Source organism: Strix aluco, chromosome 3 (assembly GCF_031877795.1).
Source record: "Strix aluco isolate bStrAlu1 chromosome 3, bStrAlu1.hap1, whole genome shotgun sequence".
Taxonomy (NCBI): domain Eukaryota; kingdom Metazoa; phylum Chordata; class Aves; order Strigiformes; family Strigidae; genus Strix; species Strix aluco.
Window position 1 is genome coordinate 128,470,531 of NC_133933.1, and position 543,580 is coordinate 129,014,110.

At 44.3% G+C, this 543,580-nt stretch overlaps 14 protein-coding genes across 18 annotated transcripts; 6 read left to right on the plus strand and 8 right to left on the minus strand.

The window, feature by feature from the left end:
* Nucleotides 1–29,539: 29,539 nt before the first annotated feature.
* PKHD1 (PKHD1 ciliary IPT domain containing fibrocystin/polyductin) lies at nt 29,540–301,001 on the minus strand. The gene is made up of 66 exons (XM_074820252.1): nt 300,866–301,001; nt 297,836–298,007; nt 296,644–296,721; nt 295,130–295,274; nt 294,065–294,164; nt 290,846–290,903; nt 289,333–289,411; nt 287,032–287,106; nt 285,729–285,793; nt 284,673–284,712; nt 284,029–284,099; nt 282,035–282,136; nt 281,651–281,746; nt 280,399–280,534; nt 279,442–279,556; nt 278,321–278,596; nt 277,462–277,551; nt 276,620–276,713; nt 274,367–274,509; nt 273,094–273,224; nt 271,899–272,083; nt 271,362–271,500; nt 269,023–269,177; nt 267,366–267,550; nt 266,209–266,331; nt 263,598–263,703; nt 262,835–263,113; nt 258,639–258,769; nt 257,279–257,414; nt 253,510–253,705; nt 251,997–252,064; nt 247,750–249,363; nt 247,442–247,585; nt 238,501–238,714; nt 233,924–234,074; nt 209,190–209,340; nt 196,094–196,306; nt 178,473–178,680; nt 177,342–177,499; nt 175,537–175,731; nt 174,351–174,476; nt 171,539–171,672; nt 166,675–166,787; nt 165,247–165,346; nt 163,771–163,905; nt 160,394–160,529; nt 157,719–157,965; nt 146,069–146,246; nt 145,361–145,556; nt 137,318–137,383; nt 135,488–135,607; nt 126,796–126,933; nt 117,075–117,188; nt 115,036–115,123; nt 111,072–111,226; nt 109,001–109,153; nt 107,756–108,634; nt 106,451–106,613; nt 102,351–102,511; nt 58,395–59,400; nt 45,661–45,796; nt 43,941–44,028; nt 40,212–40,319; nt 35,912–36,067; nt 34,595–34,729; nt 29,540–30,586 (listed from the first exon to the last, which is right to left on the minus strand). The coding sequence occupies exons 2-66, from the start codon at nt 297,885–297,887 to the stop codon at nt 30,234–30,236; spliced, it is 12,081 nt and encodes a 4,026-aa protein (XP_074676353.1). The 5' UTR covers nt 297,888–298,007; nt 300,866–301,001; the 3' UTR covers nt 29,540–30,233.
* A 44,581-nt stretch (nt 301,002–345,582) lies between these two features.
* Nucleotides 345,583–347,392, plus strand: LOC141921900 (interleukin-17F-like). The gene is made up of 3 exons (XM_074820830.1): nt 345,583–345,609; nt 346,184–346,428; nt 347,155–347,392. The coding sequence occupies exons 1-3, from the start codon at nt 345,583–345,585 to the stop codon at nt 347,390–347,392; spliced, it is 510 nt and encodes a 169-aa protein (XP_074676931.1).
* A 7,317-nt stretch (nt 347,393–354,709) lies between these two features.
* On the minus strand, nt 354,710–357,490 carry LOC141921901 (interleukin-17F-like). Its single transcript, XM_074820831.1, has 3 exons — nt 357,399–357,490; nt 356,297–356,541; nt 354,710–354,947 (listed from the first exon to the last, which is right to left on the minus strand). Exons 1-3 carry the CDS (start codon nt 357,423–357,425, stop codon nt 354,710–354,712), a joined length of 510 nt encoding a protein of 169 aa, XP_074676932.1. The 5' UTR covers nt 357,426–357,490.
* Nucleotides 357,491–368,240: 10,750 nt separating this feature from the next.
* Nucleotides 368,241–381,812, minus strand: MCM3 (minichromosome maintenance complex component 3). Its single transcript, XM_074820253.1, has 17 exons — nt 381,561–381,812; nt 380,715–380,827; nt 378,743–378,951; nt 377,449–377,579; nt 376,512–376,750; nt 375,186–375,294; nt 374,335–374,488; nt 373,670–373,801; nt 373,024–373,232; nt 372,339–372,513; nt 372,050–372,176; nt 371,572–371,722; nt 371,264–371,404; nt 370,935–371,041; nt 370,389–370,471; nt 369,166–369,241; nt 368,241–368,914 (listed from the first exon to the last, which is right to left on the minus strand). Exons 1-17 carry the CDS (start codon nt 381,636–381,638, stop codon nt 368,716–368,718), a joined length of 2,433 nt encoding a protein of 810 aa, XP_074676354.1. The 5' UTR covers nt 381,639–381,812; the 3' UTR covers nt 368,241–368,715.
* Nucleotides 381,813–390,118: 8,306 nt separating this feature from the next.
* On the plus strand, nt 390,119–405,565 carry PAQR8 (progestin and adipoQ receptor family member 8). 3 transcript variants are annotated; one of them, XM_074820255.1, is made up of 2 exons: nt 390,119–390,201; nt 399,844–405,565. In XM_074820255.1, exon 2 carries the CDS (start codon nt 399,898–399,900, stop codon nt 400,954–400,956), a length of 1,059 nt encoding a protein of 352 aa, XP_074676356.1. In that variant the 5' UTR covers nt 390,119–390,201; nt 399,844–399,897; the 3' UTR covers nt 400,957–405,565. The 3 variants fall into 3 exon arrangements, with proteins under 3 accessions (XP_074676356.1, XP_074676357.1, XP_074676358.1); XM_074820256.1 differs by having other exon boundaries at nt 390,195–390,283; XM_074820257.1 differs by lacking the exon at nt 390,119–390,201 and adding an exon at nt 391,380–391,399.
* A 6,541-nt stretch (nt 405,566–412,106) lies between these two features.
* Nucleotides 412,107–431,210, plus strand: EFHC1 (EF-hand domain containing 1). The gene is made up of 11 exons (XM_074820832.1): nt 412,107–412,169; nt 417,495–417,716; nt 419,841–420,128; nt 421,949–422,098; nt 423,509–423,701; nt 424,008–424,228; nt 425,035–425,175; nt 427,087–427,300; nt 427,931–428,078; nt 428,934–429,150; nt 431,078–431,210. Exons 1-11 carry the CDS (start codon nt 412,107–412,109, stop codon nt 431,147–431,149), a joined length of 1,929 nt encoding a protein of 642 aa, XP_074676933.1. The 3' UTR covers nt 431,150–431,210.
* Nucleotides 431,211–432,893: 1,683 nt separating this feature from the next.
* On the minus strand, nt 432,894–456,657 carry TRAM2 (translocation associated membrane protein 2). 2 transcript variants are annotated; one of them, XM_074820259.1, is made up of 12 exons: nt 454,464–456,038; nt 454,220–454,285; nt 446,984–447,047; nt 444,460–444,569; nt 443,395–443,511; nt 441,634–441,692; nt 440,973–441,057; nt 440,764–440,834; nt 439,446–439,550; nt 439,151–439,309; nt 437,689–437,858; nt 432,894–437,436 (listed from the first exon to the last, which is right to left on the minus strand). In XM_074820259.1, the coding sequence occupies exons 1-12, from the start codon at nt 454,491–454,493 to the stop codon at nt 437,363–437,365; spliced, it is 1,110 nt and encodes a 369-aa protein (XP_074676360.1). In that variant the 5' UTR covers nt 454,494–456,038; the 3' UTR covers nt 432,894–437,362. The 2 variants fall into 2 exon arrangements, with proteins under 2 accessions (XP_074676360.1, XP_074676359.1); XM_074820258.1 differs by lacking the exons at nt 454,220–454,285; nt 454,464–456,038 and adding an exon at nt 456,462–456,657.
* A 5,789-nt stretch (nt 456,658–462,446) lies between these two features.
* On the minus strand, nt 462,447–469,454 carry XKR5 (XK related 5). Its single transcript, XM_074820260.1, has 7 exons — nt 469,374–469,454; nt 468,721–468,904; nt 468,456–468,637; nt 467,031–467,240; nt 466,733–466,902; nt 466,192–466,303; nt 462,447–465,063 (listed from the first exon to the last, which is right to left on the minus strand). Exons 1-7 carry the CDS (start codon nt 469,429–469,431, stop codon nt 463,982–463,984), a joined length of 1,998 nt encoding a protein of 665 aa, XP_074676361.1. The 5' UTR covers nt 469,432–469,454; the 3' UTR covers nt 462,447–463,981.
* A 2,971-nt stretch (nt 469,455–472,425) lies between these two features.
* DEFB1 (defensin beta 1) lies at nt 472,426–472,986 on the plus strand. The gene is made up of 2 exons (XM_074820833.1): nt 472,426–472,498; nt 472,862–472,986. Exons 1-2 carry the CDS (start codon nt 472,426–472,428, stop codon nt 472,984–472,986), a joined length of 198 nt encoding a protein of 65 aa, XP_074676934.1.
* An 8,374-nt stretch (nt 472,987–481,360) lies between these two features.
* On the plus strand, nt 481,361–484,576 carry LOC141921904 (gallinacin-4-like). The gene is made up of 3 exons (XM_074820834.1): nt 481,361–481,449; nt 482,217–482,303; nt 484,446–484,576. The coding sequence occupies exons 2-3, from the start codon at nt 482,246–482,248 to the stop codon at nt 484,574–484,576; spliced, it is 189 nt and encodes a 62-aa protein (XP_074676935.1). The 5' UTR covers nt 481,361–481,449; nt 482,217–482,245.
* A 14,297-nt stretch (nt 484,577–498,873) lies between these two features.
* LOC141921905 (ostricacin-2-like) lies at nt 498,874–501,554 on the minus strand. The gene is made up of 3 exons (XM_074820835.1): nt 501,468–501,554; nt 499,378–499,465; nt 498,874–499,004 (listed from the first exon to the last, which is right to left on the minus strand). Exons 2-3 carry the CDS (start codon nt 499,433–499,435, stop codon nt 498,874–498,876), a joined length of 189 nt encoding a protein of 62 aa, XP_074676936.1. The 5' UTR covers nt 499,436–499,465; nt 501,468–501,554.
* A 4,815-nt stretch (nt 501,555–506,369) lies between these two features.
* On the plus strand, nt 506,370–508,899 carry LOC141921906 (ostricacin-2-like). The gene is made up of 3 exons (XM_074820836.1): nt 506,370–506,456; nt 508,459–508,546; nt 508,769–508,899. The coding sequence occupies exons 2-3, from the start codon at nt 508,489–508,491 to the stop codon at nt 508,897–508,899; spliced, it is 189 nt and encodes a 62-aa protein (XP_074676937.1). The 5' UTR covers nt 506,370–506,456; nt 508,459–508,488.
* Nucleotides 508,900–528,334: 19,435 nt separating this feature from the next.
* On the minus strand, nt 528,335–533,291 carry LOC141921908 (antimicrobial peptide THP2). 2 transcript variants are annotated; one of them, XM_074820839.1, is made up of 4 exons: nt 533,274–533,291; nt 530,069–530,147; nt 529,290–529,410; nt 528,335–528,568 (listed from the first exon to the last, which is right to left on the minus strand). In XM_074820839.1, the coding sequence occupies exons 2-4, from the start codon at nt 530,124–530,126 to the stop codon at nt 528,553–528,555; spliced, it is 195 nt and encodes a 64-aa protein (XP_074676940.1). In that variant the 5' UTR covers nt 530,127–530,147; nt 533,274–533,291; the 3' UTR covers nt 528,335–528,552. The 2 variants fall into 2 exon arrangements, with proteins under 2 accessions (XP_074676940.1, XP_074676939.1); XM_074820838.1 differs by lacking the exon at nt 533,274–533,291 and adding an exon at nt 531,382–531,454.
* A 4,928-nt stretch (nt 533,292–538,219) lies between these two features.
* Nucleotides 538,220–539,901, minus strand: LOC141921909 (ostricacin-3-like). Its single transcript, XM_074820840.1, has 4 exons — nt 539,835–539,901; nt 538,843–538,928; nt 538,612–538,738; nt 538,220–538,353 (listed from the first exon to the last, which is right to left on the minus strand). The coding sequence occupies exons 2-4, from the start codon at nt 538,898–538,900 to the stop codon at nt 538,338–538,340; spliced, it is 201 nt and encodes a 66-aa protein (XP_074676941.1). The 5' UTR covers nt 538,901–538,928; nt 539,835–539,901; the 3' UTR covers nt 538,220–538,337.
* Between the last annotated feature and the right edge of the window lie 3,679 nt (nt 539,902–543,580).

The following is a 543,580-nucleotide window of genomic DNA, read 5'->3' on the forward strand; positions in this document are numbered from 1 at the left end:
CCATCTGATTACAAGCCTCTGTTTTACTAAATGAGTTAGTACCAAGCTGCTTACCAAGAACTGGTTGATGTTTTCAGAAGGAAAAATTATATAAAGGAATATTAGCAGACATTTGAGGGAATTAACTAGAGCATTGGAACTAGGCATTAAATGGAACTGAGACACAGTAATGAAAGTTTGCTTTCCAGAACTTGCTTGTAAGGATGTCAACGTTTTTTGGTTTTGTTAACGGCCATATTTAGCATCCCAGCATTCCTGTGAACTAGGAAAATATTATTTTCTTCATTCATATCCAGGGCAACATTCACAAGACTGATAGGCTAATTTATTCCTTTTTCCCCACAGTATTCATCCAATTATAGGTGTAATTTTTTTTTTTTTTCAGAAATACAGTTTAAGTTAAAAGTTTTTAAACAGTCCTGCAAATCTCTGTTCATTCCAACACCCAGAAATGTGGGTGCTGAAAAAACTGAAAATTGATTTTCTAGCCTTGGAAAAAATTTGCGTATGATCTTAATGCCATGAACAGTATATATCTTGGGTCAAGAGAGACATGAAAAGACATGTAAATAAGTGTCTCTACACTGACACCTTAGTGTATGAATTAATCATCCGAAACTAAGAATGGTTAGTCAGTCTTATCGGAATTGGAATTGTTTTCTTACTCATATTTAATGGATTTCAGATAGTGACATTAACAGTTTCTAAAAATGTTTATGGAAGTCTCATGATATTTCAGTAAATGTATATTCTCAGTGATTTTTTAAAGCAAATTTCATCTTGTTTCTTAACCTTATTTGTAAGGTCCCAAATCAAAATTAGATCATATTTAGAGGATTAGAGACTAGCAAGTGTTGCCTTTACTCAAAACTGCTTGGAAACAGAGAACTGAAGTCTTTATATGATATTTCCATTAAAATATATCTTTCCGTGAAAAATGAAAATCTCCCTTAAGCTGTGTGTTTATTGTCTTTAAGAATAAGTAAAGAGTATATGTAAAAATGACCAACATGGGTGAAAGACAGGGAGAAGAAAGCACAGAGAGGGGAACTTCCCCATTTAGAACACTGATTTTTGAAAATGGGTGATTCCACATTTAAAATCTTTTTAATCATCTCATTTGAGGTCTAATTTTTCAGATTAATCATTCAAATCTGGATTTATACATGTGTATAAATACATTTATATAAACGAAGATGAGGATGATTGTAAAACTTGCAATCCTTTGTTTTTGACCAGGATTCTGTTATGTGAAGCTGTGAGTCATCAAAAAAGAAAAAAAAAAAAAAAAAAAGAGTCTGATTTGCAAACCTTTTGATCCATGTTTGGTATAAGAGAGTATCAAGTGGAGACAGGGAAGTCGCAAGAGACAATGAGACGGGTTTTGTCAATAAGTCTGTATTTCTACTAGTAAACTAAACTTTAGGTGCTTGACTGGTATCCTACATAGTCATCCTAGATTCCAGTTATAGTCACTGAGAAAAGTGTTGTCAGATAGCAATTTAGCCCAGGCTAGATGTGCACCATTCTCCGGAGAAGCCTATCTCTTTCCACGGATTACAGAGGGAGCCTAGGGCAACTATGCATCTAACGCAGGAGCCGCAGTTAAGCTAAATGAATGAGGACCATGATAGCCTGCATGCCAGTAAGCTGCAGTCTTTGAGGGCTTAGTCCTGCCACTGTCATCAGAATCAATTATATTCCTGAATAAATCAATTAAATGCTGGTTAACCCCAACAGAAAGAGAGAAAAAGGTCCTTTGTGAGAAGGAGACATGAATTAAGTTTTTTTCCATAGGAAAATCATGGCTGGACTCCAAGACGTTTTATAAGTCTGATTTGTTTTTCCTCGCATGTTCTTCTGGTACATTCATCTGCTTATTTGTTTAACGAATGTGGTGCTGGTGAGAGATGCTGGATTGATGCCTTGGGGAGAACAGAGTCTTTTATTTGTCCCCAGGCACGTTATACCCATGCTCCACAACCACGTGTCTTCCCTCTGACCTGAAAGGACCACCTTTAAGGGTGAAAAAGTTTAGTTTCCCGGGCCTTTTTAAACTTGCCCTTTCCTCTGGATCTACCAACAAGGGACAGAGGGTCATTAGCGCTTATTTTTATAGACAAGGGCACACTGTCAAGAGTTTCATATCACATCCAAAGCTTGCTCATAAATTTTCTTGGCCTTGAAATCTCACAATAGCAGGCTTTTTTTTTTTAAGGCAACTGCTGGCTAGGCTAGCAGTACTGTTTCTCTCAGTCTTTTCTGACGCTATTTCAATTCAGAAAATTATTAAGGTCATGAAAATAATAATTAAAAAAAGATAAAATATTAATGGCAAGAATGTTAAAACTCACTCCACAGTTCTCTCTAGATCTCACTTCCTCATACAACTGACTGCAGACCTCAGTCAAAAAATGATCATATGCCTTTGCTCTTATCCAGACTCTTTCTTCTCCTTTATTTTTCTGCACACTGAACTGTCTTGAAGGTAGTTAGCTAAAGTTAGCCACTTCTGGGTGTTTCTCTTCATCTTCTCTATCACTTGTGCCAGTCAAAACCTCATGTAACATTCCTGACCTTCAACAGACCATTTTTCAGGCAAAGATTAATATTTGATGACACTCCATCTTTCCCTACCAAGGTCTTGAAAAAGTTTCTGTGTGAGAGAGGCAGTGAGAGATCAAGATCGCAGAAAGAGAGAAAACAAAGGAAAGAAGGAGAAAGAAAGAAAGAAAGATAGATAAACCAGCTTCCCAAACCATCTCTGATGAATTTTAGGAAAAAAATATTTTTTGTTTTCTTCATCTTTGGCTAAAGATGGTTGAAACATGGAATATTGTATTAGTCTGAAGTACCTACGGGTTAAAGCACTTTTCTGAAAGTGGGTCCCAGGCTCTGCTTTGTATGTTGCCTTGATAAAGGGCTTTGATCCTGAGACTTTGAGAGAGTCCCCATTTTATCTGAAGGACAAACTCCCAACAGTGAGAAGCAGGAGCAGAGTCATAAACGTTTTCATTCTTGAATGAAAACAACCTAATGCTCCACCAATGTGGATTATCCTCCTCTGGCATCTCTTCTTCAAAGGAGGGGAGGCTGCTTTGAAAACAATAACCCAAATCTCATGCTGGTTATGAGATAAACACGCTTGCTATGGGTCTTTTTCAGTATTTTGGGTTTCTGAGGAACTTCTGATTTTAAGCATGTGCTAGTTCCAGCTGTCTCTATGAACAGGTCTGAGGGTTTGGGTACCCAGAGCTCCACGGGTAAATCTGCTGCAAGAGGTATCTGCAACATCTCATTATTAAAACTGTAAAATCAGAGCTGCTGTGCATTTCCTTCTTAATGTACTTCTTTATTGAATGTGTCAGTAAGCATCTCCCATTCTAATATTTGTTAAATATAAAGAGATAGGAATACTGCAAAATACTTGCTACCACATATTAGCAAATCTAGGGCATCCTCCTCAAATTATCAGAGTGTGCCCTACCTCTATTTTTTCCCTTTCCACCTCCTAAAAAAAAAAAACCAAACAAAAAAACCCACCAAAAATCCCAGGAAATTTGTTACAGGAAATCGTTATTGCTGTTATTACTATTGTTATTTCTTCCCCCTCCCTCCACCCAATCAAGAGTACAAAGCCAAAGGATGGTGAAGAGTAATTTGCCTGGAAAGACAACATTTAGGGTGTTGTGACACCCATGCTGCATTTTTAATACCCACCCCTCTGAGTCTGTTACCATTAAAACTTCATGGCTATGGTTTTATTTATTTATTTATTAGCAGCAACGCCACCTCTCCACTCGGCATCGCTTCCTGCCTTTCCGATTTCAGCAGTGCCTGACCCCATTTCAGTCAATTTTCCATATCCTGCCTGTCTCGTATCCGCCGAGGGAACACACTGATGCTGTGTTTATGCTAATTTTATGCTCTCTGAGTTGTGTCTGTTATTCAAAGCAGTTGAAGCAGTTATTGCCAGTAATCTTATTTCTGCGAGAGCCCCCGGGGCAGAGCAAGCCTCGGAGCCGGTCCTGCAGACCGCGTCAGAGCCATCACAGCCTGCTGGTAAATGGCAGCTCTTTCCTGCAGAATCTGATATCAGTTACTTCGCAAACACAGTAATAAAATGAAACAAATCAGATTTTCAAGTAAATAAACCAGACTTCAATGGCAACAACAATGGTCAGGACAACAGGATTTTAATAAGTGATGCTATACAGGGGAAAATATTGGAGTGCTGCATCCCTTCTTCTTTCAGCTCTCCCCCTGCTCCAACCCAAAACTAGCTGCCCGAACCCCTTCCAGAGTGAAAGCAAAATCAAAAAAATACTACCAGAACAGGGTCTGCTGTCTTAGTTGGTAAAAAACGGCATTCACTGATGGCATGTATGGAAATTCCCCTGCGAAGGTGCTCTGAGCTATTGCACCAGGCAACAGAAGAAGAACATGAATTGTTATTCCCATTTTTCTACTCCATAATATCAATGGGAAATTATGTTAAGGGCCAGGTGGATGGTACCTAACAAAAGAAAGGTGTTGACCTTCTGTTTGGAAGAGCTGAGCATGATTCATGGTTTTGCCACCATTTCCTCTGATACCTTGGACATATAACTTAAAGACAGGTCTTGAAGTGCCCATCACCTTTTCAATAAGGCTTTAAAGGAAACAAACTCACCTACTTCCTTCGTGCCTTTCCTACAAGTCAAATATTCAGAAGAAGGAAAAGGTGTTTTATTCTAGAATAACATTTAGAGAGAAACTTGAAATTCTGCATTTTCAGATAGCCTTGCCTTGGAAAGTATTTAAAATTTTGTCAGAAAGCCAATAGTTGGAAAAAAAAATTGAATTCTGGCCAATTTTCAGTTGCCAAAAATGCAAACCATTTTTCTCATAAGAAACATTTCCTATAGAAAACTCCAATTTAAGAAACATTTTTCAAGAAGAAGACATTTCAAATGGAACATTTTCATGTTTTTCTACTGCCATCAACAGCACTCAGCTTTTATTGTGATGCTTAAGGCCATGTTTTCAGCATACTATGCTCTTTAGAAACTTGCCCAGTTACACTGAGTCCTCTATAGCAGCAGGAGCTCCCATATACAAATTTATATGTGTATATATGTATACACATATCTGTATACATAAATAAAATATAAAATCCTGGATTTACTATCTCTGTATTGTAGTATCTCATCTGTCAAGTGTGATTAATAATGTTTCCACTTCATTACTTTTAAATAATATTTAAACTTTTCTGAAAGTCTCTGTCTTGTCTTCTAAACTTCCTGAACAGCAGAAGTTTCACCCTGATATCACCTTCCTCATATTTTGTGGATCTTATACAGGGATTTTAAACTTTATCCTTTGAAATCATATAAGACCAATGGAAGCATCCAGATCACCCATTCCCTCCCCTCGGAGCCATCTTGGTGATATTCCTAATGGTAAATTAAATATGCCCTGACCGTTCACTGTCCCTGAAGCCAGTTCATGATGTTTGGTCACTTCCATTACAAGAGTTCTTGATCCCTAAAACACTGTGTGGCCCCATGCAAAATGCACGTTGGAAAAGATTCCTGATCTTTTGTTGGTATCTATTGTTGCTCTCACTCCGGAGCCACAACCACTCTAACAATTTACCATTATCAGCAGTGGAGTTTCAAAGCCTGGGAATGTTTTCGGAAACTGTTTCATTTTATAGCACACACATAGCCTATGCTTTTTGGTCTTCTCTGATCCAAAGATGAGCAGAAAGTGTGAGGGTTTCAACTGTGTTTGGATCAAGTTCTTATGGAGATAATAGGCTTTAATAGCCTTCAATCATGGCAGTGCAAGCCAAAGTGGAAATCAGAAGAGTTACTCAGATCAATGACACTGAGGGCAGATTTTGACTCAACTTCTGTAAATCCTATTTGTATATTGACCTTAACTAGAGTTCAAGACCTGGACATTTTCTTCCATTCCTTGAAGTGTATTTTTACAATTTGTCTATGTTGCAGATTTAACACTGATCTAAATAGACTAGTAAACCACAGAAGACCTGGGCTAAATGCCTAAACCAGGTGAAGTCCAGGAGAGATTTTCCTTAACCTCCCAGGCCAGGATTTCACCACCACTATCCCAGCTTTCCTGTTTAGCTGCCTCTTGATTCTGACACCACTACACTACCATTGCCTGGGCTAGAGACCCTGACAGATCCAATTGTTGCTAAATAGTTTCCTCCATCTAGGAGCAAGTCTAGTTTGCACAATGTACCACAAAGAAGAGACACCAAAACTAGCACTGGAATTAACCACAGTGTAGTGGTTCACATCCTATATGCGTCCTATTAATGGAGCCACAGTATCTGCTAAAAAATCTGAACTTGCTGCTAACTTGGACAGCACTGGTACATTCAGGAGACAAAGTATTTTTATCCCTAACTGTTCCTAAACTACTGTAAATGGCAAATAAATAAGAAATAGCAATGAGAACATTTTTTACAGGGACTGAAGTAAACAGCTTTTTTTTTCCTTATTGGATCATTTTCTCTACAGGCTTTCTATGTTTCTTCCACACACATTTTAGATCTCTTCCAATGGGAACCTGGGCACTCCAAGCAGAACAATTTTCTATAAAAATATACACTTTTTTTTAAAGCATAATTGGTTTTTTGAAGCATGATCATCAATTTAGTTTTATTCCTTAAGAACAAAAATGTTTAGAGAAATTATTTTTTGCAAACATTTCCAAATGAAAATAACATACATATCTCCTTTAAGGTGAAAAGAGAAGGAGAAAGTATTCTGCCTACCTCTGGACAAATATTCCTTGCAATAGTTGCGTTTGACATGGAGGTATTTCTGCATTCATAAAACAAATGTCAGTTGATTGGATTGTTCTATAGAGTTCTTAGCTCAGAAAAATATTCAAATATATATATATATAAAGCTAGATTAAAATTAATTTGATGGACTCCATCAATGCTATTCCTTCTGAAGTAAATAAAAATGTTATCCTGACTTTGATAACAGCAGAATCAGGCCACTTAATGAAAGTGGTTTGTTTTGGGGTTTGGTTTTTTTTGCATCAATGTCCTTTACATCATTCTGGAAGGAGGAGATATTTGAGAACAAGCATACATGTTTAAGGTCCTTCATCCAATATTGCTTTTGTGTTTTGGCAATTCATACCATTCATAATGGAATGTAGGAAAAAAAAAAAAAAAGCCTTCTGAATTTTCTGGGTTTTTTTCTTTAATAACGTCTACATATGTAAATACAAATATAAATACAAATACAGTCTAATCATTTAAAGCTTTGACAGCATTTTCAAGTATCCTTTGGCAGGAAATTACTTTTTAATATTAATGATAAATCACTTGATTTATCATATCCAAAGAAACACAATTTGCTTTTTCTTTACATATTTGTTTTACATGTTTGGAAGCATTTTAGACTAGGAAGATGAGTATGTATTGAGCATTTGATCCATCAGACTGCAGCTGCCAGAAGTGTGTGTCTTTCTTCTAACAACTTGAGATAAGGGGTCCTGTTTTGCCACATTGAGGAAGCCGGTCACTGGCCACCTGACAGGCAACACCAGCACAAGTGTTGGTTTTGGCCGTTTAGGACCTAAGCAAAGAGACATATCCCCAAACATCTGGAGAACTATATATAATATATGCTATATCACGAAGCTGTAGAATGGCACCGATTTTTTTTTTTTTCTGCTAACAAAATGGACATAGTAGAGCTGGGCTTCATTGAATTTTATTTTCTAGAAAGTGCAAATCCAAGACTGTAGAAACTATCTGAAGATGTGCATGAAACGTGGCAAATTTTTACAAACACTTAAAAAGGGGAAAACAGTTTTCCACAGTGATTTTTTTTTTTCCAGAATAGATTTAGAGATTTAGACATCATAAACAAAAGCAAAAGGAGGAAGTGATTTTCTTGTTTTTCTACATGCCACTAGCAGACCATTCATCCACGAATTCAGTAGGACAGAACTGCAGTTGTGACACAAAGCTGGGGAAGGATCCATATAACCTGAAAAAGGGCTCCAACCGGTGGGATAGAAAATCTCAATGTACCTGGATTAATTGAGCTGGAGACAGCAGCTGTCAGGACAGTCTCTAAACCATTAGGCTATTCAGGATTTCTCTTTTCTTGATCCAGACAATACTTAGCTTTTTTAACTAACCGAAGCAGCACCAGGAACAGAGCAGAAAAGATGAAGTTTAACATCCTTAAATTGTCTCTGTATCTAATGGAGAGAAATAGGTGTCACTTGAGCTCCAGAGTAAAATATGTGTCTATGCTTGGTGGGATAAGGGATCTCTTGGAGGCCTCCTGTATAGCATCTTCATGCTTCAACCCCAACTTGAGATGTGGAAGAAGGTAATCTCTCCTCTGTCTGATGCTAACCCAAATCTCCCTTTTCCTTTCAAGACAAAAAATGAGCTTTGTCATTTCAAAGAAAAATAGGCTAATTTTCCTATTACTGCTCAGTTCCTAGTTGCATTAAAGATATAATCTTATTTTAAACAGATGATTTAAATTACATATATTTTCCTTTTTTTCATTTAGCTCCTTTTATTGTATTATTTATTTCCATGGCAGAAAGAAGGTTTTTGAATGTATCAGTTTTTTCTCATTAGAGAGAATGATATTCTACATAACACAGTGACAGGCCAGCCAGCTTCACTATTTTCAAAAATTAGGCTCTTTAGAACATAGGTTCCTTATCCCGAAGATATTTAGGCCAATTTTCTTTAAAGAACTTTCTCTTCCATCCACTGTGCATGTCTCATCATAACCTAAGCTTTTACAATTGGAATAAATAGGTTGAGTTGTACCTCTAATGCAACCGTTATTACAGTAAAACAAAGGAAAAAAATAATGCCCAGGCCTGAAATTTTAGCTCATCCTTTCACATGGAGTCTGGATTAATGTTCCTGGATTACTTCAGAGGACCTCAATTCTTTCCATTGCACATACATCAGCAGGAGTAATGCTTATTTCTTTATGAATGAACATGGAAGTCTTAAAAATCAACTTTTCACCTGATCTTTAGATCCAAATAACAGCAACAAGAAGAAAATGAAAAATGCAAAAGATAGATAACCCACTCCTATAGCAGACTTTTGCTAATGTTAAGAAATGTTAATAACTTAGAGCATCAGATTTTTTCTTTTATTGAGCCTAAGAAAGATACATCATTTCTTTCACTCTCTTCCTCTCCAAAGTGTTCATTATTTGCCCTAGACTGAACACTACTAGTTAGATGATTCTCAAATATTGTTTCCTTCCTGTTTCTCTTAATTTGGAGGTGCAATGATCCAAATGAATTGGAGCAATGAATTCCTAAAAAGAAAGTACATCACTTTTTTCGCTCTGATGAAGCAGAGTACACACATACACACACATGTACACATATGCACATATGCACATAGACAGACTATTTTAAGTCTCAAATATTCTGTAGAAGCATTTCTCCCTCACATATAGGCTTGGGAAGAATTTAGTGCTAAATAAATGCTGCCTCAAACCAGGCAAGATAAAACATAAATCATTGCATTAAAAACCTCTAACAAGTCTATCTGCTTTTTGAAATGACTGGGAGATGAAAGAGAGGAGTCTCATTTAAGAAGGCCCAGCGGAACAGTTCTGCATTTATATAGCTGTTATCAAAAGCAATTCATTTGGAGATCAAATAGACTGACAGATAGGACAAGCAGGGGATCACTACTGCCTTCAGGCAGCCAAAAGCAAGGATGGTTTCCCAGTACCATCACTAATATTGGGTCTAGTCAATGCTCATGTCTATTATGGCTCGCAGTAACAGCCAGCTGAATGTTAATACACACTTCTTAGGCTCCAATTCAATGCAGATATGTATCTGAAGAAGCAAATAGTGTACATCTCTTTCTCTGACTTTTTTCCTTTTCTTTTTCTTGTAGGAGTACCTCCTCTTGTAATCATTGTGTGTCTGATTAGTATTTCTTTCTTAAAAAGGAAATGCCACTGAAGAGAAGCAAGAGAAGAGAACGGACTTTCCAGGGTCCCATTAGCAATGTGCTGTGGCGTGTGTATCCACAGCACCTCTCTTCCTTGTGTGCTGAAGACATGTTGCTGCTTATTTACAGAAAAAAATCTCAATGCTGTTTCCTCCTTTCAAAATCAAAAGAAAAGAAATGCATCAGCCCAAGGCTGGCTGCAATTTCTCCAGTGCAATGATTCAGCACACCCATAAGGAAAACTTATTTTTTCCTCTCCAGAAATGCTGTCCACTACCACTGGTGTAAGCATAAAGACTTATTCCAGACTTAGCCATCTGAAATATGTTTACAGTGCTAAATACGAAAGGGCGAAGTAGTGATTCCTGGTTTTGAGATCAGGTAACCCAGAAATGGCTTGTGTATACACAGTTTAGGACAAATCTCCTTGAAATGAAACTATCTAATCCACACTACATCATAGTTACGGCTTCTCAGGATCCCATGAGATGCCTACATGGCCCTAAAACATGAATATTATTTCCTGTTGGTTTTTTGGTTGGTTTTTGGTTGGGTTTTTTTTTTAATGTGAGGTCTGCCTTATGGCCACAGTGATGTTTTTATTGCATCACACTGAGAATATATGTTGCATGCCTTGGGGTGCAGTGTGAAAGGAATTTAGGATGTGGCAGAGTATAAATTCTGTTAAGGATACTCTTAGATGTTATATGGCCATAATTATACCCCAACCATTTTATGATATATCTGAACAAGGGATTTGGGAACCATATCAACTGGACTTCTTTTTGCTTACAGAAATCAGAGCTCTGCAAGACACAACTGGCTTGAAAAACTGGGATTTCAACTTTCTGACTGAGTAAAATAAAAAGTCAAAATCACCACAAATGCAAAAATTTGGAAGATGGTGTGAGAGTGAATAGAGCACATGGGGTGACACTTACAAACAACTTTTTTTGTAGATTATTTACTAATTGATTATTTATTTTTGATTTTTTAAAAAATTTTCATAGAATTGTTGAATGGTTTGGTTTGGAAGGGACCTCAAAGATCATCCAGTTCCAACCCCCCTGCCATGGGCAGGGACACCTTCCACTAGACCAGGTTGCTCAAAGCCTCATCCAACCTGGCCTTGAACCCTGCCAGGGAAGGGGCATCCACAAGCTCTCTGGGCAACCTGTTCTAGTGTCTCACCACCCTCGCACGGAAGAATTTTTTCCTTAGATCTAATCTAAATCTACCTTCTTTCAGTTTAAAACCGTTACCCCTCATCCTATCACTGCACTCCCTGATAAAGAGTCCCTCCCCATCTTTCCTCTAGGCCCCCTTTAAGTACTGGGAGGCCACTCTAAGGTCTCCCCAGAGCCTTCTCTTCTCCAGCTGAACACCCCCAATTCTCTCAGCCTGTCCTCATAGGTGCTCCAGCCCCCGATCATCTTTGTGGCCCTCTTCTGGACTCACTCCAACAAGTCTATGTCCTTCTTATGTTGGGGCCCCAGAGCTGGACACAGTACTGCAGGTGGGGTCTCATGGGAGTGGAGTAGAAGGGGAAAATCACCTCCCTTGACCTGCTGGTCACACTTCTCTTGATGCAGCCCAGGACATGGTTGGCTTTCTGGGCTGTGAGCACACATTGCTGGCTCATAGTCAGTTTTCCATCCACTAATACCCCCAAGCCCTTCTCTGCAGGGCTGCTCTCAATCCACTCATCACCCAGTCTGTATTTGTGCTTGGAACTGTCCTGGCCCATGTGCAGGACCTTGCACTTGGCCTTTTGAACTTCATGAGATTTGTACAGGCCCACCTCTGCAGCCTGTCCAGGTCCCTCTGGATGGCACATCCTTTCCCTCAAGCATGTCAGTTGCACCACACAGCTTGGGGTCAACAGCAAACTTGTCGAGGGTGCACTCGATCCCACTGTCCATGTCACCAACAAAGACGTTAAACAGCGCCAGTCCCAATACCAATCCTGAGGAATGGCACTCGTCACTGCTCTCCACTTGGACATCGAGCTATTGATTGCAACTCTTTGAGTGAGACCATCCAGCCTATTCCTTATCCACTGAGTAGTCCATCCATCAAACCCATGTCTCTCCAATTTAGAGACAAAGATGTCATGTGAGACAGTGTCAAATGTTTTGCGCAATTCCAGGTAGATGAAGTCAGTTGCTTTTCCCTTATCCACCAATGCTGTAACCCCATTGTAGAAGGCCACCAATTTCATCAGGCATGATTTGCCCTTACTGACGTCATGTTGGCTGTCACCAATCACCTCTTAATTTTCTATGTGCCTTAGCCAGGCACAGAGGGGGTCATTTTACATTGTCAGATGCAGCCATCACTGGATGGAGAGCACTGGAGACTTCTTCAAGTTGTAATTCAGTGGGTGCTGTAGGCGGAAAGCAAGAAACAGGTAAGCTAGATAATTTTTCCAGGACTAAAGAGTACTGGGAGTTGTGGGAGGTGAAGGAGATCAAGGAATCAAAAGTAAGAGAAAAAGGTGGAGTGGAAAATATGTGAAATGGAGGGTAACAGGTAAAAGTAGAAGATAATATACCAATTCAGGATTTAAGGCTTGATATTAAACAACATATACAAATTCCTTGCAGGCACTGAACTGTTTGGCTCTTAAGCCCTACAAAATGTCCTGCTTCTAGTGCATAGTCCCCTTTTCTTCAATACAGAACTACAAATTGAGTAGGTTAGCTTAGCCTGGAAAAGGACATGCAGAGGGAGAAGAGGGAACAAGGCAGACAGGGAATGACCATTCACTCTCTCCTCCAGGAAAAGGACTAGGAAATATAAAATAAACAGCTCAAGAGACAGGTTTGAAACATTCAAAAGGACTATTTCTTCAAAGAATATATCAGTAAACTGATGTATTTTTTGCTGTATGATGACAAGACAACACTTAAAACTTACTCAGGTTAAAAAAACATTAGGACAAAAAAATGACAAGAAATCATCAAGGAATGTTAAATAGAAATGGGCTTCCTCTGGGCTGCAAGTGACAGGAGAGTAGGGGAATACATCAGGGAAATATCATCATTGGTGTCCTGCCTCCTGCCTGTTATTCACTTGGCACTTTGGCTACTATTAGTCAATGGTTAAATGGATCTTTGATGTGGACCAGACAAGTTATTTTTATGTCTCTGTCACAAGATGTCTCTTTCTGGTTCTCTCCTGGGTCTTACTGTTTGTTCCACATCTCAGGTGTCCTGCAGATAGTTTTCCTGCAGAATTCTTGATCTGCTGACCTGAGGACCTATTCATGGGTTAGAAAAAAATCCACTGTCAACAAACCAAAGCCATGGTCCTTCCGGTGCAGCCAGCTCCATCGTAAGGAAATATAGTGCAACACTTGGATGCCAGACAAGATTGGATGAAATACTAATTACAGTAAGACTTTACAAAAAAGGCTATCTGCCCCCATGAGAGCACAAGCCTCCAAGCTAGTCTCTCGTGGAACAAAAGTAAGTTGTCAGATTTGAATAATTTCCCTGCATGTAGATAAATCCTCATATTTCTACATCTCCCCCCGCCCCCCCCCCCCCCCTTCCTCCACTCCTCTCTCTTCAGTTTTGCAAACAAGAAGAGAAACACTAGGAGCTATTTCACTGGATAACCATGCAAATGAAACAGGAGATTTAAATGTCTTAGCAAGGAGATCAGAGACACAGTTGGAAACAGCTGTAAGGGGCATTGGAATGATTATAAGGGAATAGGATGGGTGCATTATTTGGCTTGGTGACTTCATTAGTGATATTTGGCATCAGATGCTTAGCTGGTGTAAATCAGAAGAGCTCCTCTGTGCCTGCTTACTCCCTCTGAGGATTCACTTATTTGTCCTGAATATGGATTTCTACATTATTCTATTTTATTTTTCTCCACTGCACTGGTCTCCAGGCAGCATTTTGAGAATAGGAGTTTAAGCTGTGAGAAGATATTTCATTAGATGGAACAAAACTCAGGGTATATCTGTTGTCTTGAAGTCTTATTAGAGACAAAATCTTGAGTTTATTTCAGTTTGACCACCAGTAAATGAAATGTAGGGATACAGGAGCCTTACACAGCCTAAACCCCAAAATTCCATCTCCTTTCATTCAAAATAATTGTTGCAAATGTATCAACTGTGGATTTTTGTCCATACAGAAATATCAAATAACTGTATAAAATTCAATAGGAATTGTCACTTACAAATTTTGTGGTCTCTCTTAAATATTTCTTGAAATAAAATAAAAATGAGATGGCATTTTTTCTTCATTTTTATTTTTTTAACTGTTTTTACAAAAGATATGGAAGTATTGCTCTGCTGCAGAAGTTCAAGACCTGTCTGTACTTGTACTGTTTTTAAAGTGGAAGAATCTTTAGTAGAAAGTAGAAATATGGTTCCTCCTCAAAGAAAGTCTGCTTTGATACTCTCTGTACAATTCACAATGTGTCCCTTGCTTTTGAATCTATACCATTCAGTCTTTTTTTTGTTTGTTTGTTTTCCATTTAGGGAAGATGGGGAGAAATAAGCAACCATTTAATACATCCTGCCTAACAATATATGTCCAAAAATTCAACCATTTCTGTTCATGGAGGTGTATCAACAGATGGAATGGGTAAGGAAGAACTTCTTCTCATGCACCCAGTGGACACACAAACTTTAAGCAATGAAAGCAATTGCACCTGCATTCAGCAGACAAGATGTCAGTGGGAAGAGTCCTCTCAATAACAGAAAACTTCTAACTCCTTTCATAAAAGGAGATGTCCCCACCCTTCCCAGTCAAGGCAGAAGTGCATGACCCAGACACTGCATAGTCTATGGTTTCCTCTGCTCAACCATTTGGGTGGCAAGCTATCTAACACAGATGAAGAATTTTTCTCTGTAAAGTGCCGGAAAACAGACAACTTAGGCCAGTGTCCTCAAAAAATATTGGTATTCATAGGAGCATTGAAAGCTTGGGGCATTTGATTTTCCAAAAAAATTTATAAGACAAAGATGTTTGAGGAGGACAGATACTCCCTGTGAAACTGTTAAAGTTTAGCTGAATATTTAATTTTCCACTAAAAAAATGAAAGTTAAAAATTTTAGTTGTCCCCATTTAGGTATCTAGCATGGAACATCAGTATCTTCCATAATAATTCTGGTTATCAGAGCAAAGGCAAAAAGGAAGGATCATAGAATCACAGAATCATTTAGGTTGGAAAAGACCTTTAAGATCATTTAGTCCAACCATAAACCTAGCACTGCCAAGTCCACCACTAAACCATGTCCCTAAGTGCCACATTTACACGGCTTTTAAATATCTCCAGGGATGGTGACTCAACCACTTCCTTGGGCAGCCTGTTGCAATGTTTGACAACAGTTTGGTGAAGAAATTCTTCCCAATATCTAATCTAAACCTCCCCTGGCACAACTTGAGACCATTTCCTCTTGTCCTATTGCTTGTCTCTTGGGAGAAGAGACCGACACCCACCTCACTACAGCCTCCTTTCTGGTAGTTGTAGAGGGCGATGAGGTCTCCCCTGAGCCTCTTCTCCAGACTAAACACCCCCAGTTCCCTCAGCTGCTCCTCATAAGATTTGTTCTCTATAACCTTTACCAGCTATATAGATGGACATCTAACTCTATAAACCTTTCTTCTACAGGGAGATTTAAATAACATGGATGCTAAGCAGAAAGACTGAAATTCTGGTTAATGCTCTGAAACCCATAACTGCTGTTTTTTTCTGCCCTTCTTCTGTGTGTCTATGAGCAAACCAATGCTATTCATCTCTACTTGCATTACTCACATCAAACCATGAGGATAATTTCATTTGTACATGTGAGATAATGTGGATATTCTTGTCTGGAAAGCACATTAGAAAAGCAGATTTGCATTGTCAGTGCTGAGAGGCTGCACAGAGCAGCATTAAAGTTGTCCTTGACCAGCAAAACTTGGTACAGGCAGCAGAGATTTTGGCTGTATGGGGTGAATGGGGCTTGTTCCTGATGAACTTTTCAAGCTGTCAGTTCATGAACATGGAATTTCAGGAAACATTTCTGTGGAGGTCAATATGATTATTCACCAAATAGCACAGACCCCTGATCAGAAGGTATAAACAGAGGGTATATACAGCGTGCAGGGCTCAAGATAGCGGTGCTATTAGAAGATCCTTTGTGGATCATGTCAAGGGACTCTTGTTAGTCCAAACTGAACCTGCATACACCGTTGCAAAGTGCAGAGATCTCTTCCATGTGGTGCCAAAAAGGCAAAATTTTATTTCTGTGAATACCTTGATCAGTCACCTTATAAGCAGGCACCAGCAAGTCCTTTTAATGTACCATGGACCACTGTGTGTAAAGAAAATGTCCATGTTTTAAGCCCTCAGTGCTTTCGTTTCACAAAACAGTGTTCACAAGATAACTGCAGGCTGGAGCCATGAATCCATTTTGCCTTATTTACATGAATTTTCTACAAAGTCCTTCAGGAGGTATCATACTTGGCACTTCCCAAAGGAAATTATGTGTATAAAATTCATGAGAAATCCTGCTTTCTCTAGAGTATTAGTAGACATCTCTCTATTATGCAACCCAGGAATATTATAAACCAATAAATAAACCTTGAGATGAAGGGTATTTGCCTCACTGAAACAAACATCCTGAGAAGTGTGGGGAGTACATGTGCAATGGTTTTAAAAGATATTCTTGGTGTTTTTTTATTTCTGAAATATCCATGGTGATTAAGATCAGAGCAGTACTGGCTTAGCCTCTGCAGCAGTCTTAATACAAGAATACGATTCTAATCTGTAATCATTCTTGTAATATGCCTATTTTATTAAGCAATATTAATGAGCCTTATGTATGTCATATATTGGTAGAGCTGAGGAGGAATTCGATGGCTTAATGCAAGTGATTCTTTCCAATTTTTGTCCATTTGAACAGAATAAGGTCAGAGCTCATCTGAAAAGCAAGTTTATGTCTGAGCTCATGCTTTTCAGTCTGCCCATTATGCAGAATGCACAATGCAGAATACATAGTTCTTACAAACTTTACAAAAGTGGAAGGTTATTTGAAGCTACATTTTTGGAGTTACTAAACTGTGTTTGGCATCACAGTTTGTATTTCACAACTGTTGGTACTCCATAGATCTGGGAAGAAATTGTTCTAATGGATGGCTTTGAAAGCGGGCTTGTATAAACATAAGCAGCAAATTAACCACATTTACCTTTTAGACCTTATCTCAACCTGCATGTCCAGAGAATCGACCTCATGGACTTGGATGGGCTTTGGAGTCAGCCCAAAAGAGACACAGGTAGTTGTTTCTGTACCCATTACTTATCCTTTCTTCAGAGACAGTATCTAGCACTTCACTGGAAACATCTCTCACAGTGAGTTGAACCTTGTGAGGAGCAAGTCCTGAGATTCATAGGAAAAACATGCTTTAGCTTCCTAATAACACAGTCAGAGCTTTCAAAGTTTGCTTACCAAAGCTTTGTGAGATTACATACTCAGGCAGGAAAGACTTAATTGAATGGGATTTTTCTTAATATTAGAGGGTTGAAACATCTCTGATGGATGAAGAGGACTGGAAAGAGGTGTCCGAGGTGCTCCTTGCTGCCCTGCCTCCCTATCCAGCCTCTCTCCTGCTGTCTCCCTTGCTGCCATGGGATATGGCATTACCAACCTCAGCACACCACTCCAAGGATGAGGGATGAGATCCCACGCAGCCTCTCTTCCCTCTTTCCTCTTCTTATGTCCCCCATCATCCATATTGCAAGAGGTACCTTCCTTCTGTCCAGCAACACTTTCTGCTCTCCTGGGCTTTCCAGGGTTTTGGGAAAATGAAGAGAGATGGGAAAAGGAGGTGGGATGGGTCATCTTCTGAAAGACAAAAGGAGATTGCTGGGCCAGTCCAGGAGCCAGAGGAAATCCTCAGGGATAACACTGTTCTTTTCTTTCTGTCTGCTGTCAAGGGTCATGGTGAGTGCAAAGATGACTGCAGAGACCTTTGGTGAGTATGCCCAAACTGGGGGGAAGGAAGTATTCAGACAAAAATGTTTAGTCTTCTAGTCAAAACTGTGGCGAAGATCTTCCACAATCACCCCCTCCCTTACTAAACTATTTGCTGATATCCTCACTCTTAACATCCCAGTAGTTCCACTTTGAATTTACCTGGTTTACAGTATTTTGTCTATGCAACAGAACAGCTCTTTATTTTCAAAATTCTGTGACCATGTCATAAGATCAGCACTTTCAGAGGTTTTATTCCACTGTAAGACTAAGCATAAGAGACACAAGGTGAGGCATGTTCTGCAGATACCCATTGCTGACTACAGAGAAAGCTTAAATGACCAGTTTACACTGGGCACAAAATTTTCAGCTGGTTTAAAGTCCCTGCTTTTTTTTTGCTATGCAAAGTGTTTTCCCCATCTGTGTTTCCTTTGTGAACCCTTTATAAACCTATAAACAACTTCTTGAACGGCAGACATCAAAACCAGAAGCAGTATCAGTCCTGGAATAGATGCACCCTCTTCTTATTTAAAAGCTTTGTGTCTATGCAGCAAAATAACATTAGCTCATTTGTAAGACCTTTATCCTGACAAAAATCTTCTTTAGCTATTATCTATCATGACAACAAGCTGTTTTCAGTCACCAGCTGTCAGAAGAGAAACTCTGCCTAGTAAATACAGCTATATCCTTAAGTATAATTTTTCTATCATAATAAAATGTACCTCATTCCTCTGAACATGGTTGATCCACTGATCACACAACATAAGGGATCTGTCCTCTTATTTTATTTATCATCCCCTGAATCTCCATCTCATTAGCCAGTTGGCTGAATACCAACTTTTAGATTATCTTTATGTTTATAGATAAAACATTGTTAAAATAGCATCAGGACAAAATCTGATCTCTCTGTGACCAGACTAGAAACAGACTTGCTCAGCAGTAACTTCAATAAACATATTTTGAGGCTGTCAGCCTATTTTTAATCCACTTAAGGTGCACCACATTAATTTTGTGTATTTTTTTTCTAGTTTTGTAATCAAAATGTCACAGTGTACCAAGTCAAATGCCTCACAGATGCCTATTGCTTGAATACTGCTATCTTTATCGACTGAACTTGTAATCTCATCAAAAAAAGAGCTATCAATTTTGTTTGACAGGACCTATTTTCCATAAGCCTGTGTTGACTGGCATTCACTAGATGTCCCTTCTTTATTTCTGAGGATGAGGGACTCTAGGGTACGAGGAAAGAGGGTTTGCCACAGCATATACATCTGCAGCTTCAAATTCAAGCACCAATTGTCGGCTTGTCTCCTGGAGACTACTGCAGTCTGAAATGGCCCTGAAGTTATTTTATGCTTTGCTCTCTCCAAATCAAGACTGTCCTGTCTAGAAATCCAAGGAGGCCTTTCTCAGTCTCTATATAAATAATTCTTTCATACAGCCAACATTATTAGTCATAGTGTGCAATCGGTTCTGTATTAGAATAGTAAAGAAGCCCACTGGCAGTGTGAAATGACTGATCTCCGGTGTGGATGTATCTAGAGCACTGAGTCCCAACAGCCGTCTACCTTAAGGCATGGGAGAATTTAAGTTGGTGAGGCGGAGGAGGGATTGGTGATATTAGGGAAGCTGACAATTTGTGTGACATGACAGCTCTTCTGCATGGATGGCACTTTTCTTTTCCTTTTTTTCTTTAACCCTCAGCACCTTGCAAGTGAAACCAGTTTAGGTGCATTTATTATTTCTGTTTCTATTTCTATTTCTATTTCTATTTCTATTTCTATTTCTATTTCTATTTCTATTTCTATTTCTATTTCTATTTCTAATTTCTACTTCTATTGCTCTTGCTATTACTATTATCACTCTTACTCTTTTGTTTCAAGGGTGGTTTCAACGGCAACTGGGATGCCAGGATTGAACTTCACTTGGAAAATAATTAATTAGAAATAGCCTCAGTGCTGAGGACCCTGAAGCCTGAGTGGGCAAAGTGGACTGAGGTATGGAGAAAAGCTGTATTAGCATTCTCATTTTGCACCTGAGGAGCTGAGGGGCAGAGACATTAAATGAGTGGCCTAAGGTCGGAGAGGGGAATTGGTGGCAGGTTGCAGACTTGAACTGAGAACAGCTGATATCCAACCTAATGCATAAGCGGCAAGTCTTGCTCTGCATTACTTTTTCAGTGTTGCCTGTCTCCATTTTCCTTTCTGAAACAGGCTTAGATAACAAAAATTATGTAGTGAATTTGTCTGAGGATAGATAACCAAGGGAAACAGGTGCTTTTTCTGATTTCTTTTCCACTTATTCCTAGTGCAAGCTTTAGTGAGTTGCTTAACTCTTCCCTGCTTTATTTCATCTATCCCTGATTCATAGATAATGGTGTAGTTTTTCCTTCACAAGGGGTTGGGAAAATCAGCAGTTAGGGTTGGCAGGAGTCTACTATTTCTCTTAGAAGGGAAAACCTGAATTTAAAAAAGAATACGAGAGATGTTGATTTAAAAAAAAAATTACAAATACATTTTCTTTAGAATTATTACAAATTTTTCCAGTGTTTCCAGGGACTTCACAGACCCTCAGGTTCCTTGAAATGAAGTGTTTCAGACAATTCTTGCAGGATCTGCAAACGGGAACCTTGCCTGAACTTGTGCTTAGCTCCCAGGATCATCAGATGGCTGAAGCTCTGAATCCCTTTAACCTCTTAAAGGTTACCTCAGGTGGGGAAACCAGGCAATCCCAGGATCCCCACCTCCAGAGCAGAGAACTCTTTTCAGAAAGAAAAATTGCCACAAGACAGCTACTTGCGTGGTATTGGTGCAGTCCGCTGTACTTTTCCCATCAGAAAACAACTATGGTGTGTTGGGAACTGATCAGTGAAGAACTCCACTGGAAATAGGAGGTGTATTGCCAGATTACACTGAAATGCTGGCTTGACCAGGCTAGAAGTCAGCCATCTCATCTAACCTATTCAGTTAACACCTGCAGAGACAGAAGCACTTCCATGGGGTGTTTTGGCCCATCCTGCAACAGCTGTGTATGAAAAGTGAAGTGAAGCGCTTCCTGAGTGGATCCCTGTCTATATTAACCACACATTATGGCTGAACAGTGCTTACACAGAACCAAGGCTTTTTCTGCTTCTCACACCTCCTCACTGGCGTGCACAAGAAGTTGGGAGGGTTCACAGCAAGGACAGCTGATCCCAGCTGACCAAAGGGATATCATATATCATTTGACGTCATGTTCAGCATATAAAGCTGGGGAAAGAAGGAAGGGGGGAACATTTGGAGCTATGGTATTTTGTCTTCACAAGTAACTGTTGTGTGTGATGGAGCCCTGCTTTTCTGGGGATGGCTGAGTACCTGCGTGCCAATTAGAAGTGGTGAATGACTTCCTTGTTTTGCTTTGCTTGCGCATGCGGCTTTTGCTTTACTTATTAAACTGTCTTTATCTCAACCCATGAGTTTTCTCACTTTTACCCTTCCGATTCTCCCCTCCATCCCACTGGGGAGGAATAAGCAAGAGGTTGTGTGGAGCTTGGTTGCAATTTGGGGTTGAACCATGACAACCAGACACCTAACTTTTAATAATTGGGGGTAATGAGCGTAGATCATAGAAGCATATAATGATTTGGGTTGGAAGGGACCTTAAAGATCATCTAGTTCCAACCCCCTGCCATGGGCAGGGACACCTTCCACTAGCCCAGGTTGCTCAAAGCCCCATCCAACCTGGCCTTGAACCCTTCCAGGGAGGGGGCATCTACAAGCTCTTTGGGCAACCTGTTCCAGGGCCTCATGACCCTCACAGTGAAGAATTTCTTCCTTATATCTAATGTAAATCTACCCTCTTTCAGTTTAAAACTTCACCCCTCATCCTATCACTGCACTCCCTGATAAAGAGTCCCTCCTCATCTTTCCTCTAGGCCCCCTTTAAGTACTGGGAGGCCACTCTAAGGTCTCCCCGGAGCCTTCTCTTCTCCAGGCTGAACAACCCCAACTGTCTCAGCCTGTCCTGATAGGGAAGGTGCTCCAGCCCCCTGATCATCTTTGTAGCCCTCTTCTGGACTTGCTCAAGCAGGTCCATGATGAAAGATGAAAGGTAGGAGATCTTGGTTTTGCTCCTTCGCTGAGTGTCTCAGAGGTCAATGGTCCAGTGCTTCCAGCATCACACGTGCAGACAGAGTCAGTGACTATGATAAAAATATTCTCCAGTGCCACCTATTGGGAGCAAAGGATCTCATATATCTATTGTCTCTGTCCTAATTTCGGCCTCTACACAGCCTGGATATATATAAATGTCAAGAAAGGCAAACCAACCATGATTTTGCTCAGCAACAAGAAGCCCTTTCTGACAATTCAGCCTCTCACAGTGGACTAAGACTCTCATCCTTAGAGAAAGAGAGGTATTAGGACCCACAGCAAAGAACTTCTAATGCCATTCACTTGGGAATAGTGTTTCAGACTTCAGTTCATCATATAATTTACCATGCAATTTTGGATTAAACAAGTGGATACTGAATCATCTTTGGACTAGTAAACTACTAAGCCCAGTGGTGGACATGAAGATAAAAAGTCCCGATGGGCAAGTCTTAAAAGGGAGTTGCAATTTATGCTTCAGCTAATCATCATTGCTGTGTCTGAAAACAAGAAGAAAGCATGAGGCATAACAGAATGAAATGTAGCAGCCTTCTCCCTGCAATGCACATCTTTTCTCTGGGATTAAAATAGGGTTTGCATTTTAAATTTTCATTTACTAAACAGAAAAATATTTTACTAGGAGGGAATGGTATTAAGGAGAAATGATTCTTTGTGTGCCCTCAGGCCTGGTGAAGACAGGATTTGATTTGCTGTGTTAGGCTGGAATCTGGATTGATACACAGAGATGAGAAGGTGTTTAATAAAATTTACATTTCATTTTCTCACTTGACACCAGTCTCCTGTCACTCACCGAATGAAGGGAATACGACAAATAACTTTTGTCAGCACCTAGACATGGAGAGACGGTTGAAGGGGGGAGGGAGAGCAAGGGTGGGATATTTTTAGCATCATTCCCTTTGACGGCTGTGAGATTTGGCGTGTCTTGGACACAGGCTTCATCCATAATGTACTTTGTAAGGGAGAGGTGTACCAAGTGGGAAAGCATAAATTAATCCAACCACACCTAACCTGTCCCTGGGGATGAACAAATGACCTACTGGGAAATGAATAGATGACCTACACCCAAAGCAACGGAGCATTTCAGCTCATGCTCCATGTTCAGCTTGCCTGTAGTTCCTATCTCTGACAAATGCAGCGTCATCTGGCTTGAGTCCATCTTCCACAGTGCTGCTGCAGAGATCCTTTTTCACACCATTGTCTTGGCCATGTCACCTGTTTCTGTTCTTCTTCTTTCCCTACTGATCCCAAATTAAAGTGGCTGGTTGCAGTACTAAAACATTTCATTCCTGAATTTTTCCACCTAAATTTAGGTTACAAATAGAGGACCCAAGATCAGGGTCCTAGTCAGCCTAGTCTCACTCTTCACTCAGTGCCTCAGAGAAATTATTTTTCTGAGAGGAAACTGAATCCCCTTCTGGAAATACTAGAGTTACCTCCCAGTGCTGAGTACAGAGCAATCCCAGGGTGACTATGTTCTTAACAGGTGCACCTATGTGCATAAGGTTTAACTGCACAAATCCAGAGAGAGGGAGATCTTTTGCAGGAGGACTGAGTATATATTCTCCTCTTCTGTTCTTGTTGGGTCTTACCCCTTATCTTTTCAGCTGAATTTTAAGTCAGATCCCTGCATCCCACAATACTCCCACAGAACTTATAAAAGAGCTAAGTGTGATGAAGAATGTGCAAGACATCTAGAAAAACATTACTCCCTATTTATCAGGCAACATAACCTAGAAAATATCAGGCAGAACATTTAAAATAAAAGCAGAAATAACTTATTTTTTTCACATGGGATATAGATAATTTGGTGTAACATGACATTTACACTACATTTTCAGAAAATGTTCAGGGAGAATAGGTCCATCCAATGGGGACTGGGAGCAACTAGCATTCCCAGAAATCTTTTCTTTTTTAAGATTGAATCCAGGGAAAGCTCATGTCATATTTACCTTTTTCTTACATTCTTCCCCAAGTATCCAACACCAGCAGCCTACAGTACGAAAGTCTGGTCTAATACAATATGGAAGCTATGTTCAATCTTCTGCCATGGCCTCCATTCATAACTGCAAATTGAGCCAGGCTCATCAGTAATAGGGACTATTTTTCATTTAGCTTGTAGCATGAGGAAAAAGCTTTGAATTGAAACATCTGAGGCAAAGTTGACAGCATGCTGGTAGTATTTTAAAAGAAAAAGATTCACTGAGCTGGAGACCAAGAGAGAGGAACAGCTCAGAGTCAGATTTTTCTTTCAGAGTATCTTACAGTTTTGTTTGTTATCTTTTGCCAAAATGTTCACCTTGTAAATAAAGCTAAAGTCAAACTGAACAATATATAATATTTTAATTTTTAAGTAGTTTGAAAGTGTTGTGTCTTTTTTAAAATTTCCTTCTTCCCTACTCCTTTTCACCTCTTTGGTGGTCAGAATGTGAAAGAAAAAAAGATGGGGCAAGAAAAAAAGAAGAAAGAACAGAAAAGGACATGATAAATATCTCTCCAAATTACCCTCCTTCAAAAAGGATTTCAGCTTCCCATTTCAACAATAAAACATTCTCTATGTCTTTATTTTTCTTTTTGGAAAATTCGCTAATGAAATGGTTACTCTAGTTTCCTTTTCTTTGAAAATTGAAAATTTAGAAATGCTTTGATGACACAGTAGCAGATTGGTGGTAGCTTCTTGGCATCTCCAGACCTGCATACACACAGAGGTTTGAGCCAGTGAAAAGAAGCTATAATATCTACTAAAGGTGCTTCCTAGGTTGACCTCATGCTCCTAGGAACTTCACTGACCCCCACTGCAGCCTCAGACCCTGGTTGTCTTCGGTTATGTCACTTAATAAGTGTAATCTTGTATGTCAGGTAGCAGATACCTCCTGTCCCCATCCCCCTAAAGCACATTCCTTTTATATATATCAGAGAAATCCCTTGCAAACACTCTTCACTAGTGTGTTCTGAAATCTTGGAACAATCTTGTGGTGTAACTGGCTTTTGCTGTTGCAATCATGTTTATAATGTTGATCAACGAATTATCGCTCCACATTTCCCACATTTTAGTAGGTACAAAACTGGAATAAGTTCAAGTCCTGGCAAATGCATAATGATTGCAAAAAATTAAATCTAAAAAAACTGTGAACCCGCATAACCAGTAAGTACCCATAATCACCCTTGGAGTGTTGCATCATGCAACTTTCCTGATTCAGTGAAGATTTTCTTTCACAGTTCCTAGGCCACTGAAGTTTGGTGGTGTTTTTTGGTGTAATTTCACTCTTAGTATGGCTACTCAATGCAGAATCAGAAGGTCAGAGAAAAGGCTTCTGACTGGACACTTGCCTCCTTTATTTGCCATTTATACCTCTCATCCTACAGAAATAAATGCCATAATAAATAGGGATTTGGAGTTATACCATATAGAAATGATGAAAGGGTTCATAATCTCATTTCTGTTATTTGGTTTTGGTTTTTCTTTCAATTTTTTTTTTTTTTTAATTTTGTCTTAGGCACACAATTCCTTCAACCCAGACTGTAATTAATTTTACTACATCACCAGTTATCTCTGCTCCCTAACCAGGCTTGTCATTTTAATTTTTCACAGGCTTTCTTTTTTTCTATCCATGTGCCTGTTCCTGTATCTTCGTGAAGTCTCATCAACTCTGGCCCAAAGCCTTAGGCAAATTTCTCTGTAACGCACTCCCCTACTTCAGACATAAGAGGAAAAATACCACTTCCACAAAATGGGGAGAAAAAAAAAAAAAAAGGAAGAAGAATAATTTTGGCCATATATTTTCTAGGAATTCAGACAAGCGTGAAGAGCTTGGCTAAAAATGAAGCATCCTTTCAGGTACATCCTTATATTAATAAAGGAACTCAAATGCTATTGGAGATGGGACTACAGAAAAAGGTTAGCACGTGAAAACCCCAAATCCAACAAACTTAATGAAATTTTTGCCATTGGCTGCAGTGGAGCCAAACTTGTCAAATTTCACTGACATTTAACATGACCGTCAAGAAAGACTTTGGGTCTCACAGGATGGATCTGCACAGGCAGATGCAGAGACTTTTACATTCCTTCTGCCTGAACTTTGAAGGGTTCTGTGGTGTTCAGTGTGGGGAAGTCAGCACTTTGCTAAGCCTAAGTAGATTTGCTGAAAGGGCTTAATGTCCCTCGCAAAGCTGGCCTGAACTTGGCTTTGCCATGGTATGCTTATATGCTTCTTTGAAAATCTGACCTGAAATCCTGCTCCTGTCTTTTTATGTGTTCTTCCAGAAGCTGGACTATGACAGTATAAAACAGTGAACTCTTTTCAGCTGAGCGCCCTGCAGCTGAGCTAGAAGTATTAATAACCTCAAGGTTATTTATCAAGGCACCCCATCCCTCATGAGTAACCCATGTGTCACACTGTGGGTTCTTCCCTCTGGCTCCTTCTACTCCATCCCTACCCTGCTCTGCCCCCACCCTGGCTTTTGGAATGTATAATGTCATCCTATCAAGGAATATTTCAACACATAAATTTACCCACAAAACAACCATGCAAAGGTGAAAACCACTGTTTTCCTAATTATAGTATATGGATTAAGGCGAAATCAAGAAAACAAAGACTAAGGGTCTTGAGTGGTGTGGTGGGTTGACCCTGGCTAGATGCCAGGTGCCCACCAAAGCTGCTTTATCACTCTCCTCCTCAGCTAGACAAGGGAGAGAAAATATAATGAAAGGATCATGGGTCGAGATAAAGACAGGGAGAGATCACTCAACAATTACCATTATGGGCAGAACAGATTCAACTTTGGAAAATGAGTTTAATCTATTGCCAATCAAATCAGAGCAGGGTAATGTGAAATAAAACCTAAATCTTAAAACACCTTTCCTCATCCCTCCCTTCTTCCCGGGCTCAACTTCATTCCTGATTTTCTCTACCTCCTCCCTGCTGAGTGCTGCAAGGGGACAGGGAATGGGGGTTGCAGTCAGTTCATCACATGTTGTCTCTGTTGCTCCTTTCTCCTCAAGAGGAGGACTCCTCACACTCTTCCCATGTTCCAGCGTGGGGTCCCTCCCACAGGAGACAGTCCTCCACAAACTTCTCCAATGTGAGTCCTTCCTACGGGCTACAGTTCTTCCCAAACTTCTCCAGCGTGGGTCCCTTCCATGGGGTGCAGTCCTTCAGGAATGTACCACTCCAGTGTGGGTCCCCCATGGGGCCAGAGGTCCTACCAGAAGCCTGCTCCAGCACAAGCTTCCCACAGGGTCACAACCTCCTTTGGGAATCCCCCTGCTCCGGCATGGGGTTCCCTACAAGCTGTGGGTGGGTATCTGCTCCACTGTGGATGTCCACGGGTGCAGGGCACATCTGCCTTACCATGGTCTTGACCATGGGTTGCAGGGGAATCTCTGCTCTGGCACCTGGAACACCTCCTCCCCTTCCTTCCTCACTGACCTTGGTGGCTGCAGAGTTGCTTCTTTCACATATTCTCACTCCTCTCTTCCAGATGTTGTTGCACAGGTTTCTTTCCCCTTAAATATGTTATCCCAGAGGGTCTCCCACTGTCGCTGATGAGCTTGGCCTTGGCCAGTGGTGGGTCCATCTTGGATCTGTCTGGCATTGGCTCTGTTGGACATAGGGGAAGCTTCCAGCAGCTTCTCACAGAAGGTCCCCCTGCAGCTGTCCCGCTACTAAAACCTTGCCATGTAAACCCAATAGAAGCAGGATCACAAAAAGTATTGATGCAAAGACTAATGACATGCAGGTGTCCCACAGGCCAAGCTGGTATTTAAACTCTTGTAAAATGAAGCTTTTGCCTTGGGACAGGAGATGTGTGTTGTCTTTCTTTGCCTTGCCCAGGACATCCTGGAGCAGCTTGGGTATGTCAGTTCATTTAACCATAGATTCTCTGTAAGAGTGAGAGGCTGGTTTTCCTTTGTTGTCTAGATGTAAAAGTTTTCAAAATAAATCTGGATTTCCATCAGCCACAAAGCAGTAGGATCTCATTTCATTCAAGTGCTGTTGCAGCTGGTCTAAACCTAATTATTTTTAGAAAAGATATCACCTCATGTTTAACCATGTTCTTCAGCCACTAAGTCTTAGTCACATCTTCTTTCTCTCTGATCACTACAGTATTTTTTTTGTGGTACACAGCACAAGATCCCCTAAATCTCTTACTTATTCAAATTCACTTAATGTTTGCACTAATTTTTCATCATGTTTTATTTCACTTTCTCCCCAGTTGTTTCCCATGCTCCACCACTCAGTTAATGCATAGCACTGTGGGAAATCAAGATCGAGAATGATGCAGTTAAAGATTTTTTAGCTCTACTTGTTCCATTAGAGATCTAGACATGCGAGACATTATTTATTCTGTAAACAAAGTATGGATAAATGCAAGAATTATGAATTAAAGGATTAATTAAAGCCCTTAACTGTTTCCAGTATGTCTGATTTTTTTCCCCAAAAGAAGGCTTCATTGTATAAATTTTGCATATAATTCAATATTATTTGCATACATCCTGCCATTTGTAATTATATATTATTTGCTTTCACACTGCTTGGTTGTGATAGAGTCTTACTAGCAGCAGAACTACTTAAGGGGAGTGGAGTTCAGGGGATGGAGAAACTGTATTTCTGCAGAGAGGAAAGGATCACTTACCATGTGAAAGCATCTAAAATTAGGTATCAGCTGTGGAGGAAAAGAAAGGTCTCCAAATCATTTCACCAAACCTGGATGTCTCTGCAAGGTCCCGGAATAGTGAGGCTTAGGGATGTACCATATTGATTCACATAAAAGAATATTTTGGCCTCTGCAGAAAATACTGTAAGAAATTGCTTCTTCATAACTGATCTCTTGCACTTAATAATATAAGCCCCTCATCCTCAAATGTCTTAAGCCAGAAAAGCTCCTGTGCAGTCAGCCAGAAGCCTGGCTCACCATGGAATCAGTTTGCTTTCACCAGAAAATGATGCTTAGAAACACAATATAGTGCAGGAGCCAATGCTGGTGAATCTATTTTTGTGCTTAAAGAACTGTGCATCTCACTGACCACCATCTGCACCTTAGCTCCTCCAGCTTGAAAGGAACCGATTGTAGTTGTTTTGGGGGGATTTTTTGCTTTTTTTTTTTTTTCAAAATCAAGGTTTCTTACCTTCTCTTCCATTGCTGGTCTGGGCAGAAACCTCATCTTTCTGCTTTAATATTTTTTCTGCAGAGGAGTATAAATTTTATCTTATGCCACCAGGCCACCTTGCAACCAAGAATTTTATGGTACAGAGAGGGCATAATAAAGTCCCTCATCTTCCAGCTCAGTAAAGCAAAGCACAGAGGAATACTCTGAGCAACCAAAGGACATCAGCATTATTATTATCATTCATAAAGAGTAGTGTTCATAACAAGCCAGTGATTTAAGGGTATTAGAAAACAATGACATGGTGAAGATTTAACTCAGCAAAATACTTTAATTAAAAAAAAAAACAAAAACAAACACAGATTTAACCAGGAGGAATGGAAGCACTTACTCAAGTCACAATTAAATGGACATTGAATACATGTTTGTTTTTCCTCAGAAAAAGGAAAAGATTTATGCACATACTGAGGTTCTTTGAATGAAACTAAAGGCATGATTGGAAGGAATGGGAAAATTCTGATATAATTCTATATATGAATACATACCAAACAGCATTGCTCTAGACGCTAAGACTACATCAGTGCTAGTATAATAAAATGCCAGAAATCAAATAATCTGCACTTCTGAATTGTTAGGCTAATCCCTGAATGCTTTTGAAAGTAATCTGAAAGCTGACCTAGCTAGCCAGCTAACATTCTTCCAAACAACTCTTAAAGAGAGTTTTAGAGGTGTCAGAAGGACTATTTTCACCAGGCAGTTTGGATACACCCGCCCTGTTTTGGAAGCTAAGAAAGTTTAACAACATAGACATGGCCAGAGTCTCCCAGCTGGCTGCAGATCCAGGTGACAGGTTCATTTGTACATGTGCAGTGTGGCAGTCTGGTTCCCCATGCTAATATGTGTATGTTTTTCTCTGACCACTGAGACAAAAGATTCAGCTTCACATTGACTGTAAGCCAGGCCAAGCTTTCTTTGTCAGTGATCCACCACCTCACATCACATCTCTTATACCTCTGCTGCTACCACAGCAACATGCTCTCTGACATCATTCTGAGGTTTGGCCATCCTTTTGGACTTCTCTCTTTCCTTGTTGTAACCAGTTGAAAGCTGGGGGACATCCTCCTGGCTGGAGCACCCCAGGACAGTTGGCTGCTGAAGCTCCAGAGAGTCACCAGGACATGTTCCTCCATGTATCTGTCGGTGATTGTCGCTCTTCCTAGCTGAAGAAAAGGTGTCTCTGTTATCTGTATTACACTGGACAGTGCTCAACTTTCTCATTGACTTGGCTTCACAGGGCTGCAGATTCAGCTCCTCCAGTTGTCCTGTAGCATGTGCCACTGCTCCAGTTGCTTCCATATCTGTGAAAGCATTAGTTGTTTGTGTTTTACAATAATTGCAAGACCCTACCTTCATGTTCCTTACCCTTCTACGCCTTTACTATGTCTTAAAAACCTTAATGAAAAAGGAGTTATTGTTGGGAAAATAATTTTAACTGGCCACAAATTTTAGTTTGACAGAAATAAGCTGATTCCACAAATACATATACATATACATCAACCAAACCAGCTGGTTTGAGACCCTAACAGCTCCTAAAGCATCCTCCAATGGTCTTCAAATATTTTAATAAATGCTTAATAATGAAGTATATAGAACATAACTGATTAATAAGCTATGTATTGTTAAGACTGATAATAATTTTAATACTACACATCTATAAAATACATCAGCCCTCTATGAATCAGGATGTCATATAAGGTAGAACTTTTTATTTCCAACATTTGAATCCTACTCAGGGTAGAGCCTGTAACCTGCAATGTCGTTTAAAAAATGACACTGAAAAAATGCAGAAAAAGCAAAATATATACCATACATTTTTCATGTGGAAATGAAAAATGTTTACATCTTAATAAACCAAACGGTTATCAACCACAGAGGCAGAATCACTTGTAGTGTTATAGCAGATGGTTTCTGAGTTGACAGGGTGTGCTATCACTTCAGTGCAAGATTGGCAGACTGCTTCATTTGGATGCTAAAAACATTTGTAAAATTTTTGCAATCTTGTCCCTTCCCCCCCGAATATAAAATGAAACCAACCCAGACCCAAACCTTTTATACTCATTCCAAATTCAGAACTAGTCCTAGTCCACATATCTCATGGGTTAGTGGGCAACGCCAGCTTTTGCAGTCTGTTCATCAGCATATATTATAGGTCTTTACCACAAATGATCCCAGAAAACGTGCTGTTACAACTTCTTATTTTTCAGGTTTGTCCTTGAAGTGTAATCCTCAGCAGTGTGAGACACTCAGCCCCATGTTTCCTCTGACCTACTGCTTAGATTCATTCTCCTTTCCCTTTTCTAGAATTCATTAATTGGTATTCTATTTGCTGGAATCATTTTCCCTTAATTTATTTTCAAAAATTTCTCTATTTCTTCATGATTATACTACCTTTTCCTGTTAAGAAGAGCTACTTTTTTTTCAACTCATGCACTAACAACATTCAATTTCAGGTTTGTACCTTTGGAAACCCACTGGAAAGTTATCAGTAAATTTGCAGTAGTCACACATTTTTCTGTGTAACAGTTTTCCTTCCCAAAACCGCTTTAACATTAGGTAGTTGGCTGTTTTAAAGTCCAAACTACATAAATCACTAGGCTCAATTTTCTTCTTTACACGCATAAACAAGATGATCAGGTCATGATCCTCTATGCCAAAGCTCCTCTTATTTCTTGATATGTATTGATGCCCTCTTCATCTTCAAAGGTGCCATTTTCAACTGTGAAAATAGGACTTTTCAAATGAGTTTGTGTTAATGGAGGAGGCTAAAAGTTTTCTGGATATGAGCAGTTTCAAGGATGAAATACTGCCTTGAGATTTATATGACATAGTAATCTAAAATATTCTGATTTTTTAAAATTAAATACAAACTATTCAATATCAATAGAGCACACGATTAACTGGATTAAGTACCAACTAATAGGCAGAGCTCAGGCAGTAATTATATATGGGAAATAATTCTCAGAGTTGGGGATGTGTGGCAGTACCAGACACTACTGCTGAAATAGACAATATTCAGTTCCACCAGTGATGTGGAATTAAAACTAAAATTAATTCTGATGAAATGTTGTAAAAGGTGGAAAAAATGGCAAACTAGTAGAAAGGAAGAAGGAGTTGATCTGAGCAACCTAGGAACAAGAGATGTAGACCCTGTTTGCAGAGTGGGAGCATCTCATCAGGAATCCAACAGTGATTTCTGGGCGATGCTGACCAAGAACTTCAGGATAAGGGTCAATAAGGTACAATACCTGAAAGGACTGGAAATTGAAGCTTGGAAACATAAGCTGTTATAGGATACAACTTTTCAGTGGCGAAGGTGGTGAACCACCAGAATAATTGCAAAATTTGCAAAAAAATAACCCCAATATGTTCCTCCACCTCCAGATGCTGGTTCTGTTAATGATGTGTTAGTCAATCAAAAGTTATTTAATTCAAGAGAGAGATAATTACGCAAAGCTGAAGAGATTTTTTGTTACACCAAGTTCAGACAAGGTAATATCTTGATCCCTTCTCCCCTGCAGTACTGCATATCTATGCATACAGCTTTCTTCCTCATCTCCGTCCTCAGCCACTTGTTCTGGGGCAGCAACCAGGACCCCCACCTCCATTGGACTTTACACTGTATAAGCACCTTCCAAACAGAAACACTCTGCCTTGCAAGACTTACTGTGGTGATTATTAATAAAGGCCCCGAACACTTAATTGTATTAGAAGGGTGGGATTTCTTATGGGGGGAACAGCTATAAAGCAGAAACTAAACAAAAAGACTGCTGCTTTGATTTCCTCTCTCTCTCTCTCCAAAACCAACAGCACTTTAAATAAGGGGAAATCAAACATTAGACATTTCCAAGTCATATGTATTAAATTCACTTAAGATATTGTTATTCTTGTTTAGATTTGAACATATCGGGGAATCTTTGTCTTGAAACTATTCCTAAAAGACTTTAAGTGGCTGGATTGCCATTTTCTGACAAAAAAAATCTTTCCATGAATTATTTACACGATGGCTCCAATCAACGCTATACCTGTCAGCCTCCCCAGCCAAAATGAAAGTTCACTATGTAAAGGTGCCAAGGGAGAATGGCAGCCTCCCACTGCGAGTTTATAGACAGAACTAAGTCAGCACGCATTATGTGTCAGAGCCGACATCAGACAGAATCAGATCCTTTGATCTCAGACCTCCACAGGAAGCTTAGATCTCAGACAAATTAGATAAAAAATGAATTTATAGCAGATATGTATCCTAAGGCACACAGCTGAATGCTGTGTTTTGGAGGAGTACAGCAAATATCAAAACACATAAACTGCAGAATTTCCTCTCTCCTCTCTCTCCCTCTGCTTTTGTGATAGATGCTAATTAAAAGGAGATAAAACTCTGGCTCGCCTCTTCCTGTCTCTTATATAATCGAAAGGCTTTGGGAAGAAGGAGGAAGGAGAAATTCCCAAAACAGAGTAAATGGGTGGTGCAGCAGGGTTATCTGAATGCCCTTAGATCTGTGCTATTGGCAGGTGAGACAAAAAAAAAAAAAAAAAACCACCAACTTCTATAAGAACATTTCGCACTTGCAGAGAGGGAAGCCAGTGCTTTATGCTGCCAGCCACATGCCCCCGAGGCTGTCTGCTTTTCCGTGACCTCAGAAGAAGTCGTGTTTGATCAGCAGATGATGAAAAGACAAGTCTTGAGGAGGTGTGTGGAAGAAGGGTGTGTGTGGCAGGGACCCTGGGGAGTTAAGGGGACACACTGTGGGGGGGTGGGTGCGAGTGGAGCTGCTTTCGGGGTGCTGGCCTGGACTCTGCTCAGAAAGCACGGCATGAAGGACGAGTGAGTGGTGGAGGTAACGGAGACTGTGCAAATGAGCCCTGAGTAGTTTTCCCTACCTCCAGTGTACCTCACTGCAGTCCTCTACAGCCTGCAAACTTGACCAGAGCTTTTCAAGCCCTGCACAGTTATTGCCTCAGCACTTGGAGACCTGGATAGGGAGGAACCCTGTTGCTTCAGGCATGCTGGGGACACTGTGGGAATGTTGGCCCCTGCCCTACTCCAAAAACACTAAGTGAAATCATGGAGCATAAGGGGGGGTTATGCTGCTGCCTTCAGTGGAACTAGGATTTCACACAATTTATACAAAAGGAGAGAAAGTGACAAATAGAGAAAAACCAGGGAGGAAGAGGAGGTAATAAAGTAATAGACCTTCTAAGAACTGTGCCACTGATCCTATACAAACCTATAGTTTGTTAAGAGACCTAAACCCACTCTTTTGATGTTCAACTGTTTATAAATTTGAATTATGGTCAAACTGCATTCTCACCTCCTGCTACAGGCACGCCACTTTTATTATCTCCTTGATCGTAGCAAGGCTGGATGTGAGCTGCTTGAGGTTGTGCTTCTTTACAGGGTCTGTTGGTACTGGCCGGTGGTACATCAGCCCGTTCAGTCCTTGTTTCTGTAATGAAACATACAGTCGCATCACTCTCAATCCATCCTCATTTTAGCAACAATTATTAATTCAAGTGACAATATATTGCTGGTGAATTAACAGGGAATCTAGAAGTGTTCTTTCTGCCCAAAAGCAGAGACATGTTTTTATGGTCATATCATCTTCTTCTTTGCCATTAGGGTTCTCAACTGTTCTCTTCAGTAGAAGCCTTCCTTATGTTGACACCATGTTTAATAATACTAGAAATTCAGACCTTGCTGCAGCTAGTGCTCATGGTGCAGTTTAGGGGAAAGACCCTTTATCCTGAATTTACAAAGTTACTTGAAATCAAAATTTTGGAGAAACTACTGAGAAGGTCTTGAAACTAGTTAACTGGGACGTGCATTTACTCCTCCACTACAAGTTACCTGTACATTTAGCTAGGTCCCAACTTCAGTTAGCCTATCTCAAAGGCCAAGTTATTGGTAACTTTCAACAAATCCCACAGTTTGAGGTGGCTGTTTGGCAGTCAAGCCACCAGCAGTTACGATCACATCATTTTAGCTTCACTTCTTCTCTTACACAAATAACCTTATGCCTTCTGCAGTGGGAAATCCTCCTTGAGGTAGCTATATTTGATTTAAGATCAATGCTAAAAAGAAAGCAACCTTAAGATAAGTTAGCAGAGGTGTGGATTTGCTTGGGGGAGAACTCCAGAGAAGCTGTAGCCCCCCCCATTACCACTTTGCCTCATATGATGCTGATAGTGTGATATGAGCATGGTGGTGTTGCTGTCTCTGTGACATTCACACTGCAGCTGTGTCTGGTCCTTGGTCAGCACCAAGGTTTTGCATAACCACCACAGCGATAGTTTGCTATGTCATCCTTCATCAGGAAAATGCAGTGGCTAAATAGATTGTTGAAATCATAGTAAATATTTCCTTCATTTCTCAATTCCTTGTCTGCACTATAGAAATCTGATTTTCATCAGGTTTCACATACAGTTAGAACTTTTTCCAGCAAGGACTCAGGCGTCTGTTATAGGCACAAAACTGTATAACTGAACTAGGAACTATATTGCTAATTACTGAATGTCCCAGAGCTTTCTCTGAGTGCCATTGTCTGAATCCTGTTGCAGCCACTCTGGAGATTTGTTAAACAAAATAGGGAGTCTGCAAGTATAAATTTTAGTGGGTATTTCCAACTTACTGTTGCTTTTGCTCTTCTTGAACCAGCAGAATGCAAGAGTAAGGATGAATGCAGATGCTGCTGAACTCAGTATGACAACAAGGATCATGCTGGCCTTTGCTCCCATGGGGACAGGGAAGATGGTAAATGGATGAGACATCACAGTAAATTTAGCCCCTGAGAATTTAAAGCAGTCAGAGTTTACTACAAAAGTAAGAATGCTGGTTTCATAGCTAAAACACCAAGTTATAGCCTTTCAAAGTGATGCTGCTGTTAAAAATGCATGCAGGAATAACCCATAAGTTTGTCTATCTCCAGATCAAACATTAGCCAACAATATTTAGGACTGAGTACCAGGACAAGCTAAATCTGTACAGTATTCTTCAATGTAACTTTCAAGCTTTCAGTGCTTCCTGAAGCAGAGACAGCCTCTTTGTATTTAATAATCCTTAATATTTCTTTCATGAATTTGTCTAGCTGACTACCAAATCCAGAAAATACGTTCATACAGCATCTATTTCTGAGGCCAAACAGATCAGGCCCAGACAGAAAACATGCACATGCTGCCTAACAAGACAGAGAAACTACGACAAGAATGGTGCTCAGTCATACAGTTTTTACAGGTTATACCTGATTCATATCAATGTAAGTTATGGGGAACCTACAAACATTGACTAGCATTAAGCTTAAGTCCATGATGCAGAAAATTCCCAGTGAACTTGTTAATATTTTCCATCGTGTTGATAATGAACATTATAAATAAAAAATATTAATGTCATAGAATCATAGAATCACAGAATCATTCAGGTTGGAAAAGACCCCTGGGATCATCGAGTCCAACCCTCAGCCCGACTCTACAAAGTTCTCCCCTACACCACATCCCCCAACAGCTCATCCAAACGACCCTTAAACACATCCAGGGATGGGGACTCCACCCCCTCCCTGGGCAGCCTATTCCACTCTCTGACCACTCTTTCTGGGAAAATTTTTTTCCTTGCTGTTAGCATGGTAAATATTTAGTCTCTTGACGCACAGAGGTTTTGGGTAATGCTCTTCACCCAGAGATCCTAAAGTTTTCTGTAAATGAAGTCAGAATCAAGCCAACCACTATTCATAGTTTCTGTGGTCAAGAGTTCACTGGATCTCAACATCTGAGCTTCAAGGATTGGAAGATGCCTAATACTGCCCTTTTAAAAATCAGAATTATAGAGAGGTTTTGGTTCCCTGAATCACTTCCAAAATGCATTTTGAATGGAAATGTGCCTGGGAAGGACAGGAGTTTAACAAAACTGGCCCTGGCATTCTCTATAGACCAATTTGAAGGATGTGGATTCACACATCAACTCATTACCTGTCTTACTACCTGACTCATTATCGGTCCTAACCCCACAGTTCTAATAATTTTGACGGATGGATATTTCTTTTACTTGTTTGAGTTCCACTTTTAATAAAAATCTAAAAGCCTTTTTTTCATCAATTCATTAAAAAAAATCAGAAACACTGTCAGATAGAGGCTTGGAGACTAGGGTAAGTAGCTGTAAGTACTTTTATCTGAAACTAATTAGATTTGTGTCAATATTGTCCATTTGAACAAAGCAGGGCTTCATCAGAACAATGGGGGAAGCATGTTCCAATTGGGAAAAATTTGCCTGCAGGTACAAACACATATGAACTTCAGTTGAGAGGAGAGAAGTAATCTCACAGATATCAAGGACTCTACACTGACAGGTGCTTAAAGGTGCTTTGCACTACTCTAATAGTTTGTGAGTAGACTGCTGTTGGTTTAAATGGAAAGTGGATGGATCAAGCCTATTGGGATCCATATGAGTTAAGTGAATATTACTGTAAAACAAGGAGTAAGACTATTCAGTAGTGCTATGAATAGTTCCCCAGGAACTACCACTAAAACACTTGGGATTATTGCATTCAACACCAGCTGCATCTTCTGAGCTGTTTCCAGGTAGCAAACTATGCCAGGATACACACAGAAACCTGGTCATGAAAATGTATCCCAAACATCTACTATTTAATGGTTTAATTTTTGTTTATCTCAAACAATAAGCCAATATCTTCAGTAAGGGTCTGGCAGTATAAAAGCCTTTATACTGTTTCCAGCATGGTTCCCAATTACAAGTGAGCAAAGGGGATTGCTTCTTTGGTGCATACTTTTGCAATGCATATTAAAATTGTACTATACTCTGATTTACACAGGTGATGCCTCCACAGATGCATAAGCCATCAGCATTGCTAGCTGTAAACATCTCTTTGCAACACTGGCTGGCTAAATGTTCCATAAAAGGGATCTCCATTTGACCTTTGTTCAGAGGAAAGATCTTGTGACATCCCTGAAATAGCTTTCAAAACACATTTCATTAAGCTGTACTTCCCACTGAAGAGTCAGATCCTCTGAGGTGCTGACTTTCCATCTGCTGTCACTGAAGTGAAGGCGATGGGAGCTGCGGGTGTTTGGCAGCACACAGCCTGAAAATAATCATATTTCCCCCCTTTAAAGGCTCACCTTCAAGTACTCCCTGTACCCCAGTTCTCCCTTTGCAAAGCCATTGACAACACTTGATGTTCATTAGCCACTTGTGACTAGGAGGAGCAAATGTTAAAAAAAAATTTTTAAAAGATCTGGATCTTCATTTAATCCCAGGATAGGAAGGGATTTCTTGGGTTATAAATCCTATCCCATGTTATTGTGTGTACTGTGTTTTACAATATCATCCATAAGAGTATTGACCTCCATCCAAAAGCAGTTTGATCTGCTCTCACTATTCCTATATATTAAGTTAGGCTGTTCAGAAAAATACAGTCTAAATCTTAGTAACCTCCTCCTAAATTTTTAGCTCAGATTATTTCATTAGCCACCTCCACTTGGCCACTACACCTGACTGATATATCTGCCCCCTCCGTTTTTTCTGGCTGAAACAAGCCTACCCTATCTTGGAGTTTCTTTATTAAAAATGCTCAGTCTGTACCTACTCCATTTTGAGATCATCTCTGAACATGCATAAACAAAATTATGTTCAGTATCACAGAATCATCAAGGTTGGAATTGGAAAAGACCTTAAAGATTATCTAGTCCAACCATTCACAGACTTCAAGGGCTACTCATCAGGGCTTCATGCAGTGGCACACACACTGCCTTACCTCTCCTGGAAATATTTCTGTCTGTCCTTCCTGGGCTTCTTTCCACCTGATGGATCTCAGTTTATTTATATGTAGGGAGAGATCTATCTCCCTCTCTCTCTCTCTCTCTCTCTCTCTCTCTCTCTCTCTGTATCTATCTATATCTATCTATAGATATCTATATCTCTATCTCTATATATCTATATCAATATCTATATCTATCTAGATATATATCCATACTTATATGTATGTATGTATTCATGCAATACCAGAACAGAGAATACACATGGTCTTACAACACCTAATATGTCTTTGGACTACATGCCAGACAGCGTGTTCCTGCTTCTCCATTGACTTCCCTTAGCAGTCACTCAGAGACAAGAAACCAGCACTTTGACCCCTGTATGCCTTCAGAGCCAGGTTTGTAGATAAATTCAAGCCCCCAAACAGTGGGACAGGTTCCTTTCTTGTGCAGACTCCCTGAGGCTTTTACAAGCCAGCATTAGCCTTGTGCCTTATCCCCAAGGTGCCACTGTCCCCCTCAGCTGCTATTTCTAAGGAGGCATAAGCACTCCTGCCTCTCCACCATTACTGGGTTGCTCAGAGGCCTTGTGCAAGCTGCACGATCCTGGAGACCCCAGCATCATCCCTGCAAACTGTCAGGATACCCCTAGCAGATCCCAGTCCTGGAGGTGTGCTCTGAATGTGCATAATGCACCTATAAATATGACCAGGTGCAGACAAATAGTTGGTGAAAGGCCCTGTGAAAATAACTGGGAGCACAGATGGAAAATTTCTGAATACAAACATGAAAAAAGAGGGAATGAGGGGAATCAATTTATAGGAAAAAGTTTGCTCTGTCAGCTTAGCTGACCTTAAGGACATGATTGGTACATACATGGGATACATAGTGGGGGAATCCAGGGAGAAAGACCACTTTCTCTGACAATACCTCCCTGTACTAACTCACCTTGATTTTGGCGATCTTGCACGAATAGCACAGGAATCACCCAGCTCTCTTGCTGCCTGGGTAACATCAATTTGAATGTGTAACAGAAGTCAGGTTATTTGGAGGTTTGGCATTGCTCCACTCATTCAAACAAAGCTTAACTCTCTTTTTATAAAATCAGACCTGTAGGGTTTTGAGTTCAGTTACCAAATCATAAAACATGCAGAAAATGGAGCTTACCCGGAGGTGATGTGACAGTGAATACAAGTTTCAAGTTTGTACCCGAGCTGGAGACAGCCAGACTGGAAAAGCTCGCACATCCATCTATGACCTGCACTTGGGTGAGCCCTGCAGAGCAATAAAAAATTATATTGTAATTAACAGCATCCAAATAAGTACCACCTAAGTCCCTCAGAGGGTCCTTGTGACTTTAAGGGGACTTCGGAAAGCCTAAATTCTGTGTCCTTCCTAGTCGTAAATATTTTGTCTAACCCCAGAAATTTCACAGAGGGTCGGGTCTTCAGAGGTACTTGGACATCAAATTCCTGATGGATTGGAGGACTTCAGCTTCTGAATCTTGGTTCTTTGAACTCACTGTGAAATGGCATTTACTGCACATAACCACGTCATGGGGGTGTAACATGAATACAGATGTTACGGGCACCAAGCAAAGGTAATAAGACTTACACAGATGGACCAGAAAGTTCCAGATGCTCTTCTTTTTGATTTAACTCATATCTTGTATGACTAAGTACATCACCAAGGTTAGGAGAGTATTAATGAGAGATGGAGTGTTTTCTGTCCTAAAGGGATGGTCTCAAAGAGCCAGACACTGCAGCTAAGGGAAAAGAGCTGACTGTTTTAACCCTTTTTTGATTTGTAGATGTTTCACCTCATCATTTGGACATATTCCCTCCTCTACTACTGTTAAATCATTTTGAACTTTTCTCCAACCCTGTCAGACGCTTTGAAAGGGATTTGGCCATGAAAAATGTTTTTGGTGACTGCCTTGTGATCATACAGGAGACACTTTCAGTTAGAAACCTGGCATGGGAAAGCACCATGGGGAACATTAAAACGAAACCCAGGAGAGCTAGTTTCTCCATCACTTTACCACTTGTTCTAAGCTATCAGGGAATGCATTCTGACCCAGCATTTACACTTGCTATGGTTGTTATTTTTTAGGGTCTTTTTAAAAGTCATATTTTACTTTGCAACTGGATCTCCATTTTATTGTGTGTATCTTTGAGCACCAGCCAAGTCCTGGCCTTTGAGCAATGCTGACCAGATCTGGGCTTCATTCAGGCTCTTGGGGTGAGAGGGGTAAAATCCTAAAGACTGACAAATTTAAAAATGTTGGTTCAGGTGGGGGTGAGAAGTCAGAACTTCCTTAGGATGCTGGACTTGCTCCAGTGATCACAAACTCAGACTTTTGCCTGCTCAGAGACAACACGTAATAACTATTTGCTTTATGAAGCAGGTGGTTTGACATTTTATTGCAGTTAAGCAGCACAGGTGAAGGTACAAAAAGTCTGATCGCAAGGAGGACGTTTCTACTCTGCTCAGGGTATTGAACAAAGTGGTGAAGTAGCAAGCGTCTTAGTCAGACATTTTGCAATCACAGATACATAGGAGTGTTCAGCAGGTGGGACAAGGCTTTTGATGGTAGGTCAGACTGCAGGACAATTTCTCTGGTTTTAACTCATTTTGCATGCCTACACGTATATGATACAAGCTAAACAGTGCCAGGATCTGCTCTTTGACACTGAAGAACAGGCGTGCCCTGGTCAAACCTCTTAAACCTCTTATAGACTCCAAACAGAGATGCTGCAATGCAAACTGCCTACTGAGATACATCTTTGATGTGTTGACTTCTGAATCATAGCCAGAAATTGCCTGAGACAAGGTCCTGGGCAAAAGCAGGTTGCATTTTAATGACCTAGCAATAGAAATGGTAGTTTCCCCTCTCTATGATCAGGTACTACTTAATTTACTAATATCCCAGTTAGTTTTGACTACATATATATATGTTTTTCTATTTTTGTACAGCATCTAGCACACCAAAACCCCAATTTCATTATGAGTCTCCAGGACCAGCTGTGATGTATAAGTAAGCAGTAATTTATACTGTGAATAGACTTGATGGAGATGTGGGAATCTAGACTTCTGTAATTGCTCCAGCCTGATCCTGGCTCATCTATTTATCTACTACGTATATGATACTCCTCATGACAGTATCTGCCCAGACTACCAAGACTTTTCTTGGCTCTGATACTCACTGTAGCACTGCTTTTATAGAGGGTCTTGTCAGCTGCGTTCAAATACTTTATAATTGCCATTTCTAGTCTATGATGAAGCCTGGAGTACTGTACTGTACGTCTCAACAGAGACTGTCTCAGCTTTCAGGCACATATGCTTCAAAGCTCAGAATATTACAGATATATATGGCAGTCTTCACAAAGATCTTTCAGGCAAGCTGGTATTTAACGTAGAAGCAAGCTAATTTGGAGCTAAACTACTTTCCATGAGGCAGTTTGGCTGCTGTCAGATGAAGCAGCCTCAGTGTGCTAGACGGGACCCATTTCGATTAAATGCTGCTTTCATATGCTTCAAAAGACGAGTGCAATAAGGACGTTTGTCAAAGGAAAAACTGCAGCAAACTATTACGTGCAGAACATCTGTAGTACGCAGTTCTTTCTTTGCTGGAGTTTATTGACTATTAATTTGATGCATGTATCTTTTAAAGAATGGGAAATGCATTTCTCTTCAGTGACTTTTCTTTCTTTTTCTCCCCTTTTCCTCCTTCTCCCTCTCTTTCTTTCTATCTTTCTTTTTTCTCTTTCTTTCTTCTTCTCTTTCTTTTCTGTCTTTTTGTTGTCTTCTCTTTCTTTTCCCTTCCTTGACTCCTTTCTTCCTTCTTCCTCTCCTCCCTTTCTCCTTTCCTCCCTTCCTTTCTCCCACTGTTAGTCAGTAGCTGATCCAATAATCTGTGGTTCATCTAGACCCATGTTCCTAAACCTATGAGGTGTACCACCCTGAAAAGGCATGAAAAACAGGAGAAAAGACCAAAGGATTTTTCTAACCTGTAAACCTGGAACCATGATGTAGGAAGAATTTCTAATTAACAGAAACACAGACTGAAAGGGTGAGAAGCCCTGATCTACAGCATGAGTGCCACTTATCTTCTCCAAATGTGAACTTTTCAAGTCAAAGCTAACACAAAAATGGCTTTACTGCAAACAGAATACTTTACCTATAATAGGAAACCTCACTTTTCAATGTGTGATCTGTTTGCTTACATTTAAAGATTTTAGCAATGAAAATTAGGATGCTTTATAATCAATATAATTTCCACTTTCTAATTTACAAGCATATGAGCATTCACAGGTTTTGGTTCATCACTGTACTTAAACAAGTTTCTATATTTAAGTACCTTCATAGCCTCAATAACCTCAAGGGAAATACTCACATGCTTAGAGTTAATCATGAGTTCAGGTCTTTCAATAAATGAGGACCAGAAGGGAAACATTCAGATCCCTCATGAAAAATATTTCCACGTTGAAGTATGTTAATTACAAACAATAGGCAGTTGTTTTCTGTCTGTACTTGGCCAGATACTTTGCTGGGACAAACAGGTTCTCATTGATTAAGGAAATTGCCCCTATTAACATTAGCTAAAAATCAAATATTAGGATTTCTAAATCTTCATTCTTTTATTTTTCAATCTTTTCAAGATAAACTACTGGATATACTCTCTTTAAGCTACCAGAGCATGAAAATACTTTGTATAAGCTTCTCTTTCTCTAGCATATGACTGGGCAGTTCACCAAACTCCTACTCCAAACCTTTTTTCAGCTCAAAGACTAGTTTTCAAACCCAGTATTTCTCAGGGACAACCTCTAGATTTATCACAGTCATTCTGCATAGGTGCTTTGCCATCACCCTCACTGTAAGAAAACACATACAAACCTTTTAGCACAGCCTCAGAGGAGCCCTTGAGGTGAGCTGATACAACCCAGGGTTCTGAAGGAGGCCCCAGTTTGTCAACTCTTTGACCCTGGGAGGAAGAAAAAAAGGGAAGAATTAGGTCTGGTCTCCTCAACAAGAGGAGTTGTGAGGTTTTTAACAATTGTAATAATTTTTTAATGGCCAGCAGGAGGGCAGTTTGCATCTACATGTCACATGTTATAAATGTCACAAAGCTCACCATATCTCTTTAAGATGAGCTTAAGCTCAAACATACCAGTTCTGGCAACTTCAGGTCTGTTTCAATAAACTCTGGCAAGGTTTTCTGCTTCACTTGAAGTATCTAGCGTCCCATTTACATTACCTATGAGAAGTAGCTGATTTTGACACTGTGGCATGTATGGCATCTAAGTTCACAGAATCACAGCATGGTTGAAGTTGGAAGGGACCTCTGGAGGTCAATTGGTCCAGCCCTCTGCTGAAGTAGGGCCGGGTAGAAGGGATTGCCCAGGACTATGTCCAGACAGCTTTTGAATATCTCCAAGGATGGTGACTCCACAGATTCAAGGAAACTGAGTAGATTCAGTCTGTCTGTTTAGTCAGGGTGAAGATTTAAGTTCCTCATACACTCAGTGAAAGAAATCCAGCCATAATAGTCTATGTGTACATAAAACTATTAGCTTTCAGGGTTTTTTTATTTTTTGAGAGAGCTACTGGTCTCAAGACTAGTAGAAAACCTGAAACATGGCTGAAAAAGGATATGAAACTCAAGGGAAGACTCAACTACCTAGATGTAAGTTTTGTGTGTCATTTCAGGTAGCCAACAATGTTTGACATCCAGCAGAGTTGACTTGTGGAAAGGTCTTACCTTTCTACAGGAGCTGGATGCCAAATAATATATTCCACAGCCTACAATGCAGCAAGATGCCTGTGTGTAGGGAACTGAGTGAAATAGAAAGAAGCTGAAAGTTTTGTGCCTCAAAGTTGTAAATCCAGTCTCATGGGTAATAGATATACAGAGCTGGTTTTATTGGAAAGCAGCTTTGCATCCAGAAATAATGTCCACAAAGCTGTCCAAGCTTGGATTTGACACCATGCTGCAGGGTCACCACTCTAAAAATGTTGTACCTGGGGCTCGCTATTCAGTGGCTCTACTTTCACCTGTCCAGCAAAATGGGAAAGATTCCATAACAGGAAACAGTTGTAAAACAGCAAAGAGGACATGAAAATGTAAAGGAAACAGAAACACAGCAGGAAGCCATGCTATGCAGATTTCACCTGGACTGAATTTAGTCCAACAACCAACCAGCTTCTAAGGACTCATTGGACCTAGTCTGCTGTTTCCAAGACTCGTGTTAATACCTCTGGCAGTGCTAAATCACATCACCTGATATTACCAGCCTTCATGATTCCATTGCTGTTCCCACATTCCTCAATGGTAACCTTTAAGCTTTAGGAGCGGAAATCAGAAAACTGCACACAATCATTTGTACAGCATGAATCTAACACTCACAGGAAAAAGCTGAAAAACGTGAACATAGTCCATCCTGGAGGATGTTTCCAGAATGCCAATGATTGCTTACTTCTAGAGGTATCCTTTGCCATATTTATTAATAGAGATGACCTATGCCATATTTAGGTCTGTCTCATAGCTTTTGGATTGGAAATTTCAAAATTGTACAGAATTAATAGAAGCGTCCATCCACAGAGGGGCAAATCCTACCTTCCTGTCCAGAAAAATTATTTTTGGCTGTACAGGAAGCTGTTTTTCAGTTTCTCCATCTGAGGGCTGCACCTGAACAGAGATGTTATAAGGTCTCACATACAAGCCTGTTTCAGGATGTTGTCTGCTTCCATTTCTTTCACATGCAAAAGAATGTAAAAAAAGAAAAAAAAAAAAAAAAGAAAACCAGAAAATTAATGCTATGAAAACACACAATGCTAGTCCCAGAAGTAATTTGCAACTTACCTAGAAATGACTTTCTGTTCATGGGATTTTCTACCTTAGTAATACAATACTTAGTGTCTGTTATGAATAGGAAGGAGCACTATACCAAATGACGACTAATTTAACTTATCATGGCACCTTGATTCCTTGGTTGAGAGCAGCATGTACAGAAATATGGAACAGACATCACTTCCAAGCAGATAGCAGCACCAAAGTAATAAAAAATCCTTTTGTTTCAATCCCAAATTTACAGATGGAAAACTGAGAAATTAACAAAATAAATTATTTCCCTGGTATCACACTGAACGTATGTGGCAGAGACCGGGATTTTATGGATTCAGAAACCCAATGCCTTAGCCCCAAAGTCTTCATTGCAGTGCACTGATAACAGCAGAGGCTGCAAATGCTTCTTGTCCAGCAGAAAGATTTCCAATGAACACCTCTGAGCTCCTCTAAGAACAAAGTTTTCAGTTCATCTACACAAGCACAGCACTTACAGGGCTTCACTGCATTTCTTTATCCTGACATACCTGTGTTCTTATCCTTCATTATCTGTGAACTCTGAACACCAAAATAAGCAGTATACAGACACCCAATTGAAAGACATTGGTTTTTCCAATTCTGAAATTTAAATTAGAGCATCCCAGGAGAGGGTTTTTGCATTTGAATAAAGAATCAACACCTTATTCTGAGCCTCTATCATTTCATTCTCTCTCCCAGAGCTTTGTGTCATTCAGTATCTTGTATATGTATATAATTTATAGATATATATAAAACCCTCTAATCTGCAAACGCAGTGAAGTGGCTGGGGGCTTGGTATTGTCTTGAAATGAAAGTAGAAAAGCTATTCATCCATCTCTAGTGTTTGCTTAAAGGTGTTTTAGAAACAGAAGATACATGGAGCATAAGTTTCCTTTGGTTTCACTCGGTTTTTTGTTTTGAGTTTTGGTTTGTTTGCGTTTTATTTTTTGGGGTATTCATTACAAACCAGAAACTGTTTATACTGCATCTGATGGGAAATACTGGTCCAAACCACAGACACTGGGAAGATCAGCTAAGGGCTTAAGGATACCTACAGTCTCGAGACCTAGCTCAAGGATTTAAACTTCAGTTCTTGTTCTTTTTCTTTTTTTGTGAGTGGGAAAGTCTGAAAGGCAGATTTATGTTTGAAATTCATGTCAAAGTCACCAATGTGTTCATCAGTGCTCTTATCCACCTTCTTCCATAAATATGCATTCAGCACTGTAACTGAAACTCACTGCAGAAACAATACACCAAGTCATTCCTGTTTTCATGGCAGGGATTTGCACTTTCTGTGAGCTCCCTGGCTCTAGCTTAGTCCAGACAAGTTTAGGTGTGTCTTGGCATGGTTCCTGTAAGCCAAGAAAATTTTTTTTTCTCTCTACAACTTCTTTAAAACTGCCAACAAACAGGAAAAATGTTGGCATGAAATTCCCTGATTCTACACCCCAATACCTACACGGTAAAACTGTGCTCACCTCACGCTTAAAGGAAGGCTGCTGCAAAATGTGACTGTAGGAAGCAGACGTTCCTACTCCCTAGGGTGAGTAAGAGCAAAGAAAACTAAACAAAATAAAAATACACATGCATGCTTAAAAATTAATATCTCTTTTCAGGTGATTTGAATCCAGCTAACACAGTGCAGAACATGGTGTGTCTATCCCACACGGTCCAATCTGACTCGTGCTGCAAGGGAGCCCCTGCTTTAGGGTGCAACCCTGCACACGACGAGTTACATTCCTGCGAGTGAGTGTCAGTGTGGAGGAGCAGGAGGAGAGAAGAGCAGCCTGCTGCTCCCTTGGTGATTTGTGCTGGAAGGAAAATAGGCTTTCCTGGCATAGCTTTGTCACTGGGAGGTGGGGATAGACAAGCATGCCTGTAGGTTAGCAAGAACCGGAGCGAGAAGACCTGCCTTCCTCCTGATGGCATGAAGAGCATGCTGTTTTGTCACTGCCCTGAAGTCCCTTGCTGGGAAGAAGCAGGCTGGTTTGCAGTTCCCTGCCGACAGCACTCAACGGGGAGCAGCTCAGTTGCTCAGTGCCTTGCAGTTCTTTTAAATGTGGGCACAGCGGGCAAGCAGACGCCGCTCCTGATACCTGAGTCGGCAGGGACACCAGGGTCAGGATCCCAGATCCTTTCACTGTCAGTGCCAACACATGTCTACAGAACATGCCGAGGCTCTGCAGGAGAACAAGTGTCTGCTCTTTAGTAACAAAGAAAGTAGAGGGTCTACTGCAAGTATTAAGGCATGATTAAGAAACTAGGTGGAGAGATTTGGGTCAGAGGAAAGGAAGTCTCCCTGAAATCAAGGAGAGCTTGTCATTTTAATTGTAATTACAACAATAACTATAATAGTGACGACAACAACAACAACAATAATAATAATATCAGTTGACTTCACAGGGAAAAAGATCAGACTGAGAGACTGGGTCAAGGGTCCATTAAAGTTGATAGATATGTCTCTACTAGAAAACTAAATAATGCCAAAGGACAAGCCTTGGCACTGACACCTGATCACCTCTACTGTTAAGCTGTCAGTCCATCACAAGCTGTGGTCCAGGCCCAATAGCAAAGTCCAGTACAACTCCCAGATGATCTGGGAGCTAATACAGTCAGAGAATATTCTCACTTGGCAGTTTGGATGAGGCCACCCGTAAATGGTGGGTGAGATAATTTAATTTTATGGACACAGGCTGATCCATATCAGATGCCCTTGGTGCCAGAGAACAGTCCCTAACCTATTTAATTTCCTAATAAACATAGACAACGAAGCTAACTGAGCAGTTGTCTGCATACGTCTGCAATGGTGGTGTTGTGGCATCAGTATATCCTTGGTAGGAGGAGGAGATTGGGAAGAATTTGTGGAATAAATAATATGTCAAAATGCATCATGGTCAAGCCAAAGAGATATTTTTTTATTCTTGAAAAGGTGGTGATTTTGAGTGAAGACAGGCTACAAGAAAGAAGATGCTGTTGTGAAGACTGGAGATAGGTAAACTGAGGACTTGTGTAAGGCAAAGTAGGTACGGATTCACTGGAAGGGCTGTGAGGAATTTAGCATCTTTGGGTAAGAAGTGCATTCTCATGTCATGTGGTGATGAAGTGAGCCAGAAACCAGGTACCTGTGCCCTCTCAGCTGCACTGTTAGAGCTTTGTCTCCCCCTGCAGATCTTAACATTAAGTAATAGAGACAGGGAAAGAGATGTGAGCATCCAAAAGATGGTGAGCAGTCTTAGGTCATTCCTACTTTAAGCAAAAAAGCTATCTGAAGGATGCATTTTATTTCCACCGATGCCCTTTTTCCCCCATATTATAATAAGAAATCAAAGATAGGGGAAATAAACGCCAGTGGAAAGCAGGCTGCAGCATTCCTTGACAACAGAAAAACAATAGATATGTAATACTGATCATATCTCCTTATGAGGACTAATGGACTGAACAGGACCCATGTTATTGGACATGTCTCCCTTCTTTTATGTAGGTTGAGTCAATAAGACCAAAATTCAAAATCATAGGCACCCAAATGCATACTCTAGCTAGCATCAGCAGGGAGCTTTGAACAAAGCCATGTGTCCACTGTCCTGGATATCAGATGCTGTGATGGCAGGAAGCTAACAAGAGAAGATCTAGTAGTGCGGAGAAGTAGCAAGGGGGCCTAGTTTCATGGTGAACTGGGATAAGAAGCAAGTAACTGAATACCTCTGTGGGCAAGGCTGGACAAGAGGAGTATGCTTCTTTATCTAATCATTGTGGGTGTTTCCTTTCATAAAGCAAAGATTCTTTAATTAGAAGATGGATATTTTGCTGTGGTTGGAAGCACCAGGTAAATTGGTTAGACTGAAAAAGTTCAGAAAAAGAGGTCCAATGCATACATTCTTGGAGTATACCTTAATTAAAATACTGAGTCTTTTTGAACAACTTCTTCTGGTATCAGCTTTTTGGGACACTACCACCATCAGATCTCCATTTCTCCATTTGCTAGAGACTTTCCAAGTTACAAATGGCTCCGAATTTAGCTTTCAAGAATTTTTTCCCCCTTTTACAAATCAGTAAATATAGTCACAGAGCATGAACACAGCTTCCCAGGAACACACAGACATGTTTCCCCCATAAGGGCAGTCTTCCTCCCTGCTCAGACAACCTTTGTTTGGCACTTTTCAATCCCAGTGGCACCAAAAGCTGAAGGCAAGCAGCTGCCTGGTGGATGCAGCTGGAGGAGCCCAGATTCCTGTGGTCTAGAGTGGTAAAACACCTTAAAAGAGAAAAAAAGGGAGACTGGAGGAGCTAAGTGGATCCACTCAAGGGTGAGGTGGGACCAGCAGGAACATTTACAATGAGAAGGACAGAGTAGGTCCATCAAATAGGAGAGAATTGTTGTAGACAAGTGAACCACCCTTACTTACAAAGCCGCCTGCTAGTGGTGAGGAGCTAAGCCAGGCCTCCTCCATAACACACTCCCGAAGTTTACTGTTGGAGAAACGTCTTTATTAAATGTAAACAGCATCCCGCCGGAGGTCAGAGCCTTGCTGCTGCTGTGTATCCCAAGGTAATACCACTTTAAGCTCCACATAAACTCTTAAACAGTTTCTATCCTAAAACCAGACCGTAGGTGGTACAGTTTTTTACGATATGTTATAATAGTGCAATAAATCTGTTAGCTTAAAATCGAATCTCCGTGGCCTTTTAGAGAAATCATCATTAAATGCAAGGCCCTGTTAATGATGCCATCCCAGTGAAATTGTTTAATCTGCTAGGGGGGTGAAAGGTCACCAAATGAATTTTTTATAATACATCAACTTGACACGCAATAGGGAAAACTGTAATAGATAAAAGCAAAGGAAAAGGGCACTGTCTTCTTCTGATAGGTCAATAGCAGCCAAGAGAGTCACTCATCCACTTTTCCTTCACTACCGTGCTCCTTTTCCATTTAATATGGACACCCAATTAATACCTCAGCACCATAGACAACCTCATTTTAGGTGAATTATAGCAATTTCTTCCCCCTTCTCTGAAATGAAAGTGATCACAATACATCATAGCATTGTGCGAATTAACGTTAATTGATTCGAGTTACCAAGCATTGATGGGCCACTTCTATAATCTGGTCCTTATTGGGAGCTGGAAGGGATGGAGGGAAGATTAGATTGCATCCTCTGTTGCTTTGACGACGGCGGTCACCTGATGGCTTGTTAGACAGTTGTACGCTTCTATTGCTGGCCCCAGTGGGGTCGTCAGTAAACTGGAGTGATGTCCAAACATCATTACACGCTGCTCCGATATTAAAGCAAAGGGATTAGCACCTTATTGCAAGCAACCTGGATTTGTCATTGTGCTGTCGTTATCCAATTTCCAGATGATAATGTGACTGTGGCCTGCGGGCACGAGGTCCTGCAGCCAAACCAAGGTGTGTGTATATATATATATACACACACACACGTATACATACATATACGTGCACACATCCCCACAAAGACCCAGCACCCCAAGACATTTAACTCTTTGCTTGCCAGAATTCTGCTAACAAAGCATGTGGAAGAATTTTTCTCCGTTTCCCATCCAACACACAGCAGTGGTCAAGAGCGTGATGTGACAGCAAAGCGAGCTGACCCAGGAGCTGACACGGCCATCGCTCACTTGAATGTCACCCTAGACAAGCTCTGCTGATAGAGGCGGCACATCTCACATGTTAAATAAGGAGGAGTGGGGAAAGGATCGGTCCCTCGGAGACGTGGCTGGCAGCTCCTCTCTGCTGTGTGCACACGTCATGTAAAGCATTGCTTTTACTGCAGGTCCCATGAATTGTTAAGGGGGAAAAAAGATCCAAATGTGACATGAGCAATGCAGGTTTTGTTTGACAGCACTGGGGTACCAGTGTTAGGACCAGATCTCTTTCCAGTGACTGAGAAAGACAATGGGGACACTCCTGGCGCTCCTGCATGTGTCCAAACAGCCATAAGTTCTGGGGGAATGACAGGGAATTGGGAAAAGCTCTTCTTGAGCTGATCCTCTTAATTTTTAACTGAGATTTAACACAAACCCTTCATTTTCAAAGAGCCACACTGGGTGTGGAGAATATATGGCAATATACCCCTCCTTCCTCTCATCGAGACCTGCAAACTCCCATGGTCCATTTCCCAAGTCTCTCCTACCCTCTTCATCTTCCCCCTCCTCTGCTCTCTCCTGCTCTCTTTTCACCTTTCCTACCTCCTGCTCCCTTCCTGCAGAACAACCAGTTGGTTTTTGGAAGCCCATTGTCAGAGCGATCTGTGGTTTCCACTACGGTTACAGTGTGGGTAGGACTTCTAATTGTCTGAATCTTGTAATTCACGGGTGTCACCTTTGAGTGGGATTGGCAAGTTTTAAGGTAAGTTTACCATGTACAGTAGATACTAACAGAAATTTAGTTTAAGGCTCTGAGGTGAAATGTAGCCTGGGGAATTCATAGTTGGTGATAGACCCTTTAACCCCTACACTACCAGAAGGTTTCCAGTGCAGGAGAGCAGTGATGAAAAACTATTACTATCTGATTTGCGGGGATGATGTGAAGCTCCATATCTGTTGTCTAGAAGGGTATTTTTGAGATTTGTTTGAAAACTTACAAGGGAAATACTGGCTTCACACAAGGATCATATACAAAAGGGCAGACTAGTTTGACTGGTTTTGGTTGTTTCCCCCTCAAAACCAGACACTCAATCTTATAAACAGACATCATTGTAATTAGCAGGAATCTATGCTGTGGCACTACATTCAACCTGCATGAATGATTCATATACCTACTCTGCAAGGTATACTTTCTGCTTATTTGGAACAGTCCTTGAACAAAAAGTGTTTCTGCTTCAGCTGCAGTTTAATTCCTCTACTGACCATGAACAGGCCCCACAAGATATCTCCTCAGTTTCCCCACTCTGAATTCAATTTGAAGAAAAATGCTAAAATAGCAGACCTGCAGCCTAACATCTACATAGTCAAAGGCCTTGTTAGTATCAACATCCCTGGTACGCCTGTTCCTTTCTGACACCACCAGTTTTAATGTCAAATTTCAGTTCCTGGATTTTCTGCTAAAAATGCCACCAGAAGCAAAAAATTAACAAAAGAATTTGTGATAAAAATACTTCACCTCTGAGACCCAGATGTGTCTGAGTGAGTTCATTAGGACCATCTACCTCTTGTTGACAGATCCCACAACTACTCAGTTTTCCAGTTTGAAAAGAATTTGAACTGAGAACAAAATAGTGAAATTCATCTTGATTCCTAAAGTGCAATATGACCATATGGTTTTATATGACATAACACCATTTATACATGTATGAGCCTGCACTTTATTCTCATGAAACTTCTTATCCCATCACTCCTATAAATAGCCCATTACAGAATCCCATTCCTCTGATTAGAAACCTTCTAGGTTATTCATGTGTACTTTTCCACATTCTTACTAGGCTGCTAAATGAGATGTTGGCCAAAAATGGGCCTCAGCTATTCCCAAATTATTTGAAAAAAAAAAAAAAAAAAAAGGTCAGAATATAACTTTGTCCATGTGGGAAAAAAAATCAGGAAATAGAGTGGTGTTGAATGGGAAATGGTCTCCTTCCAGTTCTATTGCAAGATTCTTCCATTTTATTCTCCAAGGAGGAACCTTCTTGGTTTTTACATGCATATTTACCTCTTGATATTTTATACCCATTTGTTCCTGCACTGTCATTGTCCATTAGTGTCTAGAGCTTCCTCTCTGGTATTTGCTCTTCCAACATATTTTCACAGATAGGGTGATATCTTCCCTCAGCCTTGCTTTGCCAAGTTAAGCAAACCAAACCCTTTACTAAATGATTCTATTCTTTACATCTTAAAATAAACTCCATTTCCATGATCATCTCGAATGTCATTCCCTGTACCTATTTGAACTGACTTTGTCTTTTTTGTACATCAACAAGCAGAGTGGCATACGCTACTCAAGCATATGCCCTCTATAGTGTCCCTATGAACATCTGACTTTAAATTATATAAGCTTAATTTTAACTTTAAAGTTTAAGTTACTGAGTATCACCTTTTCCACATTTTCACTTCAGGGGTGTGTGGCTCTTGATAGAGCCTCAAAGTGCGGCAATAACTTTAGCTCTGAAGTCAGGATTTTTAGTATCCTGCCTTTGCCTACCCACTGGAGGGAAAGCTGGATCCCTACAGAGAAAAAAGCTGTCCCCTCCCTTTTTTAAAACCCTGTGCAATTCCATACAGCAGCCTGCCTGAAATCTGCATGAAGGTCACCAAACCCAAGCCCTTTGGGGTTAGGATGTGTCAGAATTAATGTAGTTTGGACCTCTAACTGTGCCTGCCTGTGTGTATGCCGTGTGACATAGCGAATTAAGAGTAATTTCTCATTTAGTCCTCTGCATGGGTATTGCTGTCTGAATGAGCAGTTCTTTGATGATTTGCTTCACTTTTATTGCTTGCTGTGCATCTCAAACACCATTATTTCCGGTACACACACTTTTTTTTTCACATGCTACGCCAAACCTAGCTCTTAATAAAGAAAGATTAATGCTTGCAAATTTCAGTTTGTAGCAGGTTAAAGGCCCATCATGAAGGAGCAAAGTATCCTGCTCTAGTGTGGAGATATGGACTAAATGGCTTCTGGATGACTACCCAGCTTTATATTTCAGATTTTGTATAAAGGCACCCCACACAAACATACACAATATATTTGTTGTTGTGCTCTCTTGTTCTTTCACTTTTATATTTACATTCATATTAGGCAAACTCTGCAAAACAGAGATTTCTATCTGTAAACACATTGCAATATATATTAATACACAGACACTCACAAGAAGATAAATCTATGTGATAGTCATCTCTGATTCTCCAGCTGTGCAAGACTGTAGCAGTCATAGCAATCACCTCTATCTTTCCTTGACAAACCAATGAGCCGTGCTTGAAGTGACCCTAACAAAGGAGTTAAATTAAAATCATGTAAAACAGCGTTTCAGATCATAACAGACAAGTCATTTTTTTAACATCTTGGCAGTATTATATACAGACTTACTGCCTAGCTACCCAGCTACAGCAAGGTTTCCAGGGCTCCCTTCAGCCTCACTGTCCTGGGTTGCAAAGACAAACACCCAGTCTCTGCTGATCGAAGATTTTGTTGTTGTCTTGATGAAGAGGAGCCACTAGTCTGAAACAGCAGGGAGACTGGCCCGGCAGGAGTGCAGGTTCTGCATATATCTGACAACCTGACTGGATTTTGCACAACTCAGGGGTAAAAATATTTCTCTTTTCCTTCCACAGAAAAATACACTGGAATACTTAGTCTGACTTGTAATCCCAGCCCCATTATCCTTGCCTGTGCTAGCATGTACTGCCTAAAGAGAGACAGATAGACAGTGAGGATACTACATGTCCCAACAGGAAAACCCTGATTTCATTTCACAAGTTATCTGTGGCCTTATTGCATCAGAAATGTCAGCCATGAGTAATTCCAGAAAAGCTATGACTGATGGGGAGCAATAAATAACGCTGCAGAGGAGCCCAAGCAGCTCAGCGTGGATGAGCTCTGAGCTGGTCCTGTGATATGGTGATGTTAGTATTCTCTTCAATAAGCATCCCAGGTCTTCCCCTACTGAGATGGTGAATCTATGGCTTTAAGTTAGCATTGCTCTTGTCTCTATAATAAAGCAGACCTCTCCTGATCCTTGCTGTTAGGACTGCTTTCACAGAGCATGCACACATGGGAAGGCAAACCCCAGCCGGGAGAGCAGAGTCCCCAGTGTGGAGATGTCATTTATGCATGAAAAAAGGCAGCCACAAGGTTTCTTCCCTGGCACACAGAAGAGGATGGTCCTCTCCTTTCGGTGATCTCTGCTTCCCTGCCTCCATGATGTAACATTAATGCATCCAGGAACCTATAGGCATTTAATAGAGTTCTGGTGAACTTACTCTAAAAAACCTATACCTTGTTCCTTTCACACAGTGTAGCTATTGTTGCTTCTCTTGTTCTGATCATCAATAATAAACACACTGAATGAGGGGCCTTGTACCTGTCCCACTCTACAGGTTATGGCATGTCTTGGAATGGCATAAAGACAGGATAACATTTCCTATCACAGGCTGTAAAACTTCCTACAACATTTTTTTGCTGTCCCATTTTGTAGTATCCTGCATCATAACACAAATGTCCCCACTGACAATAGTGATGTTAGTTCTGCTGATAAAAATATTGTATATCTTCAGTTTGGGCGTGATTTAAGATTTGATATTGCAAATAATAATTTCCCACTGTGTTTAATAAAACCCCAGTTCAAAAAACCCCCAAACAAGCCCAACAAACCAAAACCAAACAACAAAACACAAGACTCCTATGGTCACAGACCAGTGTCCTTACTCTCGGTGCTTCACTATTGTAAGCCACAGAGTGCCTAGTAGAAAAGTTAAGCGTGTGAATAATAGTTTGTATCACTAGCAGCCAACAGACATCATGATGGTACAGGGGTCAGTGGTAAATGTTAGAGGATATGGTATTAATTAGAGAAAGTAAGTCTTAGACAAATCCAATTTCTTTCTTGTATAGATGGAATATGCTTATACTTGGGTAAGGCTCAGTAGTGCACAACATAAAAAAATAACATTATGCAATATCAAGAGAGTACACAGTAAGGTTGCCAAACATCAAATCCCATGTCCTATATTAAAAACAGATGGGTTATTACCTTTTTCATATTTCCCATATGCTTTTAATACAGACTCAGGATCTGAGGCTGAAATACACTGCTGTCTGCTCCCTTCCCAGCCTTGTTCCTCACAGCCTTCTCTGCAGATAAGGGCTGCCATCTGGGCCATGCAAATAGTGGCTGCAAGAGGCTGAAAAGAGCAAGATGGGGACAGAGGAAGGAGGAACAGAAAGGGTTGTTTGTTGCTGTGGAGGAGAGGAAAAAAAATGACCTTTGAAAACTGAGACTTGGTACAGAATATCAATAAAAAATTAGTATGTACAAAACTGACCAAGAACTAGATAACTGACAGAGCTCAAAAGGTGGCTCCCATTGGGAAATTATTATAATGTAAAGGAGTGTCCTGTGTTGTTCTGTCAAAATCAGCTGCAGGCCTGATGCTATATCTGCATCGAGAAACAAATATAAAACCGCTGTGATAAAATGCATGGAAGAACTGGTTGGCTGATATATTATGGAAAGAATAGTCAAACATGGGAGCCTAGGTCATGTGGGTTTAGGATCTGGGAAAACAAACTGAGTGAATTGGGTTCTGGAAAGCTAGAACTGAAAAGGAATTAAAGAATACAGTGAGAAAACAGGTGACCATGAGCTCTCCTATTTCTGTGGGCAAATGGATTAATGGGATCATAGAATTCTGCCAGTAGAAAATGGGATTTCATATCACTTTTGCATATGGCACTGATATCATAGAATCACAGGTTGGAAGAGACCTCAAGGACCATCTGGTCCAACTTTTCCTGGCAAAAGCATGGTCTAGACAAGACGGCTAGGCCCTCTGTCCAGCTGAATCTTTAAAGTGTCCAGTGTTGGGGAATCCACCATGAAGGAAAACTGCTGGCTTTTAAGACATGCGCACTTCAAACAGGATTCAGCAAACTGAGACAGAGAAGGAAAGAAACATTCACCAGAACTGAAACCTTTCAACTTATTAAGAAGCAGACAGATAAATGATTTGATTACTCTGGAGGTATCTGGAGGAGGAGGAAGAGTCAATGCCCAGAAACTCTCTGATGTAACAGTGAAGGAAAGAACAAGAAACTCTGATGGGAAGGTGGAGAGAAAGGCTGACAAGAGAAAGTGAGAAAGTACTTGTGACAGCAAAAACAGAGGCAGCATCCAACATCTAGGCACACGTTCAGGTAGTGTTGGTTGTGCCCAGCTCTTGTATCTTCAAGACCAGATGGCTTTCTAGAATTTTAGCCAAAAAGAAAGGTCAGCGCTGAGGTATCAAAGTGAACAGCAGTGGCCTGTGTCATGCAGGAGACAGACTGAAGTATAAGACTAAACGGTCTTTTCTGGCCTTAAATTTTAAAAGTATATGAATCGAGGTTTAGACCTACACGTTAGTTAAGGCAACAACCCATCTTTAAAAATGCATCTCTGGCGTTACATCAATTTATAAACATTCATAGATTTAATTGTTTAAAATTTAAGAGCTATTATAGTCTGAACTTCTTTAGAAACATTGACTTTACCCAATACCTTATAGTTTCAAGGCAAACTTCCAGGAACTCTGTTCCTGGTTTAAAGCATCAGGGACATCTCTGCACTAGAGATTCATGAGCACCAACAGAATAACATGGCGAGTCACACTCAGGAGTCCAGCTAGTACTTGGGCATAACTCTGGCATGGAATACTTTATAACATATTTCAGCAGGGTTAGTCATATTTCAGAACTTACTCCCCATCTTAATAAGCAGATCAAGCAGCTAAATTGCCTCATTACACTTAAATCAATATCTGCTGATACTGAGTTTGATACTTACCTGCTGTTATCTTCTGCTGGAAACAGTAAGGCAGACTGAGTCACCATTAAGGTATCAACTGGCCAGCCAAGGCCCCTCTGAAGGTCTCCAGTCTGATGAGTGTTGATAATTGTTCTGGCCAAAATCTTTAAGTTGTCACTTGTCAGCTCATTTCTTGGATGGCCTGGTGGATCACCAAGTTCAATAATGAGCACTCTTGATGGACCAGCTGCATCAGATGGCTGCAGAGCTCGGGTGCTCACTGGTCCTCTCCTCACTTTCTGTGAGCCATATCCACTATGAAAGGCTGTGCAAAATGCCATGTTAGGGCAGTGATATTTCCTTTTGACAGCATTGGACGAGATTACCTTCAACATGCTTTCACCTCCCAGCACATGATGGACTACTCTGACTTGGTCATGACCAACCTTCAAGAAATCAGCTAATCCATGTATTATACTTGCCTCACCCTCTTCCCCAACAGCCTCAGTTATAGTGAAAGCCACAAGAAGGGAAACGCCAGCAACTATTTCTACAGGTTCCTTCTCATGGAGGAGAACATAGAGAAGATTTTCTTCAAAGCTAAAGTAATTGGCTCCTGCCCCTTCATTCAGAGAAAAAGAAGATGGGCTTGGAGAGACATATTTCCCTTGAATGAAAACACGAAGGCTGAGTGGTTCATTGTAGAATATAGCTAGGGGCAGTCTGGTTGCATTTTGGCCACTGAGGAGGTAGAGTCTGAAAGTCAGAGGTGCTAGGTCTGGGAAGCAAATCGTAGTGAGTTTGCTGGATGGCAACACAGAAAAGAAAGTAGAACGATGCTCTGCAGGATAACACAATGTATGTGAAGTCACATCACTGAAGGTATCCATAAAGCTGCCAGTCATTGCTACCACTGGAAACAGTCTCTGGTGGATCATACCGGGGTCCAAGTTTTCTAGGATGACAAGCACGTGATTTGCTTGCTTGCAGAAGTAGCCTTGTACTGAGGGCTGGAAGATGCACTTGCTGTCATCTCTGTAAATTCCTGGAAGAGAGTAAAGGGAGATGAGGAAAGGGGAAAAAAAAAAAAAAAGGTTGTTTCAAACATCATCTCAACATTTTGTGGTGTAGTTGCTTATTTTCCCATTCAGTGCTCAAAGTCACTTTTGTTGTTGCTGAAATTTTACATAGTTTTAAGAGAAGCCTGGACACTAAGGAATATTAAATAGGTAGAAACCACATCTACCTCAAGATGTCCTTGAGCTGAAAATGCTAATGAATGACAGAGAAGCATCACATACCTACCTTGTCTTTCTAGATAACAAACTATGGCCACTGCTGAAAGAGAAGGTATGCTAGATGAACCTTTGGTCTGACCCAGCACTGTGTCCCTATGTCCTTGTGTCTTCTACATTCTCCCGGTTCTAAGCCTGTAGCAAGGTATCAAATCAGGGCATGACTGCAATTCTTTGGAAAGAAAATTTACACAAAACCGTCTCATCCCACTCACAATTTTATCTTGAACAAAAAAACTAAAGGTCCAGAACTTCATTAATCTATGCCAGCGGTGAACTGCCTCACCGAGTTTTAGAGTGAGAAGAAAGCACAAGGTTCAGACACCTACAAATAGGGGAGACCCTTACATGTGCTCCAAGTGCTTAAGCTCCCATTGCAGTCAGTGGACGTCTGGAGTTTAAATCATTTGCCCACAGGAGGGCATCTAGTATCACACGTGATACTCTGAGGTACCTGAGACATGTGGCACAGGGTCTACAGAAGACCTATGCCCTCCAAGGGTGGCAGCTGGGGGCCTGCTGGGACACCCTACAGCACCTGAAATTACACTAGACACACATTTATGGTAAGTGAAACACCTTCAATTCCCCAGCCATGAATACAGAAAAGCAGTTTAGAAAGCAGTTAAGTTCACCCTAAAATACCTCTGTTTTGTCAGCTGGATCACCCTTTATTATCCTCTAACTTTACCGACAAGAGGTAAGATCCTGTCACTTAAACATAAGTATATAATGTCACCTGGGCTTCTTTGGGTCTCTACAACATATATAACACATGATCCATGAGAATGCAAAAGTCACTTTAGGTATTCTTTCACTAAATATAACAGGAGCTAAGACGCTTCCATGTTTGTCAGAATTTGCCACCAAATCCCATCCCAAGTGTCCCAAGTGGAGAGAAGTCAAGAGGATCCTTTCACGGAAGGCTCTATACAGAAGAGATGTAAACCACAGAGTCTTCTGAGTTAGGGTATGCTCCATCTGACCAAATATAGGTCTCTGCTTTAAGATGAGAGAAATCTTGCCTCAGGCTATAATGATGAGATCATCACTGATTATAAAGAGAAAATAAAAGTAAATGAGTTCAGATACGGGCACCAAAAACATAAACATTTCTGCCTGAAGCATCTTAGGAAAAGATATGTGTTTTTGTTTTTCCTTCCTCTCTTCAAAATAAAATCAAAGGAGGAATTTGCTGCTGTAGCCAGCTATAATCCTCCTTCCCTCCCCAAGCCTGCTTCTTCCCTACTTAGCTGTGCTCATGAACGTGTTCCGCAAAGCATGGCCAATGTCTAACTAACTCTGTGCTCCTCATTCAGTGGCTTTGGGGACATACATGCTGATCAGCAGTACCTGGTGCTAATGATAAAAAGAAAGGGATAGCAACATCCTTGAGAGTCACAGACTTTTGGGTGAATAAAAGGGCATTCCCCTTATCAAGGGAACATTACGTGAAACTCATTGTTAGAAGAAAATAACAGACTCCTGAAAAAGAAACAAACTATGAGAAATCATTCTGGACTCTGCTTATAGTTACATCTTGATGCCTGGATCCTGTGGACATTTACCTACTATTTATTTCAAGGGGATTCCTCATGTGCAGACTGTGGTCTGTGAGCATTTCCCAGAATGAGCTCTTACTCTACACATCAGCAAGGAAAGCAATGAAATTACATAAATGTCAAACTCTGTTCAGGGAGGACATCCAAGTGAGATAGGATCTTTGCAAAAGCCCCTATTTTTAGACACCAGTTTACTGATTTCTTTCCCTTTTTCTTGCCTTTCCCTTTTTTTTGCTTTGTCAGTGTAAGTATTTTGCTATCGGCATGTGTTGGGGGGAAAGGGAGAGAGAGGCAACTCCATTCAGAAGCAGAAGTGGAAATGCTGCTCTCTGAGCCATTTGGTATTGTCCTGGAGCACTGGGAGGATGCACCCTGCAGCAGGCAGCCAGCCCACAAAGGCTGACAGATCTCATTGTCTGCTCTCCCGGAAACCCCCCATCTCCCCCCAGTGACATTTCTCTTGTCTACAAATGGGATTTGCTGATATTTTGTGATTTCCCAGGACTTTCCTTTGCCCTGCCTGCCTTGCAACGTGGGGCTTGCTTGGTTTCCTGCACACACACACATGCACGCCCATGCACGCACACACATCGTTGCTTGTCTCCTTCCAAATGGCCTTATCTGCCAGTCACAATTTCTGCAGTCTGCAATTTCGATCACTTTTAAATGAAACCCATGCTGGCCTTAGTAATCATAATGTCATTCACAATTTACCACAAAACACGTTTATTCAGTTAGTAGCACATTGGAGAAAGAGAACTCCATATGAACTCGCCGCTGAAGCCCTAATCTGATTATTTCCTCATGAAAATCCAAGCAGGGGTGCTTGTAAGAGGGGTCTGAGAGGAGAAGGAAAAAGTGAGTCCTGGCCACAGCTGACTCTCATAATCAATGCGAATAGATAAGTGACGTGGCGTGTCAGGGCCAGCAGCTAATCTGCCCCGGGGCTTTCCTCTAAAAAAGGCCAGAGTGGACAGGACTTAATAAATACTGAGTGACCACTGAATATTGAGCTGACATGTGCTATTTACATTGACGATGAACAATAACAGTGATAAATTCCAGGAGCATCCCCCGACAATGGGTGAAATTAGATTAAATAAGTTACTTGTATGTGCATGTGCATTTGCACACACACGTGTGCGAAAGGGAGAAAAAAAATGGGGAAAAAAAGAGAAAGAGAAACCTAGCATGTGGGAGTCAACTGGAGACCCTTCAGATGGGTGGGAAAGATGGAGAAGATGTTCATATCTGTAGCAATGTGTGCACAGGTGAGGCTGAACAGGAGCTGTGTGCACCCGAGCAGAGGAAGAGTGCACGTGTGCATTGGTTGCATGCACGGGCATGTGTTTGTGTCCTGCTCCGTGCGAGAAAGAGAGAGAAATAATACATGGAGTGTGTGTGTGTGTGTTCATCCTCTGCAGCTACTTCCTCAGCCCCAGAGAGCAGACTTTGCTTTCTGCAGATTGCCCTATCATCAAGTCAAGTTTATTATTTAATTATATACATGCACACACACACATAGACACACAAACATATATATCTATATGAGATTTTAGCACTCAGGTTGCTTCTAGGGTTCCTGACAAATATTAACTTTGTGTCAATATTTGTCCTTCCTGTCGTGAAATGAGGATTTTCCACCTCATTTCACATTTGAAAAGAAAAATGCGCCGAGGGGGTCCTCTTTGCTTAGGAAAAAAACCACCAACAACAGCAACATCTCATATCCTTTATTTAGAAAAATGGAGCAGGAGGGAAGAAGGGAAGAGTATTTTTAAAATAGATGTTTTGACTTAAAGGCACATAGAAGCCTTTGCAGGTCTCCTGCTTTTTTCTTAGTTCCCCAATGCCAAATAAATAAAATAAAATAAAATAAATTCTACATTTAAAATTGAATGAAATACATCAGCATTAATGATTTTCCCCTTCAGGTTAACACCACCATTTCCTTCAATAATTTTTACCCATTTCGTGATAGATTTCACAATTCATGGTACAAGGAAGAATATAGTCTTTTTTTGACAAAAACAAAAGGCAATGTCAGTTTTTCATCAAAATAAAATAAATCTCCCACAATTTTCTTTCCATCTGACTGGATTTGCCCGTCAGTTATTTCTAATTTAACTACAATTATAGTTACAAAAATACAAAAATGAGTAGGGGAGGAAGGGGGAAGGGAGAGATAAATGGGACACTGTTTAGAAATTGCAATTCATTGGCCTTGGGCTGGCCAGCACATATCTTTGCTGAGGGGGAAATATTCATCAGCATTAACTGTTCTTTTTGACCTGCTGACATTCAAATGTGAAATAAAAAAATAAAAAAAAAAAAAAAAAAAGGGCCCAGTAGTAAGACCTTAGAAATCTAGCAAAGGTAAATTATTCTGAGGTCAGTCATTTTTTCTATACAAAAGGTTTTCTACATTTCTTGAGTTCAGATGTTCCCCATAAATAATTTTGACCCCAATTCTCCTGTCTAATCCCTGACACAGAGTCTTCATGCCTATGCACTCATCCTTCGATGAGCCCATCAGCTTCAGCAGATGCTGAAACAAGGCATCCCCCAGCATTTTTAGAAATCCCAGTGACTGTAAATTAGGGATATCACTCAATTGCGTTTAGCTGTGTTCCCATGGCGGGTAAACACACAGATACACAATGTCAAGTAACTTATTTGTGGTGGGTTTCTCGCAAGGTATGTGTTGAGAACACACACATAGGAATGCGTGATGGCATGCGTGCTTGTTTGTGTTTTTGTGTATGTATGTGTGTGAGATACACACAAATATGTACTCATAGCAGGGACCATGTAAACAAAAATGAAGTGATTGCTTTAGGCTCTTAATTCTTTCTTTTAAAGAAAATTATTTTAGAAGGAAATGAGTCTCATAACATCACACTGTGTGGGTTTTTATGCTCCCTGTTTATCGTTCCTCTATAAAAAGCTTTGAACCCCCTGGCCAATTTCAGTCATATTTGTGGACTCAAGGATACTATGTCCCTACAAGTTTTGTAAAAGTAGGTGCCCAAGTAGAGGAAAGACAGTTTTCAGTGCTTCCACTGAAGGGAAGTCTGTAGTATAAGCTCACTCTTATTATGTATCACAGGATCTGCATTGACCCTTCCCTTTCACATACAAATCCATAGAAAAACAGGTATGGTACATGAAATTTTTGTTCTTGCATTCATTGTTTGTATGTATTGATATGGCCACACATGTTGCTACTGTTTATTCACTGTGAAATCAAGCATTATTTGCATCTTTCATATGGTTATATATTTTTATGCTAGCACCAATCCTTCAGATGTTACCCATGCCTAAGAGGTAAGGCACATATGCTACAGATGATAGAATATCTTTCCAAGTTATGAACAAAAAATTGCAGTTTTCCAGTTCCCAGAGACTATCGTAATAACTCATTCTTGACCTTAAATCATAAGTGCACAAGTAAAGTCTTAACCAGAAGCCCAGTGAGGCCAGGATGCTCTCCAACAGTGATCAAAAAGAGTCATCTAGACAGAGTTTCGGAAAAGCATGTATATAGCAACGTTCACCTAGAACGTTCCTCCAGCTTTCAGTGATTTACAGGTCAGGAACCTCTTGAGTCAGAGAGATCATCTTTGGTCTTTGCATTTGAGAGAAAATATCAAACCTGTCTCACAAAACTGCAAAAAGCTGGGAAGGAGAATAACCTAGCCAGGAGAATATATCTTGAGCCCTCTCAAAGGAGGTGGGTTGGTAAATCTGAAGTGCCCTTTAGTGAGGTTGCCCAGCCCAGGCCTTGTGTCATGGTTGAAATACTTATAGTGCCACAGAATTTCTCAAATACCCTGATGCCACTGCAATGTGACTACACCTGGAAATACCTTGTCTGTCTGTGCCCAGAAGACTAGGCTGGAACTGAGCTGCTATGGTATGGTATAACATGCATCAAAACTAATAAAATAACCAGTGCCAAGGCAAGTTCCTTGTCCCCAGGGCCAGCTGGCATGGCACTCCCATGGTATTAAAGTCACTGACCCTCCAAAAGATGGTGGCAACCTCCAAAGTGCTCTTTTGAACTAGCTCCTGACTTATGCTAATTTCTGGAAAGCGCCCAGGAATTGTTCTGGACACTGCTGGGTTGCCTGGGACCAAGCTGGGCTTGGAGCTGTTCTGCTGATGTAGCAAGAGTGACCGGGAAGTTCTAATGTCCATACCCTAGTGCTGCTTGACTCAATAAAGGTAGATTTCAGGACCATTCCTGCTACTGTCAGCACCAGCCCAGAGCAACTTGTCCATCATTTTATTAAACTTAATCAGAAAGACACAATTAAGGAGGATTTTTGTCTGCATTATCATTAATGATTAGGAAACTTAAGTCATTTTAGCCATCCTGACCACACAAAGTTCCCCATAATGTTTATTTAGGGAATAAATCCAGTATAGTGACAAAAGAAGCATTACCTGGCATTATATTGTGTGTGGACAAAAAGAATTAAACAGCACAACTGTTCTATACTTTATGATTCTGTGCATTTTCAGAAAGTCCCCAAAAACACTGTAAATTAAGCACCCTTAAACCCTACTGCAATGCAATAAAAAGTGTGGCATGGGACAGGGGCGAACAGAACAGAGTGAACCCTCATAGGACAGCATGGGAGAGATAATTTGGGTCTTCATAGCCTTCCTGAGGGCTATCAATACACAGCTGAGGGGTGGAAATAATGGCTTTTTGTACAGCAGCTAGCAAATTAGGGCCCTGACTAGAGCTTTTAGATGCTCTCATGAAGCAGATAATAGAAAGAAACTATTCCCACAAACCTGCTGAAGTCATTAACCATCATTCAAAGAGTGTGTGAGAGGGATCCTGCCTCCTATGCAAGATGATTAAAAGAGAAAAATGCAAAGAGAAACATCTTTTAGTCCAAATTATTTCACCTTCGAAAAAAAAAATGCTGTTCTGCAAGTATCAATTTGTTTCTCATGTCACTACTAAAGCTTTTCCCATTATGTTTTCCCTCAAGATAATCTGGGTTTCCTTTAGGTGCATTTAAAGCCCAGAAGGATTTTTCTTTCCCCCTGACCCCTCTCCCCCATTTACTGAAGCTTTAGTCAAACTGATACCAGAGGCTCAACATAAAGGCAAGGGGCAGCAAACGGTAGCACCTTTGTCGATGTGGTTCTAGTAACCGTCTCTCTGGCCAAGGAATGATAAAACTACCACCACCACCCAAAAGCAGAACAGCAATTTCATCGGATGCCAGACCTAAAAATGAATGTGGCCATGCCATGCATTGCTCTGAGCTGTGGATATAATGAGTTTTGAATGGGAAGTCCCGGACACAATAAATCTGTGCCATATGTGACCATTTCCTGTGTCAGTTCCTTTCTCATAACCAGTGGAGGCTTTGCCCTCCCCCTCACTTTCCCTTTCATGACCCCACACCAGGGCTCTGAAATCTTTCAGGGTTGCTTATGGGCCTCAGGCTTTTCCACAGCGGTTGCATAAATAAATGAGTTTGACAGCAAACATCATAACGGTTAGCGGTAATGTGTGCTCCACACAAGTGCTTGTGCTACTCACTGGAGAAATGGGGGAGGAAAGAGCTCGGTTTGTTACGGCAAACAAAAGTATGTTCTCTGACAAGTGGTGAAAGAATTAGTCAAATAAACATGAACTCTATTAAGACCATTGCTGCCAGGTTTTGTTATGGACAGGAAGGTTCTCAGCTTCTCTTTCCCTCCTTGGCCTGCAGTCACTGCAAAGACAAATCATCCTTTTCTTCTGCAAAAATAAAGTTAGGGGATAAAAATGAACTGCCTCAAAATAAAATTTGCAGGGAAATCCACTTCACTATTATTATTATAATTTCTTCCCAATGAGAACAGTTCTTTGGTCCTGGGAACAAACTCACAAAGAGACCAAATGATTTTCCATTAGAAGTGGGACAGAAGGAAAATGCCAAATACCTGCAGATTTTGGAAGTATTCAGGTTAGAATTAAGCTTAAAAATTATAATTATTTTTGTAAGACATAGGTGAAGGAGAGGACAGAACAGAGCTCAGCATTTGCCCTGAAATTGCTTTCTTTTTTTTTGTTCATTAACAAATCAAACATTTTGACTAAATAACAAAATTTTACTAAGTTTTCAGCTTTGCCTGGAAAAATACAATATTTTTAGACTGTGTAAAATTTTTCTGTAAAACTATTTTTTTGAAAAGGTTTTTTTGTCCCCAGGTACATCATTTAAACAAAAATATTTAAAATATCCCAAGTTCAAATATCCCAGAAAGACTGCAGACATTTCAATTAGTACATTAAAGGGTATCATTAGTTTATAGAAGCTTCATGAAAATTATTAGGAAGGAAGGAAGGTTGGTTTCCCATGTTCAATGCAGAGAGAACAAAAAGAGGTATTAATATTTTAACCGGGAAGATTTAGGTTAGAAATTAGAAAAACATCTTTCTAGTAAAAAAAAAAAAATAACAAGGCCTTGCAACTAGTTGACTGGGGAGCTGCTGGAACTAATACAACTGAAGAGGCTTTTTAACAGGTCATATTAATTTGGGGGGGGAGCATTGTAATTAGATATATCTTTGGGGCAAATGGATGGGTGAGGTGACTTCTTGAGCTCTCTGATCATCCTGCCCAATGTCTCCAACATGTTTTTATCAGCAGCCTTTTTTTCATTTTCTTTCTTTCTTTCTTTCTTTCTTTCTTTCTTTCTTTCTTTCTTTCTTTCTTTCCTTCCTTCCTTCCTTCCTTCCTTCCTTCCTTCCTTCCTTCCTTCCTTCCTTCTTTCCTTCCTTCCTTCCTTCTTTCCTTCTTTCCTTCTTTCCTTCTTTCTTTCTCTTTCTTTCTTTCTTTCTCTTTCTTTCTTTCTTTCTTTCTTTCTTTCTTTCTTTCTTTCTTTCTTTCTTTCTTTCTTTCTGTCTTTCTTTCTCTTTCTCTTTCTTTCTTTCTTTCTTTCTTTCTTTCTTTCTTTTTCTTTCTTTCTTTCTTTTCTTTCTTTCTCTTTCTTTCTTTCTTTCTCTCTCTCTTTTTCTCTCTTTCTCTCTCTCTTTCTCTTTCTCTCTCTCTCTCTTTCTCTCTTTCTCTCTTTCTCTCTCTTTCTCTCTTTCTCTCTCTCTTTCTCTCTCTTTCTCTTCTTTCTCTCTCTCTTTCCCTTCCTTCCTTCCTTCCTTCCTTCCTTCCTTCCTTCCTTCCTTCCTTCCTTCCTTCCTTCCTTCCTTCCTTCCTTCCTTCCTTCCTTCCTTCCTTCCTTCCTTCCTTCCTTCCTTCCTTCCTTCCTTCCCCAGGTAAGTTATAAAAAATGTTAAAATCTTATTTGTACCTGCCTTGGCTGAAGGCACAGTCCTAGAGCCTGTGCTCATGACAAAAATGTTCACAAGTAGAAGAATCCTGGTGACATTATTAGGGTGATTTTCAGCAATATTAGTCCTGTATGGGCTATGGAGTTGAATCTTAAAGCAGAAGGATTTCATTACAGGTACAGACAGCTATATTATACCATGACATATTTATGACAATGAACAGTAATGGGAGGCAAGTATTTTAAGCCTTAGAAGTCGAAATTAATCTGAAAGCATAGCACAGAATCTGAACACCTATGAAAACATATTGAAGAGCTAAAATTTGAGATACAAAGGCTAGAGTCATTATCTGAGCACATAGAATGGGACTCATCACATTAATTTCAGCTGCCTAAATGTTAAGCATCTAGTCTAAGCTAATTGTCTAGTCTAAGCTGTTCATCTAGACAATAATCATTAGAGAGAGAAAGGAGAGAGACTTTTAGAGGGTCATTCATTCCAGCTTTACCTTGGATGGATTGTATCACTTCTGGAGGTACCTGTCTCTACGGGCTATATGGGAAACCTAGACAGCTAGTTTGGACTGAAGGCCTGTATTTGGAAAGATGAAGTTAGGTGAAATGAGCCTGACTCCTAATGATGTAGCTAATGAGGCCTGCAGAACAGCTAGGGTAATAGGTGTTCCTATTCTAAAATAAGTGGGAAATTATAGCTCTGTACACACCTTTAAAGTAACCATCTTCTCCAGTTATGAACAAGGGGAAAGACAGAAAGAAGGGAGATGAAGCCACTACCATGTTAATCTAGAAAATAAGAAAGTTCCTCCATTCCTGACAGAGATCTAAACAGTCTGCAAACAAGTTTTTGAGAAAGACCTTGCAAAAAATCAAACTCTGCATTTGGCTTTTGCAGCTACGATGGCTAAACCACTGGATCCAGATACTCCCACCTGTGCCTAGTGCAGTCATCCTGCAGACCACGGCTCACTCTGCTCTTGAGCAGTACGGCTCACATAGGAAAGAGAAGGGACACTGAGAAGCATACCTTGGAAAGCACAGAAATAGAGAATTCATTGCAAAGAGACATCTGAGCAAACACGAGAGCCTAAAAAACTAATTTCTAACCTCTGGAACCAACACGGGTGCATGGATAGAAGGAGACTGGTTTCAAACACCACTTACAAGAAAATCAAATGTGTCTGTAGGCATAGTCCTAAAATATCATGCCCACATTGAATCTTAGGCAAAAATAGGTCAGAAGAGATTTCTGGATGTCATACCCCTTGCTCAGAGCAAGGCTAACTACAGTTATATCAGGCTTCTGAAGGCTTTATCACAAATCATAGTATATCTACGTTTTAGGCTTTTATATGTTTACAGGGGCAAAACTCCCAGTTTAGAGTATGTTCAGAGAAGCTGCCAGGGTTGAAAATTACTTGAAAAATATCTGTGATCCTAATGGCACTTTCATACATAACTTCATACATTTGCAAAACAGTTTGAAGAAGCTTTGAAGCTTACTTTTGCAAATAGTTTTTCTACCATGTGTGCTTGTTTTAGGTAGTCCAAGTCCTGTTCCTTGTCCTATCAAAGTCTTCTGGACAGCTCCAACAGGGAAAGAGTAGGTTTGGAGTTGGAGCATCTCTTGTACTTTACCAGATAATGTTCTTCATTTTCATATAAACGTAAATGAGCTCAGAGTCTCACTGACCCTGGTTGTGAGGTATGGTGCCCATGGAGAAAAGAATAACTACCTTGGTGGAGCACCGCAAACACCTACCCAGTCCTGACTGTCCTGCTCTAACTAGTAGGCATCACTCACTTTGCACTTTTTTCCAGACTTACTAGTGAGCTGTTTGAGATTTCAGACAGCCCTTGGAGTTATTTTGGCCAGGGAGTATATTTAAAACTCATTGTGCCTAATGTTGTCTTTCTACAATTGAGAAGTAATCAGGAAAGACATGAAAATAAATAGACAAGTGAGAGGCAAAATGAAATATGAAGTGGCTAGAAAGGAGTCTGCTCTCTAATGTATTTTTTCAGCTTATTATTGTAAAAGCCCAGAGCAAAAGAATAGCTTTGAAGAGTCTTTTGTTAATAGTGGAAAGGTTGTCTTTTTATTTTTCTTAACTTTTTATTTATTAACCATGCTGCACAGGGTACTTCCATAAATGATGGCCGAGTTTCAGGTTACAGGGACTTGTTTAGTCTGAAAACATCCCAGCCTGCAATGGGAAACAGAAAAGAGAAGTAACAGCCCATCGTATGGTGCTTGAAGGGCCTAAAACCAAAGCCCATTTGTTCTCTGCTTTTCCCTGTAATTTCTAGTGGTTGAGCTTGCAAAGGTTTGGATGTCTGTGTTTGGATGGTTAAAATGCATTCCCAGCAGGCCACTTCCTCAGGTGGTCTATTTGATGACAGCTTGATGCTTAGGCCAATATAAACCATCTGATTTTTTGACCCTATCTGAGTATAAAATTATAAAGCTGCATTCCTACATGGGGCAATGATTTCATCCTCCAGACTGTTGTGAAAAAAACAAAAAAAATATTATTGAGGGTGCTGACCTTGTGCTCAAACCCTAAAACATGACAGTCAATAACATTTTTGAGACTCTTAGTATTGGGGTACTATGTATTTATTTATCATTGCCCTGAATATATGGTTAAGCATACAAATATTCAATTGCTACAAAATTTCATTCAAAGCTATCATGTGGGAATACACTAGCTCTGCACAGGAAACCAGACAGGTGCATTAAGCAGATATGCTTCCTTGAGACTTTTTAGTGCTTTAGCACTGGGGGAAAAAAAAAAAAAAAAAAAATAAAAAAAAAAAAAGCACTGAAACATGGTTAAGATAGGCAGAGCAATATAGTATTCCCAAAGGCAGCTTAGCTCAGGCATCCTGCAGGTATTTAAAGGATGCTCTTCACGCATAATACTCTATATTATCTAACTTTTATGAAAAGAATTGCCAGCATGGACAATTTCTGGTCTGTTTTTCTGGTATAACACCAGCATTGCCAAACAGATACATAAGAAGAGCACAAGCATGATTTTCACTTGTTTATTCCTTGGCATCAACAATAACAGAATAGTATTTTCATTTTCCAGGCATAACAATTGAAAAGCTCAGCTGGCAGGCTCTCAGCAGGAACCTGCACGGGCCTTTCTGCTGCTTTGAGTCATCAGAAAGCATCTCTCAGCTCCCAGAGTGCCATGAACAGCCCAGCCAGTTTGAAGAGCCTACAAAGAGCCCGCCTGGCAGGGTCTGCTCAGTTTTCACATCCTCTCCTAGCAATTGTAGGGGACACTAGGCTGAAGCCTTGGAGGTCATGTTTGTATCCCATTAACACAGAAAGGCTCATTCCAGAGTCAGGCTACACTAAGTACTAAGTCTAATCCAGCAGGTGGAAAATGGTCCAACCCAGTTCTAAATTTGCTTTGCCTTATCAAGACATCTGGGCTATAACCGCTCTCCATGAAAGCCACAGGAATTCTGTTTATGTATAATTTCCACAGGGAATAACTTGCATCAGAGATCCCACTTTCCAACCCAAATCCTGCCCAAAAGGGTGGTACATTTTGTCAAGCACATGTTGTCGAGTGTCAAAAATGAATTAATATTTTCTTGCACGTTATATTCTCAATATATTAATAATTCTGGCAGCACTGCGGTCTATAATCTGAATACCCAACCAGAAAGATGTGCTGTGGAAAGGATCCCTGTGCTGCCAAAGACACTGAGGGGAGGAGGAACATAAGGGAATCTTGCCTTTTTCTTTTTCTTTTGCTCTCGGTGGCTCACATGGAACGGGAGCTCAGACACAGAGGCCTCAGAAGTAGAGATCTGAATTTAATAAAGCTGTCTGGAGGGGGAGGGAGACAGAGAAAAGAAGATCATGGAGATAAGAGAGGCAGAAATAGGAAGAAATGAAAAGAAAGAACATTACAGCTGACTGGTAATTGCTGTGCCCTTTCAGACTCAAGTGGGCAGCAGTGAAATATTTGTTTAAGAGGTGGAACACCAGTTTAAGAGGTGGGACACCAGTTCATTATGGAAAGAATAAGAAAGAAAAAGAGAGTTTTATGGTTAGAACATATACTTTCATGTCACTGTAATGGGGATAGGCAAAAAGCAAAGAAAGGATAATGGCAAGGTGCTGCAGGGCAATTAATATACTGCTCAATTTCGTTGCAATTTTGGGGGGTATTGGAGTGACCCTTTAAATTCAGAGCAACTACACCCACAGTATGCAAGAAAAATTAGACCCCTGCTTGGGAAAATAGCTTCTTTCAAGGTAACAATAAATTCCACAGATAAGCAAAATGTGAGGATCTCTTTGTTTCACCACTTCTGCAAACTTTCTCCCATTTCTCTTGGAGAATAAAAGTTAATCGAGGGGCAGTAGGGAGGAGGCGGCTCATCTAATCCCCACTGACATCGTCAGCCTCCTCCACCAAGGTACCAAGCTGACTTCTTTATAGAGAGCAAATGCACTGCCAAAGTTCCCATCTAGGGATGTTTTTTTCTTTTCCATAATATTCTGTTTGTTAGAAAACCAAAAAGACACCAGAGGGAAAATAAATGCAGATACATTTTTAATGCATACATTTAATTTTCAGAACATGGTGGGCACTTCAGTGCTGGGTGTTGGAACTGCAAGGGGGAATACGTCTAATCAGTCCTCCGTGTCCGTACTTCATTGACATAATGTGGTCCTGCCGATTAAAGCACTGGAATTGTGGCTCTGCATTTTCCTTCTCTTTCATACTAAAATTATTGATGTGCTTTGTACAATGTGTAATTGCCATTATTGTATAAACGCCTAGAGCATGTGCAGAGCTGAAATTGAAATAAATAAGCAAACAAAAATCATGCGATAGGAAGTCTCTGATGGTATGGTGGGGGTTGGTGCCATGGCATCATGAGCTGAAAATAGGATTTGATACTGCTGTGACTGGTTTTGATAGAGTGAGATTCGATAAGACTAGAAGAAAGGCTGCTGTGATCCTCTAGTCTGACCTCCTCTTTTTATATAGTACAGACCCTCAGTAAACACCCAAATCAAAGTACCTCTTTTAGCATCCTGGGCCCAAGTCTCACCATCCTTGGACTTCACCTGAGCAGTCCTGATTTACATCACCTGAGGATCTTTCCCAGTATCATACATTCTCTTCCGCTCCCTCTCTTTCTCTTTCTCTGATACGCACGCAGTAGATTTGTTCTTTACATTTAATTTATGCAAGTGAGGAGAATACATTTCAGTAACACCAATTAGATACGCACTAATTTCTTCTCTGTGAAATAGCAGTAAGTAATTAATCAGAATTTTGATCACAACTCAGTTGGCAATTCTAATTGCACTTGCCATTTCCACAGCAAATACAGAATCATTATCTTTTCTGCCTAGTCCTCTCTTCCTAATCATCCAGGGTGCTAGAAGCAAAACATTTCCAAGAACTAGATATTGTCTCTATCAACCAGCAGCCTTAATACCTTTAGACTGAGGGTTAGTGGGTTCAGTCCATGGCTGTGTTTTATTTCAAGCTTCATCATAATTTTAAAGTGAATAGCTAGTGGCAGGCTGGATATTTGCCTGGGGGAGGGGGGATTCTGCCTCATAAAATTATAAGAAAGGATAAAAGCTAGCAGCTCACTCCATTAAAAACCTTCTGGGAAAGCACTAAGGATGCCTGACCTTTGCACAAGGATCCAGCAGGCATCTAAGGGGTATATATGGATGTTGATCAGACCCGTATCATCAAAGCCTGCACCACATCTCTGAGGCATCACAACCACATTTTAACTCCAGGTGTTACCAGACACCTTGGTACTGAATAGGATGACCAGGGGAGATCAATACCCTGTCTTTAACCAAAACAGTGTTTACATGACCATTTAGTGATCATTCTGCTGATCTGTTCAAGGTGACAGTGCTGGTCTGGAGCAAGAACAGTTTAAGATTATCTGCCTGGAAAGTGTTATGGCCAGGGGTCTATGGAGATAGGCCTCCCCTTCGCTATGCTCCAAAAAGGATGACAGTGAGATACTCCACAGATGGCTTAGAGTTGAGAAAGAGCAGGAAGGGAAAGGGAGATTTACCATTTAGGGACTGAGCCCTACAGGGAGCTGAGGGTGTACCTACACCAGGTCCAGCCTTCAAATCCAACACAGTACTTCACCTTCTGCTGCTGCTGAAAAAAAACTTTCCACAGACCTGGCAGCTACAGTCTGCTTTAATAATCAGATTCTTCATATAATTCAAGCCAGAAGGTTAATATTTTCCCAGGCGATCCCAAACCATACCTAGTAAGTTTGGGAATAAACACCTAAACTGAGATATCAATTCTGTCCACTTAATAACTTGTAAAAAGAAGTTTATAAGAAGTGTAAAGACACTCTATGCAAGAACTCTCTGCATAGAGTATGTTGTGAACCAGAACTGTTCTGGTTCTATGTTTACATACAATTTGAGCCAACAGCATTACTGAAAACTACTATTTTGAAGGCTATCCAAGCATCTCCTGTACTCCCCAGATCTGTGTCCTTCCTGCCCTAACCAACAGAAATAACTGTAGATCAGGATGGCATCACTCAGCCTTTCTCTTTTCTTCCTCAGGCTTTTTTGGTTTCTTTTTTTTATTAATGCTCTTGCTTTTATTCCATATCTGAGAGATCAGTAAGGAAGGATTTGAGGGGAACTGTAACCTTTCAGAGTCCTTCTACTCCCAGACACCAAATGTGTCCCATAGGAATGGGGAATCACTCTCAACATTAGTTGTGCCAATGGATGCTGAAGAGGGACATAATATCTCAGAATCTAGCTATGAACATTGCAGCCAGAAAAAGCAACGTCTGAGATTTTTGGTGGGTTGGATTTCTGTCTTTCACAGAGGACAGAAAAATACAAACAGAATAACTGTCTGAACTGCCACAGAGACATTTTTTCATCTGCTGTTGGGAGAGGGATGGCATGTTAAGCATGTTGCCCATGATGAAAACTCTCAAAAGCTTTAACCATACATTTTCCAGGCTCAACTCTACCTTCTGAGACACAGTGGGACACAGACATCTTCCATCAGCCTTAAAAAGAGGTACACTGAGGCTATGTCTACACTCGTGCAGGCTTATGCCTTAGCCCCAGTACTCAGTCACACATATTTTACATTCCTCAAACAATGCTTGGCATGTTTTTTTGTCTAGGTCAACTAACATTGACCAAAACAGTGTCTAGGAGTTGTCTGAGGGTTAGCGTGATTTGGGATCATCCCCATATGGATGCAACCAATCTAGTCTGGAGGATAAGGGATTTTAATAATTGTGCATGTGGCCACTCTAAAACTTGGCCCCAGGGCCATAAAACTGGGTCTAGTGCTTTGTAGTTTACCAGCACAAAGGTAGTCAGAAGGTTTGAGAACTTTACAGTCACGTCATGTGGAACAGTACCACCACGCTCCCCACTGTCCTTATGAGAGATATCTCACTTCAGGCAGCTCAGGAGCATGGGAGGCACTGGTAGGGTTGAAAATAAGGTAGCCACCAGCAGGTTTTTCCTAACCAATTATCCATACTCCTCTGGAGCCAGCAATGACTGTGCTGACTATCTAAACATGTAACAGAGAACCTAAAAAGGTAGGAAAGAACAAAAAGCTGTTCGAAAAATTTAACACATAGGCTGCAAAAGAGAAAGGATGTCTTTTAATTTACTATAATCAGGGTTGCTTAATCACCTCATAGTGGAAAAAAGAAACAGCCAGTAGCTCTTGGAATCTGAGCATCTTTTAAGACCGAGTAAACCAGCACAGCGCAGATTTATGAAGACAGCAGATCATGTCCCAGATCAGCTACAGCAGCCAAAAGAAAAAATAAGAGCTTTAAAACCAGAGGCAGTGGGATACAATCAGGCTATTGCAAAAAACATCAACTTCAACACAGATATCTAAGTAATGGATGGTCCTGAAGAGACATTCTGGCTACATCTTCACTAGTAAATTAAATGTGCCCAGGAGTATTCCCAGACACCAAGGCCAACTGACATGGTCTGGCTGCATTCATCTATTAAACTATCTCAGCTTTCAAAACAGAATGGATTCATCCAACAGACCAACTGGGAATGTTCCTTGGCACACGTTAACTCCCAAACTGCACCCGAGAATTGTTTGGGAGAGCATTAATTGGCCCAGGACAAAAGCATGCCAGGGGCTGTTGCAACTGTTTTCACAGAGCAGAGGATTGTGTTTCCATATCTGCGGCCTGGCACCACTTTATTTATTTTAGCATGGGCATAGACCCTATTCATGTTAACATCTGTCCCTGGAGAGTGCTGCTGTGACCACAAATTTACCTGCAAAATTTAACAGAGGGCACAGGCCACGTCAGTTAAAGAGATATAGTGAGCCTAAGGAAATGAACAGGCAAACCTGTGGCCAGTATTAATTCTGGGCCCCTTCAAGAGAAGGGTTCACACCCAGAGGCAAAGATCAGTCAGTCATTGTTTGAAATATTTTGCCTTCTCCCAGCACTGTTGGAGGTTGCTGAATTTTTTCACACTTAGATCTTTTTAATTTGTTGCGTACTTGTTGCAAACAAACTATTACTGTTCACTCAGCAGTTTACAAGGCTGGAGCTGACGTTTTCTTGCACTAGGAAAAAAATTTATGTGGAGAAAAACTCAAACTTGAGTGGAAGAGAAGGGAGGGACAATCTAGTCACCTCCTAGTTGTTATTTCCCTGCTGGAAATGAGCAATAGATTGACAGCAGCTGAAGAGAGACATGCCTACCCACTGCACCTTAATTAATACAGGGAGGATGGCTTTAGGAGGATTGGAGTCACCACAGGAGTAAACCTGGGAATATCCTGTCTCTACTCAGCTAGTGTCTTTCTGGGTAGATGCAGCTTGACCCAACTCTGGTCTTAACAGTCAGTTGTAATCTTTGAGTTCAGTGAGGTTATGGCCTTATGTAACTGTGGGAAATAGTCTGATGCATGGGCATCCCTCTAATCAAGATGCTCTGAGAAACAGCAGTTGAAATGTGTTTGCATAAAGCCTCACAAAAACAAACTAGCTGTGGAAATCCTTCTCACAGACATGCTGAGCAAATAGAGGAGCAAGAGTGGGATGAGGTAAGGAGTGGCTACATCACCAGCGGGTTTTGGAGAGAAGAGTCTGTTGTCTGCCTTTGCAGAGAACCATGAACCTCAGTAAAACCTCTTGCTGTTTCTTTTAACCATACAGAAGGTACGGTTATTTTCAACCCTACCAGTGCCTCCCATGCTCCTGAGCTGCCTGAAGTGAGATATCTCTCATAAGGACAGTGGGGACCATGGTGGTACTGCTCCACACAACGTGGCTGCAGAGATCTCAAACCTTCTGACTACCTTTCTGGTGTGCACGGAAACATTTGCTCTGAGCACAAGCTCAGAGACAGACAGGACTGATCCACAGCAGACATCAATGCCAGTAAGAGTCACAAGCCCAGGCTGGGGCTGTGTGTAAATGCACCCACAGAGAGCAAGAACAACAGGAACATGAGGTCAGCCCTCATGCTGTAGGATCCCAAACAGGTCCAGTGTCATGAACACCACCTCAGCCAATGTATGTCTGTCCACAAGCACACAAGGGAGAGGGCAGGAGCACATCTCCCAGCCAAGGTGGAGGCAGAGCTGATGAAAGAGGCAGACACAGCTGTCCAGACTGAGAGCTGCCCTCACAAGAACCGGGGACACGTCTTGGCCCTGTGTTTCAATCTCCCTCCCTCTTTAAATGCTCCACCAGTGGCTTTTTTCCTGCTGTGAACAGGAGTCAGTTGTGCATCCACAACAGAGAAGACTGACATTTTTGTGGCCTCTCATTCGAGACTTTCTTTGCATTTCCTGTATGCTTTGCTTCATGGTACTCATGTTAGAGTTTGGATTTTCAGTGGAAAGTCACCTAGATCAGGCTCGCTATCACCCTTTGCCGGGTGACTTGGGATCAATACACACACCTGAAAAGTGAGTGGAGGGCTGAGATGATGCCTACTTGCCTGAAGACATGAGAACTCAGGGGCATATCCAGCATCAGGCTGGGTGACTCCAGAATACAGTGCCATTACAAACAGCACTTTGCCTGGAGGCCCATCCAGTTGAATTAGAAAAAAAAAAGAACCATTAATTAACTTGACTTAAGAGAGGGCTGATGCAGGGCAATGTGACCTTTTCTCTATGTCACATGCCACACGAATTTTAGCCTCCCTCTGATGCATTGTCACCACCAGTCCTTGTTTTTTAGATCATTGGATTGCAGGGGGGTGATGGTGACCAAAGGGATTGGGGCATCAGGAGGAAAAAATGACATGGCTTCAAAGAATCCAATTATGTATCTACCATCTATTAACTTGTATTGTAAAATATATATATATTTGTATGCATACTTTATTTCAGGTATTACAAACACATGACACATCATGTGTACATTCAGTTAATATACACACTTAGGGTAGTTTTGGCAATATTTTACAGAAAAACTAAGAATAGCATCAGTTTAAAAATGGAGAATAGAATTATTTAATGCTGCTCAACTTTTGCATAAATGTGATGGCAACAGAAGGAGCGTTCTGCAAGTTCCAATCCATGCTGCGATAGCCCAATCTACTTAAAGTTTGTCATTGATTTAGCCTACCTCAGTGATGGGAGGGAAGCTGTAGTTAACAGCCTCAGTGCAGGCTGATGAGAGTAAAGAGAGATTGGGTGAATAAAAGAAAGTCTTACAGCAAGGCTGCAGTACATATACGCGCTCCCTGATATAGATGATTTCTGTTTGGGAGTCCGGAAGATTTAGAAAGACATAAGAGAACCTGCATGCCTCTAACCCACTGTGAGGTTTCCCTCTGATACCCCTGTGGTCAAGACAGACATACTAGGTCTGCTAGTCAATCTGGGGATGGGAACAGCTGAAAAACCTCTCCTGAGGTTTCTTCGGAGGAAAAGTCACCTCATTTTGGGGTGTAGTCACACCTGGATTCTAACACAACATGTAATTTCAGCTTTGTAAAACAGAAAGAAGGATAGCGCTGGGGTCAGGAGCACATGCATCAGGAATGACTTGTCAGTCCTTCAAAAACACAGACACATTCTTATTTTAGTATATGATGAGCTGTTATTTTAAAATAAGTAGCTTGAAGCTGATGGTATTTTTAATAGATTTTTTTTTTCTTTTTAGTTGAAAATCAGGCTTTTAACTGCATTTCTAGTTGAAGCAAGACTTATGCAGTGGCACCATGGCTGTGTTCCTCTACCCCTGCCTTCACATATGCTAGCATTTTTTAGTTCACTCACCATCTTCACTTAAAGGGGTTAGAGGAGATGTCTTAGAAATGTCTTTTAATAGCAAAACCGCTTCCATCCTCAACTCCTTAAGCTGAAGGAAAAGTTTCTTTCAGAGCATTCAGTTTCTTCAACATCAATCAGTCACAAAAGACAAAACCATAGGAAATAACAGTTCCAAATTATTCATGCTCATAAGACCATCTCTTACTTTAGAAAACTGAAAAAATTCACATCAATATTAAATTTTCTGATTTTTTAAACAGAATATTTTAAGAGCATCAGTTGTATCTAATTTGAAATAATATTTATGGGACTGTTATCTTTGTATTCTTTTTGTTAATACTGTCTATGAAAAAAAGAATGACAAAGGAAACAAAGAAAAATTAAATTCCTTTAAACAGAAAAATGAAAACTCAAGTTTGCATGTGAAATGAAAATAGATTATTTTTTTCTAGATAAAACTGGAAAAATTTAAATTTTATCTCAGAGACTTGAAAAAGATTTTAAAAAACAAATCTAAACTAAAATTAAACAACTCTAGGTATTGACATACTACACAAAACATAGAGGTCACATGATGATTGAGGCAAAGAATCAGAACCATTGCTATATTGCCCATATATTTTTTCTTTCACATCATCCGCTAGATCGGAGATCTAACAGTGAGTCTGGCAAAGTTTCAATGATAGCTACCTGCTGTCATGAATTTTCACCCAAAGAGGGGTGAATCTCTCTTCTAGATCTCACTGGTAGACCCAGCCTTGTTCCCTAGTGCCATCTTCAGAAGGCCATGATTTTGCATTACTATATTTTCATCAACCAAACTGCAGTGGAGTCTTACAAAACCAGTTCAGAGAACATGTCCATTGACCACATGGGAAACAGTCTCTATGCAATTTTTTCTTTCTGAAAGTCTCCTGTCTGGCTTCTTATCTAGTTTACATGTTTATATGTTTAGACATGAGCAGCTAAGTCTGAGCTTGTCTCCTTTAGCTGAGACAAATCAACAACTTGCAAAGATTTGTGTATCTTAGACACCAATTTTAGGGTGAGATAAATTATTTCAGTTAGGCAAGATGAAACTTTTGAGTATAACTTGAATCTCTCTATAAAAAAGAAAGCTAATCTAACCCTAACCATGACACTCAGGATACATCTATGCCTTCTTAACATACCACAAGGTTTCTCCCTCAAGATCTGACCCACAGCCCACAGCAACAATAAACTGGCAATTACAGGCCCCAGGAAAAAGGGAAAACCAACTTTCAGAGCACATGTGATGCAGTGTATTGGATCTGGCTGAGATGGAGTTAATTTTCCCCATAGCAGTCCTCAGTGCTGTGCTCTGTATTGGTAGCTAGAAAGGTGTTGATAACACACCAATGTTTTGGCTACTGCTGAGCAGTACTTACCCAGCATCAAGGCTGTCTCTCCAACATTCCCCCACCCTCCAGTAAGCTGGGGGTGGGCAAGGCCTTGGGAGGGGACACAGCCAGGACAGCTGACCCAAATTGACCAAAGGGATATTCGATACAATGTGAATTCTGCTCAGCAATAAAAGCTAAGAGAAAGGAGAAGGAAGCGGTGGCATTCGTTATTTATGACATTTGTCTTCCAGAACAACCACTATGTGTCCTGAAGCTCGGCTTGCCGGAAACATCCTGAACATCACCTGCTGATGGGAAATAGAGAATAAAATCTTTTGTTTTCCTTTGCTTTCATGTGTGACCTTTGTTTTTGCTTTATTAAACTATCTTTATCTCAACCCACGAGCCTTTCATTATATTTTCTCTCCTCTGTCCAGTTGAAAAGGGGGAGTTGGTGGACACCTGGCATCCAACCAGGGTCAACCTACTACATGAGGTGAGCCTCAATCTGCTTGAAAGCTTCACAGATGGTGAGGCACACCTGAACTGGCTGTCCATAGGTGACTACAGGTATTTCTATACTGCCGTCATCTGCCTGTGTGGTCTTTGTAGAGGTGAAAGGTGGATGGACCTGGGAGCTCACCAAGCCCTGAGTTTCTCCATGGATCTTTCTTTGAGAGTTGTGTCAACACAGACATTGAGTTCAGAGGTGCAGGGTTTCATCCTCTGAATTAGAGATTTTTTTGACTGCACTGTTGAAAAAGAAAATACAAGGAAAAAACACTTCTCAGATTCCATTGGATAACATTGGCAAAGAAAGACATGTCAATGTTATACCCACACATAGCTTAGGTAGAGCAAAAAACCTCAGAATGGCTTAAAAAATGTTTGTCCATTTCCCATTAAATCACTGTGGTTTAAAGTATTGAAGATCGTTTTTAAAACTTCTCTCAATTAAATCTATGCTTTTATCTCTGTGAAAACACTCCCATCTTACTAAACAAACACAATATGATCAACAGTGGACCTCAGAAAATCCTCTCACATCTCATTATCCCACAGTTTAGATTAGAGCTTTTATAGCTTGACTTCATAATTCAACCACAGGATCAGCTCTACTCCCCTCTGCCCGAGCCTTTGCGGTGCTAATATATTATTTCTGTAACATGAAGAGCAAAGAAAAGGAATATAACATGTTCTTGCGGCAACAAGTTAATTTTGATTTAACCTTCCAGTGCTTGACATTGCAGGCCCTAACACTTTGGTTGTTTAAAGAGAAACACCAAGTAACCAAGCAATAAACCCTTACTCAAGCAAAAAGCCTCATGAAGGTTCTGGCTGCATTGTTTCCTGCAATACAAAGCGTTCCCTTGTCAGTCCTGTCAGCAAGATAGGGTTATGCCCTTTCCATGCCAAGATGGACCCTACTGGACCTGTTAACCATGAAAAAGTTAACCTGTGGAAAGGGGTCTGAAGCTGAATTCTGAGGACTTTCACCCTGAAAGAACCGGAGAATGGAGAGGAAAACCCTGTGCCCAAGACCAGCCCAGCCACGGTAAGACTTCTGGGTCTACCATGGACTTGCTTGAAATCCACGGACCAGGCTGTGCCTCAGATTCACCTCCTACCCTTTCTTTTACCCATTTAGGACTGTAAATTCCTCACAAAAGTTAATCTTTGACTGTATGCCTAGGGTCCTCAGTCCCATTTGCTACAGTATGGTAGCTTTTAACTCCAAATACACAGAGACTGAGGTACTGCTGGGTATAGCAGGACAAAGAGGAGTTGCATGCTAGTCTTTTGCTCCTGCAGTTCAAGCAATCCAGCATTAAGATTGCTCAGCTGCTGGCACAATACACTTTTATTTCTCACTTCAAAACTTCTTTTTCTCCTAGGCCCTCCATTGCACCTCTACTAATATGTTCAAGCTCCCAGACACATTAACTGGTGGCGGGAATTTGCTTTACAAAGAAAGCACTCAGTCATGAACTGCAGAAACCTCAAGGCCTAAATCAGAAGTATTTATTACCCTTTGATCTTATGCCTCATCTTTCTCCTTTGCAGATCCCAGACACCTTCCCCAGATACTCCAAGTCAGAGACTGAGCTTTCCGGAGTGACACAAGGAATTGGGCACCTGATGTCCAACTCCTAATGAAGTTACTTAAGATTTAGACCCAGGGAACATTCATACAGCCTTTCACCAACAGACCCAAGGTCACCCTTACTTCTAGATGATCACAACTGAAGCAGCTGAGCTTAGCCTGGCACTAAGTCCTAGTGAATAGGTCACATTGAGGTAAAGACATGAAACAGCCGAGGAGACGTGGCCTCATGCTCACTGCACACTGGGAACACAGGCAAAGCCACCACGTGCTCCTTGCAAAGGGTCACACAGACAACTTTAAGGAAGGATCTGGGTTGGCTTTGGGTTAGGTCGGTTGGGTTGTTTTGGATTTGTTCTCTTTTTCTTTTTTTCTTCCCCTCCAAGCTCTAGTCTAACCCTCTTAAAGAAAGGCACCTGAAAAAAGAGACTTTGCTTTTCAAAAGACCTTAAGCACATCTGCCTCCCACTGGAGCTAAGCAAAAGGCAATATTATTTTCCTAAGCAGCCCCCAAACTGTGAATATAAAAGCATACAAATTCAACACCCACAAAAAAGAGGAATAAGATAATAACCCTGGACAATGAGAAAATTACACAAGTTCACTTTCCATGTCAGTATGCATTTCCCTTTAAGAATTTCCATTTCCCTTTAAGCAATTCTATTATTCACACATAGCATTTCTAATCATTCTTTCAAGTGTTTCTATGTAACTTATCAGGGTTTAATGAATGCCAGAATAAGCACTAGAGGGAAAATCCACATAACTGGACAGTAACCCAAAGGTTTTAACAAGACCTCTACATTTTTCTTTTTTAATATAATCTTTATTCAAGCATTTTCTGCTTTGATCAGAAAGATGGCTTTTTTATTGGTATTATTATTGACTTTTTCCCACCCACCCTCTTCCATAATCCACCATCCCATAACTTGTGAGCCCTCCAGGGTTACAGTGGAGAGTTATTAGTTACAAAGGGCTTCTTTGGAAACAACCTACAAGTAAAATTGGTCAAAGTAAACAAGTTAGCTTCTATACTGCCTTCTACTGAATCAGACCCCACACTCACTCTGCAGAGAGAACAGTCAAAAAATCAGTAAACATCCAAAATTGATACATGAATATGTTCGAGAACACGAGTGACTTGTTTAGCCTGCCATACATGGAGGTACTGTTCACTATTAATAACAATTCCCAAGGATGACCCTGTGCACAGAAGTTGTCAGACACACAAATTCTGGGATGACTTGTCACTGGAGGTTAGACTGGCTAAAAGAGTGGATGAGACAAGATACATCAACAAATAGCACAGGAATTGGATCTACTTTCAGGTAGATTCTTGAATGGCTCCTTTGGAAGACATGGGTATGAGAAAAAACATCAGTCTATAGAGGCTTAACATTCTTCCCAAAGCAACCACAGCCTTCAACAAGACACTAGAAACGTTAAACCTTGACCCTGATTTTTAAGCCAGTCTTGGAGTTCTGGAGGACTCCTGTTTGTGTGACAGTGCTGTGGGCAGGACTGCATTTGTACTCGAGCTCTGACTGGATTTGGGGTTCTTTTCTCTGGGGTGCTATACAGGCATACATAGAGCCAGATCTTTTCTCCAGAGAGCCTCAGGCTTTTCAAGATCAAGGGATGTTTTTAGTTACGTGTGGTCAGTGACTTCCATTGGGTTTCCTTCTTACTTCAGACACAAATTTGAGTGACTGAGGAAGTTTGTCTCCTTGGGTCCTAGAGAGACAAAGGAGGAAGCAGGTTTCCCTCACTGCACAGTGATCCAAACCAGGCACCTGAAGCAGACTGCACAGGGAGCTGGACAAAATAGTTTCTATAAAGCAGGCTTAGAAGTCTTATGCTGTAGTTTCAAACAGTAAGGGAGACATCATAAAATTTTCCTGCAATGAAAAAATGAGTTTTATTTGTTCTACTTACACCTCTAATAATTTATAATAACAACATGTAACAGTTAGAGTCAGAGGGATGGAAAAGTCCTCAACAAGCGACACAGCCTATTCCTCTGCCCCACAGCAAGCTGTGCTCTACCAGATTTAATTCCTGAGAGGTCCTGCTATAGCTTTATTTCTTAGCTCTCTCTCCAGAGATGGAAAGAAGGCAATTGTGCCCATCTCCTAAGGCACAGAGACCAGAAACATTACAGCCCAGCCCTGCTCCAATGTGACATATGCTTTTACTGTGGTCACTCCTTAGAGTGAGACATGAACAGAAAGCTTAAGTAATTTGTCACAAGATGCACCAAATCAGTAACAGAGGTCCAAGAAGAGCCAAGGACTATCCTCAGTTATTAGGGAAATTATTTTTCCAAGTATCTTCTTCAACTGAATATTTATCCAGTAGAGCTGTACCTTTTACTTCTTTCATATTTATTTTTGGTACAACCTTGAACCCAGTTGGTGCCTTTGATCAGCTAATGCTATAATCTCCTACCCATCCCACAGGGGAAAAAAATAGTGTTCTTGCAATATGAACCTTATAGGGATGAAACTTCATTTTCAGTCCAGTAACTGTTGCATCCTAGTGAGCATGGGAAGAAAACAATGTGGCAGATTTACTCTAGTTTTGCAATGTGTTTATTAATTTCAGAAAAACGACCGCAGGAACAAAGTTTATTAGTGAGTAGGAGGATGTTTCAGGAACAGAGCCCGACTGAAAATAATCAGCTCCCTTTAATTAATTGCATACAGTTTTATTGCATAACTGATGGTTTTAAACCTTGGCCAATTAGCCTGTCAAACACAGAAGTTAAATTCTCTATTGGTCTCTCAAGTAAGGTCTATGCCAAAGTTTTAATTCAACTTGCCTTATCCAAGCAACCAGAAACTAGGGCCTCTTGAAATTGAGCTTAGTGGGCAGTTACCCAGAACTGTAAAAAAGAATAGGAAAGACAAAGGAAAAAACCAAGGACGCAAAAGTCCTGAGCGGGACCAGTGTCTGTTCGGGTCCATGACTCCCATTCTGGGATAGATCACAGTTGCAAGCTTACCCCATCTTGACAACCTGTTTTCTAAGACAGGTTGCGGTATTGTTGCTAATTTAATGTGCCTGCAACAGAGAAGAAAAAAAGAAAAAAAACAGCTTTTCTTTGAAAAGTTGTTCCAGAACAGCTTATGATGTTTCAGTGTGATAGCTGCCTCACTAGCTGTGTGTCTCTTTTCCCAACAACTGGAGAATGCAGGATGATTTTGTAATGTATTAAAATGAACATAAACTTTTATATAGTAAGTTAATAACTATGTTCTTAGCATGATCTTAGACTGAGTATCCAATGTAACTACCCCGGATGCAAATATTTATTTTCTAGTTTAAATGCAATGCCACCTTTTTTTCCAAAGCACCAGTCTGTTTCTCAAAAAATGCATTAGGAAATTAATATGTTTTTTTCCAACTAATTATTTTAACTAATAATAATGTTAATACTAATGCTACAATCCTGAGAACTCCAAGATGCTCATTGAGTCAGCCACACAGGCTTTGAACCTAGTAGAGTGATGACATACATATCAAAGATATGTTTTACAAATGAAGATCTTGCATGCTTTTGCTCAGTAATTATCTTGTGAAAAGTTGCTTTTGCATGCACCAACTTCTTGGTCCAAGCTTAGTCAACATTTGCAGTTTCATTAACTAAAATGCCTTATTAAGACCCTGTCCTCAGTGCACTATAGCTGAACTGAGATGGATGCTTTCTGCACTTACTGCTTTTTTTTGGTGTGCGTATCACCCAGACCACCTCTAAACCAGCAAACCAAATAGCTTTAGCATGAGATCTCACGCATTGGCTCATGATCACCCATACACTTTAACTATTAGTACACATCCCAGAGAAGTTTTGGTCCCTGCAACTGACATTGTCCAACACCATGCTCAGGCACAGCTGGGTCCAGGCAAGAAGGGAAATATTATGGAGACATGAACAAGGTCATGGGCAAACGGTTTAGTTTAAAAGACTTGTTTAGAGTTTCTCTGTTACTCAGATGGGTTTCAGTAACCACCTATGCTGCAAGACCTTCCTTTCTTCCCCTCCAGTCCTTATTCATCCCACATGTTTCAGTTTCTCCAGAAGATAAGGCAGAGCTCTTTTATACAAACGTGGTACTACACAGCCCTGAGCCATCTCCAGAACAATCACATTTTGGACCAAATGAGTCAAAACTGCTTGCTTGTTACTGTGATCATGTAATGCAAGAGTGTCAAAACCTAAAAGCACAAATAGGAGAACAAGGCAAACTAAGATCATACAAACAGACATCTAAGTGCTTGCCTGCTTTAGTAATGCCACATGGACACTGTTAATTACAGGTATGTAATTTTTCACAGTGTTTCATAGGACCCTCAAACTAGTTTAGGATCACATCATATCAGATCCTACATAGTCACCTCTTGAGTCCCAACACTGAAATGTCAAAAGCTATCACAAAGCAATGAGTGGAGGAGAAAAATGAATTAACCTCATTTCACAGGATAATCAAGTCACTTCTTCTTCAGAGTCACAGGAGAAGGTTTTAGCAGAGTTCTGCAATGAGCTCAGACCTGCTGAATGATACTGCAGCAGCAGCCTGTGTTTCCCTGTCACTCTCACAATAAATCACTCCTCACACGCTGATGGTTGAACCTGTTGGCTCCTGTGATGCAAGTCTGTCAGCAGTGAAGCCTCTAGCATGGCATGTTGTAAACTAGGACACTTAAATTGCCCTATACAGATAGACCCGAGATTGCTCTGCCCACAGATCAAACTAGAAGGACCCCGCCCCTAATATGTAACCATATTAGTATGGAAATGTGCCCTTCCTAGCCAGTCCTACTCTTCCATGTCTCTGTGACACAGCTTCTGGTTCAGAGCTGGCTCATGTCCTGCCAGCCTGGACCACAGACAGACAAGTGTGAGTTTGCTTGGAAGAGGTCATGTCAATACAACCAAGGTGTGATGGCCCCACGAGAACTTGTCTTTCAGTTGCACTTTCACATCACTGTCTTCAAGCCAGAAGGCGATTTTCCTTGCTTTTCTCATGGTTCTTTTACGGCACTGAACCAACGTGGAAAAATTAAAGATGCTTTATCTGAAACATCCACGAAGGAAATCCTGTGTCTCTGATGAACCTGACTTCCTCAATTTCCTGTTTGCTGCACAGCTGTCTGCATTGGATGGGTCTCAGGGACATTTTTTTGGACATATTTGTCTACCTCAGTTGGAAGCCAGGCTCCTTGAGTTAGAACATAAGGGTCTATAATCTTTTTAAAAAAAAAAAAAAAAAATCACAGTGAAAACAGAAAGAATGAAAAGAAAACAAACCAATAAAGAATCTATCCTGTCATAACATTTGAGGTTCTGGTATTTGCTGGCCTTGGAGTAGGTTCAAAATAAATGAAGGAAATGTGTATTTCATTAAATGCTAATATTTGGAAGATAAGAGGGAAAAAATGATGAAATGCTTCCAAGCGCAGTTGTGAGGACAGTGCCTGCATGTGTGTGTATAAACACACATGCTTCCATACTCACAAACATACAGTTGTGATTCTCTCTGATTCAGAAAACTGCTACATAGGAAGAATTACAGGGAAAGTTAAAAAAGGTCTTCATATGCATGGCAAGGATTTTTGCACTTCTCATTCTTCATCTCTTTTCAGAATTGCAATTGAATCCTTCCACAAGGATCCATTTTTTCGCAAATGAGGCTTGATCTTATGAGTCATTGAGACATATATAGGCATGTATTTAAAAAATCTCACTCCTACACAAAGTAAACTGTGCTAGGTGCCTTAATATTAAGGCTGGTTAATCAAAATCTAACCAGCATGTTCCCAGTTGATGGCATACTTGTTGATGGTTAAAATTTGAGGTCTCTTCTCCATTCCACCACAGATGACTCTGCGTAATCCCTTGGCTCCTAACTGACCTAGTCTGTAAAGTTAGGACATAACACATGTTTGCCTCCTAGGGACTGCACCCCCCTTGGGCAGCAACAAGGGTCATGAAGTGCCCAGAATTCTTTTGTTAATTAGCAAATGCAATGCAAGGGAACCAGAACATGGGATTTAAGGCTCCAAATACTCAGGTATTTTGAAGACGGCTGAAAGAAGGAGAGCATTTGATGTCTGTGCTTCAAACAGCACAGCAGAGCAGGAACTGAAATTTTCACAAGCTATAGCCAAAGCTTAGATCTTTCACAGCACATCAGAAGATAATGAATCTCTGCAGTTTATTTTCATAGATAGTCCTGGACATGGTTTTTCACAGGAACTGTGGACAGAAAATATTTTACTGGCCTCCAAGTTGTTTCCCTGATAACCTTCAATTCTTTACTGCAAGCCCATAGGTTCTAGAGTTTAGAGATTTGTTTTCTAACACACTCCAAAAAAAAAGCTTCATTTTGTTCTTTGCAGCTGAACCATTTCTGAGCGAACTTTCAGACAAAATCTTACCCCAGGCATAAATCTAGCATGGGAAAAGAAAGGCAACAAGTGTAGCAAATAACATAAAAGGATACATTATTAAAAAAAATAAAAATAAAATAAAAAATAAAAGTAGAAGTAACTGAAAAACAGAGATGATAGAACATGTTACAGTGATCATGTAATGCTGTCAAACCATTGATCCATGGTAACCTCCTTGGAGATGGACAACACCTTCTGAGGAACTGATTAAATGCCATGGTCTAGGTTTCAAGTAAGGCTATAAGGCAGCGAGGAGACAGTTTGGTTGCTGATTGGGAAGGCTGTAGAGGTAAGGGGTTTGTTGTTAGACCCCTCATTTATGGAGAATGTGGTAAATTGTAGCAGAAGGAAGCAAGAAGTGACACAGAGTCATAGTTTTGGTTTGGAGACAGGACGATCTTCTGGATCCTGGGAGATAGAGGAGGCAAGGAGTCCTGGTTTGTAGAGGTAGAAATGGGGGGGGGGGGGGGAAGGCACGCTGGGGATCTTGGACAGGTCAGAGAGAATGAAAAAGTAGAAAAGGAAGGGAGTTGAAGTTGGGGGTCCTGGGGGCCACTGATGATGCGAAGGCTAACTTAGTGTCAGTAGATTTTGACTTTCTTGTGCTAGACCTTAGGTCTCATCAGAACTGTCCCCACTCCTAGCCCCTCCAGATCTCCTCTCCTTTTGTACAGCATGTACACACCGCCTGACATGCAGATATGCTGGATTCAAGGAAACTTTATCAGTGTGTTGTGTGAAACAAGCATTATCAAAGCCCTCTCAGCAACAGACATCTCCAATACAACATCCCACCCAAGGGTCTTCTCTTTTCCTTATACTGGAGATTACAGATCATTTGATCCCTCACCCTCAGAAATATTGTCTGTCCAGTAACAACACCTCATGCATGAACGGAAAATGTTATAATCCCAGTTTTATAACTTCAGATAGAATGGGGGACTACCAGATTTATGTCAGTATAGCTGAAGGACAATTTGTCCTAAATGTTTCTGAATTATTCTGAAAATTTATTCTGGAAGTTGTGTTTCTATGTTGTTATTGAAAGAAAACTGTGTTTTAATTAAAATCATGTCATGTGAGTTCGCCCCCCCCAAAAAAAAAGGAAGAAAACAAAATTTATTTTGGCTGAAATATTTTAAGCATTTAACACTTCCGTTTTTTTCGTGGGAAAAAAGTATTCTCAGAAAACTCTAGTAGGAACACAGTTTCTATCTGCTTTTATTCTCCAATGTTTTCCAGAAGAAAAGAAATATTTATATCTCAACATTCAGATGGCTTCTTAGTTTTCTCTCTCATGTTAGAGCTGTGATTAAAAGACAAAAAAAACCCCTTGTGGTTTTGTTTTTTGATCTGGGATCGTCAGATAAAATCTGAACATCTTCAATGTTACAGTTTTATATTTTTATGTTTTTCTAGGTACTCAATAATATAGAATCAGGGATCACAGAATCATTTAGGTTGGAAAAGACCTTTAAGATCATTGAGTCCAACCATAAACATAACACTGCCAAGTCCGACTAAACCGTGTCCCTAAGTGCCATATCTACACATCTTTTAATGCTTCAGCGGAGGAGAAACAGGAGTTAAAGAAACCAGTTTCATACAAAGTGAAACCAGTGCTTTATTACAGAGCTGTGGGTGGATTCCCTGGCATGTACAAAAAGTTTTGCCTTTAGTTGGGACACAAAACTGGAGATTCTCTCCAGAGAACATTTCTTGGTAGCCAAGAAATGGATACCAAGGAATATCTCCCTTTGAGGGGACAGAGGGGTTTACTCATAGTGTTTTTCTTCCTAGAACCCTTTTTTTTTTTTTTTTTTTTTAACCTGTAGGAGTCTATTATTTTCAAGAACTTACCCATCTACTACTTTTGATTGAAATTGAAAATGGGTTAAAAATTACTGTGTGGGAAATGGCACACATATATATATGCACATACACTGCATGATTACCTAAATCTTGTACTTAAAGAAAGCCGACCTAAAAAAGAGAGAAACATGATGTATTAACATCAATAAACCAACTGTGTTTACCAGGTTAGCTGATATGTTCTTCTGCTAAACTCAGGAATGTGATCCACTGGGTGCCAATCCAGTAGATCTCTCTGGTGCTCATTCAGAAACGTGGCCCCCACAGGCTGCCCAACACCCTCTAAAGTGGATAAGAAAGCTGCTTTGCTATCTACAGGCCTTGATCAGTCCCACAAAGAGAGGAAAAGAGGAAAAGAGAGAGAGAGATCCCTTGGTGTTTGTGCCTGCTTCTCTTTCAAATGGAATTAATGGTGGTTTAATGGGGTATGAAAGGATGTTTTACTGGAAACAATGAGGAACAATTGTCTAGCTCACGTTTCATTTCACAGGTCATTATTGCATTAAGAAGTAAATCGACCAAGTCCGGTAAATAACAGTCTCTGTTTTGCCCAGAGCTTCAAACCAACAATCTTAGCAGTCACCAACTAATATCTTTGTCATTTTTAACCCTTGCAGGGATCTGCTGGGGGCTAAACAATTATAGTCTTCACCCACCCCTAGCAGGTAAGCATTATTCATTTTATTTCTCATCCTTTCTTCCTGCAAACCCCATGAGGCTGGGTTTTTGCATTGTTGTTTTGTTTATTAGCCAACCTAGCCAACTGTGTGTCTGGTGGCCTTGAAAAACAACACATATTTTAGTGACTGCTGCAGGCGTCTTTAAACAGGCTGCTTCCTCTGCAAAATTAATTGTTGCAAAATGCAAGGCTTCCCCTGTAAAGCTCTGCAAACTAACACTCAGCAGTTTGGTTGGATTATAGATATGCTTCTAAGATCTAAGGAAAATAATATAGTTATACTTGCAGGATGCAATTCACATTTCTTTTTTTAATTGCATAAACACAGCCATCTTGTCTCCTTAAAGGTAACAGCCATCAAATCTAGAGAGGCTGTACCATATAGGCTGCTGTCCTCAGCTCTCCCTGACTCACTCTGGAGCAGCTCACTTCTCCACTTTTCTCTGTTCCTCCTGAAGCCTTCTGGGTCGACTATTAATATCAGCAGCTTCTTCCAGATGGTACCAGAAAAGTTTCTGGATGGTATCTAGTAGTAACAAAACCCATCTACTGACCCAGATCTGTGGGCATCACTGAAGTAGGAATGATAAATAGGAGTGAAACTGCCTCAGGAGAAAAAGCATGATGTCTGAGCTACTGAGCTTTGAGAAGAGGTCCCAGGTAAAGAACCTGCTTCACTTTGGTTCAGACTCTGTACATTTTCCATGGGACTAACCTCTACACTTAGATATTGCACAACCTTTCAAGCCCATTAGCATTCCACAAGAACAGGCAGACTTGCTGAGAGGGACCAAGTGCATGGGTTGGGAGAGAATCTCTCTGCACTAATTACCTCCCTAGTAGTCACTCTTTGTCTTCATCAAAAGTATTTAGAAAGTCCTAATTACCAGACCTTCCTACTATAACACCCTGGCCTTTGGACATATAAATCACTGTCAGACCTCAAAGGTTCCTGCAGACCACTGAACATCCTTACAGAATATTGAAAATCGGTCCAGAAAGGACCTTCTGGAGTTATTTGACTCATCCTCCCCCCTCCTCAGGAAAAGATCAGCTCTATCTGGACAATCTAAGGATGTTTGCACAACTTCCACTGACAGGGACTCTGCAACCCAGTCAGGCAGGCTACTCCAGTGTTTTGCTGTCTTTATTCTAACATTTCCTCCCCTACATCTAAAATTATCTTGATAAAATTTCAGCCCCTTATTTCTGATTCTATAGACTTGGAGAGAAATTTATTTCTCTCTACTCCACAGCAGTCTTCCATATTTTTGGAGGCAGTTCTTAAATCTCTCATCCATCTCTTCTCTTCAAGACTGAACCACCCAACTTTGCCAGCCATTCTTCATAGCTTCTGTTTTCCAGATGCCTAATGATTCTTTTCACTTTTAATTGTCAGGCTTCTAAATTAATCCGTGAGTGATGTGTGCATCAGTTACTCAGGTTTCATGGACCACCAACCCTTTATAAATCCAGTTGAGAACCACTACCCTGAAATAGTAGCCTCATCACGTCAATGATGATAAGAAAGCTTATGCTTGGGTCGCAAACAACATTTATATACAGAAAGATAGAGAGGTGGATATCAAATCCATAACTAGACTCCTAAATGAAGGTGATGTAGTGTTTTGGGGGCACTGAGGTATTTTTTAGCTCACAGGGAAACAAATGGACTCTCTGAGATTTCACAAACTCTAAAAATGGTGTCATTTTTCTAAATAGCTTCTTAAATACAGGAGTTCAGTTGTTCTTTCTATCCTCAGGGATTAAGGTTAAAAGGAGAAGCCAAGAATTTCTGATAGCAACTGTAGGTGTGAACTATGCTGGCACGTCTTCAAAAAGAATTGCTATCCTAAGGGCCAAGGTTATCTCTCATAGTCAGGGACCTGACTTTGCAATCACTTTTTCCAAATTTCATTATTCCTAATAGATACAAACACATATTTTACATTTTATGCAGCTGAACACTGGTGCATGCCTTTTTAAAAGTACCCGAGAAATTTAGGGAAAAAAAAAAAGAGTGGTACAAAAAGATAAACCCCATTGAACGTTCAAATGGATAGGTTTGCCCAAGGTTTTTTTGATTCATCATGAGCAAATCATTTGATGATCTCCATGGGAACAAGATGATAAAGTCTGATAGGCTTATACCTTTGTATAAGTATATATATATGCATTTCTGATCACATGGAAAATTAACAATGTCATTCATCTTATATTCTAGCTTCAGAATTAAGGAAATAACATCCCAAAAAAAGGAAAATAGCTATTTATTAGAGGCTGAGATACAGATGAGTTTGAGGGAAAGTAATTTATAGTATTTCAAAGTGGGAATGTCATATGGCCACATCAGCCCCAATCCTGACCTAGTTTGCAAGATCTCCAACTCTGGACTATTCCTCCATGATTTAACAAAACAAATTACGCAGAGGAGTATTTTGCTTTGGCAGAGCTGTCCACTAAGTCACAGTCTCACGGTGGCACCCAGATGAACTGCGGGCCTTCTTTCCCAACTGGTGGATTCACCACCCACAGATGTCCCTCACTCTGTCATGCTGCCCTCAGGTAGCAGACCTGAGTCTTTAGTTCAGCACGGTCAGCCATCTCACACCTGATGAGCCACCACACAGGTACCAAAGATACAAAAATAACTTATTTTCCGTTTGGCTTACTTTAGACCTTGTTCTCCCATGAGCATCAAAAGAATCCTCTCAACCTTGTTCTGACTTTAGTCTCATATTAGTTAAGGTCTGCTGAAATCTTTACCAGGGATGTGTTTTCAGAAAAAATAAGCAAAAGTCACAAGGATTTTCTGATTATATTAGATTTTGGTTTTTATAAAACTATAACTTGATAACAGTTCTTTTAATGTCCTCCATTGCCACTTTCAACCCATTTTGCATGGGCCATTTATTGCAGAAAAAGGAAATTTCTATCTGTGAACAACAAAAAAAAAAGCTTCAGAGGAAAAAAATAAATGTTTCAGGCCAATATTGCACCTGTTTCATTCCTTGCAAATCTACCAAACCTGCATTCTCTTCTCAAACATCTTTAATTACTACACATGATTATGCATAGCAGGTGTGCCTAATCATAGTCCTTGAATATTAAATATATATGGTTCAACATTTTCACACAGCTTTAGCCCTAAATTATATTGGCAGCCTGTGTATTAAAAATATGCACTTCCTTAACTATTACTTGAGAATTTTATTTAATAATAAAAATTACCAGAATAAAGAGGATTGTACAAAAATCCTGGATCCACATCCCTGGGAATTTTGGATTGTTTATACCTAGATCTGACATTTTATCTTATTTCTAATGAAACAAGTAGACCTCTGAATATTCATTTATGACATCTGACTTCAATGCTATACGATCTTTCAAAGACTTTTTACAATAGCTGTTGACAAAATCAAGTGCTTAAATGTCTGTGCAAGTTGCTTCAGACAAACATTTACATATGAAATACCTACCTTTTTATAATCTAGAAAATGTACTGATTACCTCTAGAGAGCAAGCAAGACTACTATAGGAATTTCACAGGTTCAGATTTGTCTAGATTGAAAACAACATAGGAAAATGTAGTTTCAGTTTTCTGTTAGTCAGATAAAAAGATAATTGTCCACAACACACTAATCCTCTCATCAATAGGTTCCCACTAAAGATGACTCAACTTTTTAAAAATAAAATATTTCTTCAGTTTTTAAAATAATAAGAGTAATAGTAGTAGTAGTAGTAGTAGTAGTAGTGGTGGTGGTGGTAGTAATAATAATAAATAATAAGTTTGGGATTTTTTTTTTGTTTAAAACCATAGTCAGAATTCAAATGTTCGGTAAAGTTCCAAAAAATTGCTCCAGGCGTGTTTTTTAATAAAAAAGTCATATGCAAAATACACTTTTGGCTGATTCTAGATAATAAAACCATACTGTTCAACCTGCCTAAGCAGAGTGGGGTGCTTTTTGATTAAGAGTCTGGCTGTCAGGTTTTGGAAAGATATGCATTAATTCAATGACTGACCTTGGGCAAGTCAAAAATTCTCTCCTCTGCCTGGGAAACTAGTGTCAAAATACGTGCCTATCCCACAGGGATATTACAGACCTAAATTTCACTGATACTTCTACTGTATCTACTGTACTGTACTGGGACAGGGAAGGGATCTTACCCCTGTACTTGGCACTGGTGAGGCCACACCTCGATTACTGTGTTCAGTTTTGGGCCCCTCACTACAAAAAGGCCATTGAATGACTCGAGCGTGTCCAGAGAAGGGCAACGAAGCTGGTGAAGGGTCTGGAGCACAGGTGAGATGGGGAGCGGCTGAGGGAACTGGGGGGGTTTAGTCTGAAGAAGAGGAGGCTGAGGGGAGACCTCATCACCCTCTGCAACTACCTGAAAGGAGGGTGCAGAGAACTGGGGATGAGTCTCTTCAACCAAGTAACAAGCGACAGGACAAGAGATAATGACCTCAAGTTGCACCAGGGAAGGTTTAGACTAGATATTAGGAAGCATTTCTTTACAGAATGGGTTGTTGGGCATTGGAATGGGCTGCCCAGGGAGGTGGTGGAGTCCCCATCCCTGGAGGTGTTCAAGAGTAGGGTCAACATAGCACTTAGGGATATGGTGTAGTTGGGAACTGACAATGTTAGGTTAATGGTTGGACTAGATGATCTTCAAGGTCTTTTCCAACCTAGATGATTCTGTGATTCTGAATCCAAAGAATTTACAAGGAGATGCCAGGTTTTACTAGTGTAAGGTAGAAGATAAACGCAGTTATTCACAGGAAATGCAAGGAGCCCCTTTTAACAACAGGAAGAAAAAGTTGCATAATAGCTAAATCTTATAGCCCAGAATTTCATAATCCTTCAGTACATCAGAATTACTCTGACAAGTAAAAGTAAGTAGAACAGAGACTCCATCAATTACGCATCAAATTTCTCTCATGCAAACCTAAGGATCTTTCTGCACGTCTTTAGAAACTAGCATGGAAGTCCTATTGGGAACTCTGAATTATAATTAACAATTTCATGAAACACAGAAAGGTTATTCTTCTGGCCAAATTTGAAGCCATGCTGAAGGGGAAGAGTAAGAACCAGAAGGACTCACTTTTGGATGTGCACAAGATCACTGGGGGGCTGGATCTCTGCCTGCATGAATACGAACACTCAGAGGTATCTATCCTGAAGAATCCAATATTGTCTGGGATGCCAACCTGCTTTCATGCTGTAAACCTCTGACATCTGGAGTCTTCATAGTCTAATATTTGACTATAAATATCAGCCAAGATTAAAGACCAACATAGCAATTTGCAATCTTTTGGGTTTTCTTGGAAAGTGAGAGTCATATTGTCGCCTCTAACAAGGGGGAAAAACAATTCTACAAGTATAGATACTGGCAGACAGATTTTCTGATGGCCATTTCCTTTCTTTTTTCCCCTCCCCAAATTCCCATTTCTCCGGCTATAACCCCATCGTAATATTTCTCCTACAAATCAGGATAAAAGAAGACAAACAGGTTGTTAAGTTACTGATGCTCAGTATCTGGCTGCACAGAACCAAGCAAATATCTACTAATTTCTGCTTTTCTTAGTCACTTTATCACTAAATTGGGTCACTGACATAGGCAACAATTTAATATTCAGGCTAGCTTCTTTGTGCCCCAAGGATTGATACTGCGTCCCATGCTGTTCAACATCTTCATCAATCATCTGGATGATGAGATTGAAAGCACCCTCACTAAATTTGCTCTTGACACTAAACTGGTTGCTGAAGTGTACACATCTGGAGGGAGAGCCATCTTACAGAGAGACTTGGACAGGCTGGAAATGTGAGCTAGCAAGGACTGTATGAAGTTTAACAAAGACAAGTGCAAAGTCCTGCACCTCTAACCAAATAGCCCAGTACAGGCTAGGATCTATGTGGCTGGGGAGCAGCTATGCTGAAAGGGACCTGGGGGTCCTGGTGATCAACAAGTTAAACATCAGTTAGCAGTGTGCTGCTGAATGGCAAATCAGATCCTGGGCTGTATCCACAGAGGCATTGGAAGTAGACATAGAGACATGATTATCTCACGCTACTCAGAGTTGTCAAGCCAGATCTAGAGTACAGTGTCCAGTTCTGGTCCCCACAGTTCAAAAAAGACGCAGACAGACTGGAGAGGATTGAAAGGAAAGGCAAAAGATGATCAGTGCTGGAGAACCTGTCCTATGGGGAAAGACTGAAGGGGTTAGGTCTTTTCTCCCTGGAGAAGAGAAGGGTCAGGGGGGATCCCATCACAGTATTCCAGTACTTAAAGGGAAGCTACAAAGAGGACAAAGGCTCTCTCTTCACAAGGAGACATATGGAGAAGACAAGGAGCAACAGGTACTATTCGCACCAGGAGAGGACTCATCTCAATATAAGAAATAAATTTTATGCAGTGAGAACAATAATTCACTGGAACAACCTCCTTAAGAAAGTGGTAGAGTCTCCATCACTGGAGGTTTTCAAGATGCAATTAGACAGGGTGCTATATAATTTCACCTAGGATCCTTTCACCACAGAAATTTGGACCAGATGATCTTTTGAGGCCCCTTCCAACCAGGGCTGTTCTATGATTCTATAATTATTCAGCCCAAATTTCTTTTAAAAATGCCTAGAATGTATCTGCCAGCAGGAAGAAAACGTGTGCCTGCAGGCTCTAGGCTAAAACTTGAAAGACTTGGTTTCATCTCTCAGACATCCGTATATCAGCCCACCTAACTTCTGCCCTTAGGGTGTCAATCTCTCTTTCTTCACTAGAGAGGACACTGGAGGCAGTGGAAGTGGGGTCAGATGAATCTTCTACCCACCTCCGGTCCTCAGCTATGTTTCCCCAGGGAAAACAATGAACTTCAATGTCTCTGGGAGCTGGTTGTTGTCAGATTACAGATGTGTGGCAGTATGATAACAGAGTCCTATAAATATTGCAGATAGACAGCAAATGGTTGAAACTTTAACTACAGAATGATGGTTGTATCAGCTCTTCTCCGTGGAGTAGGCGTTTTAACCTGGACACAGAAATCAGTTGAGTACACAGACTCTTCACTTACCCTTCATCTCTCAGTTAGACACACTCATGTCTATAGTTAATTCTGCTCTACAGCTTGTGATTCTTGTATTTCCTGTATCGTGGTACCATTTAGTGCTCGAGGCCTGGCCCCAAGCTCTTTTGTAAGAGGTTTGGTATAGAGATGAGTTTGGGGAGAAAAACATTTTGTCATCCAAAAATGGCAGCTCAAAGAGATTAAAATAATTACAAATTCATGTTAAACTCATTAAATTATTTTGGATAATATGAAAAATGTTACTATGAAAGTTCCTCATAAATTATTTAGGGGGTGGGGGGGTTGGAAAACATTTCATTCTAAACTTTTACAGCATTATATTTAAGAGAAAAAAACAGAGCAAAAAGTACCCTTAGATTAAAAAACAATTATGCTTTGTTTGACTCAAAACCACTTTTGTTGTTGCTCTTTTTTCTTTTAGTAGAAATAATAATAACAAAAATCTTGGACCTGTTCCCTCATGGGTTTTTTTTTCTGAATTCTGTGGTTTATCCAGAAAACTAAAACTTCAGTTTTATGTGAACAATTCTGTTTCTACAGAAAGACACAATAAAAAGACCTGGTCTATGACCCAGAGAGCTAACACAGCAGGTAAAAGATCAGGCACACAGTAAGACAAAAAAAAATGGTACATGATTAATTATACCTTGTATGGCTCGCTGTTGCCCATCTGCAGTGGGCAGAACTCAGGAAGACAAGTGGTTCTTCCTTGCCTTTTGCACACATATATATATATATATACAAATAATATATTATATATATTCTAAATTAATTGAGTCTTCAGTAAAAGACATCATGTGAATTCAGGATTATTAGTATCATACTGAATGATCCCCTGTGCCCCAGTTATGGCTCTCACAATCTTTTCCCTATGGTATTCTTCTGAGAGAACATCTTTCTGGATTTTGTGTGCCTGAAGCATATTGAGTGTTTTGGTTTGTTCCCCCTGGAATAATCAGAATATCTAGAAATGGCTGAGGGCCAATAATTTCAAGCTAATTGTCCAAACTAGAAGCTTAAAGGGAATATATATATATATATATATGCATCTGTATAAAGATGCAATTAAGAGGATGTGGAAAACCAGAGCTTTCGAGTCTCAAAAAAATTTGTCCCCCTGAACTGTGGAAGTGGCAAGGATGTTGTATAGCTCCCTGAAAAGACTATCTGCTGTTTCCGTGGTTAGTCAGGCTAGCAGAGCGTTAACCACCTCATTGCAGTTCTCTGATGAAGCTGCTGGAGGTGATCAGTGTCATGTCCCTTTCATTGCTTTCTCAGGCTGTTTTTCTTAGTCTGTGTTTCTCGCAGGCCTGGTTTTTAATCTCTCACAGTCAGAATACTCAGATTTAACAGCGTACCAGGTGGATACGCAGCAGGCAGTTATCTTGACCACCCAGATAACATGATTACTAAATGCTCATCTGAATTCAGGAAAGGCAGAACTCTGAGGGCCAAATTCTGTTCAACAGTGTCATAACACCACCATCTTCACTGGCCTCGAAGCACTGTCATGCCAAGGGGGAATTTGGCCCCCAGAAGATTTGTGGGAGAAGGAAAGGCAAGAATTTTCTGTTATTTGTCTAGTGTGGGAGCCTGCATTGCACTGTGCAAAATACTCAGCACTACAACTTTCAAGAAGGAGAAGTAGGGGGTAGAGAAGGGAAGAAGATGACTATGAATTCACCTTAGCATCAAGCTGTGTCTTTCCAAATGTCAACCTCAAGAGGAAAGGAACTGCAGGTCAGAATGAAAAATACAGAGGAATTTAACACATAGTTTTGAAGGGAGGTGGAAAAATATCTGGGCAACAAGAAGAAAACACAATTTTGTTATAGCCTCAGAGGCAGGCGGCATTTACCATATGCTATCGCCTTCATTACACAAGGAGATAAACCCTGTGGAGTGCAGGTTGCACTGTCAGTGCACTATAGATGGTGGGGATTGCTGGCATGCCTATGACTGTGTGCCAGGGTGTCCTAAAAATGGTGTGAGTCTAAATAAAATCCACGTTCTGTATGCAAAAGTATGCATGCATAAATATGCTGGTGCCCAGTGGTACTACTGCTGGGGTATTAGCACTTCATGTGATTCATAATCAGGGCAGAAAAGGTAGAATTAAAACCAGTGTGTTTGCACCTAGACAACACATTAATCAGCCCTGTAAGTAGCCAGTTAGAGTGGGATCCTTAGAGGAAAAACCTGTACTGGGTACACATTAGACATTTTGGTTAAAGTTCTTATGTTTAATCAGTTCTAGAGCAGGATGAAAAACAGGATTAATTACAGTTCCTTCAATCAGTCTCCCATACCGCTGGAGTCACAAATGGTGCGCCTTTTCAGCAAAATGGCCGCCCTCAGCAGCAAGCGCAGGAAACGCTAATTGTAATTAAAGAGTTTATTTGGAATCAGAGAGCAGAGTTTTAATCAGGATGAGAACGGAGCCTTGCTGTGTGAACCTTCAGAAAGTGGTGACTGAGCAAAGTGGGCCTTTTTAAACCAGAGAGAGGGGTCTTTAAACTTCTGGAGTGGGTTTTCATCTTGATTATCTCCTCAGTGGGATATGGATGAAAATACTCACTGGGCCAATTGTTATTATTTTTCACTTACATAGTATTTACATGGCATGTCTCACTTAATGCTGTCAGAGGACTTTGCAGAGGGCAGGTAAGTTCTGTTCTGGTATTAAAATGAATGAATTAAAACCTAAAGGGACTAAGGATGCCAGCTGACATGATTATGCAAGAAGGCAGAGAGGCACTGGTGGACACATAACTGTGCAGTGAGGCCTCCCAGATTTATACACTGTAACTCACTACATTCCATCCTGGAAAGGCATCACAATCTAGGACCACCACCATCTTGACCTCAGTTTGTAGGTCTCAGTGAAAGCCTGGGGTAAAACAACATCTCATGGGTCAAATGCATGCATGACTTTGCATGCACTCCAGTCAGCACAGGCACTTACCAGCTTGCAAGTAGAACTGCGTCCATTCAAATTCTGACTTTGGGAAAACAGAAACAGGCGGTTCTAGGTCCAGGACACCTCCATCCAAATCCTTGAAAAGGGCCTTCCTGGAGCCTTGGCATCTCTTTTCAGGAAACATGGTGTCTTCAGAGGTCTGTACACTGACAGGTAGGAGAGGTAATGTTATTATGAAGAAGAGAGCTGTTGTTTGTAATATATTTACACTGGCAACAAACACTTCTGCATATACATGCAACACCTTGATATTTTCTAGGTGAACTCACATGCCCAAGAAAAGAAAAAAATGGAAAATAAGTGAAAATGAATGAAACCCAAGCGTATCAGCTGAGATCTGACATACTGTGCAAAGAAATTCTGTAGCAATATTTATATTTTGGCATGTTTGCATAGAAACTCAAAAAAAAACCCAAAACCAAAAACAAAAACCCAACATCTTCTCTCTCCAAATGTTGGCTGGATTTGGACAGAGAAAATCATCTTCTTTCTAGTATAACATCTATCCCCAAATCTCTTCCCTGGGGTTTGTTTTGGCCAGTGTGGACTATCATGGTCCTTAGAGCCAGTTGTACAATTGCAGTTTGGGTACCTTTGCTTCCCTCTTGGTTCTCCTGATTAGAGGAATTACAGTGATGGAACCATCACTATTCATATGCCATTAATTTTTGACCTATGGCAGATGAAATCTGTAGTTGCTGAGTGAATCGTGTATTGGCTTCTATCACACTAAGTGACCAGAAATAACTCTGCTTCAGTTTGCAGTGCTGATATGGTACAGGCTCTTCACCTCCAGCAGGTGATGGATTGTTTATTTTTGCTCACAGATTGGTGTGTGTTGTACATAGTATTTTGTTAAAAAACACTGGCTGCCCAGAAGTACCTGTTTGTCTTGTTCTTACTTCTGCACTCTGGAATGGGGGAGCCTCCTGATGGGTCAGAAAATTGCACCTTTCCATGTGCAACTCAGCTTATGCAGAAGAAAGCATGAAGCAAGGTGAAATGACAGAAAGTATGAGAGAGGGACCCAGCGGGAAACACACATCTTAAATAAAGGCTTGGAGACTCCTGGAACAAGCAGGAAGAAGATTCACAGTCAGGCCACAGAGGGTCCATCTATCCAAGTTAGCCAGTTTCAGAACACATACTTTTCCCAGATCAACTGATAGAGTCTGTCCATGTCTGTAGAGTTAAATTCCCTTAGCATTCAAAACAGGATAGTCCCATCCAAACGATCAGTTTTGAAAAGTCCTTGACCAGCTCTCAAACTATGGCATTGATTGGGTCAATGTTAGCTGGTTCATGCCAAAGCCAAGCCAATGACCATGCTAAGCGTTGAAAAGTGCTAAAACTCAAGTTCTGATGGCTTGTTCCTTGGCTCTACTTAATTTGTTAGTATGAGCATAACCTGAAGAAACAAAATAAAGAGACTTCTAGGAATTCAGAGAAGTTTGTTGCAGGTCAAGGAGCCACTTAACATTTCTAGAGCAGAAGAACACTTGAAAGAGAAAACTCATTTTAATAGGACACCGTGCATAAAGATTAATGTGTTTATAAACCTATTTTGTTGGTTGTTGTTTTTCTTTCATACCCAGGTATTTGGAACTGTGTCTGAAAATATTACTGTCCTAATTTATGTTCTAATAAAAAATTGGGTTTGGAGGTTCAATGTCATTTTGGTGGTTTTGATGGGCTTAAAGTAAAGTGGACATGGATCTCACCTCAAAGTTACACTTGGTTCAGGGTTTCATCACCCAGTCACACATATCTAGTACTAAATGATTACTCAACCAGCACTGTCTCCCAGACAATGAATAGCTATTTCTCTCTTTCTAATGACAGGTTTAGATCCTAAAAATAGAATTAAACCATACTTTGAAAATAAGATTAATAAGGTTAGAGGGTTTCAGAGCATTAGTCCAAACTAGAACAAAGCTCTTTTTGGACAGCATGATAATGTATCTCAGTAAACCGCATCTAATTTTTGAATAAATTTATCCAATTCTATCATCAGTATACTCTCAGGAGGAAATTGTAAGTTTAATCACTTGAAACAGACAGAAAAGCTTATAAATTTTTATGTAGATCATTAAAGACTGGCTTTTACAGAGGGAGGTACATGAAACAGGACAGGTTTGTTGGAGGGGAACTCATCTCACCCAAGACATATATAGTACCGGTGAGATTAATAATTTCCTAGACAAGAGTCTCTATTGACTACAGAATGAGTTTGGTGTCTTCTTTAGATTACATGCCTGATTTTTGGGTCACTAAAGTGTGGTGAGCTGAATCACATGTTGAGAATCTTAAGTGCTTTCAACTGCATTTTGAATAAAGGTTTAACACAGTTTAGAGGAACTAGCCAACTGGCCATATCACTCTTATTACAAAATACAATGAGATACAATGACTTGTATTCCAGCAAAGTCCGTGGAAACATCTTCAGATTGCTACATGGATACACATTAAGTCTTGAAGAAAACTTAGAATTTCTTGGGTTCAGGTTGGAGAAAAAGCAATTATTGATATCTTGAATGTGGCAAACAGATGCAGGCAGAGATTTACAGTAAAGGCGGAGAAACAAATGGGCCAATGCCCAAATCAACACATCTCAAGAGAGGTGGAGAACAAAGATAGCTCCTCCGATCCTGACAGCTAGTTCAATTCTTGAACATCTCTCAGAAGATCCAGCATTTCAACTGGTTAGGACTGCCAGTGGGACAAGAAAAGTACTTCACGGTCTTGCCATATTCCCTGATGTTTCTATTTCCTCTCTTGCTCTAAGGCAATGCTCACCTTCTCTTTGAGAGGACATATCCATCAAGATATCCCCTCAGGATGGTGAAGCAGAACAATGCAGCCACAGCCTGGACCAAGCTCAGCAGTTAAAGGTGGATTAAATAAATGCATGCAGATAATGCATGAGGAGCACTGAGAGATGTAATCACCCTCCGAGGTGTGCCAGACTACTAAGAAAGCACTAGTAATCCATGTGCATTCATCATGTTTGAAAATCAACAGCTCTTCCAGTGGACTGTATCAGCAGCTCACTAATAGCATAGTACTGTGGGATGGATACAAGAGTGAAACATAATGGGAGCTGACAGGCTGGACAGGTCTCAGAAATCTACACGCAAACGAATGCCCAGAGCAAAAAGCAAAAATATACTATAAAATAAAAATTCTAGCAGAAGGCTGGAGGGTCTCTAAACATAGCAGTGTGGGACACCTCCAATTATTTTTGACTGGCAAGTGGAATCCATGTTGGATTTTTTTGCTACTTCAAGGCTTTCCTGATGTAGCCTCTGTATTGTGTTCACTGGTTGTAATAAATAAATAGGCATGTGGTTTCCATTGGATGTGGTATGTTTAAACCGCTGCAACCAGCAGTGACTTAAGGTTACAAATGAAGCTCTCCCTTCCCTCCTCCATGTTCCTCTACACACAGATGATATTCTCCCTGGGCGGGAGCAGTTCTGGCAATCACGTGACATCTCACAGCCTGCCTGGTACTGATCAACATTTCTGATGTGATCTCGCAGGCAAAAATCAAGCTCCGCTTCCCTGAACAAAAGGACATTCCCCATCTCAGGGTTTTTTGCTGGAGGTCCTGACATTTTCTGATGCCTGAGGCTAAGAAGACAGAGATGCTCAGGATGGAGTCTTAAGAAATGGGATATGTGAGGCTTGTTTTGCTATACAAGTGTCAGTAAAAGGGGAAATCCAAGAGGATTGCTCTGGAGATGCACCTGGATGGAATCTGAACCTCAAATTTAAAAAAATTGCCCTAACTAAGTTTGGGATTTTTTTCTTATTTTCTTTTTTCTGGATTTGAGTTTTTATGTGAGTGTTTGTTTAATGTCTGAGCTTGCTTATTTTTACCAGACAGGAGCAGTACAAGAGCAGAGACAAAGAATGGGACTGCTCTGCAGCTAGACATCCAGGCTAAACTAATTGCTTAAACTCTTTGCAAGACAATACAAAAAGACAGCTGATACAAACAGAGGTGAGGATAGTCCCAAAACTGTAGGTGCTTTTTTTTTCAGAAACCATTGAAAAGGATAGTTCAAAATGAAGCATATTACCTTGCTGGATGAAAGTAAAACTTGTCCTTCTCATCGACATGTAACATCCTTGATGTCTCTGCTGTGATAAGAGGCATGATGTCTAAATGGTCAGCATTTGACATGATACAGACATCCCTGTCTTCACTGTGGCAGCTCTTTGTAAAACCAGTAAAGGTGACTTCTGCCAGGGATTAAGAGAAGATCAAGTAAGGAAAAGTAGTTAGAGGAGTGCCAGAACTAGAGAGAGAAAGGCTCTGTTCTATTTTCCATGTTAAATCCCTCCCATATATATATATACAAATCATTTTTAAATCAGTCTAATTGCACTGCTTATAGATCTTCAGTTGGCTTTAGAATATTCCATGGCCAAGTTATATCCTAAGTTGACAAAAACCAAGTCATGCCCATAGGAAATGAAAGCAAAGGAAATAGTAAATGAAAAAGAAACAAAACCAAGAGTGATTAATAAATTTTCAACTTAATCAGTAAGAACCAGTTTGTTGACAACCTGCCTTGGATCTTTTATCCACTTGCCAGATATTAATATAAGATAAGCTGGGTCTGGTGACATGTGCTTGACTCTGGCACTGAACGCTTGTGCAGCTACAAAATCCATGTTTTGCTACAAATTTTCTGTGAGTCCCTGAGCAAGTCTATTTGTCTTTTTCTGTCGCTCTTATTCTTCAGTAAAAAGACAATAATGTACTTTCTTACAAAAGTAGGTAGCAGTGAGGGATAAAGTCATGAAAAACTGTGAGGCATTTAGATCCCACCACGGCAACCAGCTATCTAGGTTCCGCTATATACAAATATTACTCTGGGGACAGTAAAAGTCATTTGAACCAAAGATGCAGGATATATAACTGACTTTTATCCCTCTTGTGTAATCCCTTATAACAATAAAAGCCATAACTGTTTCTGTGCAGCTGTAGTCATTATGTTCTACGCAAATTCTATACAAAGTGTGCTATTCACTTCTCAAACTTAGTACCTTTATTTAACTAGAGATAACTGTAGATCAGAGAGATGAATCAAGTGGAAAAATAGCAGCAAAGGCAGGCATGTTTGAAGTAAAATATATACATAGCGCATGACATAATTATACTGCAGTAGATTCAGAAAGTGAAAAATGCCAAATAATTTTTTTTTTTAATTTAACTGTATTGAACTGAAGAAGAATTCTGTTATTAATTCCACTGATGTGAGGATTTCCTCACCACATCCATTTGTGGGTGTGGAAGGCTGCAACTTCAACTGGAAAAATGTAATTAGTTAAGAAAAACAGTGACAGAATAGTCTGGCCACTGGACGTGGAAGACCAACCTTTCAACTTCATGAGTCCCAAGACTTTTGGACAATGCCCAGTTTTGTGCCATGGGTTATCTGGCCTTTGACTGGGAACAGTGGTAAATGTAGGCCATAAAATCCCAACACGGCCTCCTAGAGGGTAATGTGGTGGTCGATCCTTGGCTGTTAGATCAGCTGAGTGAGGTTTGATCCTGTCTCTGATGCAGTCAAAAGTTGAGCTTGTTGCGACAATGACGGAGTTTCTAAGTTCTATGAATCTTTTCCCTGTGTGGCATTGTTTAGCATAGAGACAGTACACTACTGGCATGAGACCCACTGTGTTGTCCACCAGCACCACATTGTCCAGGATGACGCTGCTTCCAAGGTGGAACATGACACCATAGTCATAATTCTTATAAGACAGAAAACCTGTGATTCTAGTGCAGGTCTGAAATTCATCTCCCTGGTACAGATGAATACCATGGAGGCTTGAATGGGCAATGTTCTTGCTGCAATACTCTCCATCTAGCAAACACTCTTGGCCCCTGATATGAAAGCCAATTCGCTCAGATCCTGCCACAGCATTGCCACAGAGGGAGACACCAATGACAAGGTTCACCTTGATGCCAGCAACCCAGTTTAATAAGTCTTCTGGCTGCCTGCTCAGAATAACAAGGTTCCTGGTGAGAGAATGGTTTTGCCCTTCCAAATCGATGCCAGGTCCAACTGTGTTGAACACCATGTTATCGTGCAACAAGATCCAGTTGCTCATGACTGCTTTAATGCCAGCTCCGCAGCTACCATTAATGCTGGATGACACCACTGAGGACCCTTGGGATATATTCCTGAATTCAACAGCAGAAAGCTGAGGAGGTCCAAAGTTCAAAAATTCAACATTTAAGAGTTGAAGGACACCTGCAATGAGATAAATATAGTGAAATAAAAGCTTACAAAATTACCTAAAACTGGTATGTATGACACCCATTTAAACAGCACTCAGGCATATAATAGCAGACAATCTTTGTCAGTGTATTGCCAGTAATGGGTATTTGTTCATAAATATGTATAAAGTTATAGTACAAACCAACTAACCACAAAACAGCCCCTCCTAAAATACATTGCATTATTTATGAAATATTATTAATACTCATGTTTCACACATGTCGCACAGTCAGTTTGCATAGAACTGCATAGTACATGTGAATGGATGCACCTGGTGGTAGACTGTGTTTCCCTGGGCAGAACTAGTCTGATGGATGAGGAGAGGTGAATCTCAACTACCTTCAAACACCGTCCCACTGGAGTCTGTAAATCGTCCCACCAGCATCCTCCCAGCGCAAGTCACATCAGACTTGATCTGTATGTTCCGTGTGAGGAGTCCAACCTCTGCAGCCAAAGGGATGCGTCTACCATCTTCTGTGTCATGGAAATGCCCTGGAGAGTTTCAAGAAACAAAATGTGATAAGTGTCTATCATACCTATAAACCAGTGCTTTGAGGGACATAAAGCCTGACAGCTTATGCACAGCTTCTCTGTAGAATCTGCACTGACATTCAGGTGTGTTTTTCCTCCAGCACTATCTACATGCATCAACACAAAACCAGAAAGGCCACCTGACCATCAAATATTCACCATGCACTTGTATTTTACCAACATATTTCATTTTTAGAAAAAGGAGGTGCTAAATCTTTTCCCTGCGGTGTGCAGCTGCCAAATCAATGAACAGATTCACGCTTCATTTTTTCTAAGCTATATGTGCTGGAGTTAGTTATTCTTCAGTACACTGCAGAGTTGATCTCCATGAATTCTTGTTAGGATCAGACCAATGGCAATGCTAAAAACCAATTTGCTAAGGAGTTTTGGTTGTGTGTGTTTTCTAAATAAAGTCTTTCTAAATGAGGCTTTTGAGAGAGTTTATGCAGATGTCTAGCGTGGAATTAATCTCAGGTGACTTTAGATATCTACAGATATGATTTAGTTATCCAAACTGGTTTTATGTACAATGGAGAGCAATTCTCAAGTGCAATTTGTTATCTATTTTATACGTCTGCTTTAGGGGGCGATGAAATACAGGTGAGCAGTATGTATTTTTCTGCTTTGATTATCAAGGGCTCTGAGAGTGACTAGCTCACGTGTGAACATTTACTGCAGATATTTACATTTGCCCAAGTGAATCCCAGTATTTACATAGCTCTTAATTCTCCCATAAGTCTTTTTTTTTCCACCTATATCTAACAACTGCTGCAGTACTCAATGTGTATGCAAACATTTAATCTCAAGATAGATTTTTATATCTACATTAGCTAAGAAAATAAGTTAAGAACCATTCTCTGGCCCCAAGACTGACTGGCAGGTTTCTTCCTTCCCTGCAAAATAGAAAGACCATGCATAAACTATTGGAAATGGGCTCTAGATGTGCTATCTTTTGAACTGCATTTTTTTTTTTAAACGCAGTTTTCACACAAAACTATACCATGGAGGCTACTATTGATTAACGCTACGGATAATCACAGAACAGGGTTCAGTTCCAAGTAAAGCTTTGTTTACTAACACAAGTATAGCCATTTAAAACACAATATTTCTGAGCCTTTTTATTAATCATACCAACTTCTGTGCCTACTAGTTTGAATAAAGACCAAATTAAAAAAATATTGCTATGCACAGGAAAAATCCTGGTTTTGGAGCTTCAGAATTTGACTTGTTATTAAAATTCTTTTTAAAAAAAAAAAAAATTAAATAGATGGTAATAAATTTACCTTATACTCTGAAATAAAAGTAAAGAAATTATCAACAATACATCACTTTTTCCATTTAAATGCAGATCCTGTGTAATCTACAGAGGAAATAGAGCTATATACAGATTTTATGTTTGTTTACATATTGGATCACAAATAAACACATTAGTTTCATGCCATAGAATTAATAAAAGTTTGTACTTTAAACTCTATTAATCTAATTACTTTGAAATTTGAAAAAAAAAAAAAAAATCAGTTTTTGACACACCACAGAAACAGTGCAAATGGCCTAAAAAAATCTGCTCTTTTTTTTTTCCTTTAAAATTTCAGTTACTTTTTCTCTCTGTTAACCAGTTCTACTTAAGACATGAAACATACAGAAGTTTTCCAAAAGTATTCAGCACTGAATTAATTCTATTTCCAGAAATTCATGTTAGAATCAGCTATTCTATGCAATGCTGAGAATGATGTCTTCAGTACCAAAACACCAAGAAAAAAGCATAGGGAGAAAGAAATGAAGATATGCCAATAAAGTAGAACTGATCTTGGTGAGATATGAAATGGAAGGTCAATGCTTCGGAAAAAAACTGTCTCAAATGGAAAGACAGATTCTTTACCAATATGTCTGTGCAGAAGGCGCTCATGAATCCTTATGCTATGACCATTGACTTCTTTCAGTGTAACTACTTCAGCTTGGTGGGCTTCATAGGAGGAAGAGCTGATCACAACATCTCCACTGTGATTCCAATCTACTTCTTCCCTCACAAAAATCCTGTAATGCCAAGATATTAAATCAATGTCATTACGTTTATGAGAGTTGCACTTACAGATTTCCTAAAAAATTAACAACAGTTTTGCCTAGGCAGATCTCAGAAAGAATCCACAGGCTACGCTCTAGGAAAAACCCCTTTAAGGCTTTCTGCAAAAACAGATGTCTAAAATATGTGGGAGGAAATTAATCCTGAAACATCTATTTCACACCACTGACTAATAAGGTAATACAGTTCCAGTAAAGAGTTGCAGAGCTCAAGTTGCCTACCAAAGACATGTCAGACCATTTTCGGTGCCACGAATACCTTATATAGTCAGTTTTGGACTTAGACAACAATATGTAGGTGTCCATGTGTAGGGGTGTGTGTGTGCACTTGGCATTCAAACTTCCACTATAGTTGATCAGTACAGTCGGTAGTGGGCAGAATGCAATTCAGCTCTCTGAACTGGCACATAGAGCAGGATTTGATTCCTTAGACAAGAGCACCTCTTGCTATCTGAGATGTTCCAGGATATCTAAGATCTGATAGGACTTGTTCATGGAGCATTCCTGGAGACACAGGTGGAAGCCATGGATGGGACTCAAAGGCATCTCATATGAGCCCAAAGGCACCTCAGATGAGTCTAAAACCTATGTTTAGATACATGAATCCTGCCCTTGGTACCTGAATAGCCCTCTAGGCTCCAGCACCTAGAACTCTGCTGACTCTAATGGGAGCTTAAGTACTTTTTTAAACATTAAAAAGACACCTACATTTATCTGTTTAATCCTGAACAGAAGGTGCCCCTTTGCATTCAAAGTCATATTTGTAGCTCAGGATTTTTTTTAGCTTCACATAGAGAAAATAAAAGCATTTAGTGAAAGCAAAATGGATAATGATCAGTGTTTATATATATTTGATGAACGCCTTTGCAGGTGTGACTGGTGCTGGCCAGGTGATGATCTATATTCCTCTGGTAATTGTTGAGAAAACAGGCGACTGAACGAATTCAGAGAATGCCTCATCATGCAGTCAAGAGTGACAGAAGTGCAGAGAGGAAGGAAAGTCCTAAAGGGATGTAACTAGTGAGCTATGTTGCCAAGTTTTCCTAGTGTCTCCTCTCTCAGTTTTTTTCAAAGATGAGTTAGGCTCAGGATGGATGCTTTTAGTTTTCAGCACCTGTGAACATTCATTAGAGAAGTCTACCAAAATTTTGATTTTTTTTGCTTAGATGAAGCACTGAATATCTTCTGAAATGGCAGGAGAGTGCTAGAACGACTGAAAACTATGTATTGTTCAAGGTTAAATGCACTGGCAAAGAGGAAGCAAAACCACATTGAGGAAGAGTAATTGTGACATATATTCGGGATTTTTGACAGTTCACATGCAACCCATACTAGAAGTTGAATCTTAAGCCCGTTCCCAGGCATACACTCCAATAACAATTTATGTCTTGCAGACCCAAATTTAACTTTTTTGACTCTTGCATTTCAAAGTCTAATAAGAGGAATCAGTAAACAAATGAAAATATGGTCTGTAATATACACCATCTAAGATACTAATCCATTGAAATACTAATTAAGGTTTTCGCTGTAAGTACTTTTTTTTCTTCTCCTTCTTTTTGAAAGCATAAGTCCTTCCCTAACTCATGTGCTGATTCATGATGGAAAATATATGGAGCAGCTTCTCTCAGTCAATAAAAAAGCCACTTCCTTCAGCTTTCATATTCTAGCACTGACTTGCTTATTTCCTGTATCTAACCACATTAACTCTTAGCTTGCTCTTAGTAAACCTTTCATGATAAATAACTTCGGGGTTTTTTGCTTTTTCTTTCTTTTAACAATGGAAACAATTTTTTCTGAGATATTTAAGGTGGATGAATAAACTCCAAATACTTGTATCTTAACACTTCACGATATTTCACATAAAACATCTGGGCAGCAGACCAATACTAGCCTGGATCCCTTTCATCCAAGTATTTCACTGGCATGCTTCAGTCAAGAATCTGTTTACTCTGAACTCCCATCCTAATCAGGGAAAGAGAAGAATTTCCAGAGGGTGATTCTAATGTTGCATGGTTTGAATCCACATCTGGAAGTATCTGTCTTTCCATTGACTGTACAGCAATCCTAAACAATTAATCTACACTAGACACTCAACTGTGTGAGACCCAAAACCAGACAAATCCTACTGGTAAGGTCTTTGTACTTCCATTGCCATCTTTACAATGAGTTTCCAAATAATTCCCTAAATGCTGATATTTCACCTCTATCCAGATAGAAACTCTTCCAATGAGTTTTTGCTAGGCCTGACTAACAGAATTTTTTTCTTGAATACACATACTTCAGTTTAAAAAGAAGCACTTGAAAGAATTAGACCAAAAGGCAATACCAATTTTGTGTAACAGAATCAAGGATGAGAGCTCCAGAGAGGGCAAGGTAGGTGCCCACCCCACCCCAACTAATGGTCGGTGCACGTACAGAGCAGAAGCAGACATGTTCTCTGGTTCAGATGAAAAGTTTGAACTCCAGGCCATATATACCTGTTCACTTAACATCTATGGCAAGTCTACTTAACGTGCCTTAGGTGATGGTTTTGGCTAAGCCTTCAGACTGAATTCATGGGTAAGTGATGATGAAGATGAATCTGCTGCAGGGACTGTGAAAGCTTATGGATGGACAGCATCAGGGAAGAGAAAAAGTAGCATTTCAAAGCTATTTTTGCCAAGGTTAAGTGAAAATGTGTCTATACCTCGGAAGACTCACATCCCAGACAGAAACCTTACTCTTCAGGCTATGCAGGCAGCCTTATATTCTTTGAGCTAATTGACATTAATTATATACACCAGAAAGATTGACTCTAATAGGAGCAATTAATATGTTCACTCCAGAAAACAATTGGTAAAGGACTGATCTAAGATGCTGAAGAACATGATTTGTATGGGGAAGGGGAGTTGGGAAGGGGAGTTGGGAAGGGGAGTGGGAAGGGGAGGGGAGGGGAGGGGAGGGGAGGGGAGGGGAGGGAAGGGAAGGGAAGGGAAGGGAAGGGAAGGGAAGGGAAGGGAAGGGAAGGGAAGGGAAGGGAAGGGAAGGGAAGGGAAGGGAAGGGAAGGGAAGGGAAGGGAAGGGAAGGGAAGGGAAGGGAAGGGGAGGGGAGGGGAGGGGAGGGGAGGGGAGGGGAGGGGAGGGGAGGGGAGGGGAGGGGAGGGAAGGGAAGGGAAGGGAAGGGAAGGGAAGGGAAGGGAAGGGAAGGGAAGGGAAGGGAAGGGAAGGGAAGGGAAGGGAAGGGAAGGGAAGGGAAGGGAAGGGAAGGGAAGGGAAGGGAAGGGAAGGGAAGGGAAGGGAAGGGAAGGGAAGGGAAGGGAAGGGAAGGGAAGGGAAGGGAAGGGAAGGGAAGGGAAGGGAAGGGAAGGGAAGGAGGGAAGGGGGGAAGGGAGGGAGGAAGGGAGGAAGGGAGGAAGGGAGGAAGGGAGGAAGGGAGGAAGGGAGGGAGGGAGGGAGGGAGGAAGGAAGGAAGGAAGGAAGGAAGGAAGGAAGGAAGGAAGGAAGGAAGGAAGGAAGGAAGGAAGGAAGGAAGGAAGGAAGGAAGGAAGGAAGGAAGGAAGGAAGGAAGGCTGGCTCAGCTTTGTTGTTCAGAATTAAAATTAATCTAAAAATAGTATCATTTTCTTGCAAGATGTAACATAGTTGTTCTTTTTCTACCTAGACATAGTTTAAACAGAGCCTGTCACAAAGGAAAAGAGTAATACAACTCATAGGAACATTAATACAAGTCATAGGAACAGGAGCCAAAACTTAATATTTGGAGGCATATTTGGGCAAAATACCACCTTTCATTGCCAGGATCAACGTTAGTTCCCAGATGTGTCCAAGATGTCTTAGGATATGCACTATAAATTTGGACTTGTCCATAAACCCCTGGAAAAAACAGAAGCAGGTGTTCAAAGGTTAGGGGAAAGAGAGACTTGAGAAGAACTGAACCAATAAATAAATACAGGGAAATCTTTATATTTATTAAAGAATGTGACTATATTTTATGAAAAGTGTAAGAACAACACATAGCCTCCACTTGCAATACAAAGGGAACTAGAAATAAATCATTAATAAAGTAAAATGACCATCACATGTAAACACAAGAAAGGGGATGGTACCATAGAAGTCTCATTATCTCAAACTGGAATTGCAGGCAAAGGTATCTACCTTAAAAAATAAATCTACCCAAGTAAACAAATTAAGTAAAAACTCCAGGAGTGAACAATGCAAAAAAAATTGCTCAGCTATTATTTATTTTTCTGATCTGTGAAAAAAATCACTATTTCTTTCCAGAAAGGCGATCCAAAAGCAGCACAAAAAGCCAAAATATAGGAACTATTCATATAGATGACATGTTCCAAGAAGATTACATTTGAAGCATGAAAAAAATTCTGAATTCCTGTATTGAAATGTTTTGTTTCAATTTGTTGACCTGATCTGAAACCTTTCAGTTTGAGTAAGTTTAACATTTGTTCTGAATCTCTTATAGTGACAGATTGTTTCAGAGGAGTTGTTCTTCAAGTATTTAGTGAACCCATTTTACTGCTTGGGTTAATCTCCTCCATGGACAACTTTTTCCATGACATATTGTGCCATTATAGTCCAAAAGCAGACTGCAGCAAGCATTGGTAATGCAACCCTGATTATCCCACCAAGACAGACATTCAGAAAAACTTCCATGATCTTGCATTTGCTGTGGTTTAAGAGGATAGGGTGAACAGTTGTGAAGTCTCATTTGATCTGTGATAGAGTGCTAAACTGCAGCAATGCATCTGTCTTTCTTTTCTAGCCCCTAAAATCACAGGAAGTCAAATTGCTAGCTCTTGCTATACTTCAACTCCTAAGTAATTTAGACTTAAAAAACCCCTCAGAATCCATTTCCTCTGACAATTAGGTTTCTGTCTTGTCTTCCAAACATTCCACTTAGCTATTTGCTAGAAGTTTGTAATTACTTGGTCAATGTGTGCAATAGTTTCTCAATGTCACTATCAATCAGAAACAAATTGGGTTTTTTTGTTTGTTTGTTTGTTTCTCTGAATTTCTTTAATATTCTACAAATACTGATCCAGGCAATTTCTTTTGATAGTAGTTTGAATTTCTATTGTCTTTACAAAAGTTCAGCAATAAACAAAGTCTTGTAATACTCAAGTATTGTTTAAAATATATTTTAAAACATAAAAAAATAGAAAACATTTAAAAAAGAGAAAACTGAAAAGTCAACATTTCTTTAACCATAATTATATGAGGACATGTATAAGTTAACATAAACCTTCTTTTGTCCATCATTCTATGGGTCCAAATGCTTGGAAATATTTAATATGTGTATTTGGATCCATCTAGAAATTCATCTCACTTAAGTCAGGCATTTAAAAATAGTGATACGAGTTTAAGTTCATCATCTTAGCCTGGAAACTTGAGGGCAATTTGTTTCATCCTAGGAGAGACCAAAGATAACTGAGACCAAATACCCTATGGCAATGTGCATTTCTCTCCACTCAAAAAGGTCATCTTAGTTTTAATACCTTCAACTTTGACAAATACCTTTTACAAATCTCAAGTCTAGAACCAAGACAAACCCTTGTATATGTGTATAAGTCCTTTGAAGTCCTCTCTAGTTTCTCATATAAAGACTTCAGGATTTGATCTGATTAGTTGCTCACTTCTGTCAAATTTTACCTAAACAAAATCTCCACAGAAAATCCATGAATTGGCCTGGTGAAAGTTAAAAATTTTAGCTCAGAAAATATATGTAACTTTGTTAGATGTTTTCCTGTATGATACAATAACAGCCTCAACAACATGGTTTCCTATGAAAAAGTGAACTCATTTTTCATACCAATACTCCCTGGGTGGACATTTATTTCTTCCAGACGATCACAGTAAATCCCTTCAGATGCCCGAAGAAGGACCAGCAGCTTTAAATCCCTTTCTAGGGGATGTTGGAAAGAACCTGCAATAAAAATAAAACAACAACAACCCACCACAGAGGTATCAGTGGCTTTTGTAATGCTGAACTTGAGAAGGAACTGGGGTGTGTGAATCCAGATTTAAAAGTCTAAATGGCTGAACTAGTGTTTCCCTTATTAGCCCATTTTTGCCTTTCTGCTCCTTTACAATTTCACCATTTTCCAGGTAATCATGAGTTCTGCAGCCAGGATGGGTAAAATAGACTTTCAGACCAATGGAAAGATTGAGGGAAAAGAGTAGTGGAAAAGAAAATGCCCAAGAAGTTTTGGTGTGTGTGATGGTGCTCTTATCTTGTGGTAATAAGTCTGTACAGTAAACTGTATTCCAACTGTGACTTCATTTATTTCACCAAGGGTAGTTTATAGTTTCAGAAGAAAATGGCCCAGCACTAAACAGATACTAAGGAGGAAAAAGTAGGACAGTTTTTGCCCTGGAGAAATGTATGAGGAGTCCAGTAAAAGAGTTCGGCGTTCCTTTAAAATTAGAGATTAAATCAATTATGCAACAGAAAAATGCAGCAGATGTAGAACTAAAAAATATATACATATCTGTACAAAATTAGCTGGCCTGTCATGTTCTTTTTATACTTAAAAATTACTAGTTTGGAAAAGAGAGTTGATTTTGTATCCTAAAGAAACATTCCTCTTTGAGAGTATTTTTTAATTAAGTGAAATGAATAAATTCATTGTCCCCCACCAGTGTCTGACTGGTATCTGTGGATATTTAAATTATTTGTACAGCTTTTAACTGGGTAAAAGACAAACAGTACAAGACTTGCATGCTCCCCATCTAATATACATCACACCAGTGAGCTCGTATCTTCTCTGGGGACATGGAGGGAATTTGATTTTACAGTGTCCATCGTCCATCCAAACCATCTTTGACTTGTTTAACTCAATAACTGTTGTTTGAACAGAAGAAAACCAGGACTAGGGCTGTAACCAAATACTACTTTCACAAAGCAAAACTAGTGATAAGCACTTTCGCCACTGATGCACTAGGTTAGACATATATCCACCTACAGCAGCGGAAGAGTTAAGTAGACATCTGTGTGTATTTTTGTACGCAGAGTGATTGTTTTCCTGCTTCACCTTCACAGCAAGTTGTGATTTAAAATAGTCAGCCTGAACATACCTTTCCCAATCCTCAGGTCAACCTTACCCCCTGGGATAAAGTTATTGCACTGAAGACCAAAGAGAGAATCAACAAAAATGTTTGGAGGCCTTTATATTGATCTTACAATGTTATTCACAATTACCATTACCTAATCATGATTATGTCCCCTTAAAGTAGGGGATTATTATTAATTATCATTATGGATTACTGTTGGTGTTATTATTGGTGCTATTATTCTACTCCTGTTCACAAAGCATTTACTAATTCTTCTAGTTTAGTCAGTTACAAATAGCTATGTGATATATCCAATTCTCAGCTCAATTTTAAAATAATTTTTAACTAGGCTTCTAGGCTTAAAAATCATAGACAAATGCTTGGAAATGGGGATTTTAAAGGCTTGAATTGGAAGGTATCACTCCTTTAAGAAAATTACATCTACATTTGGCTAAAATTTGTGAATTTTAATCCTAAAGAGCGTGACAATACGTTAAAGAATGTTACCCTTGTTAAAGGAAAAACACACAAAATAAAAATATAATCAGACTGAGAAACAAAGAAGTTATAATAAAACTATTCATAATAACTTATCACCATATTAAATCCTCAGAAAAGAAATCAAGAAATGGGAAGCATAATGTTCACAGAAATTCTTCAGTGGCTGGAAACTGTAAATAGTATATGACACAAAAGAACACAGGATATATCTTTGAGTAGAAAAATTAGATTTGTTTTAAGTCTATTTAGAACAAAAATAATTTAATGCTAGCTTATTTCCATTAATAGTTCCATGGTTTTAAATCAATGGATTTCAGTAACTAGAATGCAAGTGCTGCAGAAGAGTTGGCCCAGAAACTCATTGAGCTATTCCGGCAGAATTTTCAGTAATTTTGGGATCACTCACGATGTCTCAGAATGCTTGAAGAAAGCTAATATTGTGCCAATATTTCAAACAAAGATAAAAGTAAGAGCCCCCGGTAATTACAGGCCCATCAACTTGACACTGATTCTAGGGGAAAAATAAATAAAAATGGAATGTCCAACTCTGAACACAATTAATAAATCATTAAAGGTGGATGATATAATTAATGCCAATCAACCTGTTTTATAGAAAAAAAGTCCTGTGAAACTTCCTTGATATCATCTTTTAATGAGATTACAGGTTTAGTTGATAAAGATAATAGCTTTGATATAATATAATTGGCTTCTCCAAGGCACTTGACTTAGTAGCACAAAACTTGCTGATTAACAAACTACAGTGGTTCAACATGAACATGGCACATGTTAATTTACAGGCTGACTGACTAGAACAGGGGCTTTGATGAAAACAGGTCTGGTCTTGCAGGTCATGTGGTGTGCTAATTTTCATCAGTGACCCAAAGTGCTGTGAAGATACTGAAAGCAAGAAGAAAAGATGACACAAATGGGGAAAAAAAAAAATAATTAAAGACATGGGCCAGCAAAGTCAGCAATAATTTGGAAGTGAAGAATTAGGAAAGAAAGAATGTTCAAAATATAAGACACAGGTCTTGAAAAGGTAATGCTCTCTGTGTGAATGGATGAAGAATGAAGGAAAACAAAGGGAAAAGATGAGTAAGGTCTGACATATGCACTTTGGCTTATTCTAAATACAGCCCTACAGAATGGCTCATGAAAATGAAGATATGGAAATGGCAGCTACCGCAGCTTACTCATAGGGAAATCCAAAATAGTTAATGCACATAAGTCACTGGGGCTGGATAAGTTTCATCACCTTAAGAAGTAACTGGCACATGAAATCACAGCTCTCGTAATAAGTAGTTTTGTTAAAACTACCAAGCTGTCATGAACACTGGAATCATAACTTCTGAAACACATATGTGAAGGATCTGGGCTTTAAGTGCCTGTCTTTGAACTCTGGAGGTGAAAACTTCACATTACTTGTCTCACTTTATTGTGGTGAACAAGTCCTACATAAGATCACATCAAACTGTCAAATTACCCATTCTGTCCATGGGACGCACAGAAACGGATCCCACTTCACTGGAAGGCTTACCAACTGGATGAACGACCTGGTTGTTCATAAGGTGAGATAATAAGGCACTGCTAGCAGAGAAACAGAAAAAAGGCAATTGCAACCAAAAGCTGGCAGAGCGTCTGGTGAGATGTACAGAAAAGGTGGTGAGGGACTAAAGACAGCGTACGCACAAAATAGGCAGGGTTTCCTCAAATGTGTGTTCTTCCAACTGAAAAGTTTATCAGGAATTTGAAGGGTTTGGTTATCTGTCCAGATACAACACATACCTGCTAGCCTGAGCAGTGCTCCTGAGCAGTGTTTTGTCCACTCTGGATATCTCAGGTATTTCTTCAGTGCAGACACAAGTCAAACTGTTGGTGTGTACACCGCAACCGTGTAATTTCCTATGCTTTCCTGTGCTTTCTGCACAGACACTGCACAGTGGGTTTGTGCCTTCACTGTCTGTCTGATGATAGATGTTACGTCAAATGGCCTCACTGCAAGGTGTGCGACTTTCTAGAAGGGGTATCTAAACCTAAACTTCCAGGGAGTGCTGGCACTGCAATGCATGCCCTACAGAGTGCAAAAAAGCCCCATATATGATAATCCTATGTATAAGAAACAACTTATGCTTCTAATAATATCACCACTAATTACATACTTTCCTGAAAAAGTGTGAGGTCCAGCTGCCTGGATTGCAGCACAGAACTGTTAGCACAATAGTTGCAGCTGGTTCATAATTCTTCATCAGGTCTAACCTCTGGAGACAATAAAACACTACTATGTGAAAATAGGGGGAAAAAAAAAAAAAAAAAGGAGAACAGAAAGAGAGGTGTGTTTTTTGTATCCAGATTTTCACTTATTCTGGACTGTAGCCTGTATCTAGTTTGCTGTTGAGTTTCAAAGGCATTTTCCATTGTTTTCATATTTCAGTTTCATTCCAGATGTTCTTCCTGACAGTTTTCTGTTGTGTTTTTTTCTTTTTCCATAGCAAAACCCATTCAATTCTTTCCTAGAATGGTGAGTGTTTCCTCCCTTCTAGCCTTTCCTTTCTTTACCACATAACACTTTGTAACAGCTGTTGTATATAAGAAAAAGGAAATCTCTGAGATAACAACCCCTCCCTTCCATTGGCAAATAGATTTTGCTAAGTATCTTGCTGTGGCCATCTCTAGTGTTAGTTCTGTGTATCCTGAATCCAAAACTTCTTGGACTCTAGTTACCCAGCTATTTTGAGTATATTGTCACCAGAAAGTCTGAAGAGTTTTTATTCATGGTCAATACACAGCTGGATAGTCACCTAGTGTTGGTTCTCCTTCCTTCAGCTGTTCAGACTGCACTCTGCAAAGAAGCCTGTAAAAACAGCTTGTAACAAGGAAATGTCATATAGGTTGCCTCTTACAGGTGGTGCTGCCAAATAAACAGAAGAGATGAGATGGATAGCTGTGGAGTAAGAATCAGCAGCCAGAATTGAGAGATGAATGTTCATCGAATAAGAAGTGAAACACGTAGGATGGGATTCAGTTGCCTAAATTTAGATGTCTAATGCCATCTGAGTGTCCTAGTGCCCTCCAAATCCACTATGTGAGGTTGGCAGATACAAGACAGGGATCAATGACAGAACAGTGGCTTTTTAAGCAGAAGCTGGAGGCCAGATAGGAAACCTGAGGGTGCCCAATGTGATACAAACACAGTTAGACAACTGAACCATGTTTCCAGGGAGATTCATTCACCTACATCTAGGTTTCTTAATGGAGATGTTTCCACTTTCTCTGGCTGTCTGAGCTAGCAAAGATCAGACAACACAGCACAGACTGTAACTGCACTAGATACCTCTGTCAGCCAGTCCCACTGTGCAGTGGCTCTGCTGACTGTATTGACTAACTCTCTACTGAAACAGCCAGCTCACATGTTGATGTCCACATGTTATGGCTAAATATGCCTATGTGAACCCAATCCTTTCCCTAGACGGTACGATCACTCGGTGGATAAGGAATTGGCTGGATGGTCACACTCAAAGAGTTGTGGTCAACAGCTTGACGTCCAAGTGGAGAGCAGTGATGAGCAGTGTTCGTCAGGAGTTTGTGTTGGGACCGACGCTGTTTAACACGGTGCTGTTGGAGACATGAACAGGAGGATTGAATGCACCCTCAGCAAGTTTTCTGATGACACCAAGCTGTGTGGTGTGGTCAAGATGCTGGAGGGAAGGGATGTCATCCAGAGGGACCTGGACAGGCTGGAGAGGTGGGCCTGTGCAAACCTCATGAAGTTCAACAAGGTCAAGTACAAGGTCCTGCACATGGGTCAGGGCAATCCCAAGCACAAATACAGACTGGGTGATGAGTGGATTGAGAGCAGCCCTGAGGAGAAGGATTTGGGGGCTTTAGTGGATGGAAAACTGACTTTGAGCCAACAATGTGCACTCGCAGCCCAGAAAGCCAACTGTGTCCTGGGCTGCATCAAGAGAAGTGTGGCCAGCAGGTTGAGGAAGGGGATTCTCCCCTTCTACTCTACTCTCGTGAGATCCCACCTGCAGTGCTGTGTCCAGCTCTGGGGGCACCAACATAAGAAGGACATGGATCTTCTCGGGCAGGTTCAAAGGAGGCCATGAAGATGATCAGGGGGCTGGAGCACCTCCCCTGTGAGGACAGGCTGAGAGAGTTGGGGGTGTTCAGCCTGGAGAAGAGAAGGCTCCGGGGAGAACGTATAGTAGCCTCCCAGTACCTGAGGGGGCCTACAAGAAAGCTAGAGAGGGACTTTTTACAAGTGATGTAGTGATAGGACAAGAGGCTTTAAACTGAAAGACAGTAGATTTAGATTAGATGTAAGGAAGAAGTTCTTTACTATGAGGGTAGTGAGACACTGGCACAGGTTGCTCAGAGAAGCTGTGGCTATCTCCTCCCTGGAAGGGTTCAAGGCCAGGCTGGATGGGACTTTGAGCAACCTGGGCTAGTGGAAGGTGTCCCTGCCCGTGACAGGGGTGTGGGACTAAATGATCTTTGAGGTCCCTTCCAACCCAAACCATTCTGTGATTCTATGATCAGTTAAAGGAAACTAAATGGCTTGGAAAGGGTAAAAGCCAAACAGACAAAGGCTGAGAGATTAATTGAAGGGGATGCAGATGGTGCAATGAACTTTTCAAACCACTTTTTATGTGATCAGGGATGAAAAATTGCTCTCCATACATCAACAGCATTCCATTTTCATGCAATTTGAATAGTTGTGCAGGAATGTTATGTTACTGCAAGATGGAACTCAGCTCATAGCTAAAGATGGGAGCTACACAATAGAGGTACTGGAGAAGTTTGAAAAGATAGTCAATTGGTGAAACTCACTTGTGCCCTAATTGTTGTTATAAGACTGAGAAATTATCATCACTAACACATGTCCATTTCATGAACTACAGTGATTACCCCCTGGGATGTCAATATGGGGGTTCTTACTAGTACTGAAAAGAAGGGGAGTGAATGTATTAGAGCTCTTACCACAAGCACGATAAGAGACATCAGAAATGTCTGGGGTTTCATCTCCAGACAATCAAGCCATGAGCTAATGATGACCTTAGGCATCTTGCCTCAAATGAGTGACATGACTGACAAGCAGCCATCATGAGATATGCAAAAATAAGAATGTGACAAGCTGAGACTAAAAAGAGAAATCCTATCGGATAATTACTTGGCGAGTTCTACTCTAAAAAGCAAAAATAGCCTGCCAGCAAAGAGCAGCTCAGTACAGTGGAGTTCAGGATGAGTCCAAAGGATCAATTTGTGCAAAACGAACCAGCATTTTCTGCAGCCTTATCAGGAGCTGAGGGCTTTGTTCAGCAGTGGAACAGGGCGCTTTCTGCACATACCATCTGTGTTTTAATGCTGACTTATGAGTTAAAACGAATGGAAACATCCCAGCCAAGAACCGAAAAAAAACCTCTGAGATGTTGAGCTCAACATTTCTTTTCTTATACTGACACAGGTGTGCTAATGATATATAGCAAATTGCTTAATCTCTCTGAACCACAAATTCTCCTCTATAAACTGGAAAAAATAGCTATTTTTTTTACAGCATGGCAACACAGGGAGGTAGAAATAAATGGTGTTCCTAAAATGATATTGCAAATATTACCATCAAAGAAGAGACTTTGAAATTTTACATGAAAAAGAGAAGCTCCTTATCTGGGAACTAGGACTACTAGAGCAGAAGTAATCAGAAAGTCTCTTGGGGTCCAACAACACTGAAGGGCTAGAAACACCGGAGAAATTACTGTAGGAATAGATCCACACATTTTACTTCTGGGTTGTCCAAGGGCTCTGACAGAATCCTTGCAACTCTTTACAGATCTTCAGTCATCTCACATCTCCCAGTGATTCTGTTGACCATAATTCACACTGGATTGTGATCATACATTGATGAGGAAAGCGATGTCAGACCCTGCAGGATCAAAGGTGTCCCAAGAATTCTGATCTCATAACTATCACTGTATTTTCTCATCCCAGTCTCCCTGTAAATGATTGTTTCAATAAAATTAATTAAATTCTTGTTGATGTTTCAGAAACAACAATTTTACAGTGATTTTTTTTTTCCTTTGTTATATATTTCTCATCATCACTCAGTTCCTATATACTTATAGTCTTGCTTTAATCATCTAACTTTGTTTTTTCTCTACACATAAGATGCCAAGTGCTCTGAAGGACACCAAAATTCCTGTAAGATTTGTTTCTAGAACTTATCATTGTTCCCTAGCAGTTTAAGTGAACAAAATACTCAGGCTCTACCAGAAAGTCTTTGGCCCAGGCCACTGAACTAGAAGCAGCATCATGTGACCAAAGATTGTTATGCTGAAAACAGGGCATGGAGAAGTTATACAACAGGGAGGACCTGGGGATTTAGCTCACATGATGTCAACCCCAGATCCTGCTCAAGCAATGCTGAATGCTGATGTCCACATCTATTAAATCTGTTTACTAAACTGTCTCATTATCCATTTTGTGTCAGGATTTCTTTAGGGTGTGGTAGAATTGGACAGATGGGCTTCAAAACCTTCCTTCAGGCAAGGAACAGTCAGGATCAGACAGATGGGCTCCAAGAAGTTACCTTTAGGCCTTGAACACATGGGAAGAGAAAGAGGAAGGGAAAAAAGCATGCACTCCCAGTTTTATAAGCAAGTATAGAGGCCAGTATAAGATGTAGGAAACTTGCAGAGTCTCTACCTACCTATCATCTCACAGCTGAAACAAGAGCAAGGGTAGCTCTCCAGAAGATGCTGGACTATGATTCAACAGCTGCAAATACCTGTTTGGCTTTTAATACCATTACTGCTCACAGATGTGCTGGAGGGGAATTTGTGCAGCAAAGAAATGCCTCAATGTCTTTTTTAATAAGTGTTTTTAGCAATGAACACATGCTTTTTCTTAAAACCAATATGAAACCATATTTAAACTACAAAAGAGTGTAAGTAAGAAATGACTGAGACTTTTTTAAGTGTATATATATATATATATTAACCTCCCAGATTAGGCTTTCAAACCTCTTATTCCAAAGGAACACACCAGACAGCGAAATGACTCTTTTGGCCAGTACTGTATTAACTAAACTGTCCCTCGAGATTAACAACAAACAAATATCGGAGCAGACTTCCTCAGGAGGTGATTACACAAACAAATTCTCTTTTTAAAGTTCATGAAACCAATCTTGAGAAAGGTCAAACAGTGATCAACAATGTGATCCCAGCGTCCTAAGGATTCCTGCAAGTAAATACAATGCCTGGCTTTAGGAGCCTTGATATTTAAAGGGAGTTATGCGAGTAATTACTTCTGTGTGGAAAAACACCAATCCTGTCCACTGCAAATAGTGTGAAACAGCCCCAGTGACATTGGGGACTCTGAAACCACTAAAATTAGGGGCAAGATGGTACCTCCCTGAAGTCCTGGTGCTCATCTGTACAGAGGGATGAGAGGAACAAATGTGCTGAATTCAGCAGTGCCAGTTTCATGCCACAGCAGGATTTCCAGGCACTCTGGGGATTCTCCGTGACTCTGTTTATGTTGGCTTTAAATAGTTCTGTGTCACCTAGAAAGTGTCTTACTAATGCCCACAGACACCAGGCACTGCCTGAACACTAAGGTAGATCCTGCCCTGAGGAATTACTGTCTCATAAAGCAACCCCACACGAAGTAGGCAGGACTTTTACACATACTAGATAAAATTTCAGCCATGATGAAATGAAGAGTATTGCCATTAGCTTCAGTGGGGTGAAGACAGCAGTATTTATAATATGTTGCTATTAAATGAATAGGTAATTAGCTCTAGTGGATAATCATCATGTTTAGCACAGATTCTGGGCGTCCACACTGCAGATATCCAGATAGCTATGGGGCATTAGGATGGCCAGCGTGTTTATAGTAACACTGCACAGTCTTCCCACTTTCTCTGTCTATCGGGAGCAGAAATAAACCCCAGGCATCCAGAAGACAGGCTGCTCACTTACCCACTTTCAGCATACCCCCCACCACCACGATACAGGCTGCACTCAGGACATTGCTGGAGTTGCTGGGGAACTCAAGGGTCCCCAGGATGTAGACACCTCTCAGAGGGGGAAGAGCCATATCCACCAGGATGGTCCGGTCTGAGAAACAAAGCAAAGGGTTGTTTAGAATGATGGCAGTCTACCAACACTACATGCTCAGAAGTGTGGCATGGAGGTGAACAATGTTAGCTTTGTTTGAGTTTTGCTTGATTTAGATTGGTTTTGCTTAGAACTACTGAGGTAGGACTTGTGTGTTTGTGCAGCATCCACAACCAGACATTCGTCTATAGCTGAGGGTCCATGGCGTGGCTGTAATCTGATAAATGAATAATAATATCATATTTTTACATGCTTAAGTCTCATCATGGCTTGAAACTTTGAGAATGCGTGTGAAGGGCAACAAGTTAGAGATATGTTAGTCTCACTAGATGAATCTGGCTCCATTTATTAAAGTAAATCTTGATCATCCAATGCAATGAACCAGGACTAAGTTAAGTTGTGTTCAGACAGCAATTTCCCCTCATGGCATTGAAGAGAACAAGACTGACATAAGTGGAAAAAATGAAGTGTCAAATAGGTGCTTCATGGCACAAAAAACCTGCAAGTCCCCACCTTGTTACCAGCAGTGATCAGGGTGACAAGCTGAAGCCACACACCATAACCTACCTCCCGTGACACCCTGTCACTGCTTTTCCCCCTCTGCAGTTTGGCTTTGCTCTCTCAGGTTTTGTGTATAAAAGCCCACCTCTTCCTTACCAGCCAAGAGGAAAGCTTTGCTTACTCCAACACCATCTGCAGGAAGCCAGACTTCTTCAAATCTGTATTCAGATGACTACTCATTCCCTACTAATAAATCAGTTAACAGTGACCAGGCGAAGCACCATTCCCTCAGATCCTTAAGGACAAAACAAGGAGCATATTTTCACGTTGTGGAACAGTGCGGGGACTGTGGTTGATTACACACAATGGCAGCGTCACTGTTGCCTCCTAAAGCTGCAAGTCTACAGCCTGTGAATCTTTTAAATGCCACTTAAGCTTCCCAAGTGGGACATGAGGAAGGATGTAAATGGTGTATAGTTGAGAGGTAGCCCACTGCTCAGAGGTGAATTCCACCCTCAGGGCCCATGTAATACTTTGATGTCACTGGGAGCTTTTCAGTTGATTGCACTGGAAAACAGTTCAGGCCCTTAAATTGTGGTTTCCATCTCCTTTCACTATTGACAGGAGTAATAGTTTCCAGGTATGGTGCATCTCTGAGTCACTGGATTTCCCTGGAAGAAGGAAAAGCAAGGTATTTCCTTAACATTAAGGTAACACCTCAACAAGGTTCAATGAGATAATCTAATTGTGATTTTCATAGAAATAGCTTGTAGGAAACAAGAATCTTCAACATAATGACAGCTGTGAAATCCTACCCAGAGATTTGTTGTGACTTTCATTGATCTCATATGCATTTATTGCGAGGCACAGATATACAAAACAGAAGAGATTAAGGAACGCACATATTTTCCAGTGGATTTTGACAGAGCAGTGAGAATAGGCTACTTGAAACAGTTTTGGTGTGGAACACAGGAAGAGCCATGAAATGCCTTGGGAAGTGGATCAGCTACTTCACAGTTTTTCTTCTGCCTATAGCCATTAGCAACTGCTTTGGATGAAAACACAAATGACCGTGCAATAGGTAGCACAAGGAAAATCCTTTCGCAAAAACATGTAATTAGGGGCTGACTTAAACTGTTTAACACAAAGGTTTAAGAATTTTTTTCAAGGCCTGTTTGCAGGAAACATAATGAAAACCTACACAAAGTACACTCAGAAGCGGACTGAAAAAAATATGCGTAGGCTGTCTTTAATAATAATGTTTCCTATTTTTTGACTTTTTGGCTTTGCATCTCTGAAATTTTACAGCTTCAAGGGAGAAGAAACATCTGCATGGTCTGGGGTCCTGCATCTGCTTGCAGATTTGCTTGTCTCTTCTACATACATGTTCCTACTCTATCCCTGTTAACTCAATCATCCCACCTCTTCCTTTCCCATTTTTTTTCTTCTTTCTCTCTGGACATCAGCAAGGGACATCCTGAAAGCCCAGGACCTCTGTTCTCAAAGAATACACCAAGTACTGCAGCAACCCATGGTTACTCTGAACACCTCAGCTCAAAAAATATTCCCTACATCCTTGGGCTGAAGTATCTTTCAAGCATGTAAAATTTTCACAGCATTCAGATGCAATAAGTCTCTACAGAGCAAGTGCAATCTTTTTTTTTTCCCCTAAATTGCATACTGTTAGTACTCAATACATTTTTACAGGCATGAAGAAACTCCTGTCTATAATCCCTTTACAGGACAGGTATAGTCCTATGCCCTGCAGAGGCGAGAAGTGAAGGCACAGTATGTGAGGATATGAAACAGAGAAGAGAATAAGGGGAAAGATGTTGTTAAAATGATATCTCTCAGACAGAAGGGGAATCTAGTTTGTGAAATCACAACTCAAGAATGTGGCAAAAAGCTGCAGTTGACAAAGGCCATAAGTATATTCATCAAACACAGACTGAAACATTTTTACAAGGAAAAGAAGAAGTGCTCCTAGGCATACCATTTATATGTCAAGTTTCAGTCTAGAACAGATATTTTTGCTGAGTTGCACATCTTTCTAAAAAAGGTTTTATAAAGGAAATGCTGACTGCTCTGTAACAGTAGCAACATGCATGTGAGCCTTGAAACACAGGAGTGAGAAATTCCCCTGTTCAGAGATATCTGCAGACCTATAGTTTCCTCAGTTTAAAAGTGCAACACTCTGGGATGTGATGCTTGCGATGCGAAGTCCTCAGAGGGTGAAATGATGCTCTGTAGAAACAACAGAACACTCCTTCGAGAAAAAAAAAGTCATCCCACACTTGAGGAGAAAAGCAAACAGATTCAAAGGAAACTTCCTTACGCTGTCCTTACAGAATACGCTCATTTATATAGCAGAGGGAGATGATGACTAAGCAGTTAAAATCATAAACTTTAGGTCACCGAGCTCAAGGGATTTACCTTCAGAGAAAGACAAAACGGAGTTGTTTTTCTCCCATGAAGATGTTCATATAAAGGCAAGCAACCACTTTCAGCAAACCATAGTTTGAGCCTGAAAACAGGGCTACATTTCATTATACATATACTTACTTCAGACAAAAGCTCACAGGTATGCCACAGTCTTAATGTTCAGACGTACAATACTGAGAACTCACTAATGACTCCAGCAATGACACAAAATGCCTTTGATCAACTGCATTGCTATATAAAACACCATAGCATGCCATTGAATGGAAATCAGGCACAACAGAAAAGCTATTATATGAGATACAGTACTCCAGCATTCATCTCTTCAAACAGAAAAGGTTCAAAGAAAATCAAAATCAGAAAATGAATAACAGAGTGAATTCCACCACTGGAAAAAAAAAAGAAAAAAAAAAAAGAGAAGAGAGAAATTGCCAGAGGCTACATGATATCATATCAATACTCTTCAAAACAGCATTCCATTGCCTGGAATTATAACACATTCTCCTTCCACCCAGAGCATGCTGCTTCAGGAGTGTGTCACACTGAAAACCATAAACCAAAGCCCTGAAAAATCCAAGGGCTTGGGAAGCTAATGCCACTGCTGGCCGCCAGAATGGCATGACTAAACTCATCCAGCTTGTTTTTCAAGGTGATGTGACTGCTGAAGCCTGATGCATGCATGAGAGGTCCTTGTGGGATGTCTGGGTCTGGAGGATGAACCTCCAGAGATAAAAGCGTAAGTTGTTGCAGCTTGAGCTAAAAATTTCCAGCTGGGTCCGGAAGAGACTTATATCTGTTAGGGAACCAGACACTGAGGGGACTTGTAACACAGCAACATTAAAAGTCTGTTTAACATGAAGGACCCACCTCTGTTGTAAGTGACATTCATCCTTGTACAAAGAAGTCTATGAACTCCTGAAGACTCACCAATGCTTTCAAAACAGGGCAAAAAATGGAATAACTTAATACACAATTCCATTTCCAAGCCCTCTAAAAAGCACCCTCTAGATGTCAAGCAGACATCAAGCAGTGACACAAAAAACTGGTTTTGAATATGAATATTTTGCTAATAGAAGTGTTTTCTAGTTTTTCAAACTCACCTGAGTACAGCCCATGAGGCAGCCCTAAAGATGCAATTTTGTTTATTTTGTTAAATAAACAAAACAAAACCTTCATCAGCTCAGTCTAATCAGTGCCCTTGTTCTTCAGGGAACTCTGGGAATCCACATTCGTTCAGAGATTGCAACAGTGTCAGGCCCAGACCAAAGTCTTCCCCTGCACTTCTTCACACTAGAAATGAGCACTAAACATCTATTCTTTGTTTTTATAGGTCTCTAACGCCGTTCTTTGGGGACTGAAAGGACTTGCTCAATAATGCACAGCATACCAGATGTAGGCCCATGGCTTGGCTTGGCTTGGCTTTCAACCTGAAAATCATTATGGCTCCCAGAAGAGAATTATAAGTAAAAATGAGTAAAAGACAGTGAATAGTGAGACACAGCTGCATCTTGCCAGGAGTGAATCTCAAAAACTTATTTTGGTGTGTACAGTAGCACAAAGTTTGGGTGGTTTGCAGAACAAGTGTTCTGCAAAAATCACACTTTTGTACTGTAGCCGAGATTTCAATGTGACAAGGAACAAATGTGGTGTCCTGTACACACTAGAATGGCCACTAGTGCCAAACTCACTTTTCTGTAGCCATCTGGAGTCATTCTGAATTTAGCAGGATATGCATAAGCCAGTGGAAGGGAAAAATCCATAAAATGCTACAATTAAACATAAATTTTAAAACTGTCGATTTATTTTTAGATTTTGGATCCAAGCCTAGCTACATTTTAGGTGCCTTCATTTGAGCAACAAAGCCAGTGCCCGTATCACACCAACAATTACTTCAACTCCTGTTTAAGACCCTGCACTCTGTTGACTCACACAGTCAGTAAGTGTTTCAACACCTTCAAGCTAGCAAGAATGAAGAGGGAGAGTAAAAAGAAAGTAGAGGGAGGTTGATCAGAAAAGGCAGGCATGCAAAAGAGCAGTTCTCTCAAAATAGTTTGGGTGATAGACAGCTTGTGTTCATGCTTCTGTTCAAGTTCTTGGGTAAAATTGAAGGAGAATTCCAAAAAGGCACTGGAGAGGAGAATAGTTCCTGCACACCAACTAAACACACATATCTACTCTAGTGATGGGAGCTAAGAGATTTTTATCACTGATAGAAAGAAGACAGTCACAGAGTATGGCTCTCAGCTGTTTGTAGCAGGCAGTGCATTTTCACCTATCGTTTTCTTCTTTCCTTTTCATGCATTAAGTATTTTCTTGTGGTTTTGCAGTTCAGCAAAGCTCCTCTGAAGAGCAGAGACAGTTTTATTGTACACTGTGGAGCACCCTGCTCCAAGCTGCTGAACACTGTGATTCAGAACTGGGAACTCTCAGGGTCTCATCCTGCTGTTCAGGCACCAACTTGTGTTCTGGGTTTGGACAGCCTTTATTGTCCTGGCCCCTCAATTCCTCATAGGCAGAGAACATTCCTGTTCATAGTAAACACAGATTGTGTCTAATAGTCCAATCCTTATCCTGCTACCCCCCAACCAGTAGGCACCAGTATGCTAGAGAGTATACCTATAGCACACTCCACAGCAGAGTGCAGACATTCCCCAGTTAAACTGACCAAACCAGCACTGCTCTAAATTCACGAGACATTAGTTCTGACCCCAAAGGCTGTGCGGTCATGCTGCACAGTGCCAGGCCTGAGCTAATGAGCTTTGCCTCTCAGGAGAGCTAATTAGTTCTGGTATACCAGCATGCTGAGGCAGCGGTATTGTTTCCAGTCCTGGAACTAGATCTGTTGGGCTGAGCTGTGGGCAGCAATGAGCAATGATTCAGGCACAACTTAGTCATGAAGGGCCCTGTGGTATGTGACAAAGGCCACAGTCAATATCTCATGTGGCAGCTTAAATGAGTTATTTTATTGAGAGGATTACACTCACCTTTGCAGGAAGCAGTTTTATTTATAGGCAAGTTTGCAATGTACCAAAAGACCATCGCAACCTCAGCTTCCAGCTTCCACTCTCTTAATCTCATCTAAACAACAGAACTCCAAATCCTTAGCCAAACCTTTTTATTTATTTATTTTTAAATTTCTGCTTCTCGGTAAATTGTTATTTTCCTCCTATGACCATCTGGTCACACTCCACATAATTAACTCACTGTGACTGCAGAGGCCTTAGCTACCAGTGGCCCTTTTGTGTCTCTTCATATCTACATCTGACACGTGACTTTGAAGACTGAAATGATCTGATCTTTTGACAATCGTGGGCTGATATTGGAGAACTGGTTATAATGCGATACACAAGAAGTTGAAACAGATGATCTGGTGTTATCTCTGGCCTTGTTCTTGGGGAGCTGTGAAGGACAAACATGCAATGATGTGCAAAATTCAACCATGGCAAGAGGATCCAAAGAGAGAAACACACATGGGAAATGCCCCAGTCTTTAATGCCTGCATAAAGGGTCAGATATAATGGAGATGATAATGGAGTAGAGCCAGGGAGCAGAAGGCAGGACAGAAAAGACACTTTCTGTGTTTCTGAATGGCAAGCAGGCACATGTTCAACACGAAGTACTGGTGGTGCAGCTGGAGTAATGATGTTGGAAGAGGAAAGCAAATCCAGCATTTTAGATGCTGCATTTGGACTTTGGAGATTGAGGGACGATCCCCTGTTCTGGTACAGCTTCCCACTGGTAAGACCTTTACATGGATGTTACTGCTGCTTATATTGTCAAGGGACACAGATGTAGACCGGTGTCCCTTGACAGTATATGGTTCAGAGGACATACATTAACTGCAAGCTAGGTTCATATCTCAGGTGCTGCTGAACATGCTCTGGAGAAATGAGGCTCAGGCCTTAATTTATGGTGCCTGAACTGAGCTGTCAGATGGGAGCTAGGTGTCTAACCTCCCAACATGGCACATTAATTTATGCATTGGGTACTATCTGAAATGACCTTGGATATTTGAGACCTCACATGGGACTGGCAAATATGACATAGGGGTCACCTGTAACCACCTAGGGTTTCCCCTAGCTAGGCAGGATGCTCCTGGAGTGCTTCAAACAACACTAGATATCTTCATATAAGCAATTGACTTGAGCCCTGGAGCTCTACCATCAGTGAAGAGCAACTGAATTCACATTAGGTACCCACATTTGGTCAGCTCCGTAACTCTTCCAGCTCTGCTAACTGTAATGATGAGGAACAGATTAAGATGCCTAAACATACGTGCTTACTATTACCTTAGATGCACATAGGACACAGGACCTACAGGAAATAAGCAAACCCCTGGAGGGACATTTCTGTGCCTTTTCTGGCCTTTGAACTTACAAACACTTAAACACATTTATGCATTATAGCTAGTGAGATGGCAGAACTGAAAAAAAACGCCATATTGTGCTTGTTTGACAGGAAAGGGGGATCGAATCAGAAAATGGAAATTATCTACTCCAATTCAATGTAAGTTCCCCAAAAAAACTGAAGAAAAGCATTATTTCAAACAATATAGAGTTTTTTTCACATTTAACAGAGTACTGAAGATTAAACTAAATATTCATTGAAGGTTGAACATAATTCTTAATTTGACCTGAAATTATAAGTGTATATATTATTTTCAATGACACAGGACAGAAGAAGCCTAACCATGACTGGGACTCCATGCCCAAATGCCAACACAAAGCAACAGAAACTTCCTCCCACAAAGACTTCATAAACCAAAACCAGGTGGAAGACCAAGAGACTTGGAACAGTGTTTTTGCCATTTCCAGAAGTGGAGTTGTTGGAAGGTAGAGACACTTACCTGGTTTCAAACAAATGAAGAGGAGACAGCACCAGAGTATGTTGGGTACATACCACACAGTACTCATATGATCATACAATAACTATGTCTGGAAGGGACCTCAGGACCTCATCTAGCTCAACTTCCTGATCAAAGCAGGGTCAGCTATCATGTAAAATGGTTATCACAAGTTTTATCCTCCAGATTTCATTGCAAGCTGCCTAATATATTTGCTAGAATTCAGAAGGTTGTTCATGCAATAAGGTTGTAAGCTGAGCTGGGATTTAAATATAACTGAAGTCTGAGGTTGAAATACAGGCATAGGCTAAAATGTCTAGGAGGCATCCACGGCAACTGGCTTGAGAGATTATCATTGATCATGGGAATTGCACCAGGAAAATAAAATGGAAGCTGGTACAATTGTGGAAATGTAAAATATGCTCCCTGCACAAAACACAGAGAGGTGGGTCAAGAGATCAGCGCTTTGTGAGCTGTGATTCTGGGTCTTCCAAATTCTCTGCCCCTGAAATAAAGTCCTCGCTTTGAATATCAGCATGAGTAAGTGTGTGTGTTTGTGTGTATGTGTAAATGGAAAAGAATTATTCTCTTCCAAAAATCACACTTTTGTACTGTAGCTGAGATTTCAATGTGACGAGGAACAAATGTGGTGTCCTGTACACACTAGAATGGCCACTAGTGCCAAGGAGCCCATGTTGAAACACAAGTACATATCCTAATGTAGACAGACCCCAACACCCCTACAGAAATTTAACACCTTTCCTTCCTTACTAGGTAAGATGATGACGTCTTCCCCAGGGCCTGGGATGCTGCAGTTGGATCCACCCCAGCCTTGTTCCACATCATTCCATGTCTCTGGGTGTGACCATTTCAAGACAGCATCAGAAGGAACTACAAAACAGGACATACAAAGACAGAATTATCATTTTCAGTAGCTGGAAGAATTACCATTTCTTTGATAGTCGAGCATCTGTGGCATTAACATCCTCCTTTTGTCACTGATGAAGCAACACTAACTGCTCTTTGTTATGTTCCATGCTTAAAGGAAGCTGCCTGATGGGAAAAAAGATCTCTCCCAGGACCATGTTTTTAGAGTTAAAGGGCAGGGAGATAACTGGGGAAAAAAAAAAAAAAAAAAAAAAAAAGATTCAAATTCTTTGGGAACCATCAAAAGCAAAGGAAATCTTGAGGTTTGTCATACTTAGCTTATGTTATGCCTTGTGAATATGCTTCACAAGCAACTGCTTCATTATTTTTATTTGTGCCATCCAAAGCTCTGAGCACTCTGAACACAAATTTAAGAAGAACAAATGAAAATAAAAGCCAGTCACCCGTGCATGGTGGCAAAACCAGATGATGAAAATGGTAACTAACTCTATCAAGAAGTGCCAACTCTTCTCATGCATTTTTTTTCTCCCCCAGTGCTCTAGAAAGCAGATTGAATTCCCAGGGCATGGGAATTTCCATACTTCCCCAAAGTGAAACATTTTTAAAAATGAGTGATCAACTCTCACAAGCTTGTTAGCCCTCAGAAAAACAGGAGTCTTCCCATTTCAAGGAGTAATTAAGACCTGCCTTGGAAAAGCAGTTTGACTGTGACATGTGGCAACTCCTGCTCATTCCCCAAAGAATTATTTTCCAGCTTAATCCAAAAGGAAACATTTAAGCCTTAGCATCAGGAAAATATTGGGAGAAATTCAGTTCACAAAATGTAGGTGCTTAACTTGCACTTGTATTTTAGACAGCTAATGAGCCAGTCTTCATAAATTAATTGCCTATGTTTGTTCTGCCACCAAGAGAGGAAGAAAAGCCTTCAAGGGGAAAACCTGTACACTAAGTTTAGTAAGCTCTAAACTAATGCAGGCAGGGCCTCCCTCTGGAGGCCTCTACAAGCACCTACCTCTGTCCTGCCACTGTAAAGGAAATTCTGGCATTTCTTTTTCTTGAGCAGACCTTCATTAGGTATTGAAAACACAGGGGCAAGCTCATGCCTAAGTTGGGGGGGGCTAGACCCTGCTCATTAACAACATGGAGTAGAAAAACCCTCCATTGCCAGCACAGGGGAACACAGAGAAATTAAACCCAGGTGAAACTGGGTCTGTCTTTCTGGTATTTGTTTGTCCAGGGGGAAAACCTCTGCAAAAAGAACTCTAAACCCTATTGCCATGTATATTATTGTTTTTAATATGCAGCAAGGCAGCTATGCAACTAAGACCAAAATCTGGAGGTCTCCCTTGCCTGGTGTATTTTTCTGTCTGATTTGACATGCAACTGTGCAGTAACGTCACACTATTACACTAAGATAACTATGAAGCACTAAAATACACTGTAGTCCTACATTCTCCACGACCTTTCTGATCTGCTATGTTATTTCTTAACAAAAGTTTATAGTCCTTTATGCTGTGGAATCACACATTTATCATGAGCAATGGTAGATATGGCTCAATGAAATGCTTAAATGAATGCCAAGAAACCCTGTTGGGTTGATAGATGTACAAAATATTGAAGTGAAAAATGGCAATCTATTTCTGAAAAAGAAGTAGTAAAAAAGAAATGATGTGACTCCCAGACCAAGCCTTTCAGACACAGACTGTCACGCACCTGGGGTAGGTAAAGCAACTCTTTCCTTCTCTTTCAGTGTGACCTTAATTAAGTCAGCTCCTGTGACTGAACACAGAGAATTACAGGGAGTTACAGCAAGGCCTTACAAATTAACAGCAACAAAAAATCATATTAAATCAATTGCTACATGTGATTTTCTGACATTTTACATTTTTAACAAAAAAAAAAAAAAGAAATTAAGAACTATATGTGTTTCCCAAGCATTTTTCTTTTTTGAACTTTGAGAAACGATTAAACAAACACATTTTAATTCACAGATAGAGAGGGTCTCAAGACAACTCATTAGAAACAGCTAAAAGAAAACATTCAACAATCAGAAATTCTAGGCTGGAACATGAATCTCATTTATCCCACTATAAATCCACAGCAGTTCCACTAACACAAGCGATATTACACCATTGAATGCATAATGTATTAACTGGCTCAAACAGCGAATTACAGCTTTTGTTTTGTAGTTTGGTTTTGATTTTTTTTTTTTTTTCCAAATCTGGTATCTGAAAGAGATGCTTTAATTAGTCAGACTTTATAGACTGAAGACAGGGACCCTGTGTTCTCTACTGTGAAAAGAGGTCAGAAGCAATTATCACAGTTGTAACCTTTGTGCCAGTATATTGTCAGCAGGAGAAGGGCCAGGATAATGCAAATCAAACTAAGAGGAGCAGGAGAAAACTGCTTCAGACCCAGCTAAAAGGTTACCTCCTCTTCATCTCCAGTGGGATATAAAGGCACTTCCTTTCAGTCACCAGACTGGAACAACTGTACGTTAAAATAGAAACACTCTGACAAACATAAATCTCCTGTTCACTGTCCAACCCCTTACAGTGACCCTAAAATGTCATCGGAAGATTTTTTGGGGGTAGAAGAATTGTACAAATGAAGCCATTGTCAGAACTTTCCTCAATTCCAGAACATGCCAGGAACTTTCCTACATGCGTATCAATCCACCGATGGGATTTCATGCCATATTGTAATTTACTTATTTTATCTTTAAACAAGTCTCTGTACTTTTAAATTGTGAGAACCATCCTTCCCTACCTCCCTCCTTTTCTCCCAGTGCAACTGAGCAAATTTAAAATAACTGAGGTTCATTAATTTTAAGTGTTCAATAAATTAGTATGAATAATCAAAAAACTTGATTCTTTCTGATAATTACTATTTGATGTCAGTTGAAAGCACTCGATTGAGTTGGCAGCATATGCTCCTATGCCAAATGAGGCTTCCATAATTAAATAGAAACTGATTCCATGAGGTTTTTCTCATGTCTGATTAATTAGTAATCAGGTGCCTCAGCCCTGTTCTTCAGTGACACCGTCTCTCCCAATGGTAGCTGTGATCTGATCCATATATCAGTCAAGACAATCTGCCCCAAATCATCACACAGAGCTCAAACTGAACAGCACCATGTCTTTGGGTGGCCACAAGGTGAACCTTTGAGGAGAAAGAATGACATGAAGATGCTAATTTAAAGTCTTCCACACAGAGTTCCTGTGGCTTTTAGACAATACTATTCTGTGGGTACTTTTATGGTTATGGTGGTCTTCCTTCTCTTCTCACTTATAGCAGGACAAATCAGGAGTCAAAGGTGTTACATCAGTCTTAGGAAAAGTGAGAGAACCACACCCTGGCACTATCCTTTTTTGGATAAATAGGTTTTGCCAGATTTGTTGGGGGTTTTTTGCTTAATTTTGCAGGCACTACAATGCAATCATCTAATTAAGGGTGTTTGTATTGTTCAGAGAAAAGATGTTCTAATTAAATCCTGAGGGCACATAAAACTTGATCAATATGTTCTATAGACCTCATAAAGGGGTTCAGTCCCCTTACACAGTGAAGAAAGGAACCGTTAAGAATTAACTCAGTACAGTCATGTCCAGAGTCAGGGCAAGGATAAAGGTTTTTCATATTCAAAGTGTCATCCAACCACAGAGCATGACAGTGCAAACCATTATAAGCCATTTATACCCTCCACGTTAGTGCAGGAATCAGGGGCTGAATTCTCCAGAGCCCTGCAACTTGCACAATTATTTATGTCAATGGGGTGTAAAGTGCACCGGTTGTGAATCAGTAGTAGTTTGTTGCCATATCCACAAATATTCTTAAAAACTGATCAAAACAGGAGAAGTACAGGCTTTGGGAATAATCAAGACTACAGTGACATAGTCTTTCTGGTTGTTTTGTTTTGCTACTGAGTATGTTATCGTTGTTTCTGTACAGGACAGGAAGAGATATAGGCAATACAGACAAAGGACATCATTAGTAAACATTGAATTAAGGTGACTCTTCGCAAAATGTAGTTATAAGGCTCCAGGGTTTAGTTGTATAAAACCTTTATAAGGCTCATCAATTTTCTGTCTTATTGCAGTTCTTCCTGGATGTTTGGGCTGTGAATCATAAATATAGGCCTTCTTGACGATACTCCTGGTAACTTTCTTGTGGTTCAAGGCTCCTTGAGTGAATGTGAAGGAGGAGCAACTTAGTCTTTTATCAGCTTTGCAGTGATGGGGAATTTTGCCTGCGGATATTAGGAAGGGCTGAAACTAGGATAAATGGCTCCAATAGCCTGACTTACAAATAACAAGCAACTCCATGCTATTTAACATCAATTGGGCTAACATACATCACAGGGAAATCAAAACTTTTAGACAGCACAATCAACACTACAGTGAGACACACCTCTAGAAACTGGAGAACCTGGGATAGGATATTTTGTCATCCTCTACAAGGATCTGTGACAAGAGGTACCCAGATATATGGTATCATGGGGACACTACAGTGAGGACACAGATTGTTGCTTACAGCAGATTAATATTTGCAGAGGCGAAGGCATGAAATTCCTCCAGCAGAGATCACATAGTCAAAAAACAGCCCAGACAGGATTATAGGGGCATTTCATCATCTTATTTCTGTGACTGCTACATTCTCTGGTCTCTCTGCTGCCACACCAGAAGGACAGGAGCTCATCTGCCAGGAGAAGGTTGATTTTTCTCTTTGTGTCTGTTACAAAGGGCTCCTCTTCGCTAAGAACTGACATTTCATTTCATGAAGGCCCCTGAGCAGCCCACATCTGGTCAACTGACCTTCTGAAACAACTGATATAGGATGAGTTTTATCTAGCTGGAAGAAAAGACACATGCCTGTACAACCAGTCCTCTGTAACAAATTAACTCCATTCTTTAGGTCTTTCACCTAGGATTCTCCTTTACCCCTCAGCAATAAGGCTGTAGAAAATATCTTTGCTTATTTATTTTCTGTATTTTAATATTAGAAACAAACATTCTTAAGGGCCTGTTTTTTGTTCTGTACAAAGCAATTACAGAAACCCACAGAATGTAATGGAAGTGAGATCATTCTTTAGGAATTTAGAAAAGACAGTAAGTGTAATCAAATTATTTTTTTGAAGAACTATGGAAACTGCAAACCTGCTTCTGACACAGCAGTAATATGAGGTTGAGCCTCAGGCCCTCTTAACAACTCACACATGAGTAGCTTGAGCAAAGTCAGCAGGTTGACCCGTCTCCATAAAAGTTGTGTCTACTGAAAAATGTATTTGGTGGTAAATGAAAAGTTTGATAATCCTTTCAGTGATGTTTTCAATAATGTCTGTGTCCAGCACTTCAATTTTAGAAAAAAGCCAAGAGAAATCTGGAGGTGAAGCAAGCCAACGCTTTGTTTCATTACAAAAGAAAATGGTTTAAACATTTCAAAAGTGAACAAAAATGAAACAACAGCTCTCTGGTTTTTAGCCAACTCCAGTATTGCCCAGAGACCTTAACCAAGGAGCAGTGCCACGCTGTGGCACCATATGCTCGTATTTGTAACAGACTTAAAAAGCTCATAAAGTTATTATCGTAATTTACACAGGATATTTCTCCTAAAAATATCCCAGATGTCCCAGTGTGACGTTTCTTTCCACCTCCCTTGTTACAGTAAGGTTTTTTTGATTCAGCATGGTCACGTCATGTTAGGACCAATCTCCTGAAATGTGGTTGAGCCACAATCCATTAGTGTTTCAGAGAGCTACACAGCAATTTCAGTGCCCATCAGTGACCTTTGATGAACGCTTCTCTCAATACATAGGGTGCCCCAGAGAGATTAAGGATGATGCTACAAAGACCAAATAATGTCAAAGCAAAGATGATGATCTAGAAATGACTGGTACAGGATGCCTCAAGCTTCCTCATCTCCTCTTCACCCAGCATTCAGCTGGGATGTGGGGTTATCTGTCCAATGCCTATTCCCTTAAAATTGACTGAAAAGATTCTTTTCAAAGGTACTCGTGGGTTGATTAACAGGGTTTCATGTATGTAGGTAACAGTGAAAACCTTTGTTAAGAGGATCATTGCATAGGTAGCCCACATAGCAGAAACACTCTCCATTACAATTATTTCTCTCCATTCAGCATCCCCTGCATTGTCCCATGCCCAAGCCTAATTTACAAAACTGCAAGCATGCAAAGCATCAGGGGAAGTTAACTCCTTTAATCCCCTCCATACGGTATAATTTATTGCCTTTTGTGTTAGACAGACCTTTTTTCTCCCCCAAAGATAAACAAACACTTGCATGACGCCAGGCAATTTTGGATGGAAGGGGGCATGGAGAAAGCCTGAGCCCTATGTAAAGTGCTGGCAAAGGTGGCTTCATTCAGCTGCCCGCTTCATTTGAATAACAATATCTTCTTAGTCATGGGGTTTTCCCTCCCCTTCTCCCCCCTTTTCTCCCCCATGCAGGCCTGAGCAAAAGGCTGTGTGAATTCAAGAGCCTGCTTGTGAATGAGCTGGCATCTGATATGTATTTACTGATGTTAATTTTGGATATAATGCACCCCTGCCACTTCCCCACAGTTAGCCCTAAAAGGCTTTCTGATGGGCACAAAAGCAGAGGGTCAAAAGTAAGTTGACCCCTGCCAGAATGTACAATTATTGGAAAGAGGCGGTACACCAGCAGCTGTCGAAACCCCACCGGTGCGGCGAAGTGCTTCCAAAAGTCAGAGGATGACTAATACGCTCGAGCTCTCCCCTCCGCCCTGCAAGAGCCGGCTACTTTCTGCAGGAAGAATTATGGCCCTCCCGAGCAGCTGCAATAATTGTCTTCCCATTGTCCCCCAGCCCTCCCTCCGCCACCCCCTACAAGTGCCCATTGTCGGCACGGAGTCAAGTGATTATATGCTTGGGCTGATGCTGTTTGCGCCCAGCTGCCTGACTGCTGACACACGAGCATGGAGAGGGGGGACCCGCGTCTGCGAGACGGGACTCCGACATACCAGACCTTTTACATAAGTCAAACAGGAACAAATGACTCTTTATCAGCCCCTTCTCCCTTTGAAGTGGCGGCTGCTTATAGGCCCTTACAGCTTTTCCTCCTTAGCCCGAGCAAACATCCTCCTTTTGATATGCTACATGCTCATTATCTCTGCCCCATTTAATGATTTTTGATTGAAGGATGGCAGCGCAGTTGCCAAGAGGGTAGTTAAAGAGGCTCCACGCAGTCAGGACAACAAGAAAGGCTTTCCTTGTGCAGCAGCCTAAATTTGGAGTTTCTTAACAGTGTGTTCTTGTTCTTAGCAGCAGATAAGGGCTGAGCGTGAAATTCTTAATTAAGCAGTAAATAGAGAGTGGGGTGTCAGCAGATGCAGCCTGTAGCCATGGAGACCAAGTCAGATGAAGGAGGGAGCTGAGACTCAACGTCGGCCCCAGGCTCAGGCATGACTGACAGCTGAAGAATCCGACAAAGCTTGTAAACGGGATTAATTAGTTGGCTAATTATTTCATATAGTTAAATGTAAATAAAAAATAAAAAAACAGCTTGCAGGCTTAGGCGGGAACATGTTCGGAAGGCCAGACCTTCAAATGTTGTCCTCTCCGGGTCAGTGGGTGGACTGGTGGGTTTTCAAGGCCAGAAGGGACTATTGTGGCAGCCTTCTCTGACCTCCTATGGAGCATGAATCTCGCCTCATGAGGTTTCTAATAGCTTCTCGTAGAGCTGGAGCATATTTCTCTGAAAAGACGGCCAAGCATCATCTAAGGACCCTGAGTGATGGAAAGTCCACCACATGCCATGAGTCTGCTCTGATGGCTAATTATCCTCACCCTCTCAGACTGCACAGAGATTAAGGGAGAAATTAAATGGCACACCAGGGCTAGGAATCTGCTTGCTTTGTTTCAGACTTTTACCTTACCAACAGCATTAGATATTAGGTACCTGACGCTGAATTATTGATCTCATTGCTATACATGTCCTTGCTGAAAATGTTCACAGCATGAATTATACATGTTAGGTGTTTTCATAAATTTCCCCTCGTGTACTTTGGATGATTGTTCCTCTCTGTATTAAAATGAGAAACAACGATAAGCTCTTCATATAGTAAAAATGAAAGGAAGGCAAAAGAAGGACATGAAAGTATCTATGATACAAGAGTGACATATGCCCACCAGATCACTTTGTCCCAGTCTTCCCAAGACTGTCATCTCCTTTATTTTCAACAGTAGTAAGAGGCCAAGATATAGGTGTTATCTTCTGAGCTTTCCTATGCTGCCCTATTTATGAAAGTGTAATTCAGGATATACAAACTGAAAAACGGTTGACATTTGTATTTGAAAGAGCAAATTTACACTGTTAGTAAACTGAAATAATAAAAACACATTTCTCCTTTCTGTAGATACCTGGCATGATCTTGGGCAAGGCTACACTTACACTAGCCAATCTCTATGCTATATCTAACTAGGGCCAGGACATGGAACTAAGAGCTGGACCCCAATAACTATATTGCTGGCCAAGTTCCTGGCACAGCTTTGGCCCAGACCAATGCACTCTCACAGATGGTGATCATCACAGTTTGGGAGTTAGAACAGGACAGGGATCTTTCCTAATTTGAAGCCTGGGTGCATCCAGCCTGTTTTGAGAGATAAAATATTAAGCTGTATGGACACAAGCTGTGCAATACCAGTTAGCCACAGGACCAGAGATGGATGCAGCAAGTGTGACCCTCAGACTGAGGTTAAGATATGGGCTTCACCATTTCTCCTCAAATGTACACTGGATGATTTTTATTGCCGTCAGACTAAGTTCAGTGGATTGCCTGCCCTCATTCCAGATGTGTTTTTCCCTCCACTGTCCCACCAACTGTTCTGGTTGCTCATTCCTAAACAGATCCTACATGAGAAAGCCATTTGAATGTCATCTCATCAGTGTAAATTAAGAGAAATTCATTAAAACTAATGGATTAGATCAGTGACAAAATTTTCTGTTACTGTGAAAGTCAGTATCTTTATATTTTAGCTTCTCTGTATAAGTCATGAAAGAGAAACTGTGCTTCTCAAGGGCACTGAAATGTTTTTGTGATTCCTGGTTCTACTATTATTAATAATGGCAACAATTACCTTGCCTATTACATATAGAACTTAGACCCTTATAAAATCATTTGCATGAGAACAGGAATTGCAGAAAATGTCCCAAATTTAAAAGAATAAATGAAATTTTAATATTGTAAATATCTGAATTTCTAAAAAGAGATACCACCATGCTTCATGATCTAGTGTACAAAGACAACATGCTCAAATGTAAAGGTCTATGCTGTCTTTCGAAGTTTATAGTCACAGGAAAAATTCTTGCACAGTAATCCTATTGCCTTCAGTGGGCTCAGCCTAGAGAGATTGCACATGATTTATTAATGATACATGTGATGTGGGACCAGCTGACAACAGAGATCATTAGTGGAATTTAATGCCTTTTCCTCTCCAAAACACCAATTCAAATTCAACTGATGTCACATCACCCACTATTTATGATACATTCCTTTTGTTGATAGATCAGGCATCAGATAGATCAGATAAAGATGGACCCGATGTGCATGCATTTACCTATTTGATTCATCTTTTTGAAGGACCTCTTACTTATTGAAAAGCCACTGAATGATGGCCTTGTGTCTGAGACCTTATGTAGTTTGGAGGTTTAAATTAAAAAGACATCAGCTCTGTCACCATTCTTGAACAGAAAGGTATATTGCATTCCTCATATTGTACTTACCCAAATAGGTTATCTTCCTCCGTCTGCTGTCAAGGTACCAGTCACAGCTCCTATGATGTTCATACGAAGGCAGTGATTGGAGTGGCTGTCCAGTCCGTGTCCCACAGGACACCACAACCTCAGGATGGGCAGGAAGATCCTTGTGTTCCACCAGCAAGTAATTCCCAGTCGTGAAGTTGCTAAACGTCACTGAATACTAGAGAAGAGGGAACCAAAATAAACATGCTTCTGTCTGTGATTAGAGCTCCATGGTGTGCAGTATAAAGGGGTAAAGAGGATGGTGCTCCTCATGGGCAACATATTCTTTTGCAAAATGTGCACTGGAAACATGGAAGAGAGATGTAAAATTCAGCAAAAGGTGATGGTGAATGCAGAAAAAATCAGCTCCCCTCATCACCTTGAAAAAGGTGCAGAGGAACAGTATCTCCTGAAAACCATCCTTCAGTATGTCTTAAGGTAGTAATAATTTTGTTGATTCCTAAGCACCACACTGAACTTTCATCTAAGATATCCAAAATCATCTCCCTACTCCAAGTTACTGTTGAGAGCTTCAGGGACTAGGTCATCATATCTAAGCCCTGTGTATAAATATACAGAGATTTTTCTCTTAACACTTATTTTCCCCTCTCTCTGTTCGCCCAGAAAGATGAAAGCATAATTATTTCTTCCAAATATAATTTTGAAATTATAAAAAATTTCCCTTATTACCTGGAGCTGTTTGTTGACTGAAGGGTTGTCAAATGTCAATGCATAAGTCTCTTTATCCAAAAGGAGAACCATCCAGCCATACAGGTTTGATAAAGTATCAGGGACATAATTGACTGTGGTTGTCTTATTCCTACTGTCAGTCACAGTTAAATTATAGGGAATGTCTGGAGCCTCTTTTCTGGAGGAAAAAAATATAATCACATTTTTTCACTGAACTCTGTCATTTTGCAACATTTACAGTTCTGTTTTTATTTGAATTACAGTAGTATAAGCTGTCTCTCTCTCTCAGAATGTGACTTCATTTGTGTAGATCTTTACAAATACAGTAAGAAGTGATCTCTGCCTGAAATGCCATAAAAAGCGAAACAGGGAAAGAGAGACAAAGGGTGGAGGAATAAAGGCACAGAGGAGCAAAGCTTGTGCCAAAGCAGAGCAATGGCAACAGCCAGGGTACCAACTCCTTCACTGTCAGAGTATCTCTCCATCCACCAGACTCATGAGCCTCAGGTTCAACTTTTAGGATCTTCATCTTCATGAAATTTGATAGTTTTCTGATTATTCTCCCACATTTGAGTGGTCAAAAGTTTCATCAAGGCTGAAGATGTAAAAATCCTGTGTAATTTAAAAAGTTGCTCTGCACCTGGGTCAGCATGGAGTACGAAGCTGGGGTTGCTGCAAACTGATGAAATCCTTCACAAAATGGGTGAACTTTTAGTACAGCAGTTCCTCTGAGCATCCAAATGAGAACTCAAACCCCTTTTTCACTAGAACTTTGCACTCCTAATTTCTGTCCAACCTAGTCAGAGAAAACTCACTGAACAGTTCAACAGTAATAACGATATCATGAGTGGGCATAAACCTTTTAGATTTCAGACCTCTGGAGACCTTTCTCTAGTGAAAATAGGAAATAACACAATGAAGCTGGGATGGGTATAACAAACCACCTTGACTTCCTTTCCAGGGGCAGGGTCTGTCTTTTTCCTGCACATAAGCTTTTTTCAAATTATGCTAAACTGATCTTGATTATTTGGGTCTGGAGATACAGAATACTCTGCTTTCAGGAACTGCTTTGTTAAAGGCAACAAACTACATGAAGGAAAAGATAAAGCTGAAATGCAGCTAATCCTTCCGATGTTCAAACATTGAACATCCATTGTCTCTTCATCTTTGATTGATCAGGGACACCTGATCATAAGGTGCTTCTTCAAAACAAAGATGTTACCTCCAGTCCTCAGCATCTTGCATTCCTACAACACCTCTTGAAACTGATGGAAACCATGGTTGAAACTATGCTCTGGTTAGGTACACTCTGTTACCACTTCACATCTGGAACGAGACTGGGAAGGTCTCTTCCCTTTCTAGAGACAACAAGGAGCATCATGCTCCTCCAGAGGATGTCAGATGTGAGGTGGGCTAAAATGTTCTCTGGAGCTGATGTTTCTCCATGGCCTGAATGAATTTGGGTCACAAGACTTTGCACATTAGAAATTACATTTTGATATCAAAAACCAGGAAGAATAAATCCTAGCCTAAGAACCTTCTCCCTGTCCCCTTACTGCACACACATGCACAGACTGCCTAAGACTGTCCGAGAACTTAATGCATCTCATTGTGGCACTCTTTTCAGTAGCAACCGGCACAGATTATTCCTCACCCTGAGCATGATCCCAGTTAGCTTGCAAAAGGATTGGTGCAGGGTTTTTTGTGCCACTAAAGGTACAGGAGGAATTCTGCTGGAAGAACCTAAAATTCTCACAAAGGTCTTACCCCATCACCACCAGCACCTCCCATCCCTGGGCCTGCCAACACTAGATATGCTTGTAAGAATATTGGGATTGCAGCTGCACAACTGCAACCCACAAGTCTTTTCCTGCTTCTTCCATTCTTCACATTAGAGATGGGGAATTGCTCAGGATACACGTCACAGAACTGCAAATCTAATTCTCAGCTGTGGAGAAGCCTTTCTGTCTTGCCAAGGTACCCTGGGGCCATGATTCTGCCATAAAGATGGATGCAGCAGATTTATACATGAATCAAGTGTTTCTGCAAGATCTAAGCAAGTTGGCAGTTTCACCTTTAGTCCACTTAGTCAGTTTTGGCATTTGAACTGACACTAAGCTTAAAAAAAAAAAAAAAAAAAAAAAAAGAATCTCTTTTGAGCGTATCTAAAATGGTATTTCTAAATATTGGAGTATTACTCTACAACTAGACATCTCGGCATGTTACCCAACCCTCCAGATTGGATACGGCTTACTTACCCAAAACAGACAGTGCTAAAACTCATGTCATCCAGCATTTTTTCTGTTTGTATTTGTAATTTTTGGTTGTTTTTCCCTTTATTGCTTTGGAGACAATACATAATTACAATAGCAGTCATCTTGGAGGAGGGTTGCCTGCAGATTATTTTTTCTCTTTTAAAATCAGTTCTGGTTTGGGGTTTTTTTTTGTTATTCTGGTGGCTGTCACTTTGGCAAAGGACTTTCTGGATACCCAGAAACATTCAGCTGAGAAACAACAGTGGGAAAGAGAAGTGTGAATCAGCAAAGAATCACTCAACCGGAAGATATTGGCAGACCAATGAAACTGACTGGAAGGAGTTTATAAGGCTTAAACAGCTTTCGTACTACTAATAAACCTCCTTTTATAGGCATTAACTGGACCAGGATATTAGGCTGCTAATTAAGCAAGTAAATGACAACAAGCACATTATCGCCACAGTTATAAGGACCTGCACAGGTATTCAGGAAAACATTTCTAGCAGCAGAAGCACACCACACATAATATGGTGCAACATTAAACTCTCCTGCACATCAGAAATTGCTTTATTGAGTTACAAAGGTGCACAATGGCACAGCAAGTGATGGAGACTCAGACGCATCATCTGTGCAATATAAATCCACGTGGTTTTGCTCTTTACTCATTTTACTCTTCATCACTGCAGAAGTCTGATGAGACAGTTTGAATCTATTTTCTCAGAGATTTCTCCCCAATACTTCCAAGAAGCTTTAAAAACAAAGAAGAGAACCTGGAAGGGGCAATCCTACTGGGATACAGGGAGGGATACATGTCACCTGATTGATCTGTCAGAAAGTTAGGTGGCAATTCCACATTAGCCGTGTAGATTCACCAGCTAGTGAATGTGAATGTGAATTCACTAACTAGTGAATTGTGTGAATCCAACTCTCTTGGACACCAGTCTTGACAAGAGGTTATAAAAGCACCCGAAATAAATAGCTTAAACTAAACAGCTAACTTCCAGATAGCTACAGTTAAATGAAATACATCTTTCCCAGTATACCTACTTATAACAGACAAGTCCTAGACTTCAAAGCTAGGATAGACTTTTGACTGCTTCAGACACCTTACTTTTAAGTTAGTTGTTCTCAGACTTTGGGATTGAGAGACAGGGAGCCTTCACTGGAGAATCTTTGGTTTGAAAATGCCATTTTTTTATGTCAGAGAGCCTTTCTGAGGAAGAAGGCTTTGCGTGGTTTCATACCATGATAGTCTGGATTTCCTGACCTTCACCTGGAAGTTTATTCATGAGCCGGGAAGGAAAGGGAGCAGATTTCTTATGGCTTGAAATCTCTGGGGTTTCCTTCACCTGGAATGTTGTGACCTTGCCTTTTACATACCTTGCTCGAGGTGTTGCCACCCACAAACATGTATCTTACTCCTGGGTGCCAGCACACTAAACCAAAAATTTGGGGAACCTGAGAAACTGCAGCTCTGCAGGGAAGTTAACTGGCACAAGACAACAATGAGCCTGAGACTACATTCCCCTTGAAAGAATGTCAGAGTGCTTGTTTTCTTCACCTATATGCCAAACAGACACCAAAATGGAAGTACCCTACTAATGGAATTACCAGCCACAATTAGCACCATTTCCATTTGCCCTAAATAGCCAGCGATTTCACTGTGCCCTAAATAGCCACCAATCTACCTCTCCTTAATGTTAATGAAGCAGAGTAGCACGCACACACACAAGTATTTCTAATTCAAAGGATCCGAGGGAGCCTGCACGCATCATTAACATGGAGAGCTTCATTATCAGAGGAAAGAGCCTTCCCCTGAACTTCCCCTGGCTTTATTTGAAAGAAACTAGGAGGCAATGGTCTTAATGCAAAATTAACCCTCACTTTAAACTGCTGGAAGCCTTTACAAAGTGTAAGGAGAAAAAAAAGGATGACTCATTGAAAAGGCTGTATTTTTATATTGAAGCAGGTTTCAATTAAGGAGCAATTTGCTTTAGAAATATGGCAGGATTACTGGAGAGGACTTTACAGTCTGAGCCACAATTTACCAATTGTGATTGTATAAGCTGTTATGTAATTTAGCTCAAGTGCATTGTGCAGAACTGCTCAACATAGATGAGCCACAAAGGATTTGTTAAACCAATCAACAACATCAAGTAGAACAAATATTAACTCTCCTGTTTATGCTTACCATTAACTTACTTATCCTAAGGGTCCATATCTTTGTGTATGAAGGCAGACACTGTGTTTAGCTCTAAATGCTTTCTGTTTGATACATTTGTGTAATAATCCATTATGATTATCCCTCTCTAAAACAATATAGCATTGAACTTCAAATGGGACACCAAATGTTTATATCAACAGTCCAATTTACTGTTACCCAAATGGAGGCTAATTCTAAATTATGACCATTCCGAACACTTTACAGGTTTGATGCTGGGCCAAAACCAAGTTCATTTTAATTACCAAGAATTAAGAATTTTCAGTTGTTTTAAGTAAATGTGTGTATCTCTGTCAAGAGACCAAGGACATGGTTCAAATCTGCCTTATATTATGAACCCTTACCATCAGCGAGTTTTTGCATGCATGGGTCTTTTTGAAAACAACTAGATCTTTGTCCCTGATCCTGAGTAGCCACTATGCAATAGGCCTTCTGAATTTGAAGTAAAAGAAGAATTGAGATCATCTCCCAGGAGCAGAGAGGGTTGTGACTGACAAGCTGAGATGGCTTCATTTAAAGTAGCTTTTGAGTTTACTACCCCAGGCTTCCTAACTCCACTGTGTTCTTAAATCAGTTCCCCAGCTCCTATAGTTTACAGGCTGATACTTTAAGGAAAACTAAAATCAGATACAAATTTTGAGCTGGAAAGTGACTAGTAAGCAAGCAGTTCAAACATCTGTGCAGTGTAAGCATAACAAATATCTTCAGAGGGCCACTTTGTCACTCCACTTATTCCACGTCAGGCAGAGCTCTAAAGCATCCAAAATGGGTCTGAAAACCTGGACACAGGTACTCTGGGCACGGTTTTACTTCACTTTGCAGTCCTCTACAAAATAACACAATTTTAGGGCTAATAATACATTATGACAGTGAGTCCCAGGGTAAATGGGTAAATGGAAAGGGATCCTATACTGTTCCAGTGTAAATAGAAAGGGGTCCTACACTGGGAAACAGATTTAGCTTGGCTGCTTTGGAGGGATGTCTCTGATGCCAGAAATATAGAGCAGTAAGAGTTGAACCTCTGAAGTTTAGCTGATGTGCTGGTTAACGGAACAGTCAACAGCCAATTATTTAATATTTGTCTTCCACGTTATGCCATGGGAGCCCTGAGAGGGCTGAGTTATGAGGCCAAGTGAGTGTGCAAGCTGCCCTATGTGTGAATACAATCATGTACACAGGGAGGATACATGACCGGAGAGCAACTGAGCATGTACACATTGAAAGAAGAAGTGTGATTGTAAGGGTGTTTCACAGCAGGTGGATGTTCATCTGAAGGCACCACAGTAAGTCAATATCAAAGGAAAAGCAAAACTAGAGTAACCATTTGAACTCTCTTCAAGACTCAAAGACACGGAGGTAGGGGGTAAGCTATTCTTTTCACACTAACCCATCAGCAGCGGCTGGGTTTGCAGCAACTGAATGCGTGCACTACAGGAGAGGATATTAGACCAGATTTAAGAATTAAGGCTATAAAGAAGAAAGTTAATCTTTTCCTCTGCAGCAGACTAGAGAAGAGGGAAGCAATAAAAGGCTTGAACTACAAGACTGGTGCTGAGCAAGTCCCAGGTTTCCGCAGTGAGAAGGGGAAAGCAGATGAAAGGGAACAAGAGGCAAACTTCCTTCTGGTGTGCGCAGCCGCAAACTGTTTGGAGTCCCCTTTGCCGCAAGGTGCTGCCTGGCTGCCTATTATTCTAATGCTCTCCTCTTGTAAAAATTATGCATAATGTGAAGAAACTTTTAAAGTCACTTAATCATGTTATGACAATTTTTTAATGAAAATTTGTTTTAATATTAATAGAGATTCATATTTTCATGATAATATGGGTAGCGGTGGCATTTGGAGCAGCCGTATCTAGCCTGCAGCCATGCTGTGCTGTGCCATGGCATAAGCTGTTCTTTAGACTACTCAATAACTTTCTCACATATAAATTTATAAAGACTTTTATAAGCTTCAATTACATTTTTAAAAGACATAAAAACCCTCTTAAAGGGTGCTTAAGTGACACATTAGTTTAACTTTCAACTGGACTTCATGAAGAAGGCTTTTGTTACAGCAACGCAAGCTTGGAAATAGATCCCCATTTTCCTGGAAGCTACTGGGTGAAGCAGTTCAGGACAGAGTCAAGAATTACTCAAGATACTTGTTTTCTTTTTTTTTTTTTTAAAAAAAAGGTCTTCTAAGGGTTTTTCTCTACGTTTTAGCAGGGAAAAAAAAGTGCCAATACACTACACGCATTCTGGTAACTTAAACAGCACAAAGATAAAGAGTCAATTGCCCACATTGTAACTTAAATAATTAAAATGGTCCCAGACATGTTTTTAGCTTGCACCAACCAGCTTTATCTCAGACAGATCCCAGGCAAGGGATCTTTCCTAAAAGGTAGCACTGATGCAACTTCCCTGATATCTTGGAGGCTAAGGTTAATAACACGGCCATGGCCAAGCCTTGACAGTGGTCCTCAGGGTCAGGGAATGAACATGAGGTTGCTGGGAAAGGGGTTGCCATATTAGGACTCCCCTCTCAAAATTCATTATTTGCCTCAGCCCTTAAGAGTTTCAGAGCTGGAGTCCATTCCTGAAACTCAGGGGAAGCAAAAAACCCACCACCTCAAGCCCCTCACATTTTTGATTGAGGAGCACAGAGAATGCACCACTGCAGACCAGGAGAGAGCACAGGAGATGAGACTGTCTTACTGCTATGGCCTGAAACCTTCTCCTTGTACGATGTGACTTCATACCAAAATGAGGATGCTCTTGCGCTATCACTTTGGCCTGATGATCAGCAACTGTGGGTTCAGTGCTTAAGGTTTGGGCTCAGAGGTTTGTAATCTCTTTTTCATCCTGGTTTTGACAGCACCCCGGCTTTACTAAGGTAAAGTGGAAAGCACAAATAGCAAGTTGCAGATCTGACAGGTTGCATACTCCAGGGCCTGGTAGAGCACAACAGAAAGATTTCTTCAAGAGCGATTTTTAATTCTTTGCTCATCAGAAACTAAAGAAAGCCAAGCAACAGTACTTTAACCTTTTTACTGAGATTAGATGAATCCAAACACTGTGCTGTTGGGAAATTTTTCCTGTCACCCACCTATCTTTATTCTCTCTGCTCAAATTCTGCCAATTGCTTCTAGTCATATTTTGTTGTATTAATCCTAAACTATTCCCTTTTTATTGTGAATGCTTTTCAAATACATCTGGACAAAATTCATTTTTCTTCCTCTTCCCTCACCCCCTCATCATCTGGTCATGCTGTGCATGTTTTATTAATTGACTTTCATTCTTCACCTCCTCCAGCTCCTTTCATTCCCCACCCTGTACCTCTATCAGGTCCATTTTGGAGTGCTGTCTCTGTGACTGAAGACTCCGACTCACTTAATTTACTTGGCTGCATACTGACAGTCTTTCAACTTAACATGATGGTGATTTGGCTAGTAGAAGCTACTCAGGAGAGAGGATCTGGAAGCAGCACAGAGAGGATGCTCACGGTCTCTCAGGTTACTCTGTTAAGTACGTAGTCCTCAAGAGGACAGGCTAACAGCTGGCTTCTGCTACTCAGACTGCCAAGTATCTTTGATGTGAGTTGACTCCCAGCTCATGCAAATGAATAATAAAGAAGGGAAGGAAAGGGTACTTGCTTGAAATAAAAGGTTGATTGAGAAGTCATTGATATGACTAATCTAAAATTCTTAAGCAATTTACTGGGAAGACAAAATTTAGGTCAGAGCTCAAACATTTCCAGAGTTAACAACAATGGTGAAGATGAACTATTTGTACTTGTTCCTTAACCACCTTTTGATGTGAAGAGGAACAAGGTGTATTGAATACATTAGCTATCACGAGTTATTAATATTTACATTGTGGGAGTATCCAAAAGAACCCAAATCACACTATAGGAAATGTTGTGAGAAGCTCCATCCACGCACACAGCGTTGACCCATAGATATGGTCCATATAAACAAGTAAATACACTAGGAAGTGAACTGATTTGCCTAGGACCTCATAGTTAGCTGGTCCAGAAAGACATCTAGCACAGTTATATATTGTCTTCTATCCACTACCCTTTTTGTTAAATCAGAATGATTCCCAGCTCTTAATTTATTGCAGACTTTTGTTTTCATTATGAGAAACAGTAATCACATGCAAAGCCTGCAGGTAGCTGAAAGTCTTATAGTTTTCCCCTTCAATGGAACATGTGATTATTTTTTTTCTTATTTGGGAAGGGGATTTTTTTCCTCCTTTTCTAAAACATAAATTATAAGACAGACATGAATTATTAACAGCCCTCTGACAGAGCACTTCAGGATTTCTGCCTGTATACTACTAACCTGAAACAGCAAAAATAGATAATGGTTCAAACCTGTACATCAAAAGAAAGTGAAATGTTGAGCAGGGCACTGGGAAGGGAGGATGAGCATGGGAAGAAAAGCAGGAGTGGTGATTAGATCACAAAAAGCCTTTTTTGAACCCTTTTCATTTATGCCAGGAATTTTCAGGTGTCCTCCCTGGGTAACAGAAGTGGTGGTAGTATTTGGCTGAACAGTATTTCTCCACTGGATCCCTTTAGCTACCAGCTGCCCAAAGGCAGGAACAAGTCCAGCTTGGGTAAGCAAGTGTAGCAACAGAAGTGAGCTGGGACAACACTTGGGAGCTCTACAGCCATCAAAGATGATGGGAAAGAACTGCCTATACACCAGGACTGGGTTATTACAAAGGCGCAATATGAGGCAGTGGCAAGAGGAGGCCGAACTCTTCAAATCCATCTTTTATCCCTCTGGAAATGAAAAAATTGTCAAAAGGGGCATTCTGTTGCAAATTTATAGTAGGCATGATTTGCTGGGAGTGTGAAGAGGTACTAGGAAGGACATGTACTCTACATGGTTATATCCACACAGACAGGCAGATCTTCTCCAACAAGACTGTGTCTCACCCACTCATAGAGTGTGTAGGCACTCACAGACCTGTGGCTACACCTCTTCTGATAACCCATGCCATGGCCTGTCCTCTGGCCTTGAGGTTGCTAGCATGGCCTGGCCATATCCATACAATCAAATTCCTTCAGCTTCCAAAACAGCATGGGACATCTAAATTGCCCTATTGGAAGTGGTTCCTTGGGTTATATTGACCTCTAGATTGTACCCCACAAATTCCTTGGGTGTGGGAAAGCTGTCCTGGGCCAAAACTATGCCAGGGACCATTATGAGCCTTTACAGTGCAAACAGCTGGAACTGGAATGGGTTCAAAACTAAGTCAAACAGAGAGACAGACTGCACTTACATATATATATGTCTGTTTGTATATACATGCACAAACAGTCCTTGTGTTTGCATAAGCTGTATTTCCCAAAAAACTTGTGTAGAAGACAGGTAGAGGAAAATCTAGTCATTCAATTTAGTATTGGGACACGTAAATGCCTACTGTTGTTTAAATATGCATTAGGTGACTAAGTGCCTGTTACAGTCACTAGAATTGTAGTAAGCACAGTCCATAGAAGCCCGAAGGGCAATTCAGTTGACCAACCCCTAAGAGAAAAATCAGAGAAACAGAAGCATCCAGTCCTGCTAGTCCCAAGCAATCAAAAAGTTTGGTGCGAGATGTCAGATCTGACACTTCTCCAGGAGATCCTTGCCCTTCTGCCATGGAGTCACAAACCACAAAGATATCATAGGGCATTTTAAATGGCACTAAACATCTCTTTGTGGGCAACAAAATCAAGGACCCAGGTTTCCATCAACAGTCATGGAACACATAGTCAGTATCTACGTGGTGACCACACAGGTTCTTCAGGATAATATCAAAGTTTACATGTCTTCAACCCAAGTTGAATTCACTCATATTCAGTTTCTGGCTCTCTCACAAAATCTTTCCAGGAATTTTTGATTGCTGAATAAGCTCTGAGAGCTACATCACAGTAGTAGTGCCTTTTACCTATAACCTGTTCATTTATGCATTGAGTTCCTCTATCAAGATTAAAACAAATAAATGGCTTTTCATTGCCATTTATAAACAGAGGTATTATCACAACTGCCCACTGAAATCAAGCGGAAACTGGCATCTTAACTACTTTGGAAAAGCAATTACCTATTTGCCAAAAAACTTCTGTCTCTCAAAATAACAAAACTTTATTCTTTGGTCATTGTCTGATCCCATCATGTTGACGGGAATCCTTAACTGTATAGACTGAAACAGATTGCTTAGGTTGTGAGGGTGGTTTGATGATCTGAATTCACCTCAGAGCTAGCAAAGAACAGCAAAATGAAAGACCAGAAAGTCCTGATGAAATAGGTAAGAAAAGAATGGCTCCAGCAGAATGGCAGAAACGTATCTACTGAAAAGTTTTATTTTAATTAAATACATCATGAACTTATTATATCTTCTATACAATATAGCTGTTCATTGCATGAGATATGGGCCCATGAAAACATAAAATGATGAATCCTGTTTTAGTAGAAATCATAATACATGAATCTGATAGTTTATGAAACTAACGTAGTAATGGAATCAGTTTACAAAGATTTTCTACTTAAGACATGAAAAGCTACCATATTCATAATCACTTATTCTTTGGGAGTATAATTAAATTCAAACTTTTTTTTTTTTTTTTTAAACTGCATTTTTTTATCAATGGAGGTGTTTCTCTCATGATTTGGAAGTATTTTGTAGGTTAGCACTCAGAAAACCTTGGCAAAGTTCATAATTTGCCCACTAAATCTCTGACTGTGTCTGGGGCTTGACCACCAATCTCACTTGGAACAGCTGAGTGTCAGTGTCCAACTTGAGCTGGATTCTCATTTCTACAAAGAAATGGTATTTGAAGAGTGACAAAATAGCAGTACTCCACAACCTCCACCTAAAGGCTCACTTAACACTGCCAGAATTGTCTCAGGACTGGAATCAAGGCAGGAAACCAAGGAAACCAAGGTAAGAAAGATAAGCATCTTGCTGAGAACCTCAGAAAAAATTGAGCTTGTGCAGGCCCGAGTAAATAAAATATAAACTAAAGACTGTCCTGTGTTGTCCATACATCTAAGTTCTCCTGTCCAAAACCAGGATGACCTAATTTAGGAACCAGCAGAGAGGCAGGAGTCTTGGAGCTATGTTCAGACCCAGCAGCTCTCTCAATACACAACACAGTAAGCAACATCCATTCCGATTTTTTGGAAGTTAAATTGTTACTTACAAATGAAGAGACATACGGTGGAAAACAAGGTCGCTGCCACAAACACTGCCACCAGAAGCTTGACTGAAGTTGGCAGTGGCTGTGCAAGATATCACAAGGATATCTGTGGAAGGAAGGAGATGACTTCCTTTCTGCCCCGTGATAGAGCCGTCGAGATCCTCAAGGATGGCAGAGTGAGGAAAAGGGAAGGACACTTGGAAAGGTGAGTTGATGAAGGTCAAACGTTCAGCTCTCACTGTAAACCCACCTGGAGGGAACAAGCAGCAGTTCAGAAACAGAGACTGTCTTCTTCAAGTAATAGGCTTAAAGGCATCTCTGGAGAAAAGGAGATTAACTAACACACCTTTGCTTTCGAAAAATGTCTACTAAGTCAACAAGAAAAGGGGATTCAGGAAAATAAATAAAGATGGTTGTAGTAATTGCCATTGATGTGATCTGGTCAGGTCCCATCTGTCCAGAATTCTGTTGTGACAGGACTTGTGGTTACAGACTCCTCTGATCCAGGTGCTGCTCCTGATCATCATCTCCTCAGTGACTCCAAATGCTTATTCACAACTTCCATTGCCAAAAAGTTACAGTCTCCAAAACAGTGATTCTTATAGATCCTTTCTGCCTTGTGTATAAGATAAAATCTTCAGTGATAAGGACTGTTTATGTGTGTGTGTAAATATACCTGTGTGCATATGTACAACACTTGGCACAATAAAGCCTTGGCTGAGAAGTGTGGCTGGAGGATCTTTTCGTTACTGTAATGCAGATAGCTACAAAAAGGAGGAATACAAAAAAGAGGAATACTCATGCTAGCTAAAGCACAGGAAGATTTTGAACACATTAATATTTCCACAAGTGTCAGAAAAGGTTCTGCATCTGGGTCGGGGTAACCTCCAGTATAGGCTGGGCAGTGATGGGATTGAGAGAAGCTGGACATGAGCCAGCAATGTGCTCTCACAGCCCAGAAAGCCATTCAGGTCCTGGGCTGCATCAAAAGCAGTGTGGCCAACAGGTCAAGGGAGGTGATTGTCCCCCTCTACTCCACTCTGGTGAGACCTCACCTGCAGTGCTGTGTCCAGCTCTGGAGCCCTCAGCACAGGAAAGACATGGACCTGTTGGAGCGGGTCCAGCGGAGGCCACAAAAATGATCTGATGGATGAACACCTCTCCTATGAAGACAGGCTAAGAGAGTTGGGGTTGTTCAGCCTGGATAAGAGAAAGCTCTGGGGACACCATATGGTGGCCTTCCAGTACTTAAAGAGGGCTTATAAGAAAGGTGGGGACAGACTTTTTAGTAGGTTCTGTAGTGACAGGACAAGGGGCAATGGTTTTAAACTAAAAGAGGGTAGATTCAGACTAGATATAAGGAAGAAATTCTTTATGAGGGTGGTGAAACACTGGCACAGGTTGCCCAGAGAGGTCGTAGATGCCCCATCCTTGGAAACATTCAAGGCCAGGTTGGACGGGGCTCTGAGCAAACTGATCTAGGTGAAGATGTGTCTGGTCATTGCAAGGGGGTTGGACTAGATGGTCTTTAATGGTCCCTTCCAACCCAAACCATTCTGTGATTCTATGAAAATCATTGTCCCATGAAGCATAACAAGTCAGCTTTGGCATGAGCGTTCATGCACCATGTTTGGTTACTATTTGACTATGATATTGTCAGTTGTAGACTCTCTGAGTCAGATTTTACTATTCCCCCTGTCCTTTGATCTCACCTCCTGAAGTCTTTTTCTCTGTTATGTTATTGTAGGGCAGTATACGTTTATATATAAATATATTTAGGAGATAATTGCAGTTGGGATATTCTTCAAAGAGCCTTTGGGTACCTCTTCAAAGCTCAAAAGGATGCTTAGTTTACATGTTATCTCAGGCAAATTCACCTCTGGTTTAGGTTGGCCTGAGGTAGGAAATTCTGCAAGGTTGTGTCATAGCTATTAAAGAAATCATCGCTCTTGAAATTTTACCTCCCAAAATGAAAAGCAGTAACAAGTCAGTGTATAAAGACCCCTTCCACTGAGAAAGTGAAATCAGTGCAAAAATAAGGCTATCTTTGTCTTAAAAATATGCGTCGTATGTGGATTCAACTAGGTGATGAAGCTATTTGCAAGGGAGATTGGAGAGAACCTGCAACCTCAGCCTATGCAGAGCAGAGCAGCTCAAGGGTCTGGTTCAGCCCTCCAGCAATGTCAGCAAAATGCACACTAAAGAGGTTGAGTATTGCTGAGGACTGATTGTTATGCATATCTCTACAATCCTAGCTCAGGGATTTTCTCAGCTCATCTGAGCTGCACATCACACAGAGTATTTATCTTGCATCTACATATTGTCATCTTACGTCCCACCTCCCTGAAAATGGGGAAGAGCTATTATCCTTGTGTCCCAGTTGGGGAAGTGAAGCATAGAGAGTGACATTTTTGAAACTATTTAGTGCCATGAAACCTAAGAAAAGCAGGTATGCAAATACCTCCAATCCTAGCTGATTTTCACCTACAGCAAATGTTGTGACAAGATTACAGAAGCAAAACTGGGGCCAGTACTCTTCATCAGAATATGGTGCTTTTTACAGGATTCAGCTGAAATACCTCTCAATGATTGTCTGTGGAAACTGTATATTTCTAAACATCTGAATCTGAAATGGGAGGAAGTCAGGCTCTGTGGAAACCCTGCTAAATAATACCCACCTTGCCCTCGATAACAGCCAGAACAAGCCCGGATCGCTGTGCAAGTTTTCACATCAAAGTTCCTGAAAGCTGTGTTGGAGATGAATAGCTGGTATCTTTGGGGAGATTTTAGTCCTGCTGACATACAGGTCCTATCCTGCAATGAAGAAATAAGGAGCGCTGGGAAACACATCACCATGTGAATTTCCAAATCTAATGAGTCCAGAATGCAGCAGCTAGGACACAAGGATGTGATTGCACTCAAGCCCATGGTTGTGGGGCAATGTATGCTGTTTGAAAGACAGATCTAAGCTATTGCTTGGCAAATTCTGACAAGTAACATCTGTCTAATTCACCATTTGCAGTATGTGATACTATTACATTCAGGGTAGTGATTTTCTTGTTTGCTTTGTCCGCGTTGTTGCATATTAGTTAAAGTTGGGCATTTGAAGGGAAAGGAAATTGCACATTCCCTGGGCAGAAAGAATCCACCTGGAAGGCACAATGAGCAGATTTGTTTATGGTGCCTTTTACTTTGCCCTGTCTTGTCCAACAGGCAGGAAATTTCCCTCCTCTACAAAGCTGATCAGCCTAATTTGTGTTCTAAGAAAAACCTGACTGCTGAGATTCAAAGCTCTTCTGTGTGATTGGGGATGGGGGGAATCTTTTAAACTAGGGTCTCTTCAAAGCTCTGGCTGACTTCAGGGTCCATCAGAACAAGAAGTTAAGTATATCAGTGAGAGACAGGAGAAAACATAAGACATGAAAAGGAAGAGCAAAAACCCACAAGTGATGGAAAACACAATGGACAAACTAGATTTTGTGGTGATTGTAGGCCATGACACATGGGAGGTGTACATCTCTCTGACAATTTATCTTGGAGACAGGCTGGGAAGAAGGATGTACTCAGAGCTAGTGGGTAGCCTGGAGGGGAAAGGGCTGTCAGAAATGCGTGATGTTATTTCTGAGGCCAATAAACACTTTTGTAGAACAACTCTCAAAAGCCATAATAGAGAATCAATTGAGAAATCCACCCTCTGTGAAAATATTGTCTTTAATTGAACATGTAGAATTAAATGGACTTTTATAAATAGTTTATCACTTCAAAGAAATGGTGTTATCTTCAGTCTCAAGAGAGAGCAGCTCCATCACCTTTTTTACTCCAAGGCCAAAACACCTGCAGTGATGGTCCTGGTTCTTGGGCCAACTCCTTCCAAGTCACTGCTAAGCGGAAATCCCTGGCTTCTGGTAACATATCAGTCAGAAAGACTTTATTGGTTTTTTGCTTACACTTGCCTGTTCCTCCATACCACTCCCATTTCTATATTTTTTTTAATTTATTTTATTTAAATAAATATTAAATAGAAGAAGGGTGTGAGACGATAATTCCTCCCCAGTGTGTGTCATGTCTCTCAGACCTCCTCTTTTTCAAGAAGAAATGCTTTTCCTCAACTGGCTCCACAAAGGCAATGAATTGCTTTATGAATGTATGGAAGAGGCTTGCTGAATGTCTAGGAAACTAGTGAAAGTCTTTTGGCTTTTACAGGCCCTGGATCTAGCCTTGCCGCTAATATTTTAATTGATCAAAGCCCAAATTTTTAAATGCCTTAATATTTCCAGAAAACAGTCGTGTTTTAAAACACGTCTTTCAAAAACTGGAAGGTCTAGCAGAGAGGAACATCCAAGGTTCCCATTAAATTAATGTCATAAAGTTTTAATTGATATTAAAGAGACATCATTATTAAAGGGAGAATTACATAAATTAAGATGTAAATTATGACAAGGAGGCTCTTATCATGAGATAATCAAAGATAATCACCCCCCTGGGGTACTGCAAGAAACAAGGCACAGCTGAGTGCCTCTAAATCTCTTAACAAGTACAACATCGGAGTCCTTCCATGGATCCTGCAAAGCAAAAACAAAGATATCCACCCTTTGCTGTCCAAGAGAAATTAATTGTGTCATTGGGACGCTGCAAGGTTGGACTGGTGAGGCGAGGATTAAATCTGAGATACATACTTTCAATAGATCTGCTACACAGGTTTCCTTCTGCGAGCTTCTAAAGAAAACTCATTTAAAACTCTTTTTCTGCCACTCAGAGAGAAAATTAATTTCATAAACAACAGAAAACTGAGCAGGGCTAAAAAGCCCTCAAAAGCATGAACAAGTAACTGTGGCCAGTTGTTACTAAATTCCATTGTTATCCATGTTATTAATCTGTTAACAACCTGGTAGCACCCAAAGGACTTTGTCCAGCTGCCTAAAGAAGTAATGGAAGATCATATTTACTGCATAAATAAGAATGTTACATTTTGACAACATTTTTCCTTCTCAAGTAAATAAGTAGCATGCTGTGTTCCAGGTGGACCAATGATGCTATGAGAGAGCAGAGGAAACCAAAATGTTACCTAGGATAGAAATCAAATCTGTTGTACCCCCTCATTATTCTCAAATCACTAAACTAAACCCAACTATGTATGGTTAAATGGTGTCTCTTTATTACAGTAAAAGGTATGTAGGAGTTTATGTTAGAAAAGCTTATTTAAACAAAAATTATGATTTCTCTCAAAAATTCAGGTTCTGTGAAATTCCAAGGGTTTTCTGAGACCATGTGACTCTTGGGAAAAAAAAAAAAAAAACCAAAAACACGAGTAGGGAAAAAATTAACACTTATCGTGCTAAAATCCTTCAGCTCATAAATTGAGCAGAATCGTGATTTTGTTTTTACTTTTGAACATTGTTTTATAAAGAATATTCATGAATATGCATTATAATATAAAATCTTTTAAAAAATCCATATTTAAATAGAAAATCTTTATTTAAATATAAAATCTTTTAAAAAATCCATGTTTAAATAGAAAAATCAGGGTCCTTCTCTCAATTTTGTTTAAAAAGTCTTCAAAACTTCCATACTGAAATAAAAAGATATTTCAAGAAAATTCCGAATTTTCCTGCGGAGTGCTATCTCTGGTTTCTCATCAGCTGGTGTGAACGGAGGACATGAAAAATTATACATGATCTAGCTGATCAAATGTTATTCCTCTTCTGCTGCTGCCAGCAGAAACAACAAAATCCTTGGTTCCAGCAGGCTGGGAGATTGGTACTGATGCTCCAAGTTTCTCTGCTCTATCATCAAATCAATGTCCCTTTAGCAGGTGCTGCTGCTAAAGGCATCATCTTTCCAAGGAGTGGAAGACAGTTAGAGGACTAAGCAAACAGATCAGTGCCCAAACCTCATCCTGAAGCTGCATTTGTCTTTACATACAATCTATTTAAAATCCAAGTTTTACCTTGGAGCAGGGGCTGTTCTTCAGGTTGCTTTCTTATTTCTCTAAATTCCTATCTGAAGGCTTGCTGTGGAATTCAAGAGATGTTGAAATAGTTCCTGAAGTACTTACCTTTTGCCCAATGTGTCCAATTAAAACACTATTAGCTACGGAAGTGTTTCCCAGGCTTTCTATGATGTCAATGCCAAAGTCTTTGCAAGCATAAATGCAGAAATGTTGGAGTTCAAGGTTGCTGCTTTTAAAAATCTACATAAAAGCATAATAAGTGAATAACAATAAATAAAAATATTTTGATTTATAACTGCTTTCCTTACAACAGAATACAAAGCGGAAGTGCAAAACCACATAGAAATGTTGAACATGTATTTAGTAATTGAGAATCTCCCCTTAATGTCTAGTTTCCGCTTTCAATTAATAATACAAAAAATTTTATATTGTTAACTTATTTTCAAGTTAAAAGTAAAAAGAACACTATGAAAGAAAATCAGAATTGAGAGTCAGTAATAGGGTAAAAGTGCTCTAAATTTTCTGGGTTTTATTACTGGAAAAAATATTAGGGTAAAGCAGTTAATGTTTGTGGCAGAAAGATGCCTTGAAAATAACCAGAGATACTGCTTACAGTCACCTAACAGCAAGAAGACTGTTCCTAGAGAGACCTCATGGAAAGCAGCACAATAAACTTAGTTATTAATGTACATTAAGTCAGTAACACACAAAGAAATTACAATTGCAGCAGAGAAACCCACAAAAACAAAACTGCAAAACATCCTTCTGTTGTACTTCTTTTCATATAGATAAGCTTTTCCAGAAAGACAATACACCAGTCTGAAAAGAACACACTGGAAAATTGGACACCTTCAAAGGAAGAGCCGTAGGATGCGTTAGACCAGAAAACATGCCTTACAGAGGAAGACATACCATCTGCTCAGGTCATCAGACGGGGGGGTTAAGAGGATCACAACCACTAAGCACCAGTATGGGAAGAAAGTATCAGCTATTAAAGGGTGGCGTGGGTTTTTTTAGTCAGATCAAGTAACAGTGAGCCACAATAGCTGGAAAGTGAAGCTAGATAAATTGAAAGAGAAAACAGTGCACATTTTTAACAAGGATGAAAAAAATCCCATGGGAACCAGTAACCCTATGAAGGAAACAGATCCTCTACCAACAGCAATCTTTACAAAAAGCTCAGATCCAGCGGGAGGATATTTTTGGCTGCATGATCTAGTGGAAGGTGTCCCTGCCCATGGCAGGGGGGGTGGAACTGGATGATCTTCAAGGGCCCTTCCAACCCAAACCATTCTATGACTCTATGATTATAGTGGCAGACATATGCTAGATGATTACAGAGGACACCGGCTGTGATGAAAGTAGCACTGATTCTGCACTGGAGCAGTAAGAAGAGCTCGCACAGATTGTGTTTCTGGCTTCATCACCAAAATAGGAGCCTCCATCTGAGGGACATGGACATAAAGGTACAAGAGCTTTGACCGTAACTGTGGCCTATTTGAAGACTTACAAGGTGAAGTCAGTGTAGAGGTGATATACTTGTAAAGATCCTCAGCATCACAGAGGACAGTCAAGGCATACCTGTGCTCCACCTTGGCTGCTCCAAGCTGTGAAGTTGTTGAACTGAACGGGTCTGTTTGGGCTGTCTGGCAAATATTCTGGGTACACCAGCAACCCGTACCTGTTTAGGAAAGAAAGTAAAGGACACTGTTTTTTTACAGTGTATGAATTCATGAGCAGATTTTCCTATTCATCATTTTGATATCTAAAATTTTAAATCTGTAACAGTTCTCTGCATGAGACTTTATCATTTAATCCAAAATCAAAAACTGGTGGATAGCAATGTTTGTTTTAGGCATCTAATCATGAGGGAGAACATACTTACAATTTCTTTTCAAGTATTTTCAGATTTAGCCATGACAAGGCTAACAACCAGTGTACGGTACCACTGACAGGTGCTCTCTGCGAAACACCCCCACCATACTCATGAGCTTTCAACCAGTGTTGGCTTCAGATGAGCCCGACATGAATCTGGACAGATAAGGCTTTGCTAGCTCTTGGACTCAGCTAACTTGTAGTACGCTCCAAGTGTAAGTGTTCCTGAATGCAGTCCTTAGTTTGACCTTCTCAGAGATTTCAAATCCAGATTAATATCCAGATTTCCTCAAAATTCAAGTGACACCATCCACTGATTTTTAGCACGATGTCATTTTTTACTATCATTTCTGGTTTAGGAAAGTACAGGAAAGAGCTACGGGAATAATTGTGATATGTAAAGTCTGACATTCACACAGCACCCTTTATCCCATTGCACTGCAAAGTGCTTGGTCTCCATTTCAATCCACTTAATCAAAGGCCAGACTCTAAGGGTTAAGTAGACATGCTGCTATGATATAAAGTATTTGTGGGTAAGAAATGCCACTTCAGGTTGTCTAAGCCAGTATACTGTCTCTAATGGTGACCTAACAATGATGTTAAAGGAGTGTAAGAAAGAAATTGTGTATCTGTTCTCCTGCATGCCACCCTCTTCTGCTCAAAACGTCTGGTATACTTAAAAATGAGCTTTCAGTTCAACACATGAGCACATGCTTTGCTGTTAATTGGTTAATGAGGAAACATGTTAAATGTGGCACCTTAAACTACATCAGGATCATTTAAACAAGGGGCTAAAGTGGAGGAGCTTGTTACCAGCACAGGAAAATGCTGCAAGTTAACAAATTGGGCTCATGAATGAAGAAGAAACAACTGTATTGAAACTACTATGGAAACCATTCACAGTCAGGCCCTGAAAAACAGCCCCAACCACAGTGCTGCTAAACTCTGATTCTGCTCTGCTGTGGAGAACTCTGCTTACAAGAAAGACCTTAAAAAGGTACAAAATGTGGAAAAAACAAACAAACAAAATAATACCTGAAAGGAGAGGCAAAGCCTTTCTGCTTATCACTGCAATTACAGTTAGTACTACCATGTATAGAAGGAAAATCTCTTTAACCAAAAATCCCAAAGTACCTTGTGCAGGAATGAGCTATGTTCTCACTGAAGGACAGGAGAGGCATTTTGGATGGTCCCTCAGGGGAGAGATGAAAGAAATAGCCATACCCAGCAGCACACACTGTGTTACCCTGCAAAGAAACATATGTGACTGTGAAAAAAAGATTACCACAGATTTCTAGAAATTAAAATAAACTTAAGAAAAACCCAAATTAAAATCCCAGCTGAACTCCATTCAAATTCTGGTAAATCTGGCTGGCAGAAGCTGGTACCTTGTTTCTGTGTCCTCAATCTTGTCCTGGTTTTGCTCTGTCCTTGGGCCAATCTTAAAAAAACTTATTCTCAAGTCACACAACAAGGGTTGGCCAAGCAATAAGAAACAAATGACAGAAAAGTGATATTGCCATAATTCTTAAAAATATAGATAAGAAAATAGTGTGTGGAAAACTTCTTACCCCTATAAAATCCTCTCTAAGTAGGAAGACAATGTCATGAAAGAAACAACTAAAAGAAACAACTAATCTTACTCAGACTTTTAGTAAATTACTTGCTTTGGATTATTTTTAACAGAGTAAGCGAATAACCATGGGAAGATGTGCTGTAAGTTATTGTCATTTAATATCTCTTAACGAAGAAATTACGGAGTTTAATTCTTTGTATTATTGCAAGAGGTGAAAAATAAGTGATCATAAAGTCTGCCTGGCCTTAAATTAGGAGTTTGGTACTTACAGACTCCGTAGCAAGTGGGTTATGTGGGTTATATACAGTGGGTTAGGAGCTTTTCTACTCTGGGAGAAAAACCTGCTCTTACCTTCTTCATTTGGACAGCGGCCAAACCTAATGTTGGATGGTGTCCATATAGCAACGTTTTCATGTGTGCATCTGGGCATGATCCCTCTCATCTACCTTAGATGTGTAAAAATTTGATGCTGAAGTCCAGGCCAGTAAACCTTTCCCTTTCCAGTCTATTCTTAGATAAGATGAATTGCCCTCTGGAGGTATCTAGTTCTCCAAGGGGAGTCTAAGATGAAATTTCTTGCAGAAAGAAGAGCTTGTTCTCTAAGATCGGGTTTGACACCCACCACTACCATTCATAGGTCATTGGACAGTGTTAAAACACTAATGACTTTTTGGTCCCTGATGGTCCAAACCAAAGCTAAGCCTGGTGGCCTAGAGGTGAAAGCTTCCATATACCAATTACTTTCTTCTGACCCATCCAAGTGTGTTCCCTGCAGTTATGATCTCTGACATCTGTCAAGCGACAAAGAGGTATCAATACCCAAAGCACTGCTTTCTCTATCCCCTGTGTAAAACTGCTGCTTTTTCTGAAAGTGCAGCCGCAGACCCTTTTCCTTTAACAAAACACTTCTGTAGTCCAGTCACATTATTTCCAGGATCTTTTACTTGCGACTCCAATCGTGCGTTCTACAGATGATTCATAAGGAAAAAAACTGCATATTTATTCAGCCAGCTAGTGGCTGGAGGGCAGGGGTTTTAGGCAAGCAGGGAATTTTGTGTGGAAATCAATTCTTTGTGGAAGTCAGTATATTACGAATGTCCGTGCAACCAAAATTCCAGAGAGAAATTACCTCCCTGAGCACGCCAAATACCTGGAGGTATGCACTGCAAGTCAGTAAAATAACGTGGCTGACGTTTTAAGTGTCTCTTAACTGTACAACACTGCTAATGTAAATATTTCATGAATTTCTTTTAGATAACCAGGTCTCAAACTGTTGACCATAAAGATGACGTTAAAGCTCTGAAGAGTGTGCCCAGCACCACTCCCCCAGTTTCAGAACCTGGCAGGATGCAAGGAGCACCCCCAAAGGTCTCACTTCACTGTGCCCTCACCTTGTAGAAGGTTTCAGAAAAGATCTCAGTAGGGATGAAACAGTGAGAAACAATTGATGCTAAACAGATACAGCCTCACCTCTTTGGTACTGTGGAGAATGGCTGGGTTGGGTGATATTGAGGAATAAACCCATTTATCAACAGCGTAACCATCAGTCACTCCTCTGACATGGAAACATGTGCTGATATCCACCCCATTCATTCATTCAAGCTGTTTCCCAGTCTTCAACACCAGGTCAAGAAAGGAAAGGGAGGATGCATGTTGAATTTCTTAAATCCCACCTGTATGCTGTTATGCATGAGCACTGCATGTTGGGTCTGGGATTAAAGGGCATTGAATGTTTATGAATAGTAAGTTACTAGAAAAGGTCCAAAACCCGCTGGGCCCAAGAGAACCAAGAGAAGAAGGTTAAAAATTACTTTTTTTTTTTTTTTTCCTGCACACAAAAATAAAACCAGGGACATAAGTCATGCACTTCAGTGACAAAAGGGCCAATATCAAAGAGATGCATCTTCAGTTCCTCATGCTGATAGCATTTAAAAGGCAAGAATCCAGCCTGCTAATGAAGATGTCTTATGACACTAAAAAGTGATAACCACTGCTTCCATGCTTTATTTAAAAAAAAAAAAAAAAAAAAAAAAAAAAAGAAAACAAAACAAACCTTGTAATAATAATCTTGCCCTTATGCTGCATGAGTATAAAATTTTATCTAACACCCTGATTCACAAATGCACTTAAGAACTTAAGTCAAATGGAAACCAGTGGGAACTGAGTCTCTGAATGTCTTTGTAGTCTCAGGTTTGAGTGACTGCTGTGCCCCAATTTCAACACCGTTTAGGAGACCACTGATTTTCAAGGAAATTTAAGCTCTTCAGTCACCGATGCTAATTTAGGCTCCCAAGTAAATTGAGCAGTTATGAAAATACTATTGCAGGACTCACTGTGGAAAGCTTAACCCATCATGCACAGAAGATGTAACACAGTCTAGATCTAGAGCCCTCTGTCTATCTTAGTTGTAATCTTTGCCTTAAGATTACAGCCTGTAAGTTTAAAACCAGTAATTGAAAGATGACAATCTGAAAGCAAAAATCAAGCAAACAGAAAACCCAACACTGACCTAACATTAAAATCTAGAGGGGGAAATTTCTATTCTATGTCATTGCCTGGAAACCAGGCAGTGGGAAGATGAGTCTTTCCCATTACACTCTTCAAACTTCCCTATTAAATTAAGATTGTAAATACCTAAAAAGCAATATCTAGTCTTGAGCCATTTGATCAGATAAAATGTGCTGAAACTCTGTAACATCATGACACCAGTGCTGGTCCAACATCCCTTGCATTTAGTGATTATTATTGTACTAAGGAAAAGGCCACGGCACAGGTGTTTTGCTTGGAAGAAGTGTGACTTTTTCTCTTAATATCCATGTCCTTTCATGGCTTCTGCTGAACACTGCCTGGTGCTGTAGAACAGTAAGTGCAGCTAATAACAATTTTAAGGTAGGCAACTTCATATTTTCCTTTTTCTGCTGCAATGCCTCAAATACCCCACTCTGAGAGACTGCTGACAATGAGGTTTACCAGCAACCCTTCAAGGGCCATCTGCTATTCTGCCTTGAGTAACACACCTCTGGAGAGCAGACTTAACCCTGGTGTTCAGGTACACAGCCACAGATGCAGTTTTGGGCATATCTATGAAGACATGTGAACCAAGAGAGCTAAGCAAATGTGCTGAAAACCGACCACAGTCAGTTCACATGTACCCATAGAGATAATTGCAGCAAACCTTTTCAAAAGCTGAGCCACTGGCGACTGAGTAGACAGCTCCAGGGTAAGTCAGTGCATGATAGTACAAAACTCTGTGTTTAGTGGAGCTGAAATTCATGTGATTCTGCCTAGTTGTTGTATTTTTTAACCATATTTGATGGTCTTAAAAATGATAAATATGCCCTTGAGGGAATTGCAGAAAAGTCCTCCTTCCTAAGTACTATTGCCTTTATACTAACATAGGAAATGTGTTGGTCCTTTTTTCACCTTCAAATTTTTGTGCAATTCTTTCCTCTTGGAACAGAAGCCCAGGAGGCGATTAGGTCTTCACATACAGTTAATAATTGCTTTGGTTTCTGTGGGTTAGCAATAGAACAGGTTAGGATTTTTTTTTTAAATGAAAGCGTGCATTTGTCACAACTGAAACTGTGGTAAGAAAGGTCAGTTTCAATGAAATTCCAGACTTAAAATAGTTGGGAAGGAAAAATGTTTGAAATTGGTGAAAATCATATTTTTTTTCCATGAAATACTTAAAAGTGACTCTTTATTCTGAAATGTGACTTGAATAAGACAAAAAAAGTATGGACTAAAAGTATGAACTAAAAGAAAGCATCAGAGAATTAGTGAATAAAAAGATTTTTACTGAGCTCAACTTTTTGATGTGAAGGTTGTTAGCCTGTTAGCTTTTTAGGAGTTTGATGGTTTATCACTATTTAGAATAGAGAAGCTTCATTTCTTTTAAAATCAATGTCATTTTTATAGGACAGGGAACACATTCTCCTTCTCACCCTGGAATGCAAATCCTGGACTGTATGTAAGTTGTCATTTTAAATCCAGACAGAGGTGCATTTGATATTGCTGAATTTTAGTGTGTTTGTCATCTGACCATTAAAATAGAGATTATTTTTGTTATAAAGACAGAAGTAGGAAAAAATTCTAGAGAAGCTGAGCTTGAACTTTTTTCCAGTTTTTTGAATCCATGAGTATTAGAAAATAAAACAACTTTTGAAAGTATCCCAGGATGAAGGATCTCACTGCAATATATCATTCCATTCAAGTGCAGTAAAATTTTCAGTAATAAATTTGCCCATTAATAGAATTTATTTTGTAATAGACATTTGTAATATCCTATCACAAGCACAGTTTCTGACAGTTCAGCCAAGAAGCAGATGTTGTGTATATGATCTCCCAGATAAATGAACTCCATAACTTTCTGATATCTTTGATTAGAGAGGAAATGTTACATTTTATACCTGAACTTCCTACCTTGATGTGGTTGACAGGAGCCCTGACATAGATCCCTGCCGGTGACAGTGTCTCAATGTTTGATAAACCGTCTGTTCCAGAAAGGCCAATCACTAGGTTGTTACTGACTCTGTTCCCCTCTTCCAGTCCTTCTCCTTTAAAATAAAATAAATTAAAAAAAAAAAAAAATTAAAAAAAAAGAGGAAAAAAAGAAAAATATAAAAAGAAAGAAAAAAGTAACAGAAATGTAAATATAACTGGAAAAACTCTATTATGCAATTCACAGAACTTGCTGGGGTTTGCCCTGCCTGCTTTGCTGGCATGGCCCACCTGGGAATTAGCTTTTGCTGCTAATTGTCCTTGGGTAAATCACTGTTTGAAAAACACTTAGAAACCTGTGTTTAACACACAGCAGAAGATGGCTGTGAGAAGGTCAAAGACTGCCATGACTGCTCAACACAGTGCGCAGCATGGAAAGGGAAAGACTGTGCTTCAGAAATGTCAGGAGGCCACTAGCAAGATCTGATCAACATTGTAAATGTGGTAAAAAACAGTTTCTGCCACTGAGAGCTTACACTTTAATGAGATAAAAACAATCAGGGAAAGGAATACTATGGTTCATATTCTACAAAGAGGCAGTGGAAACTGATTCTCAATGCAATATGCAGAAGACCCTGTACCAGGTGTTATCTATAACACCAGCCATACTGTACTGCAAGTTTATGGAGCAAATGAATAAAAGGTATATTATAAAGCACATTTACAGTTGGAAAAAGAAAGATTCAGAGTGGGGAAGTGGCTTACCTATGCACACACAGGCACGCTTCTGGCAGTACTAGAATTCAAAGTCCTATTTATCTCCTGTGTCTCCACCCAGTGTCCTACTTACAGGTAAGACAATTTCTAAATAAGAGCACCTAGTGCAACTCTGCAAAAAGTGGGGATTTTGCCCCCCTAAGCAATGAAACATGAGAAGAAAAAGGAAAAATCAATCAACCAATTGATCACACAACTCGGAGTCATGGGATGCCCCAGATCTAGTAACAGTATTGAAGTAGGGGGGAAAAAAAAAAAAAAGAAATATCTTTTTAAACTACACCATGAAGAAATGTGCCACCCAAAGGCAAAAAGTGGACAGTGCCATACAAGTCAAGTCCAAATAAGGACACATCAGCATATGTCCCACTGCTCTGGTGTTTTGGAAGCAGATTACATAGTGGAACATCTCTGGCCCACGCCAGAAGCCAATTAAATCTGTTTAGTTTTGTTTATCAAACGATTATTTTCAACTATACCTACTCAAGTTCTGTTCCAAATACAAATCCCTTCTCCAATCATTACTACCTCAAACGTAAGCCACTTCACAGGAAAACTGATGTGCTTTGGTTTTGGGAATGGCAGTAATTACTTTTAGCCTTCCTCTCAGTCTCTTGAGCCTTTCTCCATTTGTGGAACAAGATCCATTTAGGAAATATTTCCTTTCCAGGCTGTATTTACTACAAACAATGCCACTACCAGAGCATGAACAGGATCCTAAAGCAGTCCTTTTGACAGCCATATAGGTTTTCGAGGTGGCATAAAAGATCTTGGCTTCCAAGCTGAGACCTGGTGTGTCAATTAATTTTAAGCCCAGAGCGACTTTTTATGACTGTCTTGCAAACCCTCAGAAAATAAGGGTTTTAGATGAAATCACTGAAGGAGTCCAATTCTGGAGCTGCAAATAGCCAGCTATAATAAATATTCCTTCACAGGCAACAAAATGATATATAAATTCATCCATCAGACCCTCTGGAGCTGCTGACAGTGAAGCCATTAGAGACATCTTGGGGATAAGGTGTATTCAGGCTGAAACTTCAGTGGAAAGATTCAGCGCAGCCCAGAGCCCTTTAACTCAGACACATGTCCTAGCACGAGTGAGCCAAGGCATGTTGACAGGTTGGAGATCTTGTTCTGTTTCCCCATGGCCACAGGGGCTCTGTGCAAAACCTTGGGCAAGTCGTTGCATCTCTCTGAGCCAGCTCTCTTCATGTACAAGTTGTGTACAATCACTCCCACTTTACAGTCTCCTCTGTTTAAATCGTAATCTATCACTTCTCATTATGTTTATATACAGGACCTAGCATAGGGACTCGCTGTGTGTGTGGAACTGCAGGATCAGGACTGAAGGCTTTTTTTTTCCCCTCTGTTTATCTTAAAATTGGTCATTTTTATCCCATCTCTGACAGAAAACAAAAATTGAGCTATATCTTTAGGTATTCAGGCAACATGAGATCCCAGCAGAAGATGCTGCAAGTCAGTCTCCTGATGGTTAGTTAGGAGAAATATTTTGTTGTTTAACATTTTTGTTGCTCCAAGCTCCAATTTATTTAAGCGCTAAATCCTCTGCTTAACTTTTAACATATGCTTTCACTCCATTATCGTCGATGTCAAATGACTGAAGTTAAAGGTAAGTATGCTCTTAAATGCCTCACTGAACTGGGGTCTTAAATATTGCATAATGGTGCTCTTCCAAAAGACAGATAAATCAATCCCCTAAAAAAAATCTCCTTCTGCTTGTAGACTGAAAAAAAAAAAAAGAAAAGATCCAGATCAAATGAAGACTGACCTGAAGAAAGAGAGAGTGTATGGTCAAATGGAAACAGCTGCTGGGAGTTGTATGTGGAATCATGGGAGCTTTATTCCAGATTCATTGATACCAGAAAATGTGGAAGATGTGATTCTCAGGGTGTAGTTAAGGATCTGCCATTCTTTCCTCCAACGGGATTTTCATGCAAATGGTAATCAGCACATGTTGCTATTATATATAAGATAGTTATTTTCTTGTTTCACTTACCCAGCAGAAGCCCGTGGCCTGAAATGTTATAGAAAACATTGCTGTCCACACTAAGGTTTGAGATCCCGGTCAGATGGAGTCCTCGGCCAAAGGAGTCCATAACACAACAGCCGCGTATGTGAGAGTCTGGAAAGAAATGAGTGCTGTGAGCAAAAAGCACACTGCAGCTTGAAGGTTGGGACAGTCTTATTTTCGCTCCTCATCCTTTGATCTTGTGCAATTAATCCTTTTGGCTTCCATGAGACTGCTCGGTTGCAGCTGCCCACACATACTCACCTGGCAGATCTTTGCCAACAGGCTGGCATGGCTGAGATGGGCACAGTAGGGAAGAGTGGCCCTGAGCACAGAAATGGGTTACTGGAGGTGGTCCACTATTGTGAGGAAGGAGGAAGAGATCCAGTGAAAGGATGGGGTAAGATCCCAAGAGTGAAGTATGTTATGAGCCCAGGCAGTTAAATGATTGAAGTGGGATTGAAGGAGAGGAGGAACGTTTCAGAAGGGCAGTGAGGACAGAGCAGGTATCTTTTACAACTTGTCTTAGCCAGGCACGATGACCTGCCCACTGTACTCCAGAATCATAGCCAGTGCTGCCTTTTGCCATCAGGAAGCCTAGATTATCTCTCAGTGATGAAGATGGCATAGGAAAGGCATAAATGTGGGTTAGCTGAAGGGGGAAGTCCCATCCAGTACCCTTAAAACATTATTTGAAAACACCCAACTTGCTCCTATCACCACAAGTCTTCAGAGCCCTCACTGCCACTTTCACAGAGAGGAATTTTGCACTTACCAGTGAAAAAGTCAAAAGAACTTAATATGTTCCTTAACCTTCAGGTGAGAGAATTAAATTTTGGCCTATGCTACCGCACAGCCCTGAGCCACTTCACAGTATATTAGCGTATTTATTTCCAGAGCTAGAAGTAGCATGCCAACTCAGACGTGTGGCATAAAAATGAAATATTATTTTAGGAGAAGCTGTCCAGAGATGCAAAGGTAATAAAGCAGCTTAAAGCACTCCATCAAGTTTCATTTGGGCTTAGACTACAAGTGAGGTTTTCTCACATTTACCAATCCAATTTATCAACTGACCAAGACCTGAGCAGGTTTTGAGGACATATGCCCCAGCTTTGGGCAGGAAAAGGTGGACATTTGACATCATTTGGACCCACCTCCAGTGCAGTTGTCTCACCTGCCATCCATGCATTGCCAACAACAGTCAGGGCACTGCAGTGCTGCCGAAACGCTTGGCCCATGTGGTGGAATTGAACCCCCTCCACCCGGAGCCGACTCGCCTCTCCCTGGAAGGCCTCCACAACCACGATGGCCCCCAGGTCTCGAGACCCCAGCTGCCTCTCGCTTTGCTTGTACAGACACCTGGAGCCACCTAGAATACAACCCAGTGGGAGCTGTCAATGTTGCTTCTCCATGGTGACCATGGGACATGCAGAGTGCCCCAAGCGACATCATGAGACCCACCACATTGATTCAGTGAGACTCCAACTCCAGCAGCAATCTTAAACACGGGCCCAAAGACAAATAGCCACAGGCAAGCATATTTGATATTCCCTCTAAATGCTCTCATGGTTCCTTCCCTAAGAGTCTGGACATTTTTAGAGGAACATATATTAAAACCAGCAGGAAGCTGTGGTAGTTTTATGCCTTGGAAAGTTCCCTGTGTTCAATTTTAAATAGTCTTATGCACGGGAAAGATGGATTTGACATTGATTTAGCTTGGATGAGGTTCTTGAAAAGAGGATTGGGCATGGATGTACTGAACTAAACTGAAATGAGAACATTCTGAAATTTCTTTAAAATTCTTGCTCTCCTGACTCTCCCTGCAGATGGATGGGGAGCTGTTACTACCTACAGTCTGAAGACAAGGAAAGTAAACCATAGGGTTGGGGAAGGCATTGATATTCATGAAAGACATCCTTCCATGGGTCTGTGCCTAGGATATTTTGGTATGAAGGGATTCAGGCTATTAATGGGCAACTTGAGCTCTTTCAGTGGATGAGCAGAGGGGATCTCAAATTCCAGCACTGCCTGCTTATGCTCAGTAATGCTCATTTTTCATTTAAAGAAGGTAAATTAACTGCAAAAAAAACACTGCTCACTCACCTTCTGGTGCCTCCTCTGTGAAATCCTCCTATCTTTTAACTCAAATAAAAACCTCAAACGGTTAGCACATTTCAGAGCCTATATTTATGAGTTCCACAGAAAATGGACCATAAATCCATGAGTAATAGAAGCAGTTGGCTGCTGGATATCAAATGAAGTCTTGTGTCACAGTCTGAAAGCCCAAGGCATTTTATTTTTAAAGGAAACCTTACACCTGGGTTGCCAGATAACCTAACTCTCCTCAAATTATAATCACTGTGTCTGATTCTGCTTCCTCATCAGCTGGTGTAAATCAGGAAGCCACCTGTCAACCTTCATGGCATTTCACACAGGTAAAACTAAAGGAGAACTGAGATACTTAACATTGTTTCACCAGTGTTATTATATGCTACAAGAAACCATCACCCATTATTTTTTCTTGGTATCCCTTAAACACTAAACAACATCTCAATATTTTACACTAAAGAGTACAAACAGCATTGGGCTGTTTTGTTTTTCCTTCTTCTCAAAGTGACTAAACAGTAAACACAATTAAAAATTTAATATATTATGTACACTGAAACATGTTTTCAGAAGATACTTTCTTTTCTACACCCTTAGGCTCAGGCAGAACTAAAGGGTCTTTCCCAAGATGGCTTGAAACAACAATTTGAAAATAATACATTGGAGATATTACCATGAAATGCAGTTCAACTCCCAAGACTTCACACTTCAATGTCAAACAATGTTTGGAAAGATAAACTCTCTTTCCTGGCACTGGTATGTCTCAAAGTTATCCTATTAAAAAAGATTACTAATACACAGTGATACCACGATGTGATTTTAATGGAGTAATTTTCCTCCTCGGAATGTTTCTGTAAGAAAAAACCTCCTCACCTCTTGTAACAGCTGCTTCTGCACACTGTCGAAGGTGTGACATCCTCTCCATTGTGACATTTCCTTGAACAACCACCCTTCTGCTAATCACTGCCACCACAGCACTCAAAGGCAGGCTTTGGCCATTCACCCATCCATCTTCAACACTGTGGGAGTACCTAGGGAAAGACATAAAAAAGCCACAAAAGCATCTACACCTGTCAGATGGCAAGAATGATGTTTACCCTAAGCTTATGACTCCAACTTTCGAATTCAGAGCTGGGTTCAGTTTTCTTCTCACCATGGACAGTGGCATATCCAATGTGTCCGCAAATGTGGGCTGGATATATTTTTCTTTGGTTGATTTTTTTTTTTATCTTTTTGTCTCTCAAGCTCATAAATTTTCCCTAGATTATGTATATTTACACGTAAATATTTCAGTCATTGAATTTCCATCATCTTTCCAAAACATATTTTGGTGAAAAATATCAGTACTTTCTTCCTCAAGCCCCAAATATTTCCAAAAATGATACCGTTAATCTTCCTAGGCACTGGAGTTGTGTTGCCTCCCAAATAGATAACACATTTCAACACTGGCGCTCCATGTGATGATGATAAGAAGTACAGTTTGACCAAGATCTCCACTCACAGAAGACAAAGAGAACATAAAGCAGTGAAACTATTACTCACTGGAAACATGGAAGCATTATTTCCAAACTGAAATAATTCACTTTGAGTGTGTTGTTAATCACCTTAAGCAAATCATCCAAAAAGGGAAGTTTTGGGGTTTTTTTTTAATGAAGTCAGACACTTTTTGTGAAAAAAATATTCACTTTCTCAAGAAATTAACTATGGAGTAAATTTCTTTGCCAACCCTATGCTGAGGCCACTGGACTGTGCTGACCATGGGTGTTTTCTGCTTCAAAGGTTTTCTCAGTTCATGGTTATGATACAGAATTTAAGCATAGTCAGAAACATTAGGGATTGAACGTCCACTAGCTTTAAGAGGAACTGAAATACCTCTGACTAACTTTGTTAAAGGGATTTATATAGTTATTATGTCCCAAGGAAACATCAAATCCTCACTTTGACCAAATTTTCCTCTGGTTTAGTTCTCTGCTATAGAAATCCCCTTGGCCCTTGAAAGGATACCTGAGTGGTGACCTAAGGTACAGCTCCGTGTTGTTCACAGACTCAATAACAGCCATTTCTTCTTGCTGCTGTGCATCTCCAAGGCCTGTCTGCCCCACCACAATTTTGTCACCAGGTTGCCAATCAACAGGTTCCTGGAGCACTAATCGTGTGTCATTAATGTGAGCTGATGATTTCAAGCGTGTTAAAGATACTTTGGGCATCCAGCCTGAAAAAAAAATTTAAAAAACAGGTCAATCAACATAAAAAACCAGGAGCAGCGTGCTTAGAAAACACTGCCTCACTTGGATCATCCCACAGTCATTCATTTCTTCTTGATGTTGTGTAGGAGATATGGGACTAATGTTACAAAAGAGTATTTGTGAACATCTGCTTGGATCACAGAATCACAGAATTGTCTAGGTTGGAAAAGACCTTGAAGGTCATCCAGCCCAACCATTAACTTAACATTGACAGTTCCCAACCACACCATATACCTAAGTGCTATGTCAACCTGCCTCTTGAACACCTCCAGAGATGGGGACTCCACCACCTCCCTGGGCAGCCCATTCCAACACCTAACTACCCGTTCTGTAAAGAAATACTTCCTAATATCTAGTCTAAACCTTCCCTGGCTCAACTTGAGTCTTTTCCCTCTTGTTCTATCACTTATTACTTGGTTAAAGAGGCTCATACTCAGTTCTCTGCAACCACCTTTCAGGTAGCTGTAGAGGGCGATGAGGTCTCCCCTCAGCCTCCTCTTCTCCAGACTAAACTCCCCCATTCCCTCAGCCGCTCCTCATACGACCTGTGCTCCAGACCCTGCACCAGCTCTGTTGCCCTTCTCTGGACATGCTCGAGTCATTCAATGGCCTTTTTGTAGTGAGGGGCCCAAAACTGAACACAGTAATCGAGGTGCAGCCTCACCAGTGTCGAGTACAGGGGTAAGATCCCTTCCCTGTCCCTGCTGGCCATGCTATTGTTAACACAAGCCAGGATACCATTGGCCTTCTTGGCCACCTGGGCACACTGCTGGCTCATGTTCAGCCAGCTGTCAATCAACACCCCCAGGTCCTTCTCTGATGGTGAATCAGACTGATCTGGATCAGAAATGCAACTCTTTCTAAACAACGTCTTCATTTCAAATCTTTTGTCTTTATTGGTCCCAAAAAGCCGAAAAAACATGCTGGAAAGAAGTTTGCTCAACAGGCAGTGGGAGCTGAGATTCAGGTTCTTTCCCCCAGAACTGACATCCTTATGTGAGAAACAGCCTGTTCTTAAACACCCTTTATAACCAACGGAGAAGAGCAGTCTTTGCAGGGACCATCATCCTTCTCTGAGTTCAAAAAGCACTTAGAATTATCAGATTCCCCAGTCAAGTGTCCAAAACAACATCCAGTGAATCTAGGCCCACAAGTAACTTGCATTCACAAAAACACATGCTTCTATTAATAACATTTCAGTGAGATATGAAAAGACAAATATCACCAGTTTCAAAAACTTTTAAGAGTGTGTACAGATTGCTCAGCTAGCAACATGAGGTCATTTTGAAACTGTCTCCAGTGAAGGATCTGAAATGAGGGGTCATTTTTTTGAAATCTTGGGTTAAGTGGCTTAAACATTTTATATGAATATAATTTGTTCATCTTTTTTTTTATTCAAAAGCAGAAATAACATTCCATACTATTTTAATGCTGCAATTTTGGGGATTTTTTTCCATAAAACTTGAATCTCCGAATAGACTGCTGAAACATCCTTGGTGAGACCTTAATCTGGATAGACCTGAAAATATATTTTTAACTTTAAGGTACAGCTGATGTGAAGATCACGTAACATCCCTGGGGATGGGAATGGGATGTAGGTGTGGTGAGCAGTGTGAATATATGGGTCAGACCAACTGCAAGATGAAGAAAAGCCCACTGCATCAGCAACCTGAGTTCACCACTGGAAGGCAATAGCAAGGTGGCAACTGCAGTTTCCCAAATTCCCTCCTCTTCAGTGGACATATTACCAAGTCTGTGTACAACAGCCCTGGCAATGAAACATCTTGCCATTTCACCCTTCCTTCTTCACTTCATGAAGTTTGCTTTAACTCTTGACATTTCTTTTTCCCTAGCAGGCTTTGGAACAAATTGGTCCAGTGAGATCCAACACACCGAACACCATCAGGGGACAGTATGTGCCTCACACACCCACATTTAGTATGTTTTTCCTTCCCTCCTTTGGAATAGATCATAATTTACCTTTAGCCCACAGCAAGTTACTGTCCTCCCTGGTTGTGCTATAGAAAAGTAATAACACCAGAAATCACTGAGAGTAGAGGTTGCATTCAATAAATCATTTTCAAATTATTTTAAGCAAGTTTTTCTCTTTCCATATCTTGTTTCACTTTCTCGTTGTTTATACTCCAGTGTCCCAATCTTTTCCTTAATGAAGATGGAAATAAAAAGTAGCACCTCCAATTCAGTGAATTCACAGCAGAATAAGAAAGAATCAGGTCTTTATAGTCTGTCAACTTGAGCACCTGCTCTGTTTGTCAATGATGGGCATCTAAACCTATCTGAGATATTTCTGGATTATTATATTTTCTTTTTTTCTTAAATCAGACTTGAAATTTCTCAATTTACAGATAAGCAAAATTCCCAAGATACCCTTCACTTAATGTGCCTTAGTTCATATCATGGAACTGGGAATGCATCAAATGGATTTCCTTCAGATGAAACTAATGCAGAAGCTGTAATCCAATAGAACATATAATACACTTTAGACACTAAAGGAACCAGACTAGAATGACTCTATAGTAGCCCCTAAAACACATACAGTGTGGACACTGCATCCCCAGCCCCTATATCATTCGCTCTACAGATCTGCTTCTACTGGACCATACTGTTTTCTAATGTAGACATAGCCAAAGCCCACCTTGCACCATTCATGAGCACAGTCATCAAAGATTTTCCTGGTGAGACCTCATGCTCAACACAGCTTTAGCAAGCTCAAAAAAAACCATCTTGATCTCATTCTATGTGCATCTTTTTACTAGCAGCAGTCTCATCATCTTTATTGATTTACCTTCTTTCATTGAGTGAATCTCATGAATTTTTAGGACTCACATAAAAGCGAACGACTGACAGCAGCCATCTGCATGTTGAGCAGCATACAATTTTTCTCCAGCTCTGGACTTTTTGTTTATAGTACTGATTTGTGTCCATGTGTTAGAGTGTGTGTCTGAGTGCATCTGTGGCCAGACACACCACTGACTTCCATTGTGTACATCTGTCACACACACACTACAGCAACCATTATAAAATCACTGCTGGGCAATGACTCTTGTCATTAAGAGGTGCAAACCACTGTTCTGCATTCAAAATATGCTCTAATGGAAAAGGCTTGTTTCAGGCTTTTTTTCCACTTCCAAGCTCTGAAACAAAATTTTTTAAGGAAAATCTTCTCAAGTTGTTTTTTCTTCTAAAAGAAGAGTATTCAAGGTACCCAGACATTCCTTGGTTTTTGTTTTGTTTTTATTTTTTGACTTCTTACTGCATCCTCCCAGACTCTCTCTCTGTCTCCCATTCCACAGTTTGTTTTGCCTTTTTCCTGATGATTTAGGCAGGATGGGATATTTCTTTGTATGTGTAAGATCTACTTCCAATTTCCAATACTTTTAGTATATTTTTGTTAGGAAAAAAAAAATTCCAGCAAATTGGTTCTTTCCTTGCTTCCCATTTATATTCCCACATACAACAACACCTGTAAGTCAATTCTCCTCTACTCTAAGCAGCACGAGTGACCCACAGGATTTTGTCAGCAATACTTTCATGGTCAGTTCACAAAGGAGGGACCATAACTGAGACTTCTTTGTCTTAACTATAACATATTCCTAACCCCATGATTTTGGTGGAAGCCCCTCGTACACTCACACACAAAAGTACTACACTGTTCCTTGAGCAGTCATCACCCATTGGTGTTTAAAATCACCCATTCTCCTTTCTAGAAAAAAATTACAGCTGGTTAGTTTTTTGAAAGTAGGTATAACATTGCGACCTATATCTCACATAGTTCCAACTATAGGAAAACGTGCAACTCTCATGTTCTCCAACTTCAGTATCCAATGAAGATAGCTTGAAAAAAAGTACAGCACTCACCAAGCCCCATAGTCACTGTCACTGGTGGTGCCTGCAATTGCCTTGACTTAGTTTGGAGACTGTGGGTTGGTTTCAGGTACCTAAACATGTCATTTTTGATGTACAATTGGCCTCTAGCTGCTGTTCCAGAAAGGCATTGGTCTGGCATAAGATGTGTGTCCTATCTGCCAGACCTACATAGATACCTTGGATAGTATAGAGTGCCTGAAATGGTCCTTTAACACTCAGGTAAATGAGCAGCCAAACAGATGGCAGACAGCCAAATCAAATTGCTACTGCTCCTTGAAGAAGTTTCAAGGGCTCTACTCACCTACCAGGGGTTGGCTGATTGGATAGGGCACACCACTTTTCAGAGGCACTTCTACTCCCAACTTTTGAATGGGGAGGTGAAATATGCTGATGAACATCTCAGGAGAGAATAATCTCCAGCTAGGAGACAACCTTCCTTTCCCAGAGGTCTTTTCCAGCTTCTCTCCTTCAAAGAACCAACACGCTCTCTACAAAGATCATGAATACCTAAGGGGGGTTCCCTGGAATGAAGACCTCTGCCTCTGCAGTGTGTCTGCAGGACCACCCTTTGAAAGCCCAGAGCCCTCTTTCTTGTTTCCCCTTGAAAACAAACTCTATTTCAGATGAAACATACAGGGTTCATAAAATAACCTTCAGTGGTTGGGACTGGACTGTGCAACAGGTAAATAAATGACTTGTTAGAGAGTAGAAGATTTAAAAGACCAACAGCTGCAATATATTTAAATTATTACTTCACCAAAAAAGTACTGCAAGCAGAAACACTCAAAAGTACTGAAAAATAGATGAATCTGTATAACTCCTTAATTATTAACTCATTTTTAATAATTAACTAAGCTCAGATTGGGAAAAAAACACATCTTGAGATCTAAGGCAGAAGTGCCTTCATGTTAAAGAGACAGGACAGAGCCTTTAGACTCTAGATGCCATTGTAGGCAAAGTAAGAACTGAACATTTTACTAAATGACTCGACAGAAACACCTTTAAATACTGAGCAGAGCAGAACCATGTTATCAAATAGCAACCCAGAAATTCAAAGGAGGTGAAAACAACTTCCAAAGTGAATCAATCACAAATCATAGCATAAGGAACATCTTGGCAGCAGGACCCTGATTTACACTTCCTTTTGGAAGCATGATGTGAAGATGCAGTCTTGTATAGAGCTGGCAAAATTAAGAACAAGGCAATTCTGATGTGTACAATGCCACGCTCTTTTCTATGTCAAGCAGAGAAGAAGAAAAATAGTATAAATTTAATTCCTTGCAGCCCCTACCACAAAACATTTCATAAATCTACGTAGGATGCTATATGACTTCACCAACTGATTTTGCCTAGTCCTAAGTGGTTCAACCAGAGATGACAATTTGACCTTTACAGAAATGTCTCAGAATCACGTCAAAAGTCAGCAAACTCAGCAAGGTATGTCAGGGTATTCTTATCTCCAGGATTACAGTAAAGTCTGTCTACATCAGACGAAGTGCTTAAGTACACACTTAACATCTGAGCTGTCCAGGTGAGTGAGGTGTTTAACTGACTTGCTTTAATTTGGCATAGCCATACACGTTAAATTACTATGTAACAGTCTCCAAAATAATCTGATGAATCTGATGCTCTTACACCTGTAGATGGTACTGCGTGTTGTATGTTTAGATAAATTAGGTCATTATTTACATTCCTCCAATTACAAAAGACATGAATATTATTTCCTCTTCCAGGTGTATTTTGGGTACCTCAAGGGGTGTTGAAAATTTAAACTGGGTGTTGAAGAGCTATCTCTGATCACCCAGCTTTGAAAGCAGAAACTGCTACAATCGGAAATATTGAGAGGGTTTTGGAAAAAAATTAAAAATGACTACAGGATAGAGAGAGGCAATTGTAAACTAATTAATTAGGAGACACGTCCTATAGTCAATGGGGAGGCTATACACTCTGAATCACCTTCTGAAGAAGTGTCTCTGTCCCACTACAGGCACAGGAGAGTTGTCTCCTAATTCAGGCAAGGGGATTGCTCCAAAGTGACTCAGGAGCACTTCAGTGGCCAAGGAGCCTTGAAAACTCCAGCTGCCCGAACCAGTGGCTGCCTCCACAAAGCTACAAGTTTCCTTGGGTCTGAACTGATGCACAGACCTGTTCTCCCCCGACCGCTGATTCTCCCCTCTCATTTATAACACTGAGCACATGTCCAGTCTTTCTGCCGGCACTGCAGAGCAGAAAGGGAGAGGGGCAGAGAAAAAAAAAGCAGTGGTATTGATCTCAGCTGAGAAAGGCCACTCCAGATCCCACTCCTCATCCCAGTGGGAAATTTTGCTTCAGACAAAACAACTTCTTCAAAGTCTCTGTTTGTCAGACTGGACAGTTATGAAGTGTTGAAGTGTTCAGTTTACTCACTCCTTGTACATTTATGAAAAAAATCACCTCTTGCCCACTACCTTAAAATGTCTCCCAGCTTTCACCAGAACAGAAACTTGGATTGACACTGGTCACCAAAGGAGGTGCATAGTTTGTAATCTATTATTTGTATTAAAGTAAGGCCTACCATGCTAGATACTCCACACATGCAGATAGCTAGGGCCAGACCTAATGGGAGTATCTCCACTGGATATAGACAAGTCCTTCCACAGCATTCATTGACCTGAGGAGCCTAGGACTATCACTCCACGCAAACATGGGTGAGGCCTCCACAAATAAAGTTATTAATTTCATTGTACACAAAGGAAGGTGCTGAGGAGATGAAGAGTTAAGTGGCTTGTTTGGGGTTACACAAGTATCTGGGATAAAGCTGGGAAGTAAGTTTCTTCTGAGCCAGCCCACTTTCTCAAAAATTAAGTCTCCTATTCCAGCTGGGAATAATCTAGCACATCTGAAAAACAAAAGTTAGACTCTCATTAGCATTTTCGGTTACTGCTCACTGTTCAGATATTAGCTGCAGAGGCAGGTGGCTGAATTGCATCTACATGAATGTCTTGTACCATTTTACAAAAAAGGGAAACTGAGTCAATTCAAAGAGATAAACCAAAAAGTGGTTAGTTTGCCCTGGTCCAAGAAGGAGATCAAAATCAAAAGAGGAGGTCAGAGCCCCCTGAGACACCTCCAACTCTCTGTCAGAAGACCATGAGATGCTGATATTGCAGGTATTTTGTGTTACCAGTCTCTCATCCTCCAGGAAATAACTTTCCAGACAACTCTGGTTTGAACTGAGAGTGATCCATTAAACTTCATACTTTTTTCACCCTCCAACAGCCAGTGCCTGCACACTTCTATTCCTGCTGATCCACTGCTTCTTTCTCTTCAGCTTCTTACATCTCCTGTCCTTCACCTCTTCCAATCTCTCCCAGAGGGTGATTCCAGTCAACACATAAATCTCACAGCCTTGCCTTTTCTTCTGTAATTCCTTCAAACCTGTTCTCTTCCTCCTTTCTGTGTCTCAGTCTGATGTCACATCTCCCAGACCACTACATCTCTTCCTCACATAGCTTCAGGAATGTATGGGGCATGGGCAGAGGAAACTGACTGCTCAACTGCTTCTCCAGTTGATTTGTGAAGGTATGTGTCTTCAGCAGGCAACCTTAGGCAGAGTGATTTTTTCAGCCTGGTTTGCCCAAGCTCTCATTTATTCCATCCACAGATTCAGCCTCCATGTCTCCTTTTATGCTCCCAGGTCTTCCTGTCAGGTTCTGCTGCACAGATCCCACTTCATGGTCTACCTTTTTCTAAGCCTTCCCTCAATCTGTACTTTTTCTCTCTACTGTTTTCCTTCTGAAGAATGCTCCTTTGGACTCCTGACTTCTCTTTCACTTCAGATAAGGCCACTGGTACCTCTTCTTTCTTCCAGCCAAGTTGTACTTTGGGTGTTGTGTCATCTGAACATCATCAGTTATACATGCCTTCATATTTCTCCCCATGAGTTTCTCAACTTCCACCTCTGCTTCTCCTCTTTGTCTCCAACTCTCTTCCCAACTCACACGCTACCTTGGGGTCAGTCTGTATTTAAACAAAATGTGTGCTTACCTCTCCTAATCATTTGTGGTCAGCAGTTTCTCACACATCTATAACACATCAATCCAATGGTGACACACTTAGAGAGAGTCTTTAGGTCTTCTCATTCTCCAACTCAGCTTCTTCCATAAGGCTGTCCTGTGGTGCTGTTGTTTTTTCCAGCATTTTCAGTTACTGGCCATAATCTTTCAGCTTTATTTGTTTGTTTCCAGAACATGCCGCTTCAAGGTACAACAGTCCTTCCCTGAAGTGTACCAAGCACAGTCACTCTTGTGTGTCTGATTTATCCTCTTGCACTCTGCATCCGCAGAAATATTTGTGTTCTTACTCCAGGGGCAACCAGAAGGCATTTGAAATCCCAGATCTCACTGCCTAATGATTTCCCTAGCCACCAGCTTGCTCTGAAAGGAGCTTTTGCCTTTCACACATTTCTATTTATTTAGATGGACTCCACCTTAAATCTATGGGATAGTCCAGATTTAAGAATTTATGTGACTAGACGACATGTTGCTTAGATGGAAAACAGATGCTCCTGACCTGAAAACAAGACTTTTTGAAGTATATGTTTTCACCTAACTTTAGATAACCAGAGAACCTCCTAACTAAGCCTGACAGCAACCAGCGTGAGGCACATGCAGAGACAGGGAGAACTGGAGAGTCTGCCTTATGCATGGGAGTGTTGATAGAAACTAGACCCCTTAAATGGGTTTTAGGAGGATGAGTTCCAGCCCTAAGCATGCTATGGGACTGTTGGTCTTTTCTCCCAGAAATTATTTAAATGTTTTAAACAATCTGCTTTTTCTGGCATGGGACAGCAGGATTTGAACCCTTCTCCTCCACACAGGGTCAGGTTCCTGCTGCATCTTCTCTTCGCTGGTATTTACCTCAAATTAATTAACCTGGGTTATGAACACACACTTTGTTTGTAGTGTTGACAAACTATAAAGCTCTTTTACACCTTTTGACAGTTCATTGGCACTTTAAAGTTGCGGTAATGAGATCCCTTTATACCACAAAAGGAATTTACAAGAACTGCAGGGCTCAGACACACAATCTATTTACGGTGACTATACAAGTTATACTGCAGATAATCTGTCAATCTGTTGCAGCTACACTGTAAATCTTCAGTGTAAATTAGAATAAGATCTTTCAATTGCCAAAACAAAGCAAAAAGAAACAAGTATTCCCCCAAAAGAAAATAATTTTGCAAGAGACAGAGTTAAAAATGTAACTCAATGGATTATATCTATGATAAAAGAAAAAAAAAAAAAACAAACCACCATATAGTCTCCGGTAATATAACACAACACAATTTACTGCAGCATTTCAGGTGTCAGACTGCCTGAGGAATCCAGCTTCCTCTCCACTGTCATAATCCCTTATTATTCCCTTTTCCCTATCCAAATTGCACTGCCTACTCAATCTTAGCTTGGCCATTCCTAAAATTTCCAAATGTCAAAGTGATAAATGGCAATACAGGCATTGGAAATGGCTGCTTCAGAAAAGAGATATTTTTAAAATATATTTTCAGATCCAGGACAGATACTTTTTGCTGCTGCTGTTTCAATTAATAAGACAAACCATAAAAATTATAATGTATAAAATTCCTTAAATTAAAAGGAATAGAAAATATTTTCCAGAAAGCCTCCTTAGTCAAGGTAACACACAGCTGTGCTGCTGCAGCTCTCTATGGTCAGATGGACCTTAAAGTCCCAAATCCTTAATTAACAACCTGGAAAAATTCTCTCATGAACCTTGGATTTGATGAAGACTTCTTAAAAAAACTGTCACAGCTACCTCACTCTTGCAGTGTCTATAGTCCTGTCACTGGCTATCAAGCGTAGGGAATCAGAAAAGGAAGAATAAGAGCTGCTTTCCTCCATTTTCACATGTTTAAAAACATCCACCTAAACCATGAGCCCTCAGCCCTCTGGACTTGAATGTTTCCAGCTTACTTTTGCTCTCTGTTAATTCCAGTCCTAGGTATATTCCCTAAGCAGTTGCACAATGTTTCTAGCTCATTTTGCAATGAGAGGAGTCAGGGTTTTTTCCTGCTCTGCATCTCTGAAAGACAGGAATGTCTTTGGGACTTCTCCGAAAGACTGGGAGATCTTTCCACCCCCATACAATCCTGCAGGACAAACTGCTGTGTGTGGGCAGCTCCTGTGGAGATGCAGACAGCTTTCCTGCTACTTCCCACCACAGCCAGTGCAGAAAGCTTTTCATTCATGCCTTAAGGTAAAATAGGAGGTCCTCTCCAATTTATAACTGCTTATTATCCCTTAGGACACCCAAGAGCTTTTCAGCTTTTTGACTGCTGCACAGGCAAGCTGCAGCAGCCTCGGTGCTGGGTGCTCAGGATCACACTGGATATTTTAGATTGAATTTGAGCATGGGCTCAAACCATGGCTTGTCTGACATCCCCATTGTGTGGGATCAAACCCAGCATCAGGCACAAGCTTTACACAAGCAATGGGCAGACTGGGACAGGAAATTTGGACCTAATCAGTCCCCTCACATGGGTCCTTATGCACAAAGCCATCCTGTGCCGTCTCACTTGTGGCACTATCATGTGCTTGGCTCTGGGCTGAGGTCCTTCATGGAGAGATTCTGATGCTGCATACCACCAGGGCAGGGGATTGCGGTACTGCTCAAGGCTGAGCTTGCCACTGAAACATGAGGACATGCAAAATTTTCTAGCAGTTACTTTCTGTTCAAGCACTGTGAAAGTGCCAAGATGAATCACAGCTCAGCTTTTCAACATCAGCTTTTAACCTTCTTGGTGGCCTGCTCATCCAAGGCCCAATGTAGACACAACTTCAGTATCTCTCTGACTTCTTCCACCTCTCATGTAAAATAGGGGTGAGGCTTCCCCATTATAAGAGCGTTCTGGAGGATGAAATCCGAGTCTACAATTAGCTAGTTGTGATTTCACTCCAAATTCAAATGAGGCTAAACTTTCAACATCTTCCACAGAATAAAAATTCCACAAAAATATTACTTTTGGAACCATTACACTTTTTTGACTATTGTCACTTTAGGGGTTTAGGGGTTTTGAATTTTATTTTGTAAAAATATTGCATTTCACTAGTGTAGAAATGTTGATATGAAGCAGATATAATATTAAAAATAATACTATGAAAGTTCAGATGAAAGTAAAATGATAGAATTAAACACCCTTTCCTTCTCTGCGTGGCGAAAAAAAAATCTGACATCATTCAAACAAGAGGACAAAGTGAATAATTTTTATTTTCTCTAGTAGGAAATATCCTTGAAAGTGACCTAGTCCTGCTGAATGTTTCGTGAAACTACAGTTTTCACCTTAAAGCATTTCCACCAAAGTATTTTTGAACAGTACCCTCAAGAAAGCAAGGGGTGTGTTATTGAGGATGGGAGGGGCTATGTGATTAAACAGGTCTAGGAAAACTCTCATTGTTGCTCTTTTCTGACACATTACAACACAGAAAAAGTACCTTCCCTGTGTTCTGCCCCATAAATGCAAACATTTCCTTTAATCAGAGGTTACCCAGTCACTTTGTTAAGTCACATCAGTCCAGAAAAGAAGGGGAAAGATTTTCCCAGCTCCTGCAATGCCTTTGCATAAACCAGTGAGCCTGATACAAAACCCACGTTCCGTACCTGAAAATAGCTCACAACCAAAGGTGCCATGCAGGAAAACCTCTTTAAACTGACACCAGGAACAAACAGCTTCAAATGCAGCAGCCAACTACTGCGCGATCCCATCGCGAGCTGCACACAGCTGTTAACATTTTGCATTATTGCCAGTTAATCTCCCGCGCTGCTGCCGAACGAGACGGGGAATGTCTGCCCGCAGGAGCGGGTACACGGGGCGGCACGACCATTTAAATGCTAAGATCAGTTCACTACATCCCCGGCACGCGATGAAAGAGAATTAGACATGCTGGAAAAGTGAAGATGAGCCCAAACGGAGGGTCCCTGCCTGGCTCAGCCTGAAGCCCTAAGAAAACCCAGATCTGGGTCCAGGCTTCTCAGCTTGCCAAACTTTGCAGGCTTTCTCCCATCTGGGGTGGAAATTCACTCTGATATTGTTGTTGGTTGCTTCTCTTCCTCCAGCCAATCTCCTGGTTGTAGTTGGGGCCAGAATTGGAAGGGGTATTTCATTATATTCAAAGGTTTCAAAGAGGTGACTCTTTCATCCCACAGAAAGCCTCCACATTTGTAGCAACCCACAGACCTCCCCTCTGTCAAGAAACACAAACTAATATATTAGCTATAGTCTATATATATTATATTATATATATATTATTGCCCATCTTTCAGTCAACTTTACATCTCATGCTTTCCTCATTAAGATTAACACCGAAAAACAAAGCAACTGATTTAAGTTTAAATCAAATATGATGATAGATTCATTTCTGTTAGGAAGAAAGTAAAGCTGTGAAAGACACAGCAGCTTTCCCTGAACACAGCTCTCTGTTTTTTTCCCCCCCCATCTGCTAGGTCTTTAAAATCTAATGGTCATCTTATATTTGTGAATAAGAAAGTGAAGGAACAAGTCATTGTACATTAGTTACTCCATGGGAAGTGCCTAAGTGCAGTTTCTTACCCCCAGTGAACACAAGGGGATTCAAGGCAGCTTAGCCTTCTGTTCAAGAGCCATCTGCTTTAATGCATCATGTTAGAGTCAAGGTCTTGAAAGGAAAAATGCTATCACAGAAGGCAAAAAGCCTCCTGCAACCACCACACAGAATAACTAGCATCTAAGGAAAAGCAACCTATGGAAGCGACCCCAGAGAGGGAAAAAGGATCACTGTGTAACAGGGGTGTGTAAATCAATGGTTTCAGTTAGTGGAAAATAACATGTATTGAAAAATGAAGATTTCAGTAAGGTAAAAAAGCACATCTTATCTCTAACAGATCTCTGCACCCTATCTTGAATCCCCTTGCTCCATATTTTTTTTCATTTTTTTTTTCTCCTGGGAAGATTTTCTTTTTAATATGTGAGAAAAGCAGAACAAATTCTCTCATGTTGTCTATGATCTCTTAATCTCAAACTCAGCACAGATACATAACACTGCTTAATAGAGGAAAAGCAAGAAGCATTTGATTAAATGTTTGATCTCTTGAGGAATGCACAGACTCTGTAGAGCACAGTGCACAGCTCACAAATATTTTGTGTTTTATTATTGATTAAAAGTGATTAAAATTAATAATTGGTTCAACTGATAAAAAGTACTTTTTTCCTGAACTAACCCTGAAAATATATAAGATTGTTCTGGTTGCAGAGAAGTCTGGGATAGAAGAAGTGCAGAATTGCCTCAGTAGTGTCATCTTCCACAGTCAGCACCCATTGCAAGTGCAGGGACATTCTTTGCAGCAGGACTACCCAGGAGACTGAAATGACCACTGACATCTCTATTTTAATTATGCTGATTATAAATAGGTATGGTATTAAACCAAAACTCTCTGGACATTGTTTTTTCTTTATCACACCGCTTTCACAGTCTGGACGAAGTGAATGTAGCATGTTATTTAATCTGAAGCATAGCCTCTTCCTTCTAGTTGGAGAGGTGTACATTATTAGTTAAAATGCCGAGAACAGGATCATATGTTCATGTCCCACATCATCACAGTGTTGGCACTGACAAAGTTTCAGCTAGTTACACAGCAGAAGCCCTGGTTTTCTTCTGGGAAGAGGCACAGTCTGTTTCGAGGGGGTACAATGGAATAATGAGCTCTTCTATCCAGGCCAGCTAAAAATGGAACAGAACAGGAAAGGCCTTTAAAATTTTTCCATCCACGATAATAAGTGTTGGGACCACAAAATCAGGCTGTCACAAAGAAAGGGTAGGTGTCCCTGGCTACTGATGCAACATCTCCACTTATGCTGCCCCTGCACCCCATTCCTGCCCGCCACTCAGCATCTGCTGGTGTCTCTGGTCCAGTTTCCCTGGGAAGGACAAAGGCGCAAGAACAGCCAAGGCCACCATGCTAAACTTCTCTCCTGAAGCTTGTCAGGAGAGTTTCTCAGGGAATAAAGTACGAATGGAGCTGGAGACAGTGATAAATTTCCCTTCTGAACAATCAATAAAATTCTCTCAGCCCCGCTCAGGCCCCTACTGCGGATGCAAGGGCCATAATTACATTGTCAAAAAGTCGAGTTGCCCTGGCTGACTGAAACCCCCTTTAAAACTGACGTGTGATTGACAGGCAGTTTATGGGTGGCACGCTCTGACTGGCAGGGGAGTTGGCTAAAGCCAAAGGCAACAGTGAAATTTCCCAGTCTGCTACAACTACCGGAGCAAAGGACTGCCACTCACAAGGGAATTGTGGGAAACCCTTAGTCATATTAACATATCAAAGTGAGGAGCTGACAGCGCTTACTAAACAATCTGAACTCAACCATGGCTGCAGAGCATCCCCCAAACTTCCCAGTCTGAAAGAGAAAAGAAATTAAAATGTGCTCCATCCTGTCTTCACCAAGACAACTGAGAATTTGGAAGTCTGCTTATTTAATGATTTTGATCTGAGATAACGTATATATGCGTGTATATATATATGCATCTCACAAATTTATATTGCTGAGCATGTCAGCCTCTTTCATACATACATGAAAGAGGCTGTCATGCTCAACAATTTGTTCTATACCACAGGCCAGACTGGTACTAAATTGGAGACAGAACAGCATATTTCTGCTCCATGTAAGCAATATGAACCCAGCAAAAGAACACGCTCCTTTTGGTTTTGTTTTCTAGTGGGCTTCTACTGCTTCAATGTTAAATTGCAGATTACATGGTTTGAATGAACCTTAATTGCAGCCATGCACTGGGACTGTATGTAGTGCAGAGCTTAAAAGTGACTTCATAGCTAGTCTAGATTTCTTGAATAAGAAATTGATAAGAATTCTTGACTAAGAATTAATAAGAAATTGAAACCAAGAGACGTTTCCACTAATGGGCCAAACCACCTTTGGCTCCACATATCTCCATCCAAGTAATGCTTGAGTTGCAGACATCACCTTTTTTCATTTCCTCAGGAATGAAAAATCTGCTGGGAATTACAGCACTGAGTAAATCATATGAAACATCAGTGAGAAATGCCTTGAGGGTGCTGACATGGACACCCAGGTTTACTTCCTTCCATCATATTGCCAAGGTAACACTAAAACATACTTCTGCCCTATTTGTCTCTACAATTTCATGGGTTGTCCATGAGGATGGAGTCAACAAGCCAGTGATGATACAGGCTCAGAATGGAAAGGAGAAGCAGCACAGGAGGCACAGCCGCAAGGAGATGCTACTGACTCTTCCTACACTGCTAGAAAACAAAATAGCATGAAGAAGACAAAGCTCTTGTTATAAAGTGCTGACAATTTAAGGATAAAGTCCAGACTTACGGGGGTCAAACCAAGAATGGAAGAATACTTTAAAGTAGCAGGAGAAGACATAGAAAGCAAAGCAGCAAACGCTGTTATCTGGCAAATTCAAATCAGCTGTTTTAATACTTTTCCTATAAAAGAAAAAAAAATGGATGATTAACCACATTAATCCCCTGGAACAAGCTTCTACAGAAAATGCTGGCTTCCATTTCCCTTGATGTCCTCAAAGACCAAGCCTTTCTGGAAGGCATGCTTTAATCTAATGCAAGCTACTGAACTCAAGGCTGGGATAACTGTGTGAAACTCAATGGTGAGTAACGGACACTCAATTCAGCCTGGATGATCTAATAGCGATTCTTCACAGAGCTCCTCTAGGAAATGGGGTAGAATTGCTCTGCCCTTCTGCAAATCCAGTTTACTGAAATTATTAAAACCATTTGCAAGCACTAAATTAGCCTGGCTGTGCCTCGATGAAGTGATCAAGAGCACCTGACGTGGCGTACGGGAGTAGTGCAGCCCACCTCCCTTGTCACTGTCAGAAGCACCTTCCCCAGCCTCCGCTGATCTCTCCTGATTCAGAAAAGCATCTGTTCACTGACTCCACTCCAGCAACTGACCCTTCCTGACCTTGCTCGGCTCCTGTGGACTGCCAGGATTACCACACAGCGGTACAGCTCACTCCCTGTCTGTGCTCAGATTGTACCCCTCAGTGTCTGACATCATTTTTGACTGAGAGCCCTACTTGTCAGTGATGCTCAGATAGCAACATTTCTGCCTGTAGGCCAGCAGGGTGTAAGTTCAAGCCCTGATAGAGGATATGAATGTATGAACGCCTACCAATATGAAGCTTGACACACAAGAACATAAGGGAGGGATATGAGGCATTCAGATACATTGGCTTTTTTTTTTTTCCTCTATGACACATACTGCCTTTAAAAACAACCCATTAATTAAGAGCTTGACATGCATGCATTGCACTAATATTCTGATTCATGTTGTTTGGACCTGAATTCCATATCCAATCTACTGCACCAAGAAATGGACATTTCATACCTGTACTTCATAGCCTTCCAAAAAAGCTCTGTATTTAAATTCTTCTATGCCACAACATCTACAAATCCACAGCCACTTTCTGCCCTTTAAGTCCCTTGTCTCTTCCACTTTGTATGAACATAGAGCTCTGGCCCTGCAGAGCTTCCTTTGAGAGAAAGGTGCAGTGCTTAGAGCAGAGGACTGGGCATCTAGGACGGAGATTCTTGGCATTACCACAGTTTTTCTGCATAGCCCTGGACTTATCATTAATGACAACAACTTGGGCTGAGCAGGTGATGCTGTGTGGACCACCAGGAAAACAAAGAGATGCCAGCTGTACTCCTAATGCTAGAGACAGACCACTGGCATTGGGATACCAGCACAGCACAGAAAGATGGAGGAAGAGGGGAAAATACACTGCCAGGAGCACTTTTCTGGTGCTTTGAGAAGTATCATCCCTACCCCATCTGGCACAGGTTACTGACTGCAGCATGCTTTGCATTGGCCTCACCATGGGACCCACCTGGCAGACTGCCCTCTCTTGAAAACCCCAAGACCCATAACCTCTTTGGGTAGGGAACTTCCCAGTTGTTATGGAGAGAGATGAGGGGACAAGGACACCCTGTTCTAGGAGCAGAGCAAATCCATATGGTTCACCACAGAGATCTGAGGTCATTTCCAAGAAACAGAGATTTTCATTTGTGGACAGACATGCACAAATTCAAACATCTTCTAGGCACCCAAATGACTGACAGTGTTTCATAACTATTTGATACCATCTATCTTCTTCTTGGTGTCCAGATTTTCAAAATGCCTCAGCTCTCACTATGGGAGCTTTTATGGAGATACAACACTGAACTTTCATGCATAAGATACTGCAGAAATAGGAGTCTGATGGAGAATGCAAAGATATGAAGTTCTGGCCCAAAAACCCGATTTCAACAAATACTTAACTGTAATTAGAAATCCATGACCATGTACTTAGTTGTTTTGTTGTTCATTTTTTTCCAAAATATTTTTGCTTTGTTTTGTTTTCTTTTATTCATTTGCACTTTGCTTTTGAAGAGAAGAAAAAATGTACTCACCATGAATGGAAAGGGTCCCGTTCCTCACTGCCAGGAACTTGACCCCATATGGAAATAATGGTGGAGAATGGAGGCTTCCATAGAGATAGATGTGTGCTTTGTGACGGAAAGGGGCCTCAGGGGATCCCACCTGGAGCTCTCCTCCATCAGATATCAGAATGTAATGAGCATGCAGTTCTACAGGTCCTGGACCGGTGAACAAAAGTTTGCCACCTGAAGACAACAGAAAAGCAAAATGCAACCATAGATCTAATAGCCAGCCATTATCTCATAGTCAAAGGAATTGTAAGAGACAGGCAAACAAATGGTCTTGCAATAAAGTTATGATATTAAGGGTAAAATATTATTGCGTCCTGCAAAATTACTACCTTGCCGTGTACTTCTCCCTGTGGATTTACCAGCTCTTTACAGACTTTATTAATTCAGTCCATTTTTTGATTCTACCACGGGCTGCCTTTCTAGACTTGAGCAAGGCCATTCAGCCTGGGCACACATCTAAATCTCTCTAATTCCAGTGCAAGGCAGCTGTGTTGGGAAAATTCCGGTTTTAACCTACTCACTCTCTAAATGTTAAAAAGGGTTATTACTACTTAATTTGTATGTTACTTTTCAGATTACAAACTACTTGTGACAAGGAGAGGGGAGGGGAAAACAGCTTTGGAACATAAGAACCAGCAACTTATTTAGATCAGCCGTTGATTTAATCCTGTATACTCTTCCAGCTGCTGTTCAAAACCAGATGCTTCCAAACACAGTATAAGAAATTTCTCCCTGTTAGCTGGATGTGAGATGATCTCCCCATCCCATGAAAGCCTCATTTTAATCCCTAATTAGAGGTTAGCTTCTCCTCAAAGCATAAGGTTTCATCTCCTTGCCAATATTTTCCTTTTACCATCTATTAGTATAACTGGATAAGATTTGTCAGTAATATAGATCTGATCCTTCAAGTCTTTCTAATATTTAGTCTCAATGACTCCTTGAAGCAACGTATTCTGTGGTCTAAGTATGAAAAGGCATTTCCACCCCTTGGTTTCCACTCAGTCTCTTCAGTTCTGTCAAATGACTCCTTTGTTCTTGCCTTGTGAGCTGGCGATACCGGTCTGACATTTCAGGATGGTTCCCTATTTTACCTCCTTTCATATTTTCTTCCCTATGAAGGACACTGTTACTACCTTTACAATGTATTTGGACAGAGTGGACTCTCAGATATCTAATCATTCTGCACACGGGACAGGTCTTCCTATGTCAAGTCATACTTCCGAGGAGCTAGTAGGGGATACCTCAAAGCCTGGCAACCCCAGGCCTCTTTATAAAGGGTCTGTCACTCTCTTAAACTTTTGCTTTATGCAAAGTATTTAATAACTGTGCCATCTCATACCATGGCCAGCTTTCTACTGGTGTTAGCAGTTTTTAGTGGTGACCTTTATACCTACCAGTTGACTTTTGTTCCCCACAAGATACTACCAATCCTTAACAAGAAGGATTGTAGGAGTCTGGGCCGTGCTGGAGGGAAGTTAGTGCAGGCAGAAGAATGCAAGGATGAAGACAAGGCCAGCAAAATAAGGCTGGCAAAAACACACAAGATAGCAGATAAGTGAGAAACACCTGTGGTCAGCAAAGTCTGAGCAAAACATGGTATGAGATAAGGGAGTTTTTGGCAAGTTTTGGGCTTTACGTACTAATTGCAATTAACCAGTGCAAATGCTTGTAGAGGCGCATGAACAGCATGTGCAGATAACCTGTAGCCTATTAGAAGATAGATGAGTGTGTGTACGGAACTTAGTAGAGTATAAATGTAGCCAGGATTGGGAAATAAAGGTGGACGATCTGATCATCATATTGGTGTTGTGTCGCTCCTGTTCCCTCACGGAGAAATAAGGACCCCGGCTGATGGTGACTCCGACAAAGGATAAGGGAGATCAGACCTCTGCTTTAGTTTCAGTATTGAGACAAAAAAGCAGGGAAGAAGTTTTTAATATAAAAACCAGATTAAAAACTACCTTCATCATTGCTCACCTTTGATCAGGTCCTGCTGCTCTCCGTGATAAGGGAGATGCATAGCACTCGTGTGCCTTTCCCAACCAGTTGTATCCACTCCTGCTGAACACATTCTATTTATCCTGATCTCCTTATTTATTCTTGCATTGAGGGGCTTTCACTGTTTCACTGATTTCTTAGTCTTATAACAAAGTCTTATAACTTAGTCTTAGTTGCAGTTTCTCACTCTTATAACAAAACTAGTATTTGAATAAGGACTGCCCACTAAATATTTTCTTTCCAGATTTGAGTGGATTCCACATAAGTTTTTACAGAATATGCTTAATAGATGAAAAAGATAAATCTCACATTTTCTTGCTTATAACCACTGGGAACCATGGGAGTGCTCCCACAAACACCAACTCCCCTATGTGTAAATTGTCTCTTTCCCTAGACATACTTTTCTATATACAAATGTATTTCTGTTAAGCTTGCTATATAGTGTTACAAATTATACTGAATATACTGTGATAAAACAGCACAAATTTCAGCTTGTTTCATGCAAAACAACAGAATATATCTGACTTCTATTCTGAGATGCACGTGAGACTTCTAGAAAAGTGAAATGTTCTTAATACAAAACGTGCCAGGCTGAAATTGGGATAATACTTGAAATGGTATTCATTTGCAGACTGAAGAGATCGTTAGATGATATCGCCTGATGGTCTGTACACATCATGCTATTGAAAAACTGGAGGAAGTCAAGTCATCCGTGTTTGACTGCTGGATTCCCTCCGGAAAGGCAGACAATCATTAAGTGACTTGGGGACACCACTCTACCATTTTCTATGATCATCTTTTCTGACCGCTAATTCCTCTTACTGTTCATAATTTCTGGTTTATTTCCAATCATAACTTGTCAAGAATGCGCTTTCAGACAGTGGTTCTCTTTGGATCCTCCTGCATTGCACTGCAGAGAGGTGTAGAAAACAGCATTTTCTGTGAAAATACAGGTAAAATCAAATCTCAGCTCTCATTCAGACTGGTTGATAAGGTTTTTAAGACTCTCCCTCTAATTCATGAAACGGTGTTTCTACAGCCTTCTGTAATTTCCCATGTACTCTGAAATTAATATTTGTGGGCCACAAAATGCCTCTACCAGCAGTTTGAATGAAACTGGACCTGTTGATTTAAGAATGTGTATTCCTTATTTAACATCTTCAGTATATATTAACATTCTTCAGTAATAAATGGACTCCTGGTCCATCTTCTTCTTGTGATATAATTTACCATCCTGTTCTTTCCCATACTGAGAACAGAAATATTTATTAAATACATTTGCCTTATAGCATCAGTGTTAATAATTTTATCACCGCAATCTAGAAATGGAACTATAAATCATTGCAATTTATTTTATTCCTAACATAAAAAAAGACATCTCCCCCAAGGTCTTTATTGACTTCCTATGCTCTGTTCCCAGTGAAATATAGTAATTTCTGTTTCCATTTCTCTCCATACAATTTTTAATGAGTGTTCTAATTGCTGCCATGTTGTACCACTGAACCAGGAAGGCTGATAGCGAAAGTTGTCCTATCTTTTGATTGCAAAATCATAGTTCTGCCTCAAACAACATCCCCAAAAGTTTTCCCAAGTTTCAGCCACATTTTGTCCATCCAAAATTTTCAAGCTGTCTGCAAGACAGGTCAGAAATATTAAATTCCTTGCACAAACCCTCTATCCCCTCCCCATGGAATGACAGGGATAGGGGAAAGATGGGATGGGATGGGATGGGATGGGATGGGATGCCTGAGTCCTTTTCTTTTTGAAGACATCCCAATGCACTTCGAGGCAGCCATGGGAAGACACCTATTTCTCATAAGGGTCTGGGATTTGTCTCCTCCTGCCCTGCCTCCAGAGGGTCTGTTGTAAAACAGTAACACATATTCATTCCTCTCCCCTTCATGGGCAGTGCTGAGACACAATGGAGCACATAATGGAGTCGTGCATTGCTACCAGTACTACAGACACCTGCTTTTCTGGAAAACTAGCAAGGAGTGAGAAGAAGACAGCTTGCACTTCAAATAGGGTCCCTCTTCCTGCAAAAAGAGGCAGCTTGACCAGCTTAATGCTTAATGCTTTTGGGATGGGTGATAACACGTTCTGCACTGTCTCTTGTGCACTTTTTTGCACAAGGTGGCTTTAACATGTCAGGAGTAGCTCACCCTCATACAGCTCCTAAAAATCACTGTCTGTCTCCTTACATATGACTGGTCCTCTGTGACCAGTACTCTATCTCCCTTTTATTTCCTCTATTCTTCCTAAAATCCCTGTTACTCAGTAATAGGCTAACTCCACGTCAGTTGTCCTGAGTGATTTTCTCCTCTGTTGATTCAAAGATTTTCCATATCTTTTGTGGATTTCTGGGTGTCTGATAAGCTTGGATGCTGGTGACTGGTCTACACTGGGCACAAGTATGAGCAACAGTCCCAGCCCTTTTCAGTAGCAGCAGGCATGCAAGCATTAGCTGTGCAACACCTGGCCTGCAAGTTTGACCCTTCCTGGGGAAAATCCTACATAGAAACAAGGTTTCTCCAGCCTGGTTGAAGATTTGGATGTGAAGGGATAATAATAATTGGACTTCAAGATGGGGGTTGTTGCCTGGCTATTGGATTTCTCTGTCCCTAGATGTAATGGCAACCCAAGCACACTTGGCAATGGTGCAAAGATTTGCAAGGTCAAGACCACCAGAAGGCATTTGCTCTACGTGATGCTTTGGCTTTCCCTTAGAAGCAGCAGTCAGACCAAACATGTAATTGTAGGAAACATATATCAGCTACACTCACGGTCACACCACAATGTCGTTGTCCCCTGGCTATTTGCAAAGCTTCTGAACTCCTCCCAGAACAAAGCCAAAAGGCACTCAGTCTTTGCGATAAAAGAAAGTGTAAAAAGAAAAGTTTAACTGCTGAAAATAAAAGGGGAGCAGCATCACAGAAAAGTAAAGGAAACATTAGCAGGGATTCATTTTACTATTTACCAAGTCTAAGTGTAAAACAAACTCTAGCCAAACTTACAAATACTTATGTCCAAAAATTTCATACTGTCCCTCCTAATCCTCAGCTCTCTGTATCTCTGTGTTTTTCACTGGGTCAGAATAAATATACAGCTGCTGTTTTACAACATTGTCCTCCCTCTTTTTTTAAAAGAAAATAAAAGTTATGCTTCCTTCTTTTATTGCACTTGACCTCTTCTCTGAAAGCAGAAAGCAAGAATATTGCTCAACTGAACCTTTGGCTGTGACCCTCAAATTGTTTGTTATGGCTGCACAGGAAAGCAAAGTCCTACATATGACCTTGAGGGTGATTTTATAAAAATCAATCAACTACTGTTATGATGGCCTCCCCACCAAGCAAAATAAATACAATTAAACTGATAATCACTTCTGTACAGTAATGTGCAAATTCAATGGGTCTCTTTAGGTGGAGTGAGGGAGAGGGGGGAGAAATATGTTGAGGCTATTTGATACTTTGTGAGGACATCAGAAGCACCATTCTTCTCAATTAACCCAGCAATTAGCCTCCACCTCTCTGCCTGGAAAAGAAATCTTTCTTTATCTGTCTTTAAAAAAAAAAAAAAAAAAAAAAAAGAGAGAGAGAAAAACTAGGCAGCTCCATCTGTCCCACAGGAAGGGAGAAAGAGCCAGACCAAATAATGAAAAAAAAAAGGAATATTAAGTAAAACAAACCTGATAATAAGATGGGGGTTGTAAACTGCTGTGTGAATAACTACAGCACCATCATGCTATCAACAGAACTACAGAACTGGTTTTGTGAAAAAAAGATTTATCTTCTGAAGTCCTTGGGAAATGGTGGAGGGAACACTCAAAAGGAAAGGAATTGGAAGGATAATGTATTAACACTTCACCTTGTCAGGAGTCCCAGACTGGCTCATGCAATGCCACAGCCCAGGTATCCAGAACATTTACTAAGGGAAGAGGCTACATCATGCACTTCTGAAAAAAAGGAACAAATAACGATGGAGTAGAGGACTGTGAGGATTGCTGGGGGAAGTTTCTCCTTGTCTCTGTCATGAAGATTCATGCTTTCAGTCACAGCAGCTTATATCCCTTCTCAAAAACCTATTTTTTTAAAAAAAATCCTTCTAACACAGATGTTCTCATAACGCATAAAAGAGATTTTGATATTTCTCATTTAGGTTGTGATTTAGAGCAGTCTAGAGAGCTTCCCTTGAACTCAGAGGGAAGCAAAGTCCCCATTCCAAAGTGCACCTTTTACATGGAGGGCTTTTTTATTATCATCTTTTGAGGCCACACTTTACACTCACTGTCAATGTAAGATATTCTTTTTTCTAATGAACAGCTCATTAGGAAGCTAGGATAAAAGTGACTATCACCAGATTTAATTCTACTTCCTTATGTAAAGCTGAATGAAGCGTTAATGCAAGCAAACTACAAGAAAAGTGCTGGATGGTCTTAAGAGATTTTTTTATATATATATAATCAATAATAGAAGATGTTAGGAAAGTATCAGCAGAATTGTCTTATATATCATTACTCTGTCACGCCCCTCAACTAACAGAAAACCTTTTCTGCATGGAAGAGGATTTGCAGATTGAAAGGTCATCTCCTCAACTGGACAACAACTTCTCATCACTGTGCAGGGAAGATCTGCTCTGGCTGTGTTGTGGACATGCCATGGCCATGTATAACTGATATTCCCACAGTCTTCAACTTGCTCCTACTAGTTCCTCTCACTTGGTGTTTCACATGACAAAGCCACAGAATCCCCCATGAGACCGGCTTAAGCTCAGAAGTTATATTCCTGGCAAGCATCCCTGAGTGGCAAACAGCAGGAGGCAACTGCCAGAGCTGGAATATCTTTGCTGAAACAACTGATCCTGTACAACAAGGCTGCAGTGTGTTGGCAGCCCACTTATTGGTCATTCTCTGGCTCCAAGGGTGTGCCTGATGGGGCCTCCATGGAGGGAAAAAAAAAAAAAAAAAAAAAAAACCAAACAAAGATCCTCCTGTGTACGGGAAGAGGAATACAGAGTTTTTGAGCCTTAATTAAGAACAATCGATTATTTCATGGACCTGTCACTTGCACCCAGTTGACATGTTCACATGACATTCGGATGAGCCATAAAAATTGATTGTAGGCTGGACCACTGCTGAGCAAGACACAACGGAGTGAAGTGGTTTGTTATATTGGCTCCATCCTAAAGACTGCCTGAACCAAGAGTCCAAAATGCATTCCCCACTTCTCTGAGTATGTTCCTCCATGTTCATAATACACAGGTACAGATCTCAAACTGGCTGTGAATTCAAATGCCTGTGTATTTCCACCAGGACATCACTTACACACTAAAAAGTTAAGCTTGTATTCCAGCATTTTGTTGGACGGAGGCCTTAATCTGTCCCTGGGCGAGGAACCGGCAGCTGCTTGAGTACTCTCAGACAGAAATCATCTCCCAAGCCTGACAAGCCTGTGTTTTCTGGCTTGCTGCACTCACAGCCATCTGTTCAGATGGCACGTGTTCCCTTGTAAGCCAGTCTGGCACTTGCCTTAGACAAGCAAAGGCAATTCAGATCGGCAGCCCAGAAGATGCTGCCATAGGTATATCTCCTTTGAAGAAGCCCTTCTACTTTTTCAGCTCCTAGGTAGTCTCCAAGATACTTAGAAATACCTCTGATGCATTTGCAAGACGAGAACTAACCTGGTGGGGAAGAGGTGTGGACACCCCTAGATGGCTTCACATCATCTAGGATCTAATGAAGGAAGCTTCTAGGTGAACCTTGTGGAGGCATCACGGTAAACACCACACATAGAGGTCCGATGAAGAAACAGGTCCTTGGGCTATTATTTCAAGTCCCCATGTGACAGACATGCATTAAGTGCTTCATCCTTGGCAAGGGAGGAGTGCACTGGGGAAGGCACAGGAGCACTGTTTTGGGTAACAGGATTATGTTTCTGCTCACCTAGAGCCTGCCTGGGTGACCATTAGACCAGCGTGTTTCTTTTTGCTATGCTCGTCCACCTGCAGTTATCTCATTTCAAGCTGATTTCTGCCATTTGAATGTAAAGATATTACAGATAGGGTTTATCTCCTTGTGTCTAGCACAGTGGGTTGGACCTTGGTGTTAGCGACAGCCTGTTTCTACAGCAAAGCTATCTAATGCATGCTCTGTCAAGCCATCGGAGGAGTAGGGAATACTTCAAAACTTAAGAAACCTGTGTGCAATCCTGTTACATGGTACGCTTCTTCTGTTGTTCTGGGCTCATGATACAGACTGCTGCCTTTGAAGGTATTTATTTATTTACATTTAAAAACCTTAAGAAGATCTGGACCTCTGTTCCCAGCCTGCACAGGTCACAACGACTGTATTTCTGTACAACATCAAAGTGTGTGAGGACAGGTCTACTAACAGTACAAAGCTGCTAAGGTAATAAGGGCCTTATTAGTGTCCAGGACAGGTAGAGACAGATTCAGAAGATCTTTCCATCCCTTGTTTAGAGGCCGAATCTGCTTCCCTGAAAGGGGCATACCTCATCCTTGCATGCCAGCGAGCGGACGAAGGGGATGGTGCTGCCTCGGGTTTCAGCCTGGTCTCTGCAGAAGCTGTGTGCAGTTCCTCAGCCAGGATTAGCTTCCACTGATCTGCTTATCCTGCGACACCCCAGAGAAGTCTCAAGAGCTACTGAAGTTGCAGAAAATCAATTTCATTGGCAAGCGAGAGCCTTGGAAGTCTAATGTACATGCTGTAAGCCCATCTGAAACATGATGGGAAAGAGAAACCTGCAGCCCATACCCAAACATGGACCAGGGTTTACAGATGGGGAAATAACTGAAAAAAACCAACAAACTGCTACAGATTCAAGGCCTTAAAACCTTCCTCCAGGAATGTCCAGCTCTGCAGGTTGCACTCTACTGAATAACACTGAATTCCTACAAAAAAGTATGCGAACAAATTAAAATACTGATGCCTTACATTTTTTTGCACAAAAACAGCTGGGACTTTAAGGCTGTGAGTCTGTAATTATTGCAGACTTGGTACACCTCACTGCAACAATGTAGGAAAATATCACACAGCGACAGGGAGAAATAGGGCTGACTTTTCTTCCTTTTAAATCTCAATTAAAAAATACATTGGATGAAATTTCCCATTAGCTGGTACTATTTGTACATCCCATGTTCTTTCTTTAATTAAAAAACATGCTTATTGCAATACTGCCAGAATCGCTTTTACGGTATTTTAATTGTAATGTCTCTGCCTGATTAAAAAAAGAAAATATGAACTAGAAACTGCCTGCAAAAAGTATCACAATGCACATCCCAAATGGGTTGAGCAAAATGGCACAGAAAACACCGCAACACAAGCAGTTTCCAACCGTGCCTACTGACAAGGGATTTTAAAATGTGTTTAAGGACTAGTTGATGTCATAGACAGGAAAACAGAGGGAAAAGCTTTCTCCTTCTTTCAGCAAATTCAGACCCAGTCTTTATCAGCAGTGACTGAAGCACTAGTTATTTGATAACTACTAATGCAGGTGTATCAGCTAATATTTGATGCTCTTTGCTAATAGCATCAAAGCCTAGGAAAAAGTCAAGCAAAATCAGTATCTGGATTTCTCTCCTCCACAGATCTACTCACAGGACCCATTCTAGCCACAGTCTGATCTGAGCATGGATTATAAGAAATTCAAAATATTGACAGATAATCATTGCTCTTGTGATGTGGGTTCAAAATCAGACAACAACTGACAATGCCATGAGTATCTCGGGGCTTGTTAGTTCTTTAATTTTTTTCTGAGATCTCATGGTTTGGAAAAAAAGAAAAGCCCAGATTAGCCATGGTATTTCGGAAACTAAATGCACAGTTTTTAGAGGCAGAAACCACAGATGAGGTAGGTCAGACCTTTCTGAAACCCTCAACCTGGAGTCTGACTGTGGAAAAGGGAGCTGGCATGCTGGTTTCAGCAGGACTGCCAAGCTGCAGCCATCATACAAATGCTAGGGGACAAAAAGCTGTAGCAAGTGACACTGAGGCTTTTCTAGGATAGGGACCAAAGCAATCTTCTCCCTTATGCTTGCAAGGATGGCCATCTCAAAATTGCCATTGCAAAGGCAACTGGTCAGTTGGGGATCTTCAACCCCACCAGGGTATAGTGGCAGCATCATCCCAAAGCTCATCCGTGAGGTACTCCTGAAAGACCAGACAGCTTTTTGGTCTCCAGACCTCCCTAGAGCACTATAAATTCAGACAAAGGCAATAACAAATGTCTGCGGTATCAACCCATCCAACACAAAGGAGTTACTCCAGTGTAAGCTCTGTGCAAAGGAAATTTCCATCTGTCCTGGGTTATCATAAATATTTCCATACTTGTGATGTTGGGATTACAAAAATAACTGCAATCTGCTGAACATACAGAGTTATCTACAATCTGTCTATCTTGTATCTCTTCCCCAATCAGTATTGTCTGAGCAGTTTCACAGTCTGGCTATTAAACTTTCCACTGCCGATAACCACGTGTTTGTGCTCCGCTGCTTGTTGAGGAGGAGGCAGAAAGTGCTGAGCCCTCATGGCAGTGAGCAGGACCCAGCTGCCTAATCTTATTTCTCTATTGCTTTAGCCTCCAGATCTTCTGCCCAGACTGTCTGGTCACTACCAGAAGCACTATACCTGTTTAGCTATATGTTAATACAGCCAAAGCAGGGTCACTTTAAGGCTGCACATGAAGCTGACATCCTTGATATAATAGTTTTTAAACAATTTCTACAATGTTGAAATCATCATAAGGAGACAACACAGGGGCAGTATTCAAAATCCTCAGGGTGTCCTAAAAAGGGGAATTTCAAGAAATGGGCCTATAAAGATGTGCCAGCTTTGCTGGATACAACACCAGAAAATGCGCAGTACAGCGTCCACACGGGAGTAGACTCAGCAGCATTACAGATTTTTGTCATCCATACAGTCTCTTATATTTTCAGCTTGTGAGTGCACAGACAGCCTGATGCTGAGTCATGAAAGCCAAAGGAAGCAGAACTACAGTTTGATCCCATTTTCCAGCTTCGACTAAGAAAAAAATCTCCAGCTGGAATAGGAATAGAATGCTGCAATTGAAGCACATAACCTACAGGTTAGGAGGGGCTTATTGTCATGCCCATCTTGCAGCTGGGGAAAGTTGTCAATTATTTGACATGCTCACAGACTCAGTAGTTGCTCCTCTAAGGGGATCACCCAACTGTGATTCATCTTCAGATGGGTAGCTGTAATACCTAAGACACACAAGTCTTTGGTGATATTTCTCTCTATCAATACAGGAGCCTAAACAACTCCCCTGAGCTGGACAACTTAAAGAAAAGTAAGATTAGGAAAGATAAATCCCAGTCTCATATCAGAGTAGATCTCAGCATGTCTTGAGTCCAAATCTAGCCAAGGCTAAACAGCTAGCAGCACCTATGTAAGTGGGGGTGGATGCAATAAGGAAACTTCAGCAAAGATGAAGCTCAGATAAACAATTACTGTGTAGGTTTCTGCTACTAAAAGGTTTAGTCCCTATGTTTGGCATGTAGCAATGCAGAAAATAATAGCATCTAGGATACTTTAATGCTGCTTTCCTAACTGAATCTACGTTATAAACCAAGCTTCTTGGAAAACATGATAAAGGGGAGAAATTATTTGAATGTCAGATGAGCCAAAGCCATAAAGATACTGCTCCAGACTTCATTAAATTCAATCAGACCTCCGTTTGCTTCATGAGTGCTGAATCATAGATCAAATGTGCCTTTGAGGAGGCCCAAAGTTCAAAGGGTTTCTGCTGTAATATTGTGCCCCAATTCTTCACAAAGTGAGAGACTGAGCCCCAAAATCCTCATCCAGATTTGAAGCCAAAAGTTTCAGAAATCTGGGGCTCTGACCTATCTCCTCTACTGTATGTCATAATCACAATGAGGTTAAGAAGAATCTTGCATCACATAGATTTAGATTCACTGGGGAAGAGAGGGAAGAAAATTGAACTAAAACATTTTACATTTTTTAAATCTCAAATTCTTATTTGATTTTCTTATTTTTTTTTTAACAGGAATGATGCCTGGTGTAGCAATACTTGAAAATCTCTGAACCTAGACTGACCAGGTTCCATCTTTTTTGGAAATGTTCTCGCAATAAGGATAAACTTGCAAAGTTTTTCTTTCTAGAATGATCATTCAAAGTTACATTAAAACATCATTGTCAAGTGCATGTTTTTCATCATTATCTCAATGAAAAACTAGTACTTTTAACATCCTTTTAATATAAATTCATTTTTTTCAGCAAAGATGATCCAGGTCCTTAAACATATAAAAATTCCTCTTTCCATTTTTTTAGCTCCATTTCAGCAGAGGCTTACACATGAGCTTAACATTGAGCAAGCAACTTCACCAGCACAACTCATTCACTTAATACCAAGCATGTGCACAACAGTTTTCACAACAAGGGCAGGATATTTTTGGCACTGAATTACACGTAATTTTAATTCTTACTTTGACACCCACAGAGATATACCTCCTGACACTTATGCTGAGTCTACCCCAGGGTATGTCAACCCTGCAAACCCAGTGTTTCCCCCCATAATTTTGGTTGGTTATTTACTCTCCACCAGCCGTGCTCTAGGATCCTGGATTATTTATTACATTTGGTAGCTGTGGCCTGTAATTCTGTAACATCATTAATTTTGTAAAGGCTTTTGCAACATGCTTGCCTCAAAGATGCCAAACAAAACAGAGCTGATTATTGTTATCAGCACTGCCATTATCACTGAACGCCACTCAGGATAGCAGCGCTTTCAGTAGCTGGAGGAAAGAAAAAGGAAAAAAAAAGCCTTCCTACTCATATTGTCATTATGCCTCAAACAGCATAAACGATGCCTTCTGCATACATAATAATTAAACGCTTCCCCCGTCCCCCACCACCGTCCTGTTGTATCTACCGAGAGCAGACTCGGTCTGCCTGACCGGGTGTCTCTTTTGATGTAGGAGCGGGGCAAGGCAAGGGGAGAACACGGCCATGAAAAACTCCAGCCCTAGAGGAAGCAGAGCACTGAACCCCCCTCCTGCAGACCTTTGAGATGCAGCAGGTTGAGGTTGGTGGTGGTGGTCCCCAGCAGCAGGGTCCGGCCTTCTTCTATCGTGACGTTATCGCCATCTCGCGGCTGGTGGCCAGCAGGCCAGCTGGAGTCCTCATCCCACCGGCCACAGAACTGGAGGGCAAGCTGGAAAAACAGACCCAGAGAAGTTCAAAGCTCACCCCTTCCCATCCTTCAGGAAGCCAGCTTGCCGAGAGCACGGTGATGCCAATGCCACGCTGGGTACTTTCCCGGCAGGACCCTGCATAGGGCGAGGGGATGGAGGGATGCTGGGGTTGGAAAGGTTCTCAGCCTTCAGAAATATCTGTCATAATTTGGTGGTTGCCCCTTGTCTCATTCTGGTCTGGGTAACGAGGGGCTTGCTGCAGGTCTGGCTGCAGAAAATCCGCAGGTTTCCTGGTGTGTGTCTCTCTCTGCCTCCCAAAAAGAAGAACTGCACATTAATTCCTGGAAATGTCATAAAAATAGCCTGAAGAGTTTAGAATTAAAACATCCTGCTAGCTGGGCAATATTTCACTTTACAGGCTCTATACGTTTCTTTTCAAAAGCTCTACTGCCAGTCATTCGCATTTAGAGAGATATCCCTCCTTTCAAATACCTTTTTAGCTTTCTCAGCTTATCCAGTATTTTTATTGCCTCTCCTTTGATGGCTTGCACATCAGTTCCAAATAAAGCACTAACTTAAAAACAGCAATCAGGCTGACTCATGATGAGCAATGGTGAAATGACGCCTGCCTGTTTCGAGTCATGGTTCCTCCTCACCTCTAAACTTTAAGCATTCACTTTGTAGTGAAGGTCTGACTGATTTTTTGAGGAATATGTGCATATTTTTTCATGGACATGTGTGCACAAGTGTTGACGCAGGCATTCATAACATATTCTTTCAGACTTGCAGGTGAACTAGCAAGAACTGATTTGAGGTGAGGGGGGGAAACCAGACATGGAAATATTTGTGGTCCTCACTGGGTTGTGCTAATCTAAAACAGCAGTGGAAAGAATAACCTCAATATAAAAGCAAAATATAGTTACTCCATTTTTAATCACAGCACATCATATGCATTAAAGCTTTTGCTCTGGAGCTGCAGTTTAGGTGAGTCAATACTGCTGGTGTTATGATAGTTATTCTTTTGACTGTGCTATTGTCAATTGTAGGTTTATGTGCCTGATGTTTTATACAACATTTCCCATAGCACTTAGAGCAGTCAGATAACTACTGTATGGAGACTACCGTCCTAATTATTTACAACAGGGAATGGGTGTTGTTTCCCAGGCTAAGCGTTACAACTGGTTTATGTCCACCCTGTCTGTAGGGTATGGATGTTGGTATTTTCTACCCTCTGACCAATTCTATGATTTCCCCACAAAGGGAATTACTTGGTTCAATTTAGACAGAAGCCTGGGATTGCATTAACACACACACAGTGAAAACATCTGGGGAGCTAAATCTCTGGTGTCAGAGGGAGAGAACCACTTCATCATTACAGAATTACAGAAAAGCCTTCACATCTGTACACAACAGTTACAGACAGTACAATTTCTCCATGGTTGATAAGTGTAATAGGATAAGTTTCATCTTCATTATTTGCAAACATATATATTTCAGAGATTTAGGACAAAACTCCAGCTGAAAGGATAGATATCTTCATCCACTGTCTTTCCAGAGAGGCTGTGAATTACTCTTCACTGATAGTACTTTGAAGCAGATTTTATATAATACACAAGGTCATACAATAGATCCACTGAATAAGGAGCTAATTAAACTTGTTTTTATCTCAGAGCAGGGGACAGAGGAGGGTACAGTTCATGGAAGGGCACACATTTCCCAGATACACTGTTTATCAAGCCAACAGTAGCACAAAATTACAAATTCCATAAATTCCTGTCTGGCACAAACTCAACCAATGCTGCTAGCAAAACACTGCATGATGCAGTTGTGAAATGGTGGGTTCCATCGGAACATTTTGTTGAGAAGGTTTGTTAAATGGCTTAAAGTCACTCTGACATCACTCTAAACCTCTGAAGTCACTTAAAAGCTTCCAATTAACTTTAATGGGAAAGCAAGGGCATAAGGAATATATCAGGTTGCTCTTGCTAGCAGCAAAAGCTTAGTAAGATGTTGATAGAAGTCTTGCAAGGGTTAAGAAGAATAAACTCCTCTTCTGAATTTGACTTCTGTGTTATTTTAAGATGGTTCCCCTTTCTAACTAGGAAACATCCTAGTTCTTCATTTAAGGTTCTCTTTATATAACACCAGTGTTTACACTATTTTTGCTAGGTTTCTGCTGTCACTTCTTAGAAGACTCCATATCTATTCAGTTCTACCAATATCTTCTGGCATAAAAGCTAGTAGCTCATACGTGCCAGTGTAATAAGGCACAAGAAATGGTTGAAACCATCTGGGAAACTAAGAACTATTAACCATCCTAAGAATGTAACTCAGAAAAGATACAAATATGCTGAAACCAAGTGCTCTGTTATTCAGATGATGTGTCCGCAGTAAGAGGCAGTTCCTACACCATCAACATAAACAAAGACTTCATTGCTCAAAAGTTTACTGCCCAAGAATGATTGCATAAAGGCAGAAAATGAGTTGGCCAAGGTTATAAAAATCTCTATTGTTCCACACAGTCTGTACCTAAAGGTTTCCAGTGAGAAGATACCTGGCTTATACTGCTGCCATGTGCATCACCGCATGTCCATCTTTCAGGTGATTTCTGATTTGTATTTTTTTCTTTTTTTAAAAAAATAAAAGTAAACAGATGAACATCAGCTAACATCACAGGACCAAGACCTGTTTATAATTACTTGTAGCATCCTTGTGTTATCAGGGAAAGGATAAATCTAAAGAGTCTGTCTGAAGAAAGAAAAGGGAGTTTGCTTGAGGAAATTACCACAACTCAGAATAATGTACAGGGGTGTTAGAGGGAAACAAACTCTGTAGAAATTGAGGAGAGATATTCAACTGATGGAGGGAAATGAGATAGCAGAAGATTTTCTTTGGTGAACCTTCTCTTGCAGTCCCTTCCCTAAGATGAAAGAGCCCTTCCTTAAGATCTCTGAAAGAAGGTGCCCACTGCCTTGAGTCACAAGTACTTTTTCTGGATCTTGTGAATGTCATATGATTAGCCTCTCCCTGTTTTCTGGAAGAAAAGCACAGTAACATCTCCACTGTAATGGACTTCTTAAGTTCTTTTGCTGAATGATGGTGGCTATGTCCCGTTCCTATTAAGCAGCCCATAGTAAAATAACATGGACTAATACACACATAACTGAATTCCACACCCCTCATCAAACAGCTGACCTGTTATCAATACGGGACAGGTTGTAGCCCACACTGACCCTACAGACACCAAATACCACCTTCTCTGCATGCTAATGGTAGCAAGGGGAATTTGCTGCCCTGCAGGCTGAGCATGCTCTTATGACCACTGGGATGGACTGACTCACTTGAGAACCCGAAGGAAAAACAGTGAGACAACCATCTTATCTTTCAAACATCTATATGGCCATACCCTAAACTTCTTCATCATGCAGACACTCCAGCTCCTTTCCCTCTGCCTGAGGCTGAGCAGGATAAGAACATCTCCCTCGCTGTTTTTTCATCCAAGAAAACTCTTTCCTTTTCCATTTTTTCCCTGCTTGGCATCCAGCATTTGACCTATGGTGTTTAATTTAAACACTTCTCAGTATGACCGAAGAGCGACAGCAGCTGCAAGCACCAGGGTCATGGCTAAGCGCCCAGCCCATGCGTGCTTGTTGAATGAACCAGGAGGAACCCACAGAGCCAGGGAAAGCTGCATGTCAGCGGCTGGCGATGGGCATTTTCCTCCTGTGCTTTTTCCAGCTTCAGCACAGGGGACAACAAATGTCAGGGAGCTTGAAAGTCAGGATGGGGGAAAGAGGAGTTGGCATAAAACAAGCCCTGTATGATGAAGCTGGAGCTGGTTGGCTGCAGCTGCTGCAGTGAGGTGGTAACTTCCCACTCTGGCTTCAGCATATACCACATAGTCAGAAAGATGATTTGGAGGAAACAGAGCTTATGAGACCATAACATCTCTGCATCCATCTGTGTCGCTGTCAGTGCTCACACTTGAATGTTGCCAACGTCAACTAGGTTTGACAGGAGAAGAGAGACCACAAAGATGCTGTAATCCTGCAAGGTTCATGCAAATCAGTAGCTAGATTGAGGCGAGAGACTCTTTTGGATTTTTCCCCAGGGACACAAGTATAGCGTGAACTGAACATTTAAAATGGTCACTCAAACTTTTGCAGGATGTCCCCTCACATCACATATCCATAGGAAACTGGCAACATTTTACATTTTGAATCCAGTACAAGAGATGACACTTACTCAGTAGGGAACGAAACCTGCAAAATATGTGCAGAAACCCCAAGTGGGTGGGAAATCACAAGCACTGGGAATCCCTAAGGAGCCAGTTCTTCCTGGGGTACCAAAGAGCACGGGGACCAGGGAGGGGATCTGACATGAAAATTCAACAAGCAGAGTCCTGTGATATCTTCCCACCTGTGACAGCCACTTGGCGTGTGTCATGCACAACTCATTTCAAGCCCACACCTTATGTACCAAGACCATAGCTGGTGTATAACACAGGTTCATTCTGGGGGGATATCAACTCCTTCCTCATTAGAGCTCCAAAACAATGAATGAATGATGTAAAGATAAAATGTTTTAAGAGCATACAATAAAAGATGCACAAGCTCCTTGTAATTCAGCACATTATTCCCTTCCTCTCTGCTGTTCCTTCTTTTTCCATTTTCAGACAGATTTCTTTCCATTTTATGTTTTTAGCTGCTGCTGTTGTCAGCCAGCCTCGGGTTGCCTTTATGTCAGCCTTTGGGGACACGGTCTCTCTGTACCAGTTTCTCAGCTTGTGCCTGTGACTACCAGGGCTCAGAAACAGCAGCAGCAACTGCAACAAATGAATAAGTAACAGGGATACACTTGCATTCCCACACAGGCTGTCAAACAAGTCACAAAGGGAAGGGATTGTAAGTGACCACTCCTTCAATGTTTCATCTAAATTTTTGTAAATAACAATCATTCTGCCAACACAACACATGTTTAACTGGTGATCTGTAACTCCCCCTTCCCCAAAATGCAATGTAGTCTTTGGCTTTTAAGAGGGTGAAGAAACACCTGTTTAGACACCATCTAGATCATTTGATCTCACTTTCTGGTAACTTTACAATTTGTTTGGTTAGGTGGGGTTTTTTTAGAGTATAGTCCTGAAAAAGAGGACTGCAACAATCTTTACAGACATAAAGACAAGAGCCCTCCTCCTCTGATCAGAAAAAGAAATTTTAAAACCAAACCAAGAACCAGCAGTGTAGTTAAACACAGCCTCTGCTTGTTGCTGTGCCCAACGCTCTCTCCTGAGCTGTGGGTTTCAGCTGAGGGTTATCTGTGACGTGGCCACAGAGAGAAACCTGAAGTCAGGAGGGTTTTTCCCACCAGCTCCACCCCCAGCAGCCAGTTTTATCCTTTCCCCCAGACACATCCAACAAGACACACAGCCCATTACTGCTCCTGCACAACAACCTGCTTGCACGTGTAAGAAACTCTCCTAGTTGCTTCCTATGATCTCTAGCAGGAAGCATTCCTGGCGAGCATGGCCATGAACAAGCAAAGGTTTCAAACGCTGCAGACACAGCCGAGATTGACACCCACAAGGTAGCCTTTCCCTCGGTGCTGACAGATTGCCATTTAACCAGCAAGTACAGAGAGCAAGTGTTCCTGTCCTCAGTCACCACGGAGAGACAAGGTTAACATTTTAAGTGATGGAGTACAGTATATATTTCCCCGTGCTGTAGACCCAGGACTCCACGCCACATTTGAAAACACTTTAATTTCAGTGATGGATACAGGGAGCTCACTTTCCAGGCTGCGAACTCTTGACAGCTCCTCAGTTTAATACATCAGGAAAAGATTTACACCCCTCGCCCAACCCCCACCCACCTGAAGGAAAGAAAAATGTATATTTGGAGGAGACAAAAGAGGAGGGGAGGTATTTTATTACACTAGATGTCTTTTACAAGGGAAGTATTTTCAGCCATCTGCTCTAATTATTCCTCCTGTATTGGCCACCATCTTCATGCAACAATAGAAATAATTATCTCCTCAAGGGCAAAAAAAAAAATATTTACAGAAACAAACAAAAGTTGATTATTTTTAGCTCCTAGGGAAAAAAGAAACAACAAGCTACTTCTTAATGAAGGAGCAATTAGGAAGGTGGGTAGAACATCTATAATTAAAACAGACAAATTGGTGCAGGCTCCTCCCTCCTACACATACTTGAAAGGGATGCAAATGCATGTTATGTGCTAAAGTTGGTGGAGTTAGCATGGAAAACGCTGCCCAGTGCCCAAAGAAGCTGAACCTGTCTCTTGGCATTATTCCCTGACTCTCCTGCTTGTAGGATCTCTAACCCTTTGCCAAATTAACTGAAAAATGCTCACCACAACTGTAAAGTCATAGAATTTTAGTTGACATGGATAGATCTTCCTCTGTATAACCAGCATCCCTGAGACAAGCATGATAGGACACTCTTTCATCCTGCTGTTATAAGAACAGTCTTCTGCATGCACTTCACTGCTCAGTGTAAAAATTGTCCTTTTTTCTATATGAACCAAAACTAAAAGAGGACTTTTGCAATCGTCTTTGCATTCCCAGCAGTGAATAAGGATCTTGCTAACAGAGAGAATGAAGGCGTATATACAGCTTCATAGGGAAGATGGAATAGGATTGTCCCAAAGAGGACAGAAAATACATCGTGCCAAACAAGTATACACAGCAAGAAAAAAATATTCTCTCTCCCAACAGCACAGTGCAACACTTTATTCTGTAGACAAATATATGGATTTGGACTTCCACACAGAAATGAGTAGAATTTAGCTGGCTGTCTTACGAAATCAAAGAATGGCCAGACTGAAGCTGGTCAAGGCTAATAATGAATGCTGAAGTTCCCCAGGCTTCTCCAAGCAGTCTCAGGACAGAGGGTACCATCTAATGTTCATTACAGAGGCACAGCAAACAAACACCAACTGGCAGGGAAGAGCTGCAAACCAGCATGCTGTGAACCATTCTCTAGTCTAGGCAATTTCCCTCCTGTTCCAAAAAAGCCAATTTTCACTACGGAAAAGCAAACAAGACAGAGATTGAGAGTCACCAGTTTTTGCAGGGTTTCTCTTGCCCATGCTGCATTTTCAAAGAAGTTGCCTTCAACTATTAAAGTAGCCTGTATTGGAAATCAGAATGTTAAAGCAGTCTAGTAGATCTTACAATGTGATCAGCAACCCCTTAAAGGACTTTGATTCACATGTACTTCATTACTGTAGTCTAACTTTGCCATTGAGTGAGGCATTTCCAAGGCGCTTTCTAAGTTGGATGTGAGGGAGTAGAAAGTGTCAAAAGGAGAACCTCTGGAGAAGTTTGCGATGGACAGTCTGCTTCCCTCCTCTTACTAAAAGCACCACATTCACCACCATGATTTCTATTTAATCTGGTTTTATTTGGAAAGTCCTTTGAAACAAGAGCATAGCAAAATGGGGAACATATTTCAACTACTTCTCCCAGCCTTCCCTCAAAGAAAAGACAGCCTTTTGGCTCCTAGGAGTTCACCAGCTTCAAACCTTGAGAAATTTCCCACCCAGTTCAATTCCATGTGATCCTGAAAATAACATGACCTGACCACTGAAGCCCTCCTCTGCATGCCAGTGTTAAGACAGTCCCTGATGCCAATTTAGCAATGAGCAATAGGGTGGTAATTTTTAGATGTTGATACAAACTGCCTTGGCAAAACAGTGAAGAATTTTATTAACGATCCAGAGGCAAGAAAGGAAGTTCCCCTCAAATTCATGTCATGGCAGACACCACCCATGGTTAACCCAACTGAGCAGACACTGGTAACCAAACTGGGCAACAAAGGTAGATAGATAAGGGGACCATCTTCTTCCAGTTTCTGAAAGAAATGATATAAAATAGCAGGAATGGTTGTGCTTGAGTCACAAATCACTAAGGAAGTAGCCTTACACACATTAAAAATAGAAGGAAGGAAAGATGTCTAGAGAACTATACAATGGGAAAAAATGAATCATTTATGCCAAAAGACAGCATTATCCCCAGGAAGACTGGAAGTAACTGTAGCTATGAAAAAAACAAGGATGGAAACGAGCAGAATGCTTCTGACTATCCAGGCATTGAGTCTGTGACAGATTTCCAGAGGGAGTAAAAGACCAAACTGGGTTTTCCCTTATGAACTGGGCACACTTGACATGATTGCCTGTGATAGAGCAGGCCTAGAACGTAATCCAAGAAACACTATCCAAGATGATAGGTTTATGACTATCTGCTACTAGGTAACTTCTCTTTACCATTTACTCCAGCTTTAAAATGGAGGTGGTATTATCCTAACAGAGCTACATAACAGTTCCTTCATTAATGACTCCCAGAAGCATTGATATAACAAGGGTCAGGGCTGGGCATGTGGCTGGACACGAGGTGTACTATTGAACACCTTTAGTTCTAACTGATACTGCCTGTACCCTGTGTTAAAAAGAAAGGATTGCTTTTCCTTTTTTTTTTTTTAAATTTATTTTATTTTAGCTGTCCTGCAGGAATCCTTCCAACTTCTGCTGAGCTGTACAGGCACAAGAAGGAAAGAATCTGGCTGGACATGTTCTCTATGGGACTGATGAATGACCCTAGTCTCTCTCCAACTATTACAGGATAAATCTGTTTACACACAAAAAATTGACCTGGGCTGGTGAGGTGGGACTAGAACCAGGAAACTGGCACGTCCCAGAGGTAAAAATGCATTTGCAGCCAACAGCATTAGTAACTCAAGACCATAAACAAGCCACACTGTCATTAATTACCCAGACAGGGGCAGCCGCAAAAGCAGTGAGAAGACCCAAAAGCCAACTGTAAATAGTTCATCTAGCTGATTAGTCCAGAAAAAAAATGAGTGGGCAGTTTAGGAGGTCAGAGCCCATAGCACAAGTCAGTCTCAGGCCAATTTGCAACTGGACAATGGCATGAGAAACAGCTTAATTCCTGTTCAAAACAACAACAAAAAAAAAAAATCCCAAGCAACTACACCAGCAAAACTACTCAAAAAACAACTGCCAAAAAAAAGGCTTTTCCAGCAGGGGAGTAATCACTGCAATTTCCAAGCACAGAAGGTAAGGCTCTTTGCACCAGAGGTATTTAATTAAGGACATGGAGTATTAGTTAGATCTAATGGTGCTTTCATAGGGAGGGCACTGAAAAGACATCGCTGTGTCGGGGGGTGCATGTCCCAGATATAGCACAAGTCAGCTTCCTATACATAGACAACAAAGCTCACCCGAAGGTAAAATACCAAGTAACGGGGGGATATGAGCAGTATTAAGCCACTCCATAATTAAACAAACCATGAAACCCATGGGAAGGTCCAAGTCTATTTACCACATTCATGTGAGTCCCAAAGTGCTGTTCTTGGGTCTCTCAGGGTCTTTTGAGGGTTATGGTAGGAGGTTGATCCTAGAATCAGAAATCTCAACTTCAAATATTAAGGAAAACACCCTGGAAGCAGAGGACATGTCTTGGAGCACATGAAGAGCCGTGTTTCACAAAATGAAATTTTTCTCTATAGTAACTTGTTGCTAATTCACAAAAATCTTCCTAATGTTCATTTATGGCCTGATATTCAGCAACAGTTTATGTCAGTGGAAACTATACCAGTGCAGTTTTAATCGCAAGCCCAAATTGCATGAAAATACTGTGCATGTAAACACATTGGGGAATTCAGTGCAATCTTCCAGTTTAGATACAACACAACTGGTTTTCCCTTTCCAGAGCACAGTTAAAGGGCACACATATTTTACACATCTCTCTAAACCAGTGATTTCTCAAAGGATGAAGGCTTCGAGACAAATTAAAAATGGCAATTTAATGGTAATGAGAAAATTGTGACATCAAGTTGTTTACCAAAGCAGAATAACCAAGCCTGATGACTGTGCTGGCCTTTGCAGTATACATTGTGCAAATATTGTGTCACAATTGAATAATCTTGATTTACTTTAATCTGAGAGCAAACATTGCAAATACAAAGATTACCTTAACTGTTTTCCAACCATCTGCAGGAAAATAAATCAAATTACGTGCCTATGTGTCAGCAAGAAGGATTTCTGAATGACCACTACAGTAAATGGAGTGGGAGGAATGAGGCTGCTCCACCCCAACAGTGATGGTGGAGATCTGATGATGGTGGGGTTTTTGGATCAGGCAGGAAAAAAAAAAAACACAACCCTGTGAGAGTCTCAAATCAGCTGTAAGGGTGGGCTGGAGGTCAGAGCACTGATGTGGGATCCAGCCCCTGACTTTCACACAGCTCCAATGGGGATGTAGGGAATACAAGTGAACTGATGCACAAACCATCTCCACTGCACACCTGGTTTTCAAGGGCTTTGCAATGAAGTACCAGGCAAAGACTGAAAATTCCTTTGAAGAGGGAAAGTGCTGCATGTAGGCTACAACTTGGTATGTCCTATGCATAAAATCATAGAACCATAGAATCATTCAGGTTGGAAAAGACCCTTGGGATCATCGAGTCCAACCATCAGCCCGACTCTACAAAGTTCTCCCCTATACCATATCCCCCAACATCTCATCTAAATGACCCTAAATAAATGACCCTAAATAAAGCATACAGACAGCAAAATCACACAATCCAAGGCTAAACACTGATACTGCCATATATGCATCCACATCTCCTCAGCGAAAGCTGCAGGGCCATTTAAATGACTGTTACTGGACACATTTCTTCTATTCTTCTATTACAATTTTTTTTCACTATTTCATGAAGAGATCAGGCATATCTTGAACAATACTTGATTGACATCACTGTACTGCTCCACTGAAACATCTATTACCACTGAGAACATTTTAAGCAGCTCCCAACTGGAAGCTAAGAGGCTTTGTAAGTGCTACTGTTGTCTTATCACCTGCATATCCTCTCAAACAAATAGGATGACACTCATCCAGTCATAACTCCTTCTACCTGCAGATCCCCAGAACACAAAGGAAGGAAGGACCTTCTAGGAAAACTACAGGTTGCAATCCTTGTTTAACTGAAGGGAAAACGGATGTGCTTGCTGATACCTTGTGTAGCAGGAGGAACATTGCTTCATTTTCCTGCATGGCTTCCTGCACCATGTTTGGTTTCTGCTGAATCACAGCAGCAGCTTCATCAAAACATTTTGCCTGATCATTTTCACCTGTTTAAAATGTATTTTTAAAGTAAATTCCGCCTTTGACAGAGAGGAACTGGATGGACACAAAGAAATTTCTTCAGGCTCTACAGTTTTTCAGCCTCCCTGGGTAGGATCTGATGCAGACCAGCACTGTTGAGTTATTACTCTCTGAAATCTGCACCCTTGCTCCAGTGCAATGTCCTGCGTAAAGGCAGGGAAGTTACTAAAATCTTCACTTTATCTGTCAGAAGTGAAGTCCTAAAAGAGGTTAGAGAGGGTGAGCACCACTTAAAACAACCCAACTAACTTTACTTAAACAGTAGCGTGTGTTCAGAGCATCACAGTAATGCAAACCAGCTGGTCAGAATCAGTCCCCAAGGCTGCCTCTGCATTGCAGGTATGAGAGCAGGTGTAACTCAAAGCTAAGAGCAGGTGTAACGCAGGAGTAAGGGGCTTAACCAGCAGCGGAGGCACAGTCGGTTCTCTAAGCTACATCATTTCACCTCACTTTCATTGCTCTGTGGAGGTGCAGGATTTGGGGCTCCCAGCAGCTGCTGAGACCCTCCTGCTCCTGCAGAAGTGGGTGGCAGCAACCGGCAATGCCGGTGGTGATGGAGACTGAAGGGCAGTACTGGGGAAGCCTGCACTGTCCTTTCCATCCTATACCTGCCCAGCAGGGAGAGGGTTTCACCCTGCACAGCTGTTATTTCAGTAATGCAAGCTTTTTAAACGGCTCAGCCTAATCTGCGAGCTTTCAGAGTCCGCTTTCAAACGCAATGTCCTGTTTAGTTTTAGCACATCAACAACATGCTTTCTTAGCCTATCTGTATGCATTATCTACTGCCGTAATGTATCATGTACTGAACTACAGCATCATTACAGGTAAGTGCTCAGGTTTAAATGCAAACATAATTGCATAATGTGGTACAGCCAGGAAGAATAATGCAGGAAATAGAGCCAGCTCCATCTGATAGTGCAATCTGACTGGAACGCCGGCCGTTCAGATCAAACGCACAGCCCAGATGGGGCAACCAAGAATAAAAGTGCTTTGCGGTATCTTTATTGTCATCATCAAAAACACTTATCTGCCAGAAAGGTAAAAAGGTGAAGATGGGACTCTTACAGAAAAGGTCACATAAGCAATAGGGTAACACTGGGTTATGATAGCTAGGAAGATGTCACGCCTTAGCAAAGGCTACCTTTGCACTGTCACTTTGAGCTGAATTTGCCAATTCCTAATTGGAATCTGAGCATTAAGTAGCATTTAAAAGACTGGGAACATCCATGCTATTTCCCTGCAGTCAAGGGTGTCTATTTAACTGCAATATATCCAGGTAAAGCCTCAGACCCTCCTGTGCAAGGAGCTGCACAAACATAGAACATTCCTGATGCAAGATGCCTTCCAAATGAGGACACGTCTACAGCAGATATGTACACTTTAATACATTTATTTTATATAGCTAAAATTAGAACTGATTCTCAATGGAACAGTGCTTCCATCTATTTAATTTTCTTTTTTTTTTTTTCAGTAGTTTGAGCTCACAGTGGCACACGATAGGCAATTTCAGCAGGGGTGCAGACAGCACCGCAACATAAGCCAGAAGGCAGCTGAAGTTAATTTAGTGCACTTTGTACTGAATGGCTATGCCATGAATGACTACGCCTCCGCTAAAGAGCCGCATCACACATGTTATGGGACAGTAACCACTCTTGTCATTTCAAAAGATTGTAGCCCAAACTTCATTTAAATCAGACGACAAGATGAGAGACTAGCGTGAGAGAGAACCTCTCAACCAACACGCTGCCCTCTGAACTGAGAGGCTTTTGAGTTGAAAGCACAAACTGCTGCTGTTTGAACTATAAAGCCATCCCTCTGTCTTGCAGGACTGTAACAGCTCATCTTTGTCGGGAATGCAGATCCCCTGAAATAATGTACTCTCCATGGCTTTTGCTATCTGCCCTCCCACACACACATTTGTCTTCCTGTTAATCTTTTGGCAGGACATAAAATCCAGGGTCCCTTTCCCAAGGACCCTTGCTGGTACATCCTTACCCCAGTATTTGAATTCTTAAGAATGCAGATGTGTGCCTAGTAGTATTTTCCAAAGGCAGGTTTGATTTTGGGGAGAGATGGGCACTGTACTAGGCTCCATACCCAAATGAGGATGTACACACAGGAGATGAAAGTGCCTCCAGTCCAAACCCAAAAAGCCCTATTCACTGCTAGCTATCACCATTTGGTGAAACTTATCCAAAATTGTTACCTGCCTTCAAGTCCCTCAGGTACCTGACAATCCATCAACTGCCTCCCCCGGAGCTGAAAATGAACACTGGCCTGGGGCCATGCCAGTGACCAGCAACTGCAGTCCTTCCTGCATGGGAAATCTCAATTTCTGCAACGTTGCCTGGGCCATCTCAGCTTTAAAACCACATTTTTATCTCCAGTGGCTCCATCCCTTGACTCAACCCTGTGCTGACCCAAGTAGGGCTCCCAAAAAGATGTTGCAGACCAACACCGACTGCCCAGTGACTTCTTCTGCACCAATTCATTTGGCATGGGGGGGGGGGGGTGTCCAAGACAAGGAGCTGAGTCCCAGGAACAGGAAAACATAGACTGACAGACCTTGGCTGAGTCATTCCTACAACTAATCCAGAATTGTTTCATACCTCTCTACCCAGCTTTGCATAGGTCAGTCTGAACATCTAAAGCCATAATGCCTTGTTGTGCACGTCCACATGGGCTTGCTGGTGAGCTCAGGGAAAAGCTCTCCTCAACACTGAAAACAAAAATTTTCCACTCACCAAACACAAGTTAAGGCAGGAGGAAAACAGGCAAATAAATGAGAATTACAGAGGGAAAGAGCGAGTGTGTGAAAGGGGGAGAATTGTAATCTCTAAGTGGGTGAAGCTGAGCCTGACCCTTGGTCAGAATCACAGACCCACAGAAGATGTGTGAAAGCAGGAAAATAAATCAATAAGCAAAACAGCAATCTCTTTCCTCAATTTTATTTGAGGAACTAAAATTTACTGAGTTCCTCACAAACTGTCTTTGGCTAAAATCACTGCTAATGAGCTCTGACATTTGAAATTTAACTGAATATGAGTTAACAGCTCCCAGCCCTGCACCACCCATGAAGTTAACTGGGAATATTTTGTTAAAGCTGTAGACAGGCTAAACTGACGCTTTATTGAGAAGACACAGTGTTCACAGGAAAGTGTTTATAACGTCCACATCACCTGATGCTTCCCTGCCCTGGGACGTCTGCTTTTCTTCATGGGGACCACAGAGCACTCGGTCCCCTCTGCTCCTTCCCATTGCTGTCGTGATTATTTGCTAGTTTTTATGAGGTAGCCTTACAATCCCTTAATGAAGTCCTTTGCTCTGCAGCTATTCACAAGGACAGATTGGACGCGAGGGGCTTCCACTTACCGAGCTGCCAATCAGGGGAACATACCCAGCATTTAGCAAACAGTTGTTAAGTCAGTCTATCACCCGGCTGTTACAGACTCATCATGAAAACAGCTTGTTTTTACTGGCAATCACATAAAATTAACCCTTTCCTTAGAGACAGAAGGAAAGCTCTAGTAGATTAATTGTGGCACAGTGCTTGAACACTCTGGTTTTTCCTCCTGCTACAGCAATTATTTTCTAAATTTTTTAATAAACATTCTCTGAACTGAAATAGTACAATTCATTTGTGCTTTAACTGTACACCTAATAGACACTGTCTAGTCTATGAAAAACCTTGCAATAGCACCAAGAGTAATAAAACCAGGAAAAAAAAACTTTAAAAATCCCAACACAACAAATACTACTCATGCTTACTCTAAAGTCTGCACAAAGAAGAAATCAAGATTATTATCTTTCTATCACTACCAGTAGCTTACTACAAGACCAAACCTTTCAGGTTTCTGTTATCCTCGGGATTTACCCACGTTGTTCCTAAATGAAGCAAAACCCAACTGTGTGTCCCACACACACACTCTGTCCAAGGCTTCTTCTCAGTCCCTGTGGATTGAATGGGAAGCCTGATCCCGCACACATGGCTGGAGGATAGGCCACATACCAAACTCGGCTCTTTAGAGCTACATCCCTGTAGAAGTGCTGTAATCCAGCACCCACCAGCACCAAATGCCATAAATGACAGAGGCATTACACTGAGTTCAGGTATAGTCTACAACTAGCAGAAACATTGTAGAGATAGAAAGAGGAGAAGATCCTACTCCTCTGTAACCCATGGTTAATAACCAGCTCACCTGCGTTACTGTCCCATATCCTGCCAGTGCTTATCCAAATGAGTAAATGTCCCTGAGAACTCTGTGGCTTTGTAGAAATGCAGCAAGTTTTTCTCCTGCATAAATGTCCATGAACAAACCACCAGTCATTAGGAGCAACTTGCAGGAATATAGAGCCACCACGGCACCTTACACATATCAACACATGTGTAGGCTCAGCATTTTGGATGATTAAATCCAATTAATTTTGATGTGGATGAGGGAACAAGGTCATCAAAAGGAAGGTTTAAAAATTTGTTCAGAACTGAGTATTCACATGTCAATCAGGGCCTTAGCGTGGTGTTAGGTGCCTAAAATAAAGCACCAAGAAAACATAAAAATAAAATATAATAAATAAAAAAATAAAATATAAAATATAAAATAAAATATAAAATAAAATATAAAATAAAATATAAAATAAAAAATAAAATAAAAAATAAAGAATAAAATAAAAAATAAAATAAAAAATAAAATAAAATAAAATAAAATGCTCTGATTATTTCTCAAGTCTAAAGGGAAACACCCTCTACCTCCAGATCTTGCATTTCAGTGCTTCAAACCAGGAGCAGTCTCCAACACCATGGTCAAACCCAGTTCTCAGTCTTGGCCACATGTTTTTGGTGGTGCTTGAATAGCACGAAGATAGCATCTCTATGCATGGTCCAACCACATTAAAGACCCCTCCAATGATCCCACTCTGGCCAAGTCCATGCTACTAAAATCTCCTAGCTTTCAAAACAGGGTGAACACATGCCCAGTCCTTGCTGGTGCCAAACCAGGCCCCAGAAACATTTGGGAAGTGGTTATAAGTCAGCCAATGTCTCTGTTGCACATAAGACTCTTGTGTGAAGCATCAAGTCCACAATATTGCTCTGTTTGGGATTGGGGAGACAACATGAAGTCATACGGTGACATAGAGTCCTATGTTAGTGATGCAAGTCTGAAAGCATCCTCAGCCCACATCACAACTAAGGAGGGGCAAGACCTTCAGAAACATTAAGCCACCCTCCAGTGCAGAAGAACAAGTCTGGGTTATGTGTGTCTTCAAGGAGCTCAGCCTTTTTCCAGTTGAATTACAGATGGGGAGATGGAGAAAGCTTCCCTCAGACTTCACCCAGAGCCCAAGGCTGTGCACCCCAGCACGGACCCAAGCATCAAACACTCCCAGCCCCTTCCCCCAAATTGAGAGTGAGTCCCACAGAGAGAACCAGAACCATGCCTTCAATCACAGATGATCCTTCCCCCTCCAAAACTGCTTAAACGCTGAAGGAGTCAATTAAATTCACTGTCATAATTAAACAGGAAAGTGGCAGCAAGACTGTGCAAGAGCCTGGGAGCAAGCGAAGAGAAAACGTGCCCACAGTCCCTCAGGAAGGCTTCCCGCACCCTCCTGACCTTAATTTGAGCCTTCCCTTTGTGCGGGAAGGGAAAGATTTGCTTTCTGTTCCCTGGAGGAGCACCTCCAAAATGACACTTTTCACTCTGAATCTGTGTTTCTCTTTAAGGGTGGGGAGCAGGAATAAATGGAGGGGGGAGAAGGAGAACAGTTCTATTAAAATGAGCCATGCTCAGTTCTTATTTCACATGGGTGTGTTTAAATGTGAGTAGAAAGTCTTTGATATGCTGTGAGTTATAGGGGGCTGGCATCCCATCCTGGGGATAATGGCATCCCATCCTGGGGGTAACTTCCAACACACCTCTAGTGCAGCAATATGAGTGATGGGGAGAAGAGGGCTTCCTGAAAAGACATGTGCAATTTAGGAAGCAGTCTTATCAGGGACACTAGAAAGATGGTGGGATTGGGAAGAAGAAAAAAAAAAACAAAAAAACCAACACCAACAAACCAAAAACAAGAGGATGTCCAAATTGGGGAAAACAAAAACTACAGTTCAGTCCTTCATTTTTGATCTGACAGCAGGAGAGGAAAGAGTTAAACCTCAAATCAGGAAGCTAAAAGTTAAAGGAAAAAAAGCACACTACAAGCACATCTCCTAAATTTCCCATTGCAGCCCAAGGCCGATCCCATTAAAAAAAAAAAAAAAAAAAAAGAGAGAGAAGGAGAAAGAAAAAAAAAAGGAAGCAATTTTGCTTATCCTTTTCTCACACACCTAGCAGCCACTTTTTTAATTATTTATTTATTTACCTCCCCCTTACAGAGCAAGGCCCTTATTTTCTCATTTAGTCCAACAGAGATTGTCCTCCTGGAATGACCTTTTTTTCTTTCTCTCTCTCCTCCTCTCCTTCTTCCTCCCCCCTCCTCCTTGCTGCCTCCAGGCCATTGCCCTCGTGCCAGTAACTAGATAACACACTCTATCAGAGATTTTTTAAAAAATCATTGCAAAGGCACTAGGGCTGATAGTGGCATCAATCCTAGCCTGACACGGGCTCGGGTCAACCATTTATCTCTTCACATTGCCTGTGGTTACTGTGGAGGCCATCTTGGTTCTCTACATCTTAACAACCTTGCAGATGGTACCTCTCTCTGCTCTGATAGCATCCGCACCCCAAGACTGGCCTTGTGGTTTTATTTTTATTAGATTATTATGGACTCCTCCATTTCCTTTCTGTGAGGCTTGCAAATCTTGGTTCATTTCGCTGCATTCCCCACCCCCTTCTGAAAATAACACTGTGACCAAGCTAGCAGGTTAAGAAATAGGGAACATGGAGATGCAAGGGTGGGCTTACTGGTCTGTTAAAAATGCGTATTTATGAAAAATATACACACAATATTTTAGAAGAGTTTCATCTAGTCCTACTCCTGACATGCCGTCCTGTGTGACATGGTTATTTTTGGCTATTTGCAGTGCCAAAGCACCCAGCATCCCTGCTCAGAGCCAAAGACACCAAAATGCCACGTTCTGTCAGGATGCTCCCTAATCAGCTGTAGTCAGACAAAACTATTCCCCAGCCTCTGTGAGATGTGATCACTGAGGCCAAATAAAGGGATCCTTGGTTTTACAGGATCTAAAGGGATACACAGGAATGAAATATCATATTTTACTATAATTCTCCCTCAGGTTGAAAAGTGGGGAGCTGTTTCATTAACCCTTACAAACCAACTACATATCAAGCTGGAACTTGCTGTTTGCTTCCCCTGTAAACTTTTCTGCCCCAAAGGTAAGAAAGGTGAGGAGGAAATGCCACCTTTTAGCATCTGTCTCCACAGAACAGCAATGCAGGGCGGGGAGCACTGCTTCCCTCGCACCAAGGGGGAGCAAGCACAAACCTGATGTCCCCAGCTCTATGGTGCCAGAGCTCATTCGTGGGCTCCCACTCAGACCAGGATGCCTCCATTCTTGCAGGCAATGTGTTTCATCCATACCCTGCTTAACCAGTCTCAAATTGGTGTAGTGGTTTTCCTCGTGGGTATTACAGGAAAGAGGAGCACTGGAGAAGGCAGAGAGAGTATTATTGACACTTTCTGGCACCTTTTGCTGCTCCAGGAAAAAAAGGACAGTGTAGGAGGAGGGGGGCAGGTGGAGGTGGATGTGGACAGCCAAAGGACACCAAAGGGACAGAGCACAGGAATAAAGGTATGCCAGGGCTGTACCAATCTCAGAAGGCAAAGAAAAAAAGTTTGAAAGACAACACCTCACCTCCACCCTTAGGCACTGGTGCTTTACTGAAGTTACTGGATTTTTAAAAATATTTTTTTTAAACAGAAGATACTTATAAATATATCTGACCACAAACTGGAAGCCTGCACATGTTTACAAGCAAAGGCAACCGACTATGAGCCCTTCACCCTCAAAAATGCACCCATCTAATGTCCATGCAATGTGAGGATGGCACTAAAATGAGAGTGAAAGAGCATCACATACCTACCATGTAGACTGCAAAGAGCCTGCTGGCCCTGCAAGGAAGAGTCACCCCCCATCACTTGTAACCCTCACAGATGGACAACAACACACTTGAGATATTCAGCACCCGTGCTGCTGTGAAAAATAAAGTAACAGCCCTTTGTGTCAAGAGTGCTCTGTGCTTCCAGAGAGCCTTTTATGCTCCCCAGAAAACTGCTTAGGATTTGCCACCTTTAAAAAGTACCAAATATCTCTAACAGGCAAAATTATCTCATCTCCTTCCTCACGTCCAAATACTGTGGCATCCAGAGAGGTGGTAAATGGGGAAAATAAGGGCAAAAAAAAGAAAGAAGTAATACTAAAATATGCAGAGGAATCCAAGGGATTTGGAGAGCTAGTCCTGATTACATTAAGTGGAAGTTGAACAGCAAGGATCTCTTAGGTGACTCTACATATCTCAGACATAGCCTTTGTGGGTTCTTTTCTTTGTGTTGAGAGGCGAACAAAGCAGTTATCCCAGTATCAATCAGCAAGCTAAGAATTCACAGATCCTCAATACTCTAAGCTACTTCTTAAATCTCAAGACCTTCCCTTAATGCCCTATTTAAAAACAAACTAAAAGCAGCACAGCATACTCAGGCAGAGTCATAATCCAGGATGGCATTTTTATCTAGCAAGTTATTTTTTATTAGCCTTCTATTTCTTAATAGGGACCCCTCGAGGGTTGGGTTGTAGAGAATTCACTAGTATACCAGTTCAGCTTCCCTACGACTGACTTAATATACATGGCATCTGCCCTCTGACGAACATTATATCACCCATCTGGGCCAGAGGAGGAGGGGGAGTCAGGGCAGGGAAACACTGCTCAAACAGCATGCTTGCATGATGATTAGGTCTGGTCCAGTGATCCGGAATAATAATCTGAAGGCTCACTAAGCATAATGGGTTCGGAGACACCCGAGCCTGGTCAAACCTTCCCAGGAGCATCCTTCACGTGTGTTATCAGTGTGTTTTGCATGTCTCATCAGTGTCACGGTAGCTGACATCTCATTATGCAGCCAAGGTGGAAGTGGACAGGTACTGAGTGAGCATTAGAACTTTTCTTTTCCCTTTTATTATTTAATTCATATCTTCCCATTATCCAGTGTATCGTGAAACTGTGAACTAATTAAGTCCTGTGGGATATACAATCAGTGCTGGATTTTTTTTTTTCCTTTTTATTTTTTTCCCCCCTCCTTTCAGTAGGCTAAATTGCATTATATACCGATATAAAAATAATTCTGCAACTCTTCCTTGGATAATAATGGAGCAAGTTACAAACACTAATGATGCCAAATGCAACAGTGGAGCAGAGGCTGCTGCTTACTTCGTGTGACCTAATTAAGTCATACAGGGGCAAGTACTTCGAACACAAAATTAGGCAAGGGTCTATATCAGTTTCTAAAGAAATCCATAAAAGCTATTCTCTGGGGGATGATCGGGCACAGACCAGACCCCAGGAAAAGTCCAAGCTGGTGAACTCAAATTTCATGAAGTCTGCCATTCAACCTCACAGATCTTCAGCCAGCAGCTCGAAACTCCTAGAAATTTTGGGGGTCCTCTAGATTCAGAGTTGAGCCCAGCTCAGACTGTAACCATGCAAGCAACAACTCGCAGACCAGACACGAAGGGACAAAACTTAAGTGATGGATGTTGAGTCACCTTCCAGAAAATACAGCTGTTTTCCCTGACTGAGGAACCTGCCCAAAAGGGGTTCAACCTGAACAGCAGATTCAAGTGACTGACTCAAGGGAGAAGCATGCACAACATGAAGAGGACAGACCATTTTCAAAAAATAACCTTCTAATTTCTGATGATAGCTACAGCCCAATTTTCAAGAAAACTTATGTTGAAATCAGAGGTGGAAGAGCTCTCTTCCCTGCAGAATTAAGCTTAGCCATCACATGAAGATCATCCAAAAATTAAGGTATCTAGAATTAAGCTCTTAATTTTCATTAAAATAGATCTTCATAAGTATTTATCAGAGGAAAAAGGAGTTAAAGAGGGGAGAGAGGGGGCAGAGAATGCACCTGTGAGGAATTAGTATCTAGGTAGAATGATCTTCTGGTACTTGAAGTTTCTGTATATCTAAGACAATAAAAGAAGTTCAAAGGACAACTACTTCATTAACTCATTGAAAAAGAACATTTGTGGTGTTTGCTAATCTCTTCAGATAATTTTGGTGTCCTTGGTTTACACATGCACTTGCAATTCAAAGAAACAACAAGGGAAAACCATGGTAAAGTATATAATACATTCCGGATGTGACCAGAAAAATGGAGGATTTGGTCTGGTAACATATTGTTATTTAAAACTCAACTAGCATGGCTAAGGTCTGATTCCTGGATAAGTTACAATAGCCATTTAATGCAATTTTTATTAAAGCTGAGACACAGATCCAGGATGAATTCATTGTCTGCATACCATTCTGCAGAGTCAGGCAAGAGAAAAATGGACTATTTCCAGTGGAAGGCTCCTGCTTGTCAAAGAAGGTAGATCAAGCTGATGGACATGCCTCTGCCACTCGCTGTACACCCGGATCCTTATGCATGGATTTCTCTTCAATGTTGCCAGTTCATGTCTGTGAGCTATCAGTAACAGGGCTGCTAAAAATGTCATAGAAACACAGACCTGGAAGAGATCACCATCTCATCGGAGTTCCGTTCCCCGCTATTGGGGATATCATGTAACCTGGCATCTCCCATACACCCACCACGCTCCTTCCCAGGCATCTCTGGAGCCTTCTGCCTGGCATTCTGCCACCAGGAGATTGCTGCAAAACCTTGTCATATTCACAGTCTATGTTTGCCTCATTTACAACCAACTAAATCACAACTATTTCATTAATCTCTTCCTTATTATTTTAAGAATTATGGACAGGTCCTATTAGGTGACTTCTAAAGACTGAAGAGAAAGTGACTTCAGCCTAAAGCTTGTATCCCTTAGACTCAAGTTCCTAAACCCAACCTTTTAAGGGCTTATTTTCTGCTCTGAACCAAGGTTGTTCCCTCTTCTTGCCAATGCCCCCTCCATGCTCTTGATGATATAAGCCTCTTTCAGCCTTTCTGAAATGCCTCTTCTTACTTCCAATGCCATCCTGGAGCTAATGGTCCCCCATCATCATCTAATCATCTCTGCCCCAACCCTCCCACAAAGCCCAGCTATGTTAAGACACTGCTGAGTTATCAGCCTGCCTGGCCATCATTCAGCTGGCAGAAGAGTAGGCAAAACACAAAAGACTGAGCAGTGTAGCTGTGTGGAGAACAGCTACAGATCAGGCCCATTTTTTTAGGAAGTGCTTTGAGATCTTTGCATGAGAGTGCAATAGAAGTGCCAGATGTTATTATAAAGAGATGCAGTCCCATTACTTGTACACAGAGTTGTGCTGCCTGTTAATAACACCATTATCCTAAGGCACGTGGTGCTATTAATGCATTTCACTGCTTGGTACTGAACCTGGGGACCATTATTTCCACTGGAAAGGTAAGGCCAGTTCACATGACATGATTTAAACCTCTACAGTGAAGCATGCATATGCTGCACAAGGTCGTAAATCTTAACGGGATGCTGTCAGCTAGAAAGGGACCAAAATTGAAACCATTTATCTGAACTCCCCACCCATCCACCTCTGCTCACCCAGGCCAGTTTTGGGAAGAGGGATAAAATGATTCCAAATGCCCGCTGGGTTCATTAAACGGCAGCAAATCCCAGGTCTAAAAGTGCTGCTGGTTTTGTCCTGCTCTCCCTAGAATGAATGAATTCATTCAGAACACTTAGGACTTCCTCGATTTTCCTCACGCTGAGCAGAAATACCACAGCAGGGACAAACCTCACTACTTCTTCTTATTCTTGCTCCCACCTGAGTCAGAAGGCAACCTCTCATCATCTCATTACTGAGACTACAGTAACACAGCTGAGCTTTCAGATCACAGCCAACAGTAGGTAATAGCTCTACTGCACTGCAACCTGAGGTTTAAGGTGATAGAGATGCCCTTATCACATTTGGGAAGGAAAATATGGTCTGGTGTTTGCCTGAGCACTTCCCTTTGCTGGCATCCTGCAGTTGACACCTAACAATTTTTTTTTTTTTGGTTTGGTTTTCTCCTTAGCTGAGCATGTTTCTGGTAGCATAACTAGCAAGGCTAACTAGGAAACAAATGTAAAAGGTAAAAGGCTACATATGACATTCCTTCACAGACCAAGAACAGCCTTAACAGAATGAAGGAAAGCAACTGTATTTTAGGATACTCAGCTGTAATAGTAACACACATGTAAGGTAGATTTGCAGGGGAAATATTCAGAGACTTTTAGTAAAAGATCTAGAATCTGATGCTAGAAACACACCAAAATTACTCTGCCAGGACACTGCAGCTACTTCTTGGGTGGGGTGGCAGAGTGGGGAAACGTCATTGCAGAGATAAAAATTACTATGGTAGCTTTAACATCAATACTGTACAAAAGAACTTCAGTTTCCTAGGTTTCAACCATACTAAGAAGACTGCATGATAATTTGATTTAATAGATTAAAAACAAGATTTGGTTTTTATCATGTGTCAGATGTGTAACTCTTCCCACTTGTACTGCCCTGTACGTGGTACGTCTCCACCGTTCCTCATGAGCTGCTCACTTAGGAAAGAATGGTGACAAAGGGATATTTGATGTTCACCCAATATCCAGCCTCTCTGAATTTCTTCTCACAGGTGGCACAACCCAGTATTCAGTTCAACACCCCCAAAAACTCTGCAACACCAGGACTCTTAAAGGACGTTTTAGGTTTGCAAGGAACATGTTTAGATATAAAGCCTTACAATGATGTTAGTTAGAGTCATAGTTTTTTGTAATGAAATCTTTGCATATGTCTGTCTTCTTGCTATACTCACTCATAGCACTGGGAAGACTGTCCCATTTTACTTCAGATACTGAAGAGGAGCAAAAACCAAGTATAACCAGAGCTGCACAAATGCTGAATGCTAAGTCTCTGCTAGAGAGCTGAAACCCTGTAGCTCATGGCTAAGATTTCTGTTCAAGCAACAGAAAATAACACTTTTAGAACAGACTGAATTTATATAAAAAAGAAAGTATTAAAAAAGATATACATTGCCCAGAAAATAAGGTAAAGCTCATTTATGTCTCATAAAATACATGATTAACCATAGTTAACCATTAATTCAGCTGCACTGCATTAGAACTGCTATTCAAAGTTGGAAAGCATTTAATATTATATATTGCTGCTGCTCAGCCTAAATTGTTTTTTTTTTTTTTTGCCCCCTTTAAATGTACACAATATTACAAATTTAATTTTAAGCTGTTTGAATCAGTCTGTAAAAAAGATTTGATTATACCTGAGTGTTCTGGCCCCAGTTTTTCCATATCTCAGTAATCTTGGCGGTAATTGGCTGATTAGCTCCCTCACACTCCATCTCTGCCTCAGTTTCCATGGTAATGTTACAGGAGCTATTATAGATGAGAACTTCATCTCTTTCCACTTTAGGGCTGAAACGAGAAGGGAGGTTAAATGGGGTGTCATCAATCTTAATGAAATGCAATTATTTTTACTCTTATTAATCATTGCAAGCCATTAGCTTGTGGCAACTCCTGGCCACCATTTGTCAAACTTTGCAAATTTCTGTAATTTTGTTTCCATTCTTTTATTGTTTATTTGTTTTTCCCCCCTTTATCTGCACACACTCAGGATGAAAATACATGCAGTAAATATCTCTCAGTGATGCCTTTCTGCTTCTCCAAACTATTACAAATGCCATTCTAGGACCAAGGCAGGAAGATAACTGCAGACAACAGCGAGGGAATCAGCAGTGTTAGGATCAAAGATGGACTCCTACACGGAGTAGGGTTTGTTCCTGTCTCCCCCCTCCCCATCTTACTCACACTTAGCAATAGGGAATGAATAACTTGCAACTCCCCTAGGGCAAGTGGAGAAATTGGAAAAACCACACAACTGGCTAACTGGTCCCTAATTCCAACTGTGAAAAAATGAGCTCATTTAGGGGTTCCAATTCCTGCTACCCAGCTGATTGCAATGATGCTTTGTTGCTAGCATTGGAACATTAACTTAGTAAATTAATTAAACTTACTTAACAGCCCAGACTAAGCAGATTCGATATATGTGCCAGTTATACTAACAGACATTTGCTCTAAAGCCTCCCCTTGCATAGGGGGAAAAAGTAATAGAAAAGGTGGTAGGGAAGAAACATTTTTTTTTCCTTCATCTTGCTGCTGACAGCTGCTGACTTTGGTAGCATTTCGTTACAGGGAGCTATAGGACCCAACATCCCTCAAAATGAGGGGGAAAACTTCCCAATTTACTTCTGCAGGCCAGGATAAACCAATGTCACTTTTCATTCCTTCCTCAGCCATTGCTCCTTCTTCCTCCTCTCCCCACCCCACCATCAGATACACACCTGCAACTTTAGGAAGAAGAGCAGAAAGGTGATAAGTTATAGCAACATCAACAGAGCTCAGAAATTATACCACTTTTCTGAATAGCTAATAAAGGACAGACTTCACAAAAAAGAGGATCAGATAGGTAGGTCCAGGATTTTCAGTGGCCTTCATGTTCCTAAAAGTCCCATCTAATAGGATATGCTGAATTGCAAAAGTTAGGAGCCTAAGTTCTACCAAAATAGACCCAATTGGAAAGTCAACACTCAGAGCTTTGTTGAGAGGGTGACAGGATGATTTGATGAACCTGAAGTTTTCAAACCATGCTGCATGTGGCAGCTTACTGTACAAACAAAGAGCTGCTCTGACAGTGCATTCAGGGGGTATTTGTTTTGTTGCCCTTTTTCAGGGTTAGAGTGTTAGAAGAAGCAGCCACATTAGAAACTAAAAAAAAACCCCAACCAAACAAACAAAAAAACCCCTTCTGCAAGTAGCTGAACCTTTTTAACAGTGAATTTTTATTTCTATATTTAAATGAACCTTTCCCTCTGCTGTATCAGTAATCAAAAGCCAGCCATAGGGAACGACACTTGCTTTTGATAGCAACACTTTGATAACTGCTCTTGTCCTGTAAAATAATTCAATGGACTGGGCTACCTTTCAAGACTGTATAGTACTTCTTTTTAATGCTACAAGAAAAAGCTGCATCTTTTAAATAACCAACTCTTTAAAAGGCAAGAGGGGGTTGTTGTTGGTTAGATGCAGGGCATGGGCCCAATTTGCCAGGCGCTGAAGTCAATACAAGGACCTCTGAGTGGTTGTTCCTGTCTTTTTACAAAAAGTTAACAAGCTTGGCTTGTAGGTAGAGCCAATTCCTCCCTGTCCTTTAGTAACTGCATCCAAAAACCTTGATGCTAGAAAACTGTAACAATTTGCAGTGTTTAAAGGAAATGCAAGAAAAGAAGGGGTGACTTATTAAAGGGAATTCAGGGACCTATCTTGGTACCAGTGTTGTTAATGGCAAGACTTGCACCTCTTCTAAGGAATATGCATTTGCCATAATGTGTTCATAAAGTATAGGTTATAGTACAACCTAGATTAGGAGATGCTTTATTCAGCCCACTGTGAAACTTGTAAGAAAAAACAGGAGAGATTTAATGTGCAGTTAAGCCAGGAATTATTTCAGTAGTTTTGTCCCCATCCTGGGACAAATGTCTTAACTCTTGAACATTTGCGCAGAACTCAAATCTGTATATTTTTTATTATTGTTATTATTAGTTACTATTATTAATTGCAGCAATCAATGTGCATTATTTCAGGAATTCCCAAAATAGTTCTTTTCTAGTTTGAAGATTTAAATTTCCTAACACTTTGCTAAAAATTCTATTAATATTTTGAAATTAGACATTTCTCTGAACGGAAATTTGAAAAAACGTTTTCAAAAGTTGTGAAGTAGGTAATTTGGATGACTTTAAACTCCCTTCCCTTACTTCTCCCCAGATTCTTCCGATCAGGAAACTCACTGGAAATCAATCAATCTTCTTTGCCTCTGCTCCCCTTCAGCAAGAACCAGTTTGGAAATAAGTTCACCAAAAAAAACATCAGTACTCTGGAAAATTCCTCAGCAGCCCAAGTTTTAATTTCTACTAGACAAGCACGTGCACAGTAGGTGGAAAAGATAATGATAATAACGAAAATGTTGAAGAAGTTGGAAGAGTGGGAAAATTGTAGGTAAGAAAAAGTTGATTGATTTGAGTCAGAAATATCTCACTGATAGGATTCCCTGCAGGATAATAAACACTATCTCTGGGACATTCACAATTAAATTGGACAAGATCACAGTGAAAAACAATAAGGAAGCTATCAGCAAATGGACTGCATGACTTTACCCTCCACCATAGCAGCCCAAACCCAGAAAAGGAGCAAGAAGGAAAATAATCATAGGAATAGACTCATTGCAGCTGCATTTTTTATCAGTAAAAAGCTGAGCACAGTTTTGATACCTAGGGAACAAAAAACCAAAGAGCCAGATGTTGGGTTGCCCTGTTGCTCTCAGGTTTGTAGGTTACCTGGTTCAGGGTTACACTGGTGTGAGCAAAAGAAAAGCAAAGTTCAGCTAGACAAGGGTTTCTTGTTTTGAAACAAATCATTCTGGGAGTAATAGAACTGATTAAATTAGTTTAACTTCAGGATTATTTTTTTTCACCCTCTAAGTCTCCCCACTCTTGTCTCCCCCAACTGTCCCCCCCCATCTCCTAGGATGTTATAGGACATTACCGATGCACAATGTGACTTTGGACACATCAGCTGTCCAAATCTGCTGCCTGGCCTGCAGTTTGCTGGCAAACAACAGATCAGGGCAGAATTCTGCCTTCCTCTCCCTCAAAAAGAAAATAATTTCTTTCTGCCTAACACAGATTTTCTCAAAACTGACAAGAATTTCATAATTCTTAAGACATCCATCCCTTATGAAACCCATATCAAATTGAAAAATGACAGACTGACAGGCAGATACTGTAACTGTATAAAACTTTTTTTTTGTTTTGAAACGTTAAAAAAAAATGTGCAACTCATATCTTGCTGTCTTTGTTCACTAAATTCCAGTTGGTTTTCTTCCCTCAACACAGGGCATTCAGAACTCCCTTTGGTAACTCCCAACACCAGCTGTGACATAAGGACCAGATAAAGTTGAGGACCAAATCTCTGCAACTCTATTGAAATAGCTGGACTGTAGCATCATGCATCACCCGGGAATGGGTTCACCATGTACAGTAAATCATGGGCAACACATTGCAGTGATATTCTAATTCTCAATTTGTTTAGTGTCTTTTGGAAAGTTTTGTTCATCTGTTTATTCCTTAATTCAGACCTCCCTCTTACTCCTAGAAGTAAATGCTCCACAGGTATAAATCCCCACCACTCCATTAAAGGCAATGGTACCAATTTATACTCCTGGGCAACTTGGCCTTGGATTTGCAAAGCCTGAGCCTTGAGTAAGTGCCTGAGCACCCTTGCTGAGTAAATATTGCACAGCCTGCTGAATTTTCTCTGTGACTTTCTACTCATGAAACTGCTTAGAGAGAGGAAGGGGAAAAAAAAAAAAAAAAGGAAAAAAAAAAAAAAAGAGTTCTGCTTTTCATAATGCCTAATCTTTTTCCCCATTGGCATCCACCAGATGTTGCTTTGGATCAGAAGATAAATATTAAAACCTAAGAAGGAACAAAGCAGGCTGTTTACGAGATGGATTTTCTGATGTCTCTCAAACACTTTAAAAAGATGGGAGGGAAGGAGGGGGGACTAGAGATGCTTTGATAGACACAAGGAATTAATTTCACAACCCAGCAGAGCTCTCTAGTGGTCTCAAGGCTAAATTGCTCCATTGGTATCAACCTAAGAATTAGAAATTTGCTCCTTCAGTCCATCATTTGGCAGGGACCAATTCTGCAAAAGGTGGAATACCTTCTGGGGAACCTTACTCATGGATGGGCCCACTCAGCTGTTGCAGAAACACAGCACTAACCTGGCAAAGAGTCCAGCAAAACGCCTCTGGGGTGGGTTGATGTCCCTCCAGTGCCACTGAGGTGGCCTGTCTTCACAGACATACAGGTAAGACACAGTTCCTGTCTGGTGGTAGGAACCCACCGTGACTTGGATATCACATTCAATGAAGGTGGCTCTGTCTTCTCGGCAGTCAACAGAAGAATGTGTCAGGCCACAGAGAACGGACAAAGAAGCTGCAAAGACAGGAAAGGAAAATGATAACCCAAACCAGCTTACACACCACTGATATAAGCATATTTTAGCTACCAACAGTTGTCATTCTGGATTCCTGATGTGCGCGTCTCAACCTCTCTTTCGGTGCGCCCTTTTTGAGGATGAGTAGGTCCTCATGCAACTCCTTCAGCCCCTTTTGGTTTCTGTAAGCAAGCATATAACCTCCTTTGTGCGCTGAGCATCAGGATGGTCTTTGGAATCAAATTGCTCTGTCCAGGTGACATAAGTGATAAGACACGAGCGTGACCATTTCTTCTGGGGAAGATAGACCGTGGTTTACAGATCAGGCATAAGGCACAAATCTTTTACTAGGGAGATGTGACAATTTGACATCTATCACAACTTCAAAATCCAGAAACAGGTTTTGGAAAGCATTGTCACAGCTTGGAGGGTTTCTGAGGAACTTGTGTGAACTGGGTTCTCCCACCTTGCTTTGTACCTGAGTGTGTCTAAAGACTTGGTCCAAGTTTGACTCCATGGATGTGGTAGGAAGTGTAATGGGAGCAGCTGCTTTGCTTGGAGGCATATTTAAGGAATAAGTGGTGTGAACAGAAATTAGATTTTCTTATTCTAAACCCAGACAAAAATGCTAAAAAAAAAAAATATTATGAACTGTCACTGAAGTTCAGATCAGTTGAAATGTTTGGATTTAATAATTTAAAAAGAGGATTCCTTTAAGCATTAAACCATGCTGGAGATCAAAACTGTTTCTTTCGAAACCCTGAACATGTCAAGACTTTTGGAGAATTGTCATTAATCCTGAATTAATCAAACAGTTGTTTGATTAAGTTGATGATGAACTCCTGAAAAGGTCTGTGGACAGTATTACAGTCCACACTGCGGTATCCAAGAGTGTTCCTCAAGTATCAGAAAAGCAATCGATGGGAATTTATCAAGAAAGGATTTTTTTTGTTTGCTTTTTTAAGTTCCAGTTTGTTCAAAAGGTATCTTGTTTGCTGGGAAAGTGTCATTGTCAATGAATGTCTTAGCTACTAAGCAATTCTGTAAATGGGTTTTGAGATGGTAAAAATATGAAAATGCTGTATTTCTTGTGTTAAAAGATTTAACGCTTTTTGCTAAAAATTATTATTTCATATGGAGTATTTTTGAAAAGTTTATAACTGTTTAATGTTTAAGGTGTTTTTGAAATATTAAAACCTAGCATTTCATATGCTTTGAACTTCAGAGAGAGAGTTCACAATTTTTCTGTATTTTTCTTCTCTGGATTTAGGATAAGAAAAAGGTTACCCACATCATTACTTCACACATTTTGCAATATGCTTAATCTCTTTCCTTCTCCAAATCCAGTGACAATTCTCTTGCTCGGTATCCATTCAAACACAGCCAAACACAATCCCTGCCTCGAAGACCTGCATATAAGCATAAGAGACACAAGTAACAGACAGAGAAGCCTAAAGGAATGATGGCACCATGCCTGTATTTTGCTTTTATTGTCCAGAAATTATGTCTAGAGCCACCTCCGCTGTTCTATAGTTCCCACAGAAGCCTTGTGTCTTACTTGAGGCCAGGCTGCCATTCCAAGGGCATTTTAAGTGGCACTAGATATCTGTTTTGGCAAATGAATACCATCCAAGAGGACTAAATACTACAAAGAACTTGCCTTTGCAACAACCTGCAGCAGAACCAATTCATTACAGGAATTTATCCAAAAGAGATGCATGTATGCTTTTTTTTCAGCCAGTGAGAGTCTGAGAACTGCTCAAAACTAGCAAAGATGAAGGACATCCAAGCAGTGATGGCACTGCCCTTTCCACAAACCCACAACTTTCTGTGGACTGAAGAATTTGTTTCCCTTTTATAATAGGATATAACATCTCCTGGCTTACTATTTTATTCTATTAGTGACACGAAAGGCTGTGATAAGCTCAGATGTGGTAATGGAGAACATACAGCTACCTTAGATGAATAACCGACTAGAGCAATACTAGTGCACAATTAGACTAGACTAGACTACAACAGAATATTTTCAGTTGAAAGGGACCTACCCAGATCTTCTAGTCCAACTGCCTGATCACTTCAGGGCTAACCAAAACTTAAAGTATATTATTAAAGGCATTGTCCAAATGCCTCTTGAACACTGACAGTCTTGGGGCATCGATCACCTCTCTAGGAAGCCTGTTCCAGTGTTTGACTACCTTCTGAAGGTGGGTGGTCAAAGGAAGATTAAATTTACATTCCACAGTTTAAGAACAAAAACAACAGGTTGCTGAGCTAATCAAAAGAGGCTTTGGTTTCCTTTTGTGGTCTTGAAGAGAATATGGCAGAGTTTTTCTAGGTGGAAAACAACTGAATCCTATTTTAGGATGAATGTTAGAAATGACCCACAGAATCTCAGGATGTGAATATTTTCCTCAATACCTTGCTGCTGTCATATAACTTGCCTGCTAACGTAGGTCACTGGAAGGTATTTCCTGCACAGCCCTTAGAGCTCAGCAGAACAACCTGTCACCTTTTGGATACCCCCAAAATGTTATGTGGAAATTGGGCATTTCTGATGTGCTCCACTGCCCTCATCTCAATGTTATCATGACTGCAGGAACATGAGGCCTTTTATTCTTCCAAATGCTGAAATAATTTTTAAATCAAACCAGGCAAACGAAGGTGTTAATTTATAAAATCTAAGCTAAAGAACATGGTTACAAAGGGTTATAGAGTGATGGAAGCAAATTCCAAGAAAACTCTGCTTAATGTACACACTCCAGAATCAAACCTAGGACTGCTTTCTCCCTCTCAGGTGAAAGGAGGTAGGGATCTCCTCTTCACACCCTACAACTCCTGTCTGTCTGCTGGAAATACCGCTCTTCTGGGAGATGTCCATTTCTCATTCCTTCTTTGGGGGTGTCTGAGGTCCTCCTATTCCCCTCTTTCCAAAGGATTTAATACTTTTTAGTTAGGAGGAAGTCTTGGCCTTTCATTCCCCTTCCTCTGACCATTAAATGCAAATATCTCTTGGTATTACTAGCGTCATTATCTCCTGCCACAACAGTAACAGAAAATGTCAACTAAAGATTGCAACACACTTAGTATGTCCTAAAAGTATAGTCTGCTTGTTCTGGGACACAATTCTTCTCCTTGTTTAATTGGTTAGCGTTCAAACCCCAAAATGAAGCTTCTTTATGCTTTATGTTCCCTATAAAGACAAAACCCGCTAATCACATGTAATACAATCCCATCACTGAGATGAATGCATTCATCCCATCACAGCTTCTCTTTTGAGATCAGACACAATGGCAGCCAAATCTCTGCATGTTGGTAATGGGTTAGGGACTGACTGCCCCCAACCCTGTCTTTGAGGGATACTCTGGCTTAAGCCAGGATCCTGGGATGCTCAGCACAAGGGCTTTGTTCTGGGTCACTGTTTAATAACAACTGCTGGACATGTGATGAGGCTAAAACCTACAGGAGTTCCAAGGGCAGCTGCAGATTGATTGAACAACTGCCCAAGGAGTCCCGGTGCCAAACCGCACATCCTCCGTTATCCTCTGCTCACAAAACGGACTGCAGAGCACAACAGTAACATGTGCTTATCAGAGAAGACAAAAGCTAAAAAAAGAAGAAAAAAAAAAAGAAAAGGGAGCGGAAAAAAGAGACCTGTTAACCAAGTCCAACCTCTACCAATGAAGAATTGTTCCCTAGGAAACAATCATTTTGCACAGCTGAGTTTCAGAAGTCCCAAGAGGTGACTTTTGCAAGCATCTATTCCATCGCCTGATAGATCTCACTGTCAGAAAGTTCCTGAGGTGCAATCAATATGAATTTCTTTTTCCTCTTTCTTAATTTCATTTCCAGATTTGAAAGACAGAAGGGACCATTCGGATCCTTTGGTTTGATCTCCACAATAAACATCAGAGACCCTGGCTTCTGCTGAGGTCTCAATTGCCACAACACATCCTCTTCATTATCTTCTGCATTTACCCATACAAATCACCCCATTTCCCTGGCTATAGTCCCCCTTGGTCCCAGCTCGGTGCATCTCCTTGGTTCATCTGCACTGCTGCAACCAAAACTCATTCCTCTCTGGCCCCATATGAAGAGCTCCATCAAGCCATGTTTCTCCTCCTTTTAAACCAGTCTCATTTAATTTCTAGCCTTTAATCTAAATCCTCTCCCCTAAACATCCGCTTTTATCAATGTAATTTACCTAACGGTAGGTCCAGGACTCAGTAACAAAGATCCCAAAAGCTGTCACATCAAAGCCATACAGCCAGACCTGTTATTCCAAGCACACTGATGCAACCAGGCAAATCAGACTCAGCTTTTTCCCAGATGGATCTTCTTATCAGTTCACTTCTTTTTGAAAGTGCCTTCTTCACCCTCACCCCAATGTCAAACATACAATCTCAGGTACTGGCTAGCTGCAAAACTTACATATGATACCTACCCTAATATCACCTAATAGGAATGTTCAGTTATTTTTTCACCTGCCCCAAGCTTCCTACCAGTCTTCCCATCTTTCACAGGAGCACAATTCAATCCCACAGACATTAACCATGTGTTCTGTAAATTTAACCTGAGCTGTACAGAGTCCACAGCTGTATTTGCACTCATCAACAGTGCTGTGACATGAGTAACAAAGCAAGAACAAGAGAAGGGGAAAGCTCTCGTGATCAAGCCAGTTATCTCTTCACCAGACCTTTAAAGACTTTGGGGTCTGGGGTTTTTTGCTTCAGTTTTGGTTTTTCTTGAAGGGATTGTTAATTTTATTTAATTTTGTTAATTTTCTTAAGCTTTAAGGGTGAAACTCAAATTTTAGCTCTGTTCTGATTTGGTTTTTCTGCAGCTTGCAAAAGACAACAGTTTTCATAAAAGAGTCTTGCATTCCTATTCCTTGTGCTCTGGATTGAGCATGTTTCAGTACTTAACATGCCCAGCTCTTGTCAAAGATCAAGCCAAAACCTTGCTGCAACCCCGCTCAGCTGCTGTTCCTAAGGAAGATCCCATGGGGCAGGCTTATGGATGGATCCTGCTGAGACGGGTGGTTCCTCGTGTCTTTGAAAACTGCCTGTTAAATGGGAAAGAAGTCACATTTCCTACCTGCAGAGCCTTGCCCTGTGGAGTTGATCACATGAGTAAGCTAGATGGGCCAGTTGGGGATTCCCACGTGAACACCTCTAATCTTAAGCAGGCCAGACACAACATGACCTAGCACTGAAACCTCAGGCCAGCGAGCTGCCACCTGACATCCCGCAGTGCCAGAGGGGAGGCGTTTCTGCTTCACAGCATGCTGTAACAGAAGAAACGCAGCTTGAACTCTTCACTTCTCATCACCCGGTCCACAAGCAGCGCTGGGAAATGCCAGACAAGCATCCAACCTGGCTGCACCAGCCTCTGCACCGAAGGGGCCCTGGGGCACCACAGATCTATCCCTCCCGTCTCCTTCACCGCTTGTGGTCCCACATCCCTGAAGTTGCTTCGCCACCTCTCCCACGTGGACGAGACTGTGAAAGAAAGGTCTGAGCACTGGATGTGCGAGTGCCAAGTGGCAAACTTCCCCGGGCAAACAGCATCATGTAAAGCACGAGGTGAGACTGGACTAACTGCACTTCATAAATCCACTTATGCCCTAAATGGTGGGGGTGTGTAATCCCTTTAATATTAGGAGGAATGCTATCTGGAAAGCATCTTGCTCTATATACAGATTCACCGATGCCACATGTAGATGTGCACAGGCTGAACACATTGTCTCAGGCAGTATAAATAACCTGGCAAACACTCACAGATTTAATCAGCCTGCAAAGGATGTGCTTTTTTTTAATGCAAAAAAAAAAAAAAAAAGAAAAAAAAGAAAAAAAATCCCATAAATACTCCATTGACAGATGAACATTTTTGTAACTTGACTGGTGAGACTTGCAAGGCTGCACACTGCAAAATCCATGGCAGGGGAGAGAGGGATTGTCTTGTAACTGGCCTCAAAGCAATAGTGCCTGTGTCCCTTTGGTTAGTGAGGCAGCACATCCTTTGCATCTTCTCTCCAGAAACCCAACCAGCAAATGAGCAGCAATCAGCATTCGCTTGCTGACATCTAGTGTCAGTAATAAGCATTTTTGTCCTGCCTGTGAAATGGTTTTCCCCAGGCTCCCTCTGCTGCCTACCACTCAGTGAATTTTGAACACAGTTATTAATGTTTTCACAGTTTGGATCAATTTGATTACATTTTATTCTGCTACTATTCCTGCAATAACCAGACTTTCCTGTTTTGTGCTCTGATATTCTTTTTTTCAGCACTCCAGCACCATGTCTTTTTTCTTGTTTAAAAAATAATAAGTAGTTTTGTGGATTGTGCCTGGATCTTGCTTAAAACAAAGAAAATTGAGCCCTTACAACCTCTTCGTGTGTCCTTTTGAGTGCTTGTGGTTGGGTTTTAAAGCCCTTTTTTTTCTTCCCCCCTCCATTTCTCTTAGCATTATTCATGGATGAGGAAAGAAACTGTTCAAAATGACAAGAGCAAATTTAGAATTTTGGAATAAGTGAGGCTGGAGAGGACCCCTGGATGCCTCTTGTCCCAACCCTTTCTCAAAAAAAAAAAAACAAAAATTTAACTTTCATGACTAATCTAATCAAATTCTGACTCTTTTGAAGGATGACGATTCCACACACCTTTGAGCAAAACCCTGGCAATTTACCCTGATGGACTCTCTCACTACCACCTTTACTCCAGGTTCACAAAGGATTAGAGGCCATGGGTATTTGGTCAGCTGGATAATGGATCTTTGGATGGCCATGGGACAGCAAATATTTCTGTAGATCTCAGGATGTTCTCCTAGCATCAGAGCTATGAAGGGGCTGAAGTGTTATGCTACCAAGTGTCGCAATGCTGCAGCACCAAGGAAGGTGCTCTGTGCTTAGCATTTGGGGACTGGCATATATCTCAGGGTGAGATTGAAAAATCTTAAATCCTGCCTTTTGTAAATCTTAGGAGTCTAATTCTGTGCTGCCAGTAGGAGAGAGGAAATACGCCTTGTCTCAGGAAATGCCTATTTTGAAAAATTTCCTCCAAAATTGAGGCAGGGTTATTTCTCTCTTTGATCGAGCTGGAGGTCGTGGCATCATTCCCTGCTGCCTCTCATCAATTATAGAGGGTGCTCTGGCTGTGGGTTGATCCCCTCTTCCTCTCAGTGAATTCAAATCCTCATCTCCATGTTCCCAAAGGTATGAACTGAACACAGTACATCATTTGTTCACCCTCCCAGTCATTCAACCTTTTCCTCCCACTCCCTTACCCCACTGAAGCTGTCCCACCATGCAGCCAAAACACAAAACATATGGGACCACAGAAGAAAAGGCATTTAAGGGGGTTCAACTCACTAAGTTAGAATCATAGAATCATTCAGGTTGGAAAAGACCCCTGGGATCATCGAGTCCAACCCTCAGCCCGACTCTACAAAGTTCTCCCCTACACCACATCCCCCAACAGCTCATCCAAATGACCCTTAAACACATCCAGGGATGGGGACTCCACCCCCTCCCTGGGCAGCCTATTCCACTCTCTGACCACTCTTTCTCTGAAAAATTTTCTCCTCATGTCCAGTCTGAACCTCCTCTGTTGCAGTTTAAAGCCGTTCCCTCTTGTTCTGTCACTAATTCCCTGGGAGAAGAGACCAGCACCAACCTCTCTACAATGTCCTCTCAGGGAGCTGTAGAGAGTGATGAGGTCTCCCCTCAGCCTTCTCCTCCTCACACTGAACAGTCCCAGCTCCTTCCATCGCTCCTCACAGGATTTATTCTCCAGGCCCTTCCCCAGCTTCGTTGCCCTCCTCTGCACTCGCTCCAGCCCCTCGAGATCTCTCTCATATTGAGGTGCCCAAAACTGGACACAACACTCCAGGTGTGGCCTCACCAGTGCAGAGCACAGGGGGACTATCACCTCCCTGCTTCTGCTGGTCACACTATTTCTAACACAAGCCAGGATGCCGTTGGCTTTCTTGGCCACCTGGGCACACTGCCGGCTCATGTTCAGCTGCTTGTCAATGAGAACCCCCAGACCCTTCTCTTCCAGACAGCTCCAGCCACACCTCCCCAAGCCTGTAGCCATGCAGGGGGTTGTTGTGGCCCAAGTGCAGGACCTGGCACTTGGCCTTGTTGAAGCTCATCCTGTTAACGCTGGCCACCGATCCAATCTATCCAAGTCTCTCTGTAGTGCCTCCCTATCTTCATGCAGATCAACATTCCCGCTTAACTTGGTGTCATCTGTGAATTTACTGAGAATACACTCTATGTCCTTATCAAGATCATCAATAAAGATGTTGAACAGAAATGGTCCCAACATGGAGTGTTGGCCATGATGTCCAAGAGGCGCTTGGGTACCCAACCCTACAGCCCTCATGCACATTTATGTGAGACATTTTTCACAAGGAACAACTGCCACAAGGAACTGCTGACATTGTACACATCTCATGTGGACCCACAAAGCATGTGTGACCAAAGGGGCATGGTGGATCTAGTCCAAAGCCCATGGCCATTGACACAAAAACTCTCCCTGACAGCAATTGTCTTTGGACTGAGCATAAAAAGCAGAAGTCAATGCTATGTTGGCTCCTCTCCTTTCTCCAGAGCTGCTGCTGTGCTGTTCCCCTAGGATACATACACTGGGATACCCCACTTTTAGGTCAAGGTAGGTTTTTAGGGGATATTTTTAACACAGTGCCAGATTTTGTGTCTTAGCTGACCGTGTAAGCGTGGGGCAAGGCAGCTCAGGTCAGTCAACGTTGTGTTGCCCAACAGTCCACAGTTGATTCCACAGACTGTGACCAAAGTCTTCCCTGGGGAAAAGCCAGTTCCATGCAGGTAAACTGCTCCTCCATTCAAGCCACCTTGGAAAAGGACAGAAAATGGGATTTAAAACAAAGCCCAACAGCCAGCTGTTAACAAGGGTATTTTTTTGAATTCATAATTTTTGATTTCATGCCAAAAAACCCCACTCACCACAGTCCCTCACCGTGCACCCCACGGAGGAGCTGCAACCTTCATGACTTACCCCAGTTGTGATTCACAGCTGTCACCATCAGCTGAGAGGTGAAGGTCAGGTTGGAGGAAGCCCAGCCCCTGGGGACATCCAGGGCCAGCACACGGTACTCGCCAGCAGGGAGCTGAGGAGCTGAGCACTGCAAAGTAGAATGAGTGATGGTGACACCGCTACAAGCAAAGTCTCCAACAAATACGTAGATGGTGTCCGACTCTGCGACCTGTGATACTGTCATCGTTAAAAGGAGACCAGTTGCAACAAGCGAAAGGAAAGCTGGGGTAAACTCCTCGTTATAACTTATATTTCCAAGGTAATAGGAGACGCCATCTACTTTTAAACTCAAAGCCCTAGTCCCATCACCTGGAGGCACCGTGCACTGGATAGCTACGCAGGTGACACTGAGAATGAGGCAAGGGCGGTGATCAATGAGAACAGAAGTCATTCTCTTTCCTTTCAGTGCCGAGCCTGCTAAGGTGAGCAGACCTCCACCATTGGTGCTGAAGTTTTGTGGGTAAAACTGGTACACCTGAGGCAGGATGGTGAGAACACTGGACGCCTCTCTGAAGCAAGCTTGCCCACTTTTCCTGTTGGATATGGAAATGTTGTGCTCCCCTGGGGCAATGCACTCTGTCTGACACCAGATGCTGGTCTCGTTCCAGAAAGTTACCTTGCAGACAGTCTGGTTATTCATGTGTACCATGGGGCTATGACTCGGCCATGCCAACCTCTGTCCTTTGATCATCACATAGGTGAATGTCCCATTGATCTCCCAGGTCACCAAATCTACAAGGGGGGTCCACTGCTCATGAAGGTGGAGTGTACAGTCTCCAAGGCAGACACTGTTGATCCCATTGACAGTTGCTGTGACATTAAGAGCCCAAGATGCCCCATCCAACCACTGCTGATGCAAAAGATGGGCCCCTGGAAGGAGAATGCAACTAATGGCATCATTATCAGAGTTCTGGATCTCACAGGAATAATTACTCTCCAGGCTGACCTGTACCAAATTCCTCCTGGATTTTAAAGCAATACCAGATATAGTGAGTAACATCCCACCACAGATTGATCCTCGTGATGGGAATATGGAGGTTATCCGTGGAGTTATAGTAAGGGCCTGAAGCCTTGCTGTCACACGAGCATATCCTAGCTGTCTCTGGATAACCTGGATGGGGAAAGTCCCAGGTTCCAGGCTGTTCAGTGGCAAAGAGCACTGATAAAACATTGCAGACCTGTTGCCATGTTGAAATTCAAGTTCACATTCACTCTGTCCAAGCTTAGCCACAGATCCAGTGATTTTTATCCCCTGGAGGCTCAGGAGCAGGCTGCTACCTTTGATTTCCATTTCAACAACAGTAACCAGAGGAGTCAAAGCTCTTTGATACTTAAAGATGGTGGTCTTTTTTGCAAAGACAGAATGTTGAAGTGACCTGCTGATGATGACTACATTTACTCTGACAGAGACGTCTTGTGAATCGTTATTAGACAAATTAGCGGCTGGCGGGGTCAGGCACCAAACTGTCTCTTCTGCTGAGTGAGTAACCATACAAGTTTGCATGTTCATTGAAACAGAAACCAGGGCAGGATTTTGGCTAAAGCCCACCCCAGAGATTGTGAGCAGTGTTCCACCTAGGAGTAAAACAAAATAAGGAAGAATCACATTATATGCAGGAAAGGAATTAATGACTGTGAACAATCACAAACCATGATAAAGCTGATAAGCATGGCAGACAGTCTTAGCCAGGCTGAATGGAAGAAGAAATTAAGTCCTTTTTCTGGAAAAAGACAGCTAGAGATAATAGCAGTCATGCATCCTGATAATCCTATGTGGACAAGAGGCTAAGGTATCAGATAACCAGGGATCTTTGTGGCAGTAAATGACAGTGGAAAGCCACCACAGAACTGGAGGAAGGTGCTATGAGAGGCCTCCTGAGAGTAAACAGAGACTGAACTCCTCAAGGAATGGGACTGCCTGTACAGACAGGTGGGGAGATGCTAGAGACGGTTTGGTCCTGCTGCATACAGGGAAGCAGAATGAGGTATGACTACTTTTAAACAAAAAGTCAGAACCACAGACTGTCCTTCAGTCTTCATTTCTGCCTGGCCACTCAGGCAGAGTGCCAGATTTGCCATGCACTGATGGTTACTTGCCCTTGAGGAGTTTACTGTCCAGAAAAGCTAATACATTGATTGATGAGTGCTTCCAGCTTCAAGCTCTCCCCTACTCATATGCTCCCAGTTTGCACCATTTAAGACGGGTAGAACAAAAAGAGAAGAGTTGTTTCCCCTCCACTGCCAAACACAACTCTGACCAGGGCTTCCCGTGCACGGGCTGGAGGAAGACAGGCTGTCTGCTTTCTCCTGTGGTTGCCTGGAAGTTTTTATTCCCTGGATATCTACTTAAGACCACAGAAGTAGACAGCAAATGGGTAAACAGACTCTTGGTGTGAACTGACAGAGTCGTTTATATAGAAAAGCAATTCAGGAAGAGTTAGACACAAAGTTATGAGCTCCAGATGATGCTGTCCTTGTGTCTACTGTTGGAAGCTGGAAGACTGTTGTAGAGAAGTATCATCATACACTGCTTCGCTCATATAATCTTCCTAAATCGTCCTATATTTGGGTCACACTGGGAGACAGGCTATCTTTGATCTGATCCAGGGCATTTGTTCTGCAACATGGCATCTGAGTCTTCCTCTCCACATCGACACAAGAAGGAGCCTTCAGAGTTTCTGCTACCACCCTTATCAATGAGAGTAATTGCTAATTACCTGGAATAAGCATGAATCCTGATGTCTAGATTTACATAATATTGCAAAGCTGTGGTATCTGCACTGCCTCACAGGGCACTGAGAATCAGGGCAGCACTGAAAAAGGAGCAGTCTGGATTTTAGGAAGTGATAATTATAAAAATGCAAACCCTCCAGCATTCCCAGCCTAATCCCATGCTTCCAAGCCCAGAGCTCAGCTGAAGCCTCTCTCCATCTTCCTTTAATTTACAGTACTGGTACTTCCAGTGTCCTACCTTGCTTCAACCTCTTATCCATTAAGCCTTTCTTTTCCCATGATCTGGCTGAAAACCAAGTTGTTTTATAATGGGGTTCCTTCTGAGTGAGCTCAAATCCTTAATCCAGATGGCCACACAAATGTTAGAAATAACAAAAGACTAGAGATAAGGTAGGGAAAGACCAGTGCTTTTTGCAGTGATGAGATTCTTAGTCAACTTAGGCCATTCATAAAACTGCAGCCAAAGAGTTAATCAGTTCTTATTTAAATTTCAATTTACCCTTAAATATAAAGTGAGCAGGGTTTTTTTGGGTTTTTTGGGTTTTTTTTAGTGTAGCTTAATGTTCAAAACTGATAGGCTTTGCTCTCCAAACTCTATCCACACTCATCTTTCAAGGTTTGGGCACTTCACAAACTATTGAACTAATCACATACCACAAAGCCTCTGAGTTTTGTATCTTTAAATGTGTTGTGAGCCTGGGAGAGCAATCTGTGGAGGAGCTGAGGTTGCATCACAAGCATTTCTCTGTCTTCTATAAAAGCATTTCTAAGGGCTCATATAAAATTCACTACAGGGATTCAACTCTCCCCCACCCCCAGACAAATGACAAAATAAATCAACCACCCCAAATATGCTTTTTAAGATTTAAAGTAAAACTTTTCTTTTTAATTCAGTGATGTTTTGCTCTGAAACACACTTAAATTATTTCCAATGTTTAAAAGCTTGGAATGGGATTTATAAATATTTCACTTTTGATTAAAATTAACATTGAAAAAGGGTTTTTTTTGTCTTTTCAACTTAACAAAAATGAACATCCCCTTTGGGATCACTTAAAATTATTGTTTGCTTCAAACCACAGTTGTACACTGCTTTCCACCTAACTTTCACATAGAAAGCCTTGAAAGATGGAGGCATAATGACTGAAAGAAACAGCACAGATGAGTCAGGTGTGGGCGTGCTTTGTTTTCCCAATGGGAACATGCAAGGATACATGAGCAAACACTCGGGGAAATCAAATTCCAATCATAGGGAGCCCTGAGCCAGCCAACCAGATTGAGGGATGCTCACTACAATCCCACATTTCCAGACTGCTGCTGTCTGCCAGTTGATGTCTGCATAATAAAGGGTCATAGATTTAAAACACCCTCATTTAAACTGATGTGAAATGGGATGCCCTTTCCATTCCTGCAGGAAAACTGTGCCCTTGATCCCTTTAACCTCCATAAGTGGCTGCAGATGTACCGAAGCTGTTTACCCAGAAAGGAGCCACAACACGGCTCTACGCTGAAGATCTCTGAGAGGTACTGGATTAACGGCTCAACCCTGCAAAACACAAGCAACACAGAAAGGGGTTTGGGGGGTTTGTGGGTTTTTTATATTGTTTTTTTCTCTCCTGCTGTGGTGCTGTTCTTTCTTGCAACTCCTTCTAGGTTGGAAAGCCAAACACCCACCTGGCACATCCCCTTTGTTCAATGACACAGTGACAAGACCATCCCCACCCCACTATTTTTCCATATGATCTGAGCTACATCTGTTATGAACGCTGTCTTATCAGGTGGCAACAGGTGGGCCAAATTTAGTCCATGAGATGCAACTGAATTGCCCGTCAAAAGAAGCAAGAATGAGCATTTTTTTGCCAAACAGATGTCACCATAGCTATGCTCACAGACAGGAGATGGAAGTGCATGGAAAAGACATCCCAGCTGCCTTCCCCCCTTACATCCTCCCACCAGAGAGCAGAGGCAAATGCAGCAAGAGAAAACCCAGACATAACCTCCTGAAGCCCACTCAGATAAGGGTGCAGCCCTGTTTCTGTCCCACCTACATTTCTTTTTCCTCATCATCACCCTCCTATCAAAAACACCTTCTGCCATAAAAAGACATGTTAGCGAAGCAGACCTCCTCAAGCCTGCAACACAGCCCACCAGAGATCAGAGTTGTCTCCTGGGATGATCCATCTCCCTCTACTCTCTATCCCTGGAGACAAAGCGATAGTGCTGCTAACAGACTCCAGTATCAGATGGGATGAATCCCTGCATGTCATCCCACCGACCGCAGGCTTTCTCCTTCTGAAGCTCATTAATGTAACAAGCAGTTTATGGTGGTTCGTGAGCAATAAAAGCAGCCCCCTTCTCACCAACACCATTGTTTCAGGATCATTTCTAGCAGCTGCCATGGAATAGAGCTGCGTGGCTGAGGACCAAAACTGTGTTGTTTGTCAATGCATTGTTGCATCCCACTTTCAGGTTGGTTTTCCCTCACATTTTAATTCATGTATACTACATTTATCTAGGCATGAACTTGAAGTGTCACCTTAAAAGATGGAAATAGCATCATTTAAAAATTCTCCAAACAAAGCATTTTTTTTTATTTTTCAAACTAGCTTTTGTTTTTCTCATGAAAAGTGTTTTTCTTCTGCTGTTTTCCTACAGCAGGATTTATCTGCATTTGACCTGAATCTCTGAATGCCTTTGATTGCCTGAATATGCATTTTTCATCAAATCAACTGTTTTTTTCTAAAATGTTTCTCTCCTGCCTCCTACTGATCCAAGGGGAGTTAATTGACTAGCATTAGCAGTTTGCTGACTTGGGTTCCACAGATCAATAAATGCCTTGATAATTATTCATAGTTTTATACCACACTGCAGATTTCACCGTTAGGTACAGAATTTGTGAAAACTCTTACCTTTCTTTTCAGATTAACCCTAAAATACCAAATAGGATGGAGAATTAAACTTATATCTTAAGGAAAGTACACATTCACACACCTGTTTGAAGCGACAGGAATGCCATTGATGGTGACAGAAACATTGTACCATCCCGCAGCCAAGCCTGGAAGTGTCACATTAACACCACGGTCCGTCTGCGCCTGGATCTGTGCCCATGAGCCCCCAATTTGGACCTTGATATCTGACCCTCGGTAGCTGGCAAACTGGGATATTCCAATCTGAAGCTCCTGACCCCCTGCAGAGAGGAGAACAGGTGGCACTATTTCAGTGTTTCTGGCAACAGTTATTTTAGCACAGGTAACCATTACCCGAGGAAGAGCACAGAGCACCATCATGCCAGAACAGGTCCAAACAGCCTAAAACAAAAACTAGAAGATCACAGTGGTTCTGTATCCTTCCCACTCATCCCTTGGCATGCCTGATAAGGTCACCAGCCCCCAGGGTTGTCTTGAGATGTTAGCACAGCGAACTTGGCTATGACCATCTACAGCCACTCCCAGCCTGCTGGTACACACTCAGGATAGGATCCATGCTCCCTTACCATAAACATCTATCCTATAAATACCTGCAGCCAAATGCAGTCTTTCTAAAGCTCACAGAAACTGAAGCTGAGGAGTTCTGGGATTTTTCCAAAATCCCTGGTGAATGATCCAGACCACACTTTTCAGCACTACGGAGCTATCTAACTTTAACAGGAGCCTCCCACTGATAAATGAGAATTTTCCTTGGGTACCTAAAGTCAGATGCCTACATATGCCCCTATTGTGGTTTAACCCCAGCTGGCAATCAAGCCCCACACAGCTTCTCACTCTCTCCTTCCCAATGGGATGGGGAAAAGAATGGTTGGGGTAAAAGTGAGAAAACTTGTGGGTTGAGATAAAGACAGTTTAATAATTAAAATCTGCACACACAAATAAAGCAAAACAAGGAATTCATTCACCACTTCCCATCAGCAGGCAGGTGCTCAGCCATCTCCAGGAAAGCAGGGCTCCATCATGCGTAACGGTTACTCGGGAAGACAAACTCCATAACCCTAAATGTTCCCCCCTTCCCCCAGCTTTACATGCTGATCATGACAGCACATGGTATGGGATATCCCTTTGGTCACCTGGGGTCAGCTGTCCCAGCTGTGTCCCCTCCCAACTTGTTGTGCACCCCCAGCCTACTTGCTGGTGGGGTGGGGTGAGGAACAGAAAGGCCTTGACTCTGTGTAAGCACTACTGAAAAATAAGTAAAACATTCCTGAATTATCAACACTGTTTCCACCACAAATCCAAAACAGAGCCCTGTACTAGCTACTATGGAGAAAATCAAGTCTAACCCAGCACAAACCAGCACAGCTCCAAAGCACCTTGTTTTCAGGAAACATAGAGCTCTCTGCAGTTTAAACTCTGCTGTGAGACAAATTATATTCTGATGATAGAGCCTACTTCCCTTTATTTGTGCACACTGCAGTAATAGAAAAGGACAATGCAGTAGAGAAGGGAATTTCATAACCTAAATTCTTCCTAAAATAGGTTAAAAAACTAGGGTGGTATGCATCAGTCCAAATAAAGGCATTTTCACTGAGATAGCTGTATCGGTAGTCAGTGAAGAGAAACAGAACCTTTATGGATGATTCATCTTATTGTAAGGAAGACATACAAAAGAGCTATGGTGAATCCCAACACAGAACCATGTATTTCTCTTCACTGACTATGCAAGACATCTAAACAGCAAGCACAGAGATGTGTTTAGGAGATGAATCTCATTCTCCTGTCTCCCCTGAAGGGTGGGGCTTCAATTGCACAGAAGCAGGAATAAACAGGACGAGAAGGGGTCTTCAAGTCTAACTCCCTGCTGCCATAGACCACTATCCTTTTCCTAAATTAATTAGGCAAAAGGTGTTAATATCTCTTTACCATCCCCCTGAGCCAGACAGCCCAAAACATTTTTCTACCCACAGAGTTGCTTCAGAACAGCTGGTAAAGATCAGCTGCCAAAGAACAGCTTCATTTTTGCTCATTCCTCTTCTTCATTGAGCACGTGGCACTGTTAGTCTCAGCCACACAGGGGGTTAGTCAGGAGCATCTCATCTGCTTTACTCTCTCGCCTTGTCTTAATGAAAATTAACTTTTATAGGTTGATGCATCTTTATTAGAGATTCAGATCTGAGTAGCAATTTTGTGTCCCAAGCAGAGGCCAGGGTCACTTGGCTTTAGCATTGCCTCCACAGCCGGCATGGTCACCATAACCATCCAGCTCCACAGCCTCAGCTTTGGAGAAGTCTCTGCTTTCCATGAAGCAGGAGAATCTGCACGAAGCTCCCCTCACCTACCAGTTCCTCTAAGTAGATTTTGAAGCCAGTACTTTTCAATTCTGCATGCGCAAAGAGTCAAATAAAGTTTGAAAGCCTGCAAAGTTGAATATATTAATAGCTTGAACTCTTTGGACTCTTGGTCAATTGTCAGCTTAATCCTAGATGCCTGGAAGGCATTAGTGTAATTTATTTATTCTTTTTATTATATAGGAGGAAAATTATATTAAAATACGAAGCCATGGAGGTTCTGAACAGGAGATTGAACTCAGCCACACCACCGTTCACAAGATGCTATAACATTAAGGAATTCCTTGCACCTGGACTGCCTGCGGCTAGAAAAACCTCCCCTTGGTGCTATGGTATCTGAATAATATTCAGATGATAAAGGACGTTTTCTCTTATTTATGCATTCTGGAGTAATAGAAAATGACAAGGGCATTTGGGGAAAGGAACCAAAACGCCGGGCGTGCAGCAAGAAGTGTATTTCGTCACTGGCAGTCGCCTAACTCCTTGCACCCCCACCAAGTCCAGCCAAACTGCTGAGCTGGGGGGAGCTTTATAAAGGTGTGCACTGGAGAGGTTGCAAAAGAGAGAAAAAACCAAATCGGATGATTGCATCCTTGGAGGAATGGGAGTGGGGTGGGTGGGTAGGAAAGCAAGAATATTTCTGTCTTCCTCCTATCTTCCTTCCTCTCTCTCTCAGATACTAGGAATCTGGAATTACCATACAAAAAATGTAGTAAGCCTTCTTCCTAAAAGACTTGTCTGTCAGTGGACACCATTCACCATTAATGTCTTCTATTCTCAATGCCCAGCCAAAGCCTTGTGGAAAAAAAAAAAAAAAAGGGGGGGGAGGTGGGGAATGAGGAAGAATAAACAACGCCAAATAGAAAATTTCAAAAGGCAGGAATGCTCAATACTCCATAAGATTTACTTGGAATTTTGTCCCCACAAATTCCATGAAGTCTACACTCATATTCTAATGTAATGGATCACAAGGTCAAACTGGAGAAAACAGTTTGGCTTGGAAATGGGAACTAACAAGACAAGTGTTGCCTCTCTTCCACTTTCAGGAACCCATAATGTACATGATACATTTTATGACCAACCCTTTGGTATCACAGAAAAGGATGCTCTCTAGAGCTCATTCCTCTTGTCATGGCTGAACCTGTTACCAAGAATGAATGGTTGGGGTAATTTCAGAGCAAAGTTAGAGAAATGTGACACAAAAGGAGCACTATACCACACATGACATCCTGTGGACATCATCCATACTGGCCTAGGGCAAGCAACTCATTATCTCATGTATGATAAAGTAAAACCAACATAGAACAACCAGGTCTGATCAGGACTAAAAGGAAACATGGGGAATACAGGTTAAAAGAAAACAACAAAAAAACAGCATCCAATCACCAAACTCCATAGACGTAAATTCCCTCTGCCCCACCACCATCAGCCATAATAACACTTCTACAGATGATGCCCAACACATGTCTGCAGCCTTTTCACCTGCTATGCCACTTCTGTTTCTGCTCAGTGATACAACAGCAGGGTTTAAGGAAGGATCATACTGGAACAAGTTGTTTACTGTTGTTGACTGATACCCAGAAATTAGTGTCACATGGACAGCAGCATCTTCTGTCCCCTAAAAACAGAAATGAAGAAAATGTCAGAAATAGGAATGCACCAATAAAAAAAGTTATTCCCTATATTCCTGCATCTTCCACACTTAAGTGAGGCACATGGCACTGACAAAATTTGTATATACACCAAACTCTACTTAAATGTGTACAGTTATGTTGACTTTCAAGGGATATCTATGGAGAGTTAGAAACCTCAAAGTGATCCTAGACTATGCAGATTTTCATTTGCTATATCCATACTAGCAAATTAAACAGTGGTAAGTCATAGGCATAGACAGTTATACCTACACTTAAACTATTAACATAGTTTTAGGTATAATTTTGGCATGCAGCAAAGAGCACTGCTGCTAACAATCCCTAGGCATGTTTTTGCACAACACACAGATAATGTCCAGAGGAGGCCTAGGTGTAAGATTTGGAGCTGAAGAGGATTTAACAATGTGAGCTAGAGCAATTGTCCCAGGCATGTTTAATAGACTAGTAGACAACTCAAAGTAGAGACATGCAATTTTGATGGAGTTCAAAGCCCCAGTTTTGTTTCACAGAGTCATCTAGGTTGGAAAAGACCTTGAAGATCACCCAGTCCAACCATCGACTCAACACTGACAGTTCCCAACTACAGCATATCCCTAAGCGCTAAGTCAACTTTACTCTTAAACACCTCCAGGGATGGGGACTCCACCACTGCCCTGGGCAGCCCATTCCAATGCCCAACAACCCCTTCTGGAAAGAAATGCTTCCTAATATCCAGTCTAAACCTTCCCCGGCACAACTTGAGGCCATTACCTCTTGTCCTGTCACTTGTCACTTGGTTGAAGAGACTCATCCCCCCTCTCTGCACCCTCCTTTCAGGTAGCAGTAGAGGGTGATGAGGTCTCCCCTCAGCCTCCTCTTCTCCACACTAAACCCCCCCAGTTCCCTCAGCTGCTCCCCATCAGACCTGTGCTCCAGGCCCTTCACCAGTTTCGTTTCTGTGAGGCTTAGCTAATAATAATGCAATCTGAATATTTTGCTGACTGTTTCACTGGTTTTCATAAACTGTCTATCAGTTTATTGTTAATTAAGTTGGTCTAAACTGTAGTTGGAGTCCATGGAAAATTGTCCCACAGCCATGACTTGGCTGATGAGCTACTGTTTCCCTTCGCCAGTGTAGCTCAGGCCAGGAAAACATAAAGGGCTAAGGGCTGCTGACTGTCCCCCCCCCCCCAAAAAATGCGGTTTCTTACCCGAGGGGGAAGTTTACATTCAATTCTTGTTGAATTTCTGTCATCCTCCAAAATTGGGCAGGGCTGAGATCCGAACAACACCAAGTTTACCCCTTCCAGATTGGTCCCCCTGAGAGCCACTCTCAGTCCTCCTACAAAACCAATTATTGTTACATTCAACATGTGGAATGATATTTTTATATGCAAAGGATTCTTTATTAATAGGTGACTATAAAAGGGAGTACTGTCTCCCAGTTGATCTGATGATGATCTGCCTCTACCCTGCTGTGCCTAGCTTCCTCTCTTTCACCAGAGATCCTTCTTGCCTATTAGTTGAATTCTTGTCCATGATACAGGAGAAGTGGGTTTGTTTCTCAGTTTATTTTTTAATGACATACTTATTTAAGCTGGCAAGGTCTGGCCTGTGATCTCAACCTTAGAAAGATCCCCAGCCCAAGAATGAAATAAGGAAGGAAGGAAGAAGCCCTAAGAATGGAAAATGAGCTTAACACAGCAGGTGCTTTCACAGTTCAAATAGCTGCCAAGAACCCTGCTGTCAAAAAAGCCTGTAGCATGTGTTTAGGAAACTTAGGTTAGAAAGGGGTCTTGGCAGGGCTTGAGTTGTGAAGAAAGTCACAGAGGGCTTGATTTTGCAAAGCACTGAGCACCCTCAGCTCTCCTTTGAGCTGAGCCTCTTCAATCACATGCAGGATCATACCCAACACAATCAGACTTGCATGTGATCTTTCTGTAACACCCAGTTACAATGCAAATAGTCGAGGTGCCCCTCTGCTTTTTCAAGTGACTAGAAGATTCAGGGACATTTCAAAGAGAAACTGAAAAAGAGAACAGGAACGGACATTAATGGCAATTCTAACCTGAAATTTGCTCTTTGATGAGGTTCAGAGACAAATTTTTTTTAAAATGAAATTTTACTTGAAACTTACAGGTGTTTACTGTAGTTATCAGTACTGCAGAGTTTTAGGACGATGGGCAGACAGACTACTCAGACAGGAACTTTACTAATGCAGTGTTTGTGTGTATATGGTAGTATAACTATGTTACAAACCAACTAAGCTTTTATGATGCTTTTCGTGTGTGATGTAAGTAAACTTCTATGGCAAAGAATGGTTTGGGTTGGAAGGGACCTTGAAGATCACGTAGTTCAAACTCCCCTGCCATGGGCAGGGACACCTTCCACTACATCAAGTTTCTCAAAGCCCCGTCTAACCTGGCCTTGAACACTTCCAGGGAGGGGGCAGCCACAGCTTCTCTGAGCAACCTGTGCCAGTGTCTTACCAGCCTCACAGTGAAGAATTTCTTCTTAATACTTAATCTAAATCTACCCCCTTTCAGTTTAAAACCATCACCCCTTGTCCTATCACTACACTCCCTGATCAAGAGTCTCTCCCCATCTTTCCTGTAGCCCCTTTAAGTCCTGGGACTTAAGGTGGGGTCTCATGAGAGAAGAACAGAGGAGGAGAATCCCCTCCCTCGACCTGCTGGCCACACTTCTCTTGATGCAGTCCAGGACATGGTTGGCTTTCTGGGCTGCGAGCACACATTGCTGGCTCACAGTCAGTTTTCCATCCACTAATACCCCCAAGTCCTTCTCCGCAGGGCTGCTCTCAATCCACTCATCGCCCAGCCTGGATTTGTGCTTGGGATTGCCCCGACCCATGTGCAGGACCTTGCACTTGGCCTTTTTTAACTTCATGAGGTTCACATGGTCCCACCTCTCCAGCCTGTCCAGGTCCCTCCGGGTGGCACATCCCTTCCCTCCATTGTGTCAGCCGCACCACACAGCTTGGGGTCATCAGCAAACTGGCTGAGGGTGCACTTGATTCCATTGTCCATGTCACTGACAAAGATGTTAAACAGCGCCAGTCACAATGCTGATCCCTGAGGAACACCACTTGTCACTGCTCTCCACTTGGACATCGAGTTATTGACCACGACACTTTGAGTGCGGCCATCTAGCCAATTCCTTATCTACCGAGTGGTCCATCCAAAAAATCCATGTCTCACCAATTTAGAGACAAGGATGTCAGGCAGAACACTGTCAAATGCTTTATGCAAGTCCAAGTAGATGATGTCAGTTACTCTTCCCTTATCCACCAACGGCTTAACCCCATCAGTATATATCAATGACAGTGTCTCTTGTACCTTTTCCTCAAGGCATCATTTCCTGCTAATTCTTTAAAGCAACAGAGAAGTCTAGAATTTTAATCTTCTAGATTTTCTCTGGCTGGCCGCAAAACCAGACAAAGAACAGAAATCAGATACATTAACAGCAAACTCCTTCCATCCGCTAGAGCATGGTAGTATCTTTATAAAGGCACTACTCATAGAGTTAGGTGACAGGGAACTGCCAGCACAGCACCACTGAGACCAGTGATATTTTGACAAGAGGGACCTGATGCAACAAAATACACAATGCTTCCTGGCTTCCTCTCCTCTCATATTAAGGTTATAGAGCCAGAAACAGCAAGAACTCAAAACTGAAGCCACTTGTCTAATGTGATAGTTGTCAGATAAGGAGCCTCAGATTTAGAGTACAAAATCCATGCGTGTTGTGTAAGGACTGATACTCTTAAGTTTTGATATCTACGCTTATATCCATATGCAATGAAATACTGCATATGTGCACTTTACGGTAAGATTGAAGAGAGGTATTTTAAATGGAAGAAATTAAAAACACAGATGGAAGCTGTAATTCTTTCCAATTATAAATGTTCAAGGCATATGTAATGTAAGATACCATTATACTTGCTTTCTTTTTAATGAGTGACAGATTACTGTAATTGGGAGAAGAACTGGATTGTCAGCAAAGGAAATGAGAAACAAGGCCCAAGCACTAAACCTTGCCACTGTTGGCTTTTTTCTTTTAGCTTGTTTTTTTTTTTAATCAATTAAAGCAGTGAGTATCAATCAACCTTATGTACTATGTGACCCTCCCACTGGAGAGGAGGGGAAAAAAAGATAAAAGAAAAGGCTTTGAATACCTTTCTTGCCATACACTCCAACATAACGTGAAGAAAAGAGGTGGCCATAACTTCCTGAGTTTCAGCTTAGGAACCCTACTTTCTCCCAAGACCATCCCAAGGCTTATCCACATAGAAGTTCACAGATCATCCTTCCCTTCTTCTACCTACTGCAAGGTGACCAAGCATGGCACAAGCAGTTTTCCAAGCCACATGGCTGCATCTAGGCCAGTACTCCTGCTCTCAATGATGCCTGTCAGCATGAACTCAGAGCACCTCAGTAATGAAACTAGGAGGTTTCCAGACAACATCTGTATGACTTTTACTGTCAGAGTTGACCTGGGTCATGTTGTTTGTAGATACATTCCTAGCTGTTTGAAAACAAGTCGTATGCTGAGACCATTGGTCCTTACTGCACAACCCAGGTGTGTCAAGAGTGCTCTCCACATTTCTCATTGGGTTGGGGAGACTCTTCCCTCTCCCAAACAAGAAAGGGTGGCTTTTTACACCCTTTGGTTTGGCTTAGCTACAGTTGGCTAGGCACCTTGCTGGAACTTCTAGGTGGAGTCCTCTCATCTGTGTCACACAGGACAGATGAGAGTCATAATGGTCCTTTGGCCCCAGAATACTGTGGAAAATCTTCCAAGCTCTTTGTCTTCAGGGACGGAATATATCATCCTTTATTTCTTCTTCTGTTTCAAGGACAGGATGGGTAATAGAAATGGAAGAAGCCTCAATTTAGTTTGAGCTTCTCTATGTTTCTCAGTTTTGTATCTAAACACAGGCGAGTTTTGCATTTTATCTCCAAGAATATGAATTCACTTCAACTGGACTGAGATGAATCAAAGTTTAGCCATTTCATATACTATATATATATATATACACTAATACTATAAAGCTATGTGTCAAATGGATACGGGAAGATGAGCCATGAAACACTAATAGCCTTCTGGGTTGTTGGAATAAATATACACACACTTGAATTTACAATTCTCAAACAAAACTTGTTGGAAAACTGATTGTCTCCACAAAGAACCAAGGAAAGTCTGTCACTGTTTGTAAGAAACTTGCCCCAGTGCTTTGGGATGCACACAGTGTGTCCAGCCATATTATGTCTTTTTTTGTCAGATGAAGACCTTGATAGTCAAAGTACAGAAGAAATGAAACATACCATGAAAAACAAGAAGCAGAAAGTAGATATCCCCTTAGCGCTGGTCTTCTGTTCAGACCTACCGATCTCTGAAGCTGTGGGAGGTTCGATAGCTACCAGCTTTGGCTCAACTCTTAGGAAGATGCCTTCTCTTGTGCTGCCATTGAGTGCGAAGCCATAAGGTCTCACCAGTAGTGTCACCTGGTAGACTCCAACTGGCAACCTCTCCATCTCACAAACCACTTCAGTTTGATTCAATGTTATGACGTAGCAGGTCATGTTGTTCACCTCTACCTGCAGGGCTGGCTTCTCCTCAGTGAAGCCTGATCCCCTGATAACTACTGTGGCCGGGGACCCATCATCTGAAGGAATAACAACAAGATGACTCATTAATTTTAGTGTAGCAGTGCTGCGGATTTAGTTTCAAAAAACAGTTAAAAGTTTTTACCATCTTCATCGGGACATCCTAAAGAGTACACCACTGATGATCTCTCATTGTCCCTCATAATGCCTATTCCTGCCTGTTCCTGCTCAGCTATTACTTTCTTTATTAAATTTTTATTAAAAATAACTTGAGCCAAGAGCCACCTTCTACTTTAATGAAACTTATCACCATTTATCTCCCCTTTATGCCTCTACCATCTTCTTATCAATCTAAAAATGTGTCTGTGCTACCTATTTTAAGACTGGAGCTGATCGGAAGTATCCCACTAAAAAATGCAGTTTCCATAAAATCAGAAATTTCCAAAAGAATGCACACACACACACACAACTGTCAGCATCTGGCAGATCTTTCTTCACCGAAGAGTGTTTTTGCCTCTTTGTTCAGATAAAAAGCCCTGTTACCTGATGAATACTCCACATCACTGACTACGGGTGTCAATTCCTGGGTGAACTGGAAAGAGCACGAACCAGAACAGTTTGCAAGGATGTCATTCACCATCACCACCACCTGGAGACAGAGAATAAGGTTACCCTGAAGCTGGGAAGGGAACAGAGATGTTTTCTAAAGCCACATCTACGCGGTAGACGTACAGAGCAATGCCAGTAGCCACACTGAGCTACTGAGAGCACTCTGACTGTGCCAGCACAGAGCATAGTCAGACAGCTGCTTATCCTGCTGCAGTCTCATTACAAATTTAATCACAAGGCTTGCTAGGGCTCAGTCTTAGGCAAAGCAGAGCATATCTTTGGAAGCTGTGTTCTCAGTGTCTGCAGAATCTTATCTCCCATCTTGCTGGGACCCACAGCTCCTCCCACCTCCTGTTCTTATACTCATCCATTGAAGACCCTGCTTGCCATATAGCCCCAGTTATTCCCACCCTGCCTTGGGAACAAGTTTATTATGTTTAAAGCACCCTGTAAGACTAAATAGAATGAATATCAGAATCTGTCTTTTTGGCATGCAGCACTCAATTTTATTTTTTTTCCTTGTTGTTCATGCTGAAACAAGAAAGCTGGGCTGTGACCTTGATATCTAGCAAGAGATATCAACAGATAATGATATCTGTTTGATATCTATTGTTTGATATCTATTGATATCAGATATTGAGATCTTGATATCTTGGAAAAATCAACTGACAGAGCATAAGGCATAGGAGAGTCCTCTTCCTCAGGTAGTAAGGGTGTGTCAGCAGGCTATACCAATGCCTGCAAAAAGCAAAAGCAGACTGTCTCCAAGAAATGCAAGGAGCACAGAGTTGAGAAGTACTCTGCTTGAATAGAGACACAATAATTAGAGGGACATTTTTATACTTGTTGCTAGCAGCAAGTCAGAATAGAGCTTCAAAAACAAAGAGGAAATCTGATTGCTGCTGATGTTCTTGTTTCATTTAGTCTATTTGAACTTATGTCTGCCCCACAGATGACAGAGATATCATAAGTGGCTGAGCCACTGGAAGCAGTGACGTCCTCATATCTGGAGAACAGGCTGACCGAAAAAGCAGGATGACCTAGCCCCAAGTGCTGCACAGCTGTGCTTCGAGCACATCCAGCATCACCCTGTTATCTCTACAGCACCCAGCAGTCTTCACTGGAAGAAAAGTCAGCGACACACACTGCTCTGCAACATCTGAGAGCAGAGTTTGCAATGTCCACCCAGTAGACTCATTCGCCCAGGAAGCCCTCCTTGCTCCCTTTCACACATGAAGAATTAGATCCACAGAGGCTGAGGGACTTGTCTAATTCAGACTAGTGCCACAGGTATCATTTCATTTATTTTGCTCATCAGTGTAACAGCTGGAATGCTGCAAATGAAGAGTGTCCCAAGTTTGGTGGACAGCACCATAGGACCCAACAAGGGTGGGAATCCAGACATGATGTCAGCCCTTAGCCACAGCCTCAAAAGAAATAAATGGTCTTCTATCACCCATGATGACCGTTCTCCCTGTAAGGAACTGAAGGAAGTAATGCCTCAAATATTCATTGACACAGAAAACCTCAAGGACAAGCTGTGGCCTTTGGATTAGTCTAAGGAATGTCACCCAAGGAAGCAGGAGTGTATCAAAGGGTGCAGCTCCCACTCCCTTGCAGTTGCATTGACACACTCCTTAGATAAGCCTCAAAGGGGGGAAACTGGACTGAGTGAAATCAAATGTTTCCTCCCAGGCACAAGTACCGCTAATCACTGGCTCTATTGTGTAAGCCATATACTTTCTAGCTCTATTGTGCAAACCAGACACCATGCTTGCCTTGTTAATGACCTTGCTCCTTCGCCATTGAAGTGGTAACAAGAACTGGTAAGAGGTGATCATTTCTGGGATGACTTATAACAAGCATGAAGTCAGCAAAAATCACTGGCAACAGAGGAAAAAACAAAGGTGGGCAGGGTGAGTTCGACCACTGACTCAACTGGAACCCATGTTCCATCTTTTTCCTTGTCTCTTATGGAAATGAGTTTGTGGAATACCTTCCCCTCCTCTTCTAGCATCCTAATCAGCTGATAAGATGAACTTAAAAGGTGACAGAAAATTTTGCTCTGTGGTGCACCCACCACCCACGATTACTGGACCTGAGACAACGCTGGATCCAGGGGTGGTGATCCGGATTTCTTTGACTCTTTCTCTCTTTTTTCCTTTCCTTTCTTTTCTTTCTGATAGATTTATAAGAGACCACATTGCTTATTATCCTTTTCCAAGTTTAAATTGTTTTCTATTGCAAGTAAAACATTTTAACTGGTTGGTTGGTGTCGTTTCACCTTAATTTAACCCGAGGGGATCACAGAACCATTGTGACTCTCTGGGCTTCCAGCCTGGGTCATGACACTCCCCACCTGCAATAGCTCTTGGAGAAGAGTCCTACTCCACAAGCCAGGGAACAGAATCTGACTGATTTATGACAAATCATAGAACAATAGATTTCTGAAAGGATTTAGTGGCAGAAGTACCTGAATACCTGTGAGACTCCTGGATCTACACAAACCAGGTGAATCAATAGAAAGCATGACAGCATCTCTCACCTGTGTTTCGTTATTGAAGGTAGCAAGCATGTCCCCAAATATCGGCCCAATAAACACTCCTCCATCATAAACCACACGACTAGAAACTGTTGGCTTCAGACCAGTGAGGTTTTCGGCAGAGACCTGGCAAAGAACAAAGAGTTTAAGTTTCTTGTCCTTTTCCATCCTGTGATTTTAAATTAAAACCATTCCTCCAGAGTTCATACAAAGTCTTTACAAGGCATCAAATAACTCCTGGAAAGCTCTTCTCAAGTTTCTTCCATGACTCCTATCCCCAGGTCTAAATCTTCATTACCCAAGACTTTACAACACCTCCCTGTTTCCATCTTCACCCTTGCAGGCAAGAAACTGAGACAAAGAGATTCAGGAGCAGATTTGCAAATAAACTTCTAATACTCAGTAATATCATCTGGAATTAAGTATGGAAACAGCTTTGAACATCTGCTTCTCAAAAACACAACTTTTCATGGAACAAGGACCTGTGCTACAGCTGAAGATGCAGCTCAAGCTTTTTTTACCATCCAGGACAACGTCTTCAGCATGAGAACTCATTGCTTTGTTGAAGATAATTTTACACTTTCAGAAGCTGAATATACAAAGAAATATGTTGGGGGAAGGAAGCAGCTCTGTCTTAATCCTTATTCAAAAAAGACCCTTTTACTTGAGGCAAAACTTAAATGATAAATCTTGGGATGGGAGAGTGTGAACTGAACCTTCATCTGAGACTTGTGAGAACCAGATATAGATCCATACAGAATAGTTGTCAGAAAAAGACCTTCTTGGCCCATAAATGATGCCACAAACCTGTACTGAGCTTCAGTTATAGTACTAAAATATTAATGTGATTATAATAGCTTTCACTTCAGTATAACAGTCCCTTTATTCTGCAGAACTGCAACAAAAGCCAGAAATTACATTCTAGCCTCCTCATTTTGGGGCACAGACTCTGAAGATGTAATTTCTCCTCCTGTAACTGTAATTGCTTTTGTAATGATCTAATCTGGAATTTGCTTAAACTGCTATTCCTAATAGGAAGACACTTATCTTAAGGTCCCATGGATGTCTGTGTAAAAACAGGTGCTGGGAGAATGAATCAGCCAAGGCCAAAGACATTGAATGGGGTTCAAAGTGGATGTTAGTAAAAGAAATTACTGTACATTGATAACATTGGGCAAGTCCCCAGTTTTTGTTTTCCAAGTCAGTGTCCAGATGCTTTCATAGCACGAGTTTGAGTCTTTGGTCACAATGAAGTCACTAGTGTTGAAGTATGGGGCTGTAGAGTTATCTATGTTGTCTTGCAAAAGCTTGCGGAGATGGTGGGAGGAGATGTGCACTGAAACATCTGCAAAAGACATTAGAAAGCAGTGGATATCATCATCCCTAGGAGAGCACACCTACCTGCCCCTAGAAAAGAAAGGTGTTTCGTTATTAGTGCAAGTCTGTGGTGGTTCAAACCTCTGCAACTGCCAAAAAGCAGCAGAGGGAAATTTACTGGACCCCAAATGCCAAATCATCATAGAATCATAGAATAGACTGGGTTGGAAGGGACCCTTTAAAGGTTGTCTAGTCCAATCCTGCAGCCATGGGCAGGGACATCTTCATCTAGATCAGGTTGCTCAGAGCCTTGTTCAACCTGACCTCAAATGTTTCCATTGATGGGGCAGCTACCACCTCTCTGGGCAACCTGTTCAGTGTTTCACCACCCTCATCATAAAATATTTCTTCCTTATATCTATTTTGAAGATCTTCTGCTAAAAAAACCTAGAAACTTCTCTGCGGTTGGGACCATCAGAAATTTTGTTTAAGTAATACTTTTACATAATATGCACACATGAAATTTCAGTGTGCAAGTCATTTTCCTTCAAAATAGAAAGGTTGGAAATGTCCTAGGTGAGACAGGTGTGGAGAGAGTCAGCCTATCAAGATTTTGTAGAGTCCAATCCAAATAAAATGCAAATAATGTTTTATTTCTTTTGACGTAAATACCCATGGCCATTCAAAGCTACAGATACAATAAATCTCTCTAAATGAATTAATAAAAAAGAGGGCAAAGCACAAGACCTGGGAACACAGCAAGAGGAATGGAGTACATTTTTAAAAGATGATGTTCAAAACAGAGTACTACTGAGACAGCCTTCAGCTGTTGTAGAAAAATCTTAAGTGACAACACAGAAGAAAGAGTTATTTCAGAAATATTCTAAGGCTGCGCTTTCCTATTTTGTTATTTGACTTTATAACTGAGTCACTGGTTCCTCAGTTAACAACTTTATCATTGGCCTTGCTCAGATTAACCTGCTCACTTTCATTCTAAGCCTCTCTGATTATACAAACCAAACACAAGAGAACCTAACACACCTAAAGGGTAATTAAATTCAAGTCAAGCAATTCTATGCACAAAACCTTTGTGATATCTGCAAGCCAATTACCAATCCTGGTAATCCTAGAAGAGAATAAATTTCCTGGTAACCTGCACAGGTCTTGTCATACAAGACCAGAAGTACACATGCTGGAGAAATAGCAGCATAATGAAACCTTGGGATGAAAAATCCCGGTTCAGGATCTTTAACATCAAGGCAAATATTTCACAGTGGCTGTATGCATTTTGGAACAACTCCATTCCTAACATCAAGAAACACTGCCCTGTCTATAATCCTTAAATCATGCCTTGAAGTAATCAGATGCAAAGATCTAACAGCTATCTCAATAGATTTTTTAACCTGCCAGTCTGTACCCTCAGCAGGGTTTAATATTGTCTCTTATTCACTTGATTTCCTGCAAAGGAAATCCAGGACCTGCACCTGTACCTTCTCTTACCTGATATCACTGTATTGGCCAAGTGGATGCGGAAGGTCCCTCCAATAGGTGGGGATGACTTTTGCAGTCTCTGAATGGTGAGGCTGACTCTCACATCCTCCGTGGAGACATAGAGGTAGCCATACTCCTTAGAGCCCTCCCCAAGCAAAGCACCTCTGTGTGACAGAGAGGGTTCACATGAAGGCATTAGCAGTCAGGACCCCCACTCGTGACACCCCCACGTCACCAGCAGCAGAGGGAAGCCTATGGGAACAACACTCTCGAAGGACCTGAGGAGAACACGTTCAGAGCTCAAAGAGAATTCAATACTCCCAACTTATACCTACATGATGTAGGGCAATGCACACAACAGAAGATGATAGAAAGAGTCCTTTTTTTAATTACGTTAGAAGAAATTGTTAATACAGCACCAAGCACAAGCAAGTCCCACCCCAGTACTGGTGTTTTTAAAGGACCAACTAAATACAGCCAGGGCAGCAGCTACAACACCAAGGCAAAAAGCTTCCCTTTAGTCAACTCCAGTCTATCAAAATCTTAACTCCTCTGAATTACAGCGATATTTCATATTAGAGTTCATCCAAACCCAATTTCTAAAACTTAAAGTATCTTCTCACTTGCTGCTAAATTCTCCTTTTTCAAAGGGAAAAGAGACTCTCCGCGGTACGATGATGCCACCACGTGGTTAAGTGTGTGGATAACAGCTAAAGTCTCAGACCTCAGCCCGTGGCTTCTGCAGAGCAAATTTCGAGAACACAAAACCAAAAGGATCCCTGAGCCTTCTTGTCTGACGTACAGCCCGTACATCAGATTTTAGCTCATACCCTTGCCCTGATGGCAGCAAATTGTACCAGAACACAGCACAGCATGTGCTCAGTTAAGAGAAAGAGCCGGGTTTGTTTTGAAGATATCCAAAGACAGTGATCAGCCCACTCATTTTTTAAAGTGTGTGCTGATTTCTGTTTTCAGTCTTCCTGGATTCAGCATCACACACTGGTTTCTCTTACATCTCCCTCTGTGAGATGCAGAAGCCCACCAGTGCCAAGCACTTTTTTTTAATTATTTTTTTCCTGGTGAGAGGTACTGGGATCAATCTGCCTCAATCCTCTTTTTAATAAATTAAACAGATTGAGCTTCTTAAATCTTTCTCTCCAAGGCATTTTTGCATCAGTCTTTTCCTTTGTGCTGACTTAGACTATGTCTCTGAACCCCAACATGTGATTAATTCACCCAAACCTTGGTTTTCTCAAGGAAATGCAAGGACTTGGCTGCTCTGGAAACCAGACCAAACAGCCTAATTTTCTTCAGCTGTTAGCCACCTCTGAAAGGAGAATCTAGCTGTCTTTAGAGCACTCAAAACTAATGACACATTGCTTTACTTTAAGAAAAAGAAAAAAAGAAAGAGGAGAGACCACAAGGCAAGAAACCAAATTAAGATATAGCAGACTGAGGTTCACCTTCTTCTGAAACGAGGTTTCCTGTGGACACCTGAGCAAGTCACTTTGGGTGAAATAACTGAGCCAAAGTAACAGCTGGCTGTTGCAGAGGAGAAGATGATGCATCATTTCAGCTTCTCCCTTGCCTGGCTCTATTCCCACCAGATCCTTGCTGACTTGACTGGATATAATCCAACTTTCAAAGGACTTACTCTCTGCCAGTATAGCCCTTTAAAGTTGAGCTCTCTGATCTGGTTAGCCTATGGCTCTTTCTGTGTTGGGACTTCCAGAATAGAAACCATCTCAGTAAATATGGACACATAAGGTGGATTTCTATTGCCTAAAATGGCAATTGGTGTCATTAAAGGTGTTTGGGAGCATCTCTGGCAGATCTCCATCCACTGTTCCAGAAGGGCTTAGATCTCTTTCTTGTCCTACACCATATCTTGGTGACCCATGTCTATCTTGCATACCCCAGGTTAGCTGAAACATCTTAAGCACCTCTGGTTTGGCAACTGAATCCCACTCATACAATAGAACTTCAATACTAGAATCAGATACCTTCACTAAGATGTCTACAGTATATGCTCTAGATCCTGTATGGTGAGCAAAGCTCAAAACACTTATGTGCCAAGAGTGAAATTAAATATCTTAAATTTAGAACTGCAGCTCATCTACAGAGTACAAACATCTTTGCAGGATTCAGTAGTCTAAAGAGTCTGAACACAGGCTGTTTGAAATGCCTAGAGGACAAGACTCCAATGAAAGCACAGGGATTGCCAAGCTGCAGTCTTATCCTGCACTGCTTCTCATGTCCTGTCTTAGATGACAACGAGCTCCAGACATGTCAGGGGGAACTGCAAGAGGTATTACAGGGTATTGAGATAATCTACTCACTGTCCCTACCTTAGAGAGAGAAGGGGCAGACCTGCACCACAGCCAGACACCATCCAGGACACATTGTAAGTGGGAGAAGACCCCACCACAGATACTGCTTCAACTATCCTCCCACCTAGCCAAGGTGGTTTGGGATCCCTCTGAAAAACTGAAAGAACAAGAGCACAAGCATTCATTAGAGCAAGGAGAACAGCTATCACTATGCCTAGGTTATTTTAATTTCATAGCTGGAAACACATCTGCTTGGGGGTGTTCTGTTTGGTTTTTCTCTGGGCAAGACCATTCAAGAGTTACTTTTATAGAAACACATTTTCAAATAAACCAAGAATATTGATATTCGGCAATTCCTTCCTGATTGCTTTCACAAAAAAAATACAAGTTCAAGAAAACAAGATTATTTTTGTGCCTGTTGTGAAATACCCTTCCCCTTTGAAAAAGTTTCAACCAGCCCCATCATTAAAGATTTTAATAGAGTATCCTAGAAAGATGGTAATATTAAAAAAAAAAAAAAAAAAACAGAAAAAAGAAAAAAACAGATTCCTTTACCAGTCACAGCTCTGTCTGCGATGATGACTTCATCAAGGTAAAATGACCCAGAGGTTTCCTTTTGCAGCACAGGGTGCAGCAAGTCTATCCGATGCACAAACACAGGGGAATGGGCAGGGAGGTCCTGGAGAAGCATGGAGCGATTCACACACCCCTTCCAGAGGTCAGTGCAGGTAAATGTCCAGCTGGAAGACACCAGGGTTGTGAAAGCTCTCTTTTGCTGTGAGGTAGTTGCAGTAATTGACTTTTGAGGTGCTTGGTGAAGCTTCCAGGTAACATCAGGTACTGCTGCTATTACTACTGTTATCATTCATACACAAGACACTTGCTCAGTGGTTTGTGATCACTCTCTTCCTGTCTCTGTTGCATTCCCCATAGCGAGAAATAAAGCTTTAGACCTCTGTTTAGGTATCCTCCTCTGTGTCACAATAGTGGGATGTGGGAATGACTACTGCTGTTCTATTTTTGGCAAAAACACTATGATAACATCAGTGACCTCAACAGGGATCAGTCCAGAGGTCAGGCCCCTTGGGAATACCAGATGATTGCTCAAGGCTCCAAGCTTTCTCCACCATGTAGTAATTTAATCCCAACCCCTTCTTCCAGGCAGGCATCCACCCCTCACACAACCTTACAGACACCCAAGCTGCTTCACTTCATGAAGCTCTCAGAGAGTCCTGATTTTTTAAGTCTGCTTGCCCCAAGCTTTACACCTAACACCAAATGTTTTCTACCTATGTAATTCTAAGTGAATAAAGAAAATCAAAGACTACACCAATTTGAAAACTTTTTGTGTCAATGATTTCATGAGGTTCCTGGGGATAAAAAAAAAAAAAAATAAATAATCAATTCATCTCTGTCTCACTGCAGAAAATCTGCTGACTCTGGTCAAATAAACTGGGAGATTAATGTCCTCAGAAATCTTCTGGCGTGCTTACCAGAGACAGAATAAACTCTCCATCTGTATATTACTAAGGTGAGATAGTGCATATAACAAGAAACATGTAAATTTAGTCAGTAAATCCTCAAAAAGATGGAAACACCTTCCGGGGATGCCTCTGCAGGGACAGAGCAGGTGTCAGCTTACCCCAACTGACAATTTGTTCCTATACAAATTACAACTTCTCTCAGTTTTCCTAGTATACCTTCTTACTATGGAAAGTGTAATCTCTGGAAGCTATAAGTGTCTGGATACCTTTTAGAGTCAGTTTTATTGAAATCCCATAGGCAGGTGAGGTTCCTCTTCACTGAACATAAAGAGACATTGGTATAAGACACCAAGATATGAAGGATATTGCTCATAGGGCCTTTATGTGCAAAACATACCTGTGAAAATGGGGAAAAAAAAAATCACAAATCAAAACAGGGAATTTATGAGTAATGTCTGTAGAAGATATTATATTTGTTTAACATTAATAGGGAAACATTTTGCTCAAGGTCAGCAATAAAGCCCAGCCCTTAAGGCCAAATTGCCTTGAATAATACCTAGAGGAGATGGTGCACTAGCCACCACATAGCCTGAAACTGAGTCCGTATGTTTCAGTGAGATTTGGGGGCAAAACATAGCTGGGAAGTACCAGTGGGGATTTCAAGTATATGGGAGGGAGGAAAAGAGACTGGAGGAGCTGGTTTGATTTGTGAGGTACAAGGTTTGGGATAGGACAAGAGGTAATGGCCTCAAGTTGCGCCAGGGAAGGTTTAGACTAGATATTAGGAAGCATTTCTTTACAGAACGGGTTGTTAGGTGTTGGAATGGGCTGCCCAGGGAGGTGGTGGAGTCCCCATCCCTGGAGGTGTTCAAGAGTCGGGTTGACATAGCGCTGAGGGATCTGGTGTAGTTGGGAACTGTCAGTGCTAGGTTAACGGTTGGACTAGACGATCTTCAAGGTCCCTTCCAACCTAGATGATTCTGTGATTCTGTGACTGGAAGAGGTCTGTAAAGGGCAACTGAAGGAGTCCGGGAGGACTTCAGGAAGCTTTGGGTATGAGTCTTTCCCTTCTGCCTCCTTCCTTTCAATTTCCAACTATTTTCCTTCCTCTATGTGGCAAGGAAAGGGTCACAGAGTGGAAATCAAGACCTTATTCCTATTAAAAGTAGGTGTAGAGCAGAAAAGTGAGTGAGAGTGGGCCCCTGGTTAACAAAGGGTTTTTTCTTTTATCAAGAAGCAGTCATCCTTGCACCTCCCATCTTTTCCCAACATTATCCCACCTTTTCCTTTCCCTCAGCAAGGGTTGCATCCCCAGAAGCAGATAGCAGCCAGATGTGTTAAGCAATATCTGCATCTCAGGGATCTCAAACTATCCACCCAGTCAATAAAAGACTCTCTGCTCTGTTCGCAAAATAGTCCAAAGATATGATCCTTTGTGGATCTGGAGGAAGTCTAAGCAAACCAGATGATTTTATGTTGCTGATTGGGTCTGAGTATTGAGTCCCCAGTGCAACCTACTCATCAAGAGCAGCCACTTACGTGTGTGTATTCAGCAAGATCATATCTTGGTAAAGTTGATGGGGAAGTTTTCACCAGCTGGCTTGGTCTGTGAACACTGAATCTCCCACAGAAAGGCTCCGTTCTACTGATGATGTCTCCTGTGGTAATGATGTCCTTCATATCTGACAGAGATTAAAAAAAAAAAATAGAGGGGCTGAAAGGCTTAAAAATAATTCAGAAGAAACCAGTATGGTCAAGAGATTAATGAAAATATAGGAAGTGGGTATCCAGAATTTGTCAAGCAGTCCTACTCTTAAGTATTCTCCTGCCCAGATAAATGATGAACATCTGCAGGGCAACTGTTCCCCAGCTTAAGGGTGCTGAAAGACAGAAGGAGGGACCATCATTGTTCTGACCATAAAACCTTATGGCAAATAACACTGCTTTTAGCCACATGGAGTATGTTTGACCAAATCCCTTTCCAGAAAACACTCAGGCAAAGCTGGAACTTGATGTATAAAGCAACAGTGAATCCACCTTCTACTTTGGGATGTTTGTTCCATTGGTCTACCAACCATGCTCTGAAAAACTGCTAAGATTTCTTTTCTTCCTAGTAATTAAAAGACTTTCTTCTGTCACTACAAGCTGACAATTCACTTTTTCTTCCAGTAAGAGAAATAAAGCCTGCAAAATGAAATTAATAGCAGAGTTTAAAATTTAAAATGTCAAAAGGAAGTAGCTGTGGTTCTTCGCATGAGTGTTGGACCTGTTAAATTCTTCAGTAGAAGAAATTGTGAACGTAGTAGTTTAGCTGTGTTCAAGGGGAGATTATGTAAATACAGGGAAGGGAGAAACACTGAAAATTAAATTAAACATATTACACTCAGGAAATTAAATTGAACTGAAAATACTTCATATTTAGAGAGAATTAATGCATTTACATAATCATCCAGTTTTTACTCTTCCTTAGGCATCTATTTTGGTTTCTGCTGAAGACAGGACACTAGGCTAGATGGACCCTGGGTCTGAATGTGTGTGGCTGTTTTATTTTCCTGGCATCCCTTCACCACAATTTCACCACTGTTCTGCTGTCTTTTAACATTACCTACATTTTACAATCATCAGTGAAAATTCAAATTCTCTTCTATTTGTTATACATTAATTTTTATTCTCACTGTACTGTTGAATTATCATTGGCTTTTAGCTCAGGTTTTTCTCTTTTTTGTTGGCAGAACTGTAGATTTGGGATCACATTAAGAATATTCTGTTGCTATTTTCGTTTTTCTGCATAAAGCTTCACTTCCTCCCCAATTAAGGTTAATGAATTTCTTTCCTGCACTTGGAGGAATCATTTATCAGATATACATATCACTGGCTGGGACCTGTTCTCTCTCTCCATACTGAATAGAAGAATGTGATACGAGGCCTCTAGACAATCACCTACTTTTTGGCATAGAATAAGTCTACTATAATTGCTGTCAGATAAAGAATCATAGAACAGTTTGGGTTGGAAGGGACCTTTAAAGGCCATCTAGTCCAACCCCCTGCAATGAGCAGGGACATCTTCAACTAGACCAGGTTGCTCAGAGCCACGTCCAACCTGGCCTTGAATGTGTCCAGCAATGAGACTTCTGCAATCTCTCTAGGCAACCTCTTCCAGTGTTACTGGAGTTACTTTCTACTAGACTAACTTTCTTATGTGCACAATACTTTCAATGTTAGCAAACTATTATCAATAATTTTATTTTTTTTACAAAAGTGATTGATGTTTTACACCTTCCCTGACCAGTCAAGTGTACCACAGAAATTTGCACTGTTTCACTTTCAGTCATCAAGAAACACTGAAAGTGAAGATCTCTGGAGTCAGAATCAGCTGTTTCTGCAGCCTGAGCTGTAGCTATGGGTTATGCCAGATTTGCTTCCCTAGCAGACATAGTGAAACATGAATAACTTCACATGCCCACCACTTGCATTTTTTGTCTCTACTCTTAACGTTTCTAACAACCAAGACATATCACCTGCTTTGATAAGTGTTGCAATACAACTGAGTTATACAATGTATTACAGAAAGAATCTCTCATTATATTAATCATGTTGGTTTTAATATTAGTTCTATAAACTCCCCCATCAGAATACACAAAAATAATGAATAGCTGAGAAACGGAAATGTATGTACTTAAACCCATTAAAAGTGTAAATTTACTGTAATTGAAGGTTTAAAGTACATTTATTTCATAAAAGGAAATCAACTCTCACAGTGAATACTGCTTATTTGTCACAGAAGATCACTACCTTCTTTCTCAAAGCCATCATGTAAAAGGATTTTAGCAGAAGTTGGCTCAGTTTCACATTCTATTGAAAGAAGTTCTTCTATTGCTGTTTGCACCTTTAAAAAAATTAAGAAAGTGAAAAGCAGTCACAGTACAATTGTGTCTGGAACATTTCAGCAGAGAGCTTCAACACACACATCAACTACATTTTTCATCAGCTAGGGAGTGGTGGCAAGGCAGCTCTGAACAAGCAGGTAGCCAAATGATAGAGAATAAAATTCAGCTCCACACAGAATGTAAACTTCCATGTCTGATACCCTTCAGGGGTGTGAAACATCCTTTAGGTGTCCAGCAACCTCCTCAGAAAGGTGCAGATTTCTTACATGAGCTATATCACAGCCTGGGCATCTTCATGTCCCTCCAGGCTCCACCAGCTGTGTTGACTAGATGTCTAATGATATCATGGAGTTATCACCCAGAGTAGTTTTAACAGTGACCAACTACCACACCAAGAGACTATGGGATTTTGAAGAAGCCAGAATAGAGCTCCTATCTGAAGCAAGAGCCAGACACAACACATTGGTCTTAGAGGAGAAGTCCAAGAGTCTGGTATCTGACGATACCACATACTTCACTGCAGACATGACAGGCCAAGATCAGATGCTGTGATATGCTTAGAATATACCTGGTAGTCAGCCCCCCAAAGAATCCCACTGTGTGACACTCCCAGTAACAAAAATCACTCCTACATCATGTAAAATTTACCTCAGCTTCTGGGCCAAATGCTTAACTGCTGTCAAGTATCAGAGCTCCATCAATTACACCTCAGCAGAGATCTGGGTGTCTGCGTTTAATGATGCCTACCTGGCGTGCTGTAGCATTTGTGGGGATCATCCTGCGCAGTATGTTACTCCAGGAGATACTGAAACACCCTGTACCAAACACAGTCAACATCTGGCAAGCAAAGAAGCAAATAAATAAATGAAAACAGATACAAACTGCGTGAGACGCACAGACTTCAAACCTGATATCTTCTACTGAGGAGGATTTTACGGCCAACATTTTGCCTTTTTAAGACTCTGTAAATCAAGAGTCCCTTCAGCTACTCTTAAACTGCTCTTGTCCTCCGTGGTCTCTCCTGACACAAGCCTTGGGCTCCTGTTCTTAGATTAAAGGGAGCACAAGGGATGCATGACCTGCGCAGACACTCTGACAGCTGCAAATAGTTCCTAAAACTTCTGACCTGCAGCTGTGGGGTTTAACCACCAGGAAAACGTTCCCTTATTCCCGAGCAACCTTCATCAAGCTGCAAGTTTCTACTATCTGTTTGCAGTATAGGGTTGACCAGATAACACAGAGTGTGCTGTCACTAAGGGGAGGAAATAAAAACTATCTCAAACTTATATCAATCAGCATTAGTCAACAAGGTGAGGCCTTAGTGAGATAACAACTGAGGGGAGTCAGCATTGCTTACACTTTAACACACAGCAGATTATAATGCAACCACAGGATTTACATACATCTACCAATCTGTGGAAAAAACACAAACACCTTCAGCTCCTGATGCTATTCTCATCAACTATCTCAAGCAGGTTAAAAAACAAGGTGGGAACAGACTTTCATGTCTAGCACCGACAAGGCCTTTACGATTAAGATTTTCTGCCATCTGTGTCAAGTGAATCAGGGCTAATCCAGCTCCCAGGGTTAAGCACACAGCACTGACCTGCACCTCTGGAAGATGCAAGGCGTGAGCCCGAATTTCGTGTCTCTCAATGTAGTAGTTGTTCACCACGTGGGGATTTAGCCACGTGTTATGAATCTGGACTCCAACTCTCATCCCATTGCTGGGTGCCTTTCCATGATGCAGTGCTTCCAGGTAGTACCTCGAACCAGCAGTTAGCTCAAATTTCTGGGATTTTGGCTGCCAATGCTCACTCCAGCTCTTCACCCAGTTCTCAGACCACTCCGAATTGCCAGCAGGGAGAGAAGCTATTCTCACCTGTGTCCAGAAAAACCAAACCAAGCAGCTACAGAGACATTTCTCCAGCCCCAAAAGACACTTTGTCCAATACCACAGCTCCAAAAAAACAGACTTGTAACTGATAACTGATAGCAGTGAGTTGATGGTTGACACATTCCTTCCTATCATACAGGAAAAAGCCATCATCTCAAAGAGCTTTAGTTTCGGGTTCAATACCATAAAGAAGATAATTCTTATGGCTGACCCTCGCCCTAATACCAGTTCCCCATGCAGTTTTTCATGGATAATTTCAGTTCTACATCTCATGTCCTCCAAATACAAAAGAACTATATCTACAGCCTTCTGAGATGTATTATGTTACCATTAGTAAGACCAGAAATGCTACTTTTGTTTTATAGATAAGAAATCCTTTGTATTCTAGCCCAGTTCAGTTACAGCTAATAGCCCAGAGAAATAGATCACCTTCATTTATAACATGCTTTCAGCTTTACAAAGGGAAGTACTAATGTTTTCAGAGGGCAAAATTTCAACAGGCAAAAAAGGAGGTAAACTGAGGAAGTCAGACAGCAAGTCTCCAGGTCTACTTGCACAGATTGTTAGTGATGGTGATGTGCTGAACTAACAAAAAGGTCATCTGGAAAGGGCATTTGAAGACTCTGGTTGCAAGAGTGAGACTTTCATGAGCTGAGCAGCTGATAGGGCCAATGTAAAATGTCAAATATAATCATACAGATTTCACTCTCCAACATATTCATAGTAAGGGCCAATAAATCAATTCACAGTGGGGAAATTCCCACTTGTTATGACCTTAATTAAAACCCTTTCCTATCCTGATCTCATTTTTCCTCTGCCAAGAGTAATACCTTATGTTCTGGATCTTGAGAAAAACTTAAGTAGAGAGTTGCCTGACCATCTGCCTGAATCCAGAAGGTGTAATTGTTGGTCTGAGGAGCCACAAAAAATCCACGAAGCCTGGAGCTAAATAAAAGCAGAACACCTATAATATACAAAAGAGATATTGCAAAAAAATCCCAGACCCACACCCCACCTTCACATGTACAATGAGTAACAAGGAAAGACTGTGAGACCACGTTATAACAAAACAGAGATTTTAAAACTGAAGGAACCTCAGAATGACCCATTTTCACATTAAATGTCATTTAAGCTTTACAGATATTTTTAAAAAGGAAAAAAAACATCAGCTCTGAAAATAAGTGTGGTTTTGCTGGTCACATTTTTGTTCATTTCTTTTCAAGCAAAGTCGTAACCCTGAACAGGGAGGAAAAGGTTCAAAATCACACACAAAGTCAACTGAAAAAAACAGAGAAGTGATAGAAAAATGAAAATATTCATGAGTGTTAAACAGCTTTTCAAGGGTGTATCTGACAAGGCAATGGGCACCAACACAGTTCAGATATTTTTGCAGCTTGGGGCAAATCAGTTTATTTCTATTAACTCCACCTGTGCTGCAGCTGCCAACATCAGCTGAGGATCTGGCCCTCCACATCTGGCTGGAGCTCCAGCTCAAGACAGCCTCTAATTGGAGCTCCTTCTACCTCAGCAACAATTTATTTTGTGGTATGTCAGGCACATCTAGGCCAGGTAGAGCAGAAATACTGAGTGAAAGCAAAAGGATGAAAAATAAAACACTTCACTGCATATTTTGAGCTTCAAAAGGACCTCGGAGCAGGGGGTTGCTTTGATTTATAGGAGCTATGCAGTAAGGCTCTGCTATAGAGAGCTGTCAGGGGTTATTGCTACACCTTACACTGCTAAAGGTGATTGCCATGGCTTCATCTCTTTTTAAGATCACTAAGTACCTGAAGGACTTCTTTGCCCTGGACAGAAATCTCACTGGGGAACTGGCATTAGGTACAAACTGCCATCTATATCCAGGACCTGCTTCTGTCAGATCAGAGGCATCATCCCAGACTTCAAAGAGAAGCCCTCTGTTTCCTAGAAAGTTAAAACAAAAGCATTCTCAGTAGCAGCCAAGAAAAATCCAAGAGCACATGCTAGAATCAGTGGTGTAAAGAGGCAGGCCAGAACAGAAAATTTTAATAATAAATTGGCTCTGTCTGTAGGACTTTTTTTGCAGTCCAAGGCAGAACACAGATCTCGCTTCCGGGAATTTGTTCTACCTTGAAACCCACCACCAGAAAGAACAAAAATCTGCAGAGAGCAGAGCATCCAACCAAGCTCACATGTCTGCTCTTGCAGGAAATGGTACCTAGATGACCCACAGTCAATATAAACTAGGCCTCATTTTATGCACAATAATTTCCTACTGCAATGCTCCACTTAAGCAGTATCCCCAGAAGCCTCTGCAGTAGCTCTAGTTCAGCTATCCTTCCTCTAAATATTATCCATACCTTTTCCCCCCTCATTTTCTACAGCCCTATACACCAGGTTGACCTTCCTCCTATAATCGCCCAGCTGCAAGTGGTGGCCTGAGCTCTCCACCTTGCCTTTCCTTGCTATAGAATCACAGGATGGTTTGGGTTGGAAGGGACCTTTAAAGGTCATCTAGTCCAACCCCCCTGTCATGGATAGGGGCACCTTCCACTAGACCAGGTTGCTCAAAGCCCTGTCCAACCTGGCCTTGAACACTGCCGGGGAGGGGGCAGCCACAACTACTCTGGGTAACCTGTTCCAGTGCCTCACCCCCTCATTGTTAAAAATTCTTCCTTATATCTAGTCTGAATCTACCATCTTTTAGTTTAAAACCATTTTGGCCGGTCCTATTGCAACAAGCCCTACTAAAAGGTCTGTCCCTGTCTTTCTTATAAGCCCCCTGTAAGTACTGGGAGGCCACTCTAAGGTCTCCCTGGAGCCTTCTCCAGCTGAACACCCCCAACTCTCTCAGCCTGTCCTCTTAGGGCAGGTGACTCCATCCCTCTGATGATTTCTGTGGCCCTCCTCCCTGTCAAACCTAGGAGAAACTGGCTTGATGCTGAAGCAGACAGTTTTGGAAAGCCCTGTTTTTTGACTACATTAATCACCAAACAATTTCTGCCCTCCATTTCCACGCGCGTTTTCTTGTTTGGACCTTCAGTCATTTAAATACTGTACCTGGCTGGGGGCCACTGAGCCTCCTGTCCTTGCCAACAGGCTCTGTGGTGCATCTGATTTGTTGGGGAGAGATATGCTTGACTTTACAGGGGACACCTGGCAGCAGGAAAAGGAGACAAATGCTCTGTGTGAGACTTGTAAACACAGCTCAGCTGCAGCATGAACCCATCTTTTTTCCAAAAGGGGTCAACACTTTGCTAAAAGCCTGGGCTTGTGCTATCAAGCAAGCAGAACAGTTCATACCCACAGTCAGAATAACTGGACCTTCCTGATGGTGAGTCTTACAACTCCTGCAGTGGTATCCATGAACATCTCTTGGGTTTTGTGGTCAGGGCCATAACCACTGTTTTGAAAAACGCATATTTCAGACATTTCTCCACTTACCTGCAGCAGTGACCTGTACCGGCTCCTCAAAGAAATCCCCCATGACTGTGAGGTCAGTGCCTCCTCCAAGACTCCCACCAGTTGGGAACACAGAGACTATCTCTACAGAGGAAGGAAAAGGGGGATCTGAAAACAAGCATTGCAAAGGTTATCTCCAGCCCTATTTCTGTCAGAGCCAACAATGCACTTGTACAGTTTCCAGCCAGAGCAGGCTCCTGTGAATGAAACAGGCATCTCACTGATCCTTCACAGGGTTTTTGGCAGCCGCTGGGATTACACCAGGAATGAACAACATGGATAACTTGGCCGCATGACTGTAATGCTTGGACTGTTACTTAGCAGTGGCTGCATCTGTCATGCTCAGGTTGCAAACCAGTATATTCTGTGCTATTGAGGAGCTCTGCAAAAAAAGGTGGTATTAAAACTGGTTTAATCCTTCTGACCTTCTCTGACTTGCTTCTCAATTTAGCCTATAAGTTTAGATGTTACCACACTTTCCAGTCACCTCTTAGGCTTCAGGGACAAATGGAGGGAACTGAACATCTGACATCTGAGTGTCCACATCATGAGAATCTTTCAGGATTTTATCTGTTCTAGTCATGCCTTTCCACACTGGAAACCTATTTCTCTCTTTGATGACATTCACTCAGTTTGCACTCAGATATCCTAGTTTAACCACCCAATTGTATTTGTACAGTTCTGAAAAAAAGACTGATAAAAAAGATAAGGGATGTTGGTCTTTATCTGCATTTTTTTTGTTGTTGTTGTTAATTCATCTAGTATTTAAACTTTACTTTTCCAATATTGACTACTGGCTAGCACAGTACAGTCTACTGGATAGACCTGACAGATCTTGTTTCTGCTGGTGCTCTGCCAATAGACAACTTCATGCAGGGTTATTTCATTTTACTGTGCTTGTAAATAAGGACATAAAATTACCCTCCTTTACGGTGTTTTGAATTTATAGGTGAAACAAGCTGTGTACTATAAACAATATACAAAACATGTATTGGCTATGGGTTTTTATTTTTAAAAAAAGCTTTTGTTACCTCTTGAACCAAGCTTCTCAGATACAGCCCATAAGGAACTGGTGCATTCATTACACTCAATTCAGCCAACTTAATGGCAAAAACTTGATGGGAACTTGCTGGGGATCTGTGCAGGTGAACCAAGTGGTCCTTCAGCTTTATGCAACCTCTGACTAAGGTCAAGGGCTGCCCAGTGCTCTGCAGTCCCCGGTCCTCTACTTCTGCTTTGGCTGTTGGACATCCAGCCTTGCTGAATCTTGGACACCATTTGCCCATGACCATAATCTTGAGCAGATGCTCAGGATCCCATTGTCTGCTGTCTACAATATAGCTTGAAATGTCACATGGAAGTGATTAATGTTAATGTACCTTAATTTTTTTTTTTTTTTTTTTTTTTTTAAGTAATAGTGCAGTAACCTGCCATTCACCATTTATCCAGAACTCAATTTTTGGAGCAACTGAACATCATCTTCTCCTGTAGCTGATGTGGGATCTATCTCATCCTAAGGTCTGCATTTCTAAAATCTCAACCTTACGAAACACAGTGTGATTTAAGGGGGAAATGTTTATCTAGATGCAACATCTCAAGTCTACATCTGATCTGACAGGAAAAGGGACAATGAAAAAAGCAGTGTCATCCCAAACCCTGCCATACTGCTGTCCTCTGGCTGATTGTCTCAGGTTAGGCTGTCCAAAAGAGAGTTCAAACAAATCTCTGAGAAAAACACTAACCCACTGGAGATGTAGGATATAGCCCATGGCAGGACTCCCAGCCTTAACACATAAACCAAGTCTTCTTGAAATTTTTGATCTGCAGCTTTTTGTGTAGCCAAGCCCATACCAAGGGAATGGCACACCCAAAATGACAACACAACAAAATTAAGTCCTTGGAAAAGACAACAGTGAGACACCTTTTCTAAGCCCACACTAGGACTGTGCGGCCAGTGAGGTGGATCAGTGCAATACCTGAATGTGTCTGATACAAGAAAAGCTCTTGTTTGGCACTGATGAGCCAAGCACCTTTGTGTACTGCTGACCTGCAAGAGAGAGAAAATGCCTGAGAGATCCTTGGCCATTTAAGTTAAAGTAGATCTTCTTTTGACAGAGCAGGGCACTCGGTCTCCAGAGGAAGAGTGGAACATTTCTACAAGGACCAACAACACCTTCCACCAGCACACCGAGGCACTGATTCAAGAGACTCCATTATGTGGCTGAAGCTCTTTATTAGAAGTACTGTCCTATTATAAAGTATGGTTTTGACACTGTCAAAACCCATTTTAACCTCCTTTTATGGATAAATTCTTTCCCATTTGGATGAGGAGTCAAAAGCAAGGCGAAAGAATTTTATTCAGTTAAGCTTTACAGATGAGTTATGATTTGGGCACTGAAGCTAGAGTATTGAAACCCCAAAGCAAAGATGCTTTGGGGGAGGAACATTTTCCGTTTTCATGTGAAATCTGATGATCATCATCTCAAGATAGAAAAACCTCATTTCTAAACAATGAAACACAAGATTCAGTAAAAACATCATGCACATATCCTGAACTCAAACACATCTCTGTCCCCATGCAAAACCACAGAAAAAGAGAGAAAAATATTTTTTTACTCACTTTCCTTTGTTAAACACTGAGAAGCTGACATTGTGGGACCCTGAAGGAGAGAAAAGTAATATGCTTTATAGCAGAAGCGTGGAGGGCTCCATGAAGAGTGAATCCTACCAAACCTTGTCCAGGTGTCCTAGGCCTGATTCTCCTCTTCCTTACACTTTCTTTACAACAGTATAACTGTGTTGATTTCAGCAGAGTGTGTGTGCAGGAACTGAACCAAATATCAGCTCAGGGAACTCAGAGCCTTAGATCGTAAGTAGACACTATACTGTAGGTATGTACAGTAACATATCTGAACCTGTAAGCTGAATCTCAGAAGCAGGATTTGGTTGCCTAAACATAAATGTTTCATGTCATCTTAGACCCTGTGGGTCTTATCTGGCCTCACTTGCCATGCTAGGAAGTTGCAGACCTTCTTCAAGACCTCCATTATCTCTGACACCCCACTGGAGAACTTCTAGATACCCCAAGATATCTCAAAAGCTCAGGATACTCTATTGCACCATCAGTGTCTATATGAGAGCTAGATATCAATTTCTATTTTATATATTTAGCTCAGACGATCTTCCCCAAGCAGGAAGCTTGCTGCTCAAAGTCTCCAAAAGAAATTAGAAGCTTCTTCAGAGTGCTTGGAAACAAGAAAATACTAAAGGGGTCCAACCTGTTACCAGAGAGACCATGGATAGAGGGGAGAACCCAATTTATTCCTCTAATAAAGCAGTAAAAGGAAGGTCCATCACATACAAGAAGGATTAAAGTAGAACTGACCAAAGACACCAAATCACATTGTTGCTGTCAGCAATGTCCACATCATGTCATGGTTTCACTGGAGCACTACACTTTGTTTTCTCCAAGGCTGTGCAGAGGATGTAAATCACAGCAGTGGCTATGTTGAAGATTGGTAAGCCTTGATCTGAAGCAGGTTTTGTGGATTCAGCCCTAAGACACATTCCTCCTAACTTTGAAGACAGAGCAGGAACTCATGATTGACACCCTCCCTCTATCCCCTGGAGGTGCAGGAATAACAGAAACCCATGATTTTTCCCCCTTTTCACCAACCTATGTGGTTCCCTTCCACCCGGCACTGCAGGGTTCCCAGTCCATCTTCTGCCTGAATAGGGTAGCTGTGGAGAGACAAAGGATTTTGCTGAGCCTTGGGAGCAAAAAGGGCAAAAACACAAAATACAGTGAGAATCATCTAACCAAGGAAAGGTGTGGGCTAATTCATGTGGGCTAGTAATGCTTGGCTCCCTTTAGAAATAAGGGAGAGAAACAACCTGTCTTCCCACTGATGATCAGGAGTTCAGCAGTTTAGGAGCATGCCTCCCAGTAACACAAGTGCTCCAGCTTGACCCCTTGACCCTTGTTTCCAGAAGCTGATCCTGTTGGTGACCTTCAGAACCCCCATTTGACATAAAAGCTGAGTGGAGGCAAGTCTGGGCACAGGGTGAAGGTGAATAGGAGGACAAAAGTGTTTCCCCTCTACTTGCTCCTCTGCATGTCCCTAATCTGTAAGAAGGAACATGTAACAATTAAACCAGATATGCTGGTTTACATCAATCTTCTGGAGCTATGGAATGACAAGTCCCACCAGCAACTCACATTTGCATTTAAGTCCCTCTCCTGGGAGCCAGCAGGAATTTTACAGTGTAATAAGAGGGTCCACAGAGGATCCCAGGAGCCTTAGCACTGACTTCTGCAGAAGCAGGTTTTTTCCCTGGTTCCCTGTAAAAGCAGCATCCCTCTTTTCCAAGGCTCACAGGCACTGTGAAAAGTGCACAATTCATAAAAAGAAACACTGCTGCAGAGCCCATGACTTTTTTCTGAAATTCAACAGGGTGCAAGAGCCAGCAACCTGAAGGGTCACTTGCAACTTACAGGAGGCAAGGATACATTAATATCAATAAACAAACAGTGCCAGGGCCCAGGCACCAGAGCCTGTCTGCCTGTGCTATTAAATTTTTAGAGCTCTACTTGCCCAGTCTGGGGTCAGTTCAGCTAATCCACGTTTCAAATTAGTGTCTATATATGACTGAAAACAATGCATTGACCAGGGTCAATAGGCAGCTTGAAAATGTCTACCCAGTTTTGGAGTCTGAAGAGTTGAACAGAACAGATGTGGCCAGGGCATAGCGTATCATCTCTGGGGCAGAGAACAGCCCCTGACCCTGACTGGTTATGGCTAGAGGTACAGAGAGCCAGCAACCCTCACCCACCCCTGTCACAGACCATATGTCAACTCTCCATCATCTCTCTCCATCTTAAGTCAAAGCAGAAGAGCTCCAAAAGCCAATAAAATTTTTTGTGCACAAGCTGTGCTGAGCCCTTGCACCAACACAAGCAAAGTAAGTCAAGAACTGACATGCTTCCAGCTCGCCTGTCAGCAAAAGAGCAGAGACTGGTCCATCCATCTCCTTCCGCCATAAGGATAGCTGGCCTAGGCAAAAAATAAACAAGAAAGATGAGAGATGATGTGACAGATCTTCTCAGATGAAAACCTGACCCTGTTAAAATCAGCAGCCAATATTTTCAAATGTGACAGGAATTTCCCCTTACTTGTATCTAGTATTCATTAACCTTCTAGAAAACTGGACAAGCCCTATCTCTTATCTCTTCACCTGCAAAGTGTACTCCCAAATACTGTGAGAACCTCGCGTCTGTAAAGATTGTGGCAGGACCATCTTTGAGACACCCATGCCATATCTGAATGACCCAATATGTCCAGCCTGTAGAGAGGGGTTGGTAGTCTGAGCTCCAGGAGGACTATACCCACCTTTACCTTCCAGAAGCAGCAGGCAGCACGAGCATCATGCTTGTAGAGCCATATTGCTTCAAGGTGCAGCTCAGTTATTTCCTTATTTCACTGAGGAAAAACACTACAAACAACCTCTGCTAGAAATCAGCCAAGCTCCTAATAGCATATTCAAGTATGTCCACCTTTAAGAACCAATATGGCAAGAGACAACTTCCACTGGAGGGGAAAAATCAGGTGGGAGCAACAAATTCACAGTGATTAGCGTAATAAGCAAAAGTTGGCAATGAGTCTTTGAGAATTAACAGGCAATTAAGGGAAATATGTAATTAAAACCTGTAATGCAAACACTTTGCTATGACCCATGCTTCAGAGTGTAGTTTTATGTGGTTTTAACAAAAGAGTTTTCTTTTATTAACACAGCTTGCTGATATTGAGGTGCCTTTCCTTTTAAGGATGAATAGAAAAAAATTCAGTGCTGCAAAATGTTTGGTTCAGCATCACCAGACCATTGCACCCCACACAAAACATGGAAAAAAGGGTGCAGAACACAGTTGAAAACATAAAAAAACATTCTCTTTTTTGCTCCAAATCCTGAATCAGTGTGACAGAGTGGCAGACTGCTCTGGTCAAGTCTAAGTCCCCACCTGGTACGTAGTTAATAACACACCAAAAATGGGCAAACTATTCATGTGAAGCTACAGTGTGAACCTGTCTGGTAGGTTAAGATTTTGAGGCCATTTCCTTTTTGGCAATAACGAGGTTAAGCTGTAAATGAGTAATTTAGCAATGGAGCATGCAGGCACGTCCAACCTGCAGTCAGACAGACCAGCCTTTCTTCCCACTGACCAAAGGTTTCACTGTTCCACTAGAGGCAGGTAAAACAATAATTAATATCCAACAAAGATTGTTAATGTGCATCCAGTGAGCAAAAGTATAGGGCTGATAAATGAGTGCAGCTGGTATGGCAGGAATCTGCACTGGACTTTCATTCACACTAGCAGAGAATTTAATTACTTAGCAAGGGACATTTCCATTCAGCCTGAGAAGTAAAGCATCTAGTGGTCAAATATCTGTTGCTGCAATTAAAATTTCTAACTACTGAGAATACCCACCTTCCCTGGCTCCTGAAATGATCTTTAAAATGCCAGCACAGTAACTATAGATTAATAGTTTGTCTTTAAAATACTCACCTGGGCTTAGTTCTTCACTGCCATTGACACAAGTGCCAGGAAATCACAACTCAGTAGTATCTGAGAACACTTCCACACATATGGATATACACCACAGAGGGCAGGTCAGCGTTCATGCTCATTTTGGATTCACTGTGCTTAAAGTGCTGCTGGCCTGAAGTAAATTTTTAGAATCTACCTGCTTTGCTCTGTTGCATGTAACCATAGAAGCAACAGAAAATAAAAATCAAACCTTTCCTGAGAACAAGGAAGTGACCAGAGGGTTTAAAGCAGTGAACAACAAAGCCTTTTGTCTCAAAATACTTCTGTTTTTTCCTTCTGACTCACCAGAGCATCTGCTTCAAACTAATCGTTTTTCTAAAAATGCAAATGGAAGGGAAAATTTATTTAACTTTTAGATTCTGACATTATTTTAATTAGTTAAATTTTAATTTGCTAGCCAAAATAAAATCTACAGCAACCAGACGCAATTACAGTACAATTCACACTGAGCTGTGATTGACTGTGCTGCCAGTAAACAAACCAACTAGCTTAATGGACCAGTTGCAATTAGATTAACAAAGTTTGCTGGAGCCCAACTCATGAGCTGCAATAAACCACAAAGGAAGTAAATGGCAATTCTGGGCCAACTGGTTGCAATTTATTGCTGTCACAAAGGCTGATGGAAGAAATGCCAATTTACAGGGACTGGGTCAGATAGCAGCCTATATATAATTACCCATCAATATAATCCACATTGAAGTCCAGGGTCTCGTATCTTCCAGCAATTGTCTTCCCATAAATGTCTATTAAATTTCCTGTTTAAAAGGAAATGGAAATTGAAGGAAGTCTTTTAAAAGCAGAGAATTTGCAGATTTTGTGAGCCAAACAAAAGGAATTCTTGGTCTTTGCAAATTTTGCAAAGATTTGCCTAAGTGGTTGCACTGATGGCTGCTCTCAGCTTCTACCGTAGTTCAAGGTGACTTTGCACTTAATTCACTTTTCCCAAAACACATCTTTATTTGCCACAAAACAGTCCATTCCTGATTTTTTGGCAGATCTCTAATATTTGTACTAAGATGACAATTTGCTCAACTCTTATGTTAACACCACATTCTAACCAAATTCCACTGTAGAACCTCATGAGGTAACCAAAATGACATTATTGGTCATTATTGACCCACTAGAGAGGGTCAAGGTCTAATGAAGGACCTCAGCATAAATGTGGCCAGCTGAATCACTCCCAACACTCCGTTGACCACACTGGGTGACAGCTTGGTTCAGTTGCCTGCACAAAGGCATCTTAAATAATTTAAGGCACCCTATCCTCCCATTGTGGCTCCAGAAGGGAATGAGTTTTCCTGGTTCTGTGTCTCATCTACCAGCTCCATGCAGGTTCTTCATGCTCCAGGACATCTCAAATAGCCCTAGACACTTCGTGTTACTCTCATGTTCTTCACTGACTTCACTGGGAGGTCAGATATCCAGCTAACACATAGAAAACTCCATACAGACACCCTAAAGCAAGACATGAGAATCTGGAGGTGAACTGGAAATGATGGATGGACTTAGGTTTAGGAACATCTATGTGTTCTAATCATCCAGGTACCTCTCTGCACCCTTGAGAGACCAAAATATTTTGATTAATCTTAACTTTGGAAACCAGCATTTCAATTTTCTCTAAAGAAGCCTGCAAATACAAACCAAATAGAAACAGGGGGGAAAAGTCTTCCATACACCAGTTAACTGTTCAGACCAAAACCAGTGACAGTCTTCTCGCATAACGTTAAAGTCTGCTCTAAAGCCCCATTAACAAAAAGATATGTATGGCATTACAATATCACAGAATAGTAAGGTTGGAAAAGACCTTGAAGATCATCTAGTCCAACCTATCATCACCTAATAGCTAATTCTTCTTAAAGCTATTACTAAATAGGGTCAGATGACTCAAGAGTTGGGACTGATTAGACCTATCCATCCACTGAACAGCATTTGTCTACTCAGGCAGAGTTGGGCTGCAGAAGCTAAGTACCAAATAACCTTGTCACTGTGCGTTACCCACTTCTCTTGCAGCCAGTGCTGCAGACTCTCTTCCCTTGTGCAAACCCATTTTCCTGTTCAACATGTGCTTGTACATTAAGTTCTGGAGGTGCCCATCTTAATCCCCAGCAAGACAAATCCCTCATAAGGAGAAAGACAGTATGGAACATCAAATATTAAAGTGGGCTCCAGCTTAAAGAAAGGTCCCGTACCTGGGATGCCAGATGGTGGACTAATTTGGTAAACCACAGGTGTCTGCGCAGCAGAGAACTGCAAAGAGAAATTTGTAGTTAAATGGCAGTCGTTTGCGCAGCAGTCCAACAAGATCTGATTACACATTGCTCAGAACACAGTTGGCAACTGCATTTCAGAGATTCACACTTCAGATTTGATGTTTGAACTACGGTCCTGCTCTGAGAAGGGAATAAGTACAAATAACCCCTTCCTGCACTCTCTGCATTCAGAGTATGGCTCACTGCTATTTTTACATCCTTTTGTGCCCAAATTGACCACCCTGGTTTGAGTCAATTCCAGAAGATACCGTTTAACGTATCACAAAATTTCTAAGCCATGCTTTATCTGAAGGTAGGACCTCCATTTTATCTTGCATTATGGCATCATTTTTCTTCCTAATAGTATACTCTTAAAAACTATTTCTGTATCACAGAAGTGAAATACTTCAGCTAGCCTTTAGCAAGCTTTCTGGGTATCCTAAAGCAGCATAACAAAGAAAATGCTTATATTGGTCCATCTTAATGCAGTGTAATACATCAGAGGCATCTTTGGGAAAGCACCCACCTTGGCCTCTGGGGGAAAAGCAAGGAAATACTGGAAATCTGCTATGGGGTAGTATTTTTGACTTAAACAGAGTCAAAGAAGGATCAGAGAGACTGTGCTTTGAAGCAAGCCTCTCAGAAGATGGGGAAAACACAGGGACCCTTTCCAAGTAGAGGAAGGTCATCATCAGCCTCCCAAGTGAGACACACAGATACCTGACCCAGCACATGTTTTGGCTGTATTTTTAACAGGTAGAGCAGCCCTTTTGCCCCTTTTCTCCAGCTGAGTCAAATCTGTGAGACTTTTTTTTAACCAAAATTACTCTAGAAATTTTTTGTGGTTAGGTTGACACCAATCCTATTCAAATGCCATTGTGTGTGGGAGAACTACTCATCCGTCAAATGGCCAGAGGCACACATGGTCCTGCACATGCCATTAAATCACATGGAACTAATATTTTCTGTAAATATCCCTGTCCCTCCCTGGAAGATGGCAAACCAAATAGGACAAATAAATGGATAGCTTCAGCAACTAAAGAGTGCCCAAATCAAGCATCTGGATCCCAGGACCAAAGGAAATAAAAAGGCAGTGAAAACCTTTTGGAAGTGTTTAAAAGATTTCTGCTGTGGCTAAGGAGTTGTCTCCCTAGGTATTATCCAGTGCTGGGTTAGCTGCATATCATCTTAGAACAAGCTGATGTAGCTGACACTGTGGTCTGGTGTGAGTGGGAACATACAGGCAATGAGAAAGAGCAGGATATCTTGGGAAAACCACAAGAAGAGTTATGAAAAGGGAAGGTAGGCTCCTGGACTACAGGTATATGAGTAAATAAAATAACTTGGAATCTGCTATTTAGACTCATAGAATTGTTTAGGTTGGAAAAGACCTTATAAAGATTGAGTCCAACCGTTAACCTCACACTGCCAAGCCCACCACTAAGCCATGTCCCTAAGAGCCACATCTACATGGCTTTTAAATGCCTCCAGGGATGGTGACTCAACCACTTCCCTGGGCAGCCTGTTCCAATATTTGACAACCCATTCAGTGAAGAAATTTTTCCTAATATTCAGTCTAAATCTCCCCTGGTGCAACTTGAGGCCATTTCCTCTCATCCTATCACTTGTTACTTGGGAGACCTACCCCCACCTCTCTACAACCTCCTTTCAGGGAGTTGTAGAGGGCAATGAGGTCTCCCCTCAGCCTCCTTTTCGCCAGGCTAAACCCCAGTTCCCTCAGCTGCTCATGGTAAGACTTGAGCTGTAGATCTTTCACCAGCTTTGTTGCCCTTTTTTGGACACACTCATCTTCCCCACCTTCTTTTTGAGCCCTCTCCTGTCGTCACTTGCATTTACAGATGCTGCTGTCAGCCCAACAAATAGCATAAAATACTCATTTGCTGAATCAAATCAGACACCATTGCATATGTTGGAGCTTTTTCTGAGCTTTCCTTGAACCCCATTCACTTCAAAGCTCAGTCTTTTCCTTCCCTCCTCCTTATGGTCATGTTGAATATGAATGAGTAGCCACAAACTCCCTTCAGTGATGGCCACATCTAAGAAGAAAAGACAATGTGACACCATAACCTGGGCTGGAGATGATGCACAGAAAGAAGCCAAAACCAGCATGAAATCTAGGGCCACTAGCTGACACAAGTCTTCTGAGCTGTTCAGACTTGTTGCTGCCTGCAGCAGGCTTTTTCAATCTAATGTGGAGGCAAAATTAATTTTTAATACACATAGCTCCCAGGTCCCAGTCCCATAACAAAGAGACACATTGTGTTTTATTTAGCTTGGAATGTGCCTCATTAACAGCATCCCCTGGTGATTTTTCATCAGCTCTCTAAGCTAGCTGAACCACCCAGTGACTCTTCGGCTTTAATGTGCAATTCACTGAAAAGCCTGGGCTTTCTCGCTTGATACTCAAAGTTAGCACAGAGGTGGGACATGACTTCCAAACACACCAGGCCTCATCCCGAAGCACACAGCCATGGTTAAGGATTCTGCTCTGCAAGAGATATTGACACTGTCGTCATTAACTGGTCTCGTACCACCCCACAACCTCCTGAGACAATGTGCTCTGATACTGAGAGCCAAAGGGAAAATACTGGTCAGGGTAGCAAGCTCTCAAAATAACTGAGCAACAGATATAAAGTCACAACTGAAGTTTGAGCTTTCCAAATCCTGCACATCACAGGTGTGGAGAGCTGTCCTAGAGCTGAAGAGATGTCCCTTCCTGGAACCAGCTCTGCCCATGGGAGTATTCTTGCCCATGGTTACGTCTCAGTGCAGACTGTTAGCTGCCACCCTGCAACTTGGAGGGTAACACCAGAAGACATCATAGGGTCTCTGACACAATAGGGTCTTCTGACTGTGTGGCTTAAGTGCAGGGACAGGTAAATTTGGATCCAGATTTTTGATTCAGAAGGACCTCTTGGGTCACCTAGTCTATCCAGTGCCAAACTGATGAGTACCTCGATGCACCTACTTTTAAGGAACAGAAAGAGCATCCTAACTTCTTGTCCTGACATGCAATCAGATGTACAGTACATTAAAGATTATATTTCAACATATTTCCTGTGATACTATGTCTGAAGTTTGACTCCTTCCAATACCTTGAGTTCTTTAACATCACTTCTATACTTGCTTGGTGGTTACCTTGAAAGTATAGTTTTCTTTCTCCACCTTAGTCAGGTTGTTAATCACATGTCCTTTAAAGATCACCTCCACATAGTACAAACCCTCCTGGGGTGAAGGCCTAGTGGAAGAAATATGTTATATTATATTATTTTTATACAGATTGAGTTTATTTTTTAGGAAATGCCAGGTCCTTCACATGGTCTCCATTCTTAGCAGGTCTACTGAGACTTCAACCAGGCAAAGCAAATTTACACTGTGAACCTAAACGTCACACATATGAACCCAAACCGTAGAACAGTTTAAAAGAGATGCGGAGACACAGCAAGAAATTACAGTTAAGTGTAGAAGGTGATAGGACTACATCAGAACTCTATCCAAATTGTACGTTAATGCAAAACACAGACATGCTCATTAGACATGCTCAGACAGTAATTGTTATTCATTAGTACTAAAATAACCCAGGGCTGCCTGGATCTACAGGGCATCTTGATCCAGATTTGTAAATCAATGCTGCATCCTTAATGCACACAGTTTCTCAACACAGCATTCAGCAGAATTAACTCCCAGCCAAATCGTAACAGCAAGAGATGGAAGAGCCCCATTAGGGTCACTCTTAGAGCCTCCTGAGACACCCTTAGTCTTCCAGCCAAACAACCTTCTTTAAAGTTATGACAGGATAGAAAACAGGGAGCTTAGATTGCTCATCTGGTGCTTGAAACCATATTGGTTTTCTGCGCTGCTCATGATCTTGGACAGGTAAAGGACACCAAAAGCTGGTAAAATCCCTGTCAGGATTTTCTTGTGAGTTTTGCATCTAAGAATTAGATGTCTACAAATCTTTGAAGATCTAAGTCTAGCCTCTCCAAGAAGCCTCACTCTGACTCTCATGCTGAGTAGCCTAGTGCTTCATTAAGTTGAAACAAGAATAAATGCAACACAGCTTAGGAGGTGCTCAGGTGCAACCACAGTAGCAGCCACAGGAGATCCTCCAACTCCCAAACTGCCTGTACAGACACTGAAAGAAATTGAGGATCCTAACAGACAAAAGGCGAGGTCTCCCCACACTATAGTCATGGATCATACCTTGTTCTGCATCTTATAGTGGCTAAGTCAAAATACAGAGGAGAGACATCACATGGCAGCCTGGGCAGGCCTGGATTCACCAGGGACACCTCCAACTGGGATGCACTGGCTGAGGAGACACTTTCCAGCTGGTGGGATGTTGAGCCTAAGTAATCAAAGTCAATTAAAAGAGCTCTGTGAGGACAGGATCGCTCACATTCAGTCACGCATGACAAACATTTTTGAGCGTACAACCCAGCTTCTCTTTAGGAGCAATGCTTAGAGACCTTAGTCAGACTTTTTAAAATCATGTTTGTGTGATTTCATATTGTCATGGTTTAACTCCAGCCGGCAACAAAGCACCACACAGCTGCTCACTCACTCCCCACTTCATGGGATGGGGGAGAGAATCGGAAGTGTAAAAGTGAGAAAATCATAGGTTGAAATAAAAACAGTTTAATAATTAAAAAAAAATACAACAACAACTTGTAAGGAAAAGAGAAAAAAAATAACAGAGAGGAAAATAAAACCCAAGAAAGACAAGTGATTCAAATGAAAACAGTTGGTCACCATCAAACAACCAATGCCCAGCTAGTCCCTGAGCAGCAGCCCCACCCCGTCAACTTCCCCCTTAGTTTTATTGCTGAGCATGACACCATATGGTATGGAACACCCCTTTGGCCAGTTAGGGTCAGCTGTCCCAGCTGTGTCACCTCCCAACCTTTTGTGCACCTCCAATTCACTCGCTGGTGGGGTGGTGTGAGGAGCAGAAGAGACCTTGACTCTGTGTAAGCACGGCTCAGAACTAAAACATCTGTGTGTTATCAACACTTATTTCAGCACAAATGCAAAACATAGCACCATACAAGCTACTATGGAGAAATTTAACTCCAGCCCAGCCCAGTATGCATATTAAGATCAAGTTCATCCCACCATGCAACTGTATGGGGTTTTTTGCCTCCAATACAGTATTTTATCTCTGCCACATATATTCTATTGCAGAGATTGACAGTTATTGGGAGTTTGAATTGCCTTAGCCATCTACACTGGAAAAAAAACATGCCCATAGATACTTAAAGCCCCTGCAAAATTAGTTCAGTTTGACATGGTCTTAGCAGTTTCTGATGTCTTGCATAGTTTTGCCAACAGGACCTCAAGTTGGCCTGTGCTGTAAGGTGGATCTGCTTAGCCCATTTCTTTAGAAGGAGCCATCCAAAGGATCAAAGACTTTTAATCTTCAGAAAGTCAAGCTTTATCTGAACATAAACTAGCATGCTTAACTTTCATAGCATAATCAAACACAGCTACAAATGAAGAAGGTTTACAACCAACCTTCTCTTTGCTCACAATCTTCACAGGTGGTTCCCAGCCCACAAGCTCACTTTAAATGACATCAGCGGTTTCTCAATTTGCATTAAATTGCACATTTCCTCCTGGTCCCTGGAAGGTATTTGTTGCTTAGAGGTTGTCACAAATCTCAGTGGAGCTGATTCTCTGTCACTTTGACATGTGCTTTATAAGAGTTCAAAACTCACCGTCCAGGGTAATAGTAATCCACGTTCCTCCAGCAACACTGCCCTCTCGGGGCTTAAGGAGCAATCCTGTGGCTGTCACTGCAAAAACAAGCCAGCTACATCAGGTTGAAGTATAATGCAAGCATCTAAAAGATCTCATTCAGGACAGGACATAAGTAGTCTGAGAGCTGTCCTCCTGTGATCCCACCCTTCATCTCATTTCTCCTTCTTAGGCATCCAAATTAGTCATATTGCTTATCCTTTTTTCCCCAGCTGTCTCCCCTATGTAATAGTCCCGCTTCCCCTCAGGTGGGGTTTGATGCCTCCAGGACTTGGTGAACCAAGATACAGTCCGAGCCTTCTGTCCTCCTCAAGAATTAAAATAAAGACAATAAACCTCATGTTTATTCCTCCAGCTCTCAAAGAAATGTGTTTGATGACTTCTGTGCACTTTCCCAAACTTAGGGTTGCCCACAAAATATATCCTCTTCTGGCTCCAAGACAGCCTGTCCAGCTCTTTCTTAACAAAGTCCTTAGGAAAGAAACAGGCCTGGAAAGGAAATCTTGCTTCACGAAATTAAGTCACCTGTAGCTTGCTATACAATGCCTTTCATGAAGGCATCAAATTATTAAGGTAATTTAGGATTTATTTTGGGGACCCTCATCCTCAGAAGCTAATAGAGATGAACCACTGGCTGACTTCTTTTTTTTGTAGCTGATGTGTATTTTTTTTTTTTTTGTAGCCAATGATCTGCATTTTCCAGAGGTCCTTTTACAGTGATATCCAGTTTCCTGTTTAGCATTTCAGGAGATTTCCAATTTATTAGCTGCACATGAATGCAATCTCACTGAACACCAGTATTGACCACCCAAATATTGGACATGCTTGCATTATGAACCCTTAATATCAACATGCAGTGATAGGACTATCATCAAGTGAATGAAAAACAACAAGCGTGAGATGAACCCAGGTAGAACAGGGAAAATTAACAATGAATCCAGAAATCTCCACTGGCTATGGAAATAATGCCATGAAAACCACTGATAAGGGTGGACAATGTCCAGTATGCTGCAGTCAATATCCCATAATATTCAACACCTTTGAGAGATGCTTCTCCACGTCTCAGTCAATCTGAATCCAACCCACTGGCACTGGACTTTGCTGGTGTTGTGTGACAAGTGTGGTTGGAGTCAACACCTCTCTGTCACCCACCTGCAAAGAATAGAAGCTCAGCACTCAGAGAGGATGATCTCCAAGGGTTCATCTTGAGCTTTAGATGGGGATTTCACAAGAGTCTGGCTCCAGGATCATGGCTTGGAGCCTTCAGACCTTCCGTGTAACATTAAAACAGCCCCCATCTGTATTCTTTCTTCACACTGCAAATCTGTGGGAGAAATGGTCTGTGTTATAGCAGACAAGGCAGACTGCAACATGGAATCACAGAGAAAACACTGCTTCACCTCTCACACAGTATAAAGGAGCAATATATTGCAAGCCATACTCTTTCTCCTCCCACTCAACAGACCTATATAGAACATATGTCCCTCTGAGCAGACCACTTTCCAGCCAAGCTCAGGACGAGCTTTCTCCCACCGGGGCCGTGCTTCAGGAGACTGACTCTGATTAATCTTTAGGCACAGGTGAATTGGTGAAAGCAGTTACAGGATTTAGAGCCTATGGTGTTAAACTCTCCTAGCTCTGTGCTGCTTTGTGTGAAATTGTTGCATTTATTACATTAAACTAAATCACGCCATGGTCATTCGCCAGCTCCAAAGCCAAATGGCAGGTCCTGACTATGCTATTAATCTCTCTAGCCTTACACAGCTAGACCCAAACTGGGAATGGCCCATGCTGGCTCCTCAGGTGTGCCTAGAAATTGTTTGGAAGAGCACTGGTAGAGTTAATCACAACAGCTGTGATCTAAGAACAACTGTTCCAATAATTTAAGAAAATAAACATTTGAGTCCTTGTAGACTAGAAAGTTCCTTGGTCTTACTTGCTATCATAGCCAGACAGATCACACATTCCTTTCATAAAGTTCATGCCAGGAACTGTTACAACATTTAAAAATATAGACCATCAACTTCTACTGCCTTCACCCTGAGCTTTGTACTAGTATGGACATAACCATGGGTCAATTAATTTAGCCACATTTTTAAATGAGCAAGAACCTCAAATTCTCACCAGTGAGCACAGATACTGGAACACCTGTTTTTCATGGGGGACTCTTCCCCTTCCCCAGAACATATATTGGTTGTTAAAACTCAACTCGGACCACAAAAGCCCCAAATATAAAAATCATATGGCAAGAAGCTAATTTAGGATTTCGGATTGTTGTTATGGTAGGACCTAAAGGGCAAAATTCACAATCACTGTAAGAGACACTGTATAATCAGTAATTCTTAAAGGGAGAATTCATGTTCTGCATGCAGAAGAGATAAAAGATGCAAAGGCAGACAGCTTTTCACATTCCTGCTCCACCAGTCTGTTATTGAAAAAAAGACAAGAACAGACCTCAACTCTGTTAAGGCCTAGTTCTGCCCCAGGACGATGGTACCAAGAGCTTATATATTCTTCCTTCATTCATTATATACACTGCACCGAACTCAAGCCCTCTTGCATGTTGGTGTGTGCCTGTCAGGTCACCTGAAAAAAACCTTAACAACTGTCCATAGCACTGTCTGCTTTGCTGGCTCCTGTAAATGTCCATAAGACCCATCAAAATGAAGCCAATTAAGTTGATTAACAGCTACATTAAAGAAAACAACACTACTCAAAGAAAAGAAAAAAAAAAAAAAAGGCTGGTTCTTTGTTGGCTAGTGCTACAGTGGTTCGGAATACCTGATGCTTTAAGTCATTTTTAAAAGGACTGACACATGCAGAGAAATGATCTGTGGTCTATAGACACAAAGTGCTCTTGAACACTGATTAGAAGATGTAGTCAACTTGTGTCCAAGGGTGCTGGATATTGTTGGGGCACCACACATTTGTTACTTAAGAGGACAGGGAAGGAAAGGGAACTTACTTCTCTGGTCCTGTTTCTTTCTGTCAGACCTTTACCAGATAATGCAGTAAGGAGTTTCAAGGCAGCTGGTGAAAGGTTGGAGAAGAAGCATTCTCCAAGCACTTAGGGACACCCAATACTGATCTAGTAATTGGGTTATTTTTGATAGGAATATACTGACCTCATGGGAAAGGGAGGGAATGAATGGAGAACAGAAATAACTGCTCAGAACTGGTCAGCAAAGCATTTGGTGATAATGGCAGAAGAGGTCAAAATCCAGAATAAAGCCACATCCACCTTTGTTGCACAACCCAATAGCAGCAGATCCATAGAGCAAAGCCACCAGCTCTGAAGACCGAACATCCCACTGCAAGCATTCAGGGGTGTTACACACAGCACTAGCTCTACCCTAATCCCATGGACGGAACATCCATTAATGGCTGGGGTGTTATCTGGTGCATATCTTTGAATTTATCCAGAAGGATTGACATCTGTTCACTGAGACAGTTCTGTGATGTGAAACAAGTCACTTTGGAAGCAAGTCTTCTCATCTCCAGATGATGCGTCTTCTGGTCTAACACAGACACTAACGGAGATACTGTGCAGCCTCTAAAGCACCTCTGCCTCCCTTAGGAGTGGGGACTATTTTTGCAAAATTAAAGTGGAATGCAATGCATCCATAGCGAGTGTTCAAGAACGAAGTCTGCTGATTGGTTCTCTAGGAATGGCAAACCTTATAACAAAACTGATTTTCACATGCTTCCTTCCCTGTTGCTATTACCATAAACATGATTTTAGGATCATCCAAATAGTATATAGACATCATGGTCATGAATTCTCAAACAAAAAACTTCCTCAGAGCTGCTGGGATACAGAAGACAGAGATACACAGGGCTGTACGGTGGAAGAAGTGTGGGTTAGCACCCTAGAAAAGATGTAACAGAAGAGTGACATTCTTAGAGGTGAGAGTTGGGCAGAAGCTTTAGTTACCCCATAACTATGTCAAACACACTGTCCCCATAAAGCCAAGTTCTAAGTTTCTATTGTTTATTGTACCACAAGACCTACTGTGACTACTCTCCCTATATTTCTTACACATTTTAATATAACTGCAGTTTATAGGGGTCAGAGTCTAGAACCCTGATGCATGTGAACCTTGCATTTCAAAGCAGGTGTATAAAGGATCACTTAGATTTACTTTTCTTATTCTTATTAGGACTTTTTCTGGTATTACTTACCTTATTCAATTTTTTGTTCTTCCATTCCTCTGATGAGCAAAGTGCAGAAGCTCTGGCACCAGCATAACTGCCCCACCCCTTTGATGCCAGGTCTACTTCAGTCTGAGGTTGTGTTCGGCACTCAGTTCAGTCCCTGTGTGGGTAACAGAGTCACAGTGTGCTAAAACCCACTAGACTAGTTTTTTAAAAGTCTCAATGCCTGTCACAGACAGCTCAGAGTTGTCCATTGGGCACGCTTAATTATTAACCTAAGCAACTTGTTGTTATTAACTGTTTTGTTCCAAGTCTTTAATGACTGTAAGAGAATAACCTGGGATTGTTCTTCCACTGGTATATGACTAGATCCTCCAACAGGAAGACAATGAATCCATTTTATGTTCTTTTTCTCCCACAACATGGCAGAAAAACCAATGGAATGGTTTCTTAATATGTTAATATCCAATCTAGGAGTGACTTTCACAGCAAGTGGAAGTCAAGTTTTCCTTACATACTCTTAATTCAATTTTTCCATGGCATTCCCAAGAGTGTCTGCATTTGGCAGGAACTCTGCCCAAAGGGTGTTCAGCCCCCTACCACATCTCAAGTACCTATACCCCTGCAGGTCTTTATACAGTCAGTGGTGGAAAAGAGTGCAGTGGCCTTACACAGTGCTATCATTTACCCCATGGAGAGCCATGTGCCTTCACCAGCTGTAGGGAAGACCCACCTCAGCGTATATAGGATGCTGAACAGCTATGTGAACATCACCCCTATTCTCACCTCTGCACCCATCTATCTGAAGCCCAGATGGTTTTTGATGAAGCCACCAGAAACAGGATTTGTTACTGAGGCCCTGCACTGGTATGGATGCCTTCATGGAAGTTTCCACTGAAATTCAGAGGAAGCTCTCAGACACCACAGCATAACTACAGTTTAATGAGTTACCATGCCCCAGTCAAACAGCAGCAGCATGTATACGTGCTTTTACCTCAGCCCCAAAGGGAGGTGAAACAGGCTTGCTTGTTCTTCCTCAATCTCAATTCAGAGACACAGTGGCACAAAGTCATGGGCTATCAACCTTCATGGAAGTTCTGGAGCTCTGCCCAGCAGTGGAACCAATTTTGTTTGGTTCATTCTTAGGTTAAGCCTCAGTGTCTCAGCTACATATAGCAAATGATTACAGGAACCCAATGAAGGTTAACCCTATCCTGCTCACTAGTCTACACTCAGTTTACTTATGAGCTGGAATTACACTTGAAACATGGTCAGAAGGAAGAGCAGACTTAAAGGAATTCTCAAAAAAACAAAAAAGTATTGCCCAAGGAAAGACAGTTCAAAGATAACTTGAACACAGCAGACAGAGCCAGGTGCTGGTAACAGGGTCCACTGACAACTCTAAATGAGGAGATGGACCAGGTCCAGGGGGAGCCCACTCAGGAGTAAGAGGAGACAGGGCTGGATGCTCAACTACAACATAGGCCCATGATCTAGCTAGAAGGCAGGACTAAAGATGGGACTGAAGACCAGTACTCCTACAACATAACTCAGGGAGGGACTACTGGCCCAAACAGGTTAAATAGGGCTCCTGACCCATGAGCAGGGTGTGGTTGGGGGTCCCAGGTGAGGCTGATCAGGGCTATTAAGTTTTATTGCTGCCTTCAGAGTCCTGACATTTCTGCTCACTCAAACACTCTAGATCACAGTGAGCATCTGTCATTCTGTATAACATTTTATGATCTAATCCTAAGGAAGTGCTTTATGTAGAAAATTCTCAACAAAATGTTCTAGGCATGCAGATCCAAAAGGATTTGACTGGGACAAGGAGTTTATTCTTTGCAAAAAGTTGCAGATTAGGTAAGACATTGCATAGGGAACCAACCCTTTGGACAAGTTGAAATGCGAAAAGAAGGAGAGAAGCTGGTGAAGACCATTGTCCTTAATAACCAGAAACACAAGCCTATAACTCAGATCAGGAGAGGAATGGTTGAGTCACACAAGAGTCTTGTTATATGAAGTGTAAATACTCTCCCTCTACTAGCTGATGACCATGTTTAGGTATGATTACCCACCAAAGAGAAAAGCAGATGAATAAGTGCATGTTTGTACATGTGTACAAGCAATTTTTTTCCTGCTGAAGGAAAGTTCTGTTCAAAAATATCATCCCAGGCCATCTGATTTCCTTCGTCTGCAGTTATTCATTTGGAGGTTTCAGATTTTAGCTGTATGAGTAGAAACAGCCTTACAGACAGGCTCAGCATCAAGAATCTGAGAAACTTTCCTGCGTTGCAACCATAAAGGACACAGAGAAAAGCAGGAGGTGTGAGCAGTAGCTCTTCATCACTAGGTGGAAGTATGGAGCCGTTGAAGGCTTCTCTACCACTTGAAACAACTGAAGACTGGCCAAGCTCTCACTGCTCTGTCTGATACAGATCCAGGACCACTTTCTGTTAACCCTCTGTGCTGGAGGGAAAGGCCACGATCAAGCAGGCAAAGCAGAGGAAAAGGAGATGTTGGACCTATTCCCAGTCCTTTCACTCACTAATGCATGATTTTGTCCAAACAGCTTCATCTTCAAGACGTGTGCGTGTAAAATGAGGGTGGCAGTGCACTGCCCGTGAGGCCTTTTTCAGGGCAGGTCCTTTCAAAGGGTAGCAGCATGGGAAACACTAAGCTTCCCCAGGACTTGTAGCATTTCTGGGATGGAGGAGTTTTGCAGGAGCCAAGCAAGGGCTCCCCTCACGCTCGCCCAAGCTGTCGCACGGCAGCCACCTCGCGAGAGGAACGTGGCAGTTGTTGAACACCACATGGCATCTCCCAGCTGAACAGCTGAGGGGAGGATAATCTGGGATAAGGTGAGGTTTAGCAATTTTGTCTGCAACTGCTCGGAAGCTCCCCTCCTCCCTCCCAGCTCTACTGGTGCATGCACCACCCCAAGTCGAGGGCACCAGCCTTTCCTGCCTGCTCCTGACCAAAGTCAAACATCATTGTGAGGGAACACTGTGGGAATGCTGCCTGCACTCACAATTACCACACCCACACCTGTAAATAGAGCATAAAACACCCCCAAGGAAACAAGTCTAATGGGGCTCATGTTTGGAACAGCAACATCATGTTTCTCTTGGACATGGCCGTTGATAAGCAGGTTCTCCTCCAGCGCAAGGTGTGCCATGCTGGACACACAGTGGGGAAAAACAACATGAAACTGCTTGAACTTAGGGACTCAGTCCAGATGTGTGTCTTGGAGAAAACTCTGTGCTTTCCAGCGTGGCGTTGTCAGTAGTTAAGTGTCCTCTTCCAGCCCTTACCTATCATATTTGTCATCTCCCCAAGCAATCTTCAAACCATGTGTGCCCAAGAGATGGGTTATCCACTCATACCATCAGCCTCCTGCCAAAATCAAATCAGGACTTCTGCAAATACTTGGAAAGTCTCTGAAGAGGATTTCAGCACTGCCCACAGGCCAACCTGTGTGTCAAACTTTGTGGATACATCTGTGAATGAAATAAAAGAACCAAGGGCTTGGGCATTGTATCTCCATTGATAACAAATTGCAAACATGATCCCCTGCATGGTTTTGACCCAGACCAGCTTACGTTAGCTCAAACAATTCCTAGCCATGGTTCAGGAGTCAGCATGGCCAGTGCTTGCTCCTGATCAGTGACCAAGTTTTTGAGGATGTTTTTGAGTTTAATAGCATGGACATGGCTGCAGAAGCAGGAAAGAGGCCCTACAAAGTTGGCTTGCTAGTAGACATGTAGCGTGGAAGACTTTACAGGCTAGCGTGTCCTGCAAGGGCAGCCCCTGCATTGGCCATGCTGTTCTGTGCAGAGCTCTTACAGCTGCTCTTTCTTTCTATTAATACTTCATCTTGTGTATTGACACAAACTTCCTAGCAACCAAGGTCACAAGATAAGGTGTTAAGAAGCTGGACTGATTAATAATAAATCCTGGAGTTTGATGTCTTTTTTTTTTTTTTTTTTGAGAGGCTTGTTAGACACCAGCAGGCAGGGTGCTGAGCTGGGATTTCCAAGAGAACCTCAGGGGATTTGGAAACCCTGCTCTGATATAATTTCTCAGCCTTCCTCCTTCTGGCCCTCAGCATCCAGCTGGGTGAAGCTACCCATGGGAAGGTGAATTGACACAGCGCTGTAATGCTAAGCAGGGATCTGGCATCTATCAGCCATCCTGAAAGGAGGGGCTCACACGGGTTGGGTTTCTTTAGCTGTCATCAGGATCCAATGGTCCCCATAGACCAGGTAAATACCTCTCACTGCTATCAAGTCCCGCCATGCACGATGGACTGTACCTACTGCCTCCCCACTTTCTACAGCCCTGAGCATCCTTCAAACGAGACCAGCACCACAGCCTTAAATCTCTGTCCTCGCCAAGCCACTGTGTTCAGTCCTGGGTTTGTTGGAACGGGCTGAGTTACCCACCATAGTGAGAACCATGTCCTTTCCATCACGGTCCTAGCCACAGGAGTAGGGCTGAGATAAGATGGCTTGAGATTTTAGGTGTACCTTGTATTGTAAAATAACACGCAGAAAAAAACCCATCTTTCCTTCTGACTTTCAGTGTACTTAAGTCATGAATCACTTATGTCTTGATGCTCACAGGTAAGGCAAGAAGAATAGTCAGCCAGGGATGAGCAGAGGGATTTCAGAAGCGGTGTCTGGTTTTGCCACATTCAATTCCTCATTAAACACCTTAGCGCAGAAATCTGAGTATGAGAAAACCAATACAGCTAGTTCATGAATATTTCTCAAATCAGGAGGAGAAAGAGCCCATGGTAGGTCAGGAAAGGCACTCAGACCTCCTTATCTCTAACTGCGGTGTTTTAGGCACCAGGCCATAATCTCCCCAGCTGAGCTGCTCCCTTGCCTGTCATGATTTACATGGTAAAGGCAAAGAATATTAGCATGAATACTGCGTGAGCTGATCTAGGGAACATAATAAAAATTTTACAAAAGGGGATTGAAAGTCAACTAAGAAGTGAAAAAGTAAAAAGAATCCTTTGTACTTATTGGGCAGTACCAATACCTTCAAATTTCCCTTTATTCCTGCTCCTTTGCACTAAAAAAAGCGTTTTGTTTCCTGAAAATCTTAACATTCATATTATTAACTTTTTCAGTTGTTAAAACCTTTTATTACCACTACTTCTACTTACATTTTCAGCCTGTAAGTGAGCTGCCTGACTTGCTGATTTACAGCAGGTTCAACTCTTTCCTTTGAAAGGAAAAATGTTAGTGCTTCCAGGAGACTTTCTGCATGTCTTTACAGGGTCACTTTTCAGCATGATAAAACTCTGTTGAAGTTGTTCCCATAGCTACTCTCACTGCATTTTAAACAGGCGATGGACTTCTTTAAATATTAAATTTATTGCCAGTGCAGCTGCTTTAATGACAGGTTTGAGGCTTCTTTGTTTTCAAGGTTGAGTGTGTTTCGGCTCACGTCCCCTGTGGTCGGAGGGGATGCGAGTCACCCAGCCGCCTGCCTGTGGCAATGCTGGAGCCTGGGGATGCAAGGGGCAACTGGGTAAGGAAAAACCAGCACCTTGCAGGGGATTTGCCTGCTGCAACTTTGGTCTTCTTGCCGGCATGTAGCGGATGCTCCCCTGCTCTTGTGGGACCTGCGAAGCGCTTGGGATGGTCAGAGAAAACAAAGGTCAAGGCTGGCTCCCAGACCCATCATGGTATAGAAATCCTCAAATAAATAAAAAACAGCCGGAAGGGAAAAAAATGCAACTTCGAATAAAGCACTAGCTGCATCTGTACTGTGAAAAAACGACCTGGTGTTGAGGTCTTCGCAGAGATTTCCTCTGCCGGGCTGCTCATAGACACCATCTCATTCACGCTTCCCATCAAGCAGAGCTCTGTTTCAGTGTGAGGGACCATCACTCCTTCAGTCTCTGTGTTACCAGGCTTTTTATCATGCTAACAATAGTATCCAAGAAAGCCTACAGCTCCATTGTGTTGCGTGTTCTATAACCACACAATACCAGATAGTGTCTAGCCTAAAAAAGCTTTCGATCTAAATAGGGGCAAAGAAATACAATCCCACATGGCTGTGGGAAAACATTCATACTACAGACTCTGCAAACTCTGTAATAACATCCCCACAAGAGAACTGCACAGGTTGGACTGCAGACCCCAGAGGCAGCATTGCCCATTAAAATCAAGAAGGGTCACTTTGATGGAAGAAATCTCCCAGGGAAGTCTAGGCAGGCACTGCTGCAGACTGAAGCCATGGCATTTGCTTAAATAAACAGCTGGTAGAGGATTGGGTTTCTGAATCAAACTGCAACCCTGCACCTACTGAGCTTCATCCATCATTAGTCTTTCATTAGGAAACTTGCTCTTGGCCTGGTCCCCAGTTCTCAGAGGAGTGATTCAGGCAAATACCAACCCCTTCGCTGTGTCCAGCAGTGTTTTTTCTTCTGCCCATCCCTACCCTTGTGGCAGGGCTAACGCCCATTTTTTCATATTTTAATATGAAATTCCTTCTGTTCAATGAGTTTTCATTTTAAAGGCTGCCACTGCCCCATCCCCTCCATCCCTGCTACCCATGTCTAAGCAGGGGGAACAGGTGGGACAGCTGACCCTGGTGAATGAAAGGAGAGCACAGTTTCGCTCCCTTCACCCCTTTCTCCCAGACTGCCACTGCTGTCAGTGATCCCTGAGTCCCCCGGGACTGGGGATTTGTGTGTATTAGTCACATGAAAGAAAAGAGCCTGCAGCAGGCAGCTCCCGGGCTTTGCTTCACCTCCAGGCGAGGGGATGGCTTGCCACTGTATTCCTCAGGGCTGGAATCAAGTGACACTTTTTTTTTAATTATTTGCACAAATTGGCTTCTATGTAAGATGTGCCACAGCCCAGATTTTAGAAAAAAAAAAAAAAGGGGAAGAAAAAAAAAACCCAATGATCCCAATTGTGCAGGAAAATGTGTAAAGCCAGTCACTTAAAAGAAAATGAGATCTTTTTCTGTCATCAGATCTTTGGGCTGGGATTTGGTCTCATTCTTTCACCTTGTGTGAAGTTCCACAGCCTGTCATCACACAGTGAGTTTGAGCGGAGCATTAAGGCTTTCTCTCAGTCCTAAATCTATTAATCCAATGTCAAACACAACATACTCCAGGATGGACCCCTACTAAGGTGGACTCATGTTTGCGTGACGGTCAGTGAGACACTTCTCGGGGATATTGTCCTTCTCTCAGGAATAAACATCACAAACTCATGGAAGTCACATGGATGAACAACAAACTTGTTAGACTATGAGAAAGCAGTACAGGTACCTAAATAACCTTAATTCTGCTCTGTATTGCCTAGGTCAAAGAATAGGCTTCACCATAGGTTTGATCAACCTTGATTTTTAGGGACACACTAATTGGCTGCTCTAATACGAGCAGGTAGGGGCAGTATCTCCACTGCTCTCAGCTATCTTTAGTTACTGGAAACCACAGTGCCCCCCACATTAGCTCAACAACAGCAGCTACACTGTGAGCGAACAGTTTTACACTCCACTCAGCAAGAGCAAAGCCTTTTTCTCAAGTATTTCAGGTGCTTGCCCACACAACAAGCTCTGCTTATGTATCAGCTTGGCCATTCCCATAACCATCATCACGCAGAAATGCAAGTCCCTGAAAGCAGAAATTCAGGTCCCTGAAAGCAGAGGGAAAAATTCAGTCCCACCAGACTGGGACATGCCTATGTGGATGGGACACTAAAGAAAAAAATGCCTTGACTGTTGGCACAAGTACAGCTATGGGACAGATGTGGTAACAGCATATTGCTTTTCTCTTAAATAAAGGTGTCCGTAATGTTTCAGGGTTCAGTTCTGACCCCCTGATGGGTTGGTCATTGCCCAGCACACCTGCTATTATCAGTGCTATGATTCCTAATTTGTTTTCCCACTCAAAACAACTTCTTTCACGTTTCCTTCTGGTTTTCTCCTTATGTTCACAGGGTCTTCATAAACTTCCTGAAACCAGCAAGAAACCATTTCTTACCCAGTCTTTAAAAAAAAAAAACACTTCTGTTAAACCACAGCAAGATTATTTCCCTCAGCTTTTCAGTGCTGTCATAGATCTGAATAACTGATTATTCACACAACTCTAATCAAGATATCCTTGTGCCTGTTACTGCACAGACCCATTGACCCAACAACAGAGCAAAAAAAAAATAGAAAAAGAGAGGACAAAAACACACAGGTGGACTGAAGAAGGAAGCCTTGATCACAGCCTGCTCGCTTAAGTGAACGAGTTAATGCTTTAATTTAGAAGTTTTGTGTGGATTAAAATGCAAATTGAATGAATATTCAACCCCCAAAAGCAAGTCGATCCCCTTATTTTTAGGGGGGGTGGCTCATTCAGTCCAGTCAGATGCATTTCAGACAGTCATGTCATGCGTTTTCCAGCACTATACATGCGTGTATAGGGGGAGGGCCATTAAAAATAAAAGTGCCAGTGTTCCCGCTGTCAGCCCTTTACCCACCTGTTCCTCTTTTAGCCCAAACGTGTCCACCTCTGACCCCGCTGTGGGACTAAGGCGCTTGCAAGGCTGTGCCCCCCACCCCTCGCTCCCCCACTCCCCGCGGCAGCTGTGTAAACCTCAAGGGCAACAGCTGGGGGCCAGGGACGATGCATCCAGTTCCCGGGTGGAGGTACAACAAAGGGCATCTGCGAGGGCTCCAAATCACTGGCCTGATGGTGGGGACTCTATTTATTTAAGCTGCACAAAGTTTGGTGTTACCCCCATTTAAACCCCGAGCCCATAAATTAGATCTTAATTAGATCTCAAGATGAGTTCTCACCACACAGTGTTAATCTGCTAACTGCCTACCCCAAGGGACACTGGGTTGGGGTTTTGGGTTCGGGATCTGTGGCCCCAAGGGTCTCCAGAGGAACCCTGGCCACTTGCTCTTCGTAGATGCAAAGATGGGGAAGGGAGAAAAGGATGAGGTGAACTCTTCTCTTGACTACTGGATGAAGCCCTGAAATTACCTGGAACTTGCAGGGTAGATTTTTCCATCCTCTGGCAGTCAAGGGCAGTAAATTTCACACCCTAACTTCAGAAAGACAAAGATGCACAGGCTGATGCAACCCACGTGTGTGCCTGGCGGTCTGCAGGCTGTTTTCCAAAAGCCTGACACAGAATTGGGCCTTGATGAGATCCTCCTTAATGTGCTTAGTTGTAAAAACACCAGTGGGATGAGATCAAAACACTACACTGAGGCATTACTGCTTTTATTCCATCTAAAAACATGCCAGAACTCAACAATGCTCCTCCAGGATCCTTTTTCTTGCCTTGAAGGCAGATGGAGTTGTCTGGCATAGAAAGACATCCCTGTACAGAGGAGAAGTCATCAAGAAATCACTGTTTCTATTCTAATATTAATAAATTAAGATAGTCACAAGCTGTCCAACTCAGCAGGTCAGTGGAACGGTGTCTTTCTAGCTTGAGCAATGGCTAGAAAGAGCAGTCCTGATGCAGCAATGAGCCCTTGGCCATGCATCAGGGCAGCCTCCCTGGTGCTCCTGACCTTCATCAGGTAAGACGAGCAAAGAAATGAAGACTGTTGCGTTCCCAGCAGTCTTACCTGACCCACTTTTACTACTGGGTGGTCTCAGCAATCTCTCTTCTCTTTCCTAGTGTTCAAAAAGTATCTGGAGACCTAAAGTGGTAATTCCACTAATTCAGACTGGGTGTCCTAAAAGGTGGATCTACCTGGAGGCCAGGTAGATCGGTCCCAGATTTACAGGGGACTCTGGGTAATTCACTTAAGGTCTTCAGGGCTTATCTAGCAATAAGGATAGCAGCAGAAATAGCATGAGATTAGTGACATCTTGAATTCTCAGACAATGAGTCTGTGAAGTCAATAAATGTCTCATTAGCAATTTTCCTCTCATTAGTCCAACACCAAAAGCAGGTAACATCCTCGTTATGTTCTACATTATTATGAATTTTGTCATGTTCCTTTACCACATCTGTGCCCACAGCTGGACAACGCTACGCTGTTTGCATAGCTCATTGTAGTCTTCATATGTTTGAACCTTGATTTCACAAGAACTAAGTGGGCCAAAAGGCATCATGATGGAGTATCAACCTGACGAAACAAGGAATAACTCCAGATCCCTTAGACTGGGGAACCCCTAATACAGGAATCAGGGCAGCACTTGCTACATGAGTTACTGGCATTGCTGTGAGGAGTTGGGGGCTCTGCATTCAGTGGAGCCTTACTCAGATGCCTCCAACCCAAACACGTCCAGGAGACTTTGTTAAGACATTCTTTGAATATTGGGTACAAACCAGGCTACTTCTTGGCCTTTTTCTGCAGATTACTGTCTCCTCCCATGCTTGTTGTCTCTTAGTAATTGTGCAAGGAACTGTTGGAGTTGCAGCTCTGATTGCTGGAATTGGACTGATGATACCTGTTGGCAGTCGCTGTATCAGGCCATCTAAAGAGGTCAGCAATTCCCATCAATTAACCCAGAAAGTACACTCAAAATCAAGCAGAGACTCTAAGACTGGGTGTCTCCCAAGGGCAGAGGACTTACTTTCTGCATCCAGGACATAAGCATTCCAGTTTTAAACAGCCTTTTTCATTCTGGAGTCTGTGCCAACTTTCCACCTCCCTTCCCCATCACCTACTCTCCCAGGCAGCATGCAGGCATGCTCCCCCACCCAAACCCTCTCCAGCTCAATCAGCTGTCACAGGCCCTGCATTCCTGCAGGACTCCCAGAATTGGCAGCTCTGGACATCTGCTCTTTTCCACCCCCGCAAATATGCAAGCAGGTGTGAGGCACCACAACTTTCCTTGTTCCTAGCCACTTCTACCCAGGCAGTGTGAATGAAGGCACAGCCAGAAGGGCAGATGATCTGTTCCCCTCCATCCTCTTAGCATCCCTCCAGGGAACGTACAGAGACAATAATCAATCTCCACCATTGAAGCAAACCCAGAAAAATTAATCTTATGTGGCTGAATAGAATTTCCCTCTACCTCACTCTAGCAAGGACTTTACACCAATGATGAAAATGAGAAAAGTCAATGGTTTTTGGTGCACTGCAGCACCCAGTTACAAAGGGGTATCTGGAGCATGTGCTACTTAGGTCAGTAAAGCTACAGAATACTGTGCAAAATAAATGGGATCTATATTAACCTCACACTTTAAGGACCTTCAATGAAGGGATTCTGAAGAATAACAGTTTCTAGTGAAAACCAGGATGGAAAAAAAACAAATTTTTCACTGCTCATGAAAAAACAACCACTGTTGGTTGCTTTCCTCCAACCAGCCAAGCTATAAAGCGATGGTAGGTATTACAGGGTGACAATGGTAAAGAAAACAAAGTGGCAAAGCAGAATTACCCTATTGGTATCGGCCAGGAATACCAGAACTACCATACTAAATTGCCAGGAGATCCAGGTTTTAGATGTCTATCATCAACTCAGACGGGATGAGGCTGAGACCCCTCCCCAATCTCCTTATCCAGCCACTGGCAGCGGGGATGCTGCTGTCCCCTCCTGTGCAAGAGAAAGCTCAGTGGGACTCTGCTCAGTTTATCAGGTCAAACACAGCCACATGGCAAAACATTTTCACTCTGGATCTAAGAGTCTGTTCATTTACCTGCCACAACTACCTACTGACAACTCTAAAGAAGAGATGTTTGGCCATTAAAGAAACAATTAGGTGCAATTCCCATAGAGGTTTTGGCAGCTCTTTTGCATTAATTACACAAAACACTTTTCTATAGTGATGGTTAAGCTTTTCACATTCCTGTTGAGGTCCGTCACCTTACACAGAAATTAGTCTATTGGTTGATGTTACAGTGGCTCAAATGCTACAAGAAGTACAGTTGCCTGGCAAGTTTAGAGTTATCCATCATATCAACTATTTTATGAATGGTAATCAACATGGAGCACTGTGGAGGACTGATTTTACCCAGACTCCAATGAATCTTTAAGTGTTGAATAAAAATAAAATAAAAATTAAGTTAATGTAGTTTGGGCAGTTTATGCCCTATAGGTTATTATCTAGCACTCAAAAAAAAAAAAAAATAAATTCAGTGCATTCAACTTGTTTCTTTCAAATAAGTGGGATTTTAGGGGGAAAAAAAGAAAAAAAGGAAGAGCATCTATTTTGCTCTAAAAGTTTCCACTTTCTGCAACTGCAACCGTGTGCAATGCACCAAGGTTTAGAGGAACAACCACCTTTACATAAGGAAGGGGCTGATACCTTATAGGAAATCCAGGCCAGCCAGGGTTAATCCCATGACCACATGGGACCATGTGGGGTCCCTGAGCTAAACTGCTGCTCCCGATACTGCTACAAGGTGTATCAGTAGCTCTAAATAGGAAACATCCACTTTTTACAGCTTCCACACGGCCACAGAAGTCACATGCCGAGCTTACACTCAGCTGCCATCCCTGCATCCTTGTGAAACCCGGCACTGCCTGCAAGCACCGGCACGCTCCAGTGACACCAAACCCCTCTCTCAGTCTCAGCTGGCTGCATCCAAAATCTGCCAGACATCTACCCAGGCTGTTACAGGAGAGCATCAGCCCCAGCCTGTCGCGGATGAAAGTTTTGACACGGTAATGATTTAGTAAGAAATCTAGGTTTATTAATAACTAACAGCAATTTGTTATTACAAAATAATTCAGAAATACTGAAAGAAAGAAAAGCGACTTATTCACAGATTCTAAAATGACAAGATTCACACTAACTTACTTAACGGTACCTTAATTTTTATATATATATGCACGCATACACAAAATGGACAAACACACGGAAACAAAGGTGTTTGGATTCAGTAGAATAAACAAAACGGACAAACACACACAGAAACAAGGGCACGTACCCCCCCCCCACACACACACACCCCAATAAACAGAGAAAGGACGGGTGAAAGAGAAGCTAGCTCAAAGAAAATTCTCCTCTCGAGTTTCGAGCAAATACTCACAATGCCTTGGCATTCCTCAACGGGCCATAATTGAGACTCGAGCGGGGGACTTCACCCTGGCCTTCCGTCTGGAGCAGACGACACCTGAAGGGTTTGGTACCTGAGAGGCGTCCCAGCTCAGGGGAGATGCTGGTCACAGGCCCGCTGCGATCCAGGAGAGCTCAAAGGGTCTCCCTGGTGGTCACAATTTATAGGGTCCAAGATAATTGACTTTTGTCAGATACCTGCTGGTGCCTTCCAGCAGTTGCACAAGAACTTCATGAATGTGCAACTCTGTTATTGTTCCCATTTGACCACATCCCAGGCACAGGTGTGCCAGGCCATTAGGAGAGGATGGGCCGTTATAGCCGTTTCCGAGCAATCAGCAGGGGGCAGGAGCCAGCCTCGTTAACGTTGTTATCAGTCCGGTGTATAGCTCAGGGGGTGTGGTTGGAATCGAATGTAGCACCAAGCAGCCCAACAAAGGGGGGGGGGGGGGGGGGGGGGTAAGAATTGCACCACCACACAGCTACACAAACGTAATCGTTCCATGGCAAGATTAATGCTGAACCTGGATAAGCTACAAGAAGATAATGGAAAGTCAATTGTATCATTCTCCCTCTTTTGCAGGTGGGTAAACTGAGGCACGAGGGCTTCCTCTCCCTGTCATGCCCTCTGCCTTGCAACCTTGTATTGCTGCCATGCACAAGATATGTTGTTGTTGTCGTTCCTTTTCCTTCCTTTCCATGGTGACCTTGCACCCATGCTCCCATCAACCTGACTCAGCTACAGCTTTAGGAGAGAGGGAGGACAGGGTGGTGTTGTCTCCAGCACCCCGCTAAGATCATCGTGCTTTTCCAGCTGTGCTTCCCGGGAGCAAGTTGTGTATGTCCTAGCACTAACACCACTACAGCTATGTTTCAGCTACAGTTGAACAGAAAGATCATAGAATCATAGAATCACAGAATCATAGCATGGTTTGGTTGGAAGGGACCTTTAAAGGCCATCTAGTCCAACCCCCCTGCAAGGAGCAGGAACATCTTCACCTAGATCAGGCTGCTCAGAGCCACGTCCATCCGAACCTTGAATGTTTCCAGGGATGGGGCATCTACCACCTCTCTGGGCAACCTGCACCAGGGTTTCACCACCCTCATTGCAGAGAATTTCTTCCTTATATCTAGTTTGAATCTACCCTCTTTCAGCTTAAAACCCTTACCCCTTGTCCTGTCACTGCACTCCCTGATAAAAAAATACCTCCCCCATCTTTCCTGTAGCCCCCTTTAAGTACTGGAAGTCTCCCCAGAGCCTTCTGTTCTCCAGCTGAACCCCCCCAGCTCTCTCAGCCTGTCCTCACAGGGGAGGTGCTCCAGAGTCCTGATCATCTTCATGGCCTCCTCTGGACCAGCTCCAACAGGTCCATGTCCTTCTGGTGTTGGGGGCCCCGGAGCTGGACACAGCACTGCAGGCAGGGCTTGTGAGAGCAGAGGGTGAGAATCACCAACCTGGACCTGCTGGGTCATGCTGCTTTTTATGCAGCCCAGGGTACCGAGTCCATGCGAAAGCCAACACCAGGACCTGAGCTATGCTGCAAATACGAGGTGCTCAGATTTGTTCACCCATTTCTTTTCATGCTACTCCTTCCCCCTTTGACCACAGATGGCTTTTGCAGAGGCTCCGAGGGTGACACCCGTGTGTGCAGCACCCTTGCTGGTCTGGCTCGTAGCGTGGGGGGCACCCACCTGTTCTGCAAAGCCTGCCAGCTGTGAAGGCTGTTCAGGGAGGTTATATAACCCCCAGTTTGTGTGCTGCACGCTCCCAGGTTTGAACTCTACTTCAGAGGAACAAAAGCCCATAGGAAAGCACTCTGAGAGCCACCCATGTGGTATCATGGACAAGCAGCACCACGAACACATTGCACTGAATGGCAGGATCTTTTGTGTTTTAGGTAATTTATTCATATTGCTTAGGGGGGGAAATGCTCCTTCACAAACTATTATCTTTCACAAGCTCATCAAATAAGCATTTCTTCCCTACTACCTAAAAAATTCTGAGTGCTACAAAAATGTTTAGTGAAAAAAAAAATTTTTTTCAAGTTGCATAGTTATATGATTTGTGAATTCAGTCAAAAAAACAGCTTACATCCTTTTTTAAAATTCATATTATTGTTGTTTGCCATGGAGCAAGTGGCCAGGATTGTACCAGATATGACAGGACCAGTACAGTACATCTCCCTAAGTGACTTATCTTAGCTTCACACTTTTTTCCCCTTTTTCTTTTTTTTAAATTTTTGCACCTTATGTTGGAATTTGGAAACATCCTCAACTTTCTCAGAGTTAAAGAAACAAATTGAAAAGTTAACCTGTCACTCTGCTCCTTACTAGACTCCTATGAGACCTAAGTAAAAATATATTTTAAAAGTACATATCATTTTCCCCCATTTTCTACCAAAACATCAATGTTTAGTGTCATTTTTCTTCTGTGGGGAAAAATACTTCTGAAGCATACTCAGGATTATTAGCAGAGAAACTTTTTCATGTTTAAAGCAGAGTGACCATATAACCCTGAAGTCACTTCCAGAGGTTTGGACACTCACCTAAGATAAAAAAAGTAGTCAGATGGGGACAAAAACCAGGGAGCAGTCTCTGTGGTGAAAGACAGCCTGTAATAAGACTGACTGAGAGAGCAATGCCCTAAAGTAAATGAAACAGGACCAGACGGTGCTGCTGGGTACAGGAACTCCATCATCCTCACTGCAGGAACATCCTCAGCATGGTTTTGGATGAGACAGCTAATCTGTCCTGTCATTTTCCAGGCATAGTTCAGGAGTTTGAATGGGGTAAGACACATCCTGACGGGCAGCTGGTTCCACCACCCTGTTTTGGAGGTTAAAAGACCTTAATAATACCAGCATGGACCATTTAGCATCAGGGCCAGGGAACTGTGCCAATCATATTTACTTTACTAGTTCAGACGTAAAGGGTGTGATTTTTTTAAGTACTTGCTGTGTCATAATCTCCTTCCAAGAACATGAGCATGTCATCCCGTGCCTCAGTTTCCCAACCATAAACAACATTTTGATAGCACTGCCCTCTCCCAGGGTGGGATGAGGACCTAAGAGGCACTCTGAGTCACTCAGACACTCCATTAATATTATCTGCCAGAAAAGAGATTGGTCAAAAATCTCTCTGCAAACATCCACCCATACAAGTGGATTCATTCCCAGTCTCCCAGGGATGCTATTTTCTAAACAGCTCTGATGAAGAAGAAAAGAAAAGGCATTTATAGTTAATGGCACACTTCTAAAGACATCAGGGTGGGGAGGACCCAGGGCATGGTTCGCATTCCTGGCTGTACCAGTGTGACCTGTGAAGCTGGTTGAGCTCAGTCCCTGTTGTCTGACCCTAATGCTTGCAAAATCCCAGCTCCTCCTGTCCTGCTGACCACCTCTGCTAACCAAAGAGACCCGTCAGGATTTCAGACCAGCTCCAGATCCAGCTCCCTGCTCCTCCTCCTCCTCCTGCAGCAGCTCTCTGGCTGTTAAAATATTAAACTGGTGTACCTGCAACAAATGCCTCTATTCTCAGAAATCTTCAGTGGGTTGTTTGGGGTTTTTCTTGACAGGACCAAGCTGCGGCATCGGAAAAAGGGATAAAATGAAGACATGCCCTCCCAGCAGAGGACAGCTGAAGTGGTGTCACTCAACGGGCCGCTGTCAGCGGGGTGATTGAGGTGGACAGGAGGGACTGGAACAGTCACAGGCTGTAAAGGACACGGGCAGCTGGGAGGACGGGGCGATGGGGTGGGCTGGTCCGGGGGGCAGGCGATACAAAAGGGACCGTGACAGCCTGCCAGGGCAGGGACCACGCGGGGATGGCAAGGGAGCATCTTAGGGGTAGAGCAAGGCATGGAGGGGAGGATGTGTGTGAAGAGCCAACAGGCAACCTGATGCCAGGGTTGCAGGAGGCTGTTCTGTCCTGAGTGGGATGAGACAGAAAGAACAGTGGAAAGCCTTTAGCCATAGACCTAGCGAGGGAGTTAAGAGGATGCTAATGCAAGGTGGGGGAAATGAGCCCAGATGGTAAAAAACTGAATGAGGGGTGGGGAATTTAACATGGTTGTCACTAGGGAGAAGGAAAAAACAGAGGTAGTGGTATAGAGGAAAGTGGAAGAGGGGGAAATGCCCATTTCCCCATACACACTTAAATGCACACAGAGGAGTCGGTAGTATAAGCTGCTTCAAGTGCTTTTTCAGCCTCAGCCTTTGCTAAGAGAGTCTTTGGCACCCCCAGAGTTAGGCTGCTCGCTGGACAGCATTTCTGACCACACCAGCTCCTGCTTCCTTGGGGAAACCTTGAAGAGGAGGAAAATACCCCTCACTGAAGATCCCCAGCCCAGACAACACCCCTGGGGTGCTATGAAGAGACAAAGGATCCAGGAGAGGAGGATGAAGAGACCAGCTGCTTCTTTGCTGAAGGTAATGTCTGAGATTTACTTTTTTTTAATGCAATAGCTCTTGCAGATATTTATGGGCAAGCCTAGAGAGCACAGGCAAGAGCCAGTGTCACGCATCCAGGGTTGTGTGAAACATTGTAAGGAAATGTAAGGAACTCTGGGCAGGGCAAGAGATGCCGAGGACGGAACAGGAAAGGGTGGTGAGGTGGTGCCCTCATGGTCCAAACAGGACCCCAGACTCACTACCAAGTTCCCAGGGACCAGACCACACTGCCTGGATGTGGCCCATGGCCATGGCTTTGAAACATCCCTTCACAGTGCATGTGTTCAGACTCATAGCTATGGACAGACAAAAGCAAGGGACATGTTTGATTTTCAGGAACATCTTCAAAAAAAGGGTTTGGTTTGCAAAGGTGGAAGAGTTGGTATTTGGTGCTCTGTTGGCCAGATCTCTCAGTTCACAAGGCAAACCTTCAGTGACCCAAAGGGTACAGGGACTGCTGAGGAGTGTCTGTAGGATCTCAGCCAGTCAGCATAGGCTGGAGGGACAGTGTCATCTCCTGGGAAGCTCTGCAATCACAGATTGTTCCCAAGGAGCCTCCTTTGACCGCAAAGGGTGCCCAGGTGAGACTAACACCTTCCAGGGGAAGTGACCTTCAGATTTTAATTCTCACCTTGAAATAAGTGGTCACCAGCAAGTTTCCACTAGTGCCTCCCTGTCCACCAAAGCCAGCTGTTGGACTATGTCATCTACACACTGGTGTTGATATATTTATCACTCCAGAATCCTTATTAGACAATGAAGTATTTTGTCCATTACACAGATGGAAACCAGAGGTACAGACATGCATAGGTCCAAATTCATCCCCATTACCGTTAGACCCTTAAGTGAGGAGTTGAAGTGAAGAGCACAATCAACTTTGGCTCCTTCTGAAGTCAACAATGGGCCCCTCTTGACAAAGTCCTGAGCCCTCTCTGTGGGTCCTTGCCCTCCATGGGTGTCTGTTCCTTGTATTTCCAGCCTTTTAGCAGTATTGATTTTTTTAATTGGGAATGCATGACTGAAGCTGTCAAGAGCCCAGCGTGGGTTTATCCTTCTCCTGGCTCAGCACATCCCCCCAGCTCCCTACGCTTGGAACACATGGGAAAGAACAAACTAGAAAAGAAAATAGAGGAAAAGGGCACTGTCCTCTTCCCCAAGGCGTTACCCTTCGCACCCACTCCCAGAGCATACCATTAGGCCTCCTGGCCTCCAGCAGAAAGCTCCAAGCTGGGGAAGGGTTCATGATATAAAGTGACCCAAAAATCTCTAGTTAAAACGTCTTGGACACAGAAAGAAGACAAGGGAGACTCCCTACCTTTTCAAGCCAGTGGCAAAAATCCTACCAGCTTCTCAAGGGACAGTTATCTTAAATTACACAATTCTCTAACTTCAACTGAATTTATGTTATGGGAAAAAAAGGGAAAGCTAAGGGGCAAGGGAGGCCATGCTGAACCTGTATGGGCATTGCTACAGGCTCTCCAGTTTGTCCCAGGCAAACAATTTAACCTCTGTGCCTCAGTTTCCCCACCCATAATCTGGGAATACTGGTGAGCAAGCTTTGCTCTAGGGCAGTTATTCTGTTCTGGTGCAAAGGATTAGACTGGCTAAATAAAATATGATGGGACTAAACCAGAGACAACATGTCAGTTTAAAAGCATCATATATTAGACCAGATAAGCAGAAAATATAACTCAAAGAGCTGTAATGTGAATACTTTTTAATATTGAGTTAAAAGTGGTAGAAAATCAAGTAGGATGGGCAGGTATATTGCAGGACTGCTGGTTATTCTGACACAGCCTTTCCAAATAATCTTGGGCAACTCTCTTATTTTCTCCAGCTTTGTATTCTACTTAGTGCCTTCCTTTTTCAGGGCAGTAAATATCAGCACACTAGGACCAGGTGTTTCAGAGGTGCTCATTGAGGCCTTATTCCCACTGACTTCAGGCAGAGAGCTCATTACCATAGTTTATGGAACAAACTCAATAAGCTCTAAAGACACTTTCATGAACCCCACCAGAGTTTGAAACACCTCCAAAACCCAAGTGCCTAAATATAGTCGCTGGCTAGACACAGACAGTATTTTGCAGACAGATGCAAACTTGCTTTGCTGAGTTTTTAGCTTTCTGGAGGCTGTGGTTAGGACAGTGTTTTGATGAAACTAATTAGCCCAGTTGCACAAATACACCCTCAGACAACTAATTTGCCTCTCAAGGCTAAAATGTTAACCTAACTGATTTGCCCACAGTCACACAGAAAATTTGCAAGAGAGACAAGAAAAGGCTCTATATGAGTTTTTGCCTCATGCAAAGTACATTTTGATGTAGGCAAGGGAACAATAAGGTGGTAAATTCCAACCATGCAAAGATTTGGGCTCAAATCCTTCCTGCGGAGAGGGACAGAGCATTTGGAAGGATTAGGGAGAGAAATCACAACTTTGGGGTGTGTGTGGGGGTGTGCCTTTTAAATCAATGGGCTGACTCTTATTTACCCATTCCCTTCTTTGCACTACTGTCACATCAATGCACCTCACTATGCAAGTGTGTGTATACAGAGAAATGAAAGGCTAAGCAGCCTCCCTCCTTCCAGTAACAACTGCTCCCAGGAAAGCATTCATCTTGCAATCCAGGGTGGAAAAAGAAACTTGACAGAGAGCCCAGATGAGTGAGTGCCTGAATGCCAGGCGTATTAGAGAGACCATTTTGGGACTATCACCTCCCATCTCGTCCTCAGTGGCAAACCATCCCAATCTCAGTGACCCTTGGAAGACAGCTGCCCCATTCTTTCCTTCTTCTTTTCCTCACGCCAGGCAGGGACAGATGTGGCTCTGGATATGCCTCAGATGATTGGGTTACTCTTAGTGGCTCAAAAGGCATGATCTGTTGGCTCTTAGTTTGCATATCTGCTGTTCACAATGAATATAATATTCTTGGGTAGTCAAATAGAAAGATACTGGCTCTAAATGGATGCATTTATACCCTATTGGCTTCCTCCATTGCAGGCTTTTATTGTCATTTTTGTTGATCTTTTATACTCAAGTATGTGTCCCATTCAGCTCCTTAACTTCTAGTAATTTAGCCATAATTTCCCAATCTATGTTTATTCATTCTACCTGTTTTGGGTTTTCTAAATCTTGGAACAGTGTGGTCTGGAAAGCCATCCTAGTGAGCCTTTACTGCAACAGTCCCAGTTCATTAAAGTCATTGAATTTAATACAAATCTTGCTCAAGTTAGGTTTTAACATCATCAATAAATTCCAATTTATACGTGTATAAGATTTTAAAACCACAGTCCACAAATTGTACCAGAACAATGTACATAAATAAGGAATATTTGCCTACCTACATGCTTGGGACCAAGGATCTTCCAAGTGACTAAATCTATTTCATCACTAACCACTCTGAACCTGCTATCTGGTCCCAGAATTTGTATGATACTTTGATATAGGCCTATGAGAAATTTAAGAACATGCTGCCAGTAAACAGCTATAAACATCCCGTACAATTTGTTGAAGGACAATATGTTTTCCATATATATTAAACAAGTCTAGAAAATGCATCTATGCAAAATTTCTTTGCTCTAGAACTCTTCAGTTTATTTCAGAAAACCAAGGAAAACCTTCAGAAAGTAGTAGTCTTGCATAAGGCCTATTAGTCTTTCCTATAAGGACACAGCAGTTTAGATGGCTTAGCAAAAGTCAGGAACCAAAATAAAAGGTTTGTTAAAGGACTACTATTCCTGTCTGAATGAGAATTTTCCTCTCTTATCTTCAATCCTTTTTTTTTTATCCTTTTTTTTTTAGTCTCCCTACCTTTAGGCTGAACTTTTTATTAACCCATGAATTATGTTGATGCTGTTATTTCTTTCCCTATTTTCTAGACAGCAAATTTCCACTTTTCCTACTGGAGAAATGGGATTCCTTTCTCCTGCCCTCAGTCCTCTAGGTTAAGCTTCTGGCCTCCCACTGCCAGTCTGTGATGGCACATGTCCCTGCCAAAGCTGCCAACCCAGCCCCTAGTGAGCTTGGACGTACAATTTCTCTGTGTCCAACACCAAATGAGGTGAATCTCACCTCTTTGTGCTCCTCTGTCACTCTTAATAGCCATGTGTATGAAGGTACAGTAATGTACCTGATAGCAAATGGATGGGAATTCTGGAGACCTGGTGCTGGTCTCACCTGTCCACTTCCCTCTACTGTGCCTCAGTTTCTCTGCCTGACACCTACAGGTTTGTAATCAAAAACTTTTATGCAACTGGAATGAAAATCAAGAAATCTGGGGTCAAAGACCTGGGGAGTCATTTTGCAACCCTAAATTGAATATCATTGGGAAAGCTACCCTTTTTCCTTAATGGAGAAAATCTCTTACAGTATACAGCTGTTGCTGTAGCCCCTATTCCAGTCTTGTTCGTGGCCCCAAATGTAGCACAGAGATGAAGCAGGGTTGGTCCTATCTACCTGACTAAGTGCTTATAATCATGAATAATAAAAATCATGTAGATCCACATGAGGGCTCACTGGGTTAAGAAGAAACATATATTCATTCATTATTGTTGATAACTCATGTAAACAGATTTCTGCTCTCAAAAGAGTGGGACCCACAGACTGAGTCATGGCTCTTCTGGGAGTTTTACCCTGACATCAGCAAGACTCAGCTTCCGCACCTTTTCTGAGTTGAAAGTCTTCACGTAACTGGGAAGTAAATATGACATTGAGTTCTTAATCTCGAATCAAAATGTAGTAAATGCTCCTATAATATTAGTCCGTCTTACGTTTTAAAAAAATAACGAACAAGAATGTTTTGCTGGGGGTCTTTTTAACACCTGTGTTGCACTTGGTGTAAAAATCTCTATATAATGAAAATGCAGACACCACTCCTGATCCTGTGGACTTTTAAGCAATATCATTTACTGAGTCATTGCATGACTCATCTTTCTCTAAAATTCACAATCATTTGATTTATCTTACTGACGTTAATGAAGTAATGACTGAGTATGTGAAAATCCCTGACATGAATTGTTCTAGAAATCACAAAGGAAGGTCTTTTTCTTGCTTTAAAACAAACAAGCAACTCCCCCCAAAAGCGACTCATCTCTTCACTGTAGGCAATATGTCTTTTTGTATGAGCAAAACTACTGAGAGCAGCATGTATAATATCAGAATCACAAAGTTTTAAGTGGAAATAAATCTGAGCCATTCCTAGACTCAGCAGACTCTAAATCCATGGAAAAGAAAAGCTACTAATGTTGTATGAACTATGAGTTCGTATTTGTAATTACCACAAGTTTTCCCAGTTCTGCTTGCAGAAATCTGCTGGATTGCTGCTACTTAAAGGGATAAAGCTATTACCTGTCCCAGGACGTTCCCTGTCAAATGTAGTGATAACCAAGGATTGAAATACTGCTTGATCAAAGTGCCAGCAAAATAATTTCTATTACAAATATCTATAGTTATTCTCCACTGGTGACAGGTAGAGAAGGAGGGTCCGAGCTGAGGCAAAGGATAGTAGTATGACTCTCTCTTCTGCTGTGAGCTTCCCATGCATCATGGGCCACATACTGACACATACAGAGCATATAAATCCCCTCCTGTGCCTTGTCGTAGACACAAACTAGTCCTTTGAGTTTGGCTGTAAGTAAAAATGTAGGTTATTGACCCATTCAGCCCCAAGTGAGTGTTACGATGAGCAATGCCATTGCATGGACTTCTATCCTAAACCCTTTTGTAGATATACATCATGTGATGACAGAGATTTACTGACTAGATGACAGCGAGAAAAAGTAGGGCCAGAAAAGCCAAGGTGCTTGCATGTGAGATGTGAAAAATCAGTAATGTCAGATGTTGGGGGAAGTTGCAAGAGGTATTTTCTGAATAGCATCATGCAGGGGAACACCTCTGCCACAGGAAGATGGAGAACCCTGTAGGCATGGAGAGAAACTCTGACCCAACTTCTTGGACACACAATAAAATGCCTGGAGAGTAACAGCAAAGCTGGGGAGAGACCTTTGTGCTCCAGGGAGACCTGCAGCCTCTGAGGAGCATCTGTAGTGTTGCCCTGCAGTCTGGAGCCTGTGCCTGGCCAGCAACCACTCACTAGGGACTGCCTTCAAAGAGTCTTTTTGTTTCCTTCAAAGCTTGGAGTTATTCCCACCTTGATTTTAGTTCTTTTCATCAGCTAAGATAGTCCCTTAGCCTTTTGACTCTTTTAAAAGAGATGTGAGATAAGCTTATTTTCTTTTCCTATCCTATATACTTGTGTGGCCTACTTGTATATCACTAGCCTGGCTACTACTCTCCCCTTTCCCATCCTCAGAGATGCTTCCACTTAGAAATAAATCAGCTTTGTGGATCTGGTACGTGAACAAATTGATTTCAACCAGCTGTTTCCTAAACATGGTCATAACTCCCTTTGAACATGTCCAGCATCCCTGAGCGTGCCTGCCTCACCAAGGACGAGAGTGAGCAATAGCCCCAGATCGAGTGCTTAGCATAGGAGTGGACACCAGGGTACCCTGCGTTTCACTTCTGCTGGTCATTTCTATCATCAAAGACAGAAATCCGTTCATATGTCCTGAGCTCTGTGTCATGACAGACTTCTGTCAAAGGTGCACCAGGACATGACACAAGCTGGATCACAGGAAATTCCAATGGCAAACAGGTTTTTGCCATAAGAGTGGTCAAACTCTGAGGCAGAGACCTAAAGAGCCTGAGGCACCTCCATCCTTGGAGAGATTCAAACTCGGCTAGACATAAGGCTGAGCACCCTGACCTATGCTGGCCCTGCTTTGACCCAGGAGATGCACAAGAGGCCTCCAGATGTCCCTTCTGACCTAAATGACTCTGTCAACCTACAACTTAAAAGCTTGTTTCTGAACAACCAGACCAAGCTCCAGTGAGCTGCTATCTGGTTTTGAATGCATTGTCTGCTTGGCCAGGCAGCTCTCCAGGGCAGGGACTATCTCCCTGTGCATGTATGAGCAGCTCCTCTTCTCAGCCAGGTCCTCAAGGCCCTGCCTTGATACCAATAATAATAATAAAGCAGAAGGAAAGAACACTATCTATAATCTCTCATTCATGCAACTTGTTTTTTACAGAAAACTAGTTTTTCAGGATTTCAGGGCTATAAAACAAGCCCAAGGCATACCCCAGCATGCACTTTCATGCACGCACATGGCATTCCAGCCTTCAGCACTGTCCAATGACACACACAGGAATGCTTGTAAATGGCAAGCACTGGAAAACCTGAACCACATGAAAATATCTCTAAACCATCCCAAACTGACCAAGGGCACCAGCAAAACTACAGGGTTTTGTGCTGCCACTACTTTTCCAAGGAGGAAGCAGACCACCAGCTCTGAAACAAGTCTGAGGAGCAACACTACCTCTTCAGGAATGGAGGATGGACAGCTGTCCTGCTGCCCAGAGGTCACGATCCAGACTTCTCTTATGAGATGACATGCTTCTTTATATCCCCATATGGATTAGGCTGCTATGGAATGTAAGGAAGTGTGTGGTTTCAGGGAGACATCGCCACTGTCCTCTGCTTTCAGCTACTGCAGGGAGTCAAATGCTTTTCTGTAAATGCATTTTATTTGAATTTGACTTTGTCAAATATGGTCAGGCAACTTATATTCACTCTACAGTGCCCTTGGTGCCCATGAAAATCTAAAAAGTTTGCAAACTCCTGAATTCATACAAATTTGATAACAAAGATGTATTCTGCATATCTTTCTCTGGAAAAATCACCCATCAGACTACAGGGTCCACCTACACAGTAATATTTACACTGTCCTGAAAGTGCTTTACAGGGGCATTCTGAAAATCACTACATCCCAGATATCCTCAATAATCATCATCCATTCTCAGCTGGTAGAAAATGCTTTGGATTTAGTGGCGTGGAGAAAGAATTAAACAGCACTGGGTAGGACCGACTTGTAGGGAGCAAGACTGAATATGATCTAGATCTCACATCAGTTACAAAACTCTCCTCTTTAGTCACAAAAATTCATAACAAGATCTTCTTTAGTGGGATTAAAATGAATGCTGCAGATATAGGAATTGCTGTAGAAGATTGATCAAGATGAATTCAACACACTGTCTCAATACAGTAATAGATGGAACAGGCTGCAGAATGTTGCCTCCTATTTAATGTGGCACTATGGAGCAAAGCAGGCACATAGCCTTTCAAAAAATGACGGGCTTTTTTCCCTAAATCTGTATTATCGTGATTTGGGATAGCCCTGCCATATACACAAATGTCCCTTCCTCTTCTGAGCACTGCTTAATTCTTTGCTCTACTAACACCATACAGCAATGAGTTCAGCATATTTTTCTGCAAGCTGCAAGGCAGTGGATCAGTTGTCTTTCACCCATCTAGGACAGACTAGATATCTCCAGGATATCCTGAATACCCTGTTCCACAGAGATGAAGAGCTCAAACCTTTTCTCATGCATTACCTTCTTCCACTGTAGGTCAAATATTCAAAACTTTAGGCAGTTTTTAATCAGTCTTAATGTGTTTTAAGAAAGCATTTAGGAAATCTTTTGAAGTTCTGTGGTGATGGGGACTGTTGTTAGCATTATGGTCTAAGTTTTGAATGGTTTTCAGACCCTTATTTCCCACAGGAAATTGTAGGAATTCCACCACAAAATACCCTCAACAAACCTGATCTAATTAGAAGCTTAAGGATATATCTGTGCTGTAGTGATTAATGTTCATAACTTAATTTTAACCTGGCTATGAAAGGTACTAATAGCAGGTAGACCTCATAATTCAGCAAATTTCATACCCATGCATTTGTCCAACCTCCAAGCCAGTTGTGTAGTTCAGGCTGGCCACACTCTGCTGTAGACAATGCTGGAGCCAGTTAGCTTTAATCACTGTAGCTTATATTCCATGGCCTCATAATCCAAAGAGGCTTTGGCATCCAGGAGTCCAAGTTTCACTGTCTACACTACTAGTTCACTAAATAGTTCCAGGTCTTGTGTTCTTGCCCACAAATCAATGGGCAAACAATTACTATTCAGCTCTGTCACCCTCTTAAATTCATCTTTAAACTCCCTGCTGGGAATGGTCTTTACCTGCCTTAATTCCCAAGATGAGCTTGGGAACTGTTAGGGTCAGTGCTAGCTGACACAGGTCAAAACTGTGCCAGCAACTGTGCTAAACACAGCAGAAACCACTGAGTTCCTGTGCTTGTACCTCAGCACTATTTCATATACCAACATAGACCTTGAAACCAATGACATTTATGTTCCTCAGTCACCAAGATGCTTTGCAAGATTTCAGTCTGAATCAAAACCAAGACTTCTGCATCTGACCCAAGCCCTGTGGTCTCCTAGATGTAATTCAGGAAGGTGCTTGTCTAACATTGTTTCATCCTGTCCTTCTTCTACAGATCTAACTCTTAGGTTTTAAAAACTAATTCAGAAGAGAAACAGAATAGAGGAAAATGATCCTTTTTTCTTTAATTGTAATAACTGTGCAAGCTAAAAGGGCACGCAATGGAAAGATCAGGCAGGAATGTGAATCCTGACCTCTGTTCTCTCACTGGCTTGCTGATCAACCTGTTGCCTGTGTCTCAAACACAACACTTCCTTTCTGCACCTGGTGGTCTCTTCATCTCTAAGGTGTTGAAGACATGTTGTAGTCTGTGGATATCTGGACTTTATTTATAGTTGCCTAAAAAGATGCTCCTAGTAACTTTGGAGACACCCTAAGAATAGTCCACTGGCTTCTAGCTCTTCTTCAAGTATGTCCTATGCTATACCTGCATGTCAGGTGTGGGTGTCTCGGACACCCTATGACTCCTCAGATGGTGCCAGATGCTTATGTGTTGGCAAATGAAGCCAACCCTTCTGACTGGTCAGCTGCACCTATCCCTAGTATTGACTGTATAAATTTGGGGTTTAAATCTGGAGTGGAATCCCATCCCTCATTTACTTTCCGCAGCTGTCTCCAGCCCGCATATGCCTGTTCCACGGGAGCCTGCAATCAGCATTAACTCTTGCTGCACAGCATGGGCCAGGATTAAGTTACAGGCACACACTTGCAAAGACACATGAGAAGAAATAATGCAGACTAGTCATGCAGACATAACGGTAAGGTTTAGGAAAACTTATAGCCTGGCTGGGGGTCAAGGCCACTGTTTTAACTCTGTTCCTCCCTCCATCCTCTGGTTGGGTACCTGCACCTAGGCTCTGACTGAAGGTAAAATTATCAAACAGCTTAAGGACAGGACTAATTCTTCCTCACTTCCACCAAGTTTACAACAGTCTAGTGCTGATGGGAGAGTGCATGAAGTGAATGTAGTTGAAGGCTTGCTTGGGCAATTCTTTTGGCAGCAAGGTAGACATCTCCATAGGGAATATGGAGTTTATGTTGTTGATGCTTTTATTGCTAATGAATAGCCCTGATGAAGCAAAGAGAAAGTGTGAAGCAAGCAGAGGAGTCCTGAGGTTACTTGAGTTAATATTCCTCCCAACACTGAGCACTGAGAGGGCAAAGGGAGAATAAAATGAAGAGGAAAAATTCCCCTCCTAATTAAAACGTTTTTCAGAGAAAAATGTATCATGTCCCTGAAAAAGCACATGCACATGGAAAGGGGCCTATGCATGGGGTTGGAAAAATGCTGCTTTTGTCCTGTTTGGAAGCTGCCCCATGCCCCGCTGCTCGTGGTCCCTGGCAGCTGTCTCCTCACTGAGGCTCCCAGGTACAGCTGAGGGGCTCGGGGCAGCTCTGAAAAGTGATGCCTGACTGACAACTGGCAGGTGACTTCCCTTCAATTGACAAAGGAGGCATCTCTCCTTCTTTTCTCCCTCACGCTTTTTTTTTTATTATTTAAAAATTAAAAAAAAAAAAAAAAAAAAAAAAAGGAAAAATAGGGAGAGAGAAAGCAGCAGGAAGAAAGGAGCTGTATGAAGAGAACCCTTCAGACACATGCTGCTGTGGCTCAGGATGGGTAAATGCCAATCCTCCAAGCTTCAGAACACTTTCATCATTGCCCATGTCCAGACTCATGAGCTGAGACCAGAATCCAAAACAAGCCCAGACCCTATGAAACATCTAGACGGGAACCCAGAATTTGGCTCCTGAGGTTTATTCCCATCCTTAAATACTGTTGACTTAAGCATTAGTAAGAAATTCACCCTAGTCCAGACAGCCACCCAGGATCTGAGGCATCACATGGACCCTGTGCACAGACCAGTTCTCAGACAAAATGGATGTACCAGATGTCATCTAAGATGGAAAGTGGTGAGGTCTCCTAAGCAGGTGTCCTAAGTGCTGCACTATCCTTCTCTCCCTCTGTCTAATCTATCTAATTCCCCTTGCAGGTAAGGCGCAGTGAAACCAAGCGAGTTACGTGGTCAGGAGCTATGCTCTGCTCTGGCTGGTCAAACGGAACCAAGCCCATCTTCCTCGGAGGTTTGGTCCCCTTCAACCAGCTATAGCAGTGTTGAAAACATCAAGCCGGGAAGATGTGCCTCCCTGCACCTCAGCTCAACCCCAACAGCCCCTCCTCCAGGATGGATCTGCTACCCTTCTGAACATCTCCAGAGGTGCATCAGGGGATGAGCCACCTGAAAAGGTTTGGGATAGGTTTCCATTTTTAACAAGCAACACTGCAAGGGTGCTTGCCCCTGCAAGGGCACATACGCATGCCTGCTCCAGCACTGCCACAGGCCCAAAACATCACACACAAGGCTTGATGGCTCTGCTACATTCAGCAGGTTTCTAAGTCAATGTGGATCTGCAGGGTCCTAACATACAACCTTCTTTATTTCCCTTCCCTACCAAACATGCATCCACACACCCCCTTTTGCTGAGCACTGCCAGTCCAAGTAACTTGTATTTAAAATTAAAAAAAAAAAAATCAAAAAGAACCAAGGTAACATAGCCTTGAAAGCACACTGTGTCCACGTGTCTTTTATTATTTATTTAATACAAAAAGGAGCTATAAATAACCATAATGTAGAGGGTAAAGGTTTGTGACCTACAGGAAACAACACATCAGTTATCCCATAGCCGCTTAGCCCACAACACACACATTATCTCACACATCTTCATGCAAGGTATCTTCTGAATCTTCCCATCCACACCATAGTGCAGCAACTGATGAAAAACAGCCAAATAACTTGGAAATGGCTTTGCTGACAGGGCCTGACCTGTTCTCTGAAACAGTCTGTGGCAGAGTAGGTACCTCTGTGGGACTGCAAACATGGTGACCCACGCTGGGGTACGGTCCCCTGAAGGACTCACCAAAGGGACTGGGAGAACTGAACACAATGTGTGGTGACAATAAGGAGACTGGAGACGAGGAAGGGGGAGGAGAGGTGTTGGGCTGAAGCTGAGCCTGCAGGAAGGGGAGGTTTTCCCCTAAGGGTCTACTAAGTTTTCCTTTGTTTCTCAATGCCCAAGTCAGTAATTAAAAATTTGTTAGGGAGGGGTTATTTTTTGATAATAACTTAAATTAACTGAATTTCCCTTAGCTGAGACTCTTTTGTGTGCCATGGCATGGGTTTGAACACATCCTCCCACAAAGCCATTTCCAGCCCAGTACTACCTCAGGGTATGGCATGACATGTCCCAGCACATCCCTGCATTGCACGTGCCCATGCTTGGACCAACACAAGTTGTTCCTCCTGCATTTCACCAGTTAATAAACCCAGAGCTTCCACCACTGCCATAAATAAAAACTAATAAAAAATAACAACCACTATTAAAAGGAAATGTCTTTTTGAATACTCAGAGTTCATAATTTTCGTTTATGATGATCTGGAACAAAATATCTTGCTTCACTAAGGATCAAACATCCAGTTTCTTTCTATGTTAAATTATCTTATAAAAAGAAAGAAAAATAGATTGGCTTGCTTTGCTTTGCTTTCCAGTGAATTTGTGAGTCATTTTGGACCCCCAAGAAAAGTTTTGGGAAGTAAGAAATAATATTGAAAATTGAAGTGAGTGGGGTTTGACTTTCTCTGACACAGAGTAAGCATGGCAGGACAATATCTCACTCCTTTCTCTGCTGAGCTCTGTAAGACAAGAGCATCCATCATACTTAGTCCTGACACAGCTGAAATGAAGGGGACTGTAGACAGCAGCACTTTCACATATATGCCACACACATGATTTGACTGTCACCACGTCTCATTTCACTTCATCACTGCTAATGGGATTTTTTTCTACTGATATAAGTGAAAAGACATACTCTTCCATCGTATTTTATTAGCCAAACAATAATGAGATAACAAGGAGCAACAATGAGTAAATTCAAGAAAGAAATAGTTCTTAGAAATTACCAAGTTCCTTTGTCTTCAGAAAGTACAGAAGTGACCCAATTTTTGTTTACTGCAGACACTTTAAAGTCCAAACCACTTTAGGAACAGCCTTCAGCAATTCTGCATTAGGCAAACTCCCTGTTCAGAATAAATGAAAACATGGCGCAAATCCACCTTAAGAATATTTTGCAAAATATTTATGGATATAAAATAAAATGCAATTTTATTGGGCATTAATTGTCACAACTGTCAGTTTTCAGGAATTATTGCAGTCATCCCCAAAGGCCAATTTTCAGAGGAAATAAATATGTATGCCTATATATTTACATTGAAAAATTCAAAATGGAAGACATAGAATCATAAAATACCAGGTTGCAAGGGATCTCAAGGATCATTTGGTCCAACCTTCTGTAAGCTTGATGTAATCTCAGTCTTTCAAAACCAGATACTTATCACCTAAAAGCTTTTGAGCATCATTGTCAAGGAGTCAAGCACTGCTGGTGCTTGCTTTCCAGGAGGAAGAATATCACCATTCTCCCCTTCTCCTCATAATTCTCTCAGTTAGGACCAAGGAAGGACCAAGACCCACCTCTTGACCAATTACCATTTATCTGCTCTTCCACCAGCCATGTCCAACTTCTGCCAGGGCATGAGACCATTTAATCCAGCGTAAAACATCCTTTCTCTCCCCTGAGGGAACAAAGGTCGTCTGTGCACATGCAGAAAGCCTCTGCCAATCCCTCCTTTAGTAAAATAATGAAAGAAAATAAGAGAGACAAGCAATCACCCCACCATCTGACTAATATTTCACTTTGCCTGATGCAACTTTATATGGTAAAACCCCGCTTGAATCCTTCGCAAACAAACTTCAGACTGGGATGATGAGACATTTGGGTACTTTGCCTGCTTGTCTCCTTCCGCTTGTCTCATATAAGTTTCTTATCAGTCATCAGCACTTGTGCACCAGAGAAGTCTTCTGATATCTGGCATCTCCTGCTCTGCTGCTGTAAGAGCTAAATCCCATCTCCTGAGCCAGCCCAGAGGGGCTGCTTGAGCATCAGGGCAGGCAGCAGAGGTGAAAGCAGTGGGGATGTGTCTCTGTAGGGATGCGCCAAAGGTTTTTTACAGGCTTTGCAAGCTGGTGGGAATTGCCAAAGACTCTTTACAGGCTTGCAAGCAAGAGGACTTCTCTCCTTGGATGGAAGTGTAGGCACATTTCATTTTAATATTTCCATCTTCACAGTCACAAAAACAAAAAAAGAGATTAAAAAAAAAAGGAGAGTAAATTCAGCTACTATTTTGGAAGAGATTTAGCAAATCCTTAACTGATTACTTCAGGAAAATCAAAGTTTTCTTATAGCTGTGCATGCAAATCCTGTATATTTATACAACCTTCCTACTGCCCAGCACAGTGTGGCTTATACAGGTAATGTGAAGAGCAATCAGAAAATCAACTTCTAAACATCCATAACTTTTATTTTCTCTTCTCCAAAAGCTCATTGCTCCTACCCCATTTGGCTTGTTTCCTCTAATCATAGAATCACAGAAACATAGAATCACAGAATGGTTTGGGTTGGAAGGAACCTTTAAAGATCATCTAGTTCCAACCCCCTGCCACAGGCAGGGACACCTTCCACTAGCCCAGGTTGCCCAAAGCCCCGTCCAACCTGGCCTTGAACCCTTCCAGGGAGGGGGCAGCCACAGCTTCTCTGGGCAACCTGTGCCAGGGCCTCACCACCCTCACAGGGAAGAATTTCTTCCTTATATTTAATCTAAATTTACCCTCTTTCAGTTTAAAACCATTACCCCTCGTCCTGTCACTGCACTCCCTGATCAAGAGTCCCTCCCCCCTTTCCTGTAGCCCCTTTAAGTCCTGGGAGGCCGCTCTAAGGTCTCCCTGGAGCCTTCTCTTCTCCAGCTGAACCCCCCCAACTCTCTCAGCCTGTCCTCACAGGGAAGGTGCTCCAGCCCCCTGATCGTTTTTGTGGCTTCCTCTGGTCCCGCTCGAGCAGGTCCCTCTTTTTCTTATACTGGGGGCCCCAGAGCTGAACACAGTACTCCAGATGGGTTATCACGAGAGCAGAGTAGAGAGGGACAATCCCCTCCCTCGACCTGCTGGTCACACTTCTCTTGATACAGCCCAGGACACAGGTGGCTTTCTGGGCTGTGAGCACACATTGTCAGGTCATGTTGAGCTTCTCATCAACAAACCCCAAAGTCCTTCTCCTCAGGGCTGCTCTCAATCCACTCATTGCCCAGCCTGTATTTGTGCTCAGGATTTCCCTGACCCATGTGCAGGACCTTGTAATTGGCCTTTTAGAACTTCATGAGGTTCACACAGGCCCACCTCTCCAGCCTGTCCAGGTCCCTCTGGATGGCACATCCCTTCCCTCCAGAGTGTCAAACACACCACACAGCTTGGTGTCATCAGCAAACTTTTTGAGGGTACACTCGATCCCACTGTCCATGTCACCAACAAAGATCTTAAACAGCGCCGGTCCCAACACCCACCCCTGAGGAATGGCACTCATCACTGCTCTCCACTTGGACATCAAGCTGTTGACCGCAACTCTTTGAGTGTGACCATCCAGCCAATTCCTTATCCACCAAGTAGTCCATCTGTCAAATCCATGTATCTCCAATTTAAAAACAAGGATGTTGTGCAGGACAGTGTCAAATGCTTTGCACAAGTCGAGGCAGATGACGTCAGTTGCTCTTCCCTTATCTACCAATGCTGTAACCCCATTGTAGAAGGTCACAAAATTCATCAGGTGTGATTTGCCCTCAGTGAAGCCATGTTGGCTGTTACCAGTCACCTTATATCCCACGTGCCTTAACATGGTTTCCAGGAGGATCTACTCCATGATCTTTCCAGGCACAGAGGTGAGACTGGCTAGCCTCTAGTTCCCCAGGTCTTCCTTTTTTTCCTTTTTTAAAAACAGGGGTGATGTTTCCCCTTTTCCAGTCAGTGGGAACTTCACTGGACTGCCACAACTTCTTAAATGTGATGGATAATGGCTTAGCCACTTCATCTGCCAGTTCCCTCAGGACCTGCAGATGCATCTCATCAGGTCCCATGGACTTGTGCTTCTTCAGGTTCCTTAAATGGTCTCAGACTTGATCTTCTCCTACAGTGGGTGGCTCTTCATTCTCCCAGTCCCTGCCTTTGTCTTCTGCAACTTGGGTGGTGTGGCTGGAGCACTTGCCAGTGGAGACTGAGACAAAAAAGTAATTGAGTACTTCAGTGTTCTCCATGTCAAGGGTAATCAGGTCTCCTGTTTCCTTCCAGAGAGGACCCACATTTTCCCTAGTCTGCCTTTTATCATCAACGTACCTATAGAAGCTTTTCTTGCTGCCCTTGATGTCCCTGGACAGATTTAGCTCTATCAGGGCTTTGGCCTTCCTAACCTGATCCCTGTCTGCTTGGACAACTTCTCTGCATTTCTTCAAGGCTATCTGTTCTTACTTCTAGCCTCTGTAGGCTTCCCTTTCATGTTTGAGTTTATCCAGGAGTTCCTTGTTCATCCGTGCAGGCTTCCTGGCATTTTTACCTGATTTCCTCTTTCTTAGGATGCATCACTCCTGAGCTTGGAGGAGGTGATCCTTGAATATTAACCAGTTTTCTTGGGCTCCTCTTCCCTCCAGGGCTTTTTCCCATGGTACTCTACCAAGCAGATCCCTGAAGAGGCCAAATAATGCAACAGCTTCCTGTATTCCTGTATGTAATTTATGTCAAGGTTTGGTGTACCTAGAGAAACTTAATTTCAAATATTGCTACTTTTAAAAGGGTGCAGATCTTCTGAAGTAAAGGTTGGACACAAAGATGATAGTTTCTGGACTGTTATCATGATAATCATGTGGTCACAGGTATGTGAATAACCTCTTTAGTCCATAGATGATAATTTCACAGTTTTTCTGACTTGTGGAGTAGTTACAGATGAATAAAACTGATGTTGTAATTTTGTGTCATGTAACTGTGTCCAAATAAACACACAACCAGCCTGCACAACCAAACCTGCTATTGCAGCTTACAAATGGAAAGTAAAAGTACATGAGACACCACCTACAGTGCTATGCTTCAGCTCTGGGGCCTCCAATATAAGAAGGACACGGACCTGCTCAAGCAGGTCTAGGGGAGGCCACAAAAACGATCAGGGAGCTGGAGCACCTCCCTTATGAGGACAGGCTGAGAAAGTTGGGGTCATTCAGCCTGGAGAAGAGAAGGCTCCAGGGAGACCTTAGAGCGGACTCCCAGGACTTAAAGGGGCTACAGGAAAGATGGGAGAGAACTCTTTATCAGGAGTGTAGTGATAGGACAAGGGGTAACAGTTTTAAACTGAAAGAGGGTAAATTTAGATTAAATATAAGGAAGAAATTCTTCCCTGTGAGGGTGGGGAGGCCCTGGCACAGGTTGCCCAGAGAAGCTGTGGCTGCCCCCTCCCTGGAAGGGTTCAAGGCCAGGTTGGACGGGTCTTTGAGCAACCTGGGCTAGTGGAAGGTGTCCCTGCCCATGGCAGGGGGGTTGGAACTGGATGATCTTTCAGGTCCCTTCCAACCCAAACCATTCTGTGATTCTATGAAAAATAATACACAGATTCATCTTATGATGTTCATGAAACTGAAAAGTGTGTTTAGATTCTAGTTTGGTATTAGTCATTCAGACTTCATATATATTGGTTTCTTTAGTACAATTTGTGGTTCTTATTATTTATTTCTCTCCATTGACTAAATCCAAAATTCTCACTAGGTTGATGGCAGATGTATTTTATTAAATATTGAATCCAATTTCTCTTAAAGTCTTAAGTATTTTTAACCAGAAGAATTCAATCCATTTTAAAAAGGACAGCAGTTTAAAACTGAAAATGATGCAAGTAATTGTCTTGAAAATTGGTTTCAAACCAGACTGCTTTTATTGATTTTGGATGGAGAACAGAATCCTGTATGAATGTCTAGAATCAGGGCACACGAGGGAAAAAATTATTAGAAACACTGGAGCGAAAATGCGAAGAAATGCCTTTATATTTTGGGTACTACTATCCTTAGTCTGGAATCAAAAAGGAGCAGGTACTACACCGTCAGTTCATGGTGCCCTGTGAGAGGTCCTCATGCACCGTCCTGCCCAAACATTTCCACCATTGCCTATAATCTATCACCACTTCCCAAAGCTTCTGTGGTGAAGAAAACAGACATTTCTTAATTCCCAGAGAAGCAACAGGGAAGCGAAGACCAAAATATGGTTATTGCAATCCCTCCGTGATCCGTGTGAGACTTCTGTCTGTACACTGCTTCATAACTTCTTCTACCAAATTAGACTGGGCCATTAGCAACAAGGAGGGTTTATAAACAATATTCTTGAGAACTGTGGCCACACAGCTCCTTGGCTGGGAGACTTATGAGCTGCAGCTACAAATAAAACCCCACTCTGGCAGAGCTACTTGAATTATGTTTTGCGAAGAAATTATCTGATGAAAGAAGTTATCTGATCAAGTTTTTTGCAAGCAAATAATTTACAGCCTAATCTGCTCTTTGTGACTATCTGCTGTGGATATGGCTTGGATGAACTGCTGTCAGTTAAGGTTTTGTCCATATCTTCTCATGTTGGCATGGTATAGATACTGTTTGCTTAAAGTCCACTGCTCCCTTACTGGATGTGTGAGTGTTTGGCCACAGAAATATTACAAGAATCACAAGTTTCAAAGACCTGACTCTTTCACATGCTGTGTGCTACTGTCACTATGGGACTCTGTGATGTGTACATGTCCTGCAGTGGGTGGGAGCATGAGACACAGATGCTCAGGGAATGGTGTCCTTTAAGGGACTGAAAGGTTGATCATATAATCTCATGCTCCCTGAGTCAGAGAGTAAAATGCAGTACTTTTATTTTCACAAAACCATCCTCTCTCTCACCCAGGATGCAGTGACCTGACCATTGGTTGTATCCTGGGAACCGCAGACTCTTCATTCCCGCAAACCTTTGCTTCTTTCTCCTGGTCTGGGACAATGAATGTTCTTGTGGTCCCATCTACTTTGAGCTCAAGAGAGACTGAGGAAAGAAAAGCCCCTGACCTGTATGATTTGCTGAGCTTTGATACTGGCCCTTCTCATCCCTGTATCCATTTGGGGGCTCACTAATTGGCTGTCATCTGTTGCTTACTCTTTGCAGTGGAAAATTCAGAGAGCGGGGCCTGCAAACAAGCACTGGAGAATGGATGATGGCCTCCAGCACTGATGGAGAGGCCATTATAGAAGGAATAAATGATCATGCAGGTTTTCACATTGGTTGAAATACAGGCAGGACCACAATTCCTTTTTCTAGCCCTAGTTGGGTTCAGCACAGTCAGTTCACCCAGAATAAAGAGCTGTTAAAAGCAGCAGCGATGGTCCATTCCAACAGAGAAATTACTCAAGAGCTCTGCCTGGCATACACCTATTCGCTTTGCCCTTGTAGCCGTGGCATCAGCACAGAAAGGACCAGAATCACAGAATCACAGAATCACAGAATCATCTAGGTTGGAAAAGACCTTGAAGATCCTCCAGTCCAACCATGAACCTCACACTGACCGTTCCCAACTCCACCAGATCCCTCAGTGCTGTGTCAACCCGACTCTTCAACCCCTCCAGGGATGGGGACTCCACCACTGCCCTGGGCAGCCCATTCCAACGCCCAACAACCCCTTCTGCAAAGAAATACTTCCTAAGAGCCAGTCTGACCCTGCCCTGGCGCAGCTTGAGGCCGTTCCCTCTTGGCCTGACACTTGTTACTTGGTTCAAGAGACTCATTCCCCCTCTCTGCACCCTCCTTTCAGGGAGTTGTAGAGGGCGATGAGGTCTCCCCTCAGCCTCCTCTTCTCCAGACTAAACCCCCCCAGTTCCCTCAGCCGCTCCCCATCAGACCTGTGCTCCAGACCCTGCACCAGCTCCGTTGCCCTTCTCTGGACATGGTCGAGTCATTCAATGTCCTTTTTGTAATGAGGGGCCCAAAACTGAACCCAGTCATCGAGGTGCGGCCTCACCAGTGCTGAGTACAGGGGTAAGATCCCTTCCCTGTCCCTGCTGGCCCGCTATTTCTGATGCAAGCCAGGATACCATTGGCCTGGTCTAGTTAAGAGGCATAATTCAGGTTAAAATAGGACAGCAGGTTCCTGTCGCCCACCCATTGCCCCCACCCCACCGCTACAAGGCCATGCTCTCAGAGGAGGAGACCTTCCGTAGTGGTTATTCTCTGAAACCTCTGCCTGGGATAGTTCTGGAAACTGCATTGCACTGTGGTCAGAATTTGCATATGTTTGGAAAAATGATGAATTTCCTTTTCTTATTTAAAAAAAGTCAACTCAAACCCCAGCTAGGTGAAAGGGCTCGAAAAGTAGGATCCCCATTGCATGTTTGCAACCATCAAAACCACTCTGAGTCACTTATTCTCTAATACTTTTGAATTTTGACACTTTCTTGCACACAAGATGTTGTGGCCAGGAGCCATTTCTCTGAAAAAAAAAAAAAAAAAAAAAAGGAACTTCTTAAAACAAGCTGACGAATGACCAAGTTTTTCAGATTTTACCCTTCAGCGGGCAAATGGAAACGACTTTATTTCTGCAGCCTGCCTTATCAAACCTGCCTGGCAGCCCTGAGTATAAGACTTGGGATATAGGTACAGTGAGTGCATTGGTAATAAAACTAGTTTTCTGAACCTAATTTAGTTTGAAAGCAGTGGCCGAGCAGCCACCAGCTAAGCACTGGTGTTTCAGCACGTAGTGCCCACCTCTCAATGCTCCACGTGAGCCCCTTTCCTACAACGTCACTTTGCACCACTACTGAAACCACGAGCCAGTTTCATGAGTGCTGCGTGATGCTCTGCACGGCGAGGAGTCCTTCCCCTCCGCTGAGCGGCTCAAGGGCAGATCCCAAACCTCGTGGGCATCATCACAGCCCAGGGCTGCAAAGAGTGCCTCTTGCAGATGAGAACTGAGGCTTCAGGGAGACTTCTCCTATTTAACCATGCTGCCTCCGTCTTCCTTCTGCTTCAGTCCCCATCCAGATACAGTTGGAGATTTCAGGATCAAATTCTCATTGGCACCATGCTTTCTGTAAGCCTTCCCAAAGAAGTAAGCTTTATCCCACTGGGGACCAAGCTACAGGGCTAAATTTCATCCTCATGAGGCATTTGAGAGCATGAAGTGACCAATTTCAGCATCCCATATTCTGGTATCTCTGCTCTCTTGCATCACCCAGGACAGTATACACAACTGTACAGATAAGCTCGTGCACTGCTGCATTCCTCGTTTTGTTGTCCTGTTGAAGTCAGGGGCGACAGACAAATTTAAAATCACAAGATGTGTCTGTGTATGAGAAACTTGTATTTGCAAATTTAAACAGCTGAAACTGATAAAACTACACAAGGAGAATTTATCTTTTTTTTCCCCCAATGGATAGTGCAAAGAACTGACTCCCAGACATTCTCCAGACAAGTCTGCAACATGTTTTTCTCCCTGTTTCTCACAGATTTTCAGTTTTGGAAAGTCCAAGCACTCCAGTGCAACTACTCCTAATTTACTGCAGAAGAAGTGTGTGTCACTGGAGGTGAAAGAGGCTGACAAATTTGCAGCTAGCAACTAGTTTTGAGATAAGGACAAATACACCAAGTACTTCCTGGAAACTTTCAGGATTTACTTAATTTCAGATAAATTTTAATTACAATGATCCCAAAAAGGAAGAATAAATATTTTCCAAAGGGTAGGACACAAACTGACTGGAAATCTGACGCCAATTCTGTGCAAATAGGAGAGTTTCTCAGTGCTGCGATTGTGAAGAGGTGCCATGTACCTGTTCCCTGACACTCGGAGGGTCTGTGAGCATGACGACATTGAATCATTATGCAGACAATTTGCCTTGAGCTTGGAGCACCACTCTGCAAGGGATGGATGGGTCAAGTGGAGAGCCTCCCAAGCAGAGCAAGGGAAAAAATAAAATGGGCAAAGATCTTGAAAGCATGACCCAAGAAGGAAGGTGGACTGGAACAACTTGTCCCTATACCCACTGGGGATGGGAAATAAATGTCTCAAACTGCAACAAGTGAAATTTCAGATGGACATTTGGAAAGTTCTACAGGCCAGAGCTGCAGGGTGCGGGACAGCAGATGGGACCCCAAGTCCTTCTCCCCTTGCTTCTTGCTATTCGCTGGGGCCAAGGTGTGGGCGAGACACAGGATGCGAGCAGTTCACACAGCAAACAGAGAATTTCAGAATGAGTTAATTGTTTGTATAAAACATTCTACCAGCTTGAATATGAGCCAGTTTAATGCATAAAGGGTTTCTTCTTGTGCAGTTTATAACTGGCTGTGAAATGTATTGCCACAGGATGTCTCTGAAGACATGAAAATAAAGGATTGACAGAGATCTTTAATTGATAACAAAACTATTTGGTCATTAACATCACTGATAACCAGAAAAATAAATAAATTAGGAGACATATTAAGTCATTGGCGCTCATGGGAGATCTTTACCACCTCTGATGATCTGGTTTCAGGTAGATCTCCTCTCATCAGACACTCTGCATTTCTCAAACTTAACTTTACATGCAGACAAGTACCTTGTGTTGGCCAGCAGATATTGTCCTTTCCATTAGGTGTCAGGTGCTAACTTGGCCCAGTTTTACAACGAACCCTTGGGCACTACAATGACACAAGTAGCAATACTGCTGCTGGTCCTGATCTGGCTGTCATCTGAGCAGCCATATCCTGCACCCACCTCCTGATGTCATAAAGCCCCTCTCCACTTATCCAGACTACACCACAGTTACATATTAATCATCTATTAATTAATACAGAGCAGGCATAAAATTCCTGCTTCTTGCTAAGTCCAAGTCACATATCTAGAAGCCCTCTTTTTTCCCTGTCCCTGCAAACAGCAATCAAAAAGATGAATTGAGTGGTCTACTTCCTTTATGCTGACTCCCCAGTTACTATCTATTAGACATTAATCATGTGACAGACATGTCAACCACTGACAGCAACCACAGCTGATGAAAACTGATATCAATTTAGCTGTGTTTGGAAAATTTAGGCATGCAGTAGGAGATGGTAATTTCTACTGCAGCTGCTGGGGAGGAAAAGTAGAGGTGTTTAATAGAGAAAAAGGTTACTTTACATTTTCTGTCATGTCTTCTGTACAAAGATCAAGGGGTAGGAGATCGATGCGGTGATTTAACCAGTTTGAAGGGGGAGACCTCTGGATGAGAAGGATTAAATTAAACTAAACTAAAATTAAACTTCTGTGTTTTATCAAGGTGCTCAGAGCCTTGCCCCCATCAAGTTCTGAATTTCTCTCAGATAACTACTGGCCTCAGGCTCAGTCTAATCATTAATCTCCTAGAAATTACCTCCACAACACACAGTGGGTCATGCAATGCATGTAAGTAAGAGGAAGAGTGTTGCCTTATTTATAGGGCTTTATAAGAATATATACTCAAGAGGAAGAAAATGCATTCTCTCCAACAAGAAAAAATAAGTAAATAAGTAAATATCTTCCTACATGTAAATATAAAAGCTCCTTATTTTCCAGAAGTAGCATAAACTTAACTGATAATTATTGGGAAAAAAAATATTTAAAAAAAATGGGAAAAAAAAAAAAAGTATTTGGAGCTATCTGCCATTTCTCTTTTAATTTACAGCAAGCTCTGTCAGGACCCCAGAGCTCTGACACTGACTCACACTGTGACTTTGAGGAAAGAAACACACTCAGATTGGGGTGCCTGAAGGATCTCAGCTAGGTAAAGAACTTAAGTAACAACTTAAACTCAGGAAAGCTTTCACCAGAGCCAAGAGAATGGCTAAGTTTGATTTCAAAAGGCTTTAGATAATCTTCATTTTTTTTGTTTCAATAAGCTTTAGTTAGTGTCCCAGTTTTCAGATCTCTAGCTAAGAGAGTGCTGAGTGTCAGAATAAAACAAATCCTATGGGGTAAGTTTTCATCTCATGGGAAAGATCATATTCAATTTTTATTTTCACTTCAGACCAAGAATAATTGGAAAATAATTATTTGGATCTTGGAAAAATCTTGGAACCAGAAATGTGAGAGTTTCATTTCTATAATTCGGACCTGGTGAAAGCATTTCAAGAGGTATATTTTCTCCTGAGACCCTCTCATCTTGCCTATGACAATTGCAAACGTATGCGTTCATGGCTCAAAATAAACCATGGAAAGTTTTTTTTCACCACTGCAATATTGTACTACGTTAGCTGTGTTTGAATGCTTAAATATTCACCTTTCAACCACTGAGGTAACCTAAACCACTGACACATTTAGAGTAGACCAGCCTAGATTTAGGGTCAGGCTGGTTGAACCTGACCTTCCACTACCTTGCAGGCTTTTGAAATCTTTTTTCTTCTAAAATTGGAAATTTAACTGACCCACTTTGAATGGATATTTCAGTAAATGGCATTAGAGAAAACCCCTTCTGAGGGAACCATTTCCTTTAACCTGTACATCTCTAACTTTAAGAGAGAAACTGAATTATACATTTAAATTTTCAAGCATCAGCACCTTTTAAACAAGCTGATATAGGTCATGCCTATCCCAGAAACAGCAAACTAAATGCTGCCTTTATTTATATCCTCCTTTGGATGGCACAAGGTGAGTAAAATTTGGACTTACATGTAAATGCTAAGCAAATGTAAAAAACACACCTTATCTGCATCATTTTCATCTAAAAAAATCACCAAAATTAGACCTGAGAAAAAGTATACATCAGTAGATCAAGGCTGTTACACTGAGTGTTACTCTATGGCGCACATTCAACCTACTGGTAACCCACTGTCAGAGCAAAGTGATGAGAGACATTGCCTAAGAAAGAAATGTTAGTTAAGGATAGACTCAACATTCACCACCTCCTCTCTAAAATGTAAGCTACTTTGTCAAAAATGTCTCTGAAATTCAGCCTACAAGCAACACCAACACCCTTGTGTCTGTCCATTGCCACCTACTCTTCAAGAACTTCATCAAAGACAGCAGGAGCTGGTTTATTATATATTTCATTATATATGAACTATAGACATAGTTCATTAAGATCAGCATCATTACCTGAGAAGCTGCAGCCTGACAGATTTGAGCCTAACCCTCTCTCTATGTGCTGGGTTTTGTAGCACTCTGTGTGGAGAGTCTTTCCTTGGGAGATGTAGTTGGCTTTATGCCATGAAGTATTTGCTGGAGATAACAAGTAAGAAGACTCCATCAGCTAGTGGTTGGGATATTTGCTTGGGAGGAGACCCCAAGCTTCTAGTTCCTAGTCCGATATCTCCTTCATCCAAAACTTTCACATCCCTGCTTTGCTGCTGACTGGCATAACTGTAGAGCTCTGAGCTCTCAGCAAAGGATATTGAATGATGCCACAGAAGCACCCTGTTCCAGAGCATTCCATAAATCCCAGCGACCAAAATATTTACTAGTGAGCTATTGATTTAAATCCCTGAAAGCAGATGAGGGGAGTGAATGCAAACATCCCTCCTTGCAGGCAAGGTTTCTTTCAGGGTCAAGCCCAAGGCTTTTAATGAGCCTTCAGAGCTCATCAGGACATCTGCCTAAGAAAACACAAAAATCAAGGCAGTTGCTATCAGCTAGAGCAGCAAAAATGACCCGAAGTCATGAGGGGGCACAGCCTTGACGCAGCGCAAACTCTCCAGGTCAGCAACCCCCTTACCATATCTTATTGAAAATCTAGAAAAACACCCCTGAATGGGAGAAAGGGATCCTGACTGTCACCATGTCAAATTGAGTCAGTCCACTTGAACACGTGGATTTAAATATTGCATGTTTAAATACTAACATGGCAGGATACATCAGAGCTGCAGTACATTGGTCTTACAAGGATGGAGAGACAGCAGGGTGGGATTAGGAGCTACGTGGGATCGTTGATCACTGTCACCCAGGACACAGGGCTGGGACACAAGGAGTTGTAATGCCTTGGTATTTTACAATGCAAGGTATTTTAGCGCCAAATATTTTCAAGTGTAGCACACTATCACCTATATACCATGGAGGAGGTGTCTGCAGTTCCTTCCAGTTTCCCTGATTACAAGAGGAGTGATTTTCCATCTCACAGCCTTTGCAAGGTTTCTCTTGAACCCCTCTGTCCTCTCCCTAACTTAGGAACTGAAGACTTTACTACAAACATCACACTTCCCAGACCCTTTTCCCTAGGATCAAAGCCCTGTCTCATAGCACAAGAGCCTGAAGAGAAATGAAAGGTGGCAAGCTCAAAACCAATGTTCACAGGGGTTTTTTTCCCAGATGGAGAATGGCTGAATTTGGGAACTCACTATCACAAAACATTGTCATCAAAACTGATGTATCACACCTGAGGTGTAGATGTGAATAAAAATAGTGTGATGCAGACTAGGAGATTCGAGAAAAAAGCAGGAGCTTCAGAAGGAATCTAGCTCTTCTGACATGAAGACAAGTGACAGCACGTGGCAAGTATTGGAGAGCAATTGGATGGGGGCCAGCTGTGCAACATCTGTCCAATTCAGGATGAAAAGATATCAGACTGACCTAGGAGCAAATGGATCCAATCTGGCAGTGCCAGTGACATTAGTGGTTTTGATACCTACAGCATCCCAAGTCAAGACCATGAAGCATATCGACTTATGTTTGACTAGATGACAGCTCTAGTCCCGATTTTAAAATCGTGTACTTTGCACCCGCTTACTGCAGTGCGTGTCAATTTTTTGGTGGTTTTCTAATATCATCATTGAGTTTTGTTGCTACTTGAGTGACATGGCTAAAAGAATGACATCATCTACAGATCTAAGAAAGGATGAGCCCATATCCTGTCTTCCACCAGCGTTAATGGAATATATATACATACACTTTTTAATTTAAGTTATGGTCAGAAACCACAGTTAAGGTTGGGAAAAAACCACCTACTCCAAATTAACTAGGACAGCACAGAAGCCCTTATAAAAAGTCCAGCAGCAAATGTGCCTAGACACGTTCAGTTCAACAGAGCCCAGTATAAGCATCAGCTGCAGTAAGAGAAAGGAGGAAAATGTCTCCAATCCTTTGTGCTTCTCTGGTAAGAACTTGCTTTCTGTTTTTTTTCCCCCAGTTAAACAGAGACGTATTTAATGTTAATAGATGACTGTTAGGAATGGGGATGTGGACCCACCTTTAAAATGCTTGTTTAAACCACTAATAATTGAAAATAACTAAAGCAGGAAACTGATGAATAGCACCAACACGGGACAGCAATGAGACTGTACGGGTATATTAGTGAACAGGGCTACTTCAACATACTGTGAGTCAAGAAATACATTGAAAATTCAACCTTAGAGTGGTTTTTTTTTGTTATTATATCCTTTCTGTTATCTCCTGCATTAAATTATTTTCTATAATTCACATTTTTTAATCACCAAATTACAACTGAGTGTATACCATACCCGTCAGCACTGTAAGGTTTAGTTAATGAAAGCAGGAGTGGATGTGTTATATGGCATTTTCCCGTAAGTACTCCAACCTACAGTATAGGCTTTAACTTCCAGCTAAGCTGGCTGTGGATGAATTTCCCAGACACACAGAGGAGTTGTTAGGCATGTTGTGTTACAGCAGCTGTACCTGCGTCCTGTCCTAAAGGCACCAATTGTCTTCAGTTCAGATCCCTGCTCTTAATGCTGTTGGCCATGCTGTCAGCCAGCAGTTCTGCCTACGGGAAGGTGATACAGCCTGGACTCAAGCCGGAGAGCCTCTTCAAGCAAGCATATGCTGGATGTCTGACCCAAAAAGACTCAAAATTCCCTCAGACTGTGAGAGTCAACATAAGCATCAGCAACGCAAACCAGGACACCATTGTGAGTCCTGATGTCAGCAGCCGCTCTCTGGCTCCGTGGGATTACAGGTATGATCTCTGTCCCTATTGTCTAGAAATAATGGGCTGCCCTGGTCAAGAACACTGCTGAGGCTATGTCCACATCTTTATTTTCAGTGCTTCGCTGTTGAGAGATTTTTGGAAATATGAGGGTAACTGCAGTCCACATAATTCTCTTCGAAAGACAACCAATACAGAATGAAGCACAGAGCAAAACAAATGGTCTAGGCCAATATACAGAAGGCAAAGCAAATTATTTTTGTAATTTAATTAATTTATTTGTATATTAGGGCAAGCTTTCTCTTCAAAAGCATTATTTACCTAACTGATCATCAAAAATAACTCAGAGGGCTGGCACCATATTCAGTGGTGGTGTAATAACATCAGCACCAGGCTCTAAGAACGTTTCATATTTTGGCGGGGAGCTGAAGGTCCTTAGGTCTGTTAGTCAGTCTGATATGTTAAGAAGCTCAAATAATTTCTAACCAGTCTTTCAAAGTTAGTGTCTATTTGAAGCAAGTTCTTTGCAAAGGCAGTTGCATGCAGTCCTAGCATGTTTGTCTTATATTAAAAACCTGCAGTATTTACTTTATTACACTTTATTTCTTAAAAATCAGGGTCTACTGCCCCTTCATAGCCACTCTCACAGGAGGTACATATTCCTGAGTTGGGAGCCCGTAGTGATCCAGACTATCGTGTCTCCAAAGATGCAGCAGCATTTCCATTTCAAATACTTCCTTTCATGTCAACTTACAGGATCGATGAGGACCACAACCGTTTCCCCGAGGTGATTGCTGATGCCAAGTGCCGCCACTCCAGGTGTGTGAATTTGGACGGGAAGCTGGACCACAGCGTCAACTCTGTCCCCATCAAACAGGAGATCCTCGTCCTCCGGAGGGAGCGGAAGGGTTGCCACCAGTCCTACCACCTGGAGAAGAAAGTAATCACTGTGGGCTGCACATGTGTCACCCCCTTGATCCGACACCAGGCTTAAGGGAAGCCAGTAGTGTAAGAGCAGGGAGCCGTGGAGGAGAACTGCATTGCCTAACAGCACTGAAGTGAAGGGGCCTGATTCACTCTCTGCAAAACTGAATCAAGCCATAGTGATTAGCTAAAATCTATCAGAATATATTAGACATTTTTAAATTCTCAGTTAAAAACAAAAATGTTTTCCCAAAACATCTTGAACTCCATAAATTCAGAATCCAGACAACTTCATGTGCCGGGCTGAAAAAAGTAATGGGAACTCTTTACACACCTTTAGATTATACTTTGAAATGTCTATTTATATAATTCTATTTATGCTGGTGGAAAATTTAGTAATAATGTATCTATTTATCCTTGTGTAATTAAAAAATAATAAAAAACTCTGTGGTATTCTCCTTTCTTTCTAAAGAAGCCTTTTTGATAAGGCAAGAAATCATTCAATTCAGTTATGACTATATAAGAGATGATGCTAAACCCTAAAATTCTCTTAATAACATCTTAATAACATCTGCTGCAGCAGAATGTAAAGCCCATAGAAAAGTTAGGGCTTGTATCATTAACACCATTTTACTGATAGAGAAAGTAAGATATTCAAAGGAAAATGATTTACCAAGTGACACCCAATAGATTCACTTTCAAGACAGACAAAAAAAGCAGTGGGTAACTACCCAGTTATCCACCTAATTGAAAGGAATTTGTAAAGGTAGGTTCAATACAACACTTTGAATGCTTCTCTGGGGAGAAAGAAAGTCCCTCCCCTAAAATGGCGAGTGCGTTTCCACTGCTAAGTTTTAACTTTGGACCGACGCTGTCTAGAATTTCACTCCAACCCATTTCAACACATTTTCTGTGGCTCAGGGTCACTACCTGGGTACATGAAGGAAAGAACATGAGTGAATCAGGTGGATAATTGAAGCAATTAACCATGTATCGCTAACTGCAATCGTAATTTTCTCCATGCTTGTGTCCTTCCAATACGTTCACTGCCAGCAGTTAGTGCTTCAAATGTAGAGCACACTGACACAGCACTTCTGCCACGGTTATGATGGGACTTGCGTAGGTGGATGTCGAGCACAGCAGGTGGGTTTATTTCAAGCACACTTGGATTAAAAGTGCTCAGATGAAAATGCTCCGTGTTTCAAAAGGCAGGCTGCCTTGCAAAGACATGGATTTTTTTTTTTGCTGCGGTCTCAGTGAGGTGTGACCCTTCTCAGGCACTGGCAAAATGCCATTGGCAAATGCAACAGCAAATACAGAATTTATAGAGATGCAGAGGTCAGGAATACAAGTCCCTAATGAGAGGCAAGGTCCTCTCAGGTGAAAGCATCTACTCCAGATCCAGCGGTGCTAACTGGAGATGTGATCATCCCAGCTTTGGCTCCTGGGGGTTATTCCCTCCAGCTGTGCCAGTGAGCCTAAACCCTCCCTAATCTACTCCAGGAAAAATCAGGTGGGTCAGCCTGCAGCCTAAACTCACAGCATGACCACAGGTTTCACACCATCCCTTGACCTAGCAGATATGCACTGGTCCAAGGAAACATTAATTAACTCAGAGTGATCACAGTATCTGCAGTCACAACAGTGAACTCCTGTCCACACCTTTAGTTACCTTCAAACACTGATATAATTTTACCCATATATAAGTATCTAGCAGTATTTGTGATCTTAACTTAGCTTGTTCCCTACCTTTCTACAGCTATTTTTCCTTGAGGTCTTCTGCAGGTCCTGAAGTTCACTCAGATGACTGTTCCAAGAATATTAAGCATGGGAAGAGACTGAAAAAAAAAAAAAAAGAATATGAGGAACACTCATTCTTTGAGGTTTTCAAGGAGTTACATAAATATCAGTCCAGGAATATTGAAATAGAGATGATTGCTTTGTCCATTAGATAATCTTTCAACATCCTACCACCTGCTATAGGAGGAGCTTTGGCAAATTGTCTGCAGCAGCTCAAGTAACTTCTAACAGTTAAAATTACGGTAAGTCCCACCCTTTATTACCTGGTAGTGCCGTTAGCTGGAGTTGTCACATGAGTAATGGAGAATAGTTAGCAATGCTGAGAGAGAGCTACCATGTGGAAAAAGTCAGAACCAGGTCAGCAAGAGATGATGCAGCTGGAGTACCACAATGATGACAGTTTTCTGCTGACGGGCTGCAAAGATACTCCAGTCCCGCTTCCAGCAGCACCATTCTCCCTTGGACTGTTTACCAACCCGGTTAAAACCATGCCTTAGGACACAAACATTTTTTATTTACTTGGCCTCATGCCAACTTCATGCTCACCCCTGCAAGCTGCTTGAACACGCTCCTGCAGAAGCGATTAATAGTATGATCACCCAGATTCATTTGGCCTGAGGACTCTTTTCTTTCCTACCACAAGTTCTCTTGTAACTCCTGGCATCATGAGCTAAGAGGTCTTCTGTCACATTGCTGTGTTCACTTGGAAAGGGGCAGAATAATTCCAAATCAATGCACCCTGCCATGAGGTCACCTAATCAGTGCCTTTGTTTCTCTGGGCAAATGTTCATGACTACAGTCAATAATGATCACAACAGGAGACCAAATCCCTCTTTCACTCTTGCACAGCTCTTATCACTTTGAGGTTCAACAGGTAAAGCTTGTCCTTTTTTGTTTTGGAGAGTTTCAGTGCAATTCCCTGCTTATTTGATGTCCTTTAATGATATCATTGCAGGGGGGAGGACTGGGAATTGCTGCAAAATCTTCAACACAAAGGTTTCCAGTCCAGCACTGCTCCCTGTCTCAGTTTCATGTCAGTTTGCAAAATCTGAGCAGCAGCAGCCAGATTGCTTGGCACCCTGTGAGTAAGTCGCACCAGAAAGGGAAGTTTGAGATCGGATTTGTGTAGCAAATGATCAGATAACCATGCTCATCATTGCCAGCTACCAAAGCAAGCTGCACAGATACCAGATGCTTTTAAAAGGTGCTATAGGTTCAACTGTCTGGCAAGCCTTACAACATGAAGGAGGCCAGGACTACAGATTTCAGAAGTCTGAAATAAAAAGTAAACCCGAAAAATTATAGGGGCAAGTTAGAGAGAAGATAAATCATCTCTATTCACTTACTGGAACAGGGAACCTTGATCATGATACAAACACATAGTGCTTACTAAGATTGCAGATAAAACAGAAACACGACACTTTGTACTGGTAAAACCACTAAAACTCACTCATAGAAAGCTATGCCCAGAAAACAGCATTTTGTGCAGAGCCTACTCAGTCCATGGCCCCCAAAGAGCATTAAACATATATTTAATCTCTTGTTGAAGTTACAGAAAAAGGTGGAAAAACTGAGCTAGTTTTCTGATGGAAAAAAAAAAAAAAGAATAAACAGAAAAGTTACACAGAGAGTGGGAATGGATTTATCTGAAGAGCTGAGGACAAGAAGCTGCTACAACTATCCAGCCCTAGAAGTATGGAGAATAATTAGCAAAGACAGAAAATGTTTTTGTGAGTAGCAAAGATGGAAAGCATGGTTTGTTTCTGGTGCTGAGCCTGGCTGGCATCTTCTAAGCTCCTGAAAGCCAGCATCAGCACACAACCCCATGCCCACCAACAGCTCTGAGTCTGCCAAGCAGTATCAGTCAATCACAGACATTTTAAGCATTTGGGGTTTTTTTTGTCACTACCTTGTAACAGTGCTGTAGAAGATGTATATTTGGCCCACTCACCTAGATTCTTTTTTAAGCACAAGGTTAAAAATCATATCAGAGATCAAAGAAATAAGAGGAAGAAGGGGAAGGAGGCAAAAGAAGGAGATTGAGGCAAGTCTCACATTCTACCCTGCGACGGTGACATGGGAGCAGGTTTCTGGTCTGATCTGTCAGGCCATCTCCCAGCACAGCCAGAACTCACAGCTGATATGGAAACTCACCCCATCATCTGTACCCATTATGTTGGCACTGAACCACAGACCCCCACAGGACTGACCAGCAAATCCCTTATTCCCTTAAAATTTTGTCTGTTAGATGTAACTCCCAACAAGCTGTGTAAACTTCTGGATTTTCAAGCCATTGCTCTTCTGGCTTACCAAACACAAACAGTTCTTGGGTTGTGTCAACCTTTTAGTTTGCAACCTTTGCGTCCTTTATTTATTTAATTTCTGTGCGCTTTTAAAAACAATGATTTTGTGGAATGGGCTGACCTGGTCTGTAGTCCCTTTAAACACCCCCAGGAGCATCTGTTGTCAAGGGTCCAAAGAAGCCTGACTCACACCTGCAGGCCAACACATCCACAGGTAAAAGCACAGGTCTGGGAGGAGGCATCTACCCCGGCTTGCACTACTGTTGTGCCTCCCACCACACGCTAATGCAGGGGTCTCTGCAGTGTGCTGCCTCCAACATCCCATGAGGGCTGCTACACGACAGGATCGCTGCTTGAACTGCCAGAACAGGCACAGCCAAGGGGAGGAGCGAGCAAGGGGACAGAGAAAGGAGGTTAGTGAGAGGCAAGCAGAAGAAGAAAGGAATAGGAAAGGCCACAAGTCTCAGATACCAACCTGTGACTGTAGGTTGTTTAGCCCAGCAGGTTATGAGAAGACATTGAAGGACTGCTACTACACCTACAGCTGTGTCTTCTCCTCCTGGTAAAACAACTGAGTCCCTGAAGGCTGCTCTAAGCTACATTTGAGAGCCAGAGATGCCCAGCTGGGCATCCAGGGGCTGGGGCCATTGCTGCAAGGGGAAGAAAAACAAGCAAAGCCTTTAGCAAAGGCTGGTCCTCAGCTGTGGGCTGTACTTACTTTTGGTGGTGATATGACTGTGCTCTTTACAAGAAGCATAAATTCGTTTGCCATATTCTTAGATTGCTGGGAAAGCCAACCACCTACCTCATTGCAAAAGCCAGCACCTAAGAAATAATCAGACTCATGTTTACAACTAACTGCACTCTAAGAATGATGCCATTAGAAGGAAATAACCCTTGTTACTTGTTTTATTTAGAAACAATCCCCATGTACAAACCCATGCCTCACTGGGAGGTGTGTGGTTTGCAGTTGATAGCACTGGCTCCAAAACCTCATGACCTGTGGGTGAGACTTCCTTAATTAGCCACCTTTGCATTTTCTTAATTAGCTACTTCATAATTCATCCAGTTAGAACAACTCTTAAACTAAGCTGATGGGTGCTTAACAGCATCAGCACAGGAGCTTACACCTGTTTAGCTGCCACGAACCCAATACTAAAATAATTATGTCTGGAGAGAGAAATATAGGCTAGTTTTCTCCCCACAAAACAAGTGAGGACAACCCCACAAGGTAGGTTTATCGAGAGGGAGAGAAATAGGTCAGGAGTAAGAACCAGGGTGTGCAATGTGCGATTTCCTGGTCAGTGGTTACTGTAAGAAGAGAGCTGGTGTTATGCAAGAGCATGCAGAAGATGCCTCCATGGGTTTGCACTCCACCACATGAAGAGCTTGGTGGTCATAATGAAACAGCTGCTGCCACAAATGAGTACATACACTTGTAACTGAATGAGACAGTTTCCCTGCCTGGTTACCCATGGCTTGTTGAACTGGGTCCCAGTGACCCGCGGGGCAGGGAATACACCTGACTCGACAAACAAGCACTAAGGGAGTCATTTAGACCCAACGACTTGTCTGACCTACTCAGGGGAGGAAACCCAGGGTTTACCTGCACCAGGTGGATCTAATTTAAAGTGGCTGAAATGAAATACAAAAATGCTTGCACACAGGTTTACCCTGGTTTAAATGCAGGTGAACAAGGAAATATGGGCTTAAAACCTCCACCAGCAGAAGCCAAAGTCAGACATCTGAGAATCTGGCTCAGCTCTGGATGAAAGATAAATAATGTCAAAAAAAAAGCAACACTGCAGCAATCTGATAAAATAATAGTGGGTCTTGTTAGGCTGTGCTCCTTGTATAACTAAGGAAGAAAAAGGGCAATTCCTCCTTCCCTAAGTTAGGCCACCTCAGCTCAGCAGGCAGTCCTGCCCTGGAGGTGTTTATTCCTCATTCCCTTGATGCAGAAGGATCCTCATCCACCACTTCAAGCCCAACACCTAATATTTGGCTGGCTAAAGAGAGGTGAGATGGAGCCATCTTTGCACATGTCCCTGAATTCCTGCTCAGCCAACCATTCAGCTAGTGGAGAAGGTTGCTTATAAGGATGACATCTTGTCTGGAAGAGGATAGGACAGGGCTTTTCTAGCTCACATGAGTGAGGCTAGACCCCCATCCCAAATCCCAGCTGCAGCCCTGCAATGCAATGTCTCCCACCGCTTTTCCCACCATACCTAGAGACCATCCCCAAGATCTAGAGGACCTGGCTCCATTGCCAACTCCCCCAGCGCTGCCTGTATGACCTCACTTCACCACTTTCAGACCTTTCTGGCATCTTTTCATCTGTTTAGGCTGCAAGTTCTCTTGTGCCCCCTCTTACTCATATCCCTGCACCGGAAAAAGCCTGATCTTTGCTGAAATCTCTCAGTGCTACAGCAGCACAAACCCATTCTCTGTGTCTACTTTCATTCTGAGCTACCATAAAACAACATTCCTTTAAATAAAATACAATTTTTATTCAGTAGATAAGTTATTGAATAAATACAGATAAACATTTACCAATTTTTTTATACTCTGAGCACATACAAAGCCATAAACACAGTCATAAATAGAAGATATAAATAGAAATATAAACACTTGTTAGCTCTTTGCTGGTTTAACACTCAATGCAAGTGGACTCAATTCTGTCCCAAAATGCTCTGAAATAAGTCAGCCGCTCCTCCCCAGGGGGGCATCCCACCCTGAGTGCAATGAGAACCAGGCCTAGGGGCGTTTGTGTCACATTTACACTATAATACACTAGTGAGCAGGCATGGCCAAAGGACAAAAAGGGACTAAAGGATAAGGAAGGGAGGGAGAAGGTGAAGGAGGACATACTTTTTGTGTCAGTGCTGGCTGGTATGTATATATTAGGGCAATTTACTGCCAAGGACAACTTTTGAAACTATAATTCATTTGATTCACCAAACTGATATAAGCCACAATGATTAAAAAAAAAAAAAAACACCAACAAAAAACAAGAAAACCCCCACTGCTTTACCCTCTCCCTGCTTGGAGTCACAAATAAAACTTTTTCTCCATCCCTCTCTCTCCCTTCCATCACCAGCTCCCAGTGACTTCCATTCAGAAATAAAAACCAGCAAGAATCAATACTTTCAGGAGGTAATTTGCTCAGATTTGGAAAGGAAATGTCATGTTGAATTCCAGGGATGCAAGCTGGGCATCTCCCCTAAGAGATGTTCATAGGAGACATTTCTTCTTCCTGATGTTGTCTCTCATACTAATCCCTCCTAGGACTGGTGGTGGATGACTGGAGCAGCACACGTGCAGCCCACGGTGATGACTTTCTTCTCCAGGCGGTAGGTGGGCAGGCAGCCCCCCTGCTCCCGCCGGAGGACAAGGATCTCCTGTTGGATGGGGACAGAGTTGAAGCTGTGGTCCTCCTGCCCCAGTGGGTTCACGCAGCCAGAGAGGCGGCACTTGGCATCAGCAATCACCTGGGGGAAGCGGTTGGGGTCCTCATCAAGCCTGGGGATGGAGACACAAAAGGGTTTTATACACTTGCATAACGTGGTTGGGCAGGATCTTCTTGTTTATCTCCATAAAAGGACCATGCTATTTACCTGTGTATCCTCACTATGAGACACACCCGAAGAGTTTCCCTATCTTAAACATTTTTAGAATTATTTCCTAGAAACTGAATCAGTTTGGGGAGGTTAATACCACCATATCACTCTTTAGCAGTTGATGAATGGAGTGGAGCTGGGTGAAATACAGAACTGATTGCAAGTGGACTACTCTTTTTTGTTTGGCTTTGTTTTAATTTCAGCATTCAAAAATTTCTTTCAGTTAGGAAAATGTAAAATTACAATGTACTGACATCTTCCTTTTCCTAGAGGAATAATTCATTTCATCATCATTTCAACCCCATGCAACACTACAGGCTTGGGGCAGACTGGCAGGAAAGCTGCCTGGCAGAAAAGGACCTGGAGGTGTTTGTTGACAGTCAGCTGAATATGAGCCAGCAGTGTGCCCAGGTGGCCAAGAAGGCCAATGGCATCCTGGCTTGTATCAGAAATAGCGTGGCCAGCAGGGACAGGGATGTGGTCATCGCCCTGTATTTGGCACTGGTGAGGCTGCACCTCAATTACTGGGTTCAGTTTTGGGCCCCTCACTACAAGAAAGACATTGAGGTGCTGGTGTGTCCAAAGAAGAACAATGAAGCTGGTGAAGAGTCTAGAGCACAAGTATTTTGGGGAATGGCTGAGGGAACTGGGGGTGTTTAGCCTGGAGAAAAGGAGGTTCAGGGGAGACCTCATCACCCTCTACAACTACCTGAAAGGAGGTTGTAGAAAGGTGGAGGTCGGTCTCTTCTCCCAATTAACAAGTGATAGGATGAGAGGAAATGGCCTCAAGTTGCACCAGGGGAGGTTTAGACTGGATATTAGGAAAAATTTCTTCACCGAAAGGGTTGTCAAGCATTGTAACAGGCTGCTCAGGGAAGTGGTGGAGTCACTATCCCTGGAGGTATTTAACAGACGTGTAGATGTGGTGCTTAGGGACATGGTTTAGTGGCGGACTTGGCAGTGTTAGGTTAATGGTTGGACTTGATGATCTTAAAAGTTTTTTCCAACCTAAATGATTCTACGATCGACAAAGATTGATAAGATGATTAGAAACCATTCCAATGATGTCCCTTTGTGCTGCAGTTTCTCTTGGAGAAACCTCACCCAACATCAAAATGTGTGTTTCAAGAAGCGTTTGCAATATTCACAGAACTCCACGCATATGCTGAGAACCAGCCATCGTTCACCACAAAAAAAAAAAAAATCTGTGTAGCACAGCCATTGCAGTTTAGACAACAACTAAACAGTTACCTGTAATCCCAAGGAGCGAGTGATCTGTTTCTGACATCATGGACTGTCCTAAAGGCATGATCTGAATTGCTGATACGAACGTCAACTTTCAGCGTTGTAGGGAATTTGAGATCCTTTTGGTTCAGACAACCTCTATTAAACCTTACAGAGCCACTGTCCTTGTTGGGTGGAGGATGACCTACCCTCCCACGGGGTGAGCTCTTTACAGTGAGTGCTAGAACCAGCACCAAAAGCAGTGGTCTGAACTGGGAGAGAGAAAGGTGTCATTAGTTCAGTTCACTCAAGAAAGAAAGAACACAAAGAGCCAAGCCTTGACTAAACTGGACCATCAATGGACCATTTTCATATTCATATTTTGGTGAGACAAGTCAGCATGAGCAGATAACACAACAATGCAAATAATACTCATCACAACAGATGCTAAACTCTGATTCGAATTCTGATTCATAGTTGGCTCTGCACCAAGAAAAGCATCTCTCCAACAAGCTATGAGAGGTCCTCCTTCGCAGTCAAACAGCAATGTCTTATGATCTGCAAGGTGGGGTAAGGACTTTACTGACCCCATGCCTAAGCTTAGAAACGTAGTAAGCCATATGCATTCTCAGGATGGGAAAGGTTAGCCACCTAGCAGCCGTCTGCTGGAACTAACCTTTTTTCTCAATGAAATCTGAGATTCTTGGGCCATTTCAGGAGCTACGATTGTAGGAAAAGACAGATAAATTTTAAGAAAATCACAGGAGTTGACAGTACTGCAAATACCATCCAGGTTGAAATTTAAATGCACAGACATTCACTTCACAGTGAAATTTCAGCAATTTTGATAACATGCTGCCTGATGTTGACTGTCTCTCCTAATCTCACATCAGCAGTGCTCCCCTTACAGATAAATAATGGATAGTCCTTTGTCTCCTTGCCATTCAAGCACCAAACCCACTTGCAAAAGCTCAGGAGAGAAAGCTGTGTCAGACAGACTTAGCATCCCACTCAGCTCCCACTAAGACCGAAAGGGCTGTTTGCAGATAACAGCATCGTGGGATCTGCATTCTGCTTTTTCTTTTGCAGCAAATATATCTTAACAGTTACACCAAATAGAAGTACTCACCACTGCAGGATAGCTGGCAAAAGCCATGGCAACCCCTCTGCTGCTTTAGCCAGATGCACGCAGAGACAGAGCACAAGAGTTCTCCTTCTCCGAGACCTCTTCCACTCTGCGTGTGTCTCAAAGCCAGTTGTGATCTCCTTTTTATAGTCAAGTTCAACCTCTACCTTCCTTTCCATTGCAGCATATAGCTGGCTTACCTGACCCGAGGTTAGGAGCTGATATTTCATTTTCTAGCCCACTTCCTTCCGCCTACCTCCAGAAAGGGGAGGGCAGATACTTATGTCTTCAGAATCCCAAATCAGCCAACACACTTTATTCAGGCAGCTGAATAGATAAGGGAAGAAAAGGAGAAAAAAAAATGTTCAGGCAGTTTTTTTCTTCCCTTCCCACCCACTCTTTCTAATATTAAAGCTCTCTCACCACAAACACATCTGTGGATGCACTTCCACGTGACTCACACAAACCATACGACACAGATCAACAAGCTGCAAAGTCAAGCACCGAACAAGTGTTTCAAAACGAGGACAGGACATGGAACTTCATGGTTTAACCTCCCTTTGCTTCAATTGAGCAATCCACCCCCACCTCATATCGGGGATTCCTCTGTGCTGCGGTGACCTGGCAGGGGAAGGGTAGATACCCAGGGGAAGTCCTCCTGGGGGACCTCAGGGCACCAGGAGCTGGGATGTCTTCCCCATTCATTGCTGAGATCCCATGTTGACATTTTCTGGAGAGCTCTTTGAAAAACTCATGCAAGCCCTGTAAGAGCCCTGAGGACACTAATTGTCCTTACTGACCTTGACCAGCACCACTATGGGTTTCCCTCCACAACCCATCACCAGGATCCCCATTTCAGCTCAGCTTTGGGCCCCCAGGCCCTGCCTGAGATACGCTGTAGGAGTGATGGTTTCCTGCCTCTTCTCTGGCTTTGTCTACTGGATGGTCCTTGGAGTACTGTTTCTCCTGGATGGACTCCTTGGACATACATGGTAGACCATTGCCATGGCCATACTGTACTGCATTTTGCCTAGGTCTCCTGTGAGTGCCAGGGGTCTGGAGAAAATATAAAGTATTTTTAAACAGCTTTTCTTCTTATTTTCAAGTGCCTGAAAGGGCTGTGTTTCCACCAGTGCAGTGACTATAGATGGTGATGGCACAGCAGTGTGTGGGGTGAGGTGTGGGGACAGTGGGAAGCATAGGACCCCCTGTGGTAACCACTGGAGCAAACTCACATGGAGTCAGTATCCTGGCAAGCAACGGGGAGTGTCTTTTGATGATCCTGTGAAAATCCCACCAAACTTGATTAAATCACAAATGTTTATAAAGCTTCAGCACGCAGAATGTAAGGGCTTGGCAGAATTTAGCAGCTAAACCCTGGATGGGATTAATTGCTCCTTAAGGATTTTCCCAATGTGCTTTTTCTTCTGCTGTGTCAGTATATCTCACCTGTTCAATAAAATATATGTTTAAGCCCTTGGAATGATGAGAAGGTAATGCTGTCCTTGTTTGGAGTTGCCAAATCCAGTAGCCCCAAATTCAAACCCAGTAGAGGCAAAGCTGCTGCAGCTCTATGCCCCCACATCCCCCCCGAGTAGCAAAGCTGAGCATGAATTTCCAGTAGGCACATACACACACACACTCACATACATAATACTTATATAACTTATATATGTATGCAGATGTCCAGCCATATGGATCGACACAGGCAAAAATCATCACTCAAGCAAACACAAACAGGACCAGTGGCCTCATCTTGCTCCCTTCTCTAGCTGATCAGGATGAAAGCCTGTTAGGGGAAAATAGGTACATATATATATACAAATACGTACAAGATGGATCTCTCCAGTAGCTGCCCCTGGATCCCCCAGTCTCCCCATTGCTTCATGTAGAGACACAAACACACACCAGTGGGTCTCCCTGTCAGCTGCTCCAGTCTTATGACCTTACCAGTAGCCAACTCCCAGATCCCACAATCTCTCCCAGTATCCCCAGAAGCCAACTTGCAGACCCTCTGGTCTCTCCAGCATCCTGCCCAGACTTACAGCTGCTCCAATACCTGGAGTTAGTCCAGCATGATGTCTTTAGCATTTCCATGCTGACATACATACTCACACAATATGCACATACCCTGGACCCCCTGGTTGCTGGTCCTTAGACCTTGCAGGACTTGCATTCAGGGTAGAGAGTGAAATTATACTAAAAAAAAAAAAAAAAAAAAGAAGAACGCTAAGAAAAGGATTTAATAAGAAGACAGGGCACAGAACTGGAAGCATTTCTTTACAGAACGGGTTGTTGGGTGTTGGAATGGGCTGCCCAGGGAGGTGGTGGAGTCCTCATCCCTGGAGGGGTTTAAGAGTCAGGTTGACCCAGCGCTGAGGGATCTGGTGTAGTTGGGAACTGTTAATGTTGGGTTGATGGTTGGACTGGATGATCTTCAAGGTCTTTTCCAACCTAGACAATTCTGTGATTCTGTAAACTCAGTCAGACAAGTATACTGACCACCGTCCCACTCACGTGTGATCAGCCCCTATCATCCCTCCTCTCATTTTCCTGTTTGTTCCTCACGGATCCACCCTGATCCTTTCCTTTCCCCAGCTTTGAACCTTCTCCTAAACTTCCCATAATTAAGTCTTGCACAGCCCCTAAATGGTCTTCCCAGCACACCATAATGTGTCCCATACCCCAAGGTGATGTTAGGAAAGCCTTCCCCATTGGCTTGTCTGGTGGGTCTCACAGCTGGCCTTGGGTTGACCATCCTCCTTGGACAGCCCCGAAAGAGCTGGGTCAGGGGTTCCACTGGCACTATGTTATTTGTCTTCCTCCACCTGGTACTGTGCCTCTGTTCCTTTCTGTTCATGAAAAATAATGGCTTTTAATCACACAAGCTAACAATCCCCATTTTCTAATTAGGGGAGGGAGGCGTGAAAATAAAAGGGGAGGCAGGAGCAAGGACTCTGCTGTCTGTGATCCAGCAAGGATCAGCTACAAACTGGAGGGGAAAGACCAGTGCACGTGCTGTCTCCCCCAAAGCACCAGCAGCTCTCTTTGAGAGTAAAAGCTATTTTTATTGCAGAGGAAGACCATGTAACCAGTTTGATCAGCTTCTCTGTGGAGAAAAGCCCCAAGAGAAGCCTCTCTCAAAGCCATGTAGCCAAGCTGGAACAGGAGGACTGAAGCGTAGGACTCTTCATACAAATTCATCTTCAGTCCTACAGAAAAATCAACTGATTCATGGCATTTTTAGGCCTCCAGAAAATCAGGATCCTCTCACAGATTCATGCCATTTTCAAGTGAGAAGGGACTAATCTGGTCCCTGCTCTAGCACCTCCCTTGAATAATACCAGCAGAAATCTCCATTGACTGATGCTTTATGTCACTGCAGGATGTTGTTATGATTTTGCGGTCTGATTCAACCAAGAGTTCAGAGATCAGCAACCCATCTCACCTAAATTTTTCATATTTCTGGTTACTAAGTTCATTTACGGTGATATCAATTTTGTGACACGTTTCTATCCTGACTGTTCACATCTATATATCCACAAATGCATCTACCGAAACACGAAGTGTGGAAGACCAAGAGAGGGTAGAATTACCAGAAATCCACTTTTACAGCCCAGAAACCAATGCCCTTTTTTTCCCCTGAACGCTTTCAGTGAAAGGAAAAGGGCCGTGCCATGAAAATGGGTTGGATTTGGTAGGTACAGGGTTAAGCGGAAATTTTTACATGCGATGAAGCAATGACGTTGTCACGTCAAACACTGGGTTATTAGCCCTGACAACCACTTTCCATTCACATTTGCTGTCTTCAGCGGCTTATACCTTCAGCAAGGATTCCCTCTTTGACCCGGAATTTCCTACAACTGAACTGGTCTTGAGTTGAAGTTCTCTGAAAACCTGATCTAAAAGAGGTCACCTAATATGAATCATAAGGGAGAAAAAAGAACTCATTATCACAGAATGGTTTGGGTTGGAAGGGAACTCAAAGATCATCTAGTTCCACCCCCGCTGCAACAGGCAGGGGGACACCTTCCACTAGACCAGGTTGCCCAAAGCCCCATCTAACCTGGCCTTGAACCCTTCCAGGGAGGGGGCAGCTACAGCTTCTCTGGGCAACCTGTGCCAGTGACTCACCAGCCACACAGTGAAGAATTTCTTCCTAATAGCTAATCTAAATCTACCCATCTTTAAACTTAAGAGTTTAAAACCATTACCCCTCATCCTATCGTTACAAGCCCTGATAAAAAGTCCCTCCCCACCTTTCCTGTAGCCCCTTTCAGTCCTGGGAGGCCGCTCTAAGGTCTCCCCGGAGTCTTCTCTTCTCCAGCTGAACCCCCCCAACTCTCTCAGCCTGTCCTCACAGGGGAGGTGCTCCAGCCCCCCGAGCATCTTCATGGCCTCCTCTGGACCCGCTCGAGCAGGTCCATGTCCTTCTGACGTTGGGGCCACAACACTGGAAACAGCACTGCAGGGGGGGTCCGACAAGAGCGGAGTAAAGGGGGAGAATCTCCTCCTTCAACCTGCTGACCACACTTCTCTTGATGGAAAAAGCTCAAAAAAACTTTCACTCCCATGTTACAAAAGCTTGGAGCAGGAATGGGGACTTAGAAATCAAAGTGAAGTTGTAATTTCTCTAAGAACTCTTCTACACTTGAGTTTACTGTTTGTGCTGCAGGATTCATTACGCACTTAGGTTAAGGTTTTCGTAACACTGCAGGGGCTTCAGGTATAAGACATGCCTGATTTCAGGTTGGTCTTGGATGCCACATCCATCTAAGTTCCTCTGAACTTTCAGCTTTCACACCTCACAGGAGGCACCTGTACCACCTCCCAGGATACATGGAATTGAAACTCCAGAGCAGACAGAAACCAAAACTACTCAAGTGCCTTTGAACCTAGAGGAACAAACATCAGGCACTGAACCATGACCTGCGTTTCACTGACTTCACTACTGGGCAAAGCAAGTGCCATTTCTCAGCTGTATCCTGCAGATATTCTTAGCTAGTAGTCACGCTTTGATGACATGATCATTTTCTGATTTGGAAGCATGTGCCCTGCCATGAGTGAAGGGCTAGGGAGACTAGATATGTCTGGAATCCTAAGAAATTAATGGAGCTTATCAGGAAGAAATGTTTCTCTAGCACCCTTTAAAGCCCCACCACCACACCATCCCATGGATGGGGTTCATTGGACCCAGTGTAAGTGTCTGTATCCCAACAAGCCACCATGACTTCTGCTGTGAAAATAGTCAGCATTTGGGGGGCAGGTGTCTCAGCCAGCTCAGCTGGAGCACATCAGAGGACCTTCCACAGCCTGCAGCAGAAAAGGAGATAATGGGGTTGAAATCACAACCCCTGAAATCTCCGGATGTCAGAGCCAAATAAATATTTTAGAGCTGAGCTCAGCAGGTCAGATGAAGCACAAGCACAGGGCAAGGCCTCTACCTACTCCTGCCTCAGTGGCCACCCCAGGTTTTTCCCTTCATGACATGTGACACCATAAAGTCACCTACCTTCTGATTTAGAGGGCTGACTGTATGCATCCGTGCTTACCCACGGCGGGGTTTGCTGACAGAGCTTTATCACACCGGCAAGACTCATGATCAAGTTGCAGACCACAGCCAAGAGATGTGAACTGGAAAGACCAAATTTTGAGGGGAAACGTGGCTGCCACAGATACCGGCTGCAGAAACCTCTGCATGGGGCTGTCAGCATGCACTGCTCCAGCACGACAGCAACCGCAGCATTGTGTCGCTGCTGGTGGCCCTCGGAGGGGACCAGCGACACCTCCGGGCTCCCTCTACGGGTGATGGGCAAACCTCAGTTTTGGCTGCCACCCCTGGCTCGGCTTCACACTTTGGCCAGAGCTGTGGGTTGAGTGGGAGGCAGGGATTAGTTGACACTGATGGTGCTGACATGAGGACTTTACCCCTAGTCCCACACCCTAGGTGCTCACCTATCCCACAGCAGGCAGATAAATAGGACATTTAATTTCTACCATCAATATCCCTAAGAGTGAGGGGACTAAGGGTTTAAGAAATATAATACTAAGATGTAATGCATTAAATAAGGCATCAGGAAAAGTCCTGGGTGCAGGACCCGACACTGCAGTCACACCACTGATGCATGACCCAGCCCTGGAAGGACAGATGAGCTGGGTCACAGGTAATACACAAGAGTACCAGTGGATAGACTCTGTATTGAGCCACTCAACCCAAAACAAGGGTCAGGGCCAGAACTGGGGCTCGTGTTCTCACTCCCATGCAGCAGGGATGAGACCAGGTAAATTATTAGGGACATGACTTGAGAGAAAGCAACAGAGAATGTTTGAGACCAAACGCTTGGTTGCCCGAGTTGGATTCCCTAAATAATATTTTTTTATTACCTGTGATCTTTAATCTCAAAAGGAGCACGATGTCCCTCAAGAGAGGTTGCATGCTCACCATTTCCCAGGGGGATCTGAAGTTTATGCTCTCACCTATTTTGTAGGGTTCATCTGAAAAGTCAGCCGCTGGTCTTAGTCACACTGACATGATCAGCTTTATTATCTGATTCTTTCCCACCAAGATAAGTTTTAGTCAGCACATTATCAGCGCCATTCTGGGGAAAGCCCAGCTACCTCCCACTCACATACAGGCTCTTCCTTAGGCAGTGTAGGTTGCATTTGCACGCTCTAACCTTCTGCCTGGTAGGTCTTCCATAGGTCAGGCCACAAAGACATGGAGGTAGCTGGCCTCCGTTGCTTTCAGATCCTTTGGAGAGCCTGGGTCCAAGCCCTTCTTAGCATATGGTGTTTTGGAATGGCATCACGTAGCCAGACTAGAGAGTTGCAGAAACTACTGTACCTTGTGCACTATTTCCCCCCATGTATTATAGGAAATTGGGGAGAAAGGGATCTTGGAAAGGAGCTTAGTGCATCTGTGGCCTCCTGTTTGGCCCCAGCATAGCAGCACCTCTACTGGAATCATTCCTGATCAGTGATTGTCTAACCTATTCCTGAAGATCTGCATGTTGCATTTAAGCTCGTTATTCTCTTCTGTGGCCAAAGATAAAAGCTTACTTCTTTCTTCTTTGAAACTCTATAACATTTTATACATCCCAATAAAATGGGGTCTTGACACCAACATGACACTTACTGGCTCATGTTTAGCTTGTGATCCGCTTGATCAGTGACAAGTCTCTTCCCAAAGGACTATTATCTCCCCATCAGCCTCCAGTCTCTGACTAAGGCAGATGATTTCCCCTACTTCAGTTCAAAGGCTTATACACATCTTGACTGAACTGGGAATTATAGATTATATATTATATATTTCATATTATTTCCACCATTCTAACTTTTTTGAACGTTCGAGGCCTCTCCCAATTGGCCGTCAGCCTGCCAATATTAGTAGGAAGATACTCTGTTCCCTTACCCAAAGGGGTGGCCAGTACTGAGGACAAACACCTGCTCTCTTCATCCTCCCCACATCACAACTAGTCTCTAAGTAGGGCTTTTCCAAGCAAGTATTTGCCCACCACCTCATAATTTCATTTATAGACCACATTTTTAGCATGCTTATGAAAGACTTAGGGGCAACTGTATCAAAAGGCCTAATAACATCGAGATAACACACACCTACAGTTCATCTCCCAACCACAAATCCCATTACCTGTCAAGGAGCAGCGTTAATTTGCCTTGGCATGATTCGCCTTGCAGTTTTGTTATGGCTTTGAGGTGACACAACTTTCCCTTGACTGTGTGTCCCCACAGCTTTCTGGGAACTATGGCTTTCCCTAGTTTCTCCTTTTCTTTCTCTCACATTTTTTTTTTTTTTCTCTTTCCAGTTTTCTGCACCCATCCTCCAAGATTTCCCAGAAGGAATCCAATATACTGGTTTAGTTCAACTGTTCTCAGTCATTCAAAATCAAGACACCTCAGAGCTGAGCTTAGCATTTTAGGCTTGTTTTAGACATAGTGGAGAGCAACAGGCATATTTAAAGATTAACACAGTTAATCCTTATTAATTTTAACCCCAATTAATCTTAATGCCTGCAGATGTTTTTTAGACTTAGTCCCATCTATATTGGATGAATCATAACCTAAAGGAATTCAAAATTTGTTTCACCCAATTTGCATACAACATTATTTCTTCAAGATACAGAAAATTTTTCCAGGCTGTCTTCCCATGGGATCTTCCCTATTGAACCCCTAATATTACTCAAGACAGGTTTCTTGAGAATTGCAATTTTTATTCTACCATCTCCTTCCTTTTTTTTTTTTAAAAAAAAAAGTATCATAACCTCCATTTTTATCTATTCTGGAAGTTTCAAACAGTTTTTTTTCCATCATCAGGAATGAAGCCTGGAAATGAAATATAATAGCAAATAATATTATACAAATATTAGCAAACATTTATCTTTCTACTTCCCACCACAATTCACTGACCCTCACATGGCACCTCTTTCTTGACTGACAAGGAAGCCACACACTTGTTTATCCAAAGCAGAGCCCTACGGGAAGCACTCAGGGGCATCTTTTCTTGGTCTGAACACAGCCCAGGTGGGCCAAAGAGCAGCTAAATGAAGAAGCTGCCTTCCTAGGCATTCCCAGCCCTTGTGGTGCTTCTGCATTTGTGGTGCATCCTCACAAGTATCTGTCTGCTGCCTCCCATTTCCTAAGCTACCGAGTTACAAGCTCTTTTTGCGTAGACCTGTCCCTGCCCCCTCGTACGACAGGGATTTGCACTTGCACTGAGGAGCAGGGATGCTGGAGGACCTGGTGGCTGCCAGCCAGCTGCTCTGCTCACCAGCCATAGTTCCAAAAACAACCGTCCCACAAGCTATGGACCATCTACAGCCCCACCAAGTCAGCTCCTCTCCAAGGATCTGCTTTTCCCTTGTCAGCAAAGACCCCTCTCCCAAGGGCCTGAGCAATTGCAAAGGATATACCGAGGTGGCCACCAGCACACCAGGGAGGTAGATAGGTACGTCCTACCATCCTAGGCTATAGGATAGCAAAATAAACTAGAGATTTACCTACCCTGGAGCTCCTCCTGGTGTCTTGTCATGGGAAATACAGTATTAGCAGTTCCCCAGCTGTAAGGACAGGGAAAACTCAAAGACCTCAGCAAAAAGAGAAAAGGAGATGGCTCCAAAAAGCCACTCTTGCCAAGTGCCCTCACTGCTCCCTGCTGTGACCTGGGAAGAGGAACAGCCTCCGAAAGTCAGAGTGCGGAGAGGGGAAGCTGATGACAGTATCCGCACTCCTGCAAGGCAACGTCAGAGCAGCAGAAATTACTGGGGAACTTTTTATAAACACCCAGGCACCTTTCCAGAAGAAAAAAATTGGTTCCTTTGCCCATGAATAAGTCGGTAAGAAAACACCACCTCCACCCTGAAAAAGGCACCTGGGTACGTTTGACCCATCGCTCCCACCCAGGGGCTTTGCAGCGAGGAGCCACCACGGTGGTGGCCATGCAGGAGCAGAGCGTGCTGGCTCTGCTTCCCTCCCCATCCCACAAAGCTCAGGACCGAAGATGTGCAATAAAACCAGAGACAGAACAGCTCTGACCATCTGTGTGTTTAACTCACCTTCACCAAACTTTGCAGTTTTACAAGCCAGATGCTGGCCATAGGTCTGAAGTCACTCTGCAGAAGTGCAATACATCCAGCCAGAGACCTTTAGGAAGTTGCAAACATGCAAAATCCCCTCCAGACCTGTAAACCTGCTGTCAGAGCTGTATTGGATGAGGGGAGCTCAGTAAGCAGGTTTTTATAATTCAACTGGTCTGCCTTGCAGAAGGAAAATGGGGGTTTCCCCTCTCCCTGTGCAATACTACCAGATCCTCTTACATCACTGGGGTGTGTAGCTCCAGGTGGGCAGAGGCCACATAACTGCAGCAGGAGAGGCAGGAGCTGCCCACATTTATTACCCACCCCTAGGGGATGTCTGCAAGTGCCTGGTCTGCCAAGGCAAAGGCACCGTGGTGGGAAAGGAGATGCCCAACACCGTCCCTGAGGCCAAAGGGGCAGGCAGCTGCCTGAAGGCTTCCTGTAGCAGTGCAGGGTTGCATCCCCAGAAGGGGGAACAGTTTAAATCCAAGCAGCAAGCCATGGGGAAAACAGTACCTAGACATTTTTATTACTCAAAACATTTATTGCATCCAGAAACAAGGACACATGAACTGTGTGGTGCCTAGAGATGGGGAAGGACAACAGCAAAGAGCCTGTGCTCTTCAGGGTGTTCTCCTAAGCTTAACCTCAAACTCACCAGGACACACACACATAAAAAAACCACCCCAAAAAACCAAACAAACAACAAAAAAAAACAGTTAAAAAGAATCCAAAACCTTCAGCAGCTCTGATATCACAGGCAGCCAAGACTAGTCTGACTGCAACTTGCTGGTTTCTAGGAACAGCCTTCTCTAAAGAGTTACTTATATGTTCCCAGAAGGCAAGATGGTTCAACAAATCCCCCAAAATCAAGGGAAGGCATTGTGGTTACTTTCCACAGGATGCAGGAAGATTTGCAGCAGGTCCTTGTAGCTTTGACCTTTCTTTGCTACAAGTTTCCTCCCATTTGTGGAGGTCCCATTATATTCACGTAAACACAATCCCAGGCCGAAGGCAGCAGCTGGAGACCAAACCTACCTGTGGCAGGGACACGTCCCCTGGGTAGTTCTGAGCATCCCAGGTCCTTCCCACCTGCTTGGGGCCAAAACTCCCAGCAGAGCTGTGAAATCTAGAAATCAAGTTGAGCCATGGGTGATGGAGCAGGTCAGGACTACACTTGACCCCACCTGCATTACCAGAAATTGTCTTCCACAAGGTCGGGGTGGGGGGGAAGGTTGGTCAGAGTCAACAGGACAAGCATTAGGCATCTTTACTTGTGAGACAAGCAAATCCAGACTATGTAATTGGGGAAAAAGGGGAAAAATAAAAGCTTCAACTAACAGTAGAGCCCCCAAATTACTTCTTAACCACCACGGCTATTGAATGTTGGACCCCTAAATCCAGGTTTTATTCAAAGGCTGGAACTATCACCACCAAAGCTAAAAACAATACATTAAGAACATTGATAATTTGCACCTAAAATTTTCTTTCAGCTCCTTGCAGAAACATCTTCCTGAATACTCCAGTTTGAAGGCAGCAACAGTAAGAGCTTCCAGAGCTCCTGGCTTTTTCGGTGCCAGCAATGCACAGCGAGGAAGGACTATAAAGTGCACAGACTTAAGCTCCCACAAGTTCAGCTCAGCCACATGAAGCGTTCAGGAGAGAGTTGAATGCAAACACAGTCTCCAGGCTGAGAGTCCACAAGAACTTTGGTTATTCTGCCCAGAGGCTCAGATTAAGAAGATAATGTCATCGGACACCATGATCTGGTTGTCATCTTGCATGTGGGCCAGCGCCTCCTTCACTTCAGCCAGCGAGAAGGGCTCAGGGTTGTCACGGTTGATGGACTCCATCATGTTCTTCAGACCCACGGACTGGGCATGGGAAGCTTTGAAGACCTCCAGGAGAGCAGCCTTGAACGCTTTCAGCCTGGACAGGGAAGGCAAGAAGTAATCAGCTCTGGAGACATACACACAGACACACCCACGTCCTTCCCCTTCCTTCCCAGCCCAGGATGCCTCAGCCCTTCCCCATTACAGAAGCAGCATCCAGCAGGAAAGCAGAAACCAGAGCTGGGATCACCCGCCACAGACGCATCTCCAGCATCAGACAACAGCTTGGACACACCAGGGTGAGGTGGGACACACAGGGACAGATGCCTCCTCCAAGCTCCCACTCACCTTGGCTCAGGCAGCTCCAGCTTCTTTGCTTCGCCAGCAGCCGAGGCTTCGGGTGTCTTCGGAGTGTGTGCCTGGACTGGAGCAGAAGGAAGAGTTACCTTCAACCTGCCTGGTGACCAAGCACACAGAGAGCAAAAGCACTTGGCCTTAGGATGCGGTGGGTGATGCCAAACTCCCTCCCAATGTTGTTACTTCTGCAGCAGTTTGGAAGTGAGCTTCAACAAGGCCAAGTGCCAGGTCCTGCACTTGGGCCACAACAACCCCCTGCATGGCTACAGGCTTGGGGAGGTATGGCTGGAGAGCTGTGTGGAAGGATCTGGGGGTTCTCATTGACAAGCAGCTGAACACGAGCCGGTAGTGTGCCCAGGTGGCCAAGAAAGCCAACGGCATCCTGGCTCGTGTTAGAAATAGCGTGACCAGCAGAAGTAGGGAGGTGATAGTCCCCCTGTGCTCTGCACTGGTGAGGCCACACCTGGAGTGTTGTGTCCAGTTTTGGGCACCTCAATCCGAGAGAGATCTCGAGGGGCTGGAGCGAGTGCAGAGGAGGGCAACGAAGCTGGGGAAGGGCCTGGAGAATAAATCCTGTGAGGAGCGATGGAAGGAGCTGGGACTGTTCAGTGTGAGGAGGAGAAGGCTGAGGGGAGACCTCATCACTCTCTACAGCTCCCTGAAAGGACATTGTAGAGAGGTTGGTGCTGGTCTCTTCTCCCAGGGAATTAGTGACAGAACAAGAGGGAACGGCTTTAAACTGCAACAGGGGAGGTTCAGACTGGACATGAGGAGAAAATTTTCCCAGAAAGAGTGGTCAGAGAGTGGAATAGGCTGCCCAGGGAGGGGGTGGAGTCCCCATCCCTGGGTGTGTTTAAGGGTCGTTTGGATGAGCTGTTGGGGGATGTGGTGTAGGGGAGAACTTTGTAGAGTCGGGCTGATGGTTGGACTCGATGATCCCAAGGGTCTTTTCCAACCTGAATGATTCTATGATTCTGTGATTCTATAAGTGGACAGAAAAAAAAAACCCAAAACACTATCAGCAGTACTAACCCTCCTGTCCCACAGAGCCATGGAGGGTTTAAAAAAAAAAATTCATCTTGTGGGGCTGAATGGTGCCACACTATGCCAGGGACCTTGAGTGACTCGCTGCCCCCCAGGGTGTGCAGAACTATCAGGGCAGAAGGCAGCAGCATCCTCGGGAGCCAGGTGCCACCGAAACCCCAGGGACTCACCCTCCGGCATCTCCTCCTCAGCGTCACTGAAGTCATACGGGTCGTAAGAGTCCCCCTCGCCTCCTGTGCGTGTCTTCTTTCTCCTGGGTGGAGGAAGAAGAGGTCACCCCTGCTCCAGCCAAACCGCAGACCTCAGGACCACCCCCCAAACCCTGAGCTGCTGGAGGCATCTGTCCAAGACCACGCAGGGTACCTGTGCGTAGAGCCACAAAGCCCTGCCCCTGGCACGGGACCCAAGCCAGCACCAGCCCCAAGGGTGGTAGACAGTCACAGGATCACAGAAGGGTTTGGGTTGGATCACCTAGTCCAGCCCCCCTGCCATGGTCAGGGACACCTTCCACTAGCCCAGGTTGCCCAAAGCCCCGTCCAACCTGGCCTTGAACCCCTCCAGGGAGGGGGCAGCCACAGCTTCTGTGGGCAACCTGTGCCAGGGTCTCACTACCCTCATCATTTCTTTCCCCAAGGCCAGAGCTGCCCGCTGTGAGCTCAGAAGAGGCTGGTGCCCCTTGCATGACATCTAACCCTGCTCCTTGCTCCAGCTCCTACCTCCTCGTCCTGCCCTCCTCCTTGGGCTGCGACTCCTCATCCTCCTCCTTCTCAGTCTCCGAGTCATCCTCCGCTTGCTTTCTGCGCTTCTTCTCCTTCTCCAGCACCTGCGGGGCAAAGACAGGATGGACTCTGCCCGCTTCTCCACTCAAGCTGCTTTTAGGGGACCAATCCCAAGGGACCCAAGATCCCACCATGGTGGCCTCATCCCACACTATCACCAGGAAAGAACCCCACCAGTAGCCCGGGGTGCTCAGCCTGCACCAAACCCAACCCTTCCCATGACAATTTTAGGACTCCCCAGGAGCCAAGGGACACCTTCCCCCCACCTTTTTGAAGTAGGCAAACTGCACCAGCTCCACAGCCGCCTCGGCGTCCTGCAGATCAACAGTTTTGTTCATCCTGGCCTTGGCGTGGGCCGTGGAGAGGCGGATCAGGGTCTCCAAGGTACGGGCCGTGACAGGGGAGGTCTGGGGGGACAAAGAGAGGCGTCTCTGCAAGGCTGACCCCCACCGCAGCATCCCACCTCCCTGAGAGGTGTCACGTCCAGGGTGGAAAACACCCGTAAGGGGAGAGGGGAGCCTGTGCCTCAGTTTCCCTCCTCCTAGCCCAAGAGGGAGCTGCTCCTGGGGCTCACCCTGGCGATGTCTGAGTTTATCTGGCTCTGGCTGCGCAGGCGGGAGTACTCCTCCGCAATGTAGCTCGCCGACTCCTGGGTCAAGACGGGCTTAATCATCTTTGCCACGTGGATGTACTTCCTCATGAACTCCATGCTGACGATCTTCTCCCTGTGGGGAATCCATGCACACCTGTGTCCTCCAAGGTGGGGACAGGCAAAGGGTGTTTGCAGAAGCGGGCTTCCCACTTTTTACCCTTTGTGAGCATCCAGGCATGGGGGGAATTCCAGCTCCTGGAGATGTTCCCCACCTGCCTGGCATGAGAGATCAAGCCCAGAGCAGGGCTCCCTTGGCATCCTGCCCACATACCTCCCCATGAACCATCTGGAGCATCACTGGCACCTGCCATCAGCCACTGCCTGGATACTCAAGCCAAACCCATCAACTCATAGTGCTGGAAACCCCCAGAGAGCTCCAGGGGACGTGGGATGGACTCACTTGCGGCGGTTGGGCCCGTGCAGGAGGTCGTCATGCTTCTCATACACTTGGAGCTCCTGTTCCTCCTCCTGCACGAAGTCGGGGTCCTCTGTAGCCAGGATCTCCACGGCGCTGCCCAGGGGCATGGCTGAAGAGGGTCACAGGCTTTTAGCCTCTGGAGCAACCTCCAAAAGCCACCAAAAGCAGTACTCAATAAAGCCAAGGATGCTGAACCCAAAGAGCTGCCACCAAGGGGTGACAATGGAGGACAGCACTGAGCAGCAGGAGGTTGCAGCTAAAAGCAACTCACCATCCCCATCCTGCTCATTGGGGTTGCGGTAGCGATGCATCCGCAGGACGTGGTCTGAGATCTCCCTGTCCTGCTCGGGGTCCATCTGGTCCAGCACGATGAAGAGCAGGTCAAAGCGGGAGAGCAAGGAGTCCTGCAGGCCAATGTTCTCCATGGGCGTCTTGTACTGGTCATACTGCAAGAGTACGATAAAGGGGTTACAAGAAACCCTCGTGGGCCAGTCTTGGCTGCCAGGAAGGCTGGGAGGACCAGGCCTTAAAGGATGGATACCCAGGCAGCTGGACACCACACTAAACTCAGCTTACTGCAGCAGTAAGGCTTCTTTTCCCTATCTGGAAGGTGGGCGTAGCTCTTATTTCTAAGGAAAACACGTATTTTTTGTGATCCCAGATTAGATACCAAGACTGAGGTTGTTGACAAGGTTGAGGATCCACTAGGCTGCCCTGAGACACCCAGGAAGAACTGAAACAGGGTAAGAAACCTGAGCCCTCCTCTCCTCCAGGAGGGACACGAACAGAAACAGTGACCAAACTAACCACGTCTTCACTGCCCCATGGATCCCAGTCCCAGCAAGAACCAAGTCATTGGTTTTGGGGATCTTTTGGGTTTTACCAGCTGCCTCCTCCACCAAGACAGCTCCCAGCACCCTTCCCCATGGAGGGGACCAGCAAACACCAGCACTCACCCGGCCATAGACGGGGTTGGCCGCCGCCAGGACGCTGCAGCGGGAGTTGAGGCGGGCGTGGATGCCAGCCTTGGCGATGGTGACGCGGCCCTGCTCCATCACCTCATGGATGGCCGTGCGGTCAATGTCAGACATCTTGTCGAACTCATCAATGCACACCACTCCCCGGTCAGCCAACACCATGGCCCCTGCTTCCAGGCGCCGTTCGCCTGTGATGGGGTGGGAGAAAAAGAGGGTCGACCACCATTCAACAGCCCCCCACATCTCATGCCCTGCCCCTCCACCGCAGCACCAACCCCCGTGTCCAGGCTAAGCCTCAAAGAACACCAGCACCCTTCAGGGTTGCCCATCTCCTACCCAACTGGACAGAAGGAAGACATTTAGGATGAGGAGCAAGCCCACAAGGAAGACAACAAGACCCAGGCTGCTGCTAGCCCTCACCAAGCAGAAGAGGAATAGAGAAGACCACTGCCTAACAGAGGTGGAGAAAATCCCCCTAAACACCATTGCCATAAAGCTTCTGGATAGAGCAAGTCCTGTGAGCATCACTGAGAACAAACGGCAGCCCTGGATCTTGCAGAGTCTCTCCCAGGTATTAAGCATCATCCCTCTGAGAGCTCACACCAGGAATCGGCCTGGTTCTCACCAGTTTCTTGGTCCGTGGTGACAGCAGCAGTCAAGCCAACGCCAGAGGAGCCTCTGCCAGTGGTGGGGATGGCGCGGGGCGCGGTGCTGAGCACGTACCGCAGCAGCTGAGACTTGGCAACAGAAGGATCTCCTGAAATGGGGAAGAGCACGTTCAATTACCACACATCACCTGGATACTGTGTCCAGTTTGGGGCTCCTCAGTGCAGGGGTGTGGGGAAGGGGACAGAAACTAAGGTAATCAGATGATCTTCTCGCCCTCCTCAGTGACGCGATGGGAGGAAACAGAGATGGAGCTAGAGCTGAGATGTGCACAGCGATGGGAACAGAGGCAATGGGGACAACTTGGAGCACAGGAAATCCCAATTGGATGGTAGAAAAGAAATCTCCTTGAGGGCGGTCAAACACTGGGATAGTGGCCCACAAGAGGTCATCGGATCCCATCCCTGGAGATGTTCAAAAGCAACAGGACAAGTCCCAAAGCAACCTGGTCTACTAGTGACACTGGCTCTGTCCTGCGCGCGTGCTTGGACCAGAGGCCACCAGAGGCCTCCAGAGGTCCCATCTAACCTCAATTACTCTATGAAACTAAGCCCAGAAAAATGCTCCTTTATCTCACCCCCCGACAACACCAACTGAGGGTGACGCTGCCTAGCCTTTCCAGACCTATCAGCAAGATGTTGATGTCTCCTCGGATGCGGCTCCCGTTCTCCAGGACCTTCTCCACCCCTCCAAGCAGCATGCAGAGAAGGGCCTTCTTGATGTACTCATGTCCATGGATGCTGGGAGCCAGGGATCTCGCCAGCTGGTCAAAGATATCCTAAGGCAGAAGAGGCAAAGCACGGCCTATCAGATGGACTGTAGCAAATAAGAGCAAGGAGCAATGCTCCACAAATCCATTTCAACACTAAAAATGAGCTTATTCCAATCACAGAATCCCATGGATGAAGGTTATTTAGAAAGGAAAAGACCATTTGCCAGAGTTTTCTTTCAATGGGACTCTGAAGTACTAGACTACCCTGTCACAGTCACCCAGTCACTGGAAGCAGCAAGCCCTGTGAGAGCAAGGCTTTCTCCTCTCCACACTGTGAAGCAAAGGTTCTGAGCATAAGACCAGGTTGGGGAAGACCTGGTTTTGGGTGTGGAGAAGAGAGAGGTGTTTCTCCTGCAGGGGAAATCCTCTAGCAACCAGCTGGCAGGGTCAGGACACACACAACACAGACAAATCTGTGTCTCAACAGCCATGCACAGCCAAGCTGCCAGCGGGCAGGAAGGATACTCTGCTAGCAGTACAGAAGCAGCCACAAAAAACAAAAACAACACAGTACCTCATCAAAACCTAAGCACAAAATACAAAGAAAGTGAGCGGAAAATCCAGCAACATTGCGAAGAGGGTTGAAGAGTTACTTGCAATGCAAGAAGACACCTCCTTAGCCACATGCCAAGCCTTAAAGCTGCTCTAGCTGAAACCTCATGCGCTGACACAAGCCTGCCTTCTGGATGTAAGACTTAAATACCTTGGAGCGACTCTTGCTGAATCTCTTGATCTTGGCCACGTCAGCAGCAGAGTAGAGAGGCCGGACATCTTTACTCATCTGCTTCACATGGCAGGCAATGAGGATAGTCCTGGAGAAGGGACACAGCCATGATCAGGTCTGCAAAGCCCACAGAGTCTACAGGTCACAGCAACAACACAGCAGAAACTTCCACAGGGTCATCATTTGCTCTACGAAGTCCTGGAGGGAGCTGGAAAGGTTCAAGAGCTGTAGCCCCTTCTATCTGACTGCACTGGGCCATCAATGGAGCATCTTTAAGAGCATCCAACACCCTCTGTGCACAGCTGGAGCTCACAGCTACACACTGTGTTAAGCAAGGTGCAAATCACTTCCAAGTGATTTCACAGAATCATCTGGGTTGGAAAAGACCTTGAAGATCATCCAGTCCAACCATTAACCTCACACTGACCGTTCTCAACTACACCAGATCCCTCAGCACTGGGTCAACCCAACTCTTCAACCCCTCCAGGGATGGGGACTCCACCACTGCCCGGGGCAGCCCATTCCAACGCCCAACAACCCCTTCTGGAAAGAAATGTTTCCTAATATCTAGTCTGAACCTTCCCTGGCGCAGCTTGAGGCCATTCCCTCTTGTTCTGTCGCTTGTTCCTTGGTTCAAGAGACTCATCCCCAGCTCTCTGCACCCTCCTTTCAGGGAGTTGTAGAGGGCGATGAGGTCTCCCCTCAGCCTCCTCTTCTCCAGACTAAACCCCCCCAGTTCCCTCAGCCGCTCCCCATCAGACCTGTGCTCCAGACCCTGCACCAGCTCTGTTGCCCTTCTCTGGACACGCTCGAGTCATTCAATGGCCTTTTTGGAGTGAGGGGCCCAAAACTGAACCCAGTAATCGAGGTGCAGCCTCACCAGTGCCGAGTACAGGGGTAAGATCCCTTCCCTGTCCCTGCTGGCCATGCTATTTCTGATGCAAGCCCAGGATACCATTGGCCTTCTTGGCCACCTGGACACACTGCTGGCTCATGTTCAGCCGGCTGTCAATCAACACCCCCAGGTCCCTCTCTGACTGGCAGCTCTCCAGCCACTCCTCCCCCAGCCTGTAGCGCTGCTGGGGGTTGTTGTGGCCCAAGTGCAGCACCCGGCATTTGGCCTTATTGAAACTCCTACATTTGGCCTCAGCCCATCGCTCCAGCCTGTCCAGGTCTCTGTAGATTTAAGCCAATGTTTGACCCAGCACTGTGATGGCCACCTGCCTGCCCTACACCTCATCTTCCAGCGATGTGACCCGACTAAAAAGGGTGGGAGGGCCAAAGTGAAGGCAAAAGAAGGCTCACCTGAAAGTCCCTGAAGTGTAACCCCCCTTCTTTCCTGGCAAGCAGCGGTACGTCCCCACCACCTGGATGCGGTCCCCAGGCTTCACCTTGTCCACCAGGTCATCATCCAGAACAACATCCACTGAGCGTGGCAGCTGCCCTGCTGGTGCCTTCTCGGGCATCTCCTGGATGGTGATGGTCTGATGGTCCTTGTAGACCGAAAGCCCAAACTCTGTCTCCAGGGGGTTATTCTCTTCATCCTAGAGGAGGAACCCCAATAAAAAGACTAGCACCATTTTTCAGGAGAACAGGGAGAAGAGGTGGGTCAGCTGAGCAGTGGGAAGACAGGCTGCATCACCCACCATACACAAGACTGCTGGAAAGAGCTTCTTTATCAGGACTGCCAGAGGCTGGGGTTCCCCAGCTCCACAGCCACCCCCCCCAGTCTAAAGCTGCCAACACCCACCACTACTGGTACTTTACGTCTGCCAAGCCCTGTCCATACCGCAGTCAGTGGTGACACACCACCCATGCAGCAGGCTGTGAGCACAATGGAAACAAAGCTCAGGTCAACCTTCCTCTGTTCCCAAACACGGGGCAAACCCTCCACCCAAGGGTGTGTACACCTTCCAGGACAGCACAGGCATGCCCACGCTGAGTCCCAGGAGCAACAAGACTGGCTGAGAAGCCTCCAAGAAACCATGTTACAGCAGAACCAAGATCATAACCAACATCTGAACCAGCAGGTCTGGTGGCCTTGTGTCCAACAGTGACTTTCTTCACATGTTCCCAGCAGCTCTCTGGGACTTTCACACGTGCAATGTGTCTTCTTTCTACTTTATGGGCTACGTTGCCAGAGGGAGAAGGGATGCACTGGGATTTGAGCCCTGGGCTCAGAGCTGGCACATTCTCCCCAGAGGAACCTGCTGATGCTTCCCACAAGGCAACTTCACCTCACCTTTGTAGGGTAGACAGAGCTGGATGGGAAAGCATCCAAGGAGGTCATGTCTGTGTATCGGCGTTCAATAGTCTTCTTGGTAGCTGGGCAATAATGGACGCTCCGGACAATCTTCGGACGAACCAGAGAGCCTGAGGTTGGAAGAAAGAGGAGTTAAGGGCAGGGATGTCCCACCCCTCTGTCAGGGCAGCCCCCAGCTGGGTCTCCAACGCTAAAATACACTTGGGACACAACCCGCTGTCAACCATGGCCAGGATCTGCTGAGCTCAAAGACCATCCCAACACTCAAGACCTTCTGCCAAACCCCCTGTTCCCTCTTGAAGTGCTAAGGCTTGGACAACAGGCCCAAGCCAGAGTTGACCTATAGATGAATCCTGTATATTTTATAACTGATAACCATTGTGCTAGTAGGTATTGTACCAGGTTGTAACAAACCACCTATGCTGATGTAAAAAGTGCTAAAGCGTTGAAATACTGAAGCCTGAACAACGGGCCCCGAGCCGAAGCTGCTAACTTAGCATGTAATCATTAACAAAATCTGTAAACTCACCAGCGAAAGATGCAGCTTAGACAGAATATAATCAGTAGTGAGGATGAAAGTCTGAGAGAATGTATCCAACTTTCCTTTCTCAGCCTTGTTCAAGGCTGAGAATTCAATTATTCAGCCTTGTTGGAAACTCCCTTGGTTCCCCCCCTGAGCCCTGGCCAGGCTTTGGGTAGAATCCAACAGAGAATGAAACCAGAAATTTTCTACTCAAAACAAAGGTGCCAGTTATTCTGGCTTGCTGAGTTTTGATACATAAGGCTGGACCTGCTTGTAGTGACTTTGGATGCCTCACCTACAGGCAGACACACCATGCAGGACTTCCCACTTGCCAGGAAAGGCTCTCCAAATCCTCACTGTAACCAGGGCTCCCCAGCGCCTGCAGATCTGGATGATGGTAATGGGTGCAAGTGGTGATGTATCGTTCTTAATCACTATTCTCTCTCTCCTGTAGTAAAGTTTTCATGCATTACCCTGTATTTTCCTATTTGTTGCTTTAGGTGCATTATTCTGTCTTTTCTTACTGCATGTTTTCTGTATTACTCTGTTACATTATTTAGTTATCACTAGTAAAATGCACCTACTCTTTTCACTCTGGTGTCTGAGTTTAATTGGTATCCTTAATCAGCAAAACACCTCTGCCCAGGTTGCCGGGATGTACCACAGCTCCTGGTGGGAATCCAGCATCTCCGTAGCAAACACCTGGACCCACCACCCCCAAAAAGCCCCTGGGTTGGCCTCCAGTCTCACATTTTGTCACGATGCCCTCCACACAGACAATGCAGCTGAGGAAACAGGCTGTCAGTGTCCGCGGTGACACATGCTTGGAGCCGAAGCTGCCCTCCAGCCCAATGTAGAAGTCCTCGTACTGCTTGGCGTAGGTGGCATCAACCGAGGCAACGAAATCCTTCAGGGCACGCTGGAAGGCGATCAGCTCCTCAAAGGCATTGCTCAAGAGCCTGCAACAGAGGGAGGTGATGATGTGGACCCATTAGACTGTGACAGGTGCACCCACCCAATGAAAATAAGGCTTCTTGGTTGCTGAAGTGTAGCAGCTCCTGACTGCCTTTGCTCTCGGGGCTTCGCGGTAATTGGAGCCTTTGGCCAGTGGGAGCTGCTATTGACTACAGGTCAGATTCAGCCTGGGTATAAATGGAGTCCCCTGGGGCAGACACTCTGAGTTTGTCCCCTGGAGCAGCACGCTGCAGTCGAGGACTCTCCCCTTGGGTCGGGACACTGCCCAAGGAAACTCCTCGAGGTGACTTGGGTTGGGATGCTGCCCTGAGCAGGTCCTCGAGGTTGAGAGCCCTCATTGTTAGGTGAGTGATAGAGCGTTTTGGGTTGTCGTTAAACCCTAGGAAGTTGTTCTGTTCTCCTCTCACAGACATTCGAACCTGTAGTTTGTGGAGGGCTAGTTAATTGTGTTAATAATAAATTTTTAATTTTTGGTGGTTGGTTGTTTATATGAGAGCCTCCGTAACATGGACCCTTCTGCCTTCCTTCTCAACACTTTTCCCATGCCTCCATGTGTTCCATGAGTTTACTAGAGCAAGAGGCAAAAAAACCCCCAAAGCTCATCATAGCTCTGTGTCAGGTCCACTGCCACTAACAGCCAGGAGCTGAACAAACTCAACCACAGATGAAAACCGCACATGTCCCTGAGCAGATTGGCAAGCCTGGTCCAAAATATCCCCAAGCATCCTAAAAAAGGAGATGATTTACATCGTGCGATTAATCCCAGCTTGCTGCAAATCATTTTTGCCAAAACAAGGGTTTTCAAGCCAAGTGCAAGGTCCTGCACATGAGTCAGGGCAATCCAAAGCATAAATACAGGCTGGGTGATGAGTGGATGGAGAGCAGCCCTGCAGAGAAGGACTTGGGGGTATTAGTGGATGAAAACTGACTGTGAGCCAGCAATGTGCACTGACAGCCCAGAAAGCCAACCGTGTCCTGGGCTGCATCCAGAGCAGTGTGGGCGGCAGGTCGAGGGAGGGGATTCTCCCCCTCTGCTCCGCTCTCAGAGACCCCCCCTGCAGTGCTGTGTCCAGCTCTGGGGGCACCAACATCAGAAGGACACGAACCTGCTCAAGCGGGGCCAGAGGAGGCCACAAAGATGTTCGGGGGGCTGGAGCACCTTCCCTGTGAGGACAGGCTGAGAGAGTTGGGGGGGTTCAGCTGGAGAAGAGAAGGCTCCGGGGAGACCTTAGAGCGGCCTCCCAGGACTTAAAGGGGCTACAGGAAAGATGGGGAGGGACTCTCGATCAGGGAGTGCAGTGACAGGACAAGGGGTAATAGTTTTAAACTGAAAGAAGGTAGATTTAGATGAGATGTAAGGAAGAAATTCTTCCCTGTGAGGGTGGTGAGGCACTGGAACAGGTTGCCCAGAGAAGCTGTGGCTGCCCCCTCCCTGGAAGGGTTCAAGGCCAGGTTGGACGGGGCTTTGGGCAACCTGGGCTAGTGGAAGGTGTCCCTGCCGTGGCAGGGGGGCTGGAACTAGATGATCTCTGAGATCCCTTCGAATCCAAACCAGTCTGTGATTCTATGACTGGATGGGATGGGTGTCATGGGGGAAAAGAACAGATCAGCCTTTCACATGGGACCTGGTGCACAGGACAAGGTTTGGCCCTTCCCTGCCACAAAGAACGTGCAAAACCAAGGCTGGATCTCCGAAAGCCCACCCAAGGCAGGGTGCCAGAGGCAAACCCCACTGCCCCACACCCACCGGTTGGCTCTTTTCTCGTTCTTCCGCCGCAGGTCATTGATGCTGACGATGAGGCGATACTGGTTGTCACTGATCATGTCCCGGACTTTACCGTGATAAATCCCTTGGTCTTCCTGCAAGAAAGGGTGGGGGTAAAACACCCAAAAAACCCACTTGCTTTGCATGACCACCTCTCTGAGACATCCCCCATCCTGCAGAGCTCGACCCAACCAAGCCAGTGGTGGGGAGGGGGACAGGACACACACAGGGACCGGGTGCTCCCCAAACCCAGAATCACAGAAATATCTTGGTTGGAAAAGACCTTGAAGATCCTCCAGTCCAACCATGAAGCTCACACTGACCATTCCCAACTCCACCAGATCCCTCAGCGCTGGGTCAACCCGACTCTTCAACCCCTCCAGGGATGGGGACTCCACCACCTCCCTGGGAGCCCATTCCAACGCCCAACAACCCCTTCTGCAAAGAAATCCTTCCTAAGAGCCAGTCTGACCCTGCCCTGGCGCAGCTTGAGGCCATTCCCTCTTGTCCTGGCGCTGGGTCCTTGGCTCAAGAGACTCATCCCCCCTCTCTGCACCCTCCTTTCAGGGAGTTGGAGAGGGCCATGAGGTCTCCCCTCAGCCTCCTCTTCTCCAGACTAAACCCCCCCAGTTCCCTCAGCCGCTCCCCATCAGACCTGTGCTCCAGACCCTGCACCAGCTCCGTTGCCCTTCTCTGGACACGCTCGAGTCATTCAATGGCTGTTTTGGAGTGCGGGGCCCAGCCACCGGGGCCTTGGGGGGAGGGATGGGGCGGGGGGGAGGTATGCGGAATTCGCATCCCCCAGCGCATCCACGCTCCCGGCCTCACCTCATCGTCCAGGAAATCCAGGTAATCGCGCTGCGCCTCCCGCAGCTCCGCGTCCTCCAGCCCGCCCGCCGCCGCCATGTTGTCGGGAAGCCGGAGAGGGGTGGTGGGGGTCGCGCAGATGCCGCCGCCGCTGCGAGGGGGAAGCGGTGGGAGCCCAGGGGAGGCGAGCGGCCCCGGCAGCACCCGCGATCCAGCCCGATACCGCCCAACAGCCGCCGCGCCCCTGCTTGGCGCCAAAACCGGAGCCTTTCCCGCCACCGAGCGGGAGTCCCGCCTCCCTCCCGCCCCGCGGCGCCTCTCATTGGTCAGAACCGCCCCGCGCCAGCCAATGGAGGAGCAACGATAGAGTTCGCGGGAGGGACGCGTGACAGCACCAGCCAATCAGCGCGCGGAGAGGGCGGGAGGGACCCGCCTTCCCCGGATCTCGCGTGGGCTGCGGCGGCCGGGCGGAGGGTCCCGTCCCGGGGGTCCCAGTCACGGTACTGGGAGGTCACCGACCGGCTGAAAAGACCATTTTATTAATTTAAAAAAAAAAAAAAGGCAAAAACAAACAAAAAAACCCCAACCCCACTTTTTATTTTTCTATTGCATTTTGGGGAGCTCCGTTTCTGGGTTGTTTTGCCCCAAAGCATACGGGCTGGGCGTCACTTTTCCCTTTTACGTGACCCAGCGCGAGTCCAGGAGTTTGGGGCTAAAGACACAAAACCAGGTCCCATGGCGTTTGCAATGAAAAGGATCAATTTTGGATGTGTCCCCTGAGGGGTGTTGCAGGCAGAAATCACAGGAAAATGGAGGCAGCGGTGCCCCTCTGTACGGGGAAACCGGCCACTTCCCATTAAAAAATATTTTTAGTATCCCTTAAAAATCTTTATCTAAACTCTGTGTAAAAATAGAGAATAATAATAAAAAAATAGACAACGCTATTTTGATCAGCAAGGCGTAGCAGGCACCCAAACTTGGCTTGTGTCCCCTGCATAATATTACAGCTCCAAGCAGTTTTCCCAGGGTTGGCAGTAAATATTCACCCGGGGCCTGCTGGGCTGTGCAAAACGCTGAGGCACAACCGTTGTCACTGCTCGGTCTCCCCAGAGCCGATTCGTGTTTCGGAAGAGGAGCAGGAAACGGCCCCTGCCCTGGTTCCCTTTTTCTGTTTGCGTTCCTGGACCAGATCCCTCTCAAATCACTGGAAATGTCACTGGTCACTGCTGTGGCTGGTTTAGGGTAAATAACGTGGCCTAAGTCCTGGGTATTTGTCATGCTTCTGCGAGATTTTCTCATGTCGTTCTACATCAAAGTTCAGATTTTCCTTCTCAGGTGTTTGGGCCCTCCTCTGTAATAGTTTGACAGAATATTAAATTTGGCGGGTCAGCAAGAATGAAGGATCTGTTTTCTTTCCTTTTTTTTTTTTTTCCTTTTTTCCTCCTTTTTTATTTTTATTTTTTCTTCTTTATTTTTTCTTTTGTTTTCCTTTTTTAAATCTTCCAGGCTGTCCTGCTAGCTCCAGAGCTGCTCTCCACAGCCAGAACAGCCTCCCTGCCTCTCCACACTCAGCAACACACATTTCTCTTCCCATGCTCCTCAAATCCACCCTTTCCCCTGATTTTCTGGAGATTCCTCATTTTCGTTGCAGCTGGCATGAGCGGGGGCAGCACGAGGAGTGGTGAAAAGCCTTTGGTGTGCCCCTGCCACACTCACAGGGTCATAGCAAGATATTTAAGTGGGCACCTCAGCCGTGAGGATATAAACTGGCTGGAGGAATCAGTCTGTTTAAGTCCCTAAAGGAAATATAATTTATTCTATGTAAGTTGTCAGAACCTGACATGAGATCTCACCTCTGAGAGAGTTTTTCTCTCTCTGCAGTAGACAGACTATTAAATCCAGCAATGAACACCATCTGCATGCTTTACTGCAGATAAAATATGGATAGAAAAAAATAAAATACGGGTGCAAAGCAACCTGTGAGTACAGCGGGCAGTGCACAGAGTGGGATTCAGCGACCTATATCTCGATCGCACATAGATCTCACCTGCATTTGGGTGGTCAAAATGAATCCCAGCCCATAAAAATGTCATAAATCGCTGCGGTGCTCCTCCTGCCAAGGACGGCAAGCTCTGTGTGAAGAGAGCTGGCAGGGACCCATCGCTCCTGACCGCAAGGTAACAAGAGTTAGGGATAAAAATAGCCACCCGTTGTTATTCATGATTGCTGCCGCGCTGTGGCCCTCGCCTGAATAATTAATTGGAGCAGGTTAGGCCAGGGAGGGCAAAGGGGTGAAGAGAGATGGAGAACGCTGGGATAACAGGCGAGGCAGATGCCTTCCCTGCCTTTTGGGATTCGCTAGGATGCCGCCCAAGATCTCCAGGGATTCACCTCCCTGCCACATCCCAGCGGTTACAGGGTGGAGAGTGCAGTACAGGCTCACAGAGACATTCAGCACCTCCTATCCACTGAAAAAAACAGGAATTAAGCACCTAAATACACAGAGGGCCAGGGCTGCAGAGCTCGCAGAGAAATAAAAGAATCACGAGTGGGTGCAGGAGTAACTTCATGGGTGAATTGCACACGAGGGGTGCTGGCCAGAACACCAGAGGGCATTTTCTCCTCCCTTCCTCACGTCTCTGTGTGGCAGCATCCGCATGTGCAACTTGGTTTCTGAGATCCCTTTGTGGGTGATCCCGCCTAGACTGGGTATTTTTTTTCCCCTAATTTCAACTAAAAGTCAATTTTCAAGCTACAACTCAATTTGCAAGTTGCCATCTATTAGCTTTCCTGTATGCTGAGCAACCCTGTCTCACCCAGGGCAGAGGAGAGGCTTGTGGCTCATTCACAGCTCCAAAAATGGGGGGAGAGGACCCCAAATTCAATGGAGTGACACCTTATCATCAAGCAACACACTGGAGTTGAGGTTTCAAATATGTTTGTAATAAAATGGAAGGATAATAACATGGAATGAAATGTTTCGATTGAAAAAGATCACTTTTTATAATTGAAACAAGGTGGAGAAGCGAGATCAGCTATGAGATGTTTTTATCAGTGTAAATTTTAAGTTTTCCAAGGGATAAAAGGGGTTTGTTCTTGCTGGTGTGTCCTGCAGCTGCAGTTGCAGGAGCTGAACCCCAACCAGGGAATTTGCTCTCTCAAGAGGAGAGTCATCCTGACTCACCATTCAGGACCACATGTGGATGGCATATAACGCTGAAGGAACCCTTCTTAATCCTCTAATCTGACCTTTTCCCTAACACAGGCTGGAGAATTTCACCCAATCACATCTGCACCCAGCTCAGGCATTTCTGACATAATTTTTTTGAAGTATTTGCTATTCCCACGCACTCTGGTAAATCTTTAAACTGATCTAGCTCTTTTTTTTTTCTAGATCCAGAGAAAAAAAACACGGAAAACAACTATCAGTGCATATGAATGGAATTTCTTTACTTAAATGCACAGGGAGCTGCTGTTATCTCACCAGGAGAGCACAGTAAGTGGGTAAGAAGTTAAGACTCTGACCTTCAGGACGTTAGGATGGATCGTAGCCACCTTCTTGCTTCCCAGAGCAGGAGCCTGGCATATACGGGTCTGCTTTTCCTCCCAGATGCCACTAGCATGGTCTTAGCACAGCGATGGGAGCATAAAATCTTGTTGCAGTCCCGGTTCTGATGCACAGCTACCCCAGATCCTGCGGGTGATTCATTCTCTTCTCCTACTGTACAGAAGAAAAAGACAGCGATTAATAAAAAAAACAAAACAAACCCACACAGGCCATGCCTCCAAGCACAATGAAAAATGAATTCCCCTGGCAAATGAAACCAGAGGAGTGGCTGAATCAACAAAGCCCTGGAAAGCGCGACCGGGAGCGTGTCTGCGTAATGTGCCAACCCGACCACGTTTCCAGGGAGGTCCGAAGGGCCCAGATACAGATCGCCTGAGGTTTGGTGCTGCTATTTTGGTCTGCTCATCTGCTCTCATGAGTTCTGGCTGTTACTAAAGACAGTGACAGCTGGTTCCTTTCCACCCGCCCCCCCCACCCCCCCATTTTCTCCACCCCCAAGCCTGGAAATGACCCATCTCTACGCAAAGCATCATCACTTCTGCATCGGAATCTCCGGGTCACACTTGCAGCCACAGGGCAGGATCCACGGGTCACTTCAGCAAACGATGTCCAGCTTTGGAAGATGGGAAGCTACAGCAATTCATGTAAGCCACATCAGCAATCATCATCTGACTGTCATGATGGGCTCTCTCCTCCGTAAAAAACCATGAAGAGGCAGGAAAGTCCTGACCCCAAATTGCCACATACCCCTTGTGCAACATGGGGGGAGCAGCTGAAGGTGGCAAAGTGAACTGTATCAAGTGCTCCTCTCTGATTGAAGGGGCTGGACTTCGTAAGCGAGGGCTTTTGGGGCTGTTTTTTTCTGAATTATTAGTTTAAAAAAGCATATAAAAATTCAAAACAATGGCAAAGGATTCATGTAACTCAGCATCCTGAAACTCGCCAGTGTGTGTTATTACCGAGGAAGATAAAAAAAAAAACAACCCTGCATAAAAGTTATGGATCACAAAAAATTTGCCCTCCTGAGCCCTGTTAGCTGGAGATTTTGTTTTAAAGCAGGAAGGTTTATATCTTCTCCAAAACTGTCAATTTTGCCATGCTTAGTATCACACATCTGCACAATTTTTTCTAAAACTTACCAAACCATGAGCATCAATTCTTGCCCAGTGGAAAGGAGTTCAACAGACAGGAATGCAGGGTGCAGAAAATGCCTTTTTTTACCCAGTTATGATAACAACAGGTCAATATTCTTTATTACAAGCAAATACAGGGAAAAGGTGACTCATCCTGCTTTCTGAATCTCATTGGGTGTTTTGAATATCTGTTGTCTTTGGTGCAAAGCTGCTACATTCCTCCAGAGCAGCACATGGTGTGTTTGGATACGTCGTGGTGAACAGTGGCCCCAATCCTCAAAACAAGCTCCTCTTTTTGGGTGATAATTCGAAGTGCCCAATATAATGGGGCAACTAGTTTGCAGCCTGCAAGAACAGGGTTTGTGTTGCATGACAGGGAGGGTGCACGTGGCCAGCAGGTCGAGGGAGGGGATTCTCCCCCTCTACTCTGCGCTCGTGAGACCCCCCCCTGCAGTGCTGTGTCCAGCTCTGGGGGCACCAACATCAGAAGGACACGGACCTGCTCGAGCAGAGGAGGACAGGCTGAGAGAAGTTGGGGGTGTTCAGCTGGAGAAGAGAAGGCTCCGGGGAGACCTTAGAGCGGCCTCCCAGGACTGAAAGGGGCTACAGGAAAGATGGGGAGGGGCTTTTTATCAGGGAGTGCAGTGACAGGACAAGGGGTAATAGTTTTAAACTGAAAGAGGGTAGATTTAGATGAGATGTAAGGAAGAAATTCTTCCCTGTGAGGGTGGTGAGGCCCTGGCACAGGTTGCCCAGGGAAGCTGTGGCTGCCCCCTCCCTGGAAGGGTTCAAGGCCAGGTTGGACGGGGCTTTGGGCAACCTGGGCTAGTGGAAGGTGTCCCTGCCTGTGGCAGGGGGGTGGAACTGGATAATCCTTGAGGTCCCTTCCATCCCAAACCATTCTATGATTCTGTGATTCTGTGAAGTTTCCAGGGTTGCTCCATGGCTGTGAGATGGAGGACACGGCATGGCTTTTCCTCTTCCATCCGTCTTTCTATCACTGCTCACGTGGGAGAAGTGGGAACACTCAGCTGAGTGCTGGCAATGACCACAGCAAGGCTGGAGCCAAGGTGGGAAGAAAAATACAACCCAAGCAGAAGGGGCTGGTGGGGTGGGACATCCCTGCTGCAACATTGCAATGATGCAGGGTCACCTGCCCTTCTTTTCTGTTCTGATGAAAGGTTTTTCTCCCATTTATGTTCATGGCACACCCTGAGGCAGACTTGAGGATGGCGAAGGGCAGCTCTGTGCAGGAAAAACTCTCCTGGGTCGGTGCTGACAGCTTGGTTTGCACACTAAACTTGGTGGATGCTGCACAGAGAGACCTTTTTGATTGTTAACTCCATGACCTGCTCTCAGGTTAGCGGTACCTGCCAAGCTGTGCTCTGTCGTTCATCTCAGAATCATCCTGCCGTGCTGCAGTCCCTGTTACTCCCTGGCTTTGACATTTTACACCCTGAAATGAATCACCCAGGTCCCTTCAAGGCAAAACCCAGGTGTGGTTGTGTTTGCCCAGGAGGTTGCTCCCAGCAGGCAGTTAAGACTAGGTTGTACCAGGCTGTGCTCTCCCTACCCTTCACAGTCATCTGATATGATCCAAGCAGGCTTTGTGCCCTCAAACATATCCTGCACACCTTAATTCCCCACCCAAATATACAACATAGAAGCATAGAATCACAGAATAATAGAATGGTTTGGGTTTGAAGGGACCTGAAAGATCATCCAGTTCCAACCCCCCTGCCATGGGCAGGGACACCTTCCACTAGCCCAGGTTGCCCAAAGCCCCGTCCAACCTGGCCTTGAACCCTTCCAGGGAGGGGGCAGCCACAGCTTCTCTGGGCAACCTGTGCCAGGGCCTCCCCACCCTCACAGGGAAGAATTTCTTCCTTACATCTAATCTAAACCTACCCTCGTTCAGTTCAAAGCCATTACTCCTTGTCCTATCCCTCCCCCCCTGATAAAAAGTCCCTCCCCATCTTTCCTGTAGCCCCTTTCAGTCCTGGGAGGCCACTCTAAGGTCTCCCCGGAGCCTTCTCTTCTCCAGCTGAACCCCCCCAACTTCTCTCAGCCTGTCCTCACAGGGGAGGTGCTCCAGCCTCCTGAGCATCTTTGTGGCCTCCTCTGGACCCGCTTGAGCAGGTCTGTGTCCTTCTGATGTTGGTGCCCCCAGAGCTGGACACAGCACTGCAGGGGGGGTCTCACAAGAGCAGAGTAGAGGGGGAGAATCCCCTCCCAATTTAAGGAATGGAAGACGGTGACAAAGTAGTATTATGGACCTTACAGGAGGAGAAATTTTAGAGGGGTGGAAAATGAGTGCAAAGTGTCACTGAGGGGGTTGGGAGCTGCCGATCGTATCCCATCCACATCCTTGAGTGAGATGACAGGGAATAATGGTGGTCCCCTGCCCACCTTCTTCACCCTGGATGTTTCCCATCCTCACTTTGGGAGCGCTGGCTCTCCCACATGCTGGCAGATGGGTGCTGGGATGTGCTGAACCTTCACCCAGGCTGGAGTGATCTTATCAGAGCCAGAAAGTCTTGCTCCTGAGCTGCCTCTCCTGCCATCCTCTCCCTGCAGAACAAGCGGTCCTTTTGTTCCCCTTGTAAACTCGTCAAAAAATAACAGTCCTGACAGACTGGAGAAGCAAAACCCGCATAAACAAGCTGACACAGAGACAGAGGAGGGGAAACAGGTACCCTGCATTCATAAATTAACCCACTCATGGGACTGTGGTGACTTTACAGCTGAACTGATCGTCATGGTTTTGACACAGTTCGGTCCAGGCTGCATAAGCCTCTCCCAGACATTTCTCAGGCATGGTTCAAGGGCCCAGACACCACTCCTGAAAGAGCATTCAGGTGCAAATCCCTCTTTTCTGGAGCCCAAAAATTTTCATGCTGTTTTTATGGCATAAACCTAGTGGTTGGCTCAAGGCCGCACTGTCTTTAGGCTGCAAATCCTGGGGAAAATCATCCTCTCCTCCATGCTTGCATGTCCACAGCAGCAAAATCAGGGGTTTTGTCCCAAATGTGAGCCCAGGAACTGGGCAGTCGGCAGCAGCACTTTTATTTTTCCTCCTATTTTCCTCATGTTGGCCTCCATCAGTGTCAGCTTGGGGTCTACATAAAAATAGCTCTCAGGAATAGGAATTTTTTTCTTTGACACCACTGTCCTAACAGTCACAGCTGCAAACCAGGACCTCCGGCAAGCACTACACACCGGGCTGCTCTGCTGCGTTGTGCAGCTCTGGAGCTCGGAATCACAGGATGGTTGGGATGGGAAGGGACCTCAGGAGTTTCATCAGTCCAACCCCCAGCTCAAGCAGAGCCACCCAGATGTTGAAGATCTCCAAGGATGGAGACTCCATCACCTCCCTGGACAACCTGTGCCAGTGCTTGGGCACCCTCACACTAGAAAAGTGTTTCATGATGTTCAGAGGGACCCTCCTGTGTTTCAGTGTGTGCCCGTGGCCTCTGGTCCTGCCTTTTCTACTTTGAAGGTTGAATCACCATCCATGAATCTCCATCCATGTGATCTCCATCCCTGGAGATCTTCAAAACCCATTGGGACACGGTCCTGGGCAACCAGCTCTGGGTTGTCCCTGGTCGCCTCTGGAGGTCCCTTCCCACCCCACCCGCCCTGCAGTGACTTTACGTCCCTCTCCCGGTGCCTCCCTTTGAGTTCCCCCTTCTCCACCCACCACCGGGGTGGTGACCGGCCGTGGGCTCTCCCACGAGTTTAAACCCCACTTTCTCCAGCTCACGCTGCTTAGGCCGAGCTCGGCTAAGCTCGGCTCAGCTCGGCTCGGCTCGGGCCGCGGGGGCCACCCCGGGGCGGGACGCGCATGCGCGGATGGGAGGAGGGGGGGGGGCCGGGGGTGGGGGGGGGCGCCGGGTGGCGGCGGCGCTGCCGGAGGCGGCGGCCGCGGGAGTCGGTGGCGGCGGGAGATCGCGGGCGGTGGGTGAGTGAACGCGGGAGCAGCCGCCGGTCCCCCCCCCCCGCGGGGACACCCCGCCAAGGGTCCCCGCTGGGATCCGGCACGGGTGTGTTTATCCCCGTCCCCCCGTCCCGTCCCCTCCCCCGTGGGTACCGCAGCTCCCTGCACCCCACCCGCCGCGGCAGGAGCATCCTTCCCCGCGGAGGGGTGGGTCACGTAGGGGTCGGGGCAAGGGGAACACCCCAACGCCTGCGGCCACCCTGCAGGGCGCGGGTGAAACGCGTGAACCTCGAGGTGCAGGGGGATGCGTGATTTCCGCCCCCCCCACACACCCACCCACAACCGAGGTCCGTCGAGCCACGGTCGGTCCTGCGGCCGGGTGGGCACCGGCGGGGAGAGCCTGGGGAGGGGTGCGTGGGGACAAATGGACTTTTGCCATAAATTCTCCCCCTCCCCACCAGCCCCCATGACCTCACAAGGGCTTCCTGAAGGAGAGAGGTGGGCAATGGGTTTCCTCCGTGTTTGTTTTTAATAGCGGCGGGTGGATTGTCCTTGCGTGACTTTGTCCCTCGAGGTGTTTCTGGAGGCCACGGCGAGGAGCCCAGCACAGTTTAGCCAGGAGCTGGGTGAAGAACCAGCGCCCTTTGGTCGCTCTGAAGCTGCGACCTGCCCGTCTCACTTGACGCGCCCCAGCTCGTGTCTTGAACGGATCGATGAAGGGTTGGTCCCTGCTCGTCTTCTCCAGGACACTTTGGGGATTTTTGGTCATATTCCCTCAATTTCCCATCTGGGTTTTTCCTCAAAACACCATGAGCATCTCACCTTCTTTCTGGGAAAAAAAAAATTGCAGTCAGTCTTGAACTGTTCTGTTTTTCATCAACCAAAAAAAAAAAAAAAAAATATATATAAGTTTGGGTAAACATTTAACAGCCGTTCGCTCAGCATCAAACCGTTGCATCTCCGGAATGAATGGAGTTGGGTTCGGAGCCTCCCAGTAGCTGTGCTGGGATGGGAAGTGCCGCAGATCAACTGGTGCTGGGCACGCAGGACCAGTGGTCCTGCACCTGCTGCTGGTTTAATGACTGTGCAGCTCCAGAGGTTCATCCCCAGGCTGCTTCGGCTGGAGCACACAGCTCTTCACTGCGCCGCGGGATGGAGATGGGTGTTGTCGGATGCTGCAGGAGCATCGTTTTGGGGCTGGGAATGCCCTGGTGTGCTTTAGGTGAGGTTAGTCGGGGGGATTGCCGGCCACAGGGGGGTTAGGATGAGGAAGGGTGCGATGCCACCCTGGCATTGAGAAGAGTGAAGTCATGAAAAGGTGATGAAAAAGGACGAAGCATGTATGCAGTGCGCAAGAGGGAAATCCAGTGGGTCTGAAGTCTGGTTTTGCTCTCTGCCGGAGCCAGGAGGGGTTGCGCAGCCCTGAATTACACCCACAGACCATGCTCCTGCCTTTGCATCGGGGAGCAGAGGGGGTGGTAGGTGTTGCAAACAATTCCTAGAAACCCACGGGCTCATCAGGCCAAACCACAAGCTGTTACACATTTCCTCCCGCTCAGCCGATACAGGTGTGGGTTAACAGTCCTGCTCGCTGCGGGATTTTCTGTTTTCTGGGCATTATTGCTTTTATTTATTTACGCTGAAGCTGCGTCTGGAGCCCCTGGCTGAGGGTTGTGTCCCTCCGGACGCAGGGAGGGATGGCTGGTGGCAGCGACGTGCCGGCGGCGCAGGCAAGAGGCTGAGGACAGGGGAGCTGCCATCATCGGTCACGTGCGTGCGCTTTGCAGCTACTTGCACGTCTTGAGTCATGCACCAGCTTAATTTTTAGCTGCCAGCGTACATGATAACCCTCGCTCCTGGGGTCAGGCCCGCGGCCCTTTAATTGCAGTATCCATTTATGCTAAAGAAATTTCTCCAGGGGAATAAATTCCCAGGAAGGCTTTTGGAGGCTGCACGTTTGGTCTGCAGCTGTACATATGTGGCCATACCTTATGTCCTCCGTCCTTCAGGCACAGGCAGTAGCAAGTGGAAGCTTGCTCCCAGTTGCTTTCCCCCTCCCCCCCCCCCCGAGGAAATCCTTGGGATTGAGTAGGGCTTTAAGCATGTGGTTGCAGCATAGCCCGTGTCCCTTGTTTGGGGGGGAATCTGCCATCTGGCCCTCGCTGGCCCTTGCTCGGGGCTTCATAGCCCCTGGAAGGGTGGCACTGCTGTCATTGCAAACCTAGAACCTCGCTGGGAGAGGCCACGGGGTTAAATAGGAGGAGGTCCCAGATGGGGACAAAGACTTTTAGTGCAGGGAAGAGGAGAGCTCGCAGCTCCAGGGGGTTGGCACAGAGCTGCAGTCTCTCCCAGCAGCCTGCTCTCTGCCCGCAGCACTGGTGGTGCGCATGATTTATATACATTTTTTTCTAATGACTGAAGCTCTAAAATCCACAACCTTAAAAAAAATGTTTTTGTGCAAGAGGCTTTTGTGGACGACAGCAAAGCTGAGCAGCCTCAGCCCGTAGGCTCCGGGAGATCTTTTGGCAAAGGCCCGGATCCCCAAACAGTGCGTGGCCAGTTTGGTTTGGTTGCTCTGCCTGCGGGCAGCGGGTTCCTGGGCTGTCCCATCAGCAGATAGATCTGAGCAGGGAGGGATTTGCTGCCTTGTTGAGGTTTCCCTGTGCTAGTAGGAGTTCCCATCTCCAGCAGAGCTATGCTGAAAGACTTGTCCCATCTGTCAGTGCTGGTCCTGTGGCTTTAGGAAAAGCTTATGGCAGTGACCTCTTACATAGGCAAACTGGCTTCAGAAACACTGTGCTCACAGGGTGTGCAGGCAGCTACTTGGGGATGAAAGGGAAGGATACCATATCCCACGGTAAGGAAGGAAAAATTTAAGGAAGGAGGAAATTCAGGAGGTGAAAGCGGGATGCAGCTGCAACAAATCCAGGCTGCTTTTTCAGTCAATGTGGGGGGGAAAACCCCAGGCAGTTCTCTGGCACAATTCCAGCTTTGGCATCAGTCGACCCACTCCATCAGTGATCCCTGCACGACTTGAATACAGCAGGCAGGGACCAGTGTGGGTGACTGGACCAAAACCGTGCCTAGGAGTGCGCTAACACTTCAGCAACCTGATGCTAACAGGTCATGGATTGGGACTGTGTCCTGGTCTCGTGCGATTACTGGTGTACTCAAAGCTTGTAAGCGTGGGTGCTTCCCCACAGGGATCTCCCACCCAGAATTGAGCCCCAAACTGATGGGGGCTGTGTTATTGTGTGTAGGAAAAGAAAGTGGGGAGCAGATCAGCAAAGGTTTAGTGAGATCAGGAAGAAAAGCTGTGGAATATTACCTCGGTCTTGCGCAACTTTTGATAAGGGATGGATTTGCTAGAGGAGATAGTTCTCAGGCAGGGTCTGTGGGTAGAAATAATGAATATTAACATTTTTGCATCTGCCTAGTGCTGCAGATGGGTTTCTTTTTTCACACATTGAGTGTATTGGCTGTGTTATCAGTAGCACCACCAAGTTTTAACCATGGTTACGCATGAAGAAAATGCAGCTGTGTTTACAACAGCAAATCAGAAATGTGCCATGGTGACCCACACCGTTCCCTGGCTTGTTTTGGGAGTTAGCAACAGGAGTTGCTGCTGGCAGACAGTTTGTGTCTGGCCACCCACTGCAAGGGTGTTGCAGCATGGGAGCATCAAAGCCATCCCAGCTGCCCTCAGAACTAAGGGTTGGATGATGTCTAGCTCAAGGTTTGGGCTCTTGCAGTAAAGCCAGCAGCTTTGTCTTCAGTTTCCTAACTTTGGATTTCCACTGCCCCACTTCGCTCCCCCCAAAACTGCAGGACCTTTAAATGGCTTTAAACTCCAACAGGGGAGGTTCAGACTGGACATTAGGAAAAAAATTTTCCCAGCAAGAGTGGTCAGAGAGTGGAATAGGCTGCCCAGGGCAGGGGTGGAGTCCCCATCCCTGGGTGTGTTTAAGGGTCGTTTGGATGAGCTGTTGGGGGATGTGGTGTAGGGGAGAACTTTGTAGAGTCGGGCTGATGGTTGGACTCGATGATCCCAGGGGTCTTTTCCAACCTGAATGATTCTGTGACCTCGGGGGCTCCCCCTTCTTGGTGGGATGCTGTGGACCTCCTCAGCTTTACTGCAGGGACACGGTGTTTGCCAGCAGCTTTGTTTTGCTCTCTCCCCTCCAAGCACAGCATTCATCGCGCCAGCTCCGCTGCTCTCATCCCCTGGACCCGTCCCAGCACGCAGGCAACGCCGAACCCATGTCAAGAGGCACTTGCTGCTCAGCACGGCTGAGCTGGCTGCTGGCCCAGCTTGCTTCCAGGCCAGAAATTGTGGGGGAGCTGACACCGCCATGGCTTCCATGGGGGGATCCTGCCATCTCCCACCGGCTTTAATGGCTCATCTGCCAGCATCACGAGACGTTCGTTTCCTGATTAATACATGCTTGGACAAACCCTGCTTCAGCAATGTGCTCTGTGTGTGTATATGTGTATACAGAAAGGTAGAATTTGAGCCAGTTTCTTTTATTTGAAATTTTCCACAAGGTTACTTTGACCCTTTTTCTTAAACAGATAAGGTTATTTTAAGGCTTGCCCTTCAACGTCTCCAGTAAATCACATCACCTTTACCTTCCAGAGCATACTAACCTGTGAAGGTCTCTGTTGGATGAGCGCTTGTAACACACCCATTGCGCTGATGTAGCTGTAACCGGGTGTGCAAGCGTGTCAAGGGAAATAAAATATTCTGTGCAGTGCACTGAGTAGTCCCAGCACTGCCTGGTGCATTACTGTGGTGCATTAAGAGCACAATATCTGGTTCTCATGGTATCCCCATTTAATTGATGGGGAGGTGTAAGCCCAAGTTACAGAAGTCCCAAGCATCTGGGCCCTCTCTGGTTCTGGGGTTTTCCACTTCTTTGATGCTGGAGTGTAGATCATACCCTGCTGCCTGCTCGGGCAGGGCTCATCCCTCACACAAACCATCAAATGCCACCTCTTCCAGTTTCTGATCTCTGCGATATCCCAGTAAGTCCCTGCAGAGGGGATCTGAGCGTTGTGTATGTCTGTTGCAGTTAGGAGGAAGATTAGCATCTGAATGGATGGCAGGAGAAGGGAGCAAGTAATATCAAGATTACACAGGAATTGCTGCTTGAGCTGGTTCGTGGTCTCTTAGTTTCTCATCTCTTGGGGAGCCTTTCCAAAACACCAGGCAGAATGGGATGGAGGAGCTGGCACTCTGCTCCCAAACTGGTCTTTCAGAGTTTGCCCTGAGCCCTTTCTGTAAGTGGTTTAGTTTTAGGAAGAGACATTTGAGCTCAGGGAGGACCAGCCTGCAGGCAGCAGGCTTTGGGATGGGCCTTACCCACTGCATCTGGGCTGGGTGCAGCCTCTCCCAGCCCTGGAGAGGTGAGCTGAGCCGCTCTCTGCATTCCTGGTGCTGTAGGAGCTGCGACGCTGAAGTTAACCCCATGTAGGAAGGGGTCAGAATAAAACCCCAGGCTTCAAAATGACCTGGACTCCCTCCAGGGACTTTTGCTCAACTCCCAGAAGAGAGGAATTCAGGAATTAATCACCTGCAGTTTTCAAAACTGGCCTGTTGCCCACTGCTGCACGATCACTGCTGTTATTTTCATGCTGTCCACCACCACTTTTTCTTTTTTTCTAGGTGAAATGCAATGCATTTATTAAAGACTTCCCCACAGTTGAGTCCCCTGGTCCTCTCTGCTTTGTTTACCAGGAATTACTGCCTTTCTGGAAGGCTGTGTTGACCTCTGATGCCTGGATACTATTCTGCAAGCAAATACATCACATTGGTACAGCCTCAGTCCCAGACAGTTAACGCTGAGGCCAGACCGGTGGGAAAATCAGCTGTACTCTGTAGGAAATTTTCTCATTCAAACCCCTCCATCAGACTGTGACCAAAAAGCAAAAGAGCTGGGAAAAGCTCAGGTTTCCAATTACTCTCTTCAAAAGGGAGAGAAAAATTGGAACGGGATCGTTCTCCTCCTGTGCCGCGGTTCTTATTGTGACTGTAATGATACAGCCTGGCCATCATCCACTCCCTCCTTCTCGCCTTGCAGCTCCCTCCCCGAACAAACGATACTTGGTTGCCGTTAATTGGGAGCAGCCAAAATAACTGAATCCCCCGGAGATGGGGGGTGAGGACAGAATCTCAACGAGACACCCTGCCGATGAATGTGGCTTTCAGCCGCTCCTACGCCCCCGTGAAGGGGAAAGAATAGGGGCTCTGTGAAAGTGAAACAGGCGGTGCTGACCTTGGGTTTCTGGGTTGGTGGTTTTTTTTTTCTTTCTCTCTCTTTTCTAACGTTAATTGCTTGTCGCTTTGTCCATCACATGATCGCTGGAAATTGCCAACTTGTTCTCACTCGTTAATGTCACAAGTTCGGTTTAAAATAAGCAGTCTACCAGGTTCCTGATTTAGCGCTGTTTATCTGACTATCAGATGTGTTTCTTGTGATTTTGGACTATTATTTTGAAAATCTCTGACCCTCCCTTGGCCTGTTAAAAACTGGCATTTTCCAGCTATGAAAGCCTGCCTGGAAGAATCTCTCCTGTCTGCTGCTGTCAGGGAGATCTGCAGCATCTAACCTCTCCCTACCTCTGCTCAAAGGCGATGCTTGCTCTATACACTGAGCTGTCAGGATGAGGGACCACGGCGAAATCCTGGCGCCAGCTCACACCACACAAGCCAGAGCCAGCCTGTGCCCGGTACAGAAGCTGTCTGTCTACCCCATATCCTTGTCAGCATGCAAAGCAGGCGGGCTGTGGATGGTGGAAGGGGCGATGTGCCCCTCGCATTGGCATGCGTCCGTATGCCCAGGCTTGACTGCCGTCTGCCTGCGTGTCTTCTGGTTGCCTTTGCTCTTTACAGGCAGGTTTCTGCGTATTGCTGCCTCTCTGCAGGAGATGAGCGCTCCAGTCCTGCTCCTGTGCAGCTCACCTGCCCGGTCTGTGCCGTATCTGAGCTGGGTTTCAGTTCCTGATGTCCTGGGGTCCACGCTAGCATTAGTCTGTCTCCTCCAAGAGGTGGGGAGCTTCAGTATGCCCCTTCTCCTTGTGCCTTGCCACCATGATCCCCATCTCCAACATCAGGGCCTAAAGATCTTTCTGGAGGGTTTTCCAGTATCCTGCTGGGATGAACGGGGATGAAGATTCAGCTCTGAGCCCCCTGTAGTGGGCCCAAATCCTTGAACGATACTTAGTTAAAGGGAAGCTGGGAAATGGTGAGCAGGTGTCCAAGCCCTCTTACTTGGGTTATATTGAGCAACTGCTGGGAGAGGTGTAAAACACAGGTTAACACACAGGGCAGAGGAGAGTAGGACACATAAAGTACTTCAGAGTCTGTACTCACACCTCTGTACGGGCCAAACCTGTGCATAAGGCCTGGAGATCATCAGCTGGAGAGAGCAGGTGTCTGGGCACTGTAGTGAAGGAGATGCAGTCGGTGTGGGAAGGGAGCTCTTGTCTGTGCATCTAGACCAGGAAATCAAACACTGTCTTAGTATAGACTGTCCTTTCCACCCTGACGTGCTCAGTCTCCAGCCAGTTTCTGGCCAAATCATCCAAAGGAGGTACAGGGCGATAGAGGGTGAGTACTACAGTGCTGCATAGGTGGGGATGGTCTCCTTGCTTGGGCTTTGCCTTACGCTGAAGGTGAGGCCTAGAGTAAGTTGGATGAATGAGCCTTTCTTCATCAGCTACAAGGAGTCAGAACAGACTGGCTGTACGTTAGAACACCATCCCCTCATAGGAGTACCCCAGGGTCAAAATTTGCCTTGCTTCTCTAAATTTTGGCATGTATCCCTATAGGGATACACAAGCTGCTGAATGAACTGCATGTCCCATCACAGATCTGCACCCCGCAGACACTTAGGAGAGAAACAAAGTCTTTGTGAACGTGCACAACATCAAACCTCCCAGCAAGGGTGCTATATTGTGTTATGCATCTGTAAAACTAAAATGCCATTTGCAGGGACCATTTTGCCCTCTGTTGCTAATGTAGCTCCATCAAACTCATCAGCCAGATTGCCCTGTGGCAAACAAGGGGAAAAAAAAAAAAAAAAAACCAGCCCTGAGAGATGCTAAGGCAGAAAGCCTGGAAAGTGCAGGGAGAGACAGAATTGGCTAGAAAATGTAACTTAATTATGGCAACTCCCATCTGCTAGAATACGGAAGCAACATGAAAATATTTTGTCTGTTATCAGAGGCTTTGGGTTGCTAGAGGAAGTGGGATTTGCAACCTAGTTCAGAGTCTGCTCTGACTTTGCTCTTTGTGGTGTCTCCCCTGGGACTGTTTGACAAGTCCCACCTCCTGCTTTCACTCTCTCTTGCTGTTTAACACTGTCGTGTCCTCTATCGCCACCCTGGCATGGGTCTCCCATCATGTGCCCACGCAAACTATTCCTCTGTCTCACCTCTGGCAGCAGCTGGTATCTTGATGCAACAGAAGAAAAATGCATCATTTCCCACACTCAGGCAAAATACTTATTTGTATTTACTTATTTTTGGCCGTTTCCATCCACTGCAGCTCCGGTTGGGTGCATATAAGCTTAGGAGTCAGGCCTCACTCCTGCCGACATGTATGTGTTGGCTGCACAGGAGTAACCACAGCCCTGCAGAGTCTGGTGGGGCTCCATCAGCATCAGTTTTAGTTCAAGCATGGTCATCTGTGTGATGAGTTCTCTATTTTGTGCGGCATAAACACCAGCAGAGAAGAGAAATATCTAGGGTGAAAGGGAAACAGAGGGTACTGGGCATTAATTCAGTGCTGTGAAGTAGTCTCCAGACATTAGGAACCTGCTGTGCCCTGAATCTGAATCTTTCCAGCCAGAGCTTAGCCATGCTGGAGGTTGCCAAGGAGCAGAGCAGGCAGAGGAGTGCCCAGCGGTGGGGTTTGGCTGCTCTGAGCATCCAGGCAGCCCCTCAGCACGACTCCGTGGATGTTCCCAAGGCTTTGATGCTATACCCAAATCGCAGCCAGCTCTGCTGTGGAGCCCCTCATTTCTCCATCACCTCCCAGTCCTGCTGCTTCTTACACATGGAGGGAGGAGGGCTGCAGGTTTGGGACCGTGGACTTCTCCCCTTCTCCCTCTGCCCCACTCACTTGCAGCAGCCCCAGGCGTGCAGCCCATGGGCAAGTTGTGTGGCAGGGAAGCCGAGCTTATTTGCAACCTCCACAGTTCATCTGGGACCCTCTTCACTCAGGTGCAGAAAGGCAGGTTATCCCTTTGATGAGTAATTACACCCCAATTTTGTCCCTAAGCGGTTTGTTTTGGGGAAAGGGGTGAAAAATCCACTCTGCAAATCATCAAGTGCTTTCTTGACATTAACTGCTTCTTGCACCCCCTTATTGACAGCTCCTGGCTACTTCTAAACGTGCTCCAAGCTGAGCGCCCGAGGAAGTGGGGAAGAAAGGCAGGCTTGTGGCACTGCTGTGCCCATCTGACCTAGGCTGAACTACAGGGACAGGGCTGTGCCATCCTTCTCCGTGATGAGTTTAGGTCTGCCAAGTCAAGAAAAAACCCTTTCTCCTAAGAGAAAGCCAGTGTCTCAATAGCACCATGGTCATCCCACCCAGAAATGGCAGCACGCCCTTCTCCCCCGATGCATCACCGTTAACATTTCTTCTTTCTCCCCTCCTTGCAGGGCACGAAGACGGCATACCCCAAATCTGGGCTCCAAGCCGCTGCACGCAGCGAGATGACAGCCATCCTGGAGCGGATCAGCACGCTGTCCCTCAGCGGGCAGCATCTCAGCCGACTGCCCAGGCTGCTGGAGGATGGCTTCCCCAAGATGCCTTGCACGGTCAAAGAGTGCGAGGTGCCGCAGCTCTTCCGTGAGCCGTACATCCACACCGGGTACCGTCCCATCGGCCAGGACTGGCGGTACTACTTCCTTAGCCTCTTCCAGAAGCACAATGAGGTGGTCAATGTATGGACTCATCTCCTGGCAGCGCTGGCTGTGCTGCTGAGATTCAAGACGTTTGTGGAGGCTGAGCAGTTACCTGTGGACGCATGGTCCTTGCCTTTGCTCATCTTTGTCCTCTCCTCTGTCACCTACCTGACCTGCAGCCTCTTGGCCCACCTTCTGCAGTCCAAATCGGAGCTGTACCACTACACCTTCTACTTTGTGGACTACGTCGGAGTCAGTATCTACCAGTATGGTAGTGCCCTGGCTCATTTCTACTACAGCTCCGACCAAGCCTGGTATGACAAGTTCTGGCTTTTCTTCCTGCCAGCAGCTGCTTTCTGTGGCTGGCTGTCTTGTGCCGGCTGCTGCTACGCGAAATACCGGTACCGACGGCCTTACCCCATCATGAGGAAGATGTGCCAGGTGATCCCAGCCGGCCTGGCGTTCATCTTGGATATCAGTCCTGTGGCTCACCGGGTGGTTGTGTGTCACCTGGGGGGCTGTGAGGAAGATGCTGCTTGGTACCACACGTACCAGATACTGTTCTTCCTTATCAGTGCTTATTTCTTCTCCTGCCCAGTCCCTGAGAAGTACTTCCCTGGCTCCTGCGATATCGTTGGCCATGCCCACCAGATCTTCCACACCTTCCTGGCAATCTGCACCCTATCACAGCTGGAGGCCATTCTTTTGGATTACAAGAACAGGCAGGAGATTTTCCTGAAGAGACATGGGCCTTTCTCTGTTTATCTCTCCTGCATCTCTTTTTTTGGCCTTGTGGCTTGTAGTGCCATCACAGCTTACATCCTGCGATGCAGGATCAAGGACAGCCTGGCTAAAAAGGACTCCTGAGAGTCAGGAACATGACAGCCATGACATCACCGGGGTGGTGAAAATCAAGAAAAGGGGCATAACATATTAGAGACATAACTGTCTTATTTGCCTAACACGCTGTGACTAACCTTAGGGACCCTGGACTTGGGTGGAGGGCTGGAGACTTCATGCTGGATGCATTTTCACAGCAGGGACTGCCTTTTGCCATCCAGGTGGACATGGAGTGTTTTAAGCCAGAACAAGTCACTTAACCAAGGATGCTGGAATAGGCAGAGGTTTCTTGTTCATTCTGGTAAACCTGTGGGTGATATCTTGCTGAATGTCAGGGAGGGCAGCCTGAAGGCTGTAAGACTGTAGAAGGGTCTGCCAGGGCTTAAAACACAGTGGAGAATGCACCATGAGGACCACAGCTGGATGTGATGACCTCTCTGGGTTTTGCCATCTCTGCTATCCGTGGGAGACCTGTTACTATCAAAGGCAGTAGCAAGGTTTCAGGAGGAGTCTACGTTTCTAGGGCACGTGTGGCACAGTGGCTGGTATAATCCTTTTCCTGCTCCAGCTGGGCTAAACCAGGTTCTCTCTGTGGTCTCCTTGTCAAATATCTCACCACCAGATTGTTGAGGTGTCTTTGGCAAAGCATGTTTGGAGACTTAGGCCTGATCTGGGGTCCTCTAGGACAAACTGGGTTTGAACCTGAGCCCTGTGTCTGCCAGTGACTGGTGTGGGTCCAGCACAGGTGGGGATGTTAGGTCAGCTCCATCTTTTCTGTGTGTCTGCACCATCTGCAGCAGAGCTGCTCATCAAAACCAAGGAGTAAGGCTGTCCCAAGGATTGCTAACAGGAGCTGGGGTCTTTCTCAGCAGTTTGAATTTGACCTAAGGTAGCAGCAGTGCGGATGGCTGTTTGGTAGCCTATGACACAGGTTTTCAGCGGCTCCTCACTTCCATTCTAAGTGCTTGGTTGCCTTTGAGGAGCTGGGCCTGGGCCAGGTTGGAGATGGTTTTGAGCCTTCCTCAGTAGCAGTGGCAGAGGTTGAGCACTCCTGAGGCCATCAGCACTCAGGGCACTGGCCCCAGGAGGGGAGATGCTTTTGATGCTGGGTGCATAATTTTGGCTGCTTGTGTGACAGGTTCATGCATTCCTGCGTAGACTGACTGTATTATCTGTCTAGGGAGCCTGAGTGATCTCAAACACCGTCCATGCCATGTAGAGTAACTCGGGTGTGACCTGTCTGATCTGGGAAAGGCTCTGGGCCCTGGGCCTCCAACAGCCCTACGGTGGTCATGGCCAAAAGGGTATGAAAGTGAAGTAGTCTTTATTCCCCTCGTAATGGTGCTTTTCAGGACACCAAGCAGTCCTTGGTGGGCCTCATGGGAAAGCTGACCTTGAAGCTGCAGGCTTGCTTTTCTCTGACCAATGGGACCGTGAATCTGGCACGTTTTTATCAGCACTAGATGAAGGTAGAACAGCAAAAGGCAGGAGCAGGGTGAGAACATTAGGGTCCTATGCAACCTTGGGCTGGGTTTGTCCTTCAGACTTGGTGATTCCTATGTGGAGTAACAAAGATAGTAGTCAGGGACACTTAATGTCTGTGGGTCACTCCTGTCCAAGGTGTAGCAAGGGTTGGTTTACCATGTCCCCCACTAGATGAGTCTCTCTGTGCTTGCTTGGGGGGAATATCGGGTATGGAACCACGCTGTTGCACTGAAGTTGGTAGCACTTGCAGGACAGGATGCTCAGAGCTAATGCAGAGATACGGTCCCGTGCAGCCTCGATATCTACTGTTCGACCCACCGCTTGCTTTCCGTAGTAAACCCTGGTATGGCTCCTCCCGGCTAGACACTGTGAAAGACCTGCAGCCTCAAATGCCTTGACATCTGGCAAATTCCTAGGAGGTATAAATCTTTTCTGAAACGAAGGAATCCATGGAATTATTCCAGCCACAGATTTGTCTCACTGAACCTAAGGGCGGGCAAATGAATTGTGATTGCTGGTTCTGAGCAGGCAGAGGGTAGGCTTGGGGATATGATTTGTCACGACAAGCACTGATTTCTGCACTTGATCTGTTTTTGAACGATTGAGATGTGTGTGTGTTTGTGTATGTGTGCGTGCACGTGATTTATTATCCAGAAAGGCTTTGCTTTTGGCTTTTATATCTGCAGAGCCTCCTAGTTGGGTGAAGATTAGCCTGAAGGAAACAGTGCTGTGCTGCTGGAGGAGCAAGGTGCGCCAGACAACAGTGTCTCTGAAAACAGATCTATTCATAGGTGCTTTGCTGTGTCCTGTGTTTTGTGGACAAATTTGAAACTCACGGCCCTGTTGACAAATTAACTACAAAGCAGGAGGGAAGTAAGTTTTGAGTACAGAAGAAATTGTGGGAAAACCTTTGGGAGGTCATCTAGTCCACCCTTTTTTCATCACTCTAGGCCACCTGGTTTGCATCCAGTCCAGCTTAGAAATTAATTACTTCATTTCCTATGGTGTATTTTGACAGTACAGCCATGCCATGACCTAACAACAAATTTGCCTCAGGGGAGTGGCAAGTGGGGATGGTCCCACTTACACCTCATCGTACCTTTTCCCATGCACAGAAGCTCATCTCACCACCGAGCGAGCTGGTGCCAGATGGACCGGCAGAAAACCAGTCCTACTGAAAAAATGTCAGTAATATTCTACTGGTTTTAACTTTCAGCCGGCTCACTTGGACAACACTGCTGCCTGCAGGGAAGGGCCGGAGCAGAGGCCAGCAGCAGTTCCTCCTTGTGCAGCAGCTGGTTGCTCAAGTTGCTAAGCTGCACCGATGGACTGCTCCCTCCATGGTCTGCATGGCTTTGCTTGTGGGTCTCCTCCCAGTTCGGGGAAGGATGTCCAGTGGGAGCAGTGCTTCTTCTCACAGGTTAATTTGCCTTGTTTTTGTGGTAGGTAAAGCAGAATAACCTACTGAGTGTGGATCTGGATGGATGCATCTGGGCTCCTGTGCAGGAAGGGGAGTAAACCAGGCTGGTCCAGAGCTCCTTTCTGGGGTAAAACTGAGAGGGAGTGGGCATTGCTGCTAGTGGCAAACCCTGCTCTGCTGCTACCTAGAGTTATACTGGTCCCAGAGGAAGGGATCACCCAGGCATTTCCTTCTTTAAGTGTTTGAAAGTAGACAACATGTCCTGCTCTTGTCAAAGGAGGATGAGTACATTAATGCTGTCTGGTTCAGGGACAGGGAGAGGAGGTGCCCACATGGCCCTTCCAAAGTATTTCTGGTCTTCTATCTTCTCCCTGGTGCAGCAGTAGTGAAACTTCTCGTGGAGCACTTGTGTGACAGTGGTGGTGTTTTTCCGTATTCTCACGTTACCCCTCAGGTGAAACCACTCATGTCCCCCTGTGGCCCTGCACTCAGACCTGGAGCCGACCTCCTGGTTACTATGATGGGTTGATTAAGCAGGGAATTTCAACACAGACCGCTGCTGCTGTGAGGATGCACCCTCGTGTCACAAGGGGCTCACCAACACTGGAGCTTTCTTCATCCCTGTCTCCATCCTCCTCCTCTTCCTCCAACCAGCTTATTTCTTTCCTTCATCCTTGTGCCTTATGCACCTGGCTGCCTACCTGGGCAGACTCCACGTGCCGTGCAGTCTGCTGCACCTCAACCAGGCCAGGACTGGGAAGTGGCTGCCGATGCCTTCCTGAAAGCCCTGCTCTTGATCTAGGGGAGACCAGGGCTGGGTCCAGAGAGGGTAAAAGTGCCGCTGTGATAATTGCTTGGCTTGTCCGAGAGCCTCTCAGGGCCACCTCCTTGGGCTCACTGCTTGGAGCATGCCTCCTTCCATCCCAGTGTTCCTCTAAGGAGGCATGGCTGGGAGGGGTGTCCCCATGGCAGGGTTTGGTGAAGAGCTGACCACCAAAGGTTGGGCACATCTGAGATCCTCAAGGGACCGAGGTCCTAGCCCCCTCCCCCAGGAATCTCTGGTCCTGAGATAGTATTTTTGCAGATCTTGCAACCTGGATCTGTACAGAACAACTGAGAATTCATCCCCATGTGCCTTATTCTATTCCTTTTTGGGATTCATCCTGAAGGAACCTGAGGCTCAGAGGCAGCCTCTTCGCTGTCTGCTGGTCCATGGTTGCTCTTAACAGCTGCTACCCACTGACAGGATTTGCTTGGTGTACGGAGCAGAAGGGAAGGATGGAGAGAGGTGCCTTAAACTTATATTTATGCCTAGTGATTTGTGTAACAAGGCAAGGACAGGTTCCTCATGTGCCTTGCAATTTACATCTTTTACTGACAAGATTATTTTTAAGCACTGTTTGTTACTAAACAGAAGTACAAAAGAATTTGTATTTTTTCCCTGGGAAACAGGGAAGGGTATGAGTGTTCTGTATTAACCATCCCCTTCCCAACTCCCATCTGCTGACTTTGTATTGTTGAAAACATTGATAATATTTTAAGCTTTGTACTGTACTGATCATTATTTAAAAACCTTAGTGAAAAATAATCTGTAAAAGCAAAATGATTGGTGTGGTGTGAAATTCCCCAATGCACAAGTACAGAAGGTTATGAGTCATTAGGAAGAAAGGTGGTTAATAATTATACAGTGGATATATTAGAGTGAATAATAATTATAACAGTAATGAATAATCGGGTGTGGTTTTATCTGTGCATCTCAAAGCACTTTGCAGGTTTCACTGTAACTGATTTTCATTTGCTTTTCACAAGGGAGGTGCAGAATGGCTGCCCTGACACTGATGAGAGGGATTTAAGTTCATCATCCACAAAAGTACTTGGGTGTCCAGTGTTCCTGAATTTCTATCAGAGGTATCTAGTGATTTGGTGGCCTGGCACCAAGGCAGTGCAGCTTCAGTGGCCAAGTTGGGAATACAAGTACCTGATCAAGCAAAACATTTCAGCATATGCTTGAATTTAAGTACAGAGACACAACCATTGATAGAGAGAAGGATATCAGTCTCTTAGATGTGAGCCTGCCTGAAACAAGGCTAGAGCTTCTGTCCTTCTTGCTGACAGCTGTGCAGAATCACAGACTGGTTGAGTTTGGAAGGGACCTCAGGAGGTCATCTGGCCCAATCCTCCAGCTCAAGCAGGGCGACCCAGAGCCGCTTGCCCAGGTCCATGTCCAGATGGCTGTTGAAGATCTCCAAGGATGGAGACTCCACCACCTCCCTGGGCAACCTGTGCCAGTGCTTGGGCACCCTCACACTAGAAAAGTGTTTCCTGATGTTCAGAGGGACCCTCCTGTGTTTCAGTGTGTGCCCGTGGCCTCTGGTCCCGGCACTGGGCACCGCTGGAAAGAGCCTGGCTCCGTCCTCTTTGCACCCTCCCTTCAGGTATTTATATACATTGATAAGATCCCACCTGAGCCTTCTTTTCTCCAGGCAAAACAGTCCCACCTGCCTCAGCCTTTCCTCATAGGAGAGATGCTCTAGTCCCTTCACCATCTTGGTGGCCCGTTGTTGGACTCTCTAGTATGTCCATGTCTCTTTTGGACTGGGGAGCCCAGAACTGGACGCAGGACTCCAAGTGTGGCCTCACCAGTGCCGAGTAGAGGGGAAGGATCACCTCCCTCATCCTGCTGGCAACACTTGGTCTAATGCAGCCCAGGATACCATTCCCTTTCATTGCCACAAGGGCACATTGCTGGCTCATGTTACGCCTGGTGTGCACCAGGACGTCCAGGTCTTCTTCTGCAAAGATTCTTCTCAGTGGCCCCCAGTCAGTTTTTAATCTACCTCACTGTCTGTTCATCCAGCCCATACATCAACAGCTTGTCTGTGAGGATCTTACAGGAGACTGTCAAAAGCGTTACTGAAGTCAAGGTAGACAATAGCTGTTACTGTCCTTTCCTGCCAAGCCAGTAGTTTTATTATAGAAGGTTATCAAGTCAGTCAAGCGTGTCTTCCCCTAGGTGAAGCCATGCTGACTACTCCTGATGACTTTCTTGTCCTTTCTGTGCCTGGAAATGGTTCCCACGATTAGCTGCTTCATCACCATCCCAGGGATCAAGGTGAGGCTGACCTGTCTGTAGTTCCAGGGGTCTTCTTGCCTTTTTTGAAGACATCAGTGGCATTTGCTTTCCTCCAGTCCTCAGGCACTTCTCCCAGTTGCTGTGATCATTCAGATCACTGACACCAGCCCTGCAGTGACATCAGCTCATTCCTTCAGCACTCCTGGGTGCATCCCATGCTTAAATATTCCCTGACCTGATCCTCTTCCACCAAGGTACATTTTCCTTGCTCCAGCCTTTTCCTCTGGCCTCAGGGACCTGGAATTCCTGAAGGTCTTGCTAGTAAAGACAGAGGTAAAGAAGACATTCAGTATGTCAACCTTTTTCCTGTTCTGTGTAACCAGCTCCCACATCTTGCAGAGCAATGGGCCTGCATTTTCCCTAGTCTTCATTTTGTCACCTGTGAATCTATAGAAGCCCTTCTTGTTGTCTTTGACATCCCTGGTCAGATTCAATTGGCTTTCCTAACCTTATCGCTGGATAAGGTTCTGGTATTCCTCCCTGTCCTTGTCCTTGCTTTCACCCTCTGTATGCTTCTTCTGTGTTTGAGTTTTGCCAGGAGCTCCTCGTTTATCCACACAGGCCAGCTGGCATTTTTGCCCAACTTCTTGCTCATTGGGATGGACCACTCTTCAGCTTGGAGGAGGAGATCCTTGAATATCTGGCAGCTTTTTTGGGCCCCACTCCTCCCCAGGCCTTATCCCATGGGACTCTACCAAGCAGGTAGAGGTCTTTGAAGAGGCCAAAGTCTGCTCTCCTGAAGTCCAGGGTCCTGAGCTTGCTTTTTACCCTCCTCTCTCCCCTCAGGATCCTGAACTCCACCATCTCCTGCTCACTGCAGCCAAGGCTGCCTTTGACCTTCACATCACCACTGAGCCCTTGTTGGTATGATGTCCAGCAAAGCACCTCTCCATGTCGGCTCCTCTATCACTTATAGGAGGAAGTTATCAGCACTGCACTCTAGGAACATCCTGGATTGCTTATGCCCTGCTTGTTAACCATCCAGCAGATACCAGGGTGGCTGAAGTCCCCCATGAGGACCAGGGCCTACAAAGAGACCGCTCCATCTGCCTGCAGAAGACCTCATCCCCTTGTTCTTCCTGGTTAGGGAGCCTACAGCAGACACCCACTACAATGTCACCTGTATTGGTCTTCTCTTTAATCCTTACTCACAAGCTCTCAGTTGGCTCCTCATCCACGCAGAGCTCTATGCACTCCAGCTGTTCTCTCACACAAAGGGCAACTCCCCATCTTCTCAACCTGTCCTTCTTAAAGACCCTCTATCCCTCTGTCACAACTCTTGAGCCATGGGAGCCATTCCACCATGTCCTCCTGATCCCAGCAAGATGGTAGCCCTGCAGCCGCACACAGATCTCTAACTCGCCACACGCCTGCATTACTCTACAGGCACCCCAGCACACCGATTTCCCAGAAAGGCTTTGGGGGATTTCTCCATAATGGTGCCTTCTAGGCACTTCCTTGCTTACATGCAAACACCGGAGGTGACCCCGTTTAAGCGGGGTCGATTGTGTGATCTCTTTCTGTTATATCACTCCAGGCCCTCTGCTCATCGACCCTGACCAGCACTCTGTGACAGGGCTGCTGGTAACGCTCGCCCAAACATCACTAGTTTAAACCCTCTTTACCAAGAGGATCACGTGCGATCATGTACATACCCCGTCCCCCAGCATATACACTCGGCGTGAATTTCAATCCTCTAAAAAATCAGCTCTTTTTCCTTCTACTACCACCACACTAATAATTTTAATTATTATTTCTTGACACAACATGCAGACCAAGGCTTCCGTGCTGTTGGGTTTTTACCCACCAGAGGGCGAGATGTCTTCATCTGTGGCCGCAGAGAGGCCTCCAGTGCCACGAAAGCAGAGCCTTCCACGCTAGCTCCCCAGACAGGCTTAGGAAAAAATGCTCCCGTTCAAGCAGGCGTGCAGCCAACTCTGCAGAGAGATGCATTTCTGAGCGAGGGATCGTCTCAGCCTCCCCATAAGTGACAGGGATTTCACCAGACGAGTTAGGCCAAAGTTTTAAGTTTCCATGAAGTAAAAACTGGAGAGGAATGGGAGAAGATACCAAAACAGAAACCGAGGGCTGTTGTTAACTTTTTTAACTGGGAACAAAAATAGAGACTTGTGGTATGCTGAGAAGAAACTGCTTGGTGATACTGTTTTAGGGAACATATTTAGTACGTGCCCGTTAGTATCTGATATTACACACACATCCTTGATGCATGAAAAGCCAGAAATGGTTATTAGCAAAAGAGGGAACTGGCCTATCCAAAGCACGTGAAGCTAAATGCAAAAAGTAAAAGAGCTTCCAAGTCAGAGGAATGAGGCATTTTGTTTCAGTCATTTCGCATGTCACCAGCCACAGAGGAGAGAATGTGAGAGAAGGTAAAAATTTTTACTTCAAGCACCAGATATTGCAGCAGTGAATTGCCTCAGAAGATGTTCTTTTACCCAGTGGCAATCTTTATCTGGCCTTATCCTTGCAGCTCTCTGATAAGATGGGCTAAGAGGCAGAGTATTAGCAAATAGCTCTAACTGAGATGTTTCTTTCTTCTGTTAAGCAGCTGTTGAAGACAGTCTCAGGGACAAGGTCAGGGGAAGAATACTTCCCAATGTTGCCTGCTGGTCCTGCTGACTTCAGAGAGAGAAGTGGAGCCTTAGCAGCCCTGGAAAAAAAAAAAAAGAAAGAACTGAATATGCCCGAAGTTTAAGGCATTAAGCTACCTGCTGTATCTTAAATTCTGCAGCTGTTCCCAGTGATGGCTTATCCTTCATCCTATAGTTCTTTGGTTTGTTCTGGCTGAAGGTAAAACCTATTCTCAATCCAAAACAGTTCCTCTAGCTATGAAGTGATGAGCACTAAACTCGTTCCTTATCAGTATCCTTTCTAACACACCTGTATCAAATATTTGGCCCTTGAGAGCCAATAGATGGGGTGGAAGGAAGGAAGAAATCCAAGCTGGTATTGCTTCATCAGGGTGTCTGTTGGTCAGCAGAACAAATGCTGGATATGATGACAAAGCAGTGTAGAAAGTGGTGTTGGAGAGTGGTCTGATCTCAATCCCTGAATATTTCACAAATTTGTGGATACTCAGGTGGCAAATTTCAGCCTACTGCCAACAAGCCTGGGCTTCTGAGTGTTGTTTAAGAGACCCACTAGTAGTCCTTGGATCCCTCAGACCACAGATGGGGTGTATTAAACACCATCCACTCTCCTTGCACGGGAATTCACCAGTCGGACTTTTTTATTGGTGTGTATTACAGTAGCGTACATACACATAATAGCACAGTCTTTGCTCTAAATTACATAAGCTTTAAACAGATGAGAGATAGGAAATCTTGATGACGACTTCCTTTTCCCTTTTACAAGTAGACAGTAGGAATGTAGGAGGCTAAAGAAGCTTGTCTTAACCTGGGCGAGTCAGACTTGCCCGTACAGAAGTTGATGTCAAAGATGCTGCTGATTCCAGATGTTCTGAGTTCCACTTTAATTCTGTATTTCCCATTTTCCCACTATCCTGCTTTATGGTCACTATTCCTAAAAGAGTACGAGCTTCTGCTATGGCTTTCCTTAATCTTCCTTTCTTCATTCCCAGCTCCCTTAAAACACCCAGGAGGAATGCACTGGGCCCCCAGTCTTCTGATCCTGTCCGGGCTCACGTTCAGAGCTTAGGATCCTACTTTGTGACCCTGGATAAACCCCCTGGCCTTACTTCCCCACTCATGCAAAGAGCGAGATAGCAGCACTCCTGCCCCATGGCAAGCTGTGCACAGGGACACTCTGCCACACAGCAGAGTGTTATTGTTAAATAAAAAGTTGCTGTCACTCTCGTAGAGGATGACCCATGGACCCCAGAGACAAGTTTCCTTTGCTGAGGAAGGCCCTGGTTCTTGCTAAGTTCAGGAAACCTAAATGCTTGGATATCACAGCAGGAGAAATCAGAGTGCTTTGGTGCCAGCACCTGCATCTGAGTCAGCAGTCACATTAGCAGCTTGCTGCCTTTCAGCTCCAGCCTTTTAGCCCTGCTTGGCCTTCAATCTATTATTTTCCTTTCTAAGCTCATCAGACTCATTCTTTTATCTCCCACTGGCTGGCTTTCTTCTCTCTCCCACACCATGCTTAGACAGACAGTCTGGCTGCATTTCTCTCTGCTTGACTTCTATTTACAAAACTCTCAGATCCCGCTGCCTGCCCTTGAATCACAGCCTGGCCTTCTTGTGTACTGTTGATAAAGAGACCAAGGGAAAGACATACAAAAAACTCTTCTCTCTGGCGATTGACTTGGCTCTCTTTTCTCTTGTACGTTTGGGAGTGACTATTGCACAACCACCTTTTCCTAGATGTCCCCCCTGCTGCTTCTTTTCGCTGCTTCCTTCAGAAACAGGTAAAAACTGTTTAAAAGAAAGGAACCGTGTCACTGCTACATATTACAAAGCACACTATTTCACAGCTAATATACATACAATATACATCATAAGCCAGCTCAATCACTTCTCCCATTAAAATGTTTTGAGCGCTCCTGGTATGCATTTGGCCCTCCACAGCTACTCCTCTCCCTGGGCACAGCACAGGGCAGGGACAACTCCCAAAAAGCAGCCTGGCTGCCAGAAACCTGTTTTGGAGGCCAAGATTTTTAATAGCAGGGACATAGCCCAGCTGTGCCAAGGGGGTGAGGGTCTGGCAGAGTCAATACTGAGTCTACACTGCGAGATGCTGAAAGGCCCCGGCTGGCTGTGAGGGGGAGGAGGAACATGGCGGCGGCCTGTGTTGGAGTAGGCCGAACCGCGCTCAAACCCGTAAGAAAACGGGATATAATGCTTTCCACAGGTCCCAAGACTGCTTCTTTTTCACACTACGGGGACGAGGCCGCCCTGAGCCCCCTTCCCAGCCTGCCGGGAGGGGGCCCGGCCCCTCCAGCCCCCGCCCCGCGGCTCGGGCCGGCTCCAGGGGCCGCACTCCCGCCCTCCCGTTGCCACGGCAACGCCCTCCCCGTCGCTCACGGCGCAGGCGCGGGAGCCCCTTGACTCAGTGCGCATGCGCGGCCCCCGCCTGACGAGCCTGCGCACTGGGCGGGCCGGCGGTTGCCATGGAGACGGCGTCGCCGGAGCCGGGGTAGGGAGAGGCTGCACCGCCATGAGCCTGGGGCGGGAGCCGGGACTGCCCTTCCTCCCGGGCTGCGCCTTCAGGGACGCCATGGTGAGCGCAGCCGTCCGGTGAACCCTGCCTCCCGGGGATACCCCGCCTCCGTTCCCCCGGGGCGCCCCCAAGCCCGGTCTGGCCCGGCCTAGCGGGCCCCGCCCCCCCGAGAGCCTCCCTGAGAACCGGGCCTCTACCCCCCCACCTGCTCCAGGGACTCGTCAGTGACTTGTACCCTGTCTGGCTCCGCCGGGGGACCTGGTAACCACTGAAGACACCCCCTGGGAACCTGGTGCTCCCTCAGATCCTCCTCTAACTCCTCAGGAGACCTGTTGCTCCTAAACTCACCTAAACCTCTTACCTCTAAAGTCACCCAATATTCCCCCAAGGGACATGTTACCCCCTAAACCACCCCAAGGGAACCACCTGTTCCCTCAGACCACTCCCTAATTCCCCCCGTGAGGCCTAGTACCTCCCGAATTCACCTAATGTCCCTGAGGGGACTTGGTGTCTTGTGAAGCCATGTCCTGTGAACCTGGTACCCCTCAAACTCAGCAGACACCCTTCAGGGGACCTGGCACCCTGTGAAGTGATCCTCAAGGGACCTGGTGCCCTGTAAACTCATCTCATGCTCCCCAGCAGACCTAGCACCCACTGATCTCTCCCCCAGGGGAGTTGGTATTTCCCAAAGCCAACAAGTATCTGCTGAACTCACTTCTGGGAGACTTGAGCTCTCTGAACCCACCTGGTGTCCCTTGACCCCACCCACAGCTGACGTGGTACTCCCTAAGTTCTCCCAATGACATTGAAAGCCTGTTACCAGGGGACCAGCTATCCCTGAGCCCACCCTCCAGGGGACTTGGTACTCTTAATCTTGTCCCCAGGGAACCCATTGCATCTTGCACCCATCTGATAACCCCCAAAATTGTCCTGATAGCTTTGGAGAGGTAGGTTATCCCAGCCTCATTTGAGACTCCAAAAACTTTATAACTGCAGAACTACTATCTGCAAACTCACCCCATGGGCATCCAGTACCCCTGAATCCATCCAATAGTTCCCCTGCTGGTTCATGTGATACCCCAAGGGAAGGAGTATCCCCAAATTCACTTTACAGTCTTGAAACCTGATTCCCCCAGGGAAAACTACTGTTTCTCTGAACTATCTCAGTTTTCCCAAAGGGATGTGTTCTGAACCTACTGCTCATTCTGATACTGCCCTGAACCAGGACCCATAAACTCACCTGATAGCCCCTCAACTGACTTGATATACTCAGGAGAACCAACACTGTCCAAACCTCAAGCAGTCCTCTACCAGGAATTAATCCCCCACACCATCCCAGTACAGTTATGTCCTGGACCCACCCACCCCCCTCAGAGGGACAGATACATCCCAAAGTCACCAATCTCCTGGGCAGTCAATACCCTCCTGATACCCCCTTCTTCAAAGCTCTGATACTTCCACAAATGCTCACCCGGTATTGCCTGGAGAACCAAATCCTTGATAGTCCACAGGGAACTAATGGTCTGGAGTGTGAGAACCTGATAATCTTCAGAGAAGTGGTATCTCTCCACGGAACTGATACCACCACAGCCTCCAGGCCCATCCCAAGGAAGTGAGACCCTCTCAGCTGCTGCCAGGTTCCTTGGAAGAAGTAGTTTCATCCTCATCCTCTGCACTTGAATTGACACCTAAATGAGGAAGCAACCTCTCCTTTTCCTCATTCCCAATGGCCCATGCACTAAGGATCTGATAACCCCAAATCATCCCAACATCCTCTTGAGGAAGCAGTACCACGGATGAGAAGTGATACTCCCTGAGTTCCTTCCAGTACTGTTTCAGGGCAGCTGATTGCTCTGACCTTCCTTCTCCTTGGGGAACTAATTGAGTCTTGACACCATTGCTCAACTTCAACTCAATGCTATGAATGTCAGTTTGAGAAACCAATATCCTGACTGTTTCCCGCAGAAGCAATGCTCCCAGACTTTTGTAGGGAACATTTTATATTGTTCCTATGTATTAAGCTCCTTACAGTTCCCTGGAGCTTAATATCCTTAAGAACAGGCTCCTCCATTTCCATAAGGCTCCATATTCTGAGTGAGGCCCCTTCTTGCCCCTGTTCCCTCACAATACATCCAAGTTGTCTGGTCATCAGGAGAATAGGGCCTCAGTATGCTCTGGTATTCCAGAATAAGGAACCTCATGTACTTTTATGTTAACGTTTGTCATGGAACATGCTGTACTGAAAAAAAAAAAAAAGAGACTTATCTTGGGACAGTACTCCTTGTCCTTGATATTCCCACTGAAAACTGACACCTCCGGAATAAGCACTTCCATGTCTTCCTGATACGTTCCCTAGATTGTGCTCTACAGAAGAGAGAACCTCCTAACCAATCCAGGCTATCTTTTGGCGAATCCTCAGGTGATGGTGAGCCCCACTGCGGGTCAGCCAATCTGCTCTTCCCATGTCACTCACAGAGGCTCTTTACTTCATGGGACACAGACCTCATGCCCATTTGATCTTCCGATGGGAATGCTAATTATCCCAAAGGAGGAAAACTTCCCTTCCATCTCCTGCCACCGCAATGCTCCTGATAATTCCAGAGGACACCACAGTATTTCTGAGGTATCCTTGTAATAGAAATTTCTATAACTCTTGATTATGCCTCAGATGGAGTGGGGTGGAACCTCTAAAGGATCTTAACAACACTGAAGGGATCGAGTGCTCCCGTAGGAAGTTGTCCTATGTTTCTTAGACCGGTGGTGGTACTGTCACTACTATCTGTTTGATAGATGTGCTCTTGACAAGGACCGTGTCATGATGGGCTTTGGTAAACCCAATCCAGATCATTCTGGGTGCTTTTGTGGGAACCCAGTTTTCTCTTGTTTTCCTAAATAGGACCCTCTCTTTTCTTTATTCTGCTTATGTGTGGATTGGGGCTACCCAAAGATAAATTGTGACTGTACCAGTCTTAATGGTGCCTTCCAATGTGAAAAGTCAAACTATTTGCTAAGTCAGTGATGACTGAGTTCTTCAACAGAAGTGGAGTCATTTACTCGTAATGACTCCCTTCAATCATGCAGTAACAAAGGCTATCTCAGAATTATTCTCAGCTTAATATTATTTCCTCAATATAATTTATAACGTCTTGGAAATCTACAATGCAGATTTCTGCCCCAGCAAAATATTATTTCCTCTATCAGTATAATCCTGCCTGCTTTAGTCATGTGACTGCTTCTACTGACCTCAGCAGCGCTATGTGTGTGTAAGAAACACCCACAGGACTTAGCAGAGCAGATCATTATTTTAGAGTAACTTGAAGTATTGAACTATTGGTAATGTTTTAAGGAGATCTGGACTCCAGACATGGCTTTGTAGCGTTCCTCAGGGTGAGCCCTAGTGAGTGCTATCAACTCACTTTGCCTCAATTTTCCAGTCTCTAAAGTGGGCATCCCCGTATTTGTTTTCCATGTGAATGCTGAGAAGCGCTGAAGAAAACCTCTGTGTTCAAAGAAGATAATATTGTTATTGCTTAGTGCTCATGGGACAGAGGAACAGGCACTGGGAGGGGGAACGGCATTTGTAGGAAGCATTATAGACTCGGTAAAAGGACTTCATTCAGTGGAATTCCTTCAGATACGGGCTGGCAGTAACTGAGATTAGGAGTTTACATTCTGGGTTTTCCCTTTTAAATTTACATTAGTCACCTGATACTGTGAGATGTTATCTGGCATCCATGCTCACTTGGGAGAGCCTATCAACTCTGGGATGTGAATTTGAGAGGTGTTTTCTTTAGGCAGCTGTGGGCCCTTAAAAGCCTGTGCACTTCTCAAACACCGATATTGCCCAATTTAAAGACAAACTTCCTGGTTTTGCTTGAATATTTTTCCCACAGCTTTCTCTTGGTATTTATTTAACAGAAGAAAATAGCAGTTCTGTGGCAGGCCTAATGTTTGTAAGATGTTCTGTTAACATTTCTTCAGTAGACTCTCTTGTTTTCACCTGAACCTGTTTTCCTGACTGCTCTGTCCACAGCAAGTTCCGTAGTACCAGTTTAAAGAGAAAACAGGCGACTATGTGAAATTCAAGTGGGGCCTTGAAGGTATAAATAAGATTAGAGGTTTACCCATGAGGAGTGAGGGAGGGGGTGGAGAAGAAATGGTTCACATGCCTGAGGTTGGACTGATTGCAAGTCTGAGTCTGGAAAAGGAGCTGAAGCTTGTTCCTTCAATGCTGGAAATGCACACAATTCCATTTTACTTGGCAAAAGTCAAGGTAAAGTCAGGGGTTTTATTATCAGGGACTCACAATTTCTTCTGCTTTTTCTGGAGCATTAAGTGCTGACAGCCCAGTGGGACCAGCCAGGCACGTGTTATTTCAAATGCTTTCAGGATTGCAGGTGAGGTACCAGGTGTGGTGGACTGTACAGCAAGTCAAGGAGTCTGGTGTCACTCAAGTCCAATCCTAATCATCACTAGTGAAGAACAGGACTGGAATGACAGAGATCAGGCCCTATTCACAGCTCTGACATTTTTTTGTTGTGTGTCTTAAGCAAGACAGGGACCTTCCTGTGCCATCTGGATAATTATTTAGCTTGAAGAAGGGCTCAGTAGCTGGCATGAGACAGGTGAAAGGCTCTGAGAAGCTCAAAACCAAGATTAAACCAACAAAGCAAGAAATTACAGGTGAATCCTATAGCCAACATTATACAGTGCTCACAGAGATAGAATTCTTCTCGTTTTACACTGTGGTTGTGGTTATTTCATGTGTGACCCTTGCATGGGCTGTGGAGAGGGATGGTGAAACAGCTGATGTGCTTTGGTACGTTTCATAATTGCAGCTCTATGAGCATGACACACCTTGGTTTAGCCCAGTGAAGAAAATCCTGTGAATATCATCCCCAGGAGAGAGTTAACAAAACAAATAATGATGGAAAACACAGAGGGTGCACAAGGTGTAATAGTCAAGGGAGCACTGTAAGGCAATAACAGAGTGAGGTTCCGTGGTGCTCTGTGCTGTCATAACACAGAGTAGGGAACAAAGAGTTTGTGAGAGAAATACTAGGGCAGATAAAGTGCTGTCACCCCATTCTAGGTACTGAGAATGGTGGCAATAAGGAAATCAAGTGATTTAAGCTCTTGGGGAGTCTGTGCCAGTACTAGGATTTGAGTTCACTCTGATGCTTTGTTCCTCCAGCCACTTACTGTTTTTTCAGCCTTCTTGATCTAAGTGTAAAATCTGATTGTAAAGAACTGCTGCAGTAGGTTATCCTAAAATGCTGGGGGAGGCATTCTGAATTTTACACTCTTTCACTGGTTTTCTGTGCTTTTGGTAGCTGTATCTACTAGGTGCATGTAGTATTTTAACAGCTGGATTTCCTTCCACAGAAAACATCTTTTCATCGGTCCCAGACACTGGGCTACAAAAATGGATTTGCCTTTTCTCGGCTGCCAACAGTGGGGATCGGTGGGGAGCGACTCTATGTGAATCAGCTTTCTCAGGCTGAATTAGATGAATTATCCAACCAGAGACCCACACTGACCTATGGGCCAGCCAAGCGGGCTCCACCTTCAGGCTTCATTCCAGCACACGTGGCTTTTGACAAAAAGGTATAAAGAAGCTTATTCCAGGAATATTGCTGGCCAAGTTCGGAGACATAAACAGTCAGCTCCAGGGTTCATGGGACAGTGTACAGCAGTTTTCAGATGCCATAGCCCTTAGTCAGAGACAGCTGAACCCCAGACTGAAAGAAGCTTTCTTTACTTGGGAGGAGGATTATAATACATAAACGATGTAAGACATTCCCCACAAGTTATGCTAGAGCATTTCCAGCAGGCGTTGGAAAAGAAGTTTGATTAACTCTGAAAAGCTTCAGTTTATAACCCTGTAAATCCTGTAAACCACAACTTGGCCTTCTGTGTTTCCAAAACTATACTGAGATTGTAACTGAGCTTAAACTATAAAAGACAGTCTGCAACGGGGACCCTGTTAGACTGTTTAACTGTGGTCTATCTATTTATGCTTGTCACCACAGCGTGTTACAGCTTGTACTGCTCCATCAGTACCTCCTGCGCTACATCTTGGTGATCGTATTGGACCAGGAGGCAGATGTGTGTCTGCTTGGAGCAGTCCTGAGCTGACCCGTGATTTTCAGTGTGCCAGTGGCCCAGACTTGCAAGCTGGCGAGCGCAGCCGCGGCCATGGACAGAGCTGTCACTGCAGAGCGTGCAAGGCTTGGCAGACCTGAGCCTGTGCAGGGGTTTCCACGCTGCCAGGCAGGCCTGGAAAGGCCAGTCTGCAGCCAAGCCTCAGCCCGTCTGTGAGACAGGCTGGGGAACAGATGTGCTGTGTTAATTACTGAGGCTATTCCTTCAGAGTAATGTAGATGTTGCTGTTTCATCTGTTCGACACTTCTCTGCCCCTTTATTCAAGCCAGAGCAGCAGCAGGGGCTCCAGCGCTGCTGGGGGAAGTCACGATCCCTTTTGAAACACTTTTGCTGTCTGGTAGGAACTTGCTGGCTTTATCATCACTTAATTACCCAGGCCTCTGGGCTGATGTAGGCTGGGTATGCAAGGCCTGATTGGCCACCTACATCCTCTTAGGGGCACTGAATGGTCTTGGAGGAAATATTCCTCATACTTCTGCCAAGCACAGGAACTGTGATTGACTGGCTGATTTGTCTCCTTGCTTCTCCAGCACAGATTAGCTTTTGCTATTCACACCTTGAGTATTGTGTCCAGTTTTGGGCACCTCAATACGAGAGAGATCTCGAGGTTCTGGAGCGAGGCAGAGGAGGGCAAGGAAGCTGGGGAAGGGCCTGGAGAATAAATCCTGTGAGGAGAGATTGAAGGAGCTGGGACTGTTCAGTGTGAGGAGGAGAAGGCTGAGGGGAGACCTCATCACTCTCTACAGCTCCCTGAAAGGACATTGTAGAGAGGTTGGTGCTGGTCTCTTCTCACAGGGAATTAGTGACAGAACAAGAGGGAACGGCTTTAAACTGCAACAGGGGAGGTTCAGATTGGACATGAGGAGAAAAATTTTCCCAGAAAGAGTGGTCAGAGAGTGGAATAGGCTGCCCAGGGAGGGGGTGGAGTCCCCATCCCTGGATGTGTTTAAGGGCCGTTTGGATGAGCTGTCGGGGGATGTGGTGTAGGGGAGAACTTTGTAGAGTCGGGCTGAGGGTTGGACTTGATGATCCCAAGGGTCTTTTCCAACCTGAATGATTCTGTGTGATTCTGTATGTGATTCTGTGTGTGATTCTGTGTGTGCTGAATAGATGTGACTTTAGATGACCCATGCAGATTTTAAAATCCACAGATGTGGATGAACTCTTTACCAAAATCTCCTAAAAGCTTCCCTAAATCAGGGTCTGCAAAGCTGACAATAGTAAAGAAAGTCATGTATGTCAGAAAACAAGATTACTGGCAGTAACCAAGCACCTGGCAGTAGCTGAAATAGCGGGTGATGAAAGAGGAGTAGGGAAAAGGCTGTAGTTTTTACACCTGTTTTGTGTACCAAGCTTGAAAAGGCAGGTCTTGATGAAAACTCTCATGATGCCTCTGCCACCAGTCACAGATTAGGCTGCAGTTGGCTTTGATGATCTTATAGGTTACAATCCAGTAATTTTGCACTGCCAGAGCAAATTACAAATAAATTATTGGTATTGATAGACTAATCAGGGTGTTCAGACTGTTTCTTTCTCTCTCTCTTTGTTATATTGCCCCTTTGGCAGATTTTGAAGTTTGATGCCTATTTCCAGGAAGATGTTCCTCTCTCCGCAGAAGAGCATTACCGGATCCGCCAAGTGGGTATCTATTACTACTTGGAAGATGACAGCATGTCTGTCATAGAGCCCGTTGTGCAGAACTCTGGTCTTCCTCAAGGCAAACTTATCAGACGCCACCGGGTGCCCAAGAATGACCAGGGGGAACATTACCACTGGAAGGATCTGAATCGGGGCATGAACATCACCATGTACGGCAGGACGTACCGCATAGTTGACTGTGACCCTTTCACACAGGTGTGTTGCTTGTATAGAGGGCACTGACACAGGGAATCCTGGAATTACAGATGGACAGACCTGTTAGAATCCAGTAGTTTGCATCTGTAGCTTTTACAATAAGGTTGTTTGCAATCTTTCATTTTGCTTTTTGTGGAGAATTCTCTCTTTGGATCAATGGGAAGTTCAAGGTATATTTGCTGAGGGCACGTTAATTGCTCAGTATTTTTGCCACATGGCTGCCCCATCCTTTGTCCTCAGAAATGCTCCTTATAGTACAAACTCTAAGCCTATTTCTGTATGAACAGAATTGACCTAAGCTCATTTCTATGTGTACACCAGTTTAACTGCTTAGAGTCCAGATGAAACCTTGTGCATATGTAAGAGGGAAATTACTGATCCTGACTCTTTTCTGACTTAATACTCCTCTGTTAAGAATAGGGGAAGGAATGCCCTTAGTAACTGCACCCAGCTACAGCCAAGCCAGAAGAGCAGTCATGATCTGTGGGTTGAGAATCGTGGTATGAACTGACCTTTCTAAGAGAGCTTACTCATTGCCTGCTTTTCTATTTCTGGCTATTTCTGTACCAGTAAATGAGATAATTACAATCCAATAACAAGTTACAACAAATACCAGTATACTGGTATCCTCTTAGATTGTCCCCTGTATAATCTCAGCCCTGGACAACTATTCTTCTAAGCAAATCCCAGGAGCAGTCCAGGAGTTAGAATGTTCCAGGAACCATTCCCAAGAGGTGAGTTACGTGCAGCCAACCTCTCCTGGAGGCTGAGAGAGTTTAGATGTAGGCCTTGCCAATTGGCCTCAGTTCCCAGGGATGTTCCCAAACATGTATAATATATTGGTATATATGTGGCTGTTGAGAACATGTGGGGCCAGCTCTGCTGGAGCTGGATGACTGTTAAAGTCAGTTCACATCAAATGAAGAGCTGATCCTCGTGTTAGTGTTGGTTGGTTAATGGAAAACAAGAAATGAGCTACGTGGGTCTACATCTCAAGGCCACTAGTCTATTTATCATTAACTGGCATCCTCCAGACCAGAAAATAGTGAGTCTGACAGTGTGAACCTGCCTTGTGAGTCTTCAGGGTGATCTCACGTGACTGTTGGAGATGTTTGCATGGGTGCTTCCTGGGCTGAATGTTTTCACGGGCCATTTCCCAAGGCCAAAAAGGGAAGAAATCCATTGACTTCAGTGTTTGTTTTGGGTGACTGATGTGAGTACACAAGTAATAACCTAGCGTTTGTTGATGCATCTGAGGTAAGCAAAAAATCCCTTTATAAACAAGCAGATTTCCCTCTTTCTGTAGGAAAAGTACTCTTCCTGAAAGATGGAATGAAACTGCCACTCTGGCATATATCCTCATGACCTGAAGGGCCTTGGTGGGCCTAGTGTGGGTAGCACTAACTTCCACTGTCTGACACATTGGGGAGCCCTAGATCTCTTGCAAATTCAGACTGACTACATCCGTGGTTATGCACTAATTTAATCTTTTTCATTTCCACAAAAGAGACCAACTGACAGTTATCCTCCATTTAAAACCCTACGGCCAAGGGAAACTGTGCTCAAGTAAAATCTGAGTTAGGACTGCCCTGATTAATTAAAAAGCAAACAAAGCTAAGAAGCAGCTTAAACAGAAACATATTGGTCATCTTCTATTGTATTTTCTATTGCAATAGAACTAATATTCCTGCAGCCTGGTGGTCTGTGAGGGAAGAACTCGCAGTATTCTGACAACACTTATCTCAGCCCATCTGTAATCTCTAATTACCTCTTACCTTCAGAACTCACGGCAGCATTAATACCTCAGATGACCTTTCTAGGTGTTCCTGGAGAGCCAAGGACTTGAACTGAACCCTCCAGAGAAAATGGTTTTTGATCCTTACACAGAACTGCGTCGGATGCCTGTGCGCAAGTACATCACACCCTCAGACTTCGACCAGCTCAAACAGTTTCTGACTTACGACAAGCAGGTGAGAGAGCTGGTAGTGATTACCCACATTACAGACTAGATGTGTTATTGAAACACGAGTCTTGTGAGTGTCTGCAACCTTACTCATTCTAAAAAATCTCAGTCTGCTGAATAGACTCCAGATTTGCTCCTTTCTTGGCTTTGGTGAGAAATAAAACCTTTTATGTTTTTGCTGAGCTTTGTGCCTTGTAAACTCCTTCTCTTTGGATTGCAGAGCCTACGCTCTAGATCCTCCATTTCTCTCTTGCTTTCTGTTGGGATGAGATAAGCCACCTGCCTTGGGAAGTTAGCAGCCAGATGCAGTTCTATTATGAACAGACTTGCTGCATCCACTCCTCTCTTCCCGAAACATTGATGCCAGGTGCCAGAGTGGACAATTTCAGACAAAAAAAAATGCCACTTGCTCTGACTGAATTCTCCCTGTGCACACAGTTGACTAACACTCTCCTCCCTGCTCCTCTGGATCTTCTTTTCATCTAGCAACAATGTAAGAAACCCTATAGACTACATCTATGCTAGAAAATAAAACAGGGCCAGGACACCACCTGAGTTCTGCATATTGTTCCTGGCCAGCTATAAATCAAACAGTTCCTGGCCAGGAACTTTGTTAGCAGAAGCCAGGATCCTATCCAGTTGCCATTTTGGATATGGTTACCCTGTTTTGGGGGGAGCTGTGTGTTTTGCTGTGTGGATGCAAGCTGGGCTATACCTGTCATTTTACTGCCAGTTTAACTTTAGTAACTCAAGTCTGCACTGGGCCAACTCTGCCTGCAATGGCCATTGGGCAGGAGCTGTACCTTGGGAAGGTACAAACTGAGGAGTTTGATTTCTGTGGCATTAAAAGATGGTATTTCCACTAGGCAGAAGTGCGATGGGATGTGCAGTGAATGCAGCCTCCTCAGGACTGCTGAGTGTATTCCCCTCAGTCTTCCTCAGCATGAGAGTAGTAAAGAATTGGCCATGAAACCTCCAGGAGGTGTAAGAGTCAAAACAAGATTCTGTCTTGCTGTATTAAGTTTCATTATAAAAATCACTCCCTTAAGATTACTTCCCTACTCATTTCTGGACAATTATTTTCTGCTGCTTTTTAATCACTTCCCCCCCCATTTCTCCTCATGCTTCCTGAACTAAATTTCTTGTCTTAGCATAAACTGTTCTCTTTCATTTGCTTCTGTCAAGGTAAGCCAGGCCTGTCCAGCTCTCCAGGCCTCTGCTGCCCTTCCCATTGCTGCCTCAGCAGCCCATTCATCCCAGTACCCACAGTACAAGGGCTTGGTTCTTCTGTACCTGACAGAGAAGATTGATGAGATGCCTCCAATCACCCAACCCATTTCAACCCACTTCATTTGGACAAAGCATTAGTAATTCTCACTCACATTTGTCTTCTCTGCCTCTTTTTTCTCCACCCCAGGTCCTTCGTTTCTACGCCACGTGGGATGACACTAACAGCATCTTTGGTGAGAATAGGCCTTACGTCATCCATTTCTACTTGGCAGATGACACAGTGGAGGTTCGGGAAGTCTACAGGCAAAATGATGGTAGAGACCCATTCCCAATACTGATAAAACGCCAACGCTTGCCCAAAACCTTTGCGGACAAGAAAAGTAAGTTTAGATTGGTCAGCACATCTGTGCTAAAGTGCCTTGGTGGGTAGACACATGTGTGGCAGCTGTGTCAGAGAGAGTCTGGAGAATTTTTGCTGAGAATACTCCAAGTGTCATCAGTTTTTGGCCAAAGAAAAGTTCTTTAAATACTCACTAAATTCTATACCTTTTAGGAAACAGTGGCAGGACAGCAGTACCAACAGCTCCCTGGAGCTATTTATACAGCTTGCTTTTGTATCCCTTTTGCTAGGAAATGTTAACATCTACCTGACTGAATTGTTTTTCCTTTTACTCCCTTGTCCTTAGAGACCTTCCCAAGCTGTGTGCTGGAGATCTCTGATCAGGAGGTACTTGAGTGGTTCACAGCTAAAGATTTTGCTGTTGGCAAAACTATCACCCTCCTTGGACGCACCTTCTTCATCTATGACTGTGATGAGTTCACACGGAACTTCTATCGTGACAAATTTGGCATTACAGACTTCCAGCCAGTGGAAATAAAGAAGAAATCACTTGAGGAAGTTCCACGGGTACTGCAAACAATTTCTCAAAGGAAGGGAGGGAAGGAAGCAGTTGGTGTAAGATCTTATAGTAAAGTATAGGCTCAGCTTAGTAAGAACATATAGTAAACCAGTTCAGCTTAAAGAAAAGAGCAAGTAATTTGAAAAAGACAAGGCAAGAAGGGTCATAATTGATTTAAAAATGAAAATCCTCTGAAACTGTTGATTTCTAATACTGTAAAGTACAAAGCACTTGCTAATAGTGATAGAAAGAACTCTGGTTATGTCTATACTAGAAAATCAAACAGTGTCAAGGTTTGGTTTTGGCTGGGAAGCCAACTGGCACAGTCTGGCTGCACTCATACTACTAAACTCTCCCTCACTCTCCAAAACAGCATTGCCAAGTCCAAACTGCCTACCGGGGACAGTCACAGCCCTTGTCACCTCCCAGACTGAGCCTAGGAGTCATTTGGAGTGCTAACTGTTCTAGACTACAAACGTGATGGGGGTTAGGTTAACACTCTAACCATATAGATGATTGAGTTCCTGTGCACAGGAAGGTTTAGTTATTAGTATAGTCATAGTCTCTTTATTCAGAGAAATTACCTGGCTTTCTGAATTTCAGATTTTCTTAATTCTCTTAAATATTTTCTGTAAGTAAGGGGTCCAACACATGGCCAAGCTGGTAGCATCTCTACTGGGCAGGATGTCACAGCTATTGCTACCTGGTGACAGAAGATTTCTTTCCAAACAGATGGTTTCTGATAAGCTGTCCTGCAAATGTTGCCTTGTTCTTAGTTTCAGCTGTTTATGCTTGATACCTCCTCTGGATGCAGGTAATTCCTCCCTATAATGGTTTTGGTGTCCTTGAAGACTCTCTTCAGAACTGCTTTTCTCTGTTTCCAAAGCCTCCCCGGAAAGATATAATTAAGATGCTAGAGAATGACCACAAGGTGCTGCGATACCAGGTGGCCCTGGTAAGTGCTTTCCTTGATAGTATAAGGCCAGCTTGTGTTGTAGAGTCAGAAGGATGGGAGGAACAGCCTGCTTGGACAAGGCTGTTAGCAAATTCTCCTCTGTGCTGGTGGGAAAAGAGGCTTCCCCAAGCTAACACTAGTCCCCCCTTAGGGGATACCATTGGGTTACGTGTATTTGCTGTGACAATTAGTGGCATGCAAAGGTAGAAAAAAACAAGGCCAGAAAGTACAAAACAGACATGCTACAAAACCACAGCCATTTATGGAATAACTCCCACTGACATCAGCACGTGACAGATGGCCCTGACTGAAACAGCACTGCAACTGGGCACTGTGCCTCTGCCTGCCTTCAACCGCTGCCACAAGCGTGAGCTTCTGTCTCTCTGCTGCTGGCTCTCAGCACCCGTCCTTCTCCAGGCCAGTCCTGGCCACAGCAGCCAACAAGGGGCTGTGCTAGCGGAGCAGCCAAGGGCCAGCGCAGAAGCCAGGGAGTCCGCAGTGACGGTGCTTTCCACCCACGACAGCAGCGTTAGGGCCCTGGCCTTTGTGCCAGCTTTACAGTTGGTTTATGCAAGGAGCCTCTGGCACATCCAGCAGTAGCAATGGCATTTCCTGTGCTGCCTGGTGCTTGCCTTCTCCAAACACTCAGGGTGAGTAAGGGCTGATTTCTTTTCCCTATTGTGCAGGAGCTCCTAAAGGTCACAGCTGACGAGTTCAGAGCCACTTAATTTTAAACTAAGCAAGTAAACCTACCGGTGTGTCAGGGGAGTGTCTTCCTGTGACTAAGAGCTGGAAGCAGCACCAACCTCTCTCAGGCACTCATTAGTAAGAGCAGCCCTGCGGAGAAGGACTTGGGGGTATTAGTGGATGGAAAACAGACTATGAGCCAGCAATGTGCACTCACAGCCCAGAAAGCCAACTGTGTCCTGGGCTGCATCCAGAGCAGTGTGGCCAGCAGGTCAAGGGAGGGGATTCTCCCCCTCTGCTCCGCTCTCAGAGACCCCCCCTGCAGTGCTGTGTCCAGCTCTGGGGGCACCAACATCAGAAGGACACGAACCTGCTCAAGCGGGGCCAGAGGAGGCCACAAAGATGCTCGGGGGGCTGGAGCACCCCCCTGTGAGGACAGGCTGAGAGAGTTGGGGGTGTTCAGCTGGAGAAGAGAAGGCTCTGGGGACACCTTAGAGCTGCCTCCCAGGACTGAAAGGGGCTACAGGAAAGATGGGGAGGGACTTTTTATCAGGGGATGTAGGGATAGGATGAGGGGTAATGGCTTTGAACTGAAAGAGGGTAGATTTAGATTAGATGTAAGGAAGAAATTCTTCCCTGTGAGGGGGGTGAGGCCCTGGCACAGGTTGCCCAGAGAAGCTGTGGCTGCCCCCTCCCTGGCAGTGTTCAAGGCCAGGTTGGACGGGGCTTTGGGCAACCTGGGCTAGTGGAAGGTGTCCCTGCCCATGGCAGGGGTTTGGAACTGGATGATCTTTCAGGTCCTTTCCAACTCAAACCATTTTATGATTCTATGGTTCTAATGAAAAATAGAACTTTAATATTACTGAATTTTACAGCCAGTCTCTCTCTGTGATGAATCATTCCATATGGGATATTCCTTTCTCTTGGATTACTCAGTCTGCAGAAACACTGAATATGTCACTGGAGCCCAGATTCTGCTTCTGGTAGCCTGACTAGAGCAAGTAACCTTTGAAATATAGATATTTAATGCTTTCTAGGGCTTTGTTATGCTATGACAGCATATCTGTAGCTTTTGACCTACATCAAGTGCTTTGTTTAGTCAGCTATAAAAAAAGCTATGAGCTGTGGGTGTTTATGAATGGGTTACTAGCTACTCTCTAAGCACCCCAGGAAAGAAAAACCTGGTTGAAATGTTATTTTCCAAAGCCACTACCTTTCCTCTAGGAATCACCAAATCCTGAGGACAGAAAGCGTCGTTTCATCCTTTCTTATTTCCTCTCCAATGACACGATCAGCATCTATGAACCCCCAGTCCGTAACTCTGGCATCATTGGGGGCAAATACTTAGGAAAGACCAGAGTTGCCAAACCAGGCTCTACTACAGAGAATCCCACATACTATGAGCCTTCTGACCTCACCATCGGTTCTACAATTGAAGGTAAAATTTGATAATACTTTCTGAGCATTGGTTTTCAGTGCCTGCTCTGATTATGTTATTTATTGCATGGACAGTGCATATACCTTCCTTCACTTGAAAGATCTGTTCCTTCTGCTTCTCATCTCATTTGAGTTTCTTGATCACCAGCTGGTGTACACTGATACAACTCTGTTGCTGTCAGTGTTTGGACCTTTGACATAATTAGGAAAAGAGCTCTGTTCTCCATACTATGTGTTCAGTTTACATTTTGGGACCTGCCAGGATTCCCAGAGTTAAAGCTATGCCAGATGACTACCAGCAGCAAAGGCCATAAATCTATCCTATAAGGAAAATAAATGTAATATGAAATGTATATGTAAAATGAAATATTTAGAAACACACCAGTGCTAATGGGGGAGTCATTGTAGGCCCAAGCATGGGGCCTTTGCTCTCAGCAGCTGCTTTTCTTGCAGTAAAACTCCCTTTGAGTCAGTGAAACTATTCTCACTTCAAGGACTGAAACAAATAGCAGAGCTCGCTCAAACCCGAGCCCAGCCACAAGAGAGGAACCATGCTCTCTTCTGGATGATGAAGTGACTTACCCATGCTGAAAGGCAAGTAACACTGCTTTCTTTAATGCCTCTTCCCCAGTGTTTGGCCACAGGTTTGTTATCACTGACGCTGATGAATATGTGCTTAATTATATGGAGAGCAATGCAGAGAGTTTCCCTGCTGCAACACTGCAGTCCCTGAGGGATCATTTTCACCCACGGCAGGTGGTAAAGGAGACTGCCAACAGGTAGGCTTCAAAGGATGGCGTTGTGGAGCTAAAGGAGACTCAGGGTTTACAACTACGGGGATTTCCAGCAGCCTCCATGGGCTTCAGCTTGCTGTCTGATGGCTGCCCAGCTGATTATTCAGCTCCAAGAGCCTGTGTCTGCACACATACAGAGGGGGTCAAGTGTGTACAATATAATATCGCAGCTGCTGCTGACCCAAAACCCTTGTGGGACAGCTCTGGCTCAGCAGCAGGGATACTTTCAGCTAAATGGACACAGTCATCTTTTCCCAAAAGGCAGCAGTTAACTGTAACAGCTGCTGCTAACAGTATCTGCATGAGCCACTAGATGCTTGCAGGCTCAGTGGATGGTTGGTGGAGTCTTTTTTTTTCATTTGCTTGGGCTGTGCTTATCAGCCCATCAGAGCCTAGACCACATCCTCTTTTATATCTGTCTGGACCCATTTTGGGTGACACAGTAACAACCCTATTACCTCACAACACACTTTGGAGTCTGTTAGTAACATGGTAGTTCAGGGGCTCTGCTTGAAACTAGAGTTGCATACACGTCCTGGGACCGTATGGAGCACACAAAGAAATGCTCCTTGTCTCAGAGCACTTGCAGACAAAAGGTGCATGGGGGAAATGTCCTACAAAAGGAAAATAGTTTATCTAATGCTCCAAGACAGAGACTGAGCTTCATCTCCAAGTCCAAGCTGAGATGAGCTTGCCATAAAGACCAAGCACCCCAGAAGCCTGCTGTGTATTCAGAAATAGAGTCTGGCCAGCCATGGTGGGCAGCCAGCACACAAATGTCACAGTAAGACTGCCAGAAGTAGCTTTGACATGAAGTCCCATTCTTCATTTCTTCTACAGTGACGTCCCCACGCTTCAGACCAGCAAGCAGGAACTGGATGAATTAATTGTGCAGGTTCAGGAAGAGCTGAACCTCCATAAGAACTTGAACAAGAAGAACATTCAAGAGGCGTTTCTTCGGTGCGACAAGGATGGCTCTGGCATCCTGGACAAAGCAAAATTTTTAGCCCTTTGCGACAGCTTGGGTGTGCCGACCAACATCATTCTTCTTAACAAGGTCAGAAGGAAGGGGTGCTGTGCGTATTGAATTCCCCTCCTATAGCCAGGCGAGATCAACAGCTACTCTACCCTACAAAGGGGAACAGCTTCAAGAAAAGGGCAAGAGAGTCCTAATTTGGAAAGGCCTCTGAGCTGTTGGACTGAGCCTGTGTCCTAAAGGAGGAGATAATTGCTATCCTCTAAGTAAAGGGAAGATATATTACCCAGGTTGTCCCCCAGATTAGCTGTTTGGCTGCTCTGTTATATGAAGCCTGAAAATGCCCACTGCCTCAGATCTGAGATGAGCAGAAGAGGTTGTATGTCATGATAGAGATCAGGCATAGGCTACTGCAGAGCTACCAAGTGTCTGTCATGACTTAAGAACACCTGGGCTCGAGTAGAGATGACACTGAGGTGCTTAGGGAATGAGCCTTAGGAAAGCTTAGACACATTCTGGGTTTAACAGCAACTGAATTGAAGATTTGAGAACTAAGTGTTGTACCAACAAAAAAAAAGAAGAAATTAAAATCATAACCACTTGATTAACACAACTAAAACAGAGGCTTGCTGGGCACTGTGAGCAACAGCACATGGAGATCACAGTCTGCACAGCAGAAAATGGGAGGGGAAACTGAAGAGAAAAATTAAAGCAGTGGGGATGGAGGATCCTTTCAGGAATATGACTGGCAAGGATGCTTTCTTAGCTTTCTTAGCATAATGTGATATGTGGTAGATTGGTGGCCAGTAAAGGCAGACTCAGAGTTTAAAGAAATCTAGAAACCAGAGGGATTATTTCCCTTACTAAAAAAAAAAAAAATCTTCTAAACCAACCGTGAGCATCATAGGATGGTTAGAAAGGTGCACAGGCAGGGTATTTATGTTTCTGAATGTGCAGTGAATAAAGGCACCCAGGGCTTTGCTGTACTAGAGTTCATTGGAGACCACTCTGCCCTAAGGAATTTACAATGTGGTAAGAGTCCTTCCTGCTTCCACTCCAAGAATGGGAGATGAAGCGTCATGCCCAAAAGCATGTGAAGAACCTGAGACAACAGAGGCTAAACCCCCGTGTTTGAATCCCCATCTAGGACCTATACACTAAAAGTAGGACCTATACACTAAAAGCATCCCTCTTCTCTCTTCAAATGTTAATATGGGTGTGCCCAGAGCCCTCTGAAGTGTGGCGGTGCTATAAATTAAACATATGGCAGACAGTTAACGACTGTCTGGATTGGAGAGGAGCACAGCTGTCAGTCACACAACAGCAATCCCAGTAAATCTGTCTCCAGGCGACAAAAGGAAGAAGAATCCTTTCAAGGAACTGTGATATTAGACCTTTTCCATCTCCCTGGGTGTCAGAAGGAGATTAGTTATGCAATTAAAGAAACAAAAGCCCTCTTTCTTCTCCTTAAGCACACAGAGGCTATAGCTCTGTAATACAATGCAGGGTCAGGCACGGATACCAGAACTGGCTCATTAGTAGGGCTGTCGCTGAGCTGAATTATCTTGTGTCTCCACTTTATGCCATGTGCACACACCAAAGCAACACCAGCGAACAGTAACTGTTAGATATGCTGCCCCCATCCCACATTTGGCACGGATTTCTATGGGGTTTCTGAAAGATTTGCTGTGGCCTATATCGGTCTGTGGCCATGCTTTATTTTTTTGTGGATCTGTTGCCACTGTGGGCATACTCAGAAGGCAATCAGGGTTAAACTCAAACACTTTAACTCTTCTTCTTGCATAGATTAGTGTCATCTATAAGCATTCAAGGTTACCTGTGATTCAGGATTACTAAGGTGGTAGACTTTTCCACACAGGGGAGTAATATCTGCTTTGTCACACAAGGAGCACCTCTGGGCACTTTCCCCTAAAGAAACAAATTTGCAGCTTCTTCCAGCTCTTTACAGTGTTTGTTGTGTTGTTGGTTTTTTTTTTTTTTTCCCCAGCTGATTGACCTATGTTCTTGTGGAGAAGACAAGATAAGCTACCATGACTTCCTTCGAGCCTTCCCCTCGTGATCATTGCCCAGAAGCTGAAGCCCACGATCAGCAATAAAATTCTTAGCTGGCTTGACTTTAAGACATTGTGCTTTAAAAAGGATGCTCTAGTCTTCATCTTTGCTTCACTCGCTGTCCTCACAAGAGCCAGCTAATTTTACCCTCACTTTGTTAATTTTTTTTCCTTCCTAACCTCTCCCTGCCCTTTTAGCCACCACCAAACTCAACCTCACTGGATATTCAAACTCAAATGCTGGATATTGAAATGAAACTCACAGAAGAAAAAACTTTGGAGAACCAAAGCCAGGTTCTCCTGTTGATCTCTCAACTTTTTAATGCAGTACAGCAAGGCTTGCTAGGGCTAAAACTCTCTAAAGCCTGGAAGGATAACCAGAGTCTCTTACAAAGAGTCAAAAGGGGCCTTTCACCTTCAAGCAGCGAAGACTGCCAGTTTAAATTGTTATTTGCATTGCAAGAAGATCTAAGAGCCCTGCCATGGACCATGATAAACTCACACTTTCTAGTCTGAACATAAGCAATGTTAACATATGCATGGCTGCTATAACTGTTAATAAATTTGCTTGAAACAGAAGTACCTCAATGGCTGGAATAGCAAAGGATTAAAGTGAGGGGGGGGAAAAAAACCACAAAGTGTGATTCTGGGTTTGTTTGAAATGGAGTGGTAAGTTTAGCTCTCACATATCTATGGAGATCGCAGGGGTCTGTACACAAATCTGCTGACAGCAGCTTTGCATTTTTTAACAAAAGGTTGGGAGAATGGTTTTAGGACTGAGATACTATCTAAACCCATCTTATGCAACCTGTCCTCTTACCAGACAGGTCCAATGAAAAAGGAAGACTAGCAGGTGGCATAACAATAGAGTTATGACAGTTGTGCTCCACTTAGAGTCACATTGGTCATTTCTCCGTGAAGGTAAACGTGGCAGGGACCTTCTCACCCCAGATCACACCTGCCAGGTATTGCCATTGAGCACATATGAAAGGCAGCTACCACGCACACAGTAGAGAACAAAGCTCTGGAACAAAACACTTATTTAAATCAGCTTTTGTGCTGTGGATTCCCACTTCCCCTCAGACAGCTGAGAGTCTCCACATGACAGCTCCCTCCTGTCTCCCCTTGTTCAGAAAGGTCATCGCTCTTCCCTTCTGGGCCTGTTTTGTGCTGCTGCTCACTCTGACCGAGAATCACCTTTGTTTTCAAAGCATGGCTTGGTGTGGCATGAGGTGCCTTTCAAGCAGCAGCTGACAAAGGCTGACTTCTAACGGCCACCCTAATCAGCTTTTCCAGAGACCAAGAACTTACAGATGAAATTACTGGAGCTGTAGGCTGTAGAAGAGAAAGTCAGAAACTGCTTTCTGCACATGCTACGAAACTGTAACCTAATACTCAGCCAAATCATGTAGCATGCCTGGGGCCAGCTGCAGAAAGTATACAATTTAGCTCACCATAAAGTATGCACCTCAACCACATCAGATAAATCATATCCTACAAAACCCCTTATCCTCCACTCCCAGGGATGAAGGCAGCCACAGATAACTAACTCAGAAGCAGCTGCCCATGCTGTAGTCATGGGAAATGCGAGAAGATGAAGCCCAGCTGTGGGGAATACGAGGACACAAGATGCTGCACCAAAGGGAACAGACTAGTCTGGCATGGCAGGAGAGACAAGTACAACCCATCGCAGCCTGCTTTTGCAATGCATACAGCTCAGCAGAGTGATAAAGCATCAGCGGACAGCAGCAATGGAAGAATCTATGCCTTTTATTTATTTATTTCAGAAAAATAGTTTTGTTGAGTTTATCACAAAAGTCATTTAACAACAAACAACAACAAACAAAATCCATACAAAAATTTAAGTGACAGGAAGAATGAAACAAACAGGATAAAATATCAGAGACTGTTACTTCCCCCTACCCCCTCCAAAATTAGGCAATTTGCACTAAAGCATAAATATGGAAGAACAGAAATTTTCCTCGAGTTCCTTTGCTAAAGTTTGGTTCATTGAGTTCAAGATATTCAAAGAAAAACTACATGCCTCTGCCTGGCTTTTACAACAGCCACTCTTCCCTGCTGCCAGCAAAACCCCACAGACAGCCCCGAGGTGAAGTAACATGCTTCACTGTTTGAGTACAAAACCTACCAAACAAACCATCTACTACACTCCTGAAGTTCACTGGAAGGCTGTAAATCAAACCCCATAAACTCCATCTACTGTTGATGCAAGTCAGGGTCCATCTACCAAGATTTCATCTAAGGCAAGAGACTGAGGCTGCCGTAAACCTCCATGCACTGCAGCAAAGGCAGGGTAGCTACAGGCTTCGAGAGTCTCCCGGAGGCAAGGGGGAGGCATCGTTCTTCCCTCCAACCAGGAAGCCTACCAAAAATACATTTTAAAATGGTGAGTTAAGGGTAAAGGGACCTACAGGGGAACTGGAACTTGTCTTCTTTACTACTAACCCAAACATCATGAGTAAGAAGAAAGAATCCTAAACAAAAAACAACAACACAACTTTAATGCCCCATAACATGAGTCACTCAAAAATTACATGTGAAATGCTACATCTGTTCTTCCTCCAGCCCTTTCTCTTCCCAAGCCTATTCCCCAGCTGTCTAAGACAAAAAGAGAGAACTACTGCTGGTATTTCACAGCTCTTGTAGGCTAGGGCAGGAAAACACCAAAAACTGCAAGACTCCTCAATCCCTGACCTTCTTAGGTTGGATAACGGACACAGACTACAAAAGCAGCCTCAAGCCCACAGGAAGGGTGCAAGCAATAGCATTACACTGAAAGCAAAGACTTGCAGTTTTGCATAGTCTCTAACACCTTCTGCACTGTGGTGGACAAGAGCTCCTGTCTGGGGTTGGGCCTTTTTTGCAGCAGTCATGGGGCTTGACAAGATGGGGCATGAGAAGAGCATCGACTCAAGAAAAGTGAGCTCTCGGCATCTTTGTACGCAGAATGGTCAAGGAAAGACTGACCACTAAGGGCTTGCAATGAAAATACTCCGTTTGGGAAAGAAAAAGCTCTTTGGGCTGAAGAGAAGCCTCGGTCTGCTGAGAAATGACATGGACATAAAAGCAATTACTGCAGGTTTGCAGCCAAGGGATGGTGCTTGTACTAGAAGACAGAGACAGAAGCAGCCTGTGGCAGCCCCTCCAATGGAGGGTGGATTGGAAACCTCTGGGATGACAGCGCATATTGCCTTACAGCAAAGGCTCAGCTCAAAAAAAAAAACCTGCCATGTTTGGGTATAACAGGAGAAGGATGGGGATTTCTGAGGACTAAATACATGGGAGGGCAAAAAAAGCCCCATCATCTATAGCTTTAAAAAAAAAAAAAAAAGAGCACATGGAAATGCTTCCAAAACAAACTGTCCCTTTTACTGGTAGCTCTATCAAAAAGAAAACAAAAAACACATAAATGTAGAATATGTTGTACATACATTGTAGAGGGAGGGCGTCCAGCTACTGATATAGTACACAGACCAAGTGTACAAGAGACTACGTGGCAACATAAGGCACTTGGGATACAAAGCATGAATAGCTACCGTATGGAAACGCAGGATTGTGCAAGTGGAAATGCTGCCTGAAGCGAAGCAGGCAGGAGGAGGAATCATTCAGCAGCCATTTTTTGGGGGGACTGTATGTGTCACCTGTTAACAGAGTCAATACCTCAGCTGCTGCGAGGCACCGGTGTTGCAGAAAGGTCCAGGCTGAGGCTCTGCAGAGATGCCGGCCAGCAGTTGCTCTCAGAGGGCACGTGGCAGTGGATGGCTGGGGATGGGACGAGGCAGCAGAAAGCAAAAACCTCTCACACTAGACCTTTTCCATGTCCTCCCTAAAATAAAGCTCTTTTCCTGCTCTGGTCACGTTGCACTGCGGTTACTATTGCTGCCTCTGAGCCAAAATGTGTATTATCTACCCGACAAGGGCTACGAGGAGCAATTGCAAGATACCACCAAGGGCTCTGCTCTAAAGTTTCCTTCCTCAGTTCCCCTGAAAAAGGGGGGATGCCTCTCCTGCCAGTATCTCTCATTTGACACTCAGAGGTCGTGGGGATAGAGGAACAAATGGAATTTTACCAACTGTCCTCGTGTTCCTGCACATTTTCTCCCTCCGGTGCCCAGTGTTAGCTGGGGCTCAACAAGGAAAGGGGGAGGAAAGGTCAAAAGACACCTACAGAAGGAGGAAAAAAACATGACCCAACTCAAAGCGGGGCAGAAAATCAACTGTCACTCGTTCCCCAAAACACGAATGATGCGAAGGACAACTGCGCCAGCCTCAAGCTAGAATTGCACTTGGAGAGAGCCAGGGTTCAGCTACCCGAAGGGCTGAGCGAGGGGCACGCTACGGATCACGTGCCTCCCTCACCTGCAAGGAAGGTGGACCTCGATCCTGGCTTGCACATCGAAGAGCACCGCAGCTTCCCCCAAGCCTGTGCCCTCTCTTCTCCCCCAGCCGAGGGAGTGCACCGCTCGCCTGCTCCTGCTGCGGCGAAGCAGAACTAAAGCTACAGCCGGCTTTGCTGCACAAGAGGCACCAACAGCAAAGCCCAGCTACAGAAACTGCCCCAGAGGAGAGCTGGGGGGTGAGAGGTGCCCGTCTACTGCACGCCTACCAAATCTAGACTGGGGCATGGCACCCCAAAGAAGCTCAGCGAGCTGGCACTGACCCACAAAACCCTGGGCAGGAGATGCTGCTCCCCAGCAAAGAGGCAGCAGGGGACCGAGCCGGTGGGATCTGGAGTTCCCACGAATCTCCTGCCAGCCCATAAGGGCAGCAGCGGGCAGAAGCAAGAGCGAAAGTGGTCTGCAGCAACAGATAGCCTCTGAGGTAGATTTGAGACAACTCCATCTGCCAACAGCCAAGCGTCACAGGTCAGGCTTTTCCTAATATGCAAGCTGCTCCTTGCAGCCCTGGCTTCCTTCCCCTTCCCTGTCATCTCATTCACAGCTCAGAAAGGGATGAAGGGGCTAGGTTTTTTGGAAGAAACCCTGCATTTGATAGCACCTTGGGTGGATACAAGCTCTGTATCCTTTGGAAACAAAAGAGTGAAGCTGGTGGCTGCCGATGGCACGGCTGGACTGGTACAGTAGGGATAAGGAAGGCTAAGATGACAGCATGAGAAGCACAGTCCCATTGATGCAAAAACCCTTTGCAGCAGCCAGTTTGTCATCTGAACGTGGTCATGAGCCATGAGAACACCAGGTCCATGAGGCACACACAAGCTGGCAAAGGACCTGGGCTAACAGGAGCCAGGCCAGCACTCAGAGTGGGGCAGGACTCAAGGTTTCACGTGGACCTGAGGATGCTGCTGCCCCACAACAAGGCACTGTGAGCTGCAGAGCCCCGAGCTGAGCTCTTGGGGCTGAGAGGTCCAGAACAACTACAAAGGCTAGCTCACCTCCTGCAGCCAGGAGGGTGTGAGGGACCCAGCTGTACCAGAAGAGCTGGGGCAAGCAAAGGCTAGGAGGTGGTTCCTATATGAAGAGATAAATTCTCTCCCTTCTCTGCTGCCCAGTTCTCCAAAATTAGCTCAAAACCAGGTGTCAGAAAACCCCCACTTAACCAGAGGTCCACCATGAGACAAGACACAGCTGAGACTCCTCTCTCAGACCTGGTCTCTATTTGCAGCACCACCATCCCACGGCACTTGCCAAGCACTGGCCAGACGTGCCCCAGGAGAGGCAACCCTTGCCTGAGAGCACCCCTAAGCCTCAGGATCACAGAGCCCCAGTGCATTCCCCCAGGAGCCTGTTCCCACAACAGACACATGGTGCCTTCAAGCTGCTGTGGCCCTGACCCTGGGGCTTAGGGAAGCACCGCAGAGACAGGGGAGAAATATGCTGTAGAAGAAAAAAGGATTGTTCGGAACCATCTATGATGCATTTGTAACAAGAATCCAAAATAACCAAACACTAAAATAGAAGAGAATTGCACACTGATTTACGATGAAACAGAGGAAGGCAAAACCAGGAGGGTTGGAAAAGGCTCCTATGAGGGCAAGGGAGCAGGGAAAGGGACCTTTTTGGTTTTATTGCAAATGGTTCAAGAGATCAAGAAAGGAAGGGAGGAGAGCGAGAGACACCTTGGGAAGATGACCAGTTTCCAAGCCTTTCAAGACGATGCTCGATGCTCGTGAAGACCAGGAGGAGGGGCTGCTTCTTAGTCCTGGTATCTCGCCCTCCTCCCCAGGAGCCAAGCCTTTGCTTCTATGGTGATTTCAGCTTCTTGGTTCGTGGCGAGGTGCCGTTCTCCGCTTTCACCACTCCATTTTCATGGTAACCTGGGGATGGAGAGAGAAAACTTGGTCCCTTGCACAGGCCAAAACCTTAACCCTCGTGGGACTGGCCCATAGATATGGGGAAAGCCCCCAGCACGGCACGACCCTGCTGGGGACCCCCTGGGCTCAGCACAGAGCAGGAGGCACCGCCACCGCCACAGCACTGCCGGCATGGACAGCGGCCTGCTGAGGGGATGCTGAACTACTGATGCCTCCCACGGTGCCACCCCATGATACACCAGTCCCACCACTCACCCGAGTCCCTCTTGAGTGGCTTGGCTTGTTGCTTGGTGCTAGCGGCGGCAGCGGCTCGCTTCCGACTGCTCTGCTCATTCCAGTACTCCCGCCAGCGCCGCAGCTGGAAGTGGATGAAGCGCCACATCACCGAGGCCTGGAAGAGGCACACCAACAGCAGCACACTCATTCTGGTAGGGGCGGAGAAGAGGCAGGCTGAGAACAGAGGAGCGAGGCCACCACCAGCCCCCAGCCTTCCCCCCACAGCGGGGCTGGTGGCTGAGGTCCCCCTGGGTGGCTGCACCAAGCACTGGAGGCAGGCACCATCCCTCCAGCCACCATCTCTGCTTTCTGCCATCTCCTGAGCTCAGGGCAGCCACTTCCCTTTCCCTCACCACCACAAAGCTCTCAAGTGCTCAGGGCGTTGCTGACTCTTAAGACTTTAGGGCAGGAATGGATGAATAGGGTCACAGAATCACAGAATCATCTAGGTTGGAAAAGACCTTGAAGATCCTCCAGTCCAACCATTAACCTCACACTGACCGTCCTCAACTCCACCAGATCCCTCAGTGCTGTGTCAACCTGACTCTTAAACCCCTCCAGGGATGGGGACTCAACCACTGCCCTGAGCAGCCCATTCCAACACCCAACAACCCCTTCTGGAAAGAAATGCTTCCTAATATCCAGTTTAACCCTTCCCTGGCACAACTCCAGGCCATTCCCTCCTGTCCTATCACTTGTTACTTGGTTCAAGAGACTCATCCCCCCGTCTCTGCACCCTCCTTTCAGGTAGTTGTAGAGGGCGATGAGGTTTCCCCTCAGCCTCCTCTTCTCCAGACTAAACACCCCCAGTTCCCTCAGCTGCTCCTTGTAAGATCATCTCAACCAGCACTGCCCAAACACCAGTCTGCACGGTCCCCAGCTGCTCTGTACAACGGTGGATGGTTGGAAGGGAGCTAAGAAAGTCTCCCAAATCATCAGGTGTGCCAGCAGTCCATGGTATCAAAAAGCTTGGGAACGACCAGGCACCTGCCCTAGCAACTTCTGAACTGAACCCACAGCTGCTGTATGGGTGAGAAAGGCTCCCAGTCTCGACAGACAGCCTGCAAGGCATGAGTAACCCATCCCATCCTCTGCATCCCACATCAAAACATGTCCAAGCAGAAAGGAAAACACCTTTTCATTGACGACATCCACATAAGTGCAATTACAAGTGCAGAAAGGAAAGCCTGCAAGCCTTTCTCTACGATAGGCTTGTGCTTTGTAACTTCCTTCATTCAACGAACAACTTATTTGCTGGCTTTTCACCTCCATTGTGGCTCCAGAGCCTTTAACTGCCCCTTGCTCCCTCCACACCCTCCCAGCTCACTAGGACCTTCCCTAAAGGGAACCTAGATGGAAATGCCCACTGGCATTTCCACAGTCAGCAAAAACCACCCTGGGATAACACAACCAGGGAAGATACAGTAGGGGACATTCCTACCTGAAGAGGATATTGTTGAAGAGAAAGCTGAAGAAGTTCCCTCTCTCGGGGTCGAGGGTCTGGTTCTCCACCCGCGGCAGCCCGAAGCCCATGACCAGGATGTACAAGGTGAGGGTGAAGAGCCTGGTGACCACGAACACGACAGCCCAGACGTTAAACCTGCAGGAGGGCAAGCAGTGCTGTTGGCAGGAGCAGCCTCCAGCGCTGAGCTGGAAGGGGAGAGCAAGCCCCCTGTCACGCCGACGGCTCTCCTGGGTACCAGAGGATGGAAGCCGTGGCCAGCCTGCCTGCTTACAGCTTCTCGTTGTTCTCATCCGTGAAGTAAACCAGCCGGGCCATGTGGAAGAAGAATTCGGCTAAGTACTGCAACAGCAAGAGGATCAGCCCCAAGCGGGTTAAGCTAGGAGGGAAGAGAAGGAAAAACACATCACTGGGCTAGTCAAGCTTCACAGAATCATCTAGGTTGGAAAAGACCTTGAAGATCCTCCAGTCCAACCATTAACCTCATACTGACCATTCCCAACTCCACCAGATCCTTAAGCGCTGTGTCAACCTGACTCTTAAACCCCTCCAGGGATGGGGACTCCCCCCCTGCCCTGGGCAGCCCATTCCAATGCCCAACAACCCCTTCTGTAAAGAAATGCTTCCTAATATCCAGTCTAAACCTTCCCTGGTGCAGCTTGAGGCCATTCCCTTTCGTTCTATCGCTTGTTAAAGATACTCATCTCCCCTCTCTGCACCCTCCTTTCAGGGATTTGTAGAGGGCGATGAGGTCTCCCCTCAGCCTCCTCTTCTCCAGACTAAACCCCCCCAGTTCCCTCAGCCGCTCCCCATCAGACCTGTGCTCCAGACCCTGCACCAGCTCTGTTGCCCTTCTCTGGACATGGTCGAGTCATTCAATGGCCTTTTTGTAGTGAGGGGCCCAAAACTGAACACAGTCATTGAGGTGTGACCTCACCAGTGCTGAGTCCAGGGGTAAGATCCCTTCCCTGTCCCTGCTGGCCACGCTAGTGCTGATACAAGCCAGGATACCATTGGCCTGGTCCTTCATATCCAGCAACAGCATCTCCCCTGCCATCCCTGAGCTGCAGCGAGTACCAGCCCAAAGCCGAACCTCTCCGCAGCAGTTGGGGTAGGATTGCAATGGGGGAAATCCCTGTCCCCAAAACATCAAAGCAGCCCAAACCAGTAGCAGAGCTGGGATGGGTTTGACAACTGCTGGCATCGCTGCTCTGTGCACACACTCAGAGGAAGGATAAGAGCTTGCCTGCCTGTGCCGTGCTGGGAGAGCACCCCAGGATGCTTCCCACGCCCAGGGGAGATGCACCCATCAGCCTGTGTTGGCTAGTTAACATTTGCTTTGCAACACCCTGTGCACTCGTGTAACATTGCTCAACTCCTTCAAAATCAGCTCTGTGGGTCTGTGAAAACTGTTTGACTAACAGCCTTGCAGTTGGGAAGTCAACTTCAATACCACCTGCTTTTTAAACACTTGCCTTTATTCCCTTTTAAGCCCCCTACCCTGCTGAGGCTTCCCGGGTGACTCGCCCTGCAAAAGGACCTGCTCAGCCCCATCCACGGTGTGGGATGGGATGCCAAGACAGTCGACTCACTTGAGGAGGTACGCGCCGGCGATGTGCACCAGGTAGAGCGCGATGCACCGCAGCTGGCGGGGGATCTCCTCCTGGCAGGGGCAGAAAGCAGCGTTAAGCCCTTGCCCCTCTCCACCCACCCCTCTCCCAAAGCTCGCTTGCCCCAAAGCCCGTGGACAAACCACCTCAAGCATCCCCAGGGTGGGCAGGAGCACCCGCCTGGCTCTCACCTTGCGAACTTTTTGGAAGTAGAGCTCTGGCAGGGCGTGCAGCCAGTATGCCAGCTGGCATAGGTAGAAAAACTTCACCTGGAACCTGAAACGCAGGGATGAGCCATGTGAGCCAGCCCAGGGCATGGCAGGACCCCAAGGACCCGGGCACCAGGGAAAGCGTCTGGCCACGTAGCATTGGGCAATCCCTCCACCGCTTTGAGGCCAGGGGATTTAGGAGGCATCATTTCTGGGCTGAAATTATATGTTGAGCCGAGCTAGCCGTGCCTGGAGGTTATCCAGATGCTTGTGCTGCGGTCTCCATGCTGTCAACAAACCTCACTCTTGCAAAAACCCAAGAAGGGAGGATTATCCCCCACTTCGTTTCTACTACGAAAAATGAACAGCAAAGAAATTTGCCCAAGGTGATGCAGGCAGGAAGCAGCCAGGATGAGTAACAGAGCCCACATGACATTCCCCTCAGAGGAAACCCTCTGCGAACACCCTCCCCGGGGCCAAAAACGAGACATCCCCTGTCCCCCAGGATGTCACTGCAGCACCCTTGCAGCAGGGTGCATGCAAAGGGCACTGTGTTGTCAGCACCCGCTCCCAGCCGCAGGGAAAACCGTATAGAGGAAGGAAGTGGTCAGCCCGAGAACAAAATGCCCTTGCGAGTGCTTACGGAAGATAAACATGTGGATAGTTTTCCCACAAACTCCGGGGGTTTGATATGTATCCTTCCTGAAAAAGAGAAAAGATGCAAGCCTTCAGTAAAAGAAACAGGCAGCGCATGGTTACGATGGGGCAGGCTAATGCCACAGCAAAACTAGGAACTGGGGATGACACCCAAGTCCCTTCAGCCTGCAGTAAAAACCGTGTCCCCTGCGAGAACCACGGCTGAGCTCTCCAAAGGGGTCTCTAGCACCCCGCTCAAGTTTCACGAGGCCCCTGAGTTTGGGGGTTGAAAACTGCTTGTTCGGTTGCACAGAGGGTCCCAAATTCAGGTTTTGGGGTTTGGCAATGCAAGAGGGATGCTCTGGAGGCAGAGGGGGAGATGCCTGTAGCCGGCTCCAAGCAACCGTGCGCATGGTCCGGGAGGGCAGCTTCCCCACCAGCATTTCCAACTTGAGTATCACTTAAAGCAAAAAGAAGTACTTCTGAAGAGAAAGGGGAACAGAAAACACCTACAAAAATAATTTAATATGCATTGCATAGTTTAATTTTCCACCTGCCTGCATTCACCTGCAGACTCTTGCCTTACGTTTGCGGGGCAGATTACAGGACAGGGCTCCCTTCTCGCCCCACGCTTGCACAGCTCCTGCCCCAGGGCTGCTGCATGGGGCTTTGCAAAGAGATGTTGGCATGGGAAATTCATCCTGCCCAGCACCAACCTGTCACCATCGTCCATGCCCTGTCTGCCTTAAGCCCTTTTTTCAGTTGGGGGAGGCCAGAGGAAGTGTAAGTGCTGCAAAAAGTGACCTGCTCTGCACAGACAAGGCAGCTGGGGAGCACGTCAGGACAATGTGGGTTTGCACAGGAGGCTACAGCCCGGTAGCTGGTGAGGGATGGCTCTGGCACTGGGTGAGGGCAGCCCAAAACCAGCAGCATAGACTGTTTTGCCAAAGCTTCCCTCCCCACATCCCTGCAGGGCAGGAGAAATTCCAGCAGATCCCCAGAAATGCTGGCTTGGAAGTGGGTAGTGGTCCTCTAAGGGGGGCTTGGCAAGACCCCCCAAGCAGTGGGGAGGGGACCTGCCCCTGAACATCCATTCCCAGTGCCAGCAGGGACCACAGCTGGACCCCAATGGTCACTGGTAGCAAAGCACTGTCATCACTTCAAGCTGCCAAAATAGTCAGATCTCTCCAACAACACTCGTTCTTCCCTCCCCCTTCCTCCCCAAAATGGAACATTTTCACTCTAAATTTTTCTCCCAGCAGTTTTGGGCTGAAACATCTCCAATGTAACCCAAGGTGTAGTGTGGGTTTCCTGCTCCTAGCAATCCCCTCACCATCAGCTCACTGAGAGAGGGATCACAAGGAGAAGGATCACAAACACCTGCCCATTCACCTCACACCCCTGTAAAGGGCATCCAAAAACCCCAAGGCACTGAACTCAAATAAGGAGGAAAATAAGGCTGAGAAAGAAGGCAGGTCCCAGTGCAGCGGATGGAGATGACAGGGCCAGGCAGGATTGCCAGGGTTCAGCCCCAAAAATTCTTCACAGCCCATTTACTTGTGCCTTGCATGATGCAGGAGAAGGATCTCCCCAGACAGCCCTCACTCAGTGGCTGGAAAGACCCGCCACACTTGAAAACTAAACTTGCTGAAGTGTGCCCATCTTGGCCCAGGGGCTGGCTGGGGACTCTGCTACATCAGGGTTTTGCGCTCCAGAAACCACAAATCCCACGCAGGGAACCCAAAGCCCGTCCAGCCCCATGCCTTACCGTCACCACGACGTACAAGCACCAAATCACAGAGGTGAGGTGGAAGGCAACCAGCTGTCCCGATTCATTGAACTTGCTGTGTTTGACCTTGGAGAGATGGAGACGCCTGTTGATTTTCTGTGAAGGAGCAGAGGGAGAGAAAAGGAACAAGAAAACATGAGCCACTAGGTCAACAACCTTCCCTTCTCCTCCTCTTCCTCCCCATCCCAAGCAGCCCCCAGAGATGAATCACAGAATCATTCAGGTTGGAAAAGACCCTTGGGATCATCGAGTCCAACCCTCAGCCCAACTCTACAAAGTTCTCCCCTACACCACATCCCCCAACAGCTCATCCAAACGGCCCTTAAACACATCCAGGGATGGGGACTCCACCCCCTCCCTGGGCAGCCTATTCCACTCTCTGACCACTCTTTCTGGGAAAATTTTCTCCTCATGTCCAGTCTGAACCTCCCCTGTTGCAGTTTAAAGCCGTTCCCTCTTGTTCTGTCACTAATTCCCTGTGAGAAGAGACCAGCACCAACCTCTCTACAATGTCCTTTCAGGGAGCTGTAGAGAGTGATGAGGTCTCCCCTCAGCCTTCTCCTCCTCACACTGAACAGTCCCAGCTCCTTCCATCGCTCCTCACAGGATTTATTCTCCAGGCCCTTCCCCAGCTTCGTTGCCCTCCTCTGCACTCGCTCCAGCCCCTCGAGATCTCTCTCGTATTGAGGTGCCCAAAACTGGACACAACACTCCAGGTGTGGCCTCACCAGTGCAGAGCACAGGGGGACTATCACCTCCCTGCTTCTGCTGGTCACACTATTTCTAACACAAGCCAGGATGCCGTTGGCTTTCTTGGCCACCTGGGCACACTGCCGGCTCATGTTCAGTTGCTTGTCAGTTAGAACCCCCAGATCCTTCTCTTCCAGACAGCTCCAGCCACACTTCCTCAAGCCTGTAGCCATGCATGGGGTTGTTGTGGCCCAAATGCACCCACCCCCAGACCAGCATTTAGCTGCAGCAGGACCATGTATTCCCATGGTACTTGAGATATTTTGGTGACTTGAGACGCTGAATGGCACTCACGTCCAGGGCGTACTCCTGCACCACTGCATGCAGGATGATGGCGATGAAGATGTAGAAGAGGATGGTGACCAGATCCTTCAGCCCATAGTGATACTGGACCTGCTCCCCATCTGCAAAGAGGCCAAACGGTGGGTCAAATCTCCATGACCCAAAACGATTTCCAGGTAAGGGCTTAAGGGTTAGTGGCGGGGACTATTCCCAACATGCAGCTTGGATGGGGCCACCACAGAGGTGGAGGCAGAGAGAGGTCATGACTGTGCCACTGGCTGTAGGGCTGGAAAAAAGGGCTCTAGCCTGAGTCAGTTTATCAGCAGAGGGTGGATGGTTTCCTCTCTAGTAGTTACATACCTCAAGGGAGGTGACACTCAGAACACTTCAAGCTTCTCCTGCCAGAGGTGAGGGGCTGGAGACATAAATTCATCAGCTCGGAGGGACAAAGACACAGAGGCAGAATTGAAGCAGGTGGTGGGCAGGCAGAGCTGGCTCTAACCCTCCAGGACACCCCGCTGGCAGCATTAGGGCTCGGGATGGTATTTCCACCCCCTCGGTTATCATCCAACACCCAGACTCTCCCACTCACCCCTGAAAGCTGCTGGAGCAGGATTCAGCTATCTAAATGCAGATGCCTCGTGCTATTAAGAGATCCGAGGCAGCAGCACGGGGCTGGTGGATGAGAAACAGGACCCACAGGAGGCCCTGCTCTTCTGGAGCAACAGCAGACCCAACAGCATCCAAAATACCCCGGACATCTGCATTTAGGCAACTATTTGCAGCCCTGCAGCTTATGGGGAAGAAGCAGAGTTGGGAAAGCTGCTGTCCTCGTGGCAGGCTGCAGAAAGCATCGCAATGCAAAGCTCAGCCCACCCCCCGCTGCTACTGTCCCTTACCCTGTCCATTCTCTCCTAATATCAATGCTGGGAAGTGACTTGTCTGTCACCAGCCCTGTTTACCCTTGAACAAAACTTCAGTCCAGATTTCTAAGATTTGAGGTACACGAGTAAGGTTTGAGTAGGATTTATGAAAACACCTGATGTAAGGACCAGGTGTTTTCACATCCTTAGGAGCCCCTGGCTGGGTGCTGTGCAAACCCAGACGTAAAAACATTGCCTGTATCACAGAGCTCATAACCCCAGTATAAAATAAAAGAATTGCAAGACTAAAGAAAATAACATTATGCGTGTGTGCGACTGCTCTGCCTCCTCTCTCTAGGGCATTTCAGAAGCTGCTTTAGCAGGAGCCGTGCGTACACAGAGCACAGGAGACGAGAGTAAGGTCTGCCAACTGTCAGGCAACAGCATCCTTGTTGTGAGGGATGTGAAACAGCCTTGGAAAAATTCAGGTGAGCAATAACCTTTCCTCTGAGCAAGCTCACTGCATCAAGGTCTCCCTCCCCATGGCCTCAGCTAGCTCACACCCTACTCTGATACCCCAGTACCTGATTCTGGAGAGATGGTTACATGTCCCCCTGAGAATTCTGGTAGCAGGGAGGAATAAATCACTTAGCACAAAGGCAGCGGAAGTTGTCTGGACTGTGCCATAGGGGAGCATGGACCACAATTTAATCTGGATGCTGGGTAATTTCTTCAACCGTGATGTTCAAAGACTTTAAGGGCAGACCTTTTATCTTCCGCGTGTCTGCCTCATCCCAGTTTCACTAATCCCAACAGCCCCACTCTTCCCTTGGATGATTACTCAAACACTTCTAATTAACTGCAGTTTTCTGCCACCAAGCCAGGCTCTGTGCCCCAGGCGTTTGGCCCGTCCTGAGGCCAGAGCTTTACCCAAACCACCCCCTGCTGCCCCCATGCCAGTGCCCAGATTGCTGCCAGCCCCAGAGGGGCTCTCAGCTAGGAACTCAGCTACTAGCTGCCAAAATACAAACAGGGACCGAGCCTCCAACTGTCTCCTGGCTGGGAGCTGGGGCACATCCTCTGGTCCATTGGGCTCGGACCTGTGCCAGCTTGGAGCCTTCTTGAATTACATTCTGTGTGCAGCAGGACCATAAGCTGCCTGGAGCACGGATGCTGTGCACCACGTGCATCTCTGCACCCTCATCTTGTGCCATCCCTAATAAATAAAGCAAGATGGCAATTATCTGCGCAGCCCCTGCTGTTCAGCAAAGAGCTAAATCCCTCCTGCTCCTACAGCTACTCCAGGCATGCAGTCAGGCAATTTGATCTTGCCTGACTAGGCCTGGAGGAGGATTCTCACCCTGCAGAGCACACAGAGCAGCCTGACACATAGCAAAAACAGGGTAGAGAGGAGGCCCTAAAACCACCTGGAACGCATTTCTTCCCAACCCCAGCAGCACAAGGGCTGGCAGACACGATCAACGCACTCTGAGCCACTCAACCTTTGCTTTTCCCCCACATATCTTATTTTAAAAATCTCCTTTACTACCAGATAAGGGTCTGAGCAGTGTGCATCAGCAGAGGGTGAGCCCAGGCCAGCTGGCAGCAAGGGTTTGGAGCAGACCACGACTCAATCCTCCCCTTGGGGTATGTGCAGCAGAAGCATCTCTTACCTGCTGTAGGCATACTAACATTGTACTGAGGTAAGATAAACAGGAAGGCAGTCTTGGCTGTAACCTGTCAAAGACACACAAAGGGGAAAAAAAGCAAATCAGTTGTTGTATCCATTCCCCTGACACCATTTACTCCCCTTTCCTATCATGCTGGGAAAGGCAAATGATCCAGGGAGATGTGCAGGTACCAGCTTCACTCGCAGAAATGCCTTTCAGCAAAGAGATTGCTAGGGAAGAGGTTTGCCAACAGGGACTTAGGATTTGGGAAGATGAAAGGGATGTATAAAGGAGAGAGACACCTGGAAAAGCAACACAGCTGTAAAAGCCACCAGCCAGCCTGACGAGGGAAGCTCCCCACTTCCCCTCAAGGATGAGCATGGACCATCATCACATGTGACCTGCTGCTCGGTGGACACCAGGAGCCCTAGTCAGAAGGCCATCTGTGTTAATTAAAACCATCCCTCATTCCCATCCACTCTGGGCAGCCACAGCAGGGGCCCGGTCTGAGTAGGGATGGCAGCACCCAGCACCCGAGCAAGCTCAGAGGCTGCAAAGTCCCACGAGCTACACGTGGATTTAGCCCCTGCATCTTTGTGGAGACTACTCTAATAACAGCAGCCACGGGACGCTGGACCCCTTTAGAGACTGTGCAGGTGCTCACGAGGGTCCCACAGGGCAGGGGAAAAGCAGCTTTGGCAAAAGAGCTGAACCACACACAAGATCCCAGCTGCACGTCCAGCATCACAGGCTGGCCCGTAAAGGGAAAAAAACAAGCCTGGGATGAGACATGAGGTCCCCTACAGACCAGGACTGTGCTGCTTGCTTTTAATTCAAGGGAATGATCCCTGCAGCAGCAAAGCTGGAGGCTTCACAGTGCCGAGGCAGAGCTGAGCATCCCATCCCAGTGCATCTGCAGGATGTCCCAAAGCAGCATCTCCAAGATTGATGCACCGTTGTCCCAAAATCCAGTATACAGATGTCTGACGCCAAACATACCTTCACCCCGTCCAACCCCACACAGACAGGAGGGTCACCAGAGATTTTCATCTTTCCGACGGCTCCTCAGCCACCCCTCCAACCAACCGGCTTTGCAAGTGCCCAGCCTCATACGCAACCAGCCCAAAAAAATCCCAGGCCTGTCAAACGGCAATGGAGACGAGCTGCATTTCACACAGACGTAGCTTCGACTGTTTCAGAGCCACAGGCTATTAAAAACCCGGCTGGAAATATTGCCTCACGTCTTGCGGGACGCCGCTGCAGGGGGCACATGGGGGCTTTGCCAAGTGTTCCCATCCCGCCCCCACGAGCATTGAGCAACCGGCCGGTGGCTCCGCTCTGCCGGCGCAGGCAGCGCTGCCCATCCTCTTGCAGCCCTGGCTGGGGGATAGCAAACTCCACAGCATGTTTTCATGATCTTTGGGGATTTTTTTTTTTTTTTTTTTTTTCCCCACTTAAAAAAAGAAATCCCACATGTTGTGCTCTGCTTGTGGAGGAGCAGATGCAGGAAGCACTCTGCCAAAGGAGATGGAGACCACGGGCAGAGTTTGGGGTGGTAATGGAAAAAGTGCATCGCCTGGCCTCAAGCTGGCTTAAGGAGACACTTCTGGCTCTTGCAATCCTTGCTGGCTAGGAAAGCAAAATTGCTTCATCCCAGAGCGGTACAGCACAACCAGGACCTGGACTTTACATCCAAACCTCATCACAAGCTGGCACGGGGCATGAAACAAACACGCCAACACATCACAGCCGTGATGCTGCAGGGACAGGCGGCTGTGCTATGGATGTGCCGACAGCAGCAGGCACTGCAGGTTTTACATCCTACCCGAGTGCCTGGCTGACATCCAGAGGTGTAAACAGCTGGAAATGACACATCATCTCCAGATGAAGTCTCCTACCTGTGGGTCTGGGAAAATGACCCCAGAGCATCTCCAGGGCAGGGAGCAATGCTCACATGGTGCTCAGCCCTGACATGATTTGCAAGGACTCTCCTAATCTTCTTTTCTAGAAGGCCTGGTAGGAAGGTTTCCTCTATAGATACTTGAAGATCAATCAATGCTTTGTCCCATCTCCATACCTGCCTTTGCTTCCCATGGGCCTCAGGACCACCAGAAGCTTCAGGGGCCACATCTGCACCTCTTCACCCCTCCACCTTTCATTACCAAGAAGTGGCAGGTTGCTTCCTAAAGCCTGCGTAAAATATTTTACAGCCTAAGACAAATCTAGCCTCCTGGACGTAAGCAGACTCCTGACAGACGGATTTCCAGAGAACTGCTCCCTCCTCCAGCTGATGGTTGGGGAGCCCAGGCACACACCTGCAGTCACTCACCACCGGCCACAGCAGCAACAATGGGGGCCAAATTTGAACTTCTGGGTGTCCGATCTCCCCACCTACCTCTGGGGCATCTCACAGACCTTTTGTGGAGGGAAGGTCTCCTCTTGGGCACTGAAGGCCTTCCTTGCCTCTGTGACGGGCCGGGAAGAGTTCACAGACCATGGAAACGTCTGAACACGTGCAGGACATCACCCTTCACCCTGGCGCAGTCCCCACGCACACTCCCCTGTGGGAACCAACAGGACCTTAACAACCAAGGCAGCATTTTCAGAGGTGGGTCCTTGGGCATTCCAAGGGCTCACATGACTGGCTGCATCTCATTTTGTGAGCACCTGCACCTCTATGCTTTCCTCGCTGCAACTGCACAAGAAACCCAGAATAAGGTACTTATTGTCCAGCTCAGCTCTCCCCTCTGAGACTCACCACTCGCCAGGCCACCAGCATCACCAGCAGCACACCCTTGGCCAGCTCACCTCCACCTCCCCGCTGCTGCCGTGAGGACATCTCAGCTCAGACAGTCACAGTTTCCAGCACCCGAGGCAGATGGAGCACAAAACACATGGGACAAATCACCTTGGGCAGGACACTGGTGACATCCCTCTATCCCTGAAGGTGAAGGATGCCCTGTACATCCATGGAGGGATCTTTTTGCCATTGTTTACAACACGGCCCTTACCAGCGGGCATGGAGGGATAGATGACGACCGAGGTCGCAGCTGAGCTCCATCCAGTGAACACCAGGCTCCAAAATCCCACGCTTGTAGCCGTAACCCCCACAGCATCTCCTCCACCTCATCAACTGGAAGCACCCATGGTGCACCCATTGCTATACAGCCCTGCGCAGCCTACAGAGACAGCTTAAGCCTCCTGGAAAACGGGGAACACTTAAGCCATGACCTCCAGCAATGCCACCTCCAGCTCCACTGAAAGGCAGAAACCAGGTTTCCTTGGCTTGGAAAGGAGCAACGAGCACCAGGGATGGCAAAGCTTTAGAGCTCGCATCGAGCATTTTGCAGGCGGATAGAGAAAGGAGAAGTTTGTAACAGGAAGAGCAACATGAGGATTACTCAGAGGCACAAGACACTCACTGTCTGTTTGCTCTGAAACAAGATGCTGGTATGGGAAAGGAAGCGCCAGGCATGCTCCTGCAGGCAGGGGCAGAACTGGGTCTCTCCAGGTATTATTATATTTTTTTGGTCATGCTGTGAGGCCACCTTCTCAACCTGCTTCTTTGGTTATCCTCTCTTATCTCCAGCCTTTCCTTAAGGCAGCCTGAAGTCCAAACCCTACAGAGCATCACCATGACTCAGGTAGAGATTTTTATGGGATGGGAGAGGGATTTAACACAGAATCATAGAATGGTTTAGCTTCAAAGGGACCTCAAAGATCATCCAGTTCCACACCCCTGCCATCAGCAGGGACACCTTCCACTAGCCCAGGTTGCCCAAAGCCCCGTCCAACCTGGCCTTGAACCCTTCCAGGGAAGAGGCAGCCACAGCTTCTCTGGGCAACCTGTGCCAGGGCCTCACCACCCTCACAGGGAAGAATTTCTTCCTTATATCTAATCTAAATCTGCCTTCTTTCAGTTTAAATCTGATACCCCTTGTCCTATCCCTATACGCCCTGATAAAGAGTCCCTCCCCCCTTTCCTGTAGCCCCTTTCAGTCCTGGGAGGCCGCTCTAAGGTCTCCCCGGAGCCTTCTCTTCTCCAGCTGAACACTCCAAACTCTCTCAGCCCATCCTCACCGGGGAGGTGCTCCAGCCCCCCGAGCATCTTCATGGCCTTTTCTGGACCCACTCGAGCAGGTCTGTGTCCTTCTGATGTTGGGGGCCCCAGAGCTGGACACAGCACTGCAGCATTTGTCTGCATGGGACAAGCTGAGCGGGGACCATATAAGAAAGGCTGTATCCACATTCGCTCCCTGCCCTGCATTAAGGGCACCTCTCTGCAACCCACCACTGCCCCAGGGGGTAAGGGAGATGCTCCTCATCCCGGCCTCATCCTGCCTTGCATGAAGGATGTGCCTGAACCAGCTAAATTGGGGAAGCAGTGGTGCTGGGGGCTCTCTACAGCCATGCAGAGGGAACAGCATCTTCAGCAGCAAGTGGGTTTCCAGTGGTTAATGACACTAATCCGAGGATCAAAGGGTAGCTGGATGGTGAAGAGGCAAAACTCAACATGTCAATCAAGACCACAGTTTCCTGCAATGCTCAGAGCAGCCAGGACAGGGCTCAGGATGTTTCTCACAGAGCAATACAGCTAGAAATCAAATTAGCACATCCACCTCACAGCCCTCAATGGCAGGGCGATGGATGAAGCCAAACAATCCCAGCACTACTATGCATTTACTACACATCTACTATCCACCACTGTGCATCTACTCCCTGATAATGCGGTGACCAGAAAAATTCACACCCCTGCTAGCCTGGAGTTTGCTGCCTAATACAAAGCGGTGAAGCTCCCCCCACCCTTTTTAGAATGTGCTGGTTCCTCCCTGCTATGAAACGCTGTAAGACTCCAAACTAAAATCCTAATTCTACTTTTGCAGACATACAAGAGACTTTTAATAAAGGTATCTAAGCACAGGCATCCAGGCAGCTCAGCACGTCTCCCAAAATCTACCCGCTGCGACTCTCAAACCCTAATATCTTCAGGAGCGAGGGATAATTTTTGAGCATCCTTTGCAGAGAGGTACCAGGTCACTCTATGAAACCTGGTTCCCTTCCCGAAAGCCTCAGCCCGGTGGGATGTGCAGAGTCCGTGCTGTCTTCACCCCAGCCAGGAGCCCCCAGGCATGCAGCCATCCCCACAGTCCTGCCTGGCTTAAAACAGCTTCGGAGGAAGGAAGCAGCTCTAAACCTCTGGCTGGGGAGGCTGGGGGAGTTTCTGCAGTCTGAGCTGGGAAAATATTTCCAGGCTTGAAAAACAACTCAAACTAATTACAGATAAAATGTTGTCTGAAGGCTTTTCTCACAACTTAGGGTTTGGTTTTTTTCCCCTCACCAGCCAGAGTGTTTATTGAAAGAAAAACTTGTTGATCCACCGTATGGATTGACACAGGCCCTATATGCAAACTAAAGACCAAACTTTGGACCAAAGCCTTTAAAAGTAAACAGCTGGTTTTGACAAAAAACCCTCCCCAAGGGCGGCACAGCCCCTCTGCTCCCACAGGCACGCTCATTCCCCCAGCACAACACAATTATCGTTGCCTCATGCCCCCTCCTGTTTATTCCCTTTTTAAAAGCAGACCTAAATTCTGCTTTTTTTCCCCCCTTTTCTCCACCCCACTCTCCCCCACCTATCCAGCCCTTAAGCTCCCCGCGTGCCTCAGTTCCCACATCTGGCAAAGACCAGGGGAGGCAGAAACACGTTTTGTTTTCCCTCGTTAATGACAGGAAGGCCTTAATTTTTGCAGAGTACTACAGAGGGGACCGGGGAGGGGAAAGTATATTTAGCAGGAAGCCTGGAAATAGCAGCTCATTCGTCAGCTGCCTTCATTTGACAGTGTCACAACCCAGTGTTTGGGAGACCGTGACTCACTGCCACGGCTCTACGCACGAGGGAAAGCCCAGCAAGGGCACGGCATCTCTTATAATACAATGTTTTATAACTTTATTACTATAAACCCATGCATAAGCATCAGAAGCTGTCCCCTGCTTTGCCTGTGAGCTTGTGGCAGCCGTTTCTGGGCATAAAGGAGAAATAAGACTGAGCCTCAGTTTCCCCATCTCACACTGATTATGACAGCAGCCCCTGTCTAATACCGAAAAACCCCCAAAACCAGCGAGGTCTCCCCCAAACTCAATGTGCACAGAGGCTGATCGATCTGACACCGCACACAGGAGCCGTCCCAGATGGGACACAGGTCACCATGCAGCTGCAGGTTAAACCCACACTGGCCCTGGCTTCATTTTTCTGCAAAGCGGGACGGAAAAAGATATGCAAAACGATTCCTGCACGAGGATGGAAAGCACCTGTTTCGTGTTTCTATATGCAGCCACTTAAAATGGTTTTTGACCAAAAAAACGGGAGATTTTTCTTTCTGGGCACCAGCTTGCTCATGGATGGAACAGCCACACATATGCAGCAAAATCCCTCCCTGGCACCACGCAGACGTGCACCAGGTGTGTTTTCACACCCTGAAGGCTTAGGGCTGGCTGGGAAGGCAGAAAACCCCACAGTACCCAGCTCAGGACCACTCTTTTTGGGGGGAGCCCCTCCAAGCCCTAGGCTTCCCTCCCTGAGCAATGCTACAATCGTCTAAAACACACACAATACTCGATTGACCAAGTCCAACACACCTGTAACACCGGCGAGCAGCCTCGTGCCACGCTCTGTGCCCCCAAATCCCCTCCCTGGAGCTGGGATGGTGCTAGCAGCGCAGCCGGGCATCAAGCGAGATGCAAATGGCATCTCCATCACGACTGGTACCCGCTCCTTGCTGTGGAGAAATTATTGGGCTGGGGGAGCCCATTGATCTGTTTGGATGGGGAAGAGGTTGCACACCCAAAAGGATGCTCAAGGTGTACCTTGTGCTGTGTTTGGGGAGGGGGAGACCCACAGCAGCCCTTGAGCATCACCGCAAGCAGAGTGCCGGAGCAAGAAAGCTCTCAACTCCCGGGGGCTGCCTCAGAAAAGGTTAAAAATCTCATTTATGCCTCCCCAAAGAAACCTCCCCTGCAGGAAACGGCCTATTGTGAGCAGGATTCGGCCATTTCCGCTGAGCCAGAGCTCGGCTGTGACCACCACCAGCACTAGAGAAGGTGGGAGCCCGGCGGCAGGGTGGGAAGCAGGGTGGTGAGGAGGAGGAGAAGGGATGGCAACGTGTCCCCACACACCATCGCAGCAGGGGCACTGAAAAGGTGTCGAAAGGCAGAAATATCTGAGCTGCTGCCAAAACTCACCAAAGAGGTGGTGCAAATGGGCATGGATGGTTTGGAGGGCCGGGGAAGAGCAGAGCCTGATTTCTCCTTCAGGGAAAAAGAGAGCAGAAGGAAAAAATAAAATGAAATAAAATGAAATAAAATGAAATAAATAAATAAATAAAATCAAATAAAATGAAATGAAATAAAATAAAATGAAATGAAATAAAAATAAAATAAAAATAAAATGAAATAAAAATAAAATAAAATAAAAATAAAATCTTACAAAGCCCAAAAGAGTTGTCCCAAACCCCATGCCGAGGGGAGGATGAGGGAAGATGCTGCCGGGTAGGGATGCAGCCAGGCAGTGGAGAGGGAGAAGCACCAAAAGCCACCCCAGCACGGTGAGCGCCGTCTCCCCGAGGTCTGCCAGGAGAGCGGCGGCACCAGCAGCAGGAAACTGCTGCCTCTCAACAACCAGGGGAGATTGAACTAAAAGACATTAAAAAAAAAAAAAATCAGAAACGCCACAAAACCCTCCCTGCCACCACCTCCACAGGGGGTTTCATCACGTCACATTTCAAAACTGCCCTCGGAGCATCACGTCAAGCAAAATCCCTGACGGCAGCGACCCCGGGTACCACCTCTCCGGGATGGGGTTCCCAGCATGCAACCACAGGCATCAGCACCCTGAAAAAAACAGCTGTGGGAGAAACCCTGGTAGAGATGCAATCTCCATGACTTTTTTTTTTTTTTTTTTTGAAAGTACGACTACGAAACTTGCAGCCCAACTTTGCGGCATTTGCATATGGTTTTGGAATACAGCTGGCCCTCTTGGGTTAGTTTTGAAACCCCTCTGACCTTTAAATACATATATGCACAAGCATATCGAAAGGGGTTTGTGCACTGGAAGCGACTCGCTCATTCAATTCATTTGCAGAAAAAAAAAAGGCGGGGGGGGGGGGAGAAGAAAAAAGAAGGGGGCTGCCACCAGGAGGGTATTAAGGAAATAGATTTCCTCCTCCTGTGATTTGCTACAGAAGGAGACTTTCCTCCTCCGCCAGGCCCCCCGGCCACCCCTTTCCCGTCCGGATTTGCTTTGAAACGTGGCACTGCGCTGAAGGGGAGGGTTTGTGCGGGGGAAGCGGGCGGGGAGGTCCGATCCGGCGGAGCTGCTGACCACAGCTCGCAGCAGCCTGGGGTGTCTCTGTGTTGGGGTGCCCAGAGCCAAGCAAAGCTGCACGGTGGTGGCCTCCAGCCCTCCTCTGTCTCCTCCCCGAAAGAGGAGAGGAAAAAGCAAGCTGGGAGGGAAGGAGACGGAACAGGGGGAACGCGGCATTCCTGGCATGGCTCCGCACGGCGCTGGGGCGGTGGCGGGGCAGTGGCCTTCCTGGGGGGCTCCGGCCACCCCAAATGGGAGAAGGTTTCCCGTGGAGGAGCTGGGGATGCCTTCTCATGGCCCGTGGCGGAGCGGGATGGCTGGGATGGGGAAAGGCCGGGGAGCCACTGGTGTCTACACGAGGCCCAGGAGCCCCCGGCGCTCGTCCCACGATGCGGGGTCAGTGGGCTGTGGAGAAAACACCTGGAAAAGGGCTAACGTTAAAAAAAAAAAAAAAGGGGGAAAAAAAAACTTCTCCCCATTTCCAATAGCTGGAAGTATCAGTGAGGGCTTGACTGCTCCCTGCATGTGACCGGGTGGCCGATGTACCCCTCCGTGCTTGGGAAGCGGTGAGGGCAGGGACCGTCCCCAGCAGCAGTGGTGGGTTTGCAGGAGAAGGGGGTTCACCACACCCCTGTGCTCCCCCTTCTGCAGCTGGGGACCCCCGGCAGGGCTGGGGGTGGCTGAAGGATGTGCTACCCCAAAAGCCAGCACCCGGTTGGGTCCCCACGGGGATTTTGAAGGGGGGGGGACACCTCTGTGCTGGTGGGAGAGAGATGGGGAATGAATGGGGCGGCACTCTGCACCCCCAGACAGAGGGGTCCCGCAACCCAGAGCCCCCTCCCCAGACGGGATGGGGTCACCTCGGCGGGGTGTGGAGCCCTGGACACCCCCGAGCAGAAGCAGAGCCGGGGGGGGTGGAGGGTGGGGGCACCCCGTGAAGCAAACGGGGGGCACCCGAGACTCCCCGTCCCCAGCGGGAGTGCAGAGGGGTGGGGGGGAGACACACACAGCCGGTCCCGGGTAGGGTTGACCATGGTGGGGTTTTGGGGCGGGAGGGGGGGGTGTCTCCCCTCAGGACCGCCCCCCCCCCGACAGAAGGCGGAGGGGTGGGGGATGTCTCACCTCGAACATGAGGGCGATGAGGACGATGAGCACCAGGCAGAAGCCGATGTCGGCGTGGTTGTGGATGAGGAATTCCTGGCTGAAGAGCGGGTGGCTCTTGGCCCGCCGGCGGAAGGCCATGGCCGCGCCGGGGGGGGGGGGGGAAGCGGAGCGGGAGCCGCCGCCCGCCGCCCCGCCGCCGCGCAGCGCCGCAAAACTTCCCGGGGCCCCGCGCAACTTCGCGGAGCGCCGCGACGGCCCCGCGCAGGCGCCGCCGCCTGACCCCTCCCCGCCGCCCGCCCCGGCCCCGGCCCCGGCCCCGCCGCCCGCCCCCGCTGCCCCACGCCCGCCGCGGGGGGAGGGAGGCACCCCCCGGGCTCGGCGCCCACCTCCCACCCGCACCCAGCGGCGCCGGCACCCGCCCGCCGTGCGTGTCTGGGCGCCCACTCGGGTCTGCGCCCACCTAGCGTGCACGTCTGGGTGCCCGCCCGTGTCTGCGCGCACCTACTGTGCACATCTGGACACCCACTCGCATCTGCACCCACCTACCGTGCACATCTGGATGCCCACCTGTGTCTGTGCCCATCTACAGTGTACATCTGGACACCCACCCACAACTGCACCCATCTACTGTGCACAGCTGGATGCCCACCCACACTGCACTCACCTACCATTCACATCTGGATGCCCACCTGTGTCTGTGTCCACCAATGTGCACATCTGGACACCCACCTGCATCTGCACCCACCTACCGTGCACATCTGGATGCCCACCCATGTCTGCACCCACCTACCATGCACATCTGGATGCCCGCCCGCATCTGCACCCACCTAATGTGCACATCTGAATGCCCACCCACAACTGCACCCAACTACCATGCACATCTGGACACCCACCCACACTGCACCCACCCACCATTCACATCTGGATGCCCACCTGTGTCTGTGCCCACCCAATGTGCACATCTGGACACCCACCCACACTGCACCCACCTACTGTGCACATCTAGATGCCCGTCCACATCTGCACCCACCTGCCATGCACATCTGGACACCCACCCACACTGCACCCACCTACAATGCACATCTGGGTGCCCACCCATGTCTGCACCCACCTACAATGCACATCTGGGTGCCCACTCACACCTGCGCCCCTCTCTCCACACACCCCCAGCCACGACTGCACCCATCACCCATCTGTGCCCCAGCACCCACCCCGCTGTTCACACCCGGACACCCACCTGCCCCTGCACACCGCCCCCCCAAAGCCGCCACCCCCCCAGATCTCCCTCCCTCCCCACAGCTCTGGAGATGCCAGAGATGTGGGGTGCCCTCCTCATCCCTCCCCTGGGGAGGAGCTGCCACCAGCGGCTTCGCTTTTGGATGGAAAAATGATTCAGCCGAGTCTCTGGGGCCGAGCAGTGGCACGTTCGCTGCTATTTATCAAAGCCAGTCCCTAAAAATGCCCCACAAAGCTCCCCAGGGAGCCTGAAGGACATGAAGGGCAGGGCCCTGCGGTGGCCTGGCTTAGAAAAAGCAAGGCACAAACAGGGATTTTTGTGTTAAAGATCTCCCTTCAAGCAAAACATGCACTGGATCCTTGAGCTTGCAGGATCCTTTATCATCCCCAGATCCCCACGGATCCCTCGCAGCCCGAGATCCCGTCCCGTGGCCATGGGGGAGGATTCACGGGAGGGAGGCAACGCTGCTCCAGCCCGTTCGAGGGAACTGAGCCGTCTCAAACCTGGTGTCGAGAGCACAAAGCGTTTTCCTCCAGCCAAATCCAGCACAGGAAGCACAGTCCCTGGGTTCTCATTAAGCAGTCGTTCGTATTAGGCAAGTCCTGATTAGCCGTGTTTACCCTCCGCGAACCCCCCCCTCCGTGTTATTGTTTAGCCTTAGAGCGATGGGCATGGAGATGCAGCCTGGGCCAAGCCATTTACGGGAATAATAAAGACACCAAAAAGGGATTTACAGCAAACCAAAACTGTTTAATTAGGGGAGGGAAAAAAGTCCAAAGTTTCAGCTTGGAAAAACCAAGCAAATAACAACCCCATGGCAAACACTTACTTTTTCTGTAACGTCCAAGTATTGTGTTTCAATATTTTTGGAAGCGAAAAAATGGTTTTCTGGGTAAATCTTTCCTGGGTTAGTTCAGGGGGGTTACATCACCTCGGAGTTGGAGAGAATTATTTTCACTGAGCAAAACTGACCCCGAAACCTGTCACCCCTGGGCAGCACTTAGAAATCGGGCTGCAGAGGGAGGTGGAATATGGTGCTGCTGGAAAGAAGGCAAGATCCCCGCAGGGCTGGGGCAGGGCTGCTGCCAACCCTCGTGCCCTCTCGGTGCCTTCCCAACCCGCTTTATTTTATTTCACCTTGAAAAAGGGATGAGAGTAACCCATTAAAAATGACAAGCCAAGGGGACAGTGCCAGCAGGCTGGACAGCCATGTCCCCAAGCCCAGGAGCTCGCCCGGGTGTTGTTTAATTTATTAGGGACGTAGCCTCCGTTCCTGCCTGCTCACTCCTTTATCCAGATCCCCAGTGAGTGGCACAGCCAGTTCTCCTCTGGAGCCTGTGGGTCACTCCCTGCATTGTCAAAATTCACCATCGATTCCTGCTCTCCGCTCCCATGCTGCCCTTTTGCAGCCTCTGAGAGCTCCTCTCATCAGTGGCACTGAGCTCTCCTGGGCTGGGGCACAAGCCTTTGACCCTCTAAAGCACCGCAGAGGGTTTCCTTAAAAAAACAAAATTAAAAAAAGGTTCGTAGGAGGCAAATGAGCAGACATTTTCCATTCCTGAGCAGGCGAGAGCACAGCACAATCCGTCCGACTGCAGTGGGATGGAGATATCCCCCCTCCACACCTTCTGCGGGTGGCTGAAGCCCAAAGGTTGGTGATGAGCATCCCCCAAGGCTGGGCAGACCCTAAGGTCTAGCTCAGGATAACATATCTCATCCAAAAAGAGCTTCATGGGAAATGCTGAAGAAGGAGCAGAGGATCTGGCTGGGTCTCCTCAAGCATTTGGGACACCTGGAGGAAATATCAGCTGGCTCCTCCGAGCAGTTGGTTCATTGCCCCTCTGCTGCACTTTTCCCCAGCTGCAGTTTCTCGTTCAGCTTCACGCTCTGGGTTTGGACACGTTGCTCCCCAAAGAGGAGTGACCTGGGCTTTGTGGGACCTCTGCACCCCGTGGGTTGATGTGAAGACAGATCAGGGTGGGGAGTGACCGTGTCACCTGCCCGGGCGAACATGCACAGCCCCACGGGTGAACATGAGGACTCGGCACCGTGGTGGTGACAGCTGGAGCTGGTTCTACCAAACCATCAGGTTCCCATGCCACATCCAACGCGGTCGGTGGCAGCTCCCCGTGCACCTTTGGACCTGAAATCACCATGGGATATTTGCAGATGGATATGACTCTTCCTGGCCCTGAATACTGCCTTGGCGAGACCCTGGCAGGGGCTTTTAAACTTTTCCCATGGCTGGTGATGCCTGGGGAGGTGGAATGAGACTCCCACAGCCATGCTCACCTTCCTCCAGGCACTTGCTGTGCACCATATCGGCCACCTCCAGTATTCCAGAGCCCCCCATTTTGCTCCCACTGGCTCCCATCTGTGATGCCACAGCAGCATCACTCCTGAGCATCCTTCTCCTCCCAGAACCCGGGCACTCGGCGTCTGGAACAAGGCATCTGCTTTTGTGGCCTTGAGCAGCATCTCCCTCTGGTGGCTGAGGAACAAGGAGCTATGGGGAGAAACACCTCCCCAGAGTGGCTTCTTCAGTCTGGCAACGTTGGGAAAAATCTGGATGTGCACCAGGTCACTGGGGCATCTTGAGTCTCCCCACCCCACCCCCGGGATGGGGGAGGGTGGGGAGGGGTATCTGGAGCTGTGATTTGCAGCTGGACAGTCCTCTTTCTCCAAACAGGGCTTTAGGTTTAACTAAATTGAAGTCATTTCTGTAGGTGGGTTCTGTGCTGGGTTTGTAGCCAGCACGCAGGACTTGGATCCTGGGTGCAACAGGGCTCTCACACAGGCTGGAAGTCTTTAAAGACAGATAATCCACATTATTTCACTTGCTTTCACATTGTTGCCACGGAGAAGATGAGGGGAAGCGCGGCGGGATCTTACCAGTGACCATCTCCCATCATCAGGGAGCAAAGCCATGGGAACACAACGCCCACACCTACACCCCCACCCATACCCCAGCCATCATGCCCCCTCCGGTGCTGTCCCCAGGGTTCCCCCTTCTCCTGACCACTCCTCAACCCATCCGGGATTTCCACAACCGCCTCCTCTGGGGTCAGAGGTGTCAGCTCATGGTGCATCTCCAGGTCCTCTGTGCATTGTGGATGTGCTCTGAGAAATGCTCAGGTATGCCTGACTCCTGTGCCCAGAAGCATTCTCTACTTTCTTAAAATTGTCTGTTTGGCCATATTTTCTTTTCTAACTGGCCCATGGGATAGTTTCACGACGGCTGCTCAGTGCTGTCAGACCTTTACCATCTCCTGGTAGCCCATGCCACCACAGAGCTAGCCTTAAGCTGTAGGATATAGCCCTCCCAACCATTTCATGGTCCTTACCAATTTTTGCAGGTACGGCTAAAACAGACCCATGGCTGTTCAAGACAGTCCCTGGTAAGCCCAAGTTTAGTTAGCACAAAGCCAGCGGTCCGCTCTTAATGGCAGCAGCCCTGTATTTATTGGGTGAAAAACACCTAAATCATTCACAAGTGCAGCAAGGATGGCGTAAATCCTTCTGTGTCTCAAGGCCCTGGACCAGGAAAGAACAGCAAGCTCTGAATGCATTTGCTTTTCCTGCCTGATCTTGCCTCGTGATAACCACCACAGGTTTGAGGGCAGTCCATAATTTAGGTAGCCATCCCTTGACCTACTAAGCATTTGGTGTTTGCAGTCAGTGCAAATGATTACAGCACGTAGGACTGCAACTGTAGAGTGTAGAGCCGAAGTCAACACTGATGTGGCTTGAGTAGAGCATCCAAGGAGAGATTCCCACCAAGCACAATGCCGTGCACTGTGATCCTTGGGTTGGTAACTTGTTTTCCAACCTGCCAGACCTCAGATGTTAGGGTTGGATGCTCTTACTATCTGCAGCAAATGCTCAAAATCTACCCCAAATATTACCAGTCTAGTAGAGTCTAAAGGGAAGGCGCTGGGTTAGGAAGAGAATGATCCTGCTGAGGGAGGGAAAGGACGTTCTTCCTAGACTCAGTTGGTCCTGGTTTGGGGATGCAGTGAGCAGGCACTGCCTGGTTCAGCATCACTCACCCTGCTCTGGGTCAGGGGGTGAGAGACAGGGGCAGCCGTCACCAGCCACCCCCCAGTGAACCTGGGTTCCCACCCTGGCAAGAGGGGATGGGACAGGGAAGATGTAACCAATCCTTTCTCCCAGTACCCGCTGCCTGGCACAGAAATTTGGCAGCTAAAGGGCTGCCTCCCATCCCAAATGAGTCTAGCTTGCCGTCTCTGCTCCTCTTGAGCTGTAACTTGCCCGCAGCAACTCAACTCACCCCACCCACTGCTATCTGCATGCCACATCGAAGTGACTGAGAGAGCCCCAGCTAGAAAGATGCTGGATGCAGATCCTTCTTCAAAATCCCAACAGGCAGCTCATCCTGGGGCTGCAGGAGAAAGTGTGGGGAAGAGAAAGGAGGAGGCGTGGGGTACCGTGCCCATTCGTATCTGTGTCCTATCTTTGCACACCCTCCAGCTGCAGAAAGGGAAAAACCCTGCTCAATTAAACAAACAACTTGATTGGAGGCGGGTAGAACCGGAATGGGTAGAAAATCTAAGAAAACAGGAAAACAGAGTTGCAAAGGAGAGGGGAGGAGGCGAGGTCACATCCAGCCAGGAAGCTGCACAGCGGTTTGCTTGCAAAGCAGCAAGAGATCAAGGTCCAACATCCCCTGCAGCAAGGTCCAGAGAGGACCTCTCCACGCTTGTGTGCACCCCCAACACGAGACACAGACACAGCAAAGGCTGGTTTGTTTTTTAAAGCATCGTTATATATTATCAAAGGTAGAAAAACAAACTAGATAACAATTTCCATAACGCCATGGCAGCTCTGCTGCCTTCTGCATGATGCACGTAGCAGGGAGGATTCTGCAAAAGCTGCTGAAACTTCTTCCTCCCTGCAGAGCACAGCTGCAGCATGGTGGTGCCGGCTCTGGATGGAGACACGGAGCTTTCACCACATTGGAAAGCGGCTTCACTCTGAAACCGGCACCAACTGGGTTTTCACTGCCCAGATCAGCTTTAAGAATCATCTGGCCAGGTCAGTCCTGAGCAGTCAATGCTACATGGAAGCTTTTTTAAATAATTCATCACATGCTTGTCCTTCCTGCTGCCTTTCCTGCCCCATGGCAACGCCAGTCCTGCCCGCAGGACAACAGCTGGAGGACGTGGCCAGATGTGCACCAGCTGGCACCCATGAGCTCACTGGTGAACCCAGCCGACCAGACCTCAACCGACATGGTAAGCCATGTCCTGGCCACAAACTCGTGTCCAGCCAGCCTGGCTGGAAGCATGAGCTATTTCTGAGACCACAGTATCGAGGCTTTTAGTTCCTGATACCAATAAACCCTGCCTGCAACAAGGACTTTATGGTGGCAGGAGTATGCAGATTTGTTTTGAGATTTGGCTTGAAGCTAAATTTAGGAGGGAGCATCCAGCCAGATCTGGATTATCTGCAGCTGGATGGAAGGGGACAAGCGCTGAGGGATCTGGTGGAGTTGAGAACGGTCAGTGTGAGGTTAATGGTTGGACTGGATGATCTTCAAGGTCTTTTCCAACCGAGATGATTCTCTGAAGGAAGAGGCTGGGCAGAAAAGGCGACTTGAGGAAGCAGGGCAGTGGGCAAGCAAGCAAGACATGGCTTTTGTCTACAGTTCAGGGTCCTGAGGTTGAGGACTGCAGTATGAAGAGGATCTGCGATCCTATGTGGCCCCAGCAAATGGAGCTGGTAAAGCTCTGAAGATCAAGCTGGTGAGGGAAAAATAAATCAAGCACTGCAGAGCCCTACTTTAGGGCTTATTCTGCCCAGAAGGAAGAGCATCTGAGAGTAAAACTCATTATTTTTCTGGTTTAGGCACTTGCTTATCCTGAGAAGACTCCTGCTTTGCAGCCCCTGGAGACAGCAGCCAGATCTCTGTGCTGGGACAGACCAGCAGCTCGTACAGGCACTTGTTAAAGGACACGCTTGAAGACATCATCACAAATATATCAAAGGCAGCATGCTCCACCTGCCTAGCAGAACTGTTACATAAATAAGGTTAATAAATACCTAAACCTGGACTTAAGGCTTTTTAAGACCTTTGAAGGTCTCCAAAACTGCAAGTAGAAGATGCGCTGGGAGGGAAGGTGTTGTCCTAGTGATGGAGGAGCACATCTTTCTGGCAGCAGGGGCACCTTAGGGACGGTCTTCATGGCCAGCATTAACATTCCACCACCTCTTGCTGTGCCCTGTTGACGAGGCAGTCACCCCAATGCCGACCCAAAGTGACAGTGCAGCGATTTCAGGGTTACTCCAGCAACAGGTCTGTCCCCTCTCCCGGATGCCCCAGCCCTTGCTGCAGGCATTCAGAGTCAGCCTTGGGGGTGGAGGTGAAGCATGGTGGCCTCAGCTTGCTCCTCACAACAGTCCCTTGTGTGCCACAAGGGTGGGTGTTCCAAAGGTGATGCCACCCCACGAGGGCACCCTCCAGCCCCAAGGGCTCTGAGCCCTCTTTGGGGGGACCCGACACCCCACAGCCCCCTGTGCCGCTAAGGGAAGAGCTGCTCCGGTGATGCTTGTGGGCACAAGTGCCCAGGATTGGGCTGATGCTCGCCATCTCTAGGGATAAATCCCCTCCTCCTCCTCCTCCCAGGCTGCCTGGAGGAGGCTGGGCTTTGCCGTCCCTTTGCACCAGGGCCATGCACGTAGCTGTGGCTATCCCTGTGCCAGGAGAAGTGATGCCTCCCATGCTCGCACTGAAATACACAGAGGAGCCCTCGGCTGGATCCGGGGAGAAGCTGCTGAGAAAGGATACAGCCGGGTGAAAACCAGGCTCCTGCCCTGCTCCATCCTCCCGTTCCTTTCTCGCAGCGCCGGTGCTGGGTTTGCTGCCTCCTCCATTCCCCGCCACCTGCAATTTCTCATCAGTCAGACCAGATTCAACACCCAGAGGAACGATTTCCCTTGTGGGGAGGCAAAGGTTTGCCCCAGGCTCAACACCAGCGGGTTTCCCCATCATCCATCCTCCAGGGTAAACCTCTCCTACACCACCATCTCCAAAAGCTGCGTTGATTGTGGACATATCTCCTGTCTTCAAGGCCAGCTTTACCAGCAGCCAGTGGTGATGGTTTGTCCAGTTGTCCTCCAAACACCCTCTGAATTGGAGGAGCGACGAGCCATTCCCATTCTTAGGATCTGCCACGGTCCCTTTGCCTGCCAAGGACTCTCCATCTCCTGAAATTCCCAAACTCTGCTCTGCTTGGGAGCCATCTCCAGCAACCTCGTCATCATCGGCAGCTGCAGCACTGCAGGTTGTCTCCAGAAAGCCCTGCCAGATCTCTGTGGACTTGGGATGGAGCAGGCTGTAATAAACCACCAGAGCTGCAGCACCTGAAAAAAAGCAGAAAGGTGTCAAAGGACAAGTCCCAGCAGCATTTTGGTGAGGTGTGGAGGAGACACCAGACCTCGCTGCCACCTCCAGATCAACAGGCCCTTTTGCAGAGGTGCCGCTGGGCATCAGGTGTCCGGGCAGCACATCTTTCAAGCATTTTTAGGGATGCAAGAACCTCACTCGAGCAGCTTTCAGGAAAGGGAATGCTGAGCACACTCTCAGGATTGAATTTAATCTGGATTGATTTGCAGACTGATAGGTGCACAGCGCTGGGAAAACATCACCCTGGTGGGGACCTCACCCAGCAAACAGCAACTCCCATCCTTGCTCAGCGCATTTTGCAAATAAAGGTGCTGATGGGTTGTTTGCAAGCATCGTACAACCTCTCCCCTTCTTCAACCCAGTTGTGCATTAAAGCTGTAGGGAATTTGCCCTGGTTTGGGATTGTTCAGCCTGGAGAAGAGAAGGCTCCGGGCCTCATAGCAGCCTTCCAGTACTTAAAGGGGGCCTACAGAAAGCCAGAGAGGGACTTTGTACAAGGGATGTAATGACAGGACAAGGGGTAATGGCCTTAAACTGACAGAGGGTAGATTTAGATGAGATCTAAGGAAGAAATTCTTCCCTGTGAGGGGGGTGAGGCCCTGGCACAGGTTGCCCAGAGAAGCTGTGGCTGCCCCCTCCCTGGAAGGGTTCAAGGCCAGGTTGGACGGGGCTTTGGGCAACCTGGGCTAGTGGAAGGTGTCCCTGCCCATGGCAGGTGGGTAGAACTAGACAATCTTTGAGGTCCCTTCCAACCCAAATCATTCTGTGATTCTACGACTGAATTAAATGCTCCAAGATCACAGAAAACACACGTGTGCTTCAAAATTGTATATACTGTATTTGGCAGAGGTACCTGAGCCATTTGGTGACATCTTGGTCATTTCTGCAAGCCTCCCTCTTCAGGGATGGGCTTTTAAGAAATGATGAAGAAATGAAACTCAGGGTGGATTTACATATTATCAAATACATTCAGATGCTTAAGCTGGAAGAAATAAAGCAAACAGTCTGATGCAACTAAAATAACTGATGATGCTCATTTACTCTCAAAACATGCAATCTGGGCTCTAAAAACCAGCAGGTCTTACCTATTACAGACCCTGACATGATGGCCCCGGTCATGCACAGGCTGTTCCTCAGCTCTGCCTGCAGGAACCGGGTGGCCAGCAGCAGCAGGAGGGTGTTTTCCATCAGCATTATCTGCAGAACAGAGGGAAGAGAGTTGTCACTTTTATCCTTCTGATGGCTTTAGACATGCTTCTGATGACAGAAAACACCCAGTTCCTAGATTTTGCTGATTTATTTTGCACCTAACTTATCACTTAAAACATAAACGTTGCTGAACTGAACTTTCTGCAAGGTCTTGACCTTTTTTTATCATGAAAAATAACTCTGGCAGAGCAGCACAGCCACTCTGCTGTTGTTCAGACATTGTATGGCTGCTGCTAAGAAAACAAAGCCAGTGCAGAAGGTGCATCCACCTTGGTGACCACGTGGCTTTGTCAGGACATGGGGAATGCTGGATTTTTTTCAAGTGGTGATGTGAGAGATGAGAAAGGAGAGTCTGAAGCTATTGCTTCTCCCCAGCAGCTGCATCCATGTGGAATATCGAACACCCTGGGTACTTACTGCATAAAACACGGCCACTCTGTGCCTGGAGGGACCGGGCCGGACGTTAACATAGCAGAAGATGTACACGGCTCCCACCAGGCAATTGAACAGCCTCCAGCGGCAGGGCTGGGCCACAATATCGGTCTGCTGGGCCACCAGCCAGAAGGACATGAGCAGCCAGTGGACACCTGCAAGGGGAAGGGACCGAAAGGGCAAAGCTGTGCCAGGGGGAGGCTGCACAGCGCTCCAGTACCAGGAGCATCTCTGGGGCTGACAGCAGGATGGGACACGGGGGAGAGGATCTCACAGGTCTTACCTGCCACAGCAAAAACCCAGAAGGAATACAGCCTGGCGAAGAGCACCAGGGCCAGGACCCTGGTCCCCAGCATCCCCATCCTCCAGAGCAGTAGGCAGAGGATGGCTGTGGCTGGCAGGCAGAGGTGTCCGGGTTTCAGCAGGCAGGTGAAGCGGCTGTAGGAGACCAAAGCCCAGGCGAGGGAGAGCAGGGACAGCCCCGCACTGACACCTGCACAGAAACAGGGATAGTCGGGTGCTCTGAAGGACACCTGACTGTGTTGAGAGGACCTCAATATCACCTCAATATGAGAGAGATCTTGAGGGGCTGGAGCGAGTGCAGAGGAGGGCAGCAAGGCTGGTGAAGGGCCTGGAGAACAAATCCTGTGAGGAGCGATTGAAGGAGCTGGGACTGTTCAGTGTGAGGAGGAGAAGGCTGAGGGGAGACCTCATCGCTCTCTACAGCTCCCTGAAAGGACATTGTAGAGAGGTTGGTGCTGGTCTCTTCTCCCAGGGAATTAGTGACAGAACAAGAGGGAACGGCTTTAAACTGCAACAGGGGAGGTTCAGACTGGACATTAGGAAAAAAATTTTCCCAGCAAGAGTGGTCAGAGAGTGGAATAGGCTGCCCAGGGAGGGGGTGGAGTCCCCATCCCTGGATGTGTTTAAGGGTCATTTGGATGAGCTGTCGGGGGATGTGGTGTAGGGGAGAACTTTGTAGAGTCGGGCTGAGGGTTGGACTTGATGATCCCAAGGGTCTTTTCCAACCTGAATGATTCTGTGATTCTGTGACCATATCTCAGTGCTAAGGAGCACAGCATCCCGATACAAGCCAGACACCATGCTGCCCTGCCAACTGGAGTATTTCAACCAACTCCTGCTGAATCTGGTCTCCTTTGCATGCTCAGCACACCCCTGCTTAAACTCTCTGACACAGGCAGAGCTTTGCAGCGACAGGGCAGGTCCATCTCTGGTCGTTGTGATCGGGCCAGAGACTGACACCGACTGGACCTTGCGCACGCCGTGACTCCACACCCCAACTTCTTCCTTTGCATACCCGACAGTCCACCTTTTCTGCAAAGCATCCCCAAACCCCTAAATGCTCCGTATTGCCTGTGATTAGGGCTGGACCATCAATAGGAACATGTGTTGGGTTCAAACCCAGCCAAGGCACTGTCGTGCCATGGAGGTCGCCATGGGGGGACTGACTGTACCGGCCAGGAGCAGCCATGGTTTCGCTCAGAGACTCCTCCGGGTTCAGCCACAGATCTTTAAGCCACATTTGTCCCTGCTGCTTTGCACTGGGGCTTTCCAGCCCCTTTGCAGCGTGCTCCTCCCTCCAGAGCCTGCCCTGCTCCCCCCTGCCAGGTGGGCACACGCATTCCCCACCCAAAACACCATCACCCCTCTGCAACTTGCAGCATCCTCCTGGGAACTCCCCGCTCACCGGGGACAAAACCAGCTGGCTCAACTGCCACGACGACGTAGGCCTGCAGCAGGAGGTGAGGCAGGGTCTGCAGCAGGGCTTCCAGGAGCCGCAGCACACACACGTCCCCGTGCTGCGTCAGCACCTCGCCGGCACAGGCACCGCCGCCCGTCTTTGCCGCCATCCGCAAGACATCCCAGTACCTGCAAGAATCACCATGACGGCGATGTCCACCCTGGTTTTGGGACTGAACCTGGGTTGGAGGGGGCTGGATGGACCATCTCACCGCTTCCAGAGGCCCAGCTGCAGGAGGTGGAGGCCCAGGAGCCAGCAGCTGGGTGGGTGACCATCCGCCCTGAACCAGAGGATGCTGAGGAGCTGAGCTGCGTAGCCGGGCACTGCGCAGGCGATGGTCAGCCCCAACCAGCCCAGCTGCCCGCGGACAAGGTAGTGGACGATGGTGCAGAGCCCTGGAGAATGGAAAGAGGAACCGCTGAGGGATGCTGCAGCAACGCACACCCCACAACTGAAAGGTGCTACCCACAACACGCCCCAAATTCATCTCCCGGTCGCCGGGGGGGTGTGCAGCCCTTGTCCCGGTCTTATCTCCAGCTGCCGGCTCCCGGTGGCTTGTCAGCGGTGGCACAGCCATCGCCACCGAGGGGCCCGGCCCAAGGGAGGGCTCTGATAAAAAGCGCTCGGACTGGGGCTCATGCTCCAAATAAATAATAAATATAAAATAATTTTAAAAATCAAATTTTAATATTAAAAAAAGAAAATGGCTGGGGTCTGCGCGGATGGAGAAATCTCGCGCCCGGGGTGCTGCCATTCGTGAACCCTGCGGGCACAACCGCGCACCCCCCCCTCCCTCCGCGTGTGCGCAGCCCCGCGCAGCCCCACTCCCGCATCCCCCCCAGCGCATCCTGCGCGCTCACTCACGCGCTCCGCGCTCCGCCGCCAGCAGCGCCAAGCAGAGCCCCGGGAAGGCCCCGCGCATCCTGCGCGCCCCTTCCGCGGCGGCTGCACCGCGCCGCAGGAGGAGGAGGAGGAGGAGGAAGGAGTTGGGGGGGGGTGGGGAGGGAGGAGGAGGAGGAAGGAGCCTCCGGGGCCGGTCCCGCCCCGCCCCGGCCCCACCGGGCACCTCCCCAAGTGCCTCCCCCGCCGCGCTCCGTTCCCGCCGCAGTGTGGCGTCGGGGGGACCGGCGTGGTTGCACCAGCCCGAGACCCCTGGGGGTATTGTGCACTTTTACAAGCCCCCCCCGATGTCCCCCAGGTTCTTGTGCACTTGCACACACACACACACACACACACACACACACCCCCGATTCCCCCCAGGTTCTTGTGCACTTGCACAACCCTCCCCCGATGTCCCCCAGGTTGCTGTGCGCTTGCACAAGCACCTCCCCGATTCCCCCCAGATTCTTGTGCACTTGCACAGCCCCCCCCGATGTCCCGCAGATTCTTGTGCACTTGTACAACCCCCCCCGATGTCCCCCAGGTTCTTGTGCACTTACAGAACCCCCCCAATGTCCCTTTGTGCCACCCCCCAGTGCTGTGCTTCTGCCGCAGGGGTGAGCACTAGGTGGCAGCCGGGACATGATGTGCACAGAGCCATAAATCCATAAATTAATTCAGTTGTTTCCCCCCACACCCAAGAGATGAAACCTTTGTGAAATGTGATCCCAACCGTTGGTGGTTGCAGGTGCCCTTCTGTATGCAAAGACATGCCCTATCTACTTTTTTTTTCCCCCCAATCTCCAGCCCTGCAGACTCCAGTCCCTGAGAAGCACATGTTTTTCAGAAAATAAATCCTCAGCAAGTCGCTACAGGAAAGGCCATGAAGGGGTTTTTAATTAGGTCCAAATATCATCTATGGTTTTGTCTTTGCTTTTGTGGAATCACTCAGGAAGCTCCCAAAGCTTTGTCCGTCAGCTGGCTCTTGGGATGTATGTGTGTTTGGGGGTTTTCAGGCATTTAATGTTGCTTTTTGAAATTTTAGAGCAACCCTGGGTTTCTTTGCAACCCTGGGAACAAAGCCTGGACTCTGCTGATTTATAGGAGCGCTATTTCTCACCCATTCAGCTGAGCCCCAGAGCGGGACTTTTTGAAATACATGGGACATGGGGGGGCTTGTGCAAGTGCAGGCCCCAGGGCTCTCTATAGGTCCCCAGTACATTACGCCTATAACACCCCTCTTCAATATTTGCATGTGAGCGATGAACTAAATATCCTGTGTGTGCTCAGGGCCGTGGATGTGCTGCTGGCCTCGAAGCCAAACTGCCCAGAAATGCTGCTGCCCGGCTGACCCTCCTCAAGGGAGCATCACCAAGGTCTCTGCTCAGTCTCCAGCGCTGGTTTTTACCAAGAATGTAAGAAATTTGCATCTCTGCAGCCTCAAATCCAGTGTTTTAATTTGGTGGCCAATGGGTTAAAAGCGTCACGGGTGGAAGGGATAGCCTACTTTTCCTCTTGTCCCGCTGTACTCAGCAAAGTGTCTCATTAACTAACAATGTTGAGCTGTTGGGCCCAGCTCCAGCGAAGCATTTTAATAAAGTTAGGGATGTAAATAGGGCTGTGGAGTCAAATGAAGCTCATTCTTGGTTGTTTCTGAGCCATGTCCTCCGCAGTTTATAGTATAACAAATACCACGGCTGCCAAATGTCCCATTCCTAGAAAACACGACTTTTTGCATGCAGAGCACAACTAAGCCTCTAACAGGCGCCAAATCCTCTTCCAAAGCTGAGGGTGGGCTGTTGAAGAACCGTCTTCGCTTGCAAAGCCAGCAGTGAGGAAGTTGCAAGGGTTCGTGCAGGTGCAGTGTGCTGTGACCCTTCTTGTGACCCACAGAAGACGTGTGAACCTTGTCATCTCATCCCCCGACCCTCCATTGTCACCATTCCTGGGAAGGAGCCCCTCCGAGGTGCTTCAGCTGTCTTTTCTCAGCCTCAAAATGACTGATGACAAAATCGGTCCCTCCTCCTGCCCAAAGGCTTTGTTCCAAGCGAGGAATAAATTCCCATGCCACACAAGATGTGCCATTACCACCCCAAAACAATGCCAAGCAGAGAAGGAGAAAGCCAGGAAGCCTTCCAGAAGATATTCCCAGAGCTAGCCACCCTCCCCAGTTTCATCGACAACTCCCAGTTGCTCTGGCTGCCATCCAGCCACTGGTTTGGCTGCACTTTTCTCTGCTGGATTTCAGCACCCAGGAGCTTTTCTTGCTAAAAAAAACCCCCTCAGGTCTTCAATGAAGCTACATCCATAGGATGGTGAAGTCACCTCTCTATATTTTATTCAGCGAGTTTAGCAAATGAACGTCCTCCAGCTCCTCCATGCAAAGCTGTTACTCCAACCCTCAAGTGAATTTTTGGGACTCTCTGCTGTACCTTCTCATAGTTAAACACCCACATGAAGTGGGAGCACAAGTCGTTGCAGAGACCTGTTGGCTGTGCTGCCGGAGCTGCACACACAGAGGTATAACATCTTGGTGGGGCTGATTCCAGATTCAGCCTCTCTGTGGCTTTGGGCAATCTTTGTTTGGGTCTAAAATGGGAAAAAATATTCCCTTCTGTGCCAAACCTGAATTTCTGGAGACAAAGATGCATCTTGTTGAGATTTGAGTGTGCAAATACCTTGAAGTGAACTGGGCCTTGTGCACATGGTCATTGCTCTGGCTAAATAGTTGCTGAAATATCTGACTATCAGTGCTGTTGGTGGAGGAGATGGTGCTTTGGATCGGGACATGGGAGCCAGCAGGTGTTGGTGTTAAGAGGATAATTCCTTTTCGGGGTGGGGACATGTTGTGGCATCTATCCACACAAGAGTTTGTAAATAGAGACTACAATGTGCAGCATGTAAACATATTATTTGGATTCCAAATACGACTGCTAAATTCCTGCAGATCGCATTCATCAAAGCCTTATAAATACAGGTTAATTCCTTCCTCTTGAAGTGTCTCTTGGCCTCAGCAGCTCTGTGGTGGAGCTCCACAATGTCAGCCAAAGCCATGAAGGTACTCTTATTGCTGCTGCTTCTTCTCCCTGCGGTGTCCCAGGCTGCTGCAGGTAAGTGTAAATACAGAAACGGGCATTTTTGTGTTTGGGAAGCAGGGAGTGATTCTGAAAATCAGAAATGAACTTGTGATACGTGCACAGCTGGTGTGATACTTGGTGTTGAACCTGCCTGCCTGGCACAGAGTAGTCAAATTCCAGCTAGTCACTTCTGTGCTAAGGGGAGAGAGCATCACAGTTTGCAGAACTCGTGAATGCTTTCAGACATCGCAGCAAAACTCAAGGGCAGGTTGATGATCTCCCTGAGATGCCACTTGTGCTATCTGCAGATCAAGCTACTGTGAACATGGGGACAGGCTTTCTTCACGCCTGCAAATCCAAAGAAAGATGCTTACCATCTCTTTTTCTCAATTACAGTGGCAGACACCGTGACGTGTCGGAAGACCAAGGGCAAGTGTTCGTTCCTGCTGTGTCCCTTGTTTATGAGAGCCACCGGTACCTGCTACAACAGACTCGCAAAGTGCTGCAGGCCCTTATGGTGACCCTCCACAGTCCATGAGGGGCTGGCAGCATTGGTAGCATCAGCAGCAGTGGCAGCAGTAGAGTAGTTCTGTCCTTCTTTACATGGGTATGTGTTGGTTTTGGTGCTGTCTTTCCTCAGAGCTGATGGAAGTTCCTTTTCCATGGGGCCATATGTCTGCTCTTCACCTGTGCATCCACACCTGGGAAATCACTGTGTGGCAGCTCCTCATCCACGGGACCCTGTCCCTCCGCTGTCACCAAGGCAGGGTTGAACTGGTAGCCTGAAACTGGGCAGCTCCTCTCCTCTCCCTGCCGAGGGTGGTTTGTGGTGGGGATCAGGCAGGTTTCCTCCTCGTGTTGGGGAACAGTGTGATGTGTCCCATGTGATGCTGAGATACCACAGCAGACCTCACCCATCCCATATGCTCTCCTGTGGTGGCCACCCATGGAGCACTAATGGCCTCAGATGCCACCCTGGTGTCCCAAGGGAAGAGCACAAGGCTGATTTCCAATCACAGAAGAAGTTTAGTTGGGAAGGGGCTCCCTATTACGGCCCAGCTGCTTCACCTTGGTCGAGCCCATGGAGGGGTGAGGTGTGGAGGGCTGGTGCTAGGCAAGGCTCAGATCTGACAGTGCAGCCCCCTGGGACCCTCCTCCAGCTCTTGGACTTCTACATTGCCCTTTCTACCCACCATATGCCAAAGGGGTGTGGGGCAGGGACACCACTGTTTTCTCTCCCCATGTCTCTCTCACCTTGTCCCTGCCTGTGATTTGCCTCTCTGTCTTCATCCTCATCAGCCAGGTCCTGCATGGTGAGGTCCCAGCTCCCCGGGCCAGACCTTCTCTCTCTCCTGGGGCACCGAGTTGCTCCTGCCAATGCAATATTTAGAAATATCTTGGTTAATGTCTGTTAACTCGCCCACCGTCTCCATGCAGGATAGCTGTCTTTCCCAAACAGATGGCTAAATGTGAAATATAATCCTCATTTTCCCATCTTCCCTATAGGACCCTTTTTCTCTTCCATAAGACTATTTATTTCCCATATCCACTTATAGTCATCTTAAGAGAAGGTCTTTCATCTTCCCCTTTTCCCATCCTGTATCCTCAGAAGATGCTGTCCTGGCTTGGTCATCTGCCCAGCTCCCCAGAGGACATCTGGCTGATTCAGACCCTGTTCTGGAGGGGAGGTCTGGTCAACTCTCATTTGACCTCTCTCACGATAGAGCAAGGGCTGGAAACTGAAGTCTTCAGGGATGTTCTGCTGCTCTCTTGCAGGCTCTGCAAAATATCTCAGCCTTCCAGTATTGAAGCGATCTGTGCTCTTTTTCTCTCCTCTAACACATATTCCCCGTGTCCAAAGAGACCGGTTCGCAAACTATTTGAGTTGTGTAAATATCTAATAAAGCATGAGTAATACCACAACGCACTTTAAACAGTTCATTGGTGAGGAGTGTTTCGATCCCTCCAGTTTACGAGGTGTAGGGCCTAGGTCCTGTGGATCTTATATGCAGCCACATCTCATCGGCAGGCATCTCCAAAACCTGGGAAGGGTTTTCTAGGTCATCTCCTACCCAAGCCTAAGTCAAGAGGAGGTTTGATTAACTCTGCAGACAGGGAGCTCAGATTTGTTCAGCCCGGGAAGATGGCTTAAAAAAATCTGTAGTGTAGTTGGGATCTGTCAGTGCTAGGTTAACGGTTGGACTAGATGATCTTCAAGGTCCCTTCCAACCTAGATGATTCTGTGAATCTCATCAGGTATCTGTGCTGCTTTTGGTGTAGCAGCTTCTCCAGGCACAGCTGGTCCTGCAAGTGCATTGCGGCTGACATTATTTTATAGCACACTGTCACCACCAAAGAAAAAAAAAAACTTAGTATTACTCAAGCTCTCCAAGCCCAAAGGTGCTATTCAAACCTTAATCACTCTTTCCATCTAGTGATTTGAAAGTGCTTTGTAGTGGTGAACTGAGGCTTGCACCACCCTTAGGAGGTAGCAAAGCAAACAGAAGGTACCTGCTGTTGTAATTAAGCCAGCTCTTCCACCTGGGATTAATTGTAACCCTTTTAGTTCAGGAAAAAGAAATAATAATAGCAAAAAGCAGATATTTGGTGGCGTGCCAAAAAGTTGCAGTAACTCTGTCACTGGGCTGGCTTTCAGGAATAGTAAGTGAGACTCCTCAGTGGTTGTGTAATCACTGCAATTAGGAAATCAAGTGCTTTACAGAGTATGCAAGAATTGCTACTCACATTGCACTGATGAAGAATCTGGGGCACAGAATGAGGAAGTGTCAGCAAGATCCCTGCCTCCTGGTCACCCACAGCCAGAAGAGGAGAAAAATCTTGGGAGTTGTGCTCTGACATCCTAAATTGTTGATCCTCTTTGAAAATAAATGCAGGCATCGTTAACAAAATAGCATGCACAAACATTCTTACTTGTGACCAAAAACTGGGGACAATTGATCCTTTGATGTAGAGCACGATTGCTGGCCACCACATCCCAGAAATCGGAATAGCCATGTCATGGCTGTTGTGGGGCAGGCATGGAAAAATCTCTTTTTCACAGAACTCAGGAAGATTCACTGCGTGGGAAAGATGGATAATGTAAGAGTCACAGCTGTACTGAGCTGGAAATGCTTTCATCGTTTGAAGGGGGTTCAGAACCTGAGGCTCAGTGGAGCCCAACAGGACTGGGGAGCTGGACGGCCCATGCTTTATTCATCCAGCGGACAGGAACAATGAGAAGCATCCAAACCCCCTGCACAACTACATGCTGTGATTAACACTGCTCCTGTGGGTAGGAGAGGAGGTAGTGAAGGCAAAGGCAGGCTTGGTTTGCCTACAGATGATATCACATGGACCCAACTGGCCCTCACGTGTTGAGCCACCTGTGAGCACTTGTTTCAACCCGTGTTTTGCTACACACCCTAGCTGCAAATACTTTGCAACACCTTAGAGAAGGGTTTCAGCAATAGTCCCTCTCTGGTGGACCCAGGTAGCCTGTCACATCTTTTGCACATCATTCCGCTGCTCCAGGTGATGCAGCAGAGCAGTTGTGAGGGGTGATTGTGGATGATGTTAGAAGGTGCAGAGATCAAAGTTTTGTTGCAGGAAAAGGGTGATTCTTAGAACAACTAGTCCTGGCACCCACAAGAAGAGATGCCTTCCTGGATTTGGTGGTGAGTATTGCAAAGGACCTAATTCAAAAGTTGTTTGTGAGAACTGCTCTGTAAAAGTGACCACAGTACAATCGGACTTAACCGTGTTGTTGGACCAAATACATTCAAGGTGAATATTTAATCTCCAAAAAGCAAAAATGAGGAAAGAAAAACACTGAAAGGAGCAGTCCAGAGGAGCAAGAAGCCTGCAGGCAGCCTGAAAGCTGTTAAAAAGGCTGTGCTAGAAACCTCAGTAAAATATTTGCTTTGACTGGGAAAGAAAACAAAGAGGTCTAAGAAAAATCCCTGCAGGGCATGAAGGGCAATTCAGGGAGGCTCTCACAGGGAAGAGCTCAGTGGTGAACAAGCAGCTGACAGAGGAGAATGGCAACTCCCATAAAACGTGACAGGTCAGATTCAAGTAAGAAAGAAGGCTAAAAAAGAAAGTGAAGATCCCTTTGCAATAAACACCTGAACTGACAGTAGAAATGTCCATAAATGCTTGGAAAGCAGGAAGACATTGGGGGAGTCCTTGATGAGAAAGGAGTAGGAGGACATTTAGGGGTGTTACGCTGTAGTTCAGCACACTCTTCTGTCCATGGCAAGATAGTAAAGGCTATAATAAAAATAAAAATTGCTGAGCATGGGCTGTGAATTTCTGGATGTTGCTGGCACAGGAGGCTGTGGAGGTAGGCAACACCAGCAGGCCCAAAAAGGGTTAGACAAATTCAGGGACAGCAGGTCCTTAAATGGGTATTGAAAGGATGGGCAAGGATGTCCTCTGCAACATCCCTAATTTTGCAATTATGGATGCTGGATCAAAATGGGAGAGCTGGTTCACATTGTGGATGATGTTAGAAGATGCAGAGATCAAAGTTTTGTTGCAGGAAAAGGGTGATTCTTAGAACAACTAGTCCTGGCACCCGCAAGAAGAGATGCCTTCCTGGATTTGGTGGTGAGTAGTGCGAAGGACCTAATTCAAAAGTTGTTTGTGAGAACTGCTCTGTAAAAGTGACCACAGTATAATCGGGCTTAACCAGGGAAGGCATGGAAGGAGAAGGCAAAGAGAAGGCATGAAAAGGGGTGGCGTAGAAGAAGGAAAAACATCATCCAGAGACAGGCAAGGGAGGACACTCAGTGTCTGGAGCAAGGCCCGTGGTGATATGCTGCTGGCTGTGGTCTTAAATCGCAAGCAGTGAATCTGTAAACTTTTCTGTTCATTTGTGAGCTGTGAACAAAAATGTGCAGCCCTTGAAAGAGCCTGTGGTCTGGCCTGCGTGGTGGCAGTGCCCATGCAAAGGTGACAGCAGGGACTTCAGCTGCTGAGAGATTTCTCATGGAGAAACCTCTGGAAAATACCCTGCTCACCCATCTCTCAGCTTTTATGAGTTGGCTGCCCATTGATGCAAGCCTTCATGGACTTTGGCTTTTGTTGAGAGACTGAAATCTATTCCACCCTCAATTCATTAACTATTTAATTCAGTTGCTCTCTGGAGCATCTCTTATTAGATGGCTTTGCTTTGCAGAGTTTTTAACCCAGTAAGTTCCTGTTTTGCCAACTGTGACACCTGAGTGTTGACAGACTCATCACTCACAAGACCTAAGATACTGCTTCATGCTCTTGGAGGTGCAGAAACTGCAGTGAGCCCAGGGCATGCAATGAAGAAAAGTTTGACCACAACTAGGTTAGCCTCAAGGTCTATAAGAACCTCTGCATTTGGAGGGAAATCGGGAGCAAATATATTCAAGCTAAAATGGCAAATATAACCAGAGCAACATCTTCTGAAGTTTAAGACCATATTCTGCTCATCACCATGCTGAGAGCTTTAAATCAGAAGAAACTCTGCTGAAATCATTGCACCAACTTCTGGCATCGTGACAATCAGAATCCATCCATGGCTGAACAAAATGTGCTGGTGCTGATCTTGTGGCCTTCCTCTTCTTGACAGCCCATTGCCAAAAGTTCCCAGGGCCTAATCCTGCTGGGCACCAGAAACTTCAGGCAGAAGGAGGCTTTCCCCTCTTTTCTACCTGAGAGTCCCACTGGAAAATCAGCCACAGATTTGTTGAGGCAGAGATGGTTTTCTCCTCAACTCTGGCAATATCGCAGAAGTCCAGGAGGCTGTGCTGTAAGACAGCAAGGATGGACTTATCATCTCCTCTAACGAGGGACTGTGCAACCTTTATATCTGCCTCTGAACTGGTGGCCAAGCTCTGCCTACGGGCATTGCAGAACATAGAAGGTGCATTTGCACCACTGTGTCAGACACACACTTTGGGGTCCCATGAGACACCTAAAAACTGCCTTTTCTATCTTTTGTCCCTCTGTGCTTCATCTGTGCAGATGATAACCAGCGTTGTCTGACCCCTCAAATTAAATGAGGAAAGCTGGCATAGCCTTGCAGGTCCTTTCCAGGCATCCAAGCACACGACAGTCTTTATGCCTAGTCCTTGAAATATGGAAGATAGCAACTCTTTCTCCAGTATCTCCTCGAGAAGGTAGACCAACAGCAGCAGAAACTACAGAACAATAAATGCAAACTCCTGCCCATGTCTGACAACTTCACCCAGCATCAGTTTCTTGTTCAAGCTGACCAGGGCTCGTACTGAAGAAGAAGGTCCCTGGAAAAGCAGCATGAGGGAAAATGAAAAAGGAGATTTAAAACATCATGTCACTGGGGGGGGTCGAGTAATAATTTCCATAAATAGATGTGGTTAAAATGTCTTACATATGGTGCAGGTAATGAGTACTGAAAATGTTTTGGGGCAAAAGTTAAAAAAACCCAAACCATCTTTTTTCCTTTTATTTTTCATAACAGTTAGATTTCTGTTTTACTTCCTCATGTTTTTTCCTACCATTCCCTACTGCAGATCTTTTCCATGTTCTTAATCAAAATAGAGACAACTATCCAAATTTTCCCTTCCAACAGCAGAAATTATGTAATATCAATGACAGCTCATTAATCCGCTTTCTGAATTTCCAGAGAAGTACTAACTTCCAATTCAATGCAGTCCTTTTTAACCGAATTCCAGCTGATTATTATTTTTCATTTTATGGTGAGATATTTTTCACATTTGTAAGGAAATGGTATGAAACCTCTGCAAATAGACGGAGACAGTGCTCCTCCACTAGAGCGTTGTGGGCATTTAAGGAGAAATTCCTGCTGGGATTTATTTGGTAAATGAAATAACTGGCTAGTTTATTAATAACACTCAGGCACACATGACTATCCTCATCAAAACCTGAGGCTCATTGCTGCAGAATGCCAATACCTAGAGCTAGAAATCATTGTGTATCGCTGAAATGACTGTTTGATATTATATGAAAACCTACTTTTTTTTTCTCTTTTCTTTTCAAGTTACACAACCAAAGGCAAGCTTAAGCCCACACCTTTCCGTAATTTAGCCATAGGCCCTAAAATAACCCCTGTACATCTGTGCCAGTGAATCAGACAGGGCAGGATCTGGGCACTGGAGCACAAACCTTTCTACTGTGCAATTCTCAGAGCTGTCCCTAGCACAATCTTGGCTCTTGTGCTCTCCCTGTAATTTCCAGATGCAGTCAAAAAACTGGCAGGGACCAGGGACTGTGCCCAGCAGGCAATTTAGGTGGAGCCAATATATGCTAGAGGCTGAGTTTAATAGTATGGATGCAGTCAGACTCTGCTTTTTGGCCTGGAGATAAATCTGGTTCAGGTTAGCTCCCTAGCAGAGATACGACCATGAAGTAAATACTATGTCTGTGCTCAAAGAGCAGTTAAGTTGAATAACAACTGGTGCTGCTCATGCTAACCATGGAGCCTACCTGAACTGTGCAGTGTCAGGTTTATGATTTTCTTCCATGACATAGGGACCAGAAGTTGTGAATGAGGGGCATGCCTTCAAAAAATACCTGCTTTGTGGACATCTGAGAAGACATCTGCTCGGTAAATCCCACCAGTATTATCAGTAAGTTCACAGATGACGCCAAGTTAAGAGGGAATGTCGATCTGCATGAAGATAGGGAGGCACTACAGAGAGACTTGGATAGGTTGGATCGGTGGCCAGCGTTAACAGGATGAGCTTCAACAAGGCCAAGTGCCAGGTCCTGCACTTGGGCCACAACAACCCCCTGCATGGCTACAGGCTTGGGGAGGGGTGGCTGGAGCTGTCTGGAAGAGAAGGGTCTGGGGGTTCTCATTGACAAGCAGCTGAACATGAGCCAGCAGTGTGCCCAGGTGGCCAAGAAAGCCAACGGCATCCTGGCTTGTGTTAGAAATAGCATGACCAGCAGAAGTAGGGAGGTGATAGTCCCCCTGTGCTCTGCACTGGTGAGGCCACACCTGGAGTGTTGTGTCCAGTTTTGGGCACCTCAATCCGAGAGAGATCTCGAGGGGCTGGAGCGAGTGCAGAGGAGGGCAACGAAGCTGGGGAAGGGCCTGGAGAATAAATCCTGTGAGGAGCGATGGAAGGAGCTGGGACTGTTCAGTGTGAGGAGGAGAAGGCTGAGGGGAGACCTCATCACTCTCTACAGCTCCCTGAAAGGACATTGTAGAGAGGTTGGTGCTGGTCTCTTCTCCCAGGGAATTAGTGACAGAACAAGAGGGAACGGCTTTAAACTGCAACAGGGGAGGTTCAGACTGGACATGAGGAGAAAAATATTTCCCAGCAAGAGTGGTCAGAGAGTGGAATAGGCTGCCCAGGGAGGGGGTGGAGTCCCCATCCCTGGGTGTGTTTAAGGGCCGTTTGGATGAGCTGTTGGGGGATGTGGTGTAGGGGAGAACTTTGTAGAGTTGGGCTGAGGGTTGGACTTGATGATCCCAAGGGTCTTTTCCAACCTGAATGATTCTGTGATTCTGTGATTCTGTGATGTGCCTGAGGGATCCCATCACACAGCATCAGCTTCCAAGCGGGCTGTACAGAATGAGCAGCCAGGAGCATGGCAGCCTGTATAGATGTTTTTATCATACCGGATAGTAACTGCCACCAGGCCTCAGCTGGCAAGCAGATGATATATGGCACAGAAACCTTGAGTGAGCTGCTGTCACCAAGCATGTTGCACAAACGGAGGTAGCCCAAGGCGGTTTACATGCAGCTCAGCACATTTCCCGAGGTGATGCTGCAATATTTGAAAGTGATACCTCAGTTCCTCATAGGAGGATTCATTGGACGTCTCCGATGCTCCGCAAAGCTGTGAGGATTGTCTGATTGGCCACCAGAAAACTGTGAAGATCAAGCAACCTTCATCACCCTCCAGAAACAGCATAAAGCCAAGCTCTGCTCCTTCATCTTAATGCATCTGGGTGGCTGACACTGATCCAAGGACTGTTCCAACCTAGAGCCTCTTACCTGGTAACAACCAAAATCTTCTAACTATTCAGCCTTTCTTAAAAAGTTCTGTCCTTCTTAAATGGGCTGGAGACTTTATATCTTTCATGTATCGCTGCATTTCACTGTTATAACCTTAACTGTGCAGTGACTCCAGTCTATCAAGAGTCTGTTCTAGAGATTTCAATTATTGATAAGGGAGAAGAGGGTTTTTTTGGCTGTGGGAAGAGGGCTGAGAGGAAATGCAAACAATCAGAAATTTAACCTGGAAATCATGTAATTCTTGAGGTGAACAAAAAGCAACACCCTCTGAGCAAGAATAGGGAGAAGCTGGATTTTAACTTAACTGTGAAGGACATTTTTCTGCTTTTTTTTTTTTTTTAAATTAGAAAAGCTTCAGAACAGACATCAGATTGTTTTGTATAAATATAGCAAAATTGTCTTAATTTTCTTTCTGAATTAACAGCTTTAACTTTCATAAGGCAAATCAAATTTATTGCAATGTATTGCAAAATATCAAGCAATCTAGGATAAATACCTGGTTAATTAATACATTAATTAAAAGGAGATTTAAAATTGTATTTTTCTGCAGGGAATTTCTTCCTGTACCACAATCCTATGTATGCTCCAGGGAACCCTTAGGACAATAGATACTATTATAGAGAAAATGTGTAATACCTCTTCTAGATAACTCTTGGTCTTGAAGAGCATTTCTGTATGTCACTTCTCAGCCCATTATGATTGTGGATGGACAACCCTCTTACTAACGCCTTGCTCTCCTTTCTCTGTAGTGACAGGAGTTCCCAGTCCACCCTCTGCCATGAAAATCCTTTCCTTTCTCTTTGCCCTTCTCTTGGTGGTATTTCACGGAGCTGCAGGTAAGATGTAAATGAAGATGAGGATCTATATAGAAGGAGAAACTAGAAGGAGATACAGAAGGTCTTATAAAGGTCTTTTGTCCCCTTCAGGAAGTGGCCATGATGCCTCCTGCAAAGAATCTTCACACATATCATCAAAACCTGTTGGCAGATTACAGATGATACATGAAATTAGTAGGCAAACACTCCAACCATCAGTTCAGTGCCTTTGCTACTCCTCTGAAAATCCAGTCTGAGTTGAAAGCACTAGGGGCAACCCCAAAATTACCATTCAGTGACAGCATTTTCCCTGTTAAAGCTTGCAGACTCTTATACTTAAATCACTTTGTCTCTGGGTCACCCTACAACAAACCACTCATTATCAAATATTCTTAAGCCACACAGGAAAAAAAGGGATCTAGTCCCATGCTTTCCAAATATCGTTTGCCTCAGGACCTTGTACTTGGGGTGGGGAGGTAAAAACAGTGTGAGTTAAGGTTGAGATGCTACTGGTAGCTTCTGCTCAGTGGAGAAACCTGTGCAACCATAAGTGATGGTGTCAGGCTGTGCCTGTTGGGGGGATGTGAAGGAATCTGGAAACCAAAACCCACCTTATTGTCCAGAAATAGAGACTGTGTTTAAATACCATCTCAGAAAATGGCACAATTAACAGTGCAGGGCACTGTGTGCACAAACAGGTGCCAGTGGAGGTTTGGGGTTGATCTCTGTGGGAACAGGATGGAAAGTGCCCTCTGGGTGAGTAAGGATGGGAAAAGACTGTGATGAATTGCAGAAGACCAGGAATGTGGGAGAAGTATCATATATGCTTGTCTGATCTTATTCTTATCTGGGTCTCTGCTTATGGCAGGACACCAGGCAGAGTGTTCCTTTGGTCTGTTTTACGTCTTTATTTAACATACAGATACACACAGTGGACATTTAGGCTGTTTTCAGTAGGACCTATTTTCTGGGTATAATAAAGCAAGAAATCTGTCTGGAAGAAAGTGTTTCTGAGAGCTGAGACTGCTCACAATCATCTCTGCAATGTCCCACAGACAGATAGTTTGGGATTTTGTTTGGGATTAGTGTTTTATTCAGCCTTCCCAGCTCTCCTGTATTTCTGCCTGGGATTTTCTGGCTGCTGTGTGTGCATGCACCCCACCACTCACGTGCTGTGAATCTAACACACCAGGGATGCACTGGATCTCCTGTACCTGTGTAATATTCATGGTCTGTTTGCTGGAACAAGCTCTCCACTTTCTGAATATGCCAGACTTAGTGTGGTTGCATGGATGAGCTGTGAAACTGGAATTGGTTGGTACATGAGCAGTCAATCAGGTGCATCCAGAACACATCAGCCTGCCAGGCTACATCTCTATTAATCAACCAAAGAGGGCCAGGCAACACACTGCCTAACTGATAGTCTGCTCCCTAGAGTAATTTTGACCCCTGACAACTAACACTCATGGTTAAAATCTGTTCTGGTAACAGCACAGGCTGGTGGCCATTCCCAAAAGACAGGTTGAACATGGATATCCCATTTTAATGAGGAGGAAAGTTTAGCCACGTAGATAAGAGCAATGCCACGCTGCTCCGCCTCGGACCCAGAGGGCAAGCCTGGCATGCTGTGTTTACTAGCATGGAAGTGGTGGTTCAGCATGCATTGTCGAGTTTATCCATGTATGGGGGCCATCTATATGAACTGCTAGACACCAGGACCTGCTTTAAGACATGGGTGAAATTTATAGGGTGGGAAATAGGCCAAATCTATGGAAATCCAGATGCCCTAGAAGTGGCAGCCTCCCAGCTGAGGTGGTGCATCTCTCCTTAATTGTGACCTACAAGATTTTAAGAGCTGGTAAGTGTCCACTTACTGTTTTCTATCAGATGTCTGGTGTCTGTCCCTGAAATCTGAGTTCCTAAGGGAGTCCTAGGCCTGGAGACACAGTTCTTACATTTGAAGAAGGAATTACAGCATTTCATGATTGTTCTGCCCATAAACCTCCTCCCCAGAGGGTTGCATTAGGGCTGTCATGACTTTGGGCACTGGTGTGGCATGGTGTCAGCTCATAGGAATTTAGCAAAATGCAAAACCCTGCCAGAAACAATCATCTCCTGCCTTTTTTTTTTTTTTAATTATTATTATTTTATTTTATGGTACAGGCTTTACAAAATCTCCAAGACCTTTTATGCGATGTGGATATCGTGGGACTTTCTGCTTCCCTGGGACATGCCCTCGTGGCAACGCTTATCTGGGGTTTTGTCGTTTGGGACATTCTTGCTGTAAATGGTAAGTTTAGGATTAACTGAGTCAGAGATGACTTTCCAAATTTTCAGTTAAGTCCTGTGTAGCAGGATTTTTCCCATCAATGTAAGCCTGAAAACCCTGAAATATTCTTTCCTTTGTATAGGCTGTAGTGTGACTAATTGCAGAGGATCTCCAGGGATCTGGGGATGATTACTTTTTACATCATTGGATTCAGGGAACAATTGTACCAGTCATTGAGGATTTGACATTCTTCTTTCAATAAAAGCAAGATCTGGGGAGGTTGTATGGCTTCTGTGTGTGGTGTTGTCATTAATTTCTCTAGAAGTGGTATTTCCCGTTAGAAATTTGAACAAGAGTTCTGAAATCAGGTTAAACCTACCAGGAATGCTTACTGAAATATTTTTCCCCTCCTGGGTTGCTGATCAAATAAGTGCTGGCATGTTCTCCATCCATGCTTGCTAGGTACCCTCTGCCATGACAAAAGCTGGGGTCAGTCACCATTTCTGTAGGGAGCACAAAAATATTCTCCAGTCTGATGCTTCATAGCACCTCTGCTCTGAAAACTTGGGGCTCCTACCTCCTAGTCCAGAGCTTTCAGACCTGGGAACAGGATCCTGTTTCATTATAGGAACTAAGAAGGACACACACTGAGCAGAACAAAAGGATGCAGGTGACCCCATTTTAAAATGTGAAGCCTGTTTTTACCTTTAGTTATTTTGTCTGATATAAATTTTGAGTAAATCTGCAAAATTCATATCAGCTGCAGTAGGAGATCACAGTTAGACCTATGACATTGCTTGAGACGTTTAGACAGCATGTACAAAAGGCCAGTACCCCTGCTACTTCAATCACTCCTCTTGCAAGAGGTTTCTCCTGTCCTGCCTGAACCCTAATAGAAAACTCAGAAGGTGCAGGTGAGCTCCTGTCTCTCCAGCTGCTCTTGCATGGTCAGGAGCATCCTTGTGCAGAAAAATCTCTCTTTGGACTAGCACTCAGTGCTTGCAGCCAGTAAATAGTTTTCTGCCCTGAGACTAGCTGGTAAGGCAGAGCTCACGCATGTACAGCCAAACTCAGTCTCCAAAGCAGGACAACCTCAGCCTGTTCCCAAATGACCTGTGCTCATCTGTCTCTTGAGTCATAAAATCACAGAATCACAGAATCACAGAATGGTTTGGAAGGGACCTGAAAGATCATCCAGTTCCACCCTCCTGCCACAGGCAGGGACACCTTCCACTAGCCCAGGTTGCCCAAAGCCCCGTCCAACCTGGCCTTGAACCCTTCCAGGGAGGGGGCAGCCACAGCTTCTCTGGGCAACCTGTGCCAGGGCCTCACCACCCTCACAGGGAAGAATTTCTTCCTTAGATCTCATCTAAATCTCCCCTCTTTCAGTTTAAAACTGTTACCCCTCATCCTATCCCTACACCCCCTGATCAAGAGTCCCTCCCCCCTTTCCTGTAGCCCCTTTCAGTCCTGGGAGGCCGCTCTAAGGTCTCCCCGGAGCCTTCTCTTCTCCAGCTGAACACCCCCAACTTTATCAGCCTGTCCTCACAGGGGAGGTGCTCCAGCCCCCCGAGCATCCTCACGGCCTCCTCTGGACCTGCTTGAGCAGGTCCATGTCCTTCTGATGTTGGTGCCCCCAGAGCTGGACACAGAACTGCAGGGGGGTCTCATGAGAGCAAAGCAGAGGGGAAGAATCCCCTCCCTCTACCTGCTGGCCACACCTCTTGATGCAGCCCAGGACACTCTGGATTTCTGGGCTGTGAGTGCACATTGCTGGCTCAGTCAGTTTTCCATCCACTAAAACCCCCAAGTCCTTCTCCTCAGGGCTGCTCTCCATCCACTCATCCCCCAGCCTGTATTTGTGCTTGGGATTGCCCCGACCCATGGGCAGGACCTTGCACTTGACCTTATTGAACTCATGAGGTTCACACGGTCCCACCTCTCCATCCTGTCCAGGTCCCTCTGGATGGCAAATCCCTTCCCTCCAGTGTGTCGGTCGCACCACACAGCTTGGTGTAGTTAGCAAACTTGCTGAGGGTGCCTCGATCCCACTGTCCATGTCACCAACAAAGATGTTAAACATCGCCGGTCCCAACACCCATTCCTGAGTCCTGCCCAGCTATTGCCAGGGACTGAGCCCAGGCCAGTGAGCACTGTACCAGAATAACCCTGGGGTTTAGCACAGGCCAAGGACCTTTCTGAAACATCAGTCTGGATGTAGCCACTCTTTCCCACAGGCAGAAGGAATTTAATAGCAAACATGGCCAGGCTGAGCTAGCTGCTCTTAGGACATGTCTTTGGGGGTAAGGGAAATACATGTATCTCTGATACATGTGGGAACGGACCTCAGCTCTCCCATGGCCTGTGTGAAAGGCAGCACTCACGGATGCTCAGCAAAGGTAAAAACAGTAATGGTTGGCTTTTTAAGGGAAAAAAACCAACCCGAGTGCCTGCATGCAAAGGACTGACTCGAAACCCTGAGCTTGCCATTTGTTGCGGAGCATCTGGCCTCCTTTCAAAGCAGCTGTTTCTGCAAATGACTCTGCCACCATTGAAACCACAGCCTTGTGAAGGGCAGGAAACTGGGCCAACGGCCACCTTGCAGGGATTCCCCTGGATGGAGACCTGGGGAAGTTGCCAAGTGGAACCAAACCAGCAATTTACAGTTTATGTCCTAAGAAGTTTTGCACAATACAGGGTAGGTGAGTGTTTCTTTCACAAACTGGAATGGCACAAGATATTTTGCTCAAGGGCTGAGGACCTTCAGAGAGACTTCAGCCCTTGTAATTTTAGATTCAGCTCTGGAGATGATTCAGTGTCTGTAGCCAGCATCACGCAGAATACTGTATCATCATGCTTTTAGCTCACCGCCACAAATAGCTGTCCTTGCATTTATTGCTGGGGAATGGCTTCAAGAATCAGCTGAGAGTGAAACACAGGCTGAAACCTCACCCCCCTAGGATCCCTGCTGCATGTCTCCTCCCTGCTTCTTACCCCAATTCCATCTCCCCAGCACTCTGTGCATGTTTGAATTCATCTCACAGCTCTTCCCAGGAGGTAGAGATGCTGCCAAGGATGGAATAGAAAATACAAGACAGATATAGCACCAGAACTGGTGGAGTGGGACTGTCCAGGCCATAGCCAGGTGCAAGGGTGTGCAAGCAGCTAAAGCTCGTTTCAGATACACATCAAGCCCTCAGTGGAATAGAGGTGATCATCATAGAGATGATGCATGTGGATCAGGATGTGGAGTTGTGAGCTCGACTTCAGGGTGAGCACACACAGGCATTCAGGGAGGGCTCGGGTGTGTATGGGGCAGGACCAGTCCCCATGAACAGCTTGGATGCAACTACCCAGGGATAAGACTGAGATGGCTGGACTCAGGAACAAGCTGGTTTAGTGCTGATTTTCATGAGTCCAAAATATCATGGGAGGTGACCAACATTCAGTATCCTTCCTGTACATAGAACTAACATTTCCTTAGAATTGGGCTGGGGAATTAACAGTTTTCTTGTTCCAAGAGGGACTGACTAATAGATGGAAAGTCTGTATAGAGAAGCCGCTGTCATCTGGGGTGGGTTAATTTGCAATCAACATTAGATGACAATGTTCCCTTTATAGACCATGGCACAGAAATAGGAGTTTTTTAAGTGGGATTTGCCAGGTCTGTTTTGGACATCACCATGTGGATGATGTGACTTGTGCTCTGTCTGCTGTGGAAAGAGCAGGAGGTGAAGAGCTCAACTCAACTTCTTCATCACTGCAAAAATCTGCATGTGACCACTTGAGTCCTTCCCCTGTCAGGCACTCTTGCTTCAGCTGTGTCATCTCAGTCCCCTTACACACAGCAGCAGGTATTGGCTTTGCTAATCAGGATGGTATCTTGGAAGAGCAACGGCCAGTGGCCTTCTCCTGGACCCTCCACAGCTCCCAACCTGTGTCACAGGTGAGTCCCTGCAAGAGAACATCTGTCTCCCAGCAAAGTCCTGGACCAACCTGCTGGGTCCATGGCTCCTCTGCTTCTTCCAACATGCAGCGGCTATCTTCCACCCTTTCTGCAGTCGTTGGCTCACACAGGCACTTGGCATCTTGACAAGGAGGAAGAAAGAAAGGGCCAGCTGCCAACCCCCACTGCCGAAATCCCCAGCCACTGGTAGCTGGGAGGATCATGAGTACTCTTCCAAACATTGGAAGAGGCAACCCAAAACTCAGGTGTGCAGTACAGTCCCCTCTGTACTGTCACTTGTCCTGGTGGCATGCTGATCTACAGCCAGAAAAAGAGAAAAGGCCTTGGCCCAATTTTTTTTATGTCTGCTGAGCTGTCATGGCATCAGAGCTGCAGGAGGCGAGGCACTGGGAGCAGCTGCATCTGGTGGTCAGGCTTTGTTAAGGTGGCATTTAACTACATCTCTTGCTGCTGCTCTTCAACACATGCACTACCTCAGTTTTGGAGTAGTGGAGGAAATAAGAAGCTGTCCTGAGTGCCCTGCTCTTGACCACCATGGCAGAGTAGCGTTGGCTGCCAAAGGATCCCCCCAGAGACAGACCTGCAAATACTTTGTACAATTTCCCTCACAGGGGAGAGAAATTGAGGCAGGAAAGAGCAATGAAATATGATGAGGCATTGGTATAAAATGTATATTCATGTAACCACTCAGCAAATATACATTGTGCATGTGTTTTTAATATATATATACACACAGACATATGCTTGATGAATCTGCAACAAGGCTGAAAAAGTATATGAAGATGACACCATCAATATATTGAGAAGCAATAAAGGGTTACATACAGCAAACTCTTAACACAACAAAGTCACAACTAAAGCTTGTCATTCATGGGATTGCCAGCTGGACGAAGATGTCATCCCATGTGGCGTCTTCCCAGTTATTTTCAAGTGAAGCATAGAGAGCACGCTTCACTTGGGGGGGAGGAATACAGAGCTCTTTTGTGTTGCGAAAGCGGATTGCTTGCCAAGGTCTAACGAACAGGGATGCAGTGTGTCCCAAGACGTGTCCAGCAAACCACGGCGCCGAACGGCCCTTACGCAAAGCGAGATGACACAAGACCCCAGGCTGGAGGCCTGGGAATCCTTCTCAGAGGTGCCAGGAGAGGAAAGCAATACCTTCTTTTCTCTGGTGGGGGGAGAAACAGGAAAAAGAGCTTTTGGTCTGGACATTTTGAGGTGTCAGCCATCCCAAGGGACACTTTGCCACGTGGAGAGACCATCTGGCTGGGACAAAACTGCTGGTGCTGCCGCTGGGAGCCAAGAGGCTGAGGGAAGCTCCTACCCTCGGGTTGTCGAGCACATCCTCCCACCGGTGACTGGTCACATCTCCTGGACGGGCTGTCCCCTCTTCTCAGCCCCGTCCCTGTGCAGGTGCTACACGGTGGGCAGGCAGGGACCCTCCTGTTCATCTCTACCTGCTTTCTCTTCTCCCTAGAGCTGTGACCCTGCCGGGGACTCCCAGCCATGCGGATCCTGCCTCTCGTCTGTGCTCTCCTCCTCCTGCTGATCCAGGGAGCAGCAGGTAAGAAATCCTGGGGGGAATGTGGGGGATTTGTGCTTTGTCAATATTCTGTAGGGAGGATTTGCCAGGTGAGATGATGAGTCATATGTGACTTCTGTTTGCTGTGGCATCCCCCCCTGGGGTCCCTCACAGCCCATATCTTTAGCAAAAATCTTCTACTGCAGGTTCTGCAGCTGGGACAAGAGCTGGGACCTTGCAACAAAGCTCTTGTGCTCCAGGGATGAGGATTTGCTACCTTCTCAATACCTCCTGGCCCATGACTTTCTGTGTCAGCAGCGCTGGGCACAGCAGCCCTGCCGGAGAGGAGAAGGAGGGAGGAAAGCAGATCCTGCTTCCACCCTCGGAGTTCTCCCTTGTGCCAGGAGGGAGCCAGCAGACTTGTTGGAGAGCCTCTCCTAGAGACCACTGAGGGATGGTAATGAACATCCCAGCCAAGTGCCATAAATATCACCTTGATTTCTGCTGTAGACGCCTGCCTGGGCATTCGTGGCATGGGACAGGCAGGGATGGGCTAACGCTGGCCACACAGGGACCAGGGGCTGTGCTCAGCAGGGCCATGTCAAAGGTCACCTCTTTCTGTGCTCTCCAGGGCTGTCCCTTGCTCGAGGATCACCCCAGGACTGTGAGCGCCGTGGGGGCTTCTGCTCTCACCGGTCGTGCCCTCCAGGGATTGGCCGTGTTGGCATTTGCTCTGAGCAAGACTTCTGCTGTCGGAGGTAGGTTCAGGGCTGCCTGAAGGGCTGAGGTTGCTGCTTGTTGGGGTTAGAGGTGAGGCTGTTGGAGAAAGAGGGGAGATATGCAGCCCAAGGGCATGGGGACACCCCAAACCCTCAGTGCTGCCCTGGTTGGGACAGGCACTGCCAGATCTTTCCTCCCGCAGTCGCTGGTATCCCTGATGGGCTCCTGAATCCCTGGCGCCAATCTCCAAGCAGCCCTCTGAGACCAGCCCATGCCCTCACAGTGTGGTCAGGGCGATGCTGCACGGAGGCACCAAGCACTGCTGGGAGCAGCAGCAGCCCCGGACAACCGGACCTCAATCCCATGGGAATCCCTTACCCCAGTGTCCCCAATACAAGGTGGTGGTTTGCATTCCTACTGCCAAGCGGTGTGTGTGTGTGTCCTCAGGAAGCGATGTGCAGAGGTGCGTCTCTTTTCTCTGCGTGCAGGGAAGGGCAGAGAAGAAGGGGGGAATTCCCGATAGGCATGGACCCACACACACCCCCTCCATCCTCATCTACCCTCTCTCCAAGTTGGCCCCAAGTCATAGCAGCATCCCCCCCAGTGTGGGGGGGACCCACAGGGACCCCAAGACCAGGCTTCTCTGTCAACAAGGGCATCCCTGCACCTCACATCCAGGGTCAGGGATGGGGGGTTGCTATGAACCCCCTAACTTCCATGGGTGCCTGCTGGTTGGCCACTGGGTCCCAGACTGGGTCAGGAGTCTCCATGGGGCTGTTTCACAGGACATGCTGCTCTGGTGGCCTTGGGTTCATCCCCACGTGTGGGGCCTGGGTGCGTGACACCAGGGGGGTGTTTTGGCATCCAGGGGTAGCTGGGGGGGAGTGGGGAAAGTCATTCTGCCCCTGAAGAAATAGGGATTGATGGCTGTGCCAGGGGGCCACTCAGGAACTTCAGATTGAGTTGAGGGTCAGTGCTGGGGGAGGGGGTAGGGTTCAAGACGTGGGGCTGGGCTGGGAGGTCAGTTAGGAGCCCAGGGCCAGGCTGTGGGTCAGCATCATGGGTAAGCCTTGGGGCAGATCGACGATGCTCAGCTCAAGGAGGGTCATGGGGGTGGTCCCTGCACTGCTGTGGGGCAGTCACCATCGCAGCTGGTAGGGCAGGGGTCATCCCACTGCCCCCAGTCAGGGACCAGGGCAGGCCAGGGGGGCTGGGAGCAGTCTCAACCTGGGGCATTGAGCACCTCCATGGAGATGGGCCAAGGCCAGGCCAGGATGTCAGCTGTGGACCAAAGTTGAGGTCTGGATCAGCAGGGCCAAGCTGCAGCTCTGCTGGGGTTCAGCACAAGATCCCCAGCTCAAAGCAGCTCCCCTGAGCAGGGGTTGGCCCCAGCAATGGCCTCCCTGCAGTGTGGGCTGGAAGCCCTCTCCAAACCATAATCAGCAGCCCTTGGCTGTGCTGGTCCTAGACTGGTCCTGAGCCTGGTACCAAACCTCCAGGAATGAGGATGCTCCTGGGACGCTTACACCTACAAAGACACCACCATGGACACCCAATCCTACTTCTGTGGATTGCTGCTGGGGGAAAATCCCCATTATATGTGTAGAAAAGGTAACCTTATGCCTGTCTCTGACAGATGGCACCAGACCCTTTGTCTCTGATGTATCCAACCTCAAGACCATTCATTCTCTCCAGGATCCAACTCCCAGAGCGTTGGTCTCTCTGGGCAATGGACCAGCACTCTTGGTACTCTCTCCCATACCCAATACTCTGGCTTGAAGTTTGCTAGAGGACTGCACAACCATGCAGACACACCATAGACAGATTGTTCATACAAAAAATAGTTAGAAATAAAGTTTACTAGGAATATAGGACAGATCATGGTGATCAGATGTAGGGTATGGCCAGAGAAGCATATGAACCAGCAGCCTGCTTACATGAGTTTAGGCCCTTTCATGTCTTGCTTATCTCTGTTTCTACTGAACCACATTTGTGGTTTTGTAACAGGACTGACAGTTTTAGGAGCAGTGAATTCAGACAGAATTAGGTGAGCTGTGGCTCCACCTGATCACTTTTCCTCTGTTCACTGTCTGTTTATCTGAGTAGCCATCAGAAAGGTAGCTTGTCAATTCCTGGCATATCAAATGCAAATCACCTTGGCAAGCATGAAGCTGTTCTCATAACGTCAAAAGGAGACAAAATTAAAATATTTTGCATGATACTGCATGTCACACACTACCCGCTTACTAAATAAATTAAAAGGAAAGGAAGAGACAAATATCCTTTTATGACACTGGTTGCTACTGGTGTCTACACCAACCAGTCTGCTTTGTCCATCCCAGGCAGTTCATGCCAAGCCACCACAGCCCAGCTGCCCGCTGTGACGCAGGGTGTCACAAGATGTATTGCATGAGGATAACGGTGAAGATTGCAAAAACCCCCAAGAGGTATCTCAGCCTCTCCCATTGCTGCGGGGAGGGGTAAGGTGCAACCGCATCATCTCCACACAGCTGGGTTTTGTGATTAGCCAGGGGGAGCTCTGCAGCAGGAATAAGCGCATGTCCCACCCACCAGCAATGGAATAAAACCAAGGTATTTTGGCCAAAACAGTAGTCCCTGGACCCAAGGGCATCTGGACACAAGTGATTCCTGGCTCGTTTGTTACTGCCTGAACACCAAGACCTCCATCAGGTAGGTAATTTCCATGTCTCATTCTGGAAAAACTGCGCATTCATCTTCTCTGTTCGAGTAGCATTACCCTAGACCCAACTAAATGACAAACTGCTGGATATAAATAGGCTGTCAGAGATGCCTAGGAAAGAGAATAAAAACCTTCCTATGAGTCTAAGAACCCAGAACACATGGAAGATGGCACCAAGAATTCCTGACTACAAGAGGGACTGGAAAGGTGCCTTGAGGCTGGAGGAGGGACGCGAGATCTTCTGTTCTGGGGGAATGGGGACTTTCCTCAGCAAAGTAAGGAGATACTTTTCCCACAGCAGTATGGAGATTTCCCATCCTTTCAGGCTTTCAGTTAACTCCAGAGGTTGATTTGTGTTTCTGGCTGCCAAGACACTTCCCTGCCCTCTTGCTCCTCCCTGGGTCGGTGCTGCACAGGGCAGGGGCAGTAAGTCTGGGGCCGTGGAGTGTCTTTCCTGGGAAGCCCTGGAATGTTCTTGAGTTGAGGATGGGCACTCCCAAGCTGAGCTGGGAGGACTTTCCTGAGCTCAGGGAAGCAGAGGTGATTGGGCAGAGTGTTTTGGGCAGCCAGCATTGGAGTGTCTGAGGTGATGGAGGGCACTGGCTAACCCTTCATAGAGCGTGACATCTCCAGGCACATGCATTTCCCTAAATTGCAGCACCTGGATCATTTCTTTCCTGCAGTCTGACTATTGGCATGGCACTGAGTGTTGGCACAAGCCTCTCCTGATGTGCAGGCCTCCTCTGCTCTGGCCCTTGGTTAAGGAGAGGCAGAAACGAGAGAGGAAAGTCAAAAGCGCTAATTCTGATCTGCTTGAAGTCAGATCATGTTTCATTCCTTGATTGGGAACAACCCTGGAGACAGACCATTTCAGGTGGTAGGAATTTAGCACTTTCAGAGAACCCTGGAGATTTGGGTCATTCCAGCAATCAGGGAATATATATGAGTTTTGTTAATGAGAAAAGCGTTTGTTACATGAAAAATGAGGGAGTAAAAATTCATTAGTTCCATAAGATCCAATGTCAATTTTATGTTTGCGTGTTCCAGATTTCACTGGCCGATTTTTTGACTGAATTGGCAACAGTTGGCCCCAAGGTCTGCAGCCTGTGCTTTGGGGAAGGTCTGTGGAAGAGCTTTGAGAAAGTTAATGGAAAAACATCAGGGGAGGCAATCAATTTCCAAGAGATCGAGACATCATGAAATGCTTCCAAGATATGTAGGGTGGTACAGAGCTGCCAACTGTTCTTAAGAGAAAGGTAGAGGAAACATCATTGGCTTTAGTTGCAAGTAGCCCCCTCTGCAGTTTGGTGTGCCACAGTGCCCAGGCTTCTGCACCGCCTGGGGTTCTGCATGTCCTCATTGCCTTGCTGTCCCCCTCTGCAGCCCCGTGAAGACCCGGGACAGGCATCAGCCATGAAGATCCTGTACCTGCTCTTCCCCTTCTTCCTCCTGTTGGTCCAGGATGTTGCAGGTGAGAGGGAAAGAGGGGAGAGAGGTGAGGTGTGAGGCCCCATCAGGGGTGCTTTCCATGTCCCCCAAAGTGACCACGTTGGTTGGAGTGATGTAAAGGTTAAGGGGGACTGAGGCAAAGGTGTTTTCTGAGTGCCCTTCAAAGAAGACATGGACTGGGCGTGGAGAGAGCCCCTGGAAATAGAAGCCTGGCTTCTTCTGTGAGTCAGGAAGGGGTTTGGCTTCAGGCTCCAACCCTGCACCCAGCTGTTCCTCTGGGGGTGTCTGTGGATGAATTTTTGCTCTGTGCAGGGATGGGAGAGAGCCTCAGGAGGTTGTTGGCTCGATGGGTTGCCTGGGGCAGAAAGCTGTCTCTTCTCATCTAGGTGTCTCAGTTGAGTGTCCCAAAACCTCATTACCCCAAGGCACGACCCCTTCCAGGACTGGCAAAAGGCTTTCAATCAGAGATCACTGAAGGGTGGAGCACCAGGACAGGGACTTGGGATGCGAGGAGTGCCCCGCTTGCCAGCTCTGCTGGTCCAGGCAGCGGTGGACATGCAGCTGGGGAGACAACATGGCTCTTCCTTGACCTCATGCTGGTCCTTCCCACTGTCTGCTCTTGTGTGCACCCACTTTAGAGTGAAAGAGTCCTTCTAGGTGAGACACGTTGTTATTGATGATGTGGCTATAGTGAGGATGAATCTGAGCCCATATATTGGCCTGAAATGCATGAAGAGTGTCAGCCTTTCTGCAACCACACACTGCTCGCCCAGATTATCACTGTCATTGTTCTGTGTGTATCACTCCCCACAAAAACAGGAAGTCTGACTGGATGCAGACGAAGAGGGGGATTCTGCACTTATGAGAGGTGCCGCTACCCTGCAACACCAATTGGAAGATGTTCGACATTGAAGAAATGCTGCAAAAGGTAGGGTCTAGATTCCTGGCTAGGAAAGAGTTTCCTCCTTTGTCCACAGAAGTATCTGTTAAACATTTCTTTCTAGCCAATGCCTGGTAAATACTCTCCTGCATTTATGCTTTGTGGGAGAGGCCCAAGAAGGAAGGGAAAATCCCTTGTGGGTTTGGACCTGCCCTGAGTGGGGCTGAAGGAGCCTGAGGTCAGCCAGCACCTCCCCACTCTCCTTCAGCCCCATGAGACACATTCAGGCTTTGCCGAGGGCTCTCCCAAGCTGGCAGAGTGAAGTGTTCCCTGTCCTTGGACAGCATCGAGGACATGATCCTGGGTTTGCTGCACCTGCATAGACTTGGAGCCAGGTCAGCCAGCACTAAGATAACATGGGTCCAAACTGTCAGCAATAAGGACTGAACCTCACCTCTTCTGAGCTTGATTCTCTTGCAGCACAGAGCTTGTCATTGCAGGGGAGAGAGAAGAGAGTGGGAGGAAGGGAAATGTAAGTTACAACAGGTGACGTGCTCGTTTGTTTTCTTCATACAGTATGAGGGGTTGAGACCCTGAACTCTGCAAGCAGGATGTCCCCCTTGCTTCTCGCTCCTGGAACCATGTCCTTATGTCCTCTCCCCTCCTTGCCTCTGCTCTCCCCATCTGGTGTGACAGCAGGAGTGGAAGTGCTGCTGCTGCTGGGTGCTGGGTGCTCATGGGCTGGAGACATCCCATCATGGATCTGGTGTTGTTGAGGCAGATCCTGCTTTTCCCGCTTGAATAAAGACGAGCAGTTTGTCATTGCAGCGTGTGGGACGTGTGGCCATTTTCTTGTGCCGGAGGGTGAGACATGCCTGCTGGCTCTGGTGTTGGGGGTGGGTTGGTGTCAGGAGAAGCACCTGGGGATGCTGGGGGTCACCACGGTGTCTATCCCTGGGGATGCTCTTACCTGGCAGCTGTGTGGGGACACGGAGCCTGGCAGTCCCCAGTGGGCCAGGGTGTTTGCTGTGGGGGCAATGGAGCTGCTCTGCTGCCTCCTGGGGAGCGGGAGCCCTGTCCTGGTTTTCATAGGCCCAGACTTCTTTCTTTTTCCAGGACCCTCTTCCCATGTCAATCTCTTTTTGTGGTGGGTAGCCGTCCTTTCTCGTGATGAGCGCTCAGCCCAAGTGATGATGAGATCAAGGGGGGCACGGTCCTGCTGCTGGGTGGGAAAGGTGTCTCCTGGATGCTATGCAGGAGATGTCTGTGCCCAAAGGGACCGGAACATTGTTCCAACTGGAAGGGTCAAACTGCACATTAGCGCTTGTCTGTTTATCCGTGTTTATCTCTCTCCATCTCATTATGGTCTGGACAAGGACGGGACCAGCCGGACCCCAGGAGGGGCCCCTGCCCTCTCTGCAGATGACGGCTGGGCTGCCAGCAGTGTTGGGGGAGGTGCTGTAGGATGCTGGGTGGCTGCGGCCCCAGCAGCATCTCCCAGCCTGGACTGTGCAATAATGTCAAGCCAGGGGTGTCCCCATGTCCCTGGACTGCATATTCTCCCCTTTCTCCAACAGCAAAGGAAATATTCCTGTGGAAAGCAGGGTGATGTTTATGGCACTTGGATGGGATGCTCACTACCGTTGCACAGGAGTCTCTGGGAGCACAAATCTGGGAGCTCTTTGTGCATGAGGCACAAAGCTGTCCCTTCTAGGCTACTGATGTCTCAGCTGAGTTTCCCAAAACCTCATTACCCCACGACATGACCCCTGCCAGGGCTGGGCAAGGGTTTTCAATCAGAGGTTACAACACAAAGGTGGGGCACTACCAGGACAGGGACGTGGGATGTGAGGAGTGCCCTGCTTGACAGCTATGCTGGTCCAGGCAGTGGTGGACGCACGGCTGGGGAACCAACATGGCTCTTCCTTGACCTCATGCTGGTCCTTCCCACTGTCTGCTCTTGTGAGCATCCACTTCAGAGTGAAAGAGTCCTTCTAGGCGAGACATGTTGTTATTGATGATGTGGCTATAGTGAGGATTAATCTGAGCCCATATACGGGCCTGAAATGCATGAGGACTGTCATTCTTTCTACAACCATATACACTGCTCAAACAAATTATCACTCTCTTGCTTTGTGTGTATCATTCCTCATGGAAACAGAAGTGTCCCCACAGAGCTGCCAGGTAAAAGCATCCCTGGGGACGGACACAGTGATGACCCCCAGCATCCCCAGGTTCTTCTCCTGATACCAATCCACTGCCACCCCCAGAGCCAGCAGGCGCGGCACACCCTCCAGAACAAGGAAACGGCCACACGTCCCACACGCTGCAATGCCAAACTACTCGTCTTTATTCAAGCTGAAAAAAGCAGCCTCTGCCCCAGTGACACCGGATCTGTGATGAGATGTCTCCAGCCCATAAGCACCCGGCACACAGCAACAGCAGCACTTCCACTCCTGCTGTCACACCAGATGGGGATGGCAGAGGCAGGGAGGGGAGAGGACATAAGGACATGGTTCCAGGAGCCAGAAGCGATGGGGACGTCCTGCTTGCAGAGTTCAGGGTCTCAACCCCACATACTGTATGAAGAAAACAAACGAGCACGTCACCTGTTGTAACTTACATTTTCCTTCCTCCCACTCTCTCCTCTCTCCCCTGCGATGACAAGCTCTGTGCTGCAAGAGAATCAAGCTCAGAAGAGGTGAGGTTCAGTCCTTATTGCTGACAGTTTGGACCCATGTTATCTTAGTGCTGGCTGACCTGGCTCCAAGTCTATGCAGGTGCAGCAAACCCAGGATCATGTCCTCGATGCTGTCCAAGGACAGGGAACGCTTCACTCTTTGCCAGCTTGGGAGAGCCCTCGGCAAAGCCTGAATGAGTCTCATGGGGCTGAAGGAGAGTGGGGAGGTGCTGGCTGACCTCGGGCTCCTTCAGCCCCACCCAGGGCAGGTCCAAGCACCTTTCCTGTCCTTCCCTGGCCTCTGCCTTGGAGCATCTATAGCACTGAGCCATTAGCAATCATGGATGCTTAAACACAATGGCAACTCTTTCTGCAATAACAGTAGCATTTCTAATTACAAAACTCACTTTTTGCAGCAAAAGAAAAACCTTGAACACTTTCCACTGATGACAAAGGGAAAACGGCACTTCAGAAATCCACAGTAGCCATTTTCTCGTTGACATTCTTTCTCATTTCCTGGAGCGAAGGAGGATCCTGCGCAGTGAAGGAGGTCAAAGAAGGTAAGTATGGGATAACTACCAAAAATATGAGTGCTTCCAGAGAGGCTGAGGCTGCCCCTGGATCTTAGTCTCACACGTGCACACAGCACCAAACTCAATATCTTCACCTCTCCAGTAGGAGGTTCTCATTTGTGCAGCAGCATGTGTGCACGTGGCAAAGTCATGGGGAAAGAGCAGTGTGAGGCTGAGGAAGTGCTATGTTGGCTCCTCAGCTGACAAGCCGTTCATGAGAGCCATTCCCTCCCAAATGTTCTATATATCAAACAAATCTGGTCACATCTCAGGATATGGAAGCCCCCACTGATGGGGCCTCACACCTCACACTACCTTCCCTCTTCCCCTCTCACCTGCAGCACCCTGGACCAGCAGGAGGAAGAAGGGGAAGAGCAGGTACAGGATCCGCATGGCTGACGCCTGTCCCAGGTCTTCACTGGGCTGCAAAGAGGACACATCAAGACAACAAGGGAAGAACATGCACATGGCTGGGCACACATGATGACCAACAAGCAGAAGATCAATCTCCAACAAAAAGAGATAAGAACGATTCTTAGCACTGCAACTTCACAGGTATCCTGGGAGCATTTTGGGAAGCACCAGCCTATTGCACAATCTGAAGTTTACTTCACTGTCAACTTCACAGGACTTCCTGATGTTTTGCTCAAAACACAGACTGGAGGATTCACGCTACTTGTTGGCATTTGACTCAAAATAGCATCCACTGAAATTCAGATTATAAGGAAAGAAAAATTACTTTTACATATCATAGCCCCTCAGAACTTTTGCAGGTCATGTGTTTGTCCCTGAGCAGATTTTTCTGAGACAGGATCAAGGGGTGACACAAGATACACTTCCCAGCCCAGCCAGTAGACCGGGATTACCACTGGGGCATTTGCTCTCTCCCTTCTGCCTCTTCTTAATCAAATGCCAGAGCAGAGAAGGTTTCCACATGAGGAGAGGCTTGTGCCAACACTCAGTGCCATGCCCATAGGTAAACCAGGGTCAAGAAATTAGGGAAATGCATGTGCCTGGAGATGCCACGCTATATGATGGGTCAGCCAGCGCCCTCCATCACCTCAGACACTCCAAAGCTGGCTGCCCAAAACACCCTGCCCAATCACCTCTGCTTACCTGGGCTCAGGAAAGTCCTCCCAGCTCGGCTTGGGAGTGCCCATCCTCAACTCAAGAACATTCCAGGGCTTCCCAGCAAAGACACTCCCCAGCCCCACACTTACTGCCCCGGCTCCGTGCAGCACCGACCCAGGGAGGAGCAAGAGGGCAGAGAACTGTCTTGGTGGCCAGAAACACAAACACAATCAACCTCTGGAGTTAACTGAAAGCCTGAAAGGATGGGAAATCTCCATACTGCTGTGGGAAAAGTATCTCCTCACTTTGCTGAGGAAAGTCCCCATTCCCCCAGAACAGAAGATCTCCTGTCCCTCCTCCAGCCTCAAGGCACCTTTCCAGTCCCTCTTGTAGCCAAGAATTCTTAGTGCCATCTTCCATGTGTTCTGGGCTCTTAGACTCATAGGAAGGTTTTTATTCTCTTTCTTACGCATCTCTGACAGCCTAATTATAAGCATGGATACTTCCAGCAGTTTGTCATTTAGACTAGTGTTTCTCAACCTGTGGTCCACGGACCCCTGGGTGGCCATGATGTCATCACAGGGGATCCACAAAGGCTTAAAGCAGGGGTGGGGAACATCCATCCCAGAAACGTTGGTCTGGCCCGCGGCAAGCACTGAGCCTCCTTTTCCCACAGTCTCCTTCCCTCAGTGCTCCTCCCATACTCAAACCCGCGCCCCCCCCCCACGGCTGCCCTATTATATTCAGTGCTAGTATGGTTGGTGGGACCCACTTTAGCTAGGCGGTTTTTCTCTTAAAGAAATTTTCTTTACTCAAGGGCCCACTTTAAGGCCAAAATGGGGCTGGAGTCTGCTCCTCCAAGTGGCAGCCCTGGACCCATATATGGACAAAAAAATATGGTGACTGAACACAGACAAACAAGGGAGGAGGTGGGAAGAACTGTAAAAATTTTTCATTAAAATTTAATGTAAAAAATAAGTTCAGAGTTAGCATGTTAAAATACTAAAAATGGGCCATTTGAGCAAGAAGACTATTGATGCTATTATTTTAAATTCATATAGCATCGTTGAAATAAACATATTATGATAAGAGTGTGTGAATTAATAGATTAACCTATTTCCCTTCTCTCCAAATTTGAAGACCCTTTATGAGAAAATTGAACGAAATATTTGATATAGACTAGTGCTTGAAATCTTGAATTAAGCCTTGGCAGTCCACAGCTACAAAAGGTATTTAAAGGGGGTCCATGTTGAAGGAAAGGTTGAGAACCCCTGATTTGGACAGTTGCAGGAAGAAGGATTTGCACAGAGGCTGAATGGGTGGGCAGCCCAGAAGGGACTCGGCAGTCACCTACCTGATGAAGGTGTGGCTTCAGAGTGCACCAAGGCAGCAACAGGCTGTAACAATCCAACCCCTCAGGAATCAATTGCAGCCACAAGTGTTAGGATCAGGGAGTGACACCTTGCCCAAAACACCCTGGTTTTATGCCACTGCCTGTGGGTGGGACATGCTCATTCCCATGGCCACAGCTCCCCTTGGCCAATGAGAAAGTGACCCGTCTGCATGGGGGTGGTGGGGTTGCACCTCACCCCTCCCTGCCGCAGTGGGAGAGGCTGAGGTGCCTCCTGGGGGCTGTTGCAATCTTCACCGTTATCCTCATGCAACACGTGTTGTGACACCCCCCTGCAGAGCGGGCACCCAGGTCATGGTGTCTTGCTGAAAAATCTTTGGGATGGACAAAGTTGGTGCAGACACCAGCACCAGCACCAACCCAGTCCCAGAATAAGGGAGTCCTTCTTCATCTCTTCTCATCTGATTGAACAATCAGTTATTGTGTCATATGCAAGAACACGCAGAAGACTGAAAACCCTCCCACCTCTAGACACTGCAAGAACATCTTCTTTTGGGCCAAGAGGGCTGTGCACCGGACATGTCCAAGGTGATAAGCATGACATGCTCTCTAGTGACTATTCAGATCATATGAGAGTCACACCAGGATGCACGTTAAGGTCTGTAAACCAGGTGGTCCAAGGAATCTGCATCTCCTCCTAAAGTCACCCAAGGTGAAGAAAGAGAAGATCGATGTAGCCACTGCTTGCGAAGACAATGCATTTGAATCCATGCACGAATTGGGAGAAGTGACAGTCCTTGCTGGGCAGGAGTTGTGCCACATGCCTGACTTGGCAACTGCCTCTCAAGGGGTTTGGGAGAGGAATCTGATCCCCCCAAGTCCGAGGCGTTACCTGCTGGGGACTGTGGGAGTGGAGCCTGGCCTCTCGGCCTTCTCTCCTTGCACGCCATTGAGATGTCAAGTCACCGTGGCGAGATAACAATCACAGAAAAGGTCTAAGTCAGCTTCTGCATGCTTAGCAGAAGCAGAGAGCCCAGCTGCCCTGAAGACTGATCTTGGGGTTTACTGGGAGAGCTTCTTGAAGAGAAACCATAAAAGTTCCATGTTGTGGTACAGCAGCAGTTTGGTGCTGGTTTCTGATGAGCAGGGATGAAGCACGTGTGTGTGTGTGTGCTTGTGTGTGTGTGTCCCAAGAGGTGCCCAGCAAACCCCAGCACCAAACGGCCCTTACGCAAGGCAAGATGACACAAGACTCCGGGCTGGAGGCCTGGGGATCCTTCTCAGAGGTGTCAGAAGAGGAAAACGATGCCTGCTTTCCTCTGGTGGTGGGAGAAACAGGAAAAGGAACTTTTTGACTGAACATTGTAAGGTACCAGCAACTCCAGCCTGTGCTCTGCGCTCTCCTCCTCCTGATTCTCTAGGGAGCAGCAAGTAAGATAGGAATGAATGAAGTGTATGGAAAGATGGAGGATTTATTTGATACTACAGTGAAGCTGCCCAGTAGAAGATGAGATTTCCTATAGACAAAATAAAAGAAGACAGAAGCCAAACGGTTTGGTACAGATATATTTTTTCCTCCACTGAGATCATAAGGCACATGTGATTTTTCCTGGTTACTGTGGCATCGTCCCTAGGGTCCCTCACAGCCCATGTTTTTAAGGAGAAGCTCCTGCTGCAGGGCAGGTTCTGCAGCTGCAACAGGAGTTGGGACCTTGTAAGGGTCCATGATGGGATATCTCCAGCCCACGAGCACCCGGCACCCAACAGGAGCAGCCCTTCCACTCCTGCTGTCACACCAGCTGGGGATGGTAGAGGCAGGGAGGGGAGAGGACATCAGGAGATGGTTCCAGGAGGCAGAAGCGAGGGGGACGTCCTGCTTACAGAGTTCAGGGTCTCAATGTCAGACAGTGTACGAAGAAATCAGAAAAGCACCTCACCTGTTGCAACATACTTTTCCCTTCGTCCCACTCTCTCCCTCTTCTTCTTCTATTGACAAGCATGTGCAGGGAGAGGAGACTCAACCTTGAAGAGGTAAATTTCCGTCCTTTCAGTTGTCTTGGACCTGCGCTCTCCTTAGTGGTGGCAGCCTTGGTTCCAAGGGTCCTTAGAGACTTCAGGAGGAGGATCCTGTGCCTCACACTCCCCAAGGGACAGCCTTCTCATTCGGACAACACAGCTGAGCTTTGTGTATTGACAGTGGGCAAGCCTTGTGCGGCTGAAGGAGAGTGGGGCACTGGCTGACCTTGGGCTCCTTCAGATCCACTGCAGGCAGGTCCAAACCCACAAGGTCTTTTCCTTTCTTTCCCTGGCTTTTGCTTCTGAGCATAAATGCACAAAACTGTGAGCCAGGAGCTGGCTTGAAAGACAGTAGTAACTTTATCAACAGGAGCAAAGAGTTTCCAGGACTTACTTTCTGCAGCAGTGCCTGAATGTAGAAAAAAGTCCCACAATTTTTAATGGGAAACAGAACCCCCCCAGAAATGAAGAATCCCCCCTTGTTGTCTGCATGCGTTTCCTGCCTCCATGGAAGATCATGCACAGAGAAACACTTAAAATGATAATCTGGGAGAGCAGTGTGTCATTTCAGAGAGGACCACGCGTCCCTTGCATTTCAGGCCAGTATATGGGCTCAGCTTCATCCTCACCATAGTCACTTAGCAAAGTGTGTCACCTAGAAGGACTCTTTCACTATAAAGTAGGTGCACAATGGGAGTAGAGAATGGGAAGGACCAGCGTGAGGTCAAGGAAGAGCCATGTTGCCTCCGCAGCTGCATGTCCACCACTGCCTGGACCAGCAGAGCCAACAAGCGGGGCACTCCTCGCATCCCAGATCCCTGTCCTGGCTGCACCTTGCCTTTGTGTGGCCTCTGATGGAAAACCCTTGCCCAGCCCTGGCAGGGTCATGCCTTTGGGTAATGAGGTTTTGGGACACTCAGTTGAGACATCAGTAGTTGAGAAGGGACAGGTTTGTGCCTCACACACAAAGAGCTCCCAGATTTTTGCTCCCAGACACTGTGGAAATATCAACCCAGGGGTGTCGCCATGTCCCTGTGCTGCATATTCTCCCCTTTCTCCAACAGCAAAGGGAAATTTTCCAGAGGAAAGCAGGGTGGTGTTTATGGCACTTGGATGGGATGCTCACTACCATCACTCAGCAGTCCCTGGGAGCATGGGTTTTCAGCTCCCAGGTTTTTCCAAGCTCCTGTTGATAGCGAAGGGAAAAGTATGTTGCTGGGTGCCGGGTGCTCGTGGGCTGGAGATATCCCATCATGGACCCTTACAAGGTCCCAACTCTTGTCACAGCTGCAGAACCTGCCCTGCAGCAGGAGCTTCTCCTTAAAAACATGGGCTGTGAGGGACCCTAGGGACGATGCCACAGTAACCAGGAAAAATCACATGTGCCTTATGATCTCAGTGGAGGAAAAAATATATCTGTACCAAACCGTTTGGCTTCTGTCTTCTTTTATTTTGTCTATAGGAAATCTCATCTTCTACTGGGCAGCTTCACTGTAGTATCAAATAAATCCTCCATCTTTCCATACACTTCATTCATTCCTATCTTACTTGCTGCTCCCTAGAGAATCAGGAGGAGGAGAGCACAGAGCACAGGCTGGAGTTGCTGGTACCTTACAATGTTCAGTCAAAAAGTTCCTTTTCCTGTTTCTCCCACCACCAGAGGAAAGCAGGCATCGTTTTCCTCTTCTGACACCTCTGAGAAGGATCCCCAGGCCTCCAGCCCGGAGTCTTGTGTCATCTTGCCTTGCGTAAGGGCCGTTTGGTGCTGGGGTTTGCTGGGCACCTCTTGGGACACACACACACAAGCACACACACACACACGTGCTTCATCCCTGCTCATCAGAAACCAGCACCAAACTGCTGCTGTACCACAACATGGAACTTTTATGGTTTCTCTTCAAGAAGCTCTCCCAGTAAACCCCAAGATCAGTCTTCAGGGCAGCTGGGCTCTCTGCTTCTGCTAAGCATGCAGAAGCTGACTTAGACCTTTTCTGTGATTGTTATCTCGCCACGGTGACTTGACATCTCAATGGCGTGCAAGGAGAGAAGGCCGAGAGGCCAGGCTCCACTCCCACAGTCCCCAGCAGGTAACGCCTCGGACTTGGGGGGATCAGATTCCTCTCCCAAACCCCTTGAGAGGCAGTTGCCAAGTCAGGCATGTGGCACAACTCCTGCCCAGCAAGGACTGTCACTTCTCCCAATTCGTGCATGGATTCAAATGCATTGTCTTCGCAAGCAGTGGCTACATCGATCTTCTCTTTCTTCACCTTGGGTGACTTTAGGAGGAGATGCAGATTCCTTGGACCACCTGGTTTACAGACCTTAACGTGCATCCTGGTGTGACTCTCATATGATCTGAATAGTCACTAGAGAGCATGTCATGCTTATCACCTTGGACATGTCCGGTGCACAGCCCTCTTGGCCCAAAAGAAGATGTTCTTGCAGTGTCTAGAGGTGGGAGGGTTTTCAGTCTTCTGCGTGTTCTTGCATATGACACAATAACTGATTGTTCAATCAGATGAGAAGAGATGAAGAAGGACTCCCTTATTCTGGGACTGGGTTGGTGCTGGTGCTGGTGTCTGCACCAACTTTGTCCATCCCAAAGATTTTTCAGCAAGACACCATGACCTGGGTGCCCGCTCTGCAGGGGGGTGTCACAACACGTGTTGCATGAGGATAACGGTGAAGATTGCAACAGCCCCCAGGAGGCACCTCAGCCTCTCCCACTGCGGCAGGGAGGGGTGAGGTGCAACCCCACCACCCCCATGCAGACGGGTCACTTTCTCATTGGCCAAGGGGAGCTGTGGCCATGGGAATGAGCATGTCCCACCCACAGGCAGTGGCATAAAACCAGGGTGTTTTGGGCAAGGTGTCACTCCCTGATCCTAACACTTGTGGCTGCAATTGATTCCTGAGGGGTTGGATTGTTACAGCCTGTTGCTGCCTTGGTGCACTCTGAAGCCACACCTTCATCAGGTAGGTGACTGCCGAGTCCCTTCTGGGCTGCCCACCCATTCAGCCTCTGTGCAAATCCTTCTTCCTGCAACTGTCCAAATCAGGGGTTCTCAACCTTTCCTTCAACATGGACCCCCTTTAAATACCTTTTGTAGCTGTGGACTGCCAAGGCTTAATTCAAGATTTCAAGCACTAGTCTATATCAAATATTTCGTTCAATTTTCTCATAAAGGGTCTTCAAATTTGGAGAGAAGGGAAATAGGTTAATCTATTAATTCACACACTCTTATCATAATATGTTTATTTCAACGATGCTATATGAATTTAAAATAATAGCATCAATAGTCTTCTTGCTCAAATGGCCCATTTTTAGTATTTTAACATGCTAACTCTGAACTTATTTTTTACATTAAATTTTAATGAAAAATTTTTACAGTTCTTCCCACCTCCTCCCTTGTTTGTCTGTGTTCAGTCACCATATTTTTTTGTCCATATATGGGTCCAGGGCTGCCACTTGGAGGAGCAGACTCCAGCCCCATTTTGGCCTTAAAGTGGGCCCTTGAGTAAAGAAAATTTCTTTAAGAGAAAAACCGCCTAGCTAAAGTGGGTCCCACCAACCATACTAGCACTGAATATAATAGGGCAGCCGTGGGGGGGGGGCGCGGGTTTGAGTATGGGAGGAGCACTGAGGGAAGGAGACTGTGGGAAAAGGAGGCTCAGTGCTTGCCGCGGGCCAGACCAACGTTTCTGGGATGGATGTTCCCCACCCCTGCTTTAAGCCTTTGTGGATCCCCTGTGATGACATCATGGCCACCCAGGGGTCCGTGGACCACAGGTTGAGAAACACTAGTCTAAATGACAAACTGCTGGAAGTATCCATGCTTATAATTAGGCTGTCAGAGATGCGTAAGAAAGAGAATAAAAACCTTCCTATGAGTCTAAGAGCCCAGAACACATGGAAGATGGCACTAAGAATTCTTGGCTACAAGAGGGACTGGAAAGGTGCCTTGAGGCTGGAGGAGGGACAGGAGATCTTCTGTTCTGGGGGAATGGGGACTTTCCTCAGCAAAGTGAGGAGATACTTTTCCCACAGCAGTATGGAGATTTCCCATCCTTTCAGGCTTTCAGTTAACTCCAGAGGTTGATTGTGTTTGTGTTTCTGGCCACCAAGACAGTTCTCTGCCCTCTTGCTCCTCCCTGGGTCGGTGCTGCACGGAGCCGGGGCAGTAAGTGTGGGGCTGGGGAGTGTCTTTGCTGGGAAGCCCTGGAATGTTCTTGAGTTGAGGATGGGCACTCCCAAGCCGAGCTGGGAGGACTTTCCTGAGCCCAGGTAAGCAGAGGTGATTGGGCAGGGTGTTTTGGGCAGCCAGCTTTGGAGTGTCTGAGGTGATGGAGGGCGCTGGCTGACCCATCATATAGCGTGGCATCTCCAGGCACATGCATTTCCCTAATTTCTTGACCCTGGTTTACCTATGGGCATGGCACTGAGTGTTGGCACAAGCCTCTCCTCATGTGGAAACCTTCTCTGCTCTGGCATTTGATTAAGAAGAGGCAGAAGGGAGAGAGCAAATGCCCCAGTGGTAATCCCGGTCTACTGGCTGTGCTGGGAAGTGTATCTTGTGTCACCCCTTGATCCTGTCTCAGAAAAATCTGCTCAGGGACAAACACATGACCTGCAAAAGTTCTGAGGGGCTATGATATGTAAAAGTAATTTTTCTTTCCTTATAATCTGAATTTCAGTGGATGCTATTTTGAGTCAAATGCCAACAAGTAGCGTGAATCCTCCAGTCTGTGTTTTGAGCAAAACATCAGGAAGTCCTGTGAAGTTGACAGTGAAGTAAACTTCAGATTGTGCAATAGGCTGGTGCTTCCCAAAATGCTCCCAGGATACCTGTGAAGTTGCAGTGCTAAGAATCGTTCTTATCTCTTTTTGTTGGAGATTGATCTTCTGCTTGTTGGTCATCATGTGTGCCCAGCCATGTGCATGTTCTTCCCTTGTTGTCTTGATGTGTCCTCTTTGCAGCCCAGTGAAGACCTGGGACAGGCGTCAGCCATGCGGATCCTGTACCTGCTCTTCCCCTTCTTCCTCCTGCTGGTCCAGGGTGCTGCAGGTGAGAGGGGAAGAGGGAAGGTAGTGTGAGGTGTGAGGCCCCATCAGTGGGGGCTTCCATATCCTGAGATGTGACCAGATTTGTTTGATATATAGAACATTTGGGAGGGAATGGCTCCACGTGTGAGACTAAGATCCAGGGGCAGCGTCAGCCTCTCTGGAACCACTCACATTTTTGGCACTTATCCCATACTTACCTTCTGTGACCTCTTTCACTGTGCAGGATCCTTCCTTGCTCCAGGAAATAAGAAACAATGTGAACGAGAAAAAGGCTTCTGTGGATTTCTAAAGTGTTCTTTCCCCTTTATCGTCAGTGGAAAATGTTCAAGGTTTTTCTTTTGCTGCAAAAAGTGAGTTTTGTAATTAGAAATGCTACTGTTATTGCAGAAAGAGTTGCCATTGTGTTTAAGCATCCATGATTGCTAATGGCTCAGTGCTATAGATGCTCCAAGGCAGAGGCCAGGGAAGGACAGGAAAGGTGCTTGGACCTGCCCTGGGTGGGGCTGAAGGAGCCCGAGGTCAGCCAGCACCTCCCCACTCTCCTTCAGCCCCATGAGACTCATTCAGGCTTTGCCGAGGGCTCTCCCAAGCTGGCAAAGAGTGAAGCGTTCCCTGTCCTTGGACAGCATCGAGGACATGATCCTGGGTTTGCTGCACCTGCATAGACTTGGAGCCAGGTCAGCCAGCACTAAGATAACATGGGTCCAAACTGTCAGCAATAAGGACTGAACCTCACCTCCGCTGAGCCTGATTCTCTTGCAGCATACACTTGCTTGTCATCACAGGGTAGAGAGGAGAGAGTGGGAGGAAGGGAAATGTAAGTTACAACAGGTGACGTACTTGTCTGGTTTCTTCATACAGGATCTGGGGTTGAGACCCTGAACTCTGCAAGCAGGATATCCCTCTGTCTTCTGGCTCCTGGAACCATGTCCTGATGTCCTCTCCCCTCCCTGCCTCTGCCATCCCCATCTGGTGTGACAGCAGGAGTGGATGTGCTGCTCCTGCTGGGTGCCGGGTGCTCGTGGGCTGGAGACATCCCATGATGGACCCCGTGTTGTTGGGGCAGAGGCTACTTTTCCCGGCTTGAATAAAGCTGAGCAGTTTGGCATTGCAGCATGTGGGACGTGTAGCTCTTTCCTTGTGCTAGAGGGTGGGACGTGCTTGCTGGCTCTGGGGGTGGCAGTGGCTTGGTATCATGAGAAGTGCCTGGGGATGCTGGGGATCATCACTGTGTCTGTCCTCGGGGATGCTCTTACCTGGCAGCTGTGTGGTGACATGGATCCTGGCAGTCCCCAGTGGGCCAGGGTGTTTGCTGTGGGGGTGATGGAGCTGCTCTGCTCCCTCCTGGGAAGCAGGAACCCTGTCCTGGTCCTGTTGGTCGTGAGTGTCCTTTGTCCCTGGTATCTGCGGTTCCATGGGCAAGGCTGTGCTGGGTGGTTTGTCCCTTTGGTGGGCATGGACACGGCTGCCCACCTAACAGATCCCAGAGTCCCTAGAGGTCCCACCACACAGTGGGATGGGACCTCCATCTCCCTCATCTGCAGTAGGGCTGAGCTCAGCTCCCTCCCTGCTGCCAGACCCTCAGCATCCACCCCTCTACCTGTCCCACACTCTTCCTCCCTGCCACATGTCTCCTGTAGGGTCTTGATCCTATAGAAATCTCCCAAGAAGACCTTTACAGACCTTGGAGAAAAGTAGGTCTCCCAGGCTGGATGTCCAGGTCCTCCCCAAGGTCACTCCTCCAATGGGCCCCATGGACCACAACCTGGAAACGCCCAGAAATGTTGCCCAGCAGCGAGAAAGGGCAGAAAGCAGGGTGTCTTCTCTCTGCCTGCCTCACACAAACTGGGATTGCAGCACTGTTCTCCATCAACAGCCAGTGATCTCAACCTTTCTGGAAGCACAGACCTCTGCCCTGTATAGTTAAATACACATGTCCATGTACACGTGACTATGTCAGTAGGTAGTCACCCTCGTTGTTTTATTGAATCCTTTCCATTCCAAAGGGGGAGATCACCCTCAGCAGTCCATCCCTGACTTTCCCACCTTCTGCTTTCCTGCTGGGTGTGCAGTTCTTCCCAGAGCCACAGGGCTGACACCTGCATTTTCTCACAGGGCATCTCTGCCCTGGTCCTGAAGCTGAAGGTCCCTGCTGGATTCAGAGTATCCCAGTCTCCTGTGACACAAATTCCTGTGGAAGGGTTGTAGGAGTGAGTGGGGATCTGTACAACCCCAAGCTAGGGGTCCGCATCAACTAGGGTCTTTTCTCACATCCACCAGCAGCTCCCACCCTGCTGTCCAGGTCTTGCACCCAGAACAGCAGGTTCTCAGTGACTTTGCAGGATTGTTTCCTTCATGTTCACTCATGTATCATTTAAGTGAACATTTAGCAGTCATCATGAACACCCTTTATCTCAGCAGCACAAAGCTGTTCCACTGTCCCATGGGCCCTTTGCCCAGAACATCTTGAATAAGACCGATGGTGCTTGTTATGGAAAGTCATCCCATGAGTTTAATATGGTAAAGCTAGAGCAGGAACAGCAAGAGAAGGAGAAAAAACAGTGGATAAATTATATTTTCTGTTACCCATGATATGACATGACTTCCATGGAAGCAGAGAACTGGAGATGTTGATATACGCGTGCATTTGAACATCAGCTCATAAATGCATGCAGGAATCAATATGTTATTTCCAAAACATAGAATCCTAGAATCACAGAATGGTTTGGGTTGGAAGGGACCTGAAAGATCCTCTAGTTCCAACCCCCCTGCCACAGGCAGGGACACCTTCCACTAGCCCAGGTCCAACCTGGCCTTGAACCCTTCCAGGGAGGGGGCAGCCACAGCTTCTCTGGGTAACCTGTGCCAGTGTCTCACCACCCTCGCAGTGAATAATTTCTTCCTTATGTGATGAAACTTCAAATAAAATCAGACTTTCTTATAATTTTGAAAGGTAAGAAGGTTTATAATACTCCTCATGTTCTTGCACAACCCACGCTAGCTGATTATTTTGTCAGACTGGAGGAGACAAGGAGGGAAACACATCAGGACAGCAGCTCACACATCATCCATCAAGTTCCTGGAATGTGTAGAGGACTGCTTCACGATACAAATGTTAGATGTGCCAACCAGGAATGAGGCATTGCTGGACTTGCTATTCACAAACCAAGAAAAGCTGATTTGTAATATCTTGGTTAGTGATAGCCTTGGTTGCTATCTCGGTTAGTGATCACAGTATTTTGGGGTTTGGGATCCTGCTGAGCACACTGAAGGTTAGTACTAAGACCAAGGTTTTATATTTTAGAAGAGCAAACTTGAGCTTGCTCAGAGCTCAGTTGGAAGGTATTCTGTGGGAAGCTTCCATGGAAGATAAAGGAGCTAATGAGTGCTGAGGATTCTTCAAGAATGCTCTCCTGGAAGGACAAAACCTGTTCATCCCCTTTAAAGGTAAGAGAAGTAAGTGGAACAAGGCACCCCCTTGGCTTAACTGTGAGCTTCTGAGTCTGCTCAAAACCAAAAGAGAAGTGTACCAGAAACAGAAAAGCAGATGAATACCTGTTCAGAACTACAAGGTCATTGCCAGGACATGCAGAGATGTAGCTAGAAAAACAAAAGCTCAGCTTGAATTGAAATTGGCCAGAGATGTCAAAAACTACGAGAAAGGGTTCTTCAGGTACGTAAACAGCATGCAGAAACAGAAGGAAAATATTGGTCCGCTGTTAAACAGGAGAGGTGAATCAGTCACCAACAACGCTGAAAAGGCAGAGGTTCTCAACACTTTTTTCACCTCTGTCTTTACCAGCACTGTTGGGCCCCAGGCCTTGGGAAAAAAATCCAGGTTGATGCAAACACAGACCCATCATCAGTGAAAGAAGAGTTGGTATGTGAACTATTACAGGATCTTGGCCCCTACAAATTGATGGGCCCTGATGTTATCCACCTGAGGGTGTTAAGAGAGCTGGATGATGTCATTGTGAGGCTGCTCACCATAATCTTTGAGAAGTTGTGGAGATTGAGGTATGTCCCAGAAGACTGGAAGAAGGCTAATGTCACCCCCATCTACAAGAAGGGCTTAAAGGAGGATCCAGCAAATTATAGGTCCATCAGTCTTACTTCAGTCCCTGGGAAAGTTATGGAATGAATCCTCCTGGGGGCTATCACAAGACAAATGAAGCACGTGATTGGGAAAAGCCAGCACGGATTCACCAAGGGCAAATTGTGCTGACAAACCCGATCGCCTTCTACGACGAAGTAACGTGCTCGATTAATGTGGGGCGAGTGGTAAACATTGTCTACCTGGATTTCTCCAAGGCTTTTGATACAATTCCCCAGAGCCTCCTCCTTGACAAACTGATGTGTTATGGTCTAGACAAGGGATCTGTGCGGTGGGTGGGGAATGGGCTGACAGGCTGCACCCAGAGGGTGGTGGTAAATAGCTGCTTTTCAAACTGGCAACCTGTCACAAGTGGGGCTCCCCAGGGATTGACACTGGGCCCAACACTGTTTAATATCTTCATAAGTGATCTGGATGATGGGATCAAGTGCACCCTGATGAGGTTTGCTGATGATACCAAACTGGGTGGGGAGGTGGACACTCTGGAAGGGAGAGCCACCCTGCAGGAAGAGCTGGATAGGCTGGAAGAGTGGGCTAACAAGGACCTTATGAAGTTCAACAAGGACGAGTGTCAGGTCTTGCAACTGGGAAAACATAATCCAGGAGTGCAGCACAGGCTGGGATCTACCCAGTTGGGGAGCAGCTCTGTGGAAAGGGACCTGGGGATCCTGGTGGACAAGCAGCTCAGTATGAGTGAACAGTGTGCTGCTGCAGCAAAGAAAGACAACAGGGTGCTTGGTTACATCAACAAAGGCATCACCAGCAGAGATAAAGAAGTCATTATCCCACTCTACTCAGTGCTTGTCAAGCCACACCTTGGAATAGTTTGTTCAGTTTTGGTCCCCACTATACAAAAAAGATGTGGACAGTCTGGAAAGGGGCCAGAGAAGGGCCACAAAGATGATCAAAGAACTGGGAAGCCTGCCCTATGAGGAAAAGCTGAGAGAATTGGGTTTGTTCAGCCTTGAGAAGAGAAGGCTTAGGGGAGATCTTATCACTGTGTTCCAGTATTTAAAGGGTGACTACAAAGCAGATGGAGACTCCCATTCTACAAGGAGTCACATGGAGAAGACAAGGGGTAACAGGTACAAGTTATTCCTGGGGATATTCTGATTGGACACAAGAAGAAAATTTTTCACAGTAAGAACAATCTGCCACTGGAATAATCTCCCCAGGGAAATGGTGGATTCCCCACTATTGGACACTTTTAAGATTCAGCCAGACAGGGTGCTGGGCTGTCTTGTCTAGACCGTGCTTTTGCCAGGAAAGGTTGGACCAGATGATCCTTGAGGTCCTTTCCAACCTGGTATTCTATGATTCTATGAAACCTTATTTGCTTTTTTGAGACTAGATGCTGCTGTCTGTACCAGACAAAGTCCAGGAAGTTCCTGCCAAGCCACTGCAGCCCGGGTGGGTGCCCATTGTGCAGCGGGGTGTCACAACACGTGTTGCATGAGGATAACGGTGAAGATTGCAACACCCCCCAGGAGGCACCTCAGCCTCTCCCACTGCGGCAGGGAGGGATGAGGTGCAACCCCACCACCCCATGCAGATGGGTCACTTTCTGATTGGCCAAAAGGGGAGATGTGGCCATGGGAATAAGCATGTCTCATGCACCAGTATAAAACCAGGGTGTTTTGGGCAAAGTGGTATTCCCTGACCCCAAGGGCATCTGGATGCAAGTGATTCCTGGCACGTTTGTTGCCCCCTGAAGACCAAGACCTTCCATAGTCAGGCAAGTACCTATGGGGTCTCTTTCAGGGTGGCCACCCAGTCAGTCTCTCTGTTGAAGTCCCATCACAGTGAAACTGTCTAAATAACAAACTGTTGGATATATCTGTTCCTGTAATGACATCATCTGAGCTTTCTAGGGAAAAAAGTAAATTGAAACTATGAATTCCTTCCCATTAGAGCCTGGAATCTGCTGAAGCTGGATCCAGGGTCTCCCCAGTGCTGGAGAGATTGGAAAGTTTCTGTGTCATTTGAAGAGAGACACCATGATCTTGTATTCTGGGGAAATGGGAACTCTATAACTTAAAGAGAAGCCACTTTACATGCAGCAGTACAGAGAATTTCCATTATTTCAGCCTTCAGTTAACTTGACAAGTTGTGTCTTCCTGATATCTTTGGCCACTGAGACACTTCTCCCCACTATCTCCTAACTGGGGAGCTGCTGCACAGAATCATTTCCTGACTGTAGCTTTACTATTGTTTTTGCATTCAGCATTGGCACAAGCTTCTCCAAAGTGTGCAAACATTCTCTGCTTTGGCCTTTGGTAAGGAGATGCAGAAGCAAGAGAGCACGGGCACTAGGCATAACCCTTATCTGATGAGCATACTTGAAAGCATACCTAGTCTATCGCTGTGATTCTGTCTCCCTAGAAACATATTTAGGTCTGTTTTAGAGACAAGTGTTCCATGTGTAAGGCCCAAGGTACTTCCAAAGTTAAGTTTTCTGACTGAATTCTGTAAATGGCATCAGCTGCTTTTTAACTTGAAACAGCACGAATCACCAGACATAAGATCTACAGTCTGTGCTTGGGAGAAAGCATAAGGAAGATGACTGAAAAATGTTCTTAAGTACTGCCTTGCCTGAAACTTCCTGAACTATTTGCAGGCTATTCATGAAGTTGCATAGGTAGCCCTTGTGAACAGGCTACAGACAGGATAACACATCTGCAATTCGGTATTTTGATTCTGTGATTCTGTATACCACTGTGCCCAGGTTTCTACACCGCCTGGAGTCCCCCATGTCCTTGTTGCCTTGGCATCTCCCCTCTGCCACCCCGTGAAGGCTTGGGCTGGGTGTCAGCCATGAAGATCCTGTACCTGCTCTTCCCCTTCTTCCTCCTGTTGGTCCAGGGCGCTGCAGGTGAGAGGGGAAGACGGGAGACAAATGAGGTATGAACCCCCATCAGTGGGGTCTTCCATGTCCCAGGAAGTGACTGTATTTGTTAGAGATGCTCAAAAGAGGGAACGGCTTTGTGGCTTTGCTCCAGCATGAAAAAACATGCGATGGGATATACCAAAGTATGCTCTCACAGTGCCCCTTCCCCTGAGAGTAGAGGGGCTGGTGTTGAGACACCCATCCAGGAATGAGGTCTTGGCTCCTTCCATGGGTTAGGGAGGGACTGAGCTCTGGTCTCCACCCTGGGCATTTAGCTGCTGCTCTGGGGGAGTGTCTCTGAATGAGTTCCCATTTCAATTGCTGAAGTTTCAGCCTATACAGCCTACCCTCCTCACCCAAAAAAATGGATGGGGAAGTCTGTTGTCTAATCACAGATACTTAGCATCTTTTGAGGACCCCTAGATGTGTGTGATACCGGGATGTTAAAGCACTCTACCCCAGGCTGGATAAGTTAGTCAAGGCTTTATGGAAGAGTTGCTCCTGCAGGGTCAGTGGGAGGCAGAAAATATCCCTTTGTACCCACAAATGGCCAACGATACCTGTGCCTCGGGGCTTTAGCTGATAGTTCTTCTAGGTAGTAAATTTGCTATTGAAGGTGCAGTTATGGTTATTTTAATACTTGGTCCATGAAGGGGGTTGAAATCCTAGTGGAATATCAGCTCTTACAGAATTACAGAATATTCTCCCAAATTATCTTTTCCTTACAGTTGTTTCTCTGTACAGATGCATCTCTGACTCCAGGAAATGAAGATCAGTGTAAGCAAGAAGGGGGATTCTGTAGTTTCTTGACATGCTATCACCCTCATCACATCTTTGGAAGGTGTTCAACATTTATGGTTTGCTGCAAAAGGTAAGATCTAAAGTCAAACAACCAGGAATTGGGCCTCTGCTTTCTTGGCTCAGATAGATCTGTTGTTTTCTTTACATCCACACTGCTGGATAACACCCTCCTGCATTTGTGTTCAGAGGCAGACACCAGGGAAGGAGGGTTAACGTCCCCTGGTAAAGCTGCTTGAACCTGCCCTGAGTGGGGCTGAAGAAGCCTGAATTCAGCCAGCATCTTCCCAGTTCCCCTCAGCCTCATGAAACCAGACTGGGGGCTTTCATGAAGACTTTGCCATGCTGTTGGAAAGTAAAGTTTGATCTTTGTGTAGTGTGGGGCACAGGACCACCTCCTTGAGGTTTCTGAAGAGTGTTGGGTTCAAGGTTTCAACCACTAAGGAAAGCACAGGTCCAAGTCATTGCTAATGACTGGAGTTTATCTGAGGAGGGGTTGTCCAGTAATTCCCTACAGGACCTTATAACAGAAGAAGTGACAGAGAGACTGGAGGAAGGCAAAGAAGGGACATAAGAAATAAATATCAGTGACCACATATTGTGCTTTATTTATGCAGGAAATGATGATGAATCCCTGGACTTTCTGAGCAGGATGTCTCCCTCGCTTCTGGCTCCTGGAACCAGTTCCTGATGTCCTCTTCCCTCCCTGCCTCTGCTGTCCCCAGGTGGTGGGACAGTGGGAGTGGAAGTGCTGCTCCTGCTGGGTGCTCATGGGCTGGAGAAATCCAATCACGGTCCTGGTGTCATTTGGGCAGAGACTGCTTTTCCTAGCTTCAATAAAGACATGTATTTTGACAGAATCACAGAATCACGGACTGGTTGAGTCTGGAAAGGACCTCTGAAGGACATTTGGTCCCACCTCCTTGCTCAAGCAGGGGCACCCAGAGCTGGTTGCTGACGACTGTGTCCACATCACTTTTAAATATCTCCAGGGATGGAGACTCCATAATTTCCCTGGGCAACCAGTGCAAGTGCTTGGTTGTCATCACAGTAAAAAAGTGTTTCCTGATGTTCAGAGGGACCCTCCTGTATTTCAGTGCGTGCCCGTGGCCTCTGGTCCTGGCACTGGACACCACTGAAAGAGCCTGGCTCTGTCCTCTTTGTACCCTCCCTTCAGGTTACACATTAATAAGATCCTTGCTGACCCTCCTCTTCTCCAGGCTGAACAGTCCCAGCTCTCTCAGCCTTTCATCATAGGAGAGATGCTCCAGTCCCTTCATCATGTTTGGGGCCCTTTGTTGGACTCTTTCCAGTATGTCCATGTCTCTCTTGGACTGGGGAGCCCAGAATTCGACACAGTACTCCAGGTGTGGCCTCATGAGCACTGAGTAGAGGGGAAGGATCACCTCCCTCATCCTGCTGGAAATACTTGGTCTAATACAGCCCAGGCCACCTTCAGGATAGCCACTTTTGCCTCAAGGGCCCATTGTTGGCTTACGTTCAGCCTGGTGTCCACCAGGACCCCCCAGGTCCTCTCCTGCAAATCTGCTTTTCAGCTGGGTGACCCCCAGCATATATTGGTGTGTGAGGTTGTTCCTCCCCAGGTGCAGAACATTGCACTTGTCCATGTAGAACTTCACAAGGTTCTTATCAGCCTATTTTCCCAGGCTGTCAAGGTCACTCTGGGTGGCAACACAACCCCCTGGTATATGAGCCACTTCTCCCAGCTTGGTCTCATCTGCAAGCTTGCTGAGGGTAACCTATATCTTAAAGTTTCCCAATTTCTAGGTGTATCGGGTCTGGCTGAGCCAGAATTGGTTTTCCCCTGTAGCAGCCCTCATGGTGCTGTGTTTTATGCTGGGAGCTGGCAGAGTGTTGATAGCACACTGGTGTTGTGGCTACTGTTGAGTAGTGCTTACACAGCACCAAGGCTCTTTCTGACATTTCCCCCCCACAGTGGGACGGGGTGGGCAAGATCTTGGGAGGGGACACAACCAGGACAGCTGACCCGAACTGACCAAAGGGATATTCCATACCATATGACGTCTGCTCAGTATAAAGCTGGGAGAAAGGAGGAAGGGGGTGGGGTCACCCTTGGTCCTCCGAGGCAACCGCTACGCATATCAGAGCCCTGCTTCCTGAGAAGGCCCGACATCGCCTGTTCATGGGAAGTAGAGAATAAATCTGTTTTCTTTTTTTGCTTCCGCGCGCGGACCTTTGCTTCGCTTTGCTTATATTAAAACTGCTGTTGTTTTACCCACAAGGGTTGTTTTGTTTTCCTATCTTATTTTCTTTCCCTTCTTTGCCCTATTGAGAAAAAAAGGGGAAGGGGGGGGGAAGTGATAGAGCGACTTGGTGGGTACCTGGCATTTAGCCAAGGTCAAACCACCACAGTCTATTTTGGCGCCCAACGTGGGGCGGGACAACGGCAGTTTTATATTAATTGTGCTATAGCTATAGCAGTTAGTAAGCGACAAGCTCTTGTGCTGGTCACGGGTTTGTTTATTGCTCTGCTTATCTTTATTTTGCTAAGCTCGGGAACATGCTGGAAGAAATTGGGAACATCATGAGTGGTTTTATTCTGCAAGCTCCCGAAGTACTTATTAATCCTTATGTTAGCTCTTTGATACTGTTCATTAATGCTATTCGCCTATTGTGGGCTGTGTGGAGCTCGTTAGGTTTTTGGTGTAAGAGAAAGCAAATTTTGGGTGAGAGAATACCAAAATGTGCCCTGAGGCGGCCTGTCCCTGGGTGGCAGGGGGAGTGGAAGGATTTGGGCAGATTCCTAGGACGGTTATCACCTCCTGTAGCCTGGGATCTTACCCCTGAACAGGCAAGCAACCCCGCAAAACTGACACAACACCTGATAGAAGGGTGCCTTGTCTATCCCGATGAAAATCAGCAACTCCTAGCGCTGTACTGGGGCCTGGCCTATGCTTATCGAGCTGCAGTTCAGTGCTCTCAAAGGACTGTGGTGGAAATGAGAACTCAAACAAAAACAATAACAGCAGAGATTGCCCCAGTAGTAAAAAAGAAACAGTGGACAAGGAGAACAACAGGTCCATACCCTCGATTAATAAGGGACGAAAAAGAGGAGGAAGAAGCGGGTCCTTCAGCAAAGGGGTCAGAAGAGGGAATAACAGAACTCAAACAGGAGGCAGAAACTACCCAGTCCCTGACATCATCAGAACTGCGAGATCTGCGGAAAGACTATAGCCGCCAGCCGGGTGAGCGGATTGCTGCCTGGCTGCTTCGATGCTGGGATAATGGGGCTGATGCTCAGCAGCTGGAAGGTAAGGAAGCCCAACAGCTGGGTTCCCTTGCTAGAGATCGAGGAATTGAAAGGGGAATTGGAAAAGAAACAGGAATTTGCAGTCTGTGGAGACGGCTCCTTTCAAGTGTTAAAGCAAGATATCCTTTCAAGGAAGATCTTACGGATAACTCCCCAGGGAAGTGGGCTACTGCGGATGAAGGTGTCCAGTACCTGAGAGAACTAGCAGTGCTGGAAGTCATCTATAGTGATCCAAATAATGATGAAGCCCCTAAAAATCCAGAGGATGTCCTGTGCACACGGGCCATGTGGAGGAAGGTGATTAAAGGTGCACCATCCTCGTATTCTGCGGGCTTGGCTGCGATGTACTATCCAGAAATGGATATGGGAGAAGGACTAAGATGTACGCCAACTGTGGAGGCAGTCTCTTCCTGGCTTCAGAACTTTGAAGAGAGTCTTGGAACCTCCTCATCTCTATGGGCGAGTGCCTTAGATGTCAGGAGCACCCCAAGAAATCGGTTCTCTTCCACCCCAGTCAGAGGGAAAGGGAAACCTAGGCGCATGACACGTGGCGAGCTTTGGTTCTTCCTGCGTGACCAGGGGGAGGACATGAGGAAGTGGGATGGTCAACCCACCTTCAAATTGGAAGCTCGTGTACATGAATTGCGAGGAAAGACCCCTGCCAAGAAGACAACATCCAAGAAGGTTGTTAATGTAGCTGGCGTGAAACCGCAAGAAAGTAATCAGCGATCTCCCAGATACAGGAAGAATGAGATCACCTCCCTTGGCCCTGATGAAGGAGTTTCCGGCCTGGCACAGCAAGGGTCAGACAGTGAATACTCTGACCAAGAACAGGAATAGAGGGCCCCTGCCTCCAGCCAGGAGGAGGAAAGGGATGATCGGGTGTATTGGACAGTGTGGATTCGATGGCCTGGCACATCAAATCCACAGAAGTACCAGGCTTTAATCGATACCGGGGCACAGTGTACATTAATGCCATCAAGTTATAGAGGGGCAGAACCTATCTGGATCTCAGGAGTGACAGGCGGATGTCAAGAACTGTCAGTACTGGAGGCCGAGGTTAGCTTGACCGGGGATAAGTGGGAAAAACATCCCATTGTAACTGGCCCAGAAGCCCCTTGTATCTTGGGCATTGACTACCTCAAGAGGGGGTATTTCAAAGACCCAAAAGGATACCGATGGGCTTTTGGTGTGGCCAGTGTGAACACAGAGAAGGTCAAACAGTTGTCTAATCTGCCTGGCCTCTCAGGAGATCCTTTTGTTGTAGGACTGTTGCGAGTTAAAGAACAACAGGTGCCAATTGCCATGAGGACCGTGCACCGACGGCAGTATCGCACGAACCGAGACTCTCTGGCTCCCATCCAAGAACTGATCCGTCAACTGGAGACCCAAGGTGTCATCAGTAAGACACATTCGCCTTTTAATAGCCCAATATGGCCAGTGCGAAAGTCTGACGGAGGGTGGAGGTTGACAGTAGACTATCGTGGCCTGAACGAAGTGACGCCACCACTGAGTGCTGCTGTACCAGATATGTTAGAGCTCCAGTATGAGCTAGAGTCAAAGGCAGCCAAGTGGTACGCCACAATCGACATCGCCAATGCATTCTTTTCAATTCCTTTGGCAGAAGAGTGCAGGCCACAGTTTGCTTTCACGTGGAGGGGTGTCCAATATACCTGGAATCGACTACCCCAGGGGTGGAAGCACAGCCCCACTATTTGTCATGGACTAATTCAAACTGCACTGGAAAAGGGTGATGCCCCTGAACATCTACAGTACATCGATGACATCATTGTGTGGGGCAACAAGGCAGAAGAAGTGTTCAAGAAAGGACAAAAAGTAATTGAGATTCTTCTGAGAGCTGGGTTTGCCATAAAGAAAAGCAAGGTCAAGGGACCAGCACAGGAGATTCAGTTCTTGGGAATAAAATGGCAAGATGGACGCCGCCATGTGCCTATGGAGGTTGTCAACAAGATAGCAGCTATGTCTCCACCGACCAACAAGAAGGAAACACAAGCTTTCTTAGGACTTGTGGGATTTTGGAGGATGCACATTCCAGGTTACAGTCAGCTGGTGAGCCCTCTCTATCAAGTAACCCGAAAGAAGAACAATTTTGAGTGGGGTCTTGAGCAACAACAAGCCTTTGAGCACATCAAACAGGAGATAGCTCGGGCGGTAGCTCTTGGGCCTGTTCGGACAGGACCAGATGTGCAAAATGTACTTTACACATCAACTGGGGAGCATGGCCTCACATGGAGCCTCTGGCAGAAGGTAGCAGGTGAAACTCGGGGTCGACCATTAGGATTTTGGAGCCGGGGATATCGAGGATCAGAAGCCCACTACACTCCAACTGAAAAGGAGATTCTGGCAGCATATGAGGGGATTCGAGCCGCTTCCGAAGTTGTTGGTACAGAAGCACAGCTCCTCTTGGCACCGCGATTGCCTGTACTACATTGGATGTTCAAAGGAAACATCCCTTCTACACACCATGCAACCAGTGCTACCTGGAGTAAATGGGTAGCGTTAATCACGCAACGAGCTCGACTGGGAAAACCCAACCGTCCAGGAATCCTGGAAGAGATCATGGACTGGCCAGAAGGTAGAGATTTTGGAGCACTGCCTGAGGAGGTGGCTCGTGCCCAAGAAGCACCACCATATAACGAATTACCAGAAGATGAAAGGCGGTATGCTTTGTTTACTGATGGATCCTGTCGTGTGGTAGGAAACCATCGAAAGTGGAAAGCTGCTGTGTGGAGCCCCACAAGACAAGTCGTTGAGGCCACTGAAGGAGAGGGCGAGTCAAGTCAGTTTGCAGAAGTAAAAGCGATCCAACTAGCCCTAAAGATTGCTGAACGAGAAAAGTGGCCAGTACTGTATCTCTACACTGACTCCTGGATGGTGGCTAATGCCCTGTGGGGGTGGCTACAGGAGTGGAAGAAGACCAATTGGCAGCGCAGAGGTAAACCCATCTGGGCTGCTGCACTGTGGCAGGACATCGCTGCCCGAGTGGAAAACGTGGCTCTAAAGGTACGTCATGTAGATGCCCACGTGCCCAAAAGCCGTGCCACCGAAGAACATCAAAACAATGAGCAAGTAGACAAGGCTGCTAAAATTGAAGTAGCTCAGCTGGACCTGGACTGGGAGCGCAAGGGTGAGCTATTTGTAGCTCGATGGGCCCATGAAACATCCGGGCATCTCGGGAGAGATGCAACGTACAGATGGGCTCGTGATCGAGGGGTGGACCTGACCATGGAGGCCATCTCACAGGTCACTCATGAATGCGAAACATGTGCTGCAATCAAGCGAGCCACACGAGTAAAGTCTCCCTGGAACAGAGGGCGATGGCTGAGTTTTCGATATGGTGAGGCCTGGCAAATTGACTATATTGGACCATTGCCACGAACACGCCAAGGCAAGCGCTACATACTCACTATGGTGGAAGCAACTACTGGTTGGCTTGAGACGTACCCTGTAAATCATGCCACTGCCCGAAATACCATCTTAGGTCTTGAAAGGCAAATTTTATGGCGACATGGTACTCCTGAAAGAATCGAATCAGACAATGGAACCCATTTTCGAAATAATCTCATAAACTCCTGGGCAAAGAAACACGGCATTGAGTGGGTGTATCACATCCCTTATTACCCACAAGCGTCTGGAAAGATTGAAAGATACAATGGACTGTTGAAGACTATGTTGAGAGCATTGGACAATGGGGGATGGAAACACTGGGATATAAATTTAGCAGAAGCCACTTGGCTAATTAATACCAGAGGATCTGTTAACCGTCCTGGTCCTGCCCAAACAAAACCCCTTCATACTGTGGGAGGAGATAAGGTCCCTGTAGTACACACAGGGAAATGGCTGGGGAAGGCAGTATGGATTGCTCCTCCCTTGGGAAAAGGCAAGCCCACTCGTGGGATTGTTTTTGCTCAGGGACCTGGATGTACTTGGTGGGTAATGCGGGAGAATGGGGCTACTCAGTGTGTGCCTCAAGGAGATTTAACCTTGGGGGGGAAATAATCTGTGAGCTGAGTTGTATGTTGCAGGAAGTGATGGAGGAAGTAGGAACGACGAAGAGTGAACCAGATACATGCGATGATGACCCAAACCTAGCCGGTGCTGGAGTCCAACAGTCAAACATACTGCTCCTGTCCTGAACATCCACCTTGACAGATGGCAGCCAAGTCACTGAACATCTAGAGGAGTGAAGAAAGCTTACGGAATGAATAAATGAGTGTTATGTGGGACCTGGGCATGACGTAAATGGTATGGAATAAGGGGTGGAGACTGTATCGGGTCTGGCTGAGCCAGAATTGGTTTTCCCCTGTAGCAGCCCTCATGGTGCTGTGTTTTATGCTGGGAGCTGGCAGAGTGTTGATAGCACACTGGTGTTGTGGCTACTGTTGAGTAGTGCTTACACAGCACCAAGGCTCTTTCTGACATTTCCCCCCCACAGTGGGACGGGGTGGGCAAGATCTTGGGAGGGGACACAACCAGGACAGCTGACCCGAACTGACCAAAGGGATATTCCATACCATATGACGTCTGCTCAGTATAAAGCTGGGAGAAAGGAGGAAGGGGGTGGGGTCACCCTTGGTCCTCCGAGGCAACCGCTACGCATATCAGAGCCCTGCTTCCTGAGAAGGCCCGACATCGCCTGTTCATGGGAAGTAGAGAATAAATCTGTTTTCTTTTTTTGCTTCCGCGCGCGGACCTTTGCTTCGCTTTGCTTATATTAAAACTGCTGTTGTTTTACCCACAAGGGTTGTTTTGTTTTCCTATCTTATTTTCTTTCCCTTCTTTGCCCTATTGAGAAAAAAAGGGGAAGGGGGGGGGAAGTGATAGAGCGACTTGGTGGGTACCTGGCATTTAGCCAAGGTCAAACCACCACACTAGGGAAGAAACAGGATGCCTCCTACTCTTTTCCCATCTGGAGGCCATACAGGACCAACCCTGGTGCTCTCTGTTATCAGGCACTAAGCTCAGCCCTTCTACAAGCCAACACACAAAGCTTTGTTGCAGCTGCAGGTGAACATGTCTGTGTGCAGGTCTGCATGTGACCAAAATACTTGTCAGGGAGCAGCAAGGCCAGGCTGTTCCACCAGACAAGTCTGGCTTCACAGCAGTGAGGCAGCTCCAGGTTTAAACCAGGAAGGCAGGTCAACAAGGTGGGCAGTCAGGATCAAGGCCGGAAAATAGTTCAAGCAAGGACCAGGGAAAACATATTGAGCTTAAAAGCAGCTCTCAAGTGATGTTTGGGAGAGTCCTGCTTATCACAGCTCTTTCTCATGCAGCACTGTTACTCTAGGCCATGTAGCAGCTCCATGTGAATCCTGGCCTTGAAAACAGGCAGCTAAACCTTTGAAAGGGGAGGGTTGAGTACAGGACATTCCCCATATGTCTCCTGAGAGATGACACCTGGACTCAGGGGTCCCACAGCTTGGGGATTTCCCTAGGAGGGACGTTCAGCTTTGTCAAGATAGGAAGTGTATCTCTGTGCTGTATTTCTTGATAATATATATGAGTCTGCTTTTTGAGTAAGGCAGAAAATAAGAACCTCTTCTGAGACTTCTGCTCCATAACTCCATCACTAGGTGGAGTTTTGCTGCCAAGCAATCTCCCTGAAGACTAAATTGCAAACACTTTTTTAATGTGGTGTGTTTTGGATAAATAAAGAGTCAGCATAAAGCCATCTTCATAACAAGTGAGAGCTGGAGGAAGTTACCCAGTGAAACACGATGGAAGCAAATGCCAACACACAGAAGCCTAACATCACTGCCAAGTGCTGCATACTCAGCTGGAAAGTTGGCGATGTCTGAGGGTGGCCTCCTCAGAAAGAGATATCTTCACCAGAATAACCAGAGTCACTTCTTATGAAGAGACATGCGCATGTACACACACACATATTTACCCACAGGAGGATCACAATCATGGAGGTGTTCTGTAGAAAGGATGAGGTCAGCCCATTGTCAGAGAGCAGCCAGTCTAGCTTCAGGTTGTCTCCAGATGGGTGGAGAGGAGAAGACACCCTGCTCACTCCCTGCAGCACTACCCATCAGATCCATGGAGTCCCTTCAAGATGCCACCTTGAGGGGGAGCTGGACAGCCACCCTGGGAGATCTATTTCCCTCTAAGGGATACAAAGGTCTCCATGGGAGTTGCCCACGGGATCAGTCCAAGTGCTGATGAGGTCAAGGGATGTTCCTCCCTGCTGCATGGTAGAATGGGGCATGGAGCAACACAGCTCCCAGCAGGGCCTCTAACAAGGAGGGCTACAGTGTGCTGGACCAAGATGAGGAGGAGCCTGGGGACCTCCAGGATGGCTAATGCCCACCCAAGGGACACACTGCCCAGCACAGACCTCCATAAGCATTTGCTGCTGCTGGAGACTGTGGCTGCAGGGACAAGGACCAGAACAGGAGTGACGTGGCCATTCATAGCAAGCAATACCCTATATACTGAGGTCAGAATTTTTGTCAACGTAAAGGTCAAGGCTTGAAAAACATCAACAAACAAATTTCAGCTTTTCAACTGTAGAGAAACCTCAAGAGTTGGTGTCCAGCTACCCACTAACTCCTGCTGTGTTGAGGAATAACCATATTTCCTGTCCTTCACTTCCACAGTGTGTTCTTCATACCCAGACATAACTGGAGAAGGTTAATTGCCAAACGGTGCCACTTGAGAGAATATTAAACATCTGGACAAGTTAAAGCAGAAATTCAGGGGGTAAGAGAGGGGCAGAGACATGAAGAAATATTTCAGTACCAAATATTATGCGACCTGTGAAGTACGTATGCCATATCTTCCACAATATATACTGCATGCAGCCCATATCGGGGGATTCAGTTCCTCTGACTTAATTGACTGCAGATGCAGTGGTGACTAGATGCCCATCGCAGTCAATAAAGTCAGGAGAAACAACATACTGGTGAGGATGGCTTCAGGTGCTTAAACATTGGCAGTAGTGCCATTTCTAATGTTGTGTGATATTCTGCCTGGTCTCCACATGCTGTTGTGGAAGAGCCAAGACCTCTTGCAAATCTTGTCTATTACAGGATTGTAAAAATTAAAATCTGTAATTTTAAATGTCATAAATCAGATCTTCTAAGGACCTTCTCTGTATAGTTCATTAAGACCATTGACAATATTTAGTGTAGGAAATCCTACAAGGAACAGCAGGTTAGATTTTCATAATGTATTTGGGCTAAAAGTGAATATAATATATTATCCTGCTTATCTGCTGGTTAAGGAATAGTCAACAACTGTGTTCTTTGTAAAGTAATTGCTTTGTACACTTGCATTTCTCAGCAAAACTTCTGTCATGATGACGACTAAAAACACCCTGAGGTTTTCTAGGGATACATTTTTACTGCTTTGTCTCTGTTCTGGTGTCTTTTTTCCCCTCTTAACACAGAGTGCTGGACTTGCTTTCAACCATAAGGCTCCTATGCATTCTCTTTGCTTTTCTCTTAGCAGCGTCAGATAGAGAACAAGTCTATAGTCTACACCAAAGAGAAAAAAGAAAAAAAAAAGAAAAAGAAAGATAAATAAACACTCAGAGGCATTTTTCTAAAATCTGTCCAATCAGTTTTGAACGGCTTTTTGAGGGTCAAAATAATCTAGCTGCTGTAAATGCACTGAGAAGAGGCCTGAAGTGTGAGATATTGCCTGAATGCATGGCCATGATGCCTGTTGGATGCCTCCTCTAGATACATTCCTTCTGAGGGACAACAGTACCTTCTCAGTCCCCTTTAACGTGTGAGCAAGCCCCGCCAACTGTCTCACTGCATTACAGTGCCAGATTGTCAGCTAGCACCAGGCAGAGTATCTACAACTTGTTCAGGTGTGCATTCCTCCAAGCACCCATTTTCCAAAGACTTTGAGTTAACTATCGCCATGACTTGAGTATACGAAATTGTGCCACAGAGGATTAGAAGTTCCATTGGACGTATGAAGATAAGTTTCTTCCCTGCTAAGAAGTGCAAAGAAATAGTCACAGAACATATAAACACTGCAATTTTGGCAGGTAAATAAAAGCCCCTCCTGAACAACATTTCAGGAATGTGAAGAACTGAAGGGAGTGTGCCATATGGTGGAGGGAGTGGGAGAGGAACTAATGAAGAGAGACCAGTATAAGCTGTTCTTCATTTGTTATCATTTATGCATCCTCTCAGAGGGACAGGTGGGGAAAAAAAGCAAATCTTACATCCATTGCTGTGAGATTACAGGACAAACAACTTCTGGAGAGAAAAGAACTGACATAACTGTTGCACTATTTAAAAAAAAAGAAAATAAGCCTACACCTTTCCCAGGATGCCCATGGGCATCATCTAGAAGGCAGAACATTGAGTCTCACATGCTGACATATTAATGGATGGTGGGTGTCTAGGGTTTTAGCTACTTCTATTTCTCTTTCACCAATAAAAAGTTTCTGCATAGCAAGATAAAAAAGATTTTGGCATCTGAACATGTTCCTGAAAAGGGAAGCTCCATTCTTCCAGCCAGCCCGTCTCTTGGTACTGGAGGGTAAGGTCTCCAGTCGATGTCTGTCTGGCCCTGGATAGCTGTATGTCTCAGAAAAGCTCAAATTAAGGAGCAGTTGGCACTGTAAATTGTTGCCCTCTAGAGAATGTGTGTGAAAACCCAGGTAGGATCTTCACCCTCAGCCCATGCAACAGATACCCATGCTTCAGTGATGTGAATGCTAAGCAACAGCAATTTATTCAAAAGGAGGGAAATCAATGCAGAATATGTTTAGATTTACTTTACATCATAAAGCTTTTTGCATTAAAAATGAAAGGTGTGTGAGGCTTTGTAGCAGGATCCAGTGGTTTCAGCAGTAAGGGGGATTCAAAGCAAATTCCTAGGTTTAAGAAGAAATTTTCATCGCTCCTGAATGGACAATCCATGAAGATTTTATACATCCCATGGCCTGCACAAAGTAAAAAAAAAAAAAAAAAATATTCAGATTCTCTTTCTGTTTGTATTCCCTCCCTATTTACTCTCAGTCCATGCATATTTTCCTCCTGGGTATAAATACTTTCCAAAATACCTAATGTCATATGTAGTCATGCTGGGACAGCCCTGTGCACTCATACCTGTGAGTAAGAAGAGTGCTTTCTTATTGCTTCAGGAAAATCAGGGAATTAAATTGATATTCCTTGATATTAGGGTGAATGCATTCACTCCTGAGTGAAAAGCGAAGACTACCTTTCATATGATAATTTCTTTTTATAACACTGTTGCACTTTTTGCACACATTTGATGGCCCTCAGAGATCTGTGTTCACCCTGCAGCATAACTGAATTCCCCTCTGTTCCCCACACAGCACAGCAGCCCAGTTCTGCAAATACCAAACCCTGATATTTTGCTCTGGCACAGGAGCTGTAAAGGGGTCAGACAGAGCTGGGCCAGCACAAGGCTGACATCTCCAACCATACTTTATCTTGCTGGGGCATATCATGGTGCACATCTCAGGAGAAAGAGCGCTGTAGAACTCAACCTACCTCAACACTTGACTGTTCTCATGGCATAATATAATTTTTTCCTTGTATCTGGTCGGAACATTCAATAGCACCTTGGGGTTAAGGACACAAGCAAAATAGATTTGTCTGCTCATACTACAGATAAGCCTTGGTGAGCATTAAACTCACGATTTGCAGCAGGAGCGGAACCCAAAGCAACTTCCAACTTTAACCAGATGGAAGGGACACCTTCCAAAGTGACAGGACCCTCTTCTACAGAACAACATGTCCCGCCGGGGTGAAGACAAACCTGCAACAATAACAAAAAATTTCATTCCCTCTCATTCTACAGGGCAGGGCAACACAGGGTTTCCCATTCGTTGAGCTGCCTTCACCACCAACTTGCCATAAGGACTCTTGCCCAGATTTGGCCATGTTGAAAGGCCATGGAAGAGGTAAGATTACAAAGCAGGTCTACACCTTGCAGAGGTGGGATCCTTAGCTCACAGTGAATCTAAATGGATGGCCTTAAAGTCTAGGTGGAGAATGATACAGACCTCCTGACTCATTGTCCTTTACCTTATGGGAAAGGATCATAGGTCCAGAGGCTTAAATATCAGCTCCTACCCAAAAAGAGTTATCCAGGCTTCATTTTCATCTGCATATGCACTGCTGAGTGTGCTGTTATCCAGAGATCATGGACTCCACAGGTGCCATCTCAGGTGTCTAACACCAGAATGTTAAGCACAATCTTATTAGGAAGATACCAGAAGTGTAAAATCACGTTTCTTCAGAAGTCATAATTTCTCCACCTTTGAAAGAGTTTTCACAGGGGAGCACAGGAACTGAGCTATTTGACTACCTCCTGTTCTGTTTCTAGCAATTTTAACCAGTAGTGGTTAAAATGTGCTGGGAAGTTTATTTCAGGTGCACAAAAATCCCCTTCTAGCATCTCTTTTCCATCTTACCTGGAGAAACCTGGAGTGCCAAGAAGAGGAGAGAAAAGAGCAGGTGAAGGATCTTCATGACTGTGGATTTGCTGTGTCACTGTAAGGAAGAGGACCAAGAAAGTTGTATGACAGGGAGTGCCTGGGACCTACAGTCTTCTGAAATGTATAAATACTGTGTTAATCAAAATGGCATTTATATTGACTTTTTCTTCAAACTTTCAAATATAACCAGTAAGACCCATATGACATCATGACTGCTGTGTGAGCATTTCTAGGAAAAGTAAACGTATATGGGGCAACATGCTTTCAGGATATGTGATCATGAAGTTATGTTAATAGCTTGAATGCTCAGGTTTCTTCCACATTTTGCAAATAGTCCTTAGCCAAAATGCAATCCTGACTTTATTTTTACTTAAATGTTTTATCGAACAAATAAACAATGCTAAACAAAATGAGGTGATTATACAGTCAAATTTATAAACTTTAGGAAAAAAAATTTCATTTTGCAGTGTTAAAATTTATCAAGAAATAGCAGCAAAAATCAGCTTGCGCAGAGTCTTCAGTCTCAGTCTACAGGCAGTAATTCTGGAATAGAAACTTACAATCAAATCAATTCTCATTTGAGAAATGAAATTTGAAAAGCAAACATGTAATGCCACAATTGAAAGAGTTAATACTTAAACTGATATTGTCAGAATAGGATAAGATAGCCTAGAAGGGGGCTTATTGATAAAGAACAGGTAGTTAATGTCATATATTGGCATTGGAGAATCTTCTGATCTGTCACAAATTATGTTCTTTTAAGCAAGTAAGGGAAATGATGTGCTGAAATGTTGGATTTCTGCAGATGGAATGTTAGAGAATGGCTCAAAGCAGCTTTGAAATTAGTATTAGAAATTTACAGAAATTTCTATATATTTGAAAATACCAGAAGAAACAAGTAGGCAAAGTTAACAATTCCTAAAATGAAATAAAGTTCTTAATATAGAGACACAAATAAAAAATATATACTGGTTTCCATTGGAGATCACCAATTTCTCTGGACCACAGACCTCTCAGAAGTAACCTGACCCAGGCAGATTTTTTCCTAGGAGTTAGTAAGCAGAGTATTTTTATCAAAGTATTCTAGGTATTAGCACATATTTGAACTACTTATTCAACCTGTGAAATTTCTTGAAAAATTATTTTTAAAAATAACCTTTATTAGTAACCTACAAATTTAGGTTACTAATGCAGAAGACTTTTTTGTTGTTGGTGGTGGGTTTTTTTTTTTGGTAGGAAAAGACAACAGCAAATATTAAAAGAAAGACTGAAAAGAACTGAGAAGTTACCAGGTATTAGGTGAGCCCAGAAGCCAAACAAGACCTGCTTTTGGTCCCTTCCCTCTGGAGGGTTTTAGTTGTGGGGCTGAGACCCTCATTTATAACGTGTTTCCCAAGGGGTGTGACAACTGCTTTCTCTTCTCAGCAGACACACATTGAGCCAATCAAAAAATTACCCTTTTTTTTTTGGTGACTTCTAATCCAACCAGAATGGAGTTGCTTTTTATTTCCCAGTGAAAAAGCAGGGTTTCTCTCTGAACCTATTGAAGCTTTCTTCTGACAAATCCCAGGTTATTCATGCAATACCTGTTGTGACACTCCAGTTTGTGTAAGATACGTTAAGCCACCGTGGTATGTGTCAAACATCTTGGGACATGCATTGAACTGTTCCTGCTTAGGAGCAACATAATCCATTGCAATACAAAGCATCTGTGTGCCTCTCTGCACTCCCAGTTAGTTCATTTTCTGTCTATAAATAAGAATATAAGAACACAGAAGGGACATATGAAACTAAAACAAATATCCATTGGCTTAGTGGCCAGTGGTCACTACAGATGCCTAAGTAAAGATCATAAAATATACAGAAATAGGGTGAGTGCATTGTGGTTATGTCTCTGTACACCCTTCCAGCTGATGAAAAATACATCAGTTTAGGGAAATCCAGTGCCAGAAGCTGTCTCTGAACCCTCAGTCTCAGAGCTCCAGACTGAGCATTTGTCCATGACTCCAGCTTCTACTTCTGGCCTCCGCAGGACCTTCAGTTGGTAATTCCACAAACATATTCTGCCTTAGGTGAGCATTCATTTTTTGCTTATCTGCTCTCAGTCTGGCAGCTGATCATCTGCTTTTTCTCTCATGGGGAGTAGCAAATATATATTGCATTTTCACCTCTCTACATCAGTACTGATGCTGTGGTCTTTTCTTACACTCTCCCTTGTTTGTCTATTTTCCCACAACGAAAAGAGGGTTTCTTGTCAACCACATCTGTCAGATAAGTCTTCAAATGGATCCAGCTACTTCAGCGGATCATTCCTGTTGTACATTTATCTTATTGTTTCAGTTCTATTACACCCTTTTGGGAATGGGCTGGCTAGAGTTGCATGCAATGTCCAAAATGCATCATATTTATTCTTCTGTTTTCAGGTCCTTTTTTCCCCTCAATTCCTAGCATTTGACTTGCCTTTCTGTCCACAGGTGAACATTAACATTTCTAAAGCAGTATCCACAGTGAAGTCTACAACGGCATTATTGCAGTTTTGAAGTGACATCCTGATTGTCCCCTGTGACTTCATGCTAGTTCAGGTTGAAGAGGACTTTTCATGTGTGCAGACTAGATTCCTTAGGAGGAAAGTGAACCAGATGCTTTGGTTTGAAGATACTCCAAAGGTACTCTGAAGGTACTCCAATGACTAGTAGGGCATGAATCAATGTGTGGACTACACCACCTCAAGGTCCTGTAGAGTGTACATAACGTTTCTACTTTTCTGGAAACCTGGAGAGTTTGGACTGGAGTATCAGCCATTTAAGGAGAAGCTGAAGGATCCATCTTTGTTCAGCTTGGAGAAAACATGGCTAAGGGTCATCTAATTGCTGTTCACAACTACCCAATGGTAGCAATAGTGAAGAAGGAGCCACACTCTTCTCAGAAGTGCACAGTGGAAGGATGAGAGGTAGCAGACTGTTTTGCTGATTAAGGATACCAATTAAACTCAGACACTAGAGTGAAAAGAGCAGGTGTATTTTACTAGTGATAACTAAATAATGTAACAGAGTAATACAGAAAACATGCAGTAAGAAAAGGCAGAATAATGCACCTAAAGCAACAAATAGGAAAATGCAGGGTAATGCATGAAAACTTTACTACATGAAAGAGAGAATAGTGATTAAGAACGATACATCACCACTTGCACCCATTACCATCATCCAGATCCACAGTCGCTGGGCAGCCCCGGTTACAGCGAGGATTTGGAGAGCCTTTCCTGGCAAGTGGGAAATCCTACGCGGTGCGTCCGCCCGTAGGTGAGGCATCCAAAGTCTCTGCAAGCGTGTCCAGCCTTATATACCAAAAATCAGCAAGCCAGAGTAACTGGCACCTTTGTTTTGAGCAGAAAAATTCTGGTTTCATTCTCCTGTTGGATTCCACCCAAAGCCTGGCCAGGGCTCAGGGGGGGAACCAAGGGAATTTCCAACAAGGCTGAATACGTGGGTTCTCAGCCTTGAACAAGGCTAAACAAGGGAAGTTGGATACATTCTCTCAGCATTTCATCCTCACTACTGATTATATTCTGTCTAAGCTGAATGTTTCACTGGTGAGTTTACATATTTTGTTAATGATTACATGCTAAGTTAGCAGCTTCGTCTTGGGGCCTGTTGTTCAGGCTTCAGTATTTCAACGCTTTAGCACTTTTTACATCAGCATAGGTGGTTTGTTATAACTTAATACAATACCTACTAGCACAACGGTTATCAGTTATAAAATATATAGGATTCATCTATAGGTCAACTCTGGCTTGGGCCTGTTGTCCAAGCCTTAGCACTTCACAGACACAAATTACAATGAGAGAAATTCCAGATAGATATAAGGAAAAAACCCCTCTCACAATGAGGGTCTCCAAACACTGGAATGGGGGCCCAGAGAATTTATAAAATCTCTATCCCCATATAGATATTCAAATTCAACCGGAAAAAGCTCTAAGCAACCTGGTCTATCCTTGAAACTGTCTCTGTCTGGAGGGCTGAATGGACCAGATGGTCTCCAAACACCCATTCCAACTTACATTGTCTTATGATTTAGTCAATAGCAAAATCCAGGCCAAACTGAATTCATAAATCAATATAATGAAGATTTGAGGAGCCTTAGCACAATCTATAGGGTGATCCTTTCCTATCTACTGATCTTCCATTAGACCAACTCACTTGCTGACATACCCAATAACTATCCAAAGACACCAATACTAAATACTTTTTCAGATCATATTTTACTCTACTCCTCACTTCAGTCAAAAAAAATTGTTCATGCAATATTTTAATGACACCTGAAGTACATCATAATGGTTATATATATAATTATATATATATATATTTTATATATATATAATAATTATGATACATTTGCTATTTTGGATGACTAGTGTTTCTAATTGACCAAGATCTCTGCAAATGACACCATGTCTTACAGATCATTTAGTATCAAAACTAAACTGAAATACTTTAATTGCTTATTGGTTCCTCAGTTTAGTTACTAATGATGTGATTTTTTCAATACTTTGATATAAATTTCTTAAGTATGCAGAAGTGTACACATGTGCATACACACACAGACACACCTAGATATATATGCATGTGAAAATTATTTATCTTAAATGCATACACTGATAATTGAGATAGCTTTTTATTTTCTACATATTTTTATAAGTGAACTGTTTCTGCAGTAGGAAAAAATGATAATTGAATTTCTGCTGTTTCTATGAACTTCTGGCCATAAAGCAGAAAACGTAGGGAATAAAATTGCAAAAGTTGCAGTTGCTTCACAGCTTGCCAAGAGTCTGTGGTTAGCTTGCCTGCTAACCGTTACTGTTACTCAACCTGATTCCTCAAGGAAACAAAGATGCATCGTTAATTTTTACCATGTCTAAGGTCCTATGTGCAAGTAATGTCAACGACTTGGCTTTAGTGCTGAGCATCCTCAACGCTGTTAATTATAAATTCTACATGGTCACTCCCATCATTGCCATCAAAATACCTCTGCCTGGACATGGGGAAGGCAGAAGCAGAGGAGAGATGGAGCACCTTTGGTTGTCCAAAGCTCACAGTGGTGAGGCAGGCCTTATCAAGATTTTGGTTTGTGGCTCTCAGGGTGGATAACCTTTCCATCCCCACCTGCAGGTCCTGTTTTTATGAGCAGGAGACTGTCACCCAGTTTTGTACATCATGAAGGACATATCAGTGTTTTGCCCTTCACAATCTCAGTGTTTTTCTCCAATGCCTTTTGCTGGTAGACCTGACTTACACCAGGATCACAGTAGCACCAACATTATTTCACCCAGGCTATCTGGGTAGGAAAGTGCATGAAATGTGGCCCAGCTAAGTTGGGCAGCACCTCACAATCATTTGGGTCTTGACTTTAGGTAAGTAATCCTTTCTACCAAAACACCATCTACTTCCTCACTATTTCCAGTGCAGAAGGAAAGGGAGTCTTCATGGAGAGTTTCCTTCTGCTTAAATAACATGTTTCTTTTGTTTTCTTGTTTCAGCAAAGTTCAGAAGATGATCCAATTATGTTTCTCTCTATCTCCACGGCAAGTCTTCACTCCAACTTCTTCAAGTTGGAGTTCACCAACAATACCACACTCTCCCACCCATTTGAGGTCCAGATCACTCAGTCTTCTTTGAAGAAGAAGAAATATTATGATGGGGTCAGCATTTTATGTGATAATATAGTGCTTAGAGCCTTGGCACAAGAACCAATAGATGGAGCCTGAAGGGCTGCTCTGCCTGGTGCAGGTGGGATACACTACTAAGGGAAGTGTCTTCACTATGAAGCTGCAGAGTGTTGTGAGGAGAAATGTTTTTTACCCTTTCCAAATCAAGGTGTTTGGGTAATTGTGCCAAGATCACTTCCCAGAGAGGAAGAAGGGTCTTACCTCCATCTCAGGAGTGTGTATCTAACACAGATGAGGCAATTAGGAGTAAAAGGGAGAATCTCAAACTCTACTCCTGATAGTTTTCTAGTGGAAAAACAAAGCAGCAAATATTAGGGAGGTCTTTCAGTAGTGTCACCCCTATTTACAATGCTGCTACACAAAATACCTATCTGCTGTTCCATCCCTTGTCTCTAGAGGAGGGTTTGTTTATGGCAATGAAGGCTCCAAGTATCTGGAAGTCATTGCATGCAGGCACAGCTAGAACATTGGGACCAACAAAAGGATAAGTTAGCAGTTTACCAAAGAGCAAAGGTTTAGCTCCAAAGATGAGCTAGGCTGAACAACAGTGATGGTTGGTGGCCTAGCTAACCACAGACTGCTCCTCAGTTGTACGGCAACATCATCCCTTAGCCTCCTTCATGTGCACTGAACCAAGTGACAGCCATAAGGCATAACCAATGCACAGATCAAGGTATTTTGATGACACTGTGGAGTGTATAGTATAGAAATTCAGACTCCTCTAGATTAGCTGCAAAAGCTGTTAGTAGCAGTTGCACTGCCAAAGTAGATCCACCAAAAGGAGGATAACCAGTATTTAAATGTTCTATAGTCATAACTGAATTTGAAAGGTGTGTATTATAGTTAACAGATAAAGTTTTGACCCAAGTATAGATCATCTGAATCAATAACAAATGGATACACAGTCATAAACTTCAAACAGTACACAGAAAGTATTTAATCAAGCTCAAGACTTAATGATTACATAGTTATCTTGAGTAACCAGGAGAAACGATGGGATTAACATTTGTGTGAATAGATCTCCCATCCGTCTTATCTTCAACCTGACAGCTAATTGAAGGTATCATAATATCAGTGCAGAGTCCAACCTCTTGGTATAAGGACTACACTGTGACTGGCAGGCAGGCAGCGTGTGTTCAAATCTCCTTGGCACAGGCCATGTAGCCTAAAGTTTTTAAAACCCAATGAATCTCTGTAAATGGATTCATATTTCCTAGAGGCAAAGGGCAGGAGTGACCTCACCAAACTTCAGATGTCTTAAAGGTAAAAATCAAAGTCCAAGCTATTTTCACTGCTCTTCCTTTATAGTTAATGGAGAGAATTTTTTCTAAATATTTTTAACTGAAGTACAAACATTTACAATAAGGCTGTTAGAATAAATGTAAAAGTAACAATAAGGATGCAAGAAACCCAGAAACATTGCATTAGGAGATGTTGTGCTACAGCATCTCCTGCAAGCTGGAGTCATAAGCATTCATTCTGCAGAACAGTATAAATGGGACCTGTGTCTCTAACAAAGCCACCATTACCCCTTCTGAGAGCTTTTTACATATGTGGGCACCTCTGCCCCACCCAGCAAGCCATTAGGAGTCAAAACCATCTCAGTTTGGCAATGTATTTGACTGGGCACTGTTCTGTGCACATTCAGCAACCGCTTCTGAGAAGATAATGGCCAAACCACTGTGTTGCACATCCATAATTTTGGGAAATGTGTTTGCTAGTCTCTTTCTCTTTCCTTCTTTGTACCTTTTTTCTGGTTTGTGTCACTTTCGAGGGTCTGATATTATCCAAAATATTTCTGGTTTTCCCTTGTGTGAGGTCCTCTCAGAAGTGAAATTTCTCTCGGACCCTCTGAAGGAAGGATCTGAAGATATCTTGACATTTGCTACACTGCTAGACCATGATGACAGGGAAAACGAGACAGAAAACACAGTTTCTGTCTCTGACATCTTAGTCAAAAATACCATAATACCATCAAAAAGCAGCCTGGAAACTACTAGAATGTGTACCTGCTGGACAGAAGCACCCATGAAATAATCACAGAGAGAAGCTAGGGTTCATCCCTGGCAAGGATACCATGATCACTGCAGGAGTGTCCCAGGAATATGGCCATTGGGAAGTGAGGGATGAAATTACCTCCCTTTTCCCTGGGGGTGCAGTGGGATGCAAGTGGAGAAATGTTTAGCTGTAAAGGCCACCAGCCCACCTGTGTGTTACTGCCCATAGCGTGAGCAGTCTTATGAAATATCCCCTCCTTCCTTACAAAAATACCCAAAGTTCAGCCATATGAATGCCATTGTAACTCATTTTATTAAAGCAGGGGAGAAAGAAATAATTTCCATGGTGTTGCCAGGTTCATATTTATCTTTTTGCAGACGCTGATGTTTGCTTCACTGCAAAGGAAGAGTTTGAGCGCTTTTTGTTCCAGCAAGAACCAGTACCGTCAGGAACAATGGTATCAGGGCGATTCAGAGGCCATTCGGTAGAAGCAAAAAGGATTTCCAAGGAGAATCCTGTGAGTCTTCAGTTACTCCACCCTCTGAAAGATGAAGAAGAGAGAGTTTCAGGTTATCCACCAGTAGGTTTTCTGCAGTGATTTCCTCTTTATTTCATGGCACCAGAGCAGAGGCTGCCATAGGATGTGACTGCCCCCCCGAGGACCTTCTATGCCAGCAGGTTTGGCATTGGAGAAGTGAGACAGGATGGTGTCAGGAGCTATGCCTCTAAGATGTTGCTCTGAAGAAAAGATAAGGAAGATATCAGTCATTGCCACAGTGATCCCTGCACTTCTACATACTTTCTGCAGCAAGAAAATCCATTACGACATGTTCCAATCCAGTAATATGGCCGACGACATATCCCTGGGAAGCAGCGTCCGTTTTGGACTGTACAAGGATCGAATGACCCAGGAACGAAGGGCTGACCTGCACAGTGGAAAGAGAGTAGTCATTTACCATGAAGGTGAGAAAAAGGGGATGCAGCCTCTTTCTCTCCTCTAATTCCTCCCTCCACTCCCCTCACACCTTACCTGTAGCCCCTTGGAGCATCATGAAGAGGACAACCAGGAGCTGGTAAAGGATCCTCATGGCCACGGCTGGGAGGTGAATTCCTTACCTGTAATGAGCAGAGACCACATGACTGAAAGACACTGAATAGAGGGTGCCCTCCTCGCTGGGAGACAAAGAACTGCTTAAAACATGCCCTGAGCAAACAAAACCAAAGTCTTATAAAACACAGTGGACTTGAACGAAATAGAGTGAAAACTGCATCCTTGGATGTATTCAAAATTTAAACCTGACCTAATTAGCCATGCTTTGAGCATGGATTCAGACTAGAAACTCCTGGACTCCCTTCCAACTAAAACCATCCTGGGATTCTATGGTGTTTTGGTGTTGGTTTTTTTGGTTGTGTTTGTGGGTTTTTTTTTTAATATTGGTCTTATTGCATTGAAAAAGGATATTCCAGATCTGTTCAACACCAGGCAAGTTACCTTAGTACCAACACAGACCCATGAATTATTCACCTTCAACCTACTGTAGTTCACAAAGTGTTCAGAGACAGAACCAACCATTGTCCTTAGGGAAGTCTGAAAAAGACATCTGTATCTCTTGAACATCAATTAAGATGGCAACTCACTCAAAATTTTACTGGAATTCAGGCAAGACATGGATCTCCAAATGCAACTCTGAACTGCTGTGCTGGCTAGATGCCTGTTTCTGTAGGAAGATAGACATTTCTTAACCAACAGGCCCTTTGTCTCTGATGCCTTGAGTGAAGGTTTCTGGGTCTCTGTTCACTCCCCTTGGAGGTCAGCAAACAAAATTTCCTCCTGCAAGCCCTGCAAGCAAGCTACCCATAGTTCTGTAAAGCATGTACAGACCGGACGCATTCATTGGAGTAATGAGAAGGAAGGGTTTAATGAAAGCAGAATACTTATTAGACTTGAGATAAGTGAAAGGAAAAGAAGTATAGAAAGATGAAGACGTAAGGGTGCCTGTCCAGAACCAGGCAGAGAGTTACCAGCAGAGGAGGTGGAGGATCACTGCTGCTCTCTGTCTTTCCTCCAGTGGGTGCCCCAGACCCAAACATGCCTCTTTATATAAAGGTTTAGGGATGCTGGCAGTGCAGTAATGAGCCAATGGAAAAAGCCTTTTCCAGGCAAATGTGTCCTGTACTTCGGTTTCTTCCAATGAGAAAGGAGGGTCTGCTTTGAGACTGCTTTCACCACAAAGCCCCTGATCTTTGTGCAATCCATCTTAAAACATCCAGGTTTGTGTAAGATACGTTAGGCCACAGGGTTATGTAAAATACCTGGGAACATGCAATGACTGCTCCTTTTGGTCTTGCAGGCCCCTTATTCTGCCTTTGGTAGGCAGCTAATTTGTCTATTTTGCAGCCATAGCACAGTCATTGTTTCCCTTTGTTACATTTTGTCCTTCACATCTAACCTTCTGGTTGTCTTTTCTCCACATCAGTAAAAGAATAAGCACTGCTTAATTTTCAGCTTATTAATTACAAAGTCAATAGTGCATAATGAAATATGAGGTATGAAATTACAACATGAATACAGTCTTTCATATATCATTTTATAATAGATCACATTTTCATTTCTACTACTTCCTCTCTGGATTATTCTTGTTTTTTTCCCTGCTGTTTCAGTGTCCTTTCTGATATCAACTTTTACTCAATCTTTCTAAGGTTGTCAAGCCTCTGGCAGGATAACCAGCACACCTGCCAACCTCATATATATTTCTCAAATTATCTATAAATGGTAAGCAGTTTATTAAGAAGAAATTTAATTTCTAATCTTTCTGGTTTTGAATGGCAGTCAGAAGTCACACATACTCTCTATGTACGTGTATATTTGTATATACAAATTATATATGGATCAGTATACATACAGGTATTCAAACACCAAATATTTTCTTCAAAAGTTGCCAAGATTTTACAGTTTCTGAGCTATGAGCACATTTGCTGTTACTCAGCCTAAGTCCTTTCTGGGGCACAGAAGCAGCAATTTCTCTTTCTGAAGCACTTCTGCTCTAAGTCTCAACTGTATCACTAAGTCCAGCCTCTTTATTGGAGATCAGGACATCTTTATTGACAGTTTATTCCATATAATCCAGCAAATGTCACTGGCCAGGACAGGGAGGATGAGCAGCACATGTGAGAAGCCCGGTTAGGAAGCACTGCTGAGGGTCTGTCTCCTCTTCCACGGCAGTGATCGATGTAGCTGGCCACGTGTTTTTAAACCACTGACAGTCCACCAAGTCAGCTGTGGCATGGAGGAGGAATTCTCTGCATTTTTTTTTCACAGGCAACACATTAAAAAAAATTCTCTGGATCTCCAAGACTGATTTTATTGGAGCACAGAGTCAAATGAGGAGATTTTTGACATGGATAAAATGCAGATCTCCTTGCCGCCTGTGTCTACTGGTGAGCCAACCTTTCCTCCAGGTTTACCTTTAGTCTGGGAACTTTATGTGGTTTTCTGGTTATTATAAACCTCACACAGTCCCTTTCTGTGGCAGCAAGAAATGTTCTTTCTTTCCACCTTTCCTTATCCCCATACTGACAAAATGTCTGGTCCCTGTTCCTTTGGGACCTTCTCAATCACGTTCCCCCATCTCCTCTGGATGTGTTTCCACCCATTCGACTCTCTGCTCCAGAAGTTTAACCCTCCCCCGCAAAATGTCAACAAATAATTGTCCATGAGCCAACAATTTAAACTCAAGCCATGCCTTGCAGCAGCAGATTTGTTAACCCGTGCCACAGGGAGTTCGTTTCCATAGTTGGAGGATGGCAGGTGCACACAGCTGCTGTCAGCTTGGCCATCAGACACTTCGCTGTGCTGTGTCCTACCAGGCAGGAGGTCTGGATCTGTGGTGCCCTTGTCCGGAGGTTGCAGCCTTGAAGCTGGGCTGTGCCATGTTTGTACATCTGGTGTTATAAAGGGGAGAGGTGGGAGGAAGATGTGGGTGTGCAGCTGTAACCAGAGGTTTGACAGCACAGGAGACAGATCATCAGTGGCTTCCTGACTCTGTGGTGCCTCATGTTTGCATAAATCCCCATTTGTCGTTTTTTTGTTTTTTTTTTTTCTTCCCCCCGGGCATCTTTATGTGTATAAAGAGAGGATTAACAGAGAGGTTAATTTATTATATCTCTTAAACCCAGCTTGCTCAGTTCCTCAGCATCCCAGGCCCCATTGTGCAGCTGGGCTGGGCACTGGGTCACGAAGAGCTGAAACCTGGGTTGCAGTAGAAAGTTACAGAGGGGTTTACAGAGAGACAGAAATAAAAGCTGTAGGAAAATAACACTGAATGATTTCCTTCTTTCTTCTCTGTACCACAGTGCTTAGTTTTGCACCACATATACAGCTATTCTTTTTCAAATAACAAACCAGAACCTTTGAGTCCCTGCTGAGTTTTGCAGCATGACCAGAAGGAGCAGCACTCCCCATCTCTCTCCGGGAGACTTTATTCATTTTTATTCCAGTTGTTTTCCCTATTGACAGTTGCACTGCTGTGTCTGTCTACCCTGTTCCCCTTGGAAGAGCATATGGCTTCAAAAAAGCAACAGGGAAATTACACAGGGTGGAATGGTAATTTTCTGGGTAGGGCTTGTGCTGGAGATGGGAGCTGAGTGGCACCAGGTTTCATGGACATTAATTGCACTGGTGATGTCGGGCTGAAGCAGGAGTGCCCAGGGACTGCCTGGTTATGGCTTCTTTATGTGAAAGAAGAAACTAGATTTGCCTTAAAAGGTGCTGGGACTATTCCTGATTCAGGCAACTCAATACTGCAGCAGCCCAAAACTTGCGTGAGCCATTGCTGCTCTTAAATTGGGCCATATGTGTAAAAATGCTTTAAATTGCCTTGGATGAAAGGAAGAGGAGGAACCTAAAACTTGTCTTGGAGTCCTGAATTGAACTGATGTCTTGGAGTCCTGAATTTTCCCTTTACAACAACTGTGTCTATGAGACAATGTCCCACTGGAATAAAAATAAATGTGAAACAGAATAGGTGTCACTGGTGGTGTTGCTGACTTCCCGTGGTGACTGCTGCGGTGCTTTATAGACCTTCTGGACCATGTAACCAGGAGGACCATAAACCTTGCTGCCCAGAAGGGATGCCACACTTGCATGAGGAAGGACACTGGAACAGGCTGTTTCTTTCTGCAGGACTCTGTGTGGATGATTTCAAGAAATCTCAGTGCTGGGAATACTCTCCTCAAGACCAGCTATCAGCTTGAGTTCCCTGAATGGAAAGGAAGCTCAGAAGTCCACCATCAGGTTATTTAAATCTATGTTTTGGTCCCAGTTGGGTAAACTCTCCATGTGGCATAAAGCTTGGCTCTGCAATACAGCTGGTGAAGCACAGACAACTATTACTGCTGCTCTGTAGACGTAAAGCTGAATTTCTGCTCTCTGGTTCCCCGAGCAGCACATTTACCTCACATTGGAAGCAGCTCGTGAGCCCTCTGTTTGCTTGTGTCTCCTCTGAGCTCGGGGGTCTCTGAGGTGGGAGAGGTGCAGCCCTGCTGTCGTGCCCGGAGGGAGCAGGGCCGCTCACTCTGCGTGGCTGCACAAACAGCGGGCAGCGGTTGTGACTTCCAGGCAGGTTTTGGGCACGTCAGGTCTGGGCAAGTTTCCACAAGGCTGGCCAAGGCCACCAAATAACAGCAGGGCTGTTCCCCGACTGGATTTCGTGCCTTTTTTTTTTTTTTTAAATTGTGGACGTGCTGCGAGGACAAGCATTGGGCAATTG

Bases quoted from the DNA above. Each gene is read 5' to 3' on its own strand.
- DEFB1 (XM_074820833.1), top strand. From the start codon at position 472,426: ATGTCAGCCAAAGCCATGAAGGTACTCTTATTGCTGCTGCTTCTTCTC. The intron at 472,499-472,861 runs GTAAGTGTAAAT...TCTCAATTACAG, and splicing joins GGTGTCCCAGGCTGCTGCAG to TGGCAGACACCGTGACGTGT.
- XKR5 (XM_074820260.1), bottom strand. From the start codon at position 469,431: ATGCGCGGGGCCTTCCCGGGGCTCTGCTTGGCGCTGCTGGCGGCGGAG. The intron at 466,903-467,030 runs GTAAGACCTGTG...TTCCCCTTGCAG, and splicing joins CTGGGTTTTTGCTGTGGCAG to GTGTCCACTGGCTGCTCATG. The intron at 466,304-466,732 runs GTAAGTACCCAG...TCTGTTCTGCAG, and splicing joins GAGTGGCCGTGTTTTATGCA to ATAATGCTGATGGAAAACAC.
- LOC141921901 (XM_074820831.1), bottom strand. From the start codon at position 357,425: ATGGCTTTTGCCAGCTATCCTGCAGTG. The intron at 356,542-357,398 runs GTGAGTACTTCT...TCTCTCTCCCAG, and splicing joins TTGCCAGCTATCCTGCAGTG to TTCAGACCACTGCTTTTGGT. The intron at 354,948-356,296 runs GTAACTGTTTAG...CTCCATCCCCAG, and splicing joins CTCGCTCCTTGGGATTACAG to GCTTGATGAGGACCCCAACC.
- MCM3 (XM_074820253.1), bottom strand. From the start codon at position 381,638: ATGGCGGCGGCGGGCGGGCTGGAGGACGCGGAGCTGCGGGAGGCGCAG. The intron at 373,233-373,669 runs GTGAGAACCAGG...ACCCCATCACAG, and splicing joins CACCACGGACCAAGAAACTG to GCGAACGGCGCCTGGAAGCA. The intron at 371,405-371,571 runs GTGAGCCCCAGG...TTGTCCCCCCAG, and splicing joins TAAACTCAGACATCGCCAGG to ACCTCCCCTGTCACGGCCCG.
- LOC141921908 (XM_074820839.1), bottom strand. From the start codon at position 530,126: ATGAAGATCCTTCACCTGCTCTTTTCTCTCCTCTTCTTGGCACTCCAG. The intron at 529,411-530,068 runs GTAAGATGGAAA...TTATTGTTGCAG, and splicing joins GGCACTCCAGGTTTCTCCAG to GTTTGTCTTCACCCCGGCGG.
- TRAM2 (XM_074820258.1), bottom strand. From the start codon at position 456,581: ATGGCCTTCCGCCGGCGGGCCAAGAGCCACCCGCTCTTCAGCCAGGAA. The intron at 444,570-446,983 runs GTAAGAGATGCT...GCCTCTTTGCAG, and splicing joins TGTTAGTATGCCTACAGCAG to ATGGGGAGCAGGTCCAGTAT. The intron at 440,835-440,972 runs GTGAGAGCCAGG...TGCCCCTGCCAG, and splicing joins ACTTCCAAAAAGTTCGCAAG to GAGGAGATCCCCCGCCAGCT.
- PKHD1 (XM_074820252.1), bottom strand. From the start codon at position 297,887: ATGAACCCTTGGAGATCATCCTCTCTGAGTGCTGAGCTTCTATTCTTT. The intron at 273,225-274,366 runs GTAAGTGGCTGC...CCATTTTCACAG, and splicing joins ATCTTGCTGAATACACACAC to GTATGTTTTGCACATAAAGG. The intron at 145,557-146,068 runs GTAATAAGGGAA...CCTCTTCTCTAG, and splicing joins CAGTCAACAAACAGCTCCAG to TATTCAGTGACGTTTAGCAA.
- LOC141921900 (XM_074820830.1), top strand. From the start codon at position 345,583: ATGTCTCCAATCCTTTGTGCTTCTCTG. The intron at 345,610-346,183 runs GTAAGAACTTGC...AATTGTCTTCAG, and splicing joins CAATCCTTTGTGCTTCTCTG to TTCAGATCCCTGCTCTTAAT. The intron at 346,429-347,154 runs GTATGATCTCTG...GTCAACTTACAG, and splicing joins CTGGCTCCGTGGGATTACAG to GATCGATGAGGACCACAACC.
- EFHC1 (XM_074820832.1), top strand. From the start codon at position 412,107: ATGAGCCTGGGGCGGGAGCCGGGACTGCCCTTCCTCCCGGGCTGCGCC. The intron at 420,129-421,948 runs GTGTGTTGCTTG...TGACCTTTCTAG, and splicing joins ACTGTGACCCTTTCACACAG to GTGTTCCTGGAGAGCCAAGG. The intron at 428,079-428,933 runs GTAGGCTTCAAA...TTTCTTCTACAG, and splicing joins GTAAAGGAGACTGCCAACAG to TGACGTCCCCACGCTTCAGA.
- LOC141921904 (XM_074820834.1), top strand. From the start codon at position 482,246: ATGAAAATCCTTTCCTTTCTCTTTGCCCTTCTCTTGGTGGTATTTCAC. The intron at 482,304-484,445 runs GTAAGATGTAAA...TTTATGGTACAG, and splicing joins GGTATTTCACGGAGCTGCAG to GCTTTACAAAATCTCCAAGA.
- LOC141921906 (XM_074820836.1), top strand. From the start codon at position 508,489: ATGCGGATCCTGTACCTGCTCTTCCCCTTCTTCCTCCTGCTGGTCCAG. The intron at 508,547-508,768 runs GTGAGAGGGGAA...TTCACTGTGCAG, and splicing joins GCTGGTCCAGGGTGCTGCAG to GATCCTTCCTTGCTCCAGGA.
- LOC141921909 (XM_074820840.1), bottom strand. From the start codon at position 538,900: ATGAGGATCCTTTACCAGCTCCTGGTTGTCCTCTTCATGATGCTCCAA. The intron at 538,739-538,842 runs GTAAGGTGTGAG...TCCACTGTGCAG, and splicing joins GATGCTCCAAGGGGCTACAG to GTCAGCCCTTCGTTCCTGGG.
- PAQR8 (XM_074820255.1), top strand. From the start codon at position 399,898: ATGACAGCCATCCTGGAGCGGATCAGCACGCTGTCCCTCAGCGGGCAG.
- LOC141921905 (XM_074820835.1), bottom strand. From the start codon at position 499,435: ATGCGGATCCTGTACCTGCTCTTCCCCTTCTTCCTCCTGCTGGTCCAG. The intron at 499,005-499,377 runs GTGAGAGGGGAA...TTCACTGCGCAG, and splicing joins GCTGGTCCAGGGTGCTGCAG to GATCCTCCTTCGCTCCAGGA.